Genomic DNA, 576,716 nt, shown 5'->3' on the forward strand with positions numbered 1-576,716 from the left:
CGGATGATCCCATCATCTTGTGTCATGTTTTGCATATCGTTTGGGGCGGTTCCTTTCCGATGGCCTTGCGACCAATGCGAGCCGATTGATTACTCTTTAACCGTTCACGCAGGCAGCGTAATGCCAACAGACTCTGTGCCGGTATGCAACACTTCGTGTCCATAAAATGTTGCATAACAAAGACGCCATTGTGTTATTTAGCCATTGACGTCTTTTATGTTAAACGATGAAAAGCTTCCATTAGATATTTTAACGTTTTAACGCTCAGTGAACGCTATAGCATCATTTTGGACGTCCTAGCTGACTGAAGCCATCTGGGATTTTTGTGGTAATTCATGATTTCCACCATTTTCCGTCAGAATTCCTCGATGGATGGAGCAGCTCTCTGCCTCTGCTCACGACAAAAAAAAAAAAAAAAAAAAAACAGGGAGAAAATACTCTTCAGCTCTGATAAAACATCACTGTTTGCTATGAGAACACGCCATTCCACGAGAGGTCTCACATTTACATACATTTACATTTCCGACATTCAGCTGACACTCTTATCCAAAGTGGATTACTATACATGGAGAGTGGAGTCATTTCAAAAAGCTGAAATGCAAATACTTCAAACCGCCGAGTGCAAAGGCTAAATTCTGAGTGGCTGGAAGACAGAAAAACACAAAAAAGCAGCAGATCCAGAGAGAAAAAAGGATTCACAGCCGATGCTTTTATGATCAGGTACAAATTTAGCACCAGTGAAGTCAGAATCTGCTGTAAAAAAAAACTGGATGCCCGCTCTATCTGATCCAGAGAGCCCCCCCCCCCCCCCCCCCAGGGGATGTTACAGTACAGCTCCCCCGTCAAAGCAATGGAGCGCCTCTCATTCCCGTCAAGGAGCACGAGTCCATTCAGATGGGATGATTGCCATGCTGGGCACCTTCCCTGGCAGGGCAGATAAGTGGAGAGGCTCCAGCCAGCATTTACGTCTCACACAGCTCCCCAAACGCCGGCGCTTTGTCGGCATGTGTTGCATTTAAATAAAGTTGAGTTATTTTCTTCTTTTTTTTTAAAGAAAATATATCAAAACGGCCGTCCGGCGAGCCCCTCGCCACTCCAGGAAAATACCTCCTATTCAAACTGAAAGTGGCAGGGCTCAAATCAAATCAAATCAAGTCGAATCAAATCAAATCAAATCAAATTGTTCTCGGGTGAAAAAGTGAGGAGTAAGGCGGGGGGCTGAAGAAGAAAAAAAGGTCTGGAAAACAAGTTCACTGTGAAGCACTTTCTAGGTTCCAGACCCTTCTGACAACTCCAGCGCCTGTTTGCAAAATTGAGCAAATACGTTTGCACAACGCAGACGGACTTTAGCCAAGGTCGTGTCGCACAGCCTCTACGGACTTCTGCACAATCATCAGTCTTCGATGTGCGCAGATGTCCGTCGATGGTTTCGGCCCACAAGTCTCTACGTGAATTTGGTTTAGGGTCGGTTGAGAATTACTCTGTTTATGCGTACTTTACTTCGTTTTTACGTAATTATTACGTAATTTCTACGCAATTGTGTGTGTGTGATTTTTGCTAGATGCATAGGCAAATTGTGTCTTTCCACAACCGTTCCGGGTTTGTCTAACGGACTTTTCACACATGAACCACAGATGTATAACTGTTATTTCACGTATACGGCGCACAGATCACAATAAAATTACATAATTGACGCACAAATCAGTAATGAACTACACATAAACAGCACACTAATTACTCATGTTCTACGTTGATTTACGTGTTCTTTACGTGGTTTATTTGTACTTCTTCTATGGTTTTAATGCGGTTAATAAGATAAACTCTAAAAGGAGTTTTTAGGCTGTAGTTGTAAAGATAAACTTTTTCACATTGATCTAACTTATTTATTTGCTTTGGTGAAGATACGTCATTTTTTTTAGTTCCATCAACTTAAACATAGGACATAGTCATCAGACATAGTTATTAGACTTTCATTTAATTTGAAGCCGTCAATGCGTCACAATGTAAGGACGTTCTTGGAAAGGGCGCCCGGTACCGATCAAGGACATTTGCATCAACTGTGAGGTACAATCATTACAGACTTCTTTAGTTCTTCTATTATCGGACACGGATGTGGTTTTTTTCCCCACATACCTGGCAAAACATATTGTGATGTTTTATGAAACATGAATTCCTTTGAGTTTGTTTGTTTTGCCAGAATTTTGCTCTTAGAATATACAAAACCTAATGAACTATAGGTTTGGGCCTGCTGTCAAATCCATGATTCATTTACGTTGGATCAATTATTTTCTTTTTCCAGTGTACATCTGTGAACATTTCACGTACAGAATCTCCACTTTTCTCACTTTCTTTCCCGTATATTCCGTATATGACGTCTATGACCAATTTCCATCCGTGCTATATGCCAACCCAGAGATCTCTGGGTTCATGGTGAGGAGGGGGGGTAAGCCGGGTTCCTCTGCCTTTAAGCTTGAACTTTCGGGCAAAAGATTAAATAAAATAACAATGGGTTGCCATGGCAATAAGAGTGGAGCACATAACAGAGTATTATGAGAGACGGGGAGCATGTGAGGAGTGTGGTGGCGGTTGGGGGTGGGGTGCAGCTTTTATCTGCCAGCCGCGATGCTCCATCATCAAAGCTCTTCTCAACTTTCAGGGCCAAGACTGAGAGACACCAGAGAATCATTAGTCTCCAGTGGAGAAGACATCCATTTATCCTCCATTCTTCTTCTTCTTTTTCTTTTCGTAACAGAAGTGGAGGTTTAAAGGAGGGTTTTTCATTCTTTTTTTTTTTCCGTGGGAACTGACCTGGGCCTCCCTCTGGGCTACCTGTGCAGGTATCCAGCCGGCGATGTGGCGGACTCCTCTGTCTGTGAAGCTGCAGCTCTTTGCCGCACATCAATACGCTGAACTTTTCCCGCAGAGCACCTGAGCTCTCCGGCGTGACCCACTCCTCCTTCATCCGTTCTGTTTAAAGATACCGGTTGCAGGAGGAGCTTGATCACCTCCTGGGACACCCCCCTCCCCTCCTTGCTCCTCTTTAAGTTTGCCAAGTGAGAAGGAGCTCAGAAGTTTGTTGACAGATCTCTGCGGTGGCGGCGGCGGCGGCAGGAGGGGGAGATGGACGCCGTCACCTTGGCTCGCCAAAGGACAAACGAGGAGTTTTTAAAAGATCAAGTGGGAGGGGCTTTGTTTAGAGAAGAAAAGACAGGATGTACTGGTGGTGGTGGGGGGGGGGTACATGTATTCATTTTTATAAAAAATTAGGAGGAAATTGACTTTCATGAGAGCAGAAGTCATGTTGAGACCAACAGCTTTGCTTCCTCGCTGCGTCGCGGATGTAAAGAAGCTGCGCATAAATACAGAAATAAAAAGGTTTGGCGGCTTCTTCCCTCTTTTCTCTGAAAACGGCTTCACCTCTACAGGCCTGAGGACAACATCCCTTTGTGTTTTACTGCTGAAAGTCGCATCGAAACCTTCTTCTGGAATCTAAACCTGAGTTTCCAGGCTTGTAGATTCAGTCTGAGCCTCAGATTTCTACGAAACATAACAAACCGTTAAATCTCCACTGAATTGCTGCTCTTGAATGAGCTGCTATTCTGTGTCAAGGTTTGAGGCATGACTGCAACAAAAATAACGTTTTAGAAATGAAATTGAAAAAGAAATGACTTTTCCACAGTCCAACAGGCAAAAAGACTTAATTACTATTTGATTATTTGATATTTACACTTAAGTCAAGAACATTTTCCTTCAGAAACAACTTTCTATTAAAAGTGTTATTTCTTTTCTTTCCAGACCTTTTCAAATCTTTTCCAGAATATTTAGGACAGATGAGGATTTTGACTGAGTGAAAAAAACTAAGTAGCTAAAAAACACATAATAGAGCACAAATACAGCACTAGCACAATGTATAATAGTTGCACCTTGAAGCTTTAACCGCCCGCTCAATGAAATGGTGATGCACATTTATGAACATATGTTTAATAAAACATTGTGTCACGGTTCCTCCGGCTGCTACTCCTCCCCTCCCTGCTCCTTCATTGGAACCAGCTGACCTGCATCATCTCATCACCTGGCAGACCTTCTTAAGGAGATCCATCCCAGCATACTACGCCAGTCCGTTATACTCACTCCGGTGATCACGCCTGGCCTCAAGTTAAGTTACTCTCGCTTTAGTAATCCTAGCTTGTACTTACCGTCTGTCTCACGTCTTCAGGTCTTCACTCCATTGGTCACGCTGGTTCCTCGCTCCACGCTGATTACATCATCCTCGACGTCCTCGCCTTGCCTCAAGCTGGTTACGCTGTCCTCAGCGTTCACGCCTCGCCTCAAGCTGATTACGCTGTCCTCAGCGTCCACGTCTCGCCTCAAGCCGGTCACGCCGCCCTCGGCGCTCCACCACGTCACGGACTGTGAACGCCGTCCTCGGCGCTCCACCTCGCCACAGCAGTTTCCTGCATCCACGACGTCCCCTGACTTCAATAATTAAAACATCCTGTTAAATACAACGCCTTCCTGAGTTTCTTCCGGGTTCCAGCATCTGGGTCTCCCTAGTAGTCCGATCATGACAGAACGGACTGGCCATTACCCAGACCCAGCTGACCCGGAGGGACTCCGCTTGGCCGTCACTCACCAAGGCATCGCTCTGGGACGGCAAGCTGAATCCCTCAACCAGATGGCCGCCGCCCAGCAGGATCTTTTCCGTCGCTTGGACGGTATTTCTCTGGCTCTGACGGATTTAACCTCCCGAGGACCTACTAACGCCTCAGCCAGCAACACGGGTTCCGCCACCGGAAGCCCGGGCCCCGCTGCAGACAAAGCAGCTCACGAAAACATCCGGCTCCTTCCTGAGCCTTTCCTGGGTGACGTAGGAGCCTGCGGGGGATTCCTCCTGCAATGTCGTTTGATCTTCCAGCAGGCACCTCGGCACTATCATGCAGACCACAGCAAAATCACCCTTATAGTGAACTCTCTCCGGGGTAAAGCGCTTCAATGGGCTCAGGCTTACCTGACCGCTAATCCCATCTCTCAAGTTCCTTTCGAACGCTTTTTAGGCGAGTTCCGGCTGGTTTTCGACCAACCCCGCAAGGAGGAGGAGGCCACCCGCCGACTGCTAGCCCTCAAACAACGCCACAGATCCGTGAGTGACCATCTAATAGACTTTCGGATTCTAGCTGTGGAGGCGGGTTGGCCGGATATAGCCCTTAAAGGGGTGTTCTACCAATCCCTTAATGACTCGATTAAAGACCATTTATGTTCGCAACCCGAGGCTAGCTCTTTTGAAGAGCTCGTCACCGCGGCCTTGCGGTCCGACGTGCGTCTCCGTGAACGTCATGCTGAGCGCCCCCGTCAAGCCAAGAGACTCCTTACCAGTGCTTCTCCTCCATTCCCTGCTGCTAACTATGTTCATGTTATGTCTCACGATTCTGTCGGACTCTCCACAGAGGAACCGATGCAGATTGGACATTCTAAGCTCACCCCTGAGGAGCGGCAGAGACGAAGAGATGAGGGGGCGTGTTTCTATTGCGGCCAGACCGGTCACCTCGTTCATCAATGTAAGCTTCGTTTAAACTCCCGAACCCCCCGTTAGAAGGCAGGCCACGGGCGGGTCAATCTTCTCTCTCTACCGAGAGACCTTTTCTTTATTTACCTGTCAAGTTAAGTTTTTCTTCTAGTGTTTTTGAAGGTAGAGCCCTTATCGACTCTGGAGCTGAGCAGAGTTTCATTGATGACTGTCTTGTTTCTGAGCTTAACATTCCCACAGAACCTTTGGATATCCCTGTCAGGGCGGCCGGATTGGGTGGTCAGGTCCTCACTCACATAACCCACCGTACTAAGGCCGTTCGTCTCATCACGTCTGGTAATCATCACGAACTCATTCAGTTTTACATTACCAAGACCCCCCAGTCTCCCATCATTCTAGGGTTCCCCTGGCTTCGCGCTCACAACCCCCAGTTCGATTGGGTTAATCTCCACGTTACCAACTGGAGCACTACCTGCATGGCTAATTGTCTTCGTTCCGCCATACCCTCGGTTTCTCCTCGTTGTGATCCAGATCCTGAGGAGATCGATCTTTCTAGGGTTCCTCCGTGCTACCACGATCTTGGGGCTGTTTTCAGTAAGACCAGGGCTGGTTCCCTTCCTCCCCACAGGCCGTACGACTGTTCCATCGAACTAGTTAAAGGCGCTACGCTGCCTAAGAGGAGGCTATTTAATTTATCAGGCCCTGAGAAACTGTCAATGGAAAAATATATCCAGGAAGCCCTCTCGGCTGGTCATATTCGCCCCTCATCTTCTCCGGTCGGTGCGGGGTTCTTCTTCGTCCAGAAGAAGGACAGAACTTTGCGCCCATGCATTGATTACCGCGACCTCAATCAAATTACTGTTAAAAATAAATATTCCCTTCCGCTTATTGACTCTGCTCTACATTCTGTTCAGGACGCTCGAGTCTTTTCCAAGTTGGACCTCCGTAACGCTTATTATTTGGTTCGCATGAGGGAGGGGGACGAGTGGAAGACCGCCTTTAACACCCCACTCGGTCATTTCGAGTATTTGGTGATGCCTTTTGGGCTCACCAACGCTCCTGCTACCTTCCAGAATCTCGTTAACGATGTTCTTCGTGATTTTTTGAACCGCTTCGTTTTTGTTTACCTTGACGACATCCTTATTTATTCACGCGATCTGGATGAACACACCCACCATGTCCGCCAGGTTCTCTCACGGCTTTTAGAGAACCGACTATATGTTAAAGCCGAAAAGTGCGAGTTTCATGTACCCACCATTTCATTTCTGGGTTTCATCATTGACTCTGGTAACATTCGCCCCGATCCGGCCAAGATCGCGGCCGTCACCAGCTGGGAACCTCCCACTTCCCGTAAACAACTTCAGAGGTTCCTCGGCTTCGCAAATTTCTACCGTCGCTTCATAAGGAACTATAGCAGCATTGCCGCTCCGTTGACTCAACTCACCTCCGTTACTAAACCGTTTCTCTGGACCCCCGAAGCTCAATCCGCATTCACTAGACTTAAGCACCTCTTTACTTCCGCTCCCATTCTATCACAGCCTGATCCTCTCCGACAGTTCGTTGTCGAGGTCGACGCTTCCGATTCTGGTGTGGGAGCGATTCTTTCCCAACGGGAGGTTGGCTCGGGGAAACTGAAACCATGTGCGTTCTTCTCTAGGAAGCTTTCTACGGCGGAGAGAAATTATGACGTCGGTAACCGCGAACTCCTCGCCATTAAACTCGCTCTGGAGGAATGGCGTCACTGGCTCGAGGGGGCTGAACATCCGTTCATCGTTTGGACGGATCATAAAAATTTCGCCTACCTACGTACAGCTAAACGCCTTAATTCACGTCAGGCCCGTTGGTGCCTTTTTTTTGACAGGTTTGATTTCACTATCACCTACCGGCCGGGTAGCAGGAACATTAAACCAGACGCCCTCTCACGTTTATTTTGTTCAGGGGATGACCAGGACAGCTCTCCCATTATTCCCCCCACATGTATTGTGGGTAATTTGACATGGGACATTGAGAGCAGGGTCATCCAAGCTCAGGGAGAGGAACCTGACCATCCTCCGGCCCCCCCTGGAACTCTTTACGTCCCCTCCTCCCTCCGCTCGGATGTCCTGGTTTGGGGGCACACGTCGCGTATTGCTTGCCATGGCGGCATTCATAGAACCCTGAGGCTCGTGCAACGTAGATTTTTCTGGCCTTCCATGGCTCGGGACGTGAGGGAATTCGTTGCGGCTTGCGACGCCTGCGCCCGCTCTAAGTCTTCCAACTCGCCGCCTGCTGGTCTCCTCCATCCTTTACCTGTTCCGCAGCGGCCCTGGTCCCATCTCGCCATGGACTTCATCACTGGGTTGCCGGCCTCTCAGGATAACACCGTCATTCTTACAGTTGTCGACCGTTTTTCCAAGGCTGCCCATTTCATTCCCCTTCCCAAGCTGCCCACGGCCACCGAGATGGCTGACGTCTTGGTTCGAGAGGTATTCAGGCATCACGGCATCCCCAGTGATATTGTCTCCGACCGCGGGCCCCAGTTCATATCCCAGGTCTGGCGGGCTTTCTGTTCTGCTCTGGGTGCCACGGTTAGCCTCACATCCGGTCATCATCCCCAGTCAAATGGGCAAGCGGAGCGTGCAAACCAGGAGCTCGAGGCCGCCCTCCGTTGTGTGGCCGCCCAAAACCCCTCCAACTGGTCTTCATTCCTGGCATGGATCGAGTACGCCCACAACAGCCATCCGTCTGCTGCTACCGGTATGTCCCCGTTTGAAGCGTCCCTCGGATACTCTCCACCCTTGTTCCCCTCCCAGGAGCTGGACTTGGCTGTCCCGTCGGTTCAGCATCACCTGCGGCGCGCCCAGCGTATATGGACTCAGGCCAGGGCCGCTCTCCTGCGCACTAGAGAGAGGAACTGCAGGATCGCTAATCGCCACAGGGTGGAGAGCCCCGCCTACCAACCGGGACAGAGGGTTTGGCTGTCTTCACGGGACATAGCGCTCCAGGCCACCTCCCGTAAACTGGCTCCACGCTACATTGGACCTTACCCCGTCGAGAGGGTCATAAACCCCTCCTGTGTGCGGCTGCGGCTCCCGGCGGCGCTTAAGGTGCACCCCACGTTTCATGTCTCGCAGCTTAAGCCTGTCCAGGAGAGTCCTTTGTGCCCGCCGTCCGCTTCCCCACCGCCCGCCCGGGTCATCGACGGCGCTCCTGCCTACACCGCCAGCAAGGTGTTGGACGTCCGCCGCCGGGGGCGCGGTTTCCAGTTTCTGGTGGACTGGGAGGGTTACGGTCCGGAGGAGCGCTCATGGATCTCCCGCTCCCTCATTCTGGACCGTACCCTCATTGACGATTTCTTTCGGGACCACCCTGATCGTCGTCCGGGACCGCCTGGGGGCGGTCGTTGAGGGGGGGGTACTGTCACGGTTCCTCCGGCTGCTACTCCTCCCCTCCCTGCTCCTTCATTGGAACCAGCTGACCTGCATCATCTCATCACCTGGCAGACCTTCTTAAGGAGATCCATCCCAGCATACTATGCCAGTCCGTTATACTCACTCCGGTGATCACGCCTGGCCTCAAGTTAAGTTACTCTCGCTTTAGTAATCCTAGCTTGTACTTACCGTCTGTCTCACGTCTTCAGGTCTTCACTCCATTGGTCACGCTGGTTCCTCGCTCCACGCTGATTACATCATCCTCGACGTCCTCGCCTTGCCTCAAGCTGGTTACGCTGTCCTCAGCGTTCACGCCTCGCCTCAAGCTGATTACGCTGTCCTCAGCGTCCACGTCTCGCCTCAAGCCGGTCACGCCGCCCTCGGCGCTCCACCACGTCACGGACTGTGAACGCCGTCCTCGGCGCTCCACCTCGCCACAGCAGTTTCCTGCATCCACGACGTCCCCTGACTTCTATAATTAAAACATCCTGTTAAATACAACGCCTTCCTGAGTTTCTTCCGGGTTCCAGCATCTGGGTCTCCCTAGTAGTCCGATCATGACACATTGCTTGTATTTTTTACTCGCCCAAAGAAACAGGCAGCAGAAAAAACGATTTTTCAATGTTTGCTTTATCTTGTTTGGAAGTTAAAGGGTTAAAGATTCAAATGTAAACAAAAAAGGCTGAATAAAGCGGACCACTCCCAAAATTAGGCAGAGGGAGGCCTAACAATCACAACATGTTAGATTTGTGTTTTGCTGTGTTGAGGTGAACAGGAGTTCCATAATATTTTCTTTGATCTTTTCATTATACCTTACAGGGGTTCTATTATTTTTTATATGCTCTTTTTATTATGCATTTAATGGATTCTATATATGCATGTATATTGTATTGCAGAAATATGCTTGATTCCTGCCTTCAGTAACAGATAATATGCACAGAGGTCACCAGTAGGCCTGTTTTTGACTTGAGGTTCTTTCTGTACCGGAGTGTTTATGGAGCCACGACACCTGCAATCCAGCCTAATGACGTATTTAGTATGTTTTCATCTTCCCTTACTGAATAATAAAAAAAAAGCCTTTTTGCCTTGAGGACGGAGAGAGCGGACAGCCACAGAGCCTTACAGGTCGTGTTTTTCCACCTCTCCCCTTTTGCAAAGGTTTGAAAATTCATGCAGATACTTGTGTGTCTTTTCATTTCCCAAACTGCACATTTCATTTTTGGACGTCCTGAACCATCCGATTCTGCGAAGGCCGGACGTGACGGCCACAGCTGCTAACACCACTCCACAAAAGTCTGGATTGTTACACAACTTTTATTAAAACGAGCTCGGCTGAAAAAACAACAAAAGAAAAGCTGCGTTTTTCTGGGATTGGCTTCCAAACATCCAGATTTTCTTCCTGTGAGTCTTTAAACGCGTGCGTCCTGAAGGAAACGGATCCCTGCAGCTCGCCAAAGACATGATGATGAATATCGTCAGCGTCGACTGGAGCTGGAATCATGCATCCACGCGCCCGGGCGAGACTTGGAGGAGTTTCCTGAGGAGCGCCGTGGGTTTCCAGGCCTCGGTGAAAGCCGGATGGATGGATGAGACTGCACGAGTGTGTGTTCAGCTCACCGGCTGCTGGGCTCCACAGGTACACAGGCCATCGATCACATGGTGGGACCATTACACACAGGCGGGGGTGGAGGTGGGTAGTGCTCCCGCCGCCGCCTCCACCGCTTGAGGGTCAAGCGTTTGGCCGGTCGACGGTAATCAAAGCCACTGCGGGCTGTCTGTGTGCGTGACGGGGAACAAGACACCCATCTGCACGCTAAGGTGCACGCCACCACGTCCACACAGCCCGAGAGGAAGCAGCAAAGACACAAACTTCCCAGTGAGTTATTTGTGCAACAGGACTGTAACCTAATTAAAGCGGTAAAACAAACCTCTGTTGGAGGACTGGCTGAGAAGTGAAGCCTCAAAATGGGTGAGTTAAATATAAAACTGCTGCGCCTGGTTCATCAGTGACAGCTCCACCTGTTCAACACCTCCACCTCCACCACTCAAAGACCAAACACGCCCATAAATCTAAATAATCGCTTCCATCCAGCTGCTTTTTCCTGTCATCAACAAAAGGATCTGAAGCTGTGAAGGTTTCTCCAACCCAATTAAGCGGAAGGATCCAAAACGCAGGTAGAGATCTGCACGTCCCTCCGTACACTTAAACCAGAACGTGTGTGCTAAACGTCTGATTTGCTAAAAGAACTCCATGCCAACTGGATATCAAAACATCTGCTTTTTGAGCTGCCGAATGGCAGGTGGAAGACCGAGCGAAAGGCAAGAGGAGACACAGATGGGAAAGGAGACAGAAAGGAAAAAAATAAAAGAGGAGAGCAGATAAAGAGGGGAGAGGATGTGGTGAGGAAGCGGAGCGTAGTAGAGCCGGCCGCTGGGACTGTGAGGAATGAGCTGGCTGTGCTATAGGAGGCCTTAATGAGCATTCTCTCTAAACCCTGGAGAGTCTCTCCACAGCTCTCGGCCAATCTCTGTCTTTTCTCACAGCTAGTGCAGACTCGGAGCGGGCTGCACGGGGGCTGCGTGCACACGCGCATACGGAACAGAAGGGGGAGCGGCGTGCACACGGCTGGGTTTGTCCGGTTCTAATCCGCCGTCACCTCTGCAGGGCACGGCGGCGTTTAAGTCCTGTCTCATAATGAAACAACATTAACGAGGCGGCGCGACACGATTCTTTCTGCTGCTAAACACAATGCTAATATCTCACTCGGCTTCAATTCCGTTGCATTAAATTGGTACAGTGAAGTCAGCGTGGATCCTAATAAACCAATAAACATCTCGGAACCAAAGGGAGAAGAGTGGCGGCGGGGGCTCTGGTAACAGCCACTTTGTGCATTAGCACAACACCTGTGGTAATAATGATTCCCTGTGGCAGTTTTGCTGCTTTTCTCTGCAGACTAAAGCGCCCTGGATTCTGCCCCGACCTATCACTTCCTGCAGACGGATCTGTGGATGGCGGGGTGTGACAGGGACACCTCTGTGATGCGGCGTTCACACCGAACGCGTTCAACGCCTCCGATTCACGTCGGACGCCTTTCTTTGACCCACGACAACACCTGTCCAAAAAAAACGTGCTTGACGCCCCAGACGTGTGCGTGTGTGGGAGGAGCTACCGACAAATGTTTTTGCTGCGTGGAGTTCATCTCATTACAAGGCATGGAAGAGATCAGGTTTCTTCTGAAGAGTTTATTCGGTTATCCCGTCCCCCACGTCTGACTTTGTGACATCATTCAGAGATTCTCCCGGTACCGTGAGCTTCACTCTCGCTGCAGGAGCTGCGTCTGAATGACGGACGCTTTCAGCCAACTTCCGTGTCTCTGTGAGCCACTTTGATGACTTAACCCGAGAGGGGAGAAATAAAAACAAAAATCAAACTAGAGGATCTTTTCATTATTGTCTCGATGAAAATAATAAGAATATCTGGAGGCCCAAGTAGGTTGAGTCCCAATCCCACAGCGGCATACTGGATACCTGCTAATCGAGTCACGGAAAATATCACCTGCCCAAAGCTGAGTGCCTGATTGGTTGATGCGGCAATAGTTCAGACTTTTGAACTCTTGACGCTACACGTCTGATGCCCACATCGCACCGCAGCACCATGGATCTCATGTGATTGATTTAACATTGAAACATCGACGCCCCCGACGTGCAAGTCGGGTTCGGTGTGAACGCAGCACAAGTACTGAAGCCTCACCTTTGCTTTTAAACGGACGGTCATCACACGCAGGCCTGAAAACTGCAAAACGTAAGAATTCACAGGGCGAAGGTGCAGAGGTGGCGGGCAGTTAATGGGACCCCAGGAAAAGAGCTGTTTCATGTTTGTTTACAGTCTTGTTGTGTTCAGGGGTCTCTTTAGAGGATTAAGAGGAGGATTCCTTTATTTAACAAAATAATTACAGCTCTTTGTTGCCTTTCAATCGCAGCCTGGAGTGGCGATGAGGCTGCACACAACTTGGAAAGCGTCCAAAGCGACTGAGCAACTGACTCTCATTAACTATTAACCAGTGACTCAGGCCTTAAATCATCCCGGTGGTCCCCAGCCTGCTGACCCTTCTGCGGCTGGCGGAGGCAGGAGCGGAGAGCCGCCGGACATCCTGCTGATTTAATGGGCTACAATTACGCCGCCTCTGACACAATATACAGCAAACATTTATAGATTTATTCCCCTTCATCGATACATCCCCCCACCCCCAAGTGTAACCTTCATCTGACTAAATTTGCTGTGTTCAGCTTCACCGGGAAGAACAAGAACACTTCCTCTGCTTTTCCTTGTCTCTGGAAGAAACGGAGGACTGAATAGTTTACAGCTAAAGCATTGAGGAGCATATGGCTGACCTGCTATTTATGTATAGCTGGTCTGATTAAGTCAGGTCTTGAGGCCCCAGAGCACAGCGCCTTAGTTGATGGTGACTGGAATGGGCCACTAGGACACCGCCACGCCCAACCAAGCACAATGGAGAGACATTCCACCATAGTCCCAGGAGATGTGTGCCTTGTTTTTGTTGCTTCATTAAAGAATCCACTCTAATGTGTGTCTAACTCTAAGTGGATCACGGCAGAGAGACTCTCACAGAGCTCTGAGTCTTCATCAATCATAAGGCTGATGTTTATTGATTCTGTTCAGACTCATTATGACATTCTAGCTACCAAAATATGCTGGTGATGTCGCTGGGAAAGATGGCTCATGAGCACGAAAACGTGTGGCAATATCCATCCATGCCTCCAGCCATTGATTAACCCTCCCTTATCGGTACTTCGGTCAAAGGTCACCTCCTCCTGCCCCTTCAGGAGGGGAGAGAGAGAAATAATCTCAGCAGCGCGTCTGTCCTGGATTTGGCACAGTAGATCTCCAATGTTCCCACTAGAAAGGTGTCCTAGAACCATGCACACTAGATCTGCAAAGCATTCCCGCATCTCAACACATGGCCCATCTTCCGTCCAAGTGTCAACAAGTTCAAATATCTTTTTCTTTTTACATCCACCCCAAACCTTGCTGCTTTTGGTTGACTGTACACCTCTAATCCAGGTAATCAATGACCACAAGAGTCCAATGTAGGGAGAGCAGGCATTGAGACCACCCCTGGTCCAGGATTTTGCTTATTCTTGAACTGGACTTTAGGCGAACCAAGAACCAAAGTATTATAGAGATTTGTCCTTGTAGGGTCGTCTAACTTAAAATGGTTCCATGCGATGGACCAGACAAGGATCGACGCACCAGGCCTTTCATGGAAAGGACCAAGAACTAAAGTAGAGAGGTTTCATCTAAGAACAGGAACTAAGAAGGGGAAATGTTGGTCAATGAGATTCAGTCAGACTGAATGTGCATGAAGAACATGGGTCCCCCTGCTGGAGGATCACCATCTGCAAAGAGTGCAGTATGGGTCCAAGCTGAGCGTTTAAAGGTTCTGTGATTGATGATCCATACAGGGATTAAAGGTCTATAGTCACATAACACCAAAGGTCGGTCAAGGAAAACTTTGGAGTTCAAATTATTTCCCTAGCTTTATCAATTTTAAAGTCTTGCTTTTAAATTTTATGTGAAAAAGGGTCGACAGAGTTTCCTTTGTCTTTGTGGGTTTTAAGGGCTAAAGTTAAAATGTGTGAACTACAATTTCTTGGTGTTTTTTCAAGTTTACTTTAGTAATATTAGAAATGTAGCTGGTAATGACACCTTCAATCATAACTAGGAAAACAAAAATTACAATTTCCTTTTTATAATGGAATTACCGTACAGAGCCACAATTAGAAGTTGCATTTTCCAGTGGTCATGGAGATCATGAAGCTAACGCTACAGCAGAAGATTGTGTTTTCATTTCTCTCTTTAATGTAAATTGTATAACTGCTAATGAGAATGTTCAGCTATAAGCAAAACAGAAAGTCAAGGAGTTAAACTTCTGAGGATCAGAGAGCAATTTAAAGTTTAGACAGTTATAAAATATGGTTTAAACACAGTTGGTTCCAAACAAAGTGACCATATTTTTTAAACTGACAGTGACTGTTGTCACCCAAACACATTAGACTGTAGCGCTAATCCAAAGGGAACTCAGGGGTTTACGTTGAATAAACCAGCTGGTAACACAAAGATAATATTTACTAACCTTTTGAGAAAATTTGCACAATCATTTGAGGCAAAGATCCTTTCTGAAAATAAGATTAAAAAACAACAACATATGCTAGTGCTATAAAAAAACACAAACAAATGTACATTGCCTTATTGTTTTTGATTAGATTTTTACACTTTGCTAAAATTTAGTGTATTGTTTCTGATATTGTTCAACTATTCTTATTTTTGTTTGTTATTATAGTTCCTAGTTAAATTGGCAGCGAAAGCTAATTTAACTTTCCTAGCTAGCAATATTTTAGCATCCTACCTGGCATTAACCTAGCATTCCTTGTCAGCAATGACTTAGCACTACAAGCTAGCTTTATTTTAGCCAATGAGTTATATCACTAGAGGCGACATCACATGGTTACTCATGGGAGGAGAGCACCGCCATCTTGGTGAGGTCAAGTTACTGCTGCAGTGCAGGCATGTGAACACATTTTTTGCATAATACCAGTTCATTGTTTGGGTTTCAACAGCCAAAATCAGAGAACTGAGTCCATGAAGGAGGAAGGTATATCATTTCACAGGTAAGTACTATAATTTTTATCTTTTAATGCTGCAGGGGCTTCATTAATCATACATATGTTGACATTCATGATGCTGCAGGGCTGTTCTCAACATGCTGCATGATGTACAGATAATTTTCTGTCAACATAAATGTACATTTTATTTTGCTAAACCTGTATACAGCATACTAAGCTATTATAGTGATATAGATTTAGACATTTCTGACTCAGTGACTGAACTTTTCTTGCAGGTTTCCAATGGATTCAGACTTAAGGAAAAAGTGGATCTTAGCAATAAAAAGAGCTAACCCAGATGGATCACTGTGGTACCAACTAGTAATACAGTCTGGATATGTTCAAACATTTGTGGAAACAGATTTTGATGAGAGGCCAGACTGTTTGCTTTCACTCACATGAATCAGTATAAATCTATTGTTTTTCTTCGTTGTTGTTGTTGTTTTTTTTAGGGTAAATCTATTGTTCACTTTTAGACTTCTTTGGAATATTTTACTATTATTACTATTATTATTATTATTATTATTATTATTATTATTATTATTATTATTATTATTATCATCAATAATAATAATAATAATAATAATAATAATAATAATAATAATAATAATAATAATAATAATAGACTTATTATTTATTATTTATTGCCTTATTATTTATGAATTGTTAATATTTATTGTTTGTATTGACTTACTATTGATTTATTATTATTATTATTATTATTATTATTATTATTATTGACTTATTGTTGGGTTTTTCTAAATAATTTAAATTTCATGTCAAAGAAGTTTAAAACTCCTAAATGTTTATAAATTATTTTTTTTAAATTCTTAGTAATAATTTTTTTATTTGTAAGAAGTCCTGCAACAATGCATTTTCATTAAAGTTTGAGCTTTTAAGGCTGACTGTTTCTCTTCTTTAACAACAACAAATGATGTATCTATATATATATTATATATATAAATATATATTTACACACATATATATATATATTATATATATAAATATATATTTACATATATATATATATATATATTTACATATAGAAAAATCAGAGAAATCATTGTCATGTGGGCGTTGTTGACCTCACCAAGATGGCGTCGCACTCCGCCACCGTCGGCCAGGCTTCTAAAACGGGCGTGTCTCCTCTAGTGATATAACTCATTGATTTTAGCAATCTAGCTTGCATCAAGCATTGCATTTCACATACCTAACAAACAGTAATTTAGCATTTTAAGCTAGCAGCATTTAAGCATTTCTAGCTAGCAGTAATTTAGCTTTCAGAGCAAGCCATAATTTAGCATTCCAAGCTAGCAGCCTTTTAGCATTTCTATCTATCAGTAGTTTAGCATTACTAGCTAACAGTATTTAAGCATTGCATTATGGTCTATATGCAATGCATTGTGGTCTATGTTTGCCGATCCAGTGAGCATCGATCCACACTGGTTTTTCGCAGAGACTTCTGGGATATTTCTAGGGCACTGGATTTTGGAATTTTGATTGAACTCAGTGGAAAGTTAATTTTTTCTTAAGATCTGAAGGGGTACGTTTGTGTGATGCACCATGGTTCCTCTCAGGGGAAAAAGAGTTCTGATTTTGTACACAACCACCAGCTGAAGATACAAAAGAAACATCAACAATACGGCAAAAATCCTGAATACCAAAAAGTGGCTTCTTTCTATTTGTACCCTTGACCCTAACAGGAACCCAGACTCAGTTCCCTGTCATCTGAATATGTTAATCCTGGCATGTTAGCAGCTTTTCATTGAAGGTCACTTTGTTACAAAGAAAGTCTCGGTAGGTTTGGCAGCAGACAGGAGTTTGGCTCGTCATCAACATTCTTCGCAGAGCGAAGAGGAAGCAGAAGGAGCACATAATCAAACTGATAATAGGCATTTTGTTCCGACTTTATCTTCAGATGCGATGCTTTCCATCTGGGATGGGTGTTATGTTCCTCCAACTGCTGGAGTAAATTTTAGGAACATTTATCTTGAGGACAATAATACGTGTGCTTCTCCTACCATGAGGAGTCGGGGATGTGGGTGTTGTTGGAAAGGCCTGCGGGCTCAACACCAGACCTTTTTCAATTACTGAAAAAAAGCGGAGATGTGGATGATGGTTCAGAGGTCACAACCGGGCTAAGAAATTATCCCATTAGCTGAGCGGGAAAAAAAAATATCATAGAAGCAGAAGCTAGAAACCTCATTTAAGAAAATACCCTTAAGCTCAGATGAGACTGAGGAAAGAGAAATGGAGCGGTCTTACATCCTGGGCACTTTAGGAAAATGTTCTCAGTAAAAATGGTGAAATTAGGCTCTGCCCATTAAAGTCTTTCCTGCCTGCAGAGCAGACCTGACTTTGAGAAAAGTATTCATTTTTGGAGGGTGGATTATGTTGCAGGTATAGAAAGAATCTGTCAGATTGCTTTTTGACAACTTCAAGGGAGGCAAAAGCGAGGGTGAAGATTTCCAATCTCGCCAACATGAGCCGAACAAAATTCTGACAAAAAGTGACAGTGACCCCTGTCTCCTCCGCCGCCACATCCGTCTCCGACTCTGCGGAAAATCCTCGGCAGCAGCTAATGATTCGGAGCGGGATCCGGGTGGGAGGAAAGCTGCCGGGTAGAAGGGCCTGTGGGGGACGGCCTGCAGGCATGTGGGAGGCCTTTGTGCCAAACAAGGCCTGAATCCTCCACGCCACCGCAGTGACAGCAGTAGAGAAGCCGGGCCTGTCCTCCTACTCTGTACTTCCTGAGCCGAGTGAGTGCTCGCACATCCCATAATATATACTCTACGCTGTAAACAGAGTGTGTTTGTGTTGCGTAATGCTACTTGGCTGTGCTCTGGCTTCGTTTGGTGGGCAGTGTGGATGTTTTTGGGAGCGGAGCGGCGTGGAGGCATGGCCTTTGGTCCAGACGAGCGGCGTGGGCCTGATGCCCCCCCCCCCCCACACACACAGCAGAGCGAGCCTGACTTGGCCCCTGATTCCTCGCTGTGGGTGGCAGAAGCCAGAAGACGGGAGTCTTAAAGGAGAAGAAAATGGTCTGACCTGTCTGTCATTTTCTGCCTTTACAGGCTTTTGCTTTCTTTTCTGCACCAAAGCCGTGAGCTACAGCGAGTATGAAACCGCCGCATTACTTCTTCTGTGCTTGCAACACATCTCATTCCCAACTCATCACATACTGACACTTGGTCAGGAGCCCTTGGCAATGAATTTCAACACACTTGGCATCCATTTAGCGGTTTTCAGTGCGGCTGGGAGTGATCTACATTAACATTTTGCTCAGAGAAAAACTAGAATATGCGGCGTATAGGTCTAAATTTGCAGACTAAAAAAAGACTCTTGCTCTTTCTGGACCTTTGCATTTCAGGTTTTCCTTCATAGAGATATTTTATTTTTGGCCTTAAAACAGCAGGAAGCTTTAAATATTTTGAATATGCTGGACTACAGGTCGGCGTTTGCATAAAAAAAAAAGTCAAATGGTCATAATCAAGTGCCTACACATCACACCATATTCTCAGTTTCTCTGGAGGATGTGGTCATTTAGCAGAAAAACTGAAATAAATCTGCTAAAAAAACTCAAAACTCTAAATAGCAGACGAAGATGAAAACTAAAGTCAACTTGAATGGAATCAAGCTTTCTGAGACATCCCAGAAAAAGTAGAAAGAACAAGGTTGCAAACATGCTAAATTATTTGCTCTGTTAGCCGTTTAAACGGATTCATTTTTTTCATTTTTAGGAGAAATTCAAAAATGCGATCATCTTAACTTCGCTAAAATTACTCAGAAAATGTTTATGGGATTTTAGGTTCTACTCAAAATACCACACACTTAAGACCTAAAAAAACAGAATCTTTAAAAATGTAGAATGGTCAAGATAAAAGAACTTAAAAAAAAAAAAAAAAAAAAATTAAATTACAAGATCACAAAGCGAATTCAAAAGCCAAACAGGGTATAAATGTAATTCAGCAAAAGAAGAAAGTCAATATTATTGTGAGATGCTAGAAATGCTACAAGACTCGCTCTGTTAGCTAAAAAAAGTTAAAAACAAAAAACTTTTTTGGCTGCTCTTCTGTTGGTTTTATCTCCATAGCAACCATTTGATTTCATTATCGTCTGGAGGCGACGAACACGTCTCCGTAACTTTTAGAAGAATCAGCAAAAGCAAATGTTTGAATTTCCATAGCAACAGAGTCTTTTGCTTACCCACTTTTCTAACATATCCATGTCGTATGTTATTTTGTTCAGTGTGAGCCAAATATTCATGTTTTTTTTGTCCAATTTGCGTTAAAACGTGAAAATCCTCAAAATTCATGCCATTTTCTCAGATTCTCCGGAGGGTGTGGTCATTTTCCAGAGAAGGTGAAATAAATCTGCTAAAAAATAAAAACAGTGCCTATCCCATAATAGTTTTAAAACTTCCTTTAAAAATCCTCGCTATGTGTTTTAGTCTTGTATCTTGTTAGGAGCTAAATGCTACGTTAGCTAAGGAATCCAATAATTCTGAAGGATGGAAACACATTTTACATTAAATATAAATTATAATCCAGGTAGAAAATATATTACTGAGCAAAATGAGAGTACCTAAAAATACTAAAGCCCTGAAGGGACTGATAGAACCAACATTAACTTAAACTATTTATGTCAAAAGTAAAGGTTTCACATGAAAGAAGCTGAAATATGTTAAAAAAAGGAGGAATATCTAAAAATTAAGAAAGAATAAGGCTCATTAATGCCTAACATATTGTAATGTTTGCATAAAAACCTTTAAAAGCAGAATTTGTTTGTGATTAGGATTAAAACCCAGGATCATTTGGCTAAAAAACAACTTTTGGCTTTTATTTTCAGTCTTAAAAGCCCCGTTAAGCTTTTAAAGAATGAGAACACAACACACCTTCTAGACACAGCTGTGACCACCCAAAGAAAACCACCTGCAGAACCGCCTCCCTTCCTGTCTGCCGGTTCTGACAGCGGCTCTGAAATGATGCTGAATATGAAAGGTCTGGAAAGGCCGATAATCTGATTACGGAGACGCTAAAGACCGCCGCATGGGAAACTTCATCGACCCGGGAGGGCAAAGGAAGGGGGTAAAAACACATCAAGCAGACAGTTTTTTGACAAATGAGATGATAAATGGAAGTTAACCAGTGGAAAGAAAATAAGTGTTGCTGTCTTTTCTGAATGGAAAAAAAAATCCATGGGTAATATTAACACTATCCATCACATATGTGTCAGCATTGCTCACGCATGATCCATCCGTGGTCACCACGCCGTGCTGGACAGACGTCTTTGTTTGAAGCCTTCAGGCTAAAAACTCTGTGATTGACAGGCTGAGATGAAGATCCGATTTCACTTCTCTGAAACGTTAAAGTTAAGTTCATCAGAAATTCACCTCTGAGTTGTAGACTGAGTTGGGACCGTTGGCATGGAGCAACCCCACCCCCCCTTCCCTTCACTATTGCTGAGAGTTCTCTGTTTCTCCCACCAGCTTACAGCCCCTGCACCGTTAAGCTAATATTACCGGCAAACAAAAATGGCGAAAAGCATGGTAGCTAGCAGCTTAGATGCAGATTCCAGCTCAGACGAGGAAAACAGAGACGTTCATCTGTTTGTCTGCAGGTGGATGATCCGGATTTTCTACCATGTTTTTCAGACAGCAATTTTTCATCTGCTCCTGATTCACAGCGATTTAAATAAAGAAACACTCAGAATTTAATTTTTTAATCTTAATTTACTTTATAAATAAAAGAAAAGTAGCACCGTTGTCTTCGGTCTGAGACTTTAACTGATGCCTCCTAAAGGTTTTCACACTCTAATGAGTTTTGCTGCATCATGTGCTGATGGATGATTAATAAAAAGGATGAAGCAAAACAACATTATGACAAACATACAGATCCGGCAGCGTTTCGTAGAAAAGAGAAGCAGGACCTGCTGATCACAACAGGTGGTCGGGACTTTGGGAAGCGTTTGGCGGAAACATGAAATCTACACGTGTCCGATGGTGGACAGGAGAGGCGGCGCGATCGGCGGTGGTCTGATGGAAAGTCAAACGCGGCGCCGTCGGCGTGTTGGGAAGGCAGCTGTTGGTGGCAGCAGCTGAGCGGGGCAGCTGGTGTTTTAGTCAGAAAACACTTTGAAACAGTTGACTGGTTGGAGTGAGCGTGTCGGCGACTGGCGAGGTGTCAGCCCGTTCCACAACTCATTAGCCGAGCGGCGGAGACGAGCCAAACAGCTGTGGAGCATTTTAATTTCAGCCTCAAATCAGCGGTTTGGACCCCAGCTTGTGATTCCGGTGACCTCGAGCCTGCAGTCGCAGCAAGGACTCTGATGCCCCGCCGTGGGCCGGAGGCATCGACGGCGTTGGTGCTGCTTACCCGAGTCTCAACGAGCTAATTAAGGACGGCGTTTCTGAAGGGCTCTTGGTTTTGTTTATTTGTGCCTCACCAAAGCAAATTACACAGACCAGAGGTTTGTCTGAACTTTTAATCTAATCACGCCCACTGCGGGCCCCGGTTTCCTGGTGTCAGCTCGCCTTAATGAGGCCCGGTCTGAGCCTCGACCATTAGTGGAGCTCGGCGACGAGACGGGCTCGGCACATGGCTGCCACAGAGCCTAATCCCCGGCTGTTCCCCGCGGACCCGCCGCCGGGAAGCGAGTGCTGGAAACCCCCAGCTGTGCAGAGCACGGGTGACATTTGAAAACATACAGTGTCTGGACGGCAAATTAAGAGATGAACGCGCGAAAGCGGCGCCTAAAGGACACAAGCGGGCCTTGACGGGGGCGCCCGGCGTGGCCGGGTTAAGTGCAGGTTCTGGAAGTGTTTCTTATCAGCGGCAGCAGGAGGTTTTAATGCCACTTACCTTTGATATCAGCTAGCATTTTACTAACTGGCTTTGGACAGCTGAGCTAACATCCCCATTAGTGCAACAATAGCTCAGAAAAAGGTCCCTCACTATTCATTTTCCATGTAACTTTCATTAATTCAAATTCAGAGAGAATTTAGTGCACTTTCCCCCCCATTTCCAATCTGAAGTGCTTTGAATTCCGCTCACTGTGCCCGTTTCTGTGTCATCAGCCCACTCAGAGTCTGAATAATTCATAACAATATTTATTAGCACTCTGAGGTACAATTAGATGAATTGGGATTAAGAATTGGCTCGTCTGTGGAAGAGAAAGTGGAGCAGCTCTGCCGATGGATTTGGGCAGGCGTCGCTCTAAAACATTATCAAAATAAAGCCAAGCGGATTAATTCTCTTTCTCTACAGTGCCCCCCCTCCCCCCCAGTGTTTAAAAGAACACACTTAATATTCCATCTGCGGGACTAAAATCAGAGATGACAAGTTAAAACAAAAACGGTTTGTAATGTTTCTGTGAAAAATTTCAATTTGTCATCCGTGTGGAGGGCTGCAATTTTTCTAAAGCTGGCTGGGACGTGGCTAATTCAGGTGTGTAGCACTTCCTCTGGTAACAGACTACGACTGGATGGAAGGTGACGCTCTAAAATAGTTCCAAGGGGTCAAACCGCAGCTGTTTGTGTTTATTTACTCATTTCTAGTTATTTTAGGTTTTTTTATTTTTCATTTTTTGACAAATTAATTTTAAAAGACCAGAAAAATATGTCTTACACATTAAACACCTTATTTTCAAAGACATTTAATGAAAATGAGGTTAATTTTTTAATATTTTCGTCCTTAAATTCATAAAAAGACATAAAATATTTGGATGATGCGTTCAGGGTCGTTTAGAAGTGAAAGGCTAAACTTTATCTTAAGCTCAGACTAGCATCACATTGGCCATGAGAGTCGAGTTTCTGTGAAGAACAGAAGTCCTGTGATGTGGGTTGGTCCAGATCAAGAGTGAAACCTTCTAGAAACAGCCATTAAGTTGATCAAAGCTTTCCAGGAAGTATACAGTACCACTTTCCCCATCAGAGCTCAACGATGAGAAGACAAACTCTCACTAAAGTCAGTAACACAAAAGATGAAGTGGCAAAAAGTTGTAACTTGCTGGGTTGAAGTTCCAAATCCAGACCAGCTAGTCATTGACCTTAAAGGCATTTTCTATGTCTACGGTCTTTTGTGATTCATGCATGATAAACGTCATTCATACATTGTCCGTCTAGGCTTTCACCAGACATGTCTTTACATGAATTCAGTTTTGAGCTATTCCAAATTTTTGGTTTGTTAAGAACTACACAGTTTATATGGCGTATACGGCGCACATATCACAATAAAATCATGTAATTGACAAATGAATCCCTAATAAATTGCATGTAAACAGCACAATAATCACGCGGTTCATGTTCTACGTTGGTTAACATGTTCTTACGTGTGACCAACTTCCATCCGTGCAATAACCACAGACTGCATGTGGTGGCCGTGGGACACGGCCTTAACACCTCAGTCGCATGAGGTTTTTGGGTCCGTGGAGGGTCGTAGAGGGGAGCGGCTACATCCTAAGGGGAACACAGGTGTGTCTTCCCCATGAGGCCCATTGACCACCTTTAAGCGGTGTCATGAAAATGGACCGTACCATTATCGTGCCTGTGGTAAGTGTATCGTGAAGTATTCGCAAGGCTAAAGGGCAGTTGGGACTGGAGGTTAAGGATATCTAAGTCCATGAAGCTCTAAACTGTCAAATATTTTGTAGGAACATTTGGAAAAGTCTCTGCTGACAGCTTTGTGAATAAATGTCAGGAGATCTGAGTAAATGAACCAAAATGTTCCAAAAAAAGAAATGAATGCATTTTCAGAAAGACTTTAAAATTCTTCTGCACCCTCAGAAAAGATTCTCCATCGATCCAGAAACGACACGCTGCAGTCAGCGAGAGGACGGAAATGCTGTGATGCAGGTCGACATGTTCTAACAATACCTGGAATATTTCCTGGCCTTTTCACGTGCAAACATCTCAGAGAGAAGAATATTCCTGGAGAAAGTCACATCATTGTCAATGTGAGCATATTTAGGAACCTAATATGTCCGGGTCAAATGATTGGCAGCATTAATCTGACAGGGCAAACAATAAATCCGCCAAAGCGCTGCGATTGCTCCCGCCTATCCTCGGGTCACATCAGAGACAGTTTTCGGCCAGAGTCCTTTCCAGAGTTAACAGATTATGAAAATATCTTGTTTTGAACGGGAGAGGAAATTAAGAAAATGTGAGTAATAGCTTTAACTCTAAAACTCATTATCTCCTTGAGCACAAATGGAAAATGAAGCTGTGACAAAGTTAATCACGCCGTACGGAGGAACCAATCACGGGTTTCTATGAAAAATGTTGACCTTAATACATGACCCATCTATTCCACTCAATTGTATTTTTTTTCCTCTTTTTTTTCCCCTCATCCCCAATTAAAGGAGCTTCCGTCTGCCCGCCTGTGTAACGGATGAGGCCGGCGGTTCTTGAACTCAGCGTTAATTAAACATAAGTGCATGTCTTACAATGACTTATGGCGGTCCGCAGTCACTCCCCTTTCCAGATAAAGCCCTGGACTCCTCCGTACCGTCCTCATATCCCACCAACGGGATGGGTGTCCAACGGGATAACAGGATGGGATTTACCCAAAACTCTTCAAAAATAAAAGCTCTCCAGAGGTTTCAATGTTACATTTGAGATCGGCTCACTGTAATCCCAGCTAAGAATGTTTGTACTTTCAATCATTTTTATGATCTGATGCATCGCCACTAAATTATAAACTCCTATCATCCTGAAAATACTCCCTGGAGGTTAAATTATGTGCGTGTCCGGACTGTCCCACTCCTGTAAATCACCTGTTGGCAAAGTGTCAGCAATTACATCAGCAAACAGAAATATGAAGATTACAGTTTTTTCCCAATTGCTAAAGCATCATTTTCCAAACCAACAGCTTCAACTCTTCTCTCAAAAACATCACAACCTAAATCCCAATTCGCAAAACTCCAATCTACTCTTAACAGAACACACAACACATTCTCACTTTTACAACACACAAGATGCAAAAAGTTAACCAAAGGGGCAAAACTCACAGTCCAACCAACCGACACAACTGTCACCATAAACACACAACTGATCAAAGCTAAAGACACTCTTTAGCAAATCTACTGCAGTACTCATAAGAACAGTTCTGGAACAACTGAGCAGCTTTGCAAAGATGCAAGACTCCCACCAAGACCTGGACCCCCACCAAGAATTGCTCTTGGTCCACCTTTATGCAGACGATGTGGACCTCAAAGAACCTCAAAGTTGGAGGTTTTAGCTCATATTTGGAACACATTTAGAGAGGTTTAACCCTTTAAAACCAGAACTTTAGCTCCAGTGTTTAAGTTATTTGGAACGCCATACATTATCAACCATTTAGACAATTGACTAGAAGTTTAAGGATTAATCGCTGAATCGATATACGTTTCTCCGATCCAAAAAAGATGAATCTGTCTGAGGCAAGTTAATAATTGAGTTGACCAATAACATTAAACATCTTTTCAAAATGAGATTAGTCAATCATCCATATTGGAATATAACATTTGGATTTAGACAAAGTAGGTTTATTTTACTGTAATGTAAAAAGGACAAAGAGCATCACAGCACATGTGATGCAGCAAAAACTCATCAGTCCATCATTCCAGTCCAATGTGTGGACAGACTTTGAATAAAGTCATGTGACCATCCAGTGTCTAGAATGTTCTAAGAATGTTCCCTTTGGATTCTTTGGATGTGGAAAAGAAATAGTGGGCTGAACTTTAGGGAACTATCGTGAATGGATTTGACATTCATTCTAGTTTACTTGTTTTTTTGGCACAGATTTCATTTCCACTTGATGATTTGGAAAAAATCCAAGAATCTGGAAAACTTCACTGTTCAGTAGCAGGAATTTCTGTCTGAGTCTCACTGCTGGAAGTTTGGATGAAGATGTCAGGGATCCGTTTTAGGTCAGATAATCGGATCGTTCAAAATGAACCAAATGAATCATATCGTCAACCACAAACAAACAAACAAACACACATACGGTGGATTCTAAAGTGGAGAACAGTGGCCTTGCGCCGGTATGCAACACTTTACGGTAGTGAACTGCTTGATCAACGTAAATCCGCTGAGACTCAAGCGATTCATGTTGGTTGAAGAGTTACGGTACGTGAAAGAGTGTTTGTTATTTAAACGTCACCGCTGACGGCTCCGGTGTTAAAGGGCTAAAGCTTGATGTGGTATTTTTCAGTCTATTACGACACGTAATAGAAAAGGATTTTGTGGAGCCGTTAGACGTTTCCAGCAATCATCTTAGCAGTAAAGACTAAACCAGATCTTCTGGGACGGACAGACGTTTGCTCACTCACCGTTTCTCCAACATGAAACGTGAGAAAATAAAGGATGCAAACTGAAAACCTCTTTGCTCCAGGAGCAGAACAGACCCTAATGTGCAAGAACTGGACAATCTGGCAAATATAATAAACATTTTTATTGATAAATTTTATCCACCTCTGGAGTGTCTTTTGAGTTTTCCTTCAGCCTGAAGGAAAACTTTCTGCTGACGGCTTCTGGAAGGAAATGTCTATCCTGAAATTCTGAAGGAGGCAGAGAAAGATGTGTTTGCACAGTCTGACTGCATTAAAGAAGCAGTCAGAAGACCTCTCCAGCCTGGTCGGGGCTTTTGTTGGCCATGGAGGTATGGGGCTCTTTGTTATCAGCAGAACAGTGGTGGGTAAACACAAGATAAAGAGGCTGAGTGAGCCTCTGCCATGTCTGTTTTCCAATCTTGTCAGTTAGAATGACTCCAGCCATTAAGGCAGTTACCGCAACATGCTGACAACATGTACGGATGCCACCTGGACCCAGATGTGCCTCAGCGGTGGGTAAATGGAGGGAATGATGGAGAGGAAGTTTAGGGGACATGTCTGCGGCGGCATATGCCCAAACCTGTGCATCCCATTACTCTTCCTCTGCGAGTCCCTGCGTGTGAGCCCCAGACAATACGCCATTGTTTGGCTTCATAAAGACGACACAAAAGCCACAATAACAGGGGGGGAAAGTGGAAACGCTGCAAAGTCCTTGGCAACTACGCTGCGTGTTTCGCCACGTTCTTCCCGATGTGCACATGGAATGGTAAGAGGAGGGTATTGTTGACGCCTGCCCTTTCCCGTGCTGGAGTACAGGAGTACATGTTTTCACAGTGTACGCAGTTCAATGGAGGCGATCATTTGGGAGGCGGGTTTTGTTTCTGCAGACAATCGCTGGTTGTGTGCAGCGCAGACTTGGGATAGTGGGATCACAAAGAACAAGCCAGCGATGAGTGTGGAGACAACAAAAGGCTCTCGCACCCTCATCCCTTTCATTTCCACACAGAACAATACCGGATCGGCCTGATTGGTGCATCTGGAATCTTCTGACTCCAACCGGACTCTGTCTCAGATGAGACTCTTGCCGCCGCCCGCCTGAGCCTCGGGGCCTCTCTTGTATTAAATTGAAGAGCGTGGAGCAATTACAGAGCATGCTCTGCTCTCAGCTGGGGTTTCTTTCTTCCCATAAACTTTTACTGCAAAGACCCTCGGTGACCTTCACTTGGTGGGACTTGGCCCGGCGGCACACCAGCACCGGGTTTGATGGTGGACACCCTTTATGGAGCCACCCTATAAGCTTTGGTGGAATAACATGGCAATGATTGAACTGCTGGATGTCAACTCTCCATCTATTCCCGAATCCAATATTGAGGCAAATGTGCCATTATTTGTGATTTTGAAATATAAAATCAGTATTCAGCAATAGATCCTTTTATGAATCTATATTCAGATGTAGAGTTTGGGTCTCACACTGGGAAATGGCCTTTTCAAAAAAACAAAAAAAAAAAAGTTTTTTATTGCTTGAAGTAAAAATAAATCTGCTAATGAAATCAGCTATAATAGTCAAAGTTTGGTTAATGTCTTATTATAATAAGTATGTCTTTCTTAACAAAAGTTTAAAGTAGGTAAATTTATAAACTTTTTACCCCAAATATGTTATATTTTAGGAGGTAAAGCAGTCCAACTGTCTTTATTTCAAAACTATGATCATCTTAAAGAGTAAATTTTCACATTTTAAGATAAATCTGTCTAAGAAACTAATCATAAATGTAGATTTACGTCTGCATTGGTTCTGCCTACATGCAGTTTCCCTTATTTGAGCAAGTCTGACCCCTGAAACACGTCCCCTCTTCGTTCACAAATAAAACATCTTCTTAAAAAAATACTATGTAAAATAAAAATAGAGGTTTTGTATTTTTGAGATCCAATGACTCAACGAGACATTGGAGATGTCTCGTCCTAAAACGGGTCGTCACACTCTACACTGGTAGAAATCCTTGTGGTGTTGTGTTTTTGCGGTGCACATCCCTGCCCGTGTCTCCTGAAGATGCGGCCCCGCGTGACTCCCACGATGCTGCTCCACTTAGGAAGCGTTAGACCACAAATCAATCACCAAAAGTCTGACAAATGAAAAGTATCACAAACTTGGACTTTTAATCTTCCAAACAATCCAGGCGAGGTCACCCTTCTGATTTGGGGAAGATTTCCTCACTTTTTTCAATCTACCCCACAGGCTCTCTCCACGAGGCCAGCGGGGGCTCGTTTCCCGTGGTGAGGCCACACGGGGAAAATGCAATTCCCTTCCTGTGGTCGGATGCTGCCGGGCGCCCTGATTAAGAGCCGAGGATGCGACTGGCTTCCTGCCAGCAGCCTTGTTTAAGGTGATCAGAAAGGCCGCCGTCACACGCACCCACATAAAGGGAGGCAAATGAGCAGCGCTGAGGAGGGAGGGGCAGGCATCAAATGGGTCTGGCGGAGTCCCCCCCTCCCACCTCCTGTGCCCCCCCTACTGGGCAGTCGTGTTTGATGGAGAAGGTAGGATACATTACTCACAAAGGGTCCGGCGTTTCCAATCCCGCCTCGCTACAGGTAGTTTGACTGATGACGCACCAAACGCCATGATCACATACTGATCATGGCGCTCTCTGGGGGGTGGGGGTGGGGGTCCTAGCTGCAGGCGCACTTCACTGCCATAACCCTTAACTGCACAGCTCCCCTCCCTTCTAACTACAGTTGGGCCATGTTATTAGTGGGCGACTTGTAAATCTTAGGTGCGCCTTTGGGCGACGGTTATGACCGGATCCCGTTTCTCCACTTCCTTTCCTGTTTCTCCTCCAACTTCTGACGGTTTTGATCTGTTCTCCTGAAATGAATACAAAAAAACCAGTGGGGGGGGGGGGGGGTACTATATTAGATGGGGTTAAGAGGTTGTGGAGGAGTTTTTTACCACAGGAGGGTCGACTTGATATCAGTGATAGACATTCCTCTGAAGGGAGGACGAGGTCATATCGACCTTTCACCATCAAATGATCGAAGCTTTGAATCTGAATCTCTGCTGCACAGTTTGGATTAAACTGTGAAATTTTCACAGATGTCTCATGAATGAACCAGGTTAAAACCACGAAAGAAGTAGGAATAAACCACGCAAAGAACATGTAAATCAACGTAGCACATGAACCGTGTGTGATTATCGTGCTGTTTATATGTAATTTATTAGTGACTCGTATGTCAGGTACGTCATTTGAATGTAACGTGTGCGCCTTACACACCAAATAAAAGCTATACATCGGTTAAGGAAAATCTATTAGACATACACGGACATGCATCTCGCAAAAATCACGGACAACTGCGTAATGGTACATAATAATTGTGTATGTAAGGGTTAATGGCCGACAGAGTGTGCATTATCAGAAATTAACGCACAAGGTGGAAGCCTGAACTGTCCGAGGCGAAGAGGAGGACGGTTGCTTCCCGAAGGCCGTTACCGGCTTTTACCACGGTCACTTACAAAAGAAATAAATATTCAATCAGTTTTTAATCCTTTATTCTTGCTGTTTTTCAGATTGGATTGCTTTTTTCACAAAAAGCGGATTATTTGTTACGTGGTCCGACCTCTGACCTCGACTACAGCAGCAAAGGAAAGCGATATCTATGCTGACGATCCCGATGTGTTAAATAAAGCATCAGTTCAGAGAGAAAGTTCTCCTCTTACCACTTGTTTTGGTCCAGATGATGAAGTTTTAAAGAAGCCAGCGCAGTGATACAGAACATTTCAGCTATGTGACCGGAACTTCTTTTTGACATCCATTATCACTGTGGATTATCACTTTTCAATGCAAACCCAGCAGCCAATCAGAATCGAGAATTCACCAGGACCATATTATAAGAAGTTTTTTTTATACTAAATGAAGACTTTTTTATACTTTTATACTATGCTACATGAAGACCTTTTGTTACTGTTTTATAAATTCTTATGAACACATTGATAAAGGCTTTGCTACATCAACACACATGGAGCTCCAGGACAGTTGAAACCAGTTCGGGGGGGGGTCTTCCAGGTCCTGCTCAGAATTGTTCCGCAGAAAAACTAGACTCTAAATGCCGGCAGGAGATTTCTCCTCACAGTTTTAACCAGAGACGCCCTAAACAAACGACAGATTTGACACAGAGAAGACCAAAACCAGAATTTTCTGGTATTTTGGAGAATTTCTTTTTGGGATTAACCGTCACTGTAAGGGAATCTGTAGACCTACAACAACTGAAATCAGCATCACAACCAATCACGAGTTAAACTTCAATGATGTCGCTGTGTGGTCAGAAACTGAAACCTTTTCATGATTTCCTGTCATAAATTTGCAGCTAATGTAGAGTTAGCTCTGCATTGTTAGCATCTTTCAGCTTCGTTTGACGTCGTGTTTGAGGTTGTTTTGTAATATCTCAGTAGGGGTGGGATTACATAAGTTCTATTTTTAATGAATCAAACGTGACCTGAGTGTGTCTTTGTGTGTTTTTTTCATCAGTTCATATTTCTGTAATGACTTTTATAAATCTGTGGGATTTCTTTCCTGTATTGTCAACAATTGATGCTTGAAATAAATCGGTAAACAAAATCAAATGTTATCATTTTATACATGAAGCTTTTGATTAGATCATTAGTAGTGTATTTTTTTTTCTTTTTTTTGTACTTTTCTCATCTTTTCTACAGATTTGCTTCACTCAATTAAGCATTTCAGTAATTTATCAAGTATCTTGGTGCTGTTCATGTGTATGACGTCTTTGCTGCATAAACTGGTGAATGTAGATTTTCTTTAGTATTTATATATTGTTTTGTTTATTTGTATATAGATATCAGTAGGTGAAATAAACAAACTAAAATCCCTGAATTTTCATATAAACGACATCAAAGGTTTTTTTCTGCTGCTTTTGGTTGTTAAAATGTGTTTCAACTAATTTATCAGTTTTACTAGAAATTTTCATATTTTTCAAATGTCTTAATGAAATTTTCTGCGTAGTTCCAACAAACACCAATGAATAAATATAAAACAACACAAAGCTTCATTGTTTAGCAAATTAACTACTTTTACTGTTTTCAGAAAAAGGACACAAGGCAAAAATTATGTTTTTATAGTTTAATGCAAAGTTGGATTCGTGACACCAGGAGGATTCTGGGATATTTAAGGCGAAATAAGTTGAACCAAAGATTTTTTATGAGTTGGACTGAAAAGAAATCAACTCTTTACTCTCATCAAAGCTGAAACTCTGTAGGGAATTTTAAACGTTTGCTGTCAGACACAAAGGTTACAAACCAAACCTCCTGACGGACGATCCGGCCTCACATCCTCCAACAGTTGGACTTTTCCCGCAGAAACATCCACTCTTCCCTTTTAAGCGGATACGACTTTTTTGGAAATTAGGCGATGAGACTTCATATTGTAGTGGAATTGAAGACGGTGTCTCCACAGCGTGTGATAAAACCAAAGGTCTGCGTTTGATGTGTTTCTGAACCACGAGCAGCGTTTCCTGGCGGCGAGCGCGCGTCCCCGGACGACAATCCTTCAGCGTTTAATCCAGCAGATTCTTCTTTAATATCCAATGGCACCAATACATTTTAATGTAACCTCAGATGTGGAGATGAGACCTGTCCTTAAAATCCCTCTCCCTGCGGGCTTAGAGGAATGCCCGTCCTCTCCTGGCGTAATTGAAAAAGATGGATCTTGCCGAGTGTTTCACCAACGCAGCGGGCAGGAATTGGATTGGGAAATGTGTTCTGTGTCGTGGCGCTATGCGTGTGCTCGCCAGAGGCTCGCGCACGGTCGCACAGCGAGTGCGACGCCTTCTGCTGCCCATACTGAGAGGCAGGAAAACAGAGAGGGAAGACATTTGCAATTTTATTACTACTTTAATGGGTTTCTCTATCATTCAGGAATTGCACTTTCTAATGCATTGGGCCCCATAAATACAAGGTTCAATAGACAGCCGCTCTGCTCTCCTCATTATTCATACATTCATACAAATTAGAACAGAAGGTTGAATAAGATGTGCTGTCCATTTCCAACGTGACACCATCAGAACTTGATCATGCGTACAATCTAATCGCCGGTCTCGCATTAAATGTAATATCTAAAACTTGCAAATGGCGTCGCTACACATGTACCTACAAATGCTAATCAAGGGAAATGTCACCCAAACAGTGTGAACTCGTTGTTGTGCGTGGCGGCGGCGGCTAGATGCTCGCCGTGGCCGCGTGTGACGGCGCCATCGAGAAGAACGCTCGGGGGACGTTCAGCTGACGGAGGTCGCTCCAGCGACCACAGAGCTCTCCACCAACGCTGGTTTGCAAACACATTTAAACGCCTGTTCCATAAAGAAAACTGGATTTCTGTGAGATGCTGGGAGGCTGTGGGTTCAAGTCCGCGACGTCGGTCACCAGAAAATATTTTTGATCCAATGCTCAGAAATCACATCAAAAACTGAGAGGTTTTGTTTTTCCATCTTTGTGGCGGTAGAACTATTTCAGTTTGAGAACGTTGACGACCTGTGACACCATCAGGGTTTCTAAAATATTAGAGTGCCGTTTAAAAGCAAAATGATCTCAAACTAATTCTAACCTTGAAGAAAATCCTTCTGTGTTTGATCTCATCTTCATCATTTGGATGTTTTTGTTTTTTTTTTGTTAAAAAAAGTTTGTGTTTGATTGTTGATCCTGTCAAAAGTGTTTGAATAAAGAAAAAATAAATTCAAAACATTATTTTCATTTTCCCGCCTTTATTTCTTTAACATGAATTGTTTTTTCTGTTTTTTAATTATTGCAGACGTTCATTCAAACGGCGTCAAATTTGATCAATAAATAAAGTTTTTGAAATTTCCGTCATTTTTCATGTCTGATACGATAATAATGTTCATGACAAAAATCTATAGGAATTCTGTTTTTTAACTAATTATGTTTGTAATATATTTTGATGGTAACTAATCAGAACTTCATATTTGGGATTTGATCAATAATCTGCATGTTGAGAAGCGGATTCTGGCAACTATGTCAAATCATAATAGTGGTGGGATTATATAAATTAGTTCTTTCAAATCCCTTTCAAGCAATTAATCAAACTCTACATAGCGATCCGTACATTACACGGATTCATTGGGATACGTGTAATGGATGATGCCCGCCGAGGTGTTCGTGACCAGAACTTAACCGTTCACGCGGAAGCCTGAGCCTCGCCGGGCATCATCCCGCTCACGCCATAGTCACTTACGAAAGAAAGAAATATTCAATCAGTTTTTGTACTTTATTCCTGTTAGTATTTATGTGGTTTAAAATCACATTCTATTAGATATGTGATGCTGTCCGTTGTCATGGTAACAGTGGACCTGGACTGCAGCAGCAAAGGAAAGCGATATCTATGCTGACATTTAAACAATGTTATCGGAACTTCTTTTTGACGTACATGATCAGTTTTTAATCCGCACCCAGTAGCCAATCAGAATGGAGTATTCACCCGGAGCGTGGTACAGGTCAGGGATGATGCCCGACGAGGAGTATTGACACAGAAGCCCATCCAATGTGGATGTCGCTTTATATAAAATGATTTCTAATCAATTGATTTGACATATCTATGTATTTTAATGTCTTTTTTCCTAGTTTTTTAATTGCTTAAAATAAATCAATTACTACAATATTAAAATGCTGTTTTCCATTGGTAAAGGAAATCCAATTGTGGTTTGTTTGTTTTTTTGCAGGAAACAAAGAATTTTACTATAAATAATAGTGTAGTAGTTCATAGAAAAACCTGTAAGTTGAAGCATTCAGTGAGAAAATGAAGATGAAGGACATTTCCTGGTTTCATTGATTCATACAACTGTAAAGATCTCCATCATGCTGATGTTAATGAAGCTGCTGTCAGGATTAGCAGGTGATGCTGATGGTCTGGACCCGACCTTCATTTCAATGGAATCTGTGCAAATCAAACATGTGACCAGAAGCAAACGTTTTAAGGTGGAATAACATGGATGTGAAATGAGCTGAAGATGGTGGAGACGGAGGTCCATCTGCAGAGTGTGAAGCAGAACAAAAACCAAAACCGTCAGGATTTCTCCTGGCTGTACTCTCACTGCAATGTCCACCAGGGACGTTTGGCTTGTTAGCGAGTCTAAATTTAAGTCCAAGTCTTTAGCTGGAGTACAAAGCAGGCAATTAGTAGCTTCTGGGATGCCAAGCACTGATGGCTGGCTTTCTCAGTGACAGCCATATGAGGAGAAACCTAACCTGCCTTTCAAGTCTGAACTGTTTTCATGAAGCAAAGCTCGACGGGCGGCCAAATGGAAGGAAGAGAGATGTCAGAGGAGGAGAAAAGGCATCAAGACACGATGACGAAGGACAGAAAGATCAAGTATGGATGAAGGACACCAGCAGATTCTTCTGGACTAAACGCAGTAACGGCCAAAGGCAGAGGACGCGAGGAGAAGGTTAGAAGACCACAGATGGACTCCAGACTTTAGAGGAAAAACAGAAACATTGTCTCTACGGACCAAACTGTAGCCGTGAGTCAGATTCACGGTCATCCCGAACGGGTGCTGCAGGTTTTTGGGTTGTCCAGGTCCTTGAAGGGTTGTAGAGAGGAGCAGCCATGTGTGAAAGGGCCTATGCTACACAAAATCAACTTTTTTTAATTTTTACGTGTATTATAATGTTCATTCCTCACAAAAAACAACCACAAAGTGGTATTTTGATCCATTCATCTCTGAGTATACCTCTAAAATTTCTGCTCTCTGTTCACCAGCTCCTCTGGATCCACAAAAACCAGCGGGTTCTCACATTGTGACATCACAAAGTGAGGGCCGGCCCCTCCAAGGAAGAGTTTGCACTGCTAGCTCCGCCCTCAGGCCAGCAGACACACCCATTTTCTCTGTGGAGCTAGAAGTGATCGGCTAAACCAGGAGTCCCCAAACTACGGCCCGCCCACCCATTTGACCCGGCCCCCTGAACGATACCAGAGAGAGACCCTGTTGTCTTTTGCATTAATATTTTTTTTTGCCTGACCACGTGATCGAGATTCATGAAAGCAAAGAAAACGGAATCCCTGGTATTGTTTCCTCACATCAATGAAGTTTATTTGAACTTTATTTCAACTAAATGTTACTACTGCAACCTCACTTTACCCCCAGTCACAGAACTTGAACGTGACCCCGCCCCCCCATCAGAACGGTTAGGTAAGGGAAGCGTTGATCCAGAATGCAGGTATTTAACCTAGGAAGTAGATCAGAGAGAACAAACAGTGGTGTCTATAGGCTAGCCTCCTGAAAACCTCCAAAACTGGATAATAAGGAAAGAAAACAAAAACCTTCAGAGACTGTTCATATGAGTCATTTAAGAGATTCTGCTCTACAACTGAAGCTGAACATTTACCTGAGAGTCTGCATGGACAACAGAAACTTTATTTCTGTGAACAACACACAGAGATTTATTTAGTTATTCATATTCTAACATCTAAAATACTGTTACTAAATATTTCCTGACTTTTTATGTAAAGAACCCAGAGATGTTTCTTTGTGTTCTACTAATTTCATAAAGAGTCTTATTTTACATTTGCTGATTATTTGCTGACCAGCTCCTTCAGCACAAGACTGTTGCACCCTCAGTGTAAGAAGGAGCGCTACCGCAGGTCATTCCTCCCCACAGCCATCAGACTGTACAACACCGTGTCAAAGTGACACTACACGGTCCCAGGGGTGTTTTTCTGTTTAGTCATTGATTCATTTACTTTTGTTGTAGTTGTTGTTTTTCAATTTTAAATTGTTTTTTGTTCCTGAACAGTTGTTTGTTTTTGTTCTTGGTGTGAACTTCATTAGTTATTTCTGTATTTTGAAAAAATGTGTAATGTTTTTTTACAGTTTACATGTTTTGCAGACCGCATGTTTTTTTTACACTTTTGCAGCTGTATTTATTTAATATTTATTTCTTTATTTAATAAGAATCTCATTTTTGATAATAATTTTTCATAATAATTTTAGTAATATTTTTAATTATCTAATATAAATGTAATTTGTGATGTCCTTTATTGATGTTATATTATATAGATTATTTCTGAATGTCGTGTTGCTGCCACAGGTAAATGAAATTTCCCCATTGTGGGATTAATAAAGTCATCTATCTATCTATCTATTATATATGTACAGTATTTTTTAGTGAAGAACCCAGTGAGGATTATTTGATCTCAGATTGGGTTATTAAAATTAGGTTATGTGTGCCTTTCAGTTTACATCTTGGCCCCCCTGCGACTTTCACACTGTCTCTGTTTCAAATGGCCCCCGCCCCCCGATCAGAGAATGGAAAAAGTTTGGGGACCCCTGGGCTAAACGCTTTCATTTTCTATTAGAAATATGCACATCCATCTTTGTAGAAGTTCACATGTTGCTTGTTTTCATGGGTGAGACGATGCCGAGGCCGGCTTTTAGCATGGCGTCATGAAATGGGCGGCACCCACACGGAGCAAAAGGCGGGGCCTCAGAGATCGAGCCGTCTTAGATTCCTGTAAGAAAATGAACTGTGAAAATAACTCACAAAAACATCGTTCTTTCCTTAAGAACAGCATGATATAGACCCTTTAAGGGGGGCAGAGGTACGGTCACCAATAGGCACGCCTCAAAAATGGAACGCGCCATTGTCGCGTGTCGTACGGCATCCTGTTTGTTGTACAGCATCCTCAGCCACACTAATCATTAGTAAGGTGTGAATGCTGATCGCACATGTGCGCACGTGACCCCGCCCGTGGAACGTCCACAGGATCTACACTCTGATTTCTAACATGGCGGAGCAGGTATGTTGGAAACATGCAGGAATGCGGCCCTCGGGGCCTGGAGTGGGACGTCTCTGCCGCTCGCTTTGTTTCACCTCAAAGTCTGACATTCATTCTTCTGGAAAACTCGGGAAAAATAGCCACAAAGATGCAAAATGTTCTCATCGCAAAGTCAGTCGCCCCCCCCCCTCACCATGGCAACCGCCCCAACCTGACAGGAAGCTGCTGTGGCCGTTCCTGCAGCACATTACCAGGAGCATCAGCTTCATCATCACATTACATTATGATTGATGAGCTCCCATAAGGATCAGCAGAGCTCTTTTCATTACAATATAAGGCTTAGGTATACAGCTACAGCCTCCAATATCATTAGACAGACAGTGTCATGGGGGGGTTGGAAATGGAGTGCATCTAATCAGGGCAAAGGAAAGAGTCCCTTTCTCCACCCTCCCAGAGGAGGCGGCTGTTCCCAGGTCCTCCACCACTTGTTCATTAATTACAGCGAATTAATGCTTTTCTGCCGTTGAGGATAAATAAAAAGATTGCGGTTCGGCCGCCGTAATCAAAGGTGGCTTTTATTAAACTCTGTGAAAACATCAGCCGGGCTCAAACGGACGGGGGCGATCCTCGCCAAGCAGGTGGGGGCTACACCTGAACATCTATTGTTTCTGCCCTGAAACGAATGGGGGGGGGGGTTGTATCCACAGCCGCCGTCCTGTGAAGCTGCAGGTTAGTTCAGCCTCAAAGGAATCGACATCAAACAGGACTATTGACTTCCCCCGGCTGCAATATTCCACCAGAGGAGGCCTTTGTTTGGCCACTTTTATCTGTGGGGCTAATGGCGCCGAGTCCTCCAAACCGGGCCCCGGCGCCGCAGCATATTTCCACGGCGCCTGATCCTGCAAATAACGGGGATCCGCTCCATCGATTAGTCTGTCGATCATGTATGCAATTATGTTTAGTTTGCACAATCTGAGAAAGTAAGGTCAGAAGATCGCTTCCTGCAGAACAAACGGCTTCAAGCCCGCCGATTCTCCCAATTATCTCCCCGGTTCGATAAAGTTTGGTTAAAAAAAAAGTCCTGTTTGACCGGCGGCGCAGAGATAAGACATTTCCGATGGCGTGATGCGCTTCAACCTTATGCATGTGAACAGAAATACAATGGTGCCCCCCCCCCCCCCCCCCCCCATGGACACATTCAGAAACGAGAATAAAAAACTAAAAAGGATTTCAGTTTCTTTAATTTTACATAAACAGTACATCAGAGACATGTTTACATATACTTTAGGTTTTTATAGCTAATTTCAAGATTTCCTTTTGTCTTTAAAGCGCAGAATTTATTTTTACTAATTTCTTCAAATTTGTACAAATAATAAATAATTTTTGTGTCCACTGATAGAATTTTTTCTTATAAATAACAAAAAAAAAAAAAAATTATTTATTGTTTTTTTTACTTTTTCCCAGTGTATCACTTACATCATATGAGAAAAACATATAATAATATAATTATATAATGATATAATTAATTATTTTTAAAACAGGAATGTACGACAGGTTTACAATTAAAAAACTTTTCTTTTTTTATTACAACTTGTAAATTTATGAGGAAAAAGTGTCAAAACTGTTAAATTAATTAAATTATTTATGACATAAGATCTCGTAAATTTACTTTTTTTCTCATAAATCTACGACTTTAAACTTGTGAATGTACGAGAAAAAAAGGCATTGCTGTTAAATTATGAGAATAAAGTCCTAAATGTATGTTTTTTTTCTCGTTAATCTACGAGTTTTTCTCGTAAATGTTCAAGATTTAAAGTCGCAAATTTACAGTTTTTTTTCTCGTAAATCAACGATTTTAAACTCGGAAATTTACAAGAATAAAAGTCATAACCGTTGGATTACGAGAATAAACTTGTAAATTTACGTTTTTTTCTCATAAATCTTCTAGATTTAGAGTCCTAAATTTGCGTGTTTTTTTTCTCTCATAAATCTATGACTTTAAATCTTTTTAAAGTCATTTTTTTGGTCGTACATCAGCTCACTGGTAATGATTTCTTCAGAGTTTATTTCCTTTTCGACCTCAGAGAACGCTTTTGGAGTTTTCTAGATAAAAAGCGTCACTATTTACCTCTGAGAAAAGATAAACGGCGCTCTGTGCGAGCAGAGATCTCCGGTCGGAAGACTTTCTCTGTTGTCTAATGATCCCTGATGAGATTCCAAAACAAAAAGGACGATGAGGACAGGACAGGGATGAAGACGGATCAGACAGCAGCAGCAGCTCAGCTGATCAGAACAAATGAGAGGCTCTGTGATTGGACGTGAAGCCGACAGCTCAAACCCAGACAGTCTATAAAGCAGAGGCGCTTCAGACAGACGGGGAAGGAAACAGCTGCGGGTTTTAATTGGTCACACGTGTGATATCAAGCACACAGCCCATCTCCAGCTACAGAAGCGCTCTCTGTTCCGCTTCCTCCCGTTTAACTCGCCTCTTCACAAACAAACACTGACTTGGCATTGTTGCATTTGATGCTCCGTCTGACTGGGAGAACAAAACCTGGCTCTCACGCCGGCCTTTTGAGCAATCTGCCTTTCTGCCATAAAGCAAGGCAGCGCCTACAAAGGGGCCTTTATGCAGCTGACTGGGCGGAAACAACAACATAAAAAAGGAACAAAGCAACAAGTGAAGGTGATGACTGGAAGAGGTGTCAGAGAGATCGTCAATGTCTTTTTATTTCCATTTATTACCTGACATAATAAGGAGTCATCCTTTCAAAACGGCTCGGTTTTATTTTTACATTTTAATTCAACATCTGATATTTGACTTTGAATCTGTGACACCAGATTGCAACTTTTATTAAAATAGTTGCTGTAATTTAGCCACAAGTTACTTCAATCTGATGTTGTTCTGTTTTTAATGTCACGGTGCCTCGGTCGGTTGCCTTCCCCCTCCCTACTCTGCTCATTGGATCCAGCTGCCTCTCATCATCTCATCACCTGCTGTCCTTCTTAAGGAGATCCATCCCACCATTCGACGCCAGTCCGTTATACACTCTCCGGTGCTTACGTCTGGCTCAAGGTTAAGTTACGCCTATTCAAGTCTAAGCCTTGAACTTACCTCTTTTGTGCTCCTTCAGGTCCTCCTCACCACGGGTGCAGCTGGTATCCTGTTCTCTCCTCGTCTCCTCCGCTCAGGCCACGAAGTCCCAAGACATTCTGGCGCGAAGCTCTGGTTTCCACGCCACATATACTCACCTCAGGTCCACGCTGTTTTCCTGAACTCTGGGATTGTGAATCCATTAAACTCTTTCACTTGATCTCCTAGCCTGAGTTTACTTCCGGGTTCCAGCATCTGGGTCTGCCTTGTCATCGTCACTATGACAGAACGGACTGGCCATCACCCAGACCCAGCTGACCCGGAAGGACTCCGCTTGGCCGTCTCTCATCAAGGCATAGCCCTGGGACGACAAGCTGAATCCCTGAACCAGATGGCCGCCGCACAACAGGACCTTTTCAGACGTCTGGATGGAATTTCTCAGGCCCTGATGGAACTAACAGGTCAGCGATCCGCCTACGCCACAGCCAGCGCCTCTCCTTCCGCCGGAAGTTCAGCCCCCGCTACCGTTAGCCCGGCTAACGAAAACATCCGGCTTCAACCCGAGAACTTCCAGGGAGACGTGGAGGCCTGCGGGGGTTTCCTCCTTCAGTGCCAACTGATTTTCCAGCAGGCTCCACGACACTACCACGCAGATCATAGCAAAATTACACTCATCGTTAACTCCCTCAGGGGTAAAGCGCTACAATGGGCGCAGGCCTACCTAACGGCTAATCCCATTGACCAAATTCCGTTTCAACGATTCATAGGGGAATTCCGGTTGGTGTTCGACCAGCCCCGCAAGGAGGAGGAAGCGACCCGTCGTCTACTAGCCTTGAAGCAACGCAACAGATCTGTGAGTGACCATTTAATAGACTTTCGGATTCTAGCGGTGGAAGCAGGTTGGCCGGCCATCGCCCTGAAAGGCGTGTTCTACCAGTCACTAAACGATTCAATTAAAGATCATTTATGTTCTCAACCCGAGGCTAGATCTTTTGAAGAGCTCGTCACCGCGGCCTTGCGGTCCGACGTGCGTCTCCGGGAACGCCAGACTGAGCGTCTACGCCATGATAAAGGACCTTTGGCTAACTTTCTCCCCCCCCTCGCCACAGCTGATTCAGCTCGTTCCTTTTCTCATGAGGCCGCCGGACAATCCCGTGAGGAGCCTATGCAGATCGGGCACTCAAAGCTCACACCCGAGGAACGGCGGAGACGGAGGGACGAGGGATCATGTTTCTACTGTGGTCAGGCAGGTCACCTTGTTCACCAGTGTACGTTGCGTTTAAACGCCAGAACCCCCCGCTAGACGACAGGCCGCGGGCGGGTCACTCCCTCACTACTAAGAACTCTTTCTTGTACATTCCTGTCAAGCTATGTAACCAAGCTAAGACCCATGTTTGCCAAGCCCTCATAGATTCTGGCGCTGAGCAAAGTTTCATTGACTGTAACCTTGTGTCTGAACTCGACCTTCCCACAGAGCCTTTGGAACACCCGGTCAAGGCAGCAGGTCTGGGAGGCCAGCTCCTCACTCACATAACTCACCGCACCAAGGCTGTTCAACTCATCTCCTCTGGTAATCACCATGAATTCATGCAGTTCTATGTCATTCAATCCCTCCAATCTCCCGTCATCTTAGGTTTCCCCTGGCTTCATGCTCACAACCCGCAGTTTGATTGGGTGAATCGTCACATCACCAACTGGAGTACTGCCTGCATGGCTAATTGCCTCCGTTCCGCCATCCCTTCTGTTCCTCCAAGTCATCACTCAGTCCCAGAAATCATCGACCTTACTAAGGTACCCTCCTGCTATCACGACCTTAGGGCTGTCTTTAGCAAAACCAAGGCTGGCGCTCTTCCCCCTCACAGACCTTACGATTGCTCCATAGATTTATTAAAGGGGGCTACTCTACCCAAGAGCCGCTTATTTAATTTATCCGGCCCTGAGAAGCAGGCTATGGAGAAATACATTCACGACGCTCTTTCTTCCGGTCACATCCGCCCCTCTTCGTCCCCTGTCGGTGCAGGGTTCTTTTTCGTTCAGAAAAAGGATAAAACCTTACGACCCTGCATAGATTTCCGCGAACTAAATCAGATCACGGTCAAAAATAAGTATCCCCTTCCCCTCATCAGCTCCGCTTTAGATTCCGTTCAAGAGGCTCGCATCTTTTCTAAATTAGATCTCCGCAACGCCTATCATTTAGTCCGCATGAGGGAGGGGGATGAATGGAAAACGGCGTTCAACACACCCCAAGGGCATTTTGAATACCTGGTGATGCCTTTCGGGCTTACCAATGCCCCCGCCATTTTTCAGCACCTAGTAAACGACGTCCTCCGTGATTTCTTAAATCGTTTTGTATTTGTCTACCTGGACGACATACTAATTTACTCACGTGATCAAGATCAACACACCCACCATGTCCGGCAGGTCCTCGAACGCCTTCTTGAAAATAAGCTTTTTGTTAAAGCAGAGAAATGCGAATTTCATGTCCCTACCATATCATTTCTCGGTTTTATCATAGAGGCCGGTAATATCCGTCCAGACCCAGCTAAGATCATGGCAGTAGCCAACTGGGAACCTCCTGATTCCAGAAAGCAACTGCAACGCTTCCTCGGTTTCGCTAACTTTTATCGCCGTTTTATAAGAAACTACAGCAGTATCGCAGCTCCCCTTCACTCAGCTCACCTCGGTTAACAGACCCTTTGTTTGGGGTCCCGAGGCTCAGGCTGCCTTTGATCTCCTAAAGGGTTTATTCACCTCGGCTCCTATCCTGATTCAGCCTGACCCCCTTCGCCAATTTATTGTCGAGGTGGACGCCTCCGACTCAGGCGTTGGGGCGGTCCTCTCCCAGCGTGAGAACAACACGGGCAAATTAAAACCCTGCGCGTTCTTCTCACGAAAACTGTCCACTGCTGAACGCAATTATGACGTGGGTAATCGGGAGCTCCTCGCCATCAAACTCGCCCTTGAGGAGTGGCGTCACTGGCTCGAGGGTACTGAGCAGCCTTTCATAGTGTGGACAGACCACAAAAATTTGGCCTACCTTCGTTCCGCCAAACGCCTTAATTCACGCCAAGCCCGTTGGTGCCTCTTCTTCGACCGTTTCTCGTTCATCATTACTTATAGGCCTGGCAGCAGGAACGTTAAACCGGACGCACTTTCACGTCTTTATAGTAAAGAGGACAGTCAGGACCCCTCTCCCATTATCTCCCCCACCTGCATAGTAGGGAACCTCACCTGGGACATTGAGACTCGAGTCCTACAGGCCCAAGACGAAGAACCTGATCATCCCCCTGTCCCGGTGAACACCTTGTATGTCCCCTCCTCACTCCGCTCTGAAGTTCTGGTTTGGGGGCATACCTCTCGTATTTCCTGTCATGGAGGTGTCCAGAGAACCCTCAAGCTCCTCCAACGTAGGTTCTTCTGGCCCTCCATGGAACGAGATGTCAGGGAGTTCGTCGCCGCCTGCGACGTCTGCGCCCGTTCAAAATCCTCCAATGCCCCACCTGCCGGTCTGCTCCATCCACTGCCCGTTCCTCAACGCCCTTGGTCTCATCTCGCAGCGGACTTCGTCACTGGGTTACCACCCTCGAAAGGTAACACTGTCATTCTCACCATAATCGACCGCTTCTCAAAGTCTGCTCAGTTCATCGCTCTCCCCAAGTTACCCACAGCCACAGAAATGGCTGACATCATGGTTCAGCAGGTTTTTCGTCATCACGGCATCCCTTGTGACATTGTTTCCGACCGAGGCCCTCAATTTGTGTCTCAGGTTTGGAGGGTTTTCTGCTCTGCCCTCGGGGCCACTGTCAGTCTCACTTCAGGTCACCACCCTCAATCCAACGGGCAAGCTGAACGTGCCAACCAGGAACTCGAGGCTGCCCTCCGCTGTCTGGCTGCCCAGAACCCTTCTAACTGGTCCTCGTTCCTGGTTTGGATCGAGTACGCCCACAACAACCACCCTTCCTCTGCCACCGGTATGTCCCCCTTTGAAGCCTCTCTGGGATATTCTCCACCTCTCTTCCCCTCTCAGGAGTTGGATCTGGCTGTGCCCTCCGTGCAACACCATCTCCAGCGTGTTCAGCACTTCTGGAACCAAGCTCGGGCCGCTCTCCTGCGCACCCAGGAGAGTAATTGCCGCATCCCGAACCGTCGCAGGAGGGACAGTCCCATCTACCAGCCGGGACAGAGGGTCTGGCTCTCTTCTCGTGACATACCTCTCCAGGCCACCTCTCGCAAATTGGCTCCTCGATTCATCGGTCCCTACATCATTGAGAGGATCATAAACCCAACCTGCGTACGGTTGCGGCTTCCAGCGGCGCTTAAGGTTCACCCCGCCTTCCATGTTTCACAGATCAAACCCGTTCAGGAGAGCCCCCTGTGCCCGCCGTCCGCTTCCCCTCCACCCGCCCGGGTCATTGACAACGCCCCCGCCTTCTCGGTCAACCGGGTTCTGGACGTCCGTCGCCGGGGCCGTGGTTTTCAGTTCTTGGTGGACTGGGAGGGTTACGGTCCAGAGGAGCGCTCGTGGATCTCCCGCTCGCTTATTCTGGACCGTTCCCTCATCGAGGATTTCTACCGGTCCCACCCGGATCGCCGTCCTGGACCGCCTGGAGGCGGTCGTTGAGGGGGGGGCACTGTCACGGTGCCTCGGTCGGTTGCCTTCCCCCTCCCTACTCTGCTCATTGGATCCAGCTGCCTCTCATCATCTCATCACCTGCTGTCCTTCTTAAGGAGATCCATCCCACCATTCGACGCCAGTCCGTTATACACTCTCCGGTGCTTACGTCTGGCTCAAGGTTAAGTTACGCCTATTCAAGTCTAAGCCTTGAACTTACCTCTTTTGTGCTCCTTCAGGTCCTCCTCACCACGGGTGCAGCTGGTATCCTGTTCTCTCCTCGTCTCCTCCGCTCAGGCCACGAAGTCCCAAGACATTCTGGCGCGAAGCTCTGGTTTCCACGCCACATATACTCACCTCAGGTCCACGCTGTTTTCCTGAACTCTGGGATTGTGAATCCATTAAACTCTTTCACTTGATCTCCTAGCCTGAGTTTACTTCCGGGTTCCAGCATCTGGGTCTGCCTTGTCATCGTCACTATGACATTTAAATCTGTAATCACAGAGCAAACAGGAGAGAATCTGGAGGACGCAGACGTCCCTCGCTTCATCACAGTTCACCTTTTACCATCTTTCACAAATTTTCTTTGGAGCAGGCTTCTTTTTTCAAACATTTTTTAACGGTGAAAAATCCTTTTTCAGTAAATTAAACTCCATTCTCATTTTCTTTTCTTCAACACAACAATCCTTTTACTTTGAAATGTTATTTACTTCCTGTGACAGTGGCCCATTTGGTTAACAACATTATTATTGTTACATTTTACTGCGATAAACATTACACTCTACTATAATTTCTCCATTTTTTCGGAACAGGTCAAAAAATGACCAAAGATTCCAACAATTGTTTCAGGCCAACATCCGACCGTCGGATGCAGGACGGATGCAGCGGAGAACCGACTTCAACCCAACAAAACAGCCAGGAGTTCAGAGAAAGGTCAAAACCTGCAGAAAGACTTCTAGAAGGGCCATAGCAACCCCACAGATTATTATGGGATGTCCCTAAAATTCCAAAGCCTGGACAGACATTGAAGCATGAGCCCCTTAGCCCTCCACGTTTGTGTTCACTGCTTGGTTTTCATATTTTCTCCATTTATGAGTGACTGTATCCATATGTGTTTGTTCTTATTTGGGTTTCAGACGTATCTCAGTGTTGGAGAAATATTTCCTCCGAATCCAGCGGAAGACGAGGCGATCCATCTGTTCCGTGTGAAAAATGAAATGCTGAATAAATTAAAATGAATGATCTGGTTAACAAACTGTCCTCAGCAGAGCCAGCAGGAAGTGCAGAAGCTGCCAAGTCACCAGCTTTACCAGGACAACATTTGGCAGATAATTTCACTCTCGCATTAATTCAACATCCACGACATTTAAGTTACAGTCAAACCCGCACCATCTAAATTAAGACAACACTCCTGTCATGTCACTAAATATGAGAATAAATATGACTGCGGCTGGACGTCAGACGCTGCAAACGGAGACCTTTGGAGTTTTTAGGGTATTGAGTCATCAGGCCGCCGGCGCCGCCTCACGTGGTTCCGAAATCTCTTCCAAATAGCCTTGGTTACTTTGACAGTTTCGGTGGCCGATTGTAAATGGCTTAAAGCCCACCGCAAGCAAAGCATTATGCAAAACTCACGCAATTAATCACGGAGAGGGCGGTTCATATTTTTATGGTTATTAATGGCCTTTGCCTCGCTGTGGGGTCATCTCTCCTCCGTGAAATATTTACATCGTAAACAGCAAGACTTATGGGGGGGTTGCAGGTGGGGGGCGCGGCTTTAAAATGAAGCTTCAGGCCAGTTCAGCCTCTGGAGCCAAAAGTGGAGGCACCAGATCGCCGTCTAAAGGCCGTCTCACACAAGCCCATAGCTACATTTTGCGTCAGACGTGAACCATGTTGACAGATGTATCACCAAAAACCACGTTAAAACCACAGAAGAAGTAGGAATCAACCACGCTTAGAACACGTAAACCAAGGTAACATGAACCGTGTGTGATTATTGTGCCGTTTATATGCATTTATTAGTGATTTGTGCATCGATTGTGTAATTTGAAGATGATACGTGCGACGTAAAATACGCACGAACTACGTCATTCTCATCCGGTCAAAAGGTTTAAACCGAATTCACGTAAAGACCCGTCGGTCGAAACCCTTGATGGACATGGACGAACGACGAAACACCTATGAGTGGCGTATCTCGCGCCTGAACAGTGACGTGCAGTCAGGAGAGGCCATTATGGGAAGAAAAGAGAAAAAATAAATTCAATTTTTATATTTAATCAGTAATTTGTGCTTTGCAGTCATTTTCCATTTAAATTTACCATTTTTGGGAGTTTTTTCTTTTCAAAATCGCTGAATTTCCGCATTTGCCGTTCAGATACTAAGAAGTGACGTGCGATGAGGCACCAGCCCGTTGAGCCTCACCTTGGATTGCGCAATACCTAAGCAGTCAGACGGTACTGCTGTCTCTCTGTAAGTCGGTTCAATCACTTGTACTATATGAGCTGAGTTTACATAATTTAGCAGATGTATATGATGTACAGTGTTTGTTTTTATAAATAACTGTATGTGAGGGACGTGTTTCTTGTGCTGAGCGCTAAACGCCGGCGAAAAAGCCGCTGGGTGAGGCCAGCAGTTCTCGTGCCTCATGTTAGGGGGCGCCGGTGAGCCCTGAGATTATGACGCTAAAAAACAATAGAAGAAGTGACAGCAAGCGGCAAGTCATTTTCTTCAGAAGGAGCGGCGTATGGACTTTATTTACAAGTAAAGGTAAGACGATAATAAGGTTTGTGCTTTTTGCTATGGTGCAGTTTGTATATGAAAAAACATGTTGAATTGTATTTTAAACAAAACGTTAACTGTTGTCAATCAAATGGTGAATAAGTTACTCAGTTATTTATACTCATGGTTCATATGTTTGTAAATCTGACTGATGACGTCAGTGCCTCACCAGCCATTAACCTCACCGCTCGTCACTGCGCCTGAATCACAAAAGACTGGGGGAACATGGCAAAAATGTGTGACACAGCCTTTAACCAGGAGATCAGCACGGTTCCTGCCCGATTTCTCCTTCTCATCGCTGCTGTTGTCCTCCTGGAGCTCCTCACAGGCAAAGACCTGGAGAACCTTCTCCAAAGTCTCCTCCAACCCCCATTTGGTCCAGTTCTTCTGTCGGTTTGATCTCCAGACCAACCAGCTGCACTTCTGCTCAGGTTACCATGGCGACGCCAAACTTTTCACCTTTCCATTTTATTCATAAATTCAAGGTCTTTCTTTTCTAATTTACTCTTTGAAAACATTACATTGGAGATGCACAACAATGGATACCCTTGAAGGAAAAAAAAAATTAAGATGCTGAAAGAAAACCTTAAGGCTTCAGTCAGGTCAAGTAAAAAAAATAACTTAAAAAAAGAAAATCAGCTTTTTAGCCTAATTTTCCTGTCATACTCCTGATACCATAACGGCTTTAGTTCCTGCTGACCTCCAGACTATCCACTCCAAAGCTACATGTGATCTTTCCACCTCAGGCACTCATGACGCGACTCATAAGAATACTCAGATCCCAAATAACATCAGATTAACGGTGGAAGTGTCGGGGAAGCAGCTAAAATGGTGTTAAAATGTGATAACCATAAAAAAAGGTTGCATAAACCCATCAGATGCATCCTCTAAAAGACTGCTTTCATTTTCTGCGTGTTAGCACGTCTGCATCCAACAGAAAACGTTTAGCTTAGATGTGAAGCTTCTTCTCTCCGTTCCTTTTTCCTTTTTCTATTCTGTCTCTTTGTGAATGCGGCGGCGGCCAAACAGCAGCCGGTTGCAGAGAAGGGAGATTGTCCTTGGAGAAGATCGCCGAGAGACAGATAGAGCAAGGATGCCTCCACCCCCCGTTGTTTGTCCGGGATGCCAAGCTAACGCTCAACATGCCAGGCCCCATGCGGACGCCCAGGCCGGCCGGAAAAGACAGAGCTCTTGGAAGACTCGGCGCCGGTCGCAGCCAACTCCCTTTTCTTGCCAAACAGAGCAACTGTGGGCAGCGTCTGCTAGTGCATCTCTCTCTTCTACCCCTCGGCACACGGCGGGCCTCAGGAGAAAGGATGCAACCATCAGGGGACCGCCGGTCCATCCGGGCTGAGATAGAGGACAGAGCTCATGTGGCGGCGAGTGGGAGGGTTTGGAGCCGCTAGCAGCCTAATATTTTGGTTGAATTCCTCTCTGTTTATGTCGGCTTTGCTGTAAACTAACCCCCACGAGGAGGTTGACGTCCATCTCTGGACGGGAATGTGCAGCTCTGAAGTCCAGAATGCTGCAGGTCTGCCTGTCAAAGCAGGGGTGTTGGTCCAACGCTCCAGGACGGAGGAGACGCAGGTTCCACCGCATGGGACAGGTCAATGCTGTGACCTTTAGCCTTCTTCATGATGATGATGTCAGCAGCTCATGTGACCTACGCTGTGAGGCGCATTTCACACGTTAGAACAAATTTATCTAAAATCTAAAATTTAGCAATTTTAGATGTAAATAGGAGCGACTGAACTCGGGTTTTTTGTCCCTTCATCTCTCCTCTACACTGTTTTTATTAAAAGTTGTTTTTCTTTTAAATCTGCAGTTCAATAATTACTATAAATTTGCCAAGTAATAAAAAAAAAAGGCAAAAATGATCTTTTAAAGCTAACCCTTTCTCAAGGGGTTACTGGTTACCGTAGCAACACAGAGTGAAGGACTTTGCTAAACACGTTTGCTCTGCTAGCTCTGACATACTCCTTCAGTACCACTTTCTGTGTTACTTAATGCTGTGAAAACTGTTCAGACATGAACATTTGTGGAAAAAGTGAGAGAAGTTGTGGTGAAATTTCACGAAGTATCTTGAACGAACTACGTTAAAACCACAGAAGAAGCACGAATAAACCACGCAAAGAACACGTAAACCAACGTAGACCATGAACCGCGCGTGATCATTGTGCTGTTTATATGCAGCATTTTTTATTAAGCTCATGAATCAAGAGCAGATGAAAAATGCAGTTTGGGGGGCCTTTTCAGAGCGCTAAGCAATGGAGAAGGAAAGGGGGGCGGGGATGCCAGTGCCAACTGTCCCGCCCAGATCTCAGAGGTGAATCCCTAGATGATCGCAGTGGGACTTAAATATGTTACCCTGACCATAAAAAGTGTTTTTTGTCTTCATCAAGTCTTACAATTAAGCTGTTCATAAGCTAACAAATAAAAGTTAAATCAAAAAATGTGTTTTTTATGAAAAAAAAAGTTTTTTTCCTTTTCCGGTCCAACAATAAAAGTACACAAACAAAAATAATATAAATAAAGCTTAGCCTTAAATACGACAAGGGTTTATACAAATATAGACCTCATGTGTCTTATTGTAACAGTAAAAAAGATGCGTTCTTAGCTAAAATTTGAAATAAAAGGAGTAAAGTATAAACTATTTCTTTGCTAAACTTTAGAAAACAATAAAATTGGTGAGAAAAAAAAGTCTGTGGACTGCTCTGAATCATAGATTCATACATATTGTTAAAATGGAGTCAAAGTGTAGAACAGGACAGCTGTGGTAGTCTTCCCACTGCGATACATCCGCCTGCAGCCTCCGCTCTTTGAGCGATAATCCGACCGCATAATGATTCCTTTTCAAACAGAGTATTATCTGCCATTGATCGATAAACTAAGGTGATTTATAGGCCCGGCTATAGGAGGCCTACGTTGCTGAAATAAAGCAGGTCAACGGGAAAAAAACAATTTAGCACAATTCCATCAATTTGTTGGAGGAACTTGAGGCGACAGGTTGAGGTGAAGAGCAGCAGACAGGACTGAGCTTTAGCCACAGGCTGCCACTGTTACCACATTTTACATCACCGCCCCCCCTGCATGCTATTAATGCAATCCAACACTGGAAGTTTGTGGAGTTCAACCGGTCGACTGGAAAGTCCTGATACTGCAGTAATGTGGGATCACTCAGCGGCTGTTGATGAAACCCTCACATCATCAAGTTCCCAGAGTTAGAGGACCGGAATTAACATGAGGGACGCGGCGCCGGTTTTCCTCGCCGCACCTAAACACGTACTAACCAGGTGTGTATGAATGCGGCAAGAATGAAGTGCCCCCTCCCCGCCGTCATCAGCGCCGTTCAACCAAATGCTGCCACTCTCATTTGGGGCATTTGTTTGCCTGTGCGAAAAATAATGGCTGCAGGAGCAGGTGGAATATTGCTTCGGAGGCGAACCCATATGGATCCGGCGAGCCGCCTGCCAAGTCCAAACTCCACTTTTACAGGCACATCTGGAGCCGAATCTCCATATTAATTGCAAGTTGATGTGTTTACACACAACAAGGATTAATCCCTGAAAGAAGTTGCTTGACCCGGGTCATACCACCTGCAGGGGGGTGGGGGGGTTTATGAGTGGGGGAACCGAGCCAAATTCAGATATCACACATGTCTGAAGGCTAAGGAGGAGCCGGACCGTCGGTGGTGCGATGGCGTCCGCTTTGTTTAACCCACCTGCATTCTCACTGTTTGCTCTGGAGGTTTGGTCGCAGCAGGCAGAGGGTCCGGGGGGGGGTTTAAGGGACTTTAGCTGAGCAGAGCCTCAAACATGCCAGGGATGGCAGAACAAACACGTGTGCTCACCTCTTCTGTCCTGTAATCAGCCGCTTTTGTCACTTTAAAGATCCAAACAGCAGCTGGCTCCACCAGGAAGAGGAAGATCAACTTCAGTGAGACGTTTGCCGCCAAATTACGCACAACAAGAACGGTAAAACGGGACAGTCAGAGGATGAAATACAAAAGTATTTATTATCCTCCAACAAAGAAGGATTTTCGCATCGTTTGCTTTGCTAAAACGAGATGAAACTTCAATAATCTGATAAAAAAAGCAGCATGAAAGTGAGATGAAGCGCAGCAAACATCTGAGTGGAGATTCAGTGTCATTTAAAATGCAAAAAGCCTGGAAAAAGGGAGGAAACGTTTGGCCTTTTGGTGCGCTTTAATGATCCAATCAGTTATTCCGTTAAGGTTTTCAAACAAACCACTGGTTGTGAAACCCAAACTCAACTCGCAGCTTCGCCAGTGGAATATAATTCTATCTGCGGCGGCGCCTCGTTCTTCTCTTTGCACGTTCAAACATAAAGAACCCCGAGAGTGCTCCACGCGTTGTTGATTTAATGAGGCTCAAAATGGAAAGACCCAGCAAAGCGTTTATTATTACGGCCCGAGACGGCGGAACCGGAGCTTCAGCCAGACATCGTTTGTTGGAAACAACGGCTGGCATCACAATGTAAAGGAAGTTTCTACTCTGCTCTGAATGTTAGGAGATGAAACGTGTTTACAGCCACTTCTGGTCTCTACGTTAAGGAAAAGGCCGCGTCACACGTGTGTTTGGTTTTGAGACGCTAGAACTTTTGGGTCGGTTGAGAATGGAATATTTTATGCAGTTTATATGCTACTATTCTGTAAATCTGATACACTTGTGCATGATTGATTTTTATTTTGTGCTAAAATTTGATCTTTTAATGACGTTTTGACGGCCTTGGACCTTCACTCTCTGACCTCGAGGCTCTAATTATATTTTTGAGGACATTTGCTGTGTTGGAGATACCTCACCATGTAGTTCTGTCCAAATCTACAATTCCAAAGCCTTAGAAATTTCCCAGAAGTCTTAGCGAACAGCCAGTGTGCTCTCTAAATTGGCGAATATAGACCACTCTCAACAATTTTAGTCAAAACTAGAATTTAGATGTCTTTTTTTTAAACAACCATCAACGTGTTCATCTTCAGAGGACAGCAGATTCAGAAAGGATCGTCACAAAACGCTTGCATCAATTCGATTTACACTTTGTGGAGTCGATGACGTCATATCCACTGTCCGAACGGCGCTCCATAGGATTGCGGCATTGTGACCTTTGACCTTCACTCTCTGCGCTAAGGCTTGTTGGTCTTCGGCCTCACCCTGAGGACCAGCGGCTGTGTGGGTGTTGGTGAAGATCATTCAGCCAAATCAACGGTGGTTTGTTTGGTTTTCCGTCCAAACGTCTTGTTTGCTGTTCTCCGTCACGCAGCAGTTCCACGGCTCGCTTTAAAGAGCCTTCCAGTTCTGATGGGAGCATCAGGCGACACCTGAGCCCTCCTCCTCCTCCTCCTCCTCCTCCTCCTCCTCTGATAGGCCCGTGTCTCTTCGGGTTTGCTGTAGCGCGACCTCCTAATGAGAGATTTACTGTATGGAGATAATTACAGAGGAAGGCGACATCTTGCGCAGGTCTAATGAGTGCGATAAGAGCACTTCAGTGGATTTTCAAGCGGCGCCCTCCTCCTGGCGACCTGTCACCCCCGCGGGGTTCGAGTGGCTGCAGACAATTGGTAATAAAAACTCGGAGGCCGAGGCCTCAACGCGCCGCGGGGACATCGGCTCACGGATGACAAACGGAAGCAGGAAGGACACAAACAAAGCGCTGCGCTCCCAGATATCTGCCATTTTCTAAATCAGCCACCTGGGCGAGCGAGGAGAAGACGAGCGAACAGAATCTGAATGGCGTGCTCTTGTTTATTGCTTTAGAGGGTTTGCTGGCGAGGAGGCAGCCATCGTGTGATGATGAGAGCGGCCCCTCTGGAGACGGGAGCTCACACTGGTAGAGGAGCTAATACAGACTTTCATTAGGATGCACACTCCAACACACTGTCATAGTATTTACAGTCTCACACTGGGGAAACAAATAAACTGTGTGATTAACAAGTTTTCCCGATGCCTGGTGCTTCTCTGCGCGCGCATTGGAGTGCCACCTCGCAGACTTAATGATTCTTAATGGTTTCTTAATGACTTCTTAATGACTTCATCAGGAAGATCCTGCAACAGCACATTCTGACAAGCGGGAGCCTCCCCTTGAGACCCGGGATCACGCCACAGCAGCCAGCCCTCCTCGCCGATTCTGCTCCGACAACACACGCGCTTCAAATCTGCTTATCTGAGGCTGCATCTTTGACTGGGGGGGGGGTGACACCAGCTTTTGATCCGCGCTTAACTGTGGGGACGTGTGACGTGATGGGATGTGAAATCGGCCGAGCTGATGTGCGGAGACGCGCTAAAAGGCGAATGGGGATGTCCACCCAGTCCGTGGGCGAGCGCCGCCGCATCACACTGATCCCAGAACATCGGACTGACACCTCGCGTTGTGTAACCAGAATTAAATGGCGCCGTGCGAGGCAGTCCAGGAAACCCGTTTGGTGGCGGTGGAGCGGCGCGGCGGCAAACTGCACACCAAGCTTTTAACCACAGGCAATTTTCTGGGTCACCTCAGTGTCTCCCTCAGCTCAGGAATACTACTTATTCCACCAAATTATAATCAAGCTTCCAAATTAAAGGCTCGCCGCTCTATTTATCCAAACTAAGGAGCATTGAAAGATTTTTTTTTTCCCTTTCAATTGCTTTGACGGAAGCAAAGTCAATCATTTGGAATATCAGCGTCCAGAACAAAAAAAGCTGCAGATTCACGAAGCCGATGCACAATATTTTAAAGCCAACTACCCGGAAAGCAACACTGGGCTCTCAGAAACACACACAAACACTCACCACAACTGCTTAACAAATTGTATTAGCAAAGAAGCGTGACTGCATGGCAAATTACACCTGTTCTGATGGATGTCCTCTTTACGGGTTGTGGAGGCAGGCTGAGGGGCCGTGGAGAGAGGACGCGCCTTCAGCCAAACACTCAGAAAATGATGCATAGCCGGCCATGTGTCGCCTCCTGGCAGAGGCGGGTGGGGGGGTGGGGGGGTTTCGTCCAGATACTGATGGCCAAAACACAGACGCGCGCTCCACTTAATCCATGGCAGTGGTGAGAAACCGCGGCTCAGATGTCACTTTTCGATGTGAACGCTTAACGCAGACGAGCAGCTTTAACCCGAGAGCAGACGTTGGTGATGTTCCCACTGACTGTGTAGAGTTGAAAATGCACTTAAACCTCATGAACGCGTGATTAATGCGACCACAGCGATGCATGTTCCAGCCAATGAACACTCCTGTTATCGTTCTCGTTATGGTGTCCGCTACAGGAGGCCCTTTCTTCTTCACTGGATTTCACATCAGGCTCCAGCAACGGCGAGGAAAACTCTTCTGAAGTCAAACAACCAGGCGGAGCGACCAGAAACCGCCGCCGCCGTGAAGCTGACGGGTCTGTGGCCGCCCAGATGCTGATGAAGCTGCACCTGCAACCTGCTGACCACACCCACGTCGCCATGTTGGAGCCAGGCCTCGTCCATAAGTAGTTTCCATGGCAACCACTCTCACCAATCTGGAGGGAGCTAGTTGAACGTCCACATGACTTGAAAGCGGGCCACACGAAATCTGTCAAACGTTGGAGGGGGGGCCAGCAGGCTTTATGATTTGGATAAATTGGACTACGGAAAAAATATCATGAAAAAATGGAGGATTTTCAAGTAGATGTAAAAAAAAAAAAAAATCAGATCCAGAATGGTTCTTCTGACCAATAGAATGACTGACAGCTGTTCATTTCTCATCAGGAGTACTTCCTGTTTGGAACGCCAGTGGGAGGAGTCATTCTAGGTCCCAGACACAGTCAATGGCTGAAATGGGCGTCTTGAATGATGTCAGAGATTTTATTTGGGATGGTGGAGTTCAAAGAGGTCAAAGGTCAAGCTGCAGGAGCTTTTTTTTGAATGTTGGTGTGAAATTTACTTAGATTCACGGATTTATACAGAAAGATTTATACATAAAGATCAATTAATAACATTTCAGCGCTTACATAACTTAGTAAAAACTAAAAGTTATAGAGAGAAAACTTGATGGATTTGATGAGACAAGCTTTCAAGCCAGAACTAGACTTTTGTAGGTTGTGAATCTGTGCTGTTGCCATGACAACATTTTCCGATACGCGGGGTCACGATTGAAGCAAAAAAAATTAAACTTTTGGTGTGTATTTCAACAAAATATGATTAAAAAATGACTTTTTTTTTGTTTAATGGGGTGGAAAGGAATGCCGCTGGGATTTACTCCTTGTTTTAATTTTGCAAAGGGATTACTCTTTTCTTTATCAACCCTTTGTGTGCGCATTCCATTTCCAAATTTATTTCCACTTCACCTGGAGGAAAACAAAATGTTGCATTGTGGGAAGGAATGCATAATAACAGCAGGTCATATTGCGAGCGAGCCGCATCTCTCTCCTTGAAGAAAGTGATTACTGAAACACAGAGCTGACAATCAGCGGCGAGATAATCCCATTTCTCTCACGGAGCTCAGATTGTGTTATGCCACGTTGCATCGCACATATGCTATCAAAGAGCGGATTTCCACACGGAAACTCTGAGGAAAAGAAGTGAAATGAAGGAGGGAACATAAAGCCACGGCGTTGGCATGAAGGCGCGTCACTTTGTCAAACTTCTGAGAGAGCCGGACGGTCTGGAAGGGAGGTGGAAAGCGAGCGCAGCAAAGGCGTCGCCTCCTCCAGGAGGAACAGATGGCTCAGCCTAAATGTGGAGATTTGCTTCATATCTGCATGCCATGTTGTGGCGCAGTACATGTGGGCTTCATCTCTTCTCCTCTTCTTCAAATGTTATCTTCCAGGAGAACACGCCGTGTTTAAGCTAATGAGGAGTGGGCGTTGCTTTGTTTCCTTCCCCTCTCCTCCACCAACACATGCTCCTGCTCTCCATTCTCCCTCAAACCCACGCTTGGAGCGGGAACCTATATGCCACACAATTATGCAACACAATTGGGGGTTGCTGCCTGCAGAATGGGTGGCTGTCCAAAAGATAAAGCTGACTTAACAGTTCCCAGCAGCCACTGCAGAGAAAGCTGGAAGGCTGCGATGTTGACGGAGCTGTAGAGGATGTCAGGCCACTGCAGGGGAGTTTCCGGAGAGAACGCTAACCACGCTGAAGACGAGTTCTGCTAGTTTCTCTGGAGGGAGGACGGTTTGGCTCGTAGACGGGCTGGTTTGAAGAATCAATAAGATTTCAGGATGAGATCTTCGTAAGACCGAGGCCTGTGGTCCAAACGCCTGGTCTTTTCATGACGATGATGCAGTTTCTCACCAAAATCAAAAGCCTGTGCCGTTTTTCTAGGACATAGTTTCTGCAGAACAGCTGGAGTGCATTTAAAATTTCCCTGAATTGTGGGCGGGACTTTTGCCATCTGATCCCACCACCCATAACTGAGAGTTCTCCGTTTACACTGTCTCCCGCTAGCTTACAAGTTCAGATCCAGATTCCAGCTCAGATGGATCTGTTTGTCTGCAGGTGGGTGGATCAGAAAGGGGCGGAGCAGGGAGGTTGTGGCCCCGCCCAGCATCTTCTCTACGTCACAAATACGATCTTTTCCTGAACTGAATTTTTTCCTCTGATTCACAAAGATTTGAATAAAAAATACTCAGAAATGCATAAAAGCTTAATTTCCTTCATATCATCAGAAAAATGCCACAAAAACACAATTTTCTCCAAACTTTCATCGTTAAACGTTTGAGACTAAAATCAAAGGGTTTTGTCGGACTCAAAGCTAAAGTTGTGATTCTTCATTTGATTTTCTTTATTTTTTAGCTCCATGACTCAATCATGGCGTTGGGGGTTTGGAAGGATTGTTCTCTACGAAGCAGCAGCAGAGGCTGAAAGCAGACAAGCAGATAAAGAGAGACCAAATGTGCCGAGAATATCAAACCTCTGCAGCTGATCCTGCAAGGATCAATGTTGCACAAAATGTGCATCAGAACTGGCAGCAGTGGTTAGGACTGACTTGTAGGGATACATGTGCAATGTCTCTGTCGTTATTGAAGCAGGTTTTAACTCTCAAGACAGAATTATCAGTCTTCTAGATTAATATTCGACTGAAATGAACCCCAATAAGTATTCAAAGCTGGCAGTTTCTGCACAAACACGCAGCGTTTGAATATCCTGAAATATCTGCCGTGGGGTCGGAAACGTCCTGAAACTTTGCAGCCTGGAAATGAAAGGAGCAGCTGCAAAAACAAGCGTTCAGACCCAGACAGGAAGATCAAACGAGCTGCACAATGCCCGTCAAAAAAGCCTGATTCAAACTGACCGTGAACACGTCCAACCTGTCCAGACAGGCCCTCCACTTCAAAGCCTTTGACAAGCCACAGGTTAGTGAACGTGAACGATATCTGATTGCATCATGTCCGAGCGTCAAATACCAAAACAGCAATCATTTATTTTGTGACAAGCGAACCTTTTCCAACGTCTAGGTTTGACGGAGCAATTAAGGGATGATGCTTCTTTAATTTGGCTTCATCTCCTCCAATATGTCAGACGTCTCTGTAAAGTTCGCCGTCATCCCGTGCGCTGGAAACCCGACGAGGACGGCGTCATCTGCAAAGACCGCAGTTCTCTTCCGTCTGAGGCCATCCTCAGAGGAGGAATGGAGGTTTTGGAACATCCGAAAAGGCTTCAGTTTACACAAAAGGATCCACGTTTACAAATCTGCTGGAACCACAAATCCACGAATTAATCTAGTAGATATGAACGTTAAACTGCGGGTTCTCGTGAAGCCGAAAACTGGAGAACAAAGGGGGAACATCGGCAGCAGTGAAAAGGTCCAGACAAGCTCCTGCAGCTCCAAGCAACCACACCAGAAAGAAAGGAGGAGTTCAGAGGAGCCCTGCAGTTTCTTTCTGATGATAAATTAAATCATTTTCAATCCAATAAAGACAAACAGCTTAACCTCCATCTAATTCTTCTTCTTCTACCGACTCCAAAACTGTTATAAATCTTTATAAAAGAGAACACTGAGGAGCCCACTAACTATAATTTCACAAGGCATGAAAATAAGAAGCATAAATGACACGAAGTGCAACAGCTCAATGTGCCTCGCTGGCGTGCAGGCGTGCATTCGCCGCCGCCAGCCTCAACGTGTAGTTCGTCAAATGAAAATTAATGACAAAAGTCAAACATTTTCAAAGAAAACCTTTGTGTTCTACTGAAAGGATTACATTAAATTGACAACAAGAGCTTGCAAAGAGTTGAACGTAAGCAAAAGCTTAAAAAAATGTCAACGTTTGGTAACGCCGTTCAGGTTGCCTTCATGTCACGGGAAAGCTTAGCGTGATCAAAGTTCGGGCATGATCTGCAGCTAAACGCTTCTCAGACGGAGGATGAACCTGCCAGGCTTTTTCCTTCTTCAGCCCACCATTACCAAAGATCACTGCATGTTAATGCAGCTAATAATTCAGTCTAATGGTGTTTAATGAGGCGGCTCTGAGGAGACGGCGGCTAAAGCGGAAAACATCCACACATCCATTTTTCACACCAAATCTTCCAATACTGAAACATTTCCAGTCAACAGGTCAACTTCTTCAATAGGAAATGGTTTGTAGTGTTCCCAAAATCGGTGTTTTTGCAAAGTTCCTGCAATAAAGTTCCCTTCGTTGTTTAGATATTCGGCTAGGAAAGTTTGCAATCTTTCAGAATTTGGCAGCTTTAAAAACTTAAACGTCAAAACAGCTCAACTCCAACACATTGTTTGGTCTTTTATCAAAATAAGGTTTGTTTTTATCTGTTTTTGTGTCTCTTTAACCATTTTTTACCCACTTTGAGGCGTTAGAACCCATGACTCCATGTTTAAACAGCATTCAGTACTTTTAATTGTGTATAGAACGTTTGACGTTTACATTTGTTTCGAGTGTTGCTTGGCTAACGCAGCATTTAGCCGTTATTTTAGCGGCACATTCCTGCATTTAACCGCTGAACCAAAGGAGCGCATTCCGAGCGAGTTCCGCTCTTTTGGAAGACGTTGGTTTCTGCAGCGAGGACGTCACATGTGAAGGAAACTGCTGAAATTAGATCAACCTCTCTGTGTTTGTGGGCATCGCCATTGGATGCTCTGTCCTTGGTCCTGAAGGATGAAGCTTCAGGTTACGCAAAAACCAGAGACGCTCTTTCTGTTTCCGGACACACGTCTTCTCCCGATCTCTCTCCAGCGTGAGGATGCTGGAGTCGCTCAGGCCCAACCTGAACGGTAACATCAGAACATGAAGAGGAAAGCTCGCCGCTGTAGCGCCAGCATCCACACACAGGATGTTTGGAACAATTTAATCAAGCCCAGGAGTGCTGGAGCTTTCAGTGAGGTAGATTTGGCCAAGTGAGGATAATACCACTGACATTAACTGAAGAAAACCAATAACTGCAGTTTCATTCTGTTTCCAGGAGCTTTTAAAAGGTTGCCAGCACCACAAAGCTCCCACTTGATCAGCGTGCCTCCGAAGATGTCTGCAGCAGACAATCAAACTCCCTGTCCTGAAAGAACACAAAAGCAGTCGGCTGTGGAGGATAAAGTCAAACTTGGAAGGGCCTGCAGCTGCACCTGTGACCAGGTAAACTTTCCCCTCGCTGGTTAATGGGAGCTGTGCAGTTGTTTACTGAAGACTCCCCGCAGAGGAGACTACCTGACCCATGTCTACGTGCCGTGAGCGGTACAAATGGCAAACATCTCTCGGAGTCATTATTTATGCAGGAATGCCCTTGGGAGTCTTTGCACTTGTTTACACAGTCACGGCACAGTCCATTCATGACGGCTCCGAGTAAATGAGCCGCTTGCTACCAATTTGTCCTGGACGACGGAGCTTTGGGGCGCCGCTTCCCACACTTACTTTGAGGCGTTTGTGTGTAGGAGTGTGGAGGTTAAAGCGGCGCTGTTGGGAACCGACCTGGAACTACGGACACAGAACTCCCAAGGGTGTTAGGAAACACAGTGTCACATCTGGAAATAAATGAGAGCGCCCCTTTGTCAGAGGAAAAGCCACACGGGTTGTTTGTTCACCCGAGGACGAGGACGGTGGTCAAAGTTAGCGAGCGCCGCCTTTCACATAAAACCAAACCAAGACAGCACTTTTATGGAGGTGGAAGTGAAAGGCAAAGAAAAGAAAAGGGAGCATGGAGCTGTCGTTCCTGTGAGGAAACCCTATAAACACCAGACAAAACTCCAAGAAAGTTAAGCTCATAAAACCTACTTTCCTAAGAGGTCACTTCTCCTTAACCCACCGAGTATGACTACTTCAGAGATTAATGAGCACATGGATAATAGAATTTAATTTTTAATAATCATTATGAGGACTTTCAGTAAAGAATTCGGACCAGAAATTAATTTCAGGAGATTACAAAGTGAATTAGGCTGAAAAATGGCCACTGTTGAAACGTGCGATTCTCCTAAAGGAGCCAGAATGTTGTAATATTTTAAGTAGTCGTTCTGCAGACTTTCTGTAAAGTTTGCTTTAACTCTTCCACCATGAACGCTTCAGTTTGCTGTTAAGTGAAACGAACTGGAGCCGAGTCAGCACAAACAAGCACGAGTCACTGCTTGGACCAGCAACATGTGAGAACCATTTTTAGAAAAACCTGGAAGAGCGGGACTTCTGGATCCAGTTCTCAAGAGTCCTGCTCCACTAGCAGGTCGCTCCCTGAAGTCTGCATGGGTATTCAGTCCCATTTTTACGGTGGCCCTGAAGTGCAAAGCATTCAACAAATCACTCGATACAAAAACATTTTTAAGATCACAACAACAATTAAAAAAAAAAAAAAAAAATTAAAAAGCAGCATTACATTTTAGAAAACAAAACAAAATTTCAGAAACCAAAACTTGAAAAACAAAAATGACAAAAAAAAAACATTTCAGAAAACAAAATTAATTTCCAGGAAAAAAAGAAATATTAAAAAATGAAAACATTTCAGAAAAAAAAAATTCCAGAAAAAAATGAAATATTAAAAATTAAAAAACATTTCAGAAAGGAAAAAAAATTCCAGAAAAAAATGAAATATTAAAAAATGAAAAACATTTCAGAAAAAAAAAATGAAATATTAAAAAATGAAAAACATTTCAGAACACAGAATGAATTTCCAGAAAACAAAACGAAATCTTCAAAAATGAAAAACATTTCCAAACCGGAAGAAGCAGGTACTATGGGACAACGCTGATTGGATGATGATTTTTGTCAATCATTTGAACTGAAAAGTATTTTAAATGAAGCAATGACGGATTTTATCGTCCAAACAACAATGTACTATAATAATCCACGTATTTCCCATTTATATATCAAATAAAAAATGCAGCAAACTGTTAGTGAACTTTAAAATTATTTTTTTAACATTTCGCCTGACACACGGTCACCCGGAAGTAGTTTGTGAGCACTTTTACTTTGAACGCTGTGCGCTAATGTCTACGGCTGCGAGGTTCACGCTGTCAATCATCTTCAGGTAAGAATCAATTCTGTGATCTTTTCTTTTGTCAGTCACATGTCTCTAAGGATGTTAATTTTAGGATGTTAAAGTGCTGCTTTGAAAAGATAATTTCTTTTTATCTTGCGCATGCGCAAAAAGAACCCGATGGAGACGAACCGTCTTCACATGATAGCCGTTCCCGTTTTCGGTGACAACATGAGAGAAAAAGCTCCGAGCCAGCCTGATTCTGTGATTTCTACAGTAATTACAGTAATTATATGGCATCAGTGTTGCTAAAAATCGACTTTAAGACTGAAATCAGTAAACAAGTTATTATGGGAAATAATATTAAAGTGCATTGTATATTTTTGAACCATGCATATACATATACACATATACTGAAACTTAAAAATGAACTTTAAAAGTTTATAAAATACTTAATTGAATTAACATGTGATATTTCTGCAGGTGAAGTTTCTCAAAGCGAAGTTCCAGAAAGGTTTGTCCACATTGCTGCTCAGCATTACATCCAGAGGAAGATGCACAGGTAAGGAACGCCAGTTCCTGCTCGTACATGCTTGCAGCTTCCTCTGCCCTGGACTCCAGCTCCATTGAAATCCCTGACAGAAATAAATTAATAAATTAAAAATCCCTGACAGAAAAACATCAGCTGCCGTTCATCTTTCATTCAGGAAAAAGTTGAGTTCATCAAAATGAGGAGAAAATGGGTTAAACCAGAAATTCATTAGGGAGGGGTCAAAACACCAAACTCAGAATAAAATACATTATTTCAGTCTTATAAAAAATACATTCTAAAACACTTTGGTATTCCTCCTCTGCCTGAAAGACTAAAATGTTTTTTAAAGATTTCTTTTACACTACAGACTTTGCCACCGCCTCTGTGCCGGTTCCAAGCCTGGTTTGAGAAGGTTGCGTCAGGAAGGGCATCCGGCGTAAAACATTGCCAAATTTACCATGCGACTTGTTCGCTGTGGCGACCCCTGATGGGAGAAGCCGAAAGTTGAAGAAGAGTTACACACCTGGACGTGTCTGATGATGTGCACATCCAGTCATTTACTGTCATGTTTCTGTGCACTGACACACTCTAAAGTCACAGATCTTAATAGTGTGAATAAGAAGCATTCATAAATGTTATTCTGAGACACAAACTGCTGCAGTTTACCTGACAGCTTTGCTGATTTATGCGGCTGGTACACCTGTCTGAGAATCCTGCCCACGTGACCCCCCCTCTCCAGCTGATGAGGTAACCTGTCATTAACGTATGACTGAAGGATCTTGGATCTGTCTGTAAACACCCACCTAGAAATCACGTTTAACGCTACATTTATTAGATCAAACAAATGTGCCTCCATACCTTATCTGTGGATGGCGGGACTGCATTTCCTGATGTGCGCCGTCTTTAACACCCGTTTCTTCGCAGCTGCTGCTTCAGACAGAATCCTCCCACAGACATTTTGAAACATTTGTAAACCTGGCTGGTGTTGATATTTCTGCGTGCGTTCTGTCATCATATCCGCTAAATATTCAAAGATTAACGTTTATGTTAACGTTTTATCGTCCTTCCCTTTCATTGTTTACCTGCAGAACGGACGTCATCCACACAAACTACTTCCGGGTGACCGTTCTGCTTCAGACGAAATATTCAAAAAATAATTTAAACCTTCATTATCTGTTTGCTGCATTTTTGATTTAATATTTAAATGGGAAATACGGGAATTATCATGGTACATTGTTGTTTGGACGATAAAATCCGTCATCGCTTCATTTAAAATACTTTTCAGTTCAAATGATTGACAAACATCATCATCCAATCAGCGTTGTCCCATAGTACCTGCTTCTTCCGGTTTGGAAATGTTTTTCATTTTTGAAGATTTCGTTTTGTTTTCTGGAAATTCATTCTGTGTTCTGAAATGTTTTTCATTTTTTAATATTTCATTTTTTTTCTGAAATGTTTTTCATTTTTTAATATTTCATTTTGTTTTTCTGAAATGTTTTCATTTTTTTTATTTCATTTTGTTTTCTGGAAATTAATTTTTTTTCTGAAATGTTTTCATTTTGTAATATTTCTTTTTTTTTGTGGAAATTAATTTTGTTTTCTGAAATCTTTTTTTCTTTTTTTTCTTTTTTATGTTTTGGTTTCTGAAATTTTTTTTTGTTTTCTAAAATGTAATATGCTTTTTAAATTGTTGCTGTGATCTTAAAAATGTTTTTGTATCGAGTGATTTGTTGAATGGTTTGCACTTCAGGGCCACCGTACATTTTTCCATCACAGCACAGCTATAAGAAGACAAACTTACACTAAAGTTTGTGACATGAGAGATAAGGTGGCAAACAATACAACTTGCTGGGTTGCAGGTCCAATTCCTGACCAGGTCAGGCCATTGCGTCTAAAGTCTTAGTCACATGCAGACTTTTGGAGACGAGCTGCACCCTAAGGGGAGCACAGGGGTGTCCTGCAGTTCCCTTGAGGTTCGTTCAAGTAACGTCGTGAAAATGGAACGTACCGTTGCCGTGCGTGTATCATACAGCGTCCTTATGGACCACGCATGAATGCAGCAAACCCGTCACTGAGCAGGCTATGACCTTCATGTCATGACTTCATATTCACCACCTTTTGCCCATCTTCCACCCGCAGACAACCCGTATCCACCCATGGGGGCAGCTGGGACTCGGACATGAATCGGGTGTTTTCTGGCTGTTGTAGCCCAGCCCAGATGGTTGGAGAGCCCGCAGAGTCGAGGTTCCTGGAGAGGAAGTGTCCACTGAGACCACATGAAGGAGGACGTGTTGTTTGTTTTTATCGTGTTCAGCTCAATGTCTTTTATTTATTTGGGCCCAAACAGAAGCGGCTCAGAGCGTCGTCATCCATTCATGCACTTTGATCAGCGCACAGGTTTCCATGCAAACGGAGCAGACACTTCCTCTGACCTCAAAGACGGATTCCTCTTCAAACACTTCAGCTAAAATCCTCACTAGTGGCAAAACGACTCGTTGTGCGTTTCCAGCAGAAAGGTGTCAGAAAGCTGGAAACATGTTTTTCCTCCCAGATGCAGTTTAGATGCTAAATAATACATCTACCTGAAAGTTAAAAAGAACTCAAGAAAAATGTTGTTTTCCAAACAACCGATTCAAGTCGAAAGAAAACTAAAGAAATTAAAAAAAACTCTTTAGTTCTGACCAATGTTCAGAGAAGTTTGTCTTTTTCTTGTCTTGTAAGTGTGTTTGTGTTGTCATTGTGTAGAACGTGTGCCGTTGATAATGTGTCTGTCTTGAAATCCCACGCGCTGCATTTCTGAATTTCATGAGTGTCAGAGTTCGGATGAACAAAGCCTCTTAAAAAACGAAACATGCAACGCTAAATTGTCAGTTTTCGATCCTCAGAATCACAAATGAGGAAAAAAGTGTGTGAATGTTGATGCTACGAGCTCTCAGCAACAGGGAGGGACGGGGCGGCGGGGTTGTTCCGCGCTGACCGTCCCGCCCGATAACTTCCTGCCGCTGTGCAGAAACTATGTCCTAGAAACCGACACAGGTTTTTAGAATTTGTCTAAAAACAGCATCATCATAATAAATAGATCAGACGATGATCGGAGCGGGACTCTAAACCTTGTTTGGACTGTTTGAGGTATCCTATAAGGTTAAGAGCGGTTCTTTTTAAATATGACTAATCTTTTCCTATTTATACATCATGTCTTTTCTTGAGCAACGTCACAATCTAATACTTCCTGCTTTGCTATTTCTGATTAAAAAGAGAAAATGACAGAGTTGATCATGTCCCAAGAATAAAACACACCACTTTTTTGGAGCTTAAGAATGAAAGATGAAAAAGTGTTTTCTCCTTTCCAGTTTTCTTTAAGGTTGCAGTTTTATGCTTATTCATTCAAAAAATGAAAACTTTGTAGCTGAATGTGAAATGAGTTGAACTACTGAAGTTAAAATGAGGTTTAAAAAAAAGCAGAAACAATCTTTAATTATAAAAAAACCAACATACGTAACACATAAATGGGAAAATCTAGTCTAATAGTTAAAGTGACATAAACTGTAACGTGTCTAGTTTATAACCCAGCGATGCTACAAAGGCTGAGTTAAACTAGTAGTACTAAATGTGTCCTAAGGTGTAAAACATAAAAAACTATTTTTAAGATTATTTCTCGTTTTGTTAAAGATAAAATGTTAAAGGAGTTGCTAGATGAACTTAAAAAAAGACATTAATTTGCAGGTAATAGGAAGATGCTGTTTGAAAAAAGCTAAATAAAAGAAGACACTTTAAATTATCCAGGCAGAATGTAAAAAAGTGGAGTAAAATGTGAGTTTAAATATGAAATACGCCGTATGAAAACTGTGTGTTAAATGTGGAAAGATCATGTTAAAAATGTCTGTGGAGTCCAGCAGAACCCGGGTTTTATGCAAGAACCTTAAAAAACTAAACATACACGATGAAACGTTCCCACATGTATGAATGCATCAATATGAAAAATGAAAAATCTAAGTCAACACTAACAAATAGGAACTTCTGAATGAACTTAAACGCCGATTTAACGCATACAGCATCTTTTTAATGTACACACTGCAGACAGATTGCACTGATAAGCTCATGAGATTTCAACGTATGCAATTAATCCTGTGTCGCCTCGCTTCCAGACACTGCAATTAAACCAAAAAGTGACAATAACCAAGTAAACAACATTATGGAACCAAGGCGGATTACTGCAGATCTTTAGCGTCGTCCTTAAACTTTTCTCTTTAATTCAAAGCTGCCATCATCTGGCAGCTTTTGGCATTTTCTGTTTTTGTTTGCTTGAATGGACCTACCTCACAGACTGCAGGCAGCATTTGAGGCTGTATTTGTGTGCATTTGATATATGGTTTAAAAGAGCCTGAAAACCCGATAGAAGAGAATTCAATTAGGCGGCAAAGTACTGAAGGCAAATGACTTCCCCTATAGTTTTCAGGTTTTCATCGAGCGACGCAGGAATGTGGTTAACAAAGAAGCAGGGAGAAAGAAAGAAAGAAAAAAGATGAGATAATTTAACAAGCCTCCTCCTAAACCACCCGGAAACCTCCCGAGCTTAATTGGTAGAAGGCAACATTATCCCCGGCAACGCAGCGCCTGTCTGCTGGCCGGGATGCGGCGGGTACCTGCCGGATCCACTCCCTGCACAACACAGCGCCCACTGAGCCATTTAATCCTCTCAGGCCCTCCTCCTCTGGAGCACCGCGTTCAATCCCGTTGTGACCGGGGAAAATCTCCTGTCCTCCATTTATGTCAGGGTACGTGCCTTAAATAAGACCCATCAGGAGGTGCTGGGTGTTGTGCAGAACGCCATGGAGGAATGAAGGAAACAAGGGGGGGGGTGGAGAGGAAGTCAAAGACAGACCATTCTTTGGTCGCTCTCAAATTTGTGGCCACTTTCCATCCGTCCGGCGAGCGGGCCGAATCTGGAAGATGGGCGCTTCCTGTCGAGTCGTCCTACCTTCAGAAGGTTTTGTTTGAAGTCTTTCAGGAGGAAAACGCCAAACTGGATCCGACTTCTCATTTTAAGGTCGTCCTTGAAAAGAGCAGTACATGACGTGCTTCCCAAACGTCATCGTTTTGCAGAGTTCGTTTGGAAGTCTGAGTCGCTCAGGACGAAGAGAAGACTGTTTCGAGTCATTACACTAAATGCCAAAAGAAGATAAATGATCATTTCTTGGTTGTCCACTGGTTTGCAACTGGAGTCAATATAGCATTCAGGAACCGGCTGAGACGTCTTTTCATTAAAAGATGAGCAAAAGAAGAAGAGCTAACAGAGACATCTGGCTGAGGAACCCTGCTTTGTTCTATACGTGGCTGCTTCTGCACAAAGGACTGGCTTTCCTCTGATGCCGGGCAGACGCAAGCACAAACAGTAAAGGTTTGGTTCTCTCCTGTGTTTGCTAGCGTGACAACACATCGGTCCATACCTGTCTGAGAGGCTGAAGGAGCTGCAGGTGATGCTCTGCAACGGCAGCAGGTGGCGTCTAGGAGGAGTGCAGCCAAACAGCAGCCGCCTTCTGCAGGAACAAGAACCATGTTTTATTGATGGTGGCGTGAAAACGCACGACTCTTTGGCACACACAGATCATTCAGAATGAATGAATACTCACTAAAATGCAATTTTTTCCTTGTCCCTCACCCTCCCAGAATGTCCAAAATAAAGTAAAAGGTTAAAATCAAATTTAAAACGTGCGTCTTTTCTTACTGTGGGACCATTTGTCTTAATAAAGAAAATACTTCAAATATTAATAATTATTAATGGAATGTGTGTCCCACAAGATGTATGCCACCCTGTTAGCATAACGTTTATAGCATGGTAGAAGAAGAATAAAACCGATGATTTGCTGGATTTGACGTCATCAAACAGTTTTCCAAAAGAATGATCCAAAGGCATCTGGTCTCTTCTATTTGTCATATTTTTACGACATAGTCAGTCTAGGCTGAATGTTCCCTCCCTACCTGTCTAACCTAGCAGATGGATTTTCCACACATGACCGAATGACTTGACACGTGTCCAGAATGAGTCAGACGTGGTGAAGAGAACCCAGTAGTTTTCCAAAATAAAACTTCCTTCAGAAACAGATAATAAATCCAACAGAAATCATTTTCAAGCGTTTGACAGGTTCTCCTTGCTCTCATTGGGAGGGCTGTGGTCTTCTAACATGCTCACTCATGATTGGACAGATCAGTTGCCATAGAAAAGTGGACTCAGACCAACAATCACTGGGTGACGTGACTCTGACTCGGTCCAGTTCTCAGATACAGTCCATGAAACCACTGCTCCATAGCACATTCCTAAACATGAGCTTATTATCATTATTGGTTATTTAGATAGTTGCTGTATTTTGAAAAGTTAAAATGTATTTGTTTTAAACTTTTCAACTTTAAAGTGAAAAACCCCCCAGCTCTTTTTGTTTATTTCTGTTACCCCAAATAAACATTTGACCTAATAAAACCATTCACACTGGTTTCATTTAAACAACGTTGCAGTCGTTTCATTAAATTCTCTGGAAATTGCGTCAAGTCGAGAGAAGAAAGAAGCAAATTCTCCGGGTTCATGCAATCCTTTCTGGATGTGTCAGGCTGCCATGGAGCCACGAAACGTTTGAAAGGAACGGCTGCCTTCAGGGCTTTCTGGCAGAACAGTTCCTGGCAAAAAGGTTGGAGGTATCAGGAGAGACTGATATTAACACAAAAAACGCCTGCAGTGACCAGCCTGTTGCGTCGGGATGGATGGATGCTTCCTATCCCTGCTTGTTGGAGCGATTAGATGCGACCGCTTTGATTAGCTGCTAATGATCAACTCAGACTACTGAGAAATGACCAATTTCTTCAGATGTCAAATGAATTTGCTAAAGTTTATTTGTGTTTTTTACAACCACTATAAACCTTCTTGGCGTGTAAACTGAGCGATAATGAAGAGATTCCACTTTCATGTTAAAGTCTAAAAGCGGATTTTCTGACAAACGGCTCCTTCAGCCACCATGAGAGCAGTGGGAGGTTCCTCTGATCATCTCTGGTGCAGAAAAGTGACCTGCTGAGCACAATGCTTTCCAGGAAGACTCATCTAAGAAAGGATGTGTATTTGTCTTAAGTGAAGATGAAATGTGTGATGATTAGATGTCTGTTCGGGGAAAAAAAACTGACGTTAGAATAAAACACTTCCTGTTTGACACCATTTAACCGAAGAAATGAAGCTTTTATTGTGTAAGAATGACTAAATCCAGTGTTCCCTCCCTATGCTTCGGTTCACTTTTCGCCGTCTCACCAGTATTTTTTGGTTTTCAAAGCCCGTCGTCCTCTGACTCCACTGTCAATCTCCTCTGTTGCCTGTCAGCTATCCAGGTATCCATGGATCTTTCATCGCGATCAGATCTTTGTTTTTATTCTATAATCATGGACTTATTTTTCTACAGACATTTGAATTTATAACAAGAGAGAGAGAAGTGTGAAAATGTTCATGTCTGTGAGAGAAAAGTGGAGTTTTACAGCCGTAAAGCATCTAGAATTACTGTAAAACAAAAGGAGGAATACTTGGCAGATTCCGTCTATCGTGGGTTGATTTTTAAAACGTAACTTTCTGCAGAGCGACATACCGGGAAATCTGTCTCAATTGATAATTAGATCGCTGCCTCTAGTGGCCATTCTTAGAAAAACATTCTTCTGTTTGATGCAGAAAATAAGATTTTCATGGATTTGGATAGAATTTAAAGACCCACGCCAATAAAAATCGTGTTTTTGTTTCTTCTTTATGACACAGCTACTGCCGTGGGCGGGACAAAGTCTGGCGTTTTCTGCTCCAAGCCAAAATTCTCTATTTACAGACAAATGGATCCATGTAGTTTTCATTTCCCTCGTCTGCGATGCCGTCTGGATCAAAGCTGTGCAGCTGGATAGATCCGGCGTTTCCTAGCTACGCTAATGTTAGCCTAAGCTTACGCTAGGAGACTAGCTAGGCTAACTTTCAGTCCTGTTCTAATGAAGGCCTGGCGCTCTGCAGAAACTATGTCTTAAAAATGACAGAAGCTTTTATGATTTTAGCTGAAAACAGCATGATCATCATTAAAAGACCACTGAAAACGGCGGCTGTGTCCCCGGGGTGCCGGCTTCCTGGGCCCGGCGGTGCTCTCTCCGCGCGGTGGGGGGGTTCACATTACATCTGAGCCGGGGGTGTTCGTGTCCCTGGGGGGTGGGTTCTGGTCCTTGCTCCTGAGTGCTGGGCCCCGCCAAATTTCCAACTGTGGCCGAGCCTGGTCGGGCCATATTTACAACACCCCTTGTGGGCCCTCTTTTTTCCCCGGGGTTCCCCCCTTCTGGGCGGGGGCAGCGGGCCCCTGCCTCGCTCCTCCCTGGACCAACCGTGGGCCGGGCGGATGGCTGCCTGGAGTGCGGAGTGGGTCTCCCTTGGGGGGTCCTGGCTCGTACCTGGGGTTGGGGCGGGGGGATGCCCGGAACTCCTGGGTGGTGGTGGGGTGCTCGTCTGGGGCTGTGGGCGTCCTTCTCCGGTGGGGCCCTGCGTTGGGTTCTACCGGCGCGGCGGGGGGGCTTCTCTCCTGGTTGGGCTGGGGCGGCGCCCTCTTTCCCTCCGTGCCTCCCTGCTCTCTGGCTCTGGGGGCCTTGCGGCGGCCCTGCTGGCCCTGGCCTGGGTGGCGGGCTTGGTCGCCCGGGCGGCAGTTGTTCCCTGCCGGTTCCCGTGTGGCGTTGGGGGGATTCCGGCTGCCGCTGCTGGTGCGGTGGGGGTCTTGGGGTGGGGATGGCTGGGCACTCTCCCTCCTTCTTTTCACGTTCCACCATCCATTTTAGAAGAACATAAACACTCACCTGAGCACAGGTGTTAGCTCAACAGACTGAATGACTGAAATATTTCACACTAGTTGGTTTTAAGGCATAAGTATGCGTGTGAACACTATCTGTTTTGTGTACATGTCGACAGGTGGACATTTTTGCAGCTAGCAGGTGTGTTTATAACATTTGAGTGTGTGTGTGGACAGGCTCCGCCCTTTTTGTATTACATTTGAATCTTACCATAATGATTAACAACCAGTAAACTTGTTGCTTTATGCTGCTTCATGGTCTTATCCCCCTTCCCCCTACCCCCCCTCTCTCTAACGTCCCTCTCTCTTCTTCCCCTCTTTCCTTTTCCGTCCGGTCCAACACCAAAGATTTTCAGACATGTTTGAAATTAATAAAGTTTGGCCTCAATTACAAACGGGGTTTATTCAGACATACCTTTGGTTTGTCTGAAGATTAATAAACCCTCTTGTTAAAGTAAAATATGTCCAACCCAAGAGGCCCTCAGCTCTCATCTGTCTGCCTAGCTGTTGGACAGGACAAGTTAGAAAGAAAAAAAAAAAAAAAAAATGACAGAAGCTTTTATGATTTTAGCTGAAAACAGCATGATCATCATTAAAAGACCACTGAAAACCCGTTTACCATGGAAACAATATAGTTGGAGCAGGACTTACTTTTTAAAGATTGAAATTACAAGTCAGAAAATGTAACTTTAGACTCTGAACGGGGAGAAAACTCAAGTGTTTCCTCCTGAAACCTGCAGGCTTTGAAAGCTGAGAATTTATTCCAACCCGGCGGGTTTTTCAGAAAGTAAAGAAAGTAAAGTTTAACAGCTTTTCTATCGCAGGTTTACGATGCGTAGGGCTTCGTATCAAGGTTGTGTTTGTTGACAGTAGGAAAAAAGCACACTCACGGTTTGAGAAGCCCACAGATTTTCTAAATAAATGATGCGCAGCAAAGAAAAATGTTGAATGTGGAGAAGTTGTTGGAGAGGCTGCTAATGATGGGCTGGAATGTCTGCGCTGAGGTTGGAGCACTTTCACTTTCTTCAAAGATCTCTCCCAGCCAACTGTGCTGCAGGGAAGAAGGTGCTGAGGTGGGAGGTTAGCTCGCACACCGTCTGCTGCGCCGGCGTGGAAAGCCTTATGAAAATTGTAACGGGCCTTGGCACACAAAGCCAACAAAGCCGGCAATCCCAAACTGCGGGGCATTCGCTCATTTGCAGTTGGAGCGTGAAGGTCGAGTCTGAAAGTTCTGTTTGGTCAGAAAGTGGGGAGATGATGGGCTCCCACCTGCTGCTTTATTTTTCCAGGAAATCTGGCCACCGCCGGCAATTTCGGCAACGCGAGCTTTCATAAATTGCGAGTAATGAGGCTCCGGGGGGAAGAAGGGGCGATCTCACGCGAGCGGGGGACATGCAAAGAGACACGCAGAGGTCTGAGGGGTCGAGCCCAAAACATAACAGTGACACAAAAACACTGCTGACAGGGAGAAAATACCAGGACGCAGAGGAAACGCGGCAAAGAAATGGATGTTAGGGTCGTTTTACCACCATTAACATGGCTGCCCTTGTCTGGAATGAGGCTGCGATCTCACACACACACACACACACACACGTCGTTCTACATTTCACCTCTTTCCGCCCTCAGAGGAGCAGAGGTCGACATTTTAACTGCGGCCGCGAGGAGATGGCTTCCTTTCACCTTGACGGGCGTATAATGAACATTTTTCATTTCCAGCTTAGCTTCACTTACAGAGTCAGTCAGCGGTTTTCTCTTTGAACCTTCCCTGCTCTGACATTTCCCTCTGTGGTTTTGCCAGGATGATCTTCACAGTGAATTTGTGCCCCTTTTAAAAGAAATGGGTTACATTTCTGTTGATTTATTTTTATTTTAAGTTTTTCAAAGCGTTCATTTCCATAAAGGTCCCCCCGAATAACAGAAACAGGCCCGGGGTGCAGCGGCAAACAAACAATATGCTAATCACACCTGTTTCAATTAAAGGCCGGGTCTCCGTGAAATCCATATCATTACGAACTTATTGTTTTGCATTTTGACTGGGGAAAGAAAAGACTCCTCTTTGAAGCCACGGGACAAAGAATGTGACTGATGGGCGCAGAAAATTCATTTCAAGTTGGAAAAGAGGAAACGTGAAAACAAAACAAGGGGAGGGGCTGACCCGGCCGCATTAAAGCACGTCATGAATCCCACAGAAAAAGGAAAACGTCTGCACATCCTCAACCGTTGCAGGAGCAGCAGACGCAGACAACAATGTGCTCGAAACGCCAGAGGAGGCCACGAAATGTTTCTGCAACATGGCTTCACATTCCCCGCTGTAATGTGAAGCTCCGAAGCTTCACGAAGCGGTTGACGTTCGTCAGAGGAGTTCAGACACCCCAAAACAGCCTGATGAGGCTCGACCACTCCACGCTAACGGGACTTCACTTTTCTTTTGGTAGTTTGTTGTCTCGTTAAGAGCCAGGATCCAGAAAGAAGGAAATTATTATTAAAATGAGCCCTAATTGTTTTTCTCCAAAGACATTAGAAAAAGTTCATTTAAGACTCAGAAAAAATTTCGGCAATAAATGGGGGAAATTTGTCTCACTTGATAATTAGATCGCTGCCTCTAGTGGCCATTCTGAGAAAACCCTTCTTCTGTCTGATACAGAAAATAAGATTTTCATGGATTTGGATGGAATTTAAAGACACACGCCAATGAAAATCGTGTTTTTGTTTCTTGCACACAGCCGCTTCGTACATTTTGCACATTTTTCACACATGAAACGTCAGTCTTTCGTGATCCATGCGTAATAAACGTCATTCATAAGTGCTTTTTGCATTCGTCAATGTGCTCAGATATCTTTTCCTGGATATGGTTTTGAGCTGTTAAGAACTAATTGAGATATACGCAGTTTACACATATTTTAGGTAGTTTGTTATGTAAATATTAGACAAGTGTGCCTGAGTTTTTTTAAAGATGCAACTTTGTCTTTTTTCTCGACCTTTCCACGTTTGTCAAAGGTTTCACGCATGAACCATCGATGTCTAACTTTTATGTCGCGTATACGAGGCCAATTGACGTATGAACAGCTGATGTATTATAAATAAACAGCACAATAATCACACACAATTCATGTTTTACGTTGATTTACGTGGTCTTTGCGTGGTTTCTGTGTTCATTCGTGAAACATCTGTGAAAACTTGACGTAAAGACCACAACTGTTCCCACTTTTTCCACGTAGATTCATGTCTGACCATTTTTCATCTGTACGTTCGTAGTGGCTGTGTGACATCAAATCAACTACAAATACGTCCAGAAACAATCCAATAATATAAACTATTTGCTTAGAACTAGCAAAAAAAAAACTTTTTATCGGGCTTTTGAACCTTCAACATGAAGACTCAGATTGCTTGTTTCCATATTTTAATTTCTTGTGAGGTAACAGATCATTTTCCTCCTATCTAGCGGCGTTTCCTGGAGATTAACGCTCTTTTCCTATTTTTAGGAAACCTCTTTTCAGACGTGACCACAACACTAATGTAGAATAAACAAAACCACATCATCCAAGTCCGCTGACTGGCTCAGCGTTTGCTGAGGTTCAGATGAGCTCTGCGGGTCGTCTGCCCACTACTGGCAGAGAAAATACCTCCATGTGGGTTTCCTGCCCCTCCTGGGACTCGGTGGTTGCGAGCGTTGCATAAGCGCCGTGGATCTGACGGAACGCTGAGGAGTGAATAATCCCAGCCCACAAACGTCGGAGGCGTCGCGCCGACAATGTCCAGAAATCCTGACACGCGGTGGAAATGGGAAAGGCAAACATGCCCACATTTGGGCGTGCAGGGGGGGCTGGCAGGGCGCTTTCCAGGACAGCTGGTGGGAAGTGGGAGCGCTCCGGCTGCTGGAAGCAGCAGATTCAGGTGGCATCTGTGCCTCCTGTTGCAGAGCAATACTAGAAACACTAAAAGTGAATTACAACATTAATGACAGTGCTCTGCAAGCTGTCGTTCCATATTACGCGTCCATTAATCCTTGCATGGGTACTCAAAGGCATCGTGGAGGGGGGGGGATGGAGCACCCCCACCCCCTCGCCACCCCCCTTCACCACAACGCAAAGAGGAGCAGCAGCTGAGAGGAGGAACACGATCCACCACGCCACCTCATGGCGCAGAGCTGACTAGATCGGTGCCCCCCCCACCTCTGCACTTCATCGTCTAACCAGCCAACCTACCACCTCTGACCCCCCCCGGCTACAATTTCAAACAGCATTTGCTTGATCCTGCCGCCCTCTACAGCTGAGAAAAGAACCAATCTGGCAGAGTTTGTCATGTGTGAGCGGGAATGATGGGTCATGAGAGGAGCGTGTTTTTGTGTGTGTGTGGGGGGGGCTCCGACCCCCAGCCTCACAAACACAGAGGAGCGGCCGGCGCGTGTCTGATGGGCATCACGCCGGCAGCTGTCAGACGTCCCCGCACTTTCAATAACTTCAAATCCCCCGAAAACCCGGAGAATAAAGGCAGAGTCGATCAGTCAGAGCTTCCCTCACTCGCCGCCTTTCTTCTGGGAAATAACAGCCGAAGGAGAAAAACAAAGTCGGGATCCCGTCCTCTTCAGGAGGAACGTTGGAGCCCCCCCAAAGGAACGGCGGGGGGGGGTCTTCTTTCATCACACTGGTTAAGACGCAAAAGATTCATTTGTGATGCTGCGACACAAACAGCGGGCAGGTATAAACCCCGTGTGAGGGGGATCGATGCTAATCAAGAGGGGGATTTTCAAGAAGCCCGCCGCCGCCTGGAGGGGCAAAAACCGGGACAACACGACAACACAATCAAGAAAACAGAAAACAACTTTCAGAAATGCAACCAGACGACCCGGAGCCACAACAACAGAGGAAAAGCACGACAACAACACAGAAAAGCCAGAGTTTGACAGAGCAGCAACACAATTCAGACAACACAACCAAACACACAACTTAAAAAATATAACGCTATAAAAATCTAAAGATAGAACACAAAAAAGATGCAACATAAAGGCACAATGCACAGCAACACAGAGAAGCCAAAGTTAAACAAATAGGAGCAAAGTAGCAACACAATTCAGACAACACAAAACTGAAAGAAAAAAAAACACGAAAGACAAAACACAAAAAATCTTTTTTCTCTTTGATTCACAACATTTAAGTCTGTGTATTGTTTCCTCCTCCATGTCAGATGACAGACTCTGCTTTCATTCGTTATCGTCTTTCCTAAGAAACTTCAGGTTTCTGCAACCAAACTTGCTGCCTGCAAACGTTTTTTCATTTGAGGGGGGGGGGGGGGGGGGGGGGCTACTTCCAGCATCCTCGCCGTGATCCAGCGGAATCTCACCGACTGTGATTTCTTCATTCTGGGGAAAGCGCTGCCAAATGTGTTGCACTTTAGTGTTTCACAATTACCGCTGATTATATCTGCCGCATTAGCATATTAAAAGGAAGCCTACTTGAACGTGCTGATAATGTCTGAGTGTTGGAAATTATTTCCCCACTCATTATCGACAGCAGACACTGAGATCTGGTAAAGGGAATGTCGATAAATACCCGTAAACCTTCTGTTTGTAAATAACAACAATTATGGAGGAATTAGATCAGGCTGTGTGGTGAACAGAGAGATAATTCTAATTAAAAACTCACAGATATCTGCGCTCCAAAGCACAGCCAGTCCTCCTATAGGAAGGAATTGTTGTTTACTTGAGCGTTAAAGCTTTTGTTTACACGCCATCACTAAACGGGAACCACATCCCTCTTTCCTGTCTGGATAGTGCAGAGTTTGAATGTTCACAGTGACATCACAAACGGTTACTGTGACTCAATATCAGAGGCTTTTAGGAGCTCATCTGTCAGAGTGTTGGTGAGCTGCAGCGTTTCAGGGAAACTTTTCTGCTCATTAAATGTTTCTGAAGTAAACATTTCCTGATCTGCTTTATGCTGTAATGATGCCTTTACTGTTTACTGTGGAAACCATGTTTTTATGAATATGTAGTGAAGGAAATTACTTCAGCAAACTTCACACATTTTAATTATTCTCACCTCTTTACATTTATTTTTTGTCAGCTCCTAACTGAAAATTTCTACGGCTACTTTTTTGTTTTTCATAAAGTTTGGCATTTTATGGTTTGCTTCATGTCCTTTTTGGGGCAGAAATATATATATTTTTTTTAGCCTTTTTTTATAATTATTGAGTCGTGCACATCGAAGCCCATCAAGACGACTGCTGTTGTGAAATTGGGCTATAGCTAACTGATACACATTACTATCGGTGCAAAGCTGCTTTTACTTTACATTAACATAAAATGTTGTGCATTGATACAAACGCTAACGTAAAATGTTGTGCATTGATATAAACGCTAACGTAAAATGTTGTGCATTGATATAAACGCTAACGTAAAATGTTATGCATTGATACAAACGCTAACGTAAAATGTTGTGCATTGATACAAACGCTAAAGTAAAGTGTTGTACATTTATATAAACGCTGACGTAAAATGTTGTGCATTGATACAAACTCTAAAGTAAAATGTTGTGCATTTATATAAACGCTAACGTAAAATGTTATGCATTGATACAAACGCTAACGTAAAATGTTGTGCATTGATACAAACGCTAAAGTAAAGTGTTGTGCATTTATATAAACGCTGACGTAAAATGTTGTGCATTTATATAAACGCTGACGTAAAATGTTGTACATTGATATAAACCCTAACGTAAAATGTTATGCATTGATACAAACGCTAACGTCAAATGTTGTGCATTGATACAAACGCTAATGTAAAATGTTGTGCAGTTATACAAATGCTAACGTAAAATGTTGTGAAGTGATACAAATGCTAATGTAAAGTGTTGTACATTGATACAAATGCTAACGTAAAATGTTGTGTAGTGATACAAATGCTAATGTAAAGTGTTGTACATTGATACAAATGCTAACGTAAAATGTTGTACATTGATAAACGCTAACGTAAAATGTTGTGCATTGATAAAAATGCTAATGTAAAGTGTTGTACATTGATAAAAATGCTAACGTAAAATGTTGTGCAGTGATACAAATGCTAACGTAAAATGTTGTACATTGATACAAATGCTAACGTAAAGTGTTGTACATTGATACAAACGCTAACATAAAATGTTGTGCATTGATATAAACGCTAACGTAAAATGTTATGCATTGATACAAACGCTAACGTAAAATGTTGTGCATTGATACAAACGCTAAAGTGTTGTACATTTATATAAACGCTGACGTAAAATGTTGTGCATTGATACAAACTCTAAAGTAAAATGTTGTGCATTTATATAAACGCTAACGTAAAATGTTATGCATTGATACAAACGCTAACGTAAAATGTTGTGCATTGATACAAACGCTAAAGTAAAATGTTGTGAAGTGATACAAATGCTAATGTAAAGTGTTGTACAGTGATACAAACGCTAACGTAAAATGTTGTGCAGTGATACAAACGCTAACGTAAAATGTTGTGAAGTGATACAAATGCTAATGTAAAGTGTTGTACATTGATACAAATGCTAACGTAAAATGTTGTACATTGATAAACGCTAACGTAAAATGTTGTGCATTGATAAAAATGCTAATGTAAAGTGTTGTACATTGATAAAAATGCTAACGTAAAATGTTGTGCAGTGATACAAATGCTAACGTAAAGTGTTGTACATTGATACAAACGCTAACGTAAAATGTTGTGCAGTGATACAAACGCTAACGTAAAATGTTGTGTACTGGTACAAAGCTGCTTTTACTTGATGCTGCCGTACAGTGTTGCATATTGATGCAAAGCCGCTTATTCCACAAAAGAATCCATTAAATCAGGATAAATGCGTAAACGGTCACAGAGTTGCAGTCGTTTCAAAAAGCTGTATTTTTTGCTTCACTGTTAGAGGGTTAAGCGAGAACATCAACAAAAAATACACTTTGAAAATACAGTTTTAAACTTAAATGTACCCATTGTAAACTTGGAAGAGATGCTGTAAATCTGAAAGTAAAATACTTTAAAAGTTCAAGAAATACTGAAAACTTGATTGTTCACCTTTTAGCATGTCAGCCTTCCCTGAGTCACATGGGTGGTTTGGCGGACTTTCCCCCCCCTGCCACAAACCCTGCATTATACCCCGGCTGTGGACCGGCACAGGGGGATATTGTGGCGACGTATTTAGACCAAGGACCCACACTGGATGAAAAGCTCATTGCTTATTCCTGATTGTGGAATCGATCCCTGATTTCCCAGGCGTCAGTGCTCCGCCCAAAAAAGTGTAACCCAAAAAAAATAAAAGGTTTATTTGTAACCGGTGCTGCTTTTGTATTTTCAACTTTTGTTCATTGGTTTCTTTTTGTCTTTTTTTCAGTTTCATATACAATTAGAATTCAGAACATAGGGGCGGAGCTTTGGGGCCATTGGCTACGAGGACACGACTGCCATTGGATGATAAAGATCAGAACCGTGTTCTGAAGTGTGGTTGGCCCCGCCTCTGTCCTCCCTGCTCTGATGTGGCGTACAGCTCTGCTAAATATTCTCCCAAACTTTGCAAAATTGTCTATTTTTAAACTAAAATGTGTTTTTTTTATTTACTATAAGCCGATCCTGATCCAACCTCATCACCGAAACTTGTTTAAGTAAAACGTCTTTTTTTTAGTCCCTTTTTACCGTCTTTAACCAAACAGCCAGGTTCAGCATGTACAGAGGTAAAACCGTTCAGGGTCGCCGGATCAGCGGCAGCTCGCGCAGTCTCATCCGGTGATGACCAACGTCAACCATGGACTAAGAATTGCTGTGAATTTTAAGGCTTTTCTTGCGCCCGGCGGCATGCTAAACGCCGCCATTTCCCCTGACCTTTGAGAAAAACCAAACGCTCCGCCGCGGCCCCGACTCCCCAGGTTTTCGGGGTCACCGAAGAAAACAGTCAACGGTAAAAGCAACAAAATGACTCCTGGCCAAAAGCCTTTTTCCCTGTTAATTATGGGCAGATAAGTGGCCTGAGTCATTTCATTCATTCAGACGAGAGAGCTGAAGCTGCAGGGAGGAAAAAAAACGCTGTTCCACAATTCCACCGTCAGAGGACGGCTGCGTTCAGCTCAACGTCACAGAATAAGGTTGGTGGTTCCATTTCTGTCCAAACTCCATGGTTTCATCTAAACATTTAAACAATTTATTCCATTTAAGTGGATGTGATTGGGAAACGCATCGATTTTTAGGACATTTCTTCAGACAACTTTTTTTTTATATCATAAAAATGGTCAATGTAACGACTGAAAGGTTCCAATCTCTTTACTATTTATGGGAAAACATTTGTTAAACAATCAACAAATGTGCGTTTCTTTTTGGAAAAGTATAAAAATAGCTTTAAATCCATCTGGATAAATAAAAATCACTTTCAGGATGTGATTTATTGAACTTTAAACTTGTTCACTATTCTCTGACATCTTTCATTTACATTTTGAGTCTACAGATATTTTCTAACCCAATCATGCAGCTTCTTTTCTTTTCTTTTAATTTGCATTTATGGTTTTTTTGGCATCTAACCTGAGGCTCAAAAAGCATCAAGGTTATATCTTGGTGTTATAACAGCACAGGTTTTGTGTTGTTTTTACAGCATTTCTGCTACAGTCACATATCCCAAAATGCCGCCTTTCGACATCAGTCATTGGACGCCCCGGCGCTTTTTCGAGGTTGCGCAATAGGCAGAGCCGTGACAAGCAGAATGACCACGCCACCGATTTCATCGGGTGGTGTCATGAAACGTTGACGATTGCGCCGCTGCCTCCCCATAGCGTTAAATTAACTCTTTAACTCCCAGACTTTAGTACTTTTGAACTAACGTAACTCTTCATCCGTTTACGCAGTTCGAGTTTTTCCCAATTGCTGAAGCGCCATTCTCCAAACCAGTCAATCAGCTGCCTTAACACCTACTTCCTCTAAAGCATCACTCTCTGGTTTAAACAACACATTCTCACTTTTATAACAAAAGCCACATTCTGCTACAACACAACAGTCACCATCAACACACAACTGATCAAAGATAAAGACACTTTTTAGCAAACTCAAGACACTGTAGTGACTATAAGGTCAGCTCTGGAACAGAGTGACCCAATTCTTGCAATTCTTTTAAACTATTTTGTGAAAAGTGTTTGAGTTGTGGTGTCTTGTGTTCGCTGTGTCTTTGTTATGACTTCAAAGTGAACTTTTGCCTCTAGAGTCAAGTCTGTTGTATATTTAGCCTCCATTTTGAAAATCCTGTTAGGTGAAAGTGGTTTAATGTTTCAGAGATTGTGTTCTAGCCATTGAAAAAAACTGGAATTCGGAGGTGGGAAGCGGCTTTGCACTGATATACAACTCTTGATTGTAATAAAGTGTTGACTCAATCATGGTGTTGGTGTTCTAAAAGGGTTTGTGGTCTACAAAAGGATAATTATTCCAACTAAAATGTTTCTAAATGGGAATAAACTGGATTATCCAGGAACTTCTCCGCGTTTTTCTGGAGAAATCAGATTGTTTCAGCAAAAAGTTGGTAAATCCTTATTTTTGTGTTGATCTGAATCCTACGGAGCCCCTAAACGGACAATGAAGAAAGAAAAAAAAACAAAAAAAAAACAATTGAAGTAAAAAACAAACTAACAGTTACTGGTGAGCACCAATTAGTAACTGTTGCTTACCAGTTACTAACAGCCATTAATGCAAATACCAAATGGCTTCATTTCTTCCACCGATTTTTGTGGAGTTTACCGGATGATCTTAATTCTTCCTGAACAAAAGTGGTAACCTGAGCCACACTGGTGTTTCCTCTGCACCGAAACAAACCACATGACTTTAAAACTCATTAAATATCACATGCAAAGATGAGATAATTGTGACGGTGAGCAAGCAAAGCTGCTATGTCTTTGCAGACGAGTCTGAAAGCCAAGTGGAACTCAACTTGATCCAAATTCAAGGTAACTAAGGAAAAATGCCTCTGTGGGTAAATGACCACAAAAATGACCACAAATGGCCAGACGCTACTGCAGATGTGGGCACTGAGGGCCGCATTCCTGCATGTTTTCCAGCATACCCTGCTCTGGCATGTTCTAATTGGCTGGACACACCTGAACCAGGTAATCAGCCATGAGTAGGGCAAGACTATCTGGAAATCATGCAGACACACCGGCCCTCGAGGCCTGGAATTGCCCACCCCTGCGCTACTGGTATCTTGTGCGCACCAGTTACTTACAGGTTACCTGCTAGTAACGGGTGCACACCTGTAATTTCTTTCTTTTTTTAACTGCTTATTACTTCAGTTTTTTTCCTTCGGTGTCCCTTTAGGGGCTCCATAGAATTCAAACAAACACCTGTTTAGGAGTAAACGCCGTTGTGGTGCAGAACCTCCTGCCGGATCGTCGCTGCCGCTCTGCCCTCCACCGTTGAGCTAAAAATACCCGTCACAGACGTGAAGGTGAGTGAAAGTCAGGAAATTCATCAAGGTGGCAGTTTTTGCTGGCTGCGCAGTCAAACCGCGTTTTCGGGGGCAGAAACCTCAGCAGCAGGTCAAGAAGCCATTAACACGTGGCGAAGCCGCCGCAGCCTCACAGCTGACGGCGGCGTTGTGGTTTCTGCACCTCGGAGGTGTTTGCGATGCCGTCAGGTGCTGTGAAATAATTTGTTTGACAACGTTAGATTTTACCCGGTTCTTCTTGCCCCCCCCCCCTGCTGATCAATACACAGCTCTGCTGGCCTTTTTCCTCCCGCGTACACATATCTCTCTGTCGGACCGAACTGGAAAACTTGTGCTCTTAATCAGCTTGCCGGCCTTGTCTCCTCACTCCGGGCTGGCGACACGCTTCCCTTCCTCCTTAATTCCCTGGCTCTCAGCAGACAGGCGCACTGATTAACATGCACACCCAGGTAGGAGCTCCCTCCAACACAACCCCGCTGCCCACCAGGTCCACACACCATTATCCCCGCTACTCAATAGCACCCATCTCAGAGCACATCTGTCAAGCTGCTCCTGCATCCACACTCCTTAATTAGCTTTACAAACCCCCCCCCCCCCCCCCCCCCCCCCCCCGTCCACTTCTACTGGGGGGAAAATAAAGGATGAATATGTGTCTGGCTCACAGATGAAACTGAGGGAGGGAGACAAAGACGGTATCTGCTGACTTTATGCAGGAAACAGACAGGAATTTAACCCCCCCCTTTCAGTTTTTGAAATCCCCCCCCCCCCCCCCCCCCCCGGCTGACACTGGTGTCAACAAGTTTGACGACGAAGGTGACGTTTCCCGCTCTGGAGACGAGGCTTATCCATTTTTGGCGGCGGCTCTAAACAAACCCAGAAGAAAAGTGGTGGTGGTGGGGGAGGGGGGGGGGGCAATTAATATGAAATTGTCTGCAGAAGTCAATAAGGTTTTAGTTCCAGTTGAGCGTGTCCGAACGCGCAGAGTAAGGCTAATTATAATCCCACAGAATATTTAGACTATTTATGCTTTGCTCCTGTCGGTGCTACAAGCTTTAATCCTCCGACCCGTGTCGTCTTCACGTGTTGATGACCCCCACCCCCCCACCTTAAAAATAAATACTTTTTTTAAAATCGCCTCGCCGTTTCTGCAACAAACAAGTTTTACGAGGCGACGATGGGAAATCAAGCGTTTCCATGGCGACGGGCCTAAAACAATCTCCTAATCAGCGCGGCGGTGAAGATTGCAGCCTCCAAAGGTGGCTGTGAGAAGAAGAACAATGAGCTATTTTAGTCAAACTGCTATTTTACATCCACAGCAGCTTCATTAGAACTTCCCACTGCGTGCATAACCTTCTGCGGGCCTCCAACCAATCGTCTGCCGTATTAGAAATACTAATCTCCTATGTGTATTTCACCCTCCATCCTTCATTTCATCCAGCAATTATGCCCCCTGCCATCAAAAGCCATCAAAACAGTAATTTCACTTTCTCACAGGCAGGCTTTTCATTTTTCCTTCCGTGAAAGGCCTGAATCATCCCCTTATCTCCATGGCTATTACACAGTGTGCATGAGAGTGAAAACAATGGGTTCGGCGTGATGAGATCATGGCACTTCATTTCTCCGAGGCCACTCCGGTAGACACAAAGACAATCTACCAGCGGCGAGGAGGAAGGGGGACGGAGAGGGACCGCAGGATTTCTCGGTCACTGAGTCCAGGGCTGCCAGGCGGGTCATCCCCGTAATAAGAGAGGAGGAGGAGGAGGAGGAGGAAGAGGGAAGCGGTGCTGAGGGCTCTCGCTGCCTCTGCTGAGGCTTTTTCTGCAAACTAAGGTCAGTGACTGGAACTCAGACTCGCAGCCTTTATTCCTGGTTGTGTCCGGGAACCCTGGGAGATTTGACAAAGGCAGTTTGGTCAGAGAGAGAAGAAGGAGGCTGTGCTCGACTGAAGAGGATGTGGCAGAGTGAAGTGACAGGCCTCCGGAGGAGGAAGCAGGAGCTGCAGGAAGAGACAAGCTTGCTACTGACTAAAACAGCAGGTCTGGGATCCAAAGTGTCTCCACTGTTTCTTCTGACTGCAACTATCTCAATTTCTGGGCTCTCCATGGTGCAGCCTCTCCTCCTTGATCTGCCTGCTCTGTCAGGAAGTGGCTCTCCCAGAGAAATCCGGCTTGAATCCTGGGAAACTCCCGGAGAGCATCAAACGTCTGCGTAAAGAACCGAGTCTGTGGCTGAGCGTTTGTTTGGAGACGCTCGTCTGACCAGCTTTTATGGTGACACAGCAAATGCATCCGTTAGGACGGACCTTCCTCCCGCTTTAACCTCCCATCCTCTCTACGACCCCCCCCACGGACCTGGACAGCCCAAAAACTCGCAGCACGGTGCGAGTCAACGATCGATGTTTTGAAATGTTTTTTTAGGAACTGATCTGTTCTGTGGGAATGGTTTCCATGATAATTGTAAATGGATTCATTACCACACATTTACACCTTTGACAGCTGTGAAACATTTGAAAGTATTAAAATATTTGAAATGTATCGCTAAATTTATGGCTTTAGCCTGTTCTGTGTTTTGGTTTGGATTTGGGAGTTTTTAGGAAAATGGGAAATATTACATAAGAAACTGATTTAGTAAGTTCTGCTGAGTTCAGAGAATGTTTTTGGGGGTTTTATTCTCTCTTTATCCTCTTAACACTGGCCACTAGTTAAACATTTGATTGTTGTGTTGCAGTTTTGCCTTACAGAGGTTTAAATGGACCCCCCCCCCCCCGAATATTTTTCAGAATTGCTGATTCTCCGTACTTCCTTCATGTTCTGTTCTTCCAGGCTGCAGCCCCCAGACTCAGGAATACCTTTGATCTCCCTGCATGGCTGATTCTTTTAAAAGAAACTTTTATTCAGATGAGCTTTCAGTTCACTTTGCAAATACCTGAGTTTGTCTTTAAAGACATACTCCAATAAAAAATGCTGTTTTCCTGTTTTTAACACGTTTTTGTGGCATTTTTCTCATGATGGAGGACATTTATGTATTTCGTTATTCAAATAATGTTGGATCAGGAGCAGAAAAAACACAGCAGTTTGAAAAATCTCAGGTTTGGGAGGCAGCGACTGAAATGGGCGGGGCCAAAGTCTCCCTGCTCCGCCCCATTCTGATCGTCCACTGTCAGACAAACGGATCCATGAACGTTTTTGTTTTCCTGGTCTGAGCTGGAATCTGGATCAGAACTGGACGGATGGATGGCGCCGATATTACACGCCATTTTTTAGCTACGCAAATGTTAGCTTGTGAGGTGCTTTAAGCTAGCAGGAGAGAGTGTAAAAAAAAAAAATTAGCCGAGGCTAACTCCATAGCTAACTATTCCGCTAATGGCTAACTCAGGTGAGTTTCTGACAAACTCCTGGCGCTCTGCAGAAAATATGTCTTTGAATAAACAACACAGGCATTTAGATTTTGGCTAAAAGATCCCTGAATGACTTTACGATAAAAAATATATCTGGAGTGGTACCTTTATGTTTTTGTTTTTAGCTTTTATTACGTCTACTGGACACTGCAGGGCGGACCTGCAGCTTCTTTAGTACAATCTCAGTTTACGACTCGTCAAGTGAGAAAGTAAGACTCACTTATTCTGCATTTTCGACTGTAGCCGTTTGGTTTTTGCAGCTTTCCAGTCGATGATCTAAGACTGACACGTCCAAAGTGTGGTCCGGGGGCCAAATGCGGCCCGCATTCAAATTTCCACCGACCTGCAGGCTCTTACCGTAAAATCAATAACATGTGTCCCACGGCACTTTCTAAGAACTCTATTTAATATTAACTCTATTTATTAATTAGCTTATAAGGCGTTGTAAATCTGCGGCTACCTGACCTGAGCCTACTTTCCTGTTGATTTAAAATGAGACGTTTCCAGTGAGTATTTAATAATCAATAACATTTCAGATTTTGTGTTAAACATTTTTTTGACCAGATTTTTTCTTTATTTTATTTCTGGTCTTGAAGAATAAAAGTTACAGTAGTTTCAGTAAAAATGTACTTAGATGTATTTTGTTTATGTGAGCGATCCCATTGAGAAATAATGTCACTAGTTCATTTGGATTTATCATTTATCTAATTTATCATCATATTAGTTAATTATAATTTATTATTTACTGTTATTATAAAGGTTTAAAGATCGGCTGGGCCCTCACACATTTTCACTTCACCAAATCTTTAGAAAAGGTTTGGACCCCCTGGTCCAGTCGGAGGAGCTCCAGCATTGAATGTTTTCTGTGATGTAGAATGTAAATCCAGTTTACGGCATGTAAATGTCAGAATGTTCCAAACTCGGGGTTTGTGTGGAAGCAGCAGCCTTTGAATATCTCCCTTCTCCGTCAGAATTACTCATACATTAGCGGCGTGTGCCGTGCACGGACTCCCGGCAAAACGGTATTGATGCGGCGTGTACGGTCCTGCTGAGTGCTCTGGGAACTCATTGGCTTTTCCATTAACGTCTGTACAGAATTGAAATCTATAAGACACTCGCTCCAGTTGTTAAACGATCACGTTGCAGATCAGGTTTTTGCTAAGGCGAGCTGCCGGGTCAAGGAGGTGATCATTAAACGTGCCGTGGATGGGACGCGGCGAGCTTCCCGCCGGATCCCGCTGCCTTTCCAGAAGATCCAAAGCCAGCGGTGGCGTTTCTTAAACTTTCCTTATTTACCAGACACAATGTGATTTACTGACGCATCTCCCAGCTCCTGCTTCCATTACCCGGCCTCATTTCTGCGTCTTTAGCTCGCCGTTTGTCCGTCTGTGCCGCACAAACACACAGCAGTCTGCACACCATCTCTCACTCCATCTCTCATCCTCTTTTTCCCATTGGATTGGGGGGGGGGGGGGGGGAGGGTGGAATGATCGTGTTAGGGGGGTTCGCAGAAGACCCACTGTTTATTATTGTCTTCGGCCCACTTAACTCTGACAGTAACAGAATGAGATGGGGAGAGGAGCGGGCGCCATTAATCACGGTGTCGGAGGGCTGGAGCCGAGCGGAGACGCATCCGCATGGCGCGTGCCGGGGAGAGGAACACAAAGTGATTTTCGGGGCCAGCCGGCCTCTCGGCACCGCCATGCAGCCGCCAACTCGGGGTGGGGGGGTTGGGGGTGCAGCTATTCACACTCAATCTTCTTCAAATGCCGCTGCACCTCCAGCCTCCACAGCTACAAACCTCCACCAGGACCTGCGCTCCTTCAACAGCCTGAGAGACGAAGCAGCTGGTTTACCACTGGGGGGGGCGAGGCGATGACATCATTGTTGACGCATCGCTACATCATCGGAAGCACAGCTATTTATTATGTAATTCTGTTATGCTTCTGAAGATGGATATATACTAACACCAGGGCCCCTCTCACCATCCACAGGTGGTTTCTCCTCCAAGCTGGGGTCCTCTACCAGAGGCCTGGGAGCTTGAGGGTCCTGCAGTATCTTAGCTGTTCCTGTTCTTTTCTGGACTGAGAGGTCTTAGGTCTTTCCAGGTATCTGTTGTAGCCACTCCTCCAGCTTGGGGGTTACTGCCCCGAGTGCTCCAATTACCACAGGCACCACTGTCACCTTCACTTTCCAGGCTTTCTCCAGTTCTTCTCTGAGTCCCTGGTATTTCTCCAGTTTCTCATGTTCCTTCTTCCTGATGTTCCCATCGCTTGGCACTGCCACATCCACCACAACAGCAGGGAGGGTGAAGTGTCTTGCCCAGGGACCCAACAACAGTTGACTAGGGGGGAATGGGGTCTGAAACGCCGACCCAGCGATCATTGGCCGACCTGCTAGACCACCTGAACCACATAACCAACTTTATTGTTAAGGCCATGTAACACAGCCCCTACGTACATTTTGCACGTATTGGACAGATGAACATTGGTCAAACGTGAATGTACGTGAAAAAAAAAGAGAAAATTTTGGTTCCTTATGTGAAATGTTCACAGATGTATCATGAACGAATCACCTTAAAACCACAGAAGAAGGAATACACTACGCTACGAAGACGTAAATCAACACAGAAAATATGCATTAACTGCATAATTTATCTTAGAGGAATGACGGATGCAAGAAACACTCATGAATTACGTCACGCATGAATCACAGAAGACCAGACATTTACAAGTGGAGAAGTGCGTGAAATGGACGTAGTGGCTGTGTGGAGTCCAGGAGGCGGAGTCCAAAAACATAAGAAAATTTATTTATTATTTGCATTGATTTGGTTGATTTGATTTGATTTGTTGATTTATTTCAAGCATTGTAGTCAAAGCAACAAAGAATGTACACATATTTATAAAACTCATTACAGAAATGTTGAAATGCATAAATTAAATAGATAGAAAATAAAACAAAAAAGTCACTTAAGTGAAATTTGCTTAATTAAATACAGTGATGTAATCTGGTTCTGATCCGATAGATTATTTTCAAGTTACAAAAAAAAAGTCCATATGGATGATTATCTTTAGAAAACATTCATTCATGATTTCAGTAAACAGTAACGGTAACCAATATGCATGGCCGGCCCTCCCTATACGCGAATTACGCAGCCGCGTAGGGCCCCCGTCACCACCAGGGCCCCGAAGTGGCGAAAAAATAAAATTAAAAAAAGACCCAAATCTGGCAACCTATTTCATAGCTGTGAATGTTGGGCAAAAGAATGTTGCCTGCGCTTTTGTGATCCCCCCGTCAACACACCTGAACCAATCTGGCAACCCAAATAATGACGTTACGCCACTCTCAGCAACGATTGGTCAACATCACTGCATCTGATCCTGGCACAGTGTGCATTTACGAGCGCATTTTGTTTCAATAAAGTTGAGAAAAGAAAAAAAACGAGCACATTTTGTCACACTGATCAAAGCGACAACAAGACAACTTCATGCCACATAGACTTTAACCATCAGGAGCTGAAAAAAGATGAACAACTTCAGCATCAATCACAAGGTAAGTTTGGAGGATGATGGGGCCATATTTTTTACATTATCCAGTATTTCTGTGCATTCGCGATTTAAAATACTAATTGATCCGAAGTTCGGTAAAGTTAGAAAGACAGGTGAAGTTTGCACATAAACGACCCCGTTTCGTAATTTCCAATGGAAAACTCTAAAATAATTCTGATACCCAAGTTTCCTGGATGAGGTCAGACAGGACGTTCCAAAACGGCGAAGAGAAGATTAAATAACGACAACGGTGATGGCTGATAAATGTTTTAACTCACGTTATCGTATTGTTTAATTGTTTTGCTAACACATATTTAGTGCGTTCTGCATTTTCCGGTTTATGTCAGTAAAAAAACTGCTGTTTATTTGTTATAGACAGTCTGGTAGTCTGACTTTTTCAACAATGTGTCTTAAAATCTTGCATTGGCATGGAATATGGAGAATCAAAACTGCCAAATACATAGGAAATAAAGGTTCTAATTTATTAATGACAAAAAAAAATGTACTCATTGTAAAATTATGAACATACAAAATAATAGAATAAGAAGTGTATAAATGCTTATATTTCCATTTATACTCAAATTATTATTCACATTTATTATTTATTAATAGGTACATTTCTTTCTTATTTGTATTTTGCAATTTTACATAATGACGATGTTTTGCACAGTTCCGTGTCAGCCAACATTTTCTTCTGCTCTCAAAAAGTATCAAAAAGTATTGGAGGAGGTGCAGCATCCACATCCCTTCATGTGGCATGTAAAGTAATTTAAAAAACAGTGTCTGCATAACCCTTTTTTTTCCATAAACAGCGGCTGAAGAGTATGGAGCCCCAAACTGTTCATAATTAAATAAATAAATATGATCTTGTGCAAATATATAATCAAACAGTCTATTTCTCATAAATATATAAAAAGATCATGACATTGTGAAAAACCTGCACACAGATTTTAATTGAACCACTAAACTATTAGTAGTATTCTGCTATAGTTATTTTATTAACTTCATCATTAATTATTGTATAATAATTCGTGTTTTTTAGCTGCAGAGGAAACTCCTGTCACCACATCTTTTGTTGAAAGAGAAAACGTTGAGGTTGCTGCTGGTAAGTTCAAATCTACCCAATATGGAACCCAAATCAAACTTATTGTTTCATTATTACTTAAAAGACAGTTATACATTTGTGCACACACGCACAACAGTGAAGGCACTTCTTTCCAACATTCTGCACTAGATATATCTCATATATATTACAACAACAGTTGTGTTTTGTTGGTGCTGCTGATCAGTTAGAGGGCCCACAAATTAAATTTCGCTTAGGGCCCCCGGAAGACCAGGGCCGGCCCTGCCAATATGTAATAATCATTGATTATTATTAGAACACATGATCAGAATAAACCAGTAATTATTGATACACATTGCAGATCAAGTAAAGAAAATCAATAGTTATAGATTGTAATTCAAACATTTAAGTAATAATTATTGCTCAAAGTAAAACTCATTGGCTGTAATTAAAAGATCTTTGATTATTTCACCACAATCAAGTTCATGTTTTTGGAATTATTCAAACACCTGTTGATCCTTAACTCCTGTTATCTTCATATAGAAAAAGTGAAGTAATCTGGTTCCTATCTGGGTTGCTATGAAAAATGGATTAATTTAAAATGAACCAATTATTTCAAATGAAAGTAATGAACAACATGAGTTCCTGTCATTTACCTTCAATACCTTCTTGAATTAGACCTCCATGTACGTAGTTGTAATGTCATCGCCGCTGCAGCGCAGGTTGTGCCGACAACAGAAACGTTGCGTGTGCGTTCTTTTCGTGGATCTTTTTGCGTAACCGACCTCTGGTCAGCAGCTACATCCACACTTAGGATTCTGACGCTGAACACCTTCCGGATGTTTAGGCGGAAGAAAAACTCCACATCTGGCAGCAGAGCGTGGCGCTCCGTGTCGTTTAACCTGTATGCGCCGTGACATACTGTATGTATCACATGACATATGTTTGATTGGCCTTTCTGCCCAGAAACCCGTAACTTCTTCGCGATTGACATTTTAGGCAATGCTAGTGTTAAAGGGATGAAGAGCTACCAGAGTCCAAAGAACGTCGACACTGGAGCTAAAGCTCTGGTGTTAGAGTGTTAAAATATCATCAATTTTATTGATCCCACTGTGAGGAAACTCAACATCTTCTGGTCAAACAGCTGCAAAGAACGGAAACTTAAAACCTGGAATAAAGGTTCAAAATCTACAATTATTTACTACAAACAGACACAAACCCACTAAAGACCACTAAAATCCTTCCACCCCAACATTTAGTCTACATGAAATGCATCTTGGGTAAAAATAAAATAATAAACATTGTGTATACATGTGTTGTAATGACAGAAGTGTTTTTGTTTATGTCTTTGATTATATTTCAGATAAAAAAAAATTAGTGATTAATGTCAAAAAAACTCAAGTAAAAAAAAGCGTTCGTGATTATATTTTAGATAAATTCTAAAATTCAGAAACTTTTGAAGGGGTTGTCTTCTCAAACATATTTAAAGATCCTCTCCGATGAAAATTGTAAAATATTCATTCATTCATCTTCTTTACCGTTTATTCCCTTTCGGGGTCACGGGGTTGCTGGAGCCTATCCCGGCCACTTGGGCGTAGGCAAGGGATACCCTGGACTGGTCGCCAGTCTGTCGCAGGGTGGAATATCTTCAACCACACACCCATTCACTCTCACACCTATGGACAATTTAGAGTTGCCAATCAACCTATGAAGCATGTTTTTGGATGGTGGGAGGAAGCCGGAGATCCCGGAGAGAACCCACGCATGCACGGGGAGAACATGCAAACTCCACACAGAAAGGTCCCCCATTGATGTTGTGTTTCAGGTCCCCCAGCCGGGACTTGAACCGGGGGCCTTCTTGCTGTGAGGCAAGAACGCTAACCACTGCGCCACCGTGCAGCCCAATTGTAAAAAAAATAAAATTAAATAAAATTTTTGTTCTTTTATCGTGATTTTGTGGTATTTTCCTCAGGATGGAATACATTTATAAAGTAAATTGAGCTTAAATTTGCATTTCTAAGTATTTCTTTGTTCTAATTGTGAATCAGGAGCAGATGAAAAAATGATGTTTGAAGAAGATTGTACTTGTGATGTGGAAAATCTCCCTGCAATGCTTAAATAGAGATCACATCTACCAAAATGATTCTGCAATCCGACCTAAATTTAAGTTTTTTTCAGCAGGTTCTGCAGGTGGTTGCTTAGCGGAATTGTAATCAGGAGGCAGATTTTTAGGAAAAGGTTCAAAGGAAACGGCGGCCTGACGATTGTCTCACAGCGGTCAGGTGACGCCGGCATATTTGGAGGTTGTGAGGGGGCAGGAAGGCCATATTTGACTGATGGGAGGGTCTCCAAGGGCCCCAAAATCGCTGCATGATCGGACAAATTCAGACTGCCACCCTCCAGCCACCCCCCTACCCCCGTCCCCCTGCCCCCGTCCGCTTGTCAGAAATCATTCGGTGGCGTCCGGCGATGACCGGATGTCAGTCTGGCGATCCGGGCCACAGGGGGTCCTGAGATGAATCCTGCTGTGGTTGGACTGCTTGTTTTGGGCGCTGGGGCTTTGCTGTAGTTGGGGTTCCTGGGGGGCATGTTATCTAAAAAGGTACATACCCCCAGCTGGCCAGTGGGGCTTGATATGGACGACCGCCGTCCGGAAACATGTACACATTGTCCAATCAGAGCTGCCGAATGCTCGTTATCCGGCTGCCCCCGCCCTGTTGTCGCCTGATCCCCCCCCCCACCTGCCTGACAGCCGGCTGACTGCCACCAATACATTCATGACCACACCAACGATTCTCACAAAAACTGGAAGTAGCTCCTCCCACATGCATCACGGGGCGGCGGCTAATCTGGAAGACTCTGCCAATCCCCCCCCCCCATCGCACGGTGGCAGTTTTGTGACCGTGGCACTCAACAGAAAGCTGTCGGCAACAGGAAGGGGGAGAGGGGCGGGGTTGTCCTGCATCAACAGTCCCGCCCACAACTCAGAGGTGAATTTCGAATGACCTCCTGCCGCTCTGCAGAAACTGTGTTCTAGATAAAAACACAGGTTTGTAATTTTTAGCTAAAAATTGCATCATCATCGTATAGAGACGACCGGGAACCCTTTGGAAATTGATCAGAAGCTGATCAGAGTGAGACTCTAAAGATAAAGGGACGTCCGCAGACCAGCAGTGATGTCACCTGCTGAATTAAAACACCTGTAGCAAACAAAAGTCGTTGATTGAGCTCAGAGGTGAAAGCTCCGATTTGCCCTGAACGCCTCCCGTGTCTTGAAAGTTGCAGAGTTTATTTTGATCTCTTTGGATTTCGGCCCGGCGTATTTCTGTGGCGTCGCGGCAGCCTCCGCCTGTCAGATGTCAGTCGAGCCACCGTGGAGCGCCGCCGTGACGCCGGTGATTGACAGCTGCATCTCCGCCGTCTCCGTCCTCCGTGGCAGCCCCAGCCGCGCACCTTCCTCCCGCTATCAGTGACACCCAGATGTGCTGCAGCAGCTGCCTCGCAGATCACCCCCCCACCACCACCATCTACATAGACTGCCGCCTAAATATTTAATGGCGCCAGAAGGTTCTGCTGCTCCTCTCAGTCTAACCGGGGAAATGCAGCAACGGAAAAGACAGACCGGGAGAGATAAAAGGATGGAGGAACAGAGGTGAAAGGCTCGAGGGGGGGGAGGGAGGGGGTCACGGCTGGGCCTGGCTGAGCCGAGTTACAGGTAAAAACCCCAAGATGACAGAATATGCCACAATTTTTGGGACAAATGACAGCAGTGCAGGAAGAGATGACAGGTTGTGTTTTGGATATACCCCGAGGACAACCTCGCCTCACATCAAATGTCTAACAAGCTCGACAAGACCATTCTGATTCTGTGCCATACCTTCAGGGTACGACATTGCTAACCATGATGCAAAAATTGCATTGTGTATATGTGTGAGTTTGTGTGTGTGTGTGTGTGTGAGGGGGGGGGGGCTCCGTCTTCCTGTCTGCTGTTTTTCAGAATGCATGTTCATCAGAGTGTGTCATCACTGACAGCTGATCAGAAAATACACAGAGCCCGAGGTACTTTCTGTAATTTTGACTCTTCTTTTTGCCCCCCCCCCCCATCCCACTCCAAGCCTTGGCTCTTTCCCAAGCAACAGATTGCCGCTGTCGCTGGAGTTGCGCCTCACAGATGGAGCGGCATCACTTCCCGAGGAGCCTGACAGGATCAATCCAGGAGCTCATTCGCTCACAGTCAATTAAGCCATGTTAGTTTTGACAGGAGCCACGGGCGAAAGAACAGCCGTCACTGTCTGCAAGGGAAATATTGCCACCGCACTGAGGGGGGGGGGGAACCTGCACTTGTTTACTGGGGGGGCAGCTGGCTCCACCTCCAGCTGACGAACACACAAAGAGTTGAATGAAATTCTTAAAACGAGAAGTAATCCCGACCTTCATTACGTCTACACCCCCCCCTCATGTGACACGGGTTCAAAACACTTCCTGTCGCTGGATCATTCTGCTGTAAAAAACACAATAACGCAGAAAAATGAAAGTGTGCGGGGGGGGGGGGGGGGAGAAGCCGCCCACTGAGAAAGGAGGCGGAGCCGCTCTCTTTGAACCCATTGGAAGGAGAGCGAAGCTCTTTGATTAGGACATGTAGGTAGGTAGCTGTGGGCGATGGACTGAAAACACTTGGCATCTGCTCGCACGTCTCCCCGCACACACCGCCGGGGCGGGGGGGTGGGGGGGTGGCAGAGCTTGGCTTTACCCCGGGCATCATTACAGACACTACACATCCCTTCTTTGAAGGGTTATCAAGGCTCCTCATTAGAGATGTCCCTGGCTTTCTTAGTGATGTGGGCCTCCACAGGGCGTAATATACCCCCTTTAATTAGTTTGCAAACTCATTAGTGTGTGCCGGGCAATTAAATGTCCTTCCTGCAGAATAGTTTACAGCAGGACAAAGGGATCCCAGGGGCTGTCAAGGAAGTAGGGGCTCATGGCTGAGACAACTGTCCCCTCTGCGGGGGACCGTCATTAGGGAGCTGCGGTCCCTCCATCATTCCAGTCCACTCCGCCATGCTTGGGGACAACCTGCTTCTTCTTTCTGTTTAATGGCTTCATGAGCTGCAGCCCGACTGCCAACAATCATTAGGGAGGAGAAGTTTCATCTGCATCAAACATCTAAACAAACAAAAACCTCCCGAGAAGCGACGCTGTTTAAATGTCAGGTGGCTTTTTTACTCCTCGCTTCGACCCCGCAGGCTTAAAAAACCTCCGCAAACGTCTCACAAATTCCAGAAATTCTGTTCGGAACGTCGCCTGATGAATCCAATTTATCTCTTTGATCTATCAGACGTACAAAAAAACGTTTTTTTCAGCCGTTTCTCAACTTTTCTGAGAAGAAAATTGTAAATTAAAAGGGAAATTTAAAATATTAGAATTAATTAGGAAATGTCCAAACTCTTTCAAGTGTCTAAAAGCACCCAATAAACTGGTAATCATTAGATTTAAAGCTGTTTTTCTACAAACCTGGCAGCACGTTAGAACACGTTGAAACCGCGATCTAACATTCATCCAGAGGAATTTCCACAGTGAAAGTGGATTCTGGGAAAACAGAGCTTGTGCTGCCAGTACCTGTCAGGACGCTGGCTCCAGGGTTTGGACTGAGACTGTGGGGCAATTATTTGGACATGCGGCTAAAATGGCACCGCAGAACTCCAGCGGATCAACAGAGAGGCTGCTTTAAGAACTTCTGGCAGAAGAGGCTCCTGATTTGAACCACAGTTAGAGAAGAAGTTGGAATTAAAAACTCTGAATGTGTCTCTTTGCAAAAGCTCACTGTTGATTCCATCACCTACTAAAAGTATATTTTTATTGTTGTAATGGATTTGGATTATTTTTGGTTTGACTCTTTTTGGACCTTGAGTGTCCAAAAAGTCAACTAATTCAATAAAATATATTGTTAATATTATTAAAATTAAATCCTGTTCATAAGTCACTCAAACATTTCTGGTTGTAGGAAGTAAACAACTTTCTGTAATGCTCCAGTGACGGACAGTCACGTGAAAATAAAAACAAGACAATGCTTGGCCTTCACAATAAAAGTATAAAAAAAATGTATTTGTTTGCTCTTAAAAAGCAGCTTTAGCTGTGGTCTAATCCAGGAGCTTTTATTGAGTTTTAATGCAGGATAATCACCTGGTTTCTATACGTCAAGAAATGCTAAATAGAATGAAAGTGTGATCTCTAGATACTATGATGTAATAATATAATATAATTGAAGTTTCCTCACATGTGAGTCAGATTATAGGACTTGAAGACTTGACCAGTGGCTGCTGAGGCAGCTCCAATGAAAAACACCAGGACCTGCCCACCCTCTCCAAACAAAAACCAGTAAATCGAGTACTAAACATCCACAGGAGGCTTGACTAGATCATAACAACTTTAAAGAACTGGTTTTCTCATGCTAACATGTTAGCAACAACAGGCTAGCCACAGAGCGGCAAACCTTTTTTAATTACGGACACTGAGATTAGGATTTTTGGTTACCATGATTATCCGTGTTGTGTCTTGATAAATGAAACTGAGCTCCAACCATTAACTATAGATAAAACTGGACTGGGTGTCGAACTGAATCAAAAATATTCATTCTATGTTGATGACGATACATTTCACAGCACTCTTTAAAAAAGGTTTAAGTTGCTTTGTACCTCAAGTGTTACAGATATTTCATTGTGTGTGTGTGTGTGATAATTCAACTGAGTGACCAGTCCAACCCCTCCCCCCTGAAGTTCCAAACAGGAAGTCCCCATAAAAAATCCCATAGATGTCTAAAGAGAAATAAAAAGCTTTTACTTCGTCATTCTATTGGTCAGAATAACTATTCTGGCTCTGATACATTTTTTCCTATCATTTTCTTTTTTCATGATATTTTTTCTGTAATTCAATTTATTTAAGTTGTAAACTGAGCAATCAGATGCCTCAATAAAAGTAGGTGGGGTCGGCTGGACCCCACTACCCTTCATGTGGTTGAAACCGTTTTCTGTGGATGACATCACACTCGGTCCGGTTCTCTGATACAGTCGGTGGATTCAACAGCATGAAACCGTTGGTAAAATCTTTCCTGCTTTCCGTTTGGCCAAAGATGATTTCAGGTTTTGAGTTGCTTCCTGATGTTCTGCTCTCTGTGGTCATTAGGGGTGGGCGGATCGATCTGAGTATCGATAGTATTGATAGCAAGGTGAAGTACTGATACTAGCGTGATGATATCAATACTTTTATCACAGGTTTTCTTTAATAGGTACAGTAAAGAGCTTGAATTTACTTACATAGTTCATGCGAACGCAGTACCTCACTGTCTGCAATGTTGCCAGATTGGGCAAAAAACAGCCAAATTTGAGCAAAAACCAACCCCACCCCCTTTTGTTATTTTATGACTGCCTTAATTTTAAAATAATATGTTTGTGGTGCTGTGTTTTTGTTTTGTTATATTGTAGTAGCTTTTTTAAATTTTTGCACTAGTTACTCTTCCAGATTTAGTGCAAATCTAGATCTGCAAGATCAGCTTGTTGTATTTAGTTAACATTTTTATTTGCTGAAAGTCTCTGCCCTATTGTACACTTAATTAACAAAAGATTGTGTATTTCCAAAAGCTTTCTATTGTCAAATATTTCAAGAAAAAAGTATCAGTATCCGTATGGATATTGGTGATAGCCCTGTAATTACTTACTACTGGATGGATACGCAAATTCCCAGCATCGCTCACCCCTAGTGGTTATCATCAGCTCTGCTGAGCTCAAAGAACCAGACCCAGAATCAGAACCAGTCGGTTTCGTGCTCTGCAGTCTTCTGCCTCAAGGTGAAGCGATCTAGATGTATTCAGAGATCACCTGACGACCTGGAGCACTGAGTGGGTTTTGGTTTAGCCAGGGTCCTACTTCAATGCCAACCAGAAAAAGTCTGATTTCTGAGTCATCGTGTTGGCGCGCAGGAAGCCACGTTCTGGTGGGCCGTGTTGAGTTGTGGTTCCGGTTCTGTCACTGGGGTGTTGGATTTGTTTTTGTTTTTGTTTTGCACCTCAGGCCCACCGTAGGATGCAGCCCAAAATGTTGCATAATTGAAGAGGAAACAGAAAAAAAAAGAAAAAACCAGAGCAGAGAGGACGACTTAGAAAATCTGTCTGAAGAGAAGTGGATCTATAATGCACAAGGCAGACATATAATGAATGATGCATTAATTTATGAAGCTCTGTTTTTAAGAGAGTAAGATATATTATTTTCCTCTATTTTTTATAGATTTATTCTTGGTTTATCATCCGTGGTTCACAGCTCTGGAGGAGCCCAAGGCGCATTCCAATGCACTGTGACTCTCTATAAATCCAGCTAGCATGAAATCTCAAGGAGCCGATGCTGTGAAAAGAGCCAATCTGCCTGTTTACACCATCTCATCTAACACAGAAGCCTTGGCGCCTGCCCTGCAGAAGCCCCTCCACTCCACCCCACCCCCCACCCCCCCTCCAAAACATGTTTGCAGGAGTGTTCATGCTGAACAAAGTGATTCTATCATCTGGGCCTACTCTTCCATTTGTGTTGCTGCTTCTCCTGAAACCCGTTTCAAGCTGTGTCACCCCCGACTCAGGCGAAGTTTGAAAAATGGGAGAAGGGAACCATGCAAAGTGGACACATTCTCCAGCCTGCCGTAAAATGGCCGGGGAGATGGACCATTAGCCATTTGCCGCCGCCGCCGCCGACCATGCTGCAGATCCTGCATCTGCACAAAGCAGAAGGTCAGGGAAAGCTGAGCAGAAAGTGCAAAACAGAGAGGAAGTGGTCTTTAAATGGAAGAAGAGATTAACCAGATAAAGTCAGGAAAATTACAGCTGCAGGAAGCAGTGAAAGCTGCAAATAAGCCCCGCCCAGTTCGGGATGAAGATCATCTGTCGCATTGTGCTGTGTGATACAACTGAAGATTTCAGAGTGGCCTTTTCTTGTGGCCAGTCTAAGGCACACCTGTGCAATAATCATGCTGTCTAATCAGCATCTTGATATGGCACACCTGCGAGGTTGGATGGATTGTCTTGGCAAAGGAGAAGTGCTCACTATCACAGATTTAGACAGATTTGTGAACAATATTTCAGAGAACTGGTTATTTTGTGTATGTGGAAAATGTTTCACATCTTTGAGTTCATACCATAAAAATGGGAGCAAAAACAAAAGTGATGCGTTTATATTTTTGGTCAGTGTACTTATATTTTGTCTGTGGTTACATAAAAACTTAAAAGGTAAACTATATCCATATTTATGATCATACATTACGTTTGGCACACTAAAGAACGTATTTTTTTAAATTAAATATGGGATATTTTCCAACCTGGAAGGAAGATGAATTGATTTGTGAGGCCCCGCCTTTCTCTCCTTGTGGGTGCCGCCAATTTAATGACATCACCCTACAGTCAGCCTCAGCAGAGTCTCTGTGTTTCGCCCACGAAAAACAAAAATCTATACTTTTGACTGACGTTCATATAAAATTAAATAAATCAGCGCTAGCTTCACAGAGAGTGGGTGTGTCTGTTATCCTGGGGGCGGGACATTTCTGTGTGTGAAAGTCATTTTTTTGCATTTATCATAAAAACCTCTTTTACAGACTGTTTTACGGACTGTTAGAAATGACGAAATTAGACAGAGTGCAGTTTGTGTGGATATCCTACGTGCACATGTGTGTTGTCATTGAGGAGCCATGAAAAGCTGTATGTTATAAGTGGGTGTAACTAAAATTACCACTACAATGCATTTACCACAGGCACCACAACGGTCAGTCCATTTTCACGACCATCCTTGGGGAGGCCGTACGAGCCTCAAAAGATGCAGCCGCTCCTCTCTATGACCCCCCCATGGACCAACCCAAAAACGGGTCCATGTGACTGAGGCTTTAAGGAACAAAATGTATTCTAGTCATGAAGCCACTTCAGAAAGCATAAATGGGTCAGACGTAACATTTTGGCACAACAGAAACTTGGAGGGAACCTTGCAGACCTTTGACCTCTGGAATGAAGTCCTGGTGGAGCAGTTTGGGACATATGTTCTTCGAGTTGCCTAAACTTTCTGTGACTGCCATGACCTTTTGTTCTGAATTTGGCGAGCCTTTTTCTTTTTCAGCTACTAAAAAAACGTTGAGGGGTTCACATGTTGGCGTGTTTTCAGAGCCGCAGTCATAAATCTACAAACTGTGTTTGCCTTCTCCGTCAAAATTAGCCCTCTGCTGCCTGGAAAAAAGAAAACGCCATGTTAGGACGGAGTGAAATGCCAGCTCCTCCGCCCTCTCCCCGATGTCAGCCCGCCGTCAGGGAGAAGCAGGGTGGACCAGACATGTTCCTCCACTTTTCCAAGACACAAACCAGTCAATTTGTCATCCAGTGAAGAGGTTGAACCTTTAATTAAAGTGGAGAGCTGCCGCCATCAGGGCCCGGCTAAATGTCACATGATAAATAACGGCAGAAGATCTGGAAAGCTCCCTTGGAGTTTGTTTCACGCGAGGGGATAAAAGGCCACACGCATTACAGGGTAACTGCATATCAATATGTTAAAGAGGTTCAATTGTATAAATTGATTAAATGACCCGGCTGCAAACAGACCACGCTTCAAGGAGCCCGTTGTTTGAATGTTGACGATGTCACGTCGGCTGGGCGTAATGGAAACCATGCGGCGAGCGCGTGGCACTGAGTGACATTAGGAAGGTAAATGATGGGTTTCTGCGGGGATCATTCACTGAACGCGATCAATAGTTCTGTGTCTAAACTCCCAGCCAGAAATAACACTCCAAGCCGCGGTGCCCAGGGCGAAACGACACGCCCGTGAAAACGCATTGCTACGGACGCCATTAGAAGTGATTGGCTCATTACACCGGAGAGAAATCCAGATTCTTGGCTGGTTCTTCACATTTAGCGTGAAGATACTGTGCTGTTGTCTGATACCAAGACCTTTCTGGAAGGACCCCCCCCCCATTCCCTCTGCAGACACTTCATGGTTGTTTCATTTTACTCCTCGCATTATCAGGCAGCTTCATCTTGACCCTTCAAATATCTCAAATGATCGCCCTGTCTTCCCCCTCGAATGTGCCGTCGATTCCACTAATATCCTCTCTCATCTTTCAGCACTTGATCCTCCTAATCTTGCTTTTGTGTCTCGACGGAAACTCTTGTCTCTGTGACTCGCCGCTCGGCAAACCCCGGGTTTGAACGCTCCGGCGGGACCCCGGCGTCTCCCATCCTTCGGTTGGATATTTATGATTGAAATGTGCATTTGAAAGTTGGTGCACATTTATCTGCAAAGTTTTGAACATTAACAGGACGTTTATTTATTTCTGCTCTCGACATCTGCTGGTGAGAAGAGGAGCATCGTTCTTCACTTAGGTTTAATGTCTCACGGCTGTCGCTTTAGGCCTGTCAGAGCACTTAGTTATGATTAGGATGAGAATTTCATCTTGATTAAATGATTCAGAAGCCGGGCGACTCCTTCAGACTCCTCCTGAAAGGAGCACTCGAGATTTGAACAGCTCTCCTCAGAGTTAAAGTCCCAAACAACTCCACGTGACTTTGGGCGACACAAAGTCGTCCTCCCACCCGAACAACCGAGCGGGTCAATTAGCCGATGACAGGAGTGTTTGTGGAAACAAAGCAACGCCAAAGTCAACATTTGTTACAGGTTCCACTAAAACACATGGCACTGAGTCACGACACGGACCTGCGAGAAAAGGTCAAAGACTTCGTTGACACAAACATGAAGAACAGATTTTACATTTTTGATGTGGAGCCGGCAGATTTCAGGCAGGAGTCACAAACACAAAACAAGTTTGATGTGATGAACGCAAAAATGAAGTTCAGGAAAATGTCAACTTATCGAAACAGCTGTTGATTAAAAAGATAAAAACACATCTTCTGTCAGCAATGACTGTTTCAGATCACCTTTGTTGAGAAGAAACCTCAGGAGGAGGATGGAAAGAAACTAACCCGGCCTATGTGTAGAAACTCAGCCTATGTGTACTAACCCGTCCTATTGGTACTAACCCCGCCTATGTGTACTAACCCGACCTATGTGTTCTAACCCGGCCAATGTGTACTAACCCGGCCTATGTGTACAAACTCAGCCTATGTGTTCTAACCCGACCTATGTGTTCTAACCCGGCCAATGTGTACTAACCCGGCCTATGTGTACAAACTCAGCCTATGTGTACTAACCCGGCCTATGTGTACAAACTCAGCCTATGTGTACTAACTCAGCCTATGTGTACTAACTCAGCCTAAGTGTACTAACTCAGCCTATGTGTACTAACTCAGCCTATGTGTACTAACCCGTCCTATTGGTACTAACCCCGCCTATGTGTACTAACCCGACCTATGTGTACTAACCCGACCTATGTGTTCTAACCCGGCCAATGTGTACTAACCCGGCCTATGTGTAAAAACTCAGCTTATGTGTACTAACCCGTCCTAAGTGTACAAACTCAGCCTATGTGTTCTAACTCAGCCTATGTATACTAACCCGTCCTATGTGTACTAACCCAGCCTAAGTGTACTAACCCAGCCAATGTGTACTAACTCAGCCTATGGGTACTAACCCGGCCTATGTGTACTAACCCGACCTATGTGTTCTAACCCGGCCTATGTGTAAAAACTTAGCCTATGTGTACTAACTCAGCCTATGTGTACTAACCCGGCCTATGTGTTCTAACTCGACCTATGTGTTCTAACCCGGCCTATGTGTACTAACCCGACCTATGTGTTCTAACCCGGCCTATGTGTAAAAACTTAGCCTATGTGTACTAACTCAGCCTATGTGTACTAACCCGACCTATGTGTACTAACCCGGCCTATGTGTAAAAACTTAGCCTATGTGTACTAACTCAGCCTATGTGTACTAACCCGGCCTATGTGTTCTAACTCGACCTATGTGTTCTAACCCGAACTATGTGTACTTACCCGACCTATGTGTACTAACACGACCTATGTGTACTAACACGACCTATGTGTTCTAACGCGGCCTATGTGTACAAACTCGGCCTATTTGTAAACTCAGCTCCAGAAGCATATGCATGGCGTGACGTGGAGACGACATGGTGCCAGTCAGAGGTCAAGTTTGGGTTAGAAACATACCGATTTTCAGAGAACCACATCCCTGAAGTTTAGCAGGTAACAGAGATCTGATGTTGGAGGCGTGGTTTGATTGTTGGGATCACATGCAGAGGCCTCTGGTAATAACAGCTTGATGAACATTTGACTGCAAAGCTAAAGGCATCAGGAAAAACCTGTTTGTTTTGAACCATTTGTAGCTGTGGCTTAACGAGCTGTTTCAAGCTGTTTGATAAAAAATAAAAATAAGAAAAATGTTTTCATGAAAGCAATATCATTAAAAACACAGTCTGCTTTACAAGTCCAGCAGGATTTACCTGCAAATCTCATTCTTTGTGCCAAATTGGAATTATTAAAGAAAGGTTTAAATCAATCTTTTTTTCTGCTCTTTCGTTATAGAAATAGAAGACTTTATTGTAAACAGTTACTGTTAAAAGGGAGAGGGGATGGTTTTAAAATTAGTAGCTACTCGTCTCTGTAGGATCAGGACTTTTACAGCCCTTTTCAAACCAGATCAATCAAAATAAGCTGGACGGAGACAGATTTCATCTCCAACGCCTTCAAACCAGCACCAACTCTTAGGGCGTCACCAGGACACTTGGCAGGCGGGACGCAAAGGTCGGTCCAAACATCTGCTGTTCGCTCGGTGCTGCTTGATTTATGCCCGGCACCCAAAACTGCATCCACTTTGAAACCATGTTTGGGGGTAAACTACAGCATACGAATGTATTCATTTAGCTGCAGACGTTTCATATGAATCAAGTATGTAAAACTGCAGCTTTAATGACTCCGTCATCTGTTACCACAATCTTCGTGTAACGTCTTAATCAACCGATACAAATACTGTTAATAATTCAAGCCTCATTGGTGTACTTAATCTCTCTCATTTTCTAATCTTCCTAATAATTCATTTGTTCAGTGATTAATTACGCTCATTTATGTCATGTGGAAACAACATTTGTTTTTAATTGTGCATGTCAAAAGAATTTTCCAGAGTATCTAGAGCTTTGGTCACTGCAGGGTTCCCCCCATCCAGCTCCGCTGCATCCGCCAGCGATCCGATTTTTTCCACCGTCGCACCATATGTGGCACCACAGTTAATTACTCAAGAGAAATTGGCTGAAGACGCTTCTTAACAGCAGGTGAGGCGCTCCAGCCCAGAGCTAAACCAACACTAACTGGTCAAGCTCAGCTGCCCCCGTTCCACTGGCTGAGGCGCGCAGGATGGGCTCCACCACGCTGCGCGGCCTTCATTACAGATCACGGAAGGTGCAATTAGCAGCAACCCCCCCACTAGTCTATAATTACCTTAAGACCCCCACTTAAACAGAGAACCTTATAAATCAGTTCCTGTTGCCCCCAAACGCCACATTATACCAGCAGATGTCCGCGACAAGCTTGGACAACGCGAGCCTGTCTAACGAGTAGGAAGCACCTCCAGGTGGGACAAGGCAGGTTTGTCTTAAACGGACTTTTTGCTTTCAGTTAGAAAAGGTGATGGTGGGGGTGGGGGGGACTTCAGAATGGACCAGGATCTGAGAATAAATACAGCCTTTGCTGTTGCTTTGCAAATCACAAAGTTAAAACCCTGAATTCCTGATCAGATTTGTCCTTCATGAACCTCAAAGCCTCCACATGTGTACCAATTCTCATCATGGTGTGAAAAACAAACGTCCCAAACAGGGTTGTAGGAAAAACATGGATTCTGTGAAGTATTGCGATATTGTAATTGGCAAAACTGGAATCTCAAATCCTGCCAAAAAAGGTTTCAACAATTCTTTATAAGCAAACATTTAGTTCAGGGTCTTACTAACCTCCAACCACTAGTTGGCAGCGCAGCACACCAAGCCTCTTTCAGCAGCTGAGAACAAACTGAGGCAGCGTGACGGCACCTAAAGAAAATTATTTATGTCCAGCTCCGACCGAATAAAGTCTGTCGCCATGTTGTAGGCGGACATTGTCATTAGGCAGTCGTTGTTTCAATGGGGTCTGAGTCAGCGTTTCTATGGCAACCACCCTTGCTAATCAGGTGTTGAAAGGCCACACCCCTAACAATTGAAAATGGGCCGCTCAAAATATACCAATCAAACAATTTGCGTGTTGGTCTTGAGGGCCAGCAGGCTCCACCTACTTTTAGTGAGGCATCTGATTGGTGAGTTTACAACTTGAAAAACTTGACGTACAGAAAAAATATGAAAAAAAAGTGAGGATTACCAAGAAGATTTAAACTAAACAAATAAAAAGGCATCACCAATAGAATGACTGAATAACAGCTGTTTATTGGGATTTTGGCAACTAGGAGCCAGCAACTACTTCCTGTTTGGAACGCCAGAGGGGAGGAGTCACTCAGCCCAGTTCTCATATAGTTAAAGAGAGTTCTATAAATGATGTAGTCATCAACATAGAAGGAATTTCATACATTTGCCGTCTTTCTTCTTTTTTAAACCCATATCCAAGTTTAAAAAGGTTCTGTAAATAAATGTCTCCTTTTTTAAAAGGGCCACTTTAATATATGTGCTTTAATTTTAATGCTGTAAAACACCAATTAGTGTTGACAGTTAAAGAGAACACAAGTGGCATTTATTTCTACATGAACGGAAAGAAACACTGACCTTCTCGCACTTCATGTTGTCAAGAGCCAGAAAACACAGCTGGATGTATGAATGCCAACGATCCATTTAAAATGTGTCCACGAAATATCAACTGAGCACAGATGACATTCTCATCACTGCCCCCTGAATTTTTTAAAGCCCCCTGAATGCCACTGCTGAGGAGATCACCTGCAACCTCGCCGCACCGCCGCGTGCAGCGGGGAAAAGCACTGCGGCAGGAGCAGCATCAAACCCTCCAGACTCTGCAGACGATCCACACCAATGTCCCACTTTAAAAATCAACCCACGTGATTCTCAGAGGTTTAATGAACCACATTTGCACCGAGCGGATTTATCTTACTGGAAAAGATGAACACTCCTTCAAAGGAGGAATGCTGAGAAAAAATGAAAAATCCTCTTCAAACTGAAAAAAGGCTTCATTCAGAGAAATCCATTAAGAAAAAGAAAAGGGTTTTGGTTTCAAATGTTCCCACAACAGACGCGGTGGTCAGGAAAACAGCCTCATGCAGAGCAGGCCGTGTGCCTGAGATTTTATAGACGTAGACCCAAAACCTGGATTTATGTCCACTTTTCATTCAATAACATTTTCATCACTAACCACCTTATTATGGCAGATAAAAGAGCCATGTTTGAAGGCCAGGTTAGAGGTTCAATTCTCTTAAGTCTTAAGCTGAGCCTTAAAGATAGAAAATATAGGAAAGAAAACAGCAAATTATTTACGACTACCAAAATGTTTTAACACCACTGCAGTTAGTATTTTATTTACGCTTTTATTCATTGTGTATCCTTGTTCTTGTATTGACTGATACACTTTTTATTGAGCTGCAAATTCATTGGTTATAATTTTGGCTTTTGGTAACCAAGTGATGCACTTTTTTTATTTTGTATTTACAATTAAATATTATCTATCGTACTTTTTTTTTTAATTGCAAAACGTCAATTTTCTTTGATGAACAGAATCACAATTTTTTTTGTTCAATTGTATTTTCATATCAAGCAAAGATCAGAAACAAGAACAAATTCAAGCTTTAGTGAAAACAACTCTGGTGGTCTTAGCTAAGTCAAAAGAATGTATAAGTTGTATGTTTTATAATATATCTGATTTCATTTGGTCTTTTCCCTTCAGGGATCACCACAGCCAATCAGCTTCCTCCACCTAACCGTGTCTTCTGCATCCTCCCTAAGCTAGGATATCATTTTTTGTGTTAAATATTTGGTGTAAAACATGTCAAACGCTGCTGATAGCAGGAGCCTTAGGCCACGCCTCCTTTGGTGATGCAGTATCAGGAGCGCCTCACTTTCATCCCCAATTTTTGAGTCAATAATAGTCTCACTATTGATAAAGATAAAGGTAGGATTAAAACAAGCTTCTCTAGGTATTACAAAAATAACAAAAGCAACATTTTTAAATTAAATAAAAACAAAACTGTCAGAAATCCGTTTATTTAATCCTTTCATTCTAGCTCTGCCCCTGTGGAGTATCAAAAATGTAACTCATGAGAGAATTTACCACCGTTTGTTGCAGAGTACATCGTTTTCCCCCCACCTTTGTATCAAAATACCTTCCATAAGGAGTATCAGTGTAAGCAGATTGGTAGAGGGGGCGGGGTTATCTTTGTTTGTGGGGGGATTAAAGGGTCAGATTAGTAGAAAAAAGAAAGAAATGCTCTTTAAGACCCGGTGAAAACCAGATAAGTGTGTTTTGTTGCCTCTCTAAAAGCCCTTTATGTGGTGTAAATACTCAACGGTAGCGTCGCCTTTTGAATCACGGCGGTTGGCGTCTGAATTGGTGAATCACGGCGGATTGACACGAGCTGCTCCGACTCTAAAAATGAACCGTTTCTTCTTTACAGAACAGCAGATACATATATATACATACATATATATATATATATATGTACATGTGGAGTACATGACACCATCTGCCATCAACATACTTGTGTGAACTCGTCTGAAAAAAGCCATTAACCATCACAACAAATTGACCCCCCGCCGTCGGAGGCAGAAATCCATCAGGCTGTTGGTGCAGAAAGAGAGCGCGATCCCGTCATTTGCGTGGCGTCTGTGCAACAGGGTGAAGTTGATCATCCTCCCCGCTTTCCTTCCCTCTGAGAGATTTCTTTCAAACGTTCTCTTACTCACGCCGACAGTAATGACAGACACATAAACACAAGCGTCGGCAGTTCACGGCTGTCTCACTTCTTTTATTTGGCCTTGGCGGCGGATATCTGGCAGATAAACGCTGCAAACGAAGAAATTGTTCTCCTGTCAGCCTCTTACTGTAGTTTTCTCCTTTTTTTTTCTCTCCCCTCTCAGTGGTGATTTCAAAAAACCTTATTTGTCTCTAATTAATCCTTGGAGGAAAGACTTTTTGCAGATTTTAGGCTGTTTTCCTGTGATGCAGCAGCTGATCTCGTTATTTTTCCATGCTTGGAGACGCAGGCAGCCCGCTGTGCGTGGGTGTGTGTGTGTGTGTGTGTGTGCGTGGGTGTGTGTTATGACTACGGTAGCTTCATCTGTCACCGCTACCACAGCTGGACACATTTGGAGGTCCGGGAGAGGTAAAGGCTTTAGCCTTTGCTTTGATTCGCGGTGACACGCGGCGCTGAACTCCGTGTCCCTCTGACAGAGGCTAAAGCAATCCATTACTGACACATCCTCAACCCTTTTGTCTAAAACGTCCTTCCAAAATACCAATTGACTCTCCCTCCCCAATCAGCCGTCACGCTGTAATTATGTGGGGTTGACAGGAAGCACTCACCTTCCATTAGGAGAAAATGACTTTTTCTTTTTATCTTTTTGATGGGTTAAGATCTGTCACTTCAGACGATGGCATTTAGATTTAACAACCCTTCAGACCGTCATTAAGCCCCCCCTCTGTTTGCACCTAATCTGAAACATTTCAACCTATTTTCAACAAATGAGCTCAGCTTTTTTTTTAATACATCGCTCACTATTAGCAAAATTAAATGACTTTTTTTTTCTTTTTCCCTCAAACTTTTGTGAGAAATTATTGGTTTCTATGGTTGACGAAACAAAGCAGGACAAATAAATCAATATGAAGCAAATGGAAGCAAATTGAATCTATTAAAGCACAATTACACGGAGAGAAAAAATTAATGAAAAAAAAACTCAAATGTGGCGCAACCTGCAGACAATAAATGACGGAGGGAGCAGGAAGGCGTCGGCTCATTAGGCCCGACCCGGTCTGAGGGTGAAGGCCGGCAGAACCAAAGCAGACCGGAACAAACCAGCCACGCTCCCACGTACCTGAGAACAGCGGGCCCCGCCCCCAGAGGGCCCTCGGATCATTGTGAGCCAGCGAGGGGGCAGCCATGAGTAATTAGCACTAATTAGTGGCAGTGATTAACCGCAGAGGGGAAGGTGGGGGCCGGAAGGGAGGGGATTGATAGAGCCGGCCCTCCTGACCTGTAGAGGCGCCGCTGCATCTTAAGCAGGGCCTGTGGAGGGGGGGTGCGGCGGGTCGTGGCTGCCAGCCAGACGCTACAATCGCCATTAATAAAGGCGGAACACGCACCCAGAATCCCTTAAAGCCCTTCGGACGAGACGGGAGGGCAGAGCTGATGGCGCAAATCAAAGGTTGTCAATTCCTGGCGCCCGGAGGCAGGGTTACTCAAACAAAGGTCCTCGGGCGCACTCGGACCTTCGCCAGTTCGGAGACGCTAATTGAAAGCAGTATTGATCCGCTTATTCAATTAATTGTGTCCATCTTGTGCACATTTCCCCCTCAACACCTGAATAAATGATGTTTTCTTCGTTATGTGGGGAAATGCAAATTCTAGTCTGCATACATCTTTCCAAACGGAACTCATTCGATCTGCTTCAAGAACTTCATGCTGCTCTCAGAATGGAAAAAAAAAACTGGTTCTTTACTCCAAATGAAGGAACTGGCGGTTCACGCCTTTAACTCTGGCGTCCTTAACTTGTTCTTTGAAGAAAAGTCAGAGAAAGCGGATGGTAATTTCTGCTCTGCTTCACTGGCCTGCAACAAAAACAAGCTCCATTGTGGTTGAAAAAAAATCTATTAAATCCAATCAGTGAACCACGGCGTGCGTGGCTGAGCCGCGCTCCGCTCCACAGGCGGGATGAGCGCCCCTTTGACCGCTCTTGAAAATTGTTCGGTCAGGACAATCAAAGGAGAACAGAATGAGACCCGCCTCATGTGTCGGTACCTGGCAATGGAGGTTAATCCAGGAGCGGCGTGACGGCGCACGGCGGGCTGCACCCGGCCCCTTCTCAGAGTCAGGGTTCTCCTACCGTCGTCGACGAACCGTTCACCGAAGGACTAAAGAAACGAAAGGGAAAAACTGACGCGATGTGATGGAATGAAGCCAACGCAAGTCTGCTTTGATGACGCGTTTTTGCCGATGTGATCAAGGGACGAGCAACAGGAAGTGGTTCACAGTCTGTTTCGGTGGACGGATCTGATATGAACGGCAACCGCGCTGGGTCAAGATTCTCTAAGGCTCCGAGGTCAGCGATGGGACTTTTGATGCACGGTGAAAGCTTTTCAGTGGAAAAGCATATCAACTAAAGTGGAGACGGCATCGTGGTCCAGCAGAAAGACCGCGGCGACAAACCAACGTCTGCATTTGAGCTCAGAACGGGTTCCAGGACAGTCGTCACCCACGTCTAGAAAGTCTCAGAGTTCGTTCTTACCATCTAGAATAGAATGAAATAAAAGACAATAAGAGAAAAGCAAAAGAATAGAATAAAATAAGATAAATAAAAGAAAAATAACATAGAATAGGACATAATAGAACAGAATCAGAATAGAGTAAAACATTAGAGAAGAATAGAAAATTATATTTGGAATTAAAGAATTAGAAAAGAATAAAAAAATAAGATGAAATAAAACAAAAAGATGGAACAGAATCGAATTACATAGAATAAAATAATTAGAATTGTACAGAAAAGAATGAAATAATGTAGAATAGAATAAAATAGAATAGAACAGAAAAAAAGATGGAATAGAGTAGAATAGAATAAAATAGAATAGCGTTTTTTACCATCTTTTCATGTCCTCGTTGAACTAAAGCTTTGTGGTTTCTTTCTTATTGAGGTCAATAAAACACCAATGAAGCTAAAATCACAAATCATCTTTGATGTTTCAGGTCTGAACTTGGGTTTAGTCTTCAGATGACCTTAGTTCACCTTCACATTTATCTCTGGAGTAAACGCTGCTTTAGTGCAGCTTCTTCACAATTCCTTCTTGATTTTCAAACTGAAAACGATCAGAATCGAGAAGAATCTGACGACTTTACACAACTTTTCCTGTCAACTTTTCAACTCCGGGGAATCATTTTCAATCTCAAACAAGTGGCTGAAAAAATGTATTTCAAGTTCTTACGGTGTCATTTCTTCTGCTAAATGAAGATGTGGATGTGAGATTTGGGCTACAGCAACTTCCAGTTTGTTGCCATTAAGGGAAACGGTGTTTCTGCTTCCTGTCTGATTCAAACTGGTGATTTTGGAGCCACACAACAAACTATCCAAGAATTGAAACTTTTATTTGTATTCAACTAGCATACAAAAATCAAGAGTTTGCTCCAAACAGTTAATTGTTTTGATGACAGACATGGAGGCGTATCTCATTTTACTGGTAAAATCTTTTTAACAAAACTTTTTAAAAAGGTCTGTGCCGTTTTTTGGTGGGTTTATCCAGAAATGAAGACACTAAAAACTTCATTTTTTGGAATAAACCTTTGGGTTAGAACTCCCCCAAATGCCCCAACATGTCTACAAGCAAACAAACCCATAGAAAAAACAAACAAACAAACAAACAAACAGGTAAATGAGCACAAAAAGTAGAAAAACTTTACTTTGCAGGCAGTTTGCTCAGCAGGGGATAAATAACTGACAAATTCTACTTTGCCAGGATCATTATGTGGCCTCCTCCACTTGATTAGATGTGAGCACTCGCCGCCTGTCCTCTCCCAGCAAACCAAAAATACCAGACACAGCAGCTTCTCAAGCAAACCTGTCAAATTTCCTCAAAACTGTGTGGCAAAACATGTTAGTGATTATATCTGCAGAGCTGACAGGTTAGGGAGAGCCACCTTCACGCGGCGGCTGATTTGTCCAGCGGTCAGTCACTGGCTTATTTTCAAAACCAAAATGTTGCAGCAAAGGGTTGGAAACTGCAGAATGGGAAGTCACAGATCAGACACTCAGCAATTAAAGAAACAATGTCCATATCTGCTGCCTGGGATTCAAACCACTGATTGGACAGCTGCTCGACCCGCTGAGCTACAGCCACCGTGTTACCAAAGTCTAGAAGTTTCTACAACATCTGCAAGGAGAAACCAATGAAAGGAGCCAACAGTCCAACCAAAAACTTTACCCGTCTATGTTTCTCTAGAGAAAAAGATAGAAAACCATCAAAGATTTCAGCAAAATGTAGAGTTTATAAAGTACAGCTAAGGACATGTTATTAGCTTTAGGCATGAACTATTATGAAATTATTTGGCTTTTTCTAGATATTATAGTAAATGTTTCCTAGTTTAGAGGTTTACAGAAAAGTTTGTTATTTGCAGGCGGTTTCAGGTAAAGTTCTAGGCGGTTTCAGGTGGTTCCAGGTGGTTTAAGGTAAAGTTCTATGTGGTTTTAGGTGGTTTCCGGTGGTTTATGTGGTTCCAGGTGGTTTTAGGTGGTTCTCGGTGGTTCCAGGTCGTATCAGGTAAAGTTCTATGTGGTTTTAGGTGGTTCCAGGTGGTTTATGTGGTTCCAGGTGGTTTATGTGGTTCCAGGTGGTTTAAGTTGGTTCCAGGTGGTTTTAGGTGGTTCCAGGTAGTTTCAAGTGGTTCCAGGTAAGGTTCCCGGTGGTTTTAGGTGGTTCCAGGTCGTTTCAGGTAACGTTCTATGTGGTTTTAGGTGGTTCCAGGTGGTTTCAGGCGGTTCCAGGTGGTTCCCGGTAAGGTTCCAGGTGGTTTCAGGTGGTTCCAGGTAAGGTTCGCGGTGGTTCCAGGTGGTTTCAGGTAAAGTTCTAGGTGGTTTTAGGTGTTTCCAGGTGGTTTCAAGAGGTTCCAGGTGGTTCCCGTTAAGGTTCCAGGTGTTTTTAGGTGGTTCCAGGTAAGGTTCCAGGTGGTTTCAGGTCAGTGACGTGCAGTCAGGAGAGGCAGGTGAGGCTGTGCCCCCCCTGCCTCTCCTGTCTGTCATTATGGGAAGAAAAGAGAAAAAATAAATTCAATTATTATATTTAATCAGTAATTTGTGTTTTGCAGTCATTTTCCATTTAAATGTCCCATTTTTGGGTGTTTTTTCTTTTCAAAATCGCTGAATTTCCGCATTTGCTGTTCAGATACTAAGTGACGTGCGATGAGGCACCAGCCCGCTGAGCCTCACCTTGGATTGCGCAATACCTATGCAGTCAGACGGTACTGTTGTCTCTCTGTGTGTCGGTTCAATCACTTGTACTATATGAGCTGAGTTTACATAATTTAGCAGATGTATATGATGTACAGTGTTTGTTTTTATAAATAACTGTATGTGAGGGACGTGTTTCTTGTGCTGAGCGCTAAACGCCGGCAAAAAAGCTGCTGGGTGAGGCCAGCAGTTCTCATGCCTCATGTTAGGTGGCGCCGGTGAGCCCTGAGATTATGACGCTAAAAAATAATAGAAGAAGTGATAGCAAGCGGCAAGTCATTTTCTTCAGAAGGAGTGGCGTATGGACTTTATTTACAAGTAAAGGTAAGACGATATTAACGTTTGTGCTTTTTCCTATGCTGCAGTTTGTATATGAAAAAAACATGTTGAAATGATATTTTAAACAAAACACGTTAACCGTTGTCAATCAAATAGTGAATAAGTTAGTTAAAATGGCCTGCCATAATGGTTCATATGTTTGTAAATCTGACTGATGACGTCAGTGCCTCACCAGCCATTAACCTCACCGCACGTCACTGTTTCAGGTGGTTCCAAGTAGTTTCAAGTGGTTCCAGGTAAGGTTCCTGGTGGTTCCAGGTGGCTTCAGGTAAAGTTCTAGGTGGTTTTAGGTGTTTCCAGGTGGTTTCAAGAGGTTCCAGGTGGTTCCCGTTAAGGTTCCAGGTGGTTTTAGGTGGTTCCAGGTAAGGTTACAGGTGGTTTTAGGAGGTTCCAGGTGGTTTCATGAGTTCCAGGTAAGGTTCCAGGTGGTTCCAGGTGGTCCCAGGTAGTTTATGTGGTTCCAGGAGGTTGACCTGAACTGCTACAATCATTGCAGCGATTTCAGAAAACTTTTTTTTTTTTACCCTTTGCCAACAAAAGCCCAAAACCATGAACTGGATCAGAGAACTGGACTGAGCGTGTGATGTCATCCATAGAAGATAGTTTACTTCCTGTTCCAACCAAATGAAGTCAGTCGCCATTTATTTTTTGGAGGGGGACCTGGATGCAGACAAGATGGCGCCCAGACAAGTTACATTCTACACGGCGTTTACGTTCCTTCCCAACCGTAACTTTTCAGCCTCAACGCAATCCATGTGATATTTTTGTCACGGACAAAAAGGCGCTTTGCAGCGATATGCAATACTTTGTATGCATTTCTGTGCAAAGCCGCTTTCCTCTGCCGATCAGCTGATTCACGTTAATCGCGCAAGTCAGAGTTGTGGTTGTTCTCTATCTGCCACCGTGGGTGTTTGGGGGGGGGGGGGGGTACTGTTGCTGGACAAATAGTTTGTGTGACTAAATGAAATGTCTCACGTGTTTTAGTCTGAATGTATATGTATGCGTGTGTGAACAATGTTTGTATCACGTCCATGTTTACATGTTTGTATGTGAATGTTTGTAACATCTGATTGAGTGGAGAGGCCCCGCCCATTTTAGATTTGTTATACAGAGGGCTCTGGGGGCCTCGTGGCGGTCCGGGGGCCCTGGCCTGGGTGGCGGATGTGGTCGCCCAGGGGGCGGTTGTTCTCTATCTGCTGCCGTGTGGCGTTGGGGGGTTCCGGCTGCCGCTACTGCTGCGGCGGGGGGTCTTGGTGTGGGGGTGGCTGGGCACTCTCCCTCCTTCTTTTCACGTTCCACCATCCATTTTAGAAGAACATAAACACTCACCTGAGCACAGGTGTTAGCTCACCTTTGCACTAATAGTGTGCGTGATAGAATGAATGAAATATTTCACACTAGTTGGTTTGAAGGCATAAGTATGCGTGTGTGAACACTATTTGTATGGTGTACATGTTGACATGCGGACATTTGTTTTGGAGCCAACAGGTGTGTTTATAACATCTGAGTGTGTGTGTGGACAGGCCCCGCCCTTTTAGACTTGTATTACATCCGAACCTCACTTTAATGAGTATAACCATCCAGAAATTTGTTGCTTTATTCAGCTTCATGGTTTTAACCCCCCCCCCCCCCCCCCCCCCCATCCTATGATCACCCTCCTATCCCCCCCTCTCTCTAACATCCCTCTCTCTTCTTCCCTTCTTTCCTTTTCCGTCCGGTCCAACACAAAAGACTTTCAAATATGATTGAAATGAATTTGGCCTCCATTCCGAAAGGGGTTTATTCAGACATACCTCTGGTTTGTCAGAAGACTCATAACCCCTCTTGTTAAAGTAAAACATGATTAACACAAGAGGCCCTCAGCTTTCATCTGTCTGCCCAGCTGTTGGACAGGACAAGTTAAAAAAGATTTGTTATACATCTAAACCTGACAGTAATAATTCTACATTTCATCCCTCCTCTTCTTTTCTGTTCGGTCCAACAAAAAGCTGTTACAAATATAATTATTATAAATAAAGTTTAGTCTAAAGAAAAAAGGAGTTTGGTGTGTCAGAAGATTCTGTTGTTAAAGTAAAATATGTCCAACACAAGAGGCTTTCAGCTCGCATCCGTCTGCTCAGCTGTTGGACAAGTAAAAAAAAGAAACAGAGATGTCGAGATGTGACAAAGATGTCTCCGGTGTTAAAGCTCTAACGCCTAAAACATAACAGTTTGGGTCGCCAGTTAAATGACTGTTTTTGTCTAAAAAAAAAGGGGGTCAGGACATGACATTCCAGACCTGGACTTCCGGTTACGGCTAATGACGTCTGGGCGCCATGTTGTTGTCTGCAACCAGGTCCTTTTGTTTTTTGGAGATACAGACGGCGCCATGATGGAGTCAGACGACATCAGTAATTAGTCCGATTTGGTCTTCGTTTCTACGGCAAGCCCTCTTACCAATCAGGAGTGAGCTTTTTGGAAGGCCACACCCCCACTATTTGAAAAAGGGGTAAAATAAATCTGTCCAACGTTTCAAACTTTGGACATGAGGCCGCCTACTTAGATTGAGAATTCTTATTGGTCTAGAGGATTATCAAGAAGATGTTAAAAAAAGGTATCAGATGAAGGATGTTTATCCTGACCAATAGACACTTCCTGTTTGGAACGCCATGGGGGAGGGGCCACTCAGTCCAGTTCTCATTTACAGTCAAAGGCTAATATGTACCTATAAGTGCTATGTTGTCTTAGTGCTAAAAAACCTAAATAAATGCAAATTTTGGGTTTTGTGAACCCTCAGATTCTTAGTTAATGCACTTTGAGCTACATCAAGTTCAACTGGGGCATAAATATTTCAAGCAAGACTTTTTTTTATTGAAGTGACACAAACGCTGGTTTCTCTCGCAGCGTCACAACAATCGACACAACAAGTCGGCACCGCCCTGACAGGCCCTCGGAGCAAAACAAGCAGGACGCCTGATTTAAAACATCAATGATTTTAATCAGTGTCATTCCACAATCACCAACAATAGTTGGGGAAAGCGTCTGACAGTGGCAGAGATGAGCAGCCAAGCAGGGGGGGGCTCTCCACGAGATAAGCCCTGAAATCAGCCAGCCTGAAGGAGCGTCACCTGAACAAGAGAGATGATGAGTTGGCCCGCTCGCCAACCACCAGCGGCACGGGAAGCACCTCGGCGGAAATCTGCGCAGAAAGATGGATCATCCTTTTGTATGGAAATGATCCGTTTGAATCCCTGACTCTCTGCTCCAGATTTACAAAAGAATAAAGGCAGATTAGCCGCTACACAACCTCCAACAAATGAGTGGAAGCCACGACGGCAGCAAACAGGAATGACCATCTGGAAACGGATTTCCCGTTCAGAGACGAACGACGTAAACATGTTTGTCTACTTCTGATGGAGCAGAGGCTGGACTTTTCCAGAATTCTTGTGTAGTCTGATGTCTTTCTTTTCCATATGTGTGATGCTAACATTAGCGCTGATATCTGCAGCACCGGGATCCCACTGATTGTTAGAAAACAATCCCGATGAGGACCAGAAACCAGGAGAGTTTAACGGTGGAGTTGGTGCTTTATCGTCATTTTTCAAATCTTTTTTTTTAAATCAAAGTTTGCTGCTTCATGTAGATGACTCCATCTGGAGTAAAAGTTCTTCAGATACAATCATGTTTTACAAGAAAGACAAAGGAAAACTGTGAAAAGCTGCTAAACGCTAAGCTTCAGTTAGCCTTTTATAACATGTGAAAGGCTAACGTGGTAAATACTGATCTGACCAAGGACTTTAAACCGTCAACAGACAATTCACAAAGAGCTGGGTCAAAGAAACGAGGGAACATTTTGATAGGACAAAAGGTGGAGATGTGGTGCTGCTCAGGAAACCAAGAAGATGATTTGTTGGTGTATTTTTTTTGATGTAACAAAGTCATAATTTTTTGGTTTGTTTGTTTTTCAGTATGCGGTGTGTTATCAACAAGGAGGCTGTCCTCGTCTCCCCCCACCCTTTTTAGAAAGGGAAACATTGTTATGGATGAAACCAAACTAGCTTACGGTCACATATCCCACGCTGTGACATAAATGCAGGTTTATCAGCTAAATCAGCATATTTCTACACGCCTCCCGGCGGTCGCAGAGGTTCTAGGGAAGAGGGTTTTCTTGTGTGGAGGTTGGGCGGTGGCAGTCCAGTGACAGGTGTGGGGCAGGAAGGCAGCAGTGTGATAATTGACTGATGATCAGCTGTTTTCAGACTGCCACCCCCGTCCCACTGCCACGTCCTTGTTACAATCAGACGGTGACGGCGCGGGAAGTCAACGAGGGTTGGGGGGCCCGGCGATGACCAGACGACAATCTGACGTGTTAGTCACCCCAAGGCAACCAAGAAAAAAACTTTAATTTAATTGGTATTTGTTCATGAATTTGTGAGGTGCTGCCCTGACCAGGGTGGCAGAGGCAGAGGGGCGGAGAAAGGGGCCGGCGCTCAGAGGCGGGTAGCGCCTGCAGGCCGTACAACGCCGCTAACAGCTTAGATTTGTGTTGTTTTTGTTGAAGCTAAGCTGCTACTGTAAGCTTCCTAAAGGGAACAATGCTAAGAGTTGATTTGTTTTCAGGACGGCATCAGACAGGAAGTTGTTTTTGAGGATTGAGGCATGAAACGTTGAGCTCCTGATTTCATTGGAGGTTTGACAAAAATCCAACAGATGGCAAACTTTACGCATTTTCCCGCATGTTCGCACATTTCTGGGAGAATGGCCGCTCGTTTCTGATTGGCCGGCGTAATCAGGGCAGACAATGATTTTTCAAAGCGGGACTCAGATACCGTCTGAAAGGCGTAAAACCAGAATCCGCTCCGCCTTGGTTATCAAAACACTGCGAGTAAAAGAAGGATCCTCTGACAGTGTTTTTCATTAGGAAATAAAGAAAAGCACTGTTCTCTGCAGACGAGCGCTGATCTGCAGTCTAGAAAATGTAATAAGAAAGACGAGATGATTCACTGCTTCACAATTAAACACAATCACGCCCAAAAACGGCCATGATGACAATTTAAAGCCGGCAGAATCAACGCTGGAAGGAAGGAGAGCCGCTGACGAGAGAAATGAAGCCAACGTGGCTGACACTCATTGAATTACGCGCTGACAGCTCTGCGTTAGTGCAGAGACGAAAGAAAAATGAGATTTTCAAAAGTGAATATGGGGAATGATGGTATTGCTTTCTCCACATTGTCAAACTTGACAGTGCTATTACCATTAACATCAGGTGCTGCCATATGGTATTCAGTTAGCGGGAATCCGACTCCTCTTTTGAATACTAATTGTTGTTTGGGAGCGACGCGATGAAAAAGAGGAATTCAAGTTGTGTCAACTAAAGGAAAGGTGTCAGTCGATTAATTTCTGAAAACAAAAAAAACAATGCAAAAGTTTTCAAAAAAACCAACGAAACAATTCCTTCAGCTTTTGACTTTTTCAGGGCTTGGCTTCTGCAGAATCGGGATCATAAATTCCATTTGGGGACAATTCTACTTTGCTATTTCCTCATTTCTTTAAAATATTATGCATTTCCTTAATAAGTTGTTAATAAACGAAGGACTTCTTTAAAGGCCATGAACATTACATTTAAAAAAATTGATTGATTGGAGGTTTCGTGGGATTGTTAGAAGATAAAGAGAAGCCAAAGGCTGAAATGCAGCTTAATTTCCCCTAGAATGGATTCATCTTCTATAACTAAATGAGCAGAATATTTCAACATGAGCTGAGCAGCAACTAAAGAGAAAAACTTGTTAAAAGTTGGACTTCAACTTCCTTAAGGGAACTTTTAAAGTGCATGGATGGGAGGACATTAAGACAAACGACAGCCGCTGTGTTATTCTGGGATTTTGTGGTAAAACATGATCCTTTCGTAAAACAACATTGATCTCTGCTCTAATTAGTTATCTTACTCGTCTTTTTGCGCCACGACTTGTGTCGCTTTCAGGTGGAGCTGTCGGCGAGTCAGGAGGAAGGATTCATTTGTCCGTGGATGCAGCCTGACAGTTTTCTGTCCAGACACGGGCGGCGGGACGAGCCGGGACGAGCCGAAACGGCCGTCGAACGCCGGCCGAGACGACAGAAGCACACAAACTGTCAACTGCCAACAGTCAGCTCTCTAACAGCAACATGCTACACTTAATTACTGCTGTGGGGGCAACGTTTTACATTTCTCTGACACATATGAAGAAACAGAATAAAATAAACACTAGAGGAAAAAGTACAGATATAGAATCTCCAAATGAAGCCTGATGGGGAAAAGACATTTGGCCCAATCACTGCAGTCTTTGTCGAGATGAAGCTCTAGTTCTCTAAAACCCTCCCACAGCAATGACATCTGCCAGAGATCCGGACATAAAAGCACAAAATTAACGCTAAATTGAAAAAACAATAGTTTGGTAAAAACTAATGAACACCAATACAATAGTTCTTCAAGATACATAAAAGCTATTTCAGCTGCAGAAATTTATGAATGAGCCTCATTTGGCTCCCCACTTCCACAGCTCGAGGAAACCTACTCCACCCGGCTCCCCCGTCGAGCCACAAAAATCCACACTGACCCCGCCCACCCAGGACGCTCCGCCTTCACAGATCTCTGTCAGACTCACAGTCAGAGGAAGTCGGACCTTAAGGCTAAAGAACAGCTTCTTTTCTATTGCTGATAAGAAGAGAAACCAGGAAACCAAATGTCCTTGTATTCATATATGATGGCAACAATAGAGTCTTCCTCTTCATGTACATCTCTGTGGGAGGGGCTGAGTCACCAGCTGCAGGAAACTACTGAAAAAATGTTAAAAATAACTGTATTTTGGCCCAAAAGTAAACACTTTCAAATGGATTCTTTTAAGCCTCTTCTGCTGGATCCCAGTTAAACGAAACCATAGAAGGTTTTTCTACAAACACGCAAACTGAACGTGCAGTTTGTAAAAATCACAACTGAATTAAAAATCCAAACACTGTTTTAAAAAGGATTACAGCTTTAAAAAGAATAATAAAAACCCTTTGAGGTGCTAAAAAATGTCCCAACAAAGAGAGGCAAAGTGAAAACTGACGTTTTTCAGGACATAGTTTGTACTAAGAAACCCCGCCCCCCTTCCCTTCCCCACTGCTTACGTGCTCTCCTGCTAGCTTACAGCCCCTCACACCCCCAACAGAACAATACCGGTTCAGCAAATGGATTAGAGATGTCCACCTGTACAGTTTAGATCCAGATTCCAGCTCAGACGAGGAAAACAAAGACGTCCATGGATCCACTGGTCTGACAGAGGATGCATCAGAATGGAGCTGGTGGCGAGCTTCTGCTCTGCGTCACACCTACAAGCTTTTTTCAACAGTACTTTCTGCTCTTGATTCACAACAATACTCAGAAATGCTATATTGAACTTAGTGTCCTCCATCATAAGCCACAAAAAGATGTTAAAAACACACTTTTTATTGAAGTCGGTCCAAAAAACGATAAGCTGGAGTCAAAACTGAAGCACTATTGAAAATAAAACAAAATAAAAGTCACCTGAGTAAATATATAAGTCCTTCAAATGCGTCTGGTTTTGCCAAGTCTCCTAACATCTAACAGAATTCTACAGCAGGCGGTTTTTATCTACACTGAAAATCCACCTTGAGAAATGTTTGCTGAGTGACCGATGAGTGTCGGCTCGCTGTTTCAGAGAGGAGGGTTCGTTTAAGGTTAAGAGAGCTTTGATCCACGCCTGTGGTTAACTAGCAAAGTGAGTCGCCTTCATTTAGTCCAGACAGCTGGTCTGGAAACCAAACAACCTCATCATGACAGATTTGACAGCTTTTCTGTGTTTGCGCAAGAAAACTCCTGTTCTGATTCCTTTTGGACGCAGATGAAACGCGATCCTAAACTAGACAAAAATGTTCCGCAGGTCAAATATCTCACAGATGCTGCACTTTGAAGTGAGTTTATTCAGACCCATCAACCTTCATATGGAGCACTTCCAAGAAAGATTACTGGTTATATTTCACCGACAATGTTTTCAAAATAAAAGCAAACTCAGTATTTTATTGTCTAAAATGTTTCTAAAACAAAAAAATCTAGGCGATGTTTGAGCTGTTTCTGATTTTTTTCATTTTTCATGCACTTCAAACATTAAGAAGCACAATAATCTGTCAAAATTGATTCAGATTTATGGTACATGAAAATCGTTGAAAACTAAAAATGTGTTTAAAAAAAAGAAGTGAACCTATCACTTAAGATCAATGCTTTAAAAATGTCCATCCGTCTTTAATTTTCATTGTGCCGTGTTGGCAGAGTTTCCTCGTTCCCTGTGTTTCTGATGGGGGGGTTCCAACTCCAAACAGAAAACAAGAAAACACCCCACCAAGTCCCATGGAGCCCCAAATAGTTTACAATTAAAACAATAAGTATGACCTACATAAGTCGTAAATATATGACTTCAATCTCGTAATGTAAGAGTTACAACTATTTTCTCGTAAAATTACGACTTTAAAGTGTTCGACATTTGACACAAAAACTGGTCCTAATACTTCGTCGTACTGCAGGTTCTTAAGCAGATTTAAAATAAATTGAACATCTTTGTATATTTAGCGCTTTTCAAAGTTGCGGCTTTTTAGGATTTTGTCTGCATGTTTATTAGCCTTCTAGTGAAGAAAAGTTTGAGCTATCTTTTAATATATTTCAGTTATTATTCATAGGAGAAATCAGTGACCAGTTCACGGATGCTTCAGAAGAGACATAAAAGTAAAAGTTTCCTTGAAGCAAATGCAGTGAGTTTGTTCCTGAACTTATTTATTTATGCTAAGTTGTGTAAAAGTATCTGACACTTTTCAGGCGTGCTGAAAGCGACCCAATGAGGCGGGGCGGACAGTTTCCGCCTGCCCGATAAAGATCCGCCGCGGCACAGAATCATCAAGCGAAAGCGGCGATCAGCGAAAAGTCAAAGCAGAGATTTGAGCGCGTGCTCTGGGGTTAATGACGGCTTACGTGGCGAGTATTTGGTCAACATTACCGCCGGCTGCAGAGGCATTCTCTTCTGTACTTGCAGTCAGGAGGTAAACAGTCAAATTGCAGACATTAGCACAAGAATATCCGCGACAAATTGCTCCAGGCGAGGAGCTCAGCCCATTATCTGATCAGATTTGACCGCACATTTTTCACTCCATCCGGCTGACAGGAACAGCACGAGTGGGTAATGTGGCAGCCGGGCTGACCTCGGACTGTCAGCGCGCCGCCACACTTCCAGCACTCCGCGACTCCTCTTCCCTCCCACTTTGGAGTTCTTAAGTCAGGTTCACGGCGGAGACTTCATGAATAAGCCTTAATGTGACAGAGAAATTGGGGATCACTTTCTGTGTCTGGCTCTGCCAACAGTGTGATGATATCGACGAGTAGATGGCGCGAACGCGGGAGACTCCAAAGAGCGGATTAGAGAGGGGAGATAAGGCTATCCACTGTAATTAAGCCCTATCTCTGTACAGCCACTGAAGAAAATAAATCACCCTTCAAAGCCTGCCAGAGTTGAAATGCATGAACAATTATTCAGTAATTAATCGTTTTACATACAGACTCCAATCACTAATAGGACATATTTTAACTACAGCATTAGAGTTCAGCCAAATTAAATTAAATATGAGTGCATTTAAGATCAACGCATTAGATCACCTATTTAACCTTTCCTAATCATTCTAATGTAATTGTATTAGCTCCTTATCAAGCATTTGTGATGTGTTCAATTTCTATTCCACTGATGTATAATTGAGAATGGGAGAAACATGAGGTGTGGCAGCAGACATACAAACAGTCTGAGCTCTGGAGGCGTCTGATCCGTGTGGTAGCTGATGGTCCGTTTGGCGTTGGTTGACTTTACAGGCAAAAGAGGTGAGCCATTCATAAGATGGTTAACTCGGATCTGGAAGGTTTTATTTTCAGGAGAAGGAAGAACACAGAAGATTTTTCTCTTTGCAGAAGCAGATTTTTCATTTCTGTTGGCAGGACTTTGATTTACCAACTGGCTCAGCTGGTGGTGCTTCTTTGGTCCAATTAGTCAAAGTTTGTTGGCTTGTTGATCAAACTGGCTTAGGTTTGCAGTGAAGGGATTCCTTCCAAATTTCTCATTTTTGGGGATTCAAAAAAATAGATAAAAATCTCAAATCGAAAAAACGTTTTGTGTTGTCGTTCAGAGCCGAGGTGGAACCATGACACAGAAAACAGGTTCTGGTCTATTCACTCATGCAGAGGAAATCTTTTTTTTCTGAGGAAAACTGCAGGTAAAAATATAACATTAAGCTACTCAGTAAGATCTTTATTGCAAAAGGTAGAATAAAATGTAGAACGTATGGTGTTAGGTAGCGATCAACCCTGTGCGGCAGCCAAGTACTAACCCAACGACACAGAAAAATGCAAATATTTACACTAAAACATGACACAAACATAAGGGGAAAGATAAGGGGGAATTTTTGAGTCAATCTGGAATGAAACAAGTTAAAAACTGCAGCTCAAAGCGGCTTCTGAATCTTTTTTTAGGATTGTTGTTTTATAGTTTATATTCTAATAAAGACACAGACAACAAAAAGATGACGATGGTAAAGATGGGATAAATGAAGCAAAAAATTGAAATGAAGCTGAACATTTTTAAAATCTCAACATTTAAAACATTTTAGTTAAATCTCTGAACTTAGTTTTTGATGGTGGAAGTAAAGTTTGAACAAGGTCAACAATGGTTAATAACTTTTATTAATGCTAAAAAGAAAAGTCTAATCTTTTTGTGAAATAAATGCTTAAAATAAGAAAAAAATAACTTATATCGCGTATAGGGCGCAAATATCAGGGTTAATGGCCGACGAAGTGTGCATTATTACTTTTTAACGCACGCCGTGGAAGCACAAAGCGCATTAAAAAGTAATAATGCACACTTCGAAGGCCATTAACCCGCTTATACCATGGTCACTTGCAAAGCAATACATATTAACCAGTTTTTAGTCCTTAATTCTTGTTTTTTTCCGATTTGGATTGCTTTTCTAACAAAAAGCGGACTATTTGTTACGTAGTGCGGCGCGCACTACGTAACAAATAGTCCGCGTCGCGCCTCACCTCCACTGCAGTCAAGATTCGGCGATATATATATATGCTGAACTTTCCGATGGGTTGAATAAAGCATCAGTTCAGAGAGAACGTTCTCCTCTTACCGCTTGTTTTTGTCCAAATGATGAAGCAAAAGGTTGTTTTAGAGAAGCCGGCGCAGTGATACAAAACATTTAAGCTAGGTGACCGGAACTTCTTTTTTCACCGTGCGGTTATCACTGTGGTATATCACTTTTTAATGTACAACCAGCAGCCAATCAGAATCGAGATTTCACCTGGACCATGGTATGAATCACGTTTAAATTACGTAATTGTTGCAGGAAGCGCTAATGAATTTCATATAAACAGCACAATAATCACACACTGTTCATGTTCCACGTTGATTTCCATGTTCCTTGTGTGGTTTTGCTGTGGTTTTAACGTGGTTCATTCATGATACATCTGTGAAAATCTCACGTAGTCGAAGTCGACAACTTTTTTCACTTTTTCCCCGTATATTCACGTCTGACCAGTTTTCATCCGTGCAAAATGCGTAGAATGTCCATAGCGGCAGTGGGACACGGCCTTTAGTGGTCCAGGTCCTACCCTGGTTCCAGTTCTATGGCTAACTCTGGATCTGCGATCAGTGTGGACGTCTTGCTGGAGAACAGAAAACCTTCATCGAGGTCTTCCGTTATCCAACCCTCTGTCCCTAACAATAAAGGCTGTTTTGCTTTTGGACAAAGCTATCTATGTGGGTTTGGGCAGCAAAGGCCTAAATGGATAATCCACATGAATAAAACAGAAGATGTCTTTGAAGCGTGGTGACATTTCCACATCAACTGGAATGAAAACATCGTGCTCGCCTTGATCTGTTTATGTGAAACCGAGCCAAGCGCTGAAATGCTCCCATGTTTGATGTGCTGCGAAGGGTCCGAATCAGTTGACCAGCTGGTGCTCAGACAGACAAACATCTGAAATCTGGACAAACAGAGCGGTCAACAGCGCGCACAGGGCTGGGGGAGTCCACAGAGGGGGCACAAAGGTGCCTCTGTGTCAGCTGGTAGAGAAATACCCCTTTAAAAGTCTGCCTTGATGAGAAAAGGAAAACATTTACACATCAGTGGTGTTTCAATAGAATTCAGTTTGGGTTTTTGAAGCTGATAATGGACTCAATAGGTCTCATCTGTTGATTCTTTTTAAATGAACTAGACGTTGGCAGCGAAAATGTTTATACTAAAATGAATCTTCATTTTTGTTGTTGATGGAAAATGTTTTTTTTTCTCTTTCTGTTTCATATCTGCATTTTCTGAAACTGATGTTCGATGCCAAGGTCTCTTGTTTCTCACCTTTTCATCTCCCTCAGCTCATTCTGATGTACAGAACCTTCCAAATGTATGTTGGACCGTCTCCCATTACCCACCCACAGTCCTTCCATCCACCGTTTCTCTAAAATAGCTTTAGAAATGTGACATAAACCAAAGTAAAAGCCTTTAATAACATGAAACGAGCCTGTTTAACTTTGACAAAGATCTCAATTCTTAGCAGCAGATTGTGTTTTGCTCTGTGCCACTTTTCTGTGATTTTTTTCATTAATATGCTGATGACACCCAACTTTATTAGGCTGTACTTCCTAAGGAAACTGGCTAAATGCGAACTAAAGCTCAAACATCAAACTGTTCCTAAAAGTTGCTACTCTTGGTTTCTGTTTAGCAACCAAAAGCTTTAAGGAACGGCTTATACCGTCAACTTTTGAGTGTCAGTGAAAGCTGTGGACGACCATTTTTGGGCATCATCATTGACGAAGGGATCACTTGGAGACCTCATTTTACTAATATCAAAACAAAATTAGCAAAACCGATTGGAGTTCTCCATAAAGTCAAAACGTCTTTGGACAGCAAAGCTCCGTCTTTCCCAAACAAGTCATTGATTGTTCCACATCTGGACTTCTGGATTGAAACATGGGAAAACCCATGTAAGTCATAAACAAATCCAATTTTCATTGTATAATAAAAGCAGTAAGAATTATATCTGGCAGTAACTATAGAGATCCATTGCTCAGTAAATTGAAAATATTCAAATTGAATGGATTAGTTAAGTATTCTGAAGTAAAGGTACAAAGCTCATCAAAACCTTCTGCCATATAAAAAAACAAGAAAGAACGAGTAACTACAACCTAAATGGTCCTGAGGTTTTCTAATTGCCAAAATTCAGAACAAAAATGAAAAATGATCTTCCAATTCACGGGGTTCGCATATGGAACGATTGGAAAATTATCTGTAAAAGAGAGGAAATCCCTGATCACATTCAAAGAAATGGTCAAAGATGAACTACCAGAAATATACAAATAATGACTGGTATTTATACGGAGCCCGTGTCCTGACATTAAGATATAAAAATATATCTTGTTCCCACAGGTTATTATGTCGTTCGCACGAAATACTATTCTGTTCCCACAAGATACTATTGCGTTCCCTCAAGATACTACTGCGTTCCCTCAAAATACTATTCCGTTCCCTCGAAATGATTAACTTGTGCGAACGCAATAATTATGTCGTTCAAACGCAATAATTTATCCGTTCGAAGGCAGTAATTATTCACGTCATAAGTCATTCACGCAGATATGCTCTCTGTACACCGGCAAAACTAAGCCGCTTTCAGCGGTAACTTCCGTGTCTCTGTGACCCATATTCGTTCAAAAAAGGAACATGAAAAACAAAAATGATCACTTTATTACCGTCTCAATGAATATAAGAAAAATATCAAAAGATTTATGATAACTAGGCTGCTTTGTCACACGATAGCTCCTGCTAGGCTACTACTAGCTCCGCCGCAGAGCTCTTTGATGTATGCCGGCATTTGGGCAACTGGCTGGTCTGTTGTCAGACAGCTGATATTGTAGTTTAGGGTCGAATAGGAATAAAAATATTCAGAACTTGTCTTTTATTAACTTTGATGATGGCCAATCATTGGTCTTGTTGTTAGACCTTGGTCACAGGGACACGGTGATTGGCCAATGATTCGCAGCAAAGCATGCTGGGAAACGTGACGTACTACTATTGTTGTTATGCTACGAGCTAAAGGTAAGTGCTTTAGGCGAAGCAGCCAGCTTAATATGATATTTTTCAGATTTCCATCGAGACAATAACAGATCGACCATTCTTGCTTTTATTTTTACCCCTGTTGAATGCTCACAGAGACACGGAAGTAGCGGCAGGAAGCGGCTTTAGCAGCAAGATGACCGGAGGGCGGCACCAGATCATCATCATGTGAATGAACGTGAATACGATGGATGCTTCTGTGCTTTTTAAAATAAATAAATCTGTTCTCTAAACATCGTCCGTGTCTTCAATGCAATGTAATGAGACACACACAGACAGAAATGTGAAGGTATCTGCTGTAAATCTATGACGTAAATTAATAACAGGATCAATGATCGGCTAGTCAGTTAGCATGTATCCTTATAGCCTTCGAATGTAAAGCAACTGACTGCTAAAATTAATAAAAGACAAGTCCTGAATATTATTATTCCTATTCGGCCCTAAACTACAATATCAGCTGTCTGACAACAGACCAGCCAGTTGCCCAAATGCCGGCATACATGATCAGAGAGCTCTGCGGCGGAGCTAGTAGTAGCCTAGCAGGAGCTATCGTATGACAAAGCAGCCTAGTTATCATAGATCTATTGATATTTTTCTTATATTCATTGAGACAGTAATAAAGTGATCATTTTTGTTTTTCATGTTCCTTTTTTGAACGAATGTGGGTCACAGAGACACGGAAGTTACCGCTGAAAGCGGCTTAGTTTTGCCGGCGTACAGAGAGCATATCCGCGTGTATGACTTATGACGTGAATAATTATTGCGTTCGAACGACATAATTATTGCGTTCGAACGACATAATTATTGCGTTCGCACGAGTTAATCATTTCGAGGGAACGGAATAGTATTTTGAGGGAATGGAATAGTATCTTGTGGGAACGGAATAGTATTTCGTGCGAACGACATAATAACCTGTGGGAACAAGATATTAATCTGTGGGAACAAGATATATTTTTATATCTTAATGTCAGGACACGGGCTCCGTATTTTTAAGTACTGTACTGGTGTAGAAAAGTAACAGAAAGATACACATATTGATTTTTTTTCAACCATGTTTTTGGTGTTTAAACACTGCAACTCATTTGGAGGAAGACTTTGCTCTTTTGTTGAATGTGTGTACGTTACAGAAAAATACCTTTTTTATGCTGCTCCCTTTTTTTCCCCTTGCTTAAGATGTCTGGTACTGTTTTTTAATGTATACTTTTTCTTGTGGAAAAGAAAACAATTAATCTGAATCCGAACCTTTAATAGTTTTAAGCCCAACCGCTTAAACTGTAAACATTTTTTCAGGAACTGAAGCTGAAAACAACATTTTAAACTACAGTTTTAACAGCTATAGAGGTAATCTATAACTATTTCCAATTTAAAACATCAACAAGGTGAGTCTGGCCTCAGTTCTTTCTGCATCTATTTATGCATTTCTGTCCGTCACCTCTTTGATGGTTCAGGCTGCTGCGTCTGTTGTTCATTTCTGATCTAGAGCCTCATATTTTAAAAACACCACGCTCACTACTTTTTCATTTTTTTTTTTAAACGGCAAATATGACGTCACCGTTTTCATGAAGTAAATATCTAATAAATAGGAGCGTTTTCCCACAACTAGTAATGACTCCAGTGTGTTCTGATCATTAAAAAATATTGAGTCTTTATTAAAAAATACATTTAAATGCATTTTTTGGGGGGCAGAAATATGCTTTGTGGTCTAATTCTGTCAAACTAGTGAGCATTGATGCAAACTGGTTTCTCGCAGAGACTTCTGGGAAATCTTTAAGGCACTGGATTGTGGAATTGTAGATTCAGACAGTAGTGAAGGAATTCAGAAGTAGTATAAGTGCAAAAACGCAATCCACAAATAAAGTCGATGTTTGATTGATTTTCTTTTAAACATGAAAATAAACTTTGAAAGGAAGTATTTGCTGCATCTGTATGAATAAAATAACACAAACCGTATTGACAAATATTCGATTTTCTCATGGCAACGAGAAAAACAGGACTAATTAGATTAAAATATAAGGGAGAAAATACTAGAACGCGTCATTTAGTGCAGACAGAAGCGCATGTGGGAGACATCACGGGTCAGAAAGAGCAAGAAAATTCAACATAACTTATATTTCTTCTATGTTGTATTCTAAAATAAATATGGGAAAGTGTGTTGGGTTTCTATGCTTACTTTTCTATTTATTTACAAAAACTACATTAAGTTTTGAAGTGTTTTAAATGTAAAGAGTCCTTCTCTACGCCTCTCATAACCTCCAGGGGGAAAAAACAAAACAAAAATCAACAAACCAAATATTTCCAAGCATGTGTGCATAGATAGGATTCTATAATATTATCTGTCCATCTATGAGATGTTCTTTTCTCTTCGTCTTACTCAGGTTTAAAAAGAGGAATCTCTGGGAGGTCAGAAACGTGACCCTGCAGTGATGAAGAAACAACAATCTGCTGGCCTTGATTCCATTCTCCAGCCGCTCAAACGTCGCTGCCAAACTTTCCTTTTCTTCCGTCTTTTCACCTTCTTTCCACCTTACCCCGAGGCTCGGCAGAAGGACAGACGAGTGTTTTGCCAGGAGCACAGAATCACAAGCTTTAAGTCGGTTGTTGCTCGACTCCTCCAGAGAATGACAACTACCAGGAAACAAAGATTGCACGACGGCTTGACTGACAGCCTTTTATGTCTGCTCTCTGCAAGGTCAGATGCAGCCCAAATAGAAAACGCGTGCGAGTGATCCGGAATTTCTTAAAAGAGCGCCCTTGCAGTGGGATTTAACGCTGTATGTTTTTGGGTACAAACGGAGAACCTGACTGATGATTGGCAGCCGGCAGGAGCCAAACGGCGCCGGAGTCAAAGCATCTAAATATAATTGTGGGACTGCAGCCGTGTCGACTTCAACCTTGCCTCACGAATGTCAGGAGGAGGAAATGTGTTTGGGTTAATTTCATTATATTATCAAGAGAATAAGGCAATTACTAACAAGTGACAAAAAAAAGGGCAATTCTGGGGATAACTGACCGCGATTCGTCCTCTCGACAGGTGGCTATTCATAATACAGCAGGTGATTGTATGAATTATTTCCTACCTGTCATTCACTTCTCTCCGCAGTCCGACTCTCCGCGTAATTGTAGTCCCGTAGCTTTCACTTTGGCGCTTACGGCGGGATTCTTGGCTGACCTTTGCGGGTGCAATTATCTGTGGACATTAAGGAGAGGAGCGAGTGTAAATATTGCACGGGGAACCCCCCCCCCAAACAGACGGAAAGCAGTTACGGTTCCATTAAACCAAGCGGTCATTACTTTTTTTCCATGACGGAGACCTAATTTGAGGAAGTGTTCTGCTGTGAGGCGTGCTGTCGAGCACAGCCGGGATTATTCTCTTTGTAAAATATCACATAACCCGCACATGCTGCTTCCACCTGATAAAACTGTGCGGCAACTCGGGCTTCTTGTTATCCCCGAAGCACAGAAGCACATCAGTGTGTTTTCCTACTGTGTGCTACAGCGGCGCACGTTGGTATTTTGCACATATTCTTATTCAATAACCTGCCGATGAAAACCAGCAGGACCTCCATTTGCCTTCTGACGTTTAATCTCCAAAAGAAAACACTTCCACACAAAGCAGCTTCAAGCTAAGGAACAGCGCGGGGTCATTTGGCACCGGGGAAAGTTTGGGTGAAAACGAGTTTCCATGGAGACTAATATGTTTGCCGGGAAGCGGGATTTCTGTTGCGAGAGAGAGAGAGAGAGAGGCGAGCGGTGGGGCAGGAAGATAACACGCTCGCACAAAGAAAGCCGGTGTCAACACGGGGCTCAACCTGCAATCAGCATGCGCGTTTGGGCACGGCGCGGCGCCACATGACAAAAGCGGGGCGCTCTCTGAAGCACAACAATGAGCACACGGCTTCAATGTGCTTCTTTAAAAGGTGGATCCAGGGAGCTCCAAACACCGCATGAAAGAACACAATTTACATCTTCCAAATTGGTCACGAACAAAAGAAAACAAGTTTAGAAAGTTGCATCTGTTGTTTCGCTCAACACAGACAACTTCCTGTTTGTGTTCAGGAGCAGAATTTGTCGCTTATTACAATGATGTGAAGGAAAAAGCGGCTTTTTAGCTAAAACCTACTGGAGATGGTTTGTTCCTGACATTATTTGGAGAAAAGGCTGGAGTGTGACTCAAACATGTATGATGAGTAAGAAGATGAAAGGAGTTTAAAATAATGCATAAAATACATCAAAGCAATCCAGCCTAACTGTACATTTAGCAAAGAACATCCAGAAACAATTAACCGTCTTTTTTGGAATTGGACTGAAAGACTTTTTGGGAAGAAAGGTTTATCAAAGAACATATTCACCCGGACTTCACTCTGAAATTTAAATATCATTCTTAGCTTTCATAGTAAAAACGTCAACTCGCATAAAAAACTATTAAAATTAATTTTACATTCATAAATGCAAATTCTAATCATTTTTATTTTTCCCCGTATTAATCAAACAAATTAAAATGGATTTCTGTACTATCTCTAAAAGTCTTAATCTGAAAGAAATATGTATATTTAAAGGTTATAGAGCCTTGAATGTTTTTGTGTAAAATGCATGTTATGATGATCATAACATGATCATCATAACATAATCATGTTATGATGACCATGTTATGATGTGATCATCATAACATGACCATCATGTTATGATGACCATGTTATGATGTGATCATCATAACATGATCATCATAACATAATCATGTTATGATGACCATGTTATGATGTGATCATCATAACATGATCATCATAACATGATTATGTTATGATGATCATGTTATGATGATCATGTTATGATGTGATTATGTTATGATGATCACATCATAACATGATCACATCATAACATGATGTGATCATGTTATGATGTGATCATGTTATGATCACATCATGCTGTTAGCGTGATGACAACTTGAATGCATGTGGTGAAAAATGTAAATGAAAGCTACACTCCCTTTTTTTTAATAACTTTGTGTACATGAGGGAGGAGGGGACAATTTAAAGATCCATATTTCCAAGTGTTGTCATAAGTTTCATTAATCAAAACAAGTATGCTTAAAACTTACAACAAATGGAGTTTTTTTTTAACTATTTCAGCACTAATTTATTTAGTAACTAAAGTTTAGTTACTAACCTCATCATCATTTTGACTTTCACCGTCTGCGTGGGTCACTGCTCTCTGTTACAGATGTTTAATTACCAGATCTGTACCTGCTTGGAATGTGATTAACCTCCAGTTCAGCGGTTCTAATCCCAGACTTCCTGCCCTGCATACTTTGGAGGCGTCTCAGGCCCGATTCAAACGAATGGGTGCTTATCAGGCTTCTCCAGAGCCTAATGAAAATCTGACCCATTTATTTGAATTAAGTGTCTCGGAGCTGGAAACATGTAAAACACGCAGGGCGGACTCTAATGAAAGCAGAGTCTCTGCACTTTGGGATCCATAAATATCCCAGCCCGACTCGGTAAACAACAGAAAAACTGAGAGGTTGGGATTTTTCCCAGACCTGAACTCATGCAGGGAATAAAAACCCAAAGAGTTGCTCTGTTTAACGGACAAAACAAAGGAGTGGAGCAGACGTGGGTTTCTATTTAAGGCTTCAAAGATGCTTTCAACCAAAAAAACCAGGATGTACACGGATGAAAGTTCATCGCTAAACAGAGACGACAACCTGAAAATGCCCACAAACTGATAAATCAATCTGAGAGGAGAAATCCCAATGAACTCTGATATCTACCACTTTGATGCGTTTCTGATTGAAGAGTGGTTCTGAAAAAAAGCCTGACATGTTTTCATGTCTTCATCGCAGCAAAGTAAAGTGGACAAACATCTGTGAGACAGAAGCAAACCTCAATTTAAAAACAATCACAGTTTTTTTATTTAATCTATGTATCTTTATTTCAGTGCATTTTTAAAAATCACCATAAGCTTTTGCTGATCAAATGGATTATTCATACATTTTTACAACAGCAGGTTTAACACCGCGTTCAAACCGAACGCCGTTTGTGCGCCAAATTCTCCAGTTTGCTGCTGGAGACAAAAATCGTAAACGTGACGCTTCAAAAGTGAGTGGGAGGAGCTACTGTTAAAGGGTTTCAGCCTCATGGCTTTGTACGACATGGCCGAAGTTTATTCGCTTATGTCTTTTATCACAGTCTCAGTACCAATAAAAAAAATAAATGAATGAGTGTCAACATGAATCAATTAAATAATTAAATTCCTGGCAAATTAGCACTTTTTTTTTAATCGCGTTAATCTCATTTATCATCTATGACTATTGTCGTGTTCTCAAATATTTAAAAAACAAATGTCCAACTGTTTACCTTGAAAGTATGTTTTATCTGACTCAGGCTGAAAACGCCTCCGTACGTCTTTCTTTTTGTGTACCTCCATGTCCACGCGCTGTGCCGCGTCGCTACTCTTTATGTGCGACTTTGTCGTTTTTCATTGAACTAAGGCAAACAAGCCCACAAGGCCACAGCTGTTACCTCTTCTGTGAGGGATAAAGCCCGGCCAGGTGTGCGTTATCATGAATTAATGGGCTGATCGGTTTGGACGATAAACTGTGGAATAAGGTGTGTCAACAAATGTATGTACGATGGACGTTGGTGGTCAATATTGCTTTGGATTGCTCAGAAAAGTTTTCCGACTGATTTAAGGTGTTAAATTAGAGACTCTGGTCCAGATGTTTGGTTCTTGTGTTTGGCTTTTTTAATTGTTGGAGATTGAAAAGAAAATCCCCTTAGTGGTGTTCAGGTAAAGGCTGGAAGTCTGTTATCAGGAAAATGTTCAAATTTGATGTTTTACTAACCACAATGTCTTGAATTCAAAGGAAAATATCTCCAAATGAGGCTTTTCACAGTAAAGATTAATTAAAATAGATTAATTTGATTAATTAATTGCAGGCCCTGAACAATTAATCCCACAAAAACCTTTTATTGCATGACATTACTAAAAAAAAATTCAATCTGATTCTCCTCCATGTTAGTTTTTTGACTCCACCCACTGATCAGGTCATAAATACATCACACTAAGCAGAGTTCCTGATTGGTCGGGGTGACGTGAAATCTTGGCCCAAGTCTCAAATATTTAAACCTAAAACAGGCTGCAGGTCCTCTGATTGGGTCCGTACGCCCCAGACGCACCTTCAGCGTGAACGCAACTTAAGGGCTGGAATTCGCGCGCCTCCATTTTCCTAATTTCTCTCATTTTTTAAGCAATTTTTTTCATCCTTGGATCCAACAAAGACGCTCATTTCCAACCTGCCCTGGCCCCGCCTACTTTATTTTCAAAGCAGCCTAAAGTGAAGGTGCTGCTTTTTGATGACCACGGTCCAAACCAGAGAAAAAGTTGCTCTGAGTAAAGATTGGGAGGGAAGCCCGGATGTTTCCGTCTAAAAGGACTTCTTAGGCCTTCACAGACATCTTTAGTTACTCCAGAAATGACCTTTTATAAAAACACACAAACCCCTCACGGAGGAGATTCCGATTCTGGTGAGGGGGTTTGCTGCACGGTTGCCTGCAAAACAGACAAAAAGCCATTAAGTGCTGCTCAGAGGTGACCTTTATTTTGAAGAGCCGTGATGTGACATGCTGTGAATTAGCCACAATCAACGCTGCAGAAATGTGCGGCGTTGTGCGGCGCGCTCTGCAGGTCAACCGTTGTGTCGAGAGCAAATGGGAGGGGAGTGGACGCCGCACACAAATTTATGACAGAGCACGCTCCAAAGTGCAGCTCCGCCCGCCACAGGCCGGACTCTGATGCCGCCGCCGTCATTGGGTGCAAGGTGAGGCACAGACGTGCAAATGAGGAAAGTATTGATGTGATCGAGTTGGGATTTTTGCTTATCACCACAATATCAAGTCACCTTGTTCTTTTATTTCCCCCCCCCTAATCAACTGTCAACAATGGCGCTATCTAACCCTGATATGAAGCCAATTAAAGCGCCGTCTGAATCCACGGCGCCGCTGCCTGCATTCTAATTTGCTGTGGACTCAGCCTGGAAGTGTGGCGTTCTGAGGCAACTTTTTCCACAGAGATCACTCAAACAGGCGGAGCTTGGCTTCCACAAGCCTCTGTTTCATCTCGGGGTTGAGGCAGAGGGTGAAGCTATTGACACACGGAGCTACGCCTAAGCCACTTCACATCCCAATCGATGGCAGGTCCACTCCGCTGCGAGTGGCGCTCCCTTACACGCCCGGGGAAGGACTTTGAGAGCGCACACGCCGAGCTGCTGTCTGGTCCAGCAGAAGGTTCAGTTCCAGCACTGCGCTCCTCCTTTGTTCCTCCATCAAAACCCGTTTGAGGGGTTCTCTGCTCGCCGTTTGGCTGCGGCGAAAGCGTGAAACAGATGGCGGGCTATTTATGGACGGCGCGGCAGAGTCCAGCTCACATTTGAGTCCTTTTAAATGGTTTCTACTGTTTTTAGTCCGGGCTAGGGGAGTGTCCATATGACAGAAGATTCTTAAATTTGGATTTAATCTCCACAGGGAGAATAATCCCCCCCCCATTGAGAAGCAGACCAGCCCAGCCCGAAGTGAACAGGAAGTAGGCAGACATTAATGACGGCAGGAACCGCTCTGAGGTCCGAGGACGGCGTCTCCTGTGGACGGTGGCCATGGAGTCGTGTTTGTGGACTGACCAACCCGTGCAACTAAAAACGCCAACGTGCCGTCTGACAGCGGGTGACAGTTCAGGATGGCATGAATCTTTATCTTACATTAGGAAATTTGCGAGTCCAACGCCTTATCGCCGCGGGCGCCTCGGCTGAACTCAAAATGATTTCTATCTTTGTGGAATCCATTGCAGATTCCTCTCAGGGCCGGTAGAGCAGGAGGCAGATCAGGGTGGGGGGTGGGGGGACGGCGGCCGGGGCTCACAGGTCAAGTCAGATTAATCTCAGGCTATCTGATGGGTCCATCCCAGAGCCGCGCCATGTGTGAGAAATGGCACATTTTAGATTACAGCACTTTCTGTAAAAGCCTTTAGCTGTTCGGCACGGCTCTCAGTAGTTTGGAGAATCCGCCTTCCTTCCCTCTCTTCTTTTAAGGTCATCCCACAAAGTCCTATCGCTCCCAGGTTCAAGGGCAAAATAAATCAGCAACGACACGAGGCATCGGTGCTTTTGCGGGGGCTTGGAGGTCTCCTGTCTGCTGCTCAGGCTGAGAGATCCCTTTGTGTCTGACGCTGGATCACATTAACAGCCTGAGTCATTACCTTAATAGCGCTGCCACCAGTGCCACATGAATAATGCCTCCAGTGACGGGTTTCAAACCAGCACAAAAAGCAGAGGACCGTTATTAACCAGAAACCCATAAATGGTACTCGCAGTGCATCCAGGGGCAGGGGGGTCGTTGCGCTCTCTGTTCTCTGCATTACCTGTTGACTCAACATGAGCAGTAAAAACGGAGGAACGCCGTGTTCACGGGGGGAGGAGGGGAGTCTGATCCCGAAACGGCTTCTTCTGATGGTCCTTTTGGTTCTGCAGGTGTGAACGTGCACCTGAACTCAACCAGGTGAACTCTGGGAGAAAAGGGTCCACCTGCAGATGAACTCCGGTGCGGTTCACTTCAGAGTGACCACAGCAGACTTGGTCCAAAGAGAGGCGGAGAAGAAATGAAGACAAGTCTGAAGAGCAACAAAGGTTTGAAAACCGGGGGAATGTAGCTTAGTCCCACCTGTCCTCACAGGTGGACACGGGGGGTCTGCAGATAAAAAAAAAGGTCAAACCTTGTTGGGCCACACAGGTGACCCGCAGGAAATATCTAGACCGTAGACCGCTCAGCGAACCCGTAAAGAGAAAATACACTTTGTTTTCTACAGATGTGTCGTAGTGAACACTACAAAGGTGAAATGCAGATGTGTCGTACAGATTGATCACCCCCCCCCCCCCCCCCACACATCCAAGAGTCCAGTTCACAACAAACGAACCGACACCAGTTGATCTGGACTTTTTAAAGGCCTTGTATGTGAAGAGTAGTTTGTGACTATGTTGGTGTCGTGTCCTCTCATGATTGGTGGGTTCCTCAGGGAGGCGCTGGTGTCACTTTAGTCACCAAAACAAACCAGTCCTTTCATGTTTTTGAGTCCTTTTTTAATAATTTGCTGACGGGAAAGTCATCTGAGATAATAACAGGCCGCCAAGGTAGGTGTGCCGCTGCAACCTTGGACAAAAAAAAAAAGTCTGAATGACCCGAGGCCTGAAAAGTGTTTCGAACCAACACCGGCCATCAGAACCGAGCCTCCTGGTAAATTTCAGAGTAACAGCCACCTAAAACCCATATTCAGACACAAGTCTTGAGATCCTTCAAAAGCCGAATCTGCCCTCACCTCCTCCGCCTCGCTCTGCACCGGGGGATCGGTCTGAAATCAGGGATAGGAGGGTCAATAACGGCAAAGCATGCATGCCAGATTCTCTGACTGGCACATCAAAGTTTCCCTCAGTGGTGCTCAACACTGCCTTCCTTCCCATCGCACCAATTTAGCGCCGTCCGAGGGGAGCTCCCTAATCCATGCTTCTGAAAATGCGCTTAATCAACCTCTGATTAAGAGGGAGCACGCCGAGGTGTCCAGAAACATCCCCGCTGCCCCCGTCTCCCCCCGAAGCCGGTCAAAACACAAAGAAATGGGATGTTTTTGTCATCCGCTCCTCAGCGTTTCTCCTGTTCATTACTCTCTGGCCACCAGCAAATGCAGAGCAAACATTTAGTTCCTCATTTCTCCCGCTCCCGTCCTCCTTTTGTCTTTTTTAATGTTGTGGTGAGCGTCCCCCCGGCGTCTGCCGATGAATTAAACATCAGAGTGTCTGTGGGAAGGGCACAGATTCCTCTGAAAAGGCTGGAAAGTAGAGCGCCGGATGAGCGGAGCGCCGTGGAGGAGGTGACGGGAAGCACGAGGACGAGGAACCACCGGGGAACCCCTTTGACCTCCAACATCAGCGTGCATAGTCACTCCAACTCTGACACATGGGGGGGGGGGGTCACAAACTTACCAGGGTTTACTTCAAACGACAGAAGTTTGAAGAGACGTTTCTTGGGTTTGTATCGACCGGATCCAGGATTTTATTGCCTTCACACTTTCCCACAATCAGAAGTGGATTAAGCAACTTTGAGTCACATCTGTGCTGCAAAGGACAATCATCGGGGTATTGCACAATCAGTTTGGGTTGACTTTGAAGATGGGGGGGAGGGCATTTTGTCTAAATTAACTCACATCAGAACTTTTTTTTTTTTCTTCAGTCAATTTTTGGGGGATCTGGAATCAGAGGACAATTTACACCTCCAAGTTCCTAAGTAATCAGATTACAACTAGATTACAAAAGTTGGGAAACTGCGCACAGACCTGCAGCTACACATTTACAAAGATAAATTTGCAATAATAATAAGTTATTGGCGGTTAAAGTAAACATTGCTTTAAATTAGTCAGAAAATTCCAGATGGTTAAACAGGCAGTTTAAAGCTAAGAAGGTTTGCATTCGGAGGAATTGGAGGAAGTTTATTGATCTGTTTTCAGTCACAACATACCGTGTCAATGGAGTCGTATCTTTGTGCTTTTATTCTGAATTCTTCATTTACGCTTCTGTCTCCAAAAGTTGTAGTTTCACAGAAAAGTTGTTCTCACAATATTAGTTCTTTCCCAAAGACCATTACAAACCCACTCTGATAAAAATAGTGTTCCTGTGGCATTTTTCTGATGATGGAGGGCTTCTATAAACAAAATTCAGCTTAAAATTCTAAGTATTTCTTTATTTAAATGGTGAATCAGGAGCAGATAAAGAAATGCAGTCTGACAAAAGAGCTTATGTTTCGTAAAAAACACGCTGGGCGGAGCCACAAGCTCCCTGCCTCGTGGAGAAAGGAAAGTGGGCGGGCTTAGTCCAGGCTAACAACTACAGTTGAAACTCGAACGAACTCCTGCCGCTCTGCAGAAACTATGTCCTAGGAAATGACACAGGTTTTCTGATTTCTGCTTTTCTAAATATCATAAGTGGAACTTGTTATTTTTTCTTTTTTAAAATGTTCTTGTTTTAACATTACCGTGTTAAGAAAAAGCTTATAGCATCCATCCATCCATCCATCCATCCATCCATCCATCCATCCATCCATCCATCCATCCATCCATCCATCATCATCCATCCATCATCCATCCATCCATCATAGGGATGGGATTATATTAATTCACTTCCCTTTCAAGCAATTAGTCAAACTTGATTTGACAATTTATTTAATGTATTTAACGTGTCATTTATGTGTAGGGAACGTTTATTGCATATATGGCTAGGAGCCATTTCTAAACTCATAAGGATATTTTTTATTTAATATGTGAATCAAAGGATTTAATATATCTATGAGTCTTTTTTACTTTCTTCCCTTGTTTTTCCTAAAATGCACAATAACCCAGATAAATCCAAATATTTCCAGTTCTGTCATATTGATATATATATATTTAGCTTCTACGTTCATTACTAAAAACTACCGTCTTTAATCATTTGGATATATTAGTAATGATTTAGTTTGAATGAAAAATTCCTAATTGAGTCACAGAGAATAGATGTTAGTTGCATTTTTATCATTTTTCCTAATGTAAGTTTATTAGAGATGTGAATGAACCCATTTGACTGCATTTAAAGGTTATTTAAAGAATAAGTTTCTACAGAAATGTTATGTATTAAATGAGACACCTGCTGACCCGTCAGCCCGCTGCTACATTTAGTTGTCTCAGAAATAAACCTGCAGCATTTGCTGTCATTCAATCTGTGCTTCTTTACTTCAGGAAGTCCGATTCCCAGCACCGATCCAGACTATAGGCTTACATTTCCGGCGCTTAAACCGCGTGGCGGTGACGAAAACTGATGGTGGAGGATGTAGGTATTAATAGGCGCCGGACGTGTCAGTGAATGAGTTTGATGCAGGAGCAGGTGACTGAAAAGGAAACATCTCCAGCAGATTTCTAAAGGATGGCAGGGAAGGAGCACAACTGTGATGTCTGCAGGAGTCAGCACTTGTAGGAGAATTCATTTTGTTTGCTGCCTCTGTGTTCCAGAAAATGACATTTTCTATGGACTGTAAAATGTGCAGTTAATGCAAGACGACTCCACTCGACAGCTTTGGAGACCAACACAAGATGATCGCACAACTGGTGTGAAGAAACCTCCGTCCTCCTAAGCATTAAACTCTGACGGTCTTCAGAGGTTCACAGGAGCTCCAGACCAGCAGATCTGCAGATGGATCTGAAGTCCAAGCCGAGGTTTGCTGGTTCTGCTGGGGAGGGCCAGCAGCTCAGGCAGAGAGGGATCTTTTTTTTTACCTCTACCACGTTTCCTCCGCCTGCTTGATAAAAAGCTAGCAGGAAAATAAAAAACCTGGAGATGTCCAGAAGAAAATGAGTCCAGCGGGACATTTTTTTACGTCCTGGTCAGAGTGGAGGATGGACGACAAGCCTTTCTCCAACTCCGAGTATGGAAGATGGCGCCATTATTTAGCTCCTGACTTGTGCTAAAATGGTAAAAATGAACAAATCTTCGGAAGGGTTTACGTTTCGCTTGTGGCCGAGCCGTTCCAGTGTCGACAGTGAGAAGTGCTGCCATCCCAGAATCCCAAATGACAACAAACATAGCAATAGCTGTACAGTATTAGTACACGTAGAGCACCGTGTGCAAACAATTCCAGTATGTAATTTTTTAAAGTAAACAATCATGCCCACAGAGGGGCTGGATTGGACAAAGAGTCAGCAAAGGCTTATAAATAATGGAGTAACATAAACCCTTTGGGGTTCACTGAAAACCAGAAACACCAACGTATCTTTTGAGCTTTCTCATGTTGGAAAACTGGTAAAAACAACACGTATCAATGAACCATTTCTCGATGGAGATCAGGGATCATAAGTCTTCTAGAGGAAGCAGATGGGTTTTAATATGTCCTTAAACATCCGTCTCCGTCTTCTCCAAAGCACAGATGCTGTTGATGTGAATACCCTTTAGACTTGCTTTTTATTGTAATAACCTTTGTAAATATTTTTACCTCTAATATTGTGCTATTTCATTGTGTTGTAAATGTAAGTGTTGATATTTTTATCCTGTCCTAGGACAACAGATGAAATTTAGCTCCTGTGCTAACTCTGGCATATTTATGTTAAAGCAGCTGCTGAAACATTGTTTAATATGCATTGTCCTAATTCAAATAAAAGAAGAAAAAAAAAAAAAAAAAACCCTCGCCGGAACGGCGAAAAGAGCTGACAGGGCGAAGGAGTGTATCATCTGCATAATCAATGACCCCTGAACCCTGCCTGATTCAATGATGATGCATTTAGAATCATAAAAGTGCATTAATGAAAATGCCCAAATCTATGAGCACATCATAACTAGCTATTCAAGACGGGATATGGAGGTTTGGAATTAGCTTTGTAGTTTTTGGTGTATGAGTGAAGTTAGACAAGAACTTAAAAAACAGATACAGCTTCGGTTTTGTTATTAACCTACAAATCAGTGTTTTTAAAGGCAAAATGAGCCCCTGATGTCACAGCTCTCTGTGAATAATCATTTTACAGTTTCCCCCTTCATCTTTCTTTGGAAAAAATACTATAATGGCCATACTTTTGTTGTTATTTTTAGAAAACCAATAAGACAGAAGAGCTGCAGGTAATCTGAGAGGAGCACGAGTTGCTCATGAGTCGGTCATACTCCCCTCATGTTGAGGCTCTAGTTCCTTTATTGGCTCCTTCAGGTTTTTTTTTTTAATGTTTTTAACGATTAACCTTCACTAGAGCATCTTTGAAACAGTTTGCATAAACATCCTTTATCTTAAAATACCCACCTGAAGGGAAAACTATGCAAAAGCTGACATTTGATTCAACACCGATCTTTTTTTGTTGCTTCATCTTCCTTCAGAGAAACACCTTAAAAAACATTAACTTGATTAGATAAGAATGGAAAGAGCGTGCATTAAAGCGGCGCGGCGCTGACGCGAACATGCATGTGGGGCCGCCTTAATGTAAAGGCAGGCGCAGACAGGCAGGACGGTCTGTGATGCATCCGATAAGTTTGTCCCACAGCGTCGGAGAGTGATTTATGTCCCCGTGAGTGGATGGTCTTTCGCGTTGGCAAAACTGTCCAAAACAAAGCCAAAATAATCCATCTGTTGTCTGCTCTGAAAGTAGGAGAGCAACATTTTAATTAATGTAAGCCTTCATGTATATTTAGTCATTTTCCGGCTGGCGTGCACAGAATGTGCCGGGAATCTTTGATTCCATTTGTTTTCCTTTTGGTCTGCTATAATCAGGCGAGTTTAAAAATCCCGCAGGCGAGTTATGAAGCATTTCAAGGTGAAATATCGGATTTTTTTCCTCTTTCCCCCTAAGTTGATTATCCAGGAGAAATGAGAAATGAGTCTCATATTTCAAGGCAGAGTTCAGTGAACTGTGGTCATGTGATTAATACCCTTCTCAGTCTTTGCCGAAAAGCTAATGCCTGGCTTCGGGTTTACAAAAAACAACAACAACAACAACCCCCCTCCCTCCTCCCATCCGCTCAGCCTAGTTCCTCTGTCAGATATCTGTAGCGGTTGTGAGGAACTTTGATCATCAGAGTGCTGTGCTTGTCCAAACCAACTCCCACACAGTAAAAACACACACACACACACATGCGGTTCAGCTTGCGTAACATATTTTGCATTAGCTCGAACAGAGGAGGACTCTTGGACTGAAATGCCTCCCGATGGTGGCGACCGGCAGAAATAGAGCCCTGCATGAGGCTACACACTGAGCCGCACCGTTGTGTTTGCTGTGCCGGAGCTGGAGCCAAACAAAGAAGCGGGGAGATGTCAGCTGCAGCCCGTCCACGCCCACACACACACAGGAAGGCACCTAATTAGCTAAAAAAGTGAGTACCGCAGAGTAAACAGGATTAAAGGGTTAGTTCTTCCGAAGCGCCAGACTCGTCCTGACAATTATTTTTTGTTTTGTTGAGCGAGGTTTTGGGAAGTCTGGTGCGCGAAAAACAATGCAGATGATTTGGTTCAAAGTTAATGCCCCGCGGATTATTCTTTACAAAGAATAAATTATTTCTTAAAAAAAAATTCAAAAAAAAGGGGGGGGGGTGCACGGCAACAAAAAGACACATTTGGTCGGGAACAAACCCACTGATGGCCCTCTTCCTGCATGCAAACGGGTATTTTTGTAACATCACGACTAACAAACGCCCCTGACACCGCATCAAAGGAAAGTCTGACTTTAATTCACAAATTCATCCCCTCGCAGCTTTGCAGCCTGTTAACACATTTTCCTGTCAATTCATGACATGAAATCTGCACCCAAAGCAGCACAAACCTAAACTAACAGGCGTCCGAGGTCTGGGGCTATCAAAACACCAACAGATGCATTCAAACCTCAGTCTTTTTGGAGCTCATCACTCACTGCATCGCTATGGCAACCACCAACACACTCCTACGGAAGCGTCTGGTTTTAAGGTTAATAGCGGTTAACCCCAACTTTCTATTTTTAGGCTTTTTTTTGTTGCACATAGATATTTGTGAGGAGTTGATGTTAGTATTTGTACTTTTTGGGGGGAAATGGCAGTTTGATCGTGTCTCTGTAACATGTATTGCAGGATGAAAAACCGATAAAGAGCTTTTTAACAAATATATCTGTAAGTATACATATATATTATAAGAAAAAGTGATGGAAACTGCAGCGTTTTAAAGCGAAAAGTTTGAATTACAAAAGCCATTGAAGAGTCTGTCCTCTCCACAGTATGTACTTCACACTACCTATACTTTCTTATTGATGATTGATTTAATTAAAATAATCAATTGGACAGCCTTATCTTGTGTTTTTTGCATTCACCAGGTACTGTTTGAGTTGACCTTGACAGGGATTTAGTGCTTTACAAACATAATGAAATAAATGTTGGAATGTGATGTTGATTTGAGGTCTAATGTGTGTGTAGAAGTGTGTTACAGAATGTAAGAATATGCAAGATTATGCAGAAGTATTTATGGGAGTATTTGGATGTCTAGGACTATGTAGAAATGTGTTACAGTAGATAGAATTGGGTGTAGGATAGTGTAACAATTATTTTGTTTTAATGTAAAGCACTTTGTGTTATGCTTTTATATGAGAAGTGCTTTATAAATAAAGTTTGATTTGATTTGAACCAGAACACGGTGAATTCTTAGCATATGGTGTTCCCGGTGCAATACGTCAAAGCGGTGCAAATCTGGGGAATCTTGCTCCAGGCTTTATTTTTTTCACAGCTCTATTCCGATACATGAAAGGCTTGGTTTGGTAAAATTCCAGCTGGGTATAAGCCGCTGTTATTATTTCTCTTCCATGGTCTGCTTTCAAACGGTTGGCACTTCTGTGAATTAAAAAGGATGCTAACCATACGTCCCTGCCTTAACTGAGACCTTAACAGAGTCTTTAAATATTAAGTTCAACCTGGTTTAATTTTCCAGACGTGTTTGTATGTCGAATCCATAAACTGACTTAAAACCTGTGTAGCGACGCATGAACACAAGACTTTACATGCAAAAGCCTGAAACACACATTTACATGCATTTACATTCGTCCCCTACCCCTCTGGCTCCTCCCCGTTGCTCCAATTGCAGGAGCATTTGGAGCTGTAGTGGCGTCCGGCTTTAGAGGTGAGTATCCCTCCACCAGTAGTGCTATCTGCATTTTGCTTGTGACGCGGGAAAGAAACCCATATCTTCACGTGGGTGTGTTTACATTTAAATGTAAGTAACGACTTTTAAGATGACTTTTTAAAGTTATAAAAACAATGTTATGTACATATATGATCGGCGACTACTGATGACGTCATCCTGTGGTGGTAACGTCCGAGTTTGAAGACATTCAGATTCGGCCATAGACTTTTCACGTAAACGTGCGTTTTTGAGCACGGCCTGAACGTGTGTATATGCATGTAGGAGTGTGTAGGTGGGCAGCAGTGTGTATGCAGCACACAGGGTTCAAACCTGAAAGTGCCAAACGTTTTGGCAGCTTCCGGAGTCACCATGCAGCTGGTTTCCAGGACACCGTGTTGTTTTACACGTTTCCCCCTGTTGTCCCTGTGTTCATGCTTCCAGATCTGACTGAGATGCGCCTTGAGGAAAACACAAACTGAAGTTGTGTACCAGGACGTCTCCACATCCGTTTGGCTTCGTGTGATTTTTGGATGTCAAATCAAAAGGCGGTTGTCAGAGCAGACAGCTCGCTTGTTTCACGCAAACCTTCCAGGTAGCTGCAATTTATAAGAGCCGCCAAAGCGACAGACTTCACTTATCTCAGTCCCACAGTGCCCTTTCACTCAACCAATCAGGATGAAGGTTACAGGTTGGGTTATTTTTATCAAAACCACAGAAACCATTACAGATCCATGCCATCCATCCTTCTGTAGGGCATGGAGCTCCCCTCAAAGCCGTCTGTCTATCTTCCACGCCCGGGAAGCTCACAGGGGGGGTTGTTACTGCAAAGGGCCAATTTGTTTTCCTGGTTTCACTCCATCACAGGAGACATGATTTGGGACTTTTATCCATCAGGAAAACGGTCCAAATGTGCGAAAGAAAGAGTGTACTCTGTCATTACGCCACTATTGACTTCCTCCGGCGACTCCAATGAACCCACGGCCCTCACCCCACCCTCAGGAAACACCTGAACTAACAGCCGCCACGTGTCCTAAAGGTGGCGCTACTCCTGACCCGTGATAGCAGAGCTGCTGCTGGAAGGCCCAACCGGAGAAACTTCCCCTCACCTGCAGCGTGGATCATCATGTTTCATAAAGCTGAGTGCAAAGCTGTGATTTATCACGCTGCCTTATTGTCAGCGACACTTGGAATGATGGAGTCATTCCCCGGGATGAAGTTATGTCTCTACCTGCGTGGCTTGAAGGAAAGACAATCTTAGCGGCGACGGCTTCACAGAGTTACAGGAGGAGAGAAATTTAATTTGGTGAAATATTTTCACTTCCACTACAAACAGCTGCTAAATGAAAAAGCCGCCAGCTTGTACGATTCCCCTTTCCTTTTCCATTCTTGAAGCCTCCGTTTGCCCTCCTGATATCCGCCGTCCTGCCCAGTCACCTGTCACACCTGGTGGGGGCCGCCGGCCCCTTCCACCCTCATCACATCCCATCATTACGCCTCAAGCTGTCAAATTAAAACTTCCAAAACTGCATGAATGCCTCCTCGGAACTTTCCCCTTTTTCCCAGCAACATATTGTAGAGATAATTGAGAATATTAGCAGCCAGACTGTTACCCCGAGATGAAAGGCGAGCGGGGAGTGGTGACAGCTCCTCTCGCTTGTGGCGGTAACGAGGGACTGTCAAAAGTCTCTCCGTGTTTATCTCGGATCATCTAGGGGGGATTTAAAACCCTTACCTTCACAATTCCATTCTTTACGGCGCGTCCTTTATCCGCAGTGATTTACGGAGGCTCAGGCCCCGCGCCGCGTGATGAATGAGCACTCTTCACAAGGTGTCAGGGCCAGGCAGCGGTGGGCGGCAGCCGCTCCAACCCCCCTCCAGCCCCGCCGCTTCATTTTCCTCTGGCTTCCCTTTTCTCCACTCGCCCCTTCCTCTCCCATTCCATTTCCAAATTGGACTGATTAGATGCTGACCCATCAGGTGGATTTACACTGGAAACTGATTTGGACAGCAGGAGCGGCTCTTTATTGACGGCATCTGGACACCGTTTGATTGTAACCGACAGGTCCAATCGTTTCGGTTTGAGGATAGAAACAGCACAGAATGTGAAACCTGACTGTCATATCAGGATCAACTCCACAACTTTTTCTGAAATTTAATCTGGCCGCACAACATTTTGTAATCAGAAATGTTCTGATTGAATCCAGGTTTGGCATGGGTGATCTTCAGACAAATCCATGTGTGGCGTGATAGAAATGTTAGCATGTTTAGCACCTGATATTCCTCCTGCAGGCAGGAATGGAAAGGTTTATAGCTGGAATCCTTTTCATGCCTGTATAGTATTATGAACTATTAGTACATAACGTTGTTTATGTAGTGATAATTGAAAAACTACACTAAACTTTCTAAAGTGGGCAGCGCTGGAGAAGCGCGTCGTACAGGAAAACACTGCTGCCTTTGTGAGCTCGGATCCATCAGGCGGGACCTGCGGAGGCAGGCGGGGCGATCCGGGCTTTAAAGACTCCAGTGGGCCGGAGTGATCTCCTGCCAGGGACTTGACGCGCCGTGGGGCAAGTAGCGACTTTCTGATGACAGACAGAATTTTCGCTCAGTGTATTTAGACACGCATGTGCAGTGACACATGTATCAGAGGATGTACGATGGGCCATTCTGCATGTCAATCAAGTCATGTACTTCTTAGTGAGGATTATTTTTTGGTTATTTATCTTTGCTGGCCTGCGATCTACCCTCATGTCCTTGAAGATTGGCCGGCCGATCGCGATCGACCTAATGAGCCCCCCTGACCTGGAGTGTGGCGTAGGGACACCATATGACAGCATCACGCTTACTTCATCACATTAGCCATGTGAGTACTTCACAATACACCTATTACACGTGTGACAATGGCAACCTCACTGGTGTCCATGGATTACATGAAATCTTTCCACCTTTATCCACCTTTGTCATGGTAGGGAGAACACGTCAATGGAAGGGTGGGGTCATCTGGACCCCGTAAGACAGCACCAGGGCTAAGCCTCAGCTTAAGCATGTATTGTCCAGGACCAGGAACCGCTTGGGTGTATTCAGACAGCTCCCGTCTGAAAACACCCTTAATGTTGATGAATAAAAGCAGCAGCTTTGAAACGTAAACTGATGGTTTTTTAACCAGCTATAACCTTTTTTGGAAAACCAGATTTTGTGGGAGAATCCAAATAGCTTTGGCATGAAAACGTCTGTGGTAACGATTGACGTCCAGAGAGATGCGGTTGGTTTCAAAGTGCCAAGAGATCAATAACCCCATTCAGACAACGAGTGGCCTGAAACCGGAGAACTCTGCGTCTGTGAGAAAAAGGAAGTGACCGAATCAACCACAATCCACGAGGACGGTCCATCGCAACCCCTCCTCTTCCTCCAGACGCAGAGCAGAGCAGCTCATTTTCCAGCAGATTCATTCATGTCACAAGGAAGCCTTCAGGAAATCATTCCTTCACAGTAACTCTGTGAAACAGTTCAGCTGCACACACTGTTCTTATTGTGAATTATCGCTGCCATTTCTTGCACTCCGTTCTGTACGGAGCAGCATCATTCTTTAAATTGCTCTACAATCGGAACCAAGTGATCATTTTGTTCCCTCCAGAAAGTTATCTCTCAGTCAAACATGGGTATTGTTTCTGCTGCTTAAGCTCCATTTCACAGCAGTTATTGCATACATAGAACTGCACAAAAGCCCTGGCACTTTTCTTACCAGTAATTTGGAGCTTAAACTGCTTCTCTACTCATTTTCACTCAGGTTTTTCTGTTTGGCTGGAAAAAGTGCAGCTCTCTCCCTTGGGCTGGTTCTTTTCTGACTTGATCCTGTGCAATTGCTCTCTTTGAGATACCAGCCGAGTGAACTCGCCGACTTTGTTGTAAACTGAACAGGAGTCGCCGTACAAAAAGCATGGAGGCAATTTTTGGCCGATCTCACCGGGAAGTGGAGATGTGATTTTACCGTTGAGACTTCCAGACCGTCAAACGGGAGCGGAGGACCCAAAACGGCTTCACCGGATAACGTTAGCACAATATCAGCATCAGAAAATCAACTCCTCAAAAGGTAGTCTTTGGCAATAACATTTCCGCCTTTATGTCTAAAAAGTTTTGCTTTGACTCTGCGTTGAAAATCAATCGACAGAGTTTTTCAAATCCAGGACAAACAAAACCTTCTGTTTAAGAAACGTGTAAAGCCGCAGCGATGCGCAGAAAAATGAACAAGAACTTAATGTTCCAGACATAATAAATGTGTGAAGAAAACTGATATAAAGTTTTAAAAAGATCAAAAAGAAAGAAAGAAAAAAAAAGAATGAATGTTGTTGACAAATTGTGAATAAGTAAATGCACTTTTTCAGGGATTAAATATGAAAACTTCAGTTTAATGTACTATAAATATGATTATGCCATGGTATGATTCTGACTGGCTGCCGGGTCGCCACTGAAAAGCACTTATGGGCACATAGACTGAATGTTCTAAGGGCCAGTTGGTAACCAGAACAGAACCTTGGAACATAGATGGACAGACGCTCTTCCACAGTTGATCACAGCAGAAGACGGTAGAAAAAATCTCTGTCCTTCAAATGTCTCCATGATGGACACGACAGAACCTGCGTCTAGGAAACTACTGGGACTTTGTTTCTTTGAAACAACCTTTATCCTCATCACCTGGACAAACACGGATGATGAAGAGGTGAACTTTTCCTGTGAAACGATGCATTGGATGGCTTCACATGTCGTTTAGTATATAAACCACTTTCCTCCGCTGGTTAGTCCTCATACACCAGCTATGGTAGAGCGACAGGCAGGTTCTGGTGCCGTTACCGTGACAACAGTGCGTAGCAAGTAGTCCCCTCACGGTTTTAACGTTAAAAATAAAATTACTGACAATATTTCCTATTTCATTTTGCTTATTAGGGTATTGAACATGTCTTTCTTTAGGGTGACCGTGGTATGAGTGGAATAATGCCATTTATGGACACCTCCTTATCTAAATTATATATTTTTGAGACTCTAGTCAAATGAAAGCTCCTCAAAGTTACCATAATTGACCTTTGCTTTTTCTGACATCAGAATTTGTTTAGCTCATAGTTTATTGGTTCTTATTCCTTTTGGTTTTTTATGTGCTGCAATAGTTTTGCTAGTGTTGCTATAGTTGACCTGCTTCACAGTGAAGGGCCGATAAAAACCAATCTAGAAGTAAATACATGTATTTCAGTCTTTCTGTTCATTGTGTTATTTATCTTTGTGTGTTCATAAAGTGGGCGGTGCCATCCTAGGGCTAAATCTACCTTCACTGGACTTCACCTGTTTTTCTAAAAGGCAATGGTTCCACATCGGAAACCAATCCCTGTCCAGATCCAGTAACGCTCCACCCACCTCATTTGCATATTTGGGCAATCTTATTTTGACGTCTCATCATGACTACGCTAGTACATTTTGAGATTTTACTTTTAAGCCAGTAAACAAATTCAAGAGTTTCTACAAACATACTTTAGTTCCCACAAATAGTCAGTGCCTCTCTTTCTGGGGCGGAGCCTCCAGAAATGACCAATCAGAGCACACCTACCCATACAGTTGCTGTTCTTTTTTTTTCTTTTTGTATAACTTTTGGAAGTAAATTTGTCCGAACTGGCCTTTAACCGGCAGAGCTGCACATAAATCATTTATCTGGAGACTTTTTTTCATATTCATGTGTATAAAATGCTCAAATACTATAAAATTAAATGGCATTTTGGCTGCTCTGTGCGTAAGATGAAATGTGCAGCTAAGTGTAAAATGCAGCAGTCCAAGTTTTGTTGGGTGATGTGCGGTGTCTCGTAGTTTAACTAAACTGCAGCCGGGTCTCATTGCAGTGGCTTGCCTGTATCAATTTCATGGTCCGCAGCCCCTGACAACCAGCAGGCTGCTGGGAAATCATGTGATTCAGCAAAATCATGATTCAATTATGTTATTTGCTATTGAGAGCTGCAGTAATTAACTTGATCTTGCCACCCCGGCAATTGATTTTCGACTGGGTCATCAGCATGCAAGCAGCTAGAATAACACGCCATCTCCGTTTGAGCAACTCGCCACTAAGTTCTAGAGAGAGTGGAGGCGGCGGCGACAATCAACAGCAGGTTGGAACTTAGGATTAAACGGTGAGTTTTCGCATTAATAAACGCACCCTGCCTTCCAGCTAACAGCTAGAGAGAGCCTTTCCGAAAAACTGGACTTCCAAGGTTTTACGTTTTTACGTTCTGAAAGAAAGACAACGAAGAAGGAAAAGGAAAAAAAGAGGAGTGACAAAGTGAAGTGTCATTTTATTGACATTGTTATGCTGACAACACGTTAAGATTTGTTTAAAGAGTTTGGATATCCAGCCTGGGATCTGCTGGGAGTGCGTACATGACTTTGCATAAGCGCGGCGCGATTAGCATTCAAGGGTGGAGGCGGATTCTTGCTGACAAGTCATGGCTCAATCATTTTAAAAACAGCAGGTCCTTTGTGTTTGTGCGGCGGCGAGTTTGTCAGGTTAGTCCATTACGCACAGATCAGCCACGGATGAAGCACAAACACAAGAACGCCGTCAAGGTGATCTTAGTTCCACATTTTTAAATCACTTTCCCTCAAAATTTGATTTTCCCTTCAGTTCCACTCATTTTTATTTCAATTTACAGGCAAAACAGTGAGGCGCGTGGGGAGATCTGGGGCTGAGCGTGCTCCGGCACTTCTTTGAAGAAAGATTATTTCACATCATCTAACGAACAAGCCCCGTTTCAGAAAGGTGCCCCTCTCTTTCCATTAGACGGCGTGCCGCTCCGGCCGCAGGAGCTCAACTGAAGCATGATGTTCCAGTCTGCTGGCCAACAGCCTGTGCCAGCTCCGGCTTGGAGAGACACAGCAGATATTTCAGGAGATTTGATTTTCTTTTTCCTCCAACTTCACCGCTTAAAGATACCCCCCCCCCCCCCCCCCCCACCTCCGTTTGATCCACGTAGAGCAGAACTGAAGCGGGTCGGCGTGAAGGCAGATCACGGGAACATCCTCTTTCTTCTTTGATAGAAAACATGAGGATGGAATATGTTGGTTTATGTCCACAATTTCTATAAGAAGAAGTTTTCACGATAAATTCCCATCATGCTTCTGTCTACAGGAAGTGAGGAGAACAAGAGGACCAAAGTAAGCGTCGGTCTGAAAGGGCAGCAAAGTGAAATCTCATCCAGGATGTCATGGAAGGAGATCCGGAGAACCGCAGGCCTCCCTGGACTCGCTTTCCTTTACAGACAAAAACGCTGCAACATGAACTGCAAAACAGAGTTTTGCTACACACCAAAATAAAGGAACGGCAAAAAATAAACAGATAGAGTGAAAGAAAAGAGAAAAGATAACCTGGAAAAACAGGAACCTTCTCAAGAGCGAGGACCCATCCAGGAGGTCATGAACATGGAAGGAGGAGCATCTTCATCAGATGGGATTCACAGCAGAAATGTGTCATCAGAGTTTGTGCAAGTTTAGATTTTTTGTTAGCAAATGTTTCCAAAATAAGATGACTAAAAGTCGTGGTATTAAGTAGTATGTATTCAGGTTTAACCCTTTAGCCCCTGAGCTGTTGCTGATTCAAAGACGTCTTTGAGCGTCCGTTACGCATCGACCATTAAAGCAAATTACAGAATTCTGACAGCAGAGAAAAGTAGATTTGCACCGATATGCAACACTTCACAAATAAATAAATACACACATACCAACGCAAACAAATCGGTTTCAGAATCAGAATCATTATTAAGTTTGTAACCCTTGTGCTATCCTAGGCACTTTAATGGGAGTCGGGTCATCTAGACCCACTAGACAGAGCTCTGAACCTTTTTTCTTCAATGATTTGTGATCTTCACTGGTGTCCATGGATTACATGAAATCTTTCCACCTTTATCCACCTTTGTCATGGTAGGGAGAACACGTCAATGGAAGGGGGGGTCATCTAAGATAGCACAAGGGGTAAGCAGTCAAAATAATACCATTTTTACTTTACAACCAACTACTACACTTTTAACTTTACTATTAACTACCACCAATGATTTAACTTTAGTATCAACAACTTTTCTACCAATTATTAGTTTACTACCAACAGCCAGCTTCAATACTGTAAAATCTGTGTGTAATCAATGTAAATCCACAGCCAACTACTTCACTTTACTACCACTTGCCTTACTGTAGTAAAGTGTTAAGTGTAAAGTTAACTACATAAATGATCGATGAGTGATGGCCATTCAAAGAACATAAAGACTGAAGCTCTAGTATTCAAGGCTTAACGATGCACCTTCTCTGTCCTGCAGCAGAAAGCGTGAGTCCAAATTTACAAACCACCCCCAGCCGTTTGTGGGAGGGGTTGAGTCACCAGCTGCAGCATCAGCTGAGTGTTGAGAACAAAAACATTCAGATCCAGATAAGAGTCTCCAGAATGACGTGATAGGTTGAGTTGAATTAGTATTTGAGTATTTTGATGCTCGTGACACACCACCAATAAAATAAAATAAAAACCCTCCCCCTCTCCAAAAGGCAAAGTTCTGGTGACAGTCTTGACCTAAATCTGACTTTAAACATTCAAGCCAGACCTGGATGTGTCTGAATTCAGTCTTTTGTGTTTAGAGAGAAGCTGGATTTATTCACGGGCAGGGGAAACCATCACGGTGGCTGCAGGGGGTCAAAAAACGTGTTAAGTTTAGAGACTTTTTACACAGAAAAAAAGCAGCTTTGGAAAAGTCCAAAAGTATCTGTCAAAGACTTTCAAATTTTTGGTTTATTTATCGTAAAATGATCAGAGATGTTTGTGTGTTTCAAAATAATCCAGTTTAATCTGGAAAACCCTCACATTCCCTTCCTTCTGCCAACAGTCACTCCTGGTTTCTCACAGATCATAAATTACATCCTGCAGGATCTGCACCAATTTTTTTAATAAAGTCTGATTAAAACTACGATGTTACTGGGAGTTAAATGAAGTCCGCAGTGTCCAACATCATTAGCAGTCCAGAAGCATATTTTCTGATGAGCCAAATGTATTGATGTATTGATGAGAAGCAGCGCGAGCGTCTGGGTTTCTCAGCACTGTCAGAAATCACTCCGGCTTCGGCTCTCATGACGAGAACACGCGTGACAGTTTAGCTGACGTCCATGAACTTCGCTGCTCCTCTCCGCGCTGTAACATTATTAACGTCTGGGTACATATTTCAGCGCTGGAGAATGTAAATCGATACGCCGTTAATTTAATTTGAAAAAAAAAAAAACGACAACAACAAAAACGGCCATCTATGCAGATAGCAGACAGCGAGCGGTGCCAAGTTCCAGCAGTAATTTGTTTGGAGCTGTCATCTTCTGAAATCAATCTTCACTTAAAGAAGAAACTGTCGTTTTGATGCCTTCAAAGTTACCTAAAGTATGTAACACAATAAACCGGTTAAACTTCTGCAGCGTAAAACTTTCACAAAGTAGAGCAAACGCTGCCAGAGGAGGTATTTTTAGCCGGACCAAACTTGGGGGTGCACCGTCTCTTGTAGTTAAATTTATCCGTTTCTGCCGTAACGCGGTGCTTTAATTAAAGGAAGGAGACTGGAGGTGCCAGGCAAAAACAAAGTGCAGACATATGGTGTTAGTATGCTCTGGAGCCGGCTGCACAGCGTGTTCTCCAGGATAAACAACATCATACAAGCCCACTTCAAAGAAATCCAAGTGGGATGATGGGGAGATGATGCTTTCTGCTGGCTCCTGCCTCCCTGCAGTTTCGGCGCATTAGCTCTGCAAAGTGACGGACTAGCACAGTTTGGAGCAACACCGCGGCCGTTTTGTCATGTGATCCTCAGTCGACGTTTGAACCCCTTGAACTTATCGGAAATTACTTTTTGATGAAATAAACGAGGCATCGATCGGTCAGACCTCTTTCAATGTGATTGCTCTCGACAAGCAACAAACTTTTTAAACATTTTTTATCTGAATCATTTCTTGGCCGTTGGCCATTTTTGTAACTTTGTGTTTGTTTGTGTAAATAAAGTTGTACAGCCACACAGATGAGGCCAAAGAGCTAAAAATAAAAAATAAAAACACCAAGGCCGACTCTCACATAGCTGCCAGCAAGCCCCTTAACTAAGTGGCTCCTCCCCCTGGCGCTCCAAACAGGAAGTAATTGCTGGCTCCAAAAAGACAACATCCCATAAACTTCAATAGAGAAATAAACAGCTGTTACCCAGTCAATCTATTGGTCAGAAGAACCATCAGATACCCTGTCTTAACATGTTTTTGATAATCCTCATCTTTTTCATATTTTTTTCTGTAGTTCAAGTTATTCCAGTTATAAACTGACCAATCAGATGCCTCACTGAAAGTAGGTGGAGCCTGCTGGCACAAGTTGGATTTGCAACCATACGTTTTCCTAATAGAACACGACAATTTGGAAAAATAAAATAAAAAATAAAAACTCCTCCAAGATTTTGCACTTTGTTAGTTTTTGAGGCAAATTAAAAATTACATTTTTGCAAAACTGTGATGGAACCACTTATTTTGACCTAAATGAGTCACATGACCAACAACCAGGAAGTACTAAACGTTGTACTTCCTGAAATGACTGGTGAAAGAACAAAATTCTGTGAAAAGGCCCCCCACCCACTTCAAGCTTAAACTTACATGCCCAGAATCCCGTGGGTGATATCAGCAATTATCCATCCAGTGTTCAAAGCATTGTTAAAGCTGGGAATGAAGCGGTTGGCTCTAAACCTAGGACAAATCCCAAAATGTAGAAGTTTTTCAGCAAATTCAGCAGGTGGCCGCCCCCGGGTTTTGAGAAAAGTTAAACGGCGTCCCCTGACATCTAGCCGCACGGACACATTTGGAGGTTGTGCGGTGGCAGTCTAGTGACATGCGAGTGGCAGGAAGGCAGCGGCGTGATAATTGACTCATGGGAGGGTCTCCAAGGTCCCAAACTCGTCTGATTATCTGCCGATTTCCGACTCCCGCCCCTGTGCTGCCGTCCCACTGCCACCGTCTGAACGTTAGCAATAGTACGGTAGCAGCATGAAGTCTCTGTGGGACTTGATATGAACGGCCGCCATCCAACAGATTTCGTAATGTCCCCTGTAATCAACGTAATCAACGCCGCCCAACGGCTGCCGTCTGCATTCATGACCACGCCAACGATTTTTCATAAAGTCTGGCGGTGGCAGCTAGTCTTGAAGATTCTTCTGATGCCTCCTCATCGCGCAGTTGTATATGTGACATTAAATGCAAAGATAGGGGGGAAAGAAAACTGATAAAGATGGGGATGAAGAACACATCTGCTACAATCTGGGTTGTGGAATTCCAAATAAGCCATTGAACAACCCTTTCTCAAACTCAAATGGTTTCTCTAGCTATTGTGACATTACGTTGAAAAACAATAATTAAAGGCTGAGGACAGTCAGTTTTTATTCTTTCTATTGATATTTACATTTGAAATGATTCTATGAATAGAATTTAACTGGCAAGCCTCTTTCAGAGGATTTCTAAGAGTCCATTTATCAATTAACTAAGGCTTATTGGAGGGAGCTGGACATGAAGCGTTACTTTTTGACTTTTCTGCTGGAGGCGGATGGCTGGCGAGTACAAGCAAGTGACAGCTAATTTCCCCAGACACTGGAGGTAATGACCAGGCTGCAGCGCGCCCGTATTTAATCTAAATTCCACCGCAAATGAGAGGAGCCTGTTTTGAAAATACAAAATGACAAATGCGTGTCTCATATCGAGCGCGCGGACATGTGTAATGGATATTCTTCGTCACACGTGGTATTCGTCAGTCGTCCTGCTTTGGAATTCAGAAATCCTTGTCACTGTTGACGGCCAGACGGACTCAAACTCCAACAGAAAACACTGTAAAATGATGTTATGGGATGTGACACGGTGTGATGTAACATCACATGAAACCTGTCACAAAATAAACGACATCACGCCTGATTTTGTCATTTCCTGTCGCCCCCGCCGTCCTCTTGTATGTTGTCCATCACTTTCCCGGAAGACAAACGAGTCCCTGGTCCAATCCATCTTCCGTCTCCACCGTTTGTCTTTCCGAGTGTCATCCTCACATGTTAGGGCATCAGCTGTGAAGACATCTCTGGATGAGGTCAGCGCCAACACTGTGCCTCTATTAAATCTCTTAAAGAGAGCGTGCTGCGCCGGCGTGTTGGGCTTTTTTATCCTCAACGGCACAACACCACCACCCCCTCAAACGTGACAGCAACCATATGCCGCGCCGCTTCCCGACAGGAAGAAAGATAAAGAATGTAAATAAGCAATTCAACCGCGCAGAGTTCTTCAAACCTGGAATGTGTTTTTCTTCTCTCTTTTATTTTACGGCTTAAGCAGACGGCAGATGGTTAAAGTGACAACAGTCTGCTGAGCGGCAGATAAACTGCAATCCACAACAGTAAACAAACTCAGTAGGACATTATGATTTCAAACGGATAACTGATGCAAGCAATTCATGCCGCATTTAAACATTGGCTTCTGAGACAAAGTATTGGCTTTCTTAGCTTATTATCTTCTACAGATCTGTCACAGTAAAACTATTTAAACCAAAGAACAGGAGTGAACTCTAGACGCAGTTTATAACGTTTTTTCAGCCAAAAAAGTAAATGCACCCCGAACTTTGCAACAGGTTATCTAAATTTCCGCCTAAACATGTGTAGTCAGGTGTTTGTGATGACTGTCGGTAAGTTTTCCGGTAAGTTTAACGCCAAACATTAAGGTCAAGACAATCACCTTAACACCTGACCTGCAGCTCCAGTGTTGACGTTCTTCAAATTGCCATAAATCTTTGACTCAATGACAGTAATACTGACAGATTCTGGAGCACAGATAAGTACTGATATGTAACACTTTACAGTATCCGGGAACTCCTTACATGATTGAAATATACCAATTGATTCTGACAACACAAAGTGTTGATTAGCAACAAAAAGACGCTGTTTACCACATCGGAATCTGTTGGAATTATAATAAACTGGAAAACATTCATAGAGTTACGGAACCAGTGCACTGTCCACAGAGCGCAGGGACATAAGGTGACTAGACTGGTAAGAAGGTGCAGTACCTGCCAATGAGTAAAAAAACAATGAGAATTTAAATAAAAATCACAGGCAGTCAGTTAAAAGAGACCAGGATCAAGGTTATGTGCTCAGACTTCTTTGTACCACAAATAAATCTGGTTCAAAAGCAGCTGCCTCGTTATTGAAGCTTTGGGCAACCTGGCATATAAGTAGCTGCAATAATTCAGCCTAGGCAACACAAAAGCATGCGTCACAATTTCAAGATTTGACTTTGATAAAAAGGTTTCATCCTGGTTCCTGCATTTACCTGGAGATCCAGTTTCAAGGTAGCATCATGTTTTCTATCTAGGTCAGAGACCACAGAGTGTTCAAACGGGGCGAGTGAGAGGAGATCAAGGCCACGATCCGTTCGAACCACTGGGAGAAAACACAATTACTTCAGTGTTTGCTTCATTAAGCCCAAGGTAGTTAACCGACATCCACAACCTGACTTCATCAGGGCAGTCAGTTATTGCCTTAACTGTGCAGTCAGGACCCTTCTATGTAGGGACATAGATTTGGCAGTCGTCGGCATAAAGATGGAAACCCATCTTTAGCTTACAAAATGGGAGGGTGTCAATAGAGAAAAGCAAAGCGCCCAGAACCGACCCCTGAGGAGCTCCCCACCTCTTGGATGAGTGAGGGCCCATGAAAGATCTGTCTGTGACACAAGACATCGTCCAGCGCTTCACCAGAAAACCCCGCCCAGTGATCCAGCCAACCAATCAAGATTTCATGATCAGTCAAAAACTGCCGATAGATCCAAACCAAAAGCACCACCAAATCACCTGTATCTGCAACCGGTGCTAGAAAAACCTCTGGAACCATCAGATCATAATTTTTTTGTCAAATCAGTCCACAAAATATTAATCCAGAAGGTTTTTAACTGTCTTATGAGAGGCTGGCACTTCTTCAAACCCGATTCATAAGCCTTTTATGGAGTCTAATGCGTTTCTATTTGTGACTTAAACTACATAAAAACAATCGTTCCCTTAACTTTTGATTGCTCACTTTCAGTCACAGTCATGTCTTTACACCTTTGATCATAAAAACCGGAATAAAATTAGGGTTTTTTCAACTGAAAAAACAAAACAAAAACAATCTGCATCTTATTCCATCGGCAGACCAAAGTTTACTGCAGTAAATAAAATGCATACATCTTTGTCATGGTTTTGAATCATTTAAAATAAGATCGCATAGTTTCCCTCTGTAAACTCCAGTCTGTGAAGAAGACCAATAAATCCCGGAGAAGATAAATCTGGTATGAAGGATGTCTGGGAAGAAAGTCTGCCGAGAATTCAGAGAAGATGTGAAATGCCAGCGAGTTCAGGTCGAGGTCATGCGGTATCTTGCAGCGATCGAGCAGCCTCGGATTCAGCAGTTATTTACTTATTTACTCTGCATTACCTGCTGTTATGTAAAGCAAAGCATGGCACAGGTTTATCTGCAAAAGCACTTGACACAGCGCAGTAACACCGGCGTGACTCCTTTAAACCTGCTTTCTGAGATAAAGCCAGGTTAAAGCGGTGAATAATGAGAATGAGACACTGAGGTGCTCTAAGATTATGCTAACCTCAAAAAAAAAAGGAAAAAATACACCTAAAAATAGCTAAATGTAGAATCTCAAAAGGCCAAAAAAAACTTTATTCTGACTGTTGTTGCCGTAGAAAACTTTTTGCTGACGGAAAAAGGGGAAGTATTTTATTTTGCAATTTAAAAAAAGCAGCGTTACCATGTCACCAAATTATCTTGGTCATTTTCAAACCATCTGTTGAAACGTACACATTTTTTTTTTCACTCATTTATTCCGTTATGTTTAATCGAGCTGCTGTCCACGAACAAAACTCCAGCTGTACGTCAACATTTTTTTTAAGTCAAGAAGACCCAACTTTCAATCAAACCGATTTTTTGTTTAGATTTACAGGAATTTATCATTTCTATGCTTCAAATATAAAAGGATTTAAACTAATGATAAACTGAAAAGAATAATGAAGATTTAAGGATCTTTTATGATGCAACAACGAAAAAAACTAAACAAACAGAAGAAGGTCTGTATTAAAAAATCTACAAGAATACATTTTAACTGAAACATTAAAGAACTTCAAATCAACAGGAAGGAAGTAACTCTTATGCTGAGTGACAGGTGTCAAACTCTGTCCCACATGCTATCCAAGTAACATGTCCTTGTGTCTTTTTATTGGCAAAACACACCTGATCCTACGGTGGCCCAGAAGGGTCACAACTGAACTTTGACCAATCAGGGACTCAGATTCGGTCGTGCCATTTGGAACGGAAGATCCAACCGTTTGAAAATTGATCATTAGAGAGAAATTAATAATTGCAATTTGTGCCAGCCTTTCATACATTGCAGGAAGTCTGGAGCAAATTTTGCACAAAACCTCTTCCATCTGTGAGTTTGTGCGCTATCGTAGTGACAGCCCATATGCTAAAAGCACGTTGAAGAAAGCCCGTTTAGCAAGTTCTTGAATACGCAACACATGTCTGGTTTGCACGTATATTTACATGAAATTGTGAAAATTTCAGAATTGAAATGTGATTTTTAGTTTAAAAACACATTTTGAACTGAACTTAATCGAGGTATAACAGAAAAACGGACCATATTGTTTGCATCTAGGTCATGTTTGACCAATGTGATTTAAAAAAAAAGAACATTTTTAAAGCTCAACTCTTTTGTTGCTGACTGGTGGGGGCTTGTCCGGGATTTTACTCATCAGTTTTTCAAAAACTTAAGACAACATGTCAGCGAAAAGTAACAACAATATTACTAAGATGAAGTTGTTTTCCAAAATAGTGAGAAAACATCATTTGAATTTTTTCGTTTGATGCATTTCATCATGCCCCACGACAAATATTTTTATAAAAATCCAATTTATTTTTACAACAGGCACACCTTCCTGCAAGCCTTTCTCATTGTGTTACAGTTCATTTATTGCATGTTGTCTGGAAGCAGTTATATTTCACTGCGCTCATTAAACAGGTGTGCACACAAAGGAATGAGTCAGCAGTGCCTCTCAAAGAATTCAGCAGAAATGCAAAAACAGCTGCAGATGACTAATCATTGAGCAGCTAGCAATGACTTTTCCATTTGGCCACAGAATTCTTGGCATTTAGAGGAGAATTTGTGTTTTGTAAATCCACAAACAACCGTTTTTCTTGTTTGTTTTTTTGTTTTAATTTCAGCAGCAAAAAATAATACATATATATATATATATATATAGAAAATCACATAACTTTAGTTCATCTCTCTTGACTTGAACAGGAACAATAATTATGAATAAACAGAATTTTTAGGCAGAGAAATATAAAATTATTTACGAAAATGTCTGCTTGAGGCTGAAATGAAAAAGAGAAATCTGTCCTTGGAGGTAAAATATGTATTCTTGCTGCTGATGAACGTTTAGAACCAAGATGGCAACTTTCTGAACAAGTGGCATAAGACTTCCTGTTGCCTTGTAACGAAACCTGAGCAGAAAGCTAAGAGGAAAGAGGGCGGGTCTCCCATCACCTGATCACCCAGACCAGTAGACAGCGCTGGCTGTCCGTCCACTCGCCTCATTTCCATCCCCATGGCGCTCTGGATAATAGAGATCAGTAATTGGTTGCTATAAATCCTGGCTGAGGACAAGGTGGGTCAGAAGAGGCTGATTACTTAGGCATTACAGTCAATCTGCGCAAGTCCTTGAATTGAAAGATTTGGTGAGGTGGATTCTCATTATCGGGCTCAGTGCACGCATGCATTTGCGTGAAAGAGGAAGGGCCAAGGTCCCCTTTCCATCCCCTGTTGGAGGATCACATTATGCAATGCTCCAATGCCCTCAACTAGTAAACATCACAACAAATTTATTTTCTTTATGCTCCACAGTTTTATAGGAACTTTTTGCATTTCCAATGGTTGCAGTGTCTGCTTACAGTTTCAAGACCCCTTGGTGGATCGTGGACTGCAACCAGAAACCCTCCAAATGTTTAACGTTCAAGTCCACTTGGCCTTTTCCCATCACTTACACTAGTGCTCTCCAAACATGGTCCTCTGCGCTCGCTGCCCTCATACAGACGTGAACATTTTCACACTTTTTTCTCTTGATTAAACTCTCAAAGTTCAAAGCTTCAGAGAAGAATAAGTCCAGTATTTTTTTTTTTTTTTTTTTTTTTTTTTTTTTTTTAACTTGTCCTGTCCAACAGCTAGGCAGACAGATGAGAGCTGAGGGCCTCTTGGGTTGGACATATTTTACTTTAACAAGAGGGGTTATTAATCTTCAGACAAACCAAAGGTATGTCTGAATAAACCCCTTTTGTAATTGAGGCCAAACTTTATTAATTTCAAACATGTCTGAAAATCTTTGGTGTTGGACCGGACGGAAAAGGAAAGAGGGGAAGAAGAAAGAGGGACGTTAGAGAGAGGGGGGGTAGGGGGTGATAATAGGAGGGGAAGGGGGATAAGACCATGAAGCAGCATAAAGCAACAAGTTTACTGGTTGTTAATCATTATGGTAAGGTTCAAATGTAAAAAAAAAAACAAAAAAAAAAAAGGGCGGAGCCTGTCCACACACACACTCAAATGTTATAAACACACCTGTTAGTTGCAAAAATGTCCACCTGTCGACATGTACACAAAACAGATAGTGTTCACACGCATACTTATGCCTTAAAACCAACTAGTGTGAAATATTTCAGTCATTCAGTCTGTTGAGCTGACACCTGTGCTCAGGTGAGTGTTTATGTTCTTCTAAAATGGATGGTGGAACGTGAAAAGAAGGAGGGAGAGTGCCCAGCCATCCCCACCCCAAGACCCCCACCGCACCAGCAGCGGCAGCCGGATTCCCCCCAACACCACACGGGAACCGGCAGGGAACAACCGCCGCCCGGGCGACCAAGCCCGCCACCCAGGCCAGGGCCAGCAGGGCCGCCGCAAGGCCCCCAGAGCCAGAGAGCAGGGAGGCACGGAGGGAAAGAGGGCGCCGCCCCAGCCCAACCAGGAGAGCAGCCCCCCCGCCGCGCCGGGAGAACCCAACGCAGGGCCCCACCGGAGAAGGACGCCCACAGCCCCAGACGAGCACCCCACCACCACCCAGGAGTTCCGGGCACCCCCCCGCCCCAACCCCAGGTACGGGCCAGGACCCCCCAAGGGAGACCCACTCCGCACCCCAGGCAGCCACCCGCCCGGCCAACGGTTGGTCCAGGGAGGAGCGAGGCAGGGGCCCGCCGCCCCCGCCCAGGAGGGGGGAACCCCGGGGAAAAAAGAGGGCCCACAAGGGGTGTTGTAAATATGGCCCGACCAGGCTCGGCCACAGTTGGAAATTTGGCGGGGCCCAGCACTCAGGAGCAAGGACCAGAACCCACCCCCCAGGGACACGAACACCCCCGGCTCAGATGTAATGTGAACCCCCCCACCGCGCGGAGAGAGCACCGCCGGGCCCAGGAAGCCAGCACCCCGGGGACACAGCCGCCGTTGCAAAGGGGCCCGTACCCCCCACCAGGGAAGAGGCAGGGGACAGATGGTCCTAGGTCCCACCTTCCTTGCAAAATGTGTGTGCGTGTATGTGTGTTTGAGAGAGTGTGTGTGTGCATGTGTGTGTGTTTATGTTGGGATGTATATATTGAGGGGGGAGGGGTGTGTGTACTAAGGGGGGTGCGGTTAAAATTGGCGGGTAGGGCACTAAGGGGACGTCTCCTGATTACTCACAGTGACGTCCCCTCACCCTCCCCACCAAGGGGCCCTAAATGTCTAAGGTGCGGTTAAAATTGGCGGGTAGGGTAAGTCCAGTATTTTGGAAAAGAAAATGATTTGGTAGCAATCAAAGATTTTTGTAAAAGTGGCAAACTGAACACATTCTGTACAGCAGATGCGGTTTAGAGGAGATTGATTGACCAGGTCTACAGCCAATCAGGAGGACACCGCCTTCACAGCACAGTTTACTTTGATTCAGGCTGGTAAAGTCCATTGATCTGGACCGAGTCCTGAACCTTGCTTTTGGTCTGTCTTCAGACTGCCTTTTAACCGGAAATTTTGTTTCCAAACCCAAGCTTGTAAACAAACCCACATGACTATAGATCTCTTCAATCATTGGCCGGGAATTATGAGGGAGGGGCAAGGCAATAAGTGAAAGAATGATAGAAGTCCTACGCTTTGCAAACCTTGTCGGGATAGTTCACTGGTTCAAACTTTAAAATTCTTGAACTATTTTGAACGTCTATTAACCGCGACAGGTTCATCAGTTTTTACTATGGCACGGCAGAGACATGCCGTAGGGTGGTTACTGTAGAGACGACGACTAAGAAGGTATGCTGATAAGTGTTTATGACACATAGATTGTCAGAAAACAATCATGATAAAAGTTGTTTTAATCAGCCTGCATTCATCCAACAACATTTCAATTGCCTTTTCTCAATGTCATGATTGCCATGTTCCTATTCTGTTTCCATCCCACAATGCTATTTTGGTCTAGTTCTTGGCTGTTTTGGTCCAGTTGTTCTGCTTCAAGCACAGGGTGTATTCAGAGGCCATTCAAAGCTCAGTCCGATTGAAAACAAACCGAGACCACCTCGAAAGATGGGTTCGGGAGTGGTTCCTGGCCCAGGACCAGGGTCCGCTTGTGGGGGTATTCAGACTGAAAATGTATTCTGGATTATCAGGAGACATGGTTCCCTTTAAGTGAACCAAATGTGTCCTGTCTAAATACACTCTCAATCTTGTCTGACTTTGGGGTCCAAAGTACTTCTACGGGACATCTTCTACTCGTTTCCTGGATTTTACAGTTTATTAATTCTTGGTAAATGTTCAGATATCCAAAGGTTAATAACCCCGGTTGACTTTTTATTTCTATTGATTAGCATTTCAGCTGTGAAGCGAGTCACAATTGTTGCCTACGTTATTTTTTCTTCTTAGTGTGCCTTGCACACAAAAATCCGCCGATGCCAACGTGAAACACCAGCTTATATTTCATAACGTCAAATGACGTTGAGGCTTTAGTTCGACTGCTGCAGGAAAACGGCAGGAGGTGTTTATCTCTGTGTCGCCAGTAAACAAGCTCTCAAGGTGATTAGCTCTGTCATTTAACATGACGCAGATTGATGGCTATGAGGAGCAACACACCTTTATGTTATTTTTCATCACCCTGCCTTTGAGATTCATCCATTTTAAGCTTCTCGCTATGAAAGCGAGTGTGTGGAAGATGAATTAGAGTGAAAAGCTGATAGTCTTTCTCAGCATTCTTTCCAGCTCAAGGTGTGACTTACTGGATTATGTGAACAGTAGTTTTTGCTGCAACCCCTTTAAGATCTCTGATGCGCCTTTCATACTTCAGCCTATTTTGAAGCGGTTTTCTAAAGTAGAACACTGACATATTCTTACTGTGAATTTCTTCATCAAATGCCCCCCCCCCCCCCCCCCCCCCCCCCCACAGCCCATTTTCTTCCATCAAAAGTCTTAGTCTTCAAAGTCGTTGCGTCTGGAACAAATAAAATTAGCTCCAAATGTAAAAACCATGTCATGAATAGAAATGCGGTTCTCAAATGTAAGCTAATTGAGCAAATGTGATAAATTAACTCAGCATACGTTTAGTGGAGGGGGGAGGAAAGAGATTTATGAGACAGTGATGGTGCAGCAGAGCGAACCCCTGCAGTGTGGAGCGGTCCCACTCGGAAAACCCTCCAAGCACGGCCCCTCGACTCCCACAACAGAACGCCACTTCACTGAGCCTCCCGTCTTTCAGATTGTCGTAGAACACTGTTATAGCGCATTTCTCTGAATGCACAGCACGCAGCACCATAACTGGGACTTATTGCAGAACTTAACTCCAGCCCCACCGGATCACTCAGAGATTCCTCTCTGAATGGACCCTTCTGCATGCGGCTTTAAAAACAGAACATTACTACTTCTTTGCTGTTAACTTAAATGCTGTTAATTTCTAAAAACCACCTTGTGTCAGGTACGAAGGTTGGTGAAGGACTCAAAATGCAGAGACGGGAGGCACACGGTTCCAAGGAAAGTGGGTTTGTTACCCTAACAGAAAACGCTGCAGAGCAGGGAAGCCAAACAAAACTCACTGCAGGTTAACCAGGTAAACAGGAAGAAGACTGTATGGACCAGCACAAAGGGAGGCAGAGGCAAGACATTCATACAAACAGGACTGACGAGACACAGGTGAAAGGGGAGATTGGGACCAGGGAGGTAAAACTCAAAAACAAAGACAAGCAGGAAACCTTCAAAATAAAACAGGAAGCAGAACTCTAATCAAGACAGTAACAAAACGGAAGCAAAAACTAAGGCAAAAAACCCGAATCATGACACAGTTATCCTTTTCCTCCTCATCCAAGTCAGCTTCATCACACTTAACTCCTTCGCTTTGCTTATTTTTCCCTGTTTGAAACTTCTGTGGAACTCCTTATTTCTCCTTTTTTATATAGGATTTCTCGTTAAGAAAAAATGACTTGCTGCACGGACAGATCATATTTTATTCCCAAGGTTATTGTTCTTTTCCTGTTTAGGCTAGCTCTTTTCGCAGTGGAATAATTCATATTCTGTTAAACTGATCAAGTTTGCAGATGACACCACCCTCATCAGGCTCATCTCTAACGATGATGAGTCTGCCTGCAAGAGGGAGGTGGACCGGCTGGTGTCGTGGTGCAGCATCAACAACCTGGAGCTGAAGACCCAGAAGACAGTGGAGATGATCAGGAAAGTCACAGCCCCCCCCACTCTCCCATCACCATAGTGGACTCTGTCCGTTTCCTCGGCACCAGCGTCACTCAGGCCCTCAAGTGGGAGCTGTCCATCAGCTCTCTGCTCAAAAAGGCCCAGCAGACGATGTATTTCCTGCAGCAGTTGAAGAGAGCCAGGCTGCAGGCCCAGATGATGGTTCAGTTCTACACGGCCATCATAGAATCATCACCTCCTCCATCCCCGTGTTGGTATGCAGAGCTACAACCAGGGACATAAACAGACTGCAGCGTATTGCTGAGAAGGTGATTGGTTGCAACCTTCCATCTGTCCAGGACCCATACGTCTCCAGAACCCGGGGGGGTGCAGGTCGGATAGCAGCCGACCCTTCTCACCCTGGACATGGATTACTTGAAGCAATCCTTTAGGGCAGGAGGCTAAGGTCCATCTGGAGCAGAACCTCAAAACATAAGAACAGTTTCTTTCCCTCTGCAGTCAGACTCATGAACCCCTTTTAACCTTTTAACTCCTCCCCCCTTAAACTTTTCTCTTATATGTCCAGTTACCAGTCCAGTTCTTCCTCTGTTTGCACTGTTTGCACTATTGTACTTCTATTTATTATTCTGACCTTTCTGTTATTTATTTTTTAACTCTTGTTGTTTATTTTTTTATTCTTAAGTGTTTTTTGTGGCACATTAGCAACGCAGCAAATTCCTAGTCTGTGAAACTGCTCTGTTCACTGAAAATGGCATCTTTGATTGAAATGCATGAGCCCAAAACTTTATCAGAGGATCATTGAGAAACTTTTTCACCGCAGCTCGCTGCTCTGTCACATCTGTCAACAGTAAATACAGCATCACTACTTCAGTAGAAAAACCTTTTCACAGAGAAAACATAGATCCTTAAAAAAATGACCCTGAACAGTCAGAATCCTAAAAGTCTGTCTGGACAGAGGGGGGGTGGGGGGGTGGTGGAAACATGGCACCCCTTAGGCTGACTATACCAAAACCCCTCCCAGATCAATCTGACGTCAACAGGCTCAGACGGAACGAAAGAGTCGAGTCGCCACAAGAACTCATCAGCAGGACTCTTAATGCTCACCTGAAGCATTCATAACTGTCAGAAACTAATTTCAGCCTTTGTAATTATGCTCAATGTCTTCTCATTTAAACAGAAGGTCAAACAGACGCAGTTTGAATCTAAATGCGAGGAAACTGATTGGATTAAACATTAATGGGACAGAACAGGGAGGAAACATATTGACACAACGGGGGAGCCGCAGTTTACCTGCCAGACAGCGTGGAAGTGTTAGAATATCTCACAGGACATCGCAAGGTGTTCACAACACTCATGGAGTCGCCCACACAAAGGCAGAGCTTAGCCTGAGCTGCCACCTTCAGGACGAACGGTCGCCATGACGACAGGAAGCTGGGCACCTGGTTCCCTAGACGAGTTTTTACTTCAGACATTATTGATAAATCCAGGATACCACAAAGTCCTGATCCTCGCTGGAGTTGCGAAATGGCTTTTTCGCCCAAACATGTTGGCTTGTCTTTGCATCACCAGACAGCACAAGAATGAAGTCCATCTCGTATTCAAGAAAAACGTAAAAAGAAATCCTTTAAATTAGCGACAAATTTGTATGCTCCCACGCCGACCTACTCTGGCAGTATAAACAAATGAAACTAGAATGAACTCAACGACTATGTGCAAAATTTCTGGAACTTACTAAATGAACAGCGACAAAGTGTGCATGTTTAACTATCAGGTGAGCGTACCTGTAAAAAAAATCAGTAAAAACCTATGAAACTTGCACCGGGTTGACTCGTATGGGTGTAGAAGGTTTTTGGGTTGTCCTGGTCCATGGAGGGTCGTAGAGACTGCAGATAAGTGCAGATGTGTCTTGGAATTGAGGCTTGAACCGGCACCACACTGGACATCACCTTTGTGGTAAGTGTATCTCGAAGCATTTATAGGGTCAGGGAAGTTATGCACACTTATGACACACAGGGGACCCTGTCGTGTCCTTACGCCACTCTAGTCCAGTGGTGGGCAAATTTTTGACCGGTGGTCCAAAAAGTTTTCTGAAATATCACAGAAAGGACCGGAAGCAGACGAATGAAGTGCTTAAATTTAATAAACATGTTTTAAAACCAAACTTTTTCAGAGTTTTTATTTCCAAACTGTGAATTTTTTTCTAATCATGCCCATCAGGGAAAACCCAAACTTAAAGAAATGTTGCGTTCATGTGCCGTTGTTGGCATGATCAGAAAAATGACTGTTCTATCAGAAATCGAACATGAATGTCAGAAAAACAACTAATCGTACAACAACCACTTGAATGCAGAATAACTTTGTGAACCTAAACAAAGGTCAATGTAAATACAGCGGCGCGCCATTCATGGCGACACACCTGAATTACAGGGAAAATTAAACATTAATATGCATTATCAATTTAATTTATTCCAGTTTGGTGGGCCACATTAACAGTTTGATGGGCTGCATATAGCCCCCAGGCTGTAGTTTTTTCCACCCTTCGCTTACTGACTGTGTGCGATTGCTGCACGTGTGTGCGCGAGATGCGCAAGTGCCCATAGTATGCATGGGGGGGGGGGGGGGGGGGGTTGAAAACATTGAAAAATCTGTGCGACACGCCTGCGTCTCACCTACTCCATCCTTACTTACCATACAGGTGTTCACTTATCTGCCACCCACAGGATGTTTTTAGGGGAAAACGTGCAGGAACATTTCTGCTCTACAGGGTCGTTAAACGCTCCAAACACCTTTGTTTTTCCTGCTGGTCGCGTGTACAGGTTTTACCTTGCTGTTGTTTTTCTTTTGGTTCCTTTTTTTTGTCAGAATCCCAAGCCTCTAGCTGGACAGCGATGTGGTCAAATAGAGAACAGGAGGACTTATGGTGCTCTTAAGACTGTTGAGAGCTGATAAAGCTGTGTGCTACAGTTCCATTTGACTGACACCTGAAAAGGTTCTGAACCAACAGGAGTTGATGGAAGAGTGTTTAGGGTAGGCCTTGGAAAATAGAGTTCCAGTTATCTATCTGTGAACAGGGGGGGTTGCATGGTGGTAGAGATTTTGTTGGTGGCAACATGCCGACCCAGCGAGACGATTGAGATGGAAACAATAGAGTCAGGCTTCTAACTTGAGGATGGGGGGACAATCAAGCGGCTTTTGTGCTGGTGAACTTTTAGGTCATTGCTCTTTAAGTTAAAAAAGAAGGTGGTACAGGTGTTGATAAAGAAAGTGAAATCTGTTGACAGGTGGAGAGCTAAGTGACAGTGAAGCACTGAAAGTGGATGTTAAAATTCTGAAAAAATGTAGCCACGTTGGAAATGATAAAAAAGATAAATAGAAGAGACCCCAGGACAGCGCCTTGGGGTACACCCGTAATGATAAGGAATGGCTAGAATCTGAAGGTTTTGAGCTGAATAGGCTGTAAACAGTGAGAGAGATGGGACTGAATTCATTGGAAAGGGGTGTGACCGAAAGAAGAAGCGTGATGCCAGTTAATTGGTATCAAAAGCAGCACAGAGGTCAAGAAGGATGAGAATGGAGAGTAAATCAGATGTGCTGCTATGAGAAGGTTGTTTGTGATTTTAATCACTGCAGTTACTGTGCTGTGATGGGGAAGAAAACGCGACTGGAATTGTTCATAAAGCTTATTAATGGTTGGGTGGGAGTGGAGATGCAACAATATTTTCTGAACTAATTAAAAGGGAAACTGGTGTTGCATAAAAGTGCATCTCGTGGTCAGGTGGAGCTTTTATGACACAGTAAATTCCATTTAGATCAATTTTATGACAACAGAAAAGCCCCATAAATTGCTAAGCGCACAAATGCCGATGGGATTCAAAGGTTAACGCTCTCGGCTTCACAGTTTTCACATAAGAACTCCGGTATCAAGTGGACCATAAAGGAAAAGCAGGTAAAGCCTTCATTTGCAGCCCATTAGATGCTCAGATAGTTAGCGGCGTGACAGAGAGCAAACACACCTGCCCCTTTAACAAGCCTCTCTGACAAGCATCTGTGTTTATGCCGGGTGAGGAATGTTATAAATAATTGGGAAGTTGTCGCAGTCAATTCCTGCAGCATTAATCAAGCCTCTGAAATCCACAATATTAGCTTCGCATGAATCATTGTTAATTCCCACGAATCCATTACTGTTCCATGTGCAACTAAAAATAGAGTCCTGATAAATCAATGGGGACACTCGAGAGAGAAGACGGAAGGGGGTGCGCGGGGGGGGGGGAGCTGGTGCTGCCGGCTTCTGAAGCTTCTCTTCTCGGTCCAGCATAATGCCCTTGGCTCTCATCAATAATTATTCTCCATAATTCACTCATGGGTTTGTGCGTTTCCACCAGCAGGGAGAAAACAACAACATTTCAGCTCAATCGCTTGTAAATGAATCCAGGACGTTCCAGAGAAGCCGCCGCCAGTTTTTCCACAATCAGTGTTGGTCAAAAAAGAGAGGGTTGGCGTGGCGATTTTCAGGGGACACGGCAACCCCGGGACCCGCCCTTGTCTGTCCGGCACCCTCGCCCGGCCTCTCTGGCGGTTCATCAGCACGCCACAATCAGGACGGACGGCCATATCCCATTCCAATTGCGTTTCCTTCCGTGGGGGGGGTAGAAAAAAGGCCCCCTGGTGCATATTACTGTGGCTGAGACAAATTTACCCGAAATGGAAGGGGAGATGGAAAAGGCTCACCTCTTCCACTAATCTGAGCAAACGACACAGCGCCGGCTTTCCACAACAACACCCCCGAGGAAAAGGGGGTTTCAGGATGACATGGGGGCCCTGCCTGTCTCCCACAGAAGACAGTGAATTAATTAAGATAACAAATTGCACGTGTCATATTTGTCATCTTTTCAATCTTTACGTAATGAGGTGGAACCCGTGCAGGGGAGTAAAAGTTGTCTCGGCTGAAGGAGATGCGGCTGGAAAACGCAGCCCTCAACATTAAAAACCGGCCGATAGTCAGTGCCGACTGATATTTAATATATGTCATGTATACATTCATGCGTTCCGGTCTTGTGTGGATACACGCCGGCTGCCATGAATGCAAATGAGGCTGGGAGGGAAGGAGTGAGAGCGGAAAAAAGGGACTCAGAAGTCTGCATATCTGATAGGAAAGCGGCCTGATTAGAATTTTCTCATGCCACAATTTACAAATTAAAATGAATCAGATCTTCCGTGCCCTGACCTTCATTAAAACGCTTCTTTGTTGATGAGCCGTGATAGCATCTGCTATTGATTGGAGGAGCATCAGTATGGCCGATGCCGGCTCTTCACCAGGAGGTCATCCAAAGCAATTTAGGCGTATTGAAAGATTGATCAGGGCTACGGAGCTGCCGCTCGGGCTCCAGTCGGAGCACAAAAGTCTGAGGTGTGAAGCCGCCACTCCCCGCCGCTCAGCGGGAGGAAGAGTCTCGAATCTAAATGCTAATGGTTTCTTTAAGAGCCTGGCTGCCCTTTAACCACTACAGTCAAGCGTGAGGGATGGCTCTCAGTGTTTCGACAGCTCCGTCTGCCTTTGACCCCTCCTCCAACACTGACGGCGTGAACACATTCTCCGGCTGCGGCAGGAAAATAACTGTGCGCGGGCGAAGCAATACAATGGCTCCTGTTTGATGCATTACCGGCCTACCTGGTGGCAGCTTGATGGCAAGTTTGAGCTCAACTATTGTGCATCCTGACAGGGAGATTTCTTTGAGCTCAAGGCCCAACTTTAACACAAATGCCTCTTTAAAAAAAAAAAAAAAAACTCAGTAAAATACTGACAATAATCTCTGGCAGGTTTTTATTAAAACGCTATAAAAGCAATAAAGTTTAACAATCTGCAGCCAAACTGAGAAGAATAAAAACTCAAAGGTTACCCATTAAAAGATAAACAGACAAATCCTTTAGCTGTTGAACGCTGGGCTATAGCGTAGAAAAAATGTCCGTTTTTAACCAACGAGGTCTTCAGTGTCTCCTTTACAGAAAACCTCCATTTTTCACACAGAAAATCTGTCCTGACAATTATTTATATTCTTCAGCAGTTGTAAAGATTCCCTACAGGAATCATTTTGCTTGAATACGGCACAGCATTTTGGGGATTTAACCCTTATTTTTGGTTTGCGCCAAAATTGACCCATTTTCAAGTTCAAGTATGTAAAAAGTACTTTTATGTACTGGAACAAGGATTCATCCACAGTTCAGATGAATATTTTAATGCAGCAAACCTAGTTTCTTACTCACTCAAAGTATCAAAATAAATACATAAATTAGAATTTCAATCACATAATTGGACATCAGGACATACATTTGAACATATCTGCTGTATTGTTTACATCCGTTGGCATGTTTCTGAGTGACTTATTGCGTGAGCTGGTTTATGTTTTTAGCATAATTATGATTTAATGGAAACAGTGTAATTGTGTTATTTTGACGTTTCTAAGATTTCAATAACGTTTGTGTGATGGAAATGATATATAATATTGATATGAGCCAATCTACAACAACTATCTTTTAAGAAGATAGTTGCATTATTTTTGCTGAAGCTACTCGACCGGAGAGAAATTATAAAATAGGGTACACAAAATAAAACCTTGATCTTTTTTTTTATTTTTTTGTTTTATCTGCACATCCCTAATTATAACTGCTCACGAAGCCATAATTCTCGGTTTAAAACAATGTGACACCATTGAACCGAAAGGTGGAGAGAGTGATTCCATGCATCCCTACTGTAAACGTTTGCATCTGTTTATGTTGAAAGAGTCGATTACATGTGTTGTGCTACATTTCACCAGATTTAGTATAAGCCAACTGACATGTAATTCGCTTTTTAAGTATTTGTTATAAAAGGATTTTTCTGAATTTATTTGTCATTTTATCACTATGGGAAACACAATTGGTAGCTTTAAAGTAGCTTTGGTAATAGAAAAAGTGGTACATTTTAAGAAAACAGCTCTGTGGAGCCATAATTAAAAATGTAAACAGGTTATTTCACGGATATGAATACAAATCTGGCTGTGAGGTGAATATAGATGTTCTTTTGGAGCATTTTTCAGGCCGAGTTCAATCTGAATTTGACCCGCTAACACCAGAGATGAGGGCAGCTTTCTAACACATCACAAAGGTTAAACGTCAGAAAATGTTGTAAACAGATCTGTCATGTTGCTTCTGTGGCGCCTCGTCATTCAAGTGAGATCCATAGATTCTGTACATTATTATTACCACTGCCAAAATCCTAAAGCTCAGATTTTAAACGTGTAGTACAAGTGAGTTCAGCCACGCACTGGTGGTGGCAGAGACATGCAGGGCAATAAGCCAGGAACCAGACCTGGAAAGCTGCATTCACACCGGCGGAGTCGACTCGCGTTTGGTGCGTCGCTACATCTGTTTTGAATCCGTTCACCGCCTCTGCGTACAAATCGGGTGTTCATCCTGATCAACAAACAGGCCGAAAGTTCAACCGGTTGAACGTCTTCACGCTTAATCGTGGCCCTGTGACCAATCGGGGACTGGCATTTGCTAGTGACGTGTACTTGGCGTCCTTTTCAAAACACGACTGCAACCATGATCACGGAGCAGAAATCTAAAACTGCCTTTTCTTTTCGGTCGGATTAATGTGACACCAAGATGAACATTTATAGGAATAGAGCTGTGAAAACAAAAAGCCTTTTTGTTTAACAGGAAAAAGATTAAAAAAGTAAAAAAAACGCACAGAAGAAGAATTTCCATCTCTGGAACTCCCTGCGTGTCCGATATGAACAACACCGACTGAAAGGACGTTCATGTAGCCGCGTTCTTGAATGCACCACAGCCGATGTGGCTCCAGCATCACTTTCCATTCAGAGGCCAACCACTCTACTTCTGCGCCACAGACCTTAAGGCTTGGATTTCTTTAAGCAAATTTGGCTATGAAAAAGGGGGAACTTTTGGTTGATTCAAAGTTATGAATTCCTAAATCAAAACTCAACAGAAATCAGTTTTATGGCTGAAAGTACAAGAATTATCTTTAGGAAAATTGATTCAATTACCAACTCAGCATTTGTTAAAAATCAAACATTTTATTCCAACTTGAAGGTGGGGGATTCTGTTTGGCTCGGTTACATGTTTGTGAATTACGGTCAGCGCCGAGGCCCAAACTGAGCCTTAGTTTCCCCATAAATGGGATTTATGTCTCCCACCATAACCAAATGATGATTGTACCACTACAGCCCCATAACAGATCTTCAATCTATCAGCTTCACCTCCTTTAAACTGGCTTTCTGGGGCGAAAAAAATGGACCTGCCAAATTGGACAGCCAATCAAGAAGCAGAGACACCCGTCACTGTTTTGCCTGCAGGGTCCCGAAAGTCAATCTGACAAGTGAGCGGTGCCGAGGAATACATATGAGATGTGCCTCTCAGTGCACGCTCCCAGTTTGCACGGGCACGCCGGTTGCAGCTAATTAAATGCCAGATTCACCCGTAGTGGTAAAGTGCGGCGTGGTGTTAATAGATCACTGGTAGTAGAAGGAGTAATGAAAGGAAATGGTGTCGTACATCTGCCTGGTAGGCACGGCGTTCTCCAGCGGTGATGTTGTGCATCATGTTCACAAATGTTCTCATTTTCCGTCCACTTCGGCAGGTGTCAGACACGCTTTAGCCTGCAGCAGCAGGAGACTGGCTGGGTCTGATGTATTCTGCTTCTGTATGGTGGTCGGGGGGGGGGGCATGCTAAAATAAAAAGCGGCACCTGCACGAGCAGATAGCGAGGGGTCACGAGGGTCGCAAAAACGTACAAACCGAAAAACGTGCTCGCTGATTAGGATTCACCTTTTAACCTCCCCTTCAACCAGCTGGAGGTCCATTACAGCGGCGCCATCGCAGGCTCATAACACGCGGCGTGCCTGAATCCTCAGCATTGTGGGCCTCACCATGGCAACAGGGATCAGAAGGCAAAGGTCGAGCGAAGCGTCGGTAGCAGCGATGCTCGGCGGGAGCAGGGCGGGGGCGGGAAAACCTCCACACGGGCCTTTTTTCACACAGCCAGCACGCTCATCGGCTCCTGTCCTCCAGCAGCTCCATGCAAGGTTAGTGAGAGTCAATAAGCCCCGCGCAAAAGGTTAAGGAGACCAATGTGAAAGATATCATGCAAACGGCCAACTGTCCAGGAGCAGCAGGACCAAAAATAGAGCTTTAACCGTCTTTGTTTAGTTTTCATTTGCAAGTGAATCACAGAAAGGTTGCGCTTTGCTGTTCGACGGGCTCATGAATTCGATATGAGCCATCTCCACACACAGTACTTTGTGAATCCAAACGCTGACAGCATACCGAACGGCTGGAACTGCCAGTTCCTTTACAAAGAACAATCATTACGTGGAGATCCACCCTCAAGGAAGTCTCAACTTCTCCGTCAGATTTCTGCATTTTCCTTTCATTAAGCAGAGAGGTTTCTCTGCCTGGCACTCACAGTCCTGCCTTCAAAACCACCTTTTGATTTATTTTTCATTTACTAGAAAGAAGGAAATGCAGCTATAGACTTAACATTTAAAAAAAAGACTTTTTCTGTGTGTGGAGCAGTAAATATGGCTGCAAATGGTGAGGATGGAATTATGTTTCACACTAGGAGCTGCAGGAAAGCTGGGCTGCTTGGTGTTTTTCTTTTTGGGCTTTTTGGTCAAAGTCTGCCTTTTAAATTCAATGTAAATGTATTTTGTTTAATAATTATTAGGTTGTTTTCTAAAGAATAGCAGCTGTTTGGAAGGACTAATTTGAGAGTCTAATTGGAATTTAAATATATAAAAAGTGGATTAAAAATCATTAAAATTTAGATTAAATTAGGCTTGTTTAACGTTACTCTTATTTGGCAAACTCAATATTTATTGGGTCCAATTTGCCCTGAATATACACTGCAAAAACAAGTCCCTTAAAAATAAGTCAAAAATTGCCGATTGTCTTTAAATTAAAATGTAAGATTTCTTTTTAAATGTAGTCCATATGTTATGTTTTATTAAATGTTTGCTATTGAAAAACTTTAAGATTGTTTTCTTGCAAAATGACAAAAGATTTCTTTCTCAAAACAAGAATCTTTTTTTTTCCTTTCTTAAGATTAAGTTTTTACAGTGAATAGGGACAAAAATGTTAATTCGCATGTGTGAACAGATGTATATACATGGATATGTGTGTGACAGTATTTCCTAATCATCTTTTACGTTTTAATGTTTTAATTTTCCAATTGATTCATCGTTAACTATCCAAAGTTTCATTCATCTATGCATATCTATATTATTTTTGTCTTCTTTCATTTTTTTTTGTTCTGATTGATTGACATAAACTAATCCCTACCAATTCCACAAAAACTCTCATGAAACACAGGAGCAGGACGGACGTGACGGACGCTCCACCAATGAGCAAAGGTTCTGATAACCAGAATGAACAGAACCAAAAACAGGATGAACACACCAGAAAGTCACACCTTATATAGGAGCTTCATGAGAACTAGACTGCAGCTGTGACTCTCACAGGGGAAGTCACAGCCTGCTAGACCAATCAGAACATAAAACCACAACAATCATAGTCAGCAACGTTTTCACGGATAACTGGAATGTAGAAGCTGTTTACCTTCTTATTGTGTGGTAGTCTGGAGTGTTCTTAAATATCTTAAAGAGAAAACTGAATTATGTTGGCAGGAGAGCACAGTTACACTTAGTAACCACCATCCCACATGAAGGACAAGATGATCTGCTGTGTAAACCCTAAAAAGGATCATCTGTCCTCCAACCTCTACATTCTATAACTCTTGGCTGTTTTAATGGGAAAAAAAACCTCAAAAACTGTCTCCTGCACTCTAAAGTTTACTTGCTGTGTTTCCACAAACGTCAATAAATCCTGCAAATAGGGCTGAATGTTTGCAGCCGAGACGGGATGTGGATTTAACACTTTCCCACTGCATTTAAGCACCCGGGGTTAGTGGGTGTTATCAGGGTGTTTGTTGATCAGATGTGAAAAGGGGCCTTAGATTTTCTCCTGCAGCCTCTGGTGAGTATGAGGTATGAATAACTGCTTGAAAAAAGAATTTCCAAGTTGTAGCCAATTACATCCACCTTTGAGTTCTATAGGTGCCTTTTAATCTGTTATGACCCCCCCAGGAACACGCATGTGCTTTTAGTTGAATGTCACTTTTCTTTCTTTATTTATTTTTTTACTTCTATTCAACAAATAGATGAGAAGTAGAGTTTTTTTTCAACACAGCACATAAACTCCTCCTTGGATGCACCAGAAGTTTATTCATGTAAACCCTCAGTTATCAAACAGGGCTGGTGTTTTTTAAGAAAATGTACCTTTATATCATGGCTTGGGACCATGTTGTAAAGGGATCTGATTGGCTGGTGGATGTGGATTAAAAAGTGATAACGCGGAGGAATAATGAACACTTAAAAAAAGAAGTTCCGGTCACAAAGCCCAAATGTTTTGTATCACTGCGCCGGCTTCTTTAAAACAAACTTTTGCTTAATCATCTGGAGAAAAACAACAGATAAGAGGAGAACTTTCTCTCTGAACTGATGCTTTACTGAACCTATCGTCATGATCAGGAAATACATCGCAGCAGCACGTATATGGTATTAGCGTGATGACGAAGTGTCCATCATCAGTCCATTGACCGAGGACAAGGAAGCCTGAAGCATCCGATGCGTGTGGAGGTTCCTCACAGTTGCTTTCGTGAGGTCTGGTAGTTTCTGATAATGGACACTTTATCGGGCATCATCCCTTACTTCATGTATGTCATCATGTTAGCTTAGCCCTGTTGTTTTTACGACCGTTTTCAGGTTCTACATATATAACATGTGACCACTGAACACGCGTTGAAGGATAAATCAGGTGGAACTTTGACCAATCAGGAACTCTGATTTGGTAATGTCGTATGGATGGTGTACCATTTAATTCACGGAAGTACCGAGTGCTTGAAAATCAATCATGAAGGGGTATTGATAATCAGGGTTTAACCGGCCGGAATTCTATTGACACAGAGTCTTTCATATCAAAATAGAGATGTGAAAGAAAAGACTGCAAGATTCACCAGATTTGAGCTCTGCTTCTACATTTTGCACCAAAACTCTGTCAGCTGTAGGCGGCAGACGTGCGCTTGTATCGGGTGAGGACAGTCCAGTGTAAACGCCATGTGCTGAACGCGCCTTTAACACGTTCTCGAATGCACGTCACATGCCTGGTGTGAACATAGCATTAGATAATGCGGAACAGAAGACGAAAGTTTGTCTCTGTGACCAATCATCGGAGCTGAAATCACTGAGGTAAAGAAAACCAAAAGACCCAAACCGGACCAATCGGCAGAGAAGATCAAAAAAGCAGATGTTCAAGGGGAATGAAATGCCCCCATTGATTGGCTGCAGTGCTTGCCCCCCCAACCCCCCAACCCCCAGCACAGTTCTCTAATCGATATCAGAGAGATAAGCAGCAGTCGGCCCCTGACATTGGTGATGTATAACTGCCATGGCTGAACGGCAGCTGATGGACTTCTCGCCGTCTTGGTCAAGAGTCACCAGAGCAGCTCAGGTCGAATCAGCCGCCTGCGATCCTGATCCTCGTCATAAAACAACTGCCGATAAACCAAAGCGCCGCGAGGTCACGGCGGTCCGCTCCTGCACAGCGGATAATCAGCTGGGTTAAATCTGAGGAGTAGAGCGCGACACGAAGGATAAATGACCTGAAAAAAGGGGCCGTTATCGCTCTGTTTGTTTCTCAAAAGCCAATAATGAAATATATAATTTCTAAAGAATGGCTGGGAGAAAATGAAATGACGGCGTGGCTGTGTTTTGTGAAATTGTGCTGTCAAACGTTGCTCCTTTCTAATTTCCTGGAGCGCAGATGATGGAGCATGTGCGCTGACGGCTGAATCAGATAAAGAAAGAAAAAAAAAAGACTTATTTTTGTGCCACACAAGCATATTTGTGTGACATTTATAATCATGAAACAATTAGTTTGTGGCAAATGATGTTTGACAGATGCCCCAACCTTGCGTTCTCTGTAATCTTTTTTCAGAATATGGCCGTGCATTAAAAGTGTCGAGGCGGCAGATCCGACGCCGCAGCGCAGGTGAGTGTTTATCCAGCAGCAATCAAACCGTTTCTGCTGTGACTTTTCAGGAAGTGCTGAGGCTGCGAATGCTCCCAGAGTCAGTCTTCTCAGTGTTTGGGGTGGGTGTCCATTTGATGGGACTGTCCCAGCGCCACTGTCACTTCGCTTCCCCCGTTTCCACGCCGGGAAGCTGGCAGCTCTGACGGACGCCTCCTCCAGGAGATTTATGGGAGATGACAGCTCCTGCTACATAAAGCTGAAGGTGTTAGGGGAAGAAAGCAGAAGCTGCAAAGCTGGAAATGATTTCCTGGCAGTTTGGGTTTTGCTGCTTTTCGGCCTGGAGACAGAGCGAGCGAGCGAACGAGCGAGCGAGTGAGCAAGCGAGCGAGCGAGCGAGCCCCGCCCTTAATCTACTTCCTCTGTTTGCGGTAACGGTCGGCGAGCCTTTCTGCGGGCGAAAATCACATTTCTTACATGGCTGACTCTTGATGAATTATTTCACATTTCACTTACTTACTGCACCTTTTCGAAAGTTAATTTACATCGGTGACGTCGGGGGGAAATTTCACGGCAAGAAAATGAACAGCTCCCCTTGTTCAAACTCAAAAGGTGTGGCGCGCGTGGCTCCTTAAAAAATCCATTTCAAACTTCATCATTTAGCCGTTTGACAGCACATCTGAATGCACACGGGCCGGGCCGGCCCTCCGATTCTCTCTGTATTTAAATATGGAGCCTCTTTAATTGAGCAGAAACTGCTGTGGAGAACTAATACTGAGGCTGAAATATCATTACGCTGATGGAAGCCGGGCTCTCTGACTTTTATTGGCAGCTTGCGAGCTAAATGTGTGGTTCAATTCGGAGGCGGCCATCGCTGCAGAGGCAAGGTAATCGACTTTGGGACAAAATGGTGTGGAAAATGACGTGTAGGCCTTCGCCTGAAGCCGGCCCCGCTCAGGCACAGATCCATCAGTCAGGTGCACAGCAACATTGGCATTTACACAAATGTGATTTAGTTACCGATTCCAGACCGGTGACTTCGGCCAGACGCTGCAGAAACTCGCTTTCAGCTGGGATTTACGTAGGAAGAAAAAAAGCAGCATTTCTTTAGGTGTTTTGGTACCAAGCGCTGCGGCGCTCCGAGTATTTGTGTCTCGGCTAATCAAAGCGGCTCAGATGGCGGCCCTGAAAAATCTGAATGTTTGATACCAAACATCCATGTTTTGTGACGGCAAACAAAAAAAAATGCTTACATTATTATTGTTGCGAGTTTTTAACGTGCGTTGCTGTTTTGTAGGACTGAAGGCCGTGTCTCACAGCCACCACATACATGACACGCTTATTGCATGAATACACGTGAAGATACGTGGAAAAAGCAAGAAAAGTGGTCTTTATGTGACATTTTCACAGATGCACCACAAATGAACGACGTTAAAACCACGGAGGAATTACAAATAAACCACGCAAAAGAAAATATAAAAGAAAAAAGTAAAATCCACAAACAACACGAATCGTGCATGAACTGTGCTTGATTTTTTTGTGCAACTTTTTAGCCTTTTGTGCGTCAATTACGTCATTTTAGCGTGATCTGTGTGCCGTATACGCGAGATACAAGTTAGAAAGTTCATGATAATTGCGTATAAACTACATAAATTACACATAAAGAGCATATTTGACGTAAACCGAATTGTCGTAAAGACCTCTCCACACATCGACGCATGACGACAACACTTATGAATTCCGTTTATCATGCTCAAACTTTCATAAGTGGCATAAGTGGCTGTGACGGCCTTAAAAGGCTTTTAACATTTCAAAGCTTTAAGTTTAATGGTAGTTTTTTGGGTTTACATTTTCCTTCATTAAGCACATTTAGTTTTTCGCTTCGTGACGTATACAAAGTCTGAAGGTTCTGCTGCAGATGGAGAGGATTGGTCTTCCCTCAAACCTCACGGTCTCCGCTCTAAAACACCAGCTTTCAGGAAAAATAAAGAAGTAAATCACCTGGCTGTATTAATTGAAAAAAACAAAAAGCAGGATTGAACGTCTAGTTACTGTTTTGAACAAAAGGTCTAAGAAGCTGCTAGATGTAGGAACCATGAGTTTCGGTTAGTCATTTTATCATGATTGTTTACTTTTATCTAGGAGTTTTATTGGCTGATTGGTGCAATTCTCAGATTTACATTCAGACTGTTATACTTTCAGATTTTCAAATCCAACAATGTGAACTTTTCCACAGACACTGTCTGATTCCCTCACTACTACCTAACGTCTAGAATCCTATATAGTGTGGGACTATGCAGTGCTCTGGATTTTAACCCTTTACATTCTTTCCACTACTGGAACTCCTCGACTGTTTATCAGTATAGTTCCAGTAGATTGTTAAAGGGGAGAAAAGCAGCTTTGCGCTGATCTGTAACGTTTTACCAGGGCTGTGGATCATTATTCAGATTATTTAGGTTCAAGATCAAACCACACTTCCTACTACTTTCTAAATGATGTCTGAATGGTTGCTAAATGTTTTTCTTTTTACTGGATGAACGAAAGTTAAAATATTGTGTACTTATTCACCGTCATTATTTAGAACAGCAGATCAGAATCAACAAACAGAGTAAAACGTAAAAATTTAGAAAGAAAAGATATTTATCACAGTAAACGTCACACTCCAGGGTTTTTCTGTCAACTTCCTGGTTAACTTCAATAACATCACTGTTAGTTATTATTTAAATCCTGAAATGTTCTCCAACTTTTCCATCCTCAAAGTTCCAGTAGATTGATGACAAATGAAGACACAGCAACAATTGAATAGAAATGGAATAACTACAAAAGACTCACAGTCCTTTCATCTAAACTGACAACAGAGAAAGTTAACATGTTTTACAAACCAACTTTGTTCATTCTGAGTGGAAATTGATTGCAAGAAGTTTGGATTATTAAATTCAGATTCATCATTGTTCTAATATATATATATATATATATATATATATATATATATATATATATATATATATTATAACAAATTGATTTTTTTCAGAACTTATTTTGATAACTAAACTTCAGTATCTTCAGTAAACTTCATCTAATTTTGATTTGCGTTTAATCAACGTCTTTTTAATCAAATCCTTTTTGTCTACGTCACTGCAAAAAACACACAAAAGCTAAACTGTATTTATAGATTTATAAAGATCATAAATCAGCTATCTTGGACGTCAGAAATATTCATACACTAAATGTTAAGAACTCATTACAGCCCTGCACTTTACAGTACTGCTGTGTTCCTACGATCAATGCGAATCAGGGGATTCTGACACGGAGAAAAGGCGTTTTTCTCAAACACTTTTCGTTCTGTGCCAGGTCACTGTGTCAGGATCAGCTGAGACACGTTGATTGGTTGAAGAATCACGATGCGTCAAAGAAAGTTTGTTGTTTTGCGGCATCTCCAGTGTGACCACAGACCACGGACATGCTGAATGCAGGTTTTTGAATGCACTTTTAGAAAATGGTGTTCACACTAGACTGTCGCTACCTGATACAAGCGCATGTACCTACAGTTGGAACGGTTTGCTGTGAAATGTCCAAGTGGTGCCAATCTCGTGAATCCAGGCTTTTTCTTTCAAAACTCTGTTCCAAGCTTTACGTAGACTTTTCATTGAAAGTGTTTGCTTGAATGCGCGTTTCTAAGCACAATGTGAATGTAGCAACAGATTGGGGCTTAACCCTTTGATGCCAGAGATGGCGGTGGCTACACCCAAATAACACAAGCTTACTGATCTACCGTAACCCTTCAACCATTTTGGGCAGTAAAGGCTGCTTTTCTCTGCTTCAGGATCCGCTGGAATTACATTAACTGCATGATGGTGCAGCACGAGGGCAGTCTGGTGGCTATAGGTTGGCGCCAGTGTTGGGCAGCAAAGCCTCCATCAGTGACTGCAAAGCACTTTGGGAAGGCAGAAAAGCACTAAACACGCATACGTCATTTACTATTTCAACACTTGAGCAGTTATGGACCAAATCCAAATTCTTCCCCTGCCCCTCTGTCTCCATCCTTCTGCTCCAATTGGAGGACATGTTTTGGTGTCCGAACTTGTTTTTTGTTTAACCCTTGTGCTATCTTAGATGACCCCCCCCCTTCCATTGACGTGTTCTCCCTACCATGACAAAGGTGGATAAAGGTGGAAAGATTTCATGTAATCCATGGACACCAGTGAAGATCACAAATCATTGAAGAAAAAAGGTTCAGAGCACTGTCTAGTGGGTCTAGATCAGTGTTTTTCAACCTTTTCTGAGCCACGGCACACTTTAACCTTAAAAAAAATCCCGCGGCACACCAGCATCCAAAAATTAAAAAAAAACAAAAACGGAGAAACTCAGTATGTATTGATCTACAGCCCAAAGCTGGAAACTGCAGCTGTTTTTTTTTCCTAAAAGATGCAATAAAAGTTAAGTTAGAAGATTTAAAAACAGTTTGTGTGTTCGTTGGTTTCAAGACGTTTAACAACAGATCTCCTTGTGCGCTGTCACTCTCACAACCCAATGCATCATGGGAGATGTAGTGCATAAAACGGCCGGCGGAGATCGCGTCTCTGAGCTTCATTGTTTTGTTCACTTGTTCCACGGTCTGATACCGGATTCTGTGGAAAGCTACACCGCTAAAGACGAGTTTTAGCTGGTATTTTTGTTAGAACTGAGCAATTTTACGAGCTAAATCGGGACAAGGAAGTGAAGACTTTAACCACTTCTGATTGGTCAGACTGATGACATGTGATTAAGTTCCCTAAGAATGATTGGTGGAGACAGTTAAAGGGCCGGGACTTTTCCCAAATACAGCCGGAGCTGCAGCTGAATCGCGGTACGTCATTCTTATCAAAATGTCTTTGATAAAATAAAATAAACGCAAAGAAAAAGTATTTTAGGATCTTTTATATTCCTAACTACTCAGTGTTTTATCAGGGGCTGTTTTGATGAACAGAGAGCTGATTTCCTGGAGATGGGAAATGTTTTTATATCAGTTAATGAGGGTGATTTCCCACGGCACACTTGACCATCTCCCACGGCACACTAGTGTGCCGCAGCACACTGGTTGAAAAACACTGGTCTAGATGACCCATGTGCCGATGGTAAAGTGCCTAGGATAGAACACGGGTTAAGGAGGAACTGTAGCGGCTTAGGCCTTGGTGTCCCTTCGCCAGTCGGGTGATCCTCGTCTCAGTGCTTTTTTTCTATGCGGGTGCACTCGGAAGCACAGAAGTTTACATTCAAATGAAAGAATTGACTTTTTGTTTCAGCATGACTATTTAAAGTTATAAATCAATGTTTTCTAGCTAACATAGATGACGGGCGACTATTGATGACGTCATCGTGGGAGAGTAACGTCCAAATTTAAAGACATTTTACCCAAACTCTCCGCTTGGAGGGCTAAATGTAGGAGTAGGGGGAGGAATTTGGATCGGGCCATAGAAGTGGAAAGAACGTCAACACTGCAGCTACGACCACCTTCCTCTCAGCTTCTGGAATCGTTGCAATAAAACACAAGTAGGCAGCGGCAATGCACACGTCTTTGTGTGTTTTGGGAGTGTCTTGATGTTACATCACATTCAGTGTCTCTCTGCCGGCAGCGAGCCCGGAGGAGCCGCCGTCACGCCCACGCACGTTCGCAGGCATGCGCGCCGCGCACACACACACATTATACTTGCTGAACCACAAAGCAGATCAAGTGTGCCTGGAGAGCTCTATAGAGAGGCCAGTTTTCCTCATTAGACCGTGTGCTCTGCTCTCCCAAAAAAAAAACCCTCACTCTAATCACTGTCACCAGACCTCGGCTGAAAAACGGATAATTAACGTCGGGCCCTGCCTCAATCGGCTTCCACGCTAAACAGCTCCGCGTACATATGTGTGCACGTGTACGTGGGCGTCTGCATTTGTCTATTTGCAGTCTGTCGATGTAGGAGGCAACCCCCCCCCCCACCACCACCAATCCTTTCCCTGGAGGAACGTGGATGCTTAAGCCGTCCACAACAACGATTTCTCTGCGGCTGGCTCTCAGAACAAACACAGCCCAGATAATCTTACAGCTTTTACAGGAGAAAACGCCACTTCCTGCCGCTTGCTGCGCCTTCTTCACCCACCCGCTAATGTCTCGGCCCCTCTGTGCTCGGCAACTGCCCTTTTATTTCCCCTTCACCCATTTATTACACAGAATGGACTTGTTAATCGAATCCTTTGCAGAGCAGATTTATTTATGTTCTCTTTTTCCTTCCTAAAGGCAGTTATTAATATTATAAATATTTGATGGTACTTTGCGTGACCCTGCATGGAATGACAGAGAGGAATTGAAGGTTAATGCAGGGGGGGGGGGGGGGGGGGGGGGGGTCAGTCTGATTAAACGGTGGCAAAAAAAAAATAAAAACCCTGCAATAAACTTTCGAATAAAATGGACTAAATAAATATACCTGGCAGGAGAATTTTGCTATAATAATTTAACAAGGTAATTTACAAAAAACACACATTTCCCTTCGTGCCCTTTGGTGATAACTAAACAGAAAAACGCTTGTAGTGTGTTTGCCCTGCCTTCAGATATTTGTCGAGGGGATTAAAGCCTCCGAACTTGCCTCATTCAGAATGTAAAAGTTTATTAAGAAAGCTCAACAGTAATTTTTCCTCATATATTTAGAAAAGTGTCAGATCTGTTACTTGGTCTTCCTGTTTAATGGAGGCTGGACTGTAAACCCTCATTTTGAGGCATTGATGAAGCAGATCTGTTCCCTGCAGAGTCTGAGGGAATAGTGATGGGCAGGTTTGCCATGTTGGGGCGTGCTGCTTCCACCTCAGAGACACACAGAACGAGCTGCTTTGGATTCTCCCAGCAATGTGTGACAGAAGTTTTTATCAGAAACCTTTGTCTCAGATAAAATGAAGCTCCATGTAAAAGCAGGAGCAGAAATACGGCGCTGGCTGTTCTCAGCCAGAGAAGGATTGACCCTGGAGTGCGGTTCGTTTGATTGCTGCGATCCGTCCCGTTTTGTTCTCGGGTACAGAACACCCGGTCTCCTTGCAGAAGTGTGTTTTGGTCTCAATAATGATCTGGTTGTGCTGCAAGTGTAAAAGCTGACAGGTTTGTCATCCCTTCTGACGCTGTAACGCAACCCAGCAGTCCTACCCTTGGACAACCGGTAGACTGTTCAGGTCAACAAAAAGGTCTAAAGACATAGGCTGTACTCAGACTGGAGAAGTCAACTGGTCCGGACCGAGTCCCAAACCTTGTGTTTGCTCTGTGCTCAGATTTCCTTCAGCCGGACCTTCCTGTTTCAAACCAAAGCGTGCAACAAAACCATGTGACTAAAGATCTTTTCAGTCATTGGCCAGGGCGGGGCAAAGTGACAAGAGGGAGGAGTTGTGGAAGTTCTGCGCTAAACAATTCTAATTGAGATAGTTGGCTTATTCAAAATGTATATTTTGCCGACCAATGTTGAACATTTGTATCAACGTCAGGCTCAACACTTTGTATAGTCTGGCACGGCGGAGGCATGCTGCAAGGCGGTTACTGAGGAGACGACAGCTAAGAAGGTTCGCTAACCGTCACCGCTAGTTTAGGTCAGGTTCCTGCACGTTAATGGTAAAGGAGTATTTTGAGACCTGCACCATTCTGTACAGATCATGCTATGGAGCATGCTCAACAGATCTGATTTGGGGCCTTCAATCCTAGTGTCCTGCTTATTTTCTGTCCATCCCTGCGTTCGCTGCTTTTCATTGGTGGAACACACCTGATTCAGGTGATCAGCAGAATAAAGAGCAAGGGTGCCTGAAAAATGACCATGAAAAATGAATGGGATTGGGATTTGCCATTTGAATGCATCGACACTTCACGACTGGAAAGTGTTGCATCTCAGCAAAAAGCCACTTTAGCAGGCTTTAAGCCCCACCCCTGACTTTCAGGTTCTTGTGTAAAGGTAGCAAGATCTCATTTTTTAAGATGAATTACTGGTATTGGCATTCCCCCCGCCCTCCCTTTATTGTATCTTCTGTTGGTCCAGAACCACAGAACCCCGCTCGATGAAACCCATCACTCTTATCGTTTCATGGTTTCATTCACCGTCCATTGTGGGATGAGTGGGTTCTGTCGTTTAGAACCTCACCTCACCTGCTTTAGCTAATCAGCAGAAAGTAGGCAGGTAGATCATTAGATCCAAGGCAGGTTCTATCACAATAGAGCCTCTAAAACTCTGCTGTTTTTACTTTAAATGACCTAAAATGACAACAGTTGTTTAACGTTTCCAACTTTTTCCCCGAGAACCAGCACAGTAATCTATGATTTCTGTAGACTCATTTTTGGGTCCCTGAAAAACCAACCTCTCAAAGTCCAGCCCAAAAAACACGAGATGTCATTGGAAAGGGTAGAACTTAAGCACATCAGGTCTTAAGGGAGAACTTCGAAGGACGTAAATGAAGGGCTGCTCCTCAGGAGGTTAAAACGGTTCCATGTCTGTAGTTTTCACAGAACATGTTGACAAACGTCAGGGTTCTGGTGCTGCGGTTTTGTCTGAATTTCAAACAACTGCTTCACATTTAGGGAGTCGCAGCTGCAGACGTTGGTCCGGAGATGGACCCCCCCCCCCCCCCCCCCCCCCCGTGACGGAACGTCTGGCCTTCAATTCAAAATAAAGTATGATCTTCAGCATTTGGAACACATTTTCATCATGCCTGAATGTCTGAATTGCGGTATTCAGGCATTTCTCTCCAAACGGAAAGCCTGCGCTTTTGTGCAAAGCTTCAATTACAGCATCAACACTCTGCAGCTCGGAGAACCGGAGAACATCCGATGGGTTTGTGATTGTAATTAGAAGTCAGCAAATGAGTAAATTCCATTTCTCATAATTCAAAAGCTTCAATTACTGGAAACCAATACCCCAAAGTTAGGTAGAGAGAAAATGAAAGGACCCCCCCCCCCAACCCCGTCCCCTCCACAGAACATAATTTAATCAGCATTGAAGTGTTGCATGCAATATTTATTGACTCTCCGAATGTGTCTTTCTTCATACGTTCAGACGTGGCTGAATAAATGATTTGAAGCTGACATATATAATGCGACCTTGTCAGGAGCAGCCCCCACCACCACCACCACCACCACCTCCACCTTTTCTCACACATGCTGTATAATTGAGCCTTTAGGGATGGGGGAAAGCTGCTCTGGTCCTCTCGCTCTTCAGATCGGTTACCGACCATCCGATCAATAAATAAATATGCGGTTATCGTGACTTCTGGCGCTTTTTTCACCGTTTAATAACCGCAAAGATCGCAGCACCTTTGGGGTCACGCTGTACACCACATGATAAATGTAATTAAACAGCTTTCCTGGCATAGAAAAAAGACTGTTAACTTCTCTTTAATGTATTTTTTCACAAAATATGAAACGAGAGCCGAGTTCATTGAGAATGGAGTAGAAATCGGGACTCTGTCCCTTCAGGAAAAGTTTCAGGACCGGCTCGGCCTTCAGGCTCCGAGTCGTGAGCGAGAGAACGTCATCGTCTCGTCTGCCCCCCCCCCCCCCCCCCCCCTCTCGAAACGGCATCTTCAACCGAAAGGGTTCTGAAAAATCCACCAGACGTCAACCTCAGGCCCAGAGTTCAGGGGGGGGGCGTGCACGAGCTGTGCACGTCTGCAACAGCCCGAATGCATTTGGAAAACATGAGAACTAGCAGAGAGGCGTAAATGAGATTTAGAGAAAGAAAGAAGAAAAAAAACCAGGAGTCAATTTTAAGCTTAAATGAGCACATGTGATCCATGGTAAACGCCGCCATCAAAATGCAAACACTTTAGTTCCCACCGCAGGAGTTTATAGTCCCACAACAAATCGAATACATCGCGGGGTGTTTAACATATATATGTTTTCATTTCCCACATATGCTCATCAGATTGTCAAGTCAGAGCAAGTGAGGCGCCGCACAATATCCTGGGCAAATGCAATATCGCCTGGAATGGAGCGGGGCCGGCGTGATGCAGCTGCAGCATCAGGACCAATGGGAGCTCTTTAAATGAGAGTGTGGCTGTAAACACCACATCGCCTGCCCCCCCCCACAGACACACAAACACGACGGCGGCGGCATTACGAGCGAAGCTGATGACAAGTGCCGAGCAGCCCTCCAGTGCCTTTAATACAGCGAGAGCGTTCTCCAGGGGGAAATGCAATCTGTGTCCTCCGCACTGATCCCCCGTCTGCACTTCCCCGCGTGTGAGCGCCCATCACATCACGCCGCACGCTCGCCAAATGGGAAAGGAAATGGGGAAATCGCCTCGGCCGCAGATGAACCGGGAACATAATCAAAAAAATAGTGCAAATGGCGCAGATCAGCCGGGCACGCAGACCCCCCCCACACACACACACACGGCTGAGCACTAAATAATAGGCAGCGGGGACGGCGGCGGGATGCCATCCCTCTCTTTCTCTGCACAGGCATGTGTTCCCTCACAGCAGCTTCTTATCAGAGATAAGAGCTTCCAGAAGTGAGGCGGACAGAGAGAAAGTGCGCCGAAGGTTTTGCTTCTGACCTCAGGGAAGCGATCGTTTGGAAAAGTGTCAGAAAGTGTGAACCCGCTTCAGGTGGAGGGTTTGTTCAGCAGAAATACACGTGAAATGTGGACACAAAAAAGACACAAAAAAGGCACTTTGATTTCTATTTTTGTCCGACGTGGAGAGACAAAGACAGCTGAGCGAGTGTGCAGAAGTGTTTGAAGTGGAGGCTGGACACGTGTGTGTGTGAGAGAGACACAAAGTGTGTGCGACAGCGTTAAACCTGAGTGAAAGGTGAAAGGACTGCTGTACTCACAGTTGTGCGGTTGTTTCCCTGTGGTCGTCCGGCGTGTCAGAGTTTCATCCTCTCAGCGTCTCTCGCTGGGCTGGGCTGCCTCTTCCTCTTCTGACCGAAAGGTGTACGGAGGAGGAGGAGGAGGAGGTGGAGGGGATGCACAGATTGAGAGCTAAGGAATGAACAGCAGAGAGAGAGTGAGAGCGAGCGGGAAGGATGAAGAGAGAGCGGCGTGGAGGGAGGGAGGGAGGTGGGCGAGCGGCGGCTTGTGATTGGCCTGTCAGTCCGGGAGAGGGAGCGTCGGGCTCGGATCTGGACGGGCCCCCGTTGTAGGAACCTCCAGACCTGTTTGTGTTGTACGGCAGCAACACACAACTATGAACTACACAACAGACAAGAGAGGAAGGCGGGGGGGGGGGGGGGGGGGGGTTAGAGGGTCTGTGACAGCTTCAAACTGAGGCTCCTCCTCGGCTTCTCCTCAATGACAGGTAGTGAGGAGGAAGAGGAGCCCCCCCCCGCCCTTCACACACACTCACAGCCCCCCCCCTCACCACAGCCATGGCAGATGCATGAAGAGGAGATGTGGGCAAACGCATCTCATCTCATTTAAGCGTCAGACGACTGCAAGGAGCTCATTTATGGGGGGACCGGACACGGGGCTTCAGCGGACGCACACACACGGGTCAGAGACCAGGCTGCCAGGTTCAGGCTGGGAGACGGGGGGGGGGGCTATAATGAAAGCGCTTCCACGCCGATAAAAGCCGTCTTGCTTCACTGAACCCACAACAAACATCATGAAACACAGATGAGGGAGGAAGTTCAACCGGACGCTTCCGCGGTTGAATGTCACCCCCCCCCCCCCCCCCCCCATTAAGCGGCGCGGCCAGTCAACAGCCCGCTAACTCAACGCGCCACCAATCCCATCTCCGTCCTCCTCACTCCACCAAATTCAATTAAAAAGAGAAATTGGCAATTAGATCCCTGTTATGATCCTGTAACAATGATCTAATCTGTAATTCATTGGCTGAACCCCCCCCCCCCCATCTGAAGGGGGGGGGCTTGATGGAGTGGCTTTGAGACTTCTTGACATTCACCTCGGCTCAGGCCGGACCGCGGCGGGAACGTGGGGCCCCCGTGTCACCGCTGGGACCCTGGCATGCCTGCGGCAAGAACACAACCGGTTTGTTTGGTTGACGCGGGGGCAAACGTGCACGTGCGGTCGACGTGCACGCACCACGACCCACAACCACAGCTGTGGTGCAGAAACAAAAAGTGCAGAAACAGCAGCTCCTCTGCTGGGAGAAAATTTTTTACTCCTTAATTGAATTATGTCAATTCCATTTGCTTAATGAAGGGGAGGGGGCAGGCTGCCCTTTCTGGGGGCTTCAGGCTAACAATCACATTGAGACATGGCAGGTGGGGGCGGTTGAACCGGAGTCATGCTACAGGAGCAGCGCCGCATGTGGTCTGTCTGCAGCACTTAACATCACTGCTCTGACCTGAAATGGCAGCCATGTTTGCTGTTTAAGAGCCTGGTTACCGGGCAACATTTAACACGTTAACACCTCTGTACCTGGAGGTACACACACACACATGCACGCACACACACACACGGAGACACCGCGGCAGTGAAGCGTCTGCAGACATCTGGACATTGTGGATTTCTGCCACTTCAATGATTCAAATCGCGTGAAAAATGTTGCAGATTTGACCCAAATGTGCTGTTTGTAAACCAGGATTTTGTTAATTTAGGGGGGAAAGCTGGTAAACCAGAACACCGCCGTGGGATGAAGGTTTCCTCCTTCAACCCAAATACTTGTCATCCCACGGTAACCATCACTGAGTTTTTCCTCGGAGGTCTATTCTCTCTTTTGGGCAGAATATGACCGTTCCGGGTCGTAAAAAGAGTCCGATTAAAGTCCAAACTTTGATCAGAACCTTCTTTTTTTTCCTTTTTATTGTTATTTTCGAACTCCCACACCATCATACTACCACCACTGTGTTTAAATGTTCTTTGGATGTTTATTTGTATCTTTTTAGAGCATCAAGTGTTCCTGTTACTCCTTGATTGGCCAAAAGTCTCTTTCTGCCTATTGGATCATGACCTCTGACCTGAACTGAGTCAGGTAGCCTGCTGGTGAAGTCCTTTTAGATGGTTACCGGTTTCTGAGAAGGTTCTCTACTGTTTAGAGGTCTCCATGTGGGGAAAATGTTCTCTATGGAACATAACAGAAGTAAAAGGTGGCATCAAAAAAAACGTTTCATTCCAGAAGGATGAGGGTTGAGGAGCTTCATTTCTCTGCACCTTGACATGGTTTCATGGTCAGACAGTAACCAGAAGATCCTCCTGACGGAGATCCACGAGAAGAGCCGACGGCGGAGGACAAAGCATGGCGAGTTTCCCGGTGGACGTGCCATCGGCTCTCAGTCTGAACAAGAAGAGCTGGGAACAAGAGGAAGTGCTGGAAGCCAGAAGCAGAGATTTGGCTTCCACTGCTGACATTCTCACTGAGAGGGTTGTTGGGGGTTGGAAACGTTCAACACCACGCAATGACACCGGACGACATCTGTCTTCTAATAACAGAAAGCCCCCACTCCACCCCAACTCCTACAATTGTATTGGTTTTTAATCCTCTCAGTGCCAAGACCCCACCAGTGAAAATGGTTTCATTTCCCAGAAGGTCTCTGAAACTCCAAAGGAATGGCCTGAAAGGACCAAAAATACTGGAATTGAACCTTCAAATGTGCCGTCAGGTGAAGATCTGAGGACTCTGTGTGTGAGTGATGAAGCAGGCAGACACCCAGATCACATGGACATCCCAAATCCTGGATTTACTGGGTTTCACATCATTGTTGTGGCACAAAAAAACCTGAAGTTGCGACAGTTTTTCTCAAAAATTGCGTTAAAATGTTCATATATCGCTATCATTTGTCACTAAAGGCTATTGGAAGACATGCAGTTTTATAACTCATTTAAGTGTAATTTAATGCAACGCCACTGGAAATGCACCACATTGATGAAATCCTTTCATCCATTTTTAAAGATTAGTTATAAAATAAAGCAAACTCTGTTAGAACAACTGCAAAACCTGAACAACTATATAATAGCATCATGTTTGCTACATTTCACACTATTTCTAATTATTGAAAAACACACCAAGGTAAAAATCTAAATTTAAAATAAACTTGCATTTATTTATTTATTATTTATTTATTTATCAAAAAAAACATTTTTGAGTGATTGCTTTAAAGCATTCAACCAATCGTTTTCCGTTTTCTCTTTCTTTATTCTAGTATCTTCCTCCATTTTTGACTCCTACAATGTTTCATCTATTTCAACCATCCATCTATTCAAATGTTCATCTCTTTCAGATTTTTCTAGCTATGACTTTTGGTTCTTCAAATCCTTTAACTTTTCCAGGATTTTCCAGGATTTTTGCCTCCATTGAAATAAATGGGGAATCCTTGGTGCAGAAGCTCGCTGGTTCGATACCCGGCTCTGACATTTTTCACAAAAATATCTTTTTTGCTATTGTGCTGTTTTCACTTTATTTATGGTGAACTTTGAACATTTCTTTTTTTGTGCCAATTATTACCCCTTAAGATTTATTTTCATTCAGAAATACATCATTCAACCTCAATTTTCCTCTGGAAGAACAGCTTCTTCTAGTTTCAGTTTAGTTTTTAGTTAAATGCGTCTGTTGGTCACTGAGTTGGTCAATTCTATTTTATTTCATTTTGTTTTTGCCAATATTTCATCATGATGACAGAAAAAGCCTCCATGGTTGACTTTGTCTTCTTGCATATTTAATTCAAATAAATCTGCGCCAGAAGGATCTTAGTTGACAATATGTGTATTTTATTTTAAAGGTAACTTGTGCGTAATGCTGCCAGAAGTCATAAGGAATGTTAACTGTTTTCTATAGAAAAATCCTAAACCCTCTGTGGGTTTAGGTCAGAAAGAACGTTTTAACGTTGAAGGTGGCGTTAACGGTCAAAGCGCGCGTTCTTTGGCGTCGCCGGCGACATCTCCGATGTTAGAGGCCTACATTTCAGATGGACTACTATAGGCACCAGTCCAACAGCATGAATTTGTGTTTATGTGGCCAAAGTAGCAATTAATTAATTACTAAATCCTTAGTTAACGTTAAAGATGGAGTCGGTTGAACAACCTGAACCATTTATGTGACAAAAACCCAAAGAACCGGAGGCAGGTGTCGGGCCTCCTTTCCACAGTGGGGGTGTTCAGGTGTGTGTGATGGCAGCACACACTGGGGCCTCCACACACATGCAGGAACAGCGTGATTGCTCTGCTTCGCTCGTTTAGCACTTCTAAAGGCAGAGATCCCCAGAGGCCAGCCATCACATCCAGTTACCGCGGCGCACCGACACGGCCGAGCCCCACCTGGCTGCTTTCACCTCCATCCGCAGGAGGCGCCCCGCGCCATGACGCCCCCGCGCGCACATCACTCACCCGAGATCAAACGTGCGGTCACGCACACAAAAGATCAGGAGGGATCGGGGTGTAAAATACGCAACCACAAAAGCAGAGCGCCGGCGGTGACTCTCTGCTCGGCTGTCACACTTTAGCTTCTCCTGGGAGGCGCCGATCTCTCTCCCAGCAATCCTCTAAGAGTGGAGGGAAAGTGATCTTCCTCCCCCCGCTAACTTTAACAAATTTGCTGTAATTAACATAAAATGAGTAAAACGTGTCAGCTAGCGAGTGCCGGTGAGGAAACAGATGGCACGCCGGCAAAACCGCTTCATTACCAGATACTCTTAAAGAAGAGGGTTAATGAGACTGTTGAGTCATGCTGATGGCATCAGGTGCTGAGCGAACGGGGGGTGCGGCATGCTCCGAGGTGCACCCCCCCCTAAAAGATGCAAACAACAGATCGCTGCTATGGGACTGACGATTGGGGGGGTCCAGGGCTCGGTCTGCGAATAGTGAGCTTCGTCGCACCGGTTGACATGGGATGCAATTATAAACCGGAGGTAGCTGCTGCCCCCCACCCCATGTGTGTGACTGCTGCCCCCACCCCATGTGTGTGACTGCTGCCCCCACCCCATGTGTGTGACTGCTGCCCCCACCCCATGTGTGTGACTGCTGCCCCCACCGCAGGTGTCGCTTATGCGACCACAGAACTGCAAAAGTGACCTCCTCCTTTTCTGCACATGCTCGGTTGGGTGTGTTGGGTGAAGCTAACGGCTAACGCTCCTCCGTCAGCCTCCATGTGGCCCTGCCGGCAGAGCGAGCTCCATAAGATCCTCAGCAAATGGCCGCAGCGGGACGCGGCGCGTCTGCGGCGCCGCCTTCCTCGTCTCTTCCCGCTTCTCTGCGTGCAACAAATCAAACTACAGCTCTGGGAGAGCAGCTTAAGATGAATTATAGTTCCTCCTCTGGCAGATTCACGTTTATCCGACAGCATGGGGCAAAAACTGCTCCTCTATGATGGGGGGGGGGGGGGGGTACGAAAGACAAATTTGCCCAATTCTCTCTAGTTATTAGATCAAAACTACTTCATTGCCCCCCACCCCTTTGGAAAACAGACTTCCATACTACCATCTAGTGGCTTGAGAGCCTTCAGAGGTGATTCTTCACTAGGTTTTATTTTTTTTAATGGGGGGGGGGGGACTTCTGCTAGAACCAGCCTGCAGCAGACCCTACTGGATCATTGGCACGTGCCCCCCACCTGAAGGCCCGCTGTGATCGCACGGCAGGCAGGAACATGACCCCGCCCTGACCCGAACACTTCAGAGCCCAGCACCCCGACGGAGGGGGCTCTGATTTAACCGGAGGAACAGGAGCTAATTAAACGGGCTCTGATCAGAGAGTCAATTATTTAACGCTACTCTTCAGATCCCCAATCAGACGCCCCCTTTCTGCGCCCCACCCCCCCTTTGCTTGGAGTCCTTTTACAGCGTCGGCACGACGGCTCTTTCATCTCTTAAATGGTGCCATTCAGCAGCCGCGCCGCAGTCGTCAAACAGTCACGGCGACAAATGTAGGACCGCGTCCTCCCCGGAGATAACGCCGCGTGTCAGCGGGAGACGGGGAGGGGCGCACCCACGTCCTTTCAGACCCACAAGGAGCGGCTGACAGAAATATCTCCGCGCGGATAAATTCAACAATGGTGGAAATGTTTGGGTGCTTCTGCTTTAAATGGCTTTCTGTGAGAGTCACCCCTAAACCGTGGATTTGGAAATAAATAACCCTTGGCTTTGAGCGGAGGCTGTGACTCAAAGCGTATGACCGCAGGTTCACAGGGAAACTCGTGTATTCATTCACCCAGCAGGGGATGGCATTTTCCATTTCTTTTCTGCACTGTTTGGGTCTCTCTTTCTGACAGCAGCGCTCTCTCTGGACCAATTTCAGACTTTGTGATCACCCGCCGCACATCTTTCAGCGGCAACAGAGAGCTAACCGCGAAACAAGCTCACAGAAAATCACTGACCTTCAGCAGAGAGGGGGGGCGAGAAGAAAGGCCCGCCGCCTTATAAACATTAAAATATGCATTTACAATCTGTCAAACAATTAACCTTGAGAAAAGCTCAGAGCTTCCACAGCAAGGGAGCACCTGAATGTTGCACAACACACTGGCTGACATCCGGAGGGTTCAGCCCAACAGCATCAGGTCAATCGCAACTTTAACCCCCTCCCCGTTCTGGGAAATTTCCCAAAAAAGAAAGCAAATGACATGCAGATGAACCCAGAGCTTCCTGCAGCGGCACATGCATTCATCATTTCATTCATCCAACCCTGCAGCAGCAGCTTCTGTTCTGGAGCTGCTCTGGTTAAACCTTTGGAATTCATACGAGTTCAAATACGTTCATTTGGTACATTTGTGTTCATTCCAGCTGATTTTCCATGTGTGTAAAAAAAAAAAAAAAAAGCTTCCAGTTGTGTTCAGGTAAACCCACTTTTTCCTAAATTCAAACACTGATTCTGCCTTCAAATCGAAGGAATTTAACTTCACTCATTAAAAGATGTTTTCTGTCAGTTATTGAATTGTTAATAAGAAACAACTGTTTTAAAGTCTTTGAGTCAGCTATTAGACAGCACCACCACGGCTCTGACCAAAGTGACCAATGACATACGCATCAGTGGAAATATGTCCGTGCCTGTTTTATTGCATCTCGGTGCTGCATTTGATACAGTTGACCACGGTATTTTCCTCTAATGTCTGGGTCTCACCGGGCCGGTACTAAACAGGTTAAAACGTTCTTGGAAAACAGGAAGTATTTTGTATAAAATGGTAACTTCCCGTCTGAAATAACATGTGGAGTTCCCCAAGGCTCCATCCTGGGGCTACTACTTTTTAAAATCTACACGCTCGCACTGGTCCAGATTATAACAAACATTAGTTACCATAGCTAAGCAGATGACACACTGATATATATAACATTGACACCATAAGACAGAGGCCGTGTACAGGCTCTTGATAAATGCATTGTCTGGAGGAGCCACAACATACTTCAATTAAACAAAAAACAAAACTGAGGTTGTTGTCTTTGGGGCTAAGAAGGTCGCTACAGAGCTTCAATCTATTCATCTAAAAACTAGCAACCAGGCCAGAAACATGGGCGTAGTTTTAGACACAGACATATATTTTGATAAACATATTACTGTAAGGTAATTACAGGATCAGTCTACTATCATCTCAAAAGTATTTCAAGGATTAAAAATCTGATGTTTACAATCGGGAGACTACAGCTCATTTGGGTTCTCACAAACGTAGACCACATCGGTCCAGTTCTTTCAACTGGCTGCCTGTCTGCCAGAGGGTTAGGGTTAGACTTTAAAGTTCTGCTGCTGGTTTATAAAGCTTTTAGCACCAAAGTACGTGACTGACCTCCTGACACTGTATGTACCAGCCAAACCTCTCCGGTAATGTGGATCTGGTCTTTTATCAGTTGACAGAGTCTGAACCAAACATGGAGAGGCGGCATTGAGCTTCTATGCTCCCCAGATCTGGAACAGACATCCAGAAAGCCTTAGACCAGCTGAAACAGTTTCTTTGAATCTAGGTTAAAGACCCACCTGTTCTCAGCTGCTTTTGATTAGTTCATATTCAAAGGTTTATACCTGCACTGTTACTTTAAGCTTACCTTAAATTATTATTAATATTTTTAATGAGAGTAAATACTAAATGTTTCTTTGAATGTATTTGTGAACTGTCTTTGTATACAAAATTGTGCTATTCTAATTAACTTGCCTTGTTTTTAGCCTTCACCTTCACTTCTAAAGTTCAGATTTTGTGCTTTTGGCCTCCCAGACAAAAATCCATGTTGACTCATTCTTAAAAAATACCAATACCTGTCTGTATTTTGTACTTTCATTGCCTGGACAGTGTAAGGTCTCTACCAGGTGAACGTAAATATCACCAAAGTGCAGCTCTGACGGGTTCAGTAAAGAATTGATCATCTGCACAGAGCATCAGGACAAAGTTGCGAAGCACCCAGACTGAGGCACCAGAGACCGGGAGGCAGGCGAGTATGGTTGAAGAGACGGCGAGTAGACAAAGGTGAGGAAACACGTCTGCAGCAAAACTCCACCAGGACTACCACGCCATCTGCTTCAGCAAGAACAATAAACAAAAAAACTGACGTCTGAGAAATCTCTCTGCTTTGTCCTGTGCAGGGTCAGGGGTTTGTGCTGGGCCCACCCCAGTGAGTCTTTGAGCAGCTTTTTGTTTAACACGTTTTTATTTTTAATTGAATTCCTATATAAGGGGTTTAGGTTTTTACCATTAGATGTACGTTTGTTCTTCCAAACATGTTACTGTAGCTCTGTGCTTTAGTTCTGTTCTGTTTTTATGAAGACATATAGGAAATTAAATTAGTGAGATTTAGGTTGTACATAAGCACAAGCTTATAACCGTCGGTAAATATTGGAACAAAGATCCACCAGTAAACTAAGAGCTTTGCTTTCTGGCTCAGCTCTTTGTTCACCACAAGGGACCGGCACGACGACCACAACGAACGCTGCGCCAATTCGCCTGTCGATCTCATGTTTCTAACTAGTGAACAAGACCCCAAATATTCCTAAAACTAAGAGTTTAAGGCCTCAGATGTGGCTGTGCTGACCTTCACAATCTGCCGGAAATTCGTCAAATTGCAGGCTGGAGGTCCCGGCTCGATGAAGCCAACAGGACAACATCATCTGCAAAGAACAGAGAGGAAACTCTGTGGTGCCCAAACCAGACAGTTCTGCCCCTCTCTTTACCAGAGCGTCCAGGACACACGGCCAAAGATCCCCAGAAAAGACTGCAACATACTTTAAACACTAGTTTTACATTGTAGTTTTTTGCAGTTAAAATAATTTTTGAACGAAGCAAAAATCAAAGATGCAGCATGGGAGCCCAAAGAGTTTTATTACTAAACCAAGCTGGGCCGTAACAACTGGATCTCCTCAGAGAAGCAGGATTCTCATTAATGCCTGAGGTAAATTAAATACCCCTGGTGTTCTAATCAAACAGAAAACTAATAAAAACAAATTAGATTTTTTTAAATCACATTGCTTCTCTCAAGCAAATCAGTCTTTCTCCACAAATAAATGATCATATTATTTCTCAACTCTAAAACTACAAGAAGGTTTAGCATTTCTTTAAAATTACAAAAACTACCATAGAGCCTAAACTTCTGGAATTTCATTTATGGCTGTATTTTTTTTTTACCCCAGTAAAGGACGTTGCACTGATGCAACACATTAACTTACAGATTTTGTCTTGAACTCTTTTAATTTTGTCATTTAGTCCAAAAATGGAGAATGAGAATAAAATAAATACAAGTTTTCTAATTTAGGCTTCTGTGAAACTAGGTTTTTTTAATTGTCAAGGTTTTAAAATATACTTTAAATATCTCATAATAAACTACTACTCAGAGCCATTTCTAGGACCGTCACAAAAAAATTAACTTGAATATTTTGCCATGTTGCTTTTTTAGCTTTGAGTTACACATTTTACTTAAAAATGTTTTATTAAAACAAGTTAAAGACTTACTATTATATTTAGGATGAATTATTGAAATAAAAACAACTCCTTCACGTTTCATAAAAGTGTAGATTCTGACCTTCACAGTAGTTTTAACTAAATAACTCAGCATTATGATTCTTATTCCATCTCTTATCAGACTAAAATATTTCCACACAATATTTCATTTCCAACGTTCATTTGTTTTTCCAGCCATTTATTGGGAAATGATCCATCTTTCATCGTGAAATTATCCTTCAACACAAACGTAAAAACAATTCCACATTAAAGGTTTGATAGAATGAAGCATCACTACTGTCAATCACTCGTCATGACTTCCAGGGTTGATTCATGATTAAATCCTCTGAAACTTTGAAGGTTCATGACTGACATCTTCAGAAAAAAACGGATGTGCAGCGGACAGTTCTGCACCAACCGGTGGAGTCTGTGGTATTTTGTCTGGTTTCTGTTTTTGTGTTGAGCCGTAAAGTTTGATATTCCTCCGGTGATTCGCGGATGTCGGGTTCAGTCTACTCGGCTTTGAAGCCGCTGATGGAATTCGTCCTTCAACAGATTTCTTTCTCACTTTTATTTTCCAAGTACGTTTGAGGAGAAGTCTTCAGATAAAGGCGGGCGTGCCTTTTCAGGAGACGCTGTGAGTATTCTCTCAGCTGCTGCAGGACTTCAGCCGGCTGTGGCTTCGGCTGGGATCATTTCTGTGTCGCGGTTAAGTCTAGAACCGAAGCTGGTGATGCAGACAGAACAGTGATCTGCTACTGTCTGGTTTAAGCTGCATGCTTCTCCAACAGGGCCTAAGAATGTTCCTGCCTGTAGAAACATCCCAGAATAATCCACTGGTCAGACAGCTTTGAAACTGTTCCTATTTAATTCACTGAAAGGCAGCAGCTTAATGTAGAAGAGAAGAACTTTGAGATGAAGTTGGGACAACCTGCTCATTAAAGGAGACCCGATGGACACGAATGCTGAGCATCTTTCAGAGGTCTTCCAACGTATAAGTGAATAGATTGGGTGTGGCTAAACTCTGTGGGAGGAGCTTCTTGCGTTGGGAGATGGCAGATAAGAGCTGGATAGAGTAGAGGGACTCTAAGCGCCTTCACATGACAGCATTCATGATGCATCTCCAGGTTTCTTCATACCCACCACAGAAAAAAGCAGATTTTATTCATTTCAGACACAAGAAAGGTGACAGACTCGGATATTGAGGAAGTCTGTTGGAAATGATTCAAGTATTATATATATATATATATATATATATATATATATATATATATATATATATATATATATATATATATATATATATATATATATTAAAAAAACGCCCCTCTCACCCTCCACTGGTGGTTTCTCCTCCAAGCTGGGGTCCTCTACCAGAGGCCTGGGAGCTTGAGGGTCCTGCAGTATCTTAGCTGTTCCTGTTCTTTTCTGGACTGAGAGGTCTGAGGTCTTTCCAGGTATCTGTTGTAGCCCCTCCTCCAGCTTGGGGGTTACTGCCCCGAGTGCTCCAATTACCACAGGCACCACTGTCACCTTCACTTTCCAGGCTTTCTCCAGTTCTTCTCTGAGTCCCTGGTATTTCTCCAGTTTCTCGTGTTCCTTCTTCCTGATGTTCCCATCGCTTGGCACTGCCACATCCACCACAACGGCTTTCCTCTGTTCTTTATCCACCACAACAATGTCTGGTTGGTTCTCCATTACCATCCTATCAGTCTGGATCTGGAAGTCCCACAGGATCTTTGCCCTCTCATTCTCTACCACCTTCAGAGGTGTTTCCCATTTTGACCTTGGGGTTTCCAGTTCATATTCTGCACACATGTTCCTGTATATTATTCCAGCCACTTCATTGTGGCGCTCCATGTATGCTTTACCTGCCAGCATCTTACACCCTGCAGTTATGTGCTGGATTGTTTCAGGTGCCTCTTTACAAAGCCTACACCTTGGGTCTGGTCTGGTGTGGTAGATCTACACCTTGGGTCTGGTCTGGTGTGGTAGATCTACACCTTGGGTCTTGTCTGGTGTGGTAGATCTACACCTTGGGTCTTGTCTGGTGTGGTAGATCTACACCTTGGGTCTTATCTGGTGTGGTAGATCTACACCTTGGGTCTTGTCTGGTGTGGTAGATCTACACCTTGGGTCTTGTCTGGTGTGGTAGATCTACACCTTGGGTCTTGTCTGGTGTGGTAGATCTATACCTTGGGTCTTGTCTGGTGTGGTAGATCTTCACCTTGGGTCTTGTCTGGTGTGGTAGATCTACACCTTGGGTCTTGTCTGGTGTGGTAGATCTACACCTTGGGTCTTGTCTGGTGTGGTAGATCTACACCTTGGGTCTTGTCTGGTGTGGTAGATCTACACCTTGGGTCTTGTCTGGTGTGGTAGATCTACACCTTGGGTCTTGTCTGGTGTGGTAGATCTACACCTTGGGTCTTGTCTGGTGTGGTAGATCTTCACCTTGGGTTTTGTCTGGTGTGGTAGATCTATACCTTGGGTCTTGTCTGGTGTGGTAGATCTACACCTTGGGTCTTGTCTGGTGTGGTAGATCTACACCTTGGGTCTCGTCTGGTGTGGTAGATCTACACCTTGGGTCTTGTCTGGTGTGGTAGATCTACACCTTGGGTCTTGTCTGGTGTGGTAGATCTTCACCTTGGGTCTTGTCTGGTGTGGTAGATCTGAGCCTCTATGGCTCTGGTGCTCAGGGCTTGTTCCTGGGCTGCCAGGATGAGCTCTTCAGTGCTGTCCTGTAGGCCAGCCCTTTCTAGCCATTGGTAGGACTTCTTGATATCAGCCACTTCAGTCATGGTCCGGTGGTACATCCCATGCAGGGGTTTGTCCTCCCATGAGGATCTGTCCTCCAGCACTGTATCCTCTGTTCTCCATTGCCTGAGACATTCACTGAGCACACTGTCAGTTGGGGCCTTGAGCTTGATGTACTCATGGATCTTGGATGTTTCATCCTGGATAGTGGCTTCTATGCTCACTAGTCCTCGGCCTCCTTCCTTGAGGCTAGCATACAGTCTCAGGGTGGAACCCTCCATGCATGGTGAGGAGCTTTCATGTTTTAACATCCGTGGTCTGTGTCTCTTCCTTTGGTCATCTTATTATTCCTGCAGGGTATCCATATATCTATCTATATATGTATATATATATATATATATAAGTGTATACATATATATATATATATTTTTTTTATTTAAAAAAATGTAATCCAAATAAAGCCATTGTCCTGGGGAGAAGAGCGAAAATCCAGTTTCTCTCTTTTGAGTGTTATTTTCATCATGGTCAAAAACAAATCCCTACCCAGCTATACTCATATTTAGAAGCGGAACATCGTTGTCATGGAAACATAGGTCAGTTAGTACATGTGCAGCCTTGACATAACGGCGTGTAAAGAAGTCCAGGGACATGGAAGGCGCGTTTCCAAAGCCTGTACGACTCAGACTCGCTTTGATTTTTAATACATTTGACAGGAACCACATTTGAAATGGATCAAACCCCATTCGGTCCCAACTGGAGGCTTGAAAACATGTTAGTCTGAGAGACATTTTGGTTGATCGAGCGTTTTAAAATCATCTGGACAAAAAAATTTCTCTTGTTCGTTGAAAAATACAAATACTTTATTTTGCTGAAGAGCAGTAAAGCGTGTTGTGGAGCCGCTTTTCTTCGTGTCAGACGTCGATTGTGAAAACCTTCTGTAAAGTGTCGCAGAACAGCACAGAGCTGCTTTTCTCTGCTTCAGAATCTGCTGGAATTACTTTTATTGCGTTAGCGTTATAGCGCTATATTAATTCAAAGAAGGATGTAAAAGTGTTTATTCGATGAAGTAAAACTGCATCAGAGCTTCTGGATTGAATTTTAATCATCATTTTTAGGATTTTTGAAAGTTTCAGCTTCATGTCTGAGTCACAGCGCAACTAAATCGTAAACAGCAGAGGAAGAAAACTTTTAAACGTCTAATAATGAAATAAAAAAGTCTCTTAGTGTGGTCTGTGTGCTGGATGAGCTAAGTGGTGTCTGCATAATGTCGGGCATATTCATTATGAAAACAACACTTTACTCCAGCGACTTAACGCTGTTGACCTTTGCAAACCCGGATACCAGCAGCCCGCGTCTCGCTGTTCACAGATAATAGCCGGGCGGCGTCCCTCGTCAGGCAGATGATGTTTCTGGAAAGCATCGCGGCAGCGTCTCCGCGCGGCGACGGCGCTCTGATGACTCATTCCTGCTTCAGGGGAGCTTGTTTTTAACCAATCGCTTCCCGTTTTAGCTCATATTTTAACCGGAACCACTGACGTTTGCGTGGCGAGGAAGGTGTGGGGAGACGGCGGCCAGACACCCCAAGGAAGCTTTGTTCAACCCCCCCCCCGGGGGGGGAAATTGCATCACATATTGATCTGTGCTCCCGCCAGCTAATGGAAACGGGAGGGGGTGGGTTTGCTGGTGGCAATTGGGAAATAGGTTTGAGAATAACAAGGAGTCATTAAGGCATAAAGCCTGTGTTATTCACCTGAAGACCTTTCACCTGGCTCCACACGTGCCTGCAGAGGCGCCTGCTGTAACAAGCGCATAAAGCCAGCAGCTGACTTCACAAAGCAGCAGGTTCACAGACTCAGACAAGCATTTGTCTCCATTACTGGCCTTACGCCGGCAAATAAACAGGGGAGACAGACAATCATTCTACATTACATCCATGACTATGGCGCTTTACATTTTCTATCAGCGTAACAGACTCCCCGGGCCATCCCACAATGCTGGCGTTCATTTTTCACCGCAACCCCCCCTCGTTTTTTTTTGCGCAGCTCGCAGGAGCCCCCCCACATCCACGGCTCTTTCTCTCAGGCAAAAAAACGGCAAGATCAAAACAAGGTTTGGCTCCTAACCCAGATCTGTCACGCCATCAGTGTTCCGCAACCCCGACGTCTGCTCGGCCCCCCGAAAGGCCAGCGCCTCCGCTCATCAACGCCAGCATTCAAATGAGCTTTTCAGCTTCCTGCAAAAAGCAGAAGTGAGGAGGAAAGTGGAGGCAGGATCACAGGCGTCATGCAGATCGTCGGGGCTCATTTGTCGTCCAGAAATCCCAGGCTCTCTCCACGCATAAACAGGCAAAACTAATTATTTTAACAATATATTCTCTAAATGTAATTACGCTTCTTTTCGTCGCACAACAAAAGCTCTGAGCAATTTCAATTTTAATCAATTTTTATGGATCTTTTCATCGTGCATCTAACAGCCTGCACTGCGATTCAAATCTCTCCCCATTATTCTTGCGGGCATACAGACAATTTCACACACATCAGGCACTTATGTGCATGTAAATTATTGATCACCTTTCAGCCCCTTAAAAAAGCAAATTGACTCTGTGCATGTAAATAAGGTGCTGCACTCTGCCAAGGTGTTTCCAGAGGCTGGGATTTTGATTTGGTGCCATTTGGGTATTAAGTGCAGTGGAGGCTGAGTGCTATTACAGCCAGGGAAAGGCAGAACATCAATCTCTGTCAGAGAGCTGGAAATCGGTGGAAAGCTAACAGCAGCCGCATGAAAAAACTAAAATCCCGCGAGTGCTGGGGAAACCAGTTTTGTATAATGAACTGTATACAAGTTAAGCTGCAGCCTCTCATCTCGGCTCACCGTAATAACCCGCGTGCAAGCTAAGCTAGGGTATCTTATCTCAGCCCCTGGGCAGTCACAACATGTCAGATGTGATAACGCGGCGAACGCAGCGTCAGCTAATTTGGAACATATTAGGTGTCTGTTTCTGTGTCAGATACCTATGACAACAGCGTTTCAAGTCGGATGCATGCCTGCAGAGCTCGTGGGCTGCATGGGGCGGGCGGGCGGGTGTGTGCAGATGCGATGCTCCGCCGCTCCTCTTGCAGAGCTGCCTCTCCCGGGACGCTCCCCCTAAAAAAGTTGCGTTAAGAGCCACCGTTCTCACAGGAGAGGTGAGGCAGTGGGCTGTGGAGGGGTAGAAACGGAGAAGGAAAAAGAGAAAGCTCTCATTATTTCTCTCTAATTGCCCACGAGCAACCCTCCTGATCCCCCCGCCTCCCCCTCTGAAACCAGGTACAGTGCCTCATTACAGGCAGCCTCCTTGGTTTTCCCAGGAGAAACCCATGAAAAGGCCATGAAAGGCCTCGTCTGACAGAGGCCAGCCAGTCTGGACCAATTAACAAGCTTTTCCTGGGCTCTGACTCGCCACGCCGCCGTTTGCAACTCCTCTCCGGCGTGAGACTCGCAGACGTCCCGGGTCAGGTTGGGACGGTTTGTTCAGGGGGTAAAAGGGTGAGAGCCAAATTTGTGCTCCAGCGTCAGACCAAGGACAGTTGAGCAGTTTTACCCTTGGCGATGGTGGAGCTGCCCTGAAGCCTGGAAAGCACCTTTCCTGATGTGTAGCAGACGATAACAAGAGGTCGGTCCACTCGGTTGAGTGTTAACACCGCTCAGGACCGGACAGGGAACATTTCAGGACAGTTGGAACAGGAAAGTGGATAAAGACTATTATGAGGCCTATGCACTCCAGACACATCGTGGTGACCTGATCAACCATAACCATCCGGGTCAGAGTGCAGATGTTTTACCTCCAAACCATAGGTGGCAGTGGGCTCTGGCTCTGTTGACCCAACATTGACCAGTAAATAGGAAGAAAGACTTGAGGGGAAACACAAACACCAGCCTCATGCTTTCTATTATGGTCTGTCCTGTTTTTTTGTGCCACAGTTTTACCTCTAGATTTTCAGAGAAAGTAAGAAATAGATGCTACAGCACCCAGTTCAAAGTGGATCGTTTCAGTACTCACTAAAAGTTTGTCGAGTTAGAAGAACAACCAGTTTGGAATTTTCTAAATAATTACGCATGTACTTCTGCTGCCACTGAGATCTAATCGGTTTCAGGCAAAAACTCCAGAAAGCTGCTCTGACAAGATGTGAACATCTACAGAGTTCAGGATAGAGCTGCACGATATGAGGAAAACTCGCGATATTAGTGATCAATATTGCTATGAAGATATAGCTTGTGATACATGAACAAATAGCAAAAAAACCAAAATCATTTCCATTTCACTGCAAAAGTTCAATGTAAATACGGGTCAAAATACCTTAAATTGTTCTCCAAATGACCCTCGTTTAATGAGGAGGGCAACATCTAACATAAAAGCTCCAGAGATTTCACACTAGTTGGTTTAAAGGCATAGGTATGCGTTCGTGAACACTATCTGTTTTGTGTGCATGTTGACATGTGGACATTTTTGCGGCTAGCAGGTGTGTTGATAATATTTGAGTGTGTGTGAACAGGCCCCGCCCTTTTTGTACTACATTTGAACCGTACCGTAACGATAAACAACCAGTAAACCTGTCTGCTCTATGCTGCTTCATGGTCTTACCCCCCTTCCCCTCCTATCACCGTCCTACCCCCCCCTCTCTCTAACGTCCCTCTCTCTTCTTCCCTTCTTTCCTTTTCCGTCCGGTCCAACACCAAAGATTTTCAAACATGATTGAAATTAATAAAGTTTGGCCTCAATTACAAAAGGGGTTTATTCAGACATACCTTTGGTTTGTCTGAAGATGAATAACCCCGCTTGTTAAAATAAAATATGTCCAACACAAGAGGCCCTCAGCTCTCATCTGTTTGCCTAGCTGTTGGACAGGACAAGTTAAAAAAAAAAAAAATAAAAAAAAAAATAACATAAAAGCTCCAGCTGATTGGTGAACAATGTGAAGGGCTCCAGCTGATTGGTCAAATGCATCTTTGACCAATAAAATGGATTTATTTGATTCGTTAAATAGGTCAAACTGGCGTAAGATTGTTTTAGAACCTTTACGGTTCACCGTTTATTGCGATTTTCGCCGACTTTTGCGATATGCATATTGCACAGCTTGAAATTGCGATAACGATAAATGTGCGATATATTGTGCAGTCCTACTTCAGAACTTAACGTGCTATTTATTGTATTTAAGTGCTATTTATTAATACTATTGGTATTTATTACCCGTTTTATTTATTTTTTTATTATCTTTTGTTTTTGGAGCTCTGGTAACCACCTGTAGCCACTTTTTAGGATCTGCTGGTCCACAAAAGCTTGACGCCGACACTAAACCATTTTATGAAAGTGACTCCTATCCATTTACTCCAACCAAAAGCGTCTGACTTTGCATCGTCATTTAGATACTTCTCCCAACAGACCGGCAAAAGGTTTTATTGCAGAAGGGGGGGGGCGAGCTCCGATTTAAGAGAAAAGCAGATTGCAACTTTCTGTTTTTGTTTGCTATCTGATCACCGTCCGAACAATGACGAGTTATTGAAAGTCCAAAACGGGGACGTTCTCTGGTGCCCCGGCATCAGCACTCCATGAAGGCTGAACCTAATTCCCCCCAGTGTCAGGTGACTTAGTGTGTGTCTGAATAAATGACCCAGTCAAGGTCAGCGGCTCGTGTCAACCCAAGAGCATCAGAGACGACCTTGCCAGCGGGCCCGCTTTCCTTCCACTTGGAGAACTCCATCCCCCAGGCTTGAGGCATTCAAGCCCATCCTGATCTCTGTAATGACTGGTCAAAAAAAGGAAACGCGCTCAGACAACCATCAGTCTAGTGACATGAAAGACAAGTCTTTGAGAGAGCGCACTGCTTCCTCCTCGAGTTTCTCTTCAAGGTCACGTCTGTTTCCACAAGAGTGATTCAAAGCAAAAATGTGCAGAAGGTAAACAGCGCTGACTAATAGGGAAGAGGACAATGATGGGGCCTGGGAAAAAACCACAGCAGTCAGCAAGCGAGTCTATGACGGCGGCAGCGGCGGTGTGTTTGGGCAGAGGGAAAAGGGAATGAGGAAGGGTTACCAGAGGTTGGGCTGGATGGTTGGGGGTACTGATTGGTTTGCCGTCTCATGGGGTGTGTGTTTGCCTGCAGGGAAAGGTCACAGGAGGGAATGAGAGTAACGAGGTGTGAAGGGAAGGCACTGTCCTCGGCTCCGGGGCCCTCGGAGACAGCCACAGCAAGGTGTTAATGCAGATGCTGCAGCTTCGCGGCTTCTGTTTATTACACTTTTTGAGGAACGCCAGCTTGGAGCCTCACCGTCAGTCAAAACGGCGGAAAACCTGCTAATCAGAAGCACAAACTGGCAGTAAAGCCGACTTCCAGGCCAAAAACGCATCAAAAGGAGAGGAAGAAAAGCTTGGCTGGCGACTATTTTCCTTAGAAAGAGGGAAAGCGTTGTAGGGTAAATTATACCTGCTCTATAGGATAACACTGTTTTCTTTAGCTCCTCCTAGCATGTAGGCTATTTTTATCCGGGATCAGACTTTCTTTAATCATAAAACGCCGGCTACTGTGCTTGTTTTGAACCGCGCTGACGGTCAAAGAGGAGTCCTCACAAAGAAATCCATAAAATAGAAGCTTCATTTAATGAGCAAAAACGGATTTATTCCAGCTTGAACTAAATGACTTTTTTGTTTGACTGTTAGTGCTTTTTCCGATAAGCGAAAACCCGTCAAAGCTAATTAGTGAGGTGTGCACAAGTATCCCAGAACTCTGCTGTGAGTGTGATTGAAAGTCCTGAGAGGAGAATATCAAGGTCCTGCAAGTGATGGGAATTCAATAGATTTGGAGACAGCCTGTACAGGAGGTGGGACTTGTCAGCTTTGAGAAAGTCATGAGAGCTGCTGCAGACTTTGCGGGATCCATACAAGTGTTGGGTAATTGTGTATTACTTGCATGTTTCTCCAGAGACCTTGGTGTTGAACTATAAATGATAGAACAAACCGAAGACAAGGTCTTTTCCTCTGTGTCATTGTTCTCCCTGAATGAAGCGCAGAGAAAGAATTTTTATGACTTCTGACTTCGTTTTGACCACTCTACAATATTTCCACTAAATTAGAAATACTTCACGATTCGTTCCAGAGATGAATAACATGCTGATGACAAGAAAAGAAGGCTCTATGAAATAAAAAAGTTCCTTCTTTAGGGAATAATTTGAAACAAGAGTTATAACTAAATGTTTTACACTTTAGGATTGTTTGGATAAAGATTTTAAATTAATGAATACTGTAAAAAATGTCAATTAATTGGTTGATACTAGAAACATTATATATTGAATATGTATTTAGTTAAGTTATGGTAAATTTGTCGTGTTGATGTAAAGTTCTGTATCTGATTGTTTTATATCATTGGTTTTTTCGGATGGGCTTCAGTAAGCAGGAAGCTTTATCTTTATATTTATTTGTCCTTTTTGGGTAAAGTTGGTTTTCATTTAAAAGTAGGGGGATAACGATTCATTTCAATTTGTGGTAGACAATCCGATTTATAGTTGACTTTGGTCATTTTGACCGATCCAATTCACTGACCTAAAATCGACCTTCATCCCAAACTTCCAGCAGTGAGACTCAGACAGAAATTCCTGCTACTGAACAGTTTTCCAGATTCTTGGATTTCTTCCAGATCATCAAGTGGAAATGACATCTGTGTCCAAACAAACAAGTGAACTAGAATGAATGTCAAATCCATTCACATGTTAGTTTCCTAAAGTTCACCACTGTTGGTTTTCCACATCCAAAGAATCCAAAGGGAACATTCTTAGAACATTCTAGACACTGGATGGTCACATGACTTTATTCACAGTCTGTCCACACATTGGACTGGAATGATGGACTGATCAGTTTTTGCTGACATCACATGTGTTTTCCACTGTGATTGGTCGTTTTTATGTTATAGTTAAATAAACCTACCGTACCTCAATCCAAACAGTGGTTTTCAGTATCAGAAATAATCAATGCTTTTTATTTAGAAACAATTGTATAATGATATTGGTAAATTCAAGTACCAACCCGTCGGATCCATCTGGTTGGATCATAGGAATAGAAATCGATTTATCGACACACCATTATTTAAAAGTAGGATAAATGTGACCTATTAAAAAAACTAATAAACTTCTGATGTCAAAATTCTCAATCCCTCCAACCACCCATTTTAGATCACCCCCCACCCGCCCTGATATACTCCTGAATTTCTTCTAAATCAAAACATTAAAGTCCCGTTATCTATTTACAGTCATTTCTGCATAATGTTTCGTGGTATCCTCTGATTTTGGTAACAGTTTTTATTCTGTCTTAGTAAAAAATTAACAAAAAAAATAGACAAAATTCATGTTCTGTTAAACTCCGCCCATGCAGCAGCTTTTTTAAAAACCCGAATCCTGCACTACTTTATATGAATTTTCATGAAAGCTTTGAGCATAAAGGTTATGATAAATTAGGAACCAATTTTTGAAATGTACTTTTTTTTTGCTTTTTCAAAAAAATCTGGACGAGACAAAACAAACAATGTAACACGTGTGTGGGAATTTAACTTAAGCCAATATAAGAGTTTAGCACTAGTCAGTACAGTGTGAATGCTGTTGAACTGAAAAGGTGATAAAAACTGCAGTACCAGTGTTGACCACTAGGATACAAAAGGCTCAATTTAATGCACATGTGTCAAACTAAAGGACCGGGGGCCAAATGTGGCCCTCCTTGTCATTTTATGTAGCCCGCGAGAGCATAAAAGTTTTTTATTTCTTAGAATAAAACATGAAAATTGATGTATAATTATTCATATCTAGGGGGAATCAGACTTGAAACATGGGATTGGGCAGCTATACATTAGGACTTAAACTCTGTCCATATAACCTAATCTGACAGAGTCAAATTTAAAAGGATTTATGCTAAAGTAACAAGCAAATATATGTTTTCTATGCAACTGGAATTGTCAGTTTAAAAAGTTAGAATAAATAAATAATGAGTTATTTAACATTAAGGAGTAGTTACATTTATTTTTCATTACATTTAGTTACATGTATAAGTTACATCTGGCCTTTTGAGGACAGACACTGCTGATGTGGCCCCCAGTGAAAATGAGTTTGACACCCCTGATCTAATGGAATTTAAAAAGTGAACTAATGTCTCAATGTTTTCCACACTGTCACTATCAAATATTATTTATAAGGACAGGATTGGAATAAATTGTTCAGAGGTGGGTTATTGAAAACGGACCGGAAAAATCCAAAGTCCCGCGAAGATGACCTGGACACCATCCGCCGTGTTCTGTTTTCTTCCCGCGATGCGTCCCCCCAGCACTATCACAATGGTGAAGTCAACTAGGGAGAGGCCCACATGGGAGACCGGCCCTCATTATGCATAAAATGTCATTAATTAACTTTATTGAATGAGTCACAATACGGTTCCCACCTCATGGCTCCCTCAGGGTCTCCTGCCCAAGACCCAACCTTGCCCTGTTCAAAGCCAGTGAGTCCTTCCCTCTCTTAGCCCAGTCTGGCTGGAGGTGACTTTTTTCCCCTCTTGTCATTGCTTGGAAAGCTCCCAGTCATTTATAATGTTGTGACAGTCACATAAACAGGGCTGCTGCCTGCTGGAGTGAGAAGTTCTGTATTAAAGGGAATTAAAACAGCTCCAAATGGTGCCTTGAATGGAAATAATCTCACTCCAAGATCTGTTCTGGGCTAGCTAATTTAAATTTGTTCGGGGTGACAGCTTACTGGAAGAGGGACATAATGAAGTCCATTATCATCAGTGGTGCAAATTCTAAAGAACGATAACTCTCATTATCAGCGCTTTGCTGTATACGAAGGAAATATGTTCATCCATTATGAAATGTGCTAAAAATGACAACATGGAGAAAACATAAGACGCCGCTTCTGGAGAAAGACGTGGACCACGGCGCACTACAAGCCGGACGAGTCTTTCTTTTTGGGCACAATGGCTTCACTTCTAAATGGAGGAGGCGGAGGTGGTTTTGAGTGCACAGAGGCAGGCCGGGGATTGGCTTTTAACTCGATCCAGGCTGGAAAAGGTTGATAATTCAGATGCTTCCTGATCTGGTATGCAGCGGCGCACAGCTTGTGCTTTTATTTACAGTGTCTTTTCTTGTGTTAATCTGACATCTGCTAGACCACCGCAGACCTTGAACACTGTCTTCCCGGCATTATCTCATAAAAACAGGGCCTTGATGATGCTGTGCCTATAAACAAGTGGCAAAATAACAGTAAGTCATTTCGGACAGAATTAACTGATAAAGAGGGAAATGAGGGACACCTCCGGATCCGTACCCTCCCATAAACACAGACCCACTAAACCTGGGGGGCGAGGACACCAAGCTGTATCAATAATGTATGCACTTCAGTGAGGCTAAAATGTATTGGGTGGCAGGATATGAATCAGGGAGGAGTTTGGTGCCGAATGAGCAGGAGATGGGACAGCCCGGTGTGTAGGACTGTAACCCGTATCCAAATACTCGGATATCCAATTTGTTTCTGATAAAAGCAAGTCTGAGTATTTGTAATGTCCAAGACCGCTGATTGGCGACCTTTATAAATATGATAACGTGAAAACACACTGTAGAGTTGTTTCCCTTTCGGCTTTTCCCATCAGGGGTCGCCACAGCGAACGAGTCGCATGGTAAACTTGGAAACGTTTTACGCCGGATGCCCTTCCTGACGCAACCCTTTCAAAGCAACCGGGCTTGGGACCGGCACAGAAGTAGAGAAGGGAATAGGGAGCAGCCCGGAGTCGAACCCTGGTTTCACAGTTGGAAGGCGCTGCAAACCAGCACGAGCTAAACCGGCTCCAAAACACACTGTAGAGTAATGCTGGATTTTGAATAAACCATCGACTGAAAACGGTTTACTTACAGCTCCAACCAAATGAAGGCAATATTTCCGTGATACAGACGCCACCATGTTGGAGCTAGAAAATGTCCGTAAGCAGTGATTGGACTAAGTCAGCCAGAGTCGACATTTCTATGGCAACCACTCATCCATTATTAACGATAATAAATACCTCTCTGGAAACGGGTTACGTGCCACAGTCTTTTAAATATGCAGTTGTTAAACCTCTTCTGAAAAAGTCCAGTTTGGATCCTAGCAACTTGGCCAACTATAGACCGATATCAAACCTCCCCTTTATTTCTAAAATCCTAGAAAGAGTTGTAGTTAAGCAGCTTTACTGCCACCTACAGGACAACAGCCACTTTGAAGACTTTCAATCTGGGTTTAGACCTCACCACAGTACGGAAACTGCACTGGTTAGAGTCTCTAATGACTTGTTCTTGGCCTCAGAAAAGGGACTACTTTGACACTATCGACCACAGTATTTCACTCCAAGGCCGCGTTTACACTGCAGGGTTCAAGTGACCCAATTCCGATTTTTTCCTCACATGTGGCACAGATCGGATATGACCGGTGAATGTATAAGCAGGACTAAAGCGCATGGATTCCGATTTTCTCCGAACGGATTCAGGCCTCATTCATATGTGGAAATAAATCGGATGCGAATCGGATACGTGCATTTGCGTGTGTAAGCAGACAAATCGGATATTCCCCAGTAAATGCCAGTCGTACGTCAGTGACGTCAACTCAGGACACCACCAACTGAGATCACATGACTTATTAAGGTGCTTTTGTTCTAATTTTGCTGTTCAAGGACAACTGGAGCCCCATCAGCTGTTACCTGTCAGCCTCAGGCTTCAGACCGTAGTCGGAAAACGCTGTTATTTCCGGTCCGGGTCGGGATGTAGACGGTAACTTATGAAGTGGGACACCGTTGCTCTGGAACAGGTTAGAAGCCATTTATTTCTTTGCTCGGATCAAACTGTTAGTGCAGCACAACGTCTGCAAATACTTTCTCATTCAAAACTCAGAGAGAGCACATAAGCCGACCGAGCAGCCCTCCTTTTTCCTCTCCCGCGCATCCCCTCTAGTGTGCCTGCCTCATCCTGGAGCGCCCAAGGCAACGCCTCCTTCCGTCGCTCCGTTGCCTCCATGACAACTGCAGTCACACAAAAAACACAACAAAGAGGGAAGGTTTCGCCATGCTAAATATTTGCCGTTTGGACCAACACGCATCTTCTAAATGTGCTTTTATTACTGTTATGATTATTATTAAGGGCCTTTCCCTTCTCTACCTCAGTGCCGGTTCCGAGCCCGGTTTGAGAAGGTTGCGTCAGGAAGGGCATCCGGCGTAAAACATTGCCAAATTTACCATGCGACTTGTTCGCTGTGGCGACCCCTGATGGGAGAAGCCGAAAGTGGAAGAAGAAGATTAAGGGCCTGCTCGCACATCATTTTTTAAATCGGTGTGGTCAGTGCTTAGGTCCATGGAAGGCAGAAATGCTGCTTAGATACGTAATCCTCAGAACGTCTACGTTTAATAGTTTCAGCATTGGATAGCGTAAATGCAAAAATTGGATACGGGTCACTTTTAAAAGATGATGTAAGTGGGTCGTCAAAAAAATCAGATATAGTCAGAAAATCGGATTTGGGCATCAAGACCTGCAGTGGAAATGCGGCCCAAAGGTTAGAGCATGGATCAGAGGATCTGCTCTCCAGTATCAGTTCGTTAATGTAAATGGACATTCCTCTCAGCGCACTCAAGTTAACTACGGAGTCCCACAGGGCTCACTTTTAGGACCCATCCTGTTTATGCTACCCCTAGGAAACATAATCACATAATCAGGAAACACAGCATTAATTTTCATTGTTATGCCGACGATACGCAGTTGTTATTTATCCATGAAACCTAAAATGGGGGGGGGGGGGTGTTACATCCACTATTACATCTGTAACCATTGTGCTGTCCTAGGCACTTTAACATTGGGAGTTGGGTCATCTAGACCCACTAGACAGTGCTCTGAACCTTTTTTTTTCAATGATTTGTGATCTTTATATATGTAGTCATAGAGTTAGATAAGTTTATTCTTCTCTAAGAGTTCTGGTAAATCGCCTGTCCGTCCTGGGGGAGGATCCCTCCTTCATGTGGACACCCCTGAGGTTTCTTCGTTTTTTCTGGAATCCGTTTTTTTGGGAGTTTTTCCCTACCGCGAAGGGGGGTCTAAGGGCAGAGATGCCAGTATAGCTTAGTCAGTTTGTTAGTTCATTTTAGTATTTTCCTATTGAACTCTTTGTATTCATGATCCTTTTGAAATCATGTTTTACTTCAAAGCCCATCGAGAGGACTGCTGTTGTGATTTTGGGCTATACAAATAAAATTGAATTGAATTGAATCGTCACTGGTGTCCATGGATTACATGAAATCTTTCCACCTTTATCTACCTTTGTCATGGTAGGAAGAACACGTCAAAGTAAGGGTGGGGTCACCTAAGATAGCACAAGGGTCAAAAAAATCTTCATATTCTGAGGTTTGATCAGCCATCACGACACTCGGTAGTAGAAAAATCTGTGCAGCTGTGATGACGATGCTGCTGCGGATTCATCTTCATTCCTACTGTGAGGAACAGTGTTATCAATATTTCATCAACCTCCTGAGGTCAGCCGTTCCGTACACGACATCAAAGCGTGTCCTTCATGTCAGGTACAATTCTTCCCAAGCATACGCTGCACCGCGTGGAGCTTAACGGGGAAATGTTCATGTCAACTTTTCATCAGCTATCAACCTAACTTTGTCCCCCGATCGGCTCAGAGGTCAAAACAAGCTTTTTTTTTAACTTTCAACCAACAAACATTTCTGTCTGCAGAACTTTTACCGTTTTTTATCACAACTTGTTTGGATTAAGAACTTTACTTCAGTCAGAGGTCACCGGGTCGATTGCAGTCGGTACAAAAAAAGCATGTTTCCTTAAAACTCTTGAGTCTGGTTCCGTTTTCACTCCTGTGGCCCCCACAGCTTTTTTCTGTGAAGTTAAAGTCCTGCTCTGATCCTCTTCTATATTTGTTTTCAAAGCATTCCCAGTGGTACTTTAATTATGCCAAAATGGAAAAATAAAAAAATGTATAGTTTTCTAGGACATAGTTCCTGCAGAGCAGCAGGAGTTTATTAAACAATGTTAGCCCAAGCTAACATTAGCATAGCAAACAAATAAATAAAAATGGCAAGCAATTTCGAAGCAATCCAGCCGACCAGTTTGGATCAGATCAGACGAGGAAAACAAAGACGAACATGAATCTATTTGTGCGCAAGTGGATGCATCAGAAAGGGGCGGAGCAGGAAAACTTTGGCCCCGGCCATGGCAGTTGCTGTGTCACAAACCCGATGTTTTCCAGCGGCGGGTATTCATTTTTGCTCCCATATGGGGTAAGAAAATTACACATGCAAACACATGCATGAAAACTAAATTCTGCACAATTAAAAAAATATGAAAACAACATTTAGTTTTACGTCAGACCCATTTGTTCTAAATACGATTTGTATTTGTGTTGAATACGACTTAACCAAAGCTAACTCGGAGCTAAAGTAAGCTAACTGGTGGCGACTGTAGCGTCAGTTAAAAAGAAAGAAAATTAAAAGAAAGAAAGAAAGTTGGATATTCTGATTCTCATGACATTTTTTAATATATTCTTTACTGCCTCAACAGTCGGCCGTCAGTTAGCCTTCTTTAGCTTCGAGTTAGCTTAGCCGTTTTTGTTTCGTTATCCTAAGCATGTCTGTTACTTCTTTCTAGACTGTTTTCCACCATTTCTGGGTCTGAAAGGATCCGCTGTTGCATTGTTTACATAATCAGCTGTTGACGACCAGCGCAGACGAAATGTAGTTGAAAATCGTAGTAATATGATCTGTTTTGTCCCATTTTCAACAGAGCTATGGTAACAAGATAATTTTTCTAATGTGGGATCAATACTTGTATTTTTGATTAATTTAATAAATAAACTTCAATTGCATGAGCAATTTGAACAATCAATGTTTCACTACACGATGTCTATGCCTGTGTCTGTGTGACGTCATTTGAAAGTTTGTAACCGGAGAAATTTCGCATTCAAGACAAAGAAAAGTATTTTTCTGCAAAGTTGTGCACAAAGTATGAATTTTTTGCACAACTTTGTCTTTATGAAAACGTTTCTTTTTGACAGATTCCTTACCCCATAATCCTAACAGGTTTTAAATAAAGACATATCCACAAACATCGTAAATTCTGACGGAGTGTCCTCCGTCATGAGAAAAGTGCTCCCAGAACATCACACCACAACAAAAAAACGTCTTTAAAGACTGAGTTGTTTTAAAGGACTTATGGCTTTGTCTCCGGCAGAATCCGTCGGATCTCTTTGTTCCTTCGAGGTTAGCAGATGATTCCAGAAAGTAGTTAGCTTTCTTTTTTTCCTGTTGAAATTGTCTCTTCTAACAGATTTCTTAACTTTCACCTCAGTTTGATCTGTTTTTGTTTGTTGTCTTTTATATTGTAACACGCAAACACATGGCTGACTGGGATGAAGTTCTGTTCATTCAGCACTTTTTCTTTTTCTTTTGTAAGGACTTAAATCCTGTAGTTGTCGGGATCCAGTTCTTCAGGTGATCTAAGAATGAGTTGCTGTTTATCTGAGAACCTTTAGAAGCCGACAGAATGAGCAGACAACCGTCCCCTTGATTGATCTTTAATGTCTAGCTCACCTAAAGAACAGAGACCGGTGAGAAAATGACCCGATGGCCAAGAATCTTCAGACTAGATCAGATGTGGGGGGAAAAAGACAACGATCAAAAACCATAAAAACAATCCCTGACTGAAAGCCTTTCCATCTTCTGCAGCCTTCCAAACACTTTTTTTAGTTTTCTGATGATTGGAAGAATCCAGACCTGATTGTCTCATTTCCAGCAGATGAGATGATGGCGCCACCATCATCTCTTTACCTCAAACTCCAGATTCCCAGTACTTGTTTTCAAAAATACTGCGAGAAATTTGGGGTTCATCATCTACGACGGACGTCAGGTGAAACATCCGTTCAGGTCTCTTCCACGCAGTCTCTGGCTCCAGCCTACTTGGTTCTGGGCCGCACACAGAAACTTTCATTATTTCCATTTTGTTTATTCTTCGATACTGAAAGAAGTTCTATTTTGGAAAACCACCGGAGTCGGTTCTGATCTGAGACTGGGTGATGTTCTCTCTTGTATTCTACATGGTATTCCATATAAAAAAAAATAATGCTGCAAATCACAACTTCTAAAAATCCAAAACTTTGACCAAAGAACCAAATCTACTAATGTTTTCGTTTTTTTTAACTTCTTGTAAATTTCCTCTCGTAGTATTTTTATTTGAAAAAGAGTTTTTTCAGCCCGTTCAGACCAGCCCCTGATCCGTGGCCCGAAAAAGTTTGGAGACCCCTGACTTATGGGACCCATACCTGATCTCTTTGGTGTAGGCAAGTTTCAGTTTCAGCACCATAGACAGCGACAACATTTGTGAGATCTTCTGTAGTTTCCTCCACCTTTTTTTAAATTGTTTTTTGTTTTTAGCCTTGGCAGCCGCATTGAACCTTTACTTGGTGCAGTTGCCATGGCAACATGATGCATTAATTGGACGTATTGAATTCTTTAGCCAAACATTCCCAGTTCTTAGACGATCGTCCAGTGTAAACGTTTATGGGGACAAACTAAAGAGTCAAATCCATTTTCCTTTTTTTTCCTTTTCTGTGAGGAGATCCAGGACATGCAGCTGGAGTCCAACGCTATTCTGTCCACTTTACCAGCACAGGAGAAAGATCAAAATTTTAATCAGGAGTCAGACTACAAAAAAAAAAAAAGTTTTAAGTGAAGTCTGAGACAAGTTAGCATGACAAGCTCAAAGCAGCCGAGGAACCTTGAAGTAGCTGCTGCTGTCTTCATTATGAAAATCAGATGCAAAGTGAAAGTCATGGCTATGAGTGACTTTCAAGGCGAGAAAGACAAAGGACACATATCAAACATGCACCGTCGGCTGCTCCATCTTTCTGGAATCTTCATATCCTAAACATCCCCGTTCACCCACTCCTTCAGGTCAATATTAGCACAAAAGGCTGCCACTGCTTGAAGTACCACAGTCAAATTTACCAAACACTGTTTGACTCCCGCTATTAAATCTGTAGATGAAAGAATCACCAAGGGCAAACAGCTCCCAAGGCTATAAACCCAACACGCTGCCTCACATAACGCCCAGGCACAATTAGAAATTTAAATGGAGTCCGCATAAATGCGCTTCTCTGAATATGACTTTGAAAATGTCATAATTAGCGTCAGGCCCAACTGATATCAAGCAGAAGAGCCAAGTCCAGCTTTTTCAGTTTGCCCATTGATCTGCTGCTCTCGTCGGCTCGTCCCCCTGATTACACCGTAACACTAGGAAGCCAACTACACCTAAAGAAAGAGCCGGAGACTATGTATTTTTAAAGTATCATTCATACGCTAATGCAGGGGGAAAGAAGGACAAACACAACGCATGGAGGGAGAAAGTCCAGCTACAGAACGAGGGGGAGGGCTGCCAGAGAGGAGGGCGATAAGAAATCGCAGATAAATTCTCCCAGGCACAGACGTGTTCAAGAGAGGAGTGACCAATCAAGATAAAGTGAAAGAGGGGGTAAAATTCTGATAAGAGACATGACAAAGTGTAGAATGACTCAGTCAGGCCCGGCAGTGGCAAAGCTGCTGACCTGCTGCTCTTCATCGCAGTTCAGAGGAGGAGGAGGAGGAGGAGGAGTGCGCTTAGCAACAAGATGCAGCTTCGGACGAAAACTAAACAGATATTTAAATACACAAAATACTAAAGACTATAAAACTCTACCGATAAATCACACAAATTCATGCAAATTTGTCCAGAAAATGTCTTTTTTGGTTTGTCAACATTATAGATTTAAATTACTCCCAAATGTTTTCTGGTTCCATCTTATTTTTCTTCTGCACAACTGCTCTAAAGGAACAAATGAGTTGGTGAAGCATCGCCCTGCTGTGGGGCAGAAGGCGCAGACTTCCTGAGGGTAGCAGAGAGAATTTAACCCCCAGCACGCAGAGTTTTGGAGAGGTCGTTGCTAAAAAAACAAATTGTTTTTGTCAAAATGTCAAACTAAAATGTGAATCCAGGAGATAAAACTATCCTGGCAGGTGGATGTTCTGAGTGTCGTAGATCTTCTGAATCATAAAGAAGTTCAGCACGTCGACTCCTTTAGGGGTCAAACTGAAAAATGACTAAAGAAAGAAGATTCTGAAAAAATCATTTCCCTTTCCTGAGTTGCATGCAACCGTTATCCGGCTTCAAGAGAGGAAAGAACGTTCTGTAAAGTACCATTGTTGTGTGCGGTAAGAGTATCATGAAGTATTCGTAACGCTAATGGAAGTTAAACTCACTGATGAAGTAAAGTGAAGCTGTCGTACGTTGTCCCATTGAGACTTGGGCTTTTGCTCCATTCAATGAAGGAAAACGCCCAGGCTGCTGGACACTTACAAGAGTCCAAAAAAATCACTGACAATAACTGTACATCCATGGAATCGATGACATCATCCACACAATCAGATCCCTCAAATCCTAGATTTAAAGTTCCAAAAACCTGGTTGTGTTTACCTGTGAGCATCAATCCTTGGGTTTGTCAGAGCACACAGCTCTGGTCGGCACCCGGTCCAGATCAATCTGCTGAAACGCATAGAGGTCCTGGGAAATTCAAGTTCTCTCCACCTTAGCAGCAGCCTGGACTCAACTTCAATTATGAAAGTGCGGTGAATAAAAACAAAAAAAAACTTTAAAAACCATCACCAAAAGTCTTCCTCTCCATTCACTTCTTTGCCTGCATGGCTGGATTTTCCCACCCAATTCACAATGAATCAGATCCAGATGGTTACCATAGTTACATTTAAACCAATTATTTTCTAGTTATTTCCAACCAGCTCTCTCCTGATTGGTGAGAGTAGTTGCCGTGCTGACTTGGACCAATCACTGCTTTTTGATGACGTCTGGCTCCAACATGGCAGCGTTTGTGTCAAGAAAAAAATGGCGACAGAATTGACTTTGTTTGGTTGGAAGTGAACCGATTTCTGTGAGTGACGTCAAGCTCACTCGCCCCACTTCTCAGACGTCCTGGTGACCTCACAAGGTCCTTCCCCCAAACCAGGTCAGCTTTAGTTGATTCAAAGGATCAGAACATTTAAAAGTTCCTCTGTGGAAAACTATTTGTCTTATAATTTATTTTAAGATCAGATTTATCAGATTTGGTCTCCAGATGGCGCGGTTTAGAAAGGTCCAGGGGCCACATTTGTGTTTTAGGGATTGATTTGACAGTTTCTAATCATCAAGGCGAGACAAACTGGTTACCGTTTCCATGGAGACGTTATTTATAGGGCAGTGTCATTTATTTGATTCCTAAAACATTTTATTGGTTGGTATTCCTGGTTTATTTATAGAGAGGGTAGAGGAAAAAACAAACCTTTGTAATTTCTCAGTTTACAAATATTTGTATTTGTTCTGACGGTTTGTTGGATTTGTGAGGAAAATATCACGGCTTTCTTAAAAACCTGTTCGAGTGAGAAATATGTTACCACTGTGTTAAGATCAGCAATAACATCTCAGGCGATCCATACGGCCACGGATTCATTCATTTTATTTCAAGGTGCATTTCATCCGTCAGTGCAAGTTAAACTGTTGGCTCCCAGCTGAGGGGGACGCTTTTATTGCACTTTTGAGACGCATCTGTCAGCGCAGCTGTAAAATCAGATCCTCCGCCGTATCGTCTGAAATGAAAATGTAGCAGGACCTTGTCAAAGGCGCCGCGCTGTGCGGCTCCAAACGCCGTCAGATAACCGAAAACAACAGAAAAAAACCCCAGCTCCATCTGAACAAATCTTATCTCGGCGCGGTGAAAATTGTCTGGACACTAATCTTTTCAAATAAGCGAGGAGTGCAGCAAACATTACAGGAAGAGCGGGTCAGCGGTCGTATTTCGTGGCTTCTCCTGCCTGACATCTTGAAGCCTCTTAAATAGAGCTCCGAGACAAACTGCAAATGAGAAGTTGTTTTGTCTCTATCGCCCGTGCCAGTTGGCTCAATGAAGATAAGTCAGCCAACAAGACATTGGTAGTTCCTGAGGCTCCACTCCAAGCTGCCCTCCTGTCATTTTCTAGGATAACCAAATGTTCAGGACGCTCCCCAAACCTTTAAACTACAACCTTTTGCATGTCCAATAATGAACCCGAGTGTGTGTGAAGACAGAAACCAAAGAGGGTTTTTCTGTTTTTCCCATTTCTAACCAAATGTAGATTGAGAGGAGAATCAATTCCTGCCTCATACCTCTCATGACACCACGTTATTGGAGAGCTATTGTGCTGTGGAAGCTCGGGGCAAATCTCGCTTTAATACTGCGGAAACTCTTCATTTTCTACCTGCATCGTACGGTTTTAGGCAGGCGCACATTTTGTTTTCCCAACAGTTGACGGCTGCAAAGTGCACACATATTGACAGTGATTAGAATCCATGAGGGCTGCCTGCCAATGAATATGCAGGAGCACCTGTGTGCAGCTGAACCCGGGGCTCAACAATGCGAGGATGGAGCGATCGGTTGCAGCCTCCAAGAAAATGAGGAATCACCGGCATATTGCTGGGTCACATATCAGGATGCAGAACACACACCGACTGTCGACTGCAAATCATAATGAAAAAGAGGAGGAAGCGTGTACTTATTTGTGAGTTATCTCTGTCATTTGTACTTATTCTACCTTCTTTCTCTTTCCAGGGCTTTGCTATGTTCACTAAACCATCTGAAAAATGGGAAAAACTGCTGGTTTTCATTCCCTGGTTAAGAACAAAAACCTTTACGGATCCAAACAAACACACAACAATTAGGAAACTTGAGCAAAACACAAATAAATAAATGAATCATTTTTCCTTTATATTTCGGCATGTCTTCATGTTTAATGAACTTCAAAGTCTTCTTCAGTCAGTTCTGGAACCGTTTATCAGCTTTCTATTCAAATACATGCATCCCCAGAGAGGGGAAGTTATTTTATGTAAGGTGGTCCGGGACGCCGGCAGGTTTAAGTTCTATTAATCACTGAAGGCTGTGGACTGTTGGCCAAAATGAAGCCAGAGACGGACAGTTACACGATTAAAGGTTTATTTACTGAATCAGTGAAGTGAAAGCAGGAGCCCCTGTAGCTAAAAAACAAATAAAAACCAAACACTCTGCTCCAACATGGCTGCTACAGTAAATCGAGATGCTCCCTGACTCCTCTGCATCTGCCTTGTGGAGTAAAATCTTTTTTCCTTTTTCAATAAAATGATTATCCAACAGAAGTTTACACATTTAATGTGTCTGAGAGGCTAAACAGTGCACAAATATGTGGAGTTCCCCAAGGCGCCATTCTGGTGCCTTTATCGTTGAAATTTTAGACATTTCAGAAAACTTTCATGGGGGAACGCTTTCTTTTACAGTACAGTACTTACAGTGTACCTAAGTGGTATTTACATGGTACTTATTGTGTAACTACTGGGTACTTTCAGGGTAATTACATGGTACTTTTTATGGAATTTACTGGGTACTTACACGGTACTTTTTTGTGTTTACTCTGTACTTACATGGTACTTACTGTGTATTTATAATAATAATAATAATAATAATGGATTGGATTTATCTGTGCTTTTCAAGACACCCAAAGTGCTTACAGTGTGTCCATTATTCATTCACTCCTCATTCATACTTGGTGATGGTAAGCTACGGTTGTAGCCACAGCTGCCCTGGGGCAGACTGACAGAGGCGTGGCTGCCATTTCGCGCCTACGGCCCCTCTGACCATCACCGGGATCATTCATACACATTCACACACCAGTGGAGCCACACTGGAGGCAAGGAGGGTTAAGTGTCTTGCCCAAGGACACAATTTATGTGGTACTATTTGGTTCATACCTATGTGGTACATACTGGGTATTTATAATATACTTACTGGGTATTTATATGTTGTGCAAAGGTGTCCTGTGTGGTACTTACCACATGTAAGAACAAGGTAAGTACAAATAAAGTACCTTGACCTTTAGGTCTGCACTCGCTGCATGTTTCATGGTATTTACCATGAATTTACCACAGAAACTACCCCTTAAGTACAATGAAACTGTACTGTAAAAGAAAGTCAGCCCTATTTCCACTCTATTACATGATACTTTCAGTAGTAAATGCTCGGTATGTTCACGTATTACCTTCCTGTCCAATGTACATACACACTTGGTCTTCTGACCTCACCAAATGAGACAATGCTAACTTGTTGGTAAAGGTGAAGGAACTGCATTGTAAAAACATATTCCGGCCTGATTACTTCTTGTAACATGTGGCAAATTTAAAGAGGAACAAGACAGCAGTGAAAACAACAATCTTTAATGATACACTTCTGCAAACAAAGTGTCATCACAATGAAATTTGTTTGAGGTTCTCAACAGTAACTTCACCTTCACCAACAAGTTAGCATTGTCTCCTTTTTGTCCTCCATGTAAATACTATTTAAGTACACTGGAAGTACTGTACTGTAAAAGAAAGCGTTCCCCTTTCATGCAGCTGTTTTTTGGAAAATTTGTCCTAGAATTAAGCTTTTTTAGCATTTCTGCACTTGAAGTTCATACTGCTGACGTAGTTAGCATGGAAAACCGCTAATAGTCATTAGCATTTTCTCATTTTAGTATCAGACATTATGCTAGTCGTCTTTCGCTTTCATTCAGCTTCTGCTGGACACCTGCAGATCTAAAAAACACAAATGACTTCAATGAAAGAGGAAAGATGATTAATATTTAGGTAAAATGAGGGGATTGTTGCTATTAATGCATTGGAACAAGTATTTTGATTCACCAAAATGAAAAGGATTTTTTTTTTAAACAAAGCCTATCCGTACACATTTTTGACGTAAAACAAAAGTTGAAAACATGGATTTTTAAATCGTCAACCTACAGAAAATGTCTGCAGCCGGTGAAATAATCAATTTTCAAAGGAAGGCAGAGCGGTTCTTCCTTCTGTTCTTGGCACTAATCCATTGGCGTTCTGCTGACACATCTCTTGCTGTGAGTCTTCTCTGCCTTTGGTGCGGCAGCGTTTGCCGCAAGTCACTCGAGACCAAAAACAGGAACAAGAAAAGACCAACAAAAAAGAAAGAGAGAGAAGCCGCCTCACTGGTGGATGTGAGCCAGCCAGCCTCTCATGCATAAAAATATCCCAAGCCGGAATAACACGCTGCCTATCTGTCTGCCTATTATAGGCCACTGCAGTGTTCTATTATTACAGGAGCTCCGTTTTGTTTTTGTTGACTCATGTACAGTGATATAAGCCTGTAAATATACATGTATGGTTTGAGTCCTGCCTGACAAAGTGGACCGGATTCACTTCTCTGAATCGGTTTGTGGTCTTTAAGTTGCTTCGTTACGTCTGATAAACGAGACACAAGTCACTCGATGCAAGCCGTGATCTGCACCTTCGTTCACGCCTCATGCTGTTAAACCATTTCTGCAGAGCAGGATGAGTGTGGGAGTTGGAGCTTTCCTCAGCGGAGAACATTTCCATCCAGCTGCACAAAACCCAGCAAAACGCAGCCAATAAAATCTGATAATCAGGAGCTGTTTTTGCTGCTTAGCCACTATCATCTGTCAAAAAGCAGCATTTTGTGTGAAGTGAATGCAGCTATAGTTAGGAACTGTAACCCTGCCATTCTGTAACTATGGAAACAATAATGAGGTCACTGTGCTATTTTAGCAGAGTTTACTTGGAGATCATTACTGACATTACCACATTTTCAGCTGAAGTTTGTGGAAGTTCAGTAAGACGGAGTCTCGATGGAAACCGAGAGAAACTGTGACACACCGAGTCGCATTAAGCTGAGAAGCTGCCGGCTATAACCTTGAGTGATCTCACATGGAGCTCATTAGTCACTGCAAACAGTTCAAAGCCGCGATCAGGCCTGTCAAAACCCAGGAAAAAAGCAGTCCAAACATCCCTTTTTTTTCTTTGGGAGTGATTACGTTTTGTTTGGCCTTCAATCTGTGTAGGAAGTCTTCGCCTCCGATTTAGTTTCGGCGCTGAATTAAACATTTGTTTGGGGAGCTCTTCTGAGAAAGTGAGGGGGGGTCTGGAAACACGTCTGATGCTCCTTCCTAATCAACCACTCCCTCCCCGTGGTCAACGGAAATGTTTGTGGCTGGATGGAGAAGTCCGAACCGTCAGTCAAGTTCACTCTGAGGCCTTCAAGACCGTCTGAATATTGAGCACCAACAGAGCCGAAATCAAACATTGATCAACAGGGAAAAGAGGATCGATAATTTAGAATATAAAAAATAAAATATAATGTAAGAAAAATACCAAAACAGATATTTTCTTTGATCTTCAACGGTTAAAGTGTTTTAACGTGTTCTTGTGGCTTTTTTCTAAAGATAGAGGACATTTATAATCAATTAAGATTAAAATTACATTTCTAAATCAAAATCGTTGTAAATCAGGATTGGATGAAAAAATGGAGTTTGTTATAGATGGCATTTGTGATGCAGAAGCCACAAGCTCCAGGCTCCGCCCCTTTTATGATCATCCACCTGCAGACAAACGGATCCGTGAACGTCTTTGTTTTTCCTCATCTGAGCTGGAATCTGGATCTAAACTGTACCGATGGATAGCTCCGGTGTTACTCACCATTTTTGTTGCCCCAGTAAAGTTGGGTTGGGGTTGTGAGGAGCTATAAGCCCCAGAGGTGAATTTCTGATAAACTCCTGTAGCTCTGCAGAAACTATGTCCTAGAAAATGACACAGGTTCTTGATTTTTTTAGGCTAAAATCATAATTAAAAGACCACTGGGAACGCCTTGAAAAATAAAAGATGATCAGAGTGGGATATCACTGAAAACAGGTTTTCTGATCCAGTTTAATCAAATACTCAAAAGAGATTCTTTTGAATTAATGATAGACAAGCTACGTCTCCTGTATGCGTCTCGTGCAAACTTGTGCTATTTCTCATTTGTTTTCTCCTTTTAAGGTTATATTTCACAAAAACAGAGCTGCTTTTATTCGGACAGAAAATCCTCTCTGGACTATTTGACAAGGACTTTTCTTGTAAGCGTTCCGAGTCTGACAGACGTCACTCAGAGGAGTGAAGGAAATGCGGCGCATTCAAAGGCGGCAGATGTACGGGGTCAGCGGCTGGGTCAACAAAGTGTGACCCGGCCTTCTGACGCCATCCTGCACATCCCATTTCCAGTCAGGTTTTCTGAAGCTCGTTGGCGTCTGCAGTTTGCAGAAGGTTGAGAGAACTGCAGAGTTTTACTGACCATTAAAAACAAAAGCTTTAGTGACTTTTAAAGTTTATTTTGAATCCACCGAGTCGGAGAAGAAGAAATAAGAACTAAATGTCGTCAGCAGCAGGTTTGAATGAGTGTACCTTTGCTGTTCCTACCAAAACCCAACCACAACGAATACTCTTTGCTCTTTAGTGAGTTTTACATTTATGGTAAACGAGTTTCATCATTAAAAGAGAGTGTGGCATCAATTAATTAAAGGTACCGGTAAAGCTAGCATGACTGCATCACATCTAACATTTTAATTTACTAGCAGTTATTTTCAATCATGTTGTGTAGCCGAAATGAAGGCCTGCTATTTACGTTTACATTCAGCCTTTTTATTTGTTTGTTTGTGGCCATTTTGGATCATCTCAGTTACTTTTGTTATTTCACTCAAATCCACTATTGTACTTCTGTGCTACTCTGAGTCAAGCTTCATAGATTACAATGGAAAACGTGTGCAACAATTCAACTTATAGTCAGAACATGTTTAAACATTTGACTCATGGACAGTGCACTTCATTTGAAGATTTTATTTTAAACTTTTATTTGATAAAGATTCGGGGGAAAGAAAACTTGACTTAGATAATTACTTTGATAACTGAAACTGAAGACAATCTTTTTGCTGATGACATGCGAGTGTTTATCAATCAGACGCGTTCTCAGTAGAGCTCCACTCTCTCACTTTCTGTAGGTCTAACTTTCTTTAGGTCAGGTTTTTGTTCTTTTCCTCTTCTCCTTTTAGATCCAACCCTCTTCAGCTAATGATCTCTGCTTCACTGTATGGCGAGATAACCTTCTCAACTGCACTGTGGAGCTGTGGAATTCAGAAACAGAGAAACCCTCATTTCATTCTGGAACTCTAAACGAGAGAAAACATCTTGGAACTCGGATGAAGACGGGGCGCAACACGTTATCTGTTTATTTGTCTCGGTTAATGTGTTTTTCTCTTTTCTACCAAGTTTCTGGCTGCATGTCTATTCACACGACTTAGTCTCCTTTAGATCAAATATTCTGTTTTGTCAAAGCGTCTAGCCTTTTTTTTTTTTAACTTAAGTTTTATTTTTTGTAAACAAGATAAAGAACACTAGAACATGACATCAAACAAATAAAGTCTTACAAACAAAGAGTAGAAAAGGAAAGAAAGAAGATGATAATAATAAATAAAAATAAATAAGTAGAAAAGGCAAGGAAGAAAAAAATAGAACATGTCAGCCACCATTCCAGAAATGTCATACATCGACCAGTGAGTTTTTATATACAGTCCATCTGTCCCATTTTTCCTTAAAATGTCCTTCTCTCAATCTTAAAACAAAAGTCATCTTTTCCATGATATAAATCTCCTCCACTATTTCAGTCCAGTCTGTGAGGGTTGGTGGTTCTGGCTTCTAGCGTCTAGCCTTAAGTTATATACAGTTGTATATCGGCGCTAAGCTGATATTTTATAGAGATAGTTCGGAGTTCCGGTAATCAAAGAATAAACTGGATCGTCCCAATTGAAGAAAATGCAAATGTTTTTTTTTTTGGCAAAAATGAATCGAAAGGAAACATTTGAGAAGTGTTAGTTATATCCTGTTGAAGTAGCATGAAAGCCTGCCCTTTCCATCTGTTTATTTCACTTTTAATGTTGACCGTGAATCTTTGGCCTCCATCAGTTTTGGCTTCGGTTGAAAAAGGACTTCCTCAGAAATTCATTCTGCAGCGATTCAAAGGTGCAGATTTCTGATTCATTGTGATAATTTAATTATTCATTAAACCAGCTGAATAACTGTTAATAATTTAGGAGACAGATTTTACAAGATAGGAGAGAACGCCCTGGTAATCTGTACAAGAACAGGGCTCCTCCTCGTTGTCGGTTCCTCCTCAGACGTCCACGTCGTTATCGCAACAATTAAATAAAAACAGGATGAGGAGAATTTATGACATCATTGTCATTCATACCATCCACTGCAGTTATGCATAATTCACTAGCGGGGAAAATAACAACATTTGAAGGAATGCATTCCAAACACAAACGGGGGGGAAAAAAACCTTTTATCGGAGCAAGTGGGCGACTTTGTAGCAGTTAGCACACCTTGAATGTTGTCGCCCCGGCATCGGCTCTGTCTTTAACCGTTTGGACTCTGATAATGACACCAACATGCTGTGTTCAGTGGATCGAAAAGGAAGAGGAGATGAGGGAGAGGTAAGAGGGGAGGCTTATCGCACAGTTAAGCTGCAGCTGCAGTTTCCATAACAACTACCTGCTAAAACTCGGCTCCCTCGACCATCATTAGAATAACATTTTTACTCGTCAAATAAGCATTAGAGGAATCTACATGAGCAATGAGATGGGAGTGACGGGGGGGGGGGGGGGGGGGGGGGATATCCATGGAGGTGTGATTTGAAAGCCTAAGCAGAGAGCTTTCTTTTTTCTGAAGCGGTGCGTCTGTAATTACAGGATGTAGTTCCTGAGGAAGGATGGCAGACATCCAGGGGTTTGTTGTGCAGCAGTTTAGCATCTGAAATCATCTCCAGGCTCAACACAGGAGCGGCCTGAAGGCTGAGGAGGCAGAACTTCTTTCTTCCCAGCAGGAAACTCCACGGCGGAAAGCGCCTTTCCCCGTCCAGCCTCTCCTCTGATCAGGCTTCACACCCTCCACTCCAGGAGAGGATAATCAAGAGTTTAAAGAAAAAGCAAAGCGAGGGGGAACACATTAAGTGCCGGCTGGTCCGGGGTATCATTTAAAATCAGCGCTGATGGCTTCATTGCTGCCAGGCTGTAACCTTGAGCGAGGGCTGGTGGGGCCCTGGTGACCAGGGAGGGGATGGGGAGAGGGATCGGCTCTCTTTGCATTCACATTCAGCTCAGCAGGCACCCGGGGGCTATAACCCTGAGAATCCGTATTAGGTGAGCCAAAGTCACCATTAATATAGAGCACTGGGCCATACTATAACCTTACACTTCACATCTCTGGGGTGTCCTGAACTGAGGAAAAAAAGAATGGTGCTTTCAAACAATCACTTGGGAGGACTTTCAAAAGTGACCTCTCGCCAAAGTCAATCCGTTTGCTTTTCTCTCGTTTTATTTTTTTTTTATTCATTTCTATCTGCACTGGCTGTCTAAGCTCAACCTCTCCATCCCCGTCAGCCTCCAGCTCCTCGCAGGAGATCCGGATCCTCCCAGCCTCCGCTGCCCTGTGGCATTTTCAACAGGACGGCGAATAAGCGAGCAGACTATCTTCGTCGTGCACTCAAGTACCAAACCGAGTAAAGCCTCGGCGCTCGCATTTCAAAAGCAGCTGCTCCTGCAGGCCTGATAAAGGACTCCTGGCTCTGCACATGTAGAAATGAACTGACAAATCCTGCAACCGCTGACCTTTGAAAAGTTATTTAATTATAAAACCACACAGGAACTAAAGTACTGCACCTGCTTCCTAACCTGGTTACAGTTAAGAATAAAACACATGATAAAAAACATTTTGTTCTAGATAACAGCAAACAGTGAGGATAAAGAACTGATCCTAGAGTTACTAATTAAAGCTAAACTCTTGAAAACCATCCTTTAGGAGAAGCTCTGCTGTTATTCGTTAGCGTTAAACATAATTTGCACACAAACTGCCCAAACATGGGTTCATGAACTTGATGCTCCTGCCACATGTGGGAGGAGCTACTGCCAAAGGTCATCAGCCTCGTCCCTTCATGGAACCTCTGACTGGATATCTTATTTACGACGCATGAACGACACCGATGAGGACGAGAGATCAGATCAGATCTGGGGTCATGTGATCATTCAGAGACTCTCGGTGCGGTGAGGTTCCCCAATAACGACAGACGATCAGCTTCTCCTCTATGTTGGTTTTGGACTCCACCCATCATGTCTACAGACCAAAGTTCCTGATTGGTTGATGGAATCCAAAGTCTTTGCCAAATTTCATGTATTTGAACTCTGGAAACCAAACACTCGCCTGCGCTGTGTCCAACGCTAAAATCACGCAGCAAGACCTCTGATTGTTTCTCTAATGCACGAATCATGTTTGGTGTGAAAATAGCTTAAAGCTGAATCTAAATTCCCTCCCCTACCCCTCTGGCTCCTCCCTATTTCTCCAAGTGTTGGGGCATTTGGAGTTGTAGTGGTGTGAAACGTTGTTTTGTTTTTGTTTTTTTTCTCAAAGGAGTAATAGGGATTTAGGGCTGAGTATCCCTTCACCGGCAGGGTGATCCTCTGTGCCGCGGAAGAGAAACGCATTACTTACATTTAAATGTATGTAAGTTATGACTTTTTAAAGTTATAAAGCTGATGTTTTGGATTTTGAGATTGCTGGCAAACATTGATGATATTATGTGGTAGTTGTGCTCAAATCTGAAGACTACATTATCCCATGTTTCTCCATTTGGAAGGCTACCTGTTGGGGTAGGGAAAAGCCAGAGGGGTAGGGGAGGACTTAGTAAGCCACGCCCCCTTAAATAAGGGGCATTTAAGCCATTGGAAAAAATTACAGGGGGGAGGGGGATACGAGGAAAAAACTTAAACAGAAAGCAGGAATTATCTAAAGAAGGTTTGTGAATAAAAAGTTGAATCTAATCTAATGCTCATTTTTCTGAGCATCGTGTATTTCAATGACAAAGTTGGAGTTTAATAAGTGAAAAACACTAACTCTATACTGTCATGAAAAACTACATTTGTAAAAAAAAAAGATCATTTCGCAACAGTAAGTACCATAATTTCCGGACTATAGAGTGCACCTGATTATAAGCCACACCCATTACATTTTTAAAGGATAAACCATTTTGTACATGCATAAGCCGCACCTGTCTATAAGCTGCATGTTCCCACATTGAAACATGTGTTTTTGAATGAGGATGTAAATGTGCTGAAACCGCACGCTTGTGTAAGAACGAGGAGGGAGCGTGTGCAGCACAAGAGGGAGCGAGAGCGCGCAGCGGAAGTGTGTTTGGGGTGCGCGATCATGTTTGCTATACAGAGTGAAGGAGAACCGTAATAAAAGAAGGTTTCCCCCAGAAGAATTTATTAACTTGTCTGGAGGCTCTGAGGGTCAGAACGGGTAAGTGAACCCCTAAGGAAGCTCCACCTGCGGCGGTGAGGATCTCCCCTGCATTTTCCGACCACGGTCAGAAAGAAAAAAAGTAATCGCTGGAAAGGTTGAACAGATGACAGATTTACAAAGAAAGAGTTTTCAAAGTTTGAATAATATACCTGAGCTTTTCTTTTCAAACAGTGCCTGTGACGCGGCAGTAACATGGCAGCAATGTGGTAGTAAAAGCACTAACAGGGCTGGTTAAAAAAAACATACCTGGTAAAAGTCACTGAGAGCAGCAGTAACTTACAGGCGTGCGCCTGAAGTTTTCTTCCACAACAGTGGTTTAAAAAACAAGAACGTAAAAGTCACTGACAGCTTTCTTCATCTTCCTCCTGTGCACTGAAACCATGGAAGTCTTCTTCCTCAGTGTCGGATTGGAATAGCGTCAGATATTCTTCGCCACACTCTTTCAGTCTCTCCTTCGTTGTCGTCAGTGTCACTCTCATCCTGAGGCAAATTCACTCCTAAATTCCCGTCGTTCTCTCCGTCACGCAGCAGACCGGCTTTTCCAAACCCGTTGGTAGTGGGGGATTTTTTCACACTGCTTTTAACGATTGCTTTTAACTTGAAAGCTGCGTCATCTGCATTTCTTCTTGTATTTTCCATGATGATGGTCTGTTCGTGCTATTCATTCACAAAGCAGGAATTTACATTAAACTTGTGTCTTCCTCGACATATTTACCGTATTCCCCCTTTCTCACTCGTACTCTCTTCTCGAGCGCCCCTAGTGGTCGTTAGTAAAAAGGCAATAAAAAGAAGAAGAAAAAAATGCATAAATTAGCCGCATAACTGAATAAGCCGCTGGGGTGAAAAAGCGTGTGACAGAAGTAGCGTCTTATAATGTGGAAATTACGGTAAAAAGATTCTATTGATCTTTTACTGTCCTAAATGTGTCAGTGACTACTGACTATCTGTGCGCTCTAAAGGTAGAACTGGTTTATTTATTAAAATAAAAAAAAATTTAACTGTTTTAGAATGTTATTGATTATCTTGCAGGGAAATTATCTTGAAAGTATAGCTCTGTTAAATAAAAAATAACTGATTAAAGCAGCAATGTCCTGCCACATTTTTGTTGCCAGAACAGCTGATCGAATAAACAATGCACCAGACCCGGAAGTGGTGGGAAAAAGAGCAGCAGATGTCCCTCTTATTGGGTGTAAAAAACGTCCATGTTCATCAAAAAGAAGAGATGATAATAATAGAATGATCCGGCTTTGCCAGTTGGTTGCAGTCGCTCCACCCCCTGGACCTGTCCAGGTGTGCCTTTGGTTTTGCTCAACACTAACCGGCATAGGTACCACAACTGTTCGGCTTCAATACGTGTTCGGGGGCCTGCCACTAATGATGACGTCAGACTATGTGATTGGCTGTACGGTGGTCAGATGACGTGTAAGATAGTGATTGGTCTTGATGAATTACGCTACGATTGTTTACGCACTGATACAGTCCATGGATGACCTGTACATCCAAAGGTCCCACATATCAGAAGGGACTCACACAATTAAAGTAAGTAACAATTGAACTGTGTACATGAGCCCAGAAAAACGTTATCCGATTATAACAAACGTTTACAAACGCCACACTTTTGGTCGGAATAAAGCATTCGGTCATGCACAGAACTCTGTAAAATACCAGAAACGGCCGTAGAAGAAGAAATGGCCATTGGCTGCTGCTTAGAGCGAGATGATCTTCTAAACGTGATTTTACTAATGTTTAAAAAATGCTTTAGTCTGTCACATTTTTATGCAATCTTTTTGTTCAACCCATGGAATAAAAGCTGAAAGTCTGCACTTCAATGGCATCTGAGTTGCTTTATTTAAAATTCACTGTGGTAATGTACAGAAACTAAATTAGACAGAATGTGTCTCTGTCCAAATATTTCTGGTCCTGACTGTTTGACCCAGAGGTGGATTGATCCAAACACAAAGTTGCACGTCCGGAAAATTTGCTTTAAATCGACAACATCCTGTTTGGACAAACATACTTTCCTTTAGAACTCATAGGCGAGTCAGAGTTTGGCTCCTCACACCGGAAAAACAGCTAAATCTTTTAGAGTTTCTGGTCTAAGCAGATGGAGGAGGGAATGCAGGAAGAAGAAAACACCTTCGACATGTTTATTTTCCTCAGTAAAATCGAAGAGAACGTTTGTCCCACGGGAGGTGGGCGAGGAGAGCAGCCCTGCTTGTGAAAGGAAATGGTGGGTATGGATAACACCGTGTTCAGAGAAAGCCTCGCAGTGCTGCCGGAGAGATGTGATTTCCAGTAATTAAAGTAATGTATCAATCTGGATTTTACAATGAGTCTGTGGAGGGAAAACGAATAATGACCGCACAAAGCCAACCCGAGCTGAGCAGGCGCTCTGGTTTCCTCCCACAGCCAAATGTTTTTCTATCTCAGGATTAAGTCCACCTAAAAGGAACTGAAATATTCCATTGCGTTGGTTTCTTCTTGAAAAAGTGAAGGAAAACCGGGACTTTGACAGTACGCAGACTCCAGTCATACATTACAGTATTCACATAAAGCAGGTGAAGGTCGGCCCTGAGCCGGCATGAATACATAAATACATCAGTAAAGCAGCAGACTGTGATGATGTGATGAACTGTCAATTATGCTTCAGTGGGAGGAAAACCTGGTTTGTTTGCTCTGGATTGGAAGGTTTAAACCGGGCAAATGTTGCGGTTGATTAATATTTGAACAGTTTAACCAGGTTTACCAAACCAACGGCAGGCAGGTTTTCTGGAAAGTGTCATTTCAGGTGCTGTGATGTTTTCAGAGCATCATTCTGTCACCAGGGTCTCCTCTGATAAAGACCCCTGAAGTCTTTCAAAAAGCACAAACAAAATCACATCAAACATTAGCATGGATACACTGATAAATGTCACTAAACTCTATTTTCAAAGCAGCTTTCAACATAAAGAAAATGTCATTTCAGATGAATGTTGATAGATGTTCTTGTAAAATTTAGCAAAGAGACAAAACCTGCCAAAGCTTCCTGATGACCCGATCCAGTGGAAATAGTGGTTTTGGTCATTTTAACATGTTCTTGTGGCATTTTTCTCACTTATAAAGAAATTTAAACTTAAAATTGCATCTTTGAGAATTTCATTATTCAAACCCGCCCCTTTCTGATCATCCACTGTCAGACAAATCAATCCTTTGTTCTCTTCATCCGAGCTGGATTCTGGAGCTAAACTGGATGGATGGATAGCTCCAAAATTGCTCTGCATTTTTGCACCGCTAATGTTAGCTTGGGCTTGTGAGGTGCTATAAGCTAGCGGGACAGAGTGTAAACAAAGGGATGATGAGACATTGCTTGAGACTAACTTCAGCGCCAATAGTCCCTCCAACAACTCAGAAGTGACTTTCTAGTGAACTCCTGCCGCTCTGCAGAAACTACGTCCTAGAAAATGACAGTGTTTTTTCTTTAATTTTAGCTAAAAACGTCATCATAATCATAAGACTACTGGGAACGCTTTGAAAATAGATCAGAAGACGATCTGAGCGAGACTTTAAATTTTACTAGGCTGATCCAGGACTATGAAGTTGAAGTCACGTCAGCTGTCACACACCTTTGACCTTTGTTGAAACCACTCCCCTGTCGGAGCGGTGAGCTGCCACGCTCGGGGAACCATTTGGTGGTTTAACCCTCCAATCTAACCCCTGAATGCTGAGCATCAAGCAGGGTGTTTTTGGTACGACTCAAATGTGGATTTGAACCCACGTTATAACAAGCCTCAGGGTGAACACTCTACCACTAGGTCACTGAGTTGAGCTGGACCTGTGGTTACACACAGCTGCTGAGTCGCTATAAGTGTAAAGTTAGTCCTACTATTGTTGTTGTCTTGTTACTGTTTTTGTAATTACTAGTCGTTGCTCAGCTGCAGTCACTTATTAAGGTCTATTGTCCAGGTCCTGCAGCCCCACACCATCACACTTCCACTTCCATGTCGGATTGATGTTCCTTTTCTCAGTCTCTTAGTTTAAGTCCAGATGTTTGAGGACGCACTCCTTCGGGAAGGTTCCTCCTCTGTCGTAACATGATTTCTTGAGTTTTGTAGAGTCCACGTTTCTTTTGTGTTCTTATAACGCAACAGTGTCTTTCTCCTTAAACTCTCCTATGGATGCATTTTAGTCCAAAAAGTCTCCTTTTGATTGGTGGATCAGGAACTCTGACCCTTTCTTTCCATCTTCTTCTGCTTTTTCATGACCTCCTGAACAAGTCATGGTAGTGGTGTGGGACTGTTTTTGGTACATCCTGAAGGTCCAGTAAAGCCATAAGAAACATATGAACCTTTGTTGATGAGTAAAATCAAAAATGGTCAATTAGAAGTGGATTTATTGCACCGATTGACTGTGGACACCCCATAAGTCAACAGCAAATGAAAAACAAACAAACTTGGAAGTACACCAGTTTGTTTTCACGGAAGGCCATCAGTCAGTGAGAATAGAGCCACTATGAGAGAATTAAATGAAGGAATCAATGGTTTGCAAGAAAATATACGGAACTTTCCATTCGCCCCACTGAGCAAATACCTCCTTGGCCCCACTAGGCATTCTGGGTAGTGAAGTCATACCACATGATCTATTTTGTTTTGCGTGATACGCCCTATAATCCAGTCAGCCTTGTGCAAGAAAATAGGCCATTAGACGAAAAAATTTGTACATCCAACAACTTCTATTTAACTTTCTCGTTCTCCATGAGTTCCACAAAGTCAGGGCCAGAGGGAGCTGCTTCCTCTACAGGAACACTGACCTTGAACTTTCTGAAATGCCTTGTTTGTAGCCCTGATTGGTCTCTTCTGCATCGCTGTGGAAACTCTGCATACCGGCTGCCAACAGGCTAGTCAAACAACACTCAGAAAAATCCTGCTGCTTCTTAAACTGCACATTGCTTTCCCCCGACTTCTGAAATGCCGCTTTCAATTATATTGTCAGCAGGAGAGCAAAACATTTTTCCAGAATTTGTCCTACATCTTTATTGTTGTAAAAATTGGAATCCATCCCCTTTAAAAAATATTAATAAAACAGAGAAAATATTTAAATGTGAAGAAATACTAGACCTCTATATAACAAATGTTTCATTGATTGTTGTGACTTCCTCGTGAAAAGACCAGCAGGTCACACAAAGACAAAACTCTTTGTTGTAGTATAACATTTACAAATTAATACATATTCCATTTTTCAATTTTCTGTTCCGCTGCTCACTTTTTTTCTTTTGCAGAGCAGTTTTAATGGAAATGGCTCAACGTTGGTTGTATTTTTCCTTTCATCACAAACACAACGAACAGCCGTGCAGAGCGACAAAGCCTGCATCCGTGTTTGTTCCCCCTGACATTTATCGTTTTCCACAAATGACTGCAAACACCTGAAACGCCCTGACGCAGTCGAGGAGGGAAGACCTTAACTCACTCTGAGGTCTGCTTAGGTAAAGCAACAGGTGACGACTGTTTTCAAAACCTGCGGTGATCTTTGAGCCGAGGATGAGGTCTGGGAAGAGGGAGGACAGCTTTGGAGCTCCACTGTTTTACATGCAAGACAAAGCCAAGAACAGGTTATGGCAAAGGGTTCTTGCTGAGAAAGCAATGTTGAAATTAAGGCAGGGGGGGGGCATGACCAGAGTTTCCTCTACACCCCTCAAATAACGTCCCATAAAAAACAAACAAGCCCCAAAGTTGTTAAAAACGATAAACATCAAACTGATTTTGGAAACCCTCCTCTACATTCAAGTATCTAACTGTAATGTCCAGAAGTGTTGAAGTAGCCATGTTGTTTATAGTATTTCTGTGTTCTTTTTACAGTAATAGTAATTGTTGTTCTTTATGGTATTTATATCTGCATGAACCTCTTGACCAGGTCCTGCTTGTAAAGAACTAATCATTTAACATGTTTATCTCTATAACTAAAGGTATTCTACTACCCGGCAGCCCCACGACCACGAAAGGGATACAGCGGGTCAAGAAAACGGAAAGATGGGTGAATGGATGGAAGTTCAGGATGAGAACGCTTGGATCAATTGTCCATGTTGGATTGTACTCCACTTGCTGATCGAGTCACTGAACACATCCTGTGTCCAAAGCTGAGAGTCCCTGATTGGTTGAAGCAATGCACCGACGCTCAAATCGTACCGTAGGACCTGTGATCGTGTCTGTACTGTTGACTTAACATTGAAACTGGACATCTCTGCCACACGAATCGCTTTCGGTGTGAACGCAGCTTCAGGCAGCCAGACTCTGGAAGACTTTGCAAAACTGCAGTATTTGGGTCTTCCAGGTTTGGGTCCAATTTAGGAAGAGAGGTTGGGGTTAGTCAATGTTTTACTTGCTGTTAGGTCCAATGACAAACCGACACCCCTGATCCAGGTTCTCAACAGCTTGTAGAGGGGAGAGAATGGGGGTCATTTACTAGGACAGCCTTTTCAACTGCTTGGGAACTAAACCTATTTATTCCAAACATCCAGAAGTCAATTCTACTTTCTTTTTTTTTTTTTTTTTTTTTTTTTTTTAACTTGTCCTGTCCAACAGCTAGGCAAACAGATGAGAGCTGAGGGCCTCTTGTGTTGGACATATTTTATTTTAACAAGAGGGGTTATTCATCTTCAGACAAACCAAAGGTATGTCTGAATAAACCCCTTTTGTAATTGAGGCCAAACTTTATTAATTTCAATCATGTTTGAAAATCTTTGGTGTTGGACCGGACGGAAAAGGAAAGAGGGGAAGAAGAGTCTACTTTCAAATGCATCTATCAGCTGTGGGAGATGGAACATCCTTTGGTATTTAGGAAATGATTTTACGGTTTGGTTTCATTTTCATGTCACAGTAAGCTGGGGTTTTTTTCCACTGACAGATAAGCTGTCCCAAAAAATAAGCTTAAACTGGGTTAAAATCTGGTAAATGCTTAGAATCAAGAGTGGCTTGGCAAGCTCTGGTTTATTAAAATGCCTTCCTTGGACATCTTGGCAGTAAATGCAGCTGCAGAATGCTGAAGGCAAAGAGGAAAAGCAGTTATTGTGGTTCATAACTTCTTATGGAGCTGATTTATGGGCATTATAGGCCTTTTCGGTTTTACAGAACTCTAAAATGCAGAGCAAAGTCCTGGACTTTATGGATCTACACACACCAAGCTTAATCTAGAAGTTCCATCATTTCTGGCCAGGTTTGTAACAGCAGCAGACGAATGTTAAAAAAAGAAAAAGCCCCCCAGTTGGTGGACAAGCTTTCATTAAAGGTGAGGCTGGCCCTTTGGCGCATGTTGCCCTGATTTGATCTCAAGTTCAATTTGATTTCTGTCTTGCTGTCATTGGTTTAACACTGACCAGTCCGGTGGGGAGACCAATGAAGTTAGTAATTCATCTCAGAAAAGGGCAGTGTCAGAGCCAGCCAGTCGCTAAATATAATGTGCAGCAACCAATTCATGGGATCTGGAAACCAGGCTCACCACTCACCTTTGGCCTTTCTGAAATGAGCAACCTTTGCAAGATGACCTGTTTGAATCCCCACACCACCTGAACTGTGACTGTATTATATTTTAAGAAAACTGCAGCTTTTAAAACCAACAGTTTTTTGTCAAAATTCCACATCGCTGTTCCACTTTATCCGTTGTCAAGGAATGGCTCAGGTTAGTTTTTTTCTTTAACTGTATCTGACAGGAATCCCACTGGCAACTGGTGTTAGCAAGGGTCAAAGAATCTGGCCAAACTGTCAAAACAAGTCCCAGATCAAACCCCCGTCCTCCTCGACCCAACAGGCTGCGAGTCCACCACCCAGCCCAAGGGCTTGGGCGGGGGATGCTTGGAGATGGAGGCTTGATTATAATGATTGGCACCTGCGAAAGAGGTCTTGGGCGAGTGCACAGACCATATCAAAGAGGATCAGCTGGGGCGCACGGTGACCTCACTGTTATTAGGCGCTGAAATGAAATGGCTGCTCTACAGCCCTTCAAGAAATCATTTAACCAGTCAAAGCTGGGAGAAGCACACGCTGCATGGAGACGCACCCCCAGGCCGGGCACGTGCACGCCGTGTGCAGTCATTGCCATGAGGTGGACGGTATTCATTTAACACACTTTGAAATGGAAAGTGTGAAGAAAAAGGACAAATAATGTTGAAATAGTCCAAAACAAAGGAGGCAAACCAAAAACTTTAAGGTACAAGTTGTGAGGCTTGACTTCAGCAAAACAAACTTTGTTTTGGTGTGAAAATGTGTTTCTAATACCATTTCTGTCTAAATAACCTTCAGTCTTCACAAATCTGATCCTCAGTGGCTGTGTTTTTATTCACTATGACAGTGTTTTTCAACCTTTTTTAAACCACGGCACACTTTATCCATGACAAAAATCCCGCGGTACACCAGCATCCAAAAATTTAAAAAAGGAGAAACTCAGTCTGTATTGATCTACAGTCCCTACAATCTCACATGCATTTTTGTGATAATTGTGTCAGAAAAAGCTGGAAGTTGCAGCTGTTGTAATAAAAGTTAAGTTAGTTTTCCGTAATAACTTTCAACTAAATTATTTGACATTTTACCCTGGTAGTTGTTTTTAACCTTCAGTTTATTAACATGCAATTTTATGTAACCAAATAAAAAAGCAAATATATTCTTTTTAAATAGTGATTTATTTTTTAAATACTCCTTTCCATGTTGGTGCAAAGGCAACTGTAATTTTTTGAACAATTATATGATCACAATATGTTTGATAAAATGTACACTAAAAGACCAACATTTTTGTTTTAGCTACACAAAAACTGAACATGTTGAAGTTTTATTAGTTTTTCTTTTTGTCTTAATCAAAGATGAAGTCTTTGAAATATTTAACAAAAACTTTTGATTTCTTTATAGATGATTAAATTGTTTCAGTTTAGTTTAATTGTGTGTGTTGGCCACTTCACCTTCATCCTGTTTCTTAAATGTTGTTATTACTTCTTCTTAAGTTTAACATCTAAAATAATCCAGACGTTTTTAGAAAAGTGTTTCAGTTAGAAAGATGACTTGGACCAAACTTTGGGATGTTTGGCTGTTAAGAAACACAAACCTTGAAGGAGAACTAAACTGTTGACCTCTGACCTCTGATGCCATCAAGAAGATTGAAAAACTGTTTGATGTGTGTTCGTGTGGTTTCAAGACGTTTAACAGGGAAGACTCAGTGTAGCGCACAGATGCTGGCACTTTAACGCAATGCATTATGGGAGATGTAGTGATGTCAGACAGACTCTCTTCTCTGAGCTTCATAGTTTTGTTCACTTGCTCCACAGTCTGACACCGGATTCTGTGGAAAGCTACACCGCTAAAGACGAGCTTTAGCGGGTATTTCTGTTGGAACTGAGAGACTTTATGAGCAGACTCAGAACAAGGAAGTGAAGACTTTAACCACTTCTGATTGGTCAGACTGATGACATGTGATTAAGCCTCCAAGAATGATTGGTGGAGACAGTTAAAGGGGCGGGACTTTTCCAAAATCTACGGTTAAACGGCGGTACCGTCATTCTTAACAAAATGTTTTTAATAGAATCAAATAAACACAAAGAAAAAAGTATTTTATGATCTTTCATATTCCTAACTACTCAGTGTTTTATCAGGGCCTGTTTGGATGAACACAGAGCTGATATCCTGGAGATGGGAAATGTTTTTAGATCAGTGAATGGGTCATTTCCCACCGTACACCTGACCGTCTCCGGTTGAAAAACACTGCACTATTAAATTGAGCAAATTGGATTTGTGATATTAAATCTGCCTAATAGAAACACGACCATTTTGAAAAAACTTGCATTATCAAAAAAAAGTGTTTGCTCTCGGAGGAAGTGGTTTTATCGAAAACTGCAATTGAAAAACTTTTCAAAATGAATGAGTCATGTGACTGACAACCGGATGGCGATGGTAGGAACTGGCGGCCTTGGGCGCTGCACAGCGGGCGCCACCAGAGGTCCCACAGCATCACACAGCTCATTAAAAGTTGAGCGTCTCATGTGGAATTGTTGGATCCACAGCTCCTCTGGAAAATCACCAACCACCATTTCCCAAAATGGCTTCATCTGTAGCCCCTCCCACGTTTAAGGAGCTCGCCGCTCCATGGCCTGAAGAAGACGCAGACGTCTCCTTTGAAAGACGATGAATGTATCTGCTGTAAGTCAAAGTTTTGATCACATCTGTCATTGTTTTGTTTTGCTTTGAACCACTTATTGCATGAGTTGGTTTGTGCTTATTTGCATAATTATGATTAAATAGAATTTCGAGAATTTCGATAAAGTTTTGCGCATTTGTGTGATGGAAACACAGCTACTGATGTGTAGTTGGCTTGAAAGTGAGGCTGGGAGGAAAAATAAAAGCCATTCTTTTGTTTTCTATACTTTAAAACAAATGTAATCATAAAATCTTCACAGAAGGAAAAAAGAGGCGGGATAGACAAACACCTGATAGACGAGATGAAAAACAAAGAAAATCTAAAGTTTGAATTTATCTGAAGAGATTTAATCAAATGAAATGCAGCTTTGTGTTTTTATGGCCTGGATGCCACATACAGGATGTCGCTTCTTTTTATTTTATTCACCTTATTTGTTCTTTTTGCAGTTCAGAAGAGCACTTCTGTGGAGTAGCTTCTTCTGTGAAGTAACTATTAACTAGAAAAATAGGAGATAATTAGGTAGGTAGGTAGATCGTTTGAGTTCACTTACTGTCAGTTTAAAAGGTTCAAATACGGCTTTTCTTAAGCACATTACCATGACAAGGCGCCACACCACGTAACAAACAGTCTGCTTTTCATGAAAAAAGCGTTCCAAATAAAAAATAAAAAACAAGAATTAAAAACTAAAAACTGGTTAATATTTATGTCTTTTGTAAGTGACCGTGGTAAAAGTCATTTAATGGCCTTCAAAGTGCGCATCATCACTTTTTCACGCACTCCGCTTCGCGTCAGACTGTTCCACGGCGTGCGTTAAAAAGTGATAATGCACACTTCGTCGTCATTAACCCGTATGTATATGATCATATTACATTTGGCACACTAAAGAACACATTCTTTTATGAAATATGAGTTGTTTCGAAGATAAAGCTTCGCCTTTATCTTCTTGTGGGTGTCGCCCGTTTAGTGACGTCAACCTAGAGCTGACCTCGGCAGCGTGTCTGTGTTTCTCCCACAAAAACAAACGTGAACTTTTGCAAAGATAGACGTGCGTGTTGTGTAAATAAAATGAAAAGCGTTTAGCCGACCACCACTAGCTCCACTGAGGAAGTGGGTGTGTCTGTTAGCCCAGGGGGTGGAGCTGGCAGCACAGACGCTCCCTGGAAGGGGCGGTTCCTCACTTTGTGATGTCACAATGTGAGAACCCACTCGTTCTTGTGGATTGGGAGGGGCTGGCGCAAGTTTTTAGAGGAATGGTTTGAAATACCTTTTTTTTGTGAGTTATAAACATTATAACTCAAATTAGTTGGTTTTGCATGATAAAGGCCCTTTAAGAATGATGAATAAATGTTTTGCAAACTTCATGCTGTGGTCACAACCAAACTTCACTAAAGTTTAGATTTTTACCAGCAGATGGAACTCACTTTGTGATTCAAGCAAAAGCTGAAATTTAAAAAAAAAAACATGTTGACATCCAGCAAGGATTTCTGTCAACTTATGGGCAGGATTTTTGTCCAAATGCTGCAGATGTCCAGAGCAAAGAGGAAACAAATCTTTATTGACTCTTCAAATGAATTTATTTTTCCTCAAAAAGCATTTTTGTTTTTCCAAAGACGTTTTAACGGCCAAATATGGGGTCTTAATTTAGACTGGTGTAAGTCTTAAATATGTTCTTTACGGCACATTTTCAAATACAGCACTCCCGCTGCCAAACAGAAGTCTGGCTTCTACTAGAGTACACTTATTTTCAACTTTGCCAACGTTGTTCATAAAAGTTTAAAGTCAGTTTTCGTTTCGGCAGCATCAGTCCTTTCATTTTGGTTCGGTAAAGTCCAGACAACACATTTCCTTGGTAGTCCCCTCTCTGGAAGTCACTCTAGTGTCCGGACGAACAGCGCTTTGTTTGTGACAAATGTTTCCTGTCGCTCTGCATTTCCGGCGCTCATCAGCCCCATCTCTGCTGCCGCTTCCTCATTTGTTGTGCCTCCACGTCGGCTCAGCTCGCCGTCCCCTTGAGGGAGCGCTTCACTCATGACTTCCACTGGTGTCTCGGCGGTCCTCTGCCCTTTGCACAAACATATTGATCATTTCTACCTCCCCTCCCTTGTCACCTTTTCTGTCCTGGACTAAAAATACATTTTCACAACCGATTCGTGTCACCAGTGACCACCGAGTGTCTTCTCTCCACTGACCCCCTCGCGTTCTCATCAGGAACGTCGGTTTCATCAGAAATCTGACCTCGAGGAACCATTCAGTGATTCTCCTGCAGAGCAGTAAACCACAAACACGCTTCACCATAGGTTTCCTTAAGCTCATAAAAACACCAAGGCCTCTGGATGTTTAGAGGAGTCAATAAAGAGAAATTACAACTGTAAGAAGCTAATTCAAGTCAGAGCATGATCCAAACAAACAGCTGGTTTTTCTTAAGGAGGAGGCGTCATCGGTCTGCACTCGCTCACCCTCGCAGATGAAATCTGTGATCTTCTTATCTTTGTCAAGACTCACAATAACAAGCTGGAAGGTCAGTGCAAAAGCGCCGCTTTGCTCCTCAAGAAGGAAAAAAAAACAAGTTTGGAGGGGCAGACGAAGCAGGAATCATGTTCGGATCAGTGGAGCGCACGCCAATGCCACAATGACCGAAGTCTGGGGCTTTCGGAAGCAAGTGAAGTGTCTCAATCAAAGGCGTGCAGAGACGGGGTCGCCTGATGGCCACCGCCGTCTGTTCCCGAGCGTACTTAACCCTGAATGAGTGGCTAATGAAGGGAGTCATCCAGAGCAGATTGCCCTAACTGATTTAAATGGGCATCCACTCACAAATGCATGGCTAAGCAGGGAAACGCTGAGCGCCACCAAGCCAAAGGTGCCATTAAGGAGATAGAATATGCCTCAAAACATCCAGAGAGGTAGCGGGTGGGGGCAAGCAGCTATGAGAAGGATCTTAGCTAAATAAAATCATTAGAGGCCCAAAATTGGGTCTGGAGTCTTTGTCCGACAGGGGCTGATGTTAAAGAGGAGGAAAAACATTCAGGAAGAAACTCGACAACATATTAAATCTGATCGCGCTGTAACGAAAAGCGAGTAGTGATAATAATAAGCTCTGATGGGGCACTCTTATGGCCCATCGATTTCCAATAGCTGAGATCATAGAAAGCTGGGGGGGTAATTACACTGTGCAAGCAGAGGTCGTCCTGAGCAAATATCATTATCATCAGATTAGAATGAAGGGCTGGAGTGGGTGGAGCGCACGTGGGTGAAGGAGACCCAGAGGAGAGGCTCCTCAGCACACACTTCTGACCCTTCATCTGTCTCAATGTCCCCCCCGCCTTGCTCACTGCTCCGCGGGTCAGCCGTTCATCAGAGGGAGACGAGTCACATGATGATAGCCATGCCTCAGCCGAACCAACGCATCAACAAGCTCGGAAGACATGACGGCGTCCGGCGGAAGCGCGTCTCAATCTGAGGAAGGAAGTTGGATTTTGCAGAAGAAAAACGTTCACCGCTCCCCAACTGTCAGGATCGTTTTTCCCGCCTCTGTGATGTCATATCAGCCACCATGAGTGTTAACGAAGCAGTCACCAAATCACAACGGGTCACGTGACCACATCCTCGCCTTAGCTACTTTGCAACGATACAATTATTTTGACAAAATGTCAAAAAAACTCTGCGGGTCACATGACGCAACTAAGACCACGTCTCAGTGAAACGTTACAAAACAGGAATACTTGGGTGATAACAAAGATTGTGTAGAAGTGTTGCAGCAGGAAAAGCGTGGCAAAGGTCTTAACCCTCAAACTGCAGTGGCGTAGACATTCAATCCCAAACCCAAAGCTTTGATGAGATTTTTGGACATCAGTATGTTTCTGCCCCCCTACCAAACTGAATTCAACCTAAGTTTGACAATTATGCCAATTACTGATCGCCGAAGCAAAGGGGTGTGTCACATTTGCAGTGTGCAACAGTTAAAGCCGTAGTAGCCTCTGTGCTGCAGGTTTTTGGTCGTCCGGAGGGTCGTAGAGAGGAGAGGCTACATCTAAAGGGGGCTGCAGGTGTGTCTCACAGTTCCCTTGAGGCTCGTACGACCACCTCAATGGACGCCATGAAAATGGAACGAATCATTATCGTGTATCGTAAGTGCCTCAAAAAGTATTTGTAAGGCTAACGGAAGTTGTACAGACTCATGACGTGCGGGCGATGTTGTCGTACGCCCTCCTTACACCACACTTGATACGTCCGTGTTAGACTGATTTCTTCCTTTCTAACATTTCACGTGAACAGCGTTAACGGGCTGAGGAAAAATCCATACGACACGCCTGCGTCTCACCTACTTCACCCGTACGTGTAGTATAGGTGTTCAGTACGACCCGGATTATTCTGACGGGACTGCCCGTTTCTTTACCCGCAGACAGCCGTTCTCCACCTGGAAATACAGCTGGGACGAAGGCTTAAAATCGGTCCATGTATTTGTCATAAAAATACACAAAAAAGATATTTTAGAACTTTTACAAATTAGGTGGTGCCTAGTGACACTGGTATGCAACTGAAAGCTTAGCAATGCCAACCATTCTGACAGTTGTGGTTACAGCATATAGAAAACTAAAAAATTCACCCTCGTTTCAGTTCATTTGAACTAATGAGTCAAACTTTTACTATTTGGATTTTGGAATTTAAACTGTACCTTCATCCTGTGGAAACGATGGCGACTCTCGTCACCAAAATCTATCAAAAACTGTAAGAACTTGAACTGAACACACTTCCTATGGGTTATCAGTGATGAAGCTGCAGTTAAAATGCAGTTTAACAAATGGGATCCATCTGCAGTCTTCCTCTCCATTCATTTTTGTATATTTTATTTGCTCTTTGTTTTTTTTCTCTGTTATTTACACTGCCTAACATCCCTAAAGGCAAAAGTATTCACTGCTTTTTACTCAACCAGTTCAATGTAAACAGACTTTATTTACAACTACATCATCTTTATGTTGGCGTGTTTGTTCTGCCGGCTTGTGCATGGCAGTTTTAATCCATCTATCCTTTGTAACAGCAAATTCTCCCCCCACCCCCCACCCACCCCAGGCTGACTGATCTTGTTTGGCACAAAAAGACTTCCAGGGCGAAATATGCATGAAATGGAAATTAAACAAATTGATATTAGGTCTTCAAACAAACAGAAAGCAAGTGTTTTTGTGTGTTTTTTTTCCACTGAACTCGTCAAACAACAAAAAATAAAAACATTTACACATATAGGTGTAAAATTGAATTGCATCTAAACTAACCTTTTCCAGCGTGTTCTATGAATACACGGAGCATGAAGAATTAATGCAAAACTGGTGGTGTGGAGCTCGTCTACCAGAGTCAGAGCCGGCAGATTGGAGGAACGGTTGGCATAAATAAATGCACATTTTCAAAGATGCATACATAAAAATACAACTTTGGCCTTTATTTTCCTAAAATTGAAAAAGCCATTTCCCACAGGCAGAGATCCTGGGAAGCCCATAGAGAGGTTGGAAGTGCCCCTCTGATGAGCCCCTGACGTCTCCATCCCGCGCTCAGTGTGGGAGCCGGACCGGGCCGCTCGCATTAACATAAACAAGGCGTGCTGCTGGGGTCGCTCTGTCAGGCGCCGTCACTGCGGAGGACAGAGGAGAGACGCCTCTGCATTAACCTCCAGGCTTATCTCTCTGTACGCGCCGCAAAAAAAGTGGGGATTAGTGCTCAGTCAGGAATTGCTTTTGGGTTCTTGTCATTCCTGCACGATTACTGAACTCCCTCTACTGCGCTCACACTATTATTCTCATTTCCTTCTTCCTGGGTCCCAAAGGCCGTGGGGGGGTGTCCCCAGAGCTTGAAAATGGCAACCAGGAAGATGAGGGCTGCTTTGATTTTTGGAGTCACTTTCGGTGGTTCTGCCTCTCAACGGTCATCTGGGTCTGGTCGGTGGCAGTTCCTGTGACTCAGGATGAAATCACACGGCCATCTGAAGCTACACAAGAGCCGCTGCAACACAAGAACCTCTGCTGAACCTTAATTACAAGGAAGCTAACCCATAATGACTTCTCCTTCTTGCTGTTCCTCATTACAATATATCCTCGTAAGTGCTGGGGCTGGAGGGAAGCAGCGAGTCTGACCCCAGAACAGGCCCGAAATGAAGACAAATGGCGCTACAGTGGATTTTTGTTTAATTCAAAGTCTACAATCGTCCACTTTGTGCTCCACATGTTTGATATTAAACACAACAGGCTGCAGGGAAGTCGGAAAATTCAATCTGCGGCTGCTTTCCCAAGCCGGACGACAAACTGAACACAAAAGGAAGAGGACGACAAGCAGAAGTGCCTCCACTGGAAGTCAGGTGCAGGTCCTAAAAGTACCCTGAGAATATGAAAACATTATGGGGGAAAGAAAATTAAGCTTAAAATTACATTTCTAAGTATTTCTTTATTCAAATTGTGGGGAATCATGAATAGAAAAAATGCAGCGGAGCCACAAGCTCCCTGCTCTGCTCCATTCTGATGCATCCACTGTCAGACTAACAGATCCATGAACGTCTTTGTTTTCCTGGTCTGAGCTGGAATCTGGATTCTAAAAACTGGACTGGACTGGACTGATGGATGGATCTGATGTTCTACATTTTTGTTGTACTGCTAATGTTAGCGTGAGGGGCTGTAAGCTAACGGGAGATTGTGTGAACAGATGGATGATGGGAAGTGGGGAAGGATTACTCTGCACCAACAGTTCATCATCATAATTAAAAAGACCACTGAAATGCTTTGAAAATAGATGAAAATATGATCGGTGTTGGACTTTAATGAGCCTTCAGCTCCACAATCGCCTTTTCGAACCGGCGTGTCATAAGTAAAAAAGTTCATTTGCGGTTTTCAGCTCCGTGAACTAAAACAAGTCGAGGTTTTTTTTGGTTTCCCGGATGCGATTTTCTTTTTTAGTCAAAGCAAAAAACAAAAAAAAACAAGAGTCCTATGTCATATATGCTCTGCGCCCTTAAGCACATAACTGCAGCCTCTTCATGAGACGTCGCCCTCAGAGACCACTAATTGGATGTCTGCACAACACTTGGAGAGCTTGCAGCAGCTAAAACTATCAGGCTAACTTTTTTTACACAAACTTTTTTTTTTCTAAGGTCAGAAAGCAACTCTCACTGTTTGCTATGAGAGGTTTTTTTTCTGACAACCCCCCACCCCACCCCAGTGTGTTCTGCACAAACTGAAAACCTGCCTTCATTCTTCAGCTGAGCTCTCCTGAACTCCAGCTGCACACTCCAGCGTGCTCAATGGCTGCCTTTCTCCTGCTGCCACTGCTTTTGTCAAGCAGCTTCTTGACTCTTTGCGTCGGGGATTTCCAGCAGCCCTGGGGAGCCGCGCACTTCAGCGTTATCAAAAAGGACGCGGCATGAAAGGCGAAGGTGCTCCACGTAGCACGCTGAAGGTTGTCTGCTCGGCTGACACAGGAAGTTAAGCTCAGAAACCTGCAGACGGGCGTTTGAGTCCACACCTCAGGACCCGAGGCCTGATGGCGCCGGCCCAATGCAGGGAAGGAGCCGATAACTACTTAATACTAATGAGAGTCGTGGCAATAACCATTGCGCTGTGCTGCGGCTGACGTAATGCGGGCGGGCATGAGAGGAATTCGGTGGGAGATCTGCCTCTAAGCAAGGCAGCAATTAGGGCAGCAGCTGGGGAGGCAGCTTGTGGCAAAGAGGAGAGATGAGCCGCAAACACCGGCTCAGACGTCCGTCCGCCGCCTCCTTTCAGGCTTCAGTATCATCAGCCGCTGACAGCGCCGGCCGGGCTTCATTATTTCTGTCCTGCCCGTCGGAGGAGGGGGCGCCGTGTTGCTCGGCCGCCTTTCGGCAGCACGTCACCGCCGGCTGCCATGTTTAATGACCCTCCTTCTGTATCCAGCACTCAGCGGGCGCAGCGTGAGACGTGGGGAAACACTCAATTTCTGTGATGGCTTGAAATGGAGTAAATATCACCCCCCCACCACCACCACCGCATTTGTTACTCATTCAGCCCCGTTATCACTCGCTGCCTAATTTCCGAGCGGCCTGACAAAAGCAGAGGGCGTTTCCATGGAGAGGGAACCCTTGCGGTTTTCCGTGCTTCTCTCGACTTGGCACTCCGTTCATTTCACAGCAATTATCCCGAGTCATTCCACACATTCTGCCACAGAAACTCGGGGGAAGGACCTTTCAGCTAATTGCTTTCAAATGGAAATAAAAAAAATAATCACACGGCTACTTTGTCAAAATGACTCCTGTTATGCAGCATTTGGGGTGGGAAATTGATGCGGGACTCCTTTTAATGTCCCATTTACAATGCCTGCCGCTGCCTTTTTCCAGACCAGAACCTTTCCTTTAAATGCATTTTTGGGATGAAGTGCTGACTCTGCATGCACCACCATTTTTCTTTTTAACAAACTGCCATGTTTTTTTTGTTTTTCCAGGACCTGCAGGTCTATTTTTGCAGCAGTGAATGTGTGCATCGTCTTTAGTGTCAAATAGCTTAAAGAAATGCTGCTTTTCCCTGATAGAACGCCGTTTTCCCCCAAATAGAAACCAACGTCTACGGAATTCAAACCAATAAGTGACTAGTATATTTATGTTTAAGAATACGCACAATAAAATGTACGCGATTTATCAGAAACTCTTAATCTGGTTATTCTAGAGATTAGTCTTAATCTGAAGAAGATTTCTCTGAAATTAAGACCATTTGTACGACCTGAACGGTGCCTCCATATTATATGGATTCTTATCATGTTTTCAGGGGAGCACAAACGGTTCCTTAATGGTAAATGTGTTACCGTTTGACAGTTAAATGTGAAGCTAAATAGTCAGCAGCACCAAAGGAACCACTGAACACTCCGTTAGACGAAGAAGACAAGAACAGAACTCCATCAAAAAGAATTAACCACATCCAAGAAACAAAGTCAAAGTTTTGCTTCATGTAGAAAATGTAAATTAAAAGCCTAAGGAGTCAGTGGAACTGGTGCTGAAACAGCTAATTCAAAGCAAAAGGCTAAATTAGTTAGATAAGGTTAATTATTCCATCACACATTGGACCAAACGACCCCCCTAATTTACTAATATGTTTCTTTTCCCCTATTTTTTTGAGGGGGGGTCTGATCTGCCATGAGGGGTGAATTTTCCCTCTGACAGATCAACAAAGTTCAGTTTAATTCATAAGATTTCTAACTGAAGAGAAACAGAATGATGCTAAGCTCTGTAAATGCTGCAAAAAAGTCAAGTGAAAAAGATTTAAGAAAGCGGAACAATGTTCATTTAAATACAAAAACTGCATCAACACCTCTAAAGGTACTTACAATAATGCTAAATTCCTTTAAAAAATGTGCAACAGTTAGAGAGAAGTGATACTCAAGTGCCATCTTAGTTGAGGAAAACAAAAAAGAAGGTAAATGTTACTGAACAATTAAAGGCAATAAATAAATAACAGTACTAAGATCCTAACAAAACAAGCTGACGAGCACTGCCCTGTTTCAGTTTGATGCACTAATTGAGTAAGAGCTAGCATAGATGTGTCTGAAACATGGAGGAAAATGCTTAATTTAATTTTCCCCTGTGCATTGAAACATATATCAAATGTGAATGCAGCTTGTTAAATTACCAGGAAAAAGTGCTAAAAAAGAAAGGTCGAGGGAAAAAAAATATCAAGTGCTGAAAGCTGAATTAGCTTTAGACATTTATTTTAAAGCTTCAAAGCTCATAGATGAGAATAACTGCAGGTATTTATGTTTACCATATTTACAGAGTCCATAAAGTGCAACAATAGTTTGCAAGTAAAAGTTTTTTCAAGATACTCGCTGCTTTCAGATTAATGATAAAATCTGTTTTTCGTGTTTTTAACATGTTTCTGGAGCCTTTTTCTGATGATGGAGGACATACATAAAGAGAATTAAGCCTAAAACTGTATTTCTGAGTTTTCTTTATTCAAATAAGGAGCAGAAGAAAAAATGCCATTTTTAGTAGAAAACCATCTGGGCGGGGCCAGTCTGCCTGCTCCGCCCCTTTCTGATGCATCCTCTGCAGACTAACAGATCCATGAACGTCTTTGTTTTCCTCGTCTGAGCTGGAATCTGGATCAGAACTGGACGACTGGATAGCTCTGATAATGATATTTTTGTTGCTCCGCTAATATTACCTTGGGGGTTTGATGGGCTGTAAGCTACAGTACAGTGTGTTAACAGACGGATGACAGGAAGTGGGGGTGGGCTTACTCCGCACCAACATCCCCGCCTCCAACTCAGAGGAAAATTTCTAACAAACTCCTGCCGCTCTGCAGAAACTATGTCCTGAAAAATGAAACGTTTTTTTCCAATTTTGGCTAAAATCATGAAACATTTCCAGAATTCAGTTTCTCTGATTCTCTAATAGTGAACATTTAATCTAAGCTGACTTTACTGCATCTTTGTGGCAAATTACTGTTTGTTTTCCTGGTATTTCACTTTCATTTGCAATGATGAGACATCAGCAATGCAACATTACAAAATGACATCATTTGTGGGATAAACCCACTATTTTAGTTCCCTAAAATTCATTTTTCATTGTCTTTCAAAGTTTTGATCAGTTTGATTTTTGTGTTTATTTGATCATTTCATTCTTTATTTAACTGACACATTTTTATCCAAACCGTTTTCACAGATTTAAAACTGTGAAAAGGGGGGTTTGCACTTTTATGTTTATGTATGTATGTATGTATGTATGTATGTATGTATGTATGTATGTATGTATGTATGTATGTATGTATGTATGTATGTATACATATGTATGTATACATATGTATGTATACATATGTATGTATACATATGTATGTATACATATGTATGTATACATATGTATACAGCTCATACCATAATTTTTTCCCCACTTGGAATTATTATAATATTTCAATTTTTATGTACGCCAATGAGGGAATTTGGTTCTTGCAGCGGTCAATGAATTAATGACCACATTTAAGCATAAAACAACCTATTTGTTTATTTGTTCAAAATATATTTAAAAAAAAAATACTGTAAAATGACATCACAAGTCGGCACCGACAAGACCTCTGGATGCACTGATGTGCTGAGAATTTAGCAAAACCAAAGCAAAAAAAACATTTAAACTGTGGTGCCAAATCCATTCATATGGATCAGTCCCTTCAGAGTGTAGTAAGGAGCTTCTGTATCGTCTGTAACAATTTTTAAAAAACAGAAAATTAATCTGCGTTGGAAATAAAACTGACGAAAAAGTTTAAAAAAAACTGCAAATTTAGAGAGAAAAAAACAATCTTAGTTTATTTTTTCATTAAGACCTTTATTTTAGGAATGCTGTATATCGGAGGTCACATGATTTTTTTGGGAGCAGAAGACAAAAACCAGCTCCATGGGGTCAGTTTTCCGCCATAGCAGAATATTTGTATCCCGATTGCTTCCCAGTTCACCGGGCGGTGATGTCAGAGAGATTGCCGTTGGCTCGCGGCGAGCCCTGCAGGATCCGCCCGGTGAGTCCACTTTCACCTGCAGGCTGGTGGAGACCTTATTTCTTGGCTGCATAGGAAGCAGACAAAGCCTGCCAAACAGCAGAGAACCGCGGCTGTCACACTTCCAGATGATGAGCAGTCACAGATGAGCTCAAAAAAACAGAAATGCTAACTGTCAGAGAAAATGAGCCTCACCACGTGAAGAAGCTGTCAGGAGCCAGTGTGGGTTTATGACTGATAAACACGCCAGCGATGCTTCTGAGCATTACTGTGTTTCATGTTTCACTAAGACAAGAAAAAGGCTCTGAGTGATGAGGACGCTCTTCTTTACTTGGATTAATGGGATCTATTGGAAACTTTCCTAAAAAGTTGGAGTGAGCAGAACATCAGTGAACTTTTAATTTTTTTTTTTTGTTAGACTCGTCTTAAAACGAGTTGGGTTCATTTTTCACACATCTGCAGCCGCGTCAAAGCACAAGCAGCTGCTTTGTGAGCCTCACTAATTTGCAAAAAGTCATTTTTCTACACAGAAATTCAGTGACAGGATACAGAAGTTAAAAAGTAAAAAAAAAAAAAAAAAAAAAAAACACTTTTAAAACTCTCGACTTTCACATCCATGTGAATAACTAATAATGGGGGGAAATCCTCAAGTTTCTTTCAGCCACGGTAATGGCAGTATCATCATGTGGGAGGTCAGGACGGGCAGTAAGACTGATGCTGAATGGAATTTTTATATTCCAATATGAGGGTTGGAATGGAAGTCTTTCACTTGAAAAGTCTAAAATGGTAATGATGAGCGTCCATATCATCATCTGAACTACTTGATGCACTTTATGGATGTTTTTTTTATGCAGGAAAATGTGCCTGGCTTTCATTTTCCACGACTAGCTGACAGCACAAAGGAAGTGCGTCCAATGTTTGGTTTTATTTACAGACTTTGGCGTCTGTGAGTAACGGGGGGAGTCCTGCAGTTGGGACGCTCCATCTTTTGTAGGGAACAGGAAGGAGACTCATCAGAAACACAGACGCTGCCAGCAGCTCCTTCCAACTGTTGCTGCCGCAGCAGCCAGCTCCCCTCCGTCAGCGCCTTACTGAACACATTCATCGGAACAGAGTTTCATCTGAGAAAAGATACGTTCTGCTGTTTAACAGAAAAGTTTCTTTGAAGTTCCTGTTTTTTTTCGTTCGTTTACCCCCCCCCCCCCCCCCCCCCCCCCCCCCCCATCTTTGAAAAACACAGAAAGGAATCAGATCAACAATTGACCCCAACCTGCCCCTGACCAATGACTACCCCGTCAAAGGACCCGTATCCCCGCCTGGAACATCTAGACCAGGAGTGCCCAAATCCAGGCCTCATGTTAGTTTTCCTGCCTCGTCTTCTGCTGATTACCTGGAACAGGTGTGATTAGCCAATAAGGAGCTTCAATGGCAGGATGGTTGGAAAACATGTAGGACACCAGCGCTTGAGGCCGGTACCTGGGCACGGCTGATCTAGACGTTCCTTCGCCCCTCTGCTGCTATAACATCATCTTGGCGGGGCAATGTGAAGTTCAATGGCAAGGCTGTGTTGGAACAACAGCTGGAGACCATTGCTACATCTGGAGTGGCCCCAAAAGACGGACAGGCCTTTATGGGACGGCATTCGCCATCCGGAGGTCCCTCCTCAGCTGGTCACCTCTAAGCGACAGACTGCTCCCGTCCTCCGCCAACACGACAATAATTGTTGCCTACGCTTCTACAGAAGTCGCTGAAGAGGACGTGTAGGATGCGTTCTTTGACCAACTCCCTCCGGCTGTGGGCCGAGTCCAACCCCACGACATCATCCTCACTAGCTGCGTTTCCATCACACATATGCCCAAAACCTGATCAAAATTCTAGAAATGTTAAGACACAATTTCGCTTTTACACAGTTTCAGTTAAATCATAATTATACGAATAAACACAAACCAACTCACGCGATAAGTCATTAAAAAAACACAGCGACAGGTGTGAACAATACTTAGACAGCAGATCCATACACATTTATACATACAAAACATACATACATTTATACATAAAAATTCTATTATAATGCTTGTTAATGCATTAACAAAACTTGTTAAGGAATCTTAAGGAATCTAAATAAAAAGTACTAAAAGTACTAAATACTAAGAAAAAGTATCAATTATTCTTAAAATGTTTAAAAATGAAAAGAAAGAAAAAGAAAAGTAAACAACATTTCTGAGCTGCGGTTGCCGACACCATGTTAGATAAATGTGGCGATTTGAGTATTTGGAATCTGAATTCAAATCTGGATTTTATTAGCAGCTGTTTGATGGCAAATATGTCAGGCTCAACTGAAACTTATGAGAGCTACATCAAAGATAGGGAGAAAGCCAGATAAAAGACGTCACATCTGAAAACTTGTGTCTTAAATATTTTTTAAAAGCAAAATAAAGTTTTTAAAGAAAATATTTCATATTTATTTGAAAGTTTGCAATGTGGTGGGATGAGTATCGCTTCATAGATTTAGGTCTTTTACACAGAATAATTTCACGAATCCTAAATTATTCTCACGTTTTAGGATTAAATTTGTGAAACATTGATCTCACTTCTGGAATTTGTCCACCCGTGAACTTCTTTCCAGCGAGAACTTTCTAAACACGAGGGCGTGATGCTGTGACGGTGGAGTGGAGCAGAAGTGTGGGAGGTCGGAGGAGCTGCTCATTTCCACGAGAGGATGAGCGGAGGAACTCTCTGAGTCAGAACGAGTAGGGAGGCATCAGCATGTTATTAGGGAGGTGTTCCTGCTGCCCTCCTATTATGGCTGAAATAAATGACTGCTGCTTTAAAGCTCCCGACGTGGATCCCAGGCTCTACAACGGCGTCTATATATGGCTGTGTTTGGGTCACTTGCATCAACGTGTTAATGGTTTCTCCTGCAGAAGTCCCGCCCCGAATCAGGCGGCAAGATGGAGCATATGAAGCTGTAATTCACAGCAGGTTGCGGACCCCGTGACACCGAAGCTCACGCGGGCCGTGTGGATGGAGATAAATGTGGCTGCCTGTAACCTCTGTGCAGAATATGGACATTAACTGCGGGTAATTATATGGCGCTCATGCCTTCAGGTGCAGGGAAGTTCCTGAAAGTGTGACAGTCGTCTGCAGAGTGGAGGAGAGCTTTGTTTTTTTTTCTCCGGCTCCTCGGCTGAATGAAGCTCTGAGAACTCCATTATCTCCCAGCCTTCAATCTCCGCTTTAAACGCGCTGAACTAAGTGATTGAATGTATGGCGCCAGGATGGAAATGTCAACCATGATCGCTTTTTTCTTTGTGTAAAAACATAAAGGCAGAAAGGAAAATGTTAATGAATTGTCTAAAGAGAGGAAGATCAGAGCAGCCAAACGAATTTCATATCACACCTAAAGACCTGGCATTTAATTAAAGTGTCCTGAAAAATGGCTGCTTGCTTGGCTGACAACAGTTTCTCTTGAAGCAAATTAAAGAAATCAATTACTGCCATGTGAGAGTCTCATGGCGGCAACACTGGAGCCCCACAGCGCCACGGCGAGACTCCGGAAAGGGGGGGGGGGGGGGGTGACCGGCCCCTTCCACAGAGTCCTGGCTCCTCCCCCTCACTTCAAGCCCTTCTGCCATCAGAACTGTCAGTGTGACGTCACTTCACAGCAAACTGTTTACCTCAAGCTCCAACCAAATGAGGTCAATTCAGTCACCTTGTTTTTTGGCGATACGGATGCCGCCATGCTGAAACCAGACGTCAGTAAGCAGTGATTGGTCCGAGTCTGTCCGAGTCGACGTTTCTATGGCAACCACTCTAGTCAGTCAGGAGTGAGCTTGTTGGAGGTTCACACCCCCTACCTTATTTTGATTGTTGGATGTGTGGGTCAGCAGGCTCCACCTACTTTTACTGAGGCCTCTGATTAATATTCAAAAGAAAATGTGGGAAGAGAAAAAAAAAAAAAAAAGAGGATTATCAAATGAGTTTGAAAAATGTATCAGAAGAATGGTTCTTCTGACCAATAGAGTGACTAAGTAACATCTGTCTATTTCTCTATAGTAGTCTATGGGATTTTGCAGGCACTTCCTGCTTGGAACGCCGGGGGGAGGAGTCATTCATTCCAGCTCTCATATATATTTAGTGGTTATCCTTAACCCTCCATCACCGGAACCTTAGCTGACTAGCATAGCTCTTCAACCGTTTACAGTCATACGAGTGGATTTTGACGCAGAGTAACGCCGCTGTGCGCCATTATGGAACTCTCCGTTAACAATGTGTTGCACATTGGAACACATACAATCACATGTTGCCAGTATGAAGAATCTGCTGGTTCACGCACAAACGGTTGTGTGTTACGGTAGGCCAAAGAGCGTGTGTTATTTCGGCGGCACCGGCGACATCTCAGGTGTCAAAGGGTTAGAGAGTTTTAAACACCAGATTGTGTTTTTTTCTCTTTTGTTTCATCCAATAATTACAATAAAATAATGACAGAAAAAAATAAATCTGGAATTTTAAGCTTTCTAATCTCCAAACTCCATTCTGGTGTTTTTTTGGGTTCAAAAGGATATAAGTTTTGTTTATTTTTAACTCGAATAATTGACTTTTCTTTTATTTTTCGTGTGGTCATAATAAAGCCAGCCACTCTGAGGCACTAACAAGCCCATGTAGTCTGGGTGGGGTAATATCAATAAATATCATTTATATCAATAAATGAATTTAAAGAAACTCGTATAAACCCTGCTAACATTTTAAAATTCATCAATTTACGAAAAAATATTCAAGAATCAGTTTGTTATATTTGTTTTTTTTCAATGTCAATAAAAAGACTTGAAAATTGATGTTTAGTTCATTTTTCTTCTTGATAAAGTCCAAGGATGTTTGCAGACCCCACATTTGCAAATTTATCCTGATTCTCAGAAAATAAGGAAAACAAACAGACATTTGTATGCCTTAGATAAAATTAAAGAGACAATCGTTTAAAAGCAGTACTTTCTTTTAAAACAAACTTTGATTTTAAAATAAATTATTATAGTATATATTTATTTTAATTTTGTTTTTAGAAAATGTTTCATCCAATTAACCAGATTTGAGAAAAAAATTGTTGAAACATTTTTGTAATCATCTTTCAAAAATGTTTGTGTTTTTAGATAAATCATGAAGAGTTTGGAGCTGATTGGATGTATTTTTATGTAACTTATGATATCTCAAATTAAACAGGAAATAATACACATATTTATAAATGAAGGAATTGGTAAAATTCCTTACGTTTCTGCTGCTGCAAAGCTGATTTTGTCATTTTTCTTTCTTCAAAACCTCATAAACACAAACATCATCTTCTGCTCTTTTTGTCCTTCAGCTGTTAAAAGCTGCGATGAAATCTTTGAGTCGTTTGTCTTTATTCCAGCGTGTAGTCGTTTCTTTTACTGACAGACGCTGTTTCTGTCCACTCCTTCAGAGAGACGCTGATTTCATTATCCGGCAGCAGAAGGCTAATTCATTTATTCCCACCTGATTGAATTGATTCTGCACTGAAGAATTTAAGAATAATCCAATAACAAAGTGGCAGAAAACTGGCTTCTGCTCTGATTTTCTTCATCTTTGAGAAAATACTTTAAGCAAATAGGAGAAAAAAGAAAAAGTCTGAAACTCTACAAAAACAATATCCATGAACTAAAAAACTTGTAGCAATGTTGACTATGGCTCTGAACATTAGACTTTAATGTTGCAAACTCTTGGTGTCCCATTCCCATCAGCTAATGAACTGGAGACAACTGCAGGTTTCCCCAGCTTTTAAAAGGTCTCAGTTTGAGTGAGTCACGGAGGACACTGAGGACGTGCCAGATGTCCAGGAGACAGCTGGTTATTCACAGAGTGCTGCATCCAAGCAAGGAAACAGGGAGCTGTGGGAATAGTGGGATGGAAGCTGTGCCAGATACAGGGAGAACTGCAGCCTGGAGGGCGAATGGGAAATGGAATCCATTCAGGAATTTGAAGGAGCATCTAGAGGAGTGGTCTGATGCCAGTCCATCAAGAACATCAAACAACACCTGACATGCCAGTCCATCAAGACCATCACACAACACCTGACATGCCAGTCCATCAAGACTATCACACAACACCTGAAATGGGCTACAAATGTCACATTCCTGGTGTTAAACAGACGACTCAGCGAGAAAAAGAACTGGCCTGTTGGTCAAAGTCCAGTTCTCTGTTGAAAGTTTCCATTTCACTTTGAAACTCAGGATCCAGAATCTGGAGGAAGAGTAGAGAGGAACAGAACCCATGTTGCTACAGTTCTAGTTACCATGTCAACTCACCTGACCTGTACAACTGTTTTCAAGAGAAGGACGACCAATCCCAGACCAACAACCCAATGGCCTGAAGAAAGTTGTCTGGGGATGGTTCCCCAGAATATGTGCCAAGTTGGTACCGGTACCGACGTCTACGGTTCTACCAGTATCATACATCTCGAACTTGTCAATCACTTGAATTCCATTCAGTTTTGCAGTACAGTATTAGCCAATCATTTTAGCTTTCTAGACATTGTGGGCGGGCTCATAAGAATGGGTTTGGATCTGGGGGTGGGTGGAGCTTCAGTCAAAACACCAAAGGCGAAGCGGGCAAAAGTTTGTCTGCGCTTCACAGCAATTCAGTGATCTGATGGATAAGAAGGACGAGTACAACGCCCCAAAAAAAGATCGTTGTCCTGGCGATGAGTGGTGAGATCTGCGTTTACTTCATTGGCGTGAAAAACGGAGATGCAGTTTAGAGTCAGGAAGAAGAAGGGAAAAGAAGCAGCTCAGGTCCGTTCAAGTGCTCTCCTTTTTGTCACGCTTCCATGTTTAGGAAAAAAATGCTTCTTTTTTTTTTAAGGACCACTTCAGGCACTGTTAAGGCACCAGAACCAGAAGTTTCTAAAGCACCGGTTCAACGCCAGATACAGTCCGGTACCCATTTCCTGTCAAAGCAATGTGGGCCTCCGTTCCATCTCGGCAGGTCTGCTAATTTATGCAAAAAACAAGAACTGAGAGAACAGAAACGAACAATTATGGGAGATTTTCATGCAGAAGACCTCCTTTATTGATGTGATTCTCTTTTTCTGAGACACTAAACGTTAGGTTTTCTTGACATAAAAGCTATGATCATTAGTATTAAAATAAATAAAGAGTTAAGATGTTTACATTTAAGTGTAAAAACACTAACAAGAAAAAAAAAATTTCAGGATAATCTGGCTTTGTAATGTAACTATAAGTATTTTTTTTTTCATTTCAGGCAAAGTGTTTCTTAAAATTCACGAGTCTGGTACCACATGACTTTAAATCAACTTTTTTTTTAATCTTCAATTTCTTAGTTGTTTTTTTTTAAACAAAATCTTTCAATAAGAAAAATGTTTCTTAGAGGGGAAAGTGGAATGGCATTAATAAATTGGTTTATTTCCCCTCAAAAAATTCAGAGCTTAACTGTTTTATAACTGGAAAATAAAAAAAACAACAACAAAAATCATAAAACAACAAATAAAAAGAATGAATATTGATTTGAAGAACTGATACAAACATCTGTTCAAATCTTAGATTATCTTTCACTCTTTTACTTTGAACCTTGTCGTCTTGGACGCCTTGTTTATGTCAACACTGGAGAACCCAACAACAATCATCTTCAGGGCTTTTAAAGTTAATTAAACAAATTTGGTTTTTGTTTGTTCATTTTGGGAAGCAGCAAATAACAGCAGTGATAATGTAAAAAAATTAATTAATTAATTAAAAATAAAAACCCGAAAAAAGTGGCGCAGTGGTTAGCGATCTTCCCTCACAGCAAGAAGGCCCCGGTTCAAGTAGCGTCTGGGGGACCTGAACCAGAACACCAATGGGGGGCCTGTGTGGAGTTTGTATGCTCTCCCTGTGCATGTGTGGGTTTGACTGAATTGAATTGTCCCTAGTTAAGAAAGTGTGTGTATGGCTGTGTGATTGTGGCCCTGCGAAAGACTGGCGTCCTGTCCAGGATGGCCCCTGCCTTTGCCCACGAGTGGCCGGGATAGGCTCCGGCTGCCCGGTGACCCCGAAAGGGACAAAAACGGGCTTAGAAGATGAATGAATGAAAAAACAAAAACAAAAACCAGGAGACATTTGACCCTGTGGGTCCTCCGGGGTTGAAGAGTTAGATTTAGAAATTACACTTCCCAGATTTATTTTTAGCCTTTTTTTTTTTTGGATTAATTTAGCCCCAAACAACTATGCCATGAAAGTGTCTAGAACTTATTTGCGCCACCAGTTGGTATTTTCTGCCCCGACGTGTTTTTAATGATGGGTTCTCTTGGCACAACCTCTTATCTTCTAAATCTTTCTTGATTCTGTAAAACACTGGGTTTAAAGCTGAAGGTCTCTGAGCCCTTTTTAAGTTGCCCTTCAAAGATCTGAGTATTACAGCTCCGCCGTCTCATCAAGAGACTGAATAAGAACTATACAGGTCAGGTTGATGAAAAGGTTTCGAGTTAAAAAGCGTCTGACCTTCAAACGGTCGGAAAATTCCTCTCTTTGTGTTTAAACAAAAACATATTCGCCTCTCAAACAAATCAAGTCGAGAAATAAAAGGCTGACATTTAAGAAAGTTGTAGCGGTCTGCACATTCATGTCGTGGCTGCAACCTCAATTAGTGGCGGTGATAAAAGCTCTAAGGTAAAAGTACAAATCTGCAGCTTGGTCTGTTTCTGTACGTGGGCGCTCGTTGATCATTGACTCCTGCTTGTTTTTATTGAGATGTACCGCTGCACCACTGCAGGTCATAAAACCTCTGCATTTATTGGCAGGACTCTTAATATAAAAGAAGAGCCACTATATTAGGAGAATATTTGTTGTCACTTTCCTGCTGTTCGGTTTTAATAATGTATGTTATGTGTGCTGCGATGTGCAGTTCAGGCCGGAACGGCTGCCAGCCTGTCTATATGTTAATCTCACTGTTATCAAATCACTGTCAACGCGCATTACAGCAGCGCTGTTCATATACAGGCTTTGTTCAATGATACAGACAGACGCTCAAGGTCAGTCCCAGTCTGACGAAGCGCTGACACGGACGTTAACGCTCGCCGTGGCGACCAGCAATGACACTGGATTTGAATGACAAGGAGTGCAGGTCTTTTTGAAGCTTTGTTTGGATGTTTGCCTCGCGGTGCACCTCTGCCCCTTGACCCGGCGCTGTCATCACATGTTTACCATGCGTGGGCGTGTACTGAGGCATTCAGCAGCTACATACTGTAGCACGCAGGGAGCCTCCCCAGCCGTCTTCAAGCATCACGCCAGCCTGCTGACGAGTTACCGCTACTCCAACTACAGACTTTTACTTTCAGTGGCTGTTAAACACGCGACATCAGTCCTTTCACTTTGTGTTGCCTTCCTTTGTCTTAAGCGTCAACCTTTAAACCGTTAAGTGGCAGTGGGGCGGCCGGGGATGAATGCGTGAATTAACAGTTGGGTAAATATTAAGAAAATGTAGGCGATAGCCACTCTTGGCACCTGTTAGATCAAATCACAGGTTAGCTTCCTAAGGAGTTGTTACATAATCACGAGGTGCTAACTAACTCCCTCATCATACTGAAAGGCTGTTTGTGACTGGTTTATGGGGTCAAATCAGGTACAAGTCAACGAAAAACCAGATTGTAAAGTTTAAAAAAAAAAACATTTGAAGCAGTTTTTCCCCTTTCATGACTAACTTTCCAATTATGCAAAAAATATTCATCACAAGGCGGATGTGGATTCTTACTTCGGTCCAATTTGATTGACAAATGAAGCTCAATGGTTCACATATCGAACCATGATTCTTACTTTTAAATATAAGTTTGTACAGTTGCTTTATCTTTTTACTAAATGTAGGAAATTAAAATGATATGAAACACCATAATTTATACATTTATTTGAAAACAGGAGATCACAACCAACAAATCTGATAAAAGAAATGGTGAAGTTGTTGAACAACTTTTTTTCCCCGTCAACCTTGTGGTTGACCTCAGCAGTAACACAAAAACATGATCATCACTGTGGATCATTCCAGAAAAAAATACTGAAAAGGTTCCCCACAGTTCTTCCATCCTCTAAGTTCTGCAACTCTTTAAGTCGTAAAACATTGCATATTGGTGCAAAGCCGGCGTAAGTATCAAAACTGTTCAGCCTGCAAGTAATGATGATGTCACACTACTGATTGGCTGTTTTTTGGTCCAATGACGTGTAAGATTGTGATTGTTCTGGACATTGAAGAGACTGTTCCAAGGTTTAAGATGTATTTAAATAACATAATATAACATTTTAGTTCAGCTTTTCCATGAAAATATCCAGCAAATTTTCTTCTTCTACCATCAAAGCAATATGAGTTTGTCACTCAAAGACTTATTTAATTTAAGACTTATTATTTGTAAATGACATTCAAAGAAACACATTCAAACCTATAATTTCTGTTATGAAAACTGAAATAAACACATTTTTATGTTTTCTATGAAATATCAACATCTATTCATGCAATGTTTCAAACACATTCCTTTCCTTCATTAATTTCAGGTGATATCTGCTGTAGAAAAGTACTTTGAATAAGTTATCATTTTATTGATAAATTTTTCTTGGAAAAAAAATCTCAAAAGGATGATGTTAAAAAAATAGAAGCTTATCATATTTAATCTTTACATCAAGCGTTTTTTATTGTTTAACAAATTAACTTTTTAATTCATTTTTGGCTCATACAGTGTGTGTGTGTATAAATATAGTGTAAATGTTAACTCATTCTATTTTATACATTTTGTTTAAACTAAAAGACTGAATAAAGCAGCTTTCATTTAACTTTGAACTAATGTTAGTTTTTGGAAATTGGGATAATTAATCTAATTACGGCTCACAGACGACGGCACCCAATAGTGAATCTATTTCTTACAAACATAAAAACACATTGAATCATCTTTAAAACAGGAATTAAAAAAAAGGATGTCCAAAATGTTCGCCTCTGGTAACGTCACTTTGAAATGTCTAAGATCAGATATAAACAGCCTTTATGATCCCATGAGGCCTGACAGCAGCAGAGAAAAACAATAATACTGAAGATAAGACTTACATTTGCTTTGGTCCATTAACTGCATCACTACATTTAACAACACACGCAGCCTTTATACATGCTTTTTTATTACAATTAGTTTTTTAAAAAACACACTGACAATAAAACAAACTTGTTTTTGGTGTTTTTAACATGTTCTTGACGCATTTTTCTGATGATGGAGGACATATGTACAGATAATGAATGATCGCTCTTTTTGCTATTTTCACGCCACTTTTCTTCGCATTCACCTTGTTAATCAAGTTAAAAGTAAGCGCTTTTTTTCTTGTTCTCACTGTTTTTGCAAAAAGAAAGAAACTCTCAAAACTGTGGAGTGGACAGCAGCGTGTTTCCAAGACAGAAGCGTGTTAGAACCCATCGGTCCCTGCGAGGCTCCAACAGGAAGGTCTTTGGGGTGGAGTCCGTAAACGTCCAGAGGAGGTTTCCACAGACATTCCACCTTCCAATAGTGGAGCAATCAGCTCTCTGGCTGGGAGTTTTTAAGCACGTCCTTTTATGACACTTTGTTTTATAGCTTAATCCCTTTGGATTATTGCTGCTGCGTTATGCTCGTTATCTTCAATCTGCTGTATTTGCACATTACTTCTGTTTATAATAGACATGTTGAACTTATGCAACCAGTTTAAACTGCACTGTAGCACTTTAATCAGAAAGAAGACATTGTACCGTGGTGTAAGCATTTTTTTAATTTGAAGTATCAATATGCATGACGCAGCTGAGCGCCACACTGACACCAAATCTAAGCTCAGATAAAGATGAATAAGAGAAGTTTACATACCTAGATAAACAGCCTCCAAGCTTAAGTCCATCAGAATCCACTTTACTGCGTGATGCTCGTGGCGGCGTTTTGACCTCGTCTCAGCGACCGTGGTGCAGAACATTTCTTTGGCGCAGATAAAACTTTATTTATTCATTCAATCCCATTTGTCTGCAGAGTTAGTGCAATCTTTAAGAGAATTGAAGTTAATGATGTTGCTATAAACCTGGACAACCCATAAAACACTCGGCACAAGCTGTTACCAAGCAACCCTTTAACGTCGGGTGTGAAGCTCAGTCCTTTGGTGGCGGTGATCGCTCTTGTTCTTACACGACTCCCGACTTCTGGAGGGGGATTGTGGTGGAGTGACCGCGAGCCATGATGGATCTCACGACCAATAGCACTAAAACACCCCCACCATGTATCGCATAGGTGTTGGGCTACAGTCACACACGCGCGTTAGGGACGTCCTGTTTTAGTCAATGTACAGACGCGACCAGAGGTCCTGCGGCACAAACACTGCGCTCCGGTCTGGCAGCAGCTGGTTTTGTGCATCATGGCACAAAAAGTTCAAAACTCAACTTCTGCGCAAAAGATGCGTCATGCCAACTAATCAGGAACTCAGCTTTGGCCTGTGATGCGTTGATGACGTGGTCAGCGGGTGCAGTCCAAAACCAACATGGGGGAGAATCTGATAGTTCTCCTCCCGGTCTTTGATATTTTCCTTTTTTGTGTGGAGGTAATGATAAAAAGAACAGATATACTGTCAATGTTTACATGTTGCAATGAGGAAAAAGAACCTTTTGACGGTAGCTCCTCCCACACACGTCACGAGTGTCACACAGCCACCAACTACATTCTGCGCATTTTCCATGTATGAGATTTGCCTGATATACGTCATTCATACGCATTCGTCATTCGTCAGGAGGTTCAGACGTCCGTCCAGGGTTTCGGCCGGCAGGTCTTTACGTGATTTCTATTTTGAGCTGTTTACCAGTTTACCCATAATTCTCTTCAGTTGTATGAAATTACATAAATCTTGCAAAACAGTGATTTTTGCAAAATGCATATACAAATTTGTTGCTTTCCATGACCGTTCCACGTATGTCTAAGACTTTTCACGCACGTACCACCAATGTATAACTCTTATATCGCGTATACGGCACACATTACATGTTCAAATTACGTAATTGACAACGAATCACTAATGAATTGTATATAACCAGCACAACACCCACAGTTGATATTCTGTGCTAATTTACGTGTTCTTAGCGTGTTTTATTCGCACTTCTTCCGTGGTTTTAATGTGGTTCATTTGTGATACATCTGTGAAAATTTCACGTCAAGACCACAACTTTTCTCACTTTGTCCACGTAGATTCATGTATGACCAGTATTCATCAATGCAATATTTCCAAATTGTTGTGACACGGCCTTTATAGACATATTTTGGGACAAATTTAAAGCACATCCAAAGAGGCAGTGTATGCAAATTTGACGTGCCAACCACAGTTGGTGTGAACGCAGCATTAGCCATGCCTGTGTTTATGAATGGAGCCAGGAACTGCTAACATTAGCATCTAAAACGCATGAAAATTGAGTACATATTTAGGAAAACCTCTTCAGGCGGTGCACCTAAACCAAGTCAGTGTTAGCTGCACACATTTAGAGTTTACATTTGTGTGCACGTGAGTTCAAGCAAATGTTTCATTGATGCATTTTTCAAAGTGGGCCTGAAGCTGTTCTTTTAAAAAAATGGAACTGCGTTTTATTGGACTCTCACTCTCCCTTTGCACTAAACTACAAACAATACGGGTTTACAGATATAAGCAGTTGAACTGAAATATGTTTAATAAAAGGAACATGTGCTTCTTTTATTAAACATAATAAAGCAGTTGGACCAAAACAAGGAAACCAGGAGCAGATCTGCAGACCTGCTGCTCACCGATTTCATCAGGGCCTGATAAAACGACACCTTTCCATCCTGACAGTGATAAACATGGTTGAAGAAGCTGTTAAAACGCTGGATTTACTGCAGTTGTTTTATGCGAGTTACATATGTGAGCACAATGCGCCTCCAGCAGAGTCCTCCTGCAGTTTGGAGTTTTACGCCTTGACTTGTACACACATAACCTGATAATGAGCCATTCATGCATAAAAAGTTTGTTTGCACACAACGCAAAAACACATCGATCTCGGCACGCTGGCGTGAACTTGATGGTCTGCTTCCCGTCGCGGTGGGGAGGAGAGCTGCCTTCAATACAAACTCCAAAGTGAGCAGAATGCAGCTGAAGATTTATCTCCCAGCTATAAAAAGCAGGAGCTGCTGCCACTGTTTTTGTTGAGGTTCCCACTCGCCTTTCATCAACGATTCTGGTTTAAAACGTTTGGCGAGGAAGTTTTACTCCATGTTTTTTTTTTAATCTGACAACACTCAAAAGAAATATCTGCACATGAAAGAATTTTCTTCTCCAGAAAGAAGAAGCACAACTTTAGAGATCTCTGGTGACGTTCTGATCTACTGTGTAACGATTAGAATAAATGTTTGCTTCCGTGCAACGTATAAAGAAAAGCCCCAAAACATTGAAGAGACGTTTGAGTTTGTTTAAAGCTGTTTTGATTCAAGCGAAGCAGGTTTTGTGTCTTTCATTGCAGATACAAACCTACATTAAAGAAAAAAAAAACCTTTATCAAATGTGGTTCAATGTGGTTCCTTCATGTTTCTTCTAAAGGAGGTTTTTTATTTTGCATATTTGTGACACTTTAATGGTTCAGTTTGTATTTTAAACTAAAAATTGTATTTTTATCTCTGATTTGATCCACTGAATTGATGAATGGAAGAAACTATTGATAGAAAGAACCGTGAATGGAAACATTCAAAGAACTGTGGGTAGGGATCGAGATGACTGTTGTTGTGATTTTGGGCTATACAAATAAAATTGAATTTTTATTGAATTGAAAAGGGATAAGGGTTAGGAATAGAGGACTGACGATGACCTCATCACCGCGGTGACGACCTCATCACCGCACTTGTTTTTTGTTTGTTTTTTAAGTTCTGCATATGGTGCGTGATTGGAACTATAATAAACACATTAAACACATTAAACATCTTTGCTGATAATTTATTTTTTCTGCTAGTCCTGTGTTCAGACTTCAAGGGTTTCTGGGGGGAAACCTTTTATTGGTGTTCTCCTTCACTCCCTCTACTCTCACACACACACCCACCAACACACACATACACACACGCACACACACATGCACTTTCAGCAGCACACACACATCTTTATTCTACAACAGAAGTTTCCGTCTTGAGGAAATACGACAAATTTACTGCGTTCTACTTATTAATTTCCATTGTATTCATTTTCATTACAAGCTGCGTGTGTTCTTAAGTGCGCGACACGGCCGCCCACCGGAGTATTTTGTGTTGGGGGGGGGGGGGGGGGGGGGTTATTACTGTTCTCCTTCACTCTCTAACACCAAACATGAACGCACACTGTTAGATTTCCATGAATATCACTACATGTTTTGTTTGGGAACTATTTTGTGTAGCGCAACGTTACGTGTCTATATAAACAAAGGCGGAGCCTCCTGCCCCGCGTTCTTCATGGGTGTCAGGATTCATGGCTACCGGAAAGGTGACAAAGTGTCTGCAGTCTGCTTATTACCAGGCAATAAATAATATTCTGAGAAGATGTCTGTGCCAGGGAGAACAGGTGAAACTCGCGTACAGCTCCAGAGCGGTCCACTGCAGAGGAATCAACATGCACCCCCAACACACTTGTGCATGCTCCTTCCTCCTACACACACAGCGCGCTGACACACACAGTCATTCTACAGCACCTATATAGTCAGTTCATTAGTTAGATAGGTAGTTGTTACTGCTATTTGTTAAAGAATACAGTATTATAATTGTATTCATTTGCGACGCAGCCGCAGTAAAGTGGCAGTAAAGAGCTGTGACACTGTCCCAGACTGATGGATGGATGCACGGAAAGAGCTATTGATGGATAGTAAGAACCATTGGTGATTGTCAGAAAGAACAATCCATCCATCCAAAGATGGAATAATTTGTTAGGGGATGATTTTCATTTCATTTTTTTCTCTTTAGGTCTGGCAAATTTCAACAGATTTATTTTACTTTTCTCCGCAAACAAAACAAACTTAACTAAGCCGTTTATGTCTATAAATGAAATGAACTCTACAGTCTGAAACATTTGTGACAAATGTCCAATTAGGAGTAAAAACAGTTGTTTTCATGCTAAACTCTGGAAACCTGACGTGGTGGAATTAACGCCTTTCTTTTTTAATATGGAAATGTCCATAGTTCCACAGGGTTCTGTGTTTGAAGAACTTCTTTAATCAAAGCCTTTTTTGGTGCGTCTAATCGATTTACACGTGCCCTTCTGGAGCTCATACAGCAATCAAAGTATGAATGCCGCGATGCTTCTTATGATGCGTGGGAGGAAAGTTGCAGAGTGAAAAATCTAATAAAATGAAGCTGTATAGATGTCTGTAAGGGACACAGTGTGTGGGAGCTTGTCACTTGTGTTCAGCGGCTCCAGCATCATATAACTAAAGGAAGCAGAGCAGTGTGAGTCTTCGCTGAGGCTGAGTAAACAAGCCTGGATCAGATACAGAAGCCGATCTAAACAACGAGTTCGTGGCTTCTCGGCTGGGCCGGGCTTTGTCTGAGCACAAGTTTTTAAATTACAGCCTAACTTTATTTTTAAGCTCATAAATGTGAGGGCATGCAGTGAAGCAACACGGCGCTGCGTGTGGGGAAGGGCTGCTGGACGGAATGCCCAAGGCAAAAAGAAACAGATCTTTCTTCTTGGAGAAAACGTGATAATCCCACCGTCAACTCCTCGCAGGACTGGGAGGGTCGGATAAAGTTTTCTAGGCTCAGATGGTGGTGTGTTTGATAAAGTTCTCATAGCAGAGATCTGAGACTTTTCCTGGTCTCAACAGCCCAAACCCCCCCATCCCGAACCTTGCTGACGAGCGGATAGAGTTAATATGAGAAAGCTGCTGAATATGAATGAGGCAAATGAAAGCTGATGAATGTTATCCCTTATCTCCATAAAGATTAGACTTCTCCCTTGAACTTCTGCCAAGGACACAGACAATAAAGAAATCTGAAGATTTAGCTTCTCTAGACAATATGACGGACATTGATAAGATTACATCTCAATGGGGTGATATATAGCATTGGGGGGGGCAGATCAGGTTTGATCTAAAGCTGCAGATGCAGGTTTTATAAAGATCCAAACAACATCCCGGCTCGGTCCACACATTAAAGTTATTAAAACGAATTTGTCTATTAGGGTTTTTCTCCCCAAGAGGCCTCTGCTCGCTGATGACTAGATATATACTCTCATTCTCCTCTTCATTTTCCTGGTGTCAGATCAATCATGCACCACTCCACCTCAAGGTGAAACCCATCAAAGTGTCATTCCCCACATTGTCAGTGATTCACAGGAAACTCTGGTGCACCGACGACCAGGAGAAGCAGCATCAACAACAGAGTTAGGAAAGAAACAGGCAAGATGGCTGCAGAGATTAATCTGCTTTACTGCTAGTGCTCAAGAGCAAAACGAGGTGGGAAATTCACTGTGAACACAGGACCCAGCCATAAAAGAGGCCCATAAACCTCATGCAGAAAGGCTTCGAGATAAAGTCCATCCAATCAATAAGATAAGATAGGAGGTGAAACTTTGTTCAGAAGTTGCTTCAGGGAAGTTGGATGAAAACGAGCGGACTGACTTGAGAGTGACAGTTTGGTCGGTTGGCATCCTGAGGTGGAGGACATGCTCCGGACCGCTGTTCTATGCACCCTCTGGGCCTCGGTGGTCCTCAGTGCTCCACTGAACAAGGACAGGCAGAAGCTGCTTCTGATCTCATTCGATGGGTTCAGGTGGGATTACGACCTGGACGTGGACACGCCAAACCTTGATCAAATGGCCAAGGATGGAGTCAAAGCCCTGTATGTGACACCTCCGTACCTCACCATCACCAGTCCCACTCACTTCACCCTCCTGACAGGTAATTCTCTCAGTTTACATCTTCATCATCAGTTTTTTTCTACTCCTTTGAGTGCGAGCAGATTCACAGAGGCCGTTTTCTGCAGGACGCTACATCGAGAACCATGGAGTGATACACAACATGTGGTTCAACACAACCACACAAGAGAAGAAGCAGTACTATATGACTCAGTTTGTGAACAACTGGTGGGACAACGGCTCTCTGCCCATCTGGATCACAGCTCAGCGACAGGTCTGTAAAGCTTCTCACAGAGTAAAGCCGGATCCAGAGTTTGCAAATGAAAGCTCTGCAACCGGAGCTACAATGTCAGGAGACTGCTGTAGACTCTAAAAATCAATCCATTTACTTTTCTGGTATTCAACCTTTAATTGTTCATCTTTCTTTGCTTATAATATCATTATTTGGTGCCAATTAAGGTTAGTCTCATTAGCTGTTTTAGCTACATTAGCTGAAGCTATGAAATTTGTTTTTTGCATTTGACCCGTCCCCTGGGGGAGCATAGAGCTGTTCATACACCCCCCCCCCCCCCCCTCCAACCCCTATTGCTGAGTGTCAAGTAGGGAGCCTTTTGTCCTTTTTTTAAGGTCTTTGTGCATGATTTGACAGTGGATTTGTGACTCACAGCCTTCCAGTCTTGGGGTGGACACTCTTCCACAAAGCCACTGAGTCGCTGCATTCAAGTTCCAAAGTCAAAGCAGAACTCTGTCGCCAAGAAAGTCTCATATGAGACTTTAGCATCAAACACCAGAACAAGACTAAAAAGACAACTGTTGAAACCATTCTCGCACAAAACATTCTTCTTTTTATGCTGCTTCATTTGTAATGTGGTCCTTTATGACATTTCAAGGGCTGCAGAGGTCTTTCCTTGCCCCCATTCTGAGTCTGAAATACACACTTCTACTGTCTTAACCTCAAAGGTAGAGTCAAGGTGTAGAATTGGGATTCATTTGAACACAAAGCCAAAAACGTAGTCTAGTGATATCCATTGTGACCTCTCTTTTTGACCCTTCCAGGGCCTAAAAGCCGGCTCTCTCCACTTTCCGGGCACAGCTTCCAGCTATCAGGGGGAGAAGGCTCTGGTGCAGGAGGTGGAGCCCCGGTTCCATGACTACAAGAATGAGACCACATGGAAGGAGAACACGGACAAGGTGATGGGCTGGTTCAGAGATCAGGATCTGGACTTTGTGTCCATGTACTTCGGCGAGCCGGATGGCACGGGCCACAAGTACGGCCCGGATTCTCCTGAACGCAGGGAGATGGTGAAGCAGGTTGACAGAGCCGTTGGCTACATTCGCGCCTCGGCTCAACAGCACGGGCTCATCGACCGGCTGAACATCATCATCACCGCAGACCACGGCATGACTACAGTGCAGCGTGGAGCCCAGGTGGACGAAATCATACTCTCAAAGATCCCAGGCTTTTCCTTCCAAGACATTTCCTTCCATCTGGTGGACTATGGCCCCTCTGGCATGCTGCTGCCTAAACCGGGACGGCTGGAAAAGGTTTACAACGCCTTGAAGGGGGCTCATCCACACCTGCACGTCTACAAGAAGGAAGAGATGCCAGCGCACCTGCGCTTTAGCAACCACGAGCGCATCCTCCCCATCGTTCTATGGGCCGACCTCGGATACGTAATCAACGGGGTGCGTTGACGGATCTCACTCAATTGTTTAAACACTTGCAACAAACAAAGAAGAAATCCCACGTTTGGGTCAGGCATGCTGGGATGTTTCACAGCACAGAAACATGCAGCGCAGCAGCAAGTCTTATTGATTTACCCTTTAAAGGGTAAAATAAAGTGTCACTTGTGCAAGTGAACAATGCCACGTTCAAAATGGCAAACATTTACATCTGCTGTAATCGTTTTGATAAAGATAAGAGTCCGTAAATCTGTCATTATGATCGCTATAATTAGCCTGGGGGGTTGTTTAAGGACCAGATAAGAAATCGGTTCGTCCGATTACGTTCATTCCAGAAACGTCCGCAGAAGTAATTAAATTACCCTTCAAAAAAAATTTGCTGATTTTAATTTATGGAACTGGACTCTTTTCAATCACAAACAAGAAGTTAAATTCTAATCTTAGTCCATTACAAATTTTAATCAAGTGCATTTGCACGGATAATCCAGGGCCTGGCGGATGATACGCCACGCTCTCAAATGCTTCATGGAGCTATTCATGCTTGAAAATTCAAAATTAGCATTTTCACTTGACTCATTTTCACTCAGCCACTCTGCAGCTGAATACTGAGGACCATCAAACCATTAGTGAAACACAAACAGAACTCATCCACTGATTGATAAAACAGGCACATCCAGGAAATCCCCAGGTTATCTAAAGCCCCCAGGCTTTGACCTCAGTTACATCAGAGGACTTTTGTCACATCCCTAACCCCCCCCCCCCCCCCCCCCTTTGATAACATCCTATATCAGTGCACAACAGTTACATAATTTCCGAGATACCAGCGTTCTGTTTTTTCTATGACAAACCTTTGGTCATAGATGTAAAACAGTAAATCATCAAAGGAGCTCAAGTCTCGAGTGTTTGATGAAAATAGAAATGTTCTAATTGGATTAAAATGATCATTGAAGCTCTTTGATAGAAAAGCCCTTCACTCTGCTGCATGAAATCCTATCTTTGGCTTGGCCAATGCCTCCCTCTGCTGGAAGTAAGCCACCGTGTAGAGATCCTTTAAGCTCCAATTAATATTTCTGCCCCACGAAATCACAGTAATTAAAGCCAACAAACTGGGCCACGCCACTTACATCATCCACCCTTGTCCTTGCAGTACTTTCCAGTTCAGTTCAATAAAGGAGAGCACGGCTTTGACAACAAGGAGCTGGACATGAAGCCTTTCTTCAGGGCGGTGGGCCCGGCGTTCAGACAGAACCTGGTGGTGGGGCCGTTCGAGACCGTCAACATCTACCCGCTGATGTGCCATCTCCTGGGCATCGAGCCGGAGGTCAACGACGGTCATCTGAGCGTCACCAAACACATGCTGGTCACCAGCCAGTTGTCTCAGGGTGAGTTTAAGACCAGCGTTAGAAATAAGGGGGGGAAAATGGATGTCCGGCAAGTAATATTTTGTTGTCCTCCCCAATATTTGGTTGTCCTTCGATACCAATATTCAACGCAACGAAACCTACTCAGTATCAACTGCCTCTTATGATGGACATTTAAAAAACTCTTTAAATAATTAAAAACAAACATTTTACTAAATATTGAAGCATCTGGTTACACAAAGTATTACCATGTAAATCAAATACTGTTACGGTCAAATGAAAATACTTTATCTTACCCTATAATATATCAGAAAATTGATTACATTAACCAACACTGTAACCTAATGAGTATTTTTAAAATTTAGAACACTTGTACAGACTGGGACTAGTACAGCATTCCAAATATAAAGTAATATTTATATGTGATTAAAAGTTATAATCTGATATAACATCTATTTCAAATATACACATGTGTAAATGATACCATGTTTACATTGTGCACTGCAGTAGCAGTAAAGACTAATATCCCTGATCTTTTAAACAAGACATGCAGGTGCAATTTTGTCATTTGCGATGTCTTCGGGCGTACTCGGTTCTTTCGGAAGTCACGTGACATCGTTCGTGTACACTCGGTTTTATCTTAAAAGGTCGGATATCGGTTTCCCAAAAACTTTGAAAAATAGTCGAAAAAATACCAAAATGTTGAATGAAAGACCAGGTTGTCACACGGACAACCATCAGGTTCATTTTTGGTTGTCCTCCGTGAAATCTGGTTATCTCGGACAACAGGATAACCGCTTATTTCCAACGCTGAAAACCCACTGATGGAAATAGGACCTACTGAGGAGTTCCAGCCGAAATACACAGCTATGAATTTTGGGTAAAATCTAGGTGGAGCTCATGTTATGTGTACTAAAACTTGAAAATAAAACTATAAAAAATAAAAAGATGGAGGTTGACATAAGGCTTTGAATATATGCTGCAGTAAAACTACTGCCTTTTGTTTAAGCAGGAACATCAACAATTAAAGGCAAACTGATGGAAAAAAAAAACTCTGCACTTGAAGCTGCTTTCACTCAATTACACCGTTTAAAAATAAGAGAAGAAAGTTTTTACAGTGAGTCAACAGATAAAAGACTAGTTTTTCGGCTTTTCCGCTTCTTTCAAGTGGATGAAACGGTGGTTTCCACACTAACTGAATTATTTCGTTTTTTTTAAAACAATCTAGTGTTCTGTGTACAAAAACCACTTTTTGTTCTGTTTAGCTTTATTTATATATTTTGTCTGTTTAAAGTCCTGCATTATACGGACTTTTAAGGATTGTGGAATAGTGAGTAAATTCGGACATAGCCTAACCTGGGTCCACTGTATTCACAGTAAAAACTAATCTGTATGTTTTCTCATCCATTCATTATTTAAAAATATATTTTTTCATTGATTTATGATTTTATAGGGTCTGTATCCTGCTTTCCTGTATTAAGCCTTTCAGAGTGACATATAACCACATATATGATCATATATTACCTTTGGCACACTAAAAAACTATTGTTTTATGAAATATGAGTTACCTTCGCAGCTCAATGTCTTACCCGGAAGTAAGACAACTTGATCTCCAAGACTCCGCCTTTCGCGTTTTGAGGGTGCCGTAGAATACTGAGGACCGCAGCTCGTCTGTGTTTCTCCCACGAAAACAGACAGCATCTGGACTTTAGCTTAGACAGATGTGCGAGTTGCGTAAATGAAATGAAAGTGTTTAGTCAATCACTGCTAGTTCCACAGAGAAAGCGGTTGGCTATGTCCAAACTAACAAACATGTCTCCCTCCGTAACCCCCAACTACTAAAAAGCTATATAGTGCAGGACTATAGCGCCCTTAATTTTAAAAGCAATTTGGACACCACGCTCACTACTTTTTTTTTCTTTTTTTTTTAATGGCGGATATGACGTCCTCGATTTAACGAAGTTAAAATCTAATTAATATGAGCATTTATTTATGAGTCCACTGTCTTCTGGAGATAAAAACGTTGAAGATTTATTTAAAAAATTAATTTAAATACATTTTTTTTGGCAATAATTGTTCCGACGCAATGCATTGTGGTCTATATTCGCCAATCTAGTGAGCACTGCTGCACGCAGAGGCTTCTGGAAAATTCTGGAAAACCCACAATACAGTGCACTATGTAGTGAGTAGGGAAGGAATTCGGACACAACCGTTGTGTGAGTTAGTCTGGGGGCGGAACTGGCAGAAGACAATTTCCGGAAGGGCCTGAAGAAACTGCAGGAAAGCCTAGTTTCTATGTTTATAAATGCTGAAAAATGTGCCAATGCTTGTCTTTTCAGAATCAAATAAAGACCACAGTGGGGATTATGTGAAAAGAGGATTCATTGGACTTTCTGCAATGGGTGGATTTCTTGTGATCGTTTGTGTTGTAACTGTGTTAACAAAACTGCTCAAAAAGCCCAAGAATAAAAGGTAAAGAGCTGTAAAACAAGTTCCATTTTCTGAATATTTAGGACATTTTTTATCCATTTTTTCTGTTTTCTTTCCCTAAAAATTGTTTCTTCTTCTGTGTTTTTCTATAATCTTTCTGTTTCAGATCAAAGAGCCTGGAAAGTCTTTCAGAAAAAGTGGACACAAAGCAAACGTCACTATAAACACACCAAACAACAAAAATGGATCCAAAGTTCATCTCAAATGTGTCAAAATGATTGAGATATTTCCAAAGACTTTAAATTAACACATATAAATATATATATAAAACTGACTTTCCTTTAAATGTTTGAATAAGGTTTGTACACCTTAATATGTGAATTGTTTTTCTTTTTAATGAATAAACTCTACCTCAAAAGTGATCACAAAATGTCACAGACCTCAAGTTATTCAATGTCTGGTTTTGTTCCAAATTTATAAAGATTTTTTTTAAAGCTTTTTGGTGAAACTATGGAGGCCTGTGAGTGTCATATTACAGCTGGCACATTTTCTCTGTTGTGCCCGAAAAATACAAACCAGTGTCAAGTTACACAAAGAGACAAAACACTTCCTGTCAGAACTTTCAAAGTAAAAGGTGTCTGAATAAAATCTCAACTTAAGTAAAGGAAAAATAAATGACTGCATTTATTATTATTGATATTAGAGTCATTTGAACTTCAACCTCAGTAGTTTGTAAAGAGAAAAATTCAGACGGGATTAACTTTGCATGACAAAAAAAAACAGTCCTTATGACATTTCTTTTGCTTATTTACTTGTCTTTTTACATTTACTGATAATTTATTTTACATGTTAAATAGCAGCATTTTTACTGAATATTTAAAAATTTAGATAAACATTTTTCCCTAAAGTGATGTCTAAAAGGATTTTGTAGTGTTGCTGTTTTCTCAAGCCCCCATATTTTTGAATATATTAAGCTGCATTCACGCGTCAAAGTTACGTCTGCAGCCTCTCTTAATCACGCGTCAAATTTGCTGCTTGACGCCCGACTCCGGAGCAACCGCCAACACGGTTTGTGTCTGGGTTCACCACATCCTACAGAGAGCTGCGCCTGGGTTTTAAATTACTTTAAAAAGCCCAATTTAATTTGAGTTTTAATTAAGTCTGTTTGAGGATTAAACCGCTGATGGAAAAATCTAAATAAAGCTGGGGAATCTGTTTATTATTATGATGATGAAAATAAGATAATCATAGGCCTGTGGAGCTCAAGTGATGCAGGCCGCTATGACGGCACCCGCTCTCCGTCTGCTGAGCAGCCAACTGCCGGCGGGCCAGCAGAGTAACCTCCACTGCCCAGGTCAAAGAGGGCAGCGGAGCTCACTATTGCTGTCAACCAGGCGACTAGCTAGCATAGCGGACTCGCTCCAGCTCCATGGACCCTGTTACAGGCTGGCGACCTGTCCAAGGGGTATCCCGCCTCTGCCCAACAGTAACTGGGTCAGTATCTGGCAACCCCACAGCCCCCAGCGGGTTAAGGAAACGGATGTGAGTTCAGGACGAAAATCCTCTCATCAAGCGGCCATGTTGGATTCTATCTTTTTTAAACCCTTTGATCAAGTCTTTGAAAAAGTCTCGTGCCCAAAGCTGAGTCCCTGATTGGTAAACACGGCCGTGTTGCAGGACCTCAGATCGCTTCGGGACATTGGCTTTACGTTAAAACCCGACGTTCCCGGCGTGTTAATCGCGTCTGGTGTGAATGCACCTGTCGACAAGACCGTGCTCTCAGGCTGCATGACTGTTTGTATTTCTTAACAAAGAAATTAACCAAAAATTAAAAACAATCCAAAGGGACTTTTTTTTAAATCGAATAAAAATGTTTTATTTTAAAAAAATTTTTTGTTTGTTTTTCAGTCTTCTGGGCTTGATGGGAATCAAAACAAAACTTTTTTTTTTTTATTTAGCTTTGAGATAAAGTAAAAACATGCTTTATAACATTACATTTGTTTCATAGCATTCATTCAAAGCTATTTAAAAAAAAACTAAATACCCTCCAACAACTCCAGATGGATATCTCTCCAAGTTTTCCATTTTAAAAACCTTTATAGCCATAAATCTCTAGTCTACTTTTAAATTATTCAATTAAAACAAGATGATTTTCTTAAATAGTACTGTTTTCACATTCACTTTTTTTTTACAACATATTTACATGATTTCGGTTTTCAACATTAAATAAACACACCCTGCTTCCTAATAACTACATTGGTTGAAAAATGTCAATGCTTAAATGTCGAGGGTGGGTTTTATTTTGAAGGCAGGAGGGCCAACATCCGGCGGCGGCTGGCTGTGTTCTGATTGGCTGCAGCCTCCTCGCTGAAGTCGCCGTGTTGGAGCTGCAGGCAGAAATGGAGGAGCTTAGCGCCGTGGGAGAGCAGGTCTTTGATGCGGAATGCATCTTGAACAAACGCGTGAGAAAGGTCAGAGCCGCGTCACTTTCACTTTTGCGCACTTTCTGCCCGCTTTTTTTGCTCCTTCACGAACTCTCCGCCCCTCTGTTTTTGAACATTTCTCAGGGAAAGTTGGAGTTTCTCGTCAAGTGGAGGGGATGGTCATCCAAGTGAGTCCAAACAATGAAAACAACGACGACCCGCTTGTTGCTTTCGTTCGAGCAGATGGTTTGTTGATGAGCAGAACATCAAATGTGGATTCTAAGTGCCCCCGTTTCGGGTTTTTTCCCCTTTTTATTCGGGATTTGAAACGATTTAGCCACCAAAGTCTTTTGTTCGTCACATCTCGACGCTTTTTAGGGCTTTTATTTTGAAAGAGCGGATGGTTCTGCGTTCGTTGTGGCCCGTTGGAGTTCAGGTTCTCCGTGAACTCTCTGCTCTGCTGTGGCCGGGAGGCTGCTCCCACGGTCACGTCCCGTCACCTGCGTGCACACCGCTGCCCCCCCCCCCCCCCCCTCTCGGGAGCCTGCCAGCTCGTCACCCACATCCTTTGTGTGTGGGGGTGTGCATGCTGGGGGGGTCTGGGCTGATCACAACTGGCGTTTTCTGGTTACAACAAGGTTCTAACGGTTCTAATGACGCTCTGAAAGGCTGTGTTCAGTGTTGTAAGGGCAAAAAAAAAAAATCAGTACTTCTACTACTTAAAAACCTTAGTACTTCAAAGAAAAACTCGAATATTGTAAAGAAAAACTCAAATACTGCAATTACTGTAAAAGAATAGTCAACTGCTATAAACAAAAAGTTAACTACTGTTAAGGAAAAGTCAAATACTATAAAAACCTAAGTACTGTAAATAAAAACTAAAATATTGTAAAGAAAAATCAAATACTGCAAGTACTGTAAAAGTACTATAAACAGAATGTTAAGTACTGTTACGGAAAAGTCAAATACTATAAAAACCTAAATACTGTAAACAAAAAGTCAAATACTGCAAGTACTGTAAAAGTACAGTCAAATACTAGAAATAAAATGTTAAGTACTATAAAAAAAAGTCAAATACTATAAAAACCTAAATATTGTAAACAAAAACTCAAATACTGCAAGTACTGTAAAAAAATGTCAAATAGTATTAAGATAAAGTCAAATACTGCAAGTACTGTAAAAGTACAGTCAAATACTATAAACAAAATGTTAAGTACTGTTAAGGAAAAGTCAAAAACTATAAAAATCTAAGTGCTGTAAAGAAAATGCTAGCATAGCCAGATATGACATTTCTATTTTGACCACGACGACGATTAGTGGGGGGGGAGGGGCTAAGACCAGTTTAGTCTCAAACTGTTGATTTCTTTTAGACCAGAAAACATTTGTTTCCAATGATGAGGAAGTGAGTGAAGCTGGTTCTGAGACTGTGGAGCGAGCCTTTCAACACGCCGGTACCGTAACTCAAGGCTTGAAAAGTCCCAGTGTTCTAATGTTACGTGATATTGTCGTCAGAGTGGGTCGGGTCATGATTGCCAATAATCCGACTAAAAACAAACGCTTCCTGGTTTGGTTTTGGACTCAAAGGTCCAGAGACTAGACTGAGCACATCAACTGGAAAACCGTTGGACGTCCAGAGGATCCTCCGGTTTTTCTGACCTCTCCACTTTACTAAACTGCTTTGTTTTTCTATCATTCATCGTTCCTCTGATGGTAGCAAAACATCAAAACCACAAACTCTAGAAAAAGAATAAGTCGTTGACATTTGTCAGTTTCTGCGGTTTATTTCATCCAGTATTTCTTGACAACTACAGTATGTGGTAACACTAAATAGAAGGTAATAAAGCGTATATTTGATCGGGTAAAGGAGCTGTTCGGGGCTGGCTGGTTAATCCGGGAGGAGACAGGGGACGGGGGGGACAAAGGAGCGCTGGCCCGGGACAGAAAGGAGCTTAATGTCATGCAGGGCCGGACCTGTGAATGGGGGAAGTCGCTCCGATTGTGTGGCAGCAGGAACTTCACAACAAATCTGATGTGGTAGCTAAAGAACCAGAAAACTCACAAGAAATTTGTTCTCAAAGGAGGTTCTCATCCGGTTCCACGTTTGTTTGTTAGGGTTCAAGTTTGGTAAATGATCAGTTTGCTGAAATCTGATTTAATGGTTGGTCTCCGTGGTAACGCTCTTTTGCTGTCTTAGACACAACAGCTGGGAGCCTCAAGAAAACATCCTGGACCCGAGGCTGCTGGCTGCCTTCAACAAAAAGTACGTTTGTTCCTTCAGAGTTTCGGCGTGTTCCTCGGTAAAGTTCTCATGCGGCGTTTTCCTCCATCAGGGAGCAGGAGAAGGAGCTGCTGATGCTCAAAAGAGGGAAGAGACCCCGAGGAAGACCACGGAAGATCCTGGTGAGGACCAGCCGAAGAGCAGCGCCGCGACTTTCCGACTCTGACCGCACTAACGCACGTTTCTTCTCTACGATTCAGGACAGCTTACCAGAACCGCCCAAGTCCAGCACCTCATCTTCAGCGATGTCTTCTTCATCTGACTCCTCATCCTCCTGCTCCTCCTCCTCATCCTCCTCAGAAGATGAAGATGAAGATGAGGACAGCCACCTTCAGCAGACGGCGCCGACTGTCCGGACCAGAGACCATGACCCCGTCCCACAGAAGAAGGCTCAAATCCTGATGGCCAAACCGGATCCGTCAAAGAAGCGCAGAGGTGAGGCGAAGGAGCTTCAGCAGAACAAAGCTCCTCCCAAAACGGACAAGGGCCCCGATCTGCCGGGGGGCCCCCATAAGCCGGTCCAGCCGCCCGGCTTTGCCTTCTTGGGCTTCCACCGCGGCTCAGCCAGGGAGGCGGTGGGGGCTCAGAACCGGAGTCCTCTGGCCCAGGGCGGGGGGGTCAAGAACGCCCCGGGCTCCGCGGGACCCGGAAGGTCCTCGGTGCAGACCTCCCTCCCCCTGAACAAATCCGGCCAGAGCAGACCGTCCGCCGTGAGCAGCGGGGCGAGTCTGGATCTGAAAAAGGCTAAAGGGGTCGCAGCGCTGCACCTGAACCCTTCCAAACACCCCCTCCAGGGGGCAGCGCAGCACACACCCGGCGGGCAGAGGAAAGCCCACACCCCCCTGTCAACGATGCAGCGGATGCTCAGCACCAAAACAGGGACTCCCCCTCCAAAGAACCCCCCCTCCAACCCAGGATCTGGTCCACAGCCCCTCAACCTTCATCACAAACTGTCTCAGGGCAGCGGCACTGCTGGGAACGCCCAGAGGGGCGCCGCCACCCCCGCCAAGAAAGCCGCCACCCCCGCACAGGTGCACCACGATGACCCCCAGAGAAGACCAGCAGCCAGGAAGAGCCAACCCGACAAGTCCGGATCCGAGGTCCAGAAGCAGCCGGAGAGGTCGAAGAAGCCCAGAATGACGGAGATGAGCACGGGGGAAGAGGAAAGCAGCTCCGACTCCGACCACGACGCTTCCTTCAACGGGGCGGCCGTCCAGAACCAGGACTGGAAGCCCACGCGCAGCCTCATCGAGCACGTGTTCGTCACCGACGTCACCGCCAACCTGGTCACCGTCACCGTCAAGGAGTCGCCCACCAGCGTGGGCTTCTTCAGCCTTCGCAACTACTGAGCCGCCTCCAAGGAGAACCAGAGCCGGTTCTGAGAGAAACCCCTTGAATTACAGGGTTCATTTGTTCCTCCTCTATTAATCAAAACGAGCCGTTTGGCTAATTTGCTGGTTCCGATTGGGATTATTTATTTTCTTAAACCTTTTTCTTCGTCATCGTTTTGCTCTAAAGTAAAAAATCTGAAGCTTCCTTTGAGGCTCTGGTCAATTTCACGTCCAAACCTTCACATTTCTGCTCTGAAACTAGGTTTACTGGTAATATTTCAACCGTTTTCATATAAATCGTGAACAAACGATGTAACTTTTGTCATTAAAACTGTCCTTTTGTGAAAACAGAGGCCTTTGCTGCAAAGTGACAAAAACATTCAGAGAATTAATCTGGGGATTACACAAACCGCAGTCACAGCTTGTAAATAAATTCAAATAGATTAATTTAAACCAGCTGGGACTGAAATGATCACTGTGGAGTCTTTTGCTTAAAAAATGGATTTGAATCATTTTTCTGTTGTTTTATACTTACAAGCACAGAGTGAAACTATTGTTTTTGTAGTTCTGTGTATTAGCTACCTCTGTCTGCCAGTTTTCACTGCAGGCTTCTGCATAAGCTGGACTGTTCTGTTCTGGAAAAGCGGCGCTCAGATTGTTTGTTTGGCTTCATCTGGGGTTTTCCTGAACGGGTTGTTCTTCTGGTTCTGCAGGATCAGTCCTGCCGGGCTTCCATTTTTTTTTATTTTGAGAAAAGGGAATGGCGGCCCCGAGCGCTACTTCTTCCTGCAGAGCCCCTCCTGTTCTGCAGACGTTGTGCTCAGAGACAGAATCATTTTCATGTTCTCGTCGGCTAAAGTGCCAAACATCCTGCTGACAGAGGAACGTGGGGAACACATCTTTACAATCGCTTAGGTCTCCTGGAAGCGTGGACTAAGGCGTTCTTTGGCAGGGGAACGCTCCTACAGGAACTTTAGATTTGTACTAACCGTTTCAAAGGAGGGTGTTCTCTTTACAATCTATTTATTTTCAGGGCGGTGTCACCTGTTCTCTGTTGTGCCTCTCCTCATTTTTACTAATAAAATACTTCAAAAACAGGAGAGACTCTCTGTTTAAATGTTTGTAAATTCGATGAATGCTTTTGTTTTAGATTTTAAAACGTCAGCAGCAAAGACTTTAACATTTTTCTAACTCTGTAAATGACAGATTCTAAAAATCTATTGATGGGAAACAAAAAACAAACAATGAAATGGAACTGGATTTGAAGAAAACGAAATTTCTAAAAAAAAATCATCTATAACTTGATTTTTCTCAGACTTTTTACTTAGTTTGGTTGACAGTCTTAGAAATGAAGTCTTTGCTTTACGTTTACAAGGAAAGGAGCAGCATGAGTGAGACTGACCCACAAATATGGTTAGACAATTTCAGAATAAAAGCACAACTCAAAAAGACCATTTCTGAATGGCGAGAAAACAAATCGGCACCTAAGAAATATGATTGCGCTTTGGGTTATATCTTTTGTTTGCATGGGTTTTGGCTCTCAATTTAGGAATTTTGATTAGCAGATTTGGGGTTTTGATTCACAATACATTAGGCGCTGAATTGACACCATACACAAATGACCCTATTTTAAAAAAAATATTTTAATGTGTTCAATTTTTGCCTTTAAAAAGTGAAAAGGAAAGAAAAGTGTCCTTTTAAATCAGTGGAATCCTTTTTTTCTTTTATGCCACATTTTCATGTTCAAAATGGTCATTTTTGATCATATTTTTCACTAAATTGCCAAAATAAAGTAGATGAGAGAGACGCTTGATTTATGTTAACAAAAATCTCAACCCCACCTAATGACGGTAAAAAGTATTTTATAGAATTTAAATGAACAGTAATCATTTTAAATGTGGTGGAGTAAAAATATTTACTTTCCAAAAAGTAAATTCCCTGATTTGTCCAGGTTTTTTTCCCTGTAAATTCCAAACTCCAGATGACGATGACAGACACTACGTCAACCACTAGATGGTGCTGTTGCACCTAGCGCCACAGCTTCTATGAATCTGATTCTTCTTCTGGGGTTTATTAATGCGTCCCCATTAAACTTAATGATTTTCAGAGTAAAAGCTGAAACCAGATTAAGTTGGAGAATAGGAACTTGACTTAAACGTTAGTACATATTTAAAAAAACGGAATACTCGTACACCTGAATTGACCCGACTCCCCCCCCCTACCGTTTTTGACTGGTGTATCAGATCAGGTGACCTGATTTCTTATAGACTTCTCAGATTCAGTAAAAATATGTCAGATTTAGGTCATTGTTCAGTTTCATAGTGAAGTCCCCCCCCCATGTATTTACACTCTTAAAAGCAGTATCAGGCAGCCTGAGTAACTGACACAAGTTATCATTACCCAAATTCCATAATTTACAGAGATGCCTTTCGCAGTCGTGTGGAATTCTCCCAAAATAAACCAGAGTAAACAGTCGTGCGACAGAGAGGCTCTCACAGTGGCCTGGTATGCACAAACAGTGTGAACACTGTCACACTGTGAGACCAGCTCAACACACACACACCAGGGTTTCGACCGCAGCCCCCACCCCCCCTCACACCACCTGAGTCACGGCTGCACGCCGCCCCCCAATCATCCCATCCCGGGCGATACCGCTGTGAAGGCGGAGGTGGCCTCTCGCCGAAGATCTCACCTTCTTCATTTTAAAGCGCCGGCCGCTATTGGATTTCAAAGGGAGTGTTTGGAAACCTGATCCCAGCCTCCAGCGAACAAACCTCCACCCACGTCTTCCTCACGCCGGGCTCTAAATCACCCCGCCGGAGCCGTGTAAACAAACTTCAGTTTGCTCTCTGATATTGAGAGGTTAAGACAAGCGGCAATCCTCCGCTGTGACAACACGGCCTCAGACAGACGATGTCATCTGTCTTACCTCACTCTCCATCCATCACCTCGCCGGAGTCGACATGTCTGACAGTCCCACTCTCGCTTTTCTGCTCGGCGTGGGCCTCCAACATCTGTCACTTTTTCCTGCCCAGCTTTCTTCTATTACCGCAGACGAAGTCCGCATCTTCGCCGGAGAACTGGCGGACACCTGAGGGGCAGAGGCTGGTTAGTCACGGTGTCTGAGGTCATCCACACTCGGATCAGCTGTGGACATCAGGACTTAAAAACTGAAATGTAAAGGTTTTTGTCCAACCTGGAGGAAACTGACTCCAAACGACACTGAAGGATCTAACCAGTAGAGAAAAGTTTTCTGCCTTTTACATTCCGACTAATACGTTTCATTATTTCCCATTACAATGAACCGGAATTAGTGACGAGAATCGATTATGAAAATATTTTCCGTCTCGCTTCACCAGAATCAACCATCTTCAGGAAACTCATGCAGAAATTCTAGGTGGGATGTTTTTGGTTTGAAAGGATAGTTATGTCGACTTCAAGACTCCAAAAAACCACAGAGAGCCGCTCTTCACAGAGGAACCATGGAAGAGTCCATTCCTCCAAGAAAGTACCACCACATTCACACAGAACCACACCTCCTATTTAGGTCCAAACCAGAGATCACTTGAGAGTTCACATCCCTCAAAACAAGAAGACCACCAAAGAAAACCAGGCCAGCATCAGACCACGACTAGAACTAAACCAGGCCAGGACCAGACCAGAACCAGACTAAAAAATGCATGGGCTAAACCAAATTCAGACCAAAACCAGGCAAGAACCAGACAAGAACCAGACCGGAAAGAGCCAGGACTAGACCAAATTCCGAACACATCCAGACCAAAACCAGGCCAGGACCAGAACTGGATCATACAAAGAGCAAACCAGGGCCAGACAAGGACAGGAACAAATCTGGGACTTTACCAGACCAAAGAAAGACCAGGACCAAACCATCAACAGCATCTGAAAACTGGACTAAGGGAGTCCGACTCCATTCACAGAAATTGGTTCACTTCTGGCTACAGTCAAATGAAGTCTATTCAGGTGCCATTTTTTTCACAATACAGACTGCCATGTTGGAGCCAGACATTGTCAGCAAGCAGTGATTGGTCCCAGTCGTTGGAAGTCAACGTTTCTATGTCAACCACTCCTACCAACCTGGAGTGAGCTAGTTGGAAGGCCACACCCCTACTACTGAAACGGGGCCTGGGAAAATCTGTGAAACCTTTTAAACGTTGGACATGCAAGCCTGTAAGCTCCGCCTACTTTAAAAGGCAGCTGATTGTTCAGTTCTTGAACTGCAGAAAAAATGTAATGAAAAAAATGAGGCTTATCAAGAAGATGTTAACAAAAAATGTATCAGATCAAGAACGGTTATGGTGACCAATAGAATGAGTGACAGCTGTTTATTTCTCTACAGAAGTCTACAGGATTTTGGCTTCTTGGAGTCAGCAACAAAAAAAGCCAGGACAGCAGGGCCACTCAGTCCAGTTCTCAGAAACGGTCAATGGACCGAGCCAAAAAAAACCCAGGACCAGAATACATCCGAAAGTGTCTGTCTGAGCAGTAATCATTCCAAACAGAAGAGGTGTTTCCTCATATCAGTGACGTTGGGTTCTGGATGTATAAATTAGTTTATCTGAATCATTTGAACCTGAAGAACTTGGTCATTCTGTCAAGTAATCCACTTTCAAACCGCCTGCGGCGATCACAAACGCATCGCCTCGTTTGGAGGTTGATGACAAAGAGTGTGAGGAGTTATTAAAGCGGCTCCTCTCCCACAGAGCCGTTTCTTTGACCCCCACGGGGAAGGAATAAGAGGAATCTGCCTCTGCTGAGAAGCTGAGGTAACAAAGTCAAACTGTATCTGGCAGACGTGAGGGGCCAGCGGGAAGTTTGCCCTCCTGATCCTCGGATAATCTGCCCCGGGGAAGAAAACACAGCTACTTTTCCTCACCACCGTCAAAGACACCTCCCCTGAACTTTTCTGCTTCACATCCTGATTTGATTGAGGTCGGGGGTGTGTGTGTGTGCGTGGAGGGGGGGGGCATTTCACAAGACAAAGCAAGTGTAAATATTTGAGTGAAACTCCGCAGTGGAACGGCGGGAATGTGAACCACAAGTCAGCAGCTTCAATTATATAAGAGTTTCCAAACTAACTTTCACAAAAGCTTCATTAACGCCCCCCTCCCAGCACCCCATTCGGACTCCCTCGGTCAGCCCTCATGAACTCGCACAAAGCTGACGGCACCAGGAGAGACGTTGGGATAAATCTGCAGCAGGCTGCGAACGAGACCCGGAGCCGGCGGAGTCGGCGGAGCCGCGCAGGAGAGGACGAGTGTGGCTGAATTTCACAGGTCATTACTCTGGCTCCAGCCATGGCTGCCTCCAGTGGCTCTGGAGACGGCCAGCTTTCCCTCAGACAACAGCTTACTGGGCTTTGTGCGGGCTAAACAAGCGTGTCTGTCTCGCAGCGGCAGATTAATGTCGAGATAGAGGTTCTGCTCCTCGGGGAGGCCTGCAGAGGAGCCATCCATCAACCGTTGAAAACCATTACCCAATAACAAAACCTGAGAGAGGGGCTTCATCGACCGTCCTCTGGGGCCGCGCTGAGACCAGGATGCAGGAACAAGCCTTAATAACCGGAGGAGGGGGAATTTATCAAAATCTGGGGTTCTGTTCAACAGGCGGTCACAAAGTTTGTACTGAAGTAAAACTTGGACTTATTGCTTCATTCATCTTTCCGTCATTCGGCCTCAGGAGCTTCTTCATCGTCCTCTGTGAGAAACGGCGTGTTAAACACACAAAGCCTCGGCCCTCCACCACATGAGTGACAGTAAACAACACAGGGCCCCCCCTCCGCTACGGCCCCTGCAGGAGACAGGGGTCTGGCAAACAGCACTGAACCGGCTCTTAATTTGTTTAAAGCGGCCCCGTGCAAACAGGATCCCCAGCGGAGGGAAAATCTCGTTTGGAGGCCGTCGCCGTCCTCTTTGGGATGCAGATCAGGACGACCTCGCTCGCTTCAGGCACGCACAGCTTCACGCAGGCGCCAGCTTGTAATTAACACATTGCAGATCACGTTTACAGGACCAACACGGCCTGCCTGAGTTTTATCACCGCCGGGAGAACACCTCTGCCCCGCTGCTACACAAAACACCCTCTGTTTGACATTTCTGTGTCTGCGTGAACATTTCAGAGGCCCTCTACGTCCCGGGGGGCAGAATTTCCGTCTTCACTCCGCCGTCTTTGTCGCAGCCATGGTGGACACGAAGAGTTTGAGTCCACGTCTGTAGCGTTCATTTGTTGATGCTCCAACACTCATTAGAGCAGAATGTAATCCATTTCTCGGCAGCAGGAGGCCAACGGCTGGGCAGTGACGAGACGCACAAAGTGGCCGATGTAATTGCATTGTAATTGTTTTCACGCTGCTTCGTCTCAGACAGAAGCAGATCTCCAGGTTAACTCGCTTAAGGTAATAAAGACGCCGGTGAGAACGGGAGCCGTCACACTGAGAGCTGCTCAGCTAAACACAGTCTTCCATCACCTTCCATTCAGCTTCAGGGGAAGCTGGATCACTTCTAGGGGCATCTTCCTGCACTACAGGGCACACTTAAAATCCCTAAGAAACGATTTCTTCCACATCAAATTAGATTTTTATCAAATTGTTTCTTCAACCCTTTACTTTCTTTAACAAAAACTCTTATTTTAACATCTCCTTTGAAGGTTGGCCTGAACACAAAGTATAACTAGAAACAAGCTGTAAAATGGTTTGTGAGCTGCTGCTAGCTTGTGGTCCCAGTGGCCTTTGAATTTTGATGATGATGTTTTTAGCTTAAACCCAAAAACCTGTGTAATGGTAAACAAATGGTAAATGGCGTATACTTGTAAAGCGCTTTTCTACCTACAAGGTAGGGCTGCACGATATGAGGAAAACTCGCGATATGCGATATTGGTAATTAATATTGCGATAAGGATATAAATTGCGGTATATAAACAAATAGCAAAAAAACCAAAAACATCATTTCCATTTCACTGCAACAGTTTAAAAATTATACTCCAACTGACCCTTGTCGACGTAGGAGGCAAACATCAAACATAAAAGGGCTCATCTGATTGATCAAAAACGTAAACGGGTCCTTCTGATTGGTTAAATGCATAAAGGGATTTATTTCCTTTGTTCAATATGTCAATCTGCCGTGAGTTTGTTTTAGCACATTTAAGGTAACCATTTATTGCGATTTTTGCCGTCTTTTGCGGTATGCATATTGCACAGCTTGATGTCGCGATAATGATAAATTTGCAGTATATTGTGCAGGCCTACTACAAGGACAAAGCACTTTTACAGTCACAGCCCATTCACCCAGTCACACACACATCCACACACACATTCACACACACTGGTGGCGGCACCGCTGCCAAGCACAAGCGCCCGCCTACCACCAGAGGCAAGGTGGGGTTCAGTGTCTTGCCCAAGGACACTTTGACTCATGGGCGTGCAAGGCAGGAATCGAGCCTGCAACCTTACAATCATGGGTTGTCCGCCCCACCGCTGCACCACGGTCGCCCCGTAATGTTGGAACTAATCAGCCGTACAGTTTTGAGGCAGCTCAAGAAAATTGAAGACCCAATCCAATGAAAATTGCGTTTTCTATGTTAACATTTTTTTCATTATGGAGGATATATATATATATATATAAATCCACACAATAATTAAGGATTAGAACTGCGTTTCTGAGCTTTTCTTTATTCAGTGATTGAACAGGATCAGGCTCGGGTTTGTGTCGCAGTAAGTGCCATGGGCGGGGCCAAAGTCTCCCTTCTTCACTACATTTCTGCAGCATCCACTTGCAGACAAGTGCATACATTATTTTCCTCATCTGAGCTGGTATCTGGCTCCAAACTGGACGGCTGCATACCTCCGATATTACTCGCCGTATTTTTTTTTTGTTGCTAGGCTACTGTTAGCTTGAGCTTGTGAGGTGCTATAGGCTAGCAGGAGAGAGTGTAAACAAAGGCTTGATAGGAAATTAGTCCCACGCACAACTTGGAGGTAAATTTCTAATTAAAAGACATCAGAGCACAAAAGCATCAGAATGGAGCAGAGCAGGGAGACGTTGACTCGTTTTTTTCATCTGCTCCTGATTCATCCTGATTTGAAAAAAACAACAACTTAAAAGCAGTTTTAAATTGAATTATTTTACAAATGTCTTCCATCGTGCGATAAATGCTACAACAGCCCAATTTTCCTTGGAGTGGGTCTTCAAATGTTAAAAATAACAGTGCTAAAATCTTCTTTTACAGGTATTTATTTTTTAAGTGACAGTGAATAACGACCTCTCGTTGGGCATTATACCTTACACAAATTATCCATAGTAGTCGATAAAGATAAAACTTAAAGATAAAACTAAAAAGTGTCAAGTAAACACCAATGCTGAATTAAGAATTATGCTTATTACTGAAAATTACCAACATGATGAACATATGAATCCCATTAAGGCCAAGATAGTTGTAATATTGGGATTTATGAATAAAATTGAATGGAATAATCCTGTATAATAATTAGCAGATGAATCAGAAGCTGGCTGATGTAATAAGCTTCAAATGACACGATGAATACCTGAATTTTGGTTAGATGTTCAAAATAATCAGAGAAACTGCCGATCATTACCAATTTATGAGCTACACCTTGAGTCAGCTCTCAGAGGAACCTTTGGATCAGGAAGATCAGGGCATCACTGAACCAAAAATGTAATACAGAGTATGTGGTGTCAGGACTGAACCTGGTTTTGCATGAAACAGTGAGTGAATCCATTCCTCCTCTGCAGATCCTTCTGTGGGCCTCTAGTCGTGACAGGAATACAGAATCTGAGCAAACGTACAGTAACACAAGCAAACATCACATCTGTGCTGTGAGAAGCTTTAGGTCATCTTATCAAAGACCCACACATGGCGAGAACCCGCTGCAGAAGCCGCCATCATGGCGCCATCCGACTTTTAGTCTGTTCTGAGAAAAAACGGTCGGTTCTGTCATCAACTCCGTCAGCATCACAGAGTTCGGCTTAAGAGTTTCCAAAGAAGAAATTAAAGCCGAATTTTGTATTTTACCAGAAAAAAAAGATGTAATGAACTTTTGCTCATCAACATGATGCATTTTTTCCCACATTTATAAAGATAAAATACACTTTTAGAGGCTTTAAACTTGTTCTCCAAAATCAAAATGTTACTTAAAAAACAAATGTTTGTCAGTTTTTATCCCTTTCATAAAAAGGGAAATTCTCCAAAACCGCTTTCTAGAACAGGCTCAGAAACAGAGCCGAGTTGAAAAATAAGCATTTCAGTGACACGTTGGTGCAGCACCTTCATAAAATCCGAGTACATCAGCAACCCGTCGGAGTGTTAATGGCGGTGCTCCGTCAACACGACACAGACGCCAGCTTGGCTTCGTCTCGGCCTCTGACGCTGAAGGGCTTTTCTTCCTGATAACCTTTTTATGCTCAACTTCTGCTCCAGTGGATTACAATATCAATCTTGATGGAAGAAAAAACCGAGATCCTGCTGAAGTTTACAGTCAACTTTAAAGGACATGACCTTTGACTCGGAGGTCCGTTTGGGTGCAGTCATAACCCCTGTAAAGAGCGTCATTACCACTTCTCATGTGGCGACCATTTAACTTCTCAGAGGCTGATCTGATCATGAAACAACTAAAAAGCCTCAAATCCGGATCCAAGTGCTTGTATAAACTTGGGCGAAGGCCAGTTTTTATCCCAAGAACATCAACAGATTAATAAAGTTCTGATGGTTTTATTGTTTCCCAGAAAAACGTTTGAAAATAAAAATACCCAACAGGACCAGTTTTCTGCAGACAGGAGATTTTAAACTCAAAGGAACCAGAAAAGCACAGACGAGGTCATTTCCAGCCATCAAAAATACCTTTTTTTCCCCACATCACATTAAGGCCGTGTCGCACAACCGCTACATACAATTTGCAGATATTGCACAGATGAAAAATGGTCATACGTGAATATACGTGGAAAAAGTGAGAAAAATTAAAATTTCACAGATTTATCAGGAATGAATGACATTAAAACCACAGAAGTACAAATAAACCACACAAAGAACACGTAAACCAACATAAAACATGAACCATGTGTAATTATTGTACTGTTTATATCTGCTTCTATTACGTGATATGTGCGCCATATATGTGAAAAAAAAGTTAAACACCGGTGGTACATGTGTGAAAAGTCTGTTAGACATACGTGGAAGGGTCGTGGAAAGACACAAATTTGCCAATGAATCTCACAAAAATCATGCACAATTGTGTAGAACTTACGCAATAATACTGTATAAAATTCGTAAAATGCACGTAAACTGAAATTCTCAACTGACCAGAAATTTTGAACAGCTCAAAACCGAATTAATATAAAGACCAGTCGGTCGAAACCCTCGACGGACATCTGCACACATCGACGAACGCAAGAAACACTTTTGAATTATGTGTAGGACGCATCTTTTATATAAATACTGGAATTCCCTATGCGTAAAATGTGCTTAGTGGCTGTGCGACACGTCCTTTACAGACTGTATGATATTCTGGACACAGAAACCTATGGGTGAAATTCATGAGTTTGGCTAAACGTGAGCTTGTAAAAACTTTAGAAGTCTAAGAAAAGGATTTTCTGGGAGTGACACATCCTGGGGTCTTTTAAGTGTTTCGTTTTGGTGGGAAGAGAGGTTTGAACAAAAATCTACCTTAAGCTGTAGTCACGTGTATCCATACAGACGTTGACCCGTACAGGTGCTGCAGGTTTTTGGGTCGTCGAGGTCCGTGGAGGGTCGTAGAGAGGAACAGGTGTATCTTAAGGGAAGCACAGGTGTGTCTTATTCCATTGAGGCTAGGACGCCCACCTCTACGGACATTGTGATTATGGAATGTACCATTGTCGTGTGTGAAGAGTGTATTGGAAATTACACGCACCTATGACGTACGGTGATGCTGTTGTACTTTACGCCAAATTCTCATCATTAGTAAGGTTAAGGTGCGAGTACTTCCCACTTAGGGGTTGGCTAGTTTTACTTGCAACTGTTTGTGAGAACTGCGATGAACTGCTGAGTAGCACTGATACTTTTTAAGCAACACGATTGTCTCAAGCGTTCATTTTTAACTCGAAGGGCGTCTGATCAGACACCGCTGCATTCGTTAACGAATGGGGAAGTTGAGGAAGTGGTGTGCTAGTCCACCAAGCAGAGGCAAGCAATAAAGAGGCAACAAAATAAAAATAAAGAAAAACCGGGCGGAATTGCATTCTCCAGTGCTGCAAGATACAAGACAAGATCTGTCTTTCCAGTAACTTGCTCTATTTTCTAGCTAGTTGTCTGCTCTCACTGTGTCTTTCTTTAAGGTTTGAATTTCCTTTAACTTCTTCAATCCAGTTTTCATCATCTTAAGTGTTAAAAATACATTTTTCTGGACAGAGTTGCTCTTTGATCATGTTCTGTAATCGCTCAAAATAAATTCTGGTTGAACAACGTGATTTGCACACAAATGCACTCTGGGGCTAAAATTCCAGTCGCGGATGACATCCTCAGCAGGTGTCACATTTTCCAGAGATCGCGGCGATACCGCTCTGCTGGCCTTGTGACAAATACGACCACAGCGGTTACTAGTATAAACCGGCCTTACTGTCCACATGCAAATGCTTTGTGTACGGCATGTGCAAGTGATACACAAGTAGGATGTCCACACAAACTTAGCGAAAGCATTTCACATGAACAGCAATAATGAGCTTCCTACGCAGTCTGCAGGGGTAAAAAATAAAACATCCATACGACATGCCTGGGCCTCACCTACAACACCCTAGCAGTTGCATAAGTGTTCACTAAGACCTGCCACCAGCAGCATGCCATATAAAAATCCACACGTCATGGCAGTTGGGACTGAAAGCGTACCCAGGAGCACTCTGTAGAGTCTGAATGAATCGATACAGGACCTTTAATTCCATCATGCATGTGTGCTTACCATGTGCGCACAGAGAGAAACATGAGGCCAAAAGTACTTTGAAGGTAACAAGAATGAGGTTTGTTTGTTCTCCTGGGGATGAACTCTGGTACAGTTTACTTTAGTTTAGCTCATTCTTTTAGAGCGATTATGCTGCTTTTTTTTTAAACAGTTCACCCTGTTCTGTGTCCTGTTTGGCTGGAGACCCTGTTGATCAATCTCCTCAGTCCGTGCCGTGTCTCCTGTACAGAAACGCGGAGCTCCTCAGATCAGAAATCTGTGATCGATCGATCCGATTTTTGTTTTCATTCTGAGATCCTGGACCTAATTTCTATGAAGGTTTGAGAATTTAAACAAGAAAGAAAAGTGTGAAAATGTTCATGTCTGTGTGAGAAAAGTGTAGAAAGTGGGCAGTGAGGAGTTTGGATGCCATAAAACGTCTGTAATCAGACTCTGGATTTCACCGATCACGGTTATTTTTAGAGCCTAACTTCTGCAATAAACGATGGAACTCTGTTCTGGTGAAAAGGTAACGCAGATATATGCTTAGCTGCAGCAGAAGACATAGAAATGTGCTTTTTTTATTATTACTGGATGAGAAACAGACGTGCAGGACACAGCGCAGCTGCGCAAACTGTTAGACGAGTGATGTGCTGCAGCCCTCAAAGTCTTTATTATGAAGGGAGAGGATCGACTGTTGTTGTTTTTGTGTTTTTTTTTTTAATGTGACAGTATATTTTTCCTGAAATTTTGTCTTTGAAAATCACAGAGTGTTATTTGGTCATTGGTTTATTTCATAAATAATGTTATTTATTTTATTAAAAGGATCATGAATGAATGAAATGTTTTATATACAGCAGTTTAAAACTCCTTGAAGTTACCAAAGGGCTTCACAATAAAAAAAAGATCTAAAATGAGAACAAAGGTCTTAAACTAAGAACTCTAGAATATTCTATATCATTCTCACTCCACGCATCTGCTCGTGGTCCGGCCCCTTCTATCGAATTTTAGAACCCAATGTGGCCCGCGAGTTAAAATAATTGCCCACCCCTGACTTACAGTCTCACTCTTAGGACAAGAAATTCAAATTCATTATAGCGTTTATGCCCCGCCCACATCGTTAAGGTAAACGCTGTAGATGGCGTGTTGCTTTTTCAGATAGGGACAGGTTTTGTCTAAACTGGAAGAAGAATGTCAGTGATGAAGGTTCGTTTTCATTATATGGATGAGCTCGCCACAATCCACAATATTGTTACACATCAGAAAATATAGTATTTAAACTCATCTGGATGGTAAAGGTCATTAAGGTTTGGTATTTCAATTATATCCAGCTGTCATGCTGACATCTACACATCAATGCTTTCTTCTTTAATAGACTAAAAAAGTTTAAAGACATGACTCTAAGGAATGTATATGTATTTTTTCATCTTTGTTTTAATTTTTTGTCCTGTATATGATAAGTCACTTCTGATATTGTTGTTTAATATCCTGCCTTTCAGCAAAACTTTGCATCTTTTTTGACCTTTTGCTTTCCTGTGGGTTAATGCACAGTTTTCTTTCGCTTTCAGGTACCTCTGCTTTCTTTTACCGCCATAATTAAGGCGGGGCTGAACTAAAAAGGTTCTGGAAGCAATTTGCAGATATTCTGCAACATGTCTAGGAATCGTAAGAAATTGGACGGAATAATGACTTTTTTTTTACTCTTGGGGGGATTTTTAATGGATTCCTGAGTTGGAGGCAAACTAACAGAATGACAGGAGGGTCCTGGGATGTTTACCCGGATCACAGCTGAGGTTCCAGAGGAACCGGCGGGTTGGTGGACTTAAATGTGATGGATGGCTCACACGCCGCTCATTGTGAGAAAATTAAAGCTGGATGCTGCCAGCTGAGGCGGCCTGGCGATCGGCCAAAACCCAGCCAGAACAAAGGCCTGGAATCTCGCAGTGCAAGTGCCCGCCCGCCGCCAGCCACCCGCCATCCCGCCTGCAGAACCTCAAAGCTTTATATTTGCATGCGACGTTAGAGTTAATTGCAGAAAATTCCTGCGTTGGGTGCACAGAAGAGCCTGTTATTGCTTTACACAGCAAACACAGCGTTTCTTCTCATTTTTCTGTTTCAAAGGTTCTCAGAGCAAAGATGCAAAAGGGATTTGAGTTCTCAGCCCTCAAAATAAACCCATTCCTGCCGGTTTGAAAGTATTTCACAGCTTTAAGGTGGGACAAATTCAGCAAAACTTCACATTTCCGTCCAGAGGGGAAAAATTCAGTTGTGCTGAAGTTTTCACCAAACTTTGGGGTCCAGCTTTACGTCGACTTTCAGCTGCGGGACACCGGCAGAAAATCCAGAATGTGCCTGGGTTTCCTTTCCCATCAGAAGTGTCTTAAGTTGGCAGAGAAACTCAGTTTCCATCAAAGTAAAGCCCGACCTTGCATACCAGATGAAACTTCGATTAATGAGCTCTGGACATCAAACAGCAGAACTGCCCCCCCCCAACACAAATCATTGAGCAAAATTTACAGCTGAAGAAAAGCCAACAATGACCTTGTTGATCAGAGTTATCCCTCGTCTCTGGGATGGGGAGTAGCAGCAATTATCTGACCTGGGGGAGAGCTCACCAACACAGCTCAGAGCCAAGCAAGCACCCTGAACCAAAGATCACCTCCAACAGGACAATCAAGGATGAAGAGCGTCCTCCAGAACACAAATCCACCTTTTTTTAAATCCAAAACCAAAAACAAGCGACTCATTTCGTCAGCTCCTACAGATAAAAGCATTCCTTGTGGTCCAGGTTGCAAAAATCATCAAAAGCCTCCTCAGACCCTGGAATGGTGGGGGAGGAAGATGGAGATGCCTCGCAGAGATTTTCTTTGAATCATGCAGCGAGAATTATAATTACTGTATTTCCCTCATTAGGTTGCTTTGCTGAAAGTATGAACTCTGATCTCTCCGTATTTTCTAAACTATTTTACTTGAAAGGTTTTTTTAAAGCACAAAATGTCCAAAGATTTATATCATTTCCCGCTCAATGAACCCCAAACAAGATCCCTTTCAAAAGGAATAATGAGCAGTCAGTTAGGGAATAATTCTACGAAACAAATGCACTTTCTCCCAAATGACTTCCCTTGTTTTGTGTTTGGATACATGACAATTCACTAAATTGAGCGTAGATTTTATGCTTTAATTCAAGATTAACAAGTGGTCCATTAAAAGTGATAGCAGTCATTTAAAAATGTCGATTTTTGACACGATTCCAACACAGCACAGAGCCGAAAATAACACTCAGCAGCTGTTACTATGGTTACTATTCTACTATTACTATTGACGAACAAAACTAATCTCCAGATGAAGCTATAAGCAATGTTGAGGGGAAACCACTCATGATTAGGTGATCAGGAGGTTGAACCTCCGATGTCTTCATGCTATTTTTTACCAAATTTTAAGTTTTTAAGTCCAAGTATTTTCCACGATTCTCCTCCAAAACCAGATTTAAACGCTTGATTTATGTCAACGTTTTCTATAACTTTGGATCTTTTTCTTACATCAGGATCCCATGATGGTGCCTTTCACAAATGTCAAAGTTTGTTTCCCTTAAAGACATTTACTTGGTTCTAAATGACATACCAAGTGACATGACTGAAGCCAACTATTTGCCTGTTCTAGGGTGTATTCAGACCAGAAGTCCTGAACCTTGTACTTGGTCTGTATTCAGACTGCCGTCGATCTGACCTTCCTGTTTTTATGGAAGTCTTGCGTTTTGCAGTCCTTGTCGGGATAGTTCACTCATTCAGACTTTATATTTCGCTGACCAATTTTGAAAGTCTGTATCAACGTCAGGTTTAATAATTTCCTCATGCTTTTTTTGTCTGGTGGAGGCATACTGCAGGACGGTAACTGGCAAGAAGACAGCTGAGAAGGTACACTGATAAGTGTTTATGACCTATAGATTGTCAGAAAAACAATGAGAAGCAATGTGCGTCACATCAAGAGTTGTTGTAATGAGCCTGAATTCATCCGATCATATTTCAATGAGTGGCTGTGTGTCATCGTTGTGCTGTTACACCATTGTTTTAAGAGAATTCTTTTAAGGAACTACAAGGTAGGTATTAGGGGGATGTCACGGGCGCGTGCTGAGTAACAAGACACAGAAAAGCATGTAAGAAGCATTTTCAGTGTTTCAGTGTTAAAATAAACTTTCTAACAAATGGACATCAATACATGAATGATAAATGGATGGAAAGAGCTACAAATAGAGGTAAAAACTGATAGAAATGGACAGAGAACAATGTATGAAAGCTGGACAGGCAGGTGTATCAATAGATGATTGACAGATATTTATACATAATAAATATCAATAGATATGTTCTGTTTTAAGGATATTGAAGAATAGAAGCATTGATATGTGGATAGATAAATGATAGATGGACACATTCAAATTGATAGATGTATATACAGGCAAAGAGGAATCAAATAGATCGATAGAACCGGGGTAGAGGTGGATTTGTAGATGGATAAAGGGTTTTTTGGGTAATCATGGCCATAGATGAGGTCACAGAGGCCTGGTGCTCTCTAGTAAGCAGCAGTTGTTTGTTTTGAAAACAAAAGACTGAACATTTTGCGTTTTTCTTTCCTTTTGAGTTGAGGAAGCACCAGGACCTGGTGGACTCCAGAGTTTCTTAGGAAGGTTTGCCAACATGGGCAGACCAGAAAATGTTGATGTTAGCAGATCCGGGACAAGTGTTCCAGGATCAAAGTAGGACTGGCATGAACCAACAATCTCATCCAGAGACCCCAAAACAGCCAGGTCCTTTAAACTGCTGCACAGCTCGTGGACTAAAACTACGGTCAATCAGGTTGTCCAACACTTGGTGGTCAACCTGGAGGCTCAGATCTAAGCCCACACCAGCCTGCTGCCTCCCACTGGGAAATAAACCAGAACAGTAGAAAAATTGCTCAAGGCATTAAGGTTTCAGAGCCCAGGCCGGGCATGGAGGTGACCCCAACTAAACCTGTCCGGTATCCGTCAACTTCCTGTACTAGTTTAGGTCCACAACTCCCAGAGACGTGACACTCCATGACCAAAAAAGCCAGGTTCCGTGACCAGGAAGTTTGACTGCCAAGGTATCCATCCGCCTTCGACCGCTGTCAAAACCACATTGTACTGCCCCTTATGAGGTCTGGTGGGTGCATAGCATAATTTATCTAGATATGTAGGAGGATGAATACATTTTTAAAAGTACACATGGGTGGACAGACAGTCGGCGAAATAAACAGTTACATTGATAAATATTGATGCATTAACAAACACATGGATAAATTGGTAGATTTAGCATTGATCAGTCGCTATTGCAAAAACTTTTTACTTCATTTTATTCCTTGTGCAATACCACAAACACTGGGCATTGGCTCCATCCGAAATGGGAGAAATCTCGCCCAGGCTCCAGCTGAGCATCCAGTTCACATTCAAGTGAACAACAAAAACCAGCTGTTTCCTGGGAAGACCATCTGCCGTCACATCAACGTCTCAACCTATGCAGTGAATGAAAAACCGCAGGTTTCCTCAGATTTGGCGGTAGTGGCAGATGTACTCAGACAGCTATTTCCATGAGCGCTTGTTCACTCACACACTGTGAAGTTGTATCCAATCTTAAACTAAAGAAGCTCTGAAATGAGTCCTGACCACATATTCAGTCTGAACCATCTGTCAATGCTTCACATCAAACAGGTTTAAAGGCATTTTTTACAACACACTTCAGCCATATTCTCTTTGAAAAAGCATCTTTAATAAAGATTCATTCGCTTGAGATTTTTGTAGCTTCTGAGCTGGTTTACATGTTTGCTCATCACTTATATCAGTTTAGATTCACTTAGATGTAAAAACAAACCAACGATTGATTTTATTTCCAGGTCAGCTAAATGTTTAATATATTGTTTTATATTAGATATTAGATCAAAAAAAGCACATAAAGGGCAGATTGGCCTTTTTATTTACATTTTTGTTGATTTATTTCGTACCAAGCAACTTCTAACATCTACCGGGTGGATTTGAAGATTTCCTAACAGGTGGGGGTTTGGTGATGTCACATCCTGCCAAGATGGCGACGACTACGGAGCTGGAAACCAGCCTACATAAAACGAAAACTGGTGGGTCACATGATCACAGGGTTTTTGTCCATCCATGTAGAGGGCTGCATTGGGATCGGGTCCCGCCGGGTCCCGCGGGACCCAACCCAAATCTCGCGGGATTGGGCGGTTTGGATTGTGCTGCGGGCGGGAGCGGGCGGCAAAAAATAAACCCTGCGGGATCAGTGCTGCCATGAATATCTCATGAATATATATTAGCGGACTACGTTAGGCTGTGCAGCTGTTGGATTCTTATGTACTGAAGCTCCGTGAAGGCACCAGGTAGAGACGCCCAATGGGCTCTGTCATCTAACCTGTTGTTGGGGGTGCGCCCCGCCCCGCCTCTTACTAAGAGCGCGCTTCAGGCCGTCTGTCTGCGCGCGCACACACGCACGCTTTTAACAGAACAGGATTTGTGAAAATATATTTAATATTTAAGTTGCACATTACACAAGAGAAATGCATGAAAAGATGAGGCTGGAGGAGGGACATGAATCTCTTTAGTAATATCAATACAAATACATGTTTTTTTCCTGCGGGACGGGGGACGATACAAAATCAATGCATCTCTATACTGTGCGGGACTAAATTCTCTGAGTTTTGCGGGTGCGGGCGGGAGTGGACATACATATTGCGGGAGCGGGCGGGAGTGTAACGCATACGTTGCGGGAGCGGGCGGGATTGGTCAAAAATTCAGCGGGCGCGGGCGGGAGCGGGATGAAGAAAATAGTCCCGCGCAGGGCTCTACATCCATGCACGTCTTAAGTATGAACTGTAGATTTTTTTTCTATATTCGAGAAGACAGCTTTTATATAGGTGTGTTGCTATGGAAACATTACAAGCAGATTCTTGACTTGGCTCTGAGATGTTTGCAAATGTTGCTGTAAACATGACCTCTGCACAGCAGGGATGTGCGATTCTGAATTTCATATGCTGGTATTAAATCACTTCCTTACTTTGGAGTTAGTCATTGTTGTAAATGTATAGGAAAAGCTTAAAAAAAAAACACTTTTCAATCATTTTAGTTTTACGAAATCCTTCGTTTGTGTAGACCCCCCCCCCCCTCCATTTTTCATTTAGTTAAATTTATGAATTCCACCCATGCCTGCGTTTTCTGAACCCACTGAACCTCTCTTAGAGATTTGGGGTTGCTGGAGCCTATCCCTGCTACTGCTGGACAAAGGAAGGGGGGTCATCCTGGTCAATTCTATATTTGTACATCATTTTACTGAGTTTTAACTTTTAAAATTGTCAATCAAAAAATACCTATAGATTAAAAAGCTAAATATTGATAAAGTTTTCCTCACAGAGACTCCCTTGAGTTTTTCAAATCCATTTACGACTCGTATGGTCTCTGTGTCTGTATATAAAAGCGTGTCTCATCTCAGAACAGTTTGTTGCAGCTCCAAACCCTCTGAGCTGCAGTGTTATCAGAATCAAAGCACTTCTTTCATCACGTCTCCAAAGCAGAGAAATCTGCGTCACTTCATCACCGAGCTGAAAGTGTGTTTGGAACATTTCATCTTTTCGTGTTCTGAACCGTTGATGAGCCTTACGAGAAATCTGTCATTTCCACTGAACAAACACCAATTTTTAGTCTGCGTTTCTCAGACCAAGTCGTTCCAACCGCCATGAAGTCACAACAAAGGGCTACCTTTGGCTTCCTAACGAGTTGCTCCAAGTTATTAAATCTAATTTTATCATGTGTACTGTAAAATTAATGACTTGTGTTTGATTTTGTTGGCTGCACCAACAAGAAGAGGTTTTCTTTCATCAGCAAAATATCTTGGCTGCAGAATATCTGCATAGAAAAAGGTTGATTAGGTTAAAGAGGGAGGGGAGGAGTGCAGTAAAACAAGCCCATACCCACAGAGATCATTAACTTAATGGATTGCAAAGCGTTACATCCTTGGCTATGCGGGCCACTAGCAGGTCTGAGGACAGGCGACGAAGATTCGCTGGCGTTTCTCCAAACACAAATCTGTTTGACTTCAGACAGCCGCAGAAACGTGGAAAGAAGGAGCGATTTCAGGCTTTAGAAAATAGTGGCCTGAAATGTCAGGTGTTTGCAGACTAGCCCCTGAAAGGCTCCACATCAATGAGCAGCAGTGAAGTTATAACAACTAGAGGACAGGTTGTGTTTGTTTGAGATCTTCTGCCTCATCAAACTGTCCGCCAACGACTGCAGAGATCCGTCAGCTGTGAGGTTAAGGGGCATCATCGCTGACGAAACGCAACTAAACTACAACACAGGCTCTCTGGTGCCCTGCAGTCTGCCCAGCCGGCAGAGCAGCCTGCAATGACAGGGGGGGCAGTTAAAATCAAAAGATAACCCCCATAAAAATCCTGTTTACAAAAGGTGAAAATAAAATGTCTGTTCAGGGCAGCTTTTTGCAAAAGTTTGGCACCGATTTGTTGCTGTGATTTAAAGGGAATGCAGGTTTCAGCTGCTCCTGCAGCAAAGCAGGTATGGAGGAGGGTTTATGCAGAAGAAAGGGGGGAAATCTATTCCCCGTTTTGAGCTTCTCAGCCTGCATACATCACTGAAAAGAGAAAACCTCTCCTATACGAGGGGAAACCTGACACTGCTGAGAGCCCGTCTAAACATAAACCTGATAACTGGGTTCATATCTGGTGCGTTCCATGTGTGTATAGGTTTCAGGTCTTTATCCAGATCCTTACAGTCTTTTGCATGAAGGAACGTAGGACTTAAAGTGTTCTACCACCGTATTCTCTTGTTTTCAGGCAGCGGTTTTCTGCCATATTTTAGGAAACTAAATCAAATAAACGTGACAGGAAGATATCAGACTATTGAGGAGAAATCGTTGGGGTTTCTCAAAATCCTCCCCGCATTTATCAGATTGTGATGTTCACATTATCCCAAATGAAGAGATCCTTTATTTTTTGACTGTTTTTTTTACTTTTTTTTTCAGGTTCCGGGTTACACGGCAGGACGCGTGGCGTGCCTCTCTGCGAATACAACTATCTTCAAATTACTTAAAAGGTTGATTTTCAAAAAAGAGCGCTGACCATGCCCCCGAAGAAACCCCAGGAATATGAAGATCTCAAAAAGACTCTTGACATTATTCAAGAAACGCTGAAAAGTTTTATGGAACAAGTGTCGGCTAAGCTAACGCCCCTTTGGGATATGATGGAAGAGTTCCGAAGATTTCGGGCTCAAAACGAGCAGCGAGAAAACCAGGTCGAGATTCTGGAGAAAAGACTGGACGATGTGGAACAGCAAGTAAGGATGAATAATGTCATTCTCACTGGAGTACCAATCAAGCCTCGAGCTAGCACTGCTAATGCTAGCGCTAGCGTAGCTAGCAGTGCCAATACGGAGATCGGTGCTGTGTCTCTGGATCAGCAAATACATTCATTTCTCACATCTAAAGGGATTTCCCTGGATCTCAATACCATCGAGACCTGCCACCTGCTCCCCAGGAGAAAGGAGACGGATAAACCAGCGATCCTCATCAGGTTTGTGAATCACAAACACAAGCTAGCTCTGATGACCCAAAGGAAACACCTGAAAGGTTCGGCTGCTTATCTGAACGACCATCTGACCAGAAGGAATGCTGAAATCTCCAAACATGCACGGCTTCTCAGGAAGCGTAAGCAGATTGAGAACACTTGGGTTAAAGGCTGCAGGATTTATGTCAAACCGCTCGGTCCAGAGGACCGGTCCAAGGTTGTGGTTGTGAACACCATGAAAGACTTTGAAAAGTGTTTGATCACGGTCGTCTGAAACAACGTGGAGTAATAAACCAAAGAGCCAAATAATTTCAAGAAATATGACACGTGGATTCATCACTTTAACGTAACCTGAATAACAGCAGAGTTCTGACCTGCAGACAACTTGACCTCAACTTTCACCATCGCTGATATCAGCTGAAGAAGGATATGGACCTGAATCTAATGTCTGCAGACATAACATCGAAGAGAACTATAAACTCTGTTTTGAACCCAGGAGATCAGCTGTTATCAGTAAAAGAAGAAATACCAACCTTGGACAATCGACAGTTATGGACCCTTTTTACTCTTCCCCTACAGCATTACTTTATTATAAAAAAATAAATAAATAAATACAAAAAAAATATTTAAAAAAAAAAGTAAAACAAATGATTAATCACTTATTGAAAATTGTTAAATTGATTGACTTTTAATGATATTACTACACTTTCTCCAAAACTTGATAAATTGATTCAAAAATCTTTCCTAATGTAGCATAATTTTGCACATGTTTTTAACTTTTGATACTTGATGAAATTTTTGCTATGAAAATTCCTGAAGTAGTGTTGTCTGCTTTAATAATATAGTATTATGTTTTATTCATATGAATGGCTTTTATAAGTAACATAAGCTGCATATATTTCAGATGACTGATCTGCATTTGCCATGTTGATTTCTAAAATAGTTCTTTTTGACGTAATACTTAAGTAATTCATCTTTGTCATGTGCTTTATCGATATATTATGATTTTTAATTCTGTCTGATAAAAACTGGGAACCGGATATTGATAAATCATGTAATAAAATGGTTACAGTATAATCGGGGTGGGATTATATAAGTTCGCTTCCTCCCACTCCCTTTCAAGCAATATTTATTAATATGTCTAATTATCCTAAGTTTGATTAGTTACTGTATGAATGTATAACTGATGTTTATATTGCTGTTGTGTATTATTTCTACTTAATTTGCTTGAAATAAACCATTTCAAATCAAATCAAATCAAAACTGTCAGGTGACGGGCGAGAGGGGTCCAGAGAGAAGAAACATCGTTTTAAAATCACATCAGTGTGGCTTTATTGTACCAATATAAAGAATAAATAATACACCTCCTTAATTTACAGATAAAAACAAATGATTGACACATGGATAATGCTTCATCCGGATGTGGAAACATCAAGTCCTCATGTGGCTCCACTTAAATACAAAATATAAAAGCAATATTCTGCACAATAAAGTAGACTCTGGTTACAAATAATACTGACTCTGTACAGGAGTTTAGATAAAAACTGCAGGCAACAATTTACAAAACATACAGACACTCCATAGTGCACGTGGGTGATTTATAAAAATAGTTCATAATTTAAGTTTTCAGAGTCTTTCTCCGTGTTTTAACTCGAGCACGAGCATTTGCAGTCCGTGATGACCGGGTACTGCACAGGGATCCAGGCGCACTTCAGCCGCTCGGCCGCTTTCCTCTGCACGCACCTCCACCTGAGCGTGGTCAGGTGGGTCGAGCTCGCGGGTTTGCACACCATCCCCTCCGGAACGGAGCACGAGCGTTTGCTCAGGCAGCTGCCCACGCGCACAAAGCGCGGCCAGAACCTGTTGCCCAGGTCGGTCCACGAGTACAGAACCGGACAGAAGGAGTAAGCCCACAGCCACTGCTGCAGCCGCCGCTTCAGCTTCTTGCTGGGTTTGTGCTTCTTGCCGGACTGGAGGTCGAAATCCACGGCCCGGATCTCCTTCGGCATTATTCCACCCGCTCTCTGCAGCGCAAAGTCATCGAGCTCGTCGTTCGCCGCGTGTTTGACCTCAACGGGGGGCGAGACGGACAAAAAGCGGCTGTCGAAGTCTCCCAGGATGCTCTTTAACTCGGTTTCGTTAAAGTCCCGTTCCTTGGGGTCATAGACGGGATCCGGGTCCTCCTTCAGCTCCACCAGAGGCAGGCTGTCGCTCGGGATGGGGCGGAGAATTAAGTACGGCTGACAAATCCCTCCGTTCATCACAAGTCCGAGAGTCAGCATCAGCAGAGGGACGCACCGAGGAGGCTGATCCATGTCCAGTGGAGGGAGAAGCGCGTGGAGCTTTAAGACGTGCGTAATTGCGCGTGAGGCAAATCCAGAACTGCGCTAAAATTCAGTTTCCCATCGCGAAAACCCAAACGGAGAAGAGGGCTTCATGCAAAGCAGCATCACACCAAATTGCTGGTGACCAACTGCACCTCACAGATGGGCTGTCGTCCTGCGCTCCGCGCGCGGGGGCTCCACATGATGCAGAGGAGCGCAGCCCGCGAGCGCCGTTTTATCCTGCGAGCGCAGCGTGATGTAATCCGCGCGCCCCTCTTTGAATGTGGGTTTGTTGTCTAGGAGGAGATTCCCCATGCCTCCTTCTGCGCTGGAATAGGGGGGAGGGGGGGGGGGGTCTGTGAGAGGAGACGCCCCCTGTTGGTTTTGCAGACATGACATTTGAATCAGCCTTTCATTCTTCAGGGGGAGCGGCTCTGTCCCGGAGAATGCCGCCGCGGACAGCCTCCACATTCATGCAGCGTCCACAGAGAAAAAAAAAAAAAAACGTTAATGGCTGCAGCTTCTTCACCTCCTGACATCTACAGATGGGAGAGCAGCCCGAACTGACATCCAAGTCTGGGCTGGAATTAACGGAATCATAAATTAATTCATAAAACAATAGATTTTTTTCAGGCAAAATGTCTCCTGTTCGTTGTTTTTAAACCATAAATCCATCTTTTTGTTCAGAAAAGTTTGGGGGTTTTTTTTCAGTTTGAATCACTTCAGCCTCTAACGCTTTCTCATAACCCAAATGGCACTGACATTTGAATCCTCAAATCACACCTGAAGCCCTCAGCCTTTAAGTCAAAACCTTTTCCAACAACCACATGCAGCCGATGATGCAGCGGCGCCCCAGTCTGCATCAACAGGTGTTTTACTACAACCTGCGTGAGGAGAATTGATCTCAGAGGTTGAAATACTTTACACTCGATACTATCCCCCCAAGATTCATCAAAGCTTCACCTCATGGGGTGTTCAAACTCCAGCCACATACATCTATTGAAAAAAACCGGGTCATTCATGCTTTTCATGTCAATAATTTCACATTCCTTAAAAAATAATTTATATAGGTATAAGAAAATCAGGTAAATCGAAGGATATCTGCAGGCCAGACATTGAAATATGAAGTTCACCTAAAAGACACACTAACAAAAAAATTGTCCTTTTGGTGTTTTTAACATGTTTTGTGGCACTTTTGTTTTTTGATAATGGAGGACATATAAAGAAAACTGTGATAAAAATGTAATTTCTTGTTTTAAATCGTTGTGAATCAGGAGCAGAAACATAAATGCTGTTAAAAAAAATCATATTTGTGACGCACAAATTGCTCCCTGCTCTGCTCCATTCTAATGCTTGAGGACTAACAGATCCATGAACATCTTTGTTTTCCTGGTCTGAGCTGGAATCTGGATCAGAACTGGACGGATGGATTTCTCCAGTATTGCTCGCCGTTTTTAATGGCACGTGCAACGTTAGGTTGGGGATGTGAGGGGCTGTAAGCTGACAGAAATATCCCCCCCCCCCCCCCCCCCCCGACAATGGCCCAGCCAACAACTTAGAGGTGAATTTCTGATCAACTCTTGCCGCTCTGTAGCAACTATGTCCTAGAAACGGTTTTTGGATTAATGAGCCACTGAGGAGGCTTTGACAATAGATCACAGGATGATTGGAGTGGGACTTTTCCCTTTAAAAAGTAACACATTTTTGTTGGAAAGCTTTTGGAGAGCTCCATCCTCTGACCTGAACTCTGGGTGGTGAGGTGTGGGCCGTGGGCGCACGCCGTCAGCTCTGCTTCCCTGGTTAAAAGAAACAAAGTTTGGCGGCCGTGCTTCAACATTTTACTCTCTTTAAAAAAACCGCCATGATGTAAATTTCCTTCCAGGAAAGGGACGGTCTTATTGTTTAATAAAAAAAACTCAGATTTGATGATTTGACCAGCTTTGTTTGCTGTGTGGTCACCAGCTTTTCGGTGTGAAGGCACTTTTCTACCAGAACAGTGTGGCTTTCTTCATCAGAAAGTGGCCTCAGGCCGTTCTACAAGACGTGCCGCACGGTAAACAAACTGAAATCAGCCCATTAGCAGAGCCTGATTGAAGAAAAGCTCGATTGACAGTCTGGGCATGAGATGGGCCGTGCTCTCTGCAGAGTATTTACAGCTCGTGTCCAGCTAAAGTGGGACAATATTTCTGCCTGTGAGCGGCGGCGGCACAGCGCGCCTCTCAATAAAGCAGGCCAAATTAGCTCCCAAATAAACAACGCTTACTAAGCAGCAGCCATGGAAAGTATCACCATTTGTGAAGCTGTCAAAGCTTGCGCTCAGAGGATCATTCTTTGAAAAATAATTTAATGGAAGAACTTAGCCAGCTGCTACATCAGCCATAAACCATCCGCTTAAGATAAATGAATCCCTGTTTCATTTTGAATGAGCTAATTCACACAAGCGTTCGAGCACACGACTCATTTAGTTTACGGTCAAATGATGTTGAAAAGTCTGGAAAATGTCACCCTTATATTTTCATCCGAGCAGCACATATCATAAACCATCGCTCCTGAGAACTCCTGACAGATCAGTCCGGAGCGCAGGACGCTGCAGAGCAAACAGCTCTCACAAACAAGCCTCAGTGCAGGGAATCAAGAATTCACCAATACCGGGCTAAAAGCAGCCCTAGCAGACTGAACATGGCCTCCAAGTGGAAGCGTGGACCTGATCAAACCTCTGCAGATCAGCGGGTCCCTCTAATCCCTTCCTGCCGCTTCACCACAGGAACTGCTGATAGGGAAATATTCCTCCATAAAGAGAGAGGCTACTTGAGACAGACGCCTGTTTAATAGCTTCTTTTTTTTTTGTCTTAAGTTAACCAAACACAGTTCCATTTGGCTAATAAATCGCCCGGCGTAACAGCCTTCCTTTAAATGCAGGGTCTGGTTCCTGAAGACTTTAAAACCTGCGCTTTAGGATACACATTCAGCACAAATCTCCAGGTTCGAGCCTGGCGCGGGTCATTGTGGCCCTCCCCGCTGCTTTCTCATTTAGTGAGGAAAAGCAGACTTCTGTACTGGCAACCATCTTCAGCTGCTGCACCAAGAAAAGTCGCGCTCCGGCGGAGGGGACCGCCGTTGGCAGCTCCACACCGACCTGGAAAGCGGCGGCCCAGCTCAGCGCTTCAGCACTCGCTGCAGACTCAGTGTCATTCAGAAAATGCTAATCGTTTCTCGCTCACACGATGTTTCACACCTCGCGCTGCCAAGCTGAGCACGCACACAACAACACGAGGGTGCCACTCTGTTTGCTCTGGCACTCTGGAGGTGTGCAAATTGCTCGTTTGTTTAGCACTTTTTCCATTCGTCTGCGATCTGAAAACACACAAATGCAATAATTGCTCCTGCTGAGAAGTTCGATTGAATTAAAAGCCTCATGACTGTCACATTCCTGTCGTCCTGATCAACCAGCAATCAGAATTTCCCCAAACCACCAACTTTCTTCAGGGGTTTCTATAAAACTCCATTTTCCTATCAGGGTTCATATATTACCAGACGATTCTAAAAAAGTTGTGCAATTAATGTCATACAGAACATGGAAATGAGGTGATCTGAACAATGACCTGCAGTCATTGTACGCCGGGGTCAGAGATGCACAATTGAGCGACTAATTTCTATGAAAAGTCTACGTAAGCGCACGTTTAGACACGTTTCAGACTTCTGCGTTCAAAACCCTTGCATACACGTATGGCAAGTTTTTAAGTCTGTTTTCAGGCTCGTGGACACGTGAGAAAGGTTAAACCAGTGGAACTTTGACCAAGAAGTGACTCTTATTAACCCTTGTTCTATCCTAGGCACTTCAACATTGGGAGTTGGGTCATCTAGACCCACTAGACAGTGCTCTGAACCTTTTTTCTTCAATGATTTGTGATCTTCACTGGTGTCCATGGATTACATGAAATCTTTCCACCTTCATCCACCTTTGTCATGGTAGGAAGAACACGTCAATGTGGGGGGGGGGGTCATTGGATAGCACAAGGGTTAAAGTTGTGGCATTCACTTTTTTTTGGTTTTTGTCATCTTACATGTTGGTCCTCCACATCACCATGCCTGCAGATTTGACCACCATTGAACCACCGTCAAAGCCAATTGCACTCCTTAATGTTAACACATTTATTTATTTATCATAACTTTTCAAACTGACAATTGCAGTTGCATAGAAAATATGTTTGTTTGTTCCTCCAGCATAAATCCTTTGAAATTTTGTCCGCTTATTAAAACCCACATAACTCCATTAATGAAGGATCAAACTGTCCAAGTGAAGAAAAAAATAACAAGACTGAACTGTAAAGAACATGTGTTACCGTGTAACATTTTACAAAAAAAGGCTGCACACAGCCTTGCATCCAACTGATGGTTTGATGACAACACTTTTGTATGCATACACACAAAAGACCTGCAAACATTGAATAATTACAACTGCAGCTACAGATAAATAATATGTAGTCAACTAAAGAAAACTTTTATGCTCTCACAGGCCACATAAAAAACACGGCGGGCCACACTTGGGACCCCCGGCCTTGAGTTTGAGACATACAGCGCAATCAGAAGCTGCTCTTCACCTGAAGCAGCTTCCAGCAATAATGAACTGAATGACACAGACACTCAGCTTTAGAATATAGAGAACAATCGAGGTCCAGGTAAACACGTCTGTGCTCCAGGAGGACGGCGTCCCCCCTGCACACGCTGGCTGGCCTGACTGTACATATGGGGAGTGGGGGGGTTGCTGGGGCAGCAGAGGCTCCCGTGAATGAGTGAACAGGCTGGGAGTCAGAGTGCGGTGGTGGCGGTTTGTGGGGGGGGATGATGGGAGGTCGCTGCGGCGAATCCAGCCTCTGCAACACAGATGGCCGTTTGTGCCGCCCGACCTCCAGCTCCCCGCCGACCCCACCTCGGTCTGAAACTCTCAGCTCTTAATTCACACTTCATAAATCAAGAAGACCCGTCCCCATGTGAATTCATCCCTCTCTGTGCCGGATAATAGTGGCGCTATTGTTGCCGGAGCGAGGACCCGTTCTCAGAGACAGGCTGTCATTGAGGCGGGCTCGCGGCCTTGATGGCTGTAGCGGCTCCGGCGCGTCCACACAGGGACGCCAAAGACTGATCCTGCAGTCCTCCGGGGGCTGTTGGGTGTATTTACAACCTTTTTGGCAGGTAAGCAGTTCCAAAAATAAAAACACTAATTGAGCTGTGTTTATTGCTGCGTGGGACAACTAAGTGTTTTCAGCAGGTTGTCTGTGTCGCGATGGTTTAAGTCGGGCTCTCTGGGAGGTAGGCCTCACTTCGCTGCATGGAAAAAGAGCAGACTCTCCCCTATTTTAATAAATAAGCTCTTTTATACAAAAACTGTAATACAGCGTAGTTGTGTGAGGCTGGCGCGGCGGCGTGTGACATCATGAATGTTGACTCATGAGCAGATGAGTGATGCACACGGAGCTTTCTGCCTCAAACTCCTATTTAGCTGCTCACAAACAGCAGTAAAAGCTCACTCTCGCTGCCGTCTGTCTCTATGGTGGTGGGGGGAGGGGGTCTGGTAATGAAGCAAGTGTTTCTCGGTGTTGGGGGGGGGGGGCTGTCAGCTCCACACAGCGGACCTCTGTCACCTGTTGCCACCAGCGAGAGGCTTAGACGGCAGGCCCAGAGCCAAGCCTGGCGGCCAGTGGCTGCACCTTGGCTCCGCCCACGAACGCTGATGGACTCCGCCTGCATGCAGAGGCGGCTGCAGCTTCTACTCACTAAAACAAATCAACAAGAAACAACTTTTGCTCATTTTTTAACCTCAGAGTAGATGAATGAGAAAAATGAGAAAAACTCGCAAAATTTGCGATATTAATGATCAATACCGCGATGACAATAAAAGTTGCGATACATGAATAGAGAGCATTAAAAACAGAATGTATGTTCTGAAAGAGAAACACCAGAGAAAGTTTGAAGAATTAAGTCTGTCATATGATACAAATACTAGACGAGTAGAAGATCTGCTGGCAGCAACCTCCGACCACAACTGGGAAAACATCTGGAGGCCTGGTTAACTGTACAAATGACACTTTGTCATTAAAGTTATTAAAAACAACTTTTTCTATTTATTCATTTTTTTTCACCAAAATTGGCCCCCACTCTAATTTCGAGTTCCTAATTTGGCCCTCCGCTACAAAAACGTTGAGAACCCCTGATCTAACAAAACCAATTTACCGACTGGTCGACAACGTTTAGGAGTCCTTCCGACTTGTCAACAACGATAAGGGGTCCATCCGACGGCTCAACAACGATAAGGGGTCCTTTCGACTTGTCGACAACGTTTAGGGTTGTTAAGTTGTGCATATTAATAACCTCCCGTTAATTTTCAGTGGCACACGGTTCTAAAAATCTGTTTTAATGTTTTAGTTTGACTTTGGTATATTATGAAGTAACACCTTGTAAAAGATTGTTGGGGCATTATGGGTAATGTAGTCAGGAGCCTCGTGGAGTGACGTCCTGTGCTTTAACTGTGTGTAAATTAGTCAAACCTCAACTTATGACGTTTAGTTTCGCTTAATGCGCCTTATAGTCTGAAAAATACGCAACTGTTCAAAATTAAAAATATTAAATTTTTCTTTAACCAAAGAGCCACCATGGAGTCGTAACCCTTGTGCTATCCTATGGGGTAAAGACGACCATTGACGTGTTCTCCCTACCATGACAAAGGTGGATAAAGGTGGAAAGATTTCATGTAATCCATGAACACCAGTGAAGATAACAAATCATTGAAGAAAAAAGGTTCAGAGCACTGTCTAGTGGGTCTAGATGACCCCACTCCCAATGTTAAAGTGCCTAGGATAGCACAAGGGTTAAAAGAGCTGCATGTACGGTGGCCCAGAAGGGTCACAACACAACACTTTAGATTCGCAACACAAACAAACATACTACTATTTGTCACAACTATTAAAAAAATAACAACATGAAAATAATCAACTCACAGTAAAACACTATCTCAAAGCTGGAGTAAACTGCTTTTATTCTGAAATTTCCACTGGGCTAAACGGACAACAGGTAGTTAGTCACAGTTAGTGACATGTCCGTTTCGTCACTAGAAACTTTTAATCTAAAACGTGACTTTTAGTGTACAAAAGGGTTAACGGTTGCAGTTACGATTTCCCACGCGCTCCACCAACGAGTGCACTCACAGCTGCTGCGCAGACAAGACACGAGCTGAGCATTTTAGTTTGTGTGTGCGGGAATAAGATGTAAGTGCAAACTTATCAAGCAATGTCATCTTAATTACCACCTAACTAACAGTTATACTTCTGTTATTTACGTGGTAAATAATCAAAATACACTTGTAATTAACAGAAACGTAACAGTGCTTAATAACTTTACACTCGCATCTTAGTCACGTCATATTCAGGTTGTTTCAATTAACCAATTCAGCAGAACTGCTCCGATATGCAACACTTCACAGTATTGGGGTTTTGACACAACTTAAATCTGCTGATTCTAACACATCAGAATCTGCTGGAATGACGTTAAATGCATGAATGCATGAAGAGATATGGTAGTTTGGAGAGCATGTGTAGTTCAGCTCCAGGGTTAAGGAGTTAAATAAATATGCTTAGACTGCACAGTCATCTCTGCACATTATTGGTATCTCCAGATATTTAAATACAAATTTAAACGGATTTTGTGTAAACACGTGTTTGAACAGGGACAGTGCACATTAATGAACAAAGCTAATTTTACAACAAAATTTGTACGTGGAGGTTTGCCAACAACAAACACCAAAAAACACAAAATCAACTATAAAAATGGCAAGCATGACAAAAATGGTCTTTACACATAGTATCAATAACCTTACATGAAAATTGATAAATTATCTCTACAATAAACCATTTAAATGGTCAAAAACAACTGAAGTTAACAGCTGCTCAGTGCAGTGAACAGAAGTCAGGTGGGCCATCATAGCTCACAGATCACTTGTTAAAAAAACAAAACCCAATAGGATGGTTCATCGCCCACAGAGTGAAAAAGAAAATATTCTTGAGCAAGAAAAAAAACCTCAGGACATGAACTTCACAATCCCCCTGGATGATTCACTCCACCTCTTCTGGTTTCAGACTTTCACAAAAAAACCTAAAAGCCAAGGCCCAGAATAGATTCTACAGACATATTCTGACTTGTACCAGTGACGGGTCGCATTGTGGTTCTGTTCTTTCACCCAGACCCGCACGGCTAAGGCAAAAACCCAAAACTACAGTTAAAACCAATGGATGGACCCAACATAGTAGATGTTCTTCCCCTTTTACAACAGATACAGAACAGCAAAACCCAGATGGGATTCAGGTGGACGTCATTGGGAAACAATAGCTAAAAAAAAAGTCATCTTCGATGCGACTGCTTTTAACGTTTTATTGTTTTATCATGATCTGAACTAAACTTTTATTTGGGTTTTGGTCAAATTTGACCAGGTTATTTGTCTGCACCATGGTAAAGAGGTAGAGCGGTCAACCTCTGGTTGGATAATCGCAGGTTCGGTTTCCGCTCTGTGTCGAAGTGTCGTCAAGCAAGACAATGAACCCTACATTGAGATGGTTACAGGTTAGCGTCAGTGTTCGGCAGCGGAACCGCCATCAGTGTGTGTTTATAGGCGGCTGTAAAGCACTTTGGGCTTTATCAAAGGTAGAAAAAAAGCTATACAAGTATACGCCATGAACCATTTCATGAAGACAAATAAAATATTTAAATGTTGGCATCGCTGGAAATTTTCAGCGTACCAGATGCTAGAAAAGCTCTTGCTTCTCAACTGAATGCCTATCTTATAACAGAGTGTATCCATGCACAACAGCTTTAGAGGACATATCACATCATCTACCTATAGTTCCTGATCTTCTGCTTTTGGATTCTCAGGCCTGGATTTGTCGGCTCGCTATAATTAAAACTCAATATCCATATGTTTACATCCCGCCAAAGCAGGATGAGCCAATGACAGCATTGTTCATGTGTAGTTTGTCAGGATGGAGAGCATCGCCTGCATCACCTGAAGTCTTCTACTGCATGAAGACGGTTACGTTTGGTCCTCTGGTAGGACATTCGGTACATTGGAGACACAGGAAGGCAGCAACAGCAGCTACTTCCAAACAAGAAACCGGACCTTCATCCAATTGATGTTAAAGTCACCAAACTTCAACACCAGTGGAAGACTCATTTGCTGTGCGTTTTTAATTTGAATTAAGAATTAAGAATTTTTCCTTGGTACATGACCTTATCGCCTGGGTAGCTGTGTCTGACGGTTGTTTCTAAACCAGTCTCCTCCTGTACAGAGTGCGTTCAGTTTGTCAAATCTACATAAACCTTTGATCGCCATGTGACCTTTGACCTCTGAACTTATATTTCTATGAAATTTGAAAGTTTAAACAAGGGAGAAAAGTGTAAAAATGTTCACGTATGTCTGAGAAAAGTGTAGAAACTTTTTATTGAGGAGTTTCACAGCCTTAACACATCTAGAATTATTGGAAAAAATAAAGGTGACAACTTTGCAGATTTCGCCCACTGGAGGTTATTTTTAGAATGCACTTCCTGTATTCATTTAAACAGTCATTGACACTGGCTAAACAGGTCCTCAATGTACAAACAGGCAGAGAAAAACAACAGTATTAGAGCAGAAACTCTGGACCCGTCGCTGAGTCAAGAATTATTATATGAGACATTAAATGCGTTAAGCAAACAGGGCCATATTTGGTGAGATGAAAAGGTGTAAAGTCCAGCATTGTTTGAGAAAAATTAAACGCAAATTACGTTGTTTTTTTTGCAATGGGATACTTTCATTTCTTCACATAGAACAAGATTATATCTAAATAAAAAAAACTTCCAAAATTACTGTTAATTTCATATTTGAAGACCAGAAAATAAAGAAAAAGCCTGGTGAGAAAAACTTTGTCAACATTTAGTCTGAGTTCACATTAAATGTTACATATTTTTCACGTTTTAATGCTCACTGTAAACGTCTATATAAGTATAAACCACTGGGGATTTAATCAGAGCACCAAAACATCTGTTTGTCTTTATTTGGTCCTCAAAGTGCCACAGGTTTAAAAACGGCTTATATCAGTTTAGCAAACAGCGTTTGGTGATTGGCCAAATTTGTAGTTAAATTTTTAGTTCTTCGTGGCTCGGGACAGCATATTTTTGATTTTATAACAGGAGCTGGCGAGCCAATGTTTCAGGAAAATTGCAGTTTTAGATGAAAACAAAAACGTTTGTTTTTGAGGAAACTTGTGGTTTCAAAAAAATACTGTATATGACCTGTTGGGCTACTGCCTGATTGTCTCTGAAATGCATTCAGGATTGTTGTCTCCATCCAGCAGAAGAGGAACTTTCCCTGCACTAAACACTTGATGTGCCAAAGTTGGTAAAGACATTTTCTTTCAGAAGAAGTGAAAAAGTTACTGAACATTCTGTATGGTCTACATCAATTACGGATGTTGCTCTCAGTCGAAGCAACAAAGTCTCTTTGTTTGTTGCCTACAGATTTAGAGCTTGGAAAGAAGGAAAGTCTCGAGTGGAGAGACGTTTCTGCATCAGGACCGAGTCCAGGAGACTTCAGGGAAATTCTTGCTGTTGTGCACGTCTTCAGAGCGTTGGTACTTTTTCCTCGACGCCGAAGGCGCGGATCCCCACAAATGACTTTTACAGGGATGCCTGGTTTAATTATCTGTGCCGTATGGATCTGAATTCATTAGAGAAGCTGCAGTCTGGATGCAAATCCTGCCATTAACTGCTAATATTGGCGTGACAGCTCCTCTGACTGAAAAGAAAAAAAGAAGAAGAAAAAAAACGGGCAAATGTTTTTCAGATGAGTTGTCTGGTTTCAGCTGCCAAAGGAAAAAAGTGCTGCAGCGGTTCAGACAGAAATGAAGAGTGACAGCTGGAGGAATGGGACTTTAGCCGGACGGAGGAGGGGGGGCAGCCTGCAGAAGCAGCCAGAGCTGCAGTGGAAAGGGTTAACACGAGACAGTAAAGTGAATCCAGATGTGCTGTTATTATTAATATCTGTGGCTGATGAATGGGAAGGTAAAATTACAGGCGCCAGCCAGGGAGGCCCCGCTCGATGCCCTGCCACCCGGGAGCCTCCCCGCTCTCCCCCGCAGCTCTCCCCCAGCAGCAGATCGGAGCGCTTCAGCGTGGCTCCGGTGCTGCGACGACCACGACCATCAGCTGTGATGTCATACCTCTGCCACGCCCCTTTTCACAAATACCAACGAGCTTTAAAACTAAAAATAACAAAGATATGACAAAGATACAAAACTGTTATGTTTAATGGAAACAAAGTTTCCAGAGTTTTGAAAAAATAAACTTTAGAGTAAATTAAAATATTGCCAGGCAGGTAAATTCAAATTGAACAAGGAGAAGTTTAAAACTTTGAACCTGATGATGCATTTAATGTTAAAAACTAGTCTCCACAATGGTAAAGGTCCATGACAACCATACAGATTTTTTTGTCTTAGACAAAAACGTCAGTCAAATTGTGTGTTTGTACTTCCATAACATTAACAAATACATTTTAAAGATAATAACGACAATAAAAATAGCAAATAATTTTGTTTTTAAACAAAACAAGATTCCAGAAACAAAAACAAAAAAATAAAATTCTTTAAAAAAACACAACCCGATAGAAATGAGAGTTAGCTGATGATCTCCAGTATCGCTTCATGACAAAAAACTTGACATGATGGACAAACGTCATCATCCAATAAGTGATGTTCCACAGTACCTACATTTTTCGCCATCTTCTTGTCTTTTGTTTTTGTTTCTGAAAATTGTTTTGTTTTCCAAAATGTATTGCTTTTTTTTATTTATTTGCTTTGCTTTTTTAATTTTTGTTGTGATCTTTAAAATGTTTTTGCGTGGAGCAACTTGTTGATAACAAAACCAAAATTAGTTTTGACAACTTAGCCGAAAAATTTGGAAAAGATGGAAAATATATTTGCGTGATTGTAATGAAGTTTTAAATTTAGAATAAATTGTCTGTAGCTGGGTTTCCATTGACAATAAAATTTCGCAAATTGGATTTGCGATGATAAATTTGGCTAAATAAAAAAACAATTTCGACAAAAATAATCTTGCATTAATCGCTTAGAGGAGGTGGTTTTTTAAGTATCAAAACTGCAATATTTTGCAAACTGCAATGGAAATATTTTTCTCAAATGAGTCAGATAGCGATGGGAATGCGCTTCGTGGTAGGAATTGGCTGCCTTGGGCGCTGCAAGATAATTATGATCTGTAATTGGGAAATTGTGTTTTTTCAACATTTCTAGAATTTTGATCAGGTTTTTTGCGCACGTGTAACAGAAACGCAGCTTATGAGAGCAGTCTGTGGTACAAAATCAGAATAGATGCGCAACGTTGACTCTAGATGGTGTCTTTTTATGTACAGGTGGGAATGTGTACCAATATCCAACTTGTACTTTCTTTGACCTCAATTTTGCTGTTTCATAACAACCTTACAAAAGGGTACAGTCACTTATTTAATGTAATATAAATTTATTCAGTAATTTCAGTATTGGGTAAAGTTCTTTTACCAAAGGGAATCAATTTAAGACTAATTTAAACCAACTGCAACCAAACCAAAAGACCATGGATAGACTAAGCTAGTCAAATGAAGAAATGACCCATTAACGCTTGAACTTTGATGGCTTTGAAAAGCTGTTGGAAGCGGCTGCTCCACAGTTGAAGGGAAGGACCACATAATCACTTTATTGCCTCTATAAGTTCCTCTCACCTCAGCCAACCCCCTGTAGTGTTTCAGCAGTGTCCCACCAGTGTTGTTGTCCTCGGTTAAACATCAGCAGAGTGGATTGGTTTTCCTTCCTTTTACCACTTCAGTTCGGTGCTCATAAAATGTGACACCAGGCCGAGAAAATGTTTGAATGGGCGGGAAAGCTGATAAATTTCCCACCTTTTTAAAGTGTTTTCACACACAGCAGACCAAAGACTGAATGAAGCAGAGGAGTCAGGAAAAATCATGCATTTCCAACAGCTGCTCATTAGGGGGCGCTGTTTTTGAAAACTGAAACACGAAAAGCGCCTCGTCTTCTGACAGTCACATATAAAGAAGCTCCTGCAGTTCCTCACTGCACCACATTGACCCAGCAGTAGGGACTGGTACCAAAACTCAGTGCCAAGTCGGTACCAGTACCGACATAAGCCGCGGTTACATGCGCAAAATATCTTGATTGGATCAATGGTCGGATTAAAATTCAACCGTGTACAGTGGATAAGAAAAACTTTTTCCGATTAGAACAAACTTTCACATGTGTCACACTTTCGGTCGGAATAAATCATTTGGGCATGCGCAGTAGTGTTAAACAAACCTAGCTGCCAGAGTAGCCGTCGGTCCTGTTTGAGCTCCAAAGCTTTCTCTGGAGCGAAAACACCGTCTATGCGTGACGCTAAACCAAAGCAGTAGTGACACACGATCGGAATGAACCGTTTACATGAACAACGATCGGATCAACAATCGGTATAACCCACCTATCTCCATCGTAAAGAAATTTTGATCCGAACGAGTATGATCGGGGCAGACTATTCCGAACGGCGTGTTTACATGACGCATTTTTCTTCTGATCAGACGTTCTTTCCGAGTACTTATGTCCATGTAAACGCAGCTATAGACTCGAACAAAAATGTGGATTTGGGTGCTTCGTTTCGGAAATGTCAATCACTTGTATGCTATTCAATTTTGTCCGTACAGTTCAAGTCAATCATCTTCCAGCAATTGTGGGCGGACTCAAGAATGGATGTGGCCATGGGGCTGGGCGGAACTTAAGTGACTGTACTTCACAGCAAAAGATTTAGTCCAGCAACCCAATGGATAAGAATGACTTGCACAACGCTCCAGAAAAAAAACGTCGTCATGGCGACGAGCGGGGAAATTAGTATTTACGCCTGCGTGTGTGAAAACAGAGATGCAGCGCTGCAGAAAGCATAAAATACTCGCTCACCTGTCAGAGTGTTTCGTCACATTTAAATGATTGTGGAAAAAATGTTAGATGGTGTCTTTTTTTTCCTTCATTTTAAAAGTACCGGTTCAATCACTGTTTCAAAACTACCGTTTTGGCACCAGATAAAATCCAAACGGCATGTCAAGCAAGCATCTCCAAATGTCAGGATTCCTGCTTCCTGAGATTCACAATGTGGCTGTTTTTTGTCCTCCAAATACATTGAGCTCACAGCATCTTCTTACTTTGATAGAACATCCGTCTGCAATCAGACTGAGGTGAAACACACCAGAGTTCATCTGCAAACGAGGTGTCCTGATTATCAGATAGACCAGAGTTCATCTGGCCTTTCGCTGCCAAATCATTTTGAGGAACCAGCTTGGTAGAAATAAAACAGGCCAAAGGGAAAATCTTGGACCATTCCTAGTCTGATGTACATGTCTAATTTGGGGGATTCTGATCCACATTTAAAATTGCTAATTGGAATAAATCTAACATCCAATACCTTAAGGGATTCATAAACTGTTCGATGTTACAAAAGAGTTATAAGAGTACGAGCCAAAAAAGATGCATTCAAGCATTAATGAGTCAACATCTCTGATAATCAAGATGACACTGAACTGTCATGAGAGGTTTGCTGGTAAAATGTTACCACTGGATGACCAAGCACAAACTACAGTCCCACAGACACATATTTGTCTGTGGGAAAGCAAACTAATGAAACTGAATACAGTCTTTTACCCCAGTGTAAAACGGTCCAGAATGGATTAGGTTATTGCTTCCAGCGAGTGGTGAACCTTCATTATGACACCAAAAACCTCAGAGTTAAGCCTCCAGTTGGCTTCCGAAACCACAGACCCCGTTTGGTGACGAAGGTAAAGGTTAACTGAAGGTAAAGACCGCTTTACATGTCTAAGTATAAACCTGCACGATTCTGGAGCGTTTCGGGGTCAATTCTTCTGAAATCTGATGTGAAAGGCAGCACCTATAAAAGACCTTTGGGTTTGCAGCGGGTGTTTTTGTGCAAACTGCTTTCAAGAGCAGAAGGACCCCGACGAGGAGAACCAAGACGCTTCCTGGAAACCACAGAGCAGCGTAAATCCAGTGGGGCCAAATGTGGAGTCTGGCTGGCCACAGAGGCTGTTGTTTTAACCGTCAGATGCACGACTGGGGAGGGGGGGGGGGGGGTCGGTAATTGTAGGTGGGATATAAAGAGACAGGGGGGGGGGGGGGGGCTTCCCTCTCCGGTTGCTGGTGTCCCCATGCAGTCCTGTGGGAGCCGGGCCAGCCTTTCTGTCGCTGTCTGCCCACATGGGGCCCCCAGCCCGTCCAGCAGGACAGCTCAGGAGACTTCCTCCTGCTGGCTTTACGCTCCCTCCTTTGTGTCCTTTCAACACAAGGATACCAGACAAATTGTGCTTAATGGTTGGCAGAGGTTGCCAAAGCAATGGCTGCTTTGTTGCCACTGGCAAGTGTGTAAATGTTAAGAGTGCAACCTTATCCAGCCACCCTCAGCGTTTCCCTGCAGGAATAGAAACCACCAGCTGAGCTGGATGCACACGAGGATTTTTGACCAAGTCTGCCTGCAGGAAAGGAAAACTACATTTAAGGAAAGCCGGGAGAGTAGGCAGCTAATAATCACCCATAGTGGTTTCATTTCAACATAAAAATCCTCATTCTACACTCCAAGAAACCAGACACACCTGAGCCATGTCAAGCCATGTCATAAAACCTTTAAAAAACAGAACATTTTATAGAAATAAGAGCTAGCCATGAAAATCTGTGTGCATGTTTACGGAGCCGTCATAAACTACACAGTCGTGCCATGGTGGGACTACACAACCCAAAACGAGCTTAAAAGGGCAGGTGATTGGTCAGAAGAGTTGATGGGAAGTTTTTCTAGTGAAGTGTATTCTTCATGTTCGCCTCTTATCTGTCATAAGCAGCCTTTGCAGGGAGCAACACGACAAAAACTTTATTGACAAGAGCTCTCAACATTAAATATAAAATACTCACTTTTTCAGTTCATTCAAGTAAAGTACATACCAATCAGCGAGTCCCTGACTAAAGTACCCATAATGCTCAAATAATCTATCAAGCAGTGGGGTTTTGTAGTTTACCAAACTCATACTAAAACATTTGGTCAGATTTTGGCGGCGTACCACAGAAAATGTGTTCCAGGTCAGTGAAAAACAACCTGAATTCACATAAAAATGCACCAACTTACGAAGCACAATGCCAAATCTATGTGCAGCATATTTTACATTTTATGCCAGAAAAAAATATAACAAACCAATCTCATTAGACAAGCAGGGACATGGCTGTCCTTTTCATACTGGAGAGCAAAATCTTGAAACAATTTTCAGAAAAAAAACAGTTAAAAAGATTCAATTGGTTTTAGATGCAGAAACCTTTGCATCTATAATCTGGATTAACCCACGTTTTTTCTGATAAGCAACTGTTTTCGTTAAATCTTTGACCTGTAAAGACCCCACTGGTGCACGTTGTTTGTTTGTTTTTTAGCAAAGTGCGACAAGAAAAAGCAGAATTTTCGGAACTGTTAAAACCGTCTCTGGCTTCAATGTTTTCATAGATTAAAAAGTTAAGATGAATCTTTAGACTTTCCTAATTCTGGCTTGAAAGGTCCCACCTCAAGATTTAGAAACTGTGTGTGCAAAGCATCAAAAGGTTGGTTCTGTTGTGTTGAGACTGTTTTGTGGAGGACACATTGATTTATCTCAAGAGGAGTGAGATTACAAAGCTCCTCTCAAAAAACAACAAGAAAACCTGATTTCTAATAGGTGGAACTGAGATGTGAGTAAAGCAAACACTGCAAGCTAGGATTTCCAGCAATTCTAAGGTTCTGAAAAATGAGGAGTAGCAGAGAGAGGCGACTTTTTAAAAAAGCTGGAGTCAGTCTGATTGCTCCCAGGGGAGACATTTCCACCCTGACGTCCCACAAATGACATGTTTGAAAGTAACCCAATATGCTTTCTTTAGGAGGAGATGCTTTAGCGGCGCTCTTCCCAAGGCCCGGCGCAGTCAAACGCTGAAAATGTGTCACTTATTCTGCTTCATCCCTCTTCTGATGAGCATTAAAGTGAAAGTGAGAGCTCAGAGCGGCTCACACGCTAGATTAAGCTCAACTCGAGCGCCGAGCAGACGCTGCTCAATAAATCCATTTCTTTTACATCACACTCCCTATGCAAAGTGAAAAAAACTGTAATTATGGGGGGGGGCACATCTACTGGACGGGGAAATCAAACAGCTGTATGAAACACAAGCAAACCAATGAGCAAATTTTGTACCAATGAGGTCCATGTTTGGTGAAAGCGTGGCCGAAACAAAGCCTGTTCCCCTCTGCTGCGGGGCTGTTTGTTTACTGAAGCTTTTCTCTCACACCGAGCACAACCTGAAGACGTCGACAAACATTCCAGCGCACGCCGTCCCACCGCCGCAGCAGCCTTTCTGACAAAGAGCTTTTCATTCAGCAGCAGCATGCATGCATGTGGATGTACTGCAGCTGCACAGTTTTCAAGCAGCAAAGTCTGAAGCTGAAGGTTACATTTCTCAGGAGGGCTCAGCGAAACCTGCCGTCCATTTTTGCACGATTTAACAGTAAAAATTTATCCTGAAGTTCTGTAGTTTTGTCCACAAGCTCTGGGAAGAAAAGTAAAACTTTGAAAAATCAAACCTCTGAATGTGGACAAAAGTTTAATGCCCCACAGAGTTGTCATGGCAACTACATCAAGTCAAGCAGTATTCGGGGCAAATGTTCCTCATATCACCTGAAATAACCGTCAGTTCTGTGATGAGGGCCATCTTCAGTCAGAAAAAAGTTCAGAAGGAATTTTTTTAGACAGCCTTTCAACTAGAGACCTGTGCTCAAGACTGAGCGATTGGTCCTTTTGCTTTATGTTTTTGACATCATCTGACTTTGCTGCAGGTTCCTGGTTTAAAGTCCCACCAAACACCTGCTGATCTATTGTTAAAGCATGTAAATGTGGTCTTTTAATTATGATGCCGTTTCTTGGCCAAAATAAAAACCTGTGTTGTTTTGGTTTCTAGAAAGCGCTATATTCGTCTAGGCCAAATTAATCACCAGTAAATAAAATGTCTGTTCTGCTCCTTTTGCATATGAGTGTGTTGAAATGCATAAAACAATTTTACCTAACTTTCACTATAAATTAATAATTAATTAAGTTGAAAAAGGTCTACATCAAAGTAAAAAAAAAAAAAAAATTCTCTGCAAGGGTGTGTCGGTTTTTAAGGTTTAAAATACCCAACAAATAACGACGTCGCCGATAGGAATTCACTTTTTCATTTGGGCCTTCTCACCTGCAGATAGTTTGCAAGAAATACGTCAAATTCTTTGAGAAACATGCACGTTACTGCAAGTTTTTCTTTGTCAGTGTCTTAATAATCTCTACATTTTGTATCAGGTAGAACATACTGATGCTTCATCAGGAGTGCATACAAATAAAAATCAGGGCCAATGATTTAGTTGGTCCGTAAAATCACTGTCAAAATCTTGTCTTCATTTTAAAGAAGGGAGGCGGCTTCAATAAACAATAAATGACTTAAACCTTTACAGTCACGCAGCTCACCGACTGTTGGAGCTCCAGATGAAAACAAAGGAAGTTGCAGGAGTCGGTCACGCCTCCACACAGATTGATAGATGGTCTGCTGTGTTGAGACGCAGCAATTCGGCACGGACCTGTGCGGCGTCGCCAAAGGCCGATGATCAAAGGAGAGCTGGGGGTCAGCGGGACATTTCAGGGTCCCAACACCCACAGGACCCCTCCATCAGGATCTCTGAGGTTCTCCGCCTTCCTCCTCCTGCTGTGTAGGAAAACAACTCCGATCTGAAACTAGTGTTTTTTTCGTCCTTCATTAGACGATTATTTGCATTCTGACAGCAGAATTGTGTGTCGGTGAGCTTCCTGCTCGACTGAACTGTTGTTTCTGAACAAAGTTCAGGAAGAATCTGGAAAACTCACGTTTTCAACTGAAAAACAAATACTTTGGAAGGAGATAGCCTACTTTGCAGCAATCAGTTGTTAATAAGAGCAAACAGAAAGTGCTGGTGGGGGGGACGGACTCCAGCCGGGGAGCCCGTCTCAGACATCAGCGGCTGGACCGGCCGCAGAGGGGGGGCTTGAAAGCAGAGAGCGTGCTGCCAGGGAGACATACGTTAAAGCCCAGCGGGTGCAGAGCAGACACCCAGCTTGAGCTCTTAAACTGGTCTCTGCAGCTTGGATGGTGGACCCCGACTAAAGCTGAAGATGCAAACATGACGATAAGACAACAGTAAAAAGATCCTCAAATTACATTCTTGGTTTTTTATTATTTCCCTCCTCTGGCTAATGCAGGACCAGCAAGTGGTCTAACTGGGTCACAGAGAGACGCTGAAAGCCGCCGTCGTACAGATGCAGCTCCTGAAGCAGATGGCGTGAGAGTCTCCGAATGATGTAATGAACCCAGACATGGAGACAGGATTACAAACACTTCTAAACAACTCTTCAGAATAAATAAACCTGATTTCTCAACATCATCTGTGTCTTTCATGCATTATAAATGAGATCAACACAGACGCTGCTCCATAGTGCAATCAGACTAAAACCATTTGGCAGTAGCTCCTCCCACACGCAGCTGGGTACATCAAGTTTATGGACACATTTATAAACATCGAGCAGCAAATTCGCCATGCCAACAGATGGAAGCAGCAGACGCAAATGTGACCGCATCTTTGGAAGGAAGAACTCAGGTGATGTCTCGAGTACAGGCAGACGGCTGGATCCAATTGCAGCAGGTTTTATTAGCACAGTTAAAAGTCACAAAGCTAAATCAGGGTCAGACAGGCAGGGGCCAATAACAAGCTGAGAGCATCCGAGAAGAGACAGGAGGAGTCAAGATCCAGGTGACAGTCAAGGCAGGCGGCAAACAAACTGAGTCAGAAACAAAAGAGTGTCAGCAAACAGAATATCAGGTCCAAATACAACACTCGGTGATGCAGGCCGAGTGGCACAGACAATACTCTCCACTGGGTGGGGATCAGGGCAGTATTTAAGAGTACTTTGAGTGATTGCACATTTGAGTCAGGTGTGTGGCATCCAAGAACTGTGCGCTGGGGTTGCTGGGAGAGGGGAAGACAGAGCTCTGACTTCTGACAGGTGACAAATCTTCCATAGAAGATTAAATAGTCGTTTAAAAAATATGTTGGTCACTATATCTAATGCTTTGTTTTGTATACAGTTTTTCCTCACTATATCGTGGTTCACCTTTCACAGTCTCGTTGTTTTGTGGATTTTTTTCAGTTCATTTCCTCCGTGACCCGTCTCCTGCTGAGAATGTGTTCAGTTTGTCAAATCTACACATATCTTCAATTACGATCAGATCTTTGTTTTTATTCTAATGGACTTATTTAAACAAGAGAGAGAAAAGTGTGAAAATGTTTGTGTAAGACAGTGTTTTTCAACCAGTGTGCCACCACACTAGTGTGCCGTGGGACATTGCCCTCATTAACTGATCTAAAAACATTTTCCATCTCCAGGAAATCTGCTCTGTGTTCATCCAAACAGATCCTGATAAAACACTGAGTAGTTAGGAATATGAAAGATCATGAAATACGTTTTTCTTTGCGTTTATTTTATTTTATTAAAGACACTTTGATAAGAATGACGGTACCGCGATTTAGCCGCAGCTTCACCTGTATTTTGGAAAAGTCCCGCCCCTTTAACTGTCTCCACCAATCATTCTTGGGGAGCTTAATTAATCACATGTCATCAGTCTGACCAATCAGAAGTGGTTAAAGTCTTCACTTTATTGGCCCGATTTAGCTCGTAAAGTCTCTCAGTTCTAACAAAAATACCAGCTAAAGCTCGTCTTTAGCGGTGTAGCTTTCCACAGAATCCGGTGTCAGACCGTGGAACAAGTGAACAAAACAATGAAGCTCTGAAAAGCGATCTCCAGCCGTTTTATGCACTACATCTCCCATGATGCATTGGGTTAAAGTGACAGCGCACAATGACATCTGTTGTTAAATGTCTTGAAACCACAATGAACACACAAACAGTTTTTAAATCTTCTATCTTTTAGAAAAAAACAGCTGCAACTTCCAGCTTTTTCTGCCACAATTATCACAAAAGTGCATGTGAGATTGTGGAGGGGCTGTAGATCAATACAGACTGAGTTTCTCTTTTTTTTTTTTTTTCAGATGCTGGTGTGCCTCTGGATTTTTTTCAAGGTTAAAGTGTGCCGTGGCTCAGAAAAGGTTGAAAAACACCGGTCTAAGAAACAAGTAGAAAGTCTTTTGTGTAGATTCATGTAGTCTTAAGACATCTGTAATCCTTCTTTGCAGATGTCACTTATTGCAGGTAATTTATTAAATGTAACACCTGCATGAGGGAACACTATTTTTTAGAGGTGAAGAAAAAGAATGGATTTTAAGAGAGAAGAAGCCTGGAAGAAAAGCAGTTCTGTGCACGAAAACAGAACAAGAAAATTGGCAACCAAAAATTTTTAATTTTTGGTTTTTGGTTAATTTTTAAAATAATTTTTTTTAAATTCAAGCAACCAAACCAGCTTGAATTGGACTAAAATATATGGATTCTCATTCATGCAGGTAGATTCCATCAAAGTAGAAGGTTGTGGTAAAAACTCTCAATTTGGAATCTGCAGAACAGACAAAGCCTCTCAGAGAGGATGAAACATCTGTGATGGGTAATCGTGTATCCCAGGGGCGGAGCTTTTGGGGGGGGGGGGGGGGGGGGGGGTTAAGAAGGTCGGCAAACACCAGAGTGGAAAGCCGTAACAAACAAAAGCGTTAAAGGGTAAACATTTTTATTATTGTTTTTATTTAATAAAAAATATTGCATTTGTCATTTTAGCAAAGCTTATACTGATGACTTTTTAATCTTTGTCAATAATTATACAAATATTGACTCAAAAACAGGGGGGGGCACGTGTGGGGCAAGTCTTTTTGCTGGGGGGGGGCAGCTGCCCCATGTAGCTTCGCCCCTGGCAAATACTAATGTACCACTTCTCTACCTTCCTATAACCCTTGTGCTGTCTTAGATGACCCCCCCTTACATTGAGGTGTTCTCCCTACCATGACAAAGGTGGATAAAGGTGGAAAGATTTCATGTAATCCATGGACACCAGTGAAGATCACAAATCATTGAAGAAAAAAGGTTCAGCGCACTGTCTATTGGGTCTAGATGACCCAACTCCCAACGTTAAAGTGCCTAGAATAGCACAAGGGTTAAGGCTTTACAGTCACAGTCCCATTCCCCTACAAACACATTCAAACACTGATGACAGCTCTGCCGACGTATAACGGAGCCGACCGATAACCTCCAGGAGCAACGTGGGGTTTAGAGTCTTGCCCAAGGACACTTTGACAAGACAGAGCTCAACGATCTACTTCTGCACCACGGAAACCCGTTTATAATGAAAATTCCATTTGACAGAAAAGACAAACTACGATGAAGAAAAAGATTATTTTTTTTTCATGAATGGTTATATGATGTGAGCTGAAATTCGAAAATGTGTTTTGTAATAGATTTTCTATAATGTTTGAAACTGCACGTTTATGGTATTTTGTTCGTGTAAACATTTTACATACTAGCATCTATCATTCATGTAATTTATTTCTTACTAGCTTAAAGTTTTAAAAAGTGTGGCGGGAAAGCAGAGCATGTTGGAAGTTACAGACAGCAGTACCATTTCTGTCCTGGTCAAAGCTTATTTCAGGCAATAGCGCCTCGATGAACGGCTGTTGGAACTGCAGCTTTCTGCAGGTCCACTTTAGTCTTTATTCTGATTCGGACCGCCGTTTGTGAAAGCAAACCCGACCGGGTGATGGCCTGTCGATCAAAGTTCACACCCATTTTGACCAAATCCATGGGACCGTCCCAGAAGGAGAACAGTTTCATGTAAATGTTCTCCCATGTGCATCAAACTTCAGCATCTTAACGCCAATATCAATAAAAAGTTGACGTTTCCCCAGAGTTCATTTATTTAACTTTAATGTTCCTGGATTGACTAGAGCGATGACATCTTCATTACAAAAACAAGCTCCGTCTATCTCCATCTGCTTTTCTAGTCGTTGCTGGGCCGCATCCAGCCGTGCAAACCCATCACAACATCCGTGAACTTTTATTGCTCCAAATCAACTTCCCAGACACTTAAGTATGAAAACAGTGGCTCAGAAACAGGAACGCCGCTTCAACCCCGAGGACGCCTGACTCCATTTTTCTTTTCCTTCCAGTTCAAGTCTGACGCCAACGAAGGTCTGAGAGTAAAAGCTGCTGTAACAATTAATTAGTAGACACTAGAATTACCTCAAACCGAGGCACTGAAAAGTTCCCACGAAAATAAAGACCACCCAAAAAATACAGAAATTAAAGCAAAAATTGGCAAATCCAACTTTTTAAAAAAGCTTTCAACACTTTATTACCCTGTTGGGACGGAAAGTTTTACAAATGGGGTCAAATGAGAAGCCTGATATCCTGACTTGATTTGTGCAAACATCCATTATTTTCCCAGAGGAGTGGAGGTGCAGGTGCGAGTTTGGGTCAGAGGTACGACAGTCCCATCTTGACGGACAGCGCTCTGACTTCCGTACCTCCGCGCCGCTCGTTTATTTTCTATTGTGAGACATGTCAGAGCAGAAAGAAAGGAGGTTGGAGCTGGGGAGGACTCTGTGAAACTGGAAGAGTCTCCGTCAGCCTCTTTTTTATTGTCTCTCTGATCCAACCTGGCAGGAGTCGGCTGCCGGTTTCGACTCCGATCTGGGACACTCGCGACAGATGATACAGAAGCTGCTTTTGTACAACAAAAACCCATCATTCCTCCGCTGAGTGACAGAAAAAAAAACATATTCCAATGAGAAACTCTTCAGTATGGCACATCTTAATCCTATTGACTTGTATTTCATAGAAAACCATGTTTTAACCTCCCAGGAGATGAACACAAGCATTTTTTTTCTTGGATCTAAAAAGAAAGAAAGGAATTCAGAGAGCTTTGCTGAGGACATCTGACAGTGACGGATTCACTGTTGGTCACTCAGACACCCTGTGCGGCGTCTCCAAAGGGCTTTTGGAGCAGAAGCAGCACACGGAGGTCAGACTAAACAAAGCCCCAGTCCACCTTCGGCTTTCTGGGGACTACAAAGGCTAAAGCAGCTCTTCTCAATGCACTCCGAGTCCAAGCAGACAGCAGGTAAACCACTTAAAACCTTTACGTATCGCAGCCCTCATCTGGACAAAAAAATTCACTTAATGTTCAAGCAAGATCAATTAGGACGGACAACTTAATATGGCAAAAAGAAAAAAAGCACAAATTTGATGTCCAATGAACAGATCTTAAGAAAAGTCTACCAACCTTGAGTTGTCCTGAATAGATAAACATTTCTAAGCTGGCCCAGTAAATTCACTTTTAATTGGACTTAAAAATGGTCAAAGCACTCTTTTAAAACCAGCCTCTAGTGGTCATTTAAGGAACTGCAACATTTTTTTACTCGTCCTGAGCTGAAGGCCTCTTATATACTTACGAGCCCATGAAATGAAGGGATTGTGTTTCAAAAATGCTTTAGTTTTTCACATTTTTATGCAATCTTTTTGTTCAACCCATGGAATAAAAGCTGAAAGTCTGCACTTCAATGGCATCTGAGTAGTTTTATTTAAAATTCGCTTTGATAATGTGCAGAAACTAAATTAGAAAAAATGTGTCTCTGTCCAAATATTTATGGTCCTGACTGTATATGGATATAGTTTACTCTGAAAGACTTAAGAATAGCAGGATATAGACTCCTTAAGAAAGATATATTACATCACACCAGGCTTAGTTTGAGCCAACTGAAAGGTTTTTCTTCACTGTTGCACGCGAATACGCAAATTTCTGAGTGTAGTTTTTACAATTTTCTGGGGTTTTTTGGTTGTTTTGTAATAGACAAATCACATGGAACCTAAACGATTTGTGGGGAAAGTCAGTTTGATTCCCTTCTATGTAGACGCCGAGTTGAAGGCATTGATATGGATCATGAAGGATGCGACATACCTAAAATAAGGCTAGGGTAAATATTGAACCTTCTCCTGCTTTCTGTGCAGATGGAGTTTCTGCGTGTTTCATCGAGTGTGCGTCACAGGTAATTAAGAGCTAAAACAAACTACAACATGTGGAATCATCCCACTTAAGAACCGCGGCTCCAGACGAGACTGAAAGGCAAGCTGTGTGAGAATCCAGTCTGCAGCTTGAACGCCTTCCAGTATTTGTGAGACGGCTTAATAACTGTAGAATTAAACTAATTACAAGCACAAAGTTAGCGGCGGCGGCTGAGCCGATACGTGCCAAGTTCTTGTAACCTTAAGAGCCTGGATCTCTGCCTATCTGCTGCTTCCAAACACACGCTGACAAAACAAGCAAATCAAATGACGGCTGACTGAATTATTTTTACAGACAAGTCTTGTTAACTCTTTGTGGATGCAGGAGGTTCCAGTAATTCGCGATGTCAGATGAGACAAAGAGAAACAGGAAAAAAGCGTGCGGTCCGGTCTGTGGAGACACGCGGTTCCAGGAAAAAGCGGCAGACTTTGTGTTGCCATGGTTCCAGCCATACTTCTGATTCTGGATGGATTCAAGGACGCAGAGAAGAAGAGGCATTAATGATCCTTTTAAGATGTGGTCCCAGCGAACGTTAGACAAGTTAACTGGGTTTGTCCCGAGTCTGAAAAACTGACAGTCCGTTATTTTGGAGTGGTACCGGAACGTGAAGGAGACACATTTCTGTTTCCTCGCTTTTAGTTTTTCCCCTCTTTGCATCTAAAATTCGAAGCATCATGAAAAAGCTTGGTAGCATCTCTGCAGCAGCAGCATCTAAATATAAGTCAATATAATAAATATAAATGTAGGTCATTTGAAGAAATGACAGCAGAATTCTACCTGCTGCATCTGACCAAGCACATCTAAAGAGAATGGGTCCTTTGTGTCGTTTTCTTTCCATTTTTGGTTTATTCATCTTTATAACACATCCTTCACACCCTTTTAAGAAAAAGTGGTTTAGTCCTTGATTTTCCTAAAAATGTTCCTGAAAAGAAATAGTTCGACATCAAGTCAGTTTTTTGGGATGATTTTTCTTTTTGCTACTGCAAAATTTCCTCCTTTCAGGATTTTTAACTCCTATTTCTTCCAACCAGAAAAGGAAAGCAAGATGATTTTTTATTATTAAATTTGATCTAGAAGGAAAAATGTTTTACTGCAGCCTATTTTGTTGAGTTGGATGGTTTTATGTTGAAAACCACGAGGATGCAGAGTAATTTGTAATTTAATGTTTGTAATTTAATGTTTGTTAAAGACATTTGCCGACGATGTTAATCTTTATCTGATCCAAACCTTTTTTTCTCCCAAGTTTGTGAGTGAATATAAAGGATAATTAATAATTTATTTATATTTTTTTAAAGCATGATAGCAAAGTACAGAAATCAATCAAACGGAGGCAAAAAAAATGATTTAAAAAAGGAAATCTTTCTGGTGGATTTTCAATGAAACTACAATTTAACATTAATTCATAAAAAATGATTGATCTGTAAAGTAATTTGAGTTTTTTTTTGCCAATTCGTAATGTAAAATTTCATTTTTTAATGAATTCAGTCCCACTTTTGTTCAGTTTAAACCACCAGTAACATTTAAAAAAAGACTAACAAAACTAGAAGGAGCTGCTTTTCCAGAGGAAAATTCAGGGTTGATGCTTTACTGCTGAATGAAAATGAAACTTAAAGGGTAATAATTGGCAAAAGAAAAATAATGAAATAGATAAATGATCAAAGTTCACTATAAATAAGTGAAAACAGCACAATAACAAAAAATATATGTTTGTGAAAAATCGGTCGGGTATCGAACCAGTGAGCTTCTGCACCAAGGATTCCCCATTTATTTCAATGGAGGCAAAAATCCTGGAATATGTGGAAAAGTTCAAGGATTTGAAGGACCAAAAGTCATAGCTGGAAAAAGATGAAAGAGCTGAACATTTGAGTAGTTGAATGGTTACAATAGCTGAAAAATTGTAGGAGGAGTTAAGCGGGGAAAAAAATGGAGGAAGATACTAGAATAAAGAAAGAGAAACCGGAAAACAATGGTTGGTTGAATACTTTATAGCATTCATCCACTGAGCTTTAGAATGGAAATTTGACAAACTAGTTGATAGGTTTTGTAAATATAACTTGAATCGATTCAGATATTTGTGACAAAAAACAACATGACAAAGCGAACTTTACATTTTTCTGACATACTGCAATTAACAGCTCAATCTACCAACAGTAAACCTACAAACTGAACTTTCCCCAGTCATCCAAACTTAATTGTCTCGATTTTTTTTCCAAATAAATGACATTTCAGGAAGGTAAACAGAGAAAACAAACCCCTGCTGTTGTTTCCCTGCAGGCTCAGAGTTTCTCAGCTGTTTGAGTGGCATTCGTATGATTTAGTCTAATCCAAATAACCTCTCCAGCTAAAGCGCCGCTCCAAGAAAAGCACTTGTTTGGTGCCAACACAAATCACACTACTTATCATTCCACAGTAAACATGTCTCTGCATTACACACATTTTTAACCAACACCCATATTTTCTGCATGCTTTACATGTTCTGCCGTTTAAAGAAGGCATTCGTCACATCGGCACGAGCAAACTTTGGAGTAATGACATAATTTGCAGAGAGGGATTCGGCAAATGGGCCTGAGCTGATGAAGAAATCCTCCCTGGTTCTTGAAGACGGGGCCGAGGGCTCATCCGTGTCATTTTATGGGTTTTTCTCTTTCAGACACGCATGAATCACGCGGGTTTATCACGAGCGGAGAGAAAACGGATTCCTGAAGTTAGTCAAAAGAAACGCTGCGCCTTTATTTTATGCTTAGCCGTTCACGCTGCCGTGTTTCCAGTTGACCGCGGTCCCGGCCCGCTGATTGCGCTGATAGACATGGAGGAATCTGGCGCTGGCTGCCAGAGACCACAGGAGAAAGAGGAGAGGACCCTCCGTCTGCTGCTGGTCTGTGCAGGCAGGCAGAGGTAAACACTAGTAGACCCACTCTTTGGTATGCAGGGTTTATGTTGGCCCTGAACGGAGCTGGAGCTCCGAGGAGGTGCCAGTCTGTGGTCTCCTTGGTAGAAAACACAATTATTTTTAATGAACACGCAGAAAAACAAATAGCTGGCAAGAGCCGAGCAGTCTGCAAGGCGTGCGTTACTTTCATGCAATCTAAACCAGCACAGACAAGCAGCAACATTTGCATTAAAAAAAAACACAAAACAAAAGAAACGCATTAGGCAAACAGAGAAGACGTGGCTGGCGGTAATTGCAGGGTTCTTGTCGTCCCGAACTCCTGAGAACAGAGAGTTCTCATTTAAGGAGTAAAGTCTTAAAGAGTCCACTTAGAAAAAGTGCTGCATGTCACAAAGGCAAACAGGTTCACGTCTTCCATCCAAACAAATGAGTGGCGGCGCCCAAATCAGTCACTTGCGTTTGATATACGCTTAAAAACTTTCATTAATCACTCTTTCAGCATAAAAAGCCTGTAAATCCACGAAACGTGAACTGGTTGTGCAAACTCCCATGATCCCTCAAGGACTGGAGGTCAAGGTCTGGAGAGCAGAACTCCGTGTTCCTGCTGAATCTGAAGTTCAGAATCTCTTCAGTGGATTCAACAATAAACTGTTTTCTCTGAAATGTAGAAATCTTACAGTGAGGGTGTCGACTTTTACCCACCAGCCCGCCACAAGAGGGCGACAAACATGACAAGAACAAGTGAGCATCCAGGAACCAACATTGCTTCAACAGAGAATGTTCGTTCATTCGACTAAACTGTCGCTTATTATTCCTTATTGACCAAATGTACTCAGTTTGTTAAAGAATAAGGAAGTAGGATTACATTCAGTTGCATCCGACTGCCTGAATTAATGAAGAAGCTGAATTGCTGCACTCATGAAGGCCGGTTCAGAGTCTAGAAGACATCCAGTGGTGTTTGTAGCCACAACATTCAACTCTTTAGGAACAATTCTGCACAAATTAGAGCTTAATCTTCCAGCTGAACAATAAAAGAATAAAAAAAACACTAGATGTCCTTGGTCGCTTACATCGTACCAAATAACGATCGCCCCCCGATGCCTCCACCTGCTGCTTTTCAAAGCAATGCAATGTTCAAATTTGTTCTCATATGCCTTCGGCATCACCTGCTTGAAATGTTTGACCGACTACGCATTCGTTGCATCAGAAGACATAAGCAAAGTTTGACATGGATGACATTTTAGAGGCGAGGTGTAAAAACTGCTTTGTAGCGACGATGTTGGTTGGTTTGGTTGACCCATTCATTCTTTTTTTCTTAAAAACACCCGTCCACAGGTGAGGTCCACGCCTCACCTGTGGAACAGGGCTTCATACATTGTGGAGGTTTTTAAGAAGAAAACTCGCCTTTTTAGTATAGCTTTTAAGTCGTTTTTACATGTCCATTTGATCAGATTTTATTACTTTTATTAATAATTTGATTTATTTTAATGGTATTTGTGGGATCTGTATGTGCGCTGGTTTTTATTATGACCATTTTTTCCATTTATTTTACTATGTGAAGCACTTTGAGGAGCTCTTTAATTCAACTAAATGTTACTTCTATAGCCCAATATTTACAGCAATAGTGGTCTCAATGGGCTTCATACCGGTAACTGTATAATAAACATAAAATCATAAAGAACATAAAGTTATAGAGTTCATTAGGTAATGGCTAAACTGAACTGATGGTGTTCCTCTGGATGCTTCGTTGCAGTTCAGGTGGTTCCAGAATCTTGGTCCATTTTTTCCCTTCACGTAAAAACATCTTCATTTTCATCTGTAAGCTGCTCTTGGTGTTTGTTGGACTCTGCTCACAATTTTTATTTGAATTTCTCTGAGCTGGGACAGGACGGGTCTTTGGTTTGCTGGACCTGCAGATCCACGTTTTGCAGAAGATCTGGTCTTTCTCCTCACTGAGGCGTTGTGCAGAAGATGGGAGCAGAACGCCCTCTCTGGGTTGAGAATGGTTCACTCACGGGGGAGGACTTGAAGTGTGTTGTTCAGTCCTGAGGGAAGGATGGAGCCTAAGGTCAACAGACGGAACAGTGTGGCGTCTGCAGTTTAGAGGCTGCATCCTCCCTTGGACAGAAGGTCAGGAGCTCAGATTAAAGCTGCTCCTTCAAAGTGAGAAGAGCCAGCTGAGTTTCTTGGACAGTAAACTTTGTGGTGAACCAGAAACTGCTGGACGGATGTTGTCAGGAGGCATCTTCGTTCCCCTCTGGACGGGCTGAACGTCTCAACCTCCTTGCAGAAACTGCTGCACTTGTGTTGCAGGACTTGACACTATCAAGCATAAACTGGACCTGAAAGCCATCGTGCTTTCAGATGTTTCGTGTTTTCAAAACAAGCAGAAACCAAATCTAGTGGTCTCCAAGTGCCAATTATTGAATCCAGTTTCTAAATAAATAAAGATATTATCCGCATCAGATCGCCTCAGGGGATTTTCCGATGATTGTACAGTCTGATAGATCTTAATCAACAGTTCCCCTTAAGGTTCAGTGTTTCTGTAACTAAAGCTCAAACTGGCAGGAATAACTGTGCTAAAGTTAAGAATGTCGACGGCCAGAGGACTTTATCAGCTGACGTGATATGCGGGCTTGTAAAAATAGCCCTGCTTCACTCTGGCCTTATCTACGCGTGATATGCAGAGATTATTTTCATTTTTCTGAAACGCTGCACTGAGCCAAAACTGTCAAACGAATAGCTGATTAATACTTCTGTTTTTAAAGGTTAAAAAAAAGCTACAAAAATAAGTTTACTCTAAGCATGCAGGGTGTAGAAAACGTTGAAACAGGCTTCAGCTTTTAAAAACGGCAGGTTCTTTAGAAATGAGCCGGAAAAGGAGACGGGCTGAATGTTTGGCGGACAGACGACCAGCCACAGCGGGAATCTGAAGCAGTTTGAAAATGTCGGCTGGGTCAACGTGCCGTTTATGAAGAGCTGCCTCTTCAGACGTGACGGAGGAAGAGCGGGACGTCGCTTTACTTCCCAATGTTTCTCAGAGCTCTTTTGGACAACAGCGCCCCCAAACAAGCAGTTATTGGAACTGCACGGCGGTTTAGTCCGCTTCAGTCTTCGGTTCTGTCCTAAGAGCATCGTGCGTTAAAGAGCAACAGATTCCTTTTTATTTAGTTACTGAATGAAATTGTAATTAAAATACTTTACTCATTCCAACCTTTAAAAAAGTAATTCGCTACTCGTTACTTTACTTTTTTTCCTGCTCACATTCAAATTCTCAAAGGAATAAAGCTAGCACAAACAAGAAAACCCCATAACATCCACAAAATAAAAGCATAGAGCAGGATCGTCCAAACTTTTTGCCACGAGGGCCAAATTTGGTGAGGTGGAAAATGTGTGAGGGGCCAACCATTGGGCCCAACATTATTTTAACCTTTTGAGTAGCATTACTTTTAAAATGAACTATTTAATGAACATTCTCCTTTTTATTTTCTTCTTTTAGAGCAAATACATCGAAATGTTTTTACCAAAATCCTGGTCAATCGGTCAAGCTTTCACACCGTTTGTTCTGTTAGCTTGTCGTAGACGGCATCATGTGGAAGTGCCTGTTCAAAATTTACTTTGGCTAATCTGAATGAAGACATATACAAGAAGTTTTCATGAAGTGCTTGGGGGCCTCATTTGATTGATTTTATGAAAGAAGCCAGGGGGGTTGGTGGAAATTTAAACATGGGCCGCATTTGGCCCTCGGCCGGACTTTGGACATGCCTGGCATACAGTCCCTGACAAAAGTCTTGTCGCTTATCCATTTTGTAGAAACAAAAGCGTATAACCTCACTTTTAATGAATCCATTGGTTTTAAAAATGTCTCATATGAAAGCTAAGCTCCCAAATTATGTTCAATATACTAAAATAAAATGGCTTCACTGAGGAAAGATTGATCATTTAATGAACACAGAAGGGTCACATTTTGGCAAGACAAAAGTTTTGTCGCCTACAGAGAGTAATGTGAAAATTTAACAAATAATTTACTTCAAAAACGAAAATATGTTGCTTAACATCAGTGAATTAAGTAGTGCTACTGTGAGACCCATATTTAATATCTTGTATGACTTCCATGAGCTTGAAGGATAGCATCCAATGATTCATACAATTTATGGATGAAGTCATCAGGAATAGCAAAGAAAGCAGTCTTCCATGCCTCCCAGAGTTCATCAAGATTCTTTGGTTTGGTCTTCCATGCTTCCTCTTTCATTCTACCCCAGACATGCTCAATGATGTTCATGTCTGGTGACTGGGCTGGCCAGTCCTGGAGCACCTTGATCTTCTTCGCCTTGAGGAACTTTGATGTAGAGATGGAAGTATGCGATGGAGCACCGTCCTGCTGCAGAATTTGACCCCTTTTATGGTTGGGAATGTAAGAGGTAGCTAATACTTCTTGATATTTTAGGCTATTGATATTGCCTTCCACCCTGCAAATGTTTCGCACACCCCCATACTGGATGTAACCCCAGACCAGGATTTTTCCGCCACCAAACTTAACTGTCGTCTGGGTGAATCTTGGGTCCATGCGGGCTCCAGTTGGTCTCCTGCAATATTTGCGGCGGCTGTGATGTAATTCAACTGAAGACTCATCTGAGAAATCCACCTTCTCCCACTTTTCCAGCGTCCATCCTTTTAGCAGGCTGTGGGCCTTGGCAAATACCACATGTTTTTTCAATTGCCTTTTGTTTAGTGCTGGTTTCTGGGCACTGATTCGACCATGGAGGCCATTTTGAGACAGAATTCTACAAACTGTTCTGGTTGACACAGGGACTTGAGGTGACCAGGCCTGGTGGAGCTCTGCTGCAGTGGAAAAGGGGCTGGCCTTGGATTTTCCAACCAACAAACGGTCCTCCCGAGCAGTTGTCTTGCGGGGTCTGCCGGACCTGGGCTTGTCAAAAACATCTCCAGTCTCTTCAAATCTTTTTCTTATTCTTTGTACTTGATGCTGAGACACACTGAAGGTGTCAGCCACCTGAGCAGTGGATCTGGTCTTCAGCCTCTTGATAATCAACGCTTTGGTCTCGGGGTGAATCTAAGGCATGTTGTCAGAGGTCAAGTTGCAGTTGATGTGAAGGCCTGGTGTGCTGGGGTTCTTTTCATACACGCCCACTTATTGATTGATCAGTAATTGATCACAGGTGAGGCTGTAATCTAGGATTGGGTGCATCATGTGACAAGGCAACAAAACTTTTGTCTTGCCAAAATGTGACCTGTGTTCATTAAATGATCAATCTTTCTTCAGTGAAGCAATTTTATTTTAGTACATTGAACATAATTTGGGAGGGTTTTAGCTTTCATACGAGACATTTCTTCATTTAACCGAGCAAGTGTCAAAGCCAAACAAGAGGATCTGTTTTATTTGTCACCAATGGTTTACTGCATTTATTATTATTATTACTGCATTTAATTAGCAAAGCTTGAACTGTAATTCGTTAAGTTACTCCGTTACTAACAAAAGTAGTTATATTACAGTAATTCATTACTCCAACACTGTGCATTACATGCTCTTAACTCGCACTGACTTTTCTATAACCCCTACATCTCTAAAAAATTAAAGGGAAAGACGTCGTAACCCCTCCCAGATCTGATTCCCCCTCCCAGCACATAAATCCTCAGAGTGTAAACACGAGGGACGGAGCTTCCTGAGACCCCAGGTAGATTCAGACTCACATTTATTCTGATTTTAGTCCAAGCAGAGAAATTAGCATCTCCAATTTCCCTGCTTTCATGAGGATCTGCACAAATAATCCAACAGAAATCTGTTCACATAAACAGACCTCTTAAATAAATGAAAAATGAGAGAATTCCCACCAGTTTCCCAAGATCTCCAACGCTCATCTTCTGAACATCAAAAGGCGGAGAAGCCGGCTTCCACATGGAGCCATGTTTTTGTTCCCGCTGGCAGACAGGAAGGCACCTGGGAAACGTGAGCCGCTCTTCATCGCGCACCAGCGGTCCATCGAGAAAGAAACGACATCACTTTAAGCTAATTAGCTGTGAGACTAATCCAAAAGAAGTTCGCTTTGGAACACCACGGCCCGCCAAGAAACATATTTGTCTTCCATCTGGGAGAGAACAGCGGCCAGAAGTCGCCAGGACTAAATATTATTCAGCAGAGACCTTCCAGGAGATAAAAAAAGCCAAAGCGAGATGAGCTTCAACAAGCTGAGAGCAAAAAATCCTGATAGAATTCACGTCTTCTGGTCAAATTCATCACCAATAATCAAACTAAATGATCGCTAGAAGCTGCTAAATGTGTTTTTCTAGACTGCTTTGTTGAGCGGGTCACAGAACTTATTTAGGGTGAGTGATTCCGTTACAGGACTGTCCGGGTTCGTCTCGCCTGCGCCCAAAAGCAGCTGGGATTGGTCACCCGAGAGGGACACAGACGGATAAAAATGAAACTAAATCTACCAATAAAAGAGAGTTCCTGCTGTCAAACACGGAGGAGGGTTGGCCATGGTCTGGGCTGCTTAACTGCATGTGCAGTTTCACTGAAATCTGAAGATCGTCAACCATTCTGGAGGAAATGTGTCGCTCGAGTTCTGTTGAGCCAAAAACCTCCATAAAAGAAATTAGATCAGAAGAAGATCTGATCTGAAACAAACTATTTAAAAAGGTAGAAAAGTTGAGTGTAAAGCTGGTCACTTTCATCAGAAATTTGAACATGGAAAATTTAGACTTTTGCATAAAAACCAGACCAAATGCTAAAGAAACGTCAGATGAATCCTTTTAAATCCTTTAATATTTGATTCCACTTTTTTACTCCATTTTAAAATCAATCAAAGTTTGTGACTCTGAAATGAAGTAGTAGCTGTGGGTAAACGATCTTCCTGGGCATCTTTTCTCATCTTTAAGTTTGTGAGAGATTTTATTTTTAATCTTTTGACAAATTTTGTGATCATATATTATTACCCAACTTGTGTTAATGTGATAACTTTGTACATTTTTTCATTTCAGTATTTTGACCAAACTACAATGAAGGAGAGCAAAAAAGAAGTTTTAGAGTTCACCACGACATCCAAGCTCTCACTTTAAGGAATCATTCATAAAAATAAAAACATGAAGGCACAAGGCGGTTCCACATCAGACAGAACAGGAAGTTCCTGCTATAGAACGTCTCCCACTTATTATCCAGAGTTATCGTCTTCCCAACAGGATCCCTCCTCCTGATCCACGTAGAGTTGGTCCTTCTGAAGACCATAAATCCAAAAATGTCTGCTTTCAAGGATCAACATGAAAATAGCGCTTAGCTCCAGAAACAGGATGGCGGTTTCAAGAGCGACGTTTGATGAACTGAATGGAGTCAGGATGAAGAAAGAGGAAAGAGGCTGGAGGTTGGTCTTTTTTTTTTCTTCTTCTTCTTAAGATCCGGGCCAAAAACTTGAAGACAACAAAGTTTATCTGTCAGTTTGGTCCTGAAGCTGACCTCCTCTGCAGTCATGCACCCCCTCCAACAGCAGGGGGGGTGCAAACACCACAGATGGAAACAGAAGAGGAGGAGAACAAACCTTCAGATTCAATTCCTTAGAGTGATCAAGTCAGATCACAGGGATGGAGGGAGAATCAGGCACTTTAACTGGAGCATGTTATGTGTGTGTGTGTGTGTGGGGGGGTATGATTAACCCACAAATGTTTCAGTGATCAGAACTGGTGTCTGAAATCTAAAACGCTGTGACAGCAGAACATTTTACAGATGGCTACTGTAAAGGCTGAATAAAGTGGATTTTTAAGTTGGTTCTACAAAAATATTGATAATATTGATCATTTATGTTTTTGGGCTGTGAGAAACGTTTTTATAACTTATCTACAGATTTAAACTGAACAAAGATCAAAGCTACATTAATAAGATTGACAATTCATATGTTAGAAAAAAAAACAAATTTGTTTTTGCCTGAAAACAAATAAATCACTTTAAAAAAACGTATTCGTTCATATCTTGGATCAACGTTGCAACTGATTCGTTTCATTTAAAACTAATCGCATAATATCACCATGGCAACAGTATAAAGAGGAAGTTCATAGAGATTTTTAGCCTGCATGTCCCCATCCTCAGGCTATAGGTTTGGCATTAAGCAATTAGAATTGACAAAACACAAACTTTTCTAACCTACATGAGGATCACAGCTCAGATTTCTTCTATGTCACCTGACAGCAATTAAAGGGAAAATCTGCACTCAACTCTTATTTTATCATTTTAATTACAGGGTTCACGCAGGGTCTTAAAAAGTCTGAAAAGTATTTATCAATTTGGAAATAATACCTTAAACAAAGTCTTAAAACGTCTTAATTTTTTAAACCTGAGCCTTGAAACTGTGTGAAACTTCTCCGCTTCACATTTCTTTTAAAACAACACGCAATATTTTGATCAAATAATGGAAACAAACAGCTGCAGAGCCAAACGTTATGCATCAATGGGCTGTTTCCACCGCCGGTTTAAAAAAAAAAAAAAAAAGATCAGCAAGCGTGCCAAAGCAAAAACGACCACAAACAAGATAAAGAGCTAAAGTTTGGATCATCAAACACCAGTAAAGAAGGAAATAGGCTGAGAAATGGGTCTTAATTTTTGATATGCAACAATAAAAAGTCTTAAGGACTATAGTTTTGGTTGTTTTGTTCTGGATTAGTTGCAGTTTAAAAACTAATATGTTAAAAATCCTCAGCAGCATTTCAAAGCAGAAGAGAAACTGGTGCAACACAAAAAGTGTTTGTCACATTCAAATTAGAAATATTTTGACAGAAACCGCTCTGATAAAGCACAAAGATAAGATTAATGGAATTGTTTAAGGCGTCTGAACATCAAATACGTTAGAAGCCACAAAAACAACTAAAAACTTCCGGTTCATGACGGCAATAAGATAAATGTCATCTTGGTTTGAAATATTGTGTTTAAGTCTGAAAAATAAACGATTATGAAAACTTAAAAACATGATCAGATTATAATGAAACTGACCTAAACAGTAAAAGGTATTATTTTTTTCATCAAGTTACGTTTTCTCAGACTTTTGCAAGTTTTTGATTCACTCTAAAATTGTATTGCTATAAATAAAAGTCCAGAACCAGAACCTCTTCTGTCATCAAAACGGACCGGGAGGAGCCTCAAAAGACCTTCCAGTGACCCCGACAGCAGGAGCGCCCCCCCAGCACCGGAAACCATCCTCTGCTTGAGAAAAACATCTGGACCAACACTCCACAGCCTCCAGACAAGTCTCACTTCTGACTCTGGGGCCACGGGGCCCCCAGAAGGTCATCCCTTCCACTCAGAACCCCAGAAGGTCATCCCTTCCACTCAGAAGGCCTTTGGGGACGTGAGAAAGAGCAGAACTTCCTGCTTCTTAATCCAGGGTGAGGACAGGTGAGGGAGTATTTTTAGATGGGTGATTGGTGAAGAGCATCATCTGTGTACGGTGGCCCTGAAGGGCAAATCTTTCAACACATTCCTCCTTACAAAAACATTTTTAAGACCACATCAACAATTTAAAAAAGATGTTGAAAAGCGGTGTTACGGCCTGTTCACACCGGGACGAATTGCGCGCGCGATATTCGCCGACATTTAACGCCTCGTGACTAAAGAAAGGGCACCAATGTAAGTGTGCACACCAACGGGAAAAATGCCACGCGTAAAAGCGTCATTTTTTAAAAACGCCTCGGGTTTGTTTTTTTGGTTTGACGCACCGTGTCATTCAACAGAACAATAATTTCTTCATCACTGGAGCTGCTGGTGCTTGAAATATTCATGTTTTCTTTGTATGATTCTGACAATCACTCTTCTGCTGAGCGAAAAGCGAGTTTAAGAAGCGTGAAGTTGCGCCACCTTGTGTACAGGAGTATTTCTGTTTTACATTAAGCGGCATCTAATGTCAGGGAATGAATTTGCATGTTCGCTCGGCTCATCGTCAGCGAAAATCGCCTGGGTGTGAACACAAGAAACGTGTTGAAAAACGCTGGCGAATAACGTGCGCCGATGATATTCGTCCCGTGTGTACGGCCCTTTACATTATAGAAAAACAACGCAAAATTTCAGAGCCCAAAACTTAACAAAAATGGGGGGGGGGGGGGGGGGGGCATTTCCAGAAAACAAAAAGATATTTAAAATGTTAAATATTTCAGAAAACAAAATGAAATGTTCAAAACTGAACAACATTTCAGAAATCTGAGGAAGTAGGTACTTTGGGAGAACGCTGATTGGATGAAGACGTTTGTCCATCATTTGGACTCAAAGTTATTTACATGAAGCGATGCTGGATTTTATCGTCCAAACAACAATGTCCCATAATAATACACATATTTACTATTTACATAATATAATTTTAAATGCTTTTAATTTTTGTTTTTTATGTTTTAGTGTCAGAAACTTTGTTTTGTTTTCTAAAATGTAAAACTGCTTTTTGACTCTTTTTTTGTCATTGTGGTCTTAATGTTTTTATATGGAGTGATTTGTTGGATGATTTCTGTGAAGGTAATTCTGAACCCAGCTGGAAACTCCTACCTCCTACCGATCCACCTGCTCCTCCCCGGAAAGGAGAACACCTCCAGGTCCTTCCTCAGCTTTTTCCTCTGAGAACCAAAGGATGAGAGCAGCTTTTTCAGCAAATGGAAACATTTCGTTTCAATTAAACCAACATGTCGGCTTGTTGTTGTCACCTGTCAATGAGTTTCTTCAGGTGATTGAACCGGTGCCTTTCCTGTTGTCATGCTTCACCTGTCCGGCGACAGCAGACTGATTAGCAGCACACCTGTCCTCCTTAGTTTATGAAGCCCAACATGGCGCACTTTTATTCCAGGTTTCCCGTTAGCCTTTAGCTTAGCGTAATATTTTAATCTGTGATGTAATTGTAACATTTTCACTGTTCGAATACTTTTACATAAAAATAAGCGCATTAAAGTCCAAATCAACAACGGAAAAACCGTTTTAAGAATTTCACAACATTTCTTTATGCGTCATTTAAGATTTCCCGGGCTCTTACCAGCGGCGGCAGTTCCCTCCTCCCGCCAGTGAACAGCAAAGCTCCGCCAAACCAGGCGCATGCGCACACGAAGGCGACAGCCTAATCCAATTCACTCGTTAATATGTATGGAACACCGAATGGGACAAAAGTGTGCGCCAACGACAAAATCGGTTGAAAAGAAAACTTTTTTTTCTAATCTTTTTTGGTACTTTAAAATTAAGAAAAGTTTTGAACACATTTGAGTACAATATACATAGAAGTGTATATGATAAAAACTAATATGGACAAAATAATACAAATCAAAAAAGGAAAATAAAAATGCAATAGGGGTCTGCTAGTTAAGTTACAAATTTAAAGGTTCTAAATAGTATATCTGCTTTTGCTATTTTAATTTACTAAATAATTTTCCTAAATAGACAACATTTAAGGTGCAAAGTTTTGAAAAAAATGTAACGAGCATAATTTAAAGCAAGATATAGGTTTAATGTTCTGCATTTGTTTTACAGATTGGTTTTATATTTACAGAACAACCTGAGACTAGGAAATTAAATTAAATTTGATTTAAAAGTCTAATAAATATTAAAGTTTATTTTTTTAATTGTGCAAAACTTCAAATAAAAAAATGCTCATGGGCTTAACCCATCTACTCTTCTATTTGTTTTACACATTTTCTTAAAATAAATTCAACATTAAATCTGTGGTGAAAAAATCTACAATTTACTTAAAACACAATTTAAACCTAAAAAACAAGGACCTCATTGTGGTGAACATATATTTTCTTTTTGGACACCAACTTTCCCCAATTTCCCAATTTCCCGAACTTTAACCCAATTTCCCTCCGGGGATCAATAAAGTCCTTATCTTATCTTATCTCAACTTCATTAAATGGTTTCACAAAGCAAAACAGCCTGTCTGTACATCCAAAAAAGACATTTCCTGGTCAGATAAAAAGAAAACAATTCACACATTCTATTTAAAATCGAATTTATTTGCATCCATACAGCTTTGATATATATTAAAAGTCTTTCTCTGAACAGAAGAATCCATAAAAGACTTTAATACAGAGGTAAACAGTCAGAGGAAGAGGATTTTTGAATACGAAACAGTCTTCAAAAACCATCCAAAGGTTTTAAAATATTATTTTCAAGACAATTGAAAGGAATAATCAAAAATCTAAACATTCCAGGATGGTAAACTCTACAATCCTTGCGCCGGGATCGGACAGCATGTAAACCACACAATGCAGGGAGAAGAGGCTCCTAACGGAATGATTGACCGGCAGCATTTGATAAAAAAGGATTGATTTAGTTTGAATAAAGAGAGCGCACGGACTTAAAACAGCCAGGAGAGCAGGCCAAAAACAAGATGCATCCACCCCATGCTTTACCTGCCACCACCATTTTATTTTTAAACCCAACACCAGCAATGGCACTGATTCAAGCTCCTGTGCTCTGGAGGTAGTTCTTGTAGTTGCTGCAGGCTTTCTGCATGTCTGTTAGGAAACCTGGAACTCCAGACTGTGCAAGAAACACACAAACAGCACATCGGTCAGTGAGCGTCACGGCAACAAGGACCACTCCCACCATGGGCGGTTTATCTCCACACATCTGCAAACAATACCAGAAACTTTCTCCCTCAAGTCAGGAGAACTTTGCGAGGGGGAATGTGTTGACAAGTCAGTCGTATTTTCACGTAAATTCTTTAGCAGACGTAAATTTATCCCACCGCCTTTTTTCACAGGTGAATTTTTACAAGACTTTTCATGTTTTGGATCAACGCTTTATAGATTCCCTCCGATCCTCTTTCGATCTCTTTAAAAAGCGTTCCCAGAGCTCTTTTAACTGTGATTATGTCGTCGTTTTTAGCCAAAATTTAAAATCTAGGACATAGTTTCTGCAGAGCAGCAGCAGTTTGTTAGAAATGTCCCTCTGAGCTGTGGGGGGGACCCCTGAAGCAGAGCGACCCCAACCCTCCTTTCCCTCACTGTTGCTGAGATCTCTCCTGCTAGCTTACAGCCCCTCACACCCCCAACCTAACATTAGGGGAGCAACAAAACTGGGGAGCACCATCAGAGTTATCAGATTCCAGCTCAGGAAAGGAAAACAAACATGGATCTATTTGTCTGACATCGGAATGGAGCGGATCAGGGAGCAGTTTTGGAGATACATTAAGGGAAAACATTGCAATGGCAAATAAATATATATATGTATATATTTCTAATTTTGATGCATAACATGAAAACCTGAAAACACATCAAGGATCTGAAATTACTTTAACAAAGTCTGTTGTGCTCTAAACCTCAGTAGGTTTAGTCTCAGAAAAGGGATTGACTTTCACGTTCTAAATAAATAGTGGGCCATTTTTTCCTGGCAGACATGGCTGATTGATGAATTGATCCTGACATACCGCCTTAAAAACTGAACGAAAAACACACAAAATAAGTGCGAAAAATACCTGGAAAGTACTTCATAATGTATAGCTTGGAGACAGTTGGTGAGACATAGAATTTTTGGGTATTTTTATGTTAAAAAAATGGCCTTTATCAAAACATGGATGTAGCATATTTGCAATGCACTTCTGATGTGTCGCTTTGAACTTGTCGATACATTTTTAAAATCTGTTAATAAGGTAGAAATCATCTAAAACCTTGGTTGTGGTTTCGCCTCGGAAAAGCTAAAATGGGCTTTCATTCCTGAAGCAGAAATAGATGCAGATGTTTGATGCTATGGAGCTCCTATATACGGTGGCCCACAAGGGTCACAACATGTTAGATTTCACAAAACAAAATAACATAATACAATTCGTTACAACACAACACAATAACTCACAACAATTGGAAATTTCAGAATAAAAGCACTTTCTTTGCAGATATATCGGTACTTCCGTTGTGAGTTAAAGTGTTGCAACTTATTGTGTTGTGTTTTGAGTTGTTGTGTTGTGAGTTGTTGTGTTGTGATGAATTGTAGAATGTTATTTTGTGTTGTGTTGTGAAATCCAAAGTGTTGTGTTGTGATCCTTTCGGGCCACAACTAAAACTACTTTTACATGTGAATGAAAAAACATTTAAACAAAAACAAATTTGAAAAAATGATTTGTTAAGCATGGTTCCCAGTTATTTTCAGGATTGGCTTCAGGAAATGAGGTTTGAAATATCTGAAAACGGGCAAAGATTCTAATCACTGGTTCTATGTGATCCTTCAAATTAATAAGAAAACAAAATATTTACATTATAAATGAACATAAAGTGTGGTAAATGAACCAACTGTTAAAGTGATCAGTTTATGCGTGCTCACCTTAGCTGCCCAGTTTATAACCCACTTAGGTATCATCCCTCCAGGGTTGTCAAAGTAGTTCATAAAAACTGAAAGAAAAAGGAGGACAGATTTAAAAACATTAAAATTACGCTGAGCTCATCACTTCAACTAATTAACAAAGTTTAAAAAGTGGAAACTGTTATGGAGCCGATAAATGCTTTACATGCATCACAGAAAGATCTGCTTTGATAACATGTAAGCATGTTCCACCTCTGGTTCCATTGGCCCCGTCACTCTCCAAGGCAACGCTCTGCTTGTAGTCGTTAACCCGCAGCACGCCGCTCTTCTCTGGGCACGCCGTTTCTGGGGAGCTTCTGGCCAGGATCACCCAGATCTTCCTGCCGTTCACGTCCAGGTCTCTGCGCTCCCTGACGTAGACGTACTGAGATTTGATCTGTTAGGACCAAGCTCCACAAACCAACTGTAAACTCCGAGCATGAAGGTTTCCTAAAGGACGTGTCGGCAGAAGGATACGTCCCTGTTGGATAAGGGAAATGGGTATTTCACCTCCCAGTAGATCGCCGTCTCTCCATCAAAGTCCTTCTCATAAAGTTCTAATGAAAAAAAGGACAAGGTCTTTATTGGTGGGGGCAAAGTGCAGTCCAATATTAGGTACTCGGAGCCACCTTCCTGTTTCACCATGTTCCTACTTTCTATTTAAGTCAAAACACTTCTATTTAGAATCAATCTGAGTCCACACTAAACAATCTCTGAAACCGTAAAGTCCAGATTTATCAGTCGACATGGTCAAGCCGGATCCCGATAGACCCTAAATCAGAGTATTTCCAGTATAGCTGATTTGAATCAAACCTGCCTGGTGTGCCTCAGGGCTCTGTGATGAGACCCCTGCGCTTTGGTGAACATCCAACCTTTTCTGAGTTAGTTATCCAGACAACACTCTGCTTTCTCATTTCCTACAGTTCTAAAAAGAAAGTCACCTGACTTTTCCACCATTTCTTAGGAGATGGACGAACAATATCTTCCTTTCATTAGCCTGTAACGGAGCTCTTGGTTGGACAGAGCCAACCACATCCCGAGAACATGGTGGAGAAGAGTATGAGTGATGCTTGGTGGCTTTCTTTGACTGTGTCTAAGAACTGGACCAAGAGTTTGTGGCATCCCCCACAGAAACCGTTTAACCTCTGGCTCCAACCGACTAAAGTCAGTCACTATTTCTGTTGCGGTAGAGACGCCGCCATGTTGGAGCTAGGCGAGTCATTGTTTCTATGGCAACCACTCCCACCAATCAGAAGTGACCTTGTTGGCCCACTTGAAAGTGGGCTACACCAAATTTGTCAAACGTTTTGAACATATGACATAGGGGCCAGCAAGCTCCACCTACTTTCACTGAGGTATCTAATTGGTCAGTTTCTAACTTGAATAACTTGCAATAAAGAAAATAAAATGGAAAATAACGAGGATTATCAAGAACATGTCAAATAAAAAGGCATCAGACCAATAGAATGACTGAGTAACACCTGTTTTTTTCTCCATAGAAGTCTATGGGATTCTGGATTGTTGGAGCCAAAGGGGTACTTCCCGTTTGGAACGCCAGGGGAAAGGGCTCACCCAGTCCAGTTCTAATATACAGACAATGCTTCAAACCATTTGGGTCAAACTTCTTTAATCCTAATTGGAGAGTCTTGGATCCACAGAATTCAGGGAAAATCTTATTTCTATCCAGGAAACTAAAGCTTGAACATTATATGCTATCCAACAATTTATGCTACGTTGACCCCGGGTGTGCAATATGCGTTCAAGAACAGGATGATTGCGGGTTCTTGAATGCTCTTTTAGTATGCAGTGTTCACATAGCAATTAGTGAATGTATTCACATTTGGAAGAGGCTTGGTGAGGAATGTGGAAGGGGCGTAAATCGGGTGAATCTTACTCCAGACAAACCAAATGCGTTCAATGACAGCACACTTAGAGTCCTAATTCGGACTTAAAAACGTGTGTAGCGATGTATGAATGTAAGAGTTTTGACCGTAGAAGCCCGAAGCGCGCAAATATGTGTGTTTGTGTAGACGTTTCATTGTGAGTGGTCGCTTGAACGCACGTTTCCGAGCCTGCTATGAACGTAGCATCTAAGACTCAAGACAGAAAATGTGATCAACACAACAGCAAGACCTACCAATGCCAACTTCCTAAAAAACATTCCTAATGAAGCAACAATAAGCCACTTAAAACACTACTCTGAGGTTATGCGGCTATAAATGGAGACGTGGACTACAACGCGTTACCTTCTTGTTACTGCTGCATGAAAGCAAAGATAGAGAAATTATTGTTGTATCAGGAAAATGTTGGTTATCGGACGCAAAAGCTTTGGCAGCTAATGGTCGGCATAAACACACGCGCTTCAGTCCGTTCTACCTTTAGCATATTTATCCCAGTGTTTGCGGTACGTCAAGTCCATGTAGACGTCAGCGCAGAGCTCGGCGCTGCAGGTGGCGAGCACTCCAAACACTTTGTACTCATACAGTCCAGTTTCCTGCAAACAGAACACGACAAAGGCCACGCCCACACTGTGAACTATTTTAACATAAAAGAAATAAAAATGTGTCTTTCCAGACGGTGAATGATGGACCAGCTGATTATTATGGCCTAAGTATTTGGTAAAAGAGCCCGAACAAGTTCAAGAAAACAATAATATTGTCAGAAAAATTGTACACATGATAAAGTGGCTCTTTGAAAGCCGTAGAAAAAGTGTGAAAGTCTTTTATGTTCTTTGATCTTTCTGTGCTTTGATCCGTTTTACCTGTAAATGTGGACATAAGCATCACAAACCTCCCTATCACCTTTACCTAGGCAACGTCGTGAAGATGCTGTTGGATGAGAATAAAACAACAACTGCAGGCTGTAAATGACTGATTGCTGTTTAAAATGCTTACATTTGGATGGAGGACATATAAAAAGAAAATTGAGATTAAAACGTCGTTTTTGCATATTTCTTCACTCAAATTGTTGCGAAAAGGATCATATTTGTGATACAGGGCGGGCCACAAGCTCCCTGCTCCGCCCCTTTCCGATACATCCACTTGCAGACAAATAGATCCATGAACGTCTTTGTTTTTCTCGTCCAAGCTGGAATCTGGATCTAAGCTGCACGACCGGATAGCTCGGAAATTGCTAGTTTGTAAACAGACTGCTCTCTTAAATTAAACGGTTGGATTCCCCTGACGTAGTACGCAGTGGTCGTGTCATACAGCCATTTTCCACGCCTAATTCCTTAATGTCTCTTACATTCGTCGTCATTTGTGCAGATGTCCGTCTGGCGTGTCACATACACTAGTGGAAATTCCACGTAAAGAACAACAAACTGTCTTACCTTTTCCACGCATTTTCACGTATGACCAGTTTTCATCCGCGTGTACATGTATATAAATGTGCGTACAGCGGCAGGGTCACGCGGCCTTTGGGAGGTTAGGTTTGCATTTGAAAAAAAAAAAACCTGAATTATAAGCAATCGGATGACTTTGCCTGGAAAGAATTAATTCATTTATATCAGGTGACATTGAGAAAGTTTTAAGTAAATTTCAAAATAAAGTTATAGGTAGTCTTTTATTTTGACACATCAAACTGAACATTTATGCTGGATTTGGGATTATTTTGGTGAGTCCTGGATGACCTCACGTCCTGCTGTCACCATCAGTCCTGTGTGGGTCTGACCGGTGCTGCCGGTTCCCGGGTCGGTGGAGCCTGTCGCTCCGGTTCCGGCGGATGGACCTATCTGCGCATGCGTTTTAATAAAGAAGCTGATAGAGAGATGGCAGCTCCGGTTTGTGTGTGTGTGGGGGGGGGGTTTCAGGTAGAATCGAGAGGAACCGCAGAACCGGCAGACCCGAACAGAGACCGTAGAGGCGTGGCTCCGTTCTGTCGGACCCGGCGTCGGTACCTTGTCGAGGAGCCTGTGGATCTGGACCCCCATGGTCTCGGTGAAGAGCTCCCAGCCTCCATCCAGCTGCGGCTCGTCCAGCTCCTTCCAGGCGCTGTGGAAGTTCTCGTCCGTGAAGCGCAGCGACATGACGGCGGAGCTCGGGTGACGGCGGCGGCGGACACGTCGCTTCCGGGAAGCGCCTTCAAAATAAAACACCACCCCCTCAGAAGAACCTGCAGCTTTGCTTCCTTCCTGTCGCACGTGTTCCACAAGATTAACATCAAATTGAAATAAGTTAAATTCAAGGTTAACATTTTGTAAACCTAGGATTTTTACCTAGGATTTAGAATTAAACTGTACCTTTTAAAATTAACAAAAAGATTGATGTAAACCAGTGTATTCATCAGCTGCTTGTCTGTTTATTAACTTTTGTTTTAAGCTGCTGCACCTATTTATATATTTATATCCATGTTTATTTTTTTGTTTGTTTTTTTCCAAATTTTTCTGATGTTTGTTACTTCTGTATTTTATGCCATTCTTATTTGTCTACAATAAGTTTTTATTTTGTTTAAACAAATTTCTTCTGCTTTGATTCCACTTTAGGTCAAAATTAAAACGTATTCTTATTAAATGGGGAAAATTCTGACTCAAGTTTAAATTTATTGATGAAAACCTGCAAATTTGTTTAAAAAAAAAATCAGATTTAAAGTGACAAAAAATATGAAAAGTTGGAGATTTTTGTTGTTTCAGATTCAATTCAATGAAATTTGTATTGATTTCTCAGGGACAGTCCACATTAAAAGCAATGAGCCAGAGTTAGACCAGCAACTATTTTTCATCTACTGTCCCCAGAGAGATGTTAGAATTGTTTACCTGCAAAACGAAAAACATTTAAAATATCAATACAAAGGGAAGTACAAAGAAAAATACCAATTGATAAAAATACAACTACTATAAAAACAGAAATACTAATAAAAGACATACTTGCACAATTCATCCCAAAAACTGTAAAATACCTCTGGACTTAAATCCTGGCGCCATCATATCAAACTTATCAGTACTTTAAGACATTTTATTAAACAAAATCACTCAATTTTGACAAATGTTTTGGAAAAAAAGTTCAAGGCTTGTTTTCTACCATATTAACAAAACAACACTTCAGTTTTACTATGCAAAAATAATTCGACTTACTGCAAGCAGAGTTGTTGAATATGTCTCCTCAGAATAACAACACAAAATAAATCCATTTCTCTTTTTTTTCCTTTTTTTAGGAACAACAACCTTTGTGAACTTTTTAAACATGTACAAAGGTGACATTCTTTGAAAGGATGTTGTTTTCCAGTAAACCAAAGAAAAAGGAGAATGACCTGAAAATCTGAGTGTAAGTCCGCGGAGCGGCCGTCAGAGCGTGAATGTGTGTACATGTATCTCTAGATACAAGTACATATATATATATATATCTATTGATGGATTTTCAAATCTTTCCCAGTGGTCTTTAGATGATGATTATTTAGCCAAAATCCAAAAACATGTGTCTTTTTTTTTTAACCTAGTTTCTGCAGAGCAGCAGGAGTTCCTTAAAAATTCCCCCACTGAGTTTTCATCATTGCTCCATTTTCATTGGAGTGGGTCCTTTGTGTTTTTTTAACACAAAACTGCACAGCATAAAAAGTTCAAACGTGCTCTTGGCCCGTTTGTGTCCTTCTTCAAAATAAAGGCATTGCCTCGGTGGAATTGTCTCCTGGAATGCAGGGGTTTTATTTTGAAAGGCAGCAGCTCAGATGCCTGAGCAGCTTCAGCTTCACTCAGCCATCCTCACTGAAACCTCCTCCTCAACCGTCCTGCCTGCAGTCAGGTTCACGGCTCGGTCTCTCATGAATGGGCCACAGCTCTTCCCCCCGGGTTACAGGACGTCCAGCAGTTCTTCACGGACGGACGGGAGTTTCTCCACAGCTTTGTGGTGGGGGGGCACATTTGAGGTAAGCAGACTCCTTTCTGATGAAAGCTTTTGTGGAAACAGAGCAAACTCCTCTGTGTCTGAATCAGCCTTTACAGGCGTCTTCCCTGTGAAGACAGAGCTGGGACTTTTCAGGGGGAAAAAAGCTGAAATCTTCATTTTCTTAACCAACAAATTTAAATTTTACACACGACTACGATCTGTCAGGATCACAAAGAACTTTCCATGAAAACCACAGAACTTTGTCCATTATTGTGGCACCAAACTGTGACATAATTTGCCTAAACATGGGGAGGATTTTTTCTTTTATTGGTTTTTATGACTAAACTAAGTTTCTTTTCTCATCGTCTTCAATTGTCAGATTTTAGTCTATTTAATCTTTTTCAACTTGTATTATTTTATGTTCTAAAGGAATTCTTTATTGTTTTTTTAGTCTGTCGTAGACGTTGGCTAAAACGCATTTAATGAACAAACTGATGGATTTACTATGACGTCTTTATTAATCACCAAGTCATCAGTTTTTGCTTAAAATCCAAACCGCACAATCTGTCTGATGCTCCAAGAGACATTTTTGTGAGAAAAATAAAGTTTTTTTAAGAAAACTATCCAATAGGCTTATCAGCTCATTGCAGTAATCATTAAGCACACAATAAATTGTGAAATAATGATAAAGAGACAGTTTTAGAGGAGACACAAAGTAAATCTTTGTCATTCTGACAGTTTTAAAATAAAAAAATGATATAGTATGTGAGAGGAAAGACCTTTCCAAATTTCCTTTTAAGGCTTGAAAAACGGCATCAGGCTAGGAACACGGATGGGATGTTTGCAAATAAAACTTTTCTAATCACGATCAGAAAAAAGTCCCTGTTATTATAGAAATCCGGTCATGATTTTCTTGAGAAAGAAAGGAAAAGATTTCTTTTTTATGTGGGCTTTAGTGACATCTAGTGGCAAAATGACAGATTGCAATCAAATAAACAGGAAAACATTAAAAATAATTTTTTTACTAAACTGCTTTTTTATAGCTGGTTCACCTAAAATATTAGTATAACTCTTTAATCTAATGTTCTGATGAACATTTCAAATGTGGTTTTGGCAAAAGTTAACCATAGATTCTATTTTTCTAAACATCACCACAAACTGGACCAGATCTTTTGTGTTGTGTAAAAGAAACGCGAATCTGCAACATCTGGCGGTGGCGAAAGGTCAGTGTGCTTCCTGCTGAACCCCATCTTTCCCCTGAGCTGAGGTGACGGCTGAAGAATGGGCGGTTGTGAAATAACAGCTGTTGATTTGAAAGCGTCTTGCGTTTCATGGAGCGGTTTGTAACGTCGTATCCTGGGCTCTCTGGGGAATGTCTCAGCTCGTGCTGGGCTGGGTGGACCTGCGTCATTCAGCTCTGACTGGGTCAGGAGGCGGCCCGGATTGAGCAAAGAGGTTGCAGGGGTCCCGCTGAAGCAGCGGCGCTGGATTGTGAAACCCGGTGTTGAATTCTAATGAAAAGCATGTGCTCCCTTTCTGGGTTAAGCAAGAAAGCTGAGCGGTTGCTCTTCCACTGGTTTCTCGGTGGTGAAGGTGTGTTTCTCCACAGACTCGGCCTGAAGACGGCAGGACAACGTTGAGGGACCATCCGTGGGAAGCTGCTGGATCCTGAGATGCCAGAAGAAGTCAATAAAGACGCCATGAGAACACCATCCACTTCAGATAAAGCCACCAACAGCGAGCGCCCTGCAGCCACGGCGACGGCTGTAAACATCCCGCTGGTTAATGAAGTCCAGCTGACGGCGGCCACCGGCGGCGCGGAGCTCTCCTGCTATCGCTGCACCATCCCGTTTGGCGTGGTGGTGCTCATCGCCGGCATCGTGGTCACGGTGGTGGCTTACAGCTTCAACTCGCACGGATCGACCATCTCCTACTTCGGCTTGGTGCTTCTCTCAGCCGGGCTCTTGCTTTTGGCGTCCAGCGCCATCTGCTGGAAGGTGAAGCTGGAGAGGAAGAAGGAGCGGCGGCGGGAAAGTCAAACCGTCCTGGTCACCAACCAGAGGAGCATTTTCACCTGAACTTTCTGCTCCAGGCGGGTTTGAGTTTCAGCAGCTGCAGCCGTCCGGCACGTGTTTCTGACCGCAGAACACAAAGCTTTGAAGACTTTGTTGAGGACTTGTTTTTCAGATGTTGAGCATCTGGCGAGCTGGGAACGCAGCCAGGAGGAATGTTTCCCAATTAAGACGAATGACCGCTTCAGCACACAGGAAGTCTCTCATTAATCTGCTTTGATTGGAGTGGAGGAGGACAACCGTGAAAAGAAAAGCTCAGGAGGGGGTCGGGACCTGGAGACGCAGCGGAGGATTCCCAGCTTTCACCTCAACGCAAACATGTACGAACTTTTTCAGAAAGTAGGATTTTGTGGAGGAATGGTACGGGACGCAAGGGGACTTTACCCCCAAAAACCTTTCTTATATTTGCTATTAATAACATCTGACTCTGAGTTTATTATCAATTTTTATGAAAAATGTGAAATTTCATAAACATGTAAAATTTAATATTTATCTTCTTTAACAGACACTTGTACTAACTGCTAAGAATAATAAGAAGTTGAATAAAAAATATATATAACTGAGGATGATGGACAATAAATACTCATTCAATATATAACCAGCTGAAAAATATGTAATAATCTGAAAAGGAGAAAAAAAATTAAATAAAACAACTGAACTCTGAAAAAAAAAGATAATTAAAAAAAAAAACTTTTTTTTTAATGAACAAAAATTACACTGACTTGTGTAAACTGAAAATCTGTAACATGGTTTTAAATATTACTAAAAATTTTAGAAAACATTAAGGGAAAAACATAATCTACAAATTGTAAAATCAGCTAAAGGAAGTCCAAAAAACAAACAAACAATAAAAAGCAAAAACAATTCAAATTCTTGTTCTTAATGCTCTAGTTGCTGAACAAAGTTCTGGGAAGTATAAATCGCTCTGGAGTATAAATCGCTCTGGAGTATTAGTCGCTCCGGAATGAGTCCCACTTTTGGGAGAAATGTATTTAACGAAATACAAGAACAAGCATAGCATAAATAACACGCTAACAAGTCAACCAAAGTCTTTAAATCACTAACAATCACTTAATGCATTTATTCTTCATCCTTCTGTGTCGCTTTGAAGCAACACAGACGCTACCAAGCCAGACGTCAAACTGAGCGCCACTTCTTCTGAATTGCTGTCGGTAGCAAATACTGATACACCTACAGTGCCCTCTAGTGGTTGTTGCTATTAATTTATTTTTAAAAATCACATAAGTTGCACCTGAGTATAGGTCCTATCCCCGGCCAAAACTCTGCAAAGTAATCAATTTCCTTTTTTTTTCTTTGCTAAAGTTGCTAAATTAACTCCTGCTAGCAACCAGCGTAAACTGAAACGCTAACGAAAGTCCTTAAATATGAACTAAATATTAGAAAGACTACAGAAAACATGTTAATTAAAAAGCAAAGTTATTATCTTAATGGAAAAAGAGCTTCATGTTTGACTAAAAACAGCCGTTGTAAAAAAGTGACAAAGCTGAAATTCAATCTACTAAATCTGACTGACTATGGATCACTGGTGCAGCGTCTTCATCAGAACATCACAGTCAGTTTGGCATCAATGTCTGTATTTCTAGTTGTAAGTTTACTTTGGAGGTCCTTAATCAGCGTTTTTGAAGCGTTTTTGCTCACAGGAGAAGGTTAGTGGTGAAGCGCGCTGATGAGTCACATTCCTGTGTAGATGAATGAATCTCTCCATCACGCCAAACGCGACCCGTTTCAAAGACTCAAACTTTGGAGCTTCTTCTCTGAGTGTTTTCCTTCTGCTGCTGAAGTTGACTCAGCAGTTTTCTGCTTTCCTTGATGTTATATTCCTAATTCCATATGTTAGAATGTAAAGGACTTAAAGGAAGTTAAAGTCTCCTATTGACTCTTTTGCTTTTAAAATAGCCTGGACATGGAAGTGTATTTATAGGCAGCATTTGCGTTGCTATGCGTCTATGCGCGACACCAGATACCACAACTACACAGTTTCCTTGCGTCACAGGAGAACCTACAACACACTTTGTCACTTTTGGGAGATCACCTCCGTAAAGGCGGTCAGAGCCCCCCCCCCCCATCAGGTGGGAGGACGCCTCGCTGGAAAAACTTGATATGAAGTTTGACAGCTGCTCTCCGTCAGCGTCTTTCGCCTCCCTTCCCTATTGCTGGCAACTGCGGCGAGCCTTTGTGCGTCACTTGATGAGCCTCACATGGTCTTCATAGCAGCCAGGGCCGTGAGGTGTGGGGGGGTATCAATAAACAGGAGGGGCCCGAGAGGGATTAAGTAACCAAAACAGAGAAGGGCCCAGAACCAGAACTGCCAGCTCGTTTTCTCAAGACAGTGATTAGGCTGTTTTTAAAAAAAGTATTTGTCCTTGAATGGAGATAAGTAGAAAAACAACAGTTTTGCAGAGATGTGAGCCAAAATGGCAACACAAGACCATCAATAATTGATCGACTTATCGATGACTTTGGTCTAATTCAGCAGTTCTGTTGGTCCGACACACCTGTCAGGTCATCCATTGTTATTTATTTTTTGAGAAAGGTCAGGCCAGGTACGAATGCAGGAGCCAATCCTTTCCACGTCTTCAGGTAACATTCAATTAAATCTCCAATAACGGCTTATTAGGTTATTATCTGGAGATGTTTACCTTTGGGTTTAAAAGTATTCTCTTATTACATTTACGTACATATAGGTTTTTCATTCACTTTAAAAAACTGTTGGGAAAAAAAGGGGTAAAAAATAACCAAACATTTTTTTTTTAAATAAAAGGATGCCTGACGCTACATTACCTAAAAAGGTAAAAAAAAAAAAAAAAAGCTGTATAAAAACTTCAGGTTGAATCAGTTATTTTATAAACATTTGCCTCTAGATTGTCTGCAGCCGTTCTTTATTCACAAATGACATTATCAGCTTATAAACTACTTACATCTGAAAATTTGTGTTATTTTTATACTGAACTTAATATTTCACTTTATGAAAAAAATAATAATAAATATTCAGTTACATCAAATAAATATGTTCTTGTCTCCTCGAGGAATAAAGAATTGAAATTCCAAGCGTCAACATGGCTGAGTGAACATTAAACATTAATTAAACATAACGAGCTCCACTTCCTTTAAATAAAACAGATGTGCTCAGCTCATTGTTTTCTTCTCAAAAATACGACGTCTATCTTCCTGTCATCCATATTGTGCAGTTTTATTTTTCTCTGTGAAGGTGAAAATGTATTATAATTATTTAAATATGACATGAACATTAAACAAGAACATATTGGAGAAGCACAAACGTTTCGGAAGGCTTTACCCACCTAGGCAAAGTTTAAATACCAAAATAAGTAGACGGCTTCACTTCCCCTAATTAACATTATGTTACTATGGCAACACCACAAAATTTTTATAGCTCTAAAAGTTGGTATGAATGACTGTATCTTAGAACTGGAGTCAGCAAGTGTGACGACGTCCAAAGAAAATGGAAAATTTACCAAATGAAGTCAGTCAAAGGTCCCGCCATGCTGAATTGGTCAAGTTTCTATGGCAACCACTCTCACCAATCAGGAGCGAGCTTGTTGGAAGGCCACTCCAATACCACTTGAAAAGAGACTACACCAAATCTGTCAAACGTTTTGAACGCTGGTCATGGGGCCCATCAGACTCCATCTAATTTCTTTGAGGCATCTGATTGGTCAATTTAGAACTATAACTATAAATACCACGAAAAAAAGATAATTACCAAGAACATGTTAAAAAAAAGGTATCAGATCAGGAATGATTCTTCTGACCAATAGAATGACAGCTGTTTATTTCCCTATAGAAGTCTATGGAACTTTGGCTTCTTGGAGCCACTTCCTGTTTGGAACGCCAGGGGGGAGGAGTCACCCAGTCCAGTTCTCGTATATCCAATCAATGGGCACACCTTATCTGACTGATAACCTCTGGTTCTTGTAGTGAAGATCTTGTAAAACTGTCCAGACTTGAATCTAAAAGAGACCAAGTCAATGAGACTACATCAGGAACAGAGGGTCAAACATCGGTTGCTAAGGAGAATTGCTAAATTTACTTTGATGTAGAAACATTTAAATTAATACTCATTTTCTTTAGCCCAAGAAATGCCAACATTTCAATTGTTGCTATGGACCTAATGTTAATATTACTGATAGAAAACTTAATTTTGTATCAAAATCATTGTCTGGGAATTAAAAGTATGAGAACTGACAGACAGTTGGGTTTCCTTTGTTTCATTGTTTTGTTTCCATTGTTTCATATATATATATATATATATATATATATATATATATATATATATATATATATATATATATATATATATATATATATATATATATATATATATATATATATATATATTTATGAAACCTTTCGCTGCATTTCTTTTGGCTAAACCGTCATAGGACGCGGCCCCACCCGTTTAAGGAAGTCCAGAATCAAAGCTGGGGGAAAAGGTAAGCCAAACCACGTCTTTGATTCTCTTCTCAGCTTAGATCCTTCCTGCCCTGAGAGGTTCATCTGCTCCATGATCCTCCTGTTTGTTTGGACTAAAGTCAGGATTCAAGTAAAGAGCTGAAATGTATTCATGCAGACAGTGCACATATGGATGTTTGTTCTTTCATGTTTTCCATAAAAACCTCTCCCACATCCACTTAACTTGAAAGCTCAGCATGTAAATGAGAAGCAGCCATGTCTGATGTGACAGTTCAGTCAGACTCTGCAGGACGACTCGTGTCCGCCGTCCTTTCATGTGCTGCCAGGACTTCTGGGAGAGATTGGCTGCTCTCAGCCCCAAAGCTCTCGCCAGCTGCTTCGTCCTCATTTCACCACACCATAAAGTCAAAGCTCTTCCTGGCTGTTTCCTCCAATATTTTTTGTGATTCCCGATTCTGGAGGGAATTTGGATGCGTGGACCGGGTCCCAACAGTTTAAGCGTACGCCGTTTTCCTTCACGTTAAATTCAGAGTCACGTCTGTCGCCCGGAGTTTGATGTGGTCAACGGCAGGAGAGCGGAATCAGATGAACCAAAAGGAAAGCTGTCTCCTCTGCTTTTGGTCCCTCTGTGCATCAGCATCATCACATCCATATGTTTGAGGGAAATAAAGCGGGACTGAAAAACCATGTTGAATTTGTGCCTCCGGGTTTCCTTTCCCAAGGACGTCCTTCACTCTGCAAGCCTTCTACTGTCCAGATGTTTTTTTGTCCTCCACATCTGTTCACCTTTTCTTAACTTGAAAATGTTTGAGGTTTTTTGAGTTTGCTACATGACAAATGGGACTCACGGCTTTTTTCAGCCAAACAAAATTCTGGTTTAGGAAACGGGGGGGATTTTCGTGATGTAAAGGGGGTTCAGAGACCAACACAGACTACCAGTGTTTAGTTAAGAAGACACTGGGAGTGAAGGGCGAAAGAAACAACTGCCTCACATGAACCTGTGTGAATGGACTGCAGAAGCCGAAGACACCAGTTTCCCTGTTTAATTAGCTGAGAAGCGGTTTAAATAAGTATAACAGAGTGTCGTCAATATATTAGTAAACAATTGTGCTGTGCTGCCAAATAATGGGAGGATCATAGGAGGATAAATGATGATGACGAAACAGAAAATAACAACAAACATCCAAAAGAGAGGGAGAAGAAGTAAAAACCTTACACATTCTCACCTCAGTGCCTTATCACTAATCAAAGAACCATCAAATCAAACATCAGAATATCATTTTAGTTTTGTTTGAATGATGGAGAACTATCAAGTACAGCGGTACAGGTCTGATCAAGAAGGACCATGGACCACAACTAAGACTTAAAACCAGAAGAGGAAGAACAAAAACCCAAACTTACGATTGACTATTGGACTACATTCAACAAAACACAACCATAAACTCACCAAAGACCGTAAACATCTCTGTCTCACCATGTACGACTTAATTATGTTGTCATGGCAACTGCACAGATTTAAAATTGAGGAGAATTAACGTAATTCTAACGGATTCTGACGCAGAAAATGCTTTGCGCTGAAAAACATTGAAATTAGGACTATTAAAAGTAATCATTAAAAATCTAGTGCAAATTAATAAAACAAGATTAAATGGATACATAAATACGAAATAAAAAAAAATAATAAGAGTAGTAAAAATTAGCTAAAAGCCAGGTTAAAAAGATGCGTCTTGAGCCTTTTCTTAAACAACTATGCTCTCTGTGGCTCTCAGGTCTTGGTTTTGTTTGGAAAAAGACCTAAACTCGTGTTTCCGGCTTCCTAATCAAAAAAATGATCCGTCACATGACTTGAACCTGTTTTTCTTCCTCGCACATACTTTCCCCGATTAACATGAAACCACGGCGGGTTGAAGCCGCTCACGTGCCGACTGCAGCGCAGGAGCGGCGAGTTCTGCTTTTGAGGCAGACGTGACCAAAGCCTGTCTTTTGTTAAAATGACGACTAACACAAAGAAAGTCCCTTCAGCTGCAGATCACTACTCCCACATCAAAGTGAGTCCAGAAACCATGAAAGCATCATTAAAAATGGGAGTCATGCCACAACAATCCCTCTGAAAAACAACTATGGAGTCACATAAAGCTTTAATTTATAGAATATTGACAGATAAAAAGGGGTTTTCTGCCTTTTAAAGTGGGACCACCCCCACCACTGAGAGCGTAAACACCCCAGCAGGAGAGCCCCGTTCTGTCTCTTTGGTTTCCATCTGCTATCTTCTCGAATCGCCCGGGGAAGGAGCTTCCCATGACGTCAAGGAGGAGTCGCTTTTATGGCTCCTCGCTGATTCCAAAAGGGCGGAGAGCTGTGGGCTCCAAGACTGGGAGAGTCCAGACATGAAGCTGTGAGATATACGTCTCTTTAATTTACAGTAGGACAGGACAACACCCGAGCTCTGCAGAAAAGAGGCCCGCTTGATTCAAACGGCTGCTTAAGTTCCCATTTTTCTCCGGCTGTTAATCTTTCAGTGTGGAGGGAGATGACAGCCGTAATCTCCAGGATGTCATGTGGGTGAAACTGACGATCGTTTAAATAACTCTTTAATCTTCTTCACACACCAGAGTCAGTCATGCTTCACCACAGGGATCTGTGCCTGCCCCCCCCCGTTCTAACTTCTACTGCTGAGCTCTGAACAGCTTTGATTTCCCAATACTGACTTCACCTCAAACCCAGATATAAATCTTTTCCAGGGTTGCTTGCACGTACCGCGACACCCTAAAGCTCCGGCCTGCTGCTTCCACTTCAGCCTTAGTCCGAACTGTCCTCACGGGTGGACACGGGGCGTCTGCGGGGGGACAAAGGGTCAAACCTGCACCCGCGCCAACTATTAAGTAGCCTATACAATACTATTCTTAAGCCTCTTATTTTAAGCAATCTCCATATATGTGATGATATTATTACAATTGGCACACTAAAGAATGATTTTTTTTAAAATTATTCGTTATTTTCACAAGTTCTTTTTCAACCAGGAAGTAAGACAATTTGATCTCTGAAGCTCCGCCTTCTGCTCCTTGTGGGTGCCGCCCATATCATGAGGTCACCCTAGAGTCGGCCTCGGCAGCGTATCTACGTCTTGCCCACAAAACTTCGGAACTTTTGCAAAGATGTATGTGGATTTTATTCATTTAACAGGAAAACATTTAGCTGAGCACCGCTAGCCACTGAGAAAGTGGGTGTGTCTGTCAGCCTGGGGGCGGAGCTGGCAGCAGACTCTTCCTGGAAGGGGCGATTCCTCACTTTATGATGTCATAATGTGAGAACCTGCTCGTTTTCATGGATTGGAAGGGATGTGTGACTGGATACAAACTATGGCTTTAAGGTTGTTTTTCATGACGAATAAACACTTAAACGTTTTCAGAAGTTGATTTTGCATGACACCAGCTCTTTACTGTGAGTCTCCATGACCTTTCACGGACCAGAACAATGCAGAAAGTCTTTACCTAGAACCAAACCACCACCTGCGATGTTACTAAAGCATCACATTCTGCCTCTAGATGGAACCCGGGCACCATGAAGCATCAGGACGGGGTTTAACCGTTAAAATGGGCCGCTGTTTTCTTTTTTTTAATGTTTTGTTAATTTGCTGTTCCCCAAAATGAAATAAAACAAGTCAAATTAACTCTAAAACTCAGAAGACAACTGTTCTTGGGTGGACCAATAGAAAAACACAACAGGGAAATATGAAAGGACCAGAACACGAGACAGATAGGAGAAAGGTGAAGCGTATGGCGACCGCCATCTTTTTTTCTTTTTTTCTCTCGTTTTCTTGGACTCTTTGGTTCTGAAGGATCGACTCTGTCATGAGGTCTGCGTTTGTTGGAAGTTTCTTCCAGTGAGAACCCAATACCCTCCACCGCCACCTGGTTCGGTAGGCAGAATCACTCAACATGTTGGTTTTTCTCAAACTTATTACAATAATTAGGTCCGAACTGATACTGATTGGACTCTAAAAATGTCTCTTTTATATATTTTGGTTTTGCCGTTTCAGAACTCTCACAAACTGAAACCCTGACCCGAGCAGAGCCTCTGCGGTTTGACGGCGGCCGTCAGAGGAAACCAGCAGGTTCCCACACCCAGAAGAAGAGGCGCACATCACTCTAACACAAACAGTCCTCGGCTCAGGAAGGAAAGGGCTCTCTTTGGGTTTTTGTCAGATCTGCAGGATCCTCGTAGCGTCTGTCGGGGAGGCCCCGCCCTCCCCGCGTCTTCTGCTTTGACAGCAGCTCTATGGTCACACGTTTTCTCTGGACTCTCACAGACAATCAGATCCTTACTGTCCCAGCGTTTTAGTAAAGCTCCAGCGGTTCACCGTTTTTCCCTCTTCTGAGTGTTCCCATCAGCTGTTTGGAGGTTTTTTTGCTTTTCTTTAGGTCCAGATTTAACGTTTGTGCCATCATATGACCCCCCACCCTTCCATTGACGTGTTCTCCTACCATGACAAAGGTGAATAAAGGTGGAAAGATTTCATGTAATCCATGGACACCAGTGAAGATCACAAATCATTGAAGAAAAAAGGTTCACAGCACTGTCTAGTGGGTCTAGATGACCCAACTCCCAATGGTAAAGTGTCTAGGATAGAACAAGGGTTGAAGAATAGTTTCATAAGCAGATTCTTTAGTTTTCCTCTAGTATTTTGCCAAATGTTGCTTCAGAAAAGCAACATATTTTCTATGATACATGGTATTCAAAATTGAGTTTTAAAGTTTTTTATAAACAACAATTTAAATATTATTGTCGGAACAAAAAAAAACCCTGTGACAAACATCTGCTTGGCTCGTGTCTGATCCAAAACGATAGATTTAAGCTACTTTTAAAAAACCCTTGTACTTGTCTCAATGTTTATTGTTGTTTTGGGACGCTCTTGTGACAAAGGGGTTGGTAATGAGGCGTGAACAGCGCTGGGGGGTCTGCGGCGCTGCAGGAGCTCCCCTCAGCTGTCTCCCGGTTGTGTAACAGCATCTCCTCACTGACCTCATGGAACATCTCTGCAGTAACTCTGCCTGAGGATCCAGAGCAGACGGAAGATCGTGTTCACCTCCCTCATCACTGACCCCTGCCCTACAAGCCCCTCCAGTCTGAAGGAAACGCCCCCACCCCCCCCTCGACCCAGAAGAGAACTTCACTTCAGTTTAAAAGAAAGTATGATCAGAATGTCTGCAGTGATTACAAATCCCCCCAGCTTGGATCCTTCAGAAAAGAGCATCTTACAATTTCTGCTTAAATTCCTTAAAGCTTCAGTTCTACACTGAAGGTCGTGTCACATTTTGCCCATTTTCCACGTAATAAATTCCCGTCTTTCGTGATCCGTGTGTGATTTACATAATTCCTCTCGCGTTCGTCATCAGTCAATGTTCGCAGACGTCTGTTGATGGCTTCGGCTGGTCTTTACGTGAATTCAGTTTTGAGCTGCTTAAAATTTTTGGTCGATTGAAAATTTCCCAGTTTAGGGGTATTTTACCTCGTTTATACGCAAGTATTAAATAAATCCTACGCAATTGTGCGTGATTATTGCAAAAGGCATACGCAAGTTTGTGACTTTCCACCACCGCTCCACATACGTCTAACAGACTTTTCAGGCATGAACCACCGATGTTTAACTTTTATATCGCGTTTACGGCGCTCACACGCAGCTCAACAATCACGCACGGTTCATGTTTCACGTTGATTTACGTGTTTTTTGTGTGATTTATCCATACTTCCGTGGTTTCAACGTAGTTCATTCGGGATACATCTATGACAATTTGACATATAGACCACAACTTTTTTCCCTTTTCCACGTATAATTCATCCGTTCAATATGCACAAAGTGTACGTAGTGGCTGTGTGACACGGCCGTGAAACAGTAAATGCTCCAAAGTGACCGGTATTTTAGATTCGCCACGTAAAAGTATGTTTTCCATTTTTCCCAAGCAACCACTGTTTACATTTGTTCCATAAGTAATACCATGGATGAGCTCAGAATCCACGTTATGACTGATGGAACAAACACCGGTGATGTTCTGGTGATGGAACCAGTGATGCTGTAGTTCCTGTTTCTAACTCCACATTTTGAGTAGGAAAGGGGGAAAATGCTCAGGGATTAAAACTTTTCACACTATTCCCACTTTTCATGACCCAACGACAAAAGCAAACATGCGAATCATCCAGGAAGAACAGCGAAGTCACACTTTACATGCTCTAGTTTGCTTTTTTTCACTTCATACCAGGAACATGTGCGGCATTTCTCTGTTACCTGCACACTTTAAAAAATGTCAACCTAATTCATTTGAAAAATTGAGTGCCTTGGACTCTGTTGGGATAAATTGTTGAACCGTTTGTGGAAAATTAGAGGAGCTTTTTCTTTCAGAGTGCTCAAAAAAATAACAATAGACCCCCCCCCGCCTCTCTGTTTGGTGGATAACGGGTCTTCAGTCAGACCCCCCTGTAATCTGAGAGAAACACAAACCTGATGGACCTCATGTGAGACGCTGGAGGAAGAAACTGCAAACACCCCGGACAGCTGCAGCACTGGTCTGTGCGTCTGTCCGTCTCCGGTCCCTGAGGGTCTGCCGGACTCCCTGGCACCAGACCGCGGCGCTGGAGAAGATCTGGCTCCAAGATAATGACGGGAGAAACCCCACCCAAGAGACCTGTAGTAAGTATGTACAGACAGACAGGCAGACAGACATATTATGTCCTCTGAGACCAAAACCCAAACATCTCCAGGACGAAAATGTCTCTCTGCTCTGACTCTCTGCTGTTTTCTTTGCTTCTCGTGTCTCCAGAAGTTTTGAAATTGTGTTACAAAATAAAAAGGGTCCTTTGTGTTCTCCTTAAAAATACTTCCATTCACACAAATGTGAAAAAGTTCCTACTTTGCAGCTGACATCAAGCTGGTTTTAGTCAGACATTACAAAGGTTGTGAAGAATAAAGATTCAGGCCTTGTGGCTCCATGAAGGCGGTAAGTCCATAGCAACCAATGGCTTTTTTCTGTATCTCAGGTTGAAGAATACATGTGCCAATTCCCATGTCTTTGTTCAAAAGTAAAATTTTCAGATTTCATAGCAACGCACATATCACCTCGTTTTATGTTGCTTAAAACGTTTTTTAACCTTTAGGAAGCAAATTTGATCTTACATTTTTGTTTTTAACCAAACTCTTATTGTGAATGAATATCTGTCTAACTTGGAATCAAAAGTTTCAACCATTTACATTTTTTTACATCAAAGGAGGGATCCAAAACAAAAGTGCCCCCTCCCTCTTGAACCAGGGAGGAGGGGCCACTAATTTTTTTAAACATGTTTTTGATAATCCTCATTTTTTTTTCATGATATTTGTTTTGTAGTTCAAGTTATAATCTGAACAATCAAATGCCTCAATAAAAGTAGGCGTGTAGCCCAATTTCTGATTGGCCAGAGGGGTTGCCATGGAAACTCAGACCGACTCGGACCAATCCTTACTAACAGCCGATCTCTGGCTCCACTGTGGCGGCGTCCGAATCGGTGAAATATAGCAACTTATTTGACTTCATTTGGTTGGAGCTGGAATTAAACCTTTTTTTTTTTTAGATGACGTCACACACTCACTCCCGTTCTCACAATCCGTCAATGGCGCTACCTTCAATCAAAAGGAGGCGGAGCAACAGTTTGGTACTTTTATTTGACTTCCTTGAATGTAAAATTCTCCTCAGATGGTGTCAAAACCCAAGCTCACATTGTGTTGCCATGGCACCGGCACAGGAAAGACTTTTATTTTCTAGATCTGAGGAGGTTACAGAAAACCAGCTAATGTTCAAGGCTACAATTAAAAAACTTTTAACTCATCGTTATCCTGTTGTTTAAATTCTTTAAGGCTGTTGAGTCAGAACGCATCACAGCTACGCTGTCGTTTGCTCACGCGGTCAAACTCCCATCAGTGTGCAGACGTGACGGAACTCAAACGTGTTTGCCGTTTCCTGATCTTTGTGAAAGAACCGTTTGGAGAATCACTGCAGATGCTTGAAACTTGAAGAATTTGTAGAGATGTTTAAGCTTTGGCTTTTTTACAGATTCCTTTTCTTTTTTTCTTAAGTTACTCTCCAGGATTTAATGCATGAAAACTGATCCATAACCGGAACTTTGGAAGACCACAGGAGAAGCAGGAATTGTTCTCCAGCTTTTCTCTATTTAATGCATCCATAGATGTTGAACATTTAATTTAAGGATGAAAACATTTGTGGTTTTTACTCAGATTAGTGGCGTTCCGAACTCTAAAGCCATGTGAAAGCATCCTGTGGTGTGGAAATGACTGCAGCTGCACTCCACCCTGAACTCAGGGCAATTTAACATTTTCCAGGTGCCAGCTTTGGGATCGGTGACGCACAGGGGTCATTGTTGTTCACAGACGGATGATCCCTCAGTTCCCATCCTGAGCAGCCGGAGGATCCAAGAGGAGGACCGGCGGGTCTGGGGTCAAGCCTTCAGCGCCTGACAACAGTTTCCTGAACATATAGAGGAGCTGCAGAGTGAGGTCATGGAGAGCTCCGCAGATGTGCGGGATGACATCTGCGGAGCTCCGCGTTCACACTGGGAGGCCGGATGCGTCAGGACTGACCCAATTAGTTCTGCAGCCGAACCGGAGCAGAGCTGCTCTGGGTTTTTGTGCGTCTTTGTTTATGTTCCTTTGCGTTCTGCAGGGAAGAATCCAGCGTGCTGCCACGAGCAGCTGCTGGACTGTTTGTGTGTCCTGAGTGGACATGAATCCAGCAGCACGTCTGCTGACACGATCCGAACATCTAAATCGCTGAGTCAACAAGTTTCCAAGCGTCTCTGAGGCGCAACTTGATTGCAAAAGGTATTTTCCATAGAGGTCAATTTATGGATGTTTTACTGTGAAAAGTTAAACAGAAACTTTATTTTCAAAAATAAGACAGAAACAAAAGATAAAGGACGAGTCATTTTCAATTAAACTAAAGCACACGATTGTATTTTGAATTTTAGACAGTAACTCTGCAGCCCCCCCCCCAAATTCAGACCTTTAGTTTCTAACTGGGACTAAACTAGTCATAAAAAGTTACAACTACAGGCCGAGTCATTACTTTAATGCTGAGATCAGATTGTCATAAGCTAAATAGTATTCAGAGCAAACACACGTGCTTTTATTTTGAAAGTACCAAAATAAGGGGGAAACATCTGCTGAAAATGTTGGTTCACTTCAGAGTCTTTGAGGTTTTTTATTGTTGCTCCACAAAAGAAAAAAAAATAGAATTTTCATCTGATCACCTTCATTGAAACTGAATGGATCCAGAGACCTTTGAGGGGTTTGTTGGAGGTTCCTGAAGCTGTTCCTGACGCCAGACTGCGACTGAAGCCCGTCTCTGACAGGTCAGTCTGAAGATTATTTACCACAACCTGATGCCTTTCGTTCAGCTTTTTGAAGCAGAAGTGCTGTGCTGGAACGTTTGCTCCGTCTGAACCCTCCTCTAGATCTTTGGTTGATCCTCCAGATCTCTGCTGCCCTCTGCTGTTGGTCACTGGCAGTGATCTGCAAGCATGGCAGCACAACAGGTGAGTATTTTTCCTGACCCCCCCCATCTGATCAGGTTGAGCGTGATGTTTCAGAATAAAAGCTTATCATGCAAGGATCTTCCGGGAATCAGACCCCTCTTTTCTGCCTTTTCGGAGTTGCTCTTGCGTGGCGTTCTCCTGCCCCTCTTTAGCCAGATGGCCTTCAGTGTCAATCCCCCCCCCCTCACGACCAAGATTAAGATTAGACGTGCACGCAGATGAATCTGACGTTTGCTCTGCAGCAGATGAAGATGATATAACAGATTCTGTCTGCGAGTGAAGCTTGGAGCCAATGATCGCTGCGAGGCCAGGTTAGCAGTGACGGGGATTAAAGTATTTTTATCTCAAAGCCTCATTTCCGAGGCGCCCTTCTGAAACGGAGAGGTGGGAGACGGTTCAGGGAGGGCGGGTGAGAGGCAACAGAAATCCCTGCTGTGGCGAGGCGTCTTTAGTGCTCCTGTCTTCCGAGCTGTTGCTTCTTCGGGCCTCCGGGACGCTAAGCATGAGGCGGGCGCCATGGGCTTTCTGGAAAACTACCAGGAGATCGACCCCGTCACTCTGAACCTTTGTATCCTCATCGCCAGCTATGTTATCTTGCTCCTGGTGTTTCTGATATCGTGTATTATGTACGACTGCCGGGGCAAAGATCCCACAAAGGAGTACGCTCCGGACCCAGAGCCGACTCCTTCGCCCATCAGGCTGGTGGTGATGCAGAGCTCCTCGGCGCCGATGGGGCGGTGGGACACGGCCAGCATGATCACCAGCTATCAGGATCCGTCACACTCGGACTTCAGGGAGAAGAAAAGCACCATGGTCTAAGTGGCTGTGAGCGCAGTGACTCCTTTTGGGTTTTTTTTGTACGTAAATGCTCTTTCCTTTTTTACGTTGTTTCGCTGGTTCTGGAACCATGTTTGGATTGGACCTGCACAAGAGCCGAGTCGGAAGGTAAGGCCGAGCCACCTGTCTCTGATGCAAAATCCTTCTTTATCTCAAGGATCTCAGGCCAGAGCCGGCCATCTGTTCTGAAAAGGAAATGACCCAAATCAAGCTGCAGGAACAAAAACACCTCAGTCCGTCCAGAACCGCCTCATAACACTGGACTTGGTTCTCAGATGTAGATAAAACCATGACAGCTCCTGATGAACGGTCTCTGGGCAAAGTTTCATCTCTTATCTGGGAAGAACGATAAAGTAGAAGTACTTCATGTGTCTACTGTAGTTTATTGTAATAGATACTCTGACAGCAAACGAATAAATACTCTGATAGTAAATCTTTTGTCGGTTCCCCTCAGGCTGGAGGTGAAATAATCAAAATGCTACAACAAACACAAAAAACGTAAACTTTTATTTAAAATGACGTCCATTTATCTTATCGCATCAAAAGAAAAGAAAGTTCTGCCTCAACAACAGGGACCAATGATCTACGATGTGTTCGGTCAACATGGCGCCTGAATGGCGAACACCTCAGCGACCCCCCGATACCAGCTGATTTAATAAAGACAGAGTTTTGAGGCTCCAACCATCGACTATATCCTGGACCTGGACCGAGCAAGTGTGACGTCAACCAAAGAAAATGGTTTACTCCGGCTCAAACCAAATGAGGTCAATTCAGACGCCACTTTTTGCAAACGACGCCTTGTTGCTTTAACATGGAGGTCGACGGTAAAATTGTCTTCAAACCAGCCTCTGGTGGTCATTTGCAGAACAGCAGTATTTGTCATTTCCTGGTTTGGGGGGTTTGGTTTAATCAGAAAAGTAACCTGGGTGCATTTTAAAGACAACACTTGACATTTTAACCAGCAAACTTCTACAAACTGATTTTTTATGAATGAAATCCTCAGATTTGCTCTTTATTCTGCTTTTTTTTAATTATTGTTATAAAGTTTGGGATTATTAGCAGCGTGGACACAGAGGGGCATCAAACTGAAAACTGTACATGTGGTCCGATGGGAGATGATAGATGGAAAACTGGAAAAACGCGATGGCCCATTCGCCTTTTGGATGTGATTTTATTGTCGTTTTTGTCCAGATTTATTTGGGGTCCAAAGTTCACAAACCACAGATAAAGCTAAAATAGAAGTTTTTTTTTTTTTATAACTACTATCGGTAAAAACTTTTTTCCTTTCAAGATTTTTATATTGAAAACGGATTTTCTTGACAGAATAATTTTTATTCTACAGATTGATATTTTATTTGTAATTAATTATGTTTCAAATTCCAACTTCCAAACAGAAGTAGATGTGGAATAGATGAGGTGGGTCTGCTGATGTCATGACCCGACAGAGAAACGTGGAATCCGTCAAAAAACAGGTTTTAGTCCAAGTCTGCAAACAGAAACGGAGAATTCTGCTCCATTCTGATCCTTTACTTAGTGTGACATCAAGGTCAGAATCAAAGCTATCTTTACTAAATTGATCCTCCGGTAGCAGCATCATCCATCCATTCATCCATCCATTCATCCATCCGTCCATCCATCCATCCATTGGTCCGTCCGTCCGTCCGTCCGTCCGTCCGTCCGTCCGTCCGTCCGTCCGTCCATCCATCTCTGCATCCGTCCATATGTGAATCCGTCCATCCATCCATTGGTCCATTCATCCGTCCATCTCTGCATCCGTCCATCCGTCCATCCATCCATCCATCCATCCATCCATCCATCCATTGGTCCGTCCGTCCGTCCATCCATCCATCCATCTTTCCGTCCATCTGTGAATCCGTCCATCCATCCATCCATTGGTCCGTCCGTCCATCCATCCCTCCATCCATCCGTCCATTCATCCATCCATCTCCGCATCCGTCCATCCATCCATCCATCCATCTTTCCGTCCATCTGTGAATCCGTCCATCCATCCATCCATTGGTCCGTCCGTCCGTCCGTCCATCCCTCCATCCATCCGTCCATCCATCCATCCATTTATCCATCCGTCCATCCGTCCGTCTGTCCATCCATCCATCCATCCATCCATCCGTCCATCTTTCCGTCCATCTGTGCATCCATCCATCCGTCCATTCATCCATCCATTGGTCCGTCCGTCTGTCCATCCATTCATCCATCCATCCATCCATACATCCATCCATCCATCCATCCGTCCATCCATCCATCCATCCATCCATCCATCTCTCCGTCCATCTGTGAATCCGTCCATCCATCCATCCGTCCATCCATACATCCATCCGTCCATCCATCCATCTTTCCGTCCATCTGTGAATCCGTCCATCCATCCATCCATTGGTCCGTCCGTCCGTCCATCCCTCCATCCATCCGTCCATTCATCCATCCATCTCCGCATCCGTCCATCCATCCATCCATTGGTCCGTCCGTCCGTCCGTCCATCCATCCATCCATCCATCCATCCATCCATCCATCCATCCGTCCATCCATCCATCCATCCATCCATCTCTCCGTCCATCTGTGAATCCGTCCATCCATCCATCCATTGGTCCGTCCGTCTGTCCATCCATTCATCCATCCATCCATCCGTCCATCCATACATCCATCCGTCCATCCATCCATCTTTCCGTCCATCTGTGAATCCGTCCATCCATCCATCCATCCGTCCATCCATCCATCCGTCCATCTGTGCATCCATCCATCCATCCGTCCATCCATCCATCCATCCATCCATCCATCCATCCATCCATCCATCCATCCATCCGTCCATCCATCCGTCCATCCATCCAGCTCGTTGGACTCATTTAGTTTAGTCTAAATGTTTTCAGTTTGAAATATTTTGCCAAAACAAAGTGAGGAATTACAGATTACAGGCATTTTAAAGCATATTAAATAAAAAACAGAAATAGAAACCTCTTTATGTAAGATCACTGCGTTAAAAAAATCTAACTAAATGGAACTTTTGACTCATTTATACCCGACTCCGTGAAATCCGACGCCTTCTCCTCCTGCATTCCAAGGAACCATAAACCAATTAAAAAGCTGTTTAAGTCGCCGTCACGTGTGCAGAAAGCCTCCAGCCTGCATGTTTGCAGCAGTGAGCAGGTGGACCAGATTCTATTTAAAGTCAGACAGATGCGTGCGTTTGCGCTGCGTTGGCGTCCGTCCACGGAGGGTCGGCTTGTTTTCACGCCATTCCCTGAAAGGTTTGGTGATGAGGAGCAAAAGCTGGGATGTCCTCTGAAAGGAGGCCAGCAGGCGTACTACTGGACAGAATTAGCATGGCTGACCTGTCTGACAGGAGGATTACTCTGCTACTTTTTATAGTGTTTGTTTGGAATAAAAAATAAAAAATAATATATACATATATAAATGTAAGTCTAGGCCTTGATCCCAAATCCCAGCTGCTGGGGGTTGACCCGTAGGGGTGCATGTGACTCGGCTCGAGTCGTTTCCACTCATGAATGACAAAAACTTTTGCGTCGTTTGCTTCCACAAAACCAGCAAAGACGCAAAAACTTCACAAATTCTGTTTCTCTTTTAGTAGATCTAACAGTGAAGTTCTTGAGGTGAAACAAAAACATGAAGGCAGGAAAAAATGTTCACAGGTTCGAGTCTCTGGTCGCCTTCGATGGAAGGGGCGGGGCTTGGAAAAGGTCCCAAGCGTTTTGCGTTGATGAGCAAAAACTACGCGAGGATTTTAGGTTTAGCTTTGCTGGCCAGAAAATGTCCTGCCTCTTAACTAAACCATGAACGACTTTGGAAAATATTGAAACAACAATCCTCCTTCTTCTGCTTTTTGTTGGGAGCAAACAGAAACTGGGATTTCTTCTGAAAGCAAACAGGTTTTTCTTGGACACGCCTCATTTGTTCATTGGCTTGGAAAGCTCCTCCCACTGCGTCACATCATGGAACAGATGGCAAAGATTCTGGTCTTTAGACTCGCAGACGTCATCAAGTGAAACCTAAAATGCGAATCGAGGTCGTGGCGGCGCGATGGACGCCGCCAAATGTTTGTCAAATCAGATCAATGAGCTCTTTGGAGGAAAAAGGAGCAGAGATTAGGGAGGTGAGCTAATTATGATTGTTGACCCCTCTTTACCCTTTGGGGTTTTAAGCAACCCATAGCCTCTGTTGGAATTTTAAAGTCCCAATTTAAAGTCCTGATCATCAAAGCGTTCCCAGTGGTCTTTTATTGATGGTGATGATGGTGAAAAAATCTAATAAATGAAACTCATTGTTTTCTGGGACATAGTTTCTGCAGAGCGGCAGGAGTTCATCAAAAATTCACCTCTGAGTTGAGGGTGGGACTGTTGACGTGGAACAACACCGCCCCCCTTCCCTTCCCCATTGTTGAGAGCTCACAACAGGGAGCCAGCATATTTTTTTTATTTACTTACTTCATTTGACTAAAGAAATCTTCAGAAATCCCGTTTTGAGCTCAATTTTCTTAGCAGCACCTTTCAGGTAAAGATGCTGCAAGGAGGACAACATGAGAACAATTTCACCAAAATGTTTAGTGTCTGACATCAAAATATCCCAAAATCGCTCATCGTTCCATCAGGTGAGAAGATCTGGGGCCTCATTTATAAACGTTGCGCACAAAAGAAGGCGTACGCCACTCTCTACGCAGTAGTTGATATTTATAAAAAGCAAACTTGACGGGAAAATGTGCAGTCCTTCACGCTCTGACCCAGGCGTACGCACAAAAACGGGTGAAATGAGAAACGGCGACGCCGTCGGCAGATGGAAGAAACACGTGAAAGTGAAAATGACAATACTGCCTCTAAGAAATAACATGAAGACTTCACAAAGCAAGTCTGACAATCAACAGCTACACAAACACCCGTTTGATCGATCAGCAGTGAAACAAACAAAAAAAAAAAAAAAATCAAACGAAAATTACAACAGAAATTCACATGAACACATATTTGCAAAAAGAAAAGTGAAATATGTTCTGCAATATTGGCATGTTGTGCAATTCATCCTCATAAATAATATAGTTAACAGAACGAAATAATGTACAAAACTGATATTCCCGTCAGTGTGTCCGTCTGGTGGAGCAGATAGAGGTGCAATCAGACAGACAGATGGATAGATAGAGAGAGATGCATTAATTGTCCACTAGGGAAAGTTGTTTCCATAGTAAAACATTTCTTCATAAGCTACAGAATTATGGTATTCATGCATATGCCTTTAGTTTGTTTTATTTTTGAGAAAACAATGTATGGCGTATGTCTCAACCATTCAGAAAGCAACAAGAATTTACATTTGCTGATCAATTTCCCATTTCCACATCGATTATTACCGACATCTGTAGCTTGTCAGATGTAATTAAATGGAGGGAAATAAAATGCCCCATCACAATGCGTAATGACGCACAATGGCTGATCTTGCGCTCTTAGAAGATGTGGCAAATGGAAGAATTGGGAGTGAACGCATCTTTAGACAGCAAGAAGACTTGCTGGCAAACGAGGACGAGTGGCTAATGAGCCGGTTCCGACTTCCTCCAGCCGTCCTCTTGGACCTCTGCGGGCTTTTTATTTTGGCCACGGTCCGAGGTTGTGAGGCTACAGCATTTACGGCGTCTGCCACCGTTTGTCACTCACGTGTCTTTTTGGCATTACAACAAACAACATTTTCTCCTGTTTTCCACCTCGCCAACATCAACTTCTACTTCACATTGAGTGAAGTTACGTTTTTTTGATTTCCTCTCGATGTTTGCCATGATTTTGCAATCAATTAATATTCATTTTTGGGCGTTTCACGGACTATTTATGGGCAACTATGGGCGTGTCATGAGGCCGCAAAAGCTGCGCAGCATTTAGATTTGATTGTGATTTATTAAGGGAAAGATGCGTAGGATGTGCGTGCGCACGGTTTTATAAATCCGAATATTTCTGTGCGTACGCACGTCCTATGTTTCATCCGTACGCCACTTCTGACGCAAATCCTACGCAAAGTTTTATAAATGAGGCCCCTGGACTTTACATTTTTTGTCGGATGCTGGTTCTCCACATCTAGGAGGAACCTCGCTTTGCTCAAAGGCTTTCATTTAATTTCAGAGGCCTGTGGCTGACAGCTCAGTGACCTTAACTCTTTTCTGGCTTCCGTGACCGACATGTCCATCCAGAACCGGTGTCACTGGGAGGTCTGGAGATCAAAATACCACTTTTGGGGGGGGGGTTTCTGAGAAAATAACATAATTATACTCTTATGAGCTGAAAAATAATGTAAGCAGAAATAAGGTAAACGATGGATTGAAGAATAAAAAAATAAAAAATAAAATTACATCAAAGTTGGTGAAATGAACAAATCACCAAGCGCATTAAAAAATAAAAATATTTTGACATTTAAAAGTGTAAAGTAATATTGAAGTTTTGGATCATTTGGCCTCATTTAATTATTTTATCTCTATTGTCTGTTTTTATTTTCTTTAGTTTATTTATTTATTTTTTAAGTAAGTACTTCCGCTTTTATCTTTTATTGGGTGTTTTTGTGTTTGGGTGTTATTTTTAAGCCGAATTTCCGCCAAAATAATTTCTTGTTGGTGCTTAGGGGAAACCCCGCCCACCTGAAATATGATTGGTGTTTGATCTGCGCCGGCGCTCCTTATTGGTCGATACTTGTGTCATTCGTGTTGCTGAGGGGCGGAGCTCTGATCTGACAATCATGTATTGTCGTTGAACCGTTCATCGAGGAGCAGCCGCTCTCTCACCGGCAGGACCGCTGCGTTCTCGGGGCTTTTCCCATCAGGCACCGCGGCTCATGGACTTTAGCAGCGCAAAGGCGACGTGTTGATCCGGTGTCGGTCCACAATGGTTCTGAGGAAAAGACTCAAACGGTGCCTTCGTCGCGGGATCGCCGGTGCCTCGGAGCAGAAGTGAAACGTTAGCTAAGCTCAGCCTTCCTCCCGTTTCCGCCGCCTCGCGGTTCGTTCCCTTTACCGCCACTGTCTGAAGCGGCTTTGAACAATGCCGCCGCGCCGCCGGTGGTGGTTCTCTCTGCCCGCCTCTGACACGGAACCGGAGAGCAGCGTCCAGAGGTAGGTGGAGGAAGAGGAGGAAGAGGAGGAGATCCCAGTGTCATTTACAATAAAATAATTCAGTTTTGGGTCAAAAGATCAAAGATCTGCAAACCAACAGGGTTCTGGTGTTAGAACCACTGAATAAACACGGACGATAAAACGTCTTAGATCATCATGGAAAGGTAAAAAAAAACAAAAATACTGACCTCATTTTTCATGATTGGCGAGACCCATGCTTCATGCTTTTATTCTGAAAATCTAAAGTCACCAGGAAACGTACCGTACCCGAGCACATTTCAGCCAGGAGTTTGGTTCCTGTTGGTCGCTCTGTTCTGACGGGTCCGGGGTGATTGCTCATTGGTCTGCAGCAGCATCGACTACATTTTCACAACATGACTCAGCAAAAGTGAAACCAAACTGCAAACAGCGCCCTCCACAGGCTGAAAGGAGTGTCTGAATTCCCACCCTAACTACTAAAAAACTATATAGTGCCCTTAATTTTAAAAGCAACTCAGACGCCACGCTCACTACTTTTTTTCATCAATTCACAAAGTTAAAATCGAATTAATATGAGCGTTTTTAGACGATTATTTATGGTCCACTGTCTTCTGAAGATAAAAACGTTAATGGTTTATTTAAAAAAAAAACAATTTAAATACATTTTTATGGTAAAACTTGTTCTGACGCAATGCATTGTGGTCTATATTCGCCGATCTAGTGACCATCGATGCCCACTGGTATTCCGCAGACTTCTGGGAAATTTCTAGGGCTCTGGATTTTGGAATTTAGGCCCAATATTCAAAATGTTTAAAAAAAAGAAATTCTGTATCCCGCCTCCACTCCTGATTGGCCAGAGCGGTCACCATGGAAACGTTACCTTAGACCCACTCGGACCAATCGCTGCTTACGGATTCAGACGTGGTGGCCTCCGTCCGTACAAAACCAGAGGCGATCAATCGGGTGATGAATCGCCCACACGGTGGTGGAGGAGCGGAAGCAGCAGAGAGGTCACCTGAGGTCACCTGGCGGCAAAAACCAGTCTCATAGTGGGGGGGGGGGCAGATTGACTGGAGGTTTGCTCTGCCCACCTCAACAACGTTCCAGTATTAACAGCGATGGGGCAGAAAAAACCCCACAAACCTAAATCTTTGCATATTTGAGCTGTAATAACATGAAAACCAAAGGTTCAGGTGTTTGAAGCTTTGGGAGTGCTCCCCCTGGTGGTCTTTGGCAGAACTGCAGGGTTAAATGTGGAGACGGAAGGCGGCGGTCGGGTGTAGGCGTTCCCGACTGAAGCGGATTCTCCTCAGACATGTGAAGACACGCTAACGTCAGACCAGCCGTGGAATGTTCTGTCCTCATGGTGCCATATCAAGTTCAGAGGCTTTTTACCCTCTGGTTCTGGTTCTTCTGGATGTTTCTGTCCGTTCAGGCTCCTCCCCCTGAACCCTGGAGGATTTATCTCTGTTTACAGTTGACCTGGAAAAAAAAGGGGGGGGGGGGGGGGGATAAACATTTCATTTAGTTCAGAAACATTTTCTCCTCGATTTGCTCCTGGGTGTTTTTGTTTTTTTGCTGAGTCATCGTTCAGCTGCTAACGTTTTTTTTTTTTACGTTGTGTGTTTCAGGTTCATGAACAGGCGGGCCCCCGCCAACTGCCGCTACCAGCCCACGTGCTACGAACACGCCGCCAACTTCTACACTCATGCTGTGAGAGGCCCCTCCCTTTTAGCCACTTTGACCACCTTTTGTTTTGACCGTGGTAAAGGCGTGACTCCGCCCATCTCTTGGTGTCATGGCAACAGCACGCTACAGATTTCTAGGGTTCTGCTGAAACCCAGGAGCGTCTGAAGATGTCAGAAGCGTGCTCTGACATGCGCCTCCTTCTGTCCCGCAGCTCGTCATCGTGCCGGCGTTCATCGGCATGACGCTGCTGCACCGCCTGTCCGACACCAGCTGGGAGAGGATCACGGCCTGGGTGTACGGCCTGGGCCTGTGCGCCCTCTTCCTCGTCTCCACCGTGTTCCACATCGTCACCTGGAAGAAGAGCCACATGAGGTCAGGAGCCGCTCCAGCACCCCACCCCACCCCCCGCGGAGGTGGCGTGCTGGAGCTGACGCGTCCGTTTGTGCCGCAGGTCCGTTGAGCAGTGCTTCCACATGTGCGACCGGGTGGTCATCTACTTCTTCATCGCCGCCTCTTACAGCCCGTGGTAAGTGCCCGAGGAGGCGGGGCCTAAATGTTTCCTGGCGGGGGGGTGACCTTCTGTTCTCGTTCAGGTTGAACCTGCGGGAGCTGGGCCCGCTGGCGGCCCACATGCGCTGGTTCGTGTGGCTCATGGCGGCCGCCGGAACCATCTACGTCTTCAACTATCATGAGAAGTGAGTCGGCATCAGAGTGTGGGTTTACCTTGAGGACCGTCGGTGAGCGTGTCTGTCTGCAGGTACAAACTGGTGGAGCTGGCGTTTTATCTGACCATGGGATTCTTCCCCGCTTCAGTCATCGCCTCCATGGTAAGAGACTTTCTGCTTCCCTCTGCTGCCCTCTGGTGGCGACATTTGGTAGTGCAGCAACATGTCGCCACGCTCGATTTCTGCCTGAAATTTCCCTCTTATCCTTAGATAAGTAACATTTTTGTGTTCACGAGGAGATCTGACAGGTTTTCTGTGGTTTTCCTGTCAGAGCAACACGGACGGCGTGCAGGAGCTGGCGTGTGGCGGCCTCATCTACTGCCTCGGCGTCTTCTTCTTCAAGAGCGACGGCGTCATCCCCTTTGCCCACGCCATCTGGCACGTCTTTGTGGCGTTGGCTGCTGCCGTGCACTACTACGCCATCTGGAAATACCTTTACATGGCCCCCAGCGCGGAGTCCCTCCTCAACTTGTGACCCCCACCCCCCACCGATCTTGCTAATTCGACCACCACCAGAGCTGCATTTCTGATGTTTACCAAGACCTGACTGATGTTTACCGCTTTGTATCTGGGGGGGTTGTACAAGGCCTTGAGGGTGGGGGCACATCTTCTAAAAATGGCACATGACCTGACAGTCTTTTCTATCGAAGCGAGCCACATTCCAGGATCGGAATCAAACCTGAGCCGATCACGTTTTGATGTTTCTAAGATGCCAAAGGTGTCTAAAAAACTGCCAAAGCGAAGCAGCTTCAGACAAAAATCAGAATTTTATCCCTGAAATGACCAAAAATAATCCAAGAAATCGAGAAGAGATTTCTCCTCTAAACCTCTTTTCCAGTAAATCAGCTCCTGCGTTTGGCTCCCTCTGGTGGACAACCTGAGTATTACAGACTACGTTGAATGTGAGCCGTGTTGTGTAGCGTCTGTCCATGAATCCCTGCGTATTTGTACGATTCCTCTGTTTTGTATGTTTGTAAATCTGCATGATCTGTGCAGGGACGTTCCCGCTCACCGTCTGCTGCTCTGGCTCTTCATGGTGCTGCACAAACACGAATGTTCAACCACTGTTCTGAAAACCACGTTTGTAATATGAAAATAAAGTGACCTGGATCCAGATCAGAACCTGCTTCTGGTTTTCAACTCTAAACATCCCTGGAGCTTAAACCTTTGTTCACCTTGAACCAATTTTCTGTATTAAATTGACAATATTCAGGGGAACGCTTCTTTGGTGAGCGTCACACGCCAACGCCGCTCAAAATCTACAACTCCCAAAACCAACATTTTCCCACAGATGCTGGAGTTAGGAGGTGATGGATCAAAGCGTTTGAACCTGCAGAAAGTGATCTTTTGGAAAATTCAAGATGGCTGCCCCTGAGGTCAAAGGTCAATGAAACTTAACCTGCTGGCGTATTGCCATCCCATAATAACTTCCTTTGGATATCCCTGACATGCGTGTTTTGGTTCAGGATTTTAAGAAATCTCGTTTTTTGAGCCCCACCATTGATTTTTTTTCTACCGCTGATTTGGGAGGGGCAGAATTCATTTTCACCAGGAAAATTTGGATTGTTTTTTTAGGGGGGGGGGGGGGGTCAGATATTCTGTGAAAACTGGTCCTTCAGTCTAGATTCTGCAGCCGATTCCTGGACGCCCTGAGCTGAGTTTAGTTTCTATGAGCTCATAGAAACGGTTCTGAACGGAAAGATTCTTCTCACCATCTGGAAGTTCTCCAGAACATCTGCAGACCCCATAGAAGATCCGGATTCAGATTAGGGGCGGGGCTTCAGAACCAGACTTCCTGCTTCACTTCAGGACGTTGCTACAGATGAGCTGAAAGGAAGAGCTTCGACGTAACCGTCCCGATAAACGTAAACGTGGAGAAATGAGCGGAGACGCCACAGAAAATAAACAGGGTTTTATTGGACACTACAAATGACAGAGAGGCTGAACAGCACGAGTACATGTAGAGCATCCACGCCGTGACAGACGCCACCTTCACGCTGCCTAACAGTCTGCTGGTGTTGCCATGAATACAATGGTTAGGAGTCCGAAATCAGAGGTCAGGGGTCGACAGAAGGTCGAATCCGCTCAGGAGCCCTTAGGCCCCGTGACTCTGGACTGCTGATGGGGGTGGGGGCTTGGGGGGGGCGTGTCTTCAAGGCACTGGAACAGACTCTTTTCTTTCCAGGTGAGGTAGCGATGTCACACGACGGCGACGTACATTTGGGACACACGTGGAATATCATTGGCTTTTTCCTATACGGCTGAAGGAAGAGGGAGCCGGTCCGACCCGAGGGAGGGGCCACTCAAACTGACAGTCCTGCCTTCGCCGACCAGAGGGGGTCTGGAGGTGGTTAGAGGAACTTAAAAGTGTCAGATGTCGGCGCGCACACCTGTAACTGGACCGTTCTGCTGTCCTAAACTGGAATGTATGAGTGCTGGGGGGCTGGGGTTAAAGGTCAGGAGCTCTAGAAAGTGAAGAACTTGAAGTCCAGAGAGGACGCATTTAACCGCACTCGTCCGTCTGATCGGAGGAAACGACAAAAGCAGACACGCGTCTAGACGTTTTCATTCACAATGGTCGCCACCCCGAAAAGGAAATCTCCATAGCAACCATTACGTTTTTTTCATATTTCAGGCAGATTAATATGCGTGTCAATTTTCATGCCTCCACGGCAAAGTTACATATAGCAACCAACACCGTTACCGTGGTAACAGGAAAATGAATGGAGTTTTTATGGCTGATTCAACAAAGTGACACTTTCAGGAGATTTTTAAAAAAATAGTTTGTTTAAAAGAATCTATTCATTAGACCCCAAAAGATGTTTTTTGCGGAATAAAATTGATTATTTTGCCCAAATAAAGTCGGAAATTATTGATAATAATCAGAGAACAAACTTGTGAAGACATCAAGTGAAAAGTTAAGTCATGACCTTTGACCCCTCTGGACTTCCATACCACACACATCAGGTCCAGACCCAGAAGAAGATTGTTCTCCTTCTGGACCCACAAATCAGAACACGCTCCCCCTCCCCCTGCAGCCGCAGACTCCGCCCTCCGTCATCGTACGTCAAACAAAAAAAATGACCAGAACCGCTTCGCCATTTTTAAATTAAAATAGTCTCTTCTGGGCCTCAATATCTGATTTCAAGAGGAGTGTTTCAACAAAAAAGGTCGTCTGCTTTAATGCCCACAAAGTCTGGGGTGAAATCTCGGCAAAATATCAAAATTCCAGCGTATTTTGAGTCACTCTTTAATAATTCTCTGGATTTTTATGCCTTTAAAATACATATTTCTGTAATATGTAGGAAAAATACTGTACAAAAATCAACAATTTGTAGAATAGGATTATATAAATATCTCTTTTGTAACCAATATAGAATCTTTTGGTTAACCACAGTATTGGACAACACCATCCAATAATCCCCCCCCCTCCCCCCATCTTTACATTCAATCAGCCATCTTGAAAATGAAGGCGAACACGAAGAAGAGACGACAGGCGTGTGTCCTGAAGCGGTTAGTCATGCTAACTTCAACAGAGGATCATGCGGAAACCTGAAGATAAAGGAGCTAAAAACAACAACAAGGAGCTTCAATACTAACAATCATATCAACAGAATATGTATATATTTATACTTTTATATAAAAACAACAATCTTCCATCTGAGAAATAATCGGGAGATAAATATGAGGAACCGTGAAGAGCGTGGCGACGACTCAATGGATTGTGGGACACGCATTAGTGCAGCTTAGTTTACGGGGGAGGGGGGGGGGGGGGGGGGGGGCACGAGTTATTGCTTAATGTCAAAGAAAATAAACAAAACATTAAAAAGGCATTTGGATGCCCGGATTGCACAAAAGGATGAAAAACATAAGTGCTGCTGGGAAATCAAACATGACCAGCTATGGGGGGAGGGGTCACATGTAAAGTTGGTGTGAACGTGAAGCCTGTTTCTCAAAGGGGCGGGGCCTCAGGTGGGTTGGCTCATGACTCCTCACCAACGTGTAAATATATATATTCATCTCTAAACCAGGAAATGAGGAACTAAAGCTTATGGTGGTGGGGGGGGGGGCAGTAGTCCTTCAAACTGACGCGGGGGCTTGTGGGTAACGGTGGGTATCGAACAGGGGTGGGTGGGGCTCACAGGGGCCCGTGCCGGGCCTCGTATTTGGCCAGAATGTTCTTGCAGCGGCCCAGCTCCTTCCTCAAGTCCGCCACCTCCATGCGCAGAGCGGCGTTCTCCTTCTCCAGGAAGCCCGCCCTGATGGCGATCTGGTTCTCCTTCAGCCGCCGGGCGTCCCGAGAGCGCTTCGCCGCCACGTTGTTCTTTCTGCGCCGGGCCCAGTACTTGTCGTCCTGCAGATTGGGGAGGGGGGGTATACGAGTCAGATTTGGCCCCGACACATTGGAATAATTGCATCCGCAATCCAAAATGGTGGCCACTGTTTGGCAACAGTGCCATAGCAACCTTAGGATTTTTTTCCCGTCTGGGGGTGTAGAACATGTACACCGGGTTTCGTGGCTCCACGTTAAACTAAATTTAAATATTGTCATAGCAACGATGAAACCGAAACGCTTGTTGGGTCAGTTTAGGAGAGTCCTTCACGTTTCATTTGAGTTTAAATGTAAGAACGGAACGGGGCGCCGTTCATTTTATGGATGACTTTTCAGAGCGAATGTGATCAAAGGAAGATATGAAGGAAATAAAAAAAATGTTAATTTTTGCCAGAAAAAAGATTCTCCTGTCCAGTATTTTCAGTGAAACGTGTAAAAATATGCTTTTGTGTGAAAACGGTTGGGCGAGAGGGTGAGTTGTCTGCACCGGCGCCCCCCAGTGGCGGGGGCGGGCAAATGCCGGGCTCACCTTCATGTCGTCAGGAATGAAGACCTTGCGGGCTTTTTTGATCATGGGCTGTGGCTTCAGCTCCTCGGCGGAGAATTTGCGCTTCCTGGGATCGAACATCTCCTGGCCCGGCACGCTGGACAGAGCCAGGTCGGCCGGGTCGGGGTCGTAGGTCATGGGCACCTGGATGGACTCGGGGTCGATTGGGCTGGGGGTGTCCCTGGAGGAGGGCAGAGCTAAAGATGGATGAGAAAACCAGAGTAAAATGTCTGATAAATATCTTTGATAAAAATTTTTTTTTAAAATGACTCCGCCCATCAGTGATTTATGCTCCGCCCCCTGGCGTTTCAAAAGCTCAGAGGGAAATCTATGTTCTGCCATAAAACAGTCGCCAAACGGGACGCCGCCGTTTGACCTCCATGTATTCTGACAGGCGTGCGCCTTCAGCACTTTAACCACGAACTACGGTTACCCCGGCAACAAGCGTTCCTGCTTCCCACACCCACAAAGAGCACTAGTGACCGCTCAACAATAAAATCCGTTCTGATAAAAATCGGATGGACCAAAGGCACAATAAAAAGACAAAACTCACGCAAAAGAAAAATCATTTTAAAGACGCATGATTCTAAAAAAAAGTTTTAGATTTATTTAGCATCTGAAAAGTTTTAATCACAAATAAATAATCGCTAATTTCATTTCTTTTGATGTGAGAAATTGTTCCAAACTAAAAAACAAAAATTGTCAAACTTGATCAACTTTTTATAAAAAAATAAAAAATCACCAAAAGGTAATCAGCAAATATATGAGATAAAAGTTTTTGGCTGTCTCTAAACAAAATCAATGTAAACAATGCATACATTAATCTTATTGTGCTATTAAAACAAAACTGATCCATAAAGTTTTTCTTTTCAACTTAAACCAATTTTACATTTTTAAGGCAAAAACTATTGTTTCCTTTAGTTTTTAATATAAATATATTGAATTTAAAATGGTTTTAATTTGACAAATACATATATTTATTGAATTCTGTATTTTGGTTGTGACATAGAAAATATAGATTCACATTGGAGGAATTTAAAAACTGTGCAGTTGTTCTGATGACGATGATTCTGATTGGGTTTTATTTTTGCAGAGGTTCTGCACAGGTTTGACCCCCACAGGTAATCCTCCACACAAACAGGCCGGCGTGTTCCGCCGCCGCCACCGCCGCAGACACCAAGCTGCTTACCGACTGAACCAGCAGCCTCAAAATAGCCCCCCCCCCCCTTGCAGCTAATGAGCAAAGATAAGAGCGGTCGGGTCAGTGACCAGCAGGCCGTTTACATCGCCTGGATAACCCCGCCCCCCTGCCAGCCGGAGAGAGCGGGATCAATCCTCGCTTCTGCTTTCATCTGTAGCGTGAACGTGCGCGCGCACGGGCGTGTCACGCTCTCAGATGAGGGGGAGATAGGAGCCCCCCCTCACAGCTGTTCGCTCTTGTGCTTTTCAGAGTCCCGGCTGCTCCTCTGATGATCAGCTGGGCGGTGCTGATCTGCAGAACCGCTTCTTCTGGACTCATGAGGTCAGCTGACGGGGAGGAAAACAAACATCTGCAGGAGCGACCGGATGCAGACTCTCTGCCCCTTCATGGGCCTCACGAGTCCAGAGGACGTTTGGTTCCAGCAGGAAACTGGCGACTAAAACTGGTGGAGATAAGCGTGAAAGAGGTTTTGGGTCACGGAGGTCGTTTCCTCGGTGCTGACGGGTGTCTGTGCTCCACCTTTAGCTTGTGGGTGGAGTTTGTTGCCGGGCCACCTTTGGTTAAATTAAAAAATAAATACACGCCATGGGACACCCGCCCCCCTTTAGCGGCTGTGGGTGAAATGGTGATCGCTCAGGTGGCTGCGGCGCGGTGGCGGCGAGGGAGGCCAGACTGGCAGAGCGGGAACAATAGCGAGCGCATGTGACAGCAGCACGCCCGGGTCCATGTGACCTCGACGGGGAACAGCCTGTGCTCTGCTCTAAGGCCTGCCGGAGCCCAGGCCGGCGAGGGAGGGGGAGCAAGAGGGAAGGTGGGGGAGGGGGCTGAAAGTGAGATCGAGTGGGGGGGGGCCTTCGGCGCCGTGTTAAGCTCGGTGCTGCACACGGCAGCCGCGTGTGTTGGTCACATGGACCTGCAGGAAAACCCGACCGCCTTCACGTGAGAAACCGATGCGGAGACGGGCCGCGCACGTGCACGGATGCTGGGAAAAGCAGCATGCGCGCACGTGCACGGATGCTGGGAAAAGCAGCATGCAGCTCCTCTGACCCATCCGCTCTGGTTTGTATCCCACTATCCACAGCTGATGCACGTCTGCGCCGGCGGCGGCGGCAGGTTTGCGTGACTGCAGCTGCTCAGCGTTTTGTTAGTAAAATCATAAAAACAAACATTTTGGTCGAGAACGACGGGAATCGGGCGTCTGCCGGACAAGAAGACGCTGGCGGTGCAGCTCCTCCGTGCTGAGGGCGCGTTTGTGCGGACGCCAGCGTCTACCAGGAAAGCGCCATCACATAGAAACCAGCTTCCTGTAACCAATCCACAGGTGCTTCTGCAAATTCTAACGGCTCATTTTTCTGAGAAACGACTGTTTTCCATGATGTAAACGTTCCTGCCTGTGTGGCTCTGAAACACTGCGCAGAAATTATTTACCCGCCCGTTTACGGATTTTATCCGCTTCTGACCGACACAACAGGTCCCACCACAGAGGTCAGAGGTCATGGGACCATCAGGGTTTTGAATTCAACACCTCTAACCTGTTGCTGTGACCGCATCAAACTGAGTCGTTCCCGTTTTTGTGCGTTTGCTGTCGAGAAACATGTTGGAAATCCTCAGGAATGAAATGTATTAAAAAAAACTTCACATCCACAGAGACCGCCAGGGTCACCCGTCTTCCTGAAGGTCAGATCCGTCGACATACGTTGTGTTTGTAAGTAAGACGCCATCTTGGCGATACCTCCTGATGCTTTTTAAAGACCCACTCTGATAAAAAAAATTATTTCTAGGTTGTTTTTTTAACATCTTGCAGCATTTTTCTGATGATGGAGGACATATATAAATAAAATTAAGATTAAAATTGTATTTATTTATACAAATCGTTGTGGAGCAGACCAAAAGAAAAATGCTGTTTTACAAAGACCATATTTGTGACGTAGAAAATACACTGGGCGGAGCCGCAGGGTCAATGCTCCGCCCCTTTCTGATGCATCCACCTGCAGACAAACAGATGTTTTGTTTTTCTGAGCTGGAATCTGGATCTAAACTGGACGGATGGACACATCTGATGCTGCTGTCATTTTGGTTGCTTCGCTAATGTTAGGTTGGGGGTGTGAGGGCCTGTAAGCTAGAGGGAGAGTTTGTAAACAAAGAGCTCTCAGCAACAGGGAGGGGAAGCGGGGATGGACTTACTCTACAACACAACTACTGCATCTGATCAGAAGATGATCAGAGTGGGACTTTAAAGCTTTTGATTTTGATATGAAAGACATTTTTTAGGAATATTTTTTTAATTTGGCACTTCACTAAACCTCCTGGTGTTTCAGACTAAGTCATGGGGAGGAAGCGGCCGTGCGGCACATCAGCTGGAAACCAGCAGGAACCAAAAAAGTCCAAACCCCTTCACGGCTGGAGATTCAGCCCAGAGCACGACAGGCTCAGGTCGCAGTAGAAAGCATCAACACACAGGTCTATCTGCCCCTCTGGGGTAAATCTGACTCAGCAGCACGAGTCGGTTTCCATGGGTAGCTGCAGCTTTCACAGGTGACTGTTGTGGCAGGAGGCAGCGCCGCTGAGCCTCCATCTGCCTATCAGCTCCATCGGATGTGCTGCCAGACTCAGAGCGGGGGGTGGGGTGGGGGGTGGGTGTTTGTTTACATGCATCTAGCGTTCATGACTCCAAGGACAACAACCGCCACAATTCACGTTTATCAGTGAGCAGCACGGACGGGCTGAAAGGTCACCGGGAGGCGGCGGTTTCTGCCAGCAGACTCTAAACCAGTTTACAACCGCGGCTCAAAGGTCTCAGGTGTAAAACTGTACCCAGTCACTGAGACTGACAGCAGGAGCCTGCATTCGTGGAGCGCAGCAGCCCCCCCTCCCCCCCCCAGCACCTCTGTGTGCTGCAGGTGTGCTTGGGTCAGACTCCGCCGCATGTGCATCCTACCTGCTGTGCTGGGGCTGCGCAGACAGGTCTGCGGCGCCATGGCCGTGTGGACGGAGGTGGTGGCGCGGCTGCTGAGGTCCACCACGGAGGGCGTGGGCGGCGCGGGGGGCGGGGCCTGTTGCATGGAGGCCTGTGGCGTCTGCGGGGCCTGCTCACCCTGGGCCGTGTTCGCCGGGATGCCGTTTTCCTCCAGGAACTCCTCCAGGTCCATGTACTCCAGCTGGAAGTTGTCTCCATCGTAGGGGAGGGTCTTGTCCCACAGAGTCGGACCGAGGAAAGCCGACTGGGGGTGGTTGGCCGCGCTGCTCTCATCCTCGAGCTTCTTCTCCTTCTCCTTCTCCTTTCCAAACCCTGAAAACGAAAGCACAGTCAGTCCATTGTACCACGGCTGGGGCGGATCACGGGTCACTGTCGGAGCAGAAATAGAAACATGTCTGCGCCCAGACAATCAGGGAATTTTATGAAATTCTTTTTTTTATTTTTCGAACCTATATATATTTAAAGAGAATTTAAAATACCTGACTCACAATAATACTGTCATTTTTTTAAACAAAAATTGACATTTTAACAACAGCACAGTGAACATGAAAAAATTACATTCAGTACATCCCCCCCCCATGTTCATGGATATTTCAGAAAGTATTCATTTGTGTGGCCTGACCCTTTAACGCGCTCATTCATGCCCAGATAACGTCAGGACATAGACGGAGCCAGGACCGGCGCCCTCTACTGGACCGACGGCGCAAACGCCAATAAATCCCAATTAGAGGTTTAAAGGTTATAAACAGCACTTCGAAACTCAGACTAGAAAGACTGATAAAAGTCTGCGCAATGCCAACAAGGCAACACAAACAAGCACAAACAGCCAACTAAAATCCAGTCCAGACAAACATCTTTCTTTTCTGACCTCTAAACGATTTTCAGATTCTAGTTCTACGGGCTCACTTTCTTTGACAAAGATTGTTAAAATGCGAGAGGAGTAACTCGTGAAATAATATCTAATTGGCCAATGTCCTTCAAAGCGCCCCATCCGTCAAATCCACGAATATCTACAGTAGAGCGACAACCACCAGAGCTTTAAAAGCGCGTCAAGAAGAAGTTTCGGGCTTTCCCGCGTACCTTCGTCGTGATGGAAGGGCAGCTTGAGCGGATTTTCCAGCAGGGATTTCAGGACGCCGTGAGTCGGCGGCAAGAAAGTTGGGTTTATGGGAAGAGGTCTGGCCATTTTCTCCATCTGTCTTGAAGAGCGACTGGAGAAGCAAGCTCACAAAAACTCAATTTCCCCCCCAAGAGGTAACAAAAAAAAAAAAAAAGAAGTCGTTTAGCCGGCCGGTGGAGCGATCCGCGCAGGTGGGCAGGACGAAGCCCGGGCTCTGACGGACGACAGGAGGCTTCGCGCAGCAGCAGGACGACGAGCGGCTGGAGGTCTGTCGTCGAGGCTCTCTGGCAAATAGGTAGAGGAGGCGGAGGGAGCGCGCGCGGGGAGGGAGGGGGGCGCTGCACTCCTCAATACATGTGCGGTGACGTCAAAGCACTGGGAAGGCGGGATTTGTGGTGCGTTCAGGAGCAAAAGAGGAGCACTGGGAAAAATATGACGCGACTTTATGAACACCTGGGGTAATGTACTAAATTTACAACTTGCAACACAAAAGAGTTTTTTTTTCTTCAAGTTTCTGTGTTTTCAACATGTTCTTGCAGCTTTTTTTTCCATGATGAAGGACATATTTAAATAATTTAAAGGATCCGTGTCATGAAAAAAAAATCTCCATTTGGAGTTTTTAAGTGTATTTTAATGTTCATTCCTCACTATAAACAACCGGTAATATATGATCATATATATGGATATAGTTTACTCTGAAAGGCTTAAGAAAATCAGGAGAGAGAGAGACAGAGAGAGAGAGACAGAGACACAGACAGACAGACAGACAGACAGAGACTCTTTGACCTCTTGTAGGATCTTTCATGATGGAGGACATATATAAAATAATTAATCCTGCATTCCTGAGTATGTCTTTATTTAGATCACAATGAATCCGAGCAGATGAAAAAAATGGTGTTTGAAAAACCTCTCATTCTCTTTGGTCGGCTCATTCTGATGCATAGACAAAAGACTTGATCTGGATCTTCTCTAATTCAAATTCATGAAAACAACGCTCTGTTTCTCATTGTTTCCATTGATTTCTATACGTCATGTTTCTGTGTAGTTTTGTTGTAGTTTACTGTTGGTTTCTTCTTTTTGGGTGATTTGTACATAGCCAAACTCACCTGGAGGCAACGTTTACACGTGCGTACCTTTAACATGGGGACATGACGGGGTCCAGACTGGCTTTGTAACTTCAGTGCGATCATTCTACAGACGACTGTTGAAGCTTTGCTGCTTCCCCAGAAATGAACTCAAACGAAAAAGGTGACAATGGAAATAACCTTTTCTAACCTTTAACCTCATAGCCTTTATAAAAAAGAACAACAAAAAACGCACGCCAAAGACTCAAAGCATCTACTCGCACTAAATGAGACGACTGAACAAACCGAGCTGACCTCCACACATGACAGGCTGTGGAAAAAAACAAACATTCTCAAAACCCAGCAACGAGTACAGCAAAGACAAACATCACCAAAAAAACTACTTTGTTTTCTTATTCTACCAATTTACAAATACAAAGAGCCCTTACTTTTTCTAAACCTGATTGTTGTGCCATCTGATGTAATATTTACAGGAGAAATCTATCTGAAGAAAAATAAATCCTGCAGAGTATTACGGAGATTTGAGCCTTAAAACACGCCTTTTAAATGCACTTTGAGTTTTTTTTCCAGTCGCAAGCTAAAGAACTATAAGAACTATTCATTATCTATAACCCTTATGTTGATTCAACTTTTTCACTTTTGCGATGTAACAAAACAACACAACATCATAAGTTGTGAGCAGTTGTCTAAGGGGTCTCAAACTGCAAGAGTCAAATGAGATTTAATCAGAGATGAGTCTTGTTTACATAATATCGAATTTTTTCAGACCATAAGACGCATCAGATTTTAGGGTGCATCAAGCCAGGCTCCTGACTGGAGTACCTACAATTCTCCAAGAATCTATCGTACATTGCGGCTTCATAGTTTACCAAAGTCTTTACGAATGCATTTTCACAGTTTTCAGTGCAGTCTACCACAGAAAAACCTGGAGCGACGGAAGCAAGGGAAAGCGAGGCTAATGTTAGCGTGCCAATATTTAAAACATTTTATTCAATTCAATTTTAAAATAGCCCAATATTACAACAATAGTCGTCTCAATGGGCTTTATACCGGTAATTGTTTAGTCAAATCATAAGGATCATGAATTCAATAGGTAAATTCTAAACCGAACTAAACTAAACAGACAAACAGAACTGGGTATCCCTGCCCTTAGAGCCTCCTTCGCGGTAAGGAAAAACTCCTAAAAAAATTTGATTTTATGCTAAATAAATAATAATAATTATTTTAATAACATAAAAGGTCTAATAAAAAAAAAGTCTTCAATTGTTCTCTGTCTGCTAAATGGGTAAACAATTGGAGCATAGCATAAAGCACAGGAAAGGGAATTCTTTGTCAGGAATACTCTGGCGAAGGCAAGGCTACCAAGTGGAGCACTTTGTCCTTTTAGCCTCCCTGACACCATAAAACTCTGTAACGGTTAGGGACGACAAGCGTCACATATACGGTTTCTTTTGTCCGTAATTTCTGGGACAAACAAATTACTCGCCGAGACAAAACGGGTACATTATAGAAACCATATCTAAGCACAAAAGCATTTCTAAATTGGATAATAATCTATTTCATCATTGTAATCACTGAGTTTTCATCCTCATATTGCTATGCCACATTTGTACCAGTAGTTTTCTTTCTATACATCATGATAGATTGCCCACATAAAATGCACACAATAAAATTAAAAACCTCCCTTTTTCCTTAGTCTGGTTTCACACAGAAGTAGGCCATTGCAGCAAAGCAAACAACAGCGCCAGGACTCCAGTCTCTTTATGTGGCTTTATGACGCGTTTCATACAATAGGCTTGTAATTCATGTTTACCTACCAAGACACATCAATCACACAAGCTGTCACCTCTGGGATAAAGCTGTAGCCTGTTTCCCAATGCCTTCACGGCTCACTTGCAACTCTTCCATTTCAAACGGCAACAAGGTACCGACACGAATCTTTGTGTTTACATTCTTCAACTCCGCTCATTCGACGTCTTTTAACCCAAACAAAAATCTTTAGAAACTTATCATTGTGGGCATGTTCTTTTTTTGAGAACACCGTTAAAATCATGTTGGTAGAAAGTCTACAAACGTGGCAGCAGGGAGAACATGACTACGTAGACATGACACAGAAAAAAACTCTACTCTTTATATTTTATGGCACATGTCCTCAGAACAAAGAAGAGAGTCGTTGAAATCTCTATTTTTGAGTTCTTCTCAAATCATCGGCAAACCAGGAAAAGCAGCTCAGAAATGACAAAATCAATTTGGTTTCCTAAAAATACAACAGCAGCACAACATCATCTCCCAATCACAACTCCCTAAAGATGGCCTCAATGGAGCTGCCAACATGAAATTGTAATTAGATCTCAAAAACTGTGAGAATGACACCTTCTTTAGGGAAATGGTGGCTTTTGAACTTCTTCCTCATATTTGGGGATCTTATTTCTTTTGTTAGCCTTTCCCAAAAATATGAAGGTGTTAAAAGTTACGTTAACCACGGCATTTCTCCTAGAGCCATAGAAATATCAGCTTTCATCCAATTACTATACATTTACAACAAGCTACAGCTGAATATGTTATGTAATCACATAGAGGTTATGGGTGAAGCCTTAAAACACCTTTTTGTGGTTAATATGGCGTCAGTACCTTCACAGAGGCTGCCGTTTTGAACCATCCTTAATGGCTGAGATCAGAACAAGTACTTTAGCAGTAATATTTATAGAATAGGGAGAAGTTTTGATTATGTCTTTTTAAGAGAAAATCTTATTTGTACACAATAGTTAAGTGCTTTACTGATCCACCTTCAGTCCACACCCTTACTAACTAAGGAGATTTGAAGCTTAATGGGGAACAGGAACATGATGCACATATGAGAACCTTCTTTCTAGAAAAACTACAGTTTCGCAGGTTCCTCAAAGCTTTCAGAGTTAATAAAGTAGAAGTGTTACAAAGGCTGTGAATATACACAGCAGTCCTGACCTTTAGGCGCCGAATTCAAAAATCAAACACAATAATAAGCTCTGGAATAACTGGATGACAGAGCTGCTCCATCTACTTGATCTTGTGACACAGATTGCTGCTACAGTTCTCTGCTCAGGTGGCACATTTTCATATTTTTAGCATAAACCCCTGGTGTACTCGAACACCTCGCATACAGCATGAAGTCTGGATCTGGAGGAGGCTGTAAATCAGAGCAAAGAGGAAGCAGTCCAATGTGGCACAATAACTGATGATGACGTGAATGTTAGCTTGACCTATTTTCAGCCAATGGGCGTTGTCAGGCTGCAGTTCTGCAAGTCTTCAGCTGAGGCCGAAGCTTACAGTTGAAATATTGGCTGAGTCATGGTTTAAACTCCTTACGCTGCTCCTTTACTTGTTTTTATATAAATGAATAAATACAGTAAATCACCTCTGAGAAATGGATATGACAGGAATGATACACTGCAGAAAATCCAAATCCAGACTTTATTTCTTTGTCAAATACAGTTTTTAAAGAGCTCTATGTCTTTACACAAACCCAATCTATGAAGTTCAGCTTCCTGGAGTTTTCATGTGTGAAAACAAAGTTTCAGCCATTTGACAATTCTGAGCAGTGGATGAATGAAAGTTTGTCACGTCAGTTCAAACACTGTTTGCTCTAATCACTCTTCATGCCAAACAGACTCTGCTGGTTTATGGGTGTGATGTGGACTTACAGTTGTGGGTGTTTTCAAGAAAGAATCACGGTCTCAACCCCTGGTTCACAACAAAAATAGCAAGTAAAAAGCTGTAAAAGTCAGCCTTTTGGCCAAATTGGTTATCATCTCATCATTTTCCTTTAAAATCCAGCCGCTGGACTCTTAGATAACTCTGTAAGGATGTTAAGTAAAACTGAATGAAACCAAAAAAAAATAATAATAAAAGTGTAGTGTTCCGTGAATTAAGCTATTGCTTTTGTAAATGTCCCAACTGCTATCCATAGTGCTGATTTACGGCTGTCGCAAATGGAAAAATAATGAACGTCATGCTCTTTACCCTCATCCATGTCTCTGCTAAACCCTAAACAGTCAGAAAAACATACATTATAAAAAGTGGTGAAAAAAAACTAAAAAGACAGCTATTAAGCCTGCACAATAAATTAAAATCGTATCGTCATCCCGATGTCAGCCTGAGCAGTACGCTTATTGTAAAAGACAGCGTAAACTGCAATAAATGTTTACAAACATGCTAAAATAGTTTCATGGCAGCTTGAAGCGTTTAACCAATCAAATAAAGCCCTTTATGCATTTGACCGATCAGATGGACAGCTTATGGGGCTGTGCACCGTTACATAGGTGGCGGTTCAATTCCCCAATCAAGCTCAACAATTCACAGATGGCGCCACGATTCTTACTATTTAATATGCTTTAACAGCTTTGACAGCAGTAAACAAAACATAAACATCACTGTTGTTTTGGATCATTTGTAAAAGAATCCTGAAAATGTTCCACAGTTTTCCATCCTCAAAGTTTAGCCGACTTCAGTTCGAGTAGATCGATGACAAGAAGATAAATGAAGACACAGCAACACCTCATTAAAAACACGGAACAACTAGAAAACACTCAAAGTCCTGAAAATGGTGTTTTCATGTCCTTATAACCTTTTTTTCATTATGAAGGACATACAAAGAATCTAAGCTTAAATTCTCTGAGCTTCTTTATTCAAATCGTGGTGAATCAGGAGCAGATTTTTGAACTTTTAAACCTTAAGGCATTCATCTTGGTCCGTCTGTCACAGAAAAACCGTTTGAGCAACAAAAACGTTTTCTGGTTTAGACCCTTATCCATCTCTTTGAAGTGCTTTCAGTGCGTCTAACACCATTGGGCACATTTGCAAAAGTAGAACCTACCTGCAAGTAGCAAGGAATGGCTTTAATACAAAGTATTAAAAGTAACTGCACAGTTTTCAAGGGAAAGGGTTTCTTGAGGGGCGAATTCCATCCCAACAATGATTTGTTCAATGGTTTGGACCATTTCTAGTTTTGTGAAATCTTTTGAATGCCCCATTTTACAGCATTATGTACACATTTCCTGTGGGATTGTCAAGGCAAATCTAAATAAAATTGGCGAAGATAGTGTTTATTTCCAGAAAAAAAACAACCATTCAGCATCTCCTTCATGTCTAGTCTCACAAAAGGAGCTAATTGACTCTTATAAATAGAAATCCACATCAAATTTCAAATACTAAGCTACACAATAGTTTCCTGTTGTAAGAAATATGTAAAAGTAAGGCTGATTTCGTTTTGATGCTGAATTACATCCTGTAAATTACATTTAATTTACCCAACGCCTCTTCAGCTGACTTTCTCTGGGTCCTTGTCTAATTCTGCTGCAGTCGTTTAGGGACATGCCTCTGTGTTCAGCTGACTGCCTTCATACAATATGAGTTTTGTTTGCTTTATACGTCACAAATTTCCCTTGTAAAGAGTTTTTGTACACTGCAGTTCTCTGCGGGTTGTTGTTCTCAACAACCTGCTCATCTGGATGAGGACATGAAATGCTCACAATTACCTGCAGCTGACACGAAACACACAGCAGCTCTGGACTTCCGCCTTTGGTTTAACAGCTGCAGCTTATCACTCACAAGACTGTGATCAAGTGATGATACATTTGATCAGTGAGACAGAAGAATTCAATGCCTGCTGTTGGAGGCAACAGTCAAATGTAATGAGGAGCTCAGAAAATAACGGAAACAGCAGCTGCTTCATCCGAGCATGCGTATCCATTTCAGTCCTAGCTGCTCGAGTGGGAGGTGTGCTGTGGACAGGTAAGGACCTGAGGTGAATGAGCCAGATGAGCTGTGGTTTGATGATCAGATTTGCACTCAGCTGTGATTGTTTTTCACAGATAACGGAAGCACTTTGGAAGCCATACTGCTGCCGTTTGCAGAGTTACACATCTAGCTGCACACAGCATGTCGTCAAATATTTGCCAAAGAATCAACATTACAACGCCACCACCTGAGCGAACTGGACAAACTTAAAGGACATCCGAGGTTGACAAGTGGGGTCTTTTAATCAGTTCTGATTTATTTACTATCCAGAAACATGAGGGGGTGGGAATTCAAAAATACATGACACAAGGTGGTTTTTAAGCCACAACAAACAAAACTCTTATTGAAAACAACTTTTTGGACCTAAAAAAAAAAAATGTAATTATTGAAAGAAGTATAAAAAAACTACCCTGACTTTATTAGTTAACAAAAGAAAGTTTAACTTTTTATTCTGTGATATGGAACTTAAACGGAAAAGAAATCAGTAACGCCTGACTAATTGTAAAAAAAAGTCATACAGAATCTAGAAAGGCCTTCTTCAGATATAATAGTACAGTTGACCCTTTGTCTTTAGTTTTGTTGGAGGTTTAAAACAAATAACGGGATGAAAATATCAAATACTGCCTGAAACTAAAGAAAAACTAGAATTTAAAAAAAAAAACAACAGTATCATCTGTATACACTAAGAATTATTCTCACACTATCACACAGGAAATCTCAACACAGCGGCAAAGATTTGTCTTTGAAACAAAATCACAGACAAAGTTTAGGAGCTTTTAGTGTCACCTTTGATAAAGTCAAGAGGAAAAAATGGCTCTGGAGTTCAACCTTTTACTAGGATCACATTGTTAGTAATATTTTGCCACATATTGGTGGCATATGCAGTCAGGACAGTGGCCTCTATAACCTGAGAGTGACGTACAGCTTCTGCATTCGACAAACTGGCAGGAGACCATTGATTCACACACTGATCATCACCCTAGTGTCTAAACCTGAGCACCTCTGACATAAGGTGTTTATGGTACTAGTTTGGAAAGATCTATATTTACACACATGGACATAGTCAATGGATTACCAGACACTCAGTGTTGCAGTACTGACTAATGTCAGATATGCTCAACATTTCTGGTTGTCCAATAGTAACACCTCTATCATCAACCGATCTGGTTTAAGTGATGGATATTCTGTTTAGCCTGGTTAAGATATTTTTTAAGAACTTTATGGAATTATATACAAAATAATTATCTAGATACTAAAATTCTATTTTGTGCAAAAATCCCGACAGTAAAATTATTTTTTTTCAACATCATACAGTTGAGGTATGGGATTCAAAACCTCTTATTACCGCAGGCTTTGCACTGTTTAACATGGAAGTCGATACAGATTGACTCCCTTATATAAATAAAGTTATTTAAAGAACTGCACATTTTGCATTAGACCTAATACTGCAAATATAAAATGCAGAAAAATGAAATAAACAAACATATTAGACCTTAAAACCTTTCGTAGCCTTAAAATCTAGAAGTTGCCCTCTTTGGAATCAATGGAAGTCCACAAATGTTTAAAACGTGGCAGTCTGGGTTTGTTCTGGGACAGGGCTCTTAACTCGAGCTAACAATTTTGACCCAGGGGTTGGTGCTCAAGAGGGGGGGGGGGGGGGGGGGGGGGGGGGGTGTTCCTGCATATGTGGGACATGGTCAACTTTGCCCTGTATAACATCTGCTTCCTCAACACTTCTATGAGTGTGTGTGTGTTGGAGGGAGGGAGTCACCGAGTGTCACTATGGGGCTTCTGGGGTGGCCCGTCCTGGTGGTTATGAGCAAACAGTGGACAACTTTGACCAAAAGTGAAAAAAAAAAACCTCTCCATGTGTTTCTCGTTTTCATTCTATAGCTGCATTTTTTTGGGAGGAGCTACATGTCAAACTTAATTAAACACTCCTAGTACGGCCATTATGTAATGACCAGCACCCCCCCCCCCCCCCCCCCCCGACTGGAGTGGAGGGGACAAGGGTTGCCATACTACTACATACATATTTGTGTATACAGACCATACAGTCACCTTCAATTAAGCCATTTGTTGGGTGTGTTTTTTGTCTTTTTGATGAAAAGGAGTCAAGAGATCAGAAACGTCGTACAAAAAAACCCCCTCTGTTTACGCATTCAGGACTTGGATGTCATGAATCTGCTGGCCTATAATCTTGAGTGTGTTTACAATCCGTCACCAGGCAAAGATGTTTGCTGATCTTTACGTCAGGCTGGCTTATGGTGCTTTGCTGCTGGCTGGTTGAAGTCAACGGTCAGTCTGTCTTGCTCAAGTCACCAAGGAAGATTTTAGTCTTTAGGAAAATTAGTTTGAGAGGTTTTTAGTTTTTCTTTAACCTTTAAAACAAAGACAGCAACATTTTTGATCACATGCCAAAGTTCTGTGAAACAGGACAAACTTTTGAGTTTGTTAATGATTATATGGAGGAATACGGATTAGGACTGTGATTTGGGTAACAGTATGTTCATGCAAGAAAACCAGATTATGCTGCAAACAGGTTCTGGTTGGAGTTCCAGAAGGAGAAGTATATAATCCAGCAGCACGAAAGCTTTAAGCCTGCTGCAGCTTAGGCTAAAATTATCCTGAATTGGACACAAAATGTTATATAACTCTTAGCAGAAGATTTAAATGGACTGAAGCGGTTATCCTTCAGTCAAAACAGCAGAGTTTGTATCTACACAAGCACTCAATGCTCAGCCAGCACAGGAAAAAACATTCACCCAGGCCTTTCTGGTACAGCCTGAAAGCTGAATACAGGACAGGGCTTTAAAGGATATGAACAGGAATTCCTTATAATCATCTAAAATGTCTGGAATGTTGGAGCATTGTGTAAGTTTCGGACTTCATTTGGCAGCCATTCAAAAAACAGAGATCAGTCTATTTTTATCAAGAGCTGCATGGATGCAAGCTTCGTGAAAGCTAAAAAAAATAAAATGGAGATGAACAGATCTGTAATATACTGCACACTGACTGACCTTTACCCATAAAACTAACCTGGCAAATGAAATGCTCCAATGCTTTTGCAACACTTTTTAGTGTTGTCCAAAATGTAGCCTCAGAAAATCTAGATTAAAGGAACAGGAACAATAAAACCACATAAAACTGACAGTTTGATCACAGCTGAAACTCGACGCAGCTTCTTTTCCTCTCACGGTGATCGGTCTCAGCATGTTTACACTAGATCGCTGAAAATATCTGGCAAGCATTCTTGAACCGGTAGCCGCAGGCTGCGATGAAAGCCAACAGGGAAGGGACCGGTTTATTCACAGGTCGCACTTTTTAGCTCATCTGATTGGCTGAAGCCAACTTCTGATCCTCCAGAAACCTTTTTTCAAAGTGCAGTTATTCTTGTGAACAAAAACCTGGAGGACTTTGCATATGGTTCTTTGGAAAACACCAACTTCCTTGTGGATACGTCTATCTTAAAATACACACTTAAGTTTCTTTCACTTCTATAAACAGCTGCTTTGTTCTGGTAAATGTCGTGTGCAGACAGACCACAAGAACGCGGCAGATGTTTGGGATGTTTTGAAAAGTGTTTGAGTCACGTCAAGTTATAAGGAAGTCAACCGCAAACAAGTTACCGCAAAGAGTCCGGTAAATATTGAAGAACAGGGGGTAATCAACTACTCTACTGACGTATCCTAACTCCATCCTTGTGATGTTTATAAGTAGAGAGATAGAGAGAGAGAGAGAGAGAGTCATATAAAAAGGTGTGGAAAAAACAAAGGGGGAAAACACAGATAAGACACACAAGATGGGCATTAGCACAACAGTAGAGTAGAACTCATGTCCATCCATCCATCCATCCATCCATCTTCCTCCGCTTATCCGGGACCGGGTCGCGGGGGCAGCAGACTGAGCAGAGATGCCCAGACTTCCCTCACCCCAGCCACTTCCTCCAGCTCCTCTGGGGGGACCCCGAGGCGTTCCCAGGCCAGCCGAGAGACGTAGTCTCTCCAGCGTGTCCTGGGTCTTCCCCGGGGCCTCCGCCCAGTGGGACATGCCCGGAACACCTCTCCAGGGAGGCGTCCAGGGGGCATCCGGACTACATGCCCGAGCCACCTCAGCTGGCTCCTTTCGATGTGGAGGAGAAGCGGTTCTACTCCGAGCTCCCCGCGGGTGACCAAGCTTCTCACCCTATCTCTAAGGGAACGCCCAGCCACCCTACGGAGGAAGCTCATTTCAGCCGCTTGTATTCGGGACCTCGTTCTTTCGGTCATGGCCCATAGCTCATGACCATAGGTGAGTATTGGAACGTAGATCGACCGGTAAATTGAGAGCTTTGCTTTTCGGCTCAGCTCTCTCTTCACCACAACGGACCGATAGAGCGACCGCATAACAACGGACGTCGCTCCGATCCGCCTGTCAATCTCACGCTCCGATCTTCCCTCACTCGTGAACAAGACCCCAAGGTATTTAAACTCCTCCACCTGGGGCAAGGACACTCCACCGACCGAGAGATGGCAAACTACCTTTCTCCGGTCAAGGACCATGGCCTCAGATTTAGTGGTGCTGACCCTCATCCCAGCCGCTTCACACTCGGCCGCAAACCGCCCCAATGCACGCTGGAGGTCCCGGTTCGATGAAGCCAACAGGACAACATCATCTGCAAAAAGCAGAACTCATGTCCATCTTGTGAATTCAATCCGGCACAGATGCATGAATTGTTGTAGCAGTAAAGCTGGAGTCCATCAGACCAGAGGAAATCACAGGTACAGGGTTTCACAAATGCCCCAAAGATAAGTCAGCACATGGAAAAGATTTGAAAGACATGGGCAGGTTTTGTACACTTGGATTGCCATTACCAGAGGGCACAAATGGGGCACAAGACCGTCAGAGATAATAGGATAATACACCATGGGTAGAGAGATGAAGCAGATAAGACTTGGGGGCTGAAAGCAACAGTGGTTCTGCTGGTAATCATAGATTAGACTCACCAAACTGGAAGAATAGCTCAAGCTAGTCTTCAGACGGAAAATCCCAGAACAGATAAGTTCTATTGAACTTCGAGGCACCCCGAGTTCTGCAGGACCCAAACATGAAAGATCAACAACACACAATGGGGGGGGGGGGGGGGGGGGGGGGGTTATTATGCTAAAATGCCTGACTTACCCTGTGGCCCTGTCAGCTTATGTTGTTGTTCTTTTGTTAATAAGCTTAGGTTTCCAGCCATCACTGGAGCAAACAAACATCCAGCACTCCTTAACCCGCCCTGTTCTTTTGCTTTAAGAAGCAGCAAAAATGCTTTATGAAAGCTCCTTATCCCCACTTCTCTGCATGTATTTGCCTTAACATGAGGAGAGGATTGTTCTTATGATTCGAGCCCGGGTATACGATCCCAAAATGCCAATGTACTGCTTCTTTTCCCAACATGGAATATCTGCAGTAAAGCATTCAGTGTGTGAATGAGTCTTTGAATTGGTCTGTGACTGTAAAGCTCTTTGCGCCTTTGAAGGAGGTAGAAAAGCGCTATACAAGTATACGCCATTTACCATAATAAACGCAGCATCCAACATAGTTGGAAAGTAAAAATGGGTTATCGCAGAAATACTGGCAGTCATCTTTTTTTTTTTACAATTCTCGAAGTGGAACAATAAAGTTTCCATTTCAAAAATAATGTTGTAGCATCACTACACAGAATTATTGGGGAGTTGAGATAGCATAGTACTGTGGAAGGAAGTAAAACTGAAAAACAATTGGAAAAAAAATGCTTGGACGCGTAGGAAATTATGGAGCCAGTGATCTGACATAGGTAAAAAGATAATTAACTCGTTCCCACGAATTAGGATTTGTTACCACAAAAAAGTGTTTTGTTCTCTCAAAATATTATTTTGTTCGAACAAAGTAGTATCTAAAACAGGGGTGCCCAAATCCAGGCCTCGAGGGCTGGTGTCCTACATGTTTTCTAACCAACCTGCCATTAAAGCACCTTATTTGCGAAACACACCTGATCCAGGTAATCAGCAAAAAATAAGGCAGGGTTTCTGGAAAACCAGCAGGACACCAGCCCTCAGTGTCTGGATTTGGGCACCGCTAATCTAAAATGAAGAAAATCCTAAATGCTGACTATTTTCCCGCATGAACTGGAACTTATCAGGCAGTCTCTTTTCCGGCTAGCCCTGTTTTTGTGGAAAATGAAGCAAATTTTCTGCTTTACTTTGTTAGATTTGCCATGTTTCACTTTGCAAAATGTGTAATTACACTGTTTACATTAAATCCTTTATGTGAATAAACACACACCAACCCATTTAATAAGTCATTCAAAAACACGGATGCGAAAAATACTTGGATTTACAGCAGATACGTTCAAATTTTTGTCTGTGTTTATCTCATTACAATGCATGGAAGATAAGGAGGATGTTTAGAGATCCTCCTAAGATTTAGTGATTAATTTTTTTTACCCATGTCAGGTCACGGGCTCCGTGCAAAAGTGGAGATTGATATGATATCAAAAGGTTCCTGGAACAACAACCTGCTGCCTTGCTGGCTCCAGATGAGAGTAAAGAACAGTAAGAACTCTTCACTTTCTATAAAACAGACAAATACAAAGAACGGAGTGAGAGCATTTAAGCCCATCAAGGATGTAACCCCCTAACGTCAGAAGAAAACATCTCAAGAGCCCCTCATTGCTAATTTTAGTGGCTCCACTCGACTGTGCTCCTGCGGTTTGTTTTTAAGGGCTGCTGTAGCCCAGAGGATTTTTATTTTGCCCTGTTTTAAAAAAAAAAAAAAGCTTTGAGGCCGGATGCGTGCATGACGGCTATCTGTGCAGCAACAAACCATTCCCTGGAAACAGAAGCAGCCTTCAAGGAATCCTTTACCCAGATCTAATTTACTGGAAAGTCCTCAACAATAGCTCGATTCAGGAGATGAGAGGATCATGACAAGGCCTGAGTGTCCAGTTTGTGTTTTTCCTGGAAACACCATCTTTTCAGGACTCGTTAAAGCTCCACATCAGAGCAGCCATTCAGGGAGAATGCTGGGATAATTTGATGAACTCTCGTCTTTGAGAAAAAACATTTGCCTTGAACAGCACAATATTACATCTTCTGACCTGCTTTGGGAATGTTGAGCTTGAAGGTTTTTTTTTGTATTTCCCAACCCTCCTCCCACCTGCATATCATCTCCACTTGTCAGCAGGTGAGAGATGCCGAGGCTGAGGGATGTTCATTTCCACATCCCACACACTACATTAAAACACTCGCATCTGTGCCATGCGCTCGGATGCCCACACACACGCACGCACTGAGGGCTGCAGGTGAAACAAGTGGCCAACAGCAGCAGTGTATTTGTGGAGCCTGCATTACGCCGTCACTGGATTTAGACCGGCAGGAGGAGGAGGAGGAGAAGCTGATGCAGAGGTGGATGAATCAGTTCAGTGCTGAAGATTTTTAGGCAGGAACGAAGAAGACGTAAACAAAGCACAGAAGAGGAGCAGACAGCATGAACCTGGGATTTTCTTAGAATTATCAACTTCAAATGAGAGCAGAAGAATTAACACAAACTTGGCAGAACCTTTATAAAATAATTGATTACAATCTGAACAGTATCCACAAATTGTATTTACGTAAGAGTAGCATGATTTCAAAATATTAGGACTCAGTTTGCTTCTACAATAAGAAAAAGAAAAAACTACCCATATAATTCTTTGAATCGTGATTCAAATTCGAAAAAGCATGCACCTAAATCAATTCTACACACCATTATCAATTTGGTCTCTACTCTGAAATAATAGCCAAATACCCCACGTTTCTTCTCAGCAAATTACAATCATATTTTCACTTTTAAATTCATGAACTCTATCTGCATTCTGGATGGCTCGCTGGCTCTGCACCTCGTCCTCCAACTGAAATTATGCTTCCTTTTTTATTGTCAAACCTCTATCCACCATGATGTAATGACGGATAACCGTGTCTATGGTTCATCTATGGTCTGAGTTCATCCTAGAATAAAGCAATCTGAAGCAGTCTGTAGAAATATGAAGCAGTCTTTAACGGTATGATGGGCTGACTGACGTCTATGCTGATGATTAACTGCTTTAAGTTCAATGCCAGCTAGGACCCTTCCCGTAACGGTACCAATTATTTCCATTTACATAATTACCAGTTTATAAAACAAACAAGGAAAGCTATTTTTTGGATTGTTGTTCAGTAGTTTTTCTTTATACAGGTCCAACCTAAACTCCCCATGAAGTGCAGTTCTCAGGAGCACCACTTCAGCTGTTGGTTGGGAAAATAAGAGACATTGTAAAAGTTGAAGGTCTTTTTTTTTAGTCTATGACATGTTAAAACATCAGGTAGCTTCAGAAATGGTCAGAAGAGTTGTTCAGATAGTTGTTCTTGAATCGGATAAGGAGATTGTTAAAGTCTACCCAGTCCAGGCATGTTAAACTTCGGATTTCCATTTCTAACTGCTTCTCTTCCATAAAAAACCCAAACCTGATCTGGTTATTAGAAGCAGATAAAGCAGAAAAAAAGAAGCAGGACAAGAGATGGACACTTCTGATGTAATATGCTCTATCCCATCACCTTTCTTAAAGGTTCCTCTAAACTAACTCTCCTCTAGGACCTGGGTCAGGTCCCGCCTGTACCCCCCCAGACTGGATGCTTCCTCTACTGTGGGTGGCTGAAGAGGCGTAGCTGTAAGATAAGACGGAACATGGAACCTAATCCTGTTTTTTGGGATCCCACCTGCGGCACATGCACGGGGAGGGTTAACCAGGCATCGTTCTGGGATCCAGCTCAAAAACGACAGATGCAGCTGGTTTGAATATAAGCTGTTCATGATCTGAAAGGGTTCGGAGCTGCGAGCAGGCTGTTCACACACACACACACACACACAAAGTGAGGGATACTACACACTCTCCCGCCTGCTGTGCCCTCCTGGCAGACGTGTATGCAGTCACATGCTACCAGCATGGACAGACACGTTTCCAAGCACATGCCCTGCATCAATCATGTTTTTTCCTTCTCGTTTTGCACTGCTTCCATGCTCAGGCCTCCTTCAACAAGCTGCATGAGTCAGAAAGAAGGAAACGAGCAGCGGGCGTCGACAGACCACTTTCATTTTGGCCTCGCATTTTTCCACGACACGGAGCGTAAACAATCTGGACCCAGCAGAGAGCCTCATTAAACGACTGCTGTCTGCTCCCATTGCAACGTTTGGCTGATTGAAGTTATTGCTACTGAGCCAAGGCGTCCCTCACCGAGGGAAGGACTCGAATGATGGAGAAAGGTATCATCAACTGCAATTAACTTCATCAAACAGTATCTGGTTTCATCTTCAATAAAGAGATCAAAAACTTCAGCTGACAGAGAAATGAACAATAAACGTTAACAAGAACACGTAATGTTGGCTCAGTTTATTTTTTATTAGTAAAATCGTACAGACTCTTGCATATTCATTTAAATAGCTACCGGACAGTTCTCCCAAATCGTACCAGTCAATTTCCAATGAAAAGGAGTAAAAAAAAAAAAGTTGTTTTTTTTATTTTCAGATCCTTCCACATTTACAAAATTTTCCCAATGTACACTTTAAGTAATTAAACTTGTGGTAAAAATAGCATTCTTTACTTACCATTAGGTTTTATCATCCAATTTACCATTTGGATTTTCATCTACAGTGGTCCCCTGTTTATTGTGGGAGTTGCGTTCTAAAAATAACCTGCGATAGACTGAAGTAGTTAGCTGTATTTATTACAGTTATTATAGATGTTTTAAGGCTGGGAAACCCCTCATTTTTCTCTTGTTTAAACTCTCAAAGTTCAATCCTTCATAGAAAAATGAGTCCAGTTTTATAGAATGAACACAAAGATCTGATTGCTGCCAGCGATCAATGATTTACGCAAATTTGGCAGCTGATCGCATTCTATACAGGAGACACAGCACAGAGTTCTTTGTCTATACCAATCAAGACAAAGAACACAATGCACTGGAAAAAAATAATGCAAAATTCTAAAACAAATCCCAAAAAACAGAGAGGCAGCAAAAAAAGAACCTCATTATAGTGAAAGACAACTGTATTTAGTAATTCCAGTACTGTTAGTTTAGTTTTTTTTTTTAAATTTCTCTCATAACCCTTACCTAATTTAACTTTTAGCTAGTGAATTAGTTTTTTTTTTTATTTCAATACTTCAATTTGCCTTTTTAGTTTTTCCGCACTTTGTTTAGTTGAATCATCATGTAAAATTAAATTTTCCTTCTTTTAGCTTTCTTGACTAATTTGACATTTAATTAATCAATTTTTACATGAGATTTAGCATGTCTGTATTTTTGTTGCCCACCCCTAAGCCTTTTTCTTCTAAGTAAAGTCAGCATAAAATAAAATAAAATGTATGTTATACTTTTAGTTTTCTGAGAGTTCTTGAGCGGTTTGGGAAATATCATTTTTATGTGGTGTTTATTTTAATCCTACCAGCATTTTTATGGCCACTTTTTTCCATCTTAGATTTAGGACTGAGGAACATTTGAAGAATAAATTAGCTCCATGAAGGCAATTCATAAAAAGTATAGTATAGAATTATAGTTACAAGGAAAAACAAATTGCTTTTCCTCAAAGGTTTGGCTGCATATTCAATGGCTTGACAGCTCCAAATTATTGCCTCTGTGTTGTGATCTACTTTTTTCTTTTCATTTAAAGGTTCGCTTTTCACCCAATAACATAAAAACATGCAAAAGACAGAGCAGAAAAGCCTAAAAAATGTGCTCATTCAGAGTAGATCTGGAAATGTCCCAGAAAAGCAGGTCGGATGTCAAATTACTGTAAGACATGCTATTATCTTTGTTGTTCTTTCTGCTATTGTAACTTCATCCAGTTCCGACTTGTGTCATGTTGAAAGTGATACAGAGAGGTGTCAAAGGCTCTTGTGACAGAACACATTTTAGCTAGACTTAAGGGAAAATGTTACTCAGATTTGCCCGAACTCAAAAGCATCCAGAGGACATTCAGAGAAAAGTAAAAATAGAGACGTTTGGAAAGCAGTTTGTTAAAAATGTTGTGTACTTTCAGTGCTTTCATTAGATTAATGTACGTTGTAACCAGCTGAAAATCAGGTAATTTGATATTTATCTACATTAAAGCTAGATCACTAGGATACAGGCTGTCTGCGGGCGAAAAATGGTCAAACCTGTACGGGACACGTAGGTGGCCCACATAAAATATCAAGGTCATAGACCGCTTAGTAAACCTATGGGCATGGTGTGGGCGACATGTTTGTTGTGAACACTTAACACGAAAGGCTAATAAGTAAGGGGGAAGTAGGTGAGACACAGGCGTGTCGTACAGATCTTTTAATTTTTTCAACTCCCTATATCCTGCAGACTGCACAAGGAGTCCATTAGTGCTGTTCACGTAATAAATGTGTGCTTCTTTCGTGCAGTCTGTTATAAATAAGGAAATTAGAGAGCAGTTTGTATGGACACCCTACAGGCACTTGAACTGGAATATATAAACATATAATCCTTTGTATGTTTTCTAGCCATAGAACCAGGGCTTATTGTTGCCTTTCAATAACCTACAAACCTTACAAAGAGGACTGGATGTGTTTCGACCATGGGCAGTTTTCAATCAACCTGCAGGCTTATTTTCTAATCAAATGATGAACCTCTGTTGAAACCATAATTGCTTGGCGTTCAGCAAATATCTGGGTTTCTGCTCCTTTTTGAGGACTCGCACCATAACAAACAGCACAACAGTGACGTATGGCCTAGTTTTTCTCTCCACATGAACCAGTTCAATTATTTCAGCTGAGCACTCTTGTTTCTCTCACTAGTCTTGCACATAAAGAGGAAAAAATGCAAGCTTCAGCTGGTGTTTCTCACTCTGTGTGCTCCTAACCTAAATTTTGCCCACTGGGGAATGCTCCATTTTCAGGGAAATAAAAGGTTCCGGAAAACTGCAGACCTGATTTAGGATCTTGAAGCAAAGGTCTGATGCGGTTAAGGATTTCCCCCTTCTTAAAAAGCAGCGACTTTCCAATGACATGAGGTGAACGTGGTGACTGCCCCGAGACTGATGTCACCTGATTAAACTGTTTACCAGAAACAAAGTGACATTCATCACCGACAATACAGTCAAAATTTCATCTGCAAGCTACTTCCTGCACTTGGGCTTAGACTTCCCATCAACGTTTGCATGTTTCATTTGCCTCCGGCTACTGCAGTTTTGCATTCAGTGTTTAACGAGCAGCCCCTCATGCTGTAGGAGCAGCAGATGAGTGACACTGTGAAATGTTGTGAATGAACACAGCGGCTAACTGTGCATGCATTCGGTAATGCGGCCATTGGCAGGACTTCCGTCCAGTGTAGGCTGAAGCAGCGGCGTGTAAAGTCCTCATGCTGCAGGAGCTGGTTAATGCGTTTGTTTGTTTTAAGTCACTTTCAGTCATTGTACCAGGCGCCCAGTTTAGTAGGCAGCAGAGTGTGTATGTCGCTTTCATGTAGATGTGTCACTGGTGTTATCACGGAAACCCCTTGGAGGCTCGCCAGCCAGTCTTTCAGACTGAGTGGGCGCTAATGTTAGACGGGGACCTTCTAACAGGAAAGTAGTTGCTATGGTGTGGATCTGCAGGGAGCTGAGTATGAGGAAAATTTAAAATAGTGGTTAGCTCGTCCGGATATTTTCATGTCTGCACTGATGCCAAAGAGTGCAGCATCAACAGAGCAGAATAGTTGACCATGAGCTTGACCAGCTGATAGGAGGATTACTTGGTAAATCCTTGTGTGTCCTGGAATTACTAACGAGCTTCGTAAATGTGTCAGGGGCCACTTTGGGTCATCGCAGTTGCAAAGAACTGGTGACAGCAGAAACCAAATGAGGAAATTTAGCCAAAGCATAGCATTACCTGGATTCTGCTCTGGTCTCACTTGCGCCATCGGTAATGAGGGATTAGAGCTTGTTCTCATAACCCTCACTTATGTCACGTCTCTGACCAGAAAGTCAAGGCAAAGGTGTGACTGAAGCACAGCCGAATTTTAGACTCATTTACAGGTACTGAAATTGCCATACGCTCCATTCCTGGTAAATGAAGATTACCGGTAGTAATTCCATCCAAAGGTCACCATAGCAACAACAAATGTTTAAGATTTTTATGTGTAGAAAGGCAGGTTTTTTTTAACATTCTTAATGTTCCTTATGCTTCAAATACACATACGAATAGGAATGTTGCTGGGGTTTTTTAAGAAAACAACCATGTAGTAAATAATTTACTATGCTGTGCATCAAAATAAAATGTATTGGGGTTTATGTAATTGCAACGTAACGTTAACTGCACACCGTGTAGCATTGTGGATATATGGAGTTGGCTGAGACGTCACTAAGAAATTATATGAATATTGGGTACAGCAATATCCAGCAAGTACCCTGAAGGTATCACAGTACTTCTGGATATTCTTTTGGTGGAATTGTACCCAACAAGTACCCAAAAGATAAAACTGTACGTCTGGATACCTGTTGGAGGCAACAGTACCCAACGAGTATCCAGATGTTTCTAAAATACTTCTGGATACTCACTAGATGCAACAGTACCAAAAAGTATCCAGAAGGTACTACAATACTTCTGGACACCTGTTGGAGGCAACAGTACCCAACGAGTATTCAGAAGGGTACTACAATATTTTTGGACTGGCAAATTGGTAGCTCCCCTTTGGGTACCGCTTTTTCCGGAGTTCAGTGGTTTGGCCTTCCTGGTAAGGTTAATGCTGAAGGCCTCTTCAGTTTTTCACTGCAGTACTTCGATTGACACTTTCATCAACCACTTTCAGTCTACATGGGAGTGCGATCCTGTTCTCCCTTCATCATAATGTTCAGAATTCATTTGTTTAGTGTCCCATTTGATCATTGTTAAAAACGATCTAGAAAAGCAAAATAACACAATAAGATAAATTACAACCTTTAATTAATATGGCTATGCAGCAAGAGTTGGGGGAGGTGCTGAGGTGCAGAGTGCATTTTTACCTTTGTCATAATTAAATCCATGCACTAACAAAAGGAATGGAGGACAGCTTTTTCAGTTTATTCATTTTACCTGAGGTCTAACAGAAGAAACTGATCTGGCCTGGAAGTTTTGAAACCTGCTCCCAGAAGACAGGAGCACAAACAGGTGCAGAGATGGATGAGAAGAGTCTGTCATAATAGTTGTCCTTTTCCTGACTCATCTCTCTTTTTAAATGTCAGCTAGTGTGGGGAAGGGGGCACCACAGATTGCCTGTGGTCTGTTTGTGAGAAAATGTGTGAAGATCCAGATGCGTTAAAGCTTCCCAAGTCCGGTGTGGACAGATTCTCTGAGATTTGTAGGATGATTGTGTTGCAGGCGGCGTTAAAAGCGATTAATAGCATTCTGACAAATGTGTTCTGTGGGGGCAATATACAATGCAGTGGAGATGGCATCTTCAGCAGATCTGTTGGCAAGATTTGCATATTAATGAAGGTCTAAACTGGGTGAAAGCTGTGCTTTAGTTTGCTATTGAACAGTCTTTTAAAACGTTTCATGATGTGGGTGTCAGAGCTTTGGGGCGGTGGTCATAAGAGACCACATGAGGTCATTCAAAGACTTTTTAAGCACAGCAATGACGGTGCTGGGTTTGAGAGATTTTGGGACAACAGCCTGGTGCAGAGATGTTTTTGAGATGTCTGTGAAAACATCCTTCAGCTGGTCAGAACATTTGCTGAGGATCCGTCTAGGTGCCATGTGTAGTTTCATGGGAGACAGGATAGTCCTTACACGGGTTAGTGTAAAACTGTCTTTTCGTCAGGCTGTCGTGTGGCCTTCTGAACAGATGTTTTGGTTATGGACTCAAAAAAGCATAGAAATAATTCAGCTTCAGGAGAAGGGTCCGGTCGTTGATTAAACTCAGAATGAAAAAGTGGCAGTTAGAAGTATCATTAGGAGGCTGGCGTACTAGTTTGGTTGAAGGACTGCAGCAGTCTTTTAGTAGCAATCTTCAAAATGCTGACCATTGTTTTCCATGAAAAAGGGATTTCTGCACCTTTAATATCACACGAATTACAAGCTCCACTTTATCAAAACCAGAACCAAAATTGTTTAGTGTTTTTTAAGTAAATTAACCCAAATATGAACAGAGAAAAGACAGAGCTTGGAGACACTGGCACACAAGATGATGCAGCACAGAAAGAAAATATTTTAATCAGAGCCAAATATGACCTTTTTTACTCAGAGTCAGAGCTGTTAGCAGAAGCAGGTATTTTCTGGATTATATTCACTCGCTCTATTTGGGTCTAATGTGGTTTTGACAAAGATCGCACACCGTCTCTCTGTTTCCAGGCAACACACTCTCTGATTAGTTCAAAAGATCAGATGTGGAGTTCATGCTGTTGCTCTTATATATTCTGGCCGATCGACCTACTTTCACTGCTACACTTGCATGCTGTGCTGTCTCTGAGTCAGTCAGCTCTTAATTAGATGATAGCTTATTTACTTGCTTAGTTGCACTTGCTCGGGCCAATCTGACCACTGTTTGTAGGATGAAACGGCAACAGCAGTCATTTTAACCTGCAGCTCCGAGCAGCACACATCCACCTCCACTTTAATAATTCTATTTCTGTCCTTTTTAAGTGTATGACCAGCACAATACTCGCAGCAGAGTGTGGGAGGATGCTCTTCAGCTGCAGACGTAGGAGTGCAAATCTAAAATAAAGTATGGCCCACCAGGAGATGTTAGCGTAGTTTCCTATTGTCGTCCATGAATATAGCTTGCAGCTGTGTTAAAAGTGAGAAGCACAAGATTAAGGAACCTTAGATAAAAGTACAGAACGGGGGCCCTTGATGTTTTTCACGCTTTTACAGTTATTTTTAAAAGAGATTATGCTTGCTTGCTCTTACAAGGAAATTGTCGTGGTTTTTAGGAGAAAATTAAAAAAGAGAATCTGGAAGGGAAAAAAAATGAAAACATGAATGAAACAGGTTTCAATGGAAACAATGAAAATACAAGCTGACAAGAGGATAAAAATACATCTTACTCTTATACAGAATAAGTGGGAGCCCTCAGCTTGTCCTTCAACAGTTCAGTCCCATTTTGGGGTAACAAGAGACCAGATGGCTGTTCCTTAGATGCAGTTAAACCCTGATTCGCAGAAAAGGGTTGTTGGGATTGAACCATGTGACTCAGTTTAACATCCTGTGATGGGGTCCAGATCTTTGACTGTACAGTAGTCTGTCGATCATCACAGGAGTCGGGTTCTGAAAATGTTTTAGGACCGTGAAACTCCTCACTCTAAACTTTCTACACTTTCAGACAGACAAACATTTTCACACTTTTATCTCTTGTTTAAACTCTCAAAGTTCAAACCTTTGTAGAAAAACAAGTCAGAGATTATAGAATGAAAGCAATGATCTGATCAAGAACGAAGATTAGTGTAAATTTGGTAAACTGAACAGATTCTGTACAGGAGATACTGCACAGAGGAGTTGGACAATTGTCTTTAGCCAATCAGGTTGAGGAACACAATGCATTAAAAAAGAAATAAATAGAAATTGCACATTGAAATATACACAAAACAGCAAGGCCACGAAAGGTTAACCACGTTTACTCACTGAAACCAGTGAGTATGATGTCCCCTGTAGAAAACAGTTTACTTTCAGCTTCTACCAAATGATGTCAGTTCAGTTGCCATTTTTTCATGATACAGTCGCTCTCATGTTGGAAAAAGACATCCGTAAGCAGTGATTGGTCCGAGTTGGTCTCAGTCAACCACTCACACAATATGAGAACAATTTGGATTATCAAGAACATGTTAAAAAATGTATCTAAGCAAGAATGGTTATTCTGACAAATAGAATGGCCGACTAACAGCTGTTTATTTCTCCATAGAAGTCTATGGGATTTTGGCTTCTTGGAGCCAGCAGGTACATCCTGCTGGCTGTTTGGAATGCAGTCCAGGTTTCATATAAAGTCAGTGGTCCAGACGCACAGACTGACATATCCAGTCATTCTTTCAAAATGAAAAATCTTTTTTTATCAAGTTTTTCTGTGCGCCCAAGTATCAAATGACAGACGGGTACAGGGCCACGGTCTGGCTGAACAGATGTTTGACTTCACCTAAGTTGCTATCAAGAAACTCAAGACTTAACTTGGAACTCATTTTCAAAAAACTTGACACTAATCTTGAAATCCTTACTTAAAAGAACTAAGAACTACAGCTGGTCTCCAACTAACTTGAGACTGAACCACAACGAACCGGCGATTTGACCTATTGAGTCCCTAAGAGGCTTGATTTTGTTTGAGATCTTCCATAAAAGATTTCTGAACAGGGGTTGACATCAAGGGTCACATTCCTGATTGTTTTTCTACAAACCTCCTTGGATTCTCAGATCCATGTAATCAGCAAGCAGCATATCTGGAAAGCATGTAGAGATACCGACCCTGGAACTGCCCACCTCTGTTCTTTTTGGTCTTTTTTAAAAGGCTTAAGACTTAAAACTCAGGTCAAGAAACCTGAGTAACTGCTGATCTTTCAGAGACTAAAGACTGAATTTAGAGAAAATTTTAACACTCAAATGTTTTTTTCAATTTACAAAGTGTTTCACAACAGCCTACCTGATCCAAAAAGGTTTACAATTTGTGTATTAAAAAACAGTAAAATGTCTTTAGAGCGTATTGTAAAGGTCAAATCATAAATAAATAAATGAAAGATTCATATTAACTGAAAATTGCCATTAGAAGGAAAACATTTTTTTTTTTAGTTTTGACGTGAAACTTGGTCCACATGTTGAAGAGGTAAAATATTTCAGTTGGATACTGCAAACAAACGACCCTGGAGCGTGGGATGTCCAGCTGCTGGTCAGCAGACTCCACGGCTCTGTTGGGCTGGGGAAGCGTTAAAAATAAAAATGCTTCCACAAATAAAAAGCAGCAAGGTCGTTTACAACTTCCAACACAAAAAAGTTTAAAATTAACTCCTAAAAAAAACCCTGAAGCCATGGAGAACTAGCTGATGGGGAGTGATGCAACACTGGTCAACAGCAGTGTTATGTAATGAGTAGGAGTGAGAGTTAAGACTGGTTCACATAGCGCATGAGAAAACCCAATAACCTGCCCTTAAAACACTTGGGACTTGAGGCTCGTCCTGGGACTTAAGTTGTAGGCTACTCTAAAGAGATTTAAATCTTGATTTGTGTCATTTTTAGGGGAAAAAATGTTTTACCTTTAAAAGCTCTAGGCGTCATTGAAAGAGTTACATTTCACTTGCTTCCAGTCCTCAAGAAAGTTGAGATTTGACTAAAAGCTTGTTTGTAAAATAATCACAACTACAACCACAGAAATAGCAAACTCAAGGGTTTTGTCTGTGCGCATATTGTGCTGAACTCTTGCAAAAACAATGGGTTTTTTCAAAATCTGGTAAACTTTCTACATCAAAATATTTATACTCAATTTTTGACGTCTGTGTGTGTTTTCACCAGATTTTCCGTGGTCTCCAAGTTTTTGAACTTTATCAACGAGATATCCAAGTTAAAAGTTTGAAAAGGATGCATTCCTTCTTTTAATTGGCCCTTTATCTGAAAATGTGACCGTCTCAGTCTTTTTGAGTAGAACACGCCTAGCTCAGTGGTTTTACCTGCTGATCTGGATTCCAACACTGTGGAAGGCTTTTGGTGTCTTAACCAGCCAGGTGAGTCAGTTTGGCTGCCTGGTAGAAGAACTTTCCAGACACCTCCCAGTGATAACGTTACAGAAATGTCTTAGAACAGAGGTGTCTCTTCTACTTACAGGCAATTATCCAGCCTGTTTTTTTTTTTAGATATCTTTACCACTGATTACCTGAGACAGGCGAGTTCTGCCAATAAGTTACAAGGCAGGGGTGGTTGTAAGGAAGCAGGATAGCGGCCCTTTGGAGTTTGACACCCTGTGATGGCAGCTTTCTTTGCAACGGCGGTAACTGTTACTGATTAGGTTTGCATTCAGACGTGTGTTGCATTTGATTTTCCCTCTTTGGTCTAAACAAAGGGACATCCATGGTATGTTTATTTCTACCTATAAGGGAGTACAAATGTAAAACACTATCGTTCATTATCTGTTAAGCGAATGCCTTTATTTCTGTTTACATCAAGTAACCACTGCTAGTTAAGCTGGTGGTTGCTGTGTGTTTGGCCCATCTCATTCAAAAACACAAAAAAACACTGTAAAGGCCTGTTCACACCGGGACGAATTTCGCCGGCGATTTTCGCCGACGTTTAACGCCTCGTGACTAAACAAAGGGCACCAACGAGAGTGTGCACACCGACGCGAAAAAACGCCAGGCGTTAAAGCGTCAAAAAAAAAAAACGCCTCGGGTTCGTTTTTTTTTTTCGACGCGTCGCGTCGAAATCTACTCGACCAATGAGAATGGCGCTTTTGCTCACGTGTCTGGAGCTTCTGAAGTTACAGCAAAACACAACTTGGGGGCGCTCAAACACAAAACTGCCTTGCTGAGCACACATACCAGCGAAGAAGATAGACGCCGAGTAGCGTCTACACTGCCGCGAAGCAATAATGACGGACATTCTAAAATATCCCCGAACCAAGCACCAGTTGGAGCTACTGGTGTTTGAAATATTCATGTTTTCTTTGTTTGATTCTGACAAGCGCGTAAATACTTGCTCTCTTCTTCTGAGTGAAAAGCGACTTTAAGAAGCGTAAAGTTGCGCAGCGCCACCTTGTGTACAGGAGTATTTCTGTTTTACATTAAGCGCCATCTAATGTCAGGGAATGAAATTGCATGTTCACTCCACTCATCGTCAGCGAAAATCGCCTGGGTGTGAACACAAAAAACGTGGCGAAAAACGCTGGCGAATAACGCCTGGCGAATATTCGTCCCGGTGTGTACGGGCCTTAAGAAGCAGCACCATAAACATGAGCCAGCCAATTGGAAGACGCCATCGTCCAGCTTTCAAATGCCTAAGAAATAGAAATGGTTTAAAATATTTAAAGTCAAAAATATGTTTTGTTTCCATTTAGTGTCCTTGAATTTATGTTACTGTGATTTTTCAGCATTAGAAATAAGGGGTAAAAATAGTTGTCCTGGCAAGTAATACTTGGTTGTCCTCTCCAATTTTTGGTTGTCCTTCGATACCAATATTCACCAGCAACGAAACCTACTCAGATGTCAGTACTTACATCTTTATTTCTTCTATACATCTAATATCAACTGCCTCTTATGATGGACATTTAAAAAACTCTTTAAATATTAAAAACAAACATTTTACTAAATATTGAAGCATCTGGTTACACAAAGTATTACCATGTAAATCAAATACTGTTACGGTCAAATTAAAATACTTTATCTTACCCTATAATATATCAAAAAATTGATTACCGTAATTTCCGGACTACAAGCCGCTACTTTTTTCCTGCGCTTACAGCCTTGCGGCTTATTCAGTGACGCGGCTAATTTATGGATTTAATTGGCGGCCGCCATGTACGTACTTTCGAACTCAGTGAATAGTTTGAATTCTCTATCTAACACCAAGCACGAGGCATTTTTATTCAACACACCTCTTAGCAGCCAAACAGCATGGACTTGACTTCAGGTCTTAGACATTTCAGTCATGGTTCAACAAAACGAAACACGCATGCCCGGCCGCATCCCAGAATCCTTTGGGGCCATTAGACCCAACGTGCACGTGATCGCCGCTACATTATGATGAAGCTTTCAAGTTAAAAGCAATCGTTAAAAGCAGCGTAAAAAAGTCCACCGGCACCAACGGGTTTGGAAAAGCCGGTTTGCTGCGTGACGGAGAGAACAGCGCATGGAGTGAATTTACACTCCATTTACGGTTTCTAAGGAAACCGTAAAAGCGGAATTTTGCTTTGAAAAACTCACAGCCTCCGTGTGAGCTGGAGACATCTTCTCCTGCTGATTGAGCTGCGGGGCCGATGGCAGTCTGATGGCTCCCACACGTAACAACGCACCCGCCCCTCATACACAAAACGTACAGTATTAAGTCCGATTGCTTTGCACAGAAACGATTTGCTCCATCCACCGGCGCAACGGGGACGAAGTGCTCCTCCTTGAAGCTGCCCTGGCCAGAGGTGTCGGAGTAGATAGGAAGGGGAGACAAGGAGCGCGCGGGGCGGGAGCGGAGTGCAGAGGCTTCTGAATTCTGACGCACGCGCCGCACTGAGGCGCGCGTATCGCGCTGAGGCAGGCGCTTTTCAGTCGCCGCTGCTTTATTTTACCGTTGTGTTTTCTAACCAGTCCTGTTACTCCCATAACGCTGCTGCGACACAAGCGGAAGGAGAGCTTTTCCCGTTCACCCCTCCATGCACTGCTGCTACTTGCTAATTCTTAAACACGTACAACAGAATGGCGAGCCGGGCGTTGGCCCCACCTTTAGCCCCTAAGACTCATGGGAAATGTGGAATCGCGGATGTAAATTTCCTCATTATAACTGAGGGATGTAATGTTGATTATATGGTTAATGTTTGTAATTTTATGTTAGATACCTAGATTGTCAATAAGTAAAAAAAAAATGAAATAAAAACACCATAACTGAGGGACTTGTGAACAGAATATAGATCCATGCTGTTTGACAGATGTCGATAAACTCAAATACGTGACCCAGAGGCAAAACTGGCACCACGCACAATGTCCTAATGAATTGCACTCACTCTGGGATGCTGGGCGTGATCTGTCAGGATGACAATACCGGCTAACACATGCGCGGCTTGTACTCTGACGCGGCTTGTGTATGTATAAAAGCAGTCAAACACGTGAATATGGGTGGGTGCGGCTTGTAATCGGGTGCGCTTTGTAGTCCGGAATTTACGGTACATTAACTTACACTGTAACCTAATGAGTATTTTTAAAATTTAGAAGACTTTTATGGACTGGGACTAGTACAGCATTCCAAATATAAAGTAATATTTATATGTGATGAAAAGTTATAATCTGATATAACATCTATTTCAAATAAACACGTGTAAATGATACCATGTTTACATTGTGCGCTGCAGTAGCAGTAAAGACCAATATCCCTGATCTTTTAAACAAGACATGCAGGTGCAATGTTGTCATTTGCGATGTCTTCGGGCGTACTCGGTTCTTTCGGAAGTCACGTGACATCGTTCGTGTACACTCGGTTTTATCTTAAAAAGTCGGACATCGGTTTCCCAAAAACTTTGAAAAAATAGTCGAAAAATACCAAAATGTTGAATGAAAGACCAGGTTGTCACACGGACAACCATCAGGTTCATTTTTGGTTGTCCTCCGTGAAATTTGGTTGCCTCGGACAACAGGATAACCGCTTATTTCCAACGCTGTTTTTCATTTGTTACTCTGACAGAGCAGACCCTGTGTTTAGTTCTGCCTGTAGTCTTTGTAAAATGTTTGAGTTTTCCCATGTTTATCAATTCTATTGTGTGTTCTATTCAGTGTTTGGTTTGCCTGTTTGTTTCTGGAAGTTTAGTCTGTTCAGTTGGTCAAATTTGGTCATATGTGTGGGTTGATTTTGTTTCTGACATCCTTTTTTCAGGGCCCACTTTTGTATATTTAGTTGCGAAAATCTAAACTTAAATTTCTTTTGGAAAATATTATTTGGTTCCTCGCATCGGAGAACAGACACAGAACCCTTGCTAGAGCTGCTTATTATAACATTGTCTGTAGATGCTTAAGTGTTCATCCATGTGACAAAATAGTTGTATCTACTTGTCACCTGTCTGTCATAGCTCATCACCTTTCGACACTTCATGGTTTGATTTTTGTCATGTTTCTCACCTTCTCTTCCTGGTGCACAAGGAACAAAATGGTGGCCAAGGCCTTTGCTTCCTGTTTAATAGTTGGGCACAGGAAGTGGAAAGAATTTTGATTTCTGTGCATACCTTTTGTTGTAATGATTTGAGTTGTTTATTTATGTTTGTCTTTATTTGCAGGACTTGAACTGTATGATTTGCAAAACATTTCTATCTTTGGTTGTATATTTTCTTTATTGTTTGTTTTAAAGTGGCTTCCTTCCTGGGCGTGGCCAACCAATTAACTGGAGCCCATAAAAGGGAAGGAGCTCAGTGTAAAGGGCAGAGCCTGTGGTGAGCTGTGCAGCCAAGGTGTGAGATCAGCAAATAAAAACCTGGACTTAAAAGTCATCTGCCTCCTATGTAAACCAGACCACTCTTGTCACATCACATTGGGACAATCCAGAAGAACTGCATATTTTTATATCTGGGAGGAGGAAGGTTTGGGTTTTGAAGACGTTACGCTTCTGAGCAGCAACAAGTAGCGTTGTATGTTTGAAATCTGAACAACTTTTGATTTTCCCTGAACTGGTTTGGTTTTTGGGGCTGCATGGTGGTAGCCTCACAGCAAAAAAGTCCTTTTTAAATTCAGGCCAGGTGCTTGCTGTGTGGAGCAGTTTGTTTGTTCTTTCTGTGCATGCATGGGCTCACTATGGGGGTCTGGCTTTCTTCTACAAAAAAACAAAAAAAGTACAGCAATAATAATAATCACTATATGTACAGTGGGGGAAAGGTTTTATACTTCAACACACAATGTTCCCTTTAGAATCCGCTGTTTGCTTTTAACTTCCTTCCAATTAAATTTCGCTAGGAATGTATAGAGATAGATAGAACTTTAAATGATCCCACAAAGCAGAAACTGAAATTATCAAATCAATAAATATAGTTGAAAAGCACTGAATCATCTGGAGTTGTAATCGTCTTTAGTGCCAAACATCTGAAAAGGTAAATGCTTTCCTACTGATGCTGGAATATTCTAAAAACCTCAGATTTCCTGATGGTTTTGGCTCAGGCATCAGTTTGATGTTCAGAAAATGATGAACATCTGACTGCAGCCTCTCGTTCAGTCACTGGTCGTGGGACTTATTCTAATGAATTGAGGCTCATTTTTAAGAATAAAATATCTATTTTTTTGTTTTGTTGAGTAAAAAAGGTTTTAAAGGTCTTCACTATAACTTGCTACAGATCTAACCACACAAACCTTTCACATTGAGTCTGAGAATCAAGTGAGATTTAAATGTATTCCTTCATTTTCCAGGTTTTCTGCAAATTTTGCCTCCATTCTTTTTTTTTCTGGCACAACCACACATTATTGGGTAATAGTGGTATAAAGTGTTTGATGATTTGCTTTAATGTATTTTACAACATAAATGCTTTGATGATCTGAGGCATGACTTCGCTTTAGCTTTAATTTGTGCTAAAACCCAACCTGCGATAGACACATAAACCAGTGCACTGCCTTGCATGCAGGCACCCGTCAAGTTCTAACTTGTTTGCCTGATTTTGTGGTGAATTTTTCAGCATCCTCAGGCAAAAATAATGTGAGGTTCAACAAATACAGCAAGCAGACTTGCAGAATAAAACTGGGTTCCAGGAAAAAAAAGCCGAAAGCAGGAACTTGTGCTTCATTTCCCTGAATGAACTTTACAGTAATTTCTCCACCACAGAGTGAGAATCTCAGCTTTAAAAAGAAATGACTAACATTATTAGGACCTGAGTAATAAAGATCTAAAAAACACAGCTGACAGATTATTATGCAACATTATCTTTCACTGCCAAGCCAATGTCACACACACAATAAACCTGTTGGTGAAGTTAGTTTAGCCTCATGTCAGTCATAAAAACCAGCTGTGAGTAATAAAGTAGAAGAGGTTGCGGCTCCTTTTTCTAGAAACCTGTCTTCTATTTTCAGATTAGTATAAATTCATGGCAACTGCTGGCAACAATGTTTTTGGAGAGAGGCATTAAGGCTGCAACACAAACACTTTAAATCCATCCATCCTTTACATCTATTTCTGTTTGGGTTCATTGGGTTGCTGGAGCCTATCCATCCACTGCTGGATGAAGGCGGGGCTGCAGGGTCACAGAGACACACACACACTCACATTTACACCACAAGACAATTCAAATAACCCTTGTGCTATCCTATGGGGTCAAGATGACCATTGACGTGATCTCCCTACCATGACAAAGGTGGATAAAGGTGGAGAGGATTTCAAGGAATCCATGGACACCAGTGAAAATCACGTATCATTGAAGAGAAAAGGTTCTTGTGGGGTATGTTAACGGGTTAAGCTATGAAGCATGTTTTTAAACTGTCGAAGGAATCTGGAGAAAACCAACATACGTAGGGAGAAGAAAATGCAAACTCCACAAAGAAGGGATCCAACCGGGATTTGAACCAGGGCTCACTCACTGTGAAATGAGAGTGCCAACCACTGCACCCCTGTGCCACCAACAATGAGAAGGAGAGACGGTAGTGATATTTTGAAAGAGAAGGGCATTTTAGTCCACCTTAGTTGTTCTCTCTTGTTCACCGTTAGGCGTATCAGCTTTCACTGATTCACATGTGGCTTTTTGGCCGGATACCCTTCCTGACACAACCCTGGATTTTATCCGGGCTGGGAACCGGCACACGGTCACCCAGACTTGGTTCCCCTTGTGGCTACATAGTTAGCCAGTAGCACGAAAGGTCTTGCCAAAGGACCCACGCTGGATGACGCACATTGCACCCCCCTGGGAATTGAACCCTGGCTCAATTCCACACAACCAATTGAGCCATCCAGCCGCTCTTTCCTAGAACTTTAAAATCAATCTTGAATCTGAGATGCCAGCTTAGGAAAACCAGGTTGTTAATGGATTCCTTTATCTGCAAGTGGATGCATCAGGATGGAGCAGGGCAGGGAGACTTCGGCCCGCCCATTTCAGTCAAAACAGAGTTGAATCTTAAAATGTTGTTATTTATTGAATGTCCTTCATCTTGAGAAAAATACTACATGAACCTGAATTTTTGAACAATATAAAATAAACAAGGATTAAGTTAATACAATTCACCTTCCGCGGATTTCTCTAGTTCAAATATTGGATTTATTTTACAGTAAATGAGTCATGACTTGTGTCACAGGCCACCTGGTGGTTACCCAAGAAAATGCAAACTTTGAGTGAAAGTGAAAGTGCTGACCCAAGGTATAAATGGATCATCGAACAAAACTAAAAGAAAAAGCGAACCAAAGACGGTAAAGAACATGAATACCAAAGATAACAAGTACAAAGAATTGAAAATAAGGACAGGCCAAATTGGGCTGCACGGTGGCGCAGTGGTTAGCGCTCTTGCCTCACAGCAAGAAGGCCCCTGGTTCAAGTCCCGGCTGGGGTACATGAAAAATACATCAACGGGGGACCTTTCTGTGTGGAGTTTGCATGTTCTCCCCGTGTCTGCGTGGGTTTTCTCCGGGATCTCCGGCTTCCTCCCACTGTCCAAAAACATGCTTCATAGGTTAATTGGCAACTCTAAATTGTCCATAGGTGTGAGTGTGAGAGTGCATGGGTGTGTGATTGTGGATGTTCTACCCTGCGACAGACTGGCGACCTGTCCAGGGCATCCCCTGCCTACGCCCAAGTAGCCGGGATAGGCTCCGGTGACCCCGAAAGGGACAAAGCGGTACAGAAAAAATGAATGACAGGCCAAATTATACTGTTACCCCTCAAGCTTCCCCCTACCCCTCCAACTGTAGGAGCATTTGGAGCTGTAGTGGTGTCTAAACTTTTTTTTTTAAGGGGGAGCCGTAACTCTGAAGTACAGACCTTTACAATTAAATCTAAATTATTACTTTTTAATATTCTAAAAATAACTTATGTATTTTCCGAGCGCTGGCAGCTACGTGCTAACACATCACACCGGCAACTGTTCATGACGTCATCGAAGGGTAGTGTCGTTTGAATGTGAAGACATTTTTTTCCACATCTCTCCGCTTTGAGGGGTAAATGTAGAGGTAAGGAGAAGCCATAGGGGTAAGGAAAGAATTTCGTGAATCCATCAATCTGGACTGTGTGGAGTTTTACTGATTTCTTTGTGTTTTGGTAGGAATAATTACTCTTTTTGTAAACTGCACTGAGACAACATCTGCTGTAAACCAACTTTGTTGGAGTTCATAGTCACTTCTGTCGGGTAATGGAAAATTTTCAACCCTAAATGTACAGTGAAAGTTTTTGGTTGAACCGTTACACAAAGCAGAAATTTAAAAGCCATTGAAGGTGTAGAAGACTGTAGAAGAGCAGTTGTTGTTTGTTTAGAGCAGGGGTGCCCAAATCCAGGCCTCGAGGGCCGGTGCCCCACATTTTCCAACCTTCCTGCCACTGAAGCTCCTTATTGGCTAAACACACCTGATCCAGGTAATCAACAGCAGATAATGCAGACACAGGAGGTAGAGCGGAAGATGCTGAGGTTCTCTTTGGAAGTGACCAGGATGGAGAGGATCAGGAATGGGGACATCAGAGGAAAAGCTCATGGTAGATGTATTGGAGGTAAATTCAGGGAAGCACATGGAGATGGTTTGGACACGTTGAGAGGAGGAATAGTGATGATGTTGGTGAAAGGATCCTGAGGTTGGAGATACCAGGAAAGAGAGGAAGACCAAAGAGGATGTTCATGGATGTAGAGAATGAGGAAATGAGGGAGGAGGATGATTTGCTGTAGCGCCCCCTATAGGGAGCTGCCGAAAGACAAAGAGGATTCTGATGATCTATACTTTGACTTAAGTCATGTTTTCAGTCTGTTTTAAATGGATAAAGCATTAGGGAACAAGTTAAGGCTGAAAAAAATCATCTAGGAATCTGGGAAAAAAACTTTATTTTCTTAAAAATTACCTGCGATTTTTGCCGATGTTAGCTCAAGTTTGCTTTATGAAAGCCAATTCAGATGAATTCATAAACAGTTCTATCTATTATCACTCTTTGGATGTCTTTCCATTTAGTTAAAGCAAATGCTTTTATCCTGATCTTTGTATTTTTTGTAGATAAAATGGTCAGTGAGTTAGTTTTGGGCATTTCCCATCAAAACATTTTTTTAAAAAGTGCATTCAGTGTGTAAAAATGATCTAAACTTTGATCATTTAGAAATCAAGACTACACCGTTTCTGCATTTATGTCACGGTCACTATGTTTATATCATGGCCCTAGTGAATACTTGTTTCTGTTTGGCAGCTGGGTCTAGATTAAAAAGTGATAATCCACAGTGATATTGCACGTCAAAAAGAAGTTCGGTCACATAGCTGAAATGTTCTGTATTACTGCGCTGGCTTCTTTAAAACAAACTTTAGCTTCATCGTCTGGACAAAACCAAGCGGTAAGAGGAGAACTTTCTCTCTGAACTGATGCTTTATTTAACACATTGTGTTAGATGTGTATGTGGCTCAGCTTGTGGTCTACCCAGCATATTTACTACGTCACAAATACGATCTTTTTCTAATTCCATTTTCTTACCCGATTCACATTATTTGAATGAAGAAATACTCAGAAACGCAATTTTGAGCTTAGTGTTCTTTCTATTCGTCATTCATTATCAGAAATATGCCACAAAAACCCAATTTTCATTGGACTGGGTCATTAAACTGATGCTATTTTCTTCTACTCCTAATTATGAGACTGTAAGATGTCAGATAATGATTTGGCTGTTATACAGACACAGCAAAGGCTTCAACACCAGAACTACGGTTCAAAGAGCATCAATCACAGATCATCCAAAGTCCGCTGGGTTATATAAGAGGCCTGCATTCCAGGTTATAACCCAGGCCGGGCCAAAGCTCCTGTAGACTCAGGAAAGATTAACTTCAGGTACAGAAACACTGAATGTACCTGCAGATCAATGAGCTGCCACCTTGGATCAAGCCTCTGAGAGCGCCACAGCAGCTGCTGCTGCCTCTAACATTCCCTAGTGTCGAAGCATATCATGACCTCTGCACTCCAACAGCATCAGCTGCAGCTTGGTGTTCATCCAGACACATGCACTTTCTCTGTGGCAGCAGCTGTGTATGCTCACACACACACACACACACACAGGTCACTGGGGTTGGTTTTGGTTTCCGATAGTAATAAACCGACTGGTCGGGGTGGGTTGCGTCTGCCCCGCACACCTCAGGCTGCTTGCATGTCACCCGGATCACAGTCAAGAACCCTCACTTACAATCATTCCAGTTGCTGAATAATACAAAGCAAACACTGACCTACTTTCAAAGTCGGGAACATGCTAAACTGAAGACCTGGAGTGGAATCTGGCATGGAGGCGAACTGTGGGAGGAGAAGGGGCAGACCCTGCCTCGATGGCCACCTTAGACCTCTGGTTGGCGGAGAAGAAAGAGGCGTGCCGTCCGTGACCAAGTCATGTGCAGCAAGCATGGTCTGCCGCGTGAGCTCTGGTCCGATCCGCCCCACCGCAGGTTCTGGGTCCGTGACTTGCAGCTCTCCGCAAATGTGATTAAAACAGGCAGGCGCAGGAATACTGCAGGGAGCCCCGTCCTGGAGGCCTCCCTGCAGGAGGAATGCAGTTCACAGGAACGGGGCCTCACACAAGTGTCACACCATCAATCGGTGGCGAAGACGCCGTTCCACCCGCACACGCACTTCTGCTGCTTTCCACCTTTTGTTTGGATGCAGTTTGTCTGCAGGTTCAGGCTGCAAACACACTTGTTGCTAAGCTGCACTTCTGTTTTGGTAGAATGTTAACAGAATGAACACGCGCACGTACGCACACACACACCCACATACACACACACACAAACAGAATGATGTAATTTTATTTTTGGGCCTTTTGTTCAATTTATTTTTCTGTCAAATAGAAATTTAATTTAGCAAAAAATAAATAAACTTTAAATAAACTTTTAACATATTCCACTTTTGTTCACTTTTTGCTCAGGTAGCATAATAGGTCGTTTACTCAATTAAATACAACATTTCGATTTAATTTCTGTTAAAATGTCAAACTAAAATCATAGCTGTGATTATCAATTTAAACTACCGGTACTGAGTCAGATAGTTTAACATTTAATTTGGAATTTTTGGCCCCAAATCGAAAATACCAAGCATAGCTCAGGATTTAAAGTCATTTTTTGATCAATTTAAATTCAACATAATGGTTTAAAGAGCCTATATCCTGCTTTTCTTAAGCCTTTCAGAGTAAACAATATCCATAGACATGATAACATATCACCTTTGGCACACTAAAGAACAATTGTTTTATTAAATATTTGTTCTTTTTTGAGCTAATTCCTATCCAGAAGTAAGACAACTTGATCTTTGAGGCCCCGCCTTTCTCTCCTTGTGGGTGCCGCTCATTTGATGACATCATCCTATAGCCGGCTTCGGCAGCATGTCTGTATTTCATCGCGGCGAAAACAAACAAGGTCCGAACTTTTGCAAAGATGGATGTGCATATTGTGCATAGAAAAGGAAAGCGTTTAGCCGATCACCCGCTAGCTCCTGGAAAAAGTGGGTGTGTGTGTGTTTTATCTGACAGATAACAGAGTTGGTCATGACCTCTTCTGCAGGTCAAGTTTGCGTTGGAAGGGTCAAAGTTCAATGTAGTTAAACTTTCTTTTGTCACCTGCTACCAAACACATTGCTCAACAAAAGACCTGCTTCTAGACTCACAGGCCAGGTTTCATCCTACGCATCATTTAGCTTTTATGGTGGTTGCTTCTAAAACACAAGGGAATAGTGAAAAGTTTTTGTCGGTGTGAACGAGTTGTCTGGTTATGTCAAGTTCAGGTCACTTGTTGAGGCTTCAAAAAGCTCCAAATACCTTATTCAAAACACGGATATTTTCTGATTACACAGTACTCCTTAGAAGCCACGTGTTACAACAACAGTCGTCTCAATGGGCTTCATAACGGTAACTGTATAGTAAACATAATACACGTATTACACCCATGACAATCCCATGTTACTTTTCAGCAAGCCTCAAGGGAACTGCAAGACACCTGAACTCTTCTCCATCCTTTAACATCGAAGTTGTCCCTGGCAGTAAATCTTTAACCGCCTACGCAGCTGCTTTAATTCCAACACATCCTGAAGCTGCGAAAAGCATCTTTATGCTGATATACAACATTGTACCCGGGCACTGTAGCACTTTACTACTTAACAAATCCATTGAAATCACATTAATTGCATAAATGGTAAAAGAGTAACGGCAATTCAATGAGCGTCAACACCAGAGTTACCGGTGTTGCGTCTTGAACCGGCCACTCGTTTCCACCACAGGCCCGGATAACCCAAAAGTCTGCAGCCCCGAAAAAGGTGAATACGTGACTGTAGCTTGAGCAGAGGTCTTCACAAAACCAAGTGGCCACTAAACAACACAGGAACCAACACAGCAAAAAATGTAGGTCACCTCATCAGCACTCTGTATCCAGCAGCGCTGTTTGGAAAATACAAATGTATCCTCAAATGCTGCGTGGCTGGGAAATATGATGCATTATGGGTTTCAAATTCAGCTTTATCTCAACCAAACATCTTTTTTTTTAGAGGCAACTGATGAGGAAAAAAAACAAAACCGCCTAAACTTAAGTGTGTTATTTAATAAGTTAGCTGTAAAAATCAAAATCATTAAAACTTCTTATTTTTCCTTTTCAATCACCAAATGCTTAAATTGTTCAATAAAAAGTTCTTATTAGGAGTTCATTTATTTTGTACTCACCTAATACAGATTTCCTCTCCATACATTCCAGATTTAATTCAGCCTGTGTAGAAAAATCTCTTATAGCCTTTTGATTATTTTATAGTTACTTTTAGCTAACTTGGCATTTTTGCAGTTATTTTTAGCTTGTGATTTGGTAATAAAACCATTTTTTAAATTAATTTAGCATTTTTAGCATCATTAAGGTCCTTTAAGGACCTCGTTTCTGGTTTACTTTAAACTAAACTGTAATCTTATTTGACCTCCTTAGTTGGTTCATCCACAGAGGCTATGTCAGATGTGTCCACAGGATGTTCCTAAAGTATGTGCGCCACATCCTCAAGAAGTTTAGGAATCAACTTGAGATGGTTCACACTGGGAACCCTTCTATTAAAAGGTCTCAGACAACAAGTTTAAGTTCTGGTCCGACAGAAGCTTATCAAGGATAATGGAGCATCTCTGAAGCATGTCGATCCACCACCGAGGGTCATGAAACCTCTTGTATTTTCCTGTATCGTCTAACGTAGACAAGTGTGTTAACATCCTCTGCGATTTGAGACTCTTGTTATCCAGGTCTTTGTGTTTCACACTCTGTGCTCTTTAATCAGCCTGACTGGATCATTACAACACTGAGGGGAGAGCATTGATTAACCCTGGTTAGTTTTGTCATCAGAGGATTCTCGGGGACATGGGTCACATGTCAGCTGGTGGCTGATTGTATAAGTCACCTTCAGCTCTTTGGCATGTTGCTGTAAAATGGAAGCTTGCGTGGATCCAGAAAACCAAAAGCATTCATGGAAACGCTGACTTTGATGACCCAACTGCGTCCTGGATGTTGGCTCACCGTTTCATGATTGAGGCTGGAGAATGTAAACATACAGAGTGAGGCAGAGCTGGACTTCAACGCAGAACAAACCACAGCAGAGAGATGCACCATAAAAACAGAGTTTTGCTGGCAGACAAAGAAACCCTACTATCAGAAAGAAGGTCAGCTGGATCTCAGTTGGATTGTCTCTGAGCCTTTGGGTGTCTTTCCTTACCAATTCCTCTTGCACCTTTAAAGCCATTTTAGTTATTTTTCTCAATTTTCTTATGACGCATTTTACAATGTTTGGTTTTTGTCTTTGTTTGTGTCTGTCCTGTCCTCTGACCCCAAGCAGTCATCACAGATGGCCGCCCTCACAGAGTCTGTTTAGCTGGAGGTTACTTCCTTTGGAAATCATCTTCCTCTCCCAATGTTTATTCAGCACAGGGGCTCAAACCCAAAACTCATTGATGTGATGTGCTGGTCATGCTTAGAGTTCCTGATAAAAACTAGCATGGTTTCAGTTTGGTAGAATAAACTGTACCTTTTTCGGTTAAAACAATCTAAAGCCTAAGTCACAACTGCCTTTATGAGTGGATACAGGCTGTTCTATGGGCATGCCACGGGCGACAGATCGTAGTGAACACTTATACAACACGTAAAGGTAAGCAAGGGTGAAGTAGGTGAGATGCAAGCATGTCGTCCGAATTATTTCATTTTTTTCTACCTCGCCAAATCCTGCGCTCTGAGCAAAGAGCCCGTTAGCACTGTTCACTTAGAAATGAGGAAATTAGACAAGCAGAGAACATGGGCATACTCCAGACACCCCTGTGAATGTAGCTCTTGCGTGCAATAAGTTAGGAGTCAGTATTGCCGCCTTACTAATGACTAGAGTGTGGCTTAAGAGCGCTATAACACAGCATCACCAGTACGTCACAAGTGTGTGCAACTTGAAGACACACCTGTGCTTCCCTTCGCCACTTCTCTCTACAAACCTCCTTAGGCCTGGACAACCCAAAAATCTGCAGCCCCTGTGCTGTGGTAGACCCGTAGAGAAGTGCATGTGACTAAGCCTTTCAGTGACTTGGCCTTTTGGTTTGCTATGATGTTTTTTTAATGTGTTCTTCATCTTGCACCTACGCTGTGAAATCGCTGTAGGATAAAAAAAACATTTTTTCAATTGAATTGACCAAGAAAAGATGTCAAATGAACTTAGGACGACTTTCAACAGCTGAAGGAAACTTCAACATAAAGTCATAGTAGATCTGAGCCTGAAAGCAGAGCATCTATATAAGGAATTAAAGGAGCAATCCAGTTATTCTTCTAACCTCTCATTAAATACGCTCATCAAAAACTAGGTCACAGGGGCAGCAAGCTAAGAAAGGAGGCCCGCACCTTCTCCAGCTCTTCTGAGCGTTGTTTCCAGGTCAGCAGGGAGATTCAGTTTCTTCTGCACCAGGTCCTCCTCCTGGTTAGACATGACTATTGGCTCAAACGGAAGCCCCCAGGAGCCATTCCTTCAGCTGTCTAAACTATCTTTGCTGTTCTTCATCCTACACAGCTATACATAGTTTTAGTAATCCATATCTCGATGAATCTGCTCAGGGCCTCAGATTTAGATCTACCAGCCTCTCTTCCTTATCACACCAACTCTGATCCAGGCCCACTTCACTGACCCGTTTTTAAGTTCAACACACATCCAAGGCAGATCTCCGTGGGTGACCACCTCCTGTTCGCCTTACGAAAAACTGGGATATTTACATCACTGACTCCGGATGGGTCATCTCCAGCGTGGTTATGAAAGGATCGAGCTCATAGTTGGTTCCAGTTGTACAGGTGTGTTTTACCCAGCCTCCTGTGTTATGAAAGCCTCCACCATCACAGACGTGGTAGTCTTGGAGATGTGATGCAACAAGTGTGCATTATAAAATGGTAACTTGGTATGGGATGTGCAGTCACAGGAAGTCTTGAATGAAAAAAAACATTACCGTTTTCATGAAGCTACTGTACCTTCAACTCATTGAACAAGTAAAAACAGCAAGACTGAAGCACGTTCTGTCTGCATGTTGGCCGTGAGGAAGCTCACAAAAGCTTTGTTGGCAGGAGCTGAATAACAAAAAAACGCTGCCATAGTGTGAAAGCTGACTCGTTTCCTTGGTAACTGAGCTGAGAGCAGGAAAAGAGTGGCTCTGACCAATTAAGAGGTGAGAAAGACGGCAGGGTTTTGCCTCTCATATGGCCTTGGAAAATTATTTTCTGGAGACTTCAGATGGCAAAAAAAAAAAATCAATACAAAAAAATAGAGCAGAAAATGCTCAGTGAATAAGAAAAGTCGAATGTCAAGGGCTCACTTTCTTTAACAGCGGTTTAGTTCTCTGTCTCCGCTTCCCTCCAGAGTGACAGTTTTGAACGAGGTCACACAGCACTCTCGTACACTACAACGCCTGGACGGACCACGCAGTTCCAAACGCCATTCACCTGGGGGTGATCTTACCAGACAACAATGATAGAGAAAGCCATGAAATAAAATGATAGTCCCCCTTGTACTCTGGTCATAACACAGAATAAAGTGTCTCTACCTCTTTCTTGCACCACTGGTCAACATTTACTATAATCTTAGCGAGTTTAAGTCCAGTTGCTATGACTCAACTTCAAGACGCTGTCACGTGATGAATGAGAACCGTCACCAACTTTGGTTCATCCGTTTTGCGTTGTGGACAGTTTTTGTCCTTCTCAAGTCCACAGCACTTTTTCATTTTCTTTCTTTACTTCACTCTCACACTTTTCAAGCAATCAAAACAAAAATACTAAAGATAAATAGATATACAATTAGGGTACTTAATTAGGTACGCCTTCCTAGTACCGGGTTGGACCCTCCTCTTGCCTTCAGAACTGCCTTAATCCATGGTGGCATCAATTCAAAAGGTTCTGGAAACATCCCCCAGAGAGCTTGGTTCATATTGACATGATAGCATCACGCAGTTGCTAGTGATGCAGCAACTGCGCCCCCAATCTGCCATTCCAACACACCCCAACAGTGATCTATTGGGTTGACATCTGGTGACTGTGGAGGCCATTTGAGTCCAGAGAACACATTGTCATTTCTAGAAACCAGTCTGAGATGATTCCAGCTATACAACATGGAGCCCTATCCTGCTGGAAGTAGCCATCAGAAGATGGTACACTGTGGTCAGAAAGGGATGGACATGGTCAGCAACGATAATCGGGTTGGCTGTGGTGATGTAACCATGATCAATTGGTACTAAGGAGCCCAAAGTGCTCCAAAAAATCATCCCCTACACCATGACACCACCATCACCAGCCTGAACCATTGATACAAGGAGGATAGATCCATGCTTTCATGTTGTTGATGCCAAATTCTGACTCTACCATCCGAATGTGGCAGCAGAAATGGAGACTCATCAGACCAGACAATGTTTTTCCCATCTTCTATTGTCTAGTTTTGGACATAGTTTTGGTGAGTCTTTGTGAACTTCTGCATCAAGGTTGGACGTGTTGTGGGTTCAGAGATGGTCTTCTGCAGACGTCGGTTGTAACCAGAGGGTCTTTGAGTTCCTGTTGTTTTTTTTATCAGCTGGAACCAGTCTGACCATTCTCCTCTGACCACTGGCATCAACAAGGCATTTCTGCCCACAGAACTGCAGTATTTTCTCTTTTCTAGACCATTTTCTGTAACCAGCCTGTCTGTCCGGTGCCAACAACCATGTCAAGTTCTAAATCCCTTTAATCACCTTTATTCCCTGTTCTGATGAAAGTTAGAAAGTTGATTTAACAAGCATTTGGATAGGTGTGTCTTATAAAGTGGCCAGTGAGTGTACATCTTTTCAAGGATATCTCAAACTTTGTGTGCTTATATTGACTGTAAAATTAACATTTTAAAGCTCAAATTGTATCAAAGTTCGGATGAGCATTAGCACTCAATAATAGTCAAAAACAGCGGACAATCCAAAATACCAAACCCTGGTGAGAATCAAAGAAAAATAACTTTGATCTCCAACACTTTACACTTGCCAATCAGAGTAAACCTGCTGATTCTCAAAAGCAACTTTACGCTTTGCTAACGTAACTAACGTAAACCATTGCATTTAAGCATAAAGATCCTTGCGCTGTGTCAGAATCTTATTGAGCAATGATCAAAGAGTTACAGTAGTTCAAATAGCGTTGGTTATTCTGTATCACCGGTGACAGATCCAGTGTTAAAAGGTTTCACACACCAGATTTATCCATCGTAATAACTGAACATATAAACATATAGAATTGCCATTTCAAACTTACAATTGTTAAAGTAAAAAAGTACTCAAACATCATCCATCATTTATGTGTCAGAATATTGAAGGAGTCTGTTGTCCAACAGTCAACCCAACTACAACTCAGAAAAAGAAACAAAGCAGCATCTGAGGTTACTGAGGCTGCTTCTTGCCTGCTTAGTTGGCTTCATGGATCTGCTGTTTAACAGGACTCTGTTCCCAGTCTAGACTAAATCTCGGAGGTTCATCATTTACTCAATCAAGTCTTAAAACCCACTTATTATTGTATGCAATGATCGAACAGAGCAGCCTGTCTGTGGACTAAAGCTTCTGCTGCATAAACTCAACAGGTTCATGTTTTATCTCTGGCTCTGGACAAGTTGAGGAAGTGAAAACTCTATTCAGAGAAAAGATTACTCTCTGACACAGTAAACTCCCTCCTTAGAGTGAATATTTGATGCTACAGGAAGATATCAGCGTTTCCGGGTGCTGGGTTTCATGGACTATTGCAAACAGGCCAAGTAGACATCTAGCTCAGTTGAGTGTTATGAAATAAAATTTCACCTCACTCAATGAGCTTCGACCTTTAAATTAAAGTTTAGCTCAAACTCTCACTATGAAGATAGGCCGTATCATAATTAGGACAATAATTAGGACATGTGAAAAAAATCAGAAGGAAAACAGTAGATATGCTGAACAACATTTGAATGAAGTCATTTGATGGCATACAGTAGAGTTAAAAAAAAAATCAGAATATAATTTCTCCCAAGTTGTGATGAGATTCATCAAAATATTTCCTACACGGTAAACAACAAAATTTTGATGGCACAGCTGAAATAACTGACAGAACTATGGTTTTGTCACAGAAAAACAATATAACCAACTTTGGATGCCAAAACCAATTTACTACAATTTGTTAGTTCATCAAATATTTGAGAGAAAGTCAGCATTTAGACCATTTCCGTAATAAAGACTTTGGTAGGAAAATACACAATAGGATGCGAGTATAAATAACATTAAACCGAGTCATGAGCAAAAATAAACTTCAAACCAATCCATCATGAATAGCAATGGATCTAAGATAGAACCCTGTGGCATCCCATTTATAATTGTATGACCTGTTGATTTAATTCCATAACAGGTAGATATATTATCTATATTTATTTATCCATTTAGGGAGTTACAAGGTCCCCGTGCAAGAAAACCTTATCTCAATTTACTGAACGCATAAAGGAAAGGTGTATATTGATAATCTATTACTTCGTATTTTGCATAATGTTGTCATGAAAACCACTTGAAGTTGGAGGAACTTATTTCTACAGATGAAAAATTATTTTGAGCTGAACACCTTTATGCCATGTTGCCACGGTAACAGTGCTTTTAATGAATTCTGAGGAAGATCAGAAACTTTGATGTAGAGACATGAAAAAAGTCGCATTCATTATCGGTCCTACACTCTGACATTGGTTACTATGGATTGTCAGAAGTACAAATTGCATTTTGAGCAAAAAGCAAATAAAAAATGTTATTTCTTTACCTTTTCTGCATGGTGTACGACCAAAGACTGGCTCCTCTGAGACCCAAATTGGTAGGAAGGTCATTTGGACATTTCACTGAGAAGCCAAGCTGGGAGATCATCCCTCTTCTGCCAACGTCACAGACTCCAAACACTGCAAGAAGAGATCGTAACATTTATAGCCTCGACTCACAAGACAGACTTGTTTGGACAACTTCTTCCTACGAACTTATGGAGATGAAGTTCCTGTTCTCTTTTATGATGGACAAATTTCCATAGTTTCCTGTTGCATCTTCTAGTAGTTTCTTTAAAAAAAAAAAATCAGTTGCTCAATACTACCAAAGTTTTGGTTAAATCATGCCACACAGAAAAGGTTCCCTTGCAGCCCAATCAGACGGTCGGCTGTTTACGTCTGAATCACCCTCGAGACACCAGGGGTTGTGATGCCTACAGCTGGTTTAAGATGGTTGGAAATGCAGATGGGGGCTTTTCAACTGTGCCTGTTACTTTTACAGTGGATTAGCAAATTTGACTGTTAATACCCATTCAAGATCAAAGGTGTAGTCAACATGGAACCGCAGAAACCTCCTGAAGCGTCAATAATGCGCAAGGAGACTCTGCTGCCAGCGGTTCTGCATCCCATTACCAACTTAACACCAGTCGAATAGCCTTTGCATGAAAGGCCTCACTCTGTTGTCCAGACAGGGTAGTGATGTTCATTGGAGGTGTGGAACAGCGGTTCCCCTCAGGGGAACATCTGCTCTGAGGGTCATGGATCTCAGATCATCCTTCTTCTCCTCTAAAATCACCCACATGGCGTCTCCACTCCCCTACTTTGCCTGAATGGTTCTTCCAAACAGGCAGAATCGCTGTAGGAGAATGAGGAACAGGTGGCCCCTCTGCAAGGCAAAGTTTGTTGTCAGGGCTTCACAGGGTTTGCTCTGCACTGCCATCATGTGGACAGCAGTTCGCCCCGAAGTTTGTTTGTTTTTTTTGGGTCACAGATGAGCGAGGAAACTCCATTTCAATCTGATAGAATCCCTAAGGACGCAACAGTAGAAAAATGTTTTAATCCACCTGGTCATAAATACATTTAAGGCAGAGCTGGCTCTGCATCAACAAGCAAACGATATTATTCTCACACATTTGCGGCAGAAAAAAGTGTTTTTCTTCAATCAGGTGACCTGACAGAAGCAGCTCTTTGTGCAGGAGTTACATCCGACATCTAATGGTTCCTCAACTGCTTTCCAAGGAAAAGAAACTCTTTTCCCTTTGATGGTCAAAAGCAAGACGGCAATTACAGAGACGGTCCAGGCCTAATGCTTCCAGTTTGTCTCTGTTAGTGGAAGAAACAACTGACCTGCATAAGTGACCCTTAGGTGGAACGTTTTATTTAAATACAGTTTTAATTTAGTCAGGAGTAACAGTAAATGCATCTTTCCGGGTTAATGTAACAGTATTACAAGAATGAAGATCCTGTTTCTGCAAGTTCTGACCAACACATCACGAAGCAGAAGACGCTTCGATTGTAGATATATGCATTTTTTATAACCTAAAACACATAAATAAATTAAGCCAACAGGGGAGAAATCCTTTCTCCTCGAGAATTCTTATTTTGAAAATCTGGACCTCAAAACTAGAAAGAATTTCAGAAACGTCACTTTTTTCCCCTTAAATTTCGAATTTGAATGAATTTATATTAACTTTATATTTTCAAAATCTGTTATCAGATATACTTTAGACAAATTGTTCATTAACTGAGATGAATCTGTTGCAGCTGACATTTCCAGTTAAGAAATGCTTCCTCCAAAGAAAAAATTGTGAAAAAAGTTTTCGTTTTTCTTGAGGACCGAGTTTCTAAATATATCGTTTTATCTAAACTACTAAAAACAGCCTCTTCATGAGGTTAGATTTATCATATCACATGTTTTATTGACATTGAGTGGAATTTGATTAACTTCCAAATTTGGCAGCAGGCTTAAATGAATTATTGTCAGGTCAGGGTCTCCTGTGACCTTAGGGTCATAGCCTCTCCCCACCAACCTTAGGGTTAGGCACTGGTCCACATTAGCGCTACAACCATTGACTGTGCATGGGAACTGGACTGACTGACCCCTCCCCCATGGTGTTCCAAACAGGAAGTGGCTCCAAGAAGCCAGAATCCTATAATGCTCTAAATAAACAGCTGTTAGAATAACCATAATCACAATTACCCTTCTGATCTGATACCTTTTTTTAACAGGTTCTTGATAAGCCTCATTTTATTCATTGTTTTTTTTCTGTAGTTTGAGTTAAACTGACCAATCAGATGCCTTAGAAACTAAAAATCAGAAGGGTGAAAATGTAGAGATCATACTTTAAATGAATTAGTTTAGTAGGTTTTAGCCTTGAAATTTGACCCTAAATGTATTCATTAGGGCTGCATGACATGAGGAAAACTTGCGATATTAGTGATCAATATTGCGATAACGATATAACTTGCGGTCCATGAACAAATAGCAAAACAACCAAAAACACAACTCCCATTTAATTGCAACGGTTTAAAAATTAGACTCCAAATGATCCTCGTCTAACATGAAAGGGCTCCACCCATTGGTCAACAACGTAAAGTCATCCATCCGATTGGTCGAATGCATTAGGGATTTATTTAAATACTTCAAGCTGCCAGAAGATTGTTTTAGCACATTTAAGATTACCATTTATCGCAGTTTTGGCCGTCTTTAGCGATATGCATATTGCACAGCTTGATATCGCCATAACGATAAATTTGCGATTTATTGTGCAAGCCTATTATTAATGAAATGATTTTATAGCTGATGTACTTTCACCTCAGCTTCACTCTGATGATGACAGATTGAACGACTTCTTGTTTTTCCTCTTTTCTTTTCAGGGAATGCAATAATTACCAAATAACTGGATTTGGTCTCCTAAAATAGAGGGATCACAAGAGAAAAGAAAAAAAAACACGTGGAGGAGACATTTTGTATAACAAGGATTAGCAGAGAAGTGGATTTGTTTGTTTGTTTTTTTATAGCCGTGTCCACTTTCGCTGTCTCATGATTCTCCAAAGGTTGTCACAGAAACAGCAGCTGCTACCTGCATTGGCCAGATTTTATCAGAGGATGAGTCCTGGCCAAGGGGCCACGAAAAAGGTCTGGTCCCATTTTTTTTTTAAGTCAAGGAAAAAAAATCTGACCCCGAGTTTGGCAGTAATTTCTCCTCAGCACAGATCGTGCAGTTCTGGACAACGCTGTGGGCAGCCGTCTCGCTGTTCATCATTATAAATCTCCCAGAGTAACAACACTCCATGCAGCCAGCCTCAACAAGCTCTGGTTTCTATGGCAACTCCTCCTACACTGCCAGCAGCAGAGGCAACACAAACGCGACCACAATGCCCGTCTTCAGCCAGCCTGCGTCCCCTTCCAGGGTTTGAGCTGTGGCTGCAGCCTCTGCGGCTTCACACGGCTGGTCACCCTCCCCAGGGAGAGCAGCAGGTGTCTCCACAGACGCTCCCCGGCCTTCCTGTTCCTGTTCCTGTCTGCAGGCTTTCAGCGGCCCGACAATCTCCTCACAGAGTTACGTAATCTACAGTGGAAAAACGGAAAACTCATTTTCTCATTCTGTGAGATTTGAAGGCCGTCAGAAGAACAGAAACTAGGATTTATGAGCCTGAGGAACGAGAGACGAGTCTCACTTTGGATTCCCAGTATTTGTTCTCAGTCTAGAAATAAAAGGAAACTCGAAACTCTGAGGGTAAACCACACGAAAGCTTCAAATCTGTAAAGAGGCCAGATCACCTTACAGACCATGTAACCAAACAGCTGCTCCCCCCCAGGCAAGAAACAAGCTGCACACAGGTTTACCTTTCTTTTTTTTTTCCCACTGAAGCTTAACATATTAGTTCTGCAAAAACATCAATTGAGCAAAACAAAAAGTTTGAACTTCTAATGTGTTGACCTTGCTGTCAATCAAAATAACAGGCATTTAAAAAGTTAAAAACAAAGAATAGCCTTCAAAAAGGTTTAAACCAGACTGTATGGAGGTTTATTTTAGGTTCTTTTTAGACTTCCTGCTACTAAACAAAACTCTGACAGCTTTAGCAGATGTTGGAGAAGTTGTTGCACACCAGAAGACAAGCGAAGGTCCATGAAGACCGTCTCCATGAATAGTGAGATTGAGCCAAAGCTCCTCATCCAACATCAATGATAGAGTTCACTAATGTGCTGGTGGAAATTAACAGGGCTGTCCAACCTGCTCCTCAGGATCTACCACCCCACTAGTTTCCCAGCTCTCCCTGCACTTCTTACTGCTGATTACCTGGATCAGGTGAGTTTAGTCAAATCCGAACGAAACAGGAAGTTTGAAGACCTGGAGGACTAGGATGGGCAGCCATCACAAGTTCTTCTAACTCAAAGGCCTTAAACCTAGAACACTTTCGTTATAAAAAGTCGCACCATCATGTTTGCCGGGTAATTTTTACCCGATTTAATAAAAAAAAGCACTTGTCGTCATGACAGCACATGATAAATTAGAGGGGTTTTCTTTTATATTCAACTGTGGGGTGTATAAAAAAAAAAAATAAGGTTCCATGCTAGAAGATTACTAAAAATTAGAAATTTGAGAACAAAGAAATTCCTAAAAAATCATACTACAAATCTGATCATTGGTCCTCCCATTCCTGGGACATGATGTGAGACTTTCCTGACACAGGCGCCTTGACACGCAACATATTGAAATTCATGTAAATAGTTTTGGTCGAGTGAAAATCACCCAGCAACAACAGTGCTATAGAATTCAACGCAGAACACAGTCTTGACTTTTAGACAGCAATAATAATAATACTAATATTAATTAAAAAAATTATGCTAGGTTACAAGCTAGCAGCAGCCTCTTTGTATAATAATAGGAATCATTTTTGAAACATTCACAAACACAAAACAATGACAAATAACAAATGTTAAATATATATATAACCCGTTTTGTCCCTTTCGGGGCCACGGGGCTGCCGGAGCCTATACCGGCCACCAGGTGAAGGCAGGGGGGGCCATGCTGGACAGGTCACCAGTCTGCCACAAATCATACACAGTCACACCTAGGGGCAATTTAGACTAATCAATGAAGCATGTCTTTGGATATGGATAAGTAATTATCAGTTACATCTGCTTTTTGAGTCAGTATGTCTGTGTCAGCTAACTAGCTTAGCTAAGCTAGCTCACAATTTTTTACTAATACGCATCTATTCATGTTTTTTTAAAATACGAATAGTATTTTTACGTTATTTTTTCCATGTTTTTAACAAAACATCAGCAAAAGTATGAGTAAAAACTCACGTAAAAGACAGCAGAACAGAAGCACTTTTTCGTTTCCCGCCGGCCACCGTCAGATTTCGACAGGACTCGTGCGATCACGAGTTCACCCGAAGACGCGTTGTTTTATTGTGAAAAGCCAAACATATCGTCGTGTTTTCCTGTGTTTCCCGAAAATACTTCCGGTCTCTTTTTTTTTATTAACCGGCGGTAGCTGAGAGCAGAATTTGTTGCTTTTTACAAAAGTACTTAAAAATTGAGCATTATCAGAACTAATGTTTTCCCTCTTTTTGTAAAATAGATAAAAAGTTTTTTGGGTGGGCTTTTTCTGTTTCATGCATCATTTTATATGTTACATTCATTCATGAAAACTCATGACTAACAGAAGAATGATGCTGCTGGGTACAAAGCCCTTCCTGCGCTGCCCTCTTGTGGACAGTATGAGAAGTACAGTCGGTACTAAAAAGGCAGCAAAAACAACAACACGACTTTAAATTAATTTATTAAAAAAACAAAGCATTTCTCCACTGAAGCAGAACAAACATCAATAGTTTTTCTTAATATTGTTTGGAACGTGTACAATCAGAAGAACAGACTCGCCTGGTCGCCAGAACAGAGCAAAAATAATCAAGCAAATAAGTGAATGTGAGGGGGGGGGAGGGGGAGGGTTGGGGGGGAGGGCGGGGGGCTCTGCCAAAACACCACAACATCAACACAGCCTGGAGGGACCATGAGGAGGAGGAGGAGGAGGAGAAAAGAAGAGGAGCTGGAAATAAAAATAAAAAACACAAATCAAGTGCAGGTCTGGTGTGGACTTTTTTTTTTTTTCTCTGTTCAGCTTAAGTTTTTCTCCGTAATCGGACACATGCAACATCTGCAACTACACATGGAGATCTGCTTATATCTGTGCAGGTATTAAAATATGTAGGTATTAGGACGTCGTTTCATATGGATATGGGCGGTGGGGGGGCAGAGTTAACCAAGAATGATCACACAGTTTCACCCAATGGAAAGAGAAGTTCACATAAGAGGGTTTTTTCTACCGTAGTTACTGAAATGTCACCAACCTCAACATCTGCAACACTTCCTGTATTTAAATTATTACTTTACTAGATAAGTGAAAGTACATAAAAAAACTCCTATGCTCCACGTGTCCAACAGCAAAATACTGCATCATCTACCAACAGCTGTAAATAAGGAAGGTCAGTTTCGTGAGCTGCCAGGTTTTTTTCAGGGGGGCGGGGATTTAGGCTCCAACTTGATCCCTTTTGGGAAATTTGAAGCCTGTCGTTGAACCGCGATCACCCAGAGCCGTCCAAACGGGTCCGGGGGGGGGGTTGCTGGCTGCCGGGGTCTCCCACCTGCTGTGAGGTAGATGTGACATGAAGGTGGAGTCCAAGCTGAGCTGGGGGTCAGAGGTCAGCTCTCCGGCGTTGCCTGCGGCGATCGCCCCCCCCCCCCCTCCTCACACGCACCTTGCAGGTCATCTTTGGCCCGATTTTCCAACCCAGTTCAGGAATTGTGGGCGTGTTTGAGCGTTTGAAGTGGAGAACCCGAACTGAAATGAAGAGGATCGTCCCCGTTTGGCACCACAATGGTGAGAGAGGAGAAACTGAACAAATGAGGAGGAGGAGGAGGAAGGGGGGAGTGAGGCTCTCGTGGTCTGTGGTGAACCGGACTAGTTGGGCTGATTGTTGTTCGCAGGCGAGTCCGAGTTGGCGGGTGGGGCCGGCGCCGACTCGCCCTCCGCTTTTGCTCGCTTGGCGTCCGGCTGTTCGCTCGCCTGCTGGTCTCCGTTCTGGCGTTTGGTGGGGAGGGAGGCGGAGATGGAGGCGTGGGCCGCCAAAAGGTGAAGGGGGCTGGCTGCAGCTGGGGCTGCAAAAAAAATAGAAAGCTGTCACTCAATAGCTGCGGTTAGATGTGCAAAGTATCTTTGATGGGATTGAACTGTGTACGTGATCCCAGAAAAACTTTATCCAATTAGGACAAACGTTTACAGACGCATTTTTATTCTGATCAGGCGTTTATTCCGATTTCTGTCATCCAGGTAACCGCAGCTACTTTGATGTCATGTGACCAGGTAAAATATAAACTCCTTAGCGTCCATCATTTCAAATGTGGAGTTTCTAGGTCAAAGTTTCCCTAGCAACCAATGCTGTCAGTGGCCCCGCCCACATGATCCAAATTTGGCAGCTTCACATTGACACAGAGTGATTGATGTCAATCAAATAATGTGTATGTATATATATATATTTATGTGACACAGACGTCCTGGACTGAAGAACCAAATTCTTACTGGGCCTTTGTGGAAACTGACTCAAAAACTCACTTAGTACCCGGTGAAAATGATGACATCACAGCGGGGGGAACCATCAAAAAAATGAAAAACTTTTGTCTGCGCAATCTTCATGAAATCTCACACGCGTCCAGGTAAAGAGTAACAACCTCCACTGCTATTTTGTTGACCTATGACCTCGGGAAGAGGTTGTCATCTTGAATTTTCCACCCGAAAAAAAAACACCTTTGGATACAAATTTAACGCCTCTTAACTCGTCGAGCATCATCGGGAAAATTAATGGGGGGGGGGGGTACGTTTAAATTTTGTAGTTGGCATGGCGAGCTCACGTTTCCCTGTTGCTCGCACACTTTGACCCTGTATATCGTGAAAATGTATTGTATGAATAGTCGACTGGAGCTAACATGTGGCCGTGGTTAACAAAAAACCCAGTTGCCAAGGAAATCCAAAATTTTACTTTTTCCGATTCTTCTAAAAATGATGCAGACTTGTCCGTCACCACCGGGCAACCAAAAAATAAAATGGTTGCTATAGAGATAAAGCCAAGACAAATGCCGCCATTTTCAAAAATGTGTTATTTGTCCAGCCGCCAGGCCGCGGGTCCCCCCCCCCTCACCTGAGCTGGCAGGCGCCTGCAGGGCAGTGGTGATGCTGTGGGTGCCGTTCTGTGTGATGGTCTTGATGGGCAGCTGGTGTTGCCCCAGGGGGGCCTGCTGCACGATGGTAACAGTCTGCAGGGTTGGCGCCGAGCTCTGAATGATGCGATTGGTGGCGCCTATAGAGCCAACCGCAGGGACCGCCTCCACTTTGACTGAGGAGGAAGAGGAGCGGCTTTCAGGATGTGAACATTATGAAGCTGATCTCAATTAAATAAAAACGTCTCCTCCCCTAGGGGGCGTTTCTGGCGCCTAACCTTTGACCTCGCTGTGCTCGCCGTTCTCCTGCGGGTCGGTCCTGATGATGGCGGCTGGCTGGGCGATGATGGCGGGGCTGAGGGATCCCGCAGGGATCTGCTGCAGGACGTGGACCGTCTGGACGGCGGGCTGGGGGGTGCTGGAGCTGACCGGGGAAGCCATGGTGTAGGTCACAGGCTTGATGGTTTGAGGTAACTGGCGCTGGACCGCGATGAGTACGGGCTGGCTGTTCACAGGCGAGCCTGGAGGGAGGGGGCGGGGCAAACATCAGTGTCTGGTTGTGGAATGGTCTGTGGTTGAACCGGGGGCGGGGTCTAACCTGCTGTGTTCTGTGCAAAGCGTGCTTCCTGGATCACCGCCAGCTTGGGCTGGATGGTCGTGGTGGAGACCGGGGTGGGGGCAGCGGGCGTCTCCGTCTCTAGGGGGACCGGGGAGCCCTCTCGGGACAGACTGTCGGGGGTCTGGACGCCGCTGGAGTGAGCGGACAGCACCCCCGAGTGGTTGGGAGAAGCCGGTGCGCTCCTGGGGGGCAGAAGGAGAATTTATCACATGACGGCATTTTCCAGGTCAGAATAAGAACTTTCACTGAAAGTCCTTGAAGTCTTTCAGAAGCAGGAAGTTCAAACAGAACGGGTTTTTCAAAGTAAAGCTCGTGGAGAGTCGGACTTTTAGCTAGCGTGATGATGATGGGGTCAGACCTGGAGGAGAGCGGCCCGTGCGGCGTCCTGAAGCAGGGCACGCCCCGCGGCCTTCGTTTCCTAAAGGCCTGGTCGATGAGCTTCGCCTCAGACGACGGATCTATCCTCCAGAAGGAGCCCTTCCCCGGCTCCTCCTGCGACCGCGCCACTTTGATGAAGTACCGGTTCAAGGAGAGGTTGTGGCGGATCGAGTTCTGCAAACCACAGAAACGGCGGTGAGGGAGGCGGCAGAAGGAAAGGCGGCTCTGTGGGACCACCGGGGGTCAGAAACCCACCTGCCAGCCCTTGTCGGCGGTCCTGTAGTACGGGTAGTTCTTGGTGATGTGATTGTAGATTCCGTTTAGTGTGAGCTGTTTGTCTGGAGCCAAAGTTATGGCCTGAACGATCAGCTGTGCATAGGAGTAAGGAGGTTTGGAGTCGTCCTGCAAACGAAAATGAAACGAAACTAAGTTTGTTTTCACACAAACTTCACTTCTTTCAACTCAAAACATTTTGAAAAAACTGTTCCACCTTAATTGAAAAGTAGTGGTTTCAGGATAATTTGATCAAAAGTATATGTATAAGTGTAAAAATATTTTCAATATGCGGTTTCTGACCATAAATGAACTGAAAAAAAAACTTTAAAAAAAGTATTTATCTGTGTTTTCATTCACTTGTTAATGTGTTTGATCTGGTTTTATGATTTCTGATAAAACATGACAGTTATATATTTTACCCACATGTGCTAGTTATGTGGGCGTGGTCACAGTAACTAATTAAAAAATATCTCAATATTGCCCTCTAGTGGTAGGCATCCGCCATGTCTGTTCAGTTTAGTTTTAAACTAACGTTTCTGCATTTTTCCCCTTATTTACAAATAAATTTACAAAAAACGTATTAAAACTTTGCATTATTATTGTTATCAAGCGTTGTAAGGAATCTTAATCAAAATTCACGGTAGAAATAGTCTAAATGCAACAGTAATGTTTAAGGATTTAAAAACCATTGCTTTATGATTAACTGTCACCAATAAAGCTAAACAAACAATAAATAAATCAATTGTTTATCATATTTCATTCGCATATGTCATAAAAAATATTCCCTTAATTTATCTAAGATTGCTGTCATTAAAGTAGAAAGAAAAACGTGTTTTAGTCAGTTTGATCCAACTTGTTATCTCCCATGAAGAAAATGCAGAATGCTGCTTTTGCAGGGGAGGAGCTGTTGAGGAGGGGATTCTCACCTTGGGACTGTCGCCCCCCGACGCCTCCTTGTCGTTTTCGGGCTGGGAGTTGTCGTTAATCAGCTGCAGCTCTGCAGAGCTGACCATGCGGCCGCCCATCCTGTAGCCTGAGGAGCCGGCGCCCCGCGGGCTGGAGGGGCAGGAGTTAGCGGCGCTGCAGGAAGAACACCCGTCAGTGAGGCGGTCAACGCCGCGTCCTCGACTGTCCACGGCGGCCGGACAGCCTTTTGGAACCATCAGCATGGGATCTTATGGTCTGAGATGAAGCCGCCTCCCTCTTTTAGCGCCACTGCGAGCTAAGCCTAAGCTGATCACCGTGCACGAGCCCACCGAGGTCAGCGGGTGAGCTACGGTCTCAACAACGCGGAGAAAAAGTCCCAGAAAGCTGCCGTTACTTCCATCAGTGTTCACCATTTCTGCCTTTGAGTTTGTGGTTTTTATTTCTGATCTCAAGACGGTTGAACGATTCACCGTCAACCAAAGTTTACAGAAACTTTGTTTGGACTCGTGTGTTTAGTTCACGCCAGCGGTGGAGAAGCCTGTACGTTTCAGCCCCTCGATGTCTATGCTGTTGCCATGGCGACTGCAGCACGTTTTCCTCTCTGTCCCAACTTCACAAACGTTTAAAATCTGCGTAAACAAAAACATCTTCCACTTCCTGTCTGAGTGGTTGTCATGGCGACAGTCCATGCAGCAGACTGCAGATGTTTTTGTGAGGTTGTCATTTGTTTTTTGGATCAAAAACATGAACGCTGATGGCACTGGGTTACCTGATGGTGCCCGTGGGGGAGGGCAGGGGGCTCATTAGATGGGAGATGTTGTCTGGAATGTTGATGGTCAGGGGGGAGATCTGGGGCTGCACCGCCTTCACCGGCGACTCGGGCATCTCCCGCTTCACCTTCTTCCCGGTGGACAGCGCCGTGAAGGTGATTTTGATGTTGGTGCTGGGGAACCGGAACGTGCACCTGCAAGAGGATCGAACAGAACCCGTGAACAGAAACCCTTCAGGTCCAAACGGATCTGCCGTCTCCAAGTATTAGTTTGGGTGACAGTTTACAGTTTCAAAGTGACTCCTTTTTCACTCTTAACACTATTTTGTAATTTAACTGAAACAAAAGTTTGTTGACATCAATTTTATTTCAATCATGAAAAAAAAAACGAATACAATTCATGAGAAAGCAAACAGCAAAAAAATAAACAGTAAAAATTTTCTGTCAGACTCAAATATTTCAAATAACAATAACAGAACTGCAGCAGAGTAAACACAAAAATGGAAATGTGCACGGATGAGACAGAAATGTGCACGGATGAGACAGAAACGTGCACAGATGAGACAGAAACGTGCACAGATGAGACAGAAACGTGCACAGATGAGACAGAAACGTGCACGGATGAGGAAAAACGTGCATGGATGAGGAAAAGGAAAATCGTGCACGGATGAGACAGAAACGTGCACGGATGAGACAGAAACGTGCACGGATGAGGAAAAGGAAAATCGTGCACGGATGAGACAGAAACGTGCACGGATGAGGAAAAGGAAAATCGTGCACGGATGAGACAGAAACGTGCACGGATGAGGAAAAACGTGCACGGGTGAGACAGAAACGTGCACGGATGAGGAAAAACGTGCACGGGTGAGACAGAAACGTGCACGGGTGAGGTAAAACGTGCACGGGTGAGACAGAAACGTGCACGGGTGAGGTAAAACGTGCACGGGTGAGACAGAAACGTGCACGGATGAGGTAAAACGTGCACGGGTGAGACAGAAACGTGCACGGGTGAGGTAAAACGTGCACGGGTGAGACAGAAACGTGCACGGATGAGGAAAAACGTGCACGGGTGAGACAGAAACGTGCACGGGTGAGGTAAAACGTGCACGGGTGAGACAGAAACGTGCACGGATGAGGTAAAACGTGCACGGGTGAGACAGAAACAGACTGACATTCGGCTGCAGAGCTTTCTTTGTAAACAGCATAAACGACCCGTATCTTCTGTCATCTATCCCCAGGTTTGAGCTCATGCAGACTCCCGTGCACACTCCCGTGCACACTCCAACAAAGACAGGTTAATGGTGTCACTTCAGAGCTTCTCTACATCTGCAGCTGCAGCTCCAAAGCCAGTTAGCTAAAAGCATCTCGGCCGTATTTTGAGGCTGAGCAACAAACACGGTTCTACCTCCCTGCTGTTAAACCTTTAGTGAAGGGAATCCCAAACACTTTGATAAGACCACGGTGGAGGAAGTGTCATGGTGAGGGGCTGCAGTGACTAATCTGACCACACCGCTCTTCTCTTCTGTATACTCTTTTTTATTAAAGGTAAATGCACTCAAAAACATGCAACATATAAAAATGTATTTAAAATATTCCAAATTTTTTCATGAATCGAGACGACAGGATCTGGAAAAGTGCAGCCAAACAAGTGTTGATGTGTCCCAAAACATCAACCTCATGAACAAATCCTCTGTGACCAGACCCATGAGGTTCTGAAAGGCAAAACCGAAGCCTCAACAGTTTCTGACTGAAAGTCTGTTTTCTGAACTCCCAACAGACCAGACGATGCTGCAGACCTGAGTAACGTCTGGCGTTCCACACCAGGCACAGAGAGGAGGACCTCTAACACCTACAGCAGAGAAGGAGACCGGACACCTGCTGGACGCTGAGCCACCGGTGCAGACTCTTGGTTCTTAGCAGCCACACCGGTCCGCTTCATGAAACCCACCAAGCTGAACGAACCACTCAGGAGCAAACAAACCTCAGAAATAAGAATCCATCCTCTGGTTCATTTGCATGAACTTCTGTCAAACAACTCTGAGGTTTTTCCACAGTTTTGACAAATAAAACCGAGTCTGTGAAACAAAAACACGAGTTTATGGCAGCAGATCAACGTTAAAAGGAAACAAACAAATAATTCTTCATGAAACTGGATTCTAACCAACCAAAATCTACACATCAATGGAAAAAAGTCCTATATTTAGTCTGTGGGTCATTCCGCTGAAACGTTTTTCCTGCTTCGTCTTTGTTCTCCTCTGAGCTGCTCAACAGGAGAACAGGAGGAGACCAGCAGCAAATGAAAACAGTTTGAGTTCAAATAAATGAGTCGGAAAGAACTCAGAACCCAAATGAGACGTTTTTGGTTCCACTTTAACCGTATTTAAATCAGCACCACAGCATGAACATTCCTTCAAAACTCGAGAGCCAGAGTACTCTGCTCCTTTGTCAATGATTCCTCTGATCGTCTGGTTCTGATGTCCGCCTCATTGCCCCCCTCCTCCTCCCGGTATAGCCGGTACTGTTGAAGGTACATCTATATACCTCCAAGAGATACGGTTCTGGCCTTTAAGCTAACGGGAATAAAAATGCATGCCCGGAGACCTTCAGAGAGACCATTCTCAGCCGTACCAGGGTCCATCTGGCCCCAATCTCTGGTCCAAGCCCGGCTTCTGGTCCTACTAATGGAGGATTGTCGCCGGGTCAGTGGTTCTGTAAAGAACCGAAAACACCGGGCATTTGACGCACATTAAGCTCATGGTGTTCACACTGGACAAGCAGGGAGGGGCTTCTTCTTCTCTTTCTGCTGTTTGATAGTGGATCTCTGCCACCTGAAGTTGGAAGAGACTTGGTGCGAATTGTCAAAGCAGTGCAAATCTCACAATTGGGGCACGAAACGGTGCGGTTCATTGCTAGCACCCTTGCAACGGCAGACATGGAATACCGGAGAGCTGCCTTGGTCGCCGTGTCTGAACCAAATCCATATGTCACTACCAAACCCAAGTCCCTGATTGGTCAAAACGTGACCTGGTTAAACTTTCATCGAGCGCTCAATGGCCACCCGTTTTTCCATAAAAAAAGGTGCGTGGCTACACGTGCACGCACGTTTATGCATGCCTACACACTTTCATTGGAAGTGCTTGAACGGCTGTTGTAGAGGGTGGTGTGAACGTAGCATAAGAGCTGTTTGTCAGGGAGGTCTGTAGATGAACCTCCAACCCTTATGAGGAACTCCTCAGCCTGTAGACGGGCCACATGGATGCACACAAGAACATTACCTTTAGAAAGAGAAAAACAAGTTTAATCCAGCGAAACGTTTGAGATAAAAGTCAGGAAACAGATGAGCGTGGACTTGAGACGGACAGTTTAGTGCAGGAGTCACAGGTTTTTGGTGATCCTGCCCCCAGAAATCTCTTCAAATCCCTGTTTTTTTCCTCTTGGAAGAACAATGAGACCAAAAACTCTTAAAGCACAGAGTTGCTACGCTGCAGGAACAGCAACAAACAAAGATCAACAGCTTTCACTCGCTTTCCCACCCCCACCCGCCCCGCAGAGGGGCAGAAAGATAGGAAGAGGGTGGTAGTGGTGGAGGGGGGGGGGCAGCTTTCTGTTGACATCACCGCAAAGGAATCCCTGGAATACAGCAGACGCGCTCCCCCGAGCAGCAGCTCCGTATTACCCAGCGCCTCCTTTCGGGTCGTTCCTGCGCGAGGATTACTGTCCCGGCATCCAACGCAGACTCATGAAAAGCTGCTTACAGCTCCCATCAATGCCACAATCTGACACCACGGTTGTCGGTTTGATGGCCGGCACGTCTTCCGTGCACCCCCGTGGCGCGGGGAGCCACGCAGATACTTCTGCAGGAAACCAGCCGGGACAACAAATCAAGTCAAAACAAGTCGACTTTGTGAGGACTCAGACGTGGGTTCGTGGTATTGCTCAACAGCTGAGAGCGGTGTGCAAAGCGGGAGCTGAGCTCCAGCAACCAGATTTGTAATCCAGATCAACAAATCAGAGCCAAACAGTTTTTTTGTTGTTTTTTTAAACCGTCTCCACTGAAACATAAAAGTGAACCCGGGTCCAACTTCAGCCAAAGCGGCATCCATTCACAGCAAACGGTCACAGTTTGACATCAAAGGAGTTTAGTGAACATTCAGGGCTACAAAAAGACCACCCAGGTTTGGACTCAAAGCCAACAAGTCTGATGGCTCCATAGCAACTGAAATCGTTCCATCTTAGAGGATCAGAAATCATTTTTTACGTCTACATCGATACATGTCCCAGTTTTCTTCAACAGTATTTCAGATTCTATACAGACGACTGTGTCCTTCAAGTGCTGATGGTATTTAGAGGCGGGCCTTCATCCTTTCAAGTTTTCTTCTGATTGGATGAACTATGCCTGAGTCACAAAGGTTTGGGTTTTTTGTTTTTTTATGGTAAAAACCTTCATTTTTGTGGTCAACATCCAGAACAAACCAGTTGAGGTTCAGGATCCAGGAGGTTCTCACGTCTCTGCCCGTGCATTTAGTTCAAAAAGATGTCCGCATTTTATTGAATCAAGTCAGAAAACAATTAATAATAAAGTTTAAACATATAGAACATGGAGAATAAACCTCAACCAGCAGTCCTTTCAAAATAAAAGACATTCAGGTTTTAGTATGGATGACTGCTGTGAATGAACGCAGCTTTCAGGGCTTAACTCCACATTTAGACAAAGGTTTTATGCACTTCAGCTTTCATTCAAATGTCTTCTGTTGTTTATTTTTATCATTTAATCAGGAAACTAAATTTAAAGAATCCACTTGCTGATAAATGTTGTGTCACACACAGGACAAATGTAAATCTGAATTTCTTTTCATTAGTTAAGAGAAGAATCAAACACAACAGTGCCTAAAAATAGATCCTTTATTGTACCTGCATTTATAGATATGAGGCCTTTTATATTGTCTGAAACAGAAACATCTGATAAAATTCATAAACGTTCTAAAGAACAAACACAAACAGTTCTTTAAATCGTGTCTGTTGAGGAAGCATGATAACGTGGAGGATCGTGAGCAGCGGTTGGTTCATAAACAGGTTTTCACATGATGTGAATCTTCTGACCCATGTAGTTCAACCCAACAACCACAAAGACTGAAACCGTCAACGCGGCGGTACTCAGGTGTTGGCAATTCATCGAATTCACCTGAGCTGTGTTTGACCACATTTACAGTAGTGTTTTAGGGATTAAGCCCCAAATCAAAACAACTGAAGCTTCCTCTTCTGGATTTACCAAAATAAAACCCACTGTGACCCAGACCAAATACTGTATTCTATCATCTCGACAAAGTGAGGTATATAGTGCACATCGAAGGCGCATTTTCTTAGAGAAACACCAGGAACTGAGAAAATGTCACCATGATTTGGCATGGAACGTTGTGGAGCTGCAAAGGACCAGGTAACAGAAACCGAAACGGACCCGGGACCGACACGGACCTGTCACAGACGCGAACCTGTGACTGACATTGACCCGGGACCAACACGAACCATGGATCTATCACCGACATTGACCCGTCACCGACGCGAAACAGTCACCAACTCAGACCAGTCACCGACGCGGACCAGTCACCGACGCGGACCAGTCACCGACACGGACCAGTCACCAACACGGACCAGTCACCAATACGGACCTGCCACCAACACGAACCTGCCACCAACACGAACCGACCACCAACACGAACCTGTCACCAACACGGACCAGTCACCAACGCGGACCAGTCACCGACGCGGACCAGTCACCGACGCGGACCAGTCACCAACACGGACCAGTCACCAACACGGACCAGTCACCAACACGGACCAGTCACCAATAATGCCCTGCCACCAACACGAACCTGCCACCAACACGAACCAGTCACCAACGCGGACCAGTCACCAACGCGGACCAGTCACCAACGCGGACCAGTCACCAACGCGGACCCGTCACCAACGCGGACCAGTCACCAACGCGGACCAGTCACCAACGCGGACCAGTCACCAACGCGGACCCGTCACCAACGCGGACCAGACACCAACGCGGACCAGTCACCAACGCCGACCAGTCACCAACACGGACCAGTCACCAATACGGACCAGTCACCAATACGGACAAGTCACCAATACGGACCAGTCACCAATACGGACCTGCCACCAACACGGACCTGCCACCAACACGGACCTGCCACCCACACGAACCTGTCATTAACAAGAACCAGTCACCAGCACGGACCTGTTACCAACACGGACCAGTCACCAGCATCGACCAGTCACCAATACGGACCAGTAACCAACGCGGACCAGTCACCAACACGGACCAGTCACCAATAGGGACCAGTCACCAACATGGACCAGTCACCAGCATCGACCAGTCACCAACGCGGACCAGTCACCAATACGGACCTGTCACCAATACGGACCTGTCACCAATACGGACCTGTCACCAATACGGACCTGTCACCAATACGGACCTGTCACCAATAGGGACCAGTCACCAACACGGACCAGTCACCAATAGGGACCAGTCACCAACATGGACCAGTCACCAGCATCGACCAGTCACCAACGCGGACCAGTCACCAATACGGACCTGTCACCAATACGGACCTGTCACCAATACGGACCTGTCACCAATACGGACCTGCCACCAACACGGACCTGCCACCAACACGAACCTGTCATTAACAAGAACCAGTCACCAGCACGGACCTGTTACCAACACGGACCAGTCACCAGCATCGACCAGTCACCAATACGGACCAGTAACCAACGCGGACCAGTCACCAACACGGACCAGTCACCAATAGGGACCAGTCACCAACATGGACCAGTCACCAATACGGACCAGTAACCAACGCGGACCAGTCACCAACACGGACCAGTCACCAATAGGGACCAGTCACCAACATGGACCAGTCACCAGCATCGACCAGTCACCAACGCGGACCAGTCACCAATACGGACCTGTCACCAATACGGACCTGTCACCAATACGGACCTGTCACCAATACGGACCTGCCACCAACACGGACCTGCCACCAACACGAACCTGTCATTAACAAGAACCAGTCACCAGCACGGACCTGTTACCAACACGGACCAGTCACCAGCATCGACCAGTCACCAATACGGACCAGTAACCAACGCGGACCAGTCACCAACACGGACCAGTCACCAATAGGGACCAGTCACCAACATGGACCAGTCACCAGCATCGACCAGTCACCAACGCGGACCAGTCACCAATACGGACCTGTCACCAATACGGACCTGTCACCAATACGGACCTGTCACCAATACGGACCTGTCACCAATACGGACCTGTCACCAATACGGACCAGTCACCAATAGGGACCAGTCACCAACATGGACCAGTCACCAGCATCGACCAGTCACCAACGCGAACCAGTCACCAATACGGACCTGTCACCAATACGGACCTGTCACCAATACGGACCTGTCACCAATACGGACCTGTCACCAATACGGACCAGTCACCAATAGGGACCAGTCACTAACATGGACCAGTCACGTGCTAATAGAGAGAGACACAGATATCCACATGCAGGTTGTGGCTCCATTTCATCAGACTCCTGAACATCATGGAGGAAATCCCAAAAGGCTTTTGAAGCCAAAGAAACGTCAGAGGCTGTCCGATAATAGGCGCAGGCTCGGGGTTAGTGGAGTAGAGGTCACGGGCTGCGCAGGGCGGGGACGGGCTGGTTTGTTTACGTTCAGGGGTCGAGAGGATCTCATTCACAAAAACAGGGCGCCTGTTTACACGGGAGAGTGTGCGTGCCTCTGCCGAGGGGCTCGCGGCCGGAATGTGGATTCCTGCGGGAATGACGGCAGGAATGTCAACAAAGAAAGCGGCTCTGGAAACAGGATGCGGACTTCTTGCTAACATGCTAAACACGTGGTGCGCGACTAGATGAAACGAACGCGGTTGTGCGGGAACTTCAGCGGCGCGTGAGTCCACGCTGAGGGGGGGACTTACATCCTTGGGAGCTGCAGAGGAGGGGCGCCCCGTCTCAGGAACACGCCGTCCACAAACACACCGTTTTTACCGAGACACCGCAGGTAGAAGTCGCCGCTGGCCGAGCCGTCATCGCTGGTGGTGAAGATCTCCAGATGCCTCCTCGAGATGAAGCTGGAGTGGCCCATGCTCACGTCCACGGAGCCCTGGGAGGAGTTCCGGCCGATGGTCACCGAGCGCTTCTTCATCATGTATTCGAATTCACGGCCCTCCAGCCGGGCAACCGGCCCGGTCGATCCGCTCACCACAGCCATGATCGGGGGTCGAGAGCGGGAAATGTGGGGGCTTAAAAAAAACACCAGAGCACGGCCTGCGTCGCTTCAGAGGCGGGGAACGGGATGAATCTAGCAGAGGGGCATAAAATCAAACAGAAATGCCGAGGGGAACATGGGAGGCCAGGGACAGCGGCTCCGACCCACCGCCGAGAGAAAGGCTGCGGAGCGGATCCAACCAGACACGGCGGGGGGCGGGGCCTCTGCGAGTGATAGCCGCCTGCGCCAATCACCGCCCACAAACACGATGCGGCTCCGCGGAGCTGACCAATCACGAGTGAGAATTAATCCGAGGACACAGTCAAGGTCGGTTGGAGCGTAGCGCTACGCGCATATGCTGCCAGGAGAGGAAGAAGATCCGGCTGCCGCGGAAAGGAGCGGATCGTCCGCGTTGCACGTGCATCAACGGCCGTGATCGGTCAAGCGACAGTCCGTGACAGAGTGTGGGCTTTGATCTGGAGTCCCAACTGAGAAACAGCGGCGTTTCTTGGCTCTAGTGCCTCTCAGTGTGAAGACCGCAGAACCTCGCAGCACCGCTGCATGATTGTATCCCTCCTCCACTACAAAATCCAGTCCTTGTTTTGTGACAAACTCTCATTGCAGCATCCCGTTACGGTGTAATTAGAATGTTATAAATGATCTAAATGATAAAAATGATTTTAAAAGCAGTTGTTTTGATATTTATGGTTTCCTCCCGGTTTAACTGATTGTTTTGAGGGCGGCCGCTCGGCCTCGCCTGAACGTGACCGTGATGTCTGTGTTTGTAAACAGACCTGCTGTCCTTGCTAAAGCGCCGCGTGGCCAACAGCTTCCCCCAACAGTCACTTCACGTCGTTCTGACATGTGCAACAGTTTGACCGAATACTTCCTCATTATGGTTGTACAATAATTGTTGGTGCAACACCTGAGAACATGCATGTTTGCTGATGACACCCCTGTTTCCTGCAATGACTACTGTTAAAAATGACACCTTCAAAGGATTTCCAACATTTTAGTAGTGCAATCCTTGTGGAGGGAATTGGACACTAAAAAAATCAATTCCAAAATATAGTTTACCCAAAAAGAAGAGAAAAATAAAACTACAATTTTACACAAAGTGTCCAGGAAGCCCCATGAGGCTCTTTCCTCCCTCCGCAGTGTAATTTGTATATTAAGGGATACTAAATTAGCATTGGCTTAATTTAGATCACTTAAATGTATAAATGTATGGCTGAGGTGCACCAAGAAGATAAACTCAAGGTTCTTCTATCCCTGCTGACATCATAAGGCCTTTTTTGCTCTATGTTTCCTCCAGAGTCCAGAGATTTCAAACACTAAGCAAAAGTATGGTAAAAAGTCAAAACGATTCTGATTACTCAGCTTATTTTATGAGTTTATCTTGTGCTGCACAACATTGGTTTGTAGCAATTCAAATAGGAGTTGCTAAAATATTTTTGTTTATTCTTTTCCTGCTGGATCATAAACCAGTGATGTCATATCTTCAGGTTAACAGCAGTAGTGAGTAGGAAAAGGATCGGCTCACCTAGGCCCGGGTTTAACAGGAAACTATGTCATTCTTGTCTAACATTTCGTAATAGTTTATTGGCTGCACTGGGGTGATCCTGCTTGGTACAGGATGTTGTTGTTGTTTTTAAAGGAAGTTAGTGAAAGTAATTTTTTTATTTTGAGAAATTGCCCATATCTCTATATATTTTGTTTATATTCAAAGCCCCAAAAGAAGTAAAAATAACATGAATTTTAAAAGCAATAATGTACAAGTTAACCTGCACTTGATTGAATTTCTTCACTTTGACATTCAGAGCAGTGAGCAGAAATCACATCGCGTCAGCACCATGGTCAGCTCCCGGCGCCCCCCCACCGAGATGCTTTGTTTTCATTTAACAGTCGGATTTCCCTGATCCGCACCAGTTCTAAAGCTGCATTTGCGATTCGGCATCAGATTCGTGTTGGGTGCTGGTCTTTCGGTGCGCATCAGGTTTACTGCTTGACGTCTGTCCAAAAACGTCCTTGACGCCATGACGGCCCAGCCGCGTGTGGGAGGAGCTACCACCAAATGTTTTCCCGACATGGAGCCGTGTCTGTGTAATCTCATTACTATCCATAGCAGACATGGAGGATGTTTAGAGATTGGATTTATTTATTTCAAAATGCTCTATAACAACATGCGTTGTGTTTCCATGCAAGTCTGGTGGATCATTCAGGGTCTCTCCCAGTACAGCGAGGTTCACTCCTGCGGTCTGAATGACGGACGCTTTCCAACTGCCCTCTCCTTCTTTCTGTGACCCAGTTTGATAACTTTCTTTCCCACATTGTTTCAAGAGGGGAAAAATAAAAACAAGAATCAAACTAGAACAGACCTGGGCATCATGGTTTGAATAAAAAACATTTAGAAATGCATCTTTTATCTTAATCATCTTTATATTTGTCCTCTATCATCAGAAAAATGCCACCAAAACACACCTTTTACATCGTCGACAGTCTTCAAAATAGGAAGAACTGAATCTCAGGTGTCATTCAGACTTTCATGATGTCAATCACCCAAAACACCTTGCAGCTTCTGCCACTAGAGGGAGACATTTACCTACTCCCGTGGTTCCGACTCCTCCCTCCTTCCTCAATGATGTCATGACATCATTTCCAGCTTTCGTGTGACTTTCCTCCTTTCATCACATGACAGGACAGATCCGGCCAAACATCTTTTATTATAGTTTCCGGTTCAAATCCAGGAGTTCAGTATCTTCTCTTTGTGCTCATCCTGCCTGTCCCAGTTTCAGGAGAGTAACCACTTGATGGGTAACGACTCGTCAGAGCTGTCTCCGACACCCTTCTGTCAAAAGTGGAGCGGAAATCTGATGCTGGCGTTCTCATAAGAGCTGAGGCTCTCCTGAAGCCCCACGGGAGCGGTTATTATTCACAGCTAGCGTTCAGATTTTAAGGTTGTGCAGCATCGAGAGCAGAGAGCACTACGCCTCTTCTCCATTTCCTGTCCCAAGGGTGCAGGAACCACATTAAAATCACCCCCCCCCCCTCCTCCATGTTGGAGGCAGCTAATGGTGCCTTGAGTGCTGCTTTGGGCGTGGAGGATTCGGACTCCTGCGTCTTGCCTCTCTGCATTCTTCTGTCTCTGGGTGAGTCTTACCTAAAGCAAGTGACGGCGCCAGTTCGGCCGGTTCCATTCTGACTGGCAGCATCAGAAAAAAACAGGCATCGGTAGCTTTAAAAGCATGTTTATATTCATTTAAATACCCAGAAATGTGCAAAGTTTTGCTGAAGCTTAAATATTGAGTCACAACATGAAGCGAAAACATCTTGACAGGACAGATTTCTACAGAACCTTGGCACAGACACACTTTCCAGTCCAACAAAGCCACAAAGTCCTCGACTTCAGTCCAGTTGGTTTCTTGTCCTTCATGGATTTTCCTTCAAAGTTCCCAAGGAGCCCAGCTTCCTCCTGATCCACCACCTTCATCCGTCTCATCCAGCTTTGGTCACAGAATGTCATGTTTGGGCAGGTTGAGCTCCTCCTCAGACACGGTGATGTTTCCCATGTACCAGAAGATCCAGAAGACCAGGCTGAGGAACATCAGCAGCGGTCCGGACAGAACAAAGAAATCCCAGTATCTCAGGGGTGCAAAGATCCCGATGAAGAGGAGGAGGAGGCCCACAACATCCAGGAATACGGCGATGGACAGGAAGATGATGGTGTACTTTCCCTGCTCCATGGCTTGTGAAGAGTCGGACAGGTCGACGTCGTCTGAGACAAAACCCTCCAGAAGGCTTCGTCCTTCTCTGTGGAGCTTCCTGCTCCTTCACAGCACGCCTCACATTCTTTGAAAGCAGCTGGAGACTTCATTCCAGCACCGGACGGACCAGTTCTGCTCCTCAGCATGTCGGACAGGTGACGGCTCGCACCCCCCTGCAGGAGCAGCCTCTGTGTCTCAGCTGGATCTCCTCTCAGACACAAACATCATTTTACTTTGTTTACTTTGTTTTCTCAGGAAGCATCTTTCCGCAGTAGGAAGCAGGAGTCATGGAAACTTCCCTTCCAGTGCCTCGTTGGACCGGTCAGACCGCCATTTTTCCCCCTGAGTTACTGTTCCGGCCCCAGAGGACTTTTGCTTACTGTAACTTTAAATAGGAGAATGCCAGCATTGGGTAAGTCCATCAGGTTTGCATAAGGTGTTACCGCCATGCAGCTGCTTCACTTTGACATCAAAAACACTCACATTTTAGCTAAAACCTCGACAGGAAGCAAACATTTTTCGGCCTCAAATGATACTTTCACAGAACAAGGAGAAGTCAAACCAGTCTGACCAGACCTACTGTTTCTTTTTTCTCTATTTAGCAGCTACTCTTCAAAACAAAACAAGCTCCTAAGGAGCCAGACTTCCCTCTAAAACGGTTTATGACACATCAACGCATGAAAATAAGATCAAATCTATCAACAAATTAATGCCATAGATATATAATGCATTAATTTATGATAAAAAAAAACTAAAAAGGGACATGTAGATCAGAGAAAATCAGATGGAACAGAAGCTGTTAAAAGGCTTTCACTGACATTTAGTGAATTTCTAAAAATAATTCAGGGTTTGATTGAAATGGTTGAATTATTTCAGTGACACAGCTTCATTTAGGATCAAATATAAATAAACATTCAATGCCAATAAGTGTCTTTTTCTGTCGGTTTATGTGGTTGAAAAGTTTCCATAAAGAGTTTTCTTCGTTTTGCAGCTACGCTTAAAAACAAAACAGCAACAATTCCTCCCATTTCACACCAAATCGTCACTATTTCAGCTCAGAAGGAGCCAGACTTCACCCTAAAGCAGTTTCTGACACACCAACGCACAAAAATAAGATCAAATCTATCAAGAAATGAAGGTGATTTATGTTAAAAAAGACTCATATCAGAGAAAAATGATCTGGAACAGATTTCAGACATTTTTTAGAGGCTTTCATTGAGATTTAGTGAATTTCTAAAACAAATTCAGGGTTTGAATGAAATGATTGGATCATTTCAGTGACACAACTTCATTTAGGATCAAATATAAATAAACATTTAATGACAATAAGTGTCTTTTTCTGTCAATTCATTAATAACCCTTGTGCTATCCTAGGCACTTTAACGTTGGGAGTTGGGTCATCTAGACCCACTAGACAGTGCTCTGAACCTTTTTTCTTCAATGATTTGTGATCTTCACTGGTGTCCATGGATTACATGAAATCATTCCACCTTTCTCCACCTTTGTCATAGTAGGGAGAACACGTCAATGGAAGGGGGGGGGGGGGGGGTCATCTAAGACAGCACAAGGGTTAAGAGCTTCCATGAATAGTTCTCTCTGCTTCTCCAGGACTTCCTGAGGATTTGAAATGGTCGGATCCACAGATGAGATGCTCCTTCCTTCATGGAGAAGGAGGAGGAGACGCATGATGATCATCATGAGGAGAGCCGGCTCTCTTCAGCACCGCGGGGGAGTCCACGCTCCGCTCGTAGCCCTCGTTATCATAGGCCGTGCTCTCCCCCCACGTCAACCCCCGGGCCTTCCGCGGCTCCTGCCCCCGCAGCTTCTGGTTCACCGTTTCGGAGAACTTCCGGGCCAGCAGCGCGATGCTGCTCCTCCTCTTCCCGGGCTCCTCATCCTCACTCTCCTCCGCCACGCGCACGTTCCCGGCGTACCACAGGACCCAGAAGGCCAGGCTGATGAAGATGACGACGGCGCCGGTGTAGATCAAGAAGTCCCCGTAGAAGCGGCCGTCCAGGCGCGCGTCCGCGAAGATCCCGACGAAGAGCATCACCAGGCCGGCCACGTCCAGGAACACGGCCATCACGAACGCGGGCACGCAGCTTCCGATGCACGCGACCACCTCCATGTCCGCGCCGGTCACCGGGGAGCGAGTAACGGCGGATGCTTGAGGGCGCGCCGGACACCTGGAGGGAGGCCACGCCCCTCCTCCGCTCAGGTAAACAGCTTCCCGGACTCTGAACAGTCATCCAGCACCGTCCCACCTGAACCCGCGGGCGTGGTTGTTTTTCCTCACAACATTTGCTTTTCAAATCCCGATGCATCATGGGAAGCCTCACCTTTCAGGTGATCCAGGATTCTTCAACCACAACAATAAACGCACGTCATTCAGGTCCGGAAACCTCACCAGGATCACAGTAAAACACATTCAAATCAAAGAAAAAAGTTGAATCTAAAACATTTTATCATAAAAAAAGCCCAAGTTTAAAGATAATTAGAAGGCTGTGAGCCTGGAACAAACACACAACTGTCTGAGAAATGATCACAAACTGATGCAAACACTCGATATGAACTGCAAAGCTGCCAAAGGCAAAAATAAAATATGGATTCTTAATTAAGATGAATTATAGCATTACAAAGCTCATTAATATGTGTCTAAAACCAATAATAAGAATAATATTTCAGATCAAATCAATCATGAAGACAAAGAGCTTCATCACCCTGAACTCTTATTTTGTCACTTTATTACAAAGAAATCCAACATCCTGTCGAGGAGACACCAAAAAGCTCAGATTTAGTAGCTTTGAGTTTAGACTTTGTCTGAATTCATTCACTACCACATTTTCTCACGGTGTCCAAATCTGCATTTCCAAAATTTCCCAGAAGTCTCTGCGAAAAGCCACTGTGCATCAGTGCACATGAGATGAATGGTAAAATGGTAAATGGCGTTTAACAAAGCGCCATACAGTCACAAACTCATTCACACACCAGTGGCGGCTCCGCTGCCAAACATCCACCGGCGCCAGCCATCCACCAGAGGTAAGGTGGGGGTTCAGTGTCTTGCCCAAGGACACTTCGACACATGGGCAGGAATCGAACCTGCAATCTTTGACCACCCTATATATCGTTGCACCACGGCCCGCCTTGACCCGCCCCAAGGCGGGCCTTGGTGCACTCAGCACTGACACAGTAGTGAGGTGTTTACGCCACCAACAGAAATCAGCAGCTTTGCTCTGATTTGCAACACGAGTGACAAAAAATCGGCTTCTCTCCACGTCAGAATCAGCTGAGCTGCGTCGATCGTGTAAACCAGGGGTGACCAAACCTTTTCGCTCAAAGGGTCTAAATGTGATCCCGGTCCGTGGACCAAATACCACTATTTTTTGTATGTCATGAAATAAAAGCAGAGAATAAAGAATATCGTTTAGTTTATTTATTTGTATTTGGTACTTTTCAAGGTAACACACATTAGTGAGACTAAAAAGTTACCGTAGTAACAGTTTTCTTTGAATCTCTCTCGATCGCCCACTCTCAGCAATTAACGCCAAACTTTCGTAGCCAATGTGGCGCTGTCCTGTGCTGCCGGTTTGGTCTTTGGTCTTCTGCGCCTCACCTTTGTGTTTGGATAAAAGTGTGTGTTTAGTCTCGTAGTGGCGGCGTATATTGTACTCTTTCAGTACAGCCACGGACTGCTGACAAAAAGACAAACAGCCCGAGAAGAGATTTCAGGAGAAAAATAATCCTCCTCCCATGTTTGTTTAAAATGACTCTAATGCGTTTGCCACTGCCGTTGTCGCTCCATGAATGAATGGGAAAGGTTAAGGGGTTTTCACTAAACACTCCGCGGCCTCTACAGGCACGTCTTGGTGGGCCAAAAAACAGCCTTTGGTGGGCCAAGTTTGGCCCGCGGGCCCTACTTTGGGGACCCATGGTGTAAACGGTTGAAAATTTCCAGTAGGTCAAAGATCGCCTGTCAAGAGCCGCCGACATCTCCGGTGTTAAAGGGTTAAAGAAAAAAAGAGAAGTAGTGAGCACGTGTCAGAATTGCATTAAAATTACTCGATAGTCGTTTAGGGGTTTAGGAAGTAGTGAGGAAATTTAGTAACTTAACGCAATTTATTTAGTAAAATTAGATTTTTTTTCAGTATTTTTCTCCTTTCAAAAATATGTTAGCTAACTACATAACGCAAACTGTTATGTGTGAAAAAAATCAAGTAAACGGTTTTTGCTGACAAAATGATGACATAGTCAGACGCACGTTGAGGCTAAGGTCAACTAACCAGGATTGGGTTTAACCCTTAACACCAGCCCTACGCCTAAACGACTCGCCCTTTGAACTAAATCCTCCACTGTTTATTTAATTTACATGATTTCAACGGATTTTGACTCAGAAAAAAGCGTATTTTTCTATATCTGCGTGCAGAGCCGCTGTTTCCACTTCAGAATCTGTTTGAGTAACGTTAATGGCGTTAATTGTCGAAGAGTTACGGTAGTCCAAAGACGCAAAACACTGGAGCATTGAAGTAGTGCTACAGCTAACCTCATGAATTAAAAGTTGAACTCATTGAAAAGTCTGAAACACAAACGTTTTTATTTTTGTTGTGAATTTTTAACAACGAGGACGAAGCAGATTTTGCAGTCTGCCCCCAGTGGCCGTTTGAGGAACTGCAACCTTTGGCACTTCCACGGTAGCGTTAGCGTTGGCGTCGGTGGTGCGATCGTGTTCCCGTCTTGGGTTTTTGTGTTCAATCGGCGGCAGAAGACGATAGATGACAAACCAAACACCGTTTTTTTGGTCCCGATTCAGCACAGAGGTTTTGCTCTTTCCATCGTTTTCTTTCAAGCCGCGTGCACCGGAGCATCTTAAGACATCCTGCCGACTATTTAAATCTTATTCAAAGTTGATGCCTTCAGGTTGCTGCAGTCAAATGCTTGCACTTTACATACTTCAGGGTTGAATACGTTCACATTTAAAAGCATCCTCTCCCGAGGCTCAACAGGGATCTTAATGGATGCTACAGCACAGCAAAACGAAAAGAAAAAAAGGGACAATTCTAAGCCCTTTAATTATTCAATTATTCATGAAGCGGCTTATGCTTTACCACATCGCTTTAGGACCCCCCCCCCCATTGCCTGTGCCCTCCCCATCGTTCATAAAAATTTAAGAGGATCCCCTGAAATCAGCGCTCCGGGGAAATAATTGCGTTTCTTCTTGTGGTCCTTGGGCTCCCATGCTCCTTTGCAAATGCAGACGTCCTCATGCACGCTTGGACTGAGACGGGGTGGACGGCGTTCCTGCATGCTGCACCAGGTCCGCTGGGAAAACCAGTCACAGGTTGAACGCCGGCGGCTTGTGGTAACTCGGAGGCCTCCTCGCAACCAACCGCTTCCTGTTTTTTTTAGTGATAGGAATAAGCACCGCCCCCACCACGAAAACCATCAACCCGATGGAGAGCAGGGCCGGGCCCAGGATGTTGGTGACCTTCCTGCAGTGACCGGTGAAGTACAGGCCGCTCATGATGGCGCCGCACACCAGGAAGCTGCCGCCGGTGGACATGAAGTGGATGGGGAACCAGAAGACCTGGCACCTGCTGGGGGCCGGCTCGGCGGCCCACAGGGAGTCGCTGCGGGACAGGGTCAGCGCCATGCTGGCCGTGCGGCTGGGGGGCGTCAGCTCATCCTTGGACTGGGAGAGGCCGCACTCCCCCAGCGGGATGCTCTCCGGGAAGCCCGGCATGATCTCCCGGGTGATCGCGTACATCTCTGCTCTGGAGGGGAAAACAAACGTCGCACAACGACAACACGAACGCCTTCGATCAGATGATCACAACAAAATACCTCGCATGTGTGATATTACAGCTGACCTTTAACCCTTGAACACTGAAGCTCCAGTGATGACATTCTTAGCAGAGAAACGCGGCGTTGTGCCGTTATGCTACACGTTACACAACAAAACAAAAGCGATATGATGCTTTTCTCCGCATCAAAATCAGCTGATTCAAGTTGTTTGTGTAAGTATCTCCGGTGTTAAAGGGTTAATAAATGACAAAATAGTTGTCATAGATTCATAAGGACACATATTTCTTCACTGGAGACATTTATTTGTCATTTTTAATCTACGTTTTTACGTCTTTTTTGCTTTTTATGTGGGAAAGTTAATTGATTTTTTTTTTCTGAACAAAAATTAAAGTGGTTTCTTTTGTTTTTTGGCAGAACAGGTGATTGAAAAACGCGCTCAGGCTGCTGGGTGGGTACAGTGGTCAGCACTTTGGCCTCACAGGCTGGTTCAAATCCCAGCTGGGAGCCTTTTCCGTGTGGAGTTTGCATGTCCTTCTGGTTCATGCATGGGTTTAGTCCAGCTTCCTACTACAGTCCAAAAACATGCTTCACAGGTTCATTTGTGTCTCAAAACTTCTTCCTTTAGGTGTGCATGTGAGGGATTGTGTGTGGCACAGCAGGAAGGGGAAGAGGGGCGGGGTTGTTCAGCACCAACACAACTCAGAGGTGAATTTCTAATGAACTCCTGTCGCTCTGCAGGAATCTATGTCCTAGAAAATGACATCATCACGGTTTAAAGACCACTGATTTGAATCTACGGACTTTTGACTCTCAATCCAGATTGACGCATCTTTCAAATGAATTTAAAAGCTATGATAGATTTTCACATTATTTAAATGTTATTTGTAATCTGAGTTTATGAGCGTTGCTCTCATTTCCTGTCCGTTCAGCATGAAGCTGCACTCAATCTCATTCCAGGACGGACTCAAACATGATTTCCAGTCATCTGAACAAAAAAAGTGGGTGTGGCAAACGGGAAAACTGATTCCTACGGGAAATGTAGAAGCAGGACTTAACGCTTATTCAGGATATTTGGGCTCAGATGATAATAATACAAAGGTTAAAAGGTTTATAGAGATCTCTCTTCTCATTTGTGTTCAAATCAAAGACGGCGTAAACTCATCAGTTACTTGGATGCAACATTTCTTCATTCATTTCAACAGCGTTTGAACTTGTTACTCATCTGTTTCTAAGTCCTATACTTTGATATTCTGACTCAAATCAACATTTTTGTAATCAATCAATTTTGTTTCGTGTTTTTATTTGAAAACTTTCTCAAAATGAAGTCATCCTCAGTCCTTCACACTTCCAGCACAAACGCTTCCGCTCACCGCCAGCAGGGGGCGCTTCGTGGCAAGATTGTTTTGTCTTCTAATGAACAAGAAAAAATACAAATTTGAGCTCTTTTGACAGAAGTTCATGTCCAAAAGTACATATTTTTAAATCTATATTGTAACATGACTTAGTCAGTTTTGCCTCCGCTTAGGCTCGACAAACAAACGCGACACCAGCATTTGGTGACTTTACATTAAAAGGATTTGCTTTTACAGATTTTTTTTTCCTGTTATATTTTGTGGAGTATTTTAAGCCACCACCCTGGAAATAAACACTTTTAAGGTCAGAATTTAGACTTTTCATTGCAGACATTCAGAAGAAGCAGACAAACACCCACCTTATCGGCTCAAATCTCCTCTGTAACTTCCAAGAATCATCAAAAGTGCTTCGTTAATCTCCAGATGGGATGAAGAGGCAGAGAAAAAAGTTCCTCCCTCAGTCTGACAGGAGAGGAGGCAGCGAGCACGAGTCCCCCCCGCCCAGCTTTTTCCCCGCCTCCTGATGTGACCGCCGCCGACTCCCCATCATGGAGCATCACGGGCCTCCAGGCCGGCACAAACAGGAACGGCTGGATCCACAGGAACGTCATTGATCCGCCGTGGCCTGCAGCGGGTTCGGCAGACGTCCTCACTGAATCGATGCTGTTTGTTGCTATGAACTGCTGCTCTCCTCTTTCCTGCATCAGGCTGGAGGACGGAGGGCTTTCTGTAACCGGACACTCATGCTCCTCTGAGGAGGTCTGAGCCGACGTCCGGGCTGTCTCAGGACCAGATTGGGTCTTTGAGCCTCTTTTGTTACCACAAATCAGCTCACATTCACAGTTCATCAACCTGATGCTGATGAAGCTCCACGCTGTGATCTTTCAGCTGAGTGACCCTGTAATGAGGAGGGTTCTCCTGCAGGGGGCAGCAGAGCCCTGCAGCCGGGAGGAGAAGCCCGACTTCAGCTTCTGATGGGCAGCTTATTCCCTTGTGCTATCCTAGGCCCTTTAACATTGGGAGTGGGGTCATCTAGACCCACTAGACAGTGCTCTGAACCTCTTATCTTCAATGATTTGTGATCTTCACTGGTGTTCATGGATTACATGAAGGGTGGGGTCATAGGGTTAAACCAAGTCTCTGAATGTTTCCGGTCGTTTTTCTCTGATGTTTTTTATGTTTTCAAATGTTAACAAATTAAAAAAAAACTTTAAGAAGCTAAATAATTGATTTCTTTCACTTTTTTGTATTTTGTAAGGTTACATAAAGCAAATATATTAGTAGCAGTTATTATTTTTTAATTTTATCTGTCATGTCATTTCCATGTCTTTAAGGTTTCCTTAAAAGGCTTTTGTAAATAAAAGTAAATAATTATTGTTGGTATAAGAATGTTACAAATTTTGCTGACATTTCTGCTGTTTTTTGTTTTTGTTTTTTAGCAGCATCTTTAAGTTAAAGCAGCAAAACTCTGCTGAAGACAGAATCTGTTTTATTCATAAACTTTAGTTTTATTATTCATATTTTTTTGTTTTTCTGTTCATTAAATTCATTCAAATAAACCCAAAAGTGAGAATTTCACTGATTATTTTCCTTAAAAATCAAAACTGAACTTAATTCAGGAAAATCAAGTGCAAAGCTGACCTGCAAACGATTCGGCTTCGCAAAATCCGGGATTCCTGCAGAGGTTCGATTATCAACAGAGATTTCTGAATGTGGAATAAAAACGATCCCACCCTGAAAAGAAAGGAAAACATGAAGCAAACACATTTTTGTGGGTCTGGTCTGACGTTTGTCAGGTCAATGTTTGGGGTTCTCGCCAGTTTAACAGAGAAAGAAAGAGGAGAAGGAGGTCATTTCTGAGCTTCAAGTTCAGAACACGACTGTTTAAGTCCAAACATCATCTTTGTCCAAAAGAATGAACTCCAGAAGAAACAGAAGAAGCTCTAGAAAAAAAATAGACATCTGTAAAATTTTGCAAAAGAAACCCAACAGAGCAGCAAGCGTGGCTTCGCCCTCTAGCGGCAGCGGCGTGCTACAGCAGTTAAACAGGTAGAAAACGTGAAACATTTAGATCACAACAGGACAAAAGTCAAATCTGAGCAAAAATAATACATAAAAAATGACATAAAGCCAAAATGAATGAGGAGGAGGACATTTCCTGCAATCGTAAATGCTAAATTGATCAAAGTCAAAACTGTTGAAACAAGAACCCGGGAAATGTTTAAGGCATAAATCAGCCAAAGAAAACAAAAAAACACAAAAAAAAATGTTAATTATTACAAACATTAGGAGAAATTTTAGCTCAGATAAACCCTAAATGCTTAACTAGAAAAAAACAAGTTCTTTAAATGTCAAATAGTTACGATTGAAACAGTAAAAATTGTTTAAAAAAAGGAAACAAATCCATATAAAAGGTTTTTAAAAATTCAGAAACTTTTAGATTAATAAAACTTAATTTAAATAAAATAACATTAAAAGGAATTTTGTGGCTTAACTCTGAAGCAGCACAAAGTTCGTATGTTTTCCGTTGATTTTCAATCAGCTCAACACCGATTTATATTTCACAGAGAGAACCCAGGAACCTCCTGAAGGAGCTGAAGGTCTGGATTCGGCTGGAACACCTGCTGCAGGGCCGGCCTTCGTCTTTTGAAAAGCTTTCTGCTTCATGTTTGACTCCGGTGGACAGAGTGTGGACGCTGAGGCGGAGCAAACCCTCCAGTTTAAGCCAGCAGAACTAAGATCCTCTAACGACTCCGACCCTGGAGCTTTTTCAGGAGATTAAGGGGAAGGAGTGTTTTTTGGACAGACGCAGCCTCGTTAACCCCTCAGAGAATACCGGTGCAGGCGGCAAACCCCTCCGGCTGATTTATTGGCACCAGCAGCACTTTGCTGCACAGGTGACCTTGAGAAACTAATGAATCTGCTTTGCATATTTACAGCGTTTGTTGCATGAAGCTGCAGAGAGGAAGACTGCTGCTCGTCCGGATCAGGGGATGGCGTTTGACACGTCCCAAGTCAACTTCAAAAGTCTGTTTTTCACCAACAGGAAAGGAGAAGATGACGGGCCGCTGCTGGGAAAACGAAGGTCAAACTTTGACCAATCAGAGACTCGGATTTGGTGGCGACGAATGGACGGCGTTCCTTTTCCGTCATGGGAGTGCCAACCATTGAAAAACCATTTATCCCTTTCCAGATCCACTTCAGAACCTGATTCCAGAAAATGTGCAGCTGCAGATTCAAGAGTTTTGCACAAGCGGACTGAAAGTTTGTTCTGCTTGATCAAACAGGCGGTTTCTGAAGCTGCAAGGATTGATAAACAGCTGAAGGGGGCTCAGCAGAACCTGGATCCTCCTCAGGAAGACCCGTTTGACCACAGGAACCGATCATTTCTGCAGGAAGTTCATTGCAGGCAGTTTCTCCTAAACTTCATGTCCTTTTCTGCTAAACCAAAGCTTTTAGCTTCCAGCAGAGCTGCCCTCTGACCTTCACCACAAAGATCTTTACAGGAGCTGCATAAACAGCTCGATGCTCGAACCGCTAACTGAGCGGAAGGAGAGAGCGCCACACTCCTGCAGACCCGGGCGTCTGTGATCGAAGGCCTCCCTCAGACCAGAACCAGGATGGTGCCGATCGACTGAGCGGCGGCGTCTCCTTCTGCCAGCAGATGACGGTTTGATCAGCTTTGTACTCCTGAAGAGAAAAGCACGAAGAGCTATAACCTTCCAGAGAACTGGAAGAACTCAGATAAAGTCCGGAGTTTCTTTAAAACCACAATCAAGGATTTACATGCAAATTACACTCAAGTTAAAAGCCGCTTTAGCCTTAATTTTCATTTTTGTACTGTTTTAACAGCAAAGTCAACGATTTCAGAATTTTCAGGAAACACATTTTTCTCTCTGGAGCCACAAGCAGAACTTTATCTTTTTTGGTGTTTACAAAGAGACAAAGCTAAAATAATTTTTGATGTTTTCCATCAGAAATGACGATGAGGTCACATGCACCCGTAAGTGTAATGTAGGTTTTTGGGGAGCCCGTGGAGGGTCACAGAGAGGAGCGGCTGCATCTTGAGGGGAGCGCAGGTGTGTCTTTCAGTTCACTTGAGGTTCGTTGAGAATGGAACGTACCACTGTCCTGCCTGTGGTTATTGTAATAGGTTAATGGTGTCATGGTGCCTCTGTCAGTCTCCTCCCCTCCCCTCTCTGCTCTGCTCCTGACGCGACCAGCTGTCTCCACTCACCTCATCAGCCTGCAGCCTCTTAAGGAGATCCAGTGCCAGTTCGTTGTTCCTCTACGGTGCATAGTCTGGTCGCCTTATGTATCTCTTACATGCCTGCTTACCTCTAATCTTCTCCTTACAACTCATCTACAGGAAAAGATCACCACAAGTGCTCATCTGGTTGTCGTCGTCTGTCCGTGCTCCTCGTCCACACCTCGCATCCTGTTCAAGCCAAGTCATCCGGTTACTGCCGCCGAACCCTCCAGCCACGCCTCGCCTCCGAGTCAAGATTCCAGATCCTCATCATTCTCTTTGCCATCATAATCACTGACTGTGAATGAAACCATGTCTTTTTACCTGACGCTCCTCTGGGTTTTCTTCCGGGTTCCAGCATTTAGGTTTGCCAAGTCTCGTGAGATCATGACAAATGGAAGTTACACACACCACTGACGTACAGCTGATGCTGTCGTACGGCGTCCTTATGGCACACTCTAGTCGTTAGGGAGGTGTGGTCTTCACTGACCACGCACAAATGCCGTACGCACGGGCTGTGCACGTGATGCATAAGTGCACGTAGGACTAACTCCTTACACAGTCTCACCGGCTTCACTCTCACGTGTTGTCTTAAGCTGACATGGATGGATGTGACACACGTTTAAGGACGTTCTGAAAGTACTCTCGTGTGTCTCTGCTTTACCTTAACCCGTCAGCACCTGCTGTCAACGACCCGCTAAATCCAAGTAGAAGAAAAGGTGAGTCGATCCCGCCTCGAAAACACATGACAAATGTGCAGGAAAACAAAAAGCAAAGAGAAAAAAATCACCTTGCAGGGGGACAAAAACCTCCACCGTCGTCCGTCTTCCGGCGCTTTATCATAACCGGTCTGTTTGCAAACAGCAGGAAGAAGGAAATGAGTCATTCATCCAGCGGCTTTATGCTCTTCAGAGGAACAACAATGAAAAACGGCCTCAGTGCCGTCTTCCAACACGTTTAACAAACAAACGCAAGATTCTTCACCTGTCAGGATCATTATGGGATGCAATCAAGCAACATCTGCCTGAAACAAACTTTCCCTCAAAGCGTGACGCGTCCAAATCTGCAGGAGCCAAGAACCAGGAATCTGTCCTCTCCCTCTGGAGGTTTGTAAGGTTACCAGGGAACCAGACTCCTTCTGTCTGTGGATGAACGTCTCCGCCTTCAGGCCGCTTGTTTCGTTCTGGGGAAGAAGGCGACGGTCTTCAGATGTTTGAGACCCCAACTGTCACCGCAGCGCCGCCCACACCTGAAAGCAACCTGGAGCCTGAAGGCGTCTGCGGCGCCTCGGCCTGCTTCTCTGCACAGGCCAGAAGAAATCACTCCAAGAGCGACATTCACACTCCAAATGAATAATTGAATGTTATGTAATAATGACTCATTCGATTGTCCCGCTGTGACGCGGCTAAAGGAGAGAAAGGTGCAGCTAAGAGAGGCGTTCTTCAGCAGGTCAGGATGCCGAACAGACACCTTCTGTCTGACGTCCAGGATCCCACAAAGCCTGCTGCTGCTGCTGTTCTGCTGCTGCTGTTCTGCTGCTGCTGCTGTTCTGCTGCTGCTGTTCTGCTGCTGCTGTTCTGCTGCTGCTCAGTTCAGCGTTTCTGGATAAAGTCGATGAAGATTTCATCAAAGAATGGGAGAGTCTCTTTAATGTAGGGAAGACCAGCACACACTTATGCACTTAAAAGAGACTTCAGGAAAACGAAGATCCTCTGATAATGTGTGCCACCTCCAGAACCTTTAAAAGCTCACGGGTTTGAACGTAGCCTCTGCTTTGTGAGAGCCTGGAGCTCTGAACAATGGAGAATGTCGCGGGGTTGCTGAATGAGCTGGAGATGCAGAAGTGTTGTCACAGTAGCTGCGTTTACCTGGACAAATGTAATCAGAATGGGAAGAAAAGCGTGTAATGTAAACACGCCGTCGGAATGCTCTGCCCCGATCAAACTCATTCGGTTTCGAACTCCGTTTCTTTCCAATGGAGATAGGTGGGCTATGCCGATTGTTGATCCGATCGTGGTGCATATAAGTAGTCTATTCCGATCGTGGGTCCCTACTGCTCTGGTTTACGTCATGCATAGACGGCGTGGCGCTCCAGAGGAGGCTTTGGAGCGTGAACAGGACCGGACTTGTAGCTGCTGCGGGCAGAGGAGGGTGCTTTGTTACAGTGCGCGCTCCGGTGTGCAGTCCGGCTCGCCGCTCTGCGTGAGCGAGCTGCCGAACTCGGTAGAACTGTGTCTTCACGCAGAGGAGTGGCTTTGGGGCGGATTGTGAGCTAAGGCGGCTTTTCAAAGCAGAAATGCTGCGCAGTTCTGAGAAACCGTGTAAACAATCCTGTGAATTCATGTTTCCATAAAAGATCTTTGACTCATGACCATTTGAATTAAGAAATACTCCGAAATGGAATTTTAATCTGAATTTTCTTCATATGTGTCCTCCATCATCAGAAAAAATGCCACAAGAACATGTTAAAAACACCAAAAGCACCATTTTCATGGGTCTTTAACTCAGCGTTCTACCTACATTATGCTTTAGTTTAAGTCACATTCAAACTTCCCATCACTTTTATCAAGTCCTGCAGCATTTTTCAGATGAGTTTTCACTTTTTTTTTTTTTGCTTTAAGGGTGGTGGTAGTGGTGGTGGTGGTGGTGGTGGTGGGGGGGGGGGGGGGTGTCAGGAGACCGCTCTTGCTTGCAGGAGGCGCCATCAGAGTTCACCTTCCCAATCCAAGCAAACTTCAGATGTTGGGCAAAACGTTTCTAATCCTCATAAAACTGTAAAAGTATGTCCGGGTCCTTCAGGTTCAGTTTTTGTGGACAACATGATGTTGAAGAAAGTGACGTGAGAATAGAAACAAAAGAGGGAAGAGGTACTTGAATTGTTTGTATGCGTCAGCTGAGCGAGTTCACAGGAGAAGCGGAACATTTCAGAGATGCCACTGAGGAAGAGGCCGCAGACCCAAATCCCGCCCGCTGGAGGGATGGACGATTGTTTTCCATGAAACCTTAAAGCCAAGCTGTGAGATGAGAGAAGAACCTGCAGTTTGTGGAAGAAACCTTTCTGCCGAAACGTTCCTCGTCCATCTCTGAGCGACTCTGACATCCAACTTCAAAAATAAAGAGGGGTTGGCTTCCCGACCCCAGGAAAACAAGAGCAATCTATCTAGGGGGGGGGGGGGGGGGGGGGGGGGTCAAAGGAATGAAGACAGAGAGTGGTTTCCATGGCAACCAAAGCCGTAAAGCTCAGTGATGTTTGGTGTGGTCTGCCTTCGCCCAGGCAGGAGGGTCAGGGAGCAGAGCTTCGGTGGAGGAAGCCTCCAGCAGACTTTCTGTCACATACTTGAGTTTCCTCTGTGCAGACCCCCGTGTCATCCTGGAAACCAACATCAGGGCTGCTGATCTTCTACGTCTTCTACCCGAATGGAGGCTTTTCTTTACCAGGAAGTCAATATGGCGGTGGTCCTGCTGAGTTTCCACCAGAAGAGGAGAAAAGCTAAAAACTGAATGTTTTCCAGATGATCGAGCTTCAAGCTCACCAGTACCTGCTACCATGGTGCAGGGTTGTGGGTGTTAATGACATAGTCCATCATGGATGGATGATGGATGGATGGATGGATGATGGATGATGGATGGATGGATGATGGATGGATGATGGATGGATGGATGGATGGATGATGGATGGATGGATGGATGGATGACGGATGATGAATGGATGCATGGATGATGGATGGATGGATGATGGATGGATGGATGTTGGATGGATGGATGGATGGATGATGGGTGGATGGATGGATGGATGACGGATGATGAATGGATGCATGGATGATGGATGGATGGATGATGGATAGATGGATGTTGGATGGATGGATGGATGGATGATGGATGGATGATGGATGGATGATGGATGGATGATGGATGGATGATGGATGGATGGATGGATGGATGATGGACTTACCCAGATACAGATGGCGGTGATAGAAATGTTTGCAATGGTTTTCCTTCCCACCCAAGAGTGAATTCTTCTGGTTAGAAATAAACTTGTTTCACTTCATTTACATTATTCCGATTTCTCTCAAATTTAAAGAGAATCCGGAAGGATTTTAACATAGATACATAAAATCTAAGACTCTCAGCTGGTGGGTCAGGTGTTTTTTTTTAAAATACATTTATAGGAAGTTACATTTGTTGGGGTTGTGAAATAAAAAAGGCAAGTTCCATGACTGTAGTTTGGGCACCCAAACCATTTTGCACCACTTTTAAGGTCTCTTGCAGGCGGTGGGCCCACAACAGACAGATCCCACATCATCCCGCAGGACCTGCCTGATCATCAGGCCAACCCAGACCTGGCCCCAGAGTCAGACCCGGAAACACCAATCCAGTAACGTAACATGATCTTGATGGCTACCGCTCGTAAAAGGGGTTCTGAACCACTCTTTGTCAGGCTAGGACCTGTCTCCCATGGGAGACCCTGAAAGGGCATAAGCCCAGGACAGCTTAGCTACTGGGATCATTCAAGCTCTCACACCGTTCCGACACATTCAGGCGTTGGTTCGTGGTTAATTGTTCTACTTCAAGAGGAGCAGTTGAAGTGATCCAGATGGCTCCTGGATGCCTCCCTGGGGAGGTATTCTGGGAAAAGTTCCACTGGACGGAGGACCAGGCGAAGACCCATAACACGCTGGAGACTAGTCCAGACTGAGAGGAAGTGGCCGGGAAGAGGGATGTCTGGGAAGGATGGATGGATGGATGGATGGATGTTGGATGGATGGATGGATGATGGATGGATGGATGTTGGATGGATGGATGATGGATGGATGATGGATGGATGGATGGATGTTGGATGGATGATGGATGGATGGATGGATGGATGGATGGATGGATGATGGATGGATGGATGAATGGATGTTGGATGGATGGATGGATGATGGATGGATGGATGGATGGATGGATGATGGATGGATGGATGGATGTTGGATGGATGGATGTTGGATGGATGGATGATGGATGGATGATGGATGGATGGATGGATGTTGGATGGATGATGGATGGATGGATGGATGGATGGATGGATGATGGATGGATGGATGGATGGATGGATGGATGGATGATGGATGGATGGATGTTGGATGGATGGATGGATGATGGATGGATGGATGTTGTATGGATGGATGGATGATGGATGGATGATGGATGGATGGATGGATGGATGGATGATGGATGGATGGATGGATGATGGATGGATGGATGATGGATGGATGGATGTTGGATGGATGGATGGATGATGGATGGATGGATGGATGGATGGATGGATGGATGGATGGATGGATGATGGATGGATGGATGGATGATGGATGATGGATGGATGGATGGATGGATGTTGGATGGATGGATGATGGATGGATGTTGGATGGATGATGGATGGATGGATGGATGGATGGATGATGGATGGATGGATGTTGGATGGATGTTGGATGGATGATGGATGGATGATGGATGGATGGATGGATGGATGATGGATGGATGGATGTTGGATGGATGTTGGATGGATGATGGATGATGGATGGATGGATGGATGGATGTTGGATGGATGGATGGATGGATGGATGGATGATGGATGGATGGTTGATGGATGGGCACAGTGTAACTTTATAATAAACAACAACAGCTATTTTTAACCCTTGTGCTATCTTGTGTGACGTCTCAGAATAAAGAACGATTGTCGGCAGATTCACGAACATTTTGAAGGTGGGAAAAACTGGAGCCGTCTCCCTTTAAGGCCGTAAAAACGCAGAGGCTGCTGCTGAACCCTGTGCAAACACAGCTGTGGTGATGTGTGCTCTGCATCTCTGAAGATTTACCAACATGCAGGCTGTGAAATGCTCATCTGCCCTCCTTTTCATCCAGTTTCAGAGAGCAGCATTTCACCGCCCCACAGATTCACTGAGAGGAATCTAAACGGTGATGCTTTGGACTCTTTTCTGGTCTAAAATGAGAATTTCCTGCCGAGACACAACCTGCAGTTTTTAACATTTAGATAGCAGTTATTGAGGAACCGGCGTCTTTGTAGACTTTTTATGGAGCAGAACGAGCACTTGGATTTGACACAGCCGGTGTAGGTACCAAAACTGTTGGGCCTGCAATAAGTGTTCGGGGGCCTGTGACAAATGATGACGTCACATTATTTGATTGGCTGTAGGTTGGTCCGATGACGTGTGAGATAGTGATTGGTCTGGATAAATTAATCCTTGTGCTATCTTAGATTACCCCACCCTTGCATTGATGTGTTGTTCCTACCATGACAAAGGTGGATAAAAATTTCATGTAATCCATGGACACCAGTGAATTTCACAAATCATTGAAGAAAAAAGGTTCAGCGCTCTGTCTAGTGGGTCTAGATGACCCAACTCCCAATGTTAAATTGCCTAGGATAGCACAGGGGTTAAGGTACAACCATAGAAGAAGAAGTGATGAGTTCAGTTGTAAACTAACCAAGCTCTGACATAGAGTGAGATGATCTTCTCAACGGGCTTTTATTATTCTCATGATTGTTATTAATTGCGTGTTTGCTTTTAGCTTTTCTAATCCGTGCGTTCGGTGCTTCATTATTGGCAGAAAATTCCTGGAAGAAGGGTTAGGATTAGGTTAATACGTGCTAACAACATTTAGCCGTGGGTGAACTTAAACTGGAATAACATCAGCCTTTATTTTGTCTGGACCCAACTGGAAACACAAATTCACATGATTGTTTGCACGGTTTCTCAGGACTGTTCATTCAAAAGCCGGCTCCGCTGGCGCACACGCCGTCCCAAAGGAGAACTATGAAAAACAATTCTACATCAAGCAGATTTTTTTTCCTCTCGCTTACAGCCCCTAACACCCCCAACCTAACATTTTTTACTCTGCAGTATTCACCCCGTATTCGGGAATGTCAGGGACCAGAGACCCCAGCGAATCTGCTGAATCCTCGAATACAGAGATCTCAAATAAATGAAAATGTCTTGTTTCTGTTTAGCCTCTAACCGTTGGATGAGGTCTGCGCCTTTGCCCACTGTTCTTCTTCTTTCTCTTTCGGCTTTTCCCATCAGGGGTCGCCACAGCGAATCATCCTTTTCCACCTCACTCTATCATGGACATCTTCTGCCCTAACATTAGCCAACTTCATGTCCTCTGTTAAGACATCCATGTATCTCCTCTTTGGCCGTCCTCTTGCCCTCCTGCCAGGCAGCTCCATCTCCAACATCCTTCTACCAATATATCCACTATCCCTCCTCTGAACATGTCCAAACCATCTCAGTCTGGCTTCTCTGACTTTGTCGCTAACACAGGCAACATGAGCCGTCCCTCTGATGTACTCGTTCCTTATCCTGTCTAACCTGGTCACTCCTAAGGAGAACCTCAACATCTTCATCTCCGCTACCTCCATCTCAGCCTCTTGTCTCTGTCTCACTGCTACCGTCTCTAACCCATAGAGCAGAGCTGGTCTCACCACTGTCTTGTACACCTTTCCTTTGAGTCTTGCTGGCACTCTTCTGTCACACAACACTCCTGACACTTTCCTCCAACCGCTCCAACCTGCCTGCACTCGCCTCTTCACCTCTTTTCCACACTCCCCATCACACTGAACTGTTGACCCCAAGTACTTAAACTCCTGCACCTTCTTCACCTCAGCCCCCTGTAACCTAACGCTTCTACCTTGATCCCTCTCGTTCAGACACATGTATTCTGTCTTACTACGACTGACCTTCATGCCTCTTCTTTCCAGAGCAAACCTCCACCTCTCTAGCTGTTCCTCCACCTGCTCTCTACTCTCACTGCAAATTACAATGTCATCCGCAAACATCATTGTCCAGGGAGATTCCTGTCTTACCTCATCTGTCAGCCTGTCCATCAGCATAGCAAACAAAAAAGGACTCAAAGCTGATCCTTGGTGTAGTCCCACCTCCACCTTGAACTCCTCTGTCTGACCTACAGCACATCTCACCACCGTCATACTTCTCTCATACATGTCCTGAACTACTCTGACATACTTCTCTGCCACTCCAGACGACCTCATACAGTACCACAGCTCCTCCCTCGGCACCCTGTCATACGCCTTCTCTAAATCTACGAACACACAATGCAGCTCCTTCTGACCTTCTCTGTACTTTTCCATCAACATTCTCAAAGCAAAAATGGCATCAGTGGTGCTCTTACGGGGCATGAAACCATACTGCTGCTCACAGATCTCCACCTTCTTCCTAAGCCTGGCTTCCACTACTCTTTCCCACAGCTTCATTGTGTGGCTCATCAACTTTATTCCTCTATAGTTGCTGCAGTTCTGCGTGTCACCCTTGTTCTTAAAGATCGGGACCAGAACGCTTCTCCTCCATTCCTCAGGCATCTTCTCACTCTCTAAAATCCTATTGAACAACCTTGTTAGAAATTCCACTGCTGTCTCTCCTAGGCACTTCCATACCTCCACAGGTACGTCATCAGGACCAACGGCCTTTCCGCTCTTCATCCTTTTCAGAGCCTTTCTAACCTCATCCTTTCCAATCTCTGCTACTTCCTGCTCCACAACAACCACATCTTCCTCCCTTCTTTCCCTGTCATTTTCCTCGTTCATCAGCTCCTCAAAATACTCCTTCCATCTTTTCTGTACACTCTCTTGGGTTGTTAGCACCTTTCCATCTCTGTCCTTAATCACCCTTATCTGTTGCACGTCCTTCCCATCTCTGTCTCTCTGTCTGGCTAGCCTGTACAAGTCCTTCTCTCCTTCCTTTGTGTCTAACCTGTCATATAGCTCATCGTAAGCCTTCTGTTTGGCCTTTGCCACCTCTCTCTTCACTCTACGCTGCGCTTCCTTGTACTCATGTCTACCTTCCTCAGTCCTTTCTACATCCCACTTCCTTTTAGCCAACCTCTTCCTCTGGACGCATTCCTGTACTTCCTCATTCCACCACCAAGTCTCTTTACCGTCTTTCCTCTTTCCAGATGACACACCTAGCACCTTCCTACCTGTTTCCCTGATAGTTTCTGCTGTAGTTTCCCAGTCATCTGGAAGCTCATCCTGACCACCCAGGACCTGTCTCAACTTCTGCCTAAATTCCTCACAAGTTTCTTCATTCTGTAGCTTCCACCACTTGGTCTTCTTTTCTGTTTTCCCTCTCTTCTTCTTCCTGACCTCCAGAGTCATCTTACACACCACCATGCGGTGCTGTCTGGCTACACTCTCTCCTACCACCACTTTGCAGTCAATAACCTCTCTCAAATGACCTCGTCTACATAGGATGTAGTCCACCTGGGTACTCCTACCTCCACTTCTGTATGTCACTCTATGTTCCTCTCTCTTCTGGAAGTAAGTGTTGACTACAGCCATTTCCATCCTCTTCGCAAAGTCCACCACCATCTGTCCCTCCAGATTCCTTTCCTTCACACCAAACCTGCCCATCACCTCCTCATCACCTCTGTTGCCCTCACCAACATGCCCATTAAAGTCTGCTCCAATAACAACTCTCTCTCCTCTCGGGAAACTCTGTATGACCTCATCCAACTCACTCCAGAATCTCTCCTTCACTTCTAGCTCACAGCCAACCTGTGGCGCATACCCACTGACTACATTCACCATCACCCCTTCAATTTCTAACTTTAAGCTCATCATCCTGTCTGAGACTCTTTTCACCTCTAGAACACTGTTTACAAACTCCCCCTTCAGAATCACTCCTACCCCGTTTCTCTTCCTATCAACACCATGATAGAACAGTTTGTATCCTCCTCCAATACTACGTGCCTTGCTGCCCTTCCACCTTGTCTCCTGCACACACAGTACATCTACCTTCCTTCTCTCCATCATGTCTGCCAGCTCTCTGCCTTTCCCTGTCATTGTGCCAACGTTAAGAGTCCCTATTCTCAAACCTATGTTCCTGCCTTTTCCCTTCTCTCTCTGGCCACGGGCCCTTCTGCCTCCCCTCTTTCTTCGACCAACAGTAGTCAAATTTCCACCGACACCCTGTAGGTTAACAGCATCGGTGGCGGTCGTTGTTAACCCGGGCCTCGACCGATCCGGTATGTCTAAAGTGTTGTGGATGATTCGCATGGTTATTTTGGCAATTTTTACGCCGGATGCCCTTCCTGACGCAACCCTCTCTATTTATCCGGGCTTGGGACCGGCACAGAGGCAACTGGCTTGCAACCCCTGTGGCTAGATTGCCTTTGCCCACTGTTAGATTCCCATATTTGTAAGGTTGTCTTGGGGAAAACTGGATTGACGCAAACATTTTGTTCACTAATTTAACTCTAAAAAGCAAACCAAAGGACTTGTCGAGGGTGTCATTTTACAGATAAATTCCTAAAGGTATAAAGACTCTAGGTGTTTACGCCAATAGATTCTGACACGAAAAAACAGCAGCTTTGTGCTGCCGGAAGCTGTTGGTATTACATCAATTGGGCAAACGGTCAAAGAGTTTCAGTAGTTCAAAGAACGTGTCGTTTCCTGTCGTTGGCAACAGCTCTGGTGTTCAGGCGTGTATATCATGCAAAATCCACCTTTGGAGCTTTTATGTGTTTTATAATGTTCATTTCTCACAAAAAAACAACAACCCCAAAGTGGTATTTTTGATCTATTCATGCATTCTTGAGTATTCCTCTGAAAACCTGCTCTCTAAGCACCGGCCCCTCCCAATCCACAAAAACAAGCAGGGTATCCCATTGTGACATCACAAAGTAAGGGAACAGCCCCCTTCAGGAAGCTAGCAGTGATCGACTAAAATGCTAACCTTTCGAACGCACAAGATGCACATCCATCTTTGCTAAAGTTCAGATGTTTGTTTGTTTACGTGGGTGAAACGCAGACACGTCACGAAACAAGCGCCACCCACAAGGAGCGTGGGGCGGAGCCTCAGAAATTGAGTCGTCTTACTTCCGGGTTGGAAGGGAACTTGTTCTTTAGTGTGCCAAAGGTAAAAAATTATTATATACATGGATATTCACTATAAAAGGCTTAGGAAAAGCAGAATATAGGCCCTTTAAAGGCTTTAAAAGAGGCCTAGAACAGAGCCCTGTGGCACACTATACATGATTGTGGTGTGAGAGGATGTTAAATAAATTGATCAAACAAATATGACATTATGCAGCCCTCTAATTGGTTGGATGTAAAGGACAGCGGGCGTGAACACAGTCTGATCTGGCAGCTCAGAACGTGGAAGGTTTGATCAGCCGTAAGGACGAGAACGCCGGACGATTTCCAGCTGACTTCTGTACAGACTATTTTCAGCTCATCCATGCCCCTGAGAATCTCCTGGGTGACAGACTGTGTTGCTGCATATCATTCGGACAAAAGTTCACGTCACGTGTCACCGATCGCATTAACCCCTCCCCTTAAGCCAAAATGTGAGACTCTTCAGTGGAGATCACACAGTGGGGGACGAAGTCAGACCTCGTGTTTAACCCGGTCTGTTGGTGTGTTGAGGACGGGTTTGTGTTTGTGCCGTTTTGCTCATTTGGATGCTGTTTTCATATCACTTGTTATGCAGAGCAGCCTGCGAACAAACAAAATTCACAGAGAGGGGATGAAAGATGCTTTTCTTCACTGTGCAGAATCAGAAGCACCGTTAACCCTGACTTTAAGCACAGCTGCAAAAGAAAACTGACAACACAACTTCTGAATTTCCTCAGGCATTCAATAATAATGAGAATACTCACATGAAAAAATGTGCATAAATGTAGAGATCTCATTAAGTTAATGGTGCAGTAAAGTGGTAAAACAGACCAAAAAACATGGAGAATTGTTGTTTCTCTCACCTTCTGTAAAAATGCACTACCACAGCTGACCACTAGGGTCTCACACTTCCAACAGGAGGAGCCTTTGAGATCTGAGTCCAGTCCTGCTGTTAGGTGAAAGAAGTGGGCGCCAAAGTAGCGCCTTACTACGGTGGCCCAGAAGGGTCACAACACAACACATTAACTTTACACACAACACACAAGCTTGGTGACATGAGTGCCATCGATGTAGAAGGAGGATTAGGCTCTATCATTATCATAACTCTTTGCATTGCTAAAAAAACTATTTTAATAAATTGGAAAAGCAAAAAAAATATAAATATAAGTCAACACACAGAAATCTGCTGCTTGATCATATCAGCTTGGAAAAAATGTCAGCCCAAAGTTCAAGTAACTTCGAAAGAATTCGGTCTCTCTGGTCTCCCATAGCTAACTCCGTGACTTAGGGGGTGGGGGGGGCCTGGTCGTCGCTGCTCTTTGCCCTTCTGCCGTGGGCCGGGGTGGGGGTCGGGGCCTCCGGTGCCTGGCGGGGGTTGTTGGGGGGGATCGGGTCCGGCGCCTGGGTGGGGCGGGCTGGGGCGCTGCGTGGTCCTTTGGGCTTGGGTGTGGGGGTGCGTGGTGGGAGGGTGGGGTGGTGGTCTGGCCTGGCTTGGGGGGGTGGTCCCTTTGCCTGTGCTGGGGGCGGGTTGGCGGGGGGCGCTGCTCAGGGGGGGGGGGGCAGCGGCGCTGGATGGGCTTCCCATCTACGCCTGGGGCTGGGATCGGCCCTTCCCTGGCTCTGGGGCGGGACGGGACAACCCTCTTGGGGCCCCCGGTCGCTCTGGGTGTCCTCCGCTTCGGCTGCGGGGTCTGGGGTGGGGTGGGGTGGGGGGTCTTGTCGGCCCTGACCTGTGGGGGGGCATTCTGGGGGAGGGGGGGGTCCACTATTGGTACGGGGCAGGGGGGGTTGACGGGTCGGGGTCTCCGCTGAGGCCATCGGCGGTTTCCCCGGCCGGTTGGCTGCCTCGGTCCCGTCGAGGCCTGACCAGAGCTCTTCTAGGGCTGGCGTTTGGGGGTGGGGGCCTGGGCTTGCTCCGGGGGGGGGCCGGCGCTTTCTGGCTCCTCTCTCTCTGTGTGGGGGGGGTGGTGCTGGGCCTGGGGTGTCGGCGCCTCCGGGGGTGGGGCCCCTGGGCTGGGTGGGTCTGGCCCCCTTGCTGGGGGGGGGCGGGGGACAGCTGTTTGACCACCGGGGGACAGTCTATCAGCTGTCCCCAACTTACCCCCTTCCTCATATAACCTCATAATAGGGTGAGGGGGTGGGGGGCTTAGCCTGCGATTAGCCTTGGGGGGGGGTTTACTAGGCAGTGGCCCCCCTCCTATGGTTGCCGTATGGAGTGGCCCCCCCCTCTTTCGGTTTTATTTGCACCTTAGACATGTAGGGCCCTTGGTAGGGGGGGTGCTTGGACATCACTGTCAGCAAGCAGCGGATGTCCTCCTAGCACCCTACCCGCCAATTTTAACCGCACCTTAGACATTTAGGGCCCCTTGGTGGGGAGGGTGAGGGGACGTCACTGTGAGTAATCAGGAGATGTCCCCTTAGTGCCCTACCCACCAATTTTAACTGCACCCCCCTTAGTACACACACCCCTCCCCCCTCAATATATACATCCCAACATAAACACACACACATGCACACACACACCATCTCAAACACACATACACGCACACACATTTTGCAAGGAAGGTGGGACCTGGGTCCATCTGTCCCCTGCCTCTTCCCTGGTGGGGGGTGCGGGCCCCTTTGCAACGGCGGCCGTGTCCCCGGGGTGCCGGCTTCCTGGGCCCGGCGGTGCTCTCTCCGCGCGGTGGGGGAGTTCACATTACATCTGAGCCGGGGGTGTCTGGTCCCTGGGGGGTGGGTTCTGGTCCTTGCTCCTGAGTGCTGGGCCCCGCCAAATTTCCAACTGTGGCCGAGCCTGGTCGGGCCATATTTATAACACCCCTTGTGGGCCCTCTTTTTTTTCCCCGGGGTTCCCCCCTCCTGGGCGGGGGCGGCGGGCCCCCTGCCTCGCTCCTCCCTGAACCAACCGTGGGCCGGGCGGATGGCTGCCTGGAGTGCGGAGCGGGTCTCCCTTGGGGGGTCCTGTCTCGTACCTGGGGTTGGGGTCGGGGGGATGCCCGGAACTCCTGGGTGGTGGTGGGGTGCTCGTCTGGGGCTGTGGGCGTCCTTCTCCGGTGGGGCCCTGCGTTGGGTTCTCCCGGCGCGGCGGGGGGGCTGCTCTCCTGGTTGGGCTGGGGCGGCGCTCTCTTTCCCTCCGTGCTTCCCTGGCCTCTGGCTCTGGGGGCCTTGCGGCGGCCCTGCTGGCCCTGGCCTGGGTGGCGGGCTTGGTCGCCCGGGCGGCGGTTGTTCCCTGCCGGTTCCCGTGTGGCGTTGGGGGGATTCCGGCTGCCGCTGCTGCTGCGGTGGGGGTCTTGGGGTGGGGATGGCTGGGCACTCTCCCTCCTTCTTTTCACGTTCCACCATCCATTTTAGAAGAACATAAACACTCACCTGAGCACTGGTGTAAGCTCACCTTTGCACTAATAGCTTGCATGACTGAATGACTGAAATATTTCACACTAGTTGGTTTTAAGGCATAAGTATGCGTGTGTGAACACTATCTGTTTTGTGTACATGTCGACAGGTGGACATTTTTGCAGTTAGCAGGTGTGTTTATAACATTTGAGTGTGTGTGTGGACAGGCCCCGCCCTTTTTGTACTGCATTTGAACCTTACCATAATGATTAACAACCAGTAAACTTGTTGCTGTATGCAGCTTCATGGTCTTATCCCCCTTCCCCTCCTATTATCACCCCCTACCCCCCCCTCTCTCTAGCGTCTCTCTCTCTTCTTCCCCTCTTTCCTTTTCCGTCCGGTCCAACACCAAAGATTTTCAGACATGATTGAAATTAATAAAGTTTGGCCTCAATTACAAAAGGGGTTTATTCATACATACCTTTGGTTTGTCAGAACATTAATAACCACTCTTGTTAAAGCAAAATATGTCCAACACAAGAGGCCCTCAGCTCTCGTCTGTCTGCCCAGCTGTTGGACAGGACAAGTTAAAAAAAAAAAAAAAAAAAAAAAAAAAAAACTTTACACACAACACATTAACTCACAACACATTAACTCACAACACAACACATTAACTCACAACACAACACATTAACTCACAACACAACACATTAACTCACAACACAACACAATAACTCACAACACAACACAATAACTCACAACACAACACATTAACTCACAACACAACACGTTAACTCATGGCCCAGAAGGGTCACAACACAACACATTAACTTACCTCACAACACTTTAACTCACAATGGAAGTAAAGCAGCAATTGAAGTGCTTTTATTCTGAAATTTGAGCGGCTAACTGCCTAACAGAAAGTAATGTCACAGTGAGCTGTGGAGGGAGCATGATTTTTCTAAAGGAGCAGCTAGCAGCAGTGTTGCCAGAAACTTTCTCTTTATCACGGCTCTCCTTCCTCTAAACACACACAATATGAACGCACACTCCTCCCTCCACTGTCACACCCCTCTCTGTCCTGCACGCGCTCTCCTCTCCTCTCCTTTCTTCCGCTCCCTCCTCTCACACAGGCGCCTGCAGTCCCCAACACACACACAAACAAACACACACACACACACACACACACACACACACACACACACTCACTCCGCAACACTAGACACCAAGAATGTGGAGAGATGGGGTTTAGTATTTTGGAGAGTTCTACTTGGTAATCATGTTTCCATGATTGAGATCATAAGATCATCCCAGGGAAAGTCTGCTTCAACTCCTGCAGTGAAAGCTGCATCTAAATCTGATGCCGTGTTTGCATCTCTCTGACAGAGTTTGAAGCCAAAGCCCCTCCCCCGCCTCTGTAACTGCTTTTCCTCTCTACCTGTTCACCTGTTCACATCCTCTGCAGCTGAGAGTTGTTTCCCCCCGCGCTCCTCAGTGTGTCCTACACAGAGAGCGCAAAATACGGTCATCATAGGTTGACACGATAGTCGGCGCGCTCCGGCCTAGCACACGGAAGAAAGAGCCGCATATAGCGGAGATGGAGCGGGTTAAGAAAATCAATGAAAGAATGCCGGTCCGCTGAAGAAGTATTCAATACTGTCCTCCTTTTATTAGATCAGGAGAAAGAAGAATACACAGCTTTCATTGAGTTTCCCCCCACTGGACTGATTTAGCACCCGATGCGATGATTTTTCAAAATAAAAGATAGTTCAGACTAATAATAAAAGGATTGATAAACACAGACACCGATCCATGTAGCGATCAGATCATAACTTTAGCTGGTAGCTCCTCCCACACGCAGCCGCAGTGTCAGGCTTTAAAGAACACAATTTCTAAGAGGCGGGGCGTTGCATCCCCCCAACAACAGGTTAGATGACAGAGCCCGTTAAGCGTCTCTGCCTGGTGCGTTCACTGAGCTTCAGTACATAGAAGTTCAACAGCCACACGGCCTCACGTAGTCCGCTATTATATATTCATGAGGGAAAAAACCAGCCGAACTGACCCTGAAACCGCCCAAATTATGCAAACCCGGCCAAAACCATTTTCACCCGCAAATTTAGAACCAAAACCGCCCAATCTGGCAACACTGCTGCTATCTTCTCATGTAGAAAAAACGTGATCCCTCCACAGCTCACTGTAACGTTACTTTCTGTTAGGTGGTTAGCTGCTCAGCCCAGTGGAAATTTCAGAATAAAAGCACTTCAATTGCTGCTTTACTTCCGTTGTGAGTTAAAGTGTTGTGAGGTAAGTTAATGTGTTGTGTTGTGACCCTTCTGGGCCATGAGTTAATGTGTTGTGTTGTGAGTTATTGTTTTGTGTTGTGAGTTATTGTGTTGTGAGTTATTGTGTTGTCAGTTATTGTGTTGTGTTGTGAGTTATTGTGTTGTGAGTTAATGTGTTGTGTGTAAAGTTAATGTGTTGTGTGTTAAGTTAATGTGTTGTGTGTAAAGTTAATGTGTTGTGTGTTAAGCTAATGTGTTGTGTGTTAAGGTAATGTGTTGTGTGTTAAGCTAATGTGTTGTATGTAAAGTTAATGTGTTGTGTTGTGACCCTTCTGGGCCATGAGTTAATGTGTTGTGTTGTGAGTTATTGTTTTGTGTTGTGAGTTATTGTGTTGTGAGTTATTGTGTTGTCAGTTATTGTGTTGTGTTGTGAGTTATTGTGTTGTGAGTTAATGTGTTGTGTGTAAAGTTAATGTGTTGTGTGTTAAGTTAATGTGTTGTGTGTAAAGTTAATGTGTTGTGTGTTAAGCTAATGTGTTGTGTGTTAAGGTAATGTGTTGTGTGTTAAGCTAATGTGTTGTATGTAAAGTTAATGTGTTGTGTTGTGACCCTTCTGGGCCATGAGTTAATGTGTTGTGTTGTGAGTTATTGTTTTGTGTTGTGAGTTATTGTGTTGTGAGTTATTGTGTTGTGAGTTATTGTGTTGTCAGTTATTGTGTTGTGTTGTCAGTTATTGTGTTGTGTTGTGAGTTAATGTGTTGTGTTGTGAGTTAATGTGTTGTGTTGTGAGTTAATGTGTTGTGTGTAAAGTTAATGTGTTGTGTGTTAAGCTAATGTGTTGTGTGTAAAGTTAATGTGTTGTGTGTTAAGCTAATGTGTTGTGTGTTAAGCTAATGTGTTGTGTGTTAAGGTAATGTGTTGTGTGTTAAGCTAATGTGTTGTGTGTTAAGCTAATGTGTTGTGTGTTAAGCTAATGTGTTGTGTTGTGAGTTAATGTGTTGTCTGTTAAGCTAATGTGTTGTGTTGTGAGTTAATGTGTTGTGTGTTAAGTTAATGTGTTGTGTGTTAAGTTAATGTGTTGTGTGTAAAGTTAATGTGTTGTGTTGTGACCCTTCTGGGCCACCGTACCTTACAGGAGGAAAATGCACTTTCAAGGCTTTCATATGAATTTGCTTCTGTTCTGAGTTGAACCTAAGACTACAACTGTTATAGTTGTAAAAAATAAAAAATAAGAAAGAAGATCACTTGATTCCCCCCCATCCGTCCATCCATACGGGGCCGGGTCGCGGATAAGCGGCCCTTTTTTTTAAAGACAAAAAAATTTAGAATGACGACTACCTGTTTTTTTAAACATGAAAAAAATAGAATGAAGATTACCAGTTTTAAAACACTTGTTTTTAATACGCTTCCATTAAAACCAAAAGGCTTACAAGGTAAAAAAATCAACCTGTAAGATATCCATCCCATAAGTAAAGGAACCATTTTATGGTTCATGTATTTGTCTTAATTTATGATTTTGGAACACAGAAGGGCAAAAACTGCACATGCTGTTGTGGTGTCTAAAATCATTTTAAGTCTGGACAAAATACTAAAAGTTAGTTTAGTCTGATATTAATGTATTTAAATGTTTTCAACTAGAAATTGGACAAAAATACTTTGTGAAATTCTGTGTTTTTCAGTGTAAACTAAATCTTTCCTTTCCAAAAGGTCAGTTTTCATGTTCATCCATAAAAAACCTCAAACTGTCACCACTTAACACTAATGGTGTCTGGCGATGCGATATGTATCACGATACGCTTCGTACGATATGATATGCTATGTATCGCGATATATCTCAAGGGTCACTCGTTCTCATCTTGAGCCCGCTAAAAAGCATCAATTCTGCTTTTCTATATGGTGCTGGCAGCAACGTGGCACAGAGTTTTAGTTTGGTTCCCGTCCCAAGCAAGAACTAAGTAGTACATGTCCCACAACAACAGAAACTGCACGGTTGGTTGAACATTTAGCATTTAACACAAACTAATTCTTGTAGTTTTGGTGCGTTGTAGAGCTGCTCAGAGGCTTGTGTTGCCAGCAAGCTAGACGTTCGTAAACAATTCAATAAATATTGTCTTGACAGCATTTTTAAATCAATTCAAGTATCACCAAATGAAATATCGCGAAATATTGCCAAATCGATTTTTACCTACACCCCTACTAAACCCATTCACTTTGAACGGTTTTGATTTTTCTATTTTGGCACACAGTGTGACCGTAAAAAACAAACTGTCTGAAACCAAACGGATGTTTTCTGAGAGCCGTTACAATCAAATCCCAATTTAGCAGGAATTTCATTGAGGATGAGTCGATAATCGTTAATGAACAGGATCCAGCAATGGCAGCAGTGGCGGCAGCACCTCCCCAGGTTTTACCGGCTCCATTCAAGAAGCAAAGATCTCATTCAGATCCACTCTGACATGCAAGCAGGGCAACACTTACTCTCACAGATTACATCGATGCCATTGATTTTCGCCCCTTCATTTTCATCTCTCTATCCAGACAGCCATTGATTTTTGTAGTCACTTCATTTCAGAGGAGGAACGGCATCATAATTACAGTCTGAGGAGTCCGAACGAACCCTTTTCTCCTCTCAAACAGGCCCGCGTGCAGTTCCCGCTCTCAGACCGACTGAGGAGCTGAATGGAATCGTCACCTGCGTTCTGCTCGTTCACACCTTTTGTAATTGACTCAAACACTGAGTACCAGCAAATTCTTGGCAGTTTAACTTTTTTTTTTAATAAACCTACTGAATAATTCATGGCTTTATTTTTTTTCCCTTTACCAACTGTCGAGCTGCATTTTAATTGTCCTGCAGTCTCCGAGGATCTCCAGAAAATAAACAAACACAAAGAGATTTGACCTTAAGAGCTGGCCCCCCCATAACATTTGAGATGAAAACATTCATGAATTTTCTTTATATTTTCTCCGGAGCATCCCCCACAGGGCTTTGCAGGACAGTTGAAAGGCCACGCAGGGCTTTTATTTTTTCCTTCCGTGCACACCAGCGAAGGTCAGCTGTCTTTTATCAGGATGGGAGTGAGCCGGCCCCACCAGAAGCAAACACTCCAGAGTTTCTGACTCAAGTCATTACGTCCAAATGCCAGTTCCTCTCAAGGAGGAAGGAAACACATGGAAGGAATAATAATGATGTTTCATTTCAATCAAACGAGACAAAAGCAGAATCAAAGGCTGATTAATTCACAGAATAAATTGGATAGATGTGTCACGGCCCTGGTCCATGTGGGAGCGTACCCGGTGTCTGCCCTTTTTCGCCTTCTGCTGCACAGGCATCTGGGAATCAGAGGAGGAAAATAAAAGATCCACCTTAGGAGGATCTCCACGGCCTAATAATCAATACCTGATTAGCGCTGCTGTTGCTGCTCCTCAGAGGATCCAAAGTGGGGTCCCAGGTCCATTTTTGTTGGTATTAAACTTCCTCTCACACCTCGAAAACACCCGGATGAAGAAGCCAGCCAGGTAAGTTAACCCTCTTCCTGTCCTGCTTTTGATCCAGAAGTTGGCAAATCATGCAGTTCCTCAAATAACCACTGGAGGCTATTCTCACGTTTAAAAGACAACAGACTGGTAGAACATCCCGAGCATCCTGAAGGATACATTGGACCTTAGTTTCCTCAGGAAGTAGAGTCTGCTGCAGGCCTTCCTGCACACAGCAGTGCTGTTGGTCTTCAAGCTCAGTCTGTTGTTGATGGTTCCTCCCAGGTACTTGTACTCCTCTACCCCTACCCAAGATGCCGAGAGGCTGTGAAGCTGGTCGTCTTTTCCTGTACAAAACGCATTGAACGCGTGTTGAAAGTTAATCCTTTGACCAATGAGAGACTTGGATTTGGTTGTGACGTATCGATGGTGTCCCCTTTAAGTCACAGAAGTGCTTTTCAAAACTGATGATGGAGGACAAATTAGTATTTGTGAATTGTGTCCGCCCGTATCAGATTGGAGCTGGGAAAGAAAAAGACTGGAGCAAAATTCACCAGAATTTCTCCGCTTCCACATTTGGCACCAAACCTCCTCCAACTGTTAGCTAACTTTTATTTACAAAAGAAAAATTTCTTTCGATTTGGAGCTTTGAGAAATCGACTGACACAAGTCAAAATAGGCTACAAAAAGATCCCAGAACACCAGATTCCGCCGTTCTTCCAGGCTCAGGGAAACCAATCAAAGCTCTCCAAATCAAATCAAGGTCATGCAGTGTCTTAAATCTGGGACATTCCTCCTCATGAGACGAGTGGCTCATTTACATTTCATAAAAAATAAAAATAAAAAAACCTTAAAATGGCCTCATGTCCACAAACGTTTACTGCACAGGTGGGATTTTAGGAAAGTCGCTACGAAAACGTTTGTGAGTTCAGATTTTCCCTTTAACACAGCATCAGAGCTTTGATTGATGCATTTATAATGCAAAGGCCTGAGCTGCTGAAGCATGGGGGGTGACTGAGTGTTTTCTTTGTGACCCCCCCCTTGCATTCCTATGAGAGGCTGTAGCCCAGTTGTCCAGAAAAGCCTCTGGTCAGTTTGAGGTTGATGTCAAAAATTTCACATTCATTTTCTGTAGATTCCAGTTTGATTTGTGCTCAGAAATGTCAGTGCAGACGAACCATTAGTCCATTTATTTCGCTATTTTAACCATTTTTCAAATTTATTTGGCCAAAGTTGGTTTGAGTTTGACCCTTTTTAGCGTTATTCTTTGTTTTTCGGACACACGCCACAGATTTTTAAGAGTACTGCATTCAATGAAAAACATAAAGGTGTTTTTCGTTCTCATTTTTTAAAAATATCCTATATCCAGTTTTTCTTAAACCACTCAGAGTAAACTCTAACCGTATATATGATCATATATTACACTTATGCTGCAGTCACATGGGACACGACTTGCACATCAGGGGCGTCGAGGCTCAATGTTCGGTCAACGGCACAGGCGTGATCAGAGGTCCTCCGACACGACCTGTGCACGTGACTCAAACAAAGGGTAGAAAATAAATTCAGTATTGATTCATCCCGAACTTCCATCCATTTTCCTAACCTGCTGGGGCCGGGGGGGTTGCGTAGACTGTCCCGGTATCTGTTGGACGGAGGCGGGAATCATCCTGGACAGGTAGCCAGCCTGTCACAGAGCCCATGAAGCTGGAGTGATACGCCATCCAGCCACCTGGTGGACGGCATAGCGAGCGCCGCCACCCAGGGTCTGGCAGAGCCATCAAATCACGCCACCCAGGCTGCTGGTCCCTGGGCCCTGATGGCTGGGTGCCCAGCAGAAGGAGAGTCGCCACGGGTATTGTCGGACTTATGATAATTATCTTATTTTAATCGAGACAATAAGAAAAAGATCCTCCGGATCTGGTGAACCCTGACACGGCGGCGTGCTTGCCTCTGCAGAGCTCTTCAAAACACATAAACCCATGCTACCCGCTCAACATCATTCATGTTTTCCATCACGTGGCAACAAATGAAGTCCAGAAAAACGTTGGCGTTGGGTTGCTCCGCGGCCTGGGCGTCAAGGGCAAAAAAATGAAATAAATATAAAAAAAAATTATATAGAAACAAATATTTTGAAAAGCAGACTGGGTGCCACAAAATTGACCACTGGTCAATAAGTTTAATATGTGATTCAGCATTTTTGGCATTTATTTTTCAGGATTTCCTAACAATTTTTTCTCGTGTTTTTCAGCTAACCAGACAATAAGAATCCGTTTAAAGCATTTCACGTTGTCTTTTTTAAGTTTAGACGGGTAACACATTCATTCAATCCATTTAAACTTAAAATTTTTTCCATTGTTTTGTGTCTTACTGGTTTCCTTGTTTAAGCCTCCTTAAAGGTTTAAGCTCAAAGCAAAGGTTGAATTTTCTCACACTTTTTCAGTTTGTTGTGTTTTTCTGTTACAAATATGTCTTCAGTTAAAAAAACAAAACATTAAAATTTTTGTTTTGGTATCAAATTATTTAAAATTAAAGTTTTTATTAAGGTCTTATTAAAGGTTTTTTTCTTCTTTTATCTTTAAGATATCTGTCCAGAGATGAAAAACCCATTTTGACTTGTATGAAATGGGTTTAAAAGTATATTTGAACGCAGGTTGTTCATAAAACTCAATGACACTTTAGAAGAAAACTAAAGAAAAAGCAGTTTATTGTCAAATGCTGGAGTCTTGCTGAGCTTCACATCCGCCAAAAGTAGAACAATAAATAACATTTAACGAAGAAACTCAAATTGAAAACACATTCAATGGCCCCGGGGTTCGTATATGGATAAGAAATCGGAGTAAAAAAGAAGCGAAGGAATCCAGAGAGAGTTCGGCAAACTTGGACCATTGTTAGCCTGAACTGTGTTTGTGATTAATGAAGGTGTTTGTCAGACAGACAATGCAGGAGGGATCTGAATTCATCAACGTGGCAGGAAGAAGAGTCGGTAATGGTTCTGTCTGGATGTAGCACGAAGAAAAGAGCTGGGAGTGAAATGGACACAACAAAGGAAAGAAGATTCTTGTTTCTGCTAGGGGCTGTTTAACGGAAAAGACAGGTTGTCGTCCTGGTCCTTCTGAGCAGCAGAGGTTTCAATTCCATGTTTACTGTTTTTCTATTGGAATATTTAAGTTTAAAACACAGATCATAGTTTTACTACAACAAATACAAAAAAGCATAAATTAACCAGTTTGATTTAAATTAAGATACAAAAAAAGGTTTGTAAAATATTTTTAAATAAATCTAATTAATGACCCATTTGATCATTTATCAGGAACTATCTCATTTAGAAAAGAGAAAAGTGTGAAAATGTTCATGTCTGTCTAAGGGTTTTGAAATTCTAAAGAGGACTACTTTGCTGATTTCATCAATTCTGGATTATTTTTGGAACACAACTTCTCTATTGCTTTTTTTCTGTAACATCTGTCCACCTATTTTATTGTATCTGGTTTTTTTTGTCCTGTGTGTTCTTTTTTCTTTGATTCTTGCTTCCATGTTTAGGAATTTAAAGTTGTGTTTTTCTATTAACAACCCCATCTGCACTGCTGCTGTCTGCCTTCTGCTATCCTTTCTTTGACTTGACTTTTTATTCAGGGATCATCAGCCTGTTCTATAGGGACTAAAGATGGAAATTAGCCTAAAATCTTATATGTTTGCTTTTTTTAAATGTTGTAATAATACATATTGTCCCTGTGTTACATAAACAAAAAAAACAATGAAAGAGGGACGACTGTACTAGGCCTTAAACTGTATTAAACTATGTGTAAATTACGACATTATGCAGATGATAGTGTTGTGTAACAGTAATGGGGGGGTTGGGGAGTTAGGGAAGTTGATCTGAGCAATCGCTGTAAAAACAGAAGAATCTGTTTTTTTTTTACTGAACAGATTTGACAGATTTTAGATTTTCACTAAATAAATATTTATTTTAAAAAAAAGAAAGTATATGACTGAAGGGTTGCATTCCCTCCAGTATTTCCTCCATGTTTCTTTTCTTCGCCTGGATACTATGCAGTCAAGAAACTCTTAAAACTCTTATGCCGATGGCTTTTTCCCTCAGATTTCTGTTGCTGAGATACCTCAGTTTGTGGTCGGCTGCGTAATTTTGAGTTTGGCATCACAACACAAAGACGTTTAATCTAAACGTGTCAAAGTGAGAGATCCCTGTGATTTGAGCGTTTGTAGGTTTCATTTTCTTTCCTGCAATAAAGGATGTGTAACACTACACCATCTATTCAGATGAACGGTTACTCAGAATGTCTAAAGAGACAAGATTGATTTCTGTGACTTTTTCCCTCTGCGTCGCAGTTACAGAACTTCCTTCATATCTGCGGAAACACTGGTGTCTGTTTGAGAGCCAGCTCGGGTATTGAGCGCTCTCATTTAAGCAATGGCGAACCAGCATGTCGGACGGATCGATTCCGGCCCCCTGTGAGAACAGAGCGTGTTGGTGTGTGCACCCAAAAGCCTATTATCTGCATTCATCATGAAAGTCCCGCGGTGGCCGGTGAATGCCACAGTGTTTACACAGTCTGCTTAAGCACCCTGCTCTATTAACTTTCTGCATTTACCTGATGCCCACATACATTCATTTCTCCCTGGAGGTGAGAGCTCAAGCAGTGAACCATAAATTACAGGAATTGTCCAATTTCTGCTTAGCTTGGTTGCTGCTGTTGTAATTGCAGCTCGGATAATGGCTCCTATTTTCAAGGCAGTTAGTCAGCTGTGGAGAAGAATTAAATATATTTCCGATTGCACCATTTTTGGGGAGTGAACATGAGTCCCTTAGCATTCATTTGATCGAGCTGTTCTCAGCCTGTGAACGCTCTGCCCCGCCACATTAAAACAGTTTGGAGTTTTCGTCTTAATCTACTTTTACTCTTCAGCGATTAAATTAGCATCACAGATGATGCACTTCTCTGTTTGCTCAGTAGTTCGTCTGGTCTTATTTTGTTTTGCTTGTTTATCTTTTTAGATATTTTATTTCTTAAAATGCCAGAATTTATTATCGATTCACTATTTTTTTTTTGCCTCAGAGTGTTTTTCTCAGCTAATGCACTTCATAAAAAGACTGGAAGTAATTAATCTTGTTAATTACCTTGTTTGGTCACTTACATCTAAAAATGATCGTTTTAAACACAAACCTATTCGTTTGTTTCAAAAATAAAGAGTTTTCCCGCATTATCTTTCATTTTTGACATAAAAAAGTCAAACAGGAGGGAAAAAAGTTTGAAATGTTAGATTTTAGTCAGACAACTCATGCAGTAAAGAAGATTTATTTCCACATTTCTTTTATTTTGGCATAAGGCTCCGTTTAGATACATTAAATTCAATTCAATTTTATTTGTATAGCCCAAATTCACAGCAACAGTCGTCTCAATGGGCTTTGTGCCAGTAATTATAAGGTAAATATACAATCAAAAAGGATCTTGATGCAAAAAATTCAATAGTATAATACTATGACTAAACAGACAAACTAAACTGGCATCTCTGCCTTTAGACCCCCCTTCGCGGTAAGGAAAAACTCCTAAAAAAAAACAGATTGTCACGGGTCCGCCGTCAGCTGCCTCCCTCCTCCCTACTCCTCATTGGAACCAGCTGCACCTCATCACCAGCAGACCTTCTTAAGGAGATCCATCCCAGCATACTACGCCAGTCCGTTACACTCTCTCCGGTGCCTACGCCTGGTCTCTAGTTTAGTCTAGTTTCTGCCAAGTTAAGCCACGTACTTACCTCGCCTTGTTCTACACCTTCAGATCCGTTCCTCCACGGGTGCCGCTGGTTCCTCCTCGTCACAGGCTGTCTACGCCGCCCTCGGCTCCATCACTCGCTCCAAGCTATGCTCGCCGTCCTCGGCGCTCCTCCTCGTCCACGACTCTCATCCCCTCTCAGATTAAAACTTCTGACTCTGCCTCGTCTCCTGAGTTTCTTCCGGGTTCCAGCATCTGGGTCTCCATAGAGTTCGACCATGACAGAGATTCCAGAAAAACAGAAGAAAACTCAGGGGTGTCCACATGAAGGAGGGATCCACCCCCAGGACGGACAGGCGATGTACCAGAACTCGTAGAGAAGAGTTAACTTATCTAAATCTACAACTACATATGTAACCCTTGTGCTATCCTTGGCACTTTAACATTGGGAGTTGGGTCATCTAGACCCACTAGACAGTCCTCTGAACCTTTTTTCTTCAATGATTTGTGATCTTCACTGGTGTCCATGGATTACATGAAATTTTTCCACCTTTATCCACCTTTGTCATGGTAGGGAGAACACGTCAATGGAAGGGTGGGATGATCATAGGATAGCACAAGTGTTAAAGTCCAGCAAATGACTGTCCATAAGACAAAGATCTCCATAGAAAACTTTGGGTATTAAACTACCCCTAATGGAGCTCACAGGTGGAAGCTGGGGAGGAGGTTGGGGTGGCGAACGCAGAGAAATGGAAGAAGAGGGATTGGACCGCACACCTGGGACTTAAGACTGAACCGCCTGCAGGGAGGAGTAACCAGGTAAACACACTGCTCGATTTGCCTGCCTGAAATAATCCCAGGGTTGTTCATTTTTGGCAAAACTTTATTGTTTTTACAATTTATAACTTTTAAACCTTTTATTCCCTCATGTTCCTGGATGTCTACCCTGATCATCGCTCCAGCCTGAGGGTGAGAGTATGGATTTTATTGATGGAAAGTTTTTATTCCCCTTATTTGCTCAAAAACTCCCCAACATGGGGAAAGCTAAATGAGCCCAAAACACTTTACTATGCAGTCAGAATTATCTGGACCTGGAGGCTGAAAGTTAGGATCATGCTTTCCGTCTTGCAGAGCGTTTAGCCATTTAGAGCGCAGATTGCCCTAAAAGCCATTTCACAAACTTGGCCAACACGAAACCGCTTTTCTACATGTCAGAATCCGTAGGAATTATCTGTTGGAATGGAGGTGCCCAATACCAATATCAGTCGATCACCGAGGACCGCGGGCCTTCAAAAATAAATAAACCAAAAACTAATAACAGTCTATTTTAGGAATGCACGTCTGTCAGCCAATCACCATCTTCATTGTGAAGTACGTCACCTGATTGACATGCAGACCGGCCAAGCACACATCCTCTGATGCATACGTCTCTGCACATGCATGTTCAATGACACTGAGTGACACTCTCTTCCTCCTCATCTTCAGAAAGGTGTGAGTGTTCAGCGTCAAACTCCTATCCGCGGATGTATCTGCCAATGTGCCTTTTTTTATTTTTTTTTTATTTAACCTTTATTTAACCAGGAAAGTTGCATTGAGATTAAAAACTTCTTTTACAAGGGAGTCCTGGCCAAGACGCAGCAAAAAGTTACAGACATAGACAACAACTGAATGATCAGGTCAGTCACTCAAAATGATACTCGAATAGAAGGCATTTCTGCTGTCGGCACATTGTGTGCTGTGATGCCGTTGGCATGACAACTAAAAACAACACTAAAAATTCAATAATAATAGTAATAAAATCAATTATTTCAGTACTACTTATGAAAAGAACCGGTTCATAGTTTTATGGGAAGAATTTCTAGACCCAGCATCTAGGGGCAGGAGTGGATCTGGTTTGGGGACCACAGGATTTCCTCTCTGCTCTTTGCAGATGATGTTGTCCTGATGGCTTCATCGAGCCAGGACCTCCAGCGTGCATTGGGGCGGTTTGCGGCCAAGTGTGAAGCGGCTGGGATGAGGGTCAGCACCGCTTAATCTGAGAACAGAGAAAGGTAGTTTGCCATCTCTCGATGGGTGGAGTGCTCTTGCCCCAGATGGAGGGGTTTAAATATCTTGGGGTCTCGTTCATTGTTCACGAGTGAAGGAAGATTTCAGCGTGAGGTTGACAGGCGGATCGGAGTGTCGGCCTCTGTTTTGCAGTTGCTGTACCGGTCTGTTGTGGTGAAGAGAGCTGAGCCAGAAAGCACAGCTCTCAAATTACCGGTTGATTTTCTTTCCGATACTCACCTATGGTCATGAGCTCTGGGTCATGACTGAAAGAACCAGGTCCTGAATACAAGCGGCTGAAATGAGCTTCCTCTGGGTGGCTGGCATTCCCTTAGAGGTAGGGGGAGGAGCTCAGTCACCCAGAGAGAGCTCGAAGTCGAACCACTTCTCCTCCACATCTAGAGGGAGCAGTTGAGGTGGCTCAGGCATCTAGTCCAGATGCCTCCTTGACCGCTCCCTGGGGAGAAGTTCCGGGCATGTCCCACTTGGCGGAGGCCCCGGGGAAGACCCAGGACACGCTGGAGAGACTATGTCTCTCGGGTTCTCCCCAGAGGAGCTGGAGGAAGTGGGCTGGGCAAGGGAAGTCTGGGCATCTTTCCTTAGACTGCCACCCCCGGCGACACGGTCTTGGGTAAGCGGAAAAAGATGGATAAATTATGAATAGTTTTATTATGAATTTAGAACATATGATTTTATTGTGTACATATAGCAGTAGATATTTATTGTCATATGGACAGCTTACACTGACATACGAAATGTGTTCCAGTACAACCCGAACAAGATTAGACATACAACAGAAATACACACATACAGGTCAAAGTTGACTGAGGTGAACCCATTGTATGTGCGCCTTGTTTAGCATGGGTGTAGATGGGTGTTTACAATACAGGGGGGGGGGGGCATCGGTGACAAAAATAAGTTGTTTCTCGACACTGCTTATCTACTGTACAATGTGTAGATGCAAGAAAAAACCCCACACCATTTAAACACAGAAGCACATATGCAGAACAACACAGTACATGAGGCTTAATGGTTGGGGGGTGGGTGCCTATGGATCATTGCCCGACAATGCACAGGAGGGGGGGTGAGTAGTAGGAATGCCGAGGTCAAGAAGGGATGAGCAGCGGGTGTCATCCTTTGCACACAGCTGTTCTTTACACTCTGGAAAGCGTTTGGTAGAGCCAAGGGCAGCGGCCCTCAGCTCACGGGGGGAGTCTGGTTAGATTAAATCCTTCTGGGCACCAGCAGTTCTCTGTTCTACTGGTGGAGTCCTTGACTGGTCTTGCAGAATTTGAGGCAGATTTGATCCAAGGAAGTGGGCATTTAGAAAGTCTTCCCTCTTGGCATCCATCTTCCGCACAAGTTCATGGGTCGCGAGCAGCCTGCTTAGGTGGGCAAGACAAGCACAGAGCTTTTGATCCGCTTGTGAAAGTTTCTCGCTGTGAGTCTCTACTCGCCGAAGAATCTTTCCCCAGAGCTTGGACAGATGGCCTCTCACCGTCTTCCGCTCCCAGATTGCCCGATATATCAGAAATCCTCCGATCCTGATTTGGAGGAATCCAATTACCACAAATCTGAATAGATACACATCTTTGACATCTTCAACAGACAGCTGGGCCCGGCACACCAGCCTCCACTTGCCCCACGGATCGTTGGTGTATCCACCCGCATGGGTTCCATCTGGGGCAGGAAGGGTCGGCTTTCCCGTTCCTTATTGTGGAGAAAAACTTACTAACAGCTGATCAAATCCGTATTCAGAGTGCAAAAAAGCAGAAATTGCAGAAGGATGAAAAGTTTGGGGGACGGGACAAAAAGTCTTGGGAATGGGAGCAAGAGGAAAAGCGTCTGGCCTCGGCGAGAGCCAAGCAGAGTAAGTAGATTGTTTGAGCACCCTGGTGTTTAAGAGTGACCGTAGTTCAAAGAGCAGGCTTGATTAGCATCACTGCTGGTGTTAGAGGCTAAGGTTTTATTCTCAACTGCCCTTAGGGATGGATACGGGTGAAAAAACGGTCAAACCAAGGACACCTGGGAGATGTCAAAGCAGTTGACCGCTCAGTAAACCCCTAAAAGGACATTTTTTCTGACAGACAAGTGGTAGTGAACACTTAAACAACACCTGAGATCAGATGCAGGCGTGTTGTTCGGATTTATGTAATTTTTTAAAAAGCCTCCCCCTTACTGCTGTTCATGTGATACATGCATGCTCCTTGATGCAGCCTGACTGTTAGAAATGAGGAAATTACACAGAGTGTCGTTTGTGTGGATGTCCTACTGGCACATGCGTTTCACGTGCACGCCATACGGCATTCAGTTCTCGCGCCTTACTAGAGTGTGGCGTAAGAATGCTGTATGACAGCATCATGGATGTCTTAAGTGCGTGTCACTTCCATTAGCCATACAAATACTTCACATTACATTCACCACACGCAGAACAATGGTACGTTCCATTGTCATGGCGTCCCTTGAGGTAGCTGTTGAGGAGAACCCCCTGTGGAGACATTTGCAGCTCTCTTCCGTAAATGTTTACCAGGAGCTTTTAGGGCTCAGAAAGGACTCAGCCTGACGACGGTTTAAGAAATGACCCGTTAATAACACCGACAGTTTGACGCTGCGTTTGCATCATCACCAGAACTGTGTTTCCACACCTGACATCTGCTGCAGAGTCATCTGACCTCCTGTTGTTGACGTTCCTTCTTCTTCTTCTTCTTTGGCCTTGTTAATCGATCGGAGAGCTCTGCGTTGGGAATCGCGTCGTCATTGAAGCTTTCGCTGCTTAAATAGCAATTTTAAAGAAATGCTAAAATCTCCTCAGAGTTCAACCATTAGCAAAACAATACAAAGAACTTCTGGAACATGAAATGTTGTCTGTTTATGACCAACATCATTCAGCCATCCCACTGAATGAAGGGACGTGAAGAGCGCAGTGTGGCTGAACGTTTGACCGTTCTTCATCTGTTTGGGCTGCAGTTCCTCCTTTTTCCATCTAAATGCAAATAGACGGACATTGAGGGCAGCGTAAACTACTGCTGCTTGCTTCGGTCCGTCAGTGTTCTGTTGTGACGGCCCGGTTTTGTTCTGCTATTGTCGGGTTTGGCGCTCTCCACTCACTCCTCCCCATGAATGTCAAACAGGGCCGTGATGGCCTGAAACCTGACAGAAGTAAAGCTGGTGGGGGAGAGAAAAACTGCTGTGTTTCAGCCTGGAGGGTGTCTGGAAAAAACTGGGATTTGTCCTCAACATCGAGAACCTTTCCTTCACTTTATTGAGCTTTGAGTTTTTCAAAACACATCCTGGAAACGCTCAGGAAACATTTGCATCAAAAGGTTTCGGCCTGGTGTGCAGTGTGGTTCTGCTGGCTTGTTTTACATTTTTAATTCATCACTTCTTGTCGTAATAATTGAATTTCTTTGCTTGTAGGACAGAGGAAACATCCGCTTCTATCAGTCGCCAGCACTGATAACTGATAACTTGTATTTGCAGATGATTTTGTGTTCCGCTGTTATACATGTTTGCAGAAAGCGTGCAGCAGTAAGAAAAGCAAGCTCAGACACAAATGACAGGCAGGTCCCCCACGGTGTGAACATCTACGGGTGCTTTTACGGTGGCCTGTGAGGTCCACACAGCCATTTCTAGAATAATCGCTATGTGGGACGGCTCACCTGACATCTAGTGTGGCTTGTGTCAATGTTTGCATAGACTGGGAACTTTTTTTCTTTTATGCTCATTTCAACTCATATCTACTAAATTTGGAGAAAATGAATACATCAGTTAAAGTTTTACAGTATTGCTCGTTCTTCTTGACTCAAATAAACAAAACCAGGATTAGGGAGGGGTACGTGGCTGCAGACAAGATGGCATCTAGACATCAGCCGGAAGTGGAAATTCTACTCGATTTAAAAATGTATGTGCCTTTTATTCCAAAATGTTTATGTGAATAAATGGCAAGATGAACTTAAAATGGGGCAAAAAATGGTAATCTATTATTTCTTTTAAATTGAACATCAAAGTTGTCAGATCTGGAAAAGTGTTGCAGTCTTTACATTCCTTTGATAACCGTAAGTTTTCATCCGTTAACGCGATCAACGCGAATCGGTGTATTCTGTCGCGTACAAAAGCGTCCGCGCCCATATTAGGAATGTGTTGCATGTGACAAAAAGCCGCGTTAGAGTGTTGCTTACCAGCACTCACTGCCGATCAGCTGATTGACGTTGATCACGTCATGGTATGTTGGGTAGGTAGGTAGTTAGGGTAGAGTAACCAATCAACCTAAGAAGGCGGAGTGATGACACCGCCATCGTTCTTGCCACTGCACCACCGTTCAGTTCAGGTTATTTTTCAGAAAAAAACACAAAAAAGTATTTCTCGACCAAAATCGGAAGGGAGGGACATGAACCTTTGGTTCAAAGAAAGGGACATGGGGGACTTGAACCTTTGGTTCCGGACTTCTGGCTCTGCCTAATGATGTCCATCTTATTGTCTGCAGCCAGGTCCTGTTGGGACGAGTTGGAACTGGGGCTGGACGATTAACGGGCCGTTATTTCTTATTTTGATTCAGTCTCTGACTTTTCTTTAAAATCCAACAGGCGGATTCTGAACCCATTATTTTGGTTCTGGAGCAGCCGCACCGCTTTGTCTTCAGCAAGGAAGTCCCTGTACTTTTTGGATTTGTTTGAACTTTTCCCAAAAATAAGTAATTTAATTTATGTTAAGATTTATTTACTATGAAAACTTTCAGGAAACTGTTTATTTAACTTGTAAAAAAACACTAAAAGATGCTGCTGAGCCTTTTACTCTTTGCACTTTTAGGAGCAATTTCTTTGATTGCATTTTTTTCAAATAAACAAAGTTCATTGTTGGCGTTTGTATTATTCCAAATTTTGATACCAATATTTTCAATTCTTCTGCAAATGAATATCGGCTCCAAATATCGGTTATCTGGCTACTTGACTGTTAATCGGTCTCCGCCCTGAAAAATCAGTTGATCTCTAGTTGAGACTTTGGTAATGACCGCCGTGTCGTGGAAATGCCGTCCTCCACTTTTCACCCTATGTTTGGAGCTTAAACTCATTTTCATCGTCTCATCAAAACACATTTATTCAGCGAAATGATCCACTGAAAACATCTAACACTCTTGATGTGCTTTAATAATCATAAACAACCCAAAATGCACACAAACAGTCATCCTGCGGGTTTGAAGCACAACTCCGCCGTCCGTTTCATTTCAAAGAGTCACAGACGCTTTCTTTGACAATGAAAGACGATACAATCCTAAACCGAAAGGACAACAAAGCTTTGATGGAAGCAACCGAACCTTTTCAAGACTGAGGAGACTTACACGGCGTGAATAGAAAATATTGCACATAGAGAAAAGGCTCTTGGGATGACATCATTATTAATTAGGAGATAAGAAGAAACAAGTTTGTGAGATCCGTCGAGCAAACCGGAGATCCGCAGATATTAGCGTATCACAGTCCTCTGAAAAGGTGACACAGAGACGAGGCCATCCTCCTTTTCTGCAGACGAAGAAAGGAAATATCCAAAGTACAAAGACAGTAAAGTTAAGTCTCTGACTGACATCATTAAATGCAGATCTGGCATTAAAAAGGAAAGTGGCACATCGAGTTGGGAAAATCCGTTATCTGGACTGGAGATCCGCCCGACCAAAGTCTCACATCCATGATCCAACAGCAGAAGTCAAATCAACTCGCAACAAGACATGAGGAGCAGCTGTGAACGTGATCACAAACGATTAAAACAACCTTTTGCCCTTTAGTCCAATCACAATTCAAAAGAAGTGTGAATTTCTTCTGCAGATTAGGTCAAAATTCCAGAAGACTCTTTGGTGAGGAGGACGCCGACGACTTCATGTTCCAAACAAAGATCCTGAAAATCTCAGATTGGGCATCAAAAAATGGATGAATCAGGTCTGAGATGTTTTTAATGGTACAAACTTGCCTCTGTCTGTTACTGGGGCAGGAACCTGACGGCTGCCGTTGAGCAGCCAAAGACCGGTTGGACAAACACGTAGACTCGTTTTTCTGAAAGATTTACACAGGCTGTCTGGGAAACTGAGGCTTTCTTTCACATATTTACGAATAGAAAAGTCTGGTTGTGAGTTTTACCTCCAGAACATACATTCCTCATGTGTTCCTCTGAGTTTGGGGGGTCGTCACCTCTCAGGGGCCACACGTCTCACAGTTTTCAACCATTGAAATCAAAGCAAATACCATTAAAAACACCAATAGTTGGCTTTTTTAAAAAAAAAAAAAAGGATTCTGCTTCAAGTTAAATGTGAAAATTATATCAAACTTAAAAAAAAAAAAAACTTGTTTCTATTGAAACAAATAGAAACAAAGTTGAACAGCAGCCCTTAAGGGAACTTCATTGCCTTATGGGGCTTGTAGGAGTTTGACACCGATTGTTGTTTTATGCAAACTACCAGACTCTGACCAAACCAGGTCTCAAACTAGACGAGATGTTTGCTGATCACTGTGGTTCCGCTGCACCACAGCCTGGAGTCAAACAGCGGGACCACATTTACCTTATGGATTTTTAACAATGATTTTTCTGTTGCTGCTCCAGATTTGATGTCCACACACTTCCAGATGTGATGTTTTTGTAAGCTAAGATCTTGAATTCTCTTTGGTTTTTTAACTCTTTTTAGTTGATTTTATGGATTTGAAATGCATATTTTTCCATTTTATGCAGGTTTGGGGCTGTTGTCTTAAAGTAATTTGTTTTTATACACAACCAGTGTGTTTAGGTCTTGTATAAATAAAGTTTCCTTAGATTTTTTCCAAAATTTAAATAGATAAAAACTCAATGGATCATCCAATCCTAATCCTAATCTAAAACAGGTTTAGGTGACTATGAATAACAGATATTTTGAAACATTCAAAATTTTTCAAGCCAAAGCACAAAGTGAAACATTTTTATCAGATCTCCCATAAATTACCTCAATATTTATGTATCTGATTTTCATGCATTTGTCCAAATGTTGATGATCTTCTGCAGAAGTTTGGAGGTTTATTTACCTGAAATGTCACAAACGTGGGTCTTTCTAAAGGTCTGTTTCATAAGACAAAGTAGATTTACGAAAATTTGCTCTTTTATGTAGGAACTTAGGAGGTTTTTTTTTAAATCCACTGGTGGCTCATTAGATTGTCACGTGGGTTTTTGAAGACTTTTAAAAAAAAGTCCATTCAATTGCAAAATATTTGCAGAGAAGCAGCCTCAATAGCAAAAGACACAACTTTCAGAACTAGTTTTACAGTACAGTGTTTCGCTTTTTATAGTAAGATTAGAAGGTAAGTAAATCCTGATGTTTTATTTTAACGTAAAAACCTTTTTGATCCTTTGGAGTCAACTCAGAGGAGAATTTCTAATGAACTGCTCTGCAGAAACTACGTCCTAGAAAACCACTCAGGATTTTGTATGTTTTATTACGTCCTAAAAAACCAGGCAGGTGTTTAGATGTTGGGTAAAAATCATAACAAAATGGGAACGCTTTGAAACTAGATTAATTAGATGATCGGATTGGGACTTTAGAAAGACTTTGAATATAAAATAAAATCATTTTGGAATAAAAGGAAATAAAAGAGGATAAAACTTGTGAAAAAAGGATTAGTCTGAAAAATATCATTTTTTCTTTTTAATGAATTGCGTATTGACTAATGAGGCGTTTAACTTTCCATCACAAAAGCGTGACAAGCGGCTACATGTTTACGTCTGTTTGAGCTTTTGGAGCCTCGAGTGGTGAGCTGAAGAACTGCAGTTTTGGCACGTGCACTTCTTTAACCATCAGTTAGCCACTCCATCCCTCTTTGGCAGTGACTTTGGCACCCTGTGATCAAGTGGCACAAAAGAGCAGCTTGAAATTTAGACCCTGGCTCTGCTGGTCAGCTATACGTTTGATAAAAAGGGCAAAACAGAGGGAGGACTGTTGATTTAAGGGCGCGTGTGATTCAGGACAATAAGGCATTGCTTTAATGAAAACATCTCGGCCAAAAATTGCTCCACAACACCTGATGTGTAGAGATGGAAGCTTTTGGGGGGGGTCAACATCCAGCCAGTAGGGTGGACCAAGCGAAGAGAGTTACAAACATGACCGCCTGAAGCTGCCACTCAGCACTGATGAAAGGTTTCCATACCACAAGCCCAGTTTGAGAAGACTCCCCATACAGATATTAGATCCACACAATTTGCAGACATCAGTGGAAATAATTCTAATCTGGGGACTTATCTAAAATCGAAATGAATAAACAGGAATCTACAGTAAGATCGGCTCCGCTTGGGAGAAAAAAAGCCAGCTTTCCCTCTTTTATGCTGCTAATATAGCTTATTTACAATCGACTATTGTACGCAACAGAAAAAGCCTGTTTCCACTTACAGTATAAGCTGATATGTTCCGGCTGTTCACCAAAAAAAAAGAAAAAGAAAAAAGAAGAGGAAAGAAATCCAAAAACAAAATGGAAATTGTGCTTTTTAACCGACAAATCCACTTCAATGCAGAAATTGGACGATTTCAAGAGGCACCGCTCCAAGTGCTTACATTAAGTTATTGACAATCTCTAAAGCTATAACAAGGACTGAAAATACAAATAGTAAATATAGTTTATTTATATATTTATAAAGATGATAATTTTGGAGACAAGAGTCCGGTTTAAAAAATAGTTTTTTTGCGTTTGCCGCGAGGGATCTTTGTGTCGATGCGCAAAGCCCTTATGATGCTCTAAGAGAGAAACTTTTCCCAGGTTTATTCCCAAAAGTCTGGATGAGACAAAGTTGGGGTTAAAAAGCAGGAGGAGGAGTCCTATTGGAGATAAACAGGAGAGCGAGCTGCAGGGAGGTGTCGGTGGGCGTTTCGTGGTTAAACAGTTACCTCGTTCTTACTGGCAGTGCGGTATGTGTGGTGGTGGCCTGGAATGTACTGTAGGTGGTCCACTGTGTGTGTCCGTCGGGAAGCAAACGCCTGCCTCTTGGATGTGCTTGCATGATGATTCACCATCAGCGTGTTGTAGGAGTCAGTAGAGGCACTGGGTTGGGAGTGCATCTTGGTCACCTTGTGGCGGTCCATGACCGGAGTGGTTGGCATCAACATGTCAGCGTGGGACATGGCCCGCGCCATGGCCTTCTCCCGGAACTTGTCGCGCCTCATTGCTGGAGACAGCAGCAAAGGATCCTGGGAGTGTAGGCGGTCTGCGGAGAGCAGCTGCTCATTAGAGAGGTTGCGACTGCTTCCGTAAGCGGCGGCTGCCACGGCGCCGTACGATGATAGGCCGTAGTCTCCACGCCGCGGTGTCCTGGGAGGGGACAGAACGTGGTCCTGGGACATGGCCCTCTGGACCCGACGTGGCCGCTGCCGCTGTTGATGCTGGTGGGGCTCTGAATTCAGCTTCACCATGTGGGTCGGACCCCGGCCCCCACCTTCCCCGTGATGATGCTTTCTTGGGTAGTAACTGTCTACGTCTTTATCACCTGTAAAACAGAAAGGTTGAATGAAGAGATGGGGCTCATTATTGAAGGAGGCTTAATGTACAATTTTAAACTAAATTTATCTGCAAGCAGCACAGAATGGTCCAAACCTGCCTGTAATCACTAGGGTTGGTTGTTGAAACTCTGAGCTGAGTTGGTACCGATACAGACGTATACGGTACAACCGGTACCATACTTCAGTGCTGTGTTAGGACATGTTAATCAGTTTTATTCATTCCAGTTTTGTTGTAGCCAACCCCTCCAGTTCAACTTGGTTTAACATTCAACGCACAATCAATGGGTGTGCGTTTTGTACGTAGAGCCTAAAACCATCCATAAAAACTTGTGTAGCTATGCATAGAAGAGCGTTTTCTAATGCAAAGGCCAATAGTGTGAACGTAGCACTAGACTGTGCTGTACAACCCAACAGTCTAACTTGATTGATAATTTACTGCACCAATGTTTTCTGTTGCTGGTATTTTAGTCTATATATACATATTGTATACAATTGTATATTTTTTGATATGTTTTGACCATGAACTTTTTCCCTTTTTAAAATGATGTTTGATGCAACTCAGAGATGGATCAATCTTCTTTCACTTTCGGCTTCTCCCATCAGGGGTCGCCACAGCGAAACAATCCTCCCTCAAGGATGAGTTGCATGGATAACTTGGCAATGTTTTTACGCCGGATGCCCTTCCTGACGCAACCCTCTCAATCCAACCGGGCTTGGGACTGCCACAGCAGCAGAGCAGCAGAGAAGGGAATAGGGAGCAGTCTGGAGTCGAACCCTGGTTTCATGGACGGAAGGCGCTGCAAACCAGCACGAGCTAAACCGGCCCCCAGATGTTGGATCATTAAAAGTGATTTTATCTTGGGTGTCGGCCATTTTATGACGTCATCCTAGAGCGTGTCTGCGTTTCGTCCAAACTTTTGCAGATGGATGTGCAGATAGTGCGCATAAAATGAAAGCGTTTAGTCGCTCACTAATAGCTCTGTGGAGAAAGTGGGTGTGTCCGTTAGTGTGGGGGCGGAGCTGGTAATGCAGACTTTGCCTGGAAGGGGCGGTTCCTCACTTTGTGATGTCACAAAGTGAGAACCCAATGGTTCTCGTGGATTGGGAAGAGCTGGTGCTTAGAGAGCAGGATTTTAGACTTAAAAGCTCAAAAAAGTTGATTTTACATGATATAGATTCTTTAAAAACTTCGTTTCAAGCCTCTGTCCACTCATGTTTTCCTTTGGTGGGGATGTGGACTTACTTCCCTAAACCACAGGAACTTCTTGCTCGTCTTTGAAGGTTGGAGTTTGAGCTTTTTCATTTATGTGTATGCAAAAATGTTTTTCCACCTTCTGTTTCCTTAATATAATGGCATTTCCTAATTTATGTTCCTCTTTATTGCAAACACGGTTTTTATGAGAAAAAAAATAAATAAACCAGGAAATCCAAGAGCCATTTCCACAACACGGACAAAACCCAGCAGAACTACAAACACTCAGAATGACGGCCTATGCCTAATTAAACCTCAATTGTCAATTTCCTAGATTCGCAGAGTGTAAGCAGTATGTTTATGAGTCAGCTATTGATCACAGACGACTGTAATCATGTAATGCACTCCAGAAAGTGGTGGAGCAGTAACTACAGAGCGATCTGCAGAGGCTTGTGGGATCGGAGCTGCATTTTAATCCCTTTTAGGGCGATTAAGGTGAGAGAAAAAGCAGCACTCCTCCTGCTGCTCACAGAAGTTAAGCAGCTTATTGAAGGCAGCAGACTCCGCCCATCCGATGGCTGGTAAATAGAAGTTCTCAGATTTGATTTAGTTATGACTTTGGCTGCAGATGGTGCTATGAATTAGCACCTAATTATATTCCTTTGGACATGCATTTAATCCCCCTACTCCTGCTGGAAACTAACTTAATTATGGCCGGAGCCTTGTGAGAAAGGTGAAAGGTCATAATGGATGATTTAGAAAATCTGGTGCTGGCATCCTGTCCCTACTTGTAACATTTATTTATCCTCAAACAAGCTTCTGAAAGTTAAGAAAACTTGTGTTTTTAATTTTTTTTAAACATTTTTTTTTAAATTTAATGAAATTTAATTTAATACAAAAGATGTTTGGAATGGAAAAGGCAGAGGCTTTCGCTTATTGAAGGCTAAAAAATAAAATAAAGTAAATATAAATAAAAAAAACAATAATATAAATACTATAAATAAAGTATAAAGAAAAGTCTATATTAGTATGTTTACTCATGTTCAACGTTGGGTTGATGTTGTTAATGGCATCAAATACATTTTAATTGACTTTCCCCGTAGCAGAAACTACCTTTTACATTTATATAATGAATTATGTGAGCGTTTTAAACCGCTTTCTAAAACTTTACGTCCCGTTTCATGAAGTGTAATTGCAGCTGACTAAACGCGTGCTCCTGTTCTGTTTAGCCATCTGGCTCGGGACTCGCTGCGTTCATAAAAATGCGATCAATAGCAGAAAACCTTCATGAACAACTCGGACAAACATTAGGTTTACAGCAGCCATCATATTCAAATGGAAATTGTCCCACAGAGGATAATGATCTGTAGCATTGCTATGACAACAAAGCACCGTACTGTTGGAGCCCTTTTCCTAAAAAAGAGGCTCTTAAAATGTAATTTGGATCCCTGTGGAGCTAAATTACACCCCAATAATGAGTCAGCTTATAAGCAGGTAGACAGGTGACCGGGAATGAGAGTTTCTGCGCGCTGTCGATCATTTTCAGAAGTTCATGTCTCTAAAGAGGTGAACGAGTGAAAAATGGTATCGTTATTTAATCCCAAAGTAAAATGCTGCAGAAAGCCTGCAAGAATGGATGAATTCCTCCGGACTGAAAACACATTTGGTTCAAAAAGTTAATGTCTGTGCCTCTCACAGGAGTCAATGACTTTTTGATTGCTGTGGTAATTCAGAAGGTTGGGCTCAATTGAGCTGCTGAAATAAAAAATATGAATGGAGTCACAAACTCACCAAATGACACCAGCTTTACCAAAGCGCAGGTTGGTTTTTACCAAACAGTAAACCTTTTACTTCCTCCTGATTGTTTGAAATCTTAGGACAGATAAAGGCCGCGTCACGCAGACACTACCTACATTTTGTGCACGTATAAAACTTCGGTCTTCTGTGACATGTGCGTGATTCACTCTGTAAATGTTTATTGTGTTCGTCAGTCGATGTCCTTCGAGGGTTTTTTACGTGAATTTGGTTCTGAGCTGCTTAAAATCTTTGGTCACATGAAAATTATGCAGTTTATGCATATTTTATGTAGTTTGTATGCAAGAAGTACTAAAATCGTAACCAATTGTGTGTGATTTTTGCAAAATGCATACGATGTGGCTAGAGCTGTGGCTAGGGATGGGTATCGTTAAGGTTTTAACGGTACTACTACTCTTAAAGTTAAGTCTTCACTTCCTTGTTCTGATTCTGCTCATAAAGTCTCTCAGTTCCACCAAAAATACCAGCTAAAGCTCGTCTTTAGCGGTGTAGTTTTCCACAGAATCCGGTGTCAGACCGTGGAACAAGTGAACAAAACAAGGAAGCTCAGAGAAGAGAGTCTGTCTGCCATCTGCGTCAGTTTTAGCACTACATCTCCCATGATGCATTGGGTTAAAGTGACAAACATTTTTGTCAAGGTTAAAGTACGCAGCGTTCTGTCAAAATGTCTGTTCTTTTTACAAGTTGCAAACACGGTTGAAAGGTTTTGTAGATATGCTACTGTGGCTAACGTGTAGGGGTTTCAGACTGCGTTTTCTTTTTTTTTTACGTGTTACTAACAAGGTTGGGACTTAGCGTAGTAATGGTAATGTTTGTCTTAGCTGTGTCAGTCTGTTATGGTGCAAGCAAGGTCAGGAGTTAAGGGTATTTTGATGATGCCTACATGTAGCATGTTACAAACAAGATCTAAAGTTTCTGTGAGCGAAGGTAATAAAGTCTTATCTTTTACTCTTTTGTCTCGCGGCGTGCCATGACACGAGTTAAAATATTCACTGACGGTGCATCTTATAGCGTGGAGAATACGCTAAACCCAACCAACAGCAACCCATTCAGCCTAAAGGTCTGTAGGAAGGATCACTAATGTCAAAAACTGGCACATGTGGCAAATGTCTATGTTGGCTCCAAAGGACAACTGGGGTTGGTATAAAAATCTATCCAGACATTTATCATATTTGTAAAAAATTGCATTGAGAAATTGTGAAACAGCTGACGGTGAGATGTGGTTGGACAGTGATGGGGCAGATGAGGAGAACATTCACCTAAATCGGGCTTGAGGGTGAGCTCGTAGGACGGTGCCAGATGGTTCAGGTTCTGGAAGGATCTGGACAGGGACAGGTCATAGGGCTCTGTTGCTGAGGTCAGGATGTTGTTCATCCGCTGAGGTCTTTCTGTGGAGGGGGGGGGGGACAAAAGAGGAAGTGATGTAGCCGTCCACATACTGTTAGTCAGAAATAATGGAAAGAAATGGTGATGCAGAAGAAAATGTGTCTGGGGACAAAATGCTCCAAATTGTCTTTACTGATGCCACACTGAAGTAACTTTTTCTAGTTTTATTTTGTTTTGCAAAAATGTATACAGATATTTATCAGTTTAGATCCCGAATACATTTCCAAGGGTAAATAATTGGATTCTGGCCAATTCCAAAAGCTCTTCATATCCAGGGCCAGAGGCAAAGCCACCTGCTGACCAACATGTCCTCAGGTAAAGAACGCCGCTCTGCTCTCCTGAGTTTCCTCCTCTCTTACTGATTGGATCAGTCTGAACAACAGCCCGGAGGCAAGAATCTATAAATCAAACCACGTCAAGCTGAAGCTGGGTTCCTTTCTGCTTCACGGTCCGGCTTAAATGCCAGGGCTGAGCAGACATCAACGTCGCACCATCCCTGTTGCTGAACCTCGTCCCAAAGCCGCCACTCCGTTCAAATAAAACTGTGTTTACAACCTCCATGGGAGCGTCTTCCCTGTGCTGAGCTCCTTCCATTTGCATACAAACATTTATCTGCATTTTCTTTCAGTAAAACCTCCAGAGAGGGAGGAGGAAAAGGTCTGAATCAAATGAACACATCAAAGCCTTTCAGTGCTTAAAAGACCCTGAGAGCTGCTCATTTTGTTTCTTTAAAAAGAGAAAAAATAAAAGTCAAGGTTTTATTTTAGAACCTCAGCCAGGCAGAATAACAGCCCAATTAACCATTGCATTGTATTTTTATAGTTGAAGCAGTTTTCTCTCGTCGCCATCCTCTTTAGAATTCCCTCTACAGGTTTGGTTTCTCAGCCATCTTCATGTCTGTTAGATCAAAGATGGATGGAAATCCCATGTATCCGATTTTTATCTGATGCAACTTTAATTTTTCTTCTTTAAAAAAAAAAAAAACTGTTGAAAAACCTGTTTGCACATCAGCAGAGCAATAATGTTCATCAGAGAACTGAAATGGTTATAGTTCAGGTCACATTGGAATCAAAGCCACCGCTTTGGATCGATGGCGGTGAATTAATAAGATGAACTTTATTTTTAATCCGCTGTAATGAAGCATCCGTCAAACAGACTTAAATGAGTCACACTGTGTTCCTGGGTCTTATCAATTCTGTTCGCTGTACTTCCTCCTGAGTCATTTGGCCAATCCTGGTCCGCAAGATCCACCACCCTGCTTGTTTCAGTTGGATGAATGAAGGTCCCAGGCAGGGTGGTAAATCATAACGTTAGGTTGGTCAGCTTTTACCTTTTAGAGAACGTTGTTTGCTACAGAGCTCAGATGAGACTTTTCTATTATTAAAAGTGAGATGAATGAACTTCATTCATCATTCATTCATCTTCTAAACCCGTTTTTGTTCTTTTCGGCGTCACGGGGCTGCTGGAGCCTATCCCGGCCACTCGTGGGCAAAGGCAGGGGCCATCCTGGACAGGTCCCCAGTCTGTCACAGGGCCACAAATTGCACACCCATTCACACTCCCAGTCACACCTAGGGACAATTAACCAATGAACCTATGAAGTATGTTTTTGGACGGCGGGAGGAAGCCGGAGATCCCGGAGAAAACCCACGGATGCACGGGAAGAACATGCAAACTCCTGGGTAAACTTCAGAGACTTTTTTTATGTACTGAAGGTCTGGTTTGTCTGTTTTTCTATTTCAGACTGATCCATGTGAAAGAAAAACAATCAAAAACGGGTCATGTCAGGCCACAGAGCCAACTCCTTCCGTCTCTCAACTAAAGTGGAAAAAGGCTGATCAGCTCAGTCTGAGCTGAAACAAAATATATTCTCTTCATGTCAGATGTTCAACGGGCATCTATAAAGCTTCATGGAAAAGAAGCAGACAAGTTTTGAAACTTTTAAACTTGTGCTGATCATTTGCTGGTTCGTGTATTGAATGTTGGTTCTATTGCTTCCTAAACTGCCTCTTGGCCTGGATAGACTTTTGGAATAGATTTTATTTTCAGTTTCTGTTGGTTTAATAGAGGAAATCACTTGTGTTTTATGCTGATGACACCCTGCTCTACCCACCAGTCATTGAAACCCCATAAATAAAATTCCTTCTGGAGGTTGAATACATTCAAAGTCTATGAATTAAACAGATCCCATTGAGTTTCCAAACACCGGAAGATATTTCTGTCAGATTACTCATTCTGCACGGTCTCACTTTTGCTCTGTTAGAACCTTTTTCACAACTTTTAACCAACAACTCCAGATGATTTTTCTTCTATATGCTACTTCTGTATTTTCAAACCAAAGGGAAACTGATTGATACTTGAAGACCCTGAAGAATCAGATAAAATTGGACCAACACCAATGTCAGGAATTTATGACAAAAAATACCCTGCGATGACCTCATTAGGCAAATCCATGGAAAGAAGTGAGGAACCGTCACACTGAGACAGACAGTTCAGTTCAGGGTATCAGTAGCTGACACATTTAAAGCTCCCTTTACTCAGCGAAGCTCCTGCAGCTCACATATTTGGGACGCCCAGTCGTCGGTCAAGAGACGCAGGGCTTCTGGTAGTGGGCTTAAAAATAGGACCAGTCTGCTTCTGCAGCATCGAGCATATGGTGGGGAGGATAAAGTTGGTCAGAAAGAGAGAACTGGAGGGGGGTTTGTGTGGCAGATAGAGGTGGTGACGGAGAAAAATAAAGCGTGAAGAAATAATACTGAGGTTGGATTAAAAGGTAATGCAGCAGTGAGAAGTTTTGGATACACAAGCAATGATCCCCAGAGTGCAGGAAATTAATTTTGACCTCAAAATGTACATAATGCATGTTGAAGGTGATGGAAAATACACATAAACACAATGTATGTGTATCACTTACCATATCTCATAGTTCTGTGGGCTAACAAATCCAGAAAGAAAGCATATTTTACTTCCTTCTGTCTGTTGTGTTCTTTTTCTCTGTGCAGTTTATAAATGCACATTCTGGCTTGAATTCTGCTGCGTTTCACTGTTATTGGGATGCAGCAGAGCTACCCAGCAGTTTCGGGCCGAAAGAACCACTTTCACAGAAAAATCACATATCAGGAAAACGATGAGACGCCGCAGCAGAAACTGGGATTCCAATCACTTCAGCAAACTGCAGACGATCCGTTGATTATTGAACATTATTTCTTAATTTCCCTGGTGACAGATGGACGGTTTCCAATTATAAACAAAAGCATATCAGCAAAACTGCTGCAGACACATCACAATGAAGCATTTTAATTTGGAAAGTCAACACGGGTCGATCACCGGCAGGGAATCTGGTCAAGGACTTCACCGAACTCTGAAGGGAAACTCCTCAGGACGGCTTCACTTACCCAGTTTAGGTGTGAGCACAGTCAGGTCCAGGTGGCTGTGCTGGTAGTCATGTTGATGGTTTCCTATGGCAACAAGAACAGACAGAAACAAACGGGTTAACACGCTAACGTTTGATGGGTGGTAACTGCAAAGGATTTCAGAGGATTCCTGATAATTCCAGGTTATTTTGTTCTTCTCCAGTTGAGTTGATGTAAAAATTCTGTGTGTCCATCCGGTTCAGAATGTTCTACCTCACTGAAACAAATCATTCCTATTCCTATCTGTGTCCATAGATGAGAATTGGAATGAAATTCCTTTTCAGATGCACCATTTTTACAACAATGGAAAGGCACAACGGCCGCATAACAGCGGACGCCGCTCCAGTCCACCTGTTGATCTCACACTCCGATCTTCTATGATAAGACGCATGGACTCTTCTGCCTGGGAACACTGAGAACTGGTTCCATTCAATCCTTCAGGTCTTCAGGGCCGCTTTCAGAAAAGTTTGCAAATCCCTGCAGTTGTTTTCTACAAGCACCGAGTGTTGAAGCTCCTGTTTGCTGGCATGGCTGTGATCGTTGGTTGAAGGTTGAAAGAAATATTTGTGTAGTAAACAGGGGCGGAGCTAGAACATTTTATATGAGGGGGGCAGAAGAAGGGAAGGGTGGGACAAAAAGAGTGGAAGGCCATTACAAATGTCAACTATACATATTTCTAACAGTTTTATTATTGTTGCTTTTGTTTTTTTTACAATGCCTAAAGAAGCTTGTACTAATGATTTTTTTAAATCTTTGTCATTATTGATACTAATATTGACTGAAAAGTTGAACGGGCAAGATAGAGGCAAAGCTTTTTGCCTTTTTTAACCCTTGCCTCCTGTAGCTCCGCCCCGGTTGCAAAGAAAAAAATAAAACTGGACTTCCTTATATTTTGATTTAAAATGCTCCACATTACACTGTTTCTCTGTGTTGATTTGTAGCTACTGTTGCTGTTCAGGTACTTCCTGTTTCTCTGCGACGTGATTCTACTCATGAAACTCATTAGCTAAATTACACTGCCCCCTGCTGGCCGAAGCAAACCTCAGATGTTCGGGATTTTTCTGCAATTAAAACAATGAAGTATTGATGATTTTTTAAAGTAAATGATTGAAAGTGATCCTCCCAAAGCAACACTAATGAAAACATTACAAATGAAAAGACATTGTGAAGAAATAAAAAAGTTAGAAGATAATGTTAAATCTTTTCCATGATCATTTTGTCCCTCAGCCGTCCTGGACTGAAGGACCAGATTGTTTTTCGCAATTTGTCTTTCTTTTTGCGCCTTTGAGTAAAGATTTCATCCCCGCTGCAAATCCTCAAAACCTTCCCAGAATGTATACACACACCTGGTAAGATAGATTTTGAGCAAAATGAACCACTCTGCCCTATAAATTATGACATCACAACAGGAGAAACCATCCAAAAAGTGAATGGGGACTAAATCTCTTATGAGGCTAATGAAACCACGTCAGGGACTTTCAAAGGAAACTTATGGGATGGCCACAGGACCTAATATGCTGATTTGCACCACAACATGGGAAAAATTAACCTTTTGCTTAAATGAGATCCTTGACAAGAGTCTTTATTAAAGAAAAACAAAAAAATATAAACAGGTTTAATACCAGCCACAAACTTATAATCAAACGTATTGATCCTCATGTCTGAAGTGCCATTAAATATAAAAAGGGGTGTATGTGTTATAGGGACGTTATGATTGATTATTGGTTTTATCCGTTTGATTGAAAACATTTCTTGAAACGTGTTCAGATTTCTTGATGCTGATCGTTAAAAAACAAAACAAACAAACCCTGCTGGATATTTAAAGCCACAAAGCCAATCTCACTGGCCTTTATGATACAGATAAAGCAAAATTTCATAAAACTTTGACACATGGGGGACATGGAGTCACCCGGCGAGGCAACGAGAAACGCTGACTCTCCAACAATGTCAGCAAAACTACCTTTACCATAAAACCATCAAATGATATTCCGGGTTTCTGTCGGCTCCTCCGTCCACGCAGGGTTTGCTGCGTTTCCATATATGAAGTCTTGATTCGCTCAGTGTCTCCAGTGAGCTGTAAACTGCCACTGCTAGGTTATGAGGCCGTTTCTCCATCTGACAGAGTCCACAGTCCGTCACTGCTTTAGCAGAAAGATTGATTCTAGGCTCCTTAAAGAGCGGCGTGGACGCAGCTCCACAGATCCATCTCTGCAGGGACTCACTGAACCACCAGCACTGCTGTCTGTTGTTCTGCTGGAGGACCAACACAGCAGCTAATTGGAAAACCTTCATTACTAACACGCGACGCCACCTTTTTCAACATTATTTCAGAAAACTAACTTGATGATAAAAAAAACGGTGTGAAAAAGTTATAGAACAATATACGTAAAAGTCCGACAAATCCCAAATTAGGGGTTTAAAGGTACATCTTAAATAGAAACCTACAAAAACGTTTTCAATCATATTTCTAATTGTCAAATTTAAGTGGACTGTGCTAAAATGAGGCTGAACAATGTTAAAACTAGAGTTAATCAATTCAGGGAATCCTTTTATATTGAAATCGTAATTTGACTGAAGATTTCATAAACCTATTGAAGCTGTTGATGAGAGTTTGACGAGTCATGTCAACATCTGCTTTAAGGCCACTGTGATGATTATTTCTAAAAGCAATTTATTTCGGGCAAGGCTGACCTAAGACACATTTCACAAAATATTTTTGAAGAAAAAAAAATAAATCCAGATAACATTGACAATTATTATTATTATTTTACATAAAACATTAAAAATCCAATAACTATTGATGATCAAAATGATTAAAGTACAAAAACTGTAAAAAACCTAAATTGAGCATAAATGGTGGAAAACATTAATCAAATGCTAAAAAAACAAATGAAACAACATGGAAATGAGAACAAAGCATTGACTGAGTGGCCCCGCCCCCCAGGCGTTCCAAACAGGAAGTACCCGCTGGCTCAAACAAGCCAAAATCCCATCGACTTCTCTAGAGAAATTAACAGCTGTTACTTTTTTCTTGATTTCTTTCTTCTTCTTTTTTTGTAGTTTAAACTTTTCAAGTTAAAAACTGACCAATCAGATGCCTCAATAAAAGTGGGTGGAGCCTGCTGGCCCCCACATCCAGCCGTCAAAAAACGTTGCTTTCACATAGGGGTGTGGCCTTCCAACAAGCTCACTCCTGCTTTTGTTAGAGCAGTTGCCATAGAAACAATCACTCAGAACCACCAAATCACTGACAACATTTGGCTCCAACACGGCGGCATCCGTATCGACTGAATTGACTTCATTTGGTTGGAGCCGGAAGAAACCATTTTCTACGGACGACGTCACACTCGGCCCAGTTCTAAGCGACAATTGCGCCCTCGCGTTTAAAAAAAGTGAATTTTTAAGTGTCACTTCTACAACTTTAAATACACAAGTACACCAAAATGTTTTATAAATTAGCATGAAAATGCTTACATGCAGCAGCAGCATGTGGCGTTTCCTAAAAGGTTTCCACAGACATAAATGAGATGTCACTGAAACTCCTGGCTTTTCTGAATAATGAATCCTTCTCCAGTTTCATCCTGTAATTATAAAACTCTGCTTTGGTCCTTTCAGCCTGCAGCTGTACACTACATTTCCTGCTGAAATTACACTCACTTCTGTATCCCTGCAGCAAAGAAACCAATATAAATTCCACATTAAAAAAGCAAAACAAGAAACAAAGAGCTCCCAAACTTTAAACCCAGTTTATCTCTCCACGATGCTCGTCTTTGGGGTAACCTCAGCCTCTGCGTGTGTGAAATCCAATTATAACCTTTGAATGTCTTCTTTCAATGCTCCTGCAGCAACTCTGACTCTGCACACCAGCATAAATATGGATTTGTTGAACAGCATAATCAATTAAAAGGATCAAACTATAGAGCAGCCAACAGTTTGGAATCACTTACAAGCAGCTCTCTGACGGCAGCTCCACTCATCTCTGAGGGGGATTCGACTGAGCCGGTGGAAGGAGAGGTTTCAGGACAAAACCAACCACAACCACGGAAACAGCAACTCGCAAAGCGGTGCGACAAAAAGGTGCAATTTATGACACAACGTCGGGGAACAAAACAGGGCAGGACAATAAAAACAGGACGTTGGTGCAAAGCCCCTTTCCTGTGATCCATCTGTTTACACGCTTACTCTCCTGCTAGCTTACAGCCCCTGACTCTCCCAAACAAAACCGGCGAGCAATACCAGAGCTATCCAGTCGTACTGGATCCAGACTCCAGCTCAGACCAGGAAAACAAAGACGAACATGGATCTATTTGTCTGCAGAGGATGCATCAGAACAGAGCGGAGCAGGGAGCTTGTGGCCCCGCCCAGCGTATCTTTTACGTCACTAATATGATTATTATCAAACTGCATTTGTTTTTCTCCTTCTGATTCACTATAATTTTACTAAAGAAATACTGAGAAATGCAATTTTAAGCTGAATTTTCTTCATCTCCATCATCAGAAAAATGTCATAAAAACAGGTTAAAAACACCAAAAGCACCATTTGCATTGGAGTTCTGTTAACTCAGGAACCTTTAAGATGTCATGGAAACAGTCAAAAGCATCCAGATGATGCTGAGTTATGCTAAAAATGCTAAACATGCACATTTTAAATCCTTCAGGACCTGCAATGAAATCACCTACAAAAAGATTTTTACTTTCTCCAAGTCTATTAAAGACAAAATGATTCCCAGAAGCTCCTCCACCAGAATAATAATTATAAACTTAAACAGAAAAATATAATAAATTCTGCATGATTGAGAAACACAAAACTATTTATAATAGTGCTGGATAACTATTCACAAGTTTAATTGCAATTAATCGCCTGATTTCCCGTGATTAAATGCAATTAATGGCATTGCTGATTGCAAAATTTCATTATGAATTCAAAAGTCTCTGATTACAAACTTTTAGTTTAAAAAGTATTTGCTTTAAAAAAGATCATATTATTTCCAAACCCCAATCAGAACTTAACAGTCGTTATTTGAACAAGATTTTTCACGTTTTGTTTATTTAATAACTAGAATAAACATATAATTGAGTCAGAAAAGCAGAAACGGTCCATGTTCTGTCATGATGTTCCTGTCAGAGAAACACGGATTCAACATCAATAAATCAAATCACAGCTTTAGGATTTTCTGTATCTTTTATCCAGGTTTATATAAAATGCAACAATTACATAAAATATATATTTTATGAATGTATGAAATAGTCTTCTCTGAAGGATTTACAACAATAAAAGGAATCTTTGATCTAAAATCATCTTTAACACCAGCAGTGAGTTACTTGAGATAACGTAAGTGTGACCACTTTAAGATGAATGCAGTCACTGAAGCTCAAGCCGTGTGCTGAAATGCTGAACACTGCTGGGTTTTTGGTTATATTTGTGGTAGTTTATCAGTAAAAATTCTGTTTGCAAAAATTCCTTTTTTCGACTCGTAGCAATGATGTCACCACTCTGGTTCCGCCTGGATCTTAAATCCAGAAATGATCTTTAGTTTTCATCAAATTTAAGCTGTGCTTGCACAAAAACCAACAAAATGAAGAGCCCATGTCTGCTGACTGAGTTGTTTAAAAGTTAACTGCCATTCATTTTCAATAGAGTTGAAAGAAAAGTTTTGGTTCTGTAGTTTAGAAAGTTGAAGAGCTACAAAGTTGAACATTTCGAGCGCCAATCTCCCAAAAGAGCTCAGCGTTTTGGTAACCGAATGAATTAAATGAGAGGGTTGAAGCATTATGGACGTCCAAAAACATGCGGAAAGTGGCAAGAGAATCTCAATAGTGTGAAAGCTTCAAACCATTCAAACAATAAAAGAATATTCTGTTGAAAAAAAAAAAAGGATTATCCAGCCATGTTTTGCTACTTCAAGTTACAGGCTGACAAATTCATTAGTAATTATGCACATAATTTAGATTTCTGTCAATTTTATATTATTTTGTATATTGTTTCATTTTGGTGTGATAGCGTTCAACTCCAGTCTTCCAAAAGGAACAAATGGTGCCAAAATGATAATAAATGAAAGAGTTAAAGATAAAATCTAAAACATTATCAAAGTTAATGAACTAGTGAATCCAAGCCTTTTCTCAATCGTTTTCATTAAATGGAAAGCAGACATGAACTGTATTGGCTGTTTTTGAAGAACATATTCATTTTTTTTTTAGTTTTGTGACCCACAAGAAGACAAGAACTGCAAAAACAACCCACTTGCATAACTAAACGTTTCTCAAATGCATCGGTTTGTGTAAAGTTGGGTGTCATAAAAAAAAACATTTAGAAGAAACAATATCATATTCAAAGTTGGAGGCCATGATTTTCTTTTTTGGTGGGGCAGGGTGGCATTTAAAAGTCAAAGAAAAGACAGTCTACAGTGACGTTTGCCACACGGATCGTCTCTGACAACACCGGCCGCTTCCTCACAAATGAATTCAGCGCTTCCAGGTTCCAGCCGGTGGGCAGAGGGGATCCCACTGTGACCCAGATCCATTTTAAATGCCTCTCTATGGGGAGACTGATGGACAGACGCCGGCCATGGAGAGAGCTCATGCTATGTCATTATGCTGGCAGAGTGAAGCGACCATGTGGCTCTGATGGAACGTTTCACCTCGTTTTGCCTTTGTGCAAATGTGTGGCTAATGGAGAGGCCAGATACCCACCACTGCTGGAGGCGGCCAATCCTTGTTGACTTCCATTTGAAAATGTCCAGCTTTACAACTCAAATGTACATTTTTTTTCTCTCAAATAAACATCATACTTTAAATTCTATAGAACAAAAAGTAGTAAACCACACATTTTTTTTGCTGATAAATCTTGTTTTTTCCTCTTATTTCCCAGAGTTTGTCTCACAGTTGAGCTCATGAGGAACCAATCTTAGCTTAAACACTTTGTTTCCACCACACTGAACAATTAGCATATTCTTCCTGATAATAAGAAGTATTAGAATGCATCTGGTACCACTTTAAATGTGGTTTATCCGTGCTTCATGCCAGATAAAAGCTTGCATTTATACAGCTTTGTCAAATCAGCAAGCGTTTAAACTCGTAAAAGCCGTTCAAAAATAGATGCTGTGCTCTCTCTTAAGCCTTACTCACAACTACTCTTTTAGCTACATCTGGTCTGTCTGCGCGTGGTCAAATCTGTACACAGGTGACCTCCACGAAACACCAAGGTCCTAAATCGCTCAGTAGACAGAGGAAAGAAAAAGTTCCTGAATTTGCTGTACGGGTATGCGGGTCCTACAGAACACTAAAACAACACATTGAGGTGAGAAACAGGCGTGTCGTAACGACCGGAGTGTTGCGTAAACGACAGCTTTACCAATACGTTATGCGGTGAGTTCGGGGAACTTCCATTAGCCTTACGAATAATCCATGACAAACTCACCACAATGGTACGCTCCATTGTCATGCGATGGAGGAGCTTCTGTCCAAAGTTTTAAGCCTACATTGATGCATCGACTGTATATCTCTTTTACATGGGTTGAGTTATTGTAAAAGGTTCTACAAAAACATGGGTAATGCCATGTCCACGTCTGGGTTCATGACATCATGGGGAGACGCTCCCAGTACGGTGAGTTTCACCATCGACTGCAAGAGCTGCGTCTGAATGACAGACACTTTTAGCGGTACGTCTGTCTCTCTGTGACCCAGTATGACGACTGGCTGTCCCGCATTAGTCGCAAGAATAACAATAAAATTAGACGAACTCTTTATTATCGTCACCATCTAAATAAGTAAAATGTCAAAGACCTCCACGCTGCACCTGACGCTCAAATCCCCCCAACGGACATCAGATAGGATCTCTATATTGATGCTACAAAAAACGTATCGGGTGTGAATGCAGCTTAATGCTTTCCCATCGCAGTTATGGACAAAGCTCCAAACCCAACAGCTCTCCAAACACACCTCCCAGTAAGGGACCTTGTAAAATCTTTGTCTTAAACTTTTGATTTCTTCTGAAGCAACAACTTTTCTTATCGTGAAGGACATTGTTTATTATTATCATTGTTTAAATGTATTTGGTTAAATGTTAACTCAGATTGACCTTTTTAGACAGCTTTGTTTGTGTGTTCATCTGTTTCTCATCCCAGCCAGGATGAGGGGTTTTTACGACACTGTCCTGAGTCGATAAGGAATACTGTTTGAAGTTAGAAGCCACCAAAGGGCTCATTATACGACAGCCCCTAATGAACATTTTCTCTTTGTCTTGAAATTGTTTCCTCCTTCTTCTGTTCTTAATAAAAGCAGCACGAGGGAAGAGAGAACCTTTGAGAAGAGCAGCGTGGGGGTTGTCTTCTGTCACACTGGTTACTTCTCCCTTGTGCATGAGAAACTTGATTCTTGTTGTGGTCTATTGTTTCTAATTGTGTTTTTCTTTAATAAAACTGTGACTTTCGTTAGCCCTTCAGCATAAAGACAGTTGAAAGGTTTTGGGAAAAATACAGATTTTAGAAAGACTGTTGGTGCGCCTGATATTGAACAGTTGTTCTATGAGGATTTTTTCAAATGCTCACATAAAATTGTGTTCATCTTTCACATGCGACATTTTTTCTGCATACAAACTGTACATTTTGGATGTTTAAGCTTGGAGCCAAACCGGTAATTATTCTGTTTGCTGTCAGAGTTTTTGGCGTCCGGCAGCGAACCTTCACACTTCTCGCATCATTTTGATGGAAGTTTCTCTAAACTAGGATTTAAAAAAAAAAACGAATTTCTCAGCCTTATTTCCACTTCATTCACTCAGCTTAATTAAAACATTTCTCTTTGCATATTAAATATTCTTAATGTGTTAAAAGGAAAAAAACAGATTGTCTTTGCTGATGACAAATTAGTTAATTTTCCAGCTCAAAAACTGCACTTTTGTAAGAAACAGCTTTTCCACTCGGCTTATTTTAAAGCTAAAAAAAACAAACAAAACACATGAATGTGAATCCAGGCGATGCTTGGGCCTCTGTACCAACCTGGCGCCACCAACCGCCGGCGTCTCGTGAAGCTCCTTGGAGTATGTGACTTACTAACAAGGATAAGCACAGATTTATCTGATGTCTTCTTCGATATGTCAGAAGTAACATCACACAAAGCTGCCGTTATCCTTGCTGTGGAGAGCTGGACTCCTGCGCGAAGATTTCTACCTGTTGATCAGACATTACGATCCCCCAAAACCAGCAGAATTCTCCCTGTGACATCGCACAGCAGCGTGATCAATACCTCCACATCTACCGAAATGCTTTCATCACCACATCCCATCATGTTGAGTGTGAAAAAAAGGCAGAATGAGCTTCTTTGCATTAATTACACTCCACATTTTCCCGTAATTACACCGCTTTCTTGGCATAAAGCAGCTGTTGATCAGGAGGCTGATGAAGCATCTCGATGAAGGAGACGAGAAGCATTTGTCAAAACCGGAAAATGAAAACAGAGATCTTCTGTAATTGTGAGGCAAGCTCGGCTTCTCACCAGCATTTGCAGAATGCTAAATGTTTACTTTCCAGCTTGGAAAACATCTTTTTCTTTGACTTTGGATGAAGCTCATCCGAGTCTTACAGCCTCAGACCTCACTCAGTCAGGCTTCATGTAAAATTCATGGAGAACTAAAAATTCAGCCTGAACAAATGAGTGGAGAATGCTTCACATTTGGATGTGGAACGGGAGCAAAGGATGAGGAACCGATTCCTCCACGTCAGCCTCCCACCAGGGGCGCCTGAGGCCAATGATCTTTGTTTCTCCAGTATTGATTGGAGATTGGGTGTCACTGCCCGACACGCTTTTTCCAGTCAGGAGACTATCCAGTCTGTTGTTTACCTCTCTCAGGATGACCTTGTATCTTCCACAGAGAAATGCTGCTCATTTCTGTAGACTGAGTCTTGATTTGGAAGAAAATTAAGCTGACAAACTTGGACAGATGTGAAGCATCTGAAGCTTTTAAAACTTCACGGCTAACAGAGCTCGATGTGTTGTTTATGCCAAAAGCCATTTGACTGAAATGAGACCTTCAGGGGAAAAAAAAAAGTATTTTTGTTTGACAAACTGCCGGTTCTCCGGCTGTGTTTTCATATTACATGAGGCCAGGAATGTTGTTTCAATGCTGCATTAGTGTTTACGTTTAGACGACTTTACATAACTTTCTCACACATTATTACCAACTATCAAAGTTGAAATCAAAGTTTTTTTGTGACTAATGATGGCGTTTGTCAGAGATGTGATTCCCGATGCTTTTGTAGAACCCTTTAAAGTGAACCTGATCTCTAAACCCCATCCGTGCCTTCCATGCATGATGACATACACACTCAAAATGCTTTCATTTAATGTCGAGGCTAAAAACCTCGCACAGTAGCTCCTCCCACACGTATCACGCAAGTGTCTGAAAACATTTTAGGACAAGTGTCGAGCAGAGAATTTGACGCGTCCAAAGAGAGGCAGCGGACTGGAACTTGGTATGAGGGATTGCAGGGGGTGTAGTCACTACTGGCCTCACTGGTGGAGACCGGCGGCCTGCAGGTGACAACCTGTGCTAGACACGCAGGTGACCCGCATAACATCAGTCAGAGAAACGCTAGTCGCTAGCCTCTGTTAGCTTACGCGGGCTGAAACGATGGTCGTCTTTTCTTTCACCTCCTCTAGCATCTTGATTTGGACAAATGAAGACTCATTATTTCCCAGATCAGCTGCTGGCTCTGATGGAGATGCAGCCTCTGTTGACTTCGGCATTCTCCTAATTTTGCCCGTATCCCTGCACCCCGCCGCTTGATTGATCGGGGCTTTAGGGGAGCCATTTCTAATAAACTATTAACTTTTGTCAAAGCTAGGGAGGGACTCGAATCCCAGCAAAGACATTCAGACTTTATTGAGAAGCAATAATAAATTCATGAGGATGAAACTCCATTGTGGCGCAGATGTGTTGGCAATTTACAAAATGAAAGGGGAGGAAGTGGCACCTGCCTGAAGCCAGTCATCCCACCATCTTTCATGGATAACTGGCGTTCTCCTACAGCTGTTTCCGTCCCTGCCGCCTGCATTCGAGTGGCCTTCATGGGAGAAGAGCCCCTCTCCTCCCAGCCTTTCAAGTAATGTGCGATGATTACATCGGATAATTACAGAAATCTACATAGAAATGTGATTGGTACTTGTTCCACGGAGCCAGGCTTCCTAAAGCTGCGTCTGATCTTGTTAAAATCCATCCTCAATATTTAGATCCTCGTTCCGTAGCGGCTTAATTAAATGATCGGTTGCAACAAGTAAACAATTGCAGATGATGATGCTAATTAATGGTGGCTGAACGCTTTGGGGCGTTGTGTGCCGAGACGTACCGCTAATGCACCCAACAGTGTTTGTTAGAAGACTTGTGATTAATTCAGCTTCAGAGGGCGTCAGCTCTCCATTTTCCTTAGCGGCACATGCTAAACGACTGACGCCATCGGAGTAATTGATTAGGCGCTGTCATCCACAGTATCGACTGCTCCAACAAAGGCTGCAGCTAGAATAGCAGAGCTTGAAAAGATTTCACAACAGAAGGACCTTTCACACTCGCGGCCGTCCTCAATAACTGTGTTTTCGTAATTAACGGAAACAATCAAAACTGCCCCCCTTCTCCCCGCTGAGCCTTTGCCAGTTATGAAGCCTCGGGTGGAGGGGCAGGGGCCCCCAACTGCTGCTGCTTTCCTGTTTCCTTGTGTCAAACATGCCCTGTGGTTAGCCCGCGTCTCAACAGCTACACCGTCAGACTGCTTATTAAAACTCTGGCTTGAAGCCCTCAGAGATCCGGAATTTACTGCGCCTGCAGCTTGCCAGTGGGCTGCAGGTGAAAAGCGTTTGACCCGCAGACACACAGACCTTTCATTTCCTTTGACAAACACACAGGGCCAAAGTCAACCCAGGTCATGATGTTTGGTTATTGGATACAACTCAGTATGTGATGAATTGTGGTGGACACCAGGACTTCCAGTTAAACTTGCTATGGCAAATGTACCTACTGATATTTGAGCATTTATAGATTTCAGATGATTAGAGTGAGTAAATCATTAATAAACATAATGATTTATAATCATTAATAACATCCAACTACCTCCTGCCTTTCAGCCCCTTTTGACCAGCCCTCTGCTTCTGCCACCCTGGTAACCCCAAGAGGTGACAAACTAAGGAAAAACTGTATTTTCAAAGTGGAGAATTTTCTGTTGAGTTTATGTCCATAGTAACTATTTCATGTTTTGATCACCTAAGTATGACAAACATTTTTAGAAGAATCGGCAAAAGTAAAATTTTGGATTTCCTTGGCAACAAATATTTTTTGTCACCCACATTCCTAATAAAGTTCATACCATACGTCATATTGTTTTGTTAAGCTTGAGCCAACAATTCTTATAGTAAATAATCACAATGTTCTGGTAAAAAACGTGTGAGAAACAGGGAAACACCGCTTTGCTAGTTCGCCATGCCAAAGCCATTGGAACATTACTTTTTCCCCATGAAGCTTCCCAATGACCACGTCTGGAGCTTTACTCTTACATTTTCCGAAAGGAACCAACATGAAGGGCTGTAACGCGTATCGGATATTTGCGATCTGTTCCTAAAAATCCGAGAACAAATATTTGTGATGTCCAAGATGGCGGATTTGCGATCTTTATAAATACAGTAGAGGGTAGTAAAAATACATTTCAGCCAATGTAATTATCATTTCAAAGTTGCATTGTGTATATTCCAAGTGCAGAATGACTTTGAATTCGGCCTACGTCTCTCGGCTGGCCTGGGAACGCCTCAGAGTCCCTCCAGAGGAGCTGGAGGAAGTGGTCAGGGAGAGGGAAGTATGGGCATCTTTAGACTTGGATTGTCCCCACGACCCCGTCCAGGATGAGCGGAAGAAGACAGAAGGATGAATGGATGGATGGAAGATGAAGAATAATGTTGGTTGTTTAAAACTAAAAACAAAAAAACAATGCACAACTTTCATCGGAGGTAAATAAATCTTTAAAGTAAAGTGTTGGTGATGTTTTGCATTTTCAAAGTAAAAGCATCAAGAGTTTTTCGTAGATTAAAAAAAAATTAGGCTGAAGTTCAGTTTATTGAAGAATCACATTTTGCTTTAAATACAGTCAACAATTTGAATAAATAGTAGAATAAATATGAAATGAAGAATCTCACTAAAATCTGGTGATCATGTCATCTTTAGGGTTGACTGGTCGTACCAGAATGTGTCTGGTAAATGTTCAACTAAGGTTTTGGGAGTTCTTTTGGTTTTTCCACTAAAGATGAAAAAAAAGTCAGTTTGTAAAACATGTTAAAAATACTTTTGTTTTCTAGCTGTTCCATTTCTATTGAGGTGTTGCTGCGTCTTCATTTGATCTACTGGAACTGTAGTCAACAGAACTTTAGGATGGAAAAACTGGAGAACATTTTCAGGATTTGTTGTTCATACTCAATGCCCTGCCTCCGGTCTGGCATACATTTAGCATCATCTGGAACCCTGCTAGATCTCAGAAGCTTCTTATGATCTGAAGGACCACTTGAAGTTCAGATGGTTCCCCTCTCTCTCTAGAGTCACCACTTTAGCTCAAATGACACAAAAACACAAATGAATTGGAAAAAATAAATGCTAAATTATCAACACAATTGAGTAAAAATGACAAAACTTTCAGGATGTTTTGACAGATGAACAAAGAAAACCTCTGAAGGACGAGACAAAGCATGAAAGGAGCTCTGAGGCTGGAGCCAGACGTAGAAGCAGCATCTGACAGAGAACAAATGTGAAAGATAACCGTCAGGCTTTCTGTCAGAAGAGCTGTCGGGTTGGCACAAAAGGAGGGTCAGGGGACAGATGAGGCAAGAATGGGGGTCTGTCAAAACTCACACATACAATGGAAAATAAATGTAGGATGCAACCTCCCCCACTAAAGCCAAACATGTACAGGACGTTGCAGGAAAGGCTTTGTTGTCGGGTCTGCTTTTGGGTTGCGGACTTTACATGAAAGGAACCAGCATTAAAGAGCAAACGGGCAGAAATTACGCTTTATGCTGCAGTAGTTTAATCACTGAGCCAAATCAATTCTTATATTTCACGTTCTCATCTCATTCCATTGATGTTCGATCTCGTTTTCTTCTCGTGTCTTGCAGGAAAAGCTGCAGAGTATGAAGCTCTGGAACCAAATCTCTGGAATTTAACTTTGAAAAACATTTTCTCTTTTAAGCAGAAAATTGACAACATTTTTTTTAAACTCACATTTTATCAGCCAATTTGAAATTCAGCGTCTTCGTATACCCCATTTTTCCATTTAAGGTGCTAAATGAAGCCGAGTCCTGAATTAAATGGTTCATTGGCGACATTCGCTGTGAAGAACACTTTAAGACATTTTAAGCTGATAAATGTTTTTCAGCGAATTTGTGTTTTTCTGCAAAAAATATGTACAATAAACTGGATTTAATAGTTCACCGGTTCACTGATTTACACTTGATGGTCTTGTAATTTAGTATTTAACCTGCCGAGTATATATTTGAAGCACTCTTTAACCTTTTCAAATTACATTTAGGTTATTTAGTCTGCTTTTTCATTTGGTTACCTTTCATTTACCTTGATTTATTATAAAGTGCTGCTTTTTGCAGATGATGTTGTCCTGTTGGCTTCATCAAGCCAACAGGACCGGGTCAGCACAGCTAAATTTGAGGCCATGGTTCTCGACCGGAGAAAGGTAGTTTGCCATTTCTCGGTGGGTGGAGTGTCCCTGCCCCTAGTGGAGGAGTTTAAATACCTCTGGGTCTTGTTCACGAGTGAGGAAAAACCGGAACGTGAGATTGACAGGCGGATCGGAGCGGCGTCCGTGGTTATGTCGTAGCTGGAGGAAGGGGCTGGGGCGAGGGAAGTCTGGGCATCTCTCCCTAGACTGCTGCCCCTGCGACCCGGAAGATGGATGGATGGTATTATAAGGTGAAGCTGCATTCAGTTTAACCCTTCAGCACAGCTCCAGTGTTTACATTCTTTCAACGACCACAACAGTTCAACTAATTTAAACAATTAACGTAATTCTAGCCCTTTGTAAAGCAGAGAAAAGCAGCCGTGCGCTAATAAGCAACACTTTACGTCGCGACGTGAAGAGACAGTTTTCTCCGCGGCAGAATCGGCGGGTTTATGTTGATCATGTAAAGGGTTGAAGAGTTACAGTCGGTCAAAGTTTGTGTGTAATTTGGATTGCAACAGATCACCGAACATTTTCAGCATCATCGAGTAAATCCAACACTAACAGCAGAAAAGAATTAAAATGTGGAAAAGTTTTAACTTTCTTCTTATATCTCAATTTTTACCCATGTAGCCAGTGAAGTAAATGGTCCAAATAAGAAATTGCACGATTTAGCGTCACGGCTTTATGCATCTCCCGTCAATCAGAAACCAATTTCCTCAGCAGCTTTGTTTTTCTGACCAGGAGTGAAGAAGAAACACGCCTCCCCTATTGCCGCTGCAACATTTGTAAAATCCTTAGTAAACAGAACAACCTCATCATTTTGTATAGCAGAACCAGACTAGGGAGTTAAGTGTTTGTGTTGCTGTGCACGGCCGTGAGACAGGACCTGCAGCAGAAATCCTCTGGACGCTCATTTACAGTCAGACGCAGCGAGGAGAGGCAGGCCTCCGTTTGTCAGACTGATTACACGTGGAGGAAATGAATTTCCTGCTCCGTCTTGGACTCCTGCTGTCAGCGAGTCTCCACCCGTCACATCTTCATCTCTCACTCCCAACCAAACATTTCCCTCGTCTTAATTAGGCGCAGAAAGAGGATGCTCGACGTCTCGTCTGCTTTTCACTCAAAGCCGCCGCATTAGAGGATGTGAAAGGAGGCTGCATTAGGGGTGAGAAGTCTCTGCTGCACATACAGGCCTGCGACGATCACGCAGATAACTCTTTATAGATATATAAAGAGAGGAACACAGGAAATTACACGTCAGGAGCTTGAGAAATGAAAAACCAAATAAAAACCGAACCAGTGAGAGATGAAAAGGCTGAAGGATATGTGGTTATCAAAAGAAAAAACAGAAAAAAGAAGATAGACTAACAAGCCCTGGGAGAGCCTCCATTTTCCACCGCTTGCTGTTTGTGTTCATTCTGGGCGCCAGACGCACCTGTCTGCGAGCTCGCTCGGGTTATGAATCCTGGCGGGCATTGCATGACTGGAATTCAGGTGTCTGACAGGGAAACATAATGTCAGGGCAGCTCTGGAGGAGCAGAGAGAAGCTAAACATGAGCGGATTCGGAGCGGCGTACAAACATATCGACCGTAAATCAGAGCGTCTGCAGGGGACTGATTACTTGATGAACTCCTCCTGCTTGCATCTTCAGATGCTGACTGATGAATTCGATGGAATGAATGAATAATGAGGAAATTTTATAAACCAACAAAAGTTAAAACCGCTTCTTTGATCTAATTCTCCCATTCTATTAAAAAAAATACCATTTTAAAGTGAAACCCGAGCAGCTTTTCAGGGTCAATCTTTGTTATTAAAGTCTCGTAAACTACAGATATTTTTCAATGTCAGTAATTTATGCCAAAGTACACTTTTATAGAATAAAATTAAAGATCCGTTCTGATAACATGTTCTTGTGGAATTTTTCTGATGATGGAGGACGTGTAAAGAAAATTAAGATTAAAACTGCATTTCTGAGTATTTCTTTAAACAAATTGTTATGAATCAGAAGCAGATGAAAATTTGTGACGTAGAAAATACACTGGACGGGGCCACAAGCTCCCCGCTCTGCTCCATTCTGATCATCCACTGTCAGACAAACAGATCCATGTTTATCTTTGTTTTCCTCATCTGAGCTGGAATCTGGATCTAAACTGTACGGATGGATGGATCTGATATTGCTGCCATTTTGTTGCACTGTTAATGTGAGGGGCTGTAAGCTAGCAGGAGAGCATGTAAACAAAAGCTCTCACTACCGGGTGGGGGGGGGGCTTGCCAACAGTCCCGTCCTCAACTCAGAGGTGAATTTCGAATGAACTCCTGCTGCTCTGCAGAAACTATGTCCTAGAAAAATGACACAGGTTTGATTGATTTTGGCTTAAAAACGGCATAATCATAAATAAAAGACCATTGGGAACCATTTTTTTCAATAGATAAAAAAGATGATTGGAGTGGGACTTGATGAAATATTGAAACCTTCAGCTCTTCAAAAACATCGATAAAGCCAAAAATGTTAAACGTCCTCTACTTAAACAGTAAACGTTGTGTACTTTTATTGAGTTTTACTTCCGCTTTTAGGACCCAAAGTACTTTACAGTCACAGTCCCACACACACACACATTCACTCACTGATGGCGCCTTCAATACCTAACGCTGAGGCCAACCTAAAACCACCAGGAGCAATGTGAGCTTCTAGTGTCTTGCCCAAAGACATGTGGGCAGGCAAGGAGGGAAATAAACCTGCAATCCTTTGATCAGAGGTTGACCGTTCTACCACTGCACCACAGCCGCCCGTGACTTAAGTCAATATTTAAGGTTTGTTGAGCTAAAAAAAAAAACCAACAACCCAAAAACAAAACACCGCAAACCCCCCCAGAGATTCATATTTATAATGCAGAATAACTGCAAAATTCAATTCAGAAAACATTCAAAGCTTGTTTAATGATAATGAATCTGCATTTATTCAGAAATTATTATTTTAAAACATTTTTATTAAACATTGAAATATGAATATATATGAATATATTCAATATTAGCAAAGTCGATTTAGACCCAAAATATTCATCACCACTGGGTTTGGAGAAGGTCTATGACAGGAAGCAGAGATCAGCTGCTGATTGGATGAGGACGTCTGACCCTGGAAGTCAGGGTGAGGTGTTGTGTAGGTGTGCCGGTGGAGTTGAAGGTGGGGCTGGGACTGCACATAGGATCAGCCCCTCCTTGTTTCCATGGTGATGGACAGACTGACAGATGAGGTTAGACCGGAATCTGTGTGGAACATGGTGTTTGCAGATGACACTGTGGTCTGCAGGGAGAGCAGGGAGCAGGTGGAGGAACATCTAGAGGGGTGGAGGGTGAGGGGAGCAGAGGTGAAGAAGTTCTTATGGTCGGTGGGAAAGAAATAACTTCCATAACTAGGTCTTTTGTTGTCCTCGTATCATTGATGTTTTGCATGACACAATCAAATTATTCAGAGGATAGACATTTAAATCTGATTATAAACTGTAGCGTTGATTAGCGGTTTATGAAACAATGAGGCAACATTATGAACTGGCTGGCTCCTCTTTTGTTCCCTACTGGGGAACAGAACCTATTAACGCCACGGCAGACTCAAATAATGCAGCACAAACATTTCAAATTCGTATTTAATTTCCAGTCTGCAGGGCCTGATGAATGGAAGCCGGCTGGAGATCGTCGTCTGACGGATGCCTGTCCGAGGAGGGAGCGAGCAGACGGTGTGATCAGGGCGCGGAGAACGCGACGCAGAGGGAAAGACGATCTCAGATGACATCCTGCTAAGTGCATTTCTCCAGAAGCCATTAAAAAGACGACAGTGCTGTTTGAGCAAAGCGTTGTTGTAATTGTGTTGTTCTGAAGAGCATCCGATGATAGAAATTGTGCATTGTGGAAAAAGGCTGCCCCCCCCTGCTGGGTCTAATCATTATATCAGAGTTTCCCCTCTCTTTCCTGTGCTTCTTTTATCCTATATGCTCCACGATAAAAGAAAACCGAAAGGCTTTGACCAGGAACAGCGACAGAAAGCTTCCATAATGTTGGCCATCTCCTAATGGAGAACGTGATGCTTTTAAACCTGCAGGATCTCTGGATTCTTGGGGTTTATTGTTCAGTCATGTCCTTCAATCTGACATAAAAGTGCTCTCAGGTTAAGGTTGTCTGTCAGCGCAAAAACTAAAAGGCGGTACGTTAATTAACTGCACACTAATGCGCCAGCCCATAATATCCTTCCCTCCTTGTGGTCTAGAAACATCGAGCCCCCATTGAAGTTACCGGTCGACATTCGGCAGACATTCGTTGAAGCTAAAAGCAACCATAAACGTTTGTTCAGGCCTGCAGCTTACGAACATGTGGAGCATCTGTCGACGCTCTGAGACCGAGTATTTCAACCGTTTCCCTAGCAACCAGCGTTTACCTTCAGATGCCCACAGGCTCACAGAAAGGTCAGGTGTTAATTGAGCAGGATGTCATTTTGTTCTGGTTTTACTAAAACACGTTAACACACTAGAAATGACTCGACGGATTTCATTTAACGGAGATCTGACCTCATCATCTCAAATTTCTGCTTTCAACAATCAGAAAACAGGATCATTCTGTCGCTGGTGACAGGAGATAACAGGCTCTGTGAAATAACCCAAATCTTTAAATGTTTACACGACCGATGCGATTCCAATGGATTCTGATGCTGATGAAGCAGCTTTTCTCTGCGTCAGGATCGCTTGGTTTACATTTATTGCATAAAAAACTTACCACTGTAAAGCAGGCATGTCCAAAGTCCGGCCCGGTTAGAAATAATAATAAAAGACGCTGGAAAACAGAATCTTTTTGGATGATAATTACGTTTGCCATTAACTGTGTTTTCTGTGAATTTAACCAAACTTTTTCCTGTTAAAGCAGACTGACCAACACGTTAGGCAGCAGTTTTTATGGAAGAGTCGTGAAGGATCAGGTCTCCTTCAGCAGGGCGATGGCGCAGAAGGCCCTTCCTGTGCTCCGACACTGAAGAATGCTTCAAGAGGAAAACAGCTGAACTTGAGAAGGAGATAAGGGCGAATGAACCCGTGTGGGAAGTCTTAAAATACCCCTTTAACTAGGGCAGCGCACGAGGCTGGGGGTCGAGCACCGACACCAGGAAGCCGCAAGCTGGAGCTCCTGCAAATGAGAGGCTCTGCTGAGGGGCCTCAGAGCCGATAGGACAGAAACCGCTTCCACCTCACCTGCTGCAGCGCGACCCAGATGACTGAGCGGCGACGCACATTGTCAGGGATTAACTCCTGCAAGTTTTAGCCCTGCCAGCACAGCAACTTCGCCAACTGGGGGCATTTTAAAACAAGCGAAAGGAGCAGGGCTGGTTAAAGATTCATGGCTCCGTACCCGCAGCCGTCCTCTCCACTGATGAGGCCTACAGTAAAGGGATTAGAGGAGCCTTGCATATTGTTAAAGTAAATTGGTGCCTTTCAAATCTTGCAAGAGTCTGTCCTGCTCTCCTAATGAATTCCAGTAATGAACTGGCCTTATACAGTGGAGCACACTGTAAGCTGTAAAGTGTTGAACCATGCAGACCGCATTTGTCACCATTACAGTCAATATTGGGTGACTGCCACAAGATGAATGCGGCCCTGGGGAGGAATGAAAGAAGCCTGGTCTAATCTAATGCGAGCGGTGGTGGTCACCGGGCCTCCCGTTGGCCCAGGTAATGCAACCCTTTGGATGCTTCTGTGTTTAACGTTCTCTAAAAACAGAAGAAGAACTGAAGCGAAAACGCAAGAACACAAGTTTAATTGTGGCTCAAGAAGAGAAGGAAGCCGTTCTGAGGGGGGACTTGACCCAAATTCCTTCATTTCTTTCTTCTGATTCTCTCCTGCGACTAATTTCACGTGGATATCAAGTAATTAGACAGAAAAGGTGGAATCATAAATGACCAAACATGGAGCAGCTGTCCTCTAATTTACTGTCAGACATAGAAAATATGTTTCCGTTTCTGAAATGGTTTTCTCCTCGCCAACATGTAAGACACATGAGGGAATGCGCAGAGCATCATTAGCTAAGACCTCTTGAGCACCAGAGTTTAAAACTTCCAGCTCAAACAGGCGGAATTTCCCATGGAAGACAGGAAGCAGAGCACCTAAGGGGGTCAAAGGCTTTAAGGTTCTGAAGATGTTGGACTGGCCTGGATCTCTGCAACGTCCAGACCCTTCAGGACCTGCAAACACGGGCTTGGTTGAAGATGGTATCCCAACTGAAAATGGATTCCTGAAGGTAAGGTTCCAGTCAACCGCTGAACCTCAGACTCATGAGGAAATCTGATGCGGAAGTTGTGACTTTTCAAAATAAGAGTCCCATGTTGGCAGAGGTGGCTTTGATTCTTTGCTTCATTCTTTTTTGGATTCAGGATCACTTCATGCAGATCTAGTAATCCCACCATGAGGATCATCCTTGAAGAATTTCAAAATAAAAGACTTAAAGACACCACCAAAAAAAACAGTTCATTTATTTGAATTTGACTGATCATTACTCAGAAAAAAAGCACATTTGATTAATCAAATCCATGACTTGAAGTTAACCCAGTACTGCTCAGACTGATGAAACCTTCAAGATTTAAGTCTAGATGCCACGACTAAACTTCCAGACATCACCTGGATTAATAAGAAGCTTCGTCGACTTCAAATCCATAAATCAATTTCCATTCAAAATAATATCTTGTTTCTGTTTTAGGCAAAAATGCTTTCAGTTAATTTTCTAAGTAAAACGTCTTTATATATGAATACAATATCAACTGTGTCCCTTTTTAAATCATTACCAATTAAAAGCCTGTTTTCCTTAACCAAACTTAACTGGTTTTTAAGTGAATGAAAGTGAATGAAAATCCCATTGATCCAGTAAGTTAGCAGGGATATTTGGTCCTTGTGTTGGATGGATGGACTCTGTCTTTCCTCTTTGCAGATGATGTCTTGTTCTTCTGGCTGAGCTACAAGCTCAGTTTAGTTTGAAGCCACTGTTTGGCAAAAAGTGGGATGACTTTTGTGGGTTAGAAGCAGGATCCAAGCCCTTGTGGAAAGGTTGGTGTTGTTGCATGAAAACTGGAATTTCTGTCCTCCAAATGCCCAGAATTCCCTCAAAACAATATACACCCAGTGAACGCCACGTTTAGCTGTTACTCATTGACGGGAATGAGTCCATGCTGGCATGGGCGGATTGCTCTGGCACAGTTAGCATCTGAATGGCATCAAAGCGAGGAGCTCGGAGACAGAGTTTTGCTTAAAAGCACAGAAAAACAATCAGGCAGGCAGTTAAAAACAGATGTGTTTTCTGCAGTAATGTCACATAGTCTCTGCCCGATTGTTTAGCTAATGATGCCCTGGTCGTTAATAATGGGTGGTTTCATGCTGAAAGCTCCTTGAGTGACCATTTAACAACCTTGTTGGCCTTCAGTGTAAATCTTTGGCAACTTTTACATACCGGTACTCTCATTTGATGGAAAAAGCTAAAGTTCCAGTGGAGAAGTCACAGAGGAGCTGCTGCCAAAAGCGAGCTGAGGGGATGTGGACCCACCACCTGGAAGCTTTCTGGGGAGGTGATATGGGTGGAAGTAACTGGAAGGATGCCCCATAGAGCATCCTGGATGGACAATCCTGCGCAACTTTTAAGGGAAACTGTAGTGTACTCTGTGAGAAGAACGAGGAGGTGAATAAGTTGATGGATGTCTGGGCCTCTTTGTCCTTTCATGGATGGAGAAACTACACCCATCATTTGTGTGTGAAGAGTCTGACACCACTGGATGTTATCAAGTAACTTTTTTTTCTCTCCAAAAGTTAACATTTAGCTCAGAAAACTTTGGGAAGTTGTTTGGTTTGAGCTGAGAGTGAACTGCAGTCCTGAACACGGCGGGGTCATTACTTCAGTACAACACCAGCAATTTCTTCTGACAGAAGCAGCTGAGCTGGAGGAGGAAAATACTCTCTGCCGCATCACAACAAACACAAAGAAACAACACACAAAAATAGGCCTTTCAGTAGCAAATCCAATAGAAAATCAAAGGAAGTCTTCAACAGACTCACAAAGCTTTTTAAGAAGTGTGGCAATGTGAGAAATGTTATTTTCAAGCATCGTTCATAGAGGTTTGTCTTTTTCTAACTATTGAAGCATGATTTAAATAACACCCATGTGCCTAAAATGAAGTCGTGTCAGAGTTCGGGCAAACACCAAGTTCTATGCTAAAATCCAGGATGTCTATGAACTCAGAACCCTGTAATCTTCTTTCTTACATTTGTTTTTTTCCTCTAAATACGTAGAAAATCAAAGCACCCTTGGGTTAACTGACACAACATCTGCTTCACTGCTGAAGAGAGATGAGTTGGAGATGAACAAAACAGCCTCTGATGATCAGCCACTGAGTAAAGCATAAAGATGATTTCCACATCTCTGCTCAGTCTTCAGTTTTTGGTAAAAAAAAAAAAAGGCAGGAAATAAGCCAAACCACCAGTCAAGAAATGGAAGGCCAGCCTTTAACAATGGACTGTGCACTGGCTTGCCTGTACAACACCCCCTGGTGGTTTCTCGGTGGGGCGACCTGGCTGCAGTCAAATCAAAAGTTGGAGGTTTGTGGTCGTCACAGAGTGGCCTGTGTGCTTGGTGAACCGATTAACTGCAGCCGGTTGATCGGCTCAAATACTTCCAAAGACCGAAGACGTTCACCGATGACGAGCTCACAGCTGGAAAACCGCTTGTGACACTAAGTCATTCCATAAATGCAATTAAAACTAAAGCTGCAACAAGGCGGTACTTGGCCCCGCCCTCGCCATCCTCTTTTGATCTGCCCTTACTGGCTGAGCATCTGTCTGCCTTCTACCCTTCTGCCCCAGCCACCCTGGTCAGAACTGCAGGTGACAAACTCCAGAAAAAAAATGCTTTTTTCCCAAAATGTTGGCTTTTCTGGTGATTTTATCTCCATAGCAACCATTTTATTTTATGTTCGCCTGGGGTTGACGAAAAGTTCAATGTAATTTTTACAAGAATCCGCAAAAGTAAATCTTCTGATTTCCTTGGCAACAGAGGTTTTTTGTTAACCACGCCCACATTCCTAATATGTTCATATTGTATGTCATATCGTCTCGTTCAGCTTGAGCCAAGGATTCATGTATTACATTTTCACAAAATTCGAGGAAAAAATAAACTTCACTTTTGTGATTTTTTTCCAACATTTTTCTAAGTAGCTTCTGAATGATCCTCAAAGAGTAAGGAGATCAAAACCTCTCGGAGGAGTGTAAATTTGTGGGTGGGACTAAAGGTGTTTTTTATTTATTTTTTCTAATTCAAGATGGCGGCCTCTTTCAGAAGTCAAAAGTTGACAAACCTTTGGTTGTGGTTGTGGACACGTGTTTTGGTTTTTCTTAGTGGATTTTGAAATTTTAAATTTGAGCCCCATTAGAGATTGTGGTCCCATTCATTTTTTTTTTGATTGTTCCTCTTGCTGTGATGTCATCACCATGCCTAAAACTCATTTTCACCTGGCAAACTTTTGCAAGTTTTGAGTATGTGGTGGTGGTGGGGGGGATTTTCCCTCAAACACGCAATAAAAAAGAAGAACTGTGAAAACAATCTGGTCCTTGCAGTCCAGGACATTGACTGCTGCAGGACCGAAAATGATGTTGAATTTCCTGGAAGGAGACCGTCACATGCAGACTCAGCTATTTGATTCTTCTAACAAATGTAGGAACAAAAACGGTAATTTTGTGAAATTCTCCTGCCTAATGATGTCCAGGAATTCAGAAATGTCCCAGTTGAAAGAGTGATGGTATGTTCCACGATGCACGAACTACCAAAACACAAGTTTATCAAGGTGTTAAATAGAAAAAAATAGAAAAAAGCAATGAAGTCTGAGCATCCCAAGGTGGGAGAGATGTGGAAATATTACAGCTATGAATTCTGGGAGTGTAACATGATCCCATTGCTGCCAATAAAGTCTAATTTGACTTTATTGGCAGCAATGGGATCATGTTAGGATTTACAGGCTTAATTTCAAAATAAAGCTGGTTTCTCTTGCAATAATGACGCAATTAGCTCCTGATTTTTAGATTTGAAAACATTACAAGCACGGCTTCTCTGTAAACCCATGATCTACTTTTATCCAACAAGGTCATTGACTGAATTTAATGAAATGTTATAGAGCGACTTCTGTCATTTAGCCATGCAGGACGCAAGAATTCAGTGGTGTAGAAGTTTTTCAACTAGAAATAGTTTGCTTTACTTTTAAATCAACTCGCTACAGTAGTGGAGGAAAAGTCAAATAATGTGAAGACATGTCCATAAAGGTTTATAGAAACCAGACATTGCATCACAAATCTACAAGGAGTTTTTGCAACGATCAATATTTGTTCTGTAGCGTGTCTAGCCCCGCCCACATGGATATCATTCGATGAAGTGGGCGTGCCAGGATCAGGATGTGCTGAGATGTGACAAAAATGGAGATATCATGATAAAATTTATGAAGATCTCAGTAAACAGATGAATTACCTGAGAACTGGACTGTGTGACCCCCTCCCCCCTGGCGTTTTAAACAGGAAGTGGCTCCAAGAAGCCAAGAGACTTATTTAGAGAAATAAACAGCTGTTACTCAGACATTCTATTGGGCAGAATAACCATTCTTGCTCTAATACCTTATTTTTAACATGTTCTTGATATTCCTTGTTTTTTTCCCCACATATCTTTTCTGTAGTTCAAGTAATAAACTGACCAATCAGATGCCTCAATCACTCACTGTGGGCGGCTCAATGTAATGTCTAACATTTAGGTAACTTTCAAGCAGACCGGGGTTTGCATGTCTGATCTGCACCAGAGTTCAGGTAAGTTTCCACAAACGCCAAACAAACCCCAGAACATCTGAACCAGCAAACTGGTCCAAATGGGTAAAAATCTTTAAATGTAAGATCTGATCAACACGTTTCTTTTTCCTAGAGACTAAGATTTTTCTGCTGAAATCCGGACACATCTGGGGATGTAAAGAAATCTGTTGAGGCCAGGCAAGCATCCAATTATCAAGCCAAAACAAGGAGATTGTCCTTTCCCGCATCAAGCACACATTCCAGCCTCGACAGCGGCGCTTCGCTCTTGGAAATGGGGTGCGAGGATTCAGCGCCGCTTGAAAAACAACACATCTAAGGTCTGTCCTGCGCTGCAGAAAGGTCACGTTTCGTTCTCCTCTTGGCACCTTTTCCTCTAAAGGTTGTGGTCGACACGTTTTACGCAGAAGAAGATGCGATGCCTTTTGAAAAAACTGCCTTTTTTTTCCTTGTGGAGGCTGGTTTCAGAGTTTCCAGTTTCTCCCTTAAAGCCTCAGGAAACATTTCAAAGATGGAGGTATGTTTTTGATCCCGGTGCCAACACAAAGCCTCAGTAATGAGTTCCCAGTTATGCGTATCACACATGAGACAGCTTAAAAGCTTACACGTCTGATTGATTAATTGACAGACACAATAAATGTGTTTCTTCCACTGAAAGGTCGTGATAATTGAAGAAATTTGAACATGTTTTGAATGAAAACAAAAACCATTAAGATTTTCTGGAGATTCTTTTTGTTGCAGCAGATTTTCTGAATCGTCACACACTCGTACTGTGACATGAACGCCGCAGCTCGACGTTTCACACATTATCGTTAAGCTAATAAAGGATTTCTTCAGCTAACATCCATGTTGAGTAATCTTTGTTCCTTCCTTTAGGTTAAAAAAATGTCTGATCTTATATATTTTGCTTGTTTAGCATTTCAAGATTCATCATTATTTACCAATGTAGCCATTAGGTTTTAAACATTTGCATCTTTTTGCTACTTAAAGTACTTTAAAAATTCTTTAGTCGATGTAGTTTTTTTTCCAATTAATAATTTTTCTTTGTAGTAAAGTTTCAGTTCACAATGTCAGTCTTACTTTTCGCACATTATCTCCATTTTAAGCTGTTGCGTTGGCGAAAACATCAATAGATTCTAAAAAGAATACATGTTTTAAAACTAATTTACTGCCAAGATTTATATCTTTGAACTCAGTTTTAGATTAAACTTCCTTTTATAATTTTAAAATGAATGTTATCCTTATTTTATAAAACATGTTCCTGTCGTAGGATCAACTACTGTTCCATCTATCTATAACTAGGTCTTTTAATTTCTAAAGTTTAGTAGAGTTATCGTTTTGCTTTTGTTTTATTTACCGTCTCCCGTTGATATAAAACAGCCGGCTGGAGACAGCTCAGAAGAAAAAGCAGATCAGATTCAGATGTCGGATTAAAAGAATGTGAGAAGTGCATCAAACCCCCCATGAGACTCCAGCGAAAGGTTGCTCTGCACTGTTTGAGCTCCTCTGAGTCCCACATTCAAACCCCTTTCACCCTGACGCCACAAAGCGTGACGTAGAGACAGGTTCATTAAAGGTTCGGTGCATCACAGAAGCTTCAGTGGTTCTGTAGTCTCACATCCAGACAAGAGCTCCCCCTCGGAGAGTTTAGCAGAAATAATGCATCTATTGTTTTTGCTTTGACTTTTTCTATCAAAAAAACTATTTTCCTGCTTTTTACTTAAGAGTTTTGCCATCCTACACCCTCCAACATCTAAAGAATTAGCGCATTTATTGCAATAAGTCTATTCGGAAACGTAACATTTATGTTTTTATTCTAATTATTACTTTTATGGCGTCAGTTTACCGATAAACGGTAAAGAGCAACATTAGAACTGCTTTGACAATTGCTTTTATTTCACAATCTGAAAATTTGTCAAACTTTCGTCAAAAAATGAGAACATTAAACCATTCATCATCACCATCAACGGTTGGCATGGCAACTGTGCAAAACTGATACGAGCCAAGTTTGCAAACTCAACCTGAAGGGTTACAGCTAAAGCATTGATCTACAACCATGTTTATGATACAAATGAACAAAAAGAAACAACAATGGTTTTCATTCTTCCAGATCAAGAATGCTGCGCTACTGTTCAAACAATTCTTTATAACCTTCAGATGTTGGCTCATGTTTAGTAGAAAATGATCATTTAAATCTTAAGACACAATCATTTTTGAAATGCGAGCAAATAAACATATAAAAGAAAACAAAAATGTATTTGGAAATAATTCTATGAAATTGTTTCTTTCAGAGGAAAAAAAGCTGAAGTCGATTATTTATTTTTATATTGGTGTTCTACCCACCAGCTGTACAGAGTCCTCCAGTTTAGGGGATTGTTAGCAAATGCTTAGATTAGGTTACAAAACCATGAAAGTCATCAAAGTCTCACTATAGTAAGGAAGTTTTCACTCCCTTTGTGAAGCAACAAAGAATTCAGGAGAGGTTATCCATTTGCTGACGGTCCCTGTGGACCCGTGTCCTCGCTGGTGGCGGGAAAAACCAAACGACGCTTTCATTCTGCATCATTATAGAATAAAGAGACTGTTTCCTATTGATGCAAATGTTTAGCTGAGAAGTTATTAACCCCAGAAATCAGATTCTGGGAAAGTTTACAGTCTGCAGGCCGAGAGCTATAGATTTAAGGCAAAGTTATTTAAATTAGCTGGTTTAATGTCAATTTAAGGTAATATTGACAAAACTAGAAAAGTGGAAACAAAGAACTGAATTAATCTAGGGACAAGAAAAAGTTAAAATAATATAAGTAAATGAATATATTCTATTAATGCATGAATAAATATAAATGTATGTATTTCTGAACAAAAATGTGGTTAAACTTGTGGTTCTGAATTTCCCCAAATAAACAGGTTTAGAAGAGGAATGCATGAATGTATAATAAGGAAGAGCTGTAAGTCTGATTGCACCCACATCTCCACAGAACACTGGGAGGCCACATTCAAAGTAGTTTGAACCTTTCTGCATCAACTAAACACAAACTTTTGTTAACCACAAAGTTTAAAAGTCAACATTTCCAGCAGTAACATTCACAAATGGTTCAATCCACCACTTTGATATTATTGATTTAATACAAGTTATTCATGAACAGAGACCCACTTTGGGGATAAGTATCCATCCAAGGGCTTCTCACTACATTTGGGTTTTACGTAAAGTTTGTCCTCAGCCGTTATCGGTTGGAGACCATAGATCGGGGAGAAAATCCAACCTCCCTCCAATATGGTGCCACTAATCTGAGGCAGCAGCACGTCTCCTGCAATCTGCCGCAATGTCACACAGATCACATCCGGAGACATCTGATGGAGGAGACTGACCACGGACCAGCCAGCGCCTCTGGGCTTGGCTGTTCCTGTGTCACGGACTGACGTAAACACGGACACATGCTTACCGCCGCTTCGGGCCGGACGCTGCTTTTTCCCCCTCCAGGAAACAACTTCAATTAATTTCACAGTTGGCAGAATCTGCAGTTGTTCCCGCCTGTTTTGTGGACGTGGATTAAAAGGTTCGAACGCGATGCACCCGGAGCTGTGACTGCTCCGCTTCTTTATCCCCTCCACCCATGAAGGCACCGGTCGCCCGGAGCTCCACCTGATCTGATGGCAGCCTCGGCTCTGCAGCCCATTACGGCTCACATCACGCCGATAAAGAGAGATGGCACTGATACATGCATCATTACTGCTCTGTAAATGCTCTCCTCCTCATTCCACAGAGAGGGCAGATCACAGAGGAGCTGCTTCACAGTCTGCAGATCTGGAGTTTGGATTCAGATAAATAAACCAGTGAGCCATTCAGACGTTCGGGTCAGGTCGGCATCTGGAAGTTCGATGAAGGAGAACGACAACACACCAAAACCAGCCTCAGACATTTATTTTTTCTTGTTCTTATTGACACCCCCAGCCACAATGACTGTCGTAAACTGCTGCAAATACGATGTCAACCGCATGTCTTTAGATTGAGAGCAAAACCAAAAACTAGACATCACAAAAAATACACGTTTACCAAAACCACATTTTTACGTTAGGCTGTCTGATCGGGGTCAAAGTGACATCAACATTTTTCTCACGTCTACATACAGCTTTTGCTGTAGCAATGCAATGGAACCACTGGAGCCAAGTGGATCCTCATCTGTCCTGAGGTGTGTACTGGTTCTGGTTTTTTATTAATTTTTAGCATCCAGAGAATAGAGTAGTTCACAAACAAGGGCAGTGAATTCTGGGAGAGGACAAAGGTGAAGGCCTCATAAATGTGCGGAGGTCCACAATGGCAGAAGCCAAAGGGTGGTTTAGGGGCCATTGCTGTTATTTCAAATGCTACAACGGGTGCCGACTTCTTGGAGAATGGTTGGATTGTCCATCTAGGAGATCCTCATTTGCACCAAATAGCAATTACAGGTAAAGAACAGACTGCTCAGTGACATAGTCAGCAAGCAATACTGACAGTCACCGTCAATGTCTTTCAAGTATTTTGTAGCAGTCTAGGCGAATTCTGGCTTTATTTATGTATAATAGATTAATATGTCATCAGGTAGGTGACCAAAGCTTCAGACCATTTTCCTCATCAACCCAAACGTCTTCTAAATCTGCGAGAGGATTGTTTTCGGTCAACACAGAGAATTCCTGTAGTGTTCTGATCTGTTAAAGAAGTAGAATTTTGTATGCCTTTAATGAGTAAAGTAAATAAAGTCAAAGATCGTACATATGGAATATTTCAGAGTTCTCCTAGAAGTATAGATCTCTGATATATTAAAGTAATGTATCATGTAGGCAGAGTATTGAAACAGTCATCTGGTAAAAATGACTACCTTTCAGTGTACATTTTCCAGTTCAGTCACAGACCGGTCAAATGTTTTGCATCCATACCTCCATTTCTCTTCATCTTCCTTGGTTAGGATGTGAGCCATTTGGACCACATCTTAATTTGTTAACTAACACACCAATGGGAAAACCGCTTTTCCACAGGTGTTCCTATGTATAGGATATTCACTGTTCCCTCGCTATATCGCAATTGACTTTTCCCGGTCTGGCTGTTTCAATGCAATTTTGCATGTTTTATTCTACTATTTGACAGTGTTCAGCTTCCTGCTTTATTGACAATAGTCTCCAGCCAATCTCCTCCGTACAATGTCTCCTGTTCCGAAGATTTATGGAGCTTTTTAAATCTACATTAATCTTTATTTACAATCAGGCAAAGTTGTGGTTCTGATCTTTTGCGTTTCAAAATCCAAAAAGACAAACAAAAGAAGCTTTTGTAAATATAAAGTCGCACCAACTCAAAAGTGTAATAAACGCCAACGATCAGGTTAATCAAACATGGCTGAAGGTGCGAGTTTCTGTCCTTCCTTTTTGCCCCTTGGGGCTGATGCAGGGGTGTGTAGACTGCAAGTAAAGGTAGTTTTGCTCAGAAGGAGGGGGGTAAACTGTGGGGAGGATTTAGGTGCACAAAAAACGTCATGGGTATTGAGTAACACCGCACTTAGAGGAGCCCTCAAACCTGCGGATGTAATTTCTGGAAGCCTTTTTACATACAATTATCCCACATTTGTGCGAGCAGTGAAAGCTCGCCGTGACTCGCTCTGGCGCTCTCCAGCAGACAGTCGCCACGCGTCTCTCTGACGAGCTCATTGTCCTTCATACTCGAGTGCAGCGAAGTTATTACAGTTTTTACTGTGATGGAATAAAGAGGAACTTCAAAAGAACTTTACCTCAAATTTCTGTCGTGCATCATTATAGCTATGGATGAAAAATATAGACAAAAAGTCATTTATGTGGTAAATTTAAAATGTATGATGTAGATGGAAACTGCCTCATCTCGGAATATGAATAGGAAATCAAACCTGTGTCACACTAAACATTTTATTTTGTGATTTAGCTTTTCATTTTATTTTACATTTTCTTTAGAAACACCCATGAAGTCGTCAAAACTATAGTCTAAGTGGAAAAAAAAAGTCAGATAGCAGAAACATTTCTATTTGGGAGGTAATTCAGTCGTTTATGTCTCTGGATAAAGATTAAACCACAAATGTATTAGCTTTGTCTTCAAAAAAGGAATTACAAAAAAAACAGCAACAATACAAAGTGATTTAACTTTAACATTGTTGGAAAAACAAAGGTCAACTGCAAATATTTCAGCTTAAAAAAGAAGTGAGTTTGATTTGGCCGTCTGTGGGAGGGGCCGAGTCACTGGCTATACCATCAGTGTCAAAGAGTAAAACCATGAGATGTTTCACATGTCTCTTTAATTCTCAAATATTTTGGAAGAATTGTTTTGTTTTCCTTCTATAAATCACAAATGATAGATGAATAAAAAAAACAGAAAAAGCAAATTTTAATCAAAATTCTGGAAATTTCGAAAAAACACAATTTTGCACTTACTCTTATAAATCAATTATTCAAATAAACACAAACCAACTCACATGATACGTCATTCCAAAACATAGCAAATGTTGCCGGATGAAGGGATTTTGGGAAATGGCGGTTGGTGATTTTCCAAAGTAGCAACAAGTCCGCTGTGAAATTGTTGGATCCAACTATTGACGCTGTGGAACCTCTAGTGGCGCCCGCCGTGCGGGGCTCGGGGCAGCCAGCTCCTACCAAGAAGCCCCAAAAACCACATCCTCCAAGCGCCAAAACTACTTTTAAGAAATGCACATTTTTAGGCCTTTTTATTACTGCAAATCCAAGTTGCACGATTTTATAGGTAATGAAAATGTGTCTTATGAAAAACAAATTTAGTTTCAATTACAGGTAGAGTCAGAAGTTGATAAGAAGAATAAGCGAATTTAACAAAAAGAAACTTCTTTTAAAGGAAGCATAATCGTGTTTTAGTATACAGAATTGTAGTTTTACTAAATTCTAATTATTTTGTTAGGTACTGTGACCAGTGTATGACGATGACATTGTATTCTGAAAACCATTTTTAAAATAAATGATTGTTGTTATGAAGTATTGGAAGTTAATTTCCTAAAAGCTCAAAGTCATTGTGATATTTAATGTGGCAAAAAAGTGGAAAACTTCCTCAGGTAAAGGACGAAACAAATTTATCGGTTTACTTGGTAAACACCGAATCCTTCCTCTGGTGAGAAATAAAGTGCAAATGGAATAAAATATTGGGCTATCAGATCTGATGACTGCCTCATACTTCAAGGCAGCTGACAAAAACATTTACAGGCAGACATGCGGGAACTTTAAAGCGCTGTATATCTTTCCAATTTGAGATAAAGAGTGTTTAAAGCGGAGCGATAGCAGGGGTTGACCTTCCTTCCGGTGAGCTCTTTGGAAGTGATTTCCGTGAACAAACATGCTCTACATAATTCATGAGCAGAGCCTCGATAAGACGAGGTAGAGAGAGGCTATCTGCGAATATATTTCAACACGCCGCCGTGGCTGCGTGATTAGAAGACTTGTGGGATTTGCAGTGTGTGAGTTTCGTGTAACCAGCCTAATCAGGTTCATTAGCCCACTGTTTAATGAGCAGCCCAGATAAGGAGACGAATCAGTTCATATTGTGCATTTGGCAGTGGCAGATCTGCACGCCGCGAGAGGACCGTACCCCTGCTGGTCTGAATCAAGCTCATTGAGAAAGAGGCGGAAATTGCCACTTTGGTAAATGCTGCCGTGACTCAAAATGACCTGATAAAGCCCAATCACGGCGTTAATGGTGCGTGAAAAACTGCTGTGACGCAGAGTTTGCAGAGATCCTTTGTAGAGCCGAAAGGTCACACGCAAAACCGACTCTTCCAGTCCAGAAATGTAAAATATCTAGTTTATAGGCCATATCCGTACCCAACGGTAATCAACGCTTGTGGCATCACAAACACGGTCGTGGCTAAATAGGGTTTTTGCTACGCACGATCAGAAAGATTAAAAAACTACACCCTAATGCAATTATATACCAACAAAGGAGGACTTTTCATGTTATTGACCAGTACAATGCTCCCTTGCTATTTCACGCTTCACCTTTTGCAGTCACACTGTTCCACGAATTGTTTAATGAAATTTTGCATTCTATTATACTTTTTGTCTTACAGTGCGTTGGGGTCTGCGTTGGCTTTAGACATTTGTCCTTCAGATCTCCTCCGTACCATGACTCCTGTGCAGAGGGCGTTCAGCTTTCCAATTCTACATAAATCTTTGATCGCGGTCAGATCTTTGTTTTCATTCTAAAATCCTGAACTTATTTTCCGTGAAAGTGTGAACTTTGAGAGTTTCAACAAGATAGAAAAGTGGGAAATTGTTTGAGAAAAGTATATACTGTATGTGTAGTGAGGAGTTTTACATCCTTAAAACATTGAATGTTGTCGTATAAAACAAAGATGACTACTTCCTGGATTTCAACCATCACCGGTTATATTTTAACTCCAGCGATAAACGAGGAAACACTGCATTTTTCAAGTATCTCCATTAAATTTAATTATTTTTCTTAACAACCACTTCACTTTATTTTTTATTTTTAAATGAATATTGAGTTTGGCACGTGCATTAACTGGTTGTGATTTATGTCCATAAAGCTGACAATAAAGTTAAGATGCTGCCATTTCCACAAAACTGAAAAAGTTCCCCCCCTTCATCTGGTTTGCTCTCAAACACGGCGCTCTCAGGAGCCGACCAGAGACTGAAGTGGACGGAACTGCTACGCTGTTAAAGCAGCTTCTCATTTCAGGAAGCTTTGACCAGGAAATACAAAGACCTAGAAGGAGCTGTTCTTCCAGAAGAAAATGCAGGGTTGAATGCTATATTGCTGAATGAAAATAAAACTTAAAGGGTGATAATTGGCACAAAAAAATAAAAATAAATAAAGAAATGATCAAAGTTGACCATAAATAAAGTGACAACAGCACAATCACAATAAAGATATGTTTGTGAAAAATGCCAGAGTCGGGAATCGAACCAGCGAGCTTCTGCACCAAGGATTCCACATATATTTCAATGGAGGCAAAAATCCTGGAATATCTTGAAAAGTTCAAGGATTTGAAGAAGCAAAAGTCATAGCAGAAAAAAAGCTAGTTGAATGGTTAAGTGCCAAACCAGAGAATAAAGAATGAAATAAAGAAATAAAGAGAAACAGAAAAACAATGGGTTGGATGCTTTATACCATTCAACCATTTGAAAAGAAAACAAAGTATACAGAAAACCCAAAAACAGTAGAGATTAAGAGGAGAAGAAACATCAAACTTAACTGTAAAAGTTGCTCAAAGCTCGACATAACCAATGTCACAAATAGATGCTCATAGAAGGGCTGCATCTTTGTGAACATCCACACTCATCTACAAAAGCTGCTACTTGATTTGCTTTACTTGCGCTCGTTGGTCCACTTCAAGTCCATCTGCGTTCATATTTAAGTGAAGTGGGCCAGAGTCCATTTACAGCAGAGAACCTCTTATGCAGGTGGATCCGGGTTTACATCTTTATTGCTCCCACATGAAATGGACTAAACCATCATTATCAATGCTCCCAGGAAGCGAACTTGACAAACTAGACCATCCAGAAAAAGCTACCGTAGACCCAGCAATGGCAATACAATCTATTTAATCTCTAAGCAATTAGGAATTTGTACCTGGACATTTGCTGAGCTTAGTCAACACACCTTAGTTGAGAACTGATCTTAAGTGAAATGACCCCACTCCTCTGGTTATGTTACCATAGTAACCCCACATGTGATTCAGGTCAATATAACTAACCCTAAAAGCCTCTGACCATCATAGAGGACAGACATTCAAAGTCGAAACACTTTTTCTAAAATTTGATTACGTTTTCTGAACGAGCATTTCACAGTTGGAGTTTCAACAGCTAGAAACAGTTGCCAAAGAAAACTAGAAATTGTACTTAAAAATGACATGTACAACAGTCCAAAACATGAGAAAAGGCATGTGGTTGCTATGAACCGGTTGCCTTCAAAAACCCAGAACACTTTCAATCAAAATGTACATAATTTCCTAAACTTTTAGAACATTTCTCCAATTCAATCTTGTCAAGTCATTAGTCATGATTAAAAACTAATCTTCATTTTATCACTTTAAACAACTACTGGAAGTATATGCGCTTCCTTAAGGCCACATGACAGTTGGTACATTTTGTGCATATGAACGGATGAACATTGGTCATACGTGAACAAACATGGAAAAAGTGACAACAGTTATGCTTCTTTATGTGAGATTTTCATAGACGTATCACGAATAAACCACGTTAAAACCACGGAAGAAGTACGAACAAACCACGTAAAGAACACTTAAACCAACGTACAACATGAACAGTGCATGATTACTGCACTGTTTATATGCAATTCATTAGCAAATTGTGTGTCAATTACGTAATTTGAACGTGATATGTGCGCCTTATACGCAATGTAAAAGTTATACATTGGTGGTTCAAGCATGAAAAGTCTGTTAGACATACATGGAACGGTCGTGGAAAGACACAAATTTGTTTATGCATCTCGCAAAAATCACGCACAATTGTGTAAGATTCACGTAATAATTGCGTATAAACTACGTACAGTGGGCATTAACTGAGTAATTTTCAACCGACCAAAAATATTGAACAGCTCAAAACTGAATTTACGTAAAAGATGCGTCAGCCGAAACCCACACCGGACATCTGCGCACATCGACGAATGACAAATGCAAGAAACACTTGAAATGAAATGTCATGAAATTTCATTTGTGGAAAATGTGCAAAATGGTGAATGGGTGACACAGCCAAATGTAACAACACGGTAGAAATATAAGTATTTCAACCAGTGATGAGCAAGGAATTAAGATTTTTAAAAAACAACCAAGTGTCCACCTCTGGCTAGAACTGAATGGGACCCCATAAATGCATGCTTCCCTTTCATTATTTCTAGGGGAATTTGCCGTCTTATACCCACAACTTTACTTCAAAGCCCTGCAGATCTGCACCATCCATCACTTTCCCATTTTTTTTAATTCAAATATTGCAAGAGCAATGAGCATTTGAAAGCAAAAACATCTGTTCTAACTCTACACTGCCGGTTTATCAGATCCCTGCCCAACAACACATTCCTGTTGGACTCTCATCCGTTCTACTGCTTTCCTTTGCAGACAGAAGCCAGAGGAACATTTGGTTTTCTGTGATCACAGGGCGTCCGCATTCATCCCAGCGAGGGCTGCAATGAGCCTCCAGCCTCTCGCAGAGCAACAGAATGAAAAGTTGGCTGCTGTGTGACAGAAAGCTGCAGGAGGGGAGCTCCCTCCGCTGTTTTCCTCTGTTGGGTGTCTTGTCTTTTGCTCAACATGCCGACTCTCTGAAGATTTAAAGCCGCAGTCTCAATCTCAAAATCTTCTCTGCTGTTTTATTTGGTGTACTGTGTTTGTAGGTGAGCTGCTGTAGCCACAAAAGGTTTGTCCGATTGTTCTTCTATCCATCTTTGCTGCTCAGCTGATGACACGTTTTGTACCAAACTGCAGTTCTCAAACATCTAGATTCTTCTCACTCTGAATCTTACTGATGACATGTTATGCTGGATCAGAACCATGACCCGGAGTGCTGTGGTCAGTGCCACTTTGTAAAGTCACAGATCCATTTTTTCAATAAGTTTTTCCCCTCAATAAGAATGAAAGTTCTCGGGTTTCTCCTTCACATCTTGAAGGTCAAAATTTTTCCTTTAGTGATTTCCGACTCGAAATTCTGCGTTCAGTCAATAAATTCCTAAAATGATCATTTTGTCAACCTTGTGTGCATTCCTCTTCAAAACCTTAAAGATCCACATTTTTACATTTTTTGTACGACTTCAAAGCGAAAAGTTTGGATTTAGTATTTTCCTTTTGAGGAAATCCATTTCAAGCAGAAGTTTTATGATGATTTAAGTGCCGCAGAATCAGAGTCTGAACCGCTTTGCCCTTAAACTCAGCTGTGTTTGTAACACTCGGGTTTGCGTGGGAGCGTCTCTGTGAAGAGAACAGTCCACACAGCACAGATTTTATTGTACGTCAGTCCTAACACTCTAATAAAGATGTGAGTCTCCAAAAACTGAACATGGAGCTTCGCTTGGACCCACAGAGACGCTCCAGCAGCGCCTGTTTGTGCGGAGAAGCTGCCGTAAGACCGGCTGAGAACAGGATCTACATCGGCGGGGGGCAGAGTCCGTCCGGCTCACTGGTCCCGTCTGCGGGTCCATGTTCAGCTCATCGTCTTTGAAAGGTGACAGCTGCCTCAAAGCAGCTCCTCTGTTTCTGGAGGCGGTCATGCTCACCGCCTTAAATTACCCTCAAAGCTTAAACCTTAAATCTGTCATTTCTGCACAAAAAGCTGAAATAATTTAAGTCAACATTCAACTTTTTTTCACCCTAAAAAAAAACACAAATCCTTAAGGCGGAACGCTGGATCGTGATTTAGAAGCCCAAGTTTGGCTTTAGCAGAAAATGAGGTCCAGCTCATGGAAGACCCCCTCAACTGTCCCACAAAGACGAGGTACAACAAACCTGCCCCGTGCGCTCAGTTGTGTACAAACACTCCCCCATTTTTTAATCGCCTTTTGCATCCACTGATGCGCATCCTGCTTAATTACTTTTTCATGAATCCCTCCTGAAGGAATTGCTCCTCTCAAGGTGACCTCGTCTTACTGGGACACTCTGCGGCAGCACTCCCATCTTCCTGCGATCAAATCCCCCCAGGCCACAGTGTGTCCCTGCATGGGCCTGAGAGCGAGTGCAAATGGAAAGGTGTCAAAGTGAGCCAGAGAGGGATCACTTGTCCTGTTTGCCTCCATTAGGAAGTCTTTTTTTGGGTCTTTCTTCAAAGGTTCTCATTGGGCAGATGGTAACTTTAAACTCTGTTGATCAATAAAATCATGAGCATCATCTGCTCTCTGAGGCCAATGCTCAAAGTTTGAGTTCATTTGGTCCATCGTGTCACCTTCAGATTCGAGCGCATGCTTCTTTGTCTTGCAGCCTCTGCAGTTTGTGTTTGGAGCTGAAAAAGCAGCAGTAATGTTTGCTATCTGATTTAAGCTTCACACTGCTGTGAGCGCTCACGTGCAGATATCTATCAGGCTGATCTTCTTCAGCAATAGAAAAGCTGGAAGCAGCAATGAAAAGACGTCAGTTCCACTTTCACGCCCTCTACGCTCCAGGAGTCATGTGAGTTCCTGCCAGTCTGGCTTTACAGGGACAGGCTTGGCTAACTACAATTTGATGCACAATAACTGCCTGTTTACAAGTCATGGGACCATGGCAACCATTGACTTTTTTCATTATCTCAGAGGGAAAAATACATGTAGCAGTTTTTACGTCTCTACTTTGAACTAAAATTTCAATTTTTCCTTAGCAACAGATTTTTTTTTTCTTGTTAATGGAGAAATGAAAACTTTTTAAGGTCTGGAAATCATCTAAACTAAATGCACACACAGAATGTTTATCATTTTTCTATTACTTCCTAAAGTCTTTGTAGACTGTGTCAGAAAGCATAAAATGACATTTGAGCTGCATTTACATTACAGCTCCAGCATGGCTCAGTCTGGCTTTACTCAATTTTAAGGTGTTTCCACTAGGTGGCGTTCTGCACTCTTGGTCTGATTCTTATTATTACTTCCCCTGCACTCCAACTAAACCGAGTCACAGAGGATTTAAGAACACTGAGGGGGCGGGGCTGTCAGAAAAGAGCAAGAGACATCAGTCTGTGTTGGAGTTCAATGGCTCCGCCCACATTGAGACGGTACTCCAGTTTAACGGAAAGACGAACAAGGCTGAGAAAAAATGGCAACAAGTGGCAAAGGTTTATGGAAATGTGGCCATAGATAGCAAGCTTGGTCTCTTTTTTTTTGTGGTGTAAACTTTTTAAGCCCTTTAGTTCCCCAATTTATTGATTCCAGCAGATTCTGAAGGGGGAAAAAGCAGCCCTGCACTGATATGAAACGTAAACAAGCGGATTCTGTCCGCAGAAAAGTGACCATGGTGCAAAACTTTGCTAGCAGTTAAAAATTAACTACTAGCAGTTAATTTTTAACTGCTAGTAGTTAATTTTTAACTGCTAGCAAAGTAGTAGTAGTGTAGTGTTTGCGTAATGGTGCAAAGCTGCTTTTCTCTGAATCTGGATCAGCTGATCACAGCGGTCGAGTAAAACAGATTTATATGTCTGAGAGCGTTTCTTAGTCACCGCTGACATCTCAGGTGTTAAAGGTTTAACACATAGGTCAACGATCAAAGGCTCCTTCCTGAAACCAGTCTCCAGTGGTCATTTGAGGAACTGCAACGTTCTTCTGGTTGCTTTGACGTTTGGTAAATGGGAAACGAAGGCACAGAGAGCGATGCCTCACTTCCCTTTAAAGTGCGGTTCTCCTTGAGAAAGTCTCTTTACAAATATTTTATCCTAAAATCAGGAACGTGTGAGTTCCACAACTCTTTTTGGCTGTTGCCATGGCAACGTAATACAAGGAGTGGACACATGTTGTCATTAGGCCTGAACCATTTGAGGGGATGTTGCTACGTTCTGGTGGGGCAGATTTGGGGAGGATGAAGATCGCGATGCATCATCTTCCATTCCCTCAACAGAAGTTGTGTTAAACCCGTGAGTGTAGGTGGGTCAGGTCTGCAGTCACAGCCCCACTGAAAGCTCCTCAAAGTTATTCTCTGGTACCTAGACTCACAGCTTCAAACATGACCCCCCCCCCCAGCGTTCATGTCCAACACAGGCGTTCAAAGCTGCCGCCGCCGCCAGCACCGACGCTCGTGTACACTGTGATGGTACGCCAGTTCTGCTGGACTGATCCGTTTATGGGTGAACGGGTTTCCTTATCAGGTGAAAGCACAAAGCATGCTGGGATGTTTGGAGCACATACCATAGGACATGGGGAGGTCCAGGTCGCCCTGCCAGGACATCTGGCCAGACTCGTCTATGGAATGCTGCGCTGTTGAAACAACAACAGGTCACTTGTTTAGGAATTCTTCTGAATCCAACTTGACTTTAGATCCAGAGACAATGGCGGCAGAATCACGCCACGCTGCCTCCACGTTGGCCGCGCTCTAAGTGTTACTTTTGGCTCAGAGGTGTGGATTTTAGTTAAGAAATGTGTGACTGTGCAAGATGTCACTTCAAGCCGTTGCGTAACTTCCACTGAGCTGAAACAAAGTTTTTTGACTATATTTTATGACACATTATCATGCACAGACTTTTGGCACAAAGAGGATGAAGGAACGCTGTGCCAGTGAAAGCATCATCGTTTTGACCTTTGCTGAAGTTTAGAAAATTAAAAAAAACAACAGAACATCCGCTTACCTTTGAGGTGGCCACGTCCCAGAGTAACAAAGCCAGAGGAGATGAAGTTGTGCATGTCTTGGCCTCCGCTGCGCAGATTCTCTTTGCCGTAATGACCTGGTGGGACAAAAAAAATTTAAAAAAAAGTTTAAAGATCCACTCTGGGGAAAATTGTGTTTTTAACATGTTCTTGTGGCATTTTTCTAATGGAGGACATAGTATATGAAATAAAAAATAGGCTTTAAATTGTATTTCTGAGTGTTTCTTTATTCAGCAGACAAAAACAAAAGCTTGTAGGTGTGACGTAGAAATTACAACCGGCAGGCCACAAGCTCCCAGCTCCGCCCCTTTCTGATGCGTCCACTGTCAGACCAATGGATCCATGGACGTCTTTGTTTTCCCCGTCTGAGCTGGAATCTGGATCAGAACTGGACAGCTGCCGAAACTGCTCGCCGTTTTTGTTGCACTGCTAATGTTAGGTTGAGGGCGTGAGGGGCTGTAAGCTAGCGAGAGAGCACATAAACAGATGGATGATGGGGAAGGGGGCGGGGCTTGCCCTGCAAGTGACAGTTGAGAATTTTTTTCAGAAAAATATAAGGTCATAATTCCAATTGCCCTAATGGGTGGAAACTGGCTTTCTGCGCCCCCCCCCATGACCCTCCATGGCCCCGGACAACCCAAAAACGGGTCAATCCCCCATACGAGTGGATGGGACGAACCAAATATAACCAAAATGCTTCCTTTGACATTTAAACATTCTTTTAATTTGCAACTTGATGATAAAGTTCCTGCTAAATACACCTTCTGCACATTTTTTTGGCGTCTTAGGTCTAGAATCAGTTGCAGGTTTGGTCTGAGGTCGTTAGGATGTTGACCTCTTCAATCGTTGGGTCAAAAATTCCCCTCCAGACACTTTCTATATGAAGTCATCATCAAGCTGTAACACAGAAGTCTAAATTCAAATTGATCAATCAAATTTATTTGTGCTTTCCTTAAGGCCCAAAAACCTGAGAAAAACACTACAAGGTAAATAAAGGTTGGTCATTTTGAATGCAAAATAAATCCTTTCAGTTTTGGTCCATAAACAACTTCAAATATAACAAACGCAAACAGATTTTTGTCCCTAGCATTGCATGTTTAAAAACCAGTTTTACATAAACATAGACATACCGAACAGCCAGGATAAAAGTTGAGAAAAGAGTTCAACTGGACTTCAAACGTCTTACTGACTTTTTTTCTTTTCTTTGCCAAACTTTGACTCGGGTGGACATCTGTCGAGAAGATTACGACTCATATCTGTGACATCATATTTGTTTTTGTGAAAAAAGAAAGGTTCCAATTTTCATGACTGCTGGCACAAACCAATACTTTTTCCAGCTTTTTGGACCGAGAATGTGGAAAAACGTGGACGTTTCCATGGCAACATGTTAAGATGAAAGGATTTGTTGACTAAAAAGTATTTTTTTTTTTTTTTTGGTCCAACCTGAGATGAACAGGCTTTTGGCAAATCATTTATAATTGTTTTCCATGGTGGTAGTAATAATAATAATATTAATAATTATTATTATAATGTTTAATCAGTTCGTCAGAATCCTCTGTAGACGTTTCAGGATGCGAGGGTGCGCCTGAACCTTCCTCTAACGGCTGCATGGCGGATGATGATGTCTACATTTGCCCCATCAGGTGTCCACTGATGATTCCCAACACCTGCATCCTGCAGGATGAGACCTGCTGAAATCACACAGCCGGAGCTGCTGACTGTGGATGAAAAAGCTGCTTTAATATCTGCTAAACCCAACGTTACATCATGGAAGAGAAAACGGCTTCAGCAAAGCCGAGGCCCCGTTTGAAGAGGAGGGTCATTTATCAAATCAATAATTTATTGTGGCTTAACGTAAGGAGATATTACCCCAAAGGCAACATCTTCAGGTCATGTGATCCTCTTTTTTTTAAATAAATAAATAGACTTTCTGATAAGCAAGAAGCTGAAATCCGATTCAAAAAAGGTTCTAAGCTAATTTGTAACATTAACTAAAGACAATATTATAGTCAAGATTCATGTTACATGCTGAAATGTTTTGCTACATGGCATAAAGGAAAACACTAATATGAAAGCAACTCCATGAATGAACGTTTTATAAAGTTAAAAGTAGAAAATTGATGGTCAGTGCCTAAAAAGTTGTGCAGATTATCTTTATGCTAAAGAAATGTAGGAATAAATGAAACTAAATAAAAAGAAAATCCTTCATTATCCAAAAACGTATTTGAAAAGAGGTTGGAAAGCATAAATGATTGCAAATGTGCAACATTTGTTAGTAAAAATTAAAAAATATCAACATAAACACAAAAAAAATATAGAATCAATTATGTAACATTTTAATTTGGATTAATATTTTAACATAGAAAATGAAGCAATAAATTATGTCTAATGCAGTATATATATATAAACACAAAAATTGAGAGTTTGTTTTAGTATTATTATTTTAAAAACCATAAGTTTGAATTTAGACAGTTTGATTTATAACTTTCAACCTTTAACCTCTTTTTTATAAACTGAAAATGTATAGGGACTATAATCCATTATTTCCATTCATCAGTTTAGAAAAGGAATCAAGAATTCTCTTTCACACAGTTTTCCAATGTGAAACCACATTTTCTGTCAGTTGCTGAACATTTCTGTTCTGTTTTAATGAGGGCTCAGTCTGGAATGTTTTGATCTCCTAATCTGGACCTGGATCTGTGACAAACAAATTACATCTTCGGGAGCTAAAAACATGCTTCATAGGTTCACTGGTCAACCTGCGAGGGTGTGTGATTGTGGCCCTGCTGGCGACCTGTCCAGGGTGTCCCCTGCCTTCGCCCACAGGTGGCGGGGATAGGCTCCGGCAGCCCCGTGACCCCGAAGGGGAAAAACGGATTAGAAGATGAATGAATGAATGAATGAATGAATGAATGAATGAATGAATGAATGAATGAATGAATGAATGTCCAACGCCCTGCGATAAGTGGGATTACTCTGCCTCCACATGCATCACAGGTTGCCGTCACTCTGGACATTTCTTCACTCTGCATTTGCTCAGATAATTAATTTCCGACAGGAAAAGGCCTTCCTCCATCAGCATCTTTGTAGAATTCAAGGAAACAAATGAAGCATTTGCCATAAAATTCACTTTGAGGTCTGCAAAACTACGGCAACCAAAAAGTCCAAATCATCAGCTGTGGAGACCCAGAAAAACAGCATCTGCTGATTTCTGATCATAAAGTTATTCAAAGATGAGACATAATTGTTTTTATGAAGTTCAGGATGTCTGCAACCTTATGGCAATCTTTAATTTTTGCATAATTTAAAAAATGGTACATCCCATCACGTAATTACGTGGTTTCCTGTATTTACTAGCAGGTGTCAGTGCAGCAAACGTACAGAAAGTGACAGATAGTTTTACCTTAACGTGCACATCAACGGGTCGGCTTGTTAGAACCGTTTCTGAAGCTACTTTGAATGAAATGTTTGCATGGAGAACGCAGATCGTTTCCTCATCAAACTCCATCACAGCAGGAAGTGTCATGGGCTGTACCATCTGGAGACAAATTCAGGAGTGTGACTCAAGTTTAGAGGGTTTGTGATGGGAAAGCTGCCTTTTAAGGTCGAAAAACTTTAGAGTGTTAGTGTTTGGGGGCTTCTCGATGTTGTTAGAGTTATTAATCACTGTATACATTTTTATCCCTTAGGAGCGTTGAGATACGACAGCAACAAATTGTTTTAATTTTTGCTAAAAAACGCTGCTTTTTTTCCTTAAAAAACATCTGCATGTTGGGGCAAAAATGATCTGTTAGAATGTTTTAAGGCTCCTCCTTTACGGCATGAATTCTCCACACCTCAGTGGATCCGTCATAACCAGCCGAGCGGCAGAGTCAGTCCTTTAATCAACGACTAAATTAAAAGTTTTACAGCATTTTTAATTGGAAAAAGCTTCTGTCATAAAAAAAACTGCTTCAAACTGTAATAAATGACTATTTTATGGAAAACTGTGTAAGGGAGTTGTTTTAGTCGAGTTCTGCTGTAGGAAATGAATAATTAATGCAGAAAAGCAAATATGAGCAGACTGTGAATTAGGCTTTACACAATAAAGAGGATTTTTTTTAACTGTTTTGGTGCAGTGTAAACAAAGAGGGTCGTTTATTGGCCTCTTGGTGGTGGAATTTTGTTCTTTAAAGACCTGCTTGCCCTGAAAATGGTGTTTTTAACATGTTTTTGTGGCATTTTTCCAATGATGGAGGACATGTATGAAAAAGATTAACCTCAAAATTGCATTTCTGAGAATTTCTGTTTTTAAATCGTTGTAAATTAGGAGCAGACTAAAAAACGTTGTTGGAGAAAAAGATCACATTTATGCTGGGCGGGGCCACAAGCTCCCTGTTCTGCTCCATTCTGATGCATTTACTGTCAGACAAATAGATCCATGAACGTCTTTGTTTGCCTGGTCTGAGCTGGAATCTGGATCAGAACTGGACGGATGGATAGATCTGGTATCGCTCGCCATTTTTGTTGCACCAGTAATGTTAGCTAGGGGGTGTGAGCGACTGTAAGCTAGCAGGGGAGCATGTAAACAAAAGGATAATGGGAAGTGAGGGCAGGCTTACTCAGCGCCAACAGACCCAGGCACAACTCAGAGGTGAATTTCTGATGAACTGCTGCCGCTCTGCAGAAACTATGTCCTAGAAAGCGACAGGGTTTGTTTGATTTTGACTAAAAACAGCATCATTATGATTAAAAGACCACTGGGAACAGTTTGAAAATAGATCAAAGAATGATCAGAGTGGAACTTTAACAACAAATCAAGTGTAAAACTGGACGTATTTTACTTATTTGGAGAAGATGCATGTCAAAAAGTGTCTCTCTTTGTCAGGAAGGAAAGTTCTTCTCTTCCAGTCCTGCTGCTTCAGTTTTCTGCGTCAAAGACATCAGGTGGAGGATTTGTCTTTTAACATCAGAAACTGTTTAAATAAGGCGCTCTGAACAGTCCTGAATATCAGATAAGAGGTCATTGAAGATAGCCCGGATTAGAAGCAACACAAAGCGTGATCTATTTTAGAGTCGTGGCACAAACTTAAAGGCAGAAAGAAGTAGGTTCTTCTAATGGCTCTGCAGCTTCAAACAAACAAAGCGGCGATAAAATGATTAGAAATTCACAGGAAGGAGGAAAATGAGCCTCTTTTTTTTCCATTACAGCCTGCATCCACATGTCGGATGAAGATGCTGATGGCGAGAATGGTGACATGAGAATAAAACGGCTGAATCTGGGACACCATACTAGGGCACTTAGCAAGCCAGCTGCTCCCTGGAGTCGGGATCCGGGGTCCAGCGGGGTAAAAGTAGGAAGAGCGGCGCTTCACGCCAGTACTCTGGAAGGATCCCCGTGTCGACTGCACATGACAGTTACTGCCATCTCATTTTTGAGTCAATAGTGAGTGCGCATATCAAAGTTTGCGATTATCTGTATTAAGATTAATGGAACATAAAAAAAAAACCCCGTGCAGCAGCCCCACCCACCGTGGTTTGATGCCATGGTGTGAACGGGCGTGTAGTGGTTCTTGGAGGTCCTGACCGGTGTCTCGTCTTTGGGGGACCCACCCATCTCCGCCATGTCTTCTTGTTCGTACTGATTTATGGAAACTGGACCTTGTTGCCTCAGAATATCTGCCAAAGCTCTGAAAGAAAATAAGAAACACAAAAAAAAAAGACCTTAAAAACCTCCACTAAATGCACGATTCCTCTGTTCTGGATCCTTCCAGAAGATACGTTTTCTTGAAGGAAATGAAAGAGGAATTAAGTGTGTCAATGTCAGCCTAACACAAGTGCACAGTCCACTTTTCCATAACTCTGTGACTTTGGGAAATGTGTATTAATAGTATTTCCCTTCCAGGACAGGCACATTTTAGTTTCTTTTTCGCAGACAGAGATGACCTGATTTTGCATTGTCCCAGTTGCCTCGTCGTGTGCAGCAGGAGTCTTATTTTGCAGACCAACAGAAAAGCATCAAGAAGCATCAAACTCCAGATTCACTGACATGGAAACTGCACAGGTGTTTTCCAGAAGAAAAACAGAAATATTTCTGGGATCGTCTGCATAGAACACAATAAAAACTTTTACCTTAAAGATGTTACATTTTGTACGGTTAAAATAATTTAAAATGTGTGGAAATAAACAAAACAAAAGAATTATCCTAAAGGAAGTTTGGGTCAAATTTTGTATTAAAAATCAATTTAGGCAGTAGGTTAAGCGATTAATAGGAGTTGAAGGTAAATCAAAAGCACTTTAAAAAAATATTTAAGGCTTTGCCAAAACATTTTCACATTTTAAAACCCATCAGTTATGACAAATAAAGTTTAAATTGAGTTAAAAAAAAATTTTTTTTACCATAGTGGAAAAGGGCCATTGATCATCATAAACTACTGACTTAAATAATTTCCCAATCCAATTGTTTTCATCAGAGATTTCATAATTATTATATTCCACAACAGCAAAAGGTTTTAAAATTATATTTATGACCCAATTAACCCAGTTAAATGTTAGACAAAACGTTTAAAAGTGCTGTTAAATTCAGGAATTTGAAATGAGCTAAAATAGCATGCTAATGCTATCGTAACATGCTAAAGCTAACTTGTATCCTTTTGGACAGAAAGGTTTGTTATAAAAATTATATGTTTATTTTTTTTAATGATCTTTTCTTAAATTAATTTTGTTATTATTATATCTTATTGTTGGTTAGAAAAACGAAACTGGAACTAAGACATTTTTAATATTTTACCTTTTACACGTGAACACATGATTTCCGGTTTAGCCAGGAAATCCAACCCCTGCAAAATAAAAGTTTCAGACTTTGCTCGTAAATTGGCTTCGCCATGAAAACGTCCATATTTGGCTGCAGTGATGTAAACATGTTTTGTAAAAACTAAAGAACAAAACAGTGATTTAAAAATAAAAGATTTGTGTCACATCAAGTGTTCATAAAAACTTAAGGATTTAGCTTTATGAAATGGTGTTGCTAATGCAAGTGTAGCAACTCAATTTCTACAGTTTACCAAATCCTTGAGACTATCAATAAAATTTAAGACTCCTCTCCTTTGCAAGGGGTTTTATAATTCTGTGGAGTTTTTACATTTGCAGCATAACCGTACCTTTAAAATAAAGCAACAAATTCCTTGGTTTTATAAAAGATTTACTAACTTAGAACCAATCAAACTTGACTTTAATTGGTATCATAAGAGCTTTTCTCTAGGATCTCCGGCACGATTCCATCAAATCACAGCAATTTCCACTTGTCAGGATCATTTTTGAGCTGCAATCAGACAACAAAAGCTCACGTCTCATCGCTCAGCGGGCACAAGCTGCATCTCAGTTTGCAGACGTGATCAATACCACCTGCTTAAATGACAGGCTTCGGCTCTCACTCACATTTCTGGTGTTTGCTGAAGGTCACGCAACAAACTGAAAAGGTCTGCGAGCGGCTCAGTATTCCGCTCATGCGTCAGTCATGAAAGTGGGAGTCAAGAATTGCTTTTTTGTATTCTGGAATAATAAGAGTCTATCAGTGAAATGATGGGACGGACACTCTGAACACTTGAACCCTGAGTGAGCTCATCAAGCCTCAGGGTGGAGTCCAGACAGGAGAGCGTCAGCCCACATGTGAAATGAGACACTCAAAATTGGTTTGTTGGTCAATCCTGAAGATTTTAAAGCTGAGAAATTCCCTTCATGACGGAAAAACACTCAGATTTTCTTATGCAAGCAGATACAAGCCTCGACTGAAACTCACGCCAACCCCTTCTGCCCTAAAGAGACGCAGAATAAAAGGAGGTGACTCAAATCATTCCTGAAAAATGGCACCGACCGCATGACTAATCTGCTTCTCTGCTCTGATAAGTGGCAGGAGCCTTCGGTTTCAATATGACTAAACCTCGATTATGAATTCATAACTATTAAACCGACAAAACGTCAACAACTGCCTTGGAGGAAATGTTTTTGTCACATTCAGTCAAGTGTTTGGTTCAACTATGCAACATTTTTCATGGGTGGGATTGATTAAAATGTGTAGAAATATTAGGCACAACTCGACTTAAAGGAAGATTTTAAAAATTTCCTTAAAGCAACCGCTGGTTACTCTTGCCCCGCCCACACCATTATCAACTGAACAGGGAGGGTTATGACCCAGTAACTGTCAACGGTTTCCTGTGGTAACTAAACAGAAGGGCGGTGTGTTGTAAAGGGCAGTGCACCCTGAAAGAATAACAGTGTGACAGCAGCAAACATTTTCAGCTAAAAACTATATTAAGGTAACAAAATGATCAAATCTAAATTAAAATTCCAAAAAATTGAGTTTGAAAAACAGTAAGTCTGTTTTGGATGAACCACCAGAGTTTGACTCAAGGTGGCGCACTCTTAAGAAACTCCAAAGTCAGAGCGATACTTTTTTCTTAACTAAAAAACAAACTCCTTTTTTTCCTAATTTGCAACAAAAACACAATTTTGGAGAAAAACAAGACATTTGCATTGATGGTTGTGGGTTTTATTTCAAATTTGGCGGTTTTTGGATGAATATGTTCATTTCTTTGGGTTACGCACTAAATAAAAGGTTTTCAGAGATGCTCATCCACCAGCTGCTCGTGGTCCACTCCCCTTTCACTATTGATCAACTGGATCAGATAATTCCAGGTTTTGACTGACTAAACACACCTGATCCTGGTAATTGTCAGGAGTCTTCTTTCATAGAGGACATAACACGTCACCCTTTTCCCATGATGCACTTCTGCATCATTCCTTACGGTTTGGTGAAAACCCAGAGGACATCAACCGTTGGTTTTACAGTAAACCTCATTTTAACTGAGTGGTAATGAGCAGCTTATCGTAAATTCTACATTAGGGCCCCCATTGTGATGAATGGGCGAATGGGATCCCAAGGAGTCATGGAGATGAGGTTTTGTTGTAAAGGCAACCTTGAGCTATTGTCTCAGTTTTTTGGTTCTGGTTTGGACCTTCACACAGTAGACGGAGAAGATTTGAGTAAGTAAGTAAGAGAAGAAGGAGGGATGATGAAGGACGGCTGGGATGGATGCTGCTGTTTCAGGTATGGATGACCAATGAGAAATATACTGAAAAACTGTGGAACCTAACATTTGTATCATCTTCATGGGTTTGAAGTGAAGACTCCAAACATCTGAATCAGAAATGGGATTCTCCAAAGACCATCTTAATTAATTTTTGGCTCCAAAAAAAAAGGTTGCAGGTGAAAATGTATGTTAATTTCTTTGATTCAGATTTTAAAAATAGACATTTACAATTTCATGTAATGATAATGAAGCAGAATAAAGATGTTTAGGAATGGGCTGCATCATTCCAGTTCAATGTATGGAAACACTTTGAATTGAGCAAAGTCATGTGACCATCCAGTGTTCTAGAAAGTTCTAAGAATGTTCCCTTTAGATTGTTTGGATGTGGAAAAACAGCAGTGGACTAAGCTTTAGGAAACTAAAATGTGAATGGATTTGACATTCATGCTTGTTCCCTCGTGTGTACATTTTTTATTTACATTTGATTATCTTTAGGGAATCTGGAAAACTTCACCTGTACGGGTCAGTATCCAGGGATTTCTCTCTAAGTCCCACTGGTTGAAGTTTTGGCCAAATATGTCCTGGATCGATCTTCAGTCATTGAATTAGATCGTTCAAAATGAACCAAAATCAACCATGAATAAATGAATACCATGAATTATGATATAAACTGAATCGTTGTTAAAACAAATCACTACACCCCCTAGTGTCAGTTTTTCTATCGGACATGGCAAATGATCTGTGTTGACGACTTTTGAATGTTTTCTGCTAAATCTTTTACAGTTGAATTGCAGTTTTTGCTTTGGGAAAGATGTATTTTAAAGTTTGGACCACTTTGTCATGCTCCAATAGATTGTGTGTATGTCTGGGTGTCAGAGTTTGAAAAAAAAAAACATTTAGAGAAATACGTTTCTCTAAATCTAGCCTGAAGATGACGCTCATTACGAAGTTCGCAGACAATCGTAACATTTTTTAACAATCCAATAAAACTTAAATTTCCAAAAGATGTTTGCTGTTGGAGGGTGAAGTTTTTCACAAATAAATATTTGCAATATTCATGGTAATGGTGACTAAAAAGTACCAGTGTTTGTTTGCAGAGAGTAAAAAAAAAACCTTAATGCGTGTGTCAGTTTGTTTAAAGGACTCCATGAGACATGAGGAGTTTCATGCTGGGGTCGCGCGCGCGCGCACAGCCCTCACCTGTGCACGTTCATCTCCTGAGGCGGCTTGGTGGCTTTGTCGTACGCAACTTTGACGGAAATCCCGATGGCGATGATGAGCGCGATGACGCCGCACATGATGTAGACGGTGGTGTTGGTCTGGTCCAGCTCCGGGTCGTAGGTGTCCCCGGTGGGCGCCGGGGAGGGCGGCTGCGTCTTGATCCATCCGGGGGTGTTGTAGTTGGTGCAGCTCTTCTGCTCCAGCCGCTTGCCGCGGTCCGCGCAGCAGAAGCGCAGGAAGCAGCTGCCGCAGCAGAAGCGGTGGTCCGTGTTGTTGCACGCGAACTCTTTGTCGTACTGGCCGCTCACGTCGTAGTAGCCCATGCAGGTGTCGTGCTGGCCGACCGGGGGGGCCTGCAGCTGGGTGATCCTCCCCGGGGCGGCCGCGGGGACTGCCGTGGTGCTGGCGTTGACCTGCTTCACCCCCTGGTTCCGCCTCGGCGGGCTCTTGCTCTTCTTGTTGTTGGTGGAGGAGGCGCTCAGGGCATTCAGCGGGTCTAAGTAGATCAGGAGAAGCAGGAGGTGCTTTATCCCCATCATTCGAGGACGGGCTTCAGGTGACTTACTATCCCGAAAATCCTCCACTTTTTATGGAGTGGAGCTTCTGGGGTTCCTGGTCCAAACAGGGCGGTCGGTGCCGGGTTCTGTCCCGCGGAGCATCTTCACGCACTGGAGTGCGCCGTGACTCCTGGAGGAGGTGCAGGTTTCCGCTGTGGACAGACAACAGACCTGCGGTCAGCTGTGCAGCAGCAACTTGGAACAGCTGGAGACCAGCGCGCGCACTTTCAGCACCAAGGACAGCGCGCGGCTCTACGCGCAAAAAGGAGCGGCTCTCCGGGAAACCTAACTTCAAACTTACGGGTTTGGCTTCGTTTCTGATAGGAGCCGCGCGCGCTCTACGGAGAAAAGGAAGAGGAGAAAGGGGAGAAGGAGGAGAAAGCGGAGCGGGACTTACGCACTGAAGAGTGGCCGGCGCGGAATCAAAGATCTTCTCTGGAAGACAAGAGGCAAGACCTCTCTCTCTCTCTTTCTCCCTCTCTCTCTCTCTCTCTCTCTCTCTCCTTCTCTCCAGTCATCCCTCCCTCCACCCACGTCACGGGCCCCCCATCACCATCCGAAGTCAAAGGAGCCGGGAGGGGTTTGTGTTGAGGGTCATTCCAGAATCTCAAGATAATTTTACGGCACTAAATAACCCACAAACAACATAACAAAGTTTCTGACTGAATGTACTTGTCGTGAGACCAAATCTACAAAAAAAGGAGAAAAGGATGCTCAGAAATAGTTTTAAAAATAGACATTTACAATTTCATGTAATGATAATGAAGCAGAATGAAGATGTTTAGAAATGGCATTTTAGTCGTGAGTACCGACTAAAATGCCATTTGTCCCTTGTCCCACCCCTTCCTGACGTGCAAATTCAATGTTTTTCATCAACTAATTGTTTCTTTGGAGTCTCTTCTGACTGTGAAAACATTGGTTTTGATAAACAAAATATTTCAAATAATAATTATTATCAATGTCCCAAAACACGCACCCAGCCCGTTTTTAGCATGGTAAAGTTCCATTAGTTGTCACGCACCCAGGTGTGTGAAATCTGTTCTCTACATTTGACTCCTCCCCTGGGGGAGCGGTGAGCTCCACACACCCCAAATCCCCCTAATCCAACCCCTTAATGCTGAGAGTCAATCAGGGGGGGCTTTGGGTCCCATTTTTAGAGTCTTTGGCATGACTCGACTGCGGATTTGAACTCACGGCCTTCCAGAATATAACAGAAGTGCATTTAACAGAGACTCACATGATCCGCCGGACTTGACACCATCCAACAGTTTTCCAGAGGAATGGGAAGAGCAAAGGGATCTCTTCTCTTCTATTTGTCATATTTTTAGAACACAGTTAGTCTCACTCTGTCCCATGGAACCCTGTCACCCCTGTAATAAGAAAAACACAGTCCACGATTCTTATTATTTAACTCATTTACATAAGTAAGCGTGACCTCTTGGTCATCAGTAACCGCTATCTTAACAACTAGCTACTCCTGAGAGAACATTAGAATGGATTTCCAACCTGCAAAACATGGTAACAGAGGTGCACCAGGTTTTGTAATCATCAGTAATAAAAACTGCACAGTTGGTGTGTAAGCTGAGCTAATCGAGCCTTTCAGTGTTTATTACCCATGATTGATGAATGTGTAGAAAATCTGAAAAGGGAAGGTTTGCGTTTCATGGAGTTTGAAGCCCACATGTCCTCCAGCTCTGGAATGACCCTTAAATATTGAGTAATTTGGTGACAAATGAATCCTCCTTTCATGTTTTTTTTGTGTGTGATCGTTTCAGAGGGTTGTCTGCTGCACATCAGTCACAGAAGCTGCTGCTGTTGGGTTCCGAATGACATCCGTGTGTCTGAGCTTCTCAGCAGCCTGGCCTCCTCACAGAGACTGGTGGAGCTCTCAGGCAGAAAGCTTGGCAGAGGTTTACGTCCGCACACCAGATGGATGAGCTTTGACACGCGGCTTAATGACAAATGAGTGAAGACAAGAACTTTCTCCAAAGAATGTGAAAGTCAATTTGAAGCTGCTTCCTGACGGTCGTGTTCGACCTGCCGGGCTGTCTTTGTGTGGTCAGTTTCACCATCTGCTGCGCCGGGTTTCACCACATTCAAGTCAATTAAAAGGCTAATTTCTCCCCAAAACGATTCATTATAATGTTGTAAAGTAAATGAGTTCTGGCAAAAACACAGACAGAAAAAGTTTATCAAAGATTTTTGGGTTCAGGCTGGGAACATGTCACCTCCAACGTGAAGGAGTTCAAGTATCTGAGAGCCTTAACCCTTGTGCTATCCTAGTTACTTTAACATTGGGAGTTGGGTCATCTAGACCCACTAGACAGTGCTCTGAACCTTTTTTCTTCAATGATTTGTGATCTTCACTGGTGTCCATGGATTACATGAAATCTATCCACCTTTATCCACCTTAGTCGTGGTAGGGAGAACACGTCAATGCAAGGGTAGGGTCATAGGATAGCACAAGGGTTTAGAGAAGTAGAGGTTTGAGTCCTTGAACCAGTGGTGCTGAAGTAACCGTCTGTGTTTGACTTAAAGTCCCACTCTGATCATCTTTTTCTCTATTTTCAAAGCGTTCCCAGTGGTCTTTTCTTTATGATTATGCCGTTCTTAGCCAACATCCAAAAACCTGTGTCGCTTCCCAGGACACAGCTGCTTTCTCAAGCAGCCCTAAATGCTAGTTCAGATGGACAGGAATCCCAATAAATGTCACCTCCCCTTACTCATAGTTTGCCTTCACTCACCAGGCTCTAAGGAGGAAAGCAAAGATGGAGGCAGAACAAACGGCCAAAAAAGTTCCTGCAGCTGCTCATTGCTATTGCCTGAAATGAGTCAGAAGAAGAAAAGCAGCTAAAATGATTGGTGTGATATTTCCATAGAGAAGTTCCAGACTGTAAAGCTATAACATGATCAGAAAAGAATTTCCCTGGAGCACCGCCAGAACCAAAAGTCAACAGAAACTGTCAGCAGTTTGCAGGATTTTGTCTTGAATGACTCCTTCACATCCGCTGCAGTACATTTGAATGTTTCACACTGGTGACCAAGCCCATCATTTTAATTACTTGTTGATTAAAATCAAACTAGGAAGCCACGCTGGACTTTCATTCATTAAACATGTAGTTATTAACTCGTCTTAACCTGAGCTCAGCTATCCAACGCTTTCCGGCCTGCAGGTTTCCTGTCCTGCACAGAAGAACAGGAAGTGGACATTAATTGCACCCTCCCACGTGGATGGAACGATCCACCCCAGCAGGTTTCTGAAACAGCGTCCAACTCCACTGCGGCGTGCAGATGATGTGATGGAAAGACGAGAAAAAGGGCAAAGAGCTTTTGATGAATGTCTCTCCAGCGTGAAGGCTCTGCAAGACAACACTTGCAAATTGGTCCTCTGCTCCTCTGTCAGTCAGGATGGCACATCAGATGGCCTGCAGAGCACAAAAGGAAAAGCGATTGTCCATTAGAGTTAAACAGCTTCAAGTGCGCAGAGCTGGTGTCAGCGAAAATCACTGAGATATATCAGTAATGAGGTCGTGTTTCCATAAAAAAAACATCTACACTTTCCCCAAAAAGTTCAGAACGTTTTTTTTAAATCATCTTTGAGAGAAACACTTGTGAATGTTGAAACTGAAAGATTTCAGCATTTTCTGCAGATGGACGGTCATTTTCAAATGTTTCCAGCAGAGAAAATACAAAAAGCATTAACCTGAATAATCTTTAGTGATGTTTAATGTTAAAGTAAATCTAATCCTTGGCAGCTGAGTAACGCTGAGCACTGAGCAAAAAAATGCTAAACTGCTAAATGCTAAAATATGCAAATGAAAACATATATTCTAAATACCAAAGCTGGTAAAATGTACAACAGACAATTTAAAAGCTGGACTTTTAAAAGAAGTAAAGGATGCTATATGGTAAAATATGAAGAAATAAATAATTAAATATATGTTACAGCAAATAATAGCCTATTATAGTCACATGTTGTCATATTAAAAAAACCTAAAGTTTTTCCGTTGGCAAAAAATGCCAAAATGGTTAAAGTTCCATTTCCTGTCACACACCTAGGTGTGTGAAATTTCTTCTCTGCATTTGGCCCCTCCCCTGGGGGAGCGGTGAGCTGCAGACACAGCTGTGCTCGGGAACCATTTGGTGTTTTAACCCCCCCAATCCAACCCCTTAATGCTGAGTGTCAAGCAAGGAGGCACCGGGTCCCATTTCTAGAGTCTTTGGTATGACTCAGCGTGGATTTGAACTCACGACCTTTCAGTCACAGGGCGGACACTCTACCACAAGGACATCATATGGCAAAGAAAGTATCATATTTGTTGACCTAAAGAGAGAAAACAACACATTTCTTTGTCATTTCTTAAAAATATCAATGAGTTAAAGTATCTTATGCAGTAAGAAAATTCGTTATTTATTTATTTTGTTTATTGCCTGTGTATATAAGATGTATTTTAGAAAAAACATAATAAAAATAATGACTGCGTTTGTCTATTTTGATCTACATCCAGTTGAAGTGGGCGGGATCGATATTACTGTGCCACTACGTGCTTGATTTTGAAGGTTAACTGAAATCACAAAAACAAAATGCTGACTGAGGTTACTACACAGTTTTTGCTGGCATCTATGATGTCTAAAAGGTAAAAACTGTAAAAAAAAGAAAAAAAAACTAAAACTTTCTGCTGGAGACTCAAATGAAGTTAAATGATTCTCAGTATTGTTTAAGATGTTCCCTAATGGAAAAAATCCTTTGGTTATTTTCAAAAAAGATAAAATGAAAAAGGTTTAAACAGTGGAAATCCTTAAATGTCTAAAATGGACAGAAATAAATCCCCGATCAGATCAGAGTAGGAGTTAAATGTTCAAACTTCAGACCCCCACCCCCACGCCCCATCAACCCACCCGGTTATTGTCATAATGAATAGAATCAGGGATAATTGCCCCACATTTTCTTCCTTGTTTCCGCACGGTCTATATTTTTTCTGCTTTCATTCTGGATTTGGAGCATCTGAGAGTCGCTCTGCTTTCACTCAGTTCTGCTCGGTTCTGTTTTCTCTGTGGAGAAGCTGTGAAACCTCAAATGGATTCATGTACCTGCCGGGTTTTATTATTAACATAATAAGGAGAATGAGATCAAATCTACAAAATAAAAATGATTCCATTCCGATGAATGTCTGAAGGCCACACGGCCGCTATACGCACTATTTTCCACAGATTACATTTTGGTCTTTTGTAAAACATGAGCGATACACATAATTCAAACGTGTTTCTTGCGTTTGTCATTTATCGATGTTGGTCGAGGGTTTCCAACAACGGGTGTTTATGTCATTTCGGTTTTGAGCTGTTCAAAATGTATGGGTGGTTGAGATTTCTGCAGTTCATGCATGGGTCTACCTTGGGAAGGTGTCCGGCGTGTTGCAC

At 43.0% G+C, this 576,716-nt stretch overlaps 9 protein-coding genes and 3 long non-coding RNA genes across 18 annotated transcripts; 5 read left to right on the forward strand and 7 right to left on the reverse strand.

The window, feature by feature from the left end:
• Positions 1-68,607: 68,607 nt before the first annotated feature.
• Positions 68,608-349,350, reverse strand: LOC105354499. Its single transcript, XR_002873627.1, has 7 exons — positions 349,266-349,350; positions 348,943-349,000; positions 348,788-348,855; positions 289,265-289,426; positions 192,346-192,496; positions 132,074-132,183; positions 68,608-68,648 (listed from the first exon to the last, which is right to left on the reverse strand). It is a non-coding gene; the product is annotated as an uncharacterized LOC105354499 (long non-coding RNA).
• Positions 144,142-154,416, forward strand: LOC105354494. 2 transcript variants are annotated; one of them, XR_002873628.1, is made up of 4 exons: positions 144,142-144,900; positions 147,107-147,257; positions 149,074-149,528; positions 153,825-154,416. It is a non-coding gene; the product is annotated as an uncharacterized LOC105354494 (long non-coding RNA). The 2 variants fall into 2 exon arrangements; XR_909100.2 differs by lacking the exons at positions 147,107-147,257; positions 149,074-149,528.
• On the forward strand, positions 274,567-280,733 carry LOC101173468 (ectonucleotide pyrophosphatase/phosphodiesterase family member 7). The gene is made up of 6 exons (XM_004071106.4): positions 274,567-274,872; positions 274,958-275,103; positions 275,886-276,515; positions 277,660-277,894; positions 280,213-280,345; positions 280,470-280,733. The coding sequence occupies exons 1-6, from the start codon at positions 274,638-274,640 to the stop codon at positions 280,525-280,527; spliced, it is 1,437 nt and encodes a 478-aa protein (XP_004071154.1). The 5' UTR covers positions 274,567-274,637; the 3' UTR covers positions 280,528-280,733.
• cbx2 (chromobox 2) lies at positions 282,353-287,435 on the forward strand. Of its 3 annotated transcripts, XM_011477715.3 has the most exons (5): positions 282,353-282,774; positions 282,871-282,914; positions 284,921-284,986; positions 285,057-285,126; positions 285,205-287,435. In XM_011477715.3, the coding sequence occupies exons 1-5, from the start codon at positions 282,703-282,705 to the stop codon at positions 286,351-286,353; spliced, it is 1,401 nt and encodes a 466-aa protein (XP_011476017.1). In that variant the 5' UTR covers positions 282,353-282,702; the 3' UTR covers positions 286,354-287,435. The 3 variants fall into 3 exon arrangements, with proteins under 3 accessions (XP_011476017.1, NP_001098386.1, XP_023812914.1); XM_023957146.1 differs by lacking the exons at positions 282,353-282,774; positions 282,871-282,914 and adding an exon at positions 282,918-282,972; NM_001104916.1 differs by lacking the exon at positions 284,921-284,986 and having other exon boundaries at positions 282,703-282,774; positions 282,871-282,915; positions 285,028-286,353.
• Positions 309,175-310,527, reverse strand: nog (noggin). The gene has a single exon (XM_004071107.4). The coding sequence runs from the start codon at positions 310,180-310,182 to the stop codon at positions 309,514-309,516; it is 669 nt and encodes a 222-aa protein (XP_004071155.1). The 5' UTR covers positions 310,183-310,527; the 3' UTR covers positions 309,175-309,513.
• Positions 349,351-350,214: 864 nt separating the features above from the next.
• pctp (phosphatidylcholine transfer protein) lies at positions 350,215-356,665 on the reverse strand. The gene is made up of 6 exons (XM_004071108.4): positions 356,457-356,665; positions 354,935-355,052; positions 353,036-353,115; positions 352,772-352,943; positions 352,541-352,608; positions 350,215-350,764 (listed from the first exon to the last, which is right to left on the reverse strand). Exons 1-6 carry the CDS (start codon positions 356,583-356,585, stop codon positions 350,684-350,686), a joined length of 648 nt encoding a protein of 215 aa, XP_004071156.3. The 5' UTR covers positions 356,586-356,665; the 3' UTR covers positions 350,215-350,683.
• Positions 356,666-357,150: 485 nt separating this feature from the next.
• On the forward strand, positions 357,151-361,013 carry tmem100 (transmembrane protein 100). Its single transcript, XM_023957277.1, has 2 exons — positions 357,151-358,417; positions 359,987-361,013. Exon 2 carries the CDS (start codon positions 360,051-360,053, stop codon positions 360,453-360,455), a length of 405 nt encoding a protein of 134 aa, XP_023813045.1. The 5' UTR covers positions 357,151-358,417; positions 359,987-360,050; the 3' UTR covers positions 360,456-361,013.
• LOC111947728 lies at positions 358,413-382,049 on the reverse strand. Its single transcript, XR_002873630.1, has 3 exons — positions 381,940-382,049; positions 371,398-371,581; positions 358,413-358,502 (listed from the first exon to the last, which is right to left on the reverse strand). It is a non-coding gene; the product is annotated as an uncharacterized LOC111947728 (long non-coding RNA).
• Positions 374,870-385,950, forward strand: mmd (monocyte to macrophage differentiation associated). 2 transcript variants are annotated; one of them, XM_011477734.3, is made up of 7 exons: positions 374,870-375,422; positions 384,021-384,102; positions 384,290-384,450; positions 384,530-384,604; positions 384,672-384,773; positions 384,836-384,905; positions 385,075-385,950. In XM_011477734.3, exons 1-7 carry the CDS (start codon positions 375,343-375,345, stop codon positions 385,276-385,278), a joined length of 774 nt encoding a protein of 257 aa, XP_011476036.1. In that variant the 5' UTR covers positions 374,870-375,342; the 3' UTR covers positions 385,279-385,950. The 2 variants fall into 2 exon arrangements, with proteins under 2 accessions (XP_011476036.1, XP_004071158.1); XM_004071110.4 differs by lacking the exon at positions 374,870-375,422 and adding an exon at positions 382,065-382,410 and having other exon boundaries at positions 385,075-385,929.
• A 750-nt stretch (positions 385,951-386,700) lies between these two features.
• On the reverse strand, positions 386,701-445,297 carry hlf (HLF, PAR bZIP transcription factor). Of its 2 annotated transcripts, XM_023957279.1 has the most exons (5): positions 445,198-445,297; positions 439,889-440,021; positions 393,823-394,173; positions 389,666-389,880; positions 386,701-389,157 (listed from the first exon to the last, which is right to left on the reverse strand). In XM_023957279.1, the coding sequence occupies exons 2-5, from the start codon at positions 439,950-439,952 to the stop codon at positions 388,942-388,944; spliced, it is 846 nt and encodes a 281-aa protein (XP_023813047.1). In that variant the 5' UTR covers positions 439,953-440,021; positions 445,198-445,297; the 3' UTR covers positions 386,701-388,941. The 2 variants fall into 2 exon arrangements, with proteins under 2 accessions (XP_023813047.1, XP_023813046.1); XM_023957278.1 differs by lacking the exons at positions 439,889-440,021; positions 445,198-445,297 and adding an exon at positions 394,942-395,284.
• Positions 445,298-445,658: 361 nt separating this feature from the next.
• LOC101160321 (forkhead box protein K2) lies at positions 445,659-460,048 on the reverse strand. The gene is made up of 9 exons (XM_011477735.3): positions 459,082-460,048; positions 451,074-451,268; positions 450,304-450,457; positions 449,357-449,503; positions 449,082-449,275; positions 448,703-448,905; positions 448,383-448,625; positions 448,086-448,280; positions 445,659-447,048 (listed from the first exon to the last, which is right to left on the reverse strand). Exons 1-9 carry the CDS (start codon positions 459,372-459,374, stop codon positions 446,852-446,854), a joined length of 1,821 nt encoding a protein of 606 aa, XP_011476037.1. The 5' UTR covers positions 459,375-460,048; the 3' UTR covers positions 445,659-446,851.
• Positions 460,049-507,434: 47,386 nt separating this feature from the next.
• On the reverse strand, positions 507,435-571,815 carry LOC101160813 (protein shisa-6 homolog). Of its 2 annotated transcripts, XM_023957280.1 has the most exons (9): positions 571,696-571,815; positions 570,721-571,450; positions 565,964-566,121; positions 560,434-560,529; positions 559,997-560,065; positions 519,590-519,652; positions 519,109-519,129; positions 516,068-516,196; positions 507,435-511,788 (listed from the first exon to the last, which is right to left on the reverse strand). In XM_023957280.1, the coding sequence occupies exons 2-9, from the start codon at positions 571,278-571,280 to the stop codon at positions 511,181-511,183; spliced, it is 1,704 nt and encodes a 567-aa protein (XP_023813048.1). In that variant the 5' UTR covers positions 571,281-571,450; positions 571,696-571,815; the 3' UTR covers positions 507,435-511,180. The 2 variants fall into 2 exon arrangements, with proteins under 2 accessions (XP_023813048.1, XP_023813049.1); XM_023957281.1 differs by lacking the exon at positions 519,109-519,129 and having other exon boundaries at positions 570,721-571,813.
• Positions 571,816-576,716: the final 4,901 nt, after the last annotated feature.

The sequence above is a fragment of the Oryzias latipes genome, chromosome 8, assembly GCF_002234675.1.
Source record: "Oryzias latipes chromosome 8, ASM223467v1".
NCBI lineage: Eukaryota > Metazoa > Chordata > Actinopteri > Beloniformes > Adrianichthyidae > Oryzias > Oryzias latipes.

What these genes read in the sequence shown, in the direction of transcription:
- tmem100 (XM_023957277.1), top strand. Translation starts at nt 360,051, where the DNA reads ATGCCAGAAGAAGTCAATAAAGACGCCATGAGAACACCATCCACTTCA.
- LOC101173468 (XM_004071106.4), top strand. Translation starts at nt 274,638, where the DNA reads ATGCTCCGGACCGCTGTTCTATGCACCCTCTGGGCCTCGGTGGTCCTC. An exon ending in TCACTTCACCCTCCTGACAG is followed by an intron (nt 274,873 to 274,957) that starts GTAATTCTCTCA and finishes CGTTTTCTGCAG; the next exon opens with GACGCTACATCGAGAACCAT. An exon ending in TCGGATACGTAATCAACGGG is followed by an intron (nt 276,516 to 277,659) that starts GTGCGTTGACGG and finishes TTGTCCTTGCAG; the next exon opens with TACTTTCCAGTTCAGTTCAA.
- hlf (XM_023957278.1), bottom strand. Translation starts at nt 395,056, where the DNA reads ATGGAGAAAATGGCCAGACCTCTTCCCATAAACCCAACTTTCTTGCCG. An exon ending in GCGCAGCCCCAGCACAGCAG is followed by an intron (nt 389,881 to 393,822) that starts GTAGGATGCACA and finishes ATCCATCTTTAG; the next exon opens with CTCTGCCCTCCTCCAGGGAC. An exon ending in TCATTCCTGACGACATGAAG is followed by an intron (nt 389,158 to 389,665) that starts GTGAGCCCGGCA and finishes CCCAATCTGCAG; the next exon opens with GACGACAAGTACTGGGCCCG.
- LOC101160321 (XM_011477735.3), bottom strand. Translation starts at nt 459,374, where the DNA reads ATGGCTGTGGTGAGCGGATCGACCGGGCCGGTTGCCCGGCTGGAGGGC. An exon ending in CCTCTGCAGCTCCCAAGGAT is followed by an intron (nt 451,269 to 459,081) that starts GTAAGTCCCCCC and finishes ATCCTCTTGCAG; the next exon opens with GTGCACGTTCCGGTTCCCCA. An exon ending in GCAGGCGCCTGCCAGCTCAG is followed by an intron (nt 447,049 to 448,085) that starts GTGAGGGGGGGG and finishes TTTTTTTTGCAG; the next exon opens with CCCCAGCTGCAGCCAGCCCC.
- nog (XM_004071107.4), bottom strand. Translation starts at nt 310,182, where the DNA reads ATGGATCAGCCTCCTCGGTGCGTCCCTCTGCTGATGCTGACTCTCGGA.
- LOC101160813 (XM_023957280.1), bottom strand. Translation starts at nt 571,280, where the DNA reads ATGATGGGGATAAAGCACCTCCTGCTTCTCCTGATCTACTTAGACCCG. An exon ending in CCACAGAACTATGAGATATG is followed by an intron (nt 516,197 to 519,108) that starts GTAAGTGATACA and finishes CCCCCTCCACAG; the next exon opens with AAAGACCTCAGCGGATGAAC. An exon ending in CACCCTCAAGCCCGATTTAG is followed by an intron (nt 511,789 to 516,067) that starts GTGAATGTTCTC and finishes TCTGTTTTACAG; the next exon opens with GTGATAAAGACGTAGACAGT.
- mmd (XM_011477734.3), top strand. Translation starts at nt 375,343, where the DNA reads ATGCTCTTTCCTTTTTTACGTTGTTTCGCTGGTTCTGGAACCATGTTT. An exon ending in TGGAAGAAGAGCCACATGAG is followed by an intron (nt 384,451 to 384,529) that starts GTCAGGAGCCGC and finishes TTTGTGCCGCAG; the next exon opens with GTCCGTTGAGCAGTGCTTCC. An exon ending in GTCTTCAACTATCATGAGAA is followed by an intron (nt 384,774 to 384,835) that starts GTGAGTCGGCAT and finishes GTCTGTCTGCAG; the next exon opens with GTACAAACTGGTGGAGCTGG.
- pctp (XM_004071108.4), bottom strand. Translation starts at nt 356,585, where the DNA reads ATGTCGCTGCGCTTCACGGACGAGAACTTCCACAGCGCCTGGAAGGAG. An exon ending in TCCACAGGCTCCTCGACAAG is followed by an intron (nt 355,053 to 356,456) that starts GTACCGACGCCG and finishes TTCTGTTTGCAG; the next exon opens with GAAACTGGACTGTATGAGTA. An exon ending in TTATAAACTGGGCAGCTAAG is followed by an intron (nt 350,765 to 352,540) that starts GTGAGCACGCAT and finishes TTTCTTGCACAG; the next exon opens with TCTGGAGTTCCAGGTTTCCT.
- cbx2 (NM_001104916.1), top strand. Translation starts at nt 282,703, where the DNA reads ATGGAGGAGCTTAGCGCCGTGGGAGAGCAGGTCTTTGATGCGGAATGC. An exon ending in TGAACAAACGCGTGAGAAAG is followed by an intron (nt 282,775 to 282,870) that starts GTCAGAGCCGCG and finishes AACATTTCTCAG; the next exon opens with GGAAAGTTGGAGTTTCTCGT. An exon ending in GGAGGGGATGGTCATCCAAG is followed by an intron (nt 282,916 to 285,027) that starts TGAGTCCAAACA and finishes GTTCCTCGGTAA; the next exon opens with AGTTCTCATGCGGCGTTTTC.